The following is a 407,972-nucleotide window of genomic DNA, read 5'->3' on the forward strand; positions in this document are numbered from 1 at the left end:
AGTTGGTTCCATCAGAACTAATGTGGGGATGCCCGATCCATTGGTACCATCCCCGAGCTTCTCCGACCTCCGGAAGGGGTCAAACCACCAAATCTCAAAGAAAAAGTACAAGATATTTTTGAATAACTTTTTTTCTGAAAGTCCTAGAGACTCGGGCATTTCACACATCATAAAGGGGAGACCGCCACGCACCCACACCAAATTTCAGCACGTTTCGAGCAAGCAGCGCAGAGTTATTCACCCTAAGGTGAATAGGGTTAGGGCTGAAATTAGGGTTAGGGTTAGGGTTAGGGTTGCAATTAGGGTTAGGGTTGCAGCCAGGGTTAGGGTTAGGGTTGCAATTAGGGTTAGGGTGAAAACCCATTGGAGATTGAAGATTTTCTTGAATAACTTTTGTTCTGAAGGTCATAGAGACTTGGAAGTTGGTTCCATCAGAACTAATGTGGGGATGCCCGATCCATTGGTACCATCCCCGAGCTTCTCCGACCTCCGGAAGGGGTCAAACCACCAAATCTCAAAGAAAAAGTACAAGATATTTTTGAATAACTTTTTTTCTGAAAGTCCTAGAGACTCGGGCATTTCACACATCATAAAGGGGAGACCGCCACGCACCCACACCAAATTTCAGCACGTTTCGAGCAAGCAGCGCAGAGTTATTCACCCTAAGGTGAATAGGGTTAGGGCTGAAATTAGGGTTAGGGTTAGGGTTAGGGTTGCAATTAGGGTTAGGGTTGCAGCCAGGGTTAGGGTTAGGGTTGCAATTAGGGTTAGGGTGAAAACCCATTGGAGATTGAAGATTTTCTTGAATAACTTTTGTTCTGAAGGTCATAGAGACTTGGAAGTTGGTTCCATCAGAACTAATGTGGGGATGCCCGATCCATTGGTACCATCCCCGAGCTTCTCCGACCTCCGGAAGGGGTCAAACCACCAAATCTCAAAGAAAAAGTACAAGATATTTTTAAATAACTTTTTTTCTGAAAGTCCTAGAGACTCGGGCATTTCGCACATCATAAAGGGGAGACCGCCACGCACCCACACCAAATTTCAGCACGTTTCGAGCAAGCAGCGCAGAGTTATTCACCCTAAGGTGAATAGGGTTAGGGCTGAAATTAGGGTTAGGGTTAGGGTTAGGGTTGCAATTAGGGTTAGGGTTGCAGCCAGGGTTAGGATGAAAACCCATTGGAGATTGAAGATTTTCTTGAATAACTTTTGTTCTGAAGGTCATAGAGACTTGGAAGTTGGTTCCATCAGAACTAATGTGGGGATGCCCGATCCATTGGTACCATCCCCGAGCTTCTCCGACCTCCGGAAGGGGTCAAACCACCAAATCTCAAAGAAAAAGTACAAGATATTTTTAAATAACTTTTTTTCTGAAAGTCCTAGAGGCTCGGGCATTTCGCACATCATAAAGGGGAGACCGCCATGCACCCACACCAAATTTCAGCACGTTTCGAGCAAGCAGCGCAGAGTTATTCACCCTAAGGTGAATAGGGTTAGGGCTGAAATTAGGGTTAGGGTTAGGGTTAGGGTTGCAATTAGGGTTAGGGTTGCAGCCAGGGTTAGGATGAAAACCCATTGGAGATTGAAGATTTTCTTGAATAACTTTTGTTCTGAAGGTCATAGAGACTTGGAAGTTGGTTCCATCAGAACTAATGTGGGGATGCCCGATCCATTGGTACCATCCCCGAGCTTCTCTGACCTCCGGAAGGGGTCAAACCACCAAATCTCAAAGAAAAAGTACAAGATATTTTTAAATAACTTTTTTTCTGAAAGTCCTAGAGACTCGGGCATTTCGCACATCATAAAGGGGAGACCGCCACGCACCCACACCAAATTTCAGCACGTTTCGAGCAAGCAGCGCAGAGTTATTCACCCTAAGGTGAATAGGGTTAGGGCTGAAATTAGGGTTAGGGTTAGGGTTGCAATTAGGGTTAGGGTTGCAGCCAGGGTTAGGGTTAGGGTTGCAATTAGGGTTAGGGTGAAAACCCATTGGAGATTGAAGATTTTCTTGAATAACTTTAGTTCTGAAGGTCATAGAGACTTGGAAGTTGGTTCCATCAGAACTAATGTGGGGATGCCCGATCCATTGGTACCATCCCCGAGCTTCTCCGACCTCCGGAAGGGGTCAAACCACCAAATCTCAAAGAAAAAGTACAAGATATTTTTAAATAACTTTTTTTCTGAAAGTCCTAGAGACTCGGGCATTTCGCACATCATAAAGGGGAGACCGCCATGCACCCACACCAAATTTCAGCACGTTTCGAGCAAGCAGCGCAGAGTTATTCACCCTAAGGTGAATAGGGTTAGGGCTGAAATTAGGGTTAGGGTTAGGGTTAGGGTTGCAATTAGGGTTAGGGTTGCAGCCAGGGTTAGGATGAAAACCCATTGGAGATTGAAGATTTTCTTGAATAACTTTTGTTCTGAAGGTCATAGAGACTTGGAAGTTGGTTCCATCAGAACTAATGTGGGGATGCCCGATCCATTGGTACCATCCCCGAGCTTCTCTGACCTCCGGAAGGGGTCAAACCACCAAATCTCAAAGAAAAAGTACAAGATATTTTTAAATAACTTTTTTTCTGAAAGTCCTAGAGACTCGGGCATTTCGCACATCATAAAGGGGAGACCGCCATGCACCCACACCAAATTTCAGCACGTTTCGAGCAAGCAGCGCATAGTTATTCACCCTAAGGTGAATAGGGTTAGGGCTGAAATTAGGGTTAGGGTTAGGGTTAGGGTTGCAATTAGGGTTAGGGTTGCAGCCAGGGTTAGGGTTAGGGTTAGGGTTGCAATTAGGGTTAGGGTGAAAACCCATTGGAGATTGAAGATTTTCTTGAATAACTTTTGTTCTGAAGGTCATAGAGACTTGGAAGTTGGTTCCATCAGAACTAATGTGGGGATGCCCGATCCATTGGTACCATCCCCGAGCTTCTCCGACCTCCGGAAGGGGTCAAACCACCAAATCTCAAAGAAAAAGTACAAGATATTTTTAAATAACTTTTTTTCTGAAAGTCCTAGAGACTCGGGCATTTCGCACATCATAAAGGGGAGACCGCCACGCACCCACACCAAATTTCAGCAAGTTTCGAGTAAGCAGCGCAGAGTTATTCACCCTAAGGTGAATAGGGTTAGGGCTGAAATTAGGGTTAGGGTTAGGGTTAGGGTTGCAATTAGGGTTAGGGTTGCAGCCAGGGTTAGGATGAAAACCCATTGGAGATTGAAGATTTTCTTGAATAACTTTTGTTCTGAAGGTCATAGAGACTTGGAAGTTGGTTCCATCAGAACTAATGTGGGGATGCCCGATCCATTGGTACCATCCCCGAGCTTCTCTGACCTCCGGAAGGGGTCAAACCACCAAATCTCAAAGAAAAAGTACAAGATATTTTTGAATAACTTTTTTTCTGAAAGTCCTAGAGACTCGGGCATTTCACACATCATAAAGGGGAGACCGCCACGCACCCACACCAAATTTCAGCACGTTTCGAGCAAGCAGCGCAGAGTTATTCACCCTAAGGTGAATAGGGTTAGGGCTGAAATTAGGGTTAGGGTTAGGGTTGCAATTAGGGTTAGGGTTGCAGCCAGGGTTAGGGTTAGGGTTGCAATTAGGGTTAGGGTGAAAACCCATTGGAGATTGAAGATTTTCTTGAATAACTTTAGTTCTGAAGGTCATAGAGACTTGGAAGTTGGTTCCATCAGAACTAATGTGGGGATGCCCGATCCATTGGTACCATCCCCGAGCTTCTCCGACCTCCGGAAGGGGTCAAACCACCAAATCTCAAAGAAAAAGTACAAGATATTTTTAAATAACTTTTTTTCTGAAAGTCCTAGAGGCTCGGGCATTTCGCACATCATAAAGGGGAGACCGCCATGCACCCACACCAAATTTCAGCACGTTTCGAGCAAGCAGCGCAGAGTTATTCACCCTAAGGTGAATAGGGTTAGGGCTGAAATTAGGGTTAGGGTTAGGGTTAGGGTTGCAATTAGGGTTAGGGTTGCAGCCAGGGTTAGGATGAAAACCCATTGGAGATTGAAGATTTTCTTGAATAACTTTTGTTCTGAAGGTCATAGAGACTTGGAAGTTGGTTCCATCAGAACTAATGTGGGGATGCCCGATCCATTGGTACCATCCCCGAGCTTCTCTGACCTCCGGAAGGGGTCAAACCACCAAATCTCAAAGAAAAAGTACAAGATATTTTTAAATAACTTTTTTTCTGAAAGTCCTAGAGACTCGGGCATTTCGCACATCATAAAGGGGAGACCGCCATGCACCCACACCAAATTTCAGCACGTTTCGAGCAAGCAGCGCAGAGTTATTCACCCTAAGGTGAATAGGGTTAGGGCTGAAATTAGGGTTAGGGTTAGGGTTAGGGTTGCAATTAGGGTTCGGGTTGCAGCCAGGGTTAGGATGAAAACCCATTGGAGATTGAAGATTTTCTTGAATAACTTTTGTTCTGAAGGTCATAGAGACTTGGAAGTTGGTTCCATCAGAACTAATGTGGGGATGCCCGATCCATTGGTACCATCCCCGAGCTTCTCTGACCTCCGGAAGGGGTCAAACCACCAAATCTCAAAGAAAAAGTACAAGATATTTTTGAATAACTTTTTTTCTGAAAGTCCTAGAGACTCGGGCATTTCGCACATCATAAAGGGGAGACCGCCACGCACCCACACCAAATTTCAGCACGTTTCGAGCAAGCAGCGCAGAGTTATTCACCCTAAGGTGAATAGGGTTAGGGCTGAAATTAGGGTTAGGGTTAGGGTTAGGGTTGCAATTAGGGTTAGGGTTGCAGCCAGGGTTAGGATGAAAACCCATTGGAGATTGAAGATTTTCTTGAATAACTTTTGTTCTGAAGGTCATAGAGACTTGGAAGTTGGTTCCATCAGAACTAATGTGGGGATGCCCGATCCATTGGTACCATCCCCGAGCTTCTCCGACCTCCGGAAGGGGTCAAACCACCAAATCTCAAAGAAAAAGTACAAGATATTTTTAAATAACTTTTTTTCTGAAAGTCCTAGAGACTCGGGCATTTCGCACATCATAAAGGGGAGACCGCCACGCACCCACACCAAATTTCAGCAAGTTTCGAGTAAGCAGCGCAGAGTTATTCACCCTAAGGTGAATAGGGTTAGGGCTGAAATTAGGGTTAGGGTTAGGGTTAGGGTTGCAATTAGGGTTAGGGTTGCAGCCAGGGTTAGGATGAAAACCCATTGGAGATTGAAGATTTTCTTGAATAACTTTTGTTCTGAAGGTCATAGAGACTCGGGCATTTCACACATCATAAAGGGGAGACCGCCACGCACCCACACCAAATTTCAGCACGTTTCGAGCAAGCAGCGCAGAGTTATTCACCCTAAGGTGAATAGGGTTAGGGCTGAAATTAGGGTTAGGGTTAGGGTTGCAATTAGGGTTAGGGTTGCAGCCAGGGTTAGGGTTAGGGTTGCAATTAGGGTTAGGGTGAAAACCCATTGGAGATTGAAGATTTTCTTGAATAACTTTTGTTCTGAAGGTCATAGAGACTTGGAAGTTGGTTCCATCAGAACTAATGTGGGGATGCCCGATCCATTGGTACCATCCCCGAGCTTCTCCGACCTCCGGAAGGGGTCAAACCACCAAATCTCAAAGAAAAAGTACAAGATATTTTTAAATAACTTTTTTTCTGAAAGTCCTAGAGACTCGGGCATTTCGCACATCATAAAGGGGAGACCGCCACGCACCCACACCAAATTTCAGCAAGTTTCGAGTAAGCAGCGCAGAGTTATTCACCCTAAGGTGAATAGGGTTAGGGCTGAAATTAGGGTTAGGGTTAGGGTTGCAATTAGGGTTAGGGTTGCAGCCAGGGTTAGGATGAAAACCCATTGGAGATTGAAGATTTTCTTGAATAACTTTTGTTCTGAAGGTCATAGAGACTTGGAAGTTGGTTCCATCAGAACTAATGTGGGGATGCCCGATCCATTGGTACCATCCCCGAGCTTCTCTGACCTCCGGAAGGGGTCAAACCACCAAATCTCAAAGAAAAAGTACAAGATATTTTTGAATAACTTTTTTTCTGAAAGTCCTAGAGACTCGGGCATTTCACACATCATAAAGGGGAGACCGCCACGCACCCACACCAAATTTCAGCACGTTTCGAGCAAGCAGCGCAGAGTTATTCACCCTAAGGTGAATAGGGTTAGGGCTGAAATTAGGGTTAGGGTTAGGGTTGCAATTAGGGTTAGGGTTGCAGCCAGGGTTAGGGTTAGGGTTGCAATTAGGGTTAGGGTGAAAACCCATTGGAGATTGAAGATTTTCTTGAATAACTTTAGTTCTGAAGGTCATAGAGACTTGGAAGTTGGTTCCATCAGAACTAATGTGGGGATGCCCGATCCATTGGTACCATCCCCGAGCTTCTCCGACCTCCGGAAGGGGTCAAACCACCAAATCTCAAAGAAAAAGTACAAGATATTTTTAAATAACTTTTTTTCTGAAAGTCCTAGAGACTCGGGCATTTCGCACATCATAAAGGGGAGACCGCCATGCACCCACACCAAATTTCAGCACGTTTCGAGCAAGCAGCGCAGAGTTATTCACCCTAAGGTGAATAGGGTTAGGGCTGAAATTAGGGTTAGGGTTAGGGTTAGGGTTGCAATTAGGGTTAGGGTTGCAGCCAGGGTTAGGGTTAGGGTTAGGGTTGCAATTAGGGTTAGGGTGAAAACCCATTGGAGATTGAAGATTTTCTTGAATAACTTTTGTTCTGAAGGTCATAGAGACTTGGAAGTTGGTTCCATCAGAACTAATGTGGGGATGCCCGATCCATTGGTACCATCCCCGAGCTTCTCCGACCTCCGGAAGGGGTCAAACCACCAAATCTCAAAGAAAAAGTACAAGATATTTTTAAATAACTTTTTTTCTGAAAGTCCTAGAGACTCGGGCATTTCGCACATCATAAAGGGGAGACCGCCACGCACCCACACCAAATTTCAGCAAGTTTCGAGTAAGCAGCGCAGAGTTATTCACCCTAAGGTGAATAGGGTTAGGGCTGAAATTAGGGTTAGGGTTAGGGTTAGGGTTGCAATTAGGGTTAGGGTTGCAGCCAGGGTTAGGATGAAAACCCATTGGAGATTGAAGATTTTCTTGAATAACTTTTGTTCTGAAGGTCATAGAGACTTGGAAGTTGGTTCCATCAGAACTAATGTGGGGATGCCCGATCCATTGGTACCATCCCCGAGCTTCTCTGACCTCCGGAAGGGGTCAAACCACCAAATCTCAAAGAAAAAGTACAAGATATTTTTGAATAACTTTTTTTCTGAAAGTCCTAGAGACTCGGGCATTTCACACATCATAAAGGGGAGACCGCCACGCACCCACACCAAATTTCAGCACGTTTCGAGCAAGCAGCGCAGAGTTATTCACCCTAAGGTGAATAGGGTTAGGGCTGAAATTAGGGTTAGGGTTGCAATTAGGGTTAGGGTTGCAGCCAGGGTTAGGGTTAGGGTTGCAATTAGGGTTAGGGTGAAAACCCATTGGAGATTGAAGATTTTCTTGAATAACTTTAGTTCTGAAGGTCATAGAGACTTGGAAGTTGGTTCCATCAGAACTAATGTGGGGATGCCCGATCCATTGGTACCATCCCCGAGCTTCTCCGACCTCCGGAAGGGGTCAAACCACCAAATCTCAAAGAAAAAGTACAAGATATTTTTAAATAACTTTTTTTCTGAAAGTCCTAGAGACTCGGGCATTTCGCACATCATAAAGGGGAGACCGCCATGCACCCACACCAAATTTCAGCACGTTTCGAGCAAGCAGCGCAGAGTTATTCACCCTAAGGTGAATAGGGTTAGGGCTGAAATTAGGGTTAGGGTTAGGGTTGGGGTTGCAATTAGGGTTAGGGTTGCAGCCAGGGTTAGGATGAAAACCCATTGGAGATTGAAGATTTTCTTGAATAACTTTTGTTCTGAAGGTCATAGAGACTTGGAAGTTGGTTCCATCAGAACTAATGTGGGGATGCCCGATCCATTGGTACCATCCCCGAGCTTCTCTGACCTCCGGAAGGGGTCAAACCACCAAATCTCAAAGAAAAAGTACAAGATATTTTTGAATAACTTTTTTTCTGAAAGTCCTAGAGACTCGGGCATTTCACATATCATAAAGGGGAGACCGCCACGCACCCACACCAAATTTCAGCACGTTTCGAGCAAGCAGCGCAGAGTTATTCACCCTAAGGTGAATAGGGTTAGGGCTGAAATTAGGGTTAGGGTTAGGGTTAGGGTTGCAATTAGGGTTAGGGTTGCAGCCAGGGTTAGGATGAAAACCCATTGGAGATTGAAGATTTTCTTGAATAACTTTTGTTCTGAAGGTCATAGAGACTTGGAAGTTGGTTCCATCAGAACTAATGTGGGGATGCCCGATCCATTGGTACCATCCCCGAGCTTCTCCGACCTCCGGAAGGGGTCAAACCACCATATCTCAAAGAAAAAGTACAAGATATTTTTGAATAACTTTTTTTCTGAAAGTCCTAGAGACTCGGGCATTTCACATATCATAAAGGGGAGACCGCCACGCACCCACACCAAATTTCAGCACGTTTCGAGCAAGCAGCGCAGAGTTATTCACCCTAAGGTGAATAGGGTTAGGGCTGAAATTAGGGTTAGGGTTAGGGTTGCAATTAGGGTTAGGGTTGCAGCCAGGGTTAGGGTTAGGGTTGCAATTAGGGTTAGGGTGAAAACCCATTGGAGATTGAAGATTTTCTTGAATAACTTTAGTTCTGAAGGTCATAGAGACTTGGAAGTTGGTTCCATCAGAACTAATGTGGGGATGCCCGATCCATTGGTACCATCCCCGAGCTTCTCCGACCTCCGGAAGGGGTCAAACCACCAAATCTCAAAGAAAAAGTACAAGATATTTTTAAATAACTTTTTTTCTGAAAGTCCTAGAGACTCGGGCATTTCGCACATCATAAAGGGGAGACCGCCATGCACCCACACCAAATTTCAGCACGTTTCGAGCAAGCAGCGCAGAGTTATTCACCCTAAGGTGAATAGGGTTAGGGCTGAAATTAGGGTTAGGGTTAGGGTTAGGGTTGCAATTAGGGTTAGGGTTGCAGCCAGGGTTAGGGTTAGGGTTAGGGTTGCAATTAGGGTTAGGGTGAAAACCCATTGGAGATTGAAGATTTTCTTGAATAACTTTTGTTCTGAAGGTCATAGAGACTTGGAAGTTGGTTCCATCAGAACTAATGTGGGGATGCCCGATCCATTGGTACCATCCCCGAGCTTCTCCGACCTCCGGAAGGGGTCAAACCACCAAATCTCAAAGAAAAAGTACAAGATATTTTTAAATAACTTTTTTTCTGAAAGTCCTAGAGACTCGGGCATTTCGCACATCATAAAGGGGAGACCGCCACGCACCCACACCAAATTTCAGCAAGTTTCGAGTAAGCAGCGCAGAGTTATTCACCCTAAGGTGAATAGGGTTAGGGCTGAAATTAGGGTTAGGGTTAGGGTTAGGGTTGCAATTAGGGTTAGGGTTGCAGCCAGGGTTAGGATGAAAACCCATTGGAGATTGAAGATTTTCTTGAATAACTTTTGTTCTGAAGGTCATAGAGACTTGGAAGTTGGTTCCATCAGAACTAATGTGGGGATGCCCGATCCATTGGTACCATCCCCGAGCTTCTCTGACCTCCGGAAGGGGTCAAACCACCAAATCTCAAAGAAAAAGTACAAGATATTTTTGAATAACTTTTTTTCTGAAAGTCCTAGAGACTCGGGCATTTCACACATCATAAAGGGGAGACCGCCACGCACCCACACCAAATTTCAGCACGTTTCGAGCAAGCAGCGCAGAGTTATTCACCCTAAGGTGAATAGGGTTAGGGCTGAAATTAGGGTTAGGGTTGCAATTAGGGTTAGGGTTGCAGCCAGGGTTAGGGTTAGGGTTGCAATTAGGGTTAGGGTGAAAACCCATTGGAGATTGAAGATTTTCTTGAATAACTTTAGTTCTGAAGGTCATAGAGACTTGGAAGTTGGTTCCATCAGAACTAATGTGGGGATGCCCGATCCATTGGTACCATCCCCGAGCTTCTCCGACCTCCGGAAGGGGTCAAACCACCAAATCTCAAAGAAAAAGTACAAGATATTTTTAAATAACTTTTTTTCTGAAAGTCCTAGAGACTCGGGCATTTCGCACATCATAAAGGGGAGACCGCCATGCACCCACACCAAATTTCAGCACGTTTCGAGCAAGCAGCGCAGAGTTATTCACCCTAAGGTGAATAGGGTTAGGGCTGAAATTAGGGTTAGGGTTAGGGTTGGGGTTGCAATTAGGGTTAGGGTTGCAGCCAGGGTTAGGATGAAAACCCATTGGAGATTGAAGATTTTCTTGAATAACTTTTGTTCTGAAGGTCATAGAGACTTGGAAGTTGGTTCCATCAGAACTAATGTGGGGATGCCCGATCCATTGGTACCATCCCCGAGCTTCTCTGACCTCCGGAAGGGGTCAAACCACCAAATCTCAAAGAAAAAGTACAAGATATTTTTGAATAACTTTTTTTCTGAAAGTCCTAGAGACTCGGGCATTTCACATATCATAAAGGGGAGACCGCCACGCACCCACACCAAATTTCAGCACGTTTCGAGCAAGCAGCGCAGAGTTATTCACCCTAAGGTGAATAGGGTTAGGGCTGAAATTAGGGTTAGGGTTAGGGTTAGGGTTGCAATTAGGGTTAGGGTTGCAGCCAGGGTTAGGATGAAAACCCATTGGAGATTGAAGATTTTCTTGAATAACTTTTGTTCTGAAGGTCATAGAGACTTGGAAGTTGGTTCCATCAGAACTAATGTGGGGATGCCCGATCCATTGGTACCATCCCCGAGCTTCTCCGACCTCCGGAAGGGGTCAAACCACCAAATCTCAAAGAAAAAGTACAAGATATTTTTAAATAACTTTTTTTCTGAAAGTCCTAGAGACTCGGGCATTTCGCACATCATAAAGGGGAGACCGCCACGCACCCACACCAAATTTCAGCACGTTTCGAGTAAGCAGCGCAGAGTTATTCACCCTAAGGTGAATAGGGTTAGGGCTGAAATTAGGGTTAGGGTTGCAATTAGGGTTAGGGTTAGGGTTGCAATTAGGGTTAGGGTTGCAGCCAGGGTTAGAATGAAAACCCATTGGAGATCCCCGATTTTCTTGAATAACTTTTGTTCTGAAGGTCATAGAGACTTGGAAGTTGGTTCCATCAGAACTAATGTGGGGATGCCCGATCCATTGGTACCATCCCCGAGCTTCTCCGACCTCCGGAAGGGGTCAAACCACCAAATCTCAAAGAAAAAGTACAAGATATTTTTGAATAACTTTTTTTCTGAAAGTCCTAGAGACTCGGGCATTTCACACATCATAAAGGGGAGACCGCCACGCACCCACACCAAATTTCAGCACGTTTCGAGCAAGCAGCGCAGAGTTATTCACCCTAAGGTGAATAGGGTTAGGGCTGAAATTAGGGTTAGGGTTAGGGTTAGGGTTGCAATTAGGGTTAGGGTTGCAGCCAGGGTTAGGGTTAGGGTTGCAATTAGGGTTAGGGTGAAAACCCATTGGAGATTGAAGATTTTCTTGAATAACTTTTGTTCTGAAGGTCATAGAGACTTGGAAGTTGGTTCCATCAGAACTAATGTGGGGATGCCCGATCCATTGGTACCATCCCCGAGCTTCTCCGACCTCCGGAAGGGGTCAAACCACCAAATCTCAAAGAAAAAGTACAAGATATTTTTAAATAACTTTTTCTCTGAAAGTCCTAGAGACTCGGGCATTTCGCACATCATAAAGGGGAGACCGCCACGCACCCACACCAAATTTCAGCACGTTTCGAGCAAGCAGCGCAGAGTTATTCACCCTAAGGTGAATAGGGTTAGGGCTGAAATTAGGGTTAGGGTTAGGGTTAGGGTTGCAATTAGGGTTAGGGTTGCAGCCAGGGTTAGGATGAAAACCCATTGGAGATTGAAGATTTTCTTGAATAACTTTTGTTCTGAAGGTCATAGAGACTTGGAAGTTGGTTCCATCAGAACTAATGTGGGGATGCCCGATCCATTGGTACCATCCCCGAGCTTCTCTGACCTCCGGAAGGGGTCAAACCACCAAATCTCAAAGAAAAAGTACAAGATATTTTTGAATAACTTTTTTTCTGAAAGTCCTAGAGACTCGGGCATTTCACACATCATAAAGGGGAGACTGCCATGCACCCACACCAAATTTCAGCACGTTTCGAGCAAGCAGCGCAGAGTTATTCACCCTAAGGTGAATAGGGTTAGGGCTGAAATTAGGGTTAGGGTTAGGGTTAGGGTTGCAATTAGGGTTAGGGTTGCAGCCAGGGTTAGGGTTAGGGTTAGGGTTGCAATTAGGGTTAGGGTGAAAACCCATTGGAGATTGAAGATTTTCTTGAATAACTTTTGTTCTGAAGGTCATAGAGACTTGGAAGTTGGTTCCATCAGAACTAATGTGGGGATGCCCGATCCATTGGTACCATCCCCGAGCTTCTCCGACCTCCGGAAGGGGTCAAACCACCAAATCTCAAAGAAAAAGTACAAGATATTTTTAAATAACTTTTTTTCTGAAAGTCCTAGAGACTCGGGCATTTCGCACATCATAAAGGGGAGACCGCCACGCACCCACACCAAATTTCAGCAAGTTTCGAGTAAGCAGCGCAGAGTTATTCACCCTAAGGTGAATAGGGTTAGGGCTGAAATTAGGGTTAGGGTTAGGGTTAGGGTTGCAATTAGGGTTAGGGTGAAACCCATTGGAGATTGAAGATTTTCTTGAATAACTTTTGTTCTGAAGGTCATAGAGACTTGGAAGTTGGTTCCATCAGAACTAATGTGGGGATGCCCGATCCATTGGTACCATCCCCGAGCTTCTCCGACCTCCGGAAGGGGTCAAACCACCAAATCTCAAAGAAAAAGTACAAGATATTTTTGAATAACTTTTTTTCTGAAAGTCCTAGAGACTCGGGCATTTCACACATCATAAAGGGGAGACCGCCACGCACCCACACCAAATTTCAGCACGTTTCGAGCAAGCAGCGCAGAGTTATTCACCCTAAGGTGAATAGGGTTAGGGCTGAAATTAGGGTTAGGGTTAGGGTTAGGGTTGCAATTAGGGTTAGGGTTGCAGCCAGGGTTAGGATGAAAACCCATTGGAGATTGAAGATTTTCTTGAATAACTTTTGTTCTGAAGGTCATAGAGACTTGGAAGTTGGTTCCATCAGAACTAATGTGGGGATGCCCGATCCATTGGTACCATCCCCGAGCTTCTCTGACCTCCGGAAGGGGTCAAACCACCAAATCTCAAAGAAAAAGTACAAGATATTTTTGAATAACTTTTTTTCTGAAAGTCCTAGAGACTCGGGCATTTCACACATCATAAAGGGGAGACTGCCATGCACCCACACCAAATTTCAGCACGTTTCGAGCAAGCAGCGCAGAGTTATTCACCCTAAGGTGAATAGGGTTAGGGCTGAAATTAGGGTTAGGGTTAGGGTTAGGGTTGCAATTAGGGTTAGGGTTGCAGCCAGGGTTAGGGTTAGGGTTAGGGTTGCAATTAGGGTTAGGGTGAAAACCCATTGGAGATTGAAGATTTTCTTGAATAACTTTTGTTCTGAAGGTCATAGAGACTTGGAAGTTGGTTCCATCAGAACTAATGTGGGGATGCCCGATCCATTGGTACCATCCCCGAGCTTCTCCGACCTCCGGAAGGGGTCAAACCACCAAATCTCAAAGAAAAAGTACAAGATATTTTTAAATAACTTTTTTTCTGAAAGTCCTAGAGACTCGGGCATTTCGCACATCATAAAGGGGAGACCGCCACGCACCCACACCAAATTTCAGCAAGTTTCGAGTAAGCAGCGCAGAGTTATTCACCCTAAGGTGAATAGGGTTAGGGCTGAAATTAGGGTTAGGGTTAGGGTTAGGGTTGCAATTAGGGTTAGGGTTGCAGCCAGGGTTAGGATGAAAACCCATTGGAGATCCCCGATTTTCTTGAATAACTTTTGTTCTGAAGGTCATAGAGACTTGGAAGTTGGTTCCATCAGAACTAATGTGGGGATGCCCGATCCATTGGTACCATCCCCGAGCTTCTCCGACCTCCGGAAGGGGTCAAACCACCAAATCTCAAAGAAAAAGTACAAGATATTTTTAAATAACTTTTTTTCTGAAAGTCCTAGAGACTCGGGCATTTCGCACATCATAAAGGGGAGACCGCCACGCACCCACACCAAATTTCAGCAAGTTTCGAGTAAGCAGCGCAGAGTTATTCACCCTAAGGTGAATAGGGTTAGGGCTGAAATTAGGGTTAGGGTTAGGGTTAGGGTTGCAATTAGGGTTAGGGTGAAACCCATTGGAGATTGAAGATTTTCTTGAATAACTTTTGTTCTGAAGGTCATAGAGACTTGGAAGTTGGTTCCATCAGAACTAATGTGGGGATGCCCGATCCATTGGTACCATCCCCGAGCTTCTCCGACCTCCGGAAGGGGTCAAACCACCAAATCTCAAAGAAAAAGTACAAGATATTTTTGAATAACTTTTTTTCTGAAAGTCCTAGAGACTCGGGCATTTCACACATCATAAAGGGGAGACCGCCACGCACCCACACCAAATTTCAGCACGTTTCGAGCAAGCAGCGCAGAGTTATTCACCCTAAGGTGAATAGGGTTAGGGCTGAAATTAGGGTTAGGGTTAGGGTTAGGGTTGCAATTAGGGTTAGGGTTGCAGCCAGGGTTAGGGTTAGGGTTGCAATTAGGGTTAGGGTGAAAACCCATTGGAGATTGAAGATTTTCTTGAATAACTTTTGTTCTGAAGGTCATAGAGACTTGGAAGTTGGTTCCATCAGAACTAATGTGGGGATGCCCGATCCATTGGTACCATCCCCGAGCTTCTCCGACCTCCGGAAGGGGTCAAACCACCAAATCTCAAAGAAAAAGTACAAGATATTTTTAAATAACTTTTTTTCTGAAAGTCCTAGAGACTCGGGCATTTCGCACATCATAAAGGGGAGACCGCCACGCACCCACACCAAATTTCAGCACGTTTCGAGCAAGCAGCGCAGAGTTATTCACCCTAAGGTGAATAGGGTTAGGGCTGAAATTAGGGTTAGGGTTAGGGTTAGGGTTGCAATTAGGGTTAGGGTGAAACCCATTGGAGATTGAAGATTTTCTTGAATAACTTTTGTTCTGAAGGTCATAGAGACTTGGAAGTTGGTTCCATCAGAACTAATGTGGGGATGCCCGATCCATTGGTACCATCCCCGAGCTTCTCCGACCTCCGGAAGGGGTCAAACCACCAAATCTCAAAGAAAAAGTACAAGATATTTTTGAATAACTTTTTTTCTGAAAGTCCTAGAGACTCAGGCATTTCACACATCATAAAGGGGAGACCGCCACGCACCCACACCAAATTTCAGCACGTTTCGAGCAAGCAGCGCAGAGTTATTCACCCTAAGGTGAATAGGGTTAGGGCTGAAATTAGGGTTAGGGTTAGGGTTAGGGTTGCAATTAGGGTTAGGGTTGCAGCCAGGGTTAGGGTTAGGGTTGCAATTAGGGTTAGGGTGAAAACCCATTGGAGATTGAAGATTTTCTTGAATAACTTTTGTTCTGAAGGTCATAGAGACTTGGAAGTTGGTTCCATCAGAACTAATGTGGGGATGCCCGATCCATTGGTACCATCCCCGAGCTTCTCCGACCTCCGGAAGGGGTCAAACCACCAAATCTCAAAGAAAAAGTACAAGATATTTTTAAATAACTTTTTTTCTGAAAGTCCTAGAGACTCGGGCATTTCGCACATCATAAAGGGGAGACCGCCACGCACCCACACCAAATTTCAGCACGTTTCGAGCAAGCAGCGCAGAGTTATTCACCCTAAGGTGAATAGGGTTAGGGCTGAAATTAGGGTTAGGGTTAGGGTTAGGGTTGCAATTAGGGTTAGGGTTGCAGCCAGGGTTAGGATGAAAACCCATTGGAGATTGAAGATTTTCTTGAATAACTTTTGTTCTGAAGGTCATAGAGACTTGGAAGTTGGTTCCATCAGAACTAATGTGGGGATGCCCGATCCATTGGTACCATCCCCGAGCTTCTCTGACCTCCGGAAGGGGTCAAACCACCAAATCTCAAAGAAAAAGTACAAGATATTTTTGAATAACTTTTTTTCTGAAAGTCCTAGAGACTCGGGCATTTCACACATCATAAAGGGGAGACTGCCATGCACCCACACCAAATTTCAGCACGTTTCGAGCAAGCAGCGCAGAGTTATTCACCCTAAGGTGAATAGGGTTAGGGCTGAAATTAGGGTTAGGGTTAGGGTTAGGGTTGCAATTAGGGTTAGGGTTGCAGCCAGGGTTAGGGTTAGGGTTGCAATTAGGGTTAGGGTGAAAACCCATTGGAGATTGAAGATTTTCTTGAATAACTTTTGTTCTGAAGGTCATAGAGACTTGGAAGTTGGTTCCATCAGAACTAATGTGGGGATGCCCGATCCATTGGTACCATCCCCGAGCTTCTCCGACCTCCGGAAGGGGTCAAACCACCAAATCTCAAAGAAAAAGTACAAGATATTTTTAAATAACTTTTTTTCTGAAAGTCCTAGAGACTCGGGCATTTCGCACATCATAAAGGGGAGACCGCCACGCACCCACACCAAATTTCAGCACGTTTCGAGCAAGCAGCGCAGAGTTATTCACCCTAAGGTGAATAGGGTTAGGGCTGAAATTAGGGTTAGGGTTAGGGTTAGGGTTGCAATTAGGGTTAGGGTGAAACCCATTGGAGATTGAAGATTTTCTTGAATAACTTTTGTTCTGAAGGTCATAGAGACTTGGAAGTTGGTTCCATCAGAACTAATGTGGGGATGCCCGATCCATTGGTACCATCCCCGAGCTTCTCCGACCTCCGGAAGGGGTCAAACCACCAAATCTCAAAGAAAAAGTACAAGATATTTTTGAATAACTTTTTTTCTGAAAGTCCTAGAGACTCAGGCATTTCACACATCATAAAGGGGAGACCGCCACGCACCCACACCAAATTTCAGCACGTTTCGAGCAAGCAGCGCAGAGTTATTCACCCTAAGGTGAATAGGGTTAGGGCTGAAATTAGGGTTAGGGTTAGGGTTAGGGTTGCAATTAGGGTTAGGGTTGCAGCCAGGGTTAGGGTTAGGGTTGCAATTAGGGTTAGGGTGAAAACCCATTGGAGATTGAAGATTTTCTTGAATAACTTTTGTTCTGAAGGTCATAGAGACTTGGAAGTTGGTTCCATCAGAACTAATGTGGGGATGCCCGATCCATTGGTACCATCCCCGAGCTTCTCCGACCTCCGGAAGGGGTCAAACCACCAAATCTCAAAGAAAAAGTACAAGATATTTTTAAATAACTTTTTTTCTGAAAGTCCTAGAGACTCGGGCATTTCGCACATCATAAAGGGGAGACCGCCACGCACCCACACCAAATTTCAGCACGTTTCGAGCAAGCAGCGCAGAGTTATTCACCCTAAGGTGAATAGGGTTAGGGCTGAAATTAGGGTTAGGGTTAGGGTTAGGGTTGCAATTAGGGTTAGGGTTGCAGCCAGGGTTAGGATGAAAACCCATTGGAGATTGAAGATTTTCTTGAATAACTTTTGTTCTGAAGGTCATAGAGACTTGGAAGTTGGTTCCATCAGAACTAATGTGGGGATGCCCGATCCATTGGTACCATCCCCGAGCTTCTCTGACCTCCGGAAGGGGTCAAACCACCAAATCTCAAAGAAAAAGTACAAGATATTTTTGAATAACTTTTTTTCTGAAAGTCCTAGAGACTCGGGCATTTCACACATCATAAAGGGGAGACTGCCATGCACCCACACCAAATTTCAGCACGTTTCGAGCAAGCAGCGCAGAGTTATTCACCCTAAAGTGAATAGGGTTAGGGCTGAAATTAGGGTTAGGGTTGCAGCCAGGGTTAGGGTTAGGGTTGCAGCCAGGGTTAGGATGAAAACCCATTGGAGATCCCCGATTTTCTTGAATAACTTTAGTTCTGAAGATCATAGAGACTTGGAAGTTGGTTCCATCAGAACTAATGTGGGGATGCCCGATCCATTGGTACCATCCCCGAGCTTCTCCGACCTCCGGAAGGGGTCAAACCACCAAATCTCAAAGAAAAAGTACAAGATATTTTTAAATAACTTTTTTTCTGAAAGTCCTAGAGACTCGGGCATTTCGCACATCATAAAGGGGAGACCGCCACGCACCCACACCAAATTTCAGCAAGTTTCGAGTAAGCAGCGCAGAGTTATTCACCCTAAGGTGAATAGGGTTAGGGCTGAAATTAGGGTTAGGGTTAGGGTTAGGGTTGCAATTAGGGTTAGGGTTGCAGCCAGGGTTAGGATGAAAACCCATTGGAGATTGAAGATTTTCTTGAATAACTTTTGTTCTGAAGGTCATAGAGACTTGGAAGTTGGTTCCATCAGAACTAATGTGGGGATGCCCGATCCATTGGTACCATCCCCGAGCTTCTCTGACCTCCGGAAGGGGTCAAACCACCAAATCTCAAAGAAAAAGTACAAGATATTTTTGAATAACTTTTTTTCTGAAAGTCCTAGAGACTCGGGCATTTCGCACATCATAAAGGGGAGACCGCCATGCACCCACACCAAATTTCAGCACGTTTCGAGCAAGCAGCGCAGAGTTATTCACCCTAAGGTGAATAGGGTTAGGGCTGAAATTAGGGTTAGGGTTAGGGTTGCAATTAGGGTTAGGGTGAAAACCCATTGGAGATTGAAGATTTTCTTGAATAACTTTAGTTCTGAAGGTCATAGAGACTTGGAAGTTGGTTCCATCAGAACTAATGTGGGGATGCCCGATCCATTGGTACCATCCCCGAGCTTCTCCGACCTCCGGAAGGGGTCAAACCACCAAATCTCAAAGAAAAAGTACAAGATATTTTTAAATAACTTTTTTTCTGAAAGTCCTAGAGACTCGGGCATTTCGCACATCATAAAGGGGAGACCGCCACGCACCCACACCAAATTTCAGCACGTTTCGAGTAAGCAGCGCAGAGTTATTCACCCTAAAGTGAATAGGGTTAGGGCTGAAATTAGGGTTAGGGTTGCAATTAGGGTTAGGGTTAGGGTTGCAATTAGGGTTAGGGTTGCAGCCAGGGTTAGGATGAAAACCCATTGGAGATCCCCGATTTTCTTGAATAACTTTTGTTCTGAAGGTCATAGAGACTTGGAAGTTGGTTCCATCAGAACTAATGTGGGGATGCCCGATCCATTGGTACCATCCCCGAGCTTCTCCGACCTCCGGAAGGGGTCAAACCACCAAATCTCAAAGAAAAAGTACAAGATATTTTTGAATAACTTTTTTTCTGAAAGTCCTAGAGACTCAGGCATTTCACACATCATAAAGGGGAGACCGCCACGCACCCACACCAAATTTCAGCACGTTTCGAGCAAGCAGCGCAGAGTTATTCACCCTAAGGTGAATAGGGTTAGGGCTGAAATTAGGGTTAGGGTTAGGGTTAGGGTTGCAATTAGGGTTAGGGTTGCAGCCAGGGTTAGGGTTAGGGTTGCAATTAGGGTTAGGGTGAAAACCCATTGGAGATTGAAGATTTTCTTGAATAACTTTTGTTCTGAAGGTCATAGAGACTTGGAAGTTGGTTCCATCAGAACTAATGTGGGGATGCCCGATCCATTGGTACCATCCCCGAGCTTCTCCGACCTCCGGAAGGGGTCAAACCACCAAATCTCAAAGAAAAAGTACAAGATATTTTTAAATAACTTTTTTTCTGAAAGTCCTAGAGACTCGGGCATTTCACACATCATAAAGGGGAGACTGCCATGCACCCACACCAAATTTCAGCACGTTTCGAGCAAGCAGCGCAGAGTTATTCACCCTAAGGTGAATAGGGTTAGGGCTGAAATTAGGGTTAGGGTTAGGGTTAGGGTTGCAATTAGGGTTAGGGTTGCAGCCAGGGTTAGGGTTAGGGTTAGGGTTGCAATTAGGGTTAGGGTGAAAACCCATTGGAGATTGAAGATTTTCTTGAATAACTTTTGTTCTGAAGGTCATAGAGACTTGGAAGTTGGTTCCATCAGAACTAATGTGGGGATGCCCGATCCATTGGTACCATCCCCGAGCTTCTCCGACCTCCGGAAGGGGTCAAACCACCAAATCTCAAAGAAAAAGTACAAGATATTTTTAAATAACTTTTTTTCTGAAAGTCCTAGAGACTCGGGCATTTCGCACATCATAAAGGGGAGACCGCCACGCACCCACACCAAATTTCAGCAAGTTTCGAGTAAGCAGCGCAGAGTTATTCACCCTAAGGTGAATAGGGTTAGGGCTGAAATTAGGGTTAGGGTTAGGGTTAGGGTTGCAATTAGGGTTAGGGTTGCAGCCAGGGTTAGGATGAAAACCCATTGGAGATCCCCGATTTTCTTGAATAACTTTTGTTCTGAAGGTCATAGAGACTTGGAAGTTGGTTCCATCAGAACTAATGTGGGGATGCCCGATCCATTGGTACCATCCCCGAGCTTCTCCGACCTCCGGAAGGGGTCAAACCACCAAATCTCAAAGAAAAAGTACAAGATATTTTTAAATAACTTTTTTTCTGAAAGTCCTAGAGACTCGGGCATTTCGCACATCATAAAGGGGAGACCGCCACGCACCCACACCAAATTTCAGCAAGTTTCGAGTAAGCAGCGCAGAGTTATTCACCCTAAGGTGAATAGGGTTAGGGCTGAAATTAGGGTTAGGGTTAGGGTTAGGGTTGCAATTAGGGTTAGGGTGAAACCCATTGGAGATTGAAGATTTTCTTGAATAACTTTTGTTCTGAAGGTCATAGAGACTTGGAAGTTGGTTCCATCAGAACTAATGTGGGGATGCCCGATCCATTGGTACCATCCCCGAGCTTCTCCGACCTCCGGAAGGGGTCAAACCACCAAATCTCAAAGAAAAAGTACAAGATATTTTTGAATAACTTTTTTTCTGAAAGTCCTAGAGACTCGGGCATTTCACACATCATAAAGGGGAGACCGCCACGCACCCACACCAAATTTCAGCACGTTTCGAGCAAGCAGCGCAGAGTTATTCACCCTAAGGTGAATAGGGTTAGGGCTGAAATTAGGGTTAGGGTTAGGGTTAGGGTTGCAATTAGGGTTAGGGTTGCAGCCAGGGTTAGGGTTAGGGTTGCAATTAGGGTTAGGGTGAAACCCCATTGGAGATTGAAGATTTTCTTGAATAACTTTTGTTCTGAAGGTCATAGAGACTTGGAAGTTGGTTCCATCAGAACTAATGTGGGGATGCCCGATCCATTGGTACCATCCCCGAGCTTCTCCGACCTCCGGAAGGGGTCAAACCACCAAATCTCAAAGAAAAAGTACAAGATATTTTTGAATAACTTTTTTTCTGAAAGTCCTAGAGACTCGGGCATTTCACACATCATAAAGGGGAGACCGCCACGCACCCACACCAAATTTCAGCACGTTTCGAGCAAGCAGCGCAGAGTTATTCACCCTAAGGTGAATAGGGTTAGGGCTGAAATTAGGGTTAGGGTTAGGGTTAGGGTTGCAATTAGGGTTAGGGTTGCAGCCAGGGTTAGGGTTAGGGTTGCAATTAGGGTTAGGGTGAAAACCCATTGGAGATTGAAGATTTTCTTGAATAACTTTTGTTCTGAAGGTCATAGAGACTTGGAAGTTGGTTCCATCAGAACTAATGTGGGGATGCCCGATCCATTGGTACCATCCCCGAGCTTCTCCGACCTCCGGAAGGGGTCAAACCACCAAATCTCAAAGAAAAAGTACAAGATATTTTTAAATAACTTTTTTTCTGAAAGTCCTAGAGACTCGGGCATTTCGCACATCATAAAGGGGAGACCGCCACGCACCCACACCAAATTTCAGCACGTTTCGAGCAAGCAGCGCAGAGTTATTCACCCTAAGGTGAATAGGGTTAGGGCTGAAATTAGGGTTAGGGTTAGGGTTAGGGTTGCAATTAGGGTTAGGGTGAAACCCATTGGAGATTGAAGATTTTCTTGAATAACTTTTGTTCTGAAGGTCATAGAGACTTGGAAGTTGGTTCCATCAGAACTAATGTGGGGATGCCCGATCCATTGGTACCATCCCCGAGCTTCTCCGACCTCCGGAAGGGGTCAAACCACCAAATCTCAAAGAAAAAGTACAAGATATTTTTGAATAACTTTTTTTCTGAAAGTCCTAGAGACTCAGGCATTTCACACATCATAAAGGGGAGACCGCCACGCACCCACACCAAATTTCAGCACGTTTCGAGCAAGCAGCGCAGAGTTATTCACCCTAAGGTGAATAGGGTTAGGGCTGAAATTAGGGTTAGGGTTAGGGTTAGGGTTGCAATTAGGGTTAGGGTTGCAGCCAGGGTTAGGGTTAGGGTTGCAATTAGGGTTAGGGTGAAAACCCATTGGAGATTGAAGATTTTCTTGAATAACTTTTGTTCTGAAGGTCATAGAGACTTGGAAGTTGGTTCCATCAGAACTAATGTGGGGATGCCCGATCCATTGGTACCATCCCCGAGCTTCTCCGACCTCCGGAAGGGGTCAAACCACCAAATCTCAAAGAAAAAGTACAAGATATTTTTAAATAACTTTTTTTCTGAAAGTCCTAGAGACTCGGGCATTTCGCACATCATAAAGGGGAGACCGCCACGCACCCACACCAAATTTCAGCACGTTTCGAGCAAGCAGCGCAGAGTTATTCACCCTAAGGTGAATAGGGTTAGGGCTGAAATTAGGGTTAGGGTTAGGGTTAGGGTTGCAATTAGGGTTAGGGTTGCAGCCAGGGTTAGGATGAAAACCCATTGGAGATTGAAGATTTTCTTGAATAACTTTTGTTCTGAAGGTCATAGAGACTTGGAAGTTGGTTCCATCAGAACTAATGTGGGGATGCCCGATCCATTGGTACCATCCCCGAGCTTCTCTGACCTCCGGAAGGGGTCAAACCACCAAATCTCAAAGAAAAAGTACAAGATATTTTTGAATAACTTTTTTTCTGAAAGTCCTAGAGACTCGGGCATTTCACACATCATAAAGGGGAGACTGCCATGCACCCACACCAAATTTCAGCACGTTTCGAGCAAGCAGCGCAGAGTTATTCACCCTAAAGTGAATAGGGTTAGGGCTGAAATTAGGGTTAGGGTTGCAGCCAGGGTTAGGGTTAGGGTTGCAGCCAGGGTTAGGATGAAAACCCATTGGAGATCCCCGATTTTCTTGAATAACTTTTGTTCTGAAGGTCATAGAGACTTGGAAGTTGGTTCCATCAGAACTAATGTGGGGATGCCCGATCCATTGGTACCATCCCCGAGCTTCTCCGACCTCCGGAAGGGGTCAAACCACCAAATCTCAAAGAAAAAGTACAAGATATTTTTGAATAACTTTTTTTCTGAAAGTCCTAGAGACTCAGGCATTTCACACATCATAAAGGGGAGACCGCCACGCACCCACACCAAATTTCAGCACGTTTCGAGCAAGCAGCGCAGAGTTATTCACCCTAAGGTGAATAGGGTTAGGGCTGAAATTAGGGTTAGGGTTAGGGTTAGGGTTGCAATTAGGGTTAGGGTTGCAGCCAGGGTTAGGGTTAGGGTTGCAATTAGGGTTAGGGTGAAAACCCATTGGAGATTGAAGATTTTCTTGAATAACTTTTGTTCTGAAGGTCATAGAGACTTGGAAGTTGGTTCCATCAGAACTAATGTGGGGATGCCCGATCCATTGGTACCATCCCCGAGCTTCTCCGACCTCCGGAAGGGGTCAAACCACCAAATCTCAAAGAAAAAGTACAAGATATTTTTAAATAACTTTTTTTCTGAAAGTCCTAGAGACTCGGGCATTTCGCACATCATAAAGGGGAGACCGCCACGCACCCACACCAAATTTCAGCACGTTTCGAGCAAGCAGCGCAGAGTTATTCACCCTAAGGTGAATAGGGTTAGGGCTGAAATTAGGGTTAGGGTTAGGGTTAGGGTTGCAATTAGGGTTAGGGTTGCAGCCAGGGTTAGGATGAAAACCCATTGGAGATTGAAGATTTTCTTGAATAACTTTTGTTCTGAAGGTCATAGAGACTTGGAAGTTGGTTCCATCAGAACTAATGTGGGGATGCCCGATCCATTGGTACCATCCCCGAGCTTCTCTGACCTCCGGAAGGGGTCAAACCACCAAATCTCAAAGAAAAAGTACAAGATATTTTTGAATAACTTTTTTTCTGAAAGTCCTAGAGACTCGGGCATTTCACACATCATAAAGGGGAGACTGCCATGCACCCACACCAAATTTCAGCACGTTTCGAGCAAGCAGCGCAGAGTTATTCACCCTAAAGTGAATAGGGTTAGGGCTGAAATTAGGGTTAGGGTTGCAGCCAGGGTTAGGGTTAGGGTTAGGGTTGCAATTAGGGTTAGGGTTGCAGCCAGGGTTAGGATGAAAACCCACTGGAGATTGAAGATTTTCTTGAATAACTTTTGTTCTGAAGGTCATAGAGACTTGGAAGTTGGTTCCATCAGAACTAATGTGGGGATGCCCGATCCATTGGTACCATCCCCGAGCTTCTCCGACCTCCGGAAGGGGTCAAACAACCAAATCTCAAAGAAAAAGTACAAGATATTTTTAAATAACTTTTTTTCTGAAAGTCCTAGAGACTCTGGCATTTCACACATCATAAAGGGGAGACCGCCACGCACCCACACCAAATTTCAGCACGTTTCAAGCAAGCAGCGCAGAGTTATTCACCCTAAGGTGAATAGGGTTAGGGTTGCAGCCAGGGTTAGGGTTGCAATTAGGGTTAGGGTTGCAGCCAGGGTTAGGGTTGCAATTAGGGTTAGGGTTGCAGCCAGGGTTAGGATGAAAACCCATTGGAGATTGAAGATTTTCTTGAATAACTTTTGTTCTGAAGGTCATAGAGACTTGGAAGTTGGTTCCATTAGAACTAATGTGGGGATGCCCGGTCCATTGGTACCATCCCCGAGCTTCTCCGACCTCCGGAAGGGGTCTAACCACCAAATCTCAAAGAAAAAGTACAAGATATTTTAAATAACTTTTTTTCTGAAAGTCCTAGAGACTCGGGCATTTCACACATCATAAAGGGGAGACCGTCACGCACCCACACCAAATTTCAGCACGTTTCGAGCAAGCAGCGCAGAGTTATTCACCCTAAGGTGAATAGGGTTAGGGTTGAAATTAGGGTTAGGGTTAGGGTTAGGGTTGCAATTAGGGTTAGGGTTGCAGCCAGGGTTAGGGTTAGGGTTAGGGTTGCAATTAGGGTTAGGGTTGCAGCCAGGGTTAGGATGAAAACCCATTGGAGATCCCCGATTTTCTTGAATAACTTTTGTTCTGAAGGTCATAGAGACTTGGAAGTTGGTTCCATCAGAACTAATGTGGGGATGCCCGATCCATTGGTACCATCCCCGAGCTTCTCCGACCTCCGGAAGGGGTCAAACCACCAAATCTCAAAGAAAAAGTACAAGATATTTTTGAATAACTTTTTTTCTGAAAGTCCTAGAGACTCGGGCATTTCACACATCATAAAGGGGAGACCGCCACGCACCCACACCAAATTTCAGCACGTTTCGAGCAAGCAGCGCAGAGTTATTCACCCTAAGGTGAATAGGGTTAGGGCTGAAATTAGGGTTAGGGTTAGGGTTAGGGTTGCAATTAGGGTTAGGGTTGCAGCCAGGGTTAGGGTTAGGGTTGTAGCCAGGGTTAGGGTGAAAACCCATTGGAGATTGAAGATTTTCTTGAATAACTTTTGTTCTGAAGGTCATAGAGACTTGGAAGTTGGTTCCATCAGAACTAATGTGGGGATGCCCGATCCATTGGTACCATCCCCGAGCTTCTCCGACCTCCGGAAGGGGTCAAACCACCAAATCTCAAAGAAAAAGTACAAGATATTTTTGAATAACTTTTTTTCTGAAAGTCCTAGAGACTCGGGCATTTCACACATCATAAAGGGGAGACCGCCACGCACCCACACCAAATTTCAGCACGTTTCGAGCAAGCAGCGCAGAGTTATTCACCCTAAGGTGAATAGGGTTAGGGCTGAAATTAGGGTTAGGGTTAGGGTTAGGGTTGCAATTAGGGTTAGGGTTGCAGCCAGGGTTAGGGTTAGGGTTGCAATTAGGGTTAGGGTTGCAGCCAGGGTTAGGATGAAAACCCATTGGAGATTGAAGATTTTCTTGAATAACTTTTGTTCTGAAGGTCATAGAGACTTGGAAGTTGGTTCCATCAGAACTAATGTGGGGATGCCCGATCCATTGGTACCATCCCCGAGCTTCTCTGACCTCCAGAAGGGGTCAAACCACCAAATCTCAAAGAAAAAGTACAAGATATTTTTGAATAACTTTTTTTCTGAAAGTCCTAGAGACTCGGGCATTTCACACATCATAAAGGGGAGACCGCCTTGCACCCACACCAAATTTCAGCACGTTTCGAGCAAGCAGCGCAGAGTTATTCACCCTAAGGTGAATAGGGTTAGGGCTGAAATTAGGGTTAGGGTTAGGGTTAGGGTTGCAATTAGGGTTAGGGTTGCAGCCAGGGTTAGGGTTAGGGTTAGGGTTTTAATTAGGGTTAGGGTTGCAGCCAGGGTTAGGGTTAGGGTTAGGGTTGCAATTAGGGTTAGGGTTGCAGCCAGGGTTAGGATGAAAACCCATTGGAGATCCCCGATTTTCTTGAATAACTTTTGTTCTGAAGGTCATAGAGACTTGGAAGTTGGTTCCATCAGAACTAATGTGGGGATGCCCGATCCATTGGTACCATCCCCGAGCTTCTCCGACCTCCGGAAGGGGTCAAACCACCAAATCTCAAAGAAAAAGTACAAGATATTTTTGAATAACTTTTTTTCTGAAAGTCCTAGAGACTCGGGCATTTCACACATCATAAAGGGGAGACCGCCACGCACCCACACCAAATTTCAGCACGTTTCGAGCAAGCAGCGCATAGTTATTCACCCTAAGGTGAATAGGGTTAGGGCTGAAATTAGGGTTAGGGTTAGGGTTAGGGTTGCAATTAGGGTTAGGGTTGCAGCCAGGGTTAGGGTTAGGGTTGCAATTAGGGTTAGGGTGAAAACCCATTGGAGATCCCCGATTTTCTTGAATAACTTTTGTTCTGAAGGTCATAGAGACTTGGAAGTTGGTTCCATCAGAACTAATGTGGGGATGCCCGATCCATTGGTACCATCCCCGAGCTTCTCCGACCTCCGGAAGGGGTCAAACCACCAAATCTCAAAGAAAAAGTACAAGATATTTTTGAATAACTTTTTTTCTGAAAGTCCTAGAGACTCGGGCATTTCACACATCATAAAGGGGAGACCGCCACGCACCCACACCAAATTTCAGCACGTTTCGAGCAAGCAGCGCATAGTTATTCACCCTAAGGTGAATAGGGTTAGGGCTGAAATTAGGGTTAGGGTTAGGGTTAGGGTTGCAATTAGGGTTAGGGTTGCAGCCAGGGTTAGGGTTAGGGTTGCAATTAGGGTTAGGGTGAAAACCCATTGGAGATTGAAGATTTTCTTGAATAACTTTTGTTCTGAAGGTCATAGAGACTTGGAAGTTGGTTCCATCAGAACTAATGTGGGGATGCCCGATCCATTGGTACCATCCCCGAGCTTCTCCGACCTCCGGAAGGGGTCAAACCACCAAATCTCAAAGAAAAAGTACAAGATATTTTTGAATAACTTTTTTTCTGAAAGTCCTAGAGACTCGGGCATTTCACACATCATAAAGGGGAGACCGCCACGTACCCACACCAAATTTCAGCACGTTTCGAGCAAGCAGCGCAGAGTTATTCACCCTAAGGTGAATAGGGTTAGGGCTGAAATTAGGGTTAGGGTTAGGGTTGCAATTAGGGTTAGGGTTGCAGCCAGGGTTAGGGTTAGGGTTAGGGTTGCAATTAGGGTTAGGGTTGCAGCCAGGGTTAGGATGAAAACCCATTGGAGATTGAAGATTTTCTTGAATAACTTTTGTTCTGAAGGTCATAGAGACTTGGAAGTTGGTTCCATCAGAACTAATGTGGGGATGCCCGATCCATTGGTACCATCCCCGAGCTTCTCCGACCTCCGGAAGGGGTCAAACCACCAAATCTCAAAGAAAAAGTACAAGATATTTTTAAATAACTTTTTTTCTGAAAGTCCTAGAGACTCGGGCATTTCGCACATCATAAAGGGGAGACCGCCACGCACCCACACCAAATTTCAGCATGTTTCGAGTAAGCAGCGCAGAGTTATTCACCCTAAGGTGAATAGGGTTAGGGCTGAAATTAGGGATAGGGTTAGGGTTAGGGTTGCAATTAGGGTTAGGGTTGCAGCCAGGGTTAGGGTTAGGGTTAGGGTTGCAATTAGGGTTAGGGTGAAAACCCATTGGAGATTGAAGATTTTCTTGAATAACTTTTGTTCTGAAGGTCATAGAGACTTGGAAGTTGGTTCCATCAGAACTAATGTGGGGATGCCCGATCCATTGGTACCATCCCCGAGCTTCTCCGACCTCCGGAGGGGGTCAAACCACCAAATCTCAAAGAAAAAGTACAAGATATTTTTGAATAACTTTTTTTCCAACTAGTCATAGCAACACGACGAAGATTGATTCGTACACAAGTTAATGATTCTGTTGATACTCTTGGTTGAAGCATCTGAAACGATACAAAGACAGCTACAGCAGTGTGTGTGTGCGTGTATTTTATGTGGAAGAGGGTGAGCTGGACTGACAGGTTGTAAAAATATTGTGTTCTTCCTCATTTTCCTCTTCTTGTGAGCATCTTGCACATGAAACAGAAAACTTCTGCACAGATTTCAAAACACCAGAGGTGGTTTTGGATAATACCCAACTGTTGTGGATTACAGTTCAGATTAAAGGAGTTTCTGTGTCACCAACAGTCATGAATGTGGTTTCTCAATGTGGATTACAGGACTTTATTTGAAGTCATGCTTCTGCTACACCCTGCGATAGGGGAAAGATTCTACGGGGATACAATCAACCCCTGGCTATTCATAACTATACATCAATGACATAAGTTTTATGGTTTATTTCAAAATAGTAAAGTTGTCGTCTACAAACTGATGGTTCTTTAAAGTTACTGTAATCAGTGGATTCTAAGGTCAAAACCTGAACACTAATCAATCTTCTTGAGAATTTACCAAGAGCTCAGCTCTATAGGAGGGGAGCTGCCATTAACAGGAATGGCTGAGAGATGCATCTGACTCAAAGGAGGTGACTCAGTAAAGTGCTTTATCAGCAGGCGTGGGACAGCTGCCCGGAGAGAATCAGAAGTTAAGCGTGTCTCCTCGTCACCATCTTAATCAGCCTATCAGCCTGAGAAACTTTAATAGGAGAGTGTTCTATAAGGCTTAACACTGAGCCTTTACTTGAAGTTCTAATACCCCTGTTACCCTGGAATCAAACACGACAGCCGTTCACTTCAGGAAAGTCTGATCAGCACCGTGATGATTGAATGATTCAAGTGTCTTTTTCAATGAGGTCTTATCCACACTGACCAATATGGAATAACCAGAGCTGTTCATCGTAGGCAATGCTGCAAAAGTAAAACACAAAAACAATCTCATTTTCATAATTTTAATTACAGAATACTAAAAATAACATTACATAAAATGTCTTTTTAAAAGAAACCATTGAATATTACAAAGGTTGTAAATTTTGTAAAGTTAGGATATAAAATCTTTGAACAGTGGTGCATAATTGAAAAGAAAAATAATTTTCATAAAATGTATATATTAACTGTTCTACTACATAAAAATGAGATGGACACAAATTGCAGACAGATGAGATGAGTAGACACCGCCATTACTGCAGTGATCTCTCCTTTTGAAGGAAGAAAGACTTGAGATGCACAGCACACACCACAATCAGCTTAAGTTCTCAAGTTATGCCTATGTTCAAAAAAAAAAAGGGGAGAGGTTGGTGTCATCATTTACAACAGAGGAAAACAAACAGGCTCAAGAGACTTAAAAAAAAGTGACTTGTTGACTGCTCCCAATATTCACACATCTCGATGGGGTAAAAACCCGACTACACTGGCCTTGGTTCCATAAACACATACCGTTTTCCACAGGTTTAAGCTGTACAAAGAGTAGCAGAATGAGAAACCTCATACTTTAAATCATTCCACCGAGACGGGGAAATCATAATCAGTTGTCTTTCAGTCTGCTAACGCAGCCGTTCCTATATTCCTACTGTACAACTGCTCAGTCAGATCCACTGAAAGCTAACATGGTCACATAATTCATATCAGGAGGTCAACCTTAAAGAATTGGAATAGACTATACACAAAAAAGGTCGGGGGTGAGGGAGGGTGGGCATGCATGCATAATCCATCAGTGTGCTTGCTTTCTTTCTCTTCTCTGAATTTGACGTCACCCTGTGGCACATCATCGTGAGCCCTTGTTAAGATGTTTTAGTCAACGCCACAGATTCACTCAAAAAGAATCACCAGTCGAGGACATTCAGCGTCTGTCCGTCCACAGAAGTCTCTCTACATGTATGACACACTGGCCAGTCGTGTCCAAACAGAGGTATTTCATGCGTCTCCTGCCGTTTGAGACGTGTCATGTCACATTTTTGGTAAACAGACACCGATTTTTAATTTTTGGGAGATGGAGGGTGTACAGTTCATTAAGATGGTGTTTTTAAAATGTCTAAGATATAGTTTTAATCAAGAGTTACGCTGAGTGGCAGAATCACTGTTCCTTCTATGCAGTAGTAGTGGTTTCAGTGGCCCGTGAAGACCAGGTGGAGAAACGCAGAGGAGGAAAAAAAAAAAGAACAAGAGATGGTAGGAGGGAAACAGACTATAACCCCGAGGACATCTCACAAGATGAACAACGTCTCAGACAAGAGGCATTTTGGAGGAAATGAGGCGAGAGACACCAGCAGAGCTACGTGGTTTGGCTGGTCTGTTGCTCAGACAGCTGTAGTTTCTTTCACCAGGGATCCAGGAGCTGCTGCTTATCATGTAAGCTAATAATGCTGTTTAGGTTCAGATAAGTCCCCCTGAGTTAGTGCACACATCAGAGTCAGGCAGGCCTTGCCCGCTTGTTCATTAAGAAATCCACAAGAAGAAGCAATAAGGAATAATAAAATCAATTCAGCTATTTCATGATTAAGCTTACAGTTAGCTTTGGAGAGAAAGAGCCCGTTTGTAGTTTTACAAATCTGTGACAGGGGAAGGACTGAGTCAGTGTTGTTAGTGTGGAGGGTGAGAAAAAGTTCAGATGAAAATACGGCAGCTCCTGCAAAGCGATGCAGCCGATCTGTGAGTCCTGCTCATTTCCTGAAAACACTGAGAAGTTTGCTGTTTGCGTTATCAACATAATGTGTGCTATGTAGTGCCCAACCAGAGACTGGGGTTGTGTTTGTTTGAGCGTGCTCACACTTAAATCTGACATCTGACATGATTCTCAAGTGGTCGTTGGCGCAGGTCTGCCCAGCAGGCGAGTGGTCGGGGGTCTGGTCGGGTGCTGGTGTTGCAGGTCGCGCTGACTGTGCGTCAGTCAGACAGGTAGGTAGACAGGCAGGTGGGGTGTAACGGGATTCGGGCGCTGAGGCTAAATCAAAGGGGCCGTGTCCATCAAGCCTTTGTTGGGGTCCAGGCTGGCGAAGAAGCGCACGTCCCGGTCTTTGTCAGACTGCAGCGCCATCACAGTCTCTTCAAGCTCATCAGAGTAGGCACAGCCCGGCTCCTTAAAATAAGCTGTAGACCAAGAACAGGACAAGAGTTCCTTAGTTTGATGTATGTGTGAAAGAAAAGGAACAGAATAATATGAGGAATATGTTTGCTTATATGCATATAAAGCCCTTTTACCACTAGTAAAAAAAAAAACAACCTACAAACACCCACTAACTTCTGGCTTTTGTCTCGAATGAAAATGGATCCAATCTGACATCACTTCTGTTCGAATGACTCTGCAGTAAACAGGTTTTTATCAGCTCCGATCAGCAGAGATGAAAATGTGATACCCCGGCCATTGAAACATAAATAGCCATGACATTTCATCCTTTTTTCTTTTTTTTTTTTTTACATTCACGTGCAACAGAGATTGTTTTCTTCATATTATTGAAGGGGCAGCACTGGGAACACAGTGAGGTGACAGAGCTGCTCAGTTTCTGGCACATTCATGACGTTGAACATGAATCACCGGGGGGGAGGGGGGAAGGCAAGCTACTATAAAGGCAATGGCAAAGGAGTCTTTTTTAGCAAGCAATTAAAAGTAGCTGAACCTAGGATGTAATGTAAAACTGACAAGTTCGGAGTTTTACAGGGAATTATCGTCTGTAATGTTATCAGTGCATTTTCCAAATTGTAACTACTCCTTACAGTTACAGGATTAACTTGCACTAACCTTTCTCCATGACACTCTGTCGTAGAGCCTTGGCTACAAGTACACGGACGTTAGCCACTGGGTCTGATGAGAGGCTGAGGAGGCTGGGCAGGAGGTGCTGGCTGAACTGCTCCATGGGCATGCAGTCCTCCTCCACTATGGCCTAAAACAGGAAACATGTAAGATGTTATTCAAACAGGCTGATGCAACAGAGCTTATCTCACACAGGCTAGAAAATACAACAGAGAAAAAAATATGTCATCAGAGAGAAATGTTGACAAACAGGCTAGTGAACAAAGAGTTTTTCCACGATGTCATCCAGACAAAGCTGAAAGCATAAAGATTATAACAGATAAGAATGTGACTAACATCACTACATAACTAGAGAGCTGGTGTTTTGTTTGTATAAAGTATCGGTCAAAAAAAGTGTGTTTTAATGGGAAATCCAAAGGAAATAGCATCAAAATATTTTTAAAAAAACATAAATGATATGAAAACAATTTCTTTTTACTTTCTCATTTAATTTCTATTCGCCAACAATTAAAGACGCACACAAAAAGCTAAATACAGATTTCAAAAACAGGTAGGGACATGACATGGAAGCTGCTAATCCACCATGTGGTGCAAAGATGTGAGAGTAACACAACAGACCTGACAGATGAAGGCAAAAGCCTGCCTCCCGACCCACTTGGGACAGTGGCAGAACCTGACGGTGAGTTCGTTGATGAAGTTCATGCCCAGATCATCGGCACCACATGCATACAGCTTCTGGAGGATCTCTACAACCTGAAGACACAGGAGGAACAGTTCAAAATCTACTACTAATCTACTATTAATCTACAGGAAAAAAACTTATTTTTAATGAAAGTTGTTTGTGAAAAATGTGCAAGTCAGGCAATTGACTTGTTGATTAACCCCGTCGAAATATGAGATGGAACTATGCCGTTGGTAGATGCTAAACTGAAAGCTGCAAAGATTGAAAGCTTCACAATATCGAATGTGTTTCAAAGAATAGTTTTAAGATTTTAAGAAATATACTTCTCATCATCATGGGAGAATATTTAGTTGAAATTATTTGTATTCTATTTGAAGATCTATGCAACAAATATGAAACGTATATGAAACTATGAAGCCAAGCTACGATGATCAAATAAAACCATATGTCAGGACTTTTTTTTTTCTCACAACATCATCCAGCTGTGTGACTCATTTCCCTTTTGTATTAGATTTTCCATTGTTTATGCTAACCCAACCATGTATAACAACAGCCATGTTTTTTTTCCAAAGCAGATGTTCCCTACGCCAGCAGAGGAAAAAAGAAAAAGAGAAGAAAACTTACCAGTTTGTATGAGATCCACCTGACCTCCGAGACTTTGTCAGAGCAGAGTGTGAGTGCTATCTGTCTGAGGTAGTCATACACATCGTAGTGGCTGTACAACTCTATGATCATGATCAGCTGCCTGGACGGAGACAGCGAGACACAAGGGTTATAAAAACCTACAGGTGAGTAAAGTAACCAAAATAAGATAAACCTAAAAATAGGCTGCTGTGGATAGAACCTAGTAAATAAACAGCTTAATAGATAATGACAGTTAACTGCAGAATTAAATCTACCTAGTACACATTGTATTGCAGGAGAATGTCCTGCCATTCTGTCAATAAGCAGGACACTGATTAGACAACAGTCTGCTAAAAATGTAAATAATTATTTCCAAAATCCTTCCTGAGGAAGAGGAAAAGGAGACGTACTCTGCCAACTCGTATCTGAATCTCCAGTTGCGACTGTTGTCTGTCACCATGAACTCCTGCAGCTGGTACAGATATTCTCTCCTCTTATCTGCGTGGAGCAGCTGAAACAAGGAGATGCACATTAGTTATATTTCATAACAGGTTCAAAGTCACTTTTGTAATCATGTTGCAAAATGTTCTTGCTCTGTGCTTTCTGATCTTGAGACAGTTTGTAAAAGCTGACAGAACTTACTACTGTTGTCACACCAGCAGTAGATGAATCTATAAATCTTACCTTGAGGAAGTCATACAGATGTTTGAGCACGCCAATGCGGACCTCGTCCAGGTCTTTGAGGAAACCATTGAAGATGGGAACCAGATCAGCCGCCGTCAGCTGGTCTCCCAGGATAACGGCCAGCTCGTGAATGGAGAACGCCAGCGTACGCCGCACCTTCCACTGAGAGCGGGAGAGAAACACCAAAGGATTACAGCCAATTATTTTTTCAATAGAAAAACCACAATTGTTTTTATAATAATTGATATGGTAGTAAATTAAGTAAGAGAAATTACTGAGAGAAAGGTCATGGAGCCATAGTACTCCACTGAAATCTTGTCAAGATAACATTGACATTCATTAACCCTAATGACAAAAAGCCCAGAGCTCCAAAGTCAAAGAATACTTATCGTTGAGCTGAAATATTTTAAAACAAGGTTTATTTGCAACAATATTTCTGACAATTAAAGTTTGAATCCAGTTGAAACAGCAAACGTAAACCCACTCCTGGTTTCCCATTGCTCTGCTTACCTGCACATCAGTAGCGAGGGTTTCATATGTGTCCTTGAGGCAATGCCAGTTCTGTCGTCCCAGAGTGAGAGCGACCCCTGGCAGGCTGAAGGCACAGTGTTTGGCTATTTCTGTATCCACCGTCTGGGCCCGGGCCGGGTCCGTCATAGAGAGGTACTGATCCAACAGCTGCTGCGGGATAACATTCTGGAGACAGAGCAGAAGAATAAAGATCAACAAAGAGGAACAGGGATGCACAGGGAGAATGTATTCAATAATCCGTGCCTCAGCAAATCAATAGCAACAGTAAGGAGCAGATCAATATTTACAGGATGAGTGAGAGTGGTGCTGACTGACCTGAACCTTAGGCTTGTCCTCCAACACTGGGCTGTGAGCCAGGTCTTCCTTTCCTTCCTCCTCCACACTCTCTATCAGTTCAGACTCCTGAGAAAAACAAATATTCACAAACAGACCATTAGGGAAAAAACAAGCGAGGTACCAATGAAAGATGTTAACTTACTGTCTGTAAATACACAAGACCTGCACTAATGCTGCATTTATAATTGTGTATAAAGGCTGTTGAAGCTCTTTGAAAAGAAAAACAACATAATGTTATTTCTGGAAGTCTATCCCACTTGTAGAAACAATCTTTGGATTTGCTATGAGACAATGAAGGTCAGTTAACCATCCTGAGTCAGGACAGTCCCGTAAACTGTGGTGGATGCAAACAAACACTGTAATGATTCACTCTGCAGTTTATGGGACTGTTACTCAAAGGCGCTCACACAGCAGGTATCATCTATGCTACATTTGTGGATGTTGTAACTGACTTAACACAAAGTAGATGTTTTTTACACTTCACGCTGAACCAGTTACAACAAGTAACCACAACATACACTTGGGCAAATGTACATGTTGACTGACAAAGTAAAGTTGACTGTACACGATGCAATAATCTGAATAGCGCCATACTAGAATAGGTGAGTTAGGCCGAGAGTCGTCCTGGTCCTCCTCCTGAGGCTCAGTCTGCGTCTCCTCATCTCCTTGCTCCTGGACGGGGCTCGACTCTGAAGCTGGAAGAGTTTCCACCATTGGCTCCTCTTCTGTTGGGCTCTCCTCGCTGTCTGACTGAACCTCCGCAGATATGCTGTCCTCAGATGGGCTCTCCATGACGCTCTCAGGCTGCACTTCTGACTGTGGTTCAGTTGGGCTGTCGTCTGTCGGGCTGTCGTCTGCCGGGCTGTCGTCTGCTGGACTATCGTCTGCTGGACTGTCGTCTGCTGGACTGTCGTCTGCTGGACTGTCGTCTGCTGGACTGTCGAGCTGGGCGGCCTTCAGAGCTGCCGACAAAACCTGGACTTGAGCTAGAAGTAAATTACAAATGCAAAATTTATTCCATTTGCCAACAGATGATCAAGATGTAGTTCACAAATCCTCGGGCTCTGTGTGCTCACCTTGTACATCAGGATCGTCCATGTGTGGTTGCAAACAGTCTAAAACCTTCTGGATCTGGTCACTAGTGGCGTTGCCATGATTGGACTTGGATTCAGGACAGTTATCCTCAGGTTCATCCTCCTCCCTCTCTTTATTTTCCTCCTTCTTTGTCACAACCTCTGACTTTTGACAACTTAGCATCTCCAGTTCCCCACTGATGTCTGGTAAAGGAGACCTCCAGTAGTTGAAAGAATTAAAGTTCTCATCTGTCTTGTCCGTCTCTTTTGTGTTCTTAGCATTGTTTGTTTTCATAGGGCTGTCATTGCGGTTTGAGACGGTGTTGGTGTAACTGCCTGGCCTCTCTCCGGTAACTGAAGCGTGGTTGTCATCAAAGTTGTGCATATACTCATTGTCGGCTGACGACACATGTTCTGGGGACGGTGTTGCACGCCCGTCCTGGTTGGGAAGTGTGTGAGCGACGGTTCTTTCTGTGTGGCAGCCACTGATGTCAGAGCAGTTCAGGGAGTTGAGGGAGCAGTCGCTGAAATGAGTAACAAAATGTATTGAATGACTAATACTTTTATTTTTATGTAGCTTATCTGGTCATTAGCCATTAGTTGTAAATGTTGTGCACAAGCTACACTACCCAAAGGCAAGAGTAAAATGTTTCTAGTTCTGAGTTCAAAAAACTCGCCTGTCCTGATTAATTAGTGTTGACACAAACTTGTCTAGTACCAAAGCATATTTTATTAGCTTCTGAACAAATACTCAATAAAATTACAACACAGTCTTTGGCCATTGAACATGTACAGCATTATTGTTTCACTGAAAGAAACAACAGGCTGTTGTTGCAGCAGTGATTGTGGGTTGGGCCGTCTTACCCTTCCATTGTACATCTGGGGAGCTCTAGTAGGGAACCGTCCTCTCTGAAGTAAAGGCCTGTGCTGGATGGGTTGGCAAAGGTGGAGATGAAACGTCCCAATGACTGAAAGGCAGCTTGGCGCACCTGGAAGTGGAGCAGGGAGGAATCTCTCAGTTTCACAGTCACTACAAAGATGTACAGTAAGACTAAACTTAATTTAGACAAAACTTTATCTTCATAGCATCTTTCATACAGGTTAGTGCCTCACAGATGACTGAGTAGTAAATAAAACTGAAAAAATGTAGATTGCAAGTAGTTAGGTATTAATGATTAATGAATTTCTGCTCTTGTCTATTGATTTACTCAAATATTATACAGATGTTGACACATGCAGTTATCTTTGTATTTCGGGCTATTTTGGTATAAAAAAATGCAGCTTTAGTCTGTACAGACTTTAAAAAACCCAAAATAGTGATAAACACTCCAGTTTTAGAGATTTAAATAAGTAAAATAAGTTTTAGATTTCACTTAACAGAAGTAAAACAAAAACAAAAAGTGTAGATAAAATCAATGTACACAGTTCAAACAACAACTAAAGGACAGCACTGAGGTAATGAAACTTACTCAACTCCAAAGCTAAACCACACCAGCACTTTTCATCATAGTGCAGAGGAAGTTACACATTAATGTGCATGTAATTTTATGCAACTGCATGAATAAGGATTTTTTTGTTTTGTTTTATTGTGTGTGAGATTGTGTGTGTGTGTGTGTGTGTGTGTGTGTGTGTGTGTGTGCGCGTGTGTGTCCTACCCAGCGGGACTGGTCACTGATGAGACTGATGAACAGGGGGGACAGTTTTGCACGTCGCACCTCTGGAGAGGTGGAATTTGAGACCATCATGAAGCACTCAGCACAGGCTTTCCTGATCCCCCACAGACTGTCTGAGCACAGATCGAAGAACTTGGGCATCTACGTATAAAGAAAAAACAAGTGAGTACAACTTTAAATTAACAACCAACTGTAAAAGGCATGACAGCAATCAGACTAACTTTGACGCACTAAATGCAATGTTCCATGCTAAGTATTGACTCAGGAAAAGCTTGACGAAGACTAATGTTTAACTTGCATGTTGCATAATGACATAAATGTAAATATGTGATGAACATGGAGTCTCTCACCAATAGTTTCTCTGTGGCTTCCTGGCCCACAATAGAACAAAACTCGCCAAAATTTGCTGCACAGACCTGTAAGTAAACAATAATAATACAAACATAATAAATACAATGATGTAAAATTAAACGGCTAGATAAACATTATGTGAGTCTCAAGAGCATGATACATCCAGCAACAATAATAGGAAAAATATATGTTTTTTAAAAACAAAATCGATCAGCGGGTTGTTAAATTCCTTCCAACTCAAATCTGAGTAGGATTGTTCTATCTGCTGTATGATATGGTCAGGTGGCCATTGCAAAACAACATGAGCTGTGTAAATTTGTTTTCTGCAATGTCCCGGTTGTGTGTATTTTTCTGCATGCGTTATTTATGTTGCTGTGTTAAGAGAAACATCTAACATTCTGGCATTTGGAAACTTTTTTTTAACTTTTTAACACAGCAAACTCTATTTACAAAACTTTACGTCTAATCCTTAAAATACTATTTTCTGCATTTTCTCTGCAAATCATCTGCTTTGGATTCATCTATGTAAAGTTGTATACAGTGCTGTTTGAAAACTTTCACTGAATGAAACAAACAAAAGTGGTGGAAAAGAAATGCCACTTTTTTATAGAGCTGAACAGAGTTTGACCACCTTTCCAGATCTTAAAAAACTCTTCTCCAACTGGCACCAGTTAGACCACAGAATTAACATTCCTTAGGAAACAACAGTGTAGTGTGGGCTAACTTGATGAACAAAACAGAATTAAGCTAAACTCTTGGAGTTATTGAATTTATCCTCATGGAACACCCAAAACATGGTTTAACTCTAGCTCGAACAAGTTGAGCCATGTTACTGCAGGTTAAAAAACTGAATATGTCATTGTAGTAGAGTATAATTTAGTCATGTCAGACTGTTAAAGCCATCTCGATCTATAAGTTGGAAGTTATAAATATGGTTTGGAGGTTGTCACCTTGCGGACTTGGAAGAGTCTGGCATCACTGCAAAGGTCACAGAAACGTGGCAGTAGCAGATGCTCCACTGTGTCTTTGCTCAACATGGTGACAACTTTACACATGATCTGTAAGAGGAGACATATGGGGAGCATTTAGTGCCATCACAACTCATACAGCGCTTCAATTACCTGACTATTCTGGTGACTAAAAATTAGCAGAAGATTTGTGAAAGTAAAAAAAACCATCACAAAAATCTAAAAAATGTGCCACAGAGGGAGAATCCATCAGGGTGTATTAGGAGTGGAGAGGAAGTGTGTGTGTGTGTGTGTGTGTGTGTGAATTGTATAGGATGTGGAGGACTGTGCTTCAGGAGGCTAAATCTGATTTAAACTGAGTAGAGTGAATTAGTGAATAGCGAATACTGTAAAGTAAATAAGAGAGGAAATATACAACCAATTTAAATTGTGAATTAAAAGGTTTGACAGTTTAATAACATGACAGATTTAAACTTATATAATTCAAAACAATCTCTGCAGGCATCAGTCATGCTCCATTTACTGACTTAGATACAGGCACTGACAGATCACCATGAAGCTATAAAAGAAACCCACTGTGCCTCCCGGGCTGCATCGGACATGCACCTACAGTATACTAAAGCTGTCTTCTTAGTCTAAAAGACTTCTTCTTTGTTTGTCTTGTACCATGTGCATCAGTTATATTTCACTCAATCTTTATCCCATGATAATGAATTAAAGACACTTTAAAATACATGAACTGTGGATATTCTTACTGCAACAGCCTCTATTTTGTAGTCATCATCACTGCTAGGTTCTGTAAGGTCCAGCAGAACTGGACATACTTTGGTCTCCATGTCAGCTTTAGAGATGAGGCCCTGCTCCAACAGAACGAGCAGGGCTGCCTGGCTCGTCTTCCGCACCTTATAGATATAAGCAAGGTAAAAACAGTTTTTTTTAACAATAATAATAACAGATCTGTTTGTTTAAAAAAACATTTAATATGTTTAAACTTAATTGTTTATGATGTGATTGTTAATTTTTTTAATTTTCTATGTCAGCTTGACAACTGGTAAATTACAAACCTACCTGGTTATTTGGATCAGTGAGATACCGGACTACAATCGGTACCAAGTATCTTGAGAAAGCGGCTGGGAAGTTGGGCCGACTCTCATGTAAAAACATGGCGATGTTTGGGACCTGCTCCATCAGCTCAGCTCGCACTGTGGGCTCTGAGTAAACACATTACATTATACAATTAATGAACAAAGATCAAATACATGTTACATTCAATCACAAAAGATTTTAATTATGCTTATCAAATTAAATGGAAAAATTTAATTGAGACTAATATAAGGTTGTTCTGGATTTATTAGATGAGCAGGAAAATCCATCTACCTCCATCTTCTGACATTCTGGAAACTGTCTCCATGACACTGATAAAGTCATTTTCATTGTCACTGAACTCCCGAAGCACATCAAGCAGGCCGCGAGCCACGATCTGCCTAGAAAGCAACAGGAGCTTCAAGTTAGTAGACCGCCTGCCAATACCTACAAGTGGTGAGTGCAAACAGCGTAACACACAACACTGACAGAGCTGTCAAGTGCACTACACACAGACACGTGTACTTGAAATTGACCAGAGGGCTTGAACTCTGGGAAGCCGAGCATGAAAAGCATGACGACAGGAGTTGAACACTTTTGTGTGGAGACAACAGGGCAGTATTTAACATTTGCAGAGGAGCTGTGATTGTACAAAACCACATACTGAGGACCTTTTACCAAGTAGAGAATCATATTAAAATCGATACATTAACCATTTTAAAATGTACACAGCAAAAATATTACATAAACAAGGGGAAGTATTGTTTCCCACACAGTTAGTTACTCTGGTAGTCAGCCCCAATATAAATACAAAAACTGATTCTTAATTTTTTTTCCCCTAAGTAAATAATTTTATGGAAAAACAGCCACATTGAGACAAACACAATTCATTCAGGGCTCTACTTTTAGTCACGTGGCATTCCTGTACTATAGAGTCAGCACAGGTATGTGATTAATAAGTACACAGAACAGTGGTTCAGATGAAAAAAATATATATATATACAGAAATTACTTGACACATGTCAATATCACATCTCAATTTCTGATGTGAGTTTTATGATACAATATAGAAACGGATCCCCCCCAGTGGAGTAGTAGAATCAACTGTAACATTAATCTTGCTCTACAGTACAGGCCCCTGACAGTCTGATAGTAAGCGTTTTATCTGGTTTTGCCTGAGCACAGGGTTTCACTTACCTATTGAAAACATTCTCACTGAAGGCATACTTCTCTAGCCTCCCGAGAGGGGTTAGGTTGTCTTGTCCAGCATCGAGGAAGGCTGTGATGCGGATTCCGTCACACTCTGAAGCATAGTCATCAAATCCGACTGGGAGGGAGGAATTGTGAAGTAATTTAATAAACACATAAGGTGGAACAATGTCAGAAATACATTTGTAATGCCTACAGAAACAAAACACTAATAATGACACTGACAGATGCACCACATTAATTACAATGCCATGCTTGAGCTACTGAATCAGGCTGAATGTCATGGCTTAATAACCTCCAACGGGTATATAAAGTAGAAAGGCTCAAGTGTAACTGATTATTCCATTAAATCGTCCAACCATAAATACACACTGACTTTGCATTTGGTTCTAAACACTGTTTCATCACCCTGGCTAATGCAACAACAGGGATTGCTGGTCTGTATAACAGCTAATAATAGCATGGTTTAAAACCTTGAAATGCTGTTGACAGCTTTAAATTTCACAAGGGTGGATGGGGTTGCCTAGAAAGATGACACTTCCATATATATACCTCCCCACTGAAGGGAAGAAAAACAAAGCTCAACATACAATATATACAAGAAATTAATTCATAAATCCAGGTGTTTTTCATGTGTTTTGAAGCTTATTAAAATAAACAGAGTACTCACAGTCATCCAAATCATCATGGCCATCTTCAAAGTATAAAGATAGACCTGCAAGGATAAGGCAATTAGAGGGATGGAAGGTCCATGGTGGCAAACTTGTCATCAACATACCATAGCAGTGTCTCTACACACCACTCTGCCAGACAAAATAAGGAGTTCTGGGTCGGAAGGTCTACAAGCTGCCAATTACGAAGAATGGACAAAGTCTCCTTCAAAACCACTGACAATTCATAGCACTGGTCACACTTATTAATCACTGTAAAACAGAAACTCTGTGCTTTCACGTGACATCAGAATCTTGATGTGAGAAGAATTCAAAACAAGTCACTTAATATCTGAGTATGTTTTTCCTGGACCCTAAAAAGAAAGGAAACATTTCCAACAACAAATTAAGTGCCGGAGCAGTTTTTTTTCTTTTCTTTTGGGAGTCAGTAAATTTGAACAGTCAAGAACACATCCATAATCCCCTCAGTGAGATATATGCTCTATGTCACAAAATTAATGTGATTGTCATCACTGGACATTCTGTTATACATAATGTTCATTATTGATACCTGTCTATAACTTATACAATCCAATTCAACATTCCTGCAAAAATTGTCTCCTGCTTGAGGATTAAGGAGGTCAAACAGTACATAAACTCGATTCACATTTTCATGAATCCAATAGGTTTTAAAACAACAAATACTTATTTTCTGTTTAAAGTACTTCATTAACTCTAAAACACCTCCAAGCTCAGAATTGTACTTCCCCCCTTTAAAAACACTTCATGTGAACACTTGTTTTCGTTTTGTGACAAGAAGAAATCTTACTATTATTTTAAGCTAACTAGGGCTGTAACTCGTGAATATTTCCATTACTCTTGTTTTTCCTTACTCTTGTTGAGGGTTAAAAACAGAGGATGTCGCACCTTGTTCAGCCATATGAGACAAATTGTGATTTGTTAATGTGGGCTAAACAAATAAAAGTTGATTGATTAATCTACTGATTTTTATGATTAATTGACCAAATGTTTAAGAGAATAGTGAAAATGTAAACTTCTCGCTTCTTTTCTTTATCTTCAACTTCAAAACTGTGAAACAACAGATGTTCAGAAAACTGTCACATAAAGAAAAGCATCTCAAAAGTTAGGTGTTGTGACAAGAATTAAATGTGTTGCTTGAAAATTACTTTCAATTATTAATGGGTTGTGAAATTGCTATTAATTCTGTGGAGCGACCAATTGATTAATCGACTTATAATGTCAGATCTAATGTCAATAAAGAAAAGGGGGACACAAAAAATATAATGCAGCTACTAACCCAGAAAAAATGCTGTCTTTGAACACAATGTTTTTTTGGTGTATACCGAGACTACACGAATACTCTCTATCGCGTTTTGTTTTCAGTAGCATCCAGCTCGATATACAGAACAATAGCAAAGTGTGGTAGTCAAAAGAAAAATCAAGAAATAAAGCCCAGAGGGAGAAACGTGGTGTGTCGGCTAATGTCTGTGTTTACAGCTGGGCAAGCAAGGGAATGTGATCCAAATATAAAACAACTCGCATCTCAATCGGAAACAATAAACGTGGTGTTTCGTGAGTGAAGCGTATAAAGATGCGATTGGTTTAACAACCTGCATGAAAAAGCAGGTTGACAAAGCACGACATCTCCTCTTTGTTGTGCTATAAAGGAGGATTTGACCAGCTTATGGCTGAAAATGACTTTAGCAACTTGGCTAACGTTAGCTAGGTCACCTCGCTAGCTTGGCTACAACAACAGTTCGATAATAAACACGACTCGGTGCGCGCGGTAGTGTTTTACTCCTGGAGGTTTGGGTGATTCAGACACCACATCACACCTGCTCAGAAGTTAGCCGCTTAAATCACGCATCTGAGTCACTAATTTCGACACCGCTGAGTAGCTTTGGTTAGCTAGCTGGCTAGGCGGTGCTAAGTTTGCTAACACAGCTTGTGTCCAGCCCTTTCGCTTGACTTGAGGCGAACACTTCGCCAGGGAACAGCACAAAGGTGGTGGAGCGTGGGGGCCGCTGCTTTAACCGCTTCCACCCCTGGAGAACGCAACGTGGCTCCCTCGTAGCCCACGAAGCGTGAAAAGATAATTTAAAAAGTACCATTACCTGCCATCTTGAGTCTTGGCTCGACTCTGTGGGGCCGCCGTCCCGGTGTGGGCTGTCACCGCCGCACAGCTGTCACTCAAACGCGGCTGCAAACTACTTCCTGAGAGCACTTCCTGGTGCTGGCGTCCCCCACAGCGCGGCGCGTCCGACCACTCCACCGACAAAGTGCCTCTGAGCCGGGGCGCAAACTCCACATAGACCCGGTACGAACACGAGCCCGTGGGCTTTGTGTGCGTCTCACTCTCTGTACACGCACAAACACACGCACTTACGTACGCACGCAAACACACACGCATAATAGAGCCCAGCAGTCACGTGACCGCGCAGTTCAAGATGGAGACGGGGCCACTGGGAAGCTCCACTGTTAGCTAGTTAGCTCGTCGACTGCAAACCGCAAAATGGCAAACGTCAGCTAACCCGACGCGCTCATGTGGCAGCTGTCGACTAGGATGAGGTAAAACGGCTCGTTCACACGGGACACCGGAGGAATTTTCAAGATACGAGGAGGAGAAAACTGTCAATGGTCGTGAACACCAAAACAAATCAGTTTTGACAGAGAGGAGATCGATATGGCGCTGAGGGAGCTCAAAGTGTGTCTCCTGGGGGTAAGTTAGCATCGATCTGCGTGTAAACACGTGTGTCTCTGGTTCATTGGTGTACCTGTAGCATCAGATGAGCGTCACTGCTCCACAACGAGGCTGGTTTGTTTACATGGCTTCAGTTTGCTCATAACAGTGATCAAGAGGGTGACAACACATGCACTTTATTCTCAATTAACTTACTGTACTTTAAAACACAAATGTCTGTCTCATTAACCACGTCCAGACTTCATACAACAACACCAGTAAGACACACACAGCAGAGATACATCCCCGAAACATTGTGTCATCCTCACATCATTTCCTCCTGCCCATCACCAACCTGCAAGATTTAAAATGCACTTTACATAAAGATAATCGATTGATTGTGAAGTTACTCATGAAGCAAAAATGACCAAACATTTTCTCCTTCCAGCTTTTCAAATGTTAGGAATTGCTGAAAAACACATTTTAAGTTGTCACCTTGGTCTCTGGGAACCATGTGCATTTTCACATGTTGTAGATGTTGTAGACCAAAGGATTTGTTTAAAAGCATGGTAGATTAATGGAAGAAATGTGACTCACAATCCATTTTAACAATCTTAAAAACCATTACTGCTCTTACTTCTGCTATTTACACGTCTCACATGACAGCATTCAGACATGTCTAATTTGCCTATAACAAGAACATAAGCCATCATTTTCACAGTCATTCATTTGTATTCCTGAAGTAACGTCATCACCCGCATCCTTCACCACCTTATACGTTTTTAAATAAATAAAATACTGTAAATACATTTTACTGCATGTATCCTAATCATTCTCGACAGGAGCAGGAAGAAGCAGCAGCAGCCACAAATGTCAACAATGACTGTGTATAGCCAGATAATGTGCTTTTATAAACTTTTATAGTTTGAGTAACTGTTTCTGACCATGTTTAGTAACCATCAGCTTTATTTTGTCTCTGCAGGATACTGGCGTTGGAAAGTCGAGTATTGTGTGGAGATTTGTGGAGGACAGCTTTGACCCAAACATTAACCCAACAATTGGGTAAGTTCCTGTTGCTAGAGGTTATGTTTATTCTCTGTCTCTCTCATTCGTTGTGGTTTATGGGTGTTGGAGTGCATACATTTGCCTAAAGCACACCAGATGTAAATGATCATGTGGTCTGTCAATCAGTCATCAGTAGTTGATCTCAAGTATAGCTGAAAGAATTAGGTGATCAAATGTTTGGCAACAGCTTGCATAGTGTACCACTCTCAAGACCAAACTATCAAATTTTATCGATTTCCAGAGAACAAAATGTAGAAACGTGCCCCATCTTGCAAAGACACGATGGATTGATAACTGATAATTATGCACTGGCAGGTTTTTATTGAATTGCTATAATTAAATTAAATTTAAAAATTGTACTAAAACCACATTTTGATATCACCTACCTCAGAAATTTAGTTTGAAGCAGGCTATAATAAAACATTTCTATCCTGTTTTACATTTGACATGGTTTTTATAATAAAGCTGGCACACAGTCCAAGATATCTTCAATCTGCTGGGGATCAAAGTGAAGATGCATGTTTTTCCCAGTGTTTCCTGCTCTGTAAAATGAGTTGAAATAAACCTGTAAGATCGCGCTGTATTTTTTGTAAATCACTGAAATTAAATTAGTAATTTTACAATATAACTCTTGTTATTCGTGTCTCATGAAGCCATTTCTCTTCACCAGGGCGTCCTTCATGACCAAGACGGTGCAATACCAAAATGAACTACACAAGTTCCTGATCTGGGACACAGCGGGGCAGGAGCGGGTTAGTACTCTCCTTGCTTTTTTTAATGGGCCATTTAACAAAGCGCTGGAGGATTTACATGTGTTTTACGTCAACAACACACAGTTTTCATATGATAATAAAACACTTAAATTTAGCCTATTCAAAACTGTTTCTAGGGAAGTGAAAAAGCTGACGACACATACATGAGCCACTCCCTGAACCAGCCTGGAGGAATGTGAACAGTGTAGTTATTCAGTACTTCTGATAGGGGGCAACATTTACCTGTCTATAGGTATAGTTCTGCCCTGAATTAATACTTCTTGTTTCAGTTAGTTAAAATGGTGTGATTTGGATTTTCCTCCTTTTATTCAGTGTATTTTTTTAGTGTGTTAGTATGGTAGAAAAAATGCATCTGTAATCATTTGTCTCTTTTGTCAACTCTAAATCTTTGTCCTGCCTCTGATTTCAATCTCATTTCTTATCTCTCATTGCAGTCATATTTAGAACATGCCGTTGCTTTCCTTTTGTTTGATTATAAGTTGCACACGCCACTGAAATAGGTTGTTTTTTGGCAACTATCTTGTCCAGGTGCTCCCTCTTACAAAAGCTCTTGTGTGTCGCAGATGACTAAAACCATACAAACAGATCACACGTGATACTGAAAACAAGATACATCTTGGTGTCTGAGTGCAGTTGTGGTGTTAAAGCCTGTGAAATCGACTCCAGGCCTCAGACAGGAACTACTTTCTCTTTTGCCTCAAACCCTGCATCCCACATTTGTCTGCATTAGCTCTCCACATCACTTCCCCACACATCACTTCCCCTTCTTTGTGCATGTCCTCCCCTCTTTCTCATGCACAATCCCTTTCTCTGCTGCTGTCTTCTCCAGATAGGTGAGGTAGGACGCTGCTTGATTTTTATCTCCCACCCTGAAAGCTTTGCCCTCTTCACGGGTTGAGGGGACATCAGTGCAGCCGTGTTTAAGATAAGAAGAGAGGGGAGAAACACAAGCTGTCTCAGTCCGCTGGTGTGTGCTGCCACTGTGTCTTATCTGAGAGTCACTGCCTGAATGTCTGTCTTTTTCCTCTTTGTGTTTTCCTGGAAACAATCTATTTTCCTCCAATTCTTTTGTGTTCATTTCCATTTTTAGCACCTTTTATTATTCCCACAAATCCACTTTGTTCACTGAGTGTTTTGCATCTGTGCCTGAAAAAGTTGCAACATTCTGTTAGCTTCTGGTAGGTTTTGCACATATCTCTCTCTGTGTGTGTGTGTGTGTGTGTGTGTGTGTGTGTGTGTGTGTGTGTGTGTGTGTGTGTGTGTGTGTGTGTGTGTGTGTGTGTGTGTGTGTGTTTTCCTACAAAGCTGCTGTGGTATTTCAAAGCCTTTCATGGCTTGTTTTCTTACCTCTGTGGAGCTTTGGCCTATCAAAATCTGTTGAGTTGAGTAAGGGGAGTACAGAGCCAGCCAATTCACATGTAAGGAGAGACCCAGGCGGTAAGGAAAAGCTCTGCGATTTCTACACTCCACAATCCATATCTCAATACCACATGAGACCTTAGGAGTACATCTGAGCCCAGCTGTCAACAGCCATTCCAGGCCTCCCCCTCCACGGCGCTCCATCTCACTGAAAACAAGCAAAGGGAACCTTGCATCCGACTGAAACAGGAGGGTTCCTTTCATTATTCACCCAGCGTGTGGTTTCAGCAATTAATAAGCACTCACAGGGTATCAGTGGGGCTGTTTGCTTGGCTGCTGTGTGGCCAGACGGCTGGCCTCGGTGTGATTGCTCTGGGTTAAGGCACAGATAGACCACACAGGACTGGCGGTGCTGCAGCCCAACACTGGCCAATGAAAGAGACAGCACTCTCTTCAGAGCCGCTGCCAAATATCCCAAGTTGGATATCCATTGGTGGACTTACGGCCAGTAACAACTATAATTATGTGGAATGTGTGCTTTTCCTGGGGTAACAGTGTCACTCTAAGATGAATAGTTTGTTCCATTGTATTGTACTGGAAAATAGAATTGGCGGGAAAGAGGGTCATTCCAAGTCTAGTCTGAGACATGGGGGCTTCTTTTAAAATAAATATAATTTGTAAATACACATTACATGGTGTCATAAGTCTGTTAGAAGCCCATATCCAACCTATATTACCAGAGGCAGGGAGTCAATATTCTCACAGGTGAGGGGTTAGAGATGGAAAGTAATTATCTGGTAACCTTCAGATCTCAGTTGCCAGTTTATTAGATAAACTAATACAGTCTGATATAAAAGTCTTATAGAAATAAACCCTTCATGATCATAATATTCAGGTTGATTCAACTTGATGGTCATTTTGGTGGGTTGTAGTTTGTGGTACTGTTGAATGACGGTAGGCAAACTAACAAGAACACCTCTCTGTGTAATAGTTGGATACAATTATATACAGAACAATGCCTCCTTTACAATATTTTATTCATAAACAGATCCAAATCAGTAAGGTAACAAGTAACTTTATTCAAGTGATTTTTCTCAAGTGTAGTGAAGTAAGTATAGTAGCAGTGTTTTTAAATGTCATATTAGAGTAAATTTACTCAGTTACCTTCCATCCCTGGAGCTAAATAATGCTAAAGGAATTAGTAATATGTCTTTTTCTGCCTTATGTTTTGTTAATTTTCTTAAAGGTTGCTGAAACACTATTCTGGATATTTGTGAAGCTCAGTTTCTTTCCCTTCAACATGAGGTAAAAAATCCAGTATGTTCCAAAATGTTATGACAGCAGGCTAATTTTTAAAGCCAGCTTTCACGGTGCCCTGGAAAGTCTTTTGCCAGAAAAATACCAAAAGCTGGCACAGGAAAAATAACCCCCTGCCTCCCAGGCAGCCAGGGGTGTAGACGTTCTGCACATGTTGGTTTGATTATGCATGGCTTTGTGATGTGTGGGGCTGAGATCAAATGTATAGTCTTCCATAAATATCAGAATGCTAACAGCTTTTGACACATTCTGCTCATCTTTCTCTTGATGGCTCCCACATGTGTGAGGTCTTGGTGGAAACACAAGCTGAGCAGTTTTAAATTAAACTGCTGGCCTTATGGGCTCGTAGCACAAGGCCTCTGGTTTTATGAAACTGTGTCTTTTTTGCTTATTTATATTATTTGAGGTTTTTTTTAAGTCTGTTTTATTGAGTCTAATGGAACTCACAGTGAGAGTTATCACCACGTTCTGGTCTTATGTAACGCATAAGGCATAGTCTATTAAAAGCCCTAGAGACTAATTCTGTCAAAATATGTAATAGGGCAATTATAGAGAAATTATATTTTTTGTTCTCATCCAAGAATGAAAAACTGGAAGTTAATCAAGTGTCTCCAGAGATGAGCTGTGATTAATTGTCTTTGAATGATCTTTTAAATTGTTATTTTCTCTGATCATCTTCTGTTTCACATGGTTTCAAAGCTGCATCCATATTTAATGATGTCAGTAGATCATACAGTCTAGTTTAGGCAGAGATGAATCTCATTGAGAGGCTTTAGACACGTATTCTCCATCCCTGTCCAACAGTGGACCTTCTTTTTTCTTTTAGAAGAATTGTTACAGTGTTTCATCACTGTTTCCTTTCTTTGCCTTCCCACAGTTTCGTGCTCTGGCACCGATGTACTACAGAGGTTCTGCAGCAGCCATCATTGTTTATGACATCACAAAAGAGGTATTGTTTGCTTTTTTTTTCTCCTTAACCACTAATCCACCAATTACTTATTGAAAACGTTCGTTGATTTAGTCTGTGTCTCTTCCTGAAGTTTGACATTTGGGGAAATGAGAATTAGATGAGAAGATTAAAACAACACTAATTTCTGATGTGCTAAACAATTTCATGGATTGGCCAAGAAATATCCCATGCCATATTCCCCTGGTTTTTTGGCTTTTCTGTAAAATAAATATAGTATATCATATGGTTGTCCTCCCTTTGGACAGAACCATGGAAGCTATTTGTCCTTGTCTTTATGCCTAATAAGCTAACTGCCTGCTGGCTTCAGCTGTAAACATAACATAGAGACATGAGTGGTACTGATCCTCCCATCTTACTCTCATCATGAGAGCAAATAAGTGTGTTTCCCAGAATGTCTAACGAACCTTTTGACCTTTCTCCAGAGATATGATATGATGTGGTGTCTGTTTATTGGTCCTCTCATTCAAACATGCTGTTAATTCGTATCACCAGGAGTCCTTCCAAACACTGAAGAACTGGGTGAAGGAGCTGCGTCAGCACGGGCCTCCTAACATCGTGGTTGCCATCGCTGGAAACAAATGTGACCTATTAGATGCCAGGTGAACCTGAGTTAGAGATAAAACTGACTCCTACTCATAAGTTTTCTGTCTGCAGTTGAAATATGGACAGGTGCTTACGTCTTGATCCTTTCCAGTAGGAAAGTTGTATTTGTTTATAGTGGACCAAATAAATATTCATATTTTAGTGTTTAAGGAGTAGTTAAATAATTTATTGTTGTTCCTTGATGTCTTTGAAAAAGTTAAAGAACTCCCAAACTAAGATGCAGATACACGTTTGGTTCTTCACAAATACATATGCTCCATCAATGGAATTGATGATTCGTCCGTATAGCTGTATAGAAAAATTACCAGATTACTAGATCATCCAGGAAATCAGAACATCTGTGAACATATTACAACATAATGATTTTCACATACTTCTTGTATTTACAGGGAAGTGCCAGAGAAAGATGCCAAGGATTATGCTGATTCCATTCATGCCATCTTTGTAGAAACCAGCGCCAAGAACGCCATTAACATCAATGAGGTGTTTATAGAGATAAGTGAGTGTGTTTCTCCAACATTGGCTGTCATTGACCTACACATCCTTAAATCCCATGAGTCGTGTAATTCTTTAATTTTCACAGCATTAACACAGTTTACTTCTTCACTGCGTCTCAAAGACTGGCTGACAGTGTTTTGAGCAGTGTTGCAGAATAGAGGTACCTCTTCAAAATGTGTCCAGAGTGTTATGAGTGTTTGTGTGAAGCAGAGCTCTGACACAGATGAGCTGCTTCAGGATAAGATACAGATAATCATGAAGTAAATTTCTCAAATGGCAGATATATACATATTAGCAGTGTCCGATTACCATATTACACAATACATGCCTATAGTATGTGCTTTATGTAAATCTTTTTTTTCCAAAGTTACAAGAAGTCAACATACTTAAACATTTTATGCTTACATGCAATTATAATAACTACAGTACTGTAGAGACTTCAAAGTGGGAAGAAAACTTAGAGATTTAAAGTTTTAATCACATTTAATTACTTTTTATGCTGCAAGATCTTCTGTAACTGTCTCACCACATTTACAAATTGACTTGAGCTGCTCAAAACATTATGTGAGAATTTCGTAATATATTTAATATATTGATAAATCTACTTGTTTCTTAACTCATCCATTATGAACACACTAGATCTACATTTTAAGTGTGTTTAAAATGTGTAACCACAGCAGGAGGTTTCCTTGGGGAACAGGAACCTTTTGAAGAACTCAGTTCAACCACTTGCAATTCCAGCAGGAGAACCTGGGTTTGAATTAAGTTCCATGGTGATAGTTTTACTTCCCCAAAAAGTCTGTTTGGGGAATAGTACTTCCTAAAGGTTCTGGAACACTCAGGTGTTGAATATCACTTTTTGGTAAAGTATGCCAGTCTTTTGTTGTGGTGTCACTTTACATGTCACCACATACAAATAATGCAAATAATTTCCAGTGATCTAAAGCACCTGTAAACAGCTACTGTCTTAATGTCAATTACTGATATTCAGTGCTACTATGACAAATTGTGTAGTTTAATTAAATTGGTGAGTAAAACAATATAGCGTAAATGGTACAAAAGTTTGTGCATGTAGAACTTGAAGGAGAAAAGAGAAGCTGAATGTTGGGAACTTATGTAAATATGTGTTTGTCTCACAGGTAAGCGGATCCCCGTTGTAGACGCAGCAGGAGGAACTTCAGGAAAAGGTTTCAAACTGGGACGTCAGGCCTCAGAGTCTCGCAGGACGTGCTGCTGATGATGCCGGTGACTGTTCCCACATGACCTATGACCTGACCTTATTCTCTGCGTCCCTGACCTGCCTCAGTTTACGGCTCTACGCGCCCTCAGACATCCTGCCGGGTGCAGCAGTGTCACTCTGATGATGATAGTAAATGCATTTTTAAAGCACTTAAAGCAACACTATGTAACTTTTACCGGGGAACAGCGCCCTCTGCAGCCACGTGTGATGATAAATTCAGATTTAGCTGGAGCTTTAACTGCTCACAATACACAGCAACTGAACGGGGAATATTACAAATGACCCCTGGCTTCCTGAACTAGAGGAGCTGCCGCTGTAACAAATCCACCAAACTCTGCGTAGAATTCCTCATATTTTAAAAGTTTCTTGGCTAAATATTGAACATAAACTGTAGTTTTTAATGACTTGGAGTCTTTTTAAATTATCTGCAGTTCAGCGTGATTCTGACAATTTAAGCTGCGACTATCAGTCACATAAACACAGGAGATTGTCACATAGAGCAAGAAGAGAAGTGCAGGGTGAGGAGTGGAAATTCTCCCTATTCCAAGTTAATGAACCATCAAACTAATGTTGAATCTGCTATTTCAAGGTAAGAAATATGCATAGTGTTGCTTAACAACAGCAAATCATCATGTGTCATCTGCAAGTTGCTTTCAGGTGAAATACTTTCAGAGCACAGACAAACATGGTTGCACAAATATATTCATTTGACAGGGAAAGACTCATACACATATATTCTGGCTTCTATAATGGACTTCAGTCTCTGTGTGGTATGTTGTAGTCTCATGTTGACCAGAGACTCATCATATTCATTCAGAAGTCACTTGTACCTGTAAATTTGTACAAATATATTATCTTTCAACAAAAAGGGAATTGACAATGTTTAAATCTCAACAAATTATTTTGATAATATTTAAGTTATTGCCTTTAATTTCCTGGGAGACCCTCTCCCCAAAACTTATCAACGTTATGAAGGATCCATCTTTATAATTAATGTGTATAATCAGTAATTAATCGGACATTTCTTATCAAAGAGATTATCAACGTTAGTACCAATCTCTCATCTTAATGTTTACTTGAAGGATCAAAGTGAAGAAAGATTGTGCATGCTTGATTTAAATTTATAATTTTCATCAAAGCAAAATATCAAAAAGGCATTTTGATCTAAACCACAATCACACAGTCAGGTAGGCAGAAAAAAGGTGCGTATGCATCTGCTTCCTTTTAATAATACAATTAATAATGAAAATAAAAAATTAATAATGTTGGAATTGTTCAACATTTTTTGGAAGCACTCTTGAGATAAGAATATTGATTCCTCTCTTGCGTCTGCATGAGCCTGGAGCCAGGAGCTGTTTTGCATAGCTCAACATGAAGACTAGCTGTTTCCACCTCTTTCTGGTCTTCATGCTAAGCTACGCTAACCAAATGTTTGTTATTGCCAGTTAATGATCAGATGTGAGAGTGGTTTTGATCTTCTCATCTGACTTTCCACAAAGTTAATAAGCATATTATCCAAACTATTCCATTAAATCTATAATTAGTTGTTCCTCTCTCTTTGCGGGCAGGATATTTTGATCATCGATTGCCCCTGGACAATAACAATAACTTAGAATTGTCGTAAAATGTCAAGCCAACAGTCCTCGTGTTCCAATGACAGAGCTTTAATCAGGGCTGAAATCTCTGACTCTGCTGGTTGTCTTGAAGCTGATTATAAGAGAGCAGTTCCAGCTGCTCACATGTGTTCCACATTTCCACTTGTAATTGCTGAAGATCCATGAACAGGCTCTTGTGTATGATGTACCCCACAGTGCACAGAAAATCCTGCTGGTTGTTTCCAAATATTACTCAAGCTTAATTTTCCTCAAATCTCATTGTAACTTTCACATTCAACGGTGTGGCCGTCTGTCTGCAGCCTTTCGCTGCTACTTACTAGAAATTTTACAGGAGAGGCTAGTATTTCTGAGGTATTGCCAAATTCTTTAATTGTGTGATAAATATTTTTCCTCCCCCCCCCCCCGCTCAAACATCTAAAGTTGTTTTACTGCCTGCCCTGTGATGGAAACAATACGAGATCTGGAAACTAGACTTAGTTCAGAGGAAGCTCCGATTTTCGAGCTTAAATCTCCCCGCAGCAGAAGTTTATAGGTGGAGAATCAGATGTTACACTGTGTTGACATGCTGACCCCTTAATGAACCTTCTTTCCATTCCAGTCTGTATGCACCTTGTTCCAGCGTCTGACTTTCCTCTCTCTCTTTTCTGTGTTGTTCCTCTAAATGACAAACATATTGTAGAGCCAGATTTCAATCATTTTACAGTTACAGCTTTCACATCAACACCTTTTAATCCAGAAAAAAACACCTTCTTTCTCTGCCATCCTTATGTTATGTTACAGCAATCTCATTTGCCTCTGATATTGCTTGAACTTCAGCAGCAGTTGATCCATGAGCCCACACTGACTCATGATTCATTCTGTGTATTTCATGTTTCCCTGGATCTCATGAGCTCCTTCGGCCCCAAAACCTATTTTCAAACTTGCCAAAAGAAATGCAGATATATTCTTAATAACACTGCATCTGTGCATTTATAAACATTAATTGTGTGCTTTTCTAGAAAGACACATAATTTTGCCTTAAGCATCTTAATGTAACTGTTATTGATGAGCACTGTGCTGAGGAGCGCTGCCTAATCTTTCAGGATTTTTCCTGTGGAGTGCAATAGTTGTTATAATGACAAAGGTAAAATGTGACCTAATCGGAGACATTAGTTACAGAGTGATCTGTTCACACAGGAAAGAAAATACTTGTGCAAAAGCTCTCCAACAGAATAATGACAGGTTTATATGAACCTCATTTTATGTGTATTTGGTGACGGGTTTGCTCATACATCATATGACAGAGAGTCAAAACCTAAACATTCAACTCCCTCCTCTGTCTTTGATAATTCACATAGGATGACATCATAATACCAACACTAGCTACTAAAACCTCAGCAATTACATTAAAAGGGAATCACTGCAGCTGCACTTTTGACTCACTGAGTGTTTGTATTAATTGGCTCCTAATACGAACTAACACTGTCTGCAGCCTGTTAATATGCCTGTGAATCACTTTATGATACATTCTTGCACGGGTGTCAGACTTTCTTTAATATCCCATGGTGTTATTTTAGGTTTGGACCGTTTGCGCAGCTCGTATTGCGATGAAGATGGTGGTGCCAAATAATGTCAAAATTATTTTACTACATCATGCATAATTAACCATTTTTTATTGTTGTTGTAATATAATGATTTAAAGTACTAATCGCATAAAATACTTACAAAAATATTTGAGTTCTGATAATGACGTGTTTTCCCCTCATTTGGAAACAGGAGGCATGAATAATGTTTGCCAATTTTCATTGAAAAATACCATTAGTCTTGGGCTGGCCCTGGGAATGTGATTAATCTATATTGTGTATATTTTTCAGTGTAGATAAATACCATCAAATGCACACATATCAATGACTCTATTCTAGTCTAAGCCAGTTTTGTGACCACAGTGGAAATGTTCACCATTTGCTGTGTCACCATCTGAACTATAGTTACCATATTTAGCTTTTTATTAAATTTCATATTGATTGTAACAAAATACCTGAGAACTCTTGTTTGCGGTGTATTTCCAAAATGTGTAAAAAGGGAATTGTCAATTGTTTACTAATAAAAGATTGACAAAAAATACCCTCTGTCCTTCTCTTCCAGTGTCTGTCTTTGTCTAGTTATTTTACTCCACTGATAGAGACTCAAGAGACGTGTGCATTAACTTGTTCCTTGGGGATACAGTGACAATGTTGTTAGTGATTGGTTGTGTTGTTTATTTGGCAGCCAGAAGTCTGGCTATATATATGAATTAGACACTTGAGATGTGTGTTTGATGGGCAGAGGGATTTTCACTGCAATTTAAGTAACACTCAGAGGTCACAACACTTCTTTGACAACCTCCCAGAATCATTTTCTAAATCCCAGTAAGGTTGTATATACTGCACACGGTACTGTGCAAAAGTTTGAGGCACTAAAAGTAAAGTGAGGATTCAGAAATAAGGTCATTAATATTTTTTCATTCATCAGTTAATTTCTTAGTAAAGATTCAGTAATTGGATAAAAAGGGTCTACCTGGACTTTCACTGCAAACTGGGAACTTGTAGATATTTTTGATCAATTAAATCAGAGATAGATGTATTATTACTATCATTATCAGGGTGAACCCCACCTCTTGCTCATTGTCTCGGCTCCAGCTCCCCTTTGGACCCTAAGGAGAATAAGTGGTAGATAATGAATAAATGGATGTGTTATTATTATTATTAGTTGTTAGTCATAGTAGGAATAGTATAATTACTATTACTTGCACAATGATCATAGACTGAGTTTTCCTGAAAGGTGGCTGCACCCTTGCATCACCCATCCTCAAACACCACTTGTGCCACTGTCTCTCTTCCTCTCTCTCTCTCTGCCCCCCCCCCCTCAAATTCACAACAAAAATGTGCATTGAATAATTCTGACTGTGCTGTTAGAAATATATACATCAGTAAAACTTTCAAATAGAAAAATGTGGATTTGCAGTTAAAAGCCTCTCTCTCCCCCACTCCCCCCAATCTCTCTTTCTCCTTCCCCCTCCCTCTATCTCTCCCCTTTATTCTCCCCCAACCTCCCTCCCTCTCTCTCCTTTACTCTCCCCCTCCCACCTTCCCTCCCTCCTTCCTCGCTGCAGAGGCAGTGACGTCACGGCGCTGTCTCTCACTCCCTTCCTGCTGCATCACAACAGCCGCTAGCAGCTCGAGTAGCACCAGTGACCGGGGGGGGGCCACAGGATTTATCCGCCGTCAGCTCATTGACAGAAAAAAGAACCCGACCACCCCGCGGACCTGCAGCGCCCAACGACGCCCTGACTCGGGGGTGACGGACAGGAACTCGGTTGCAGCAGCGCGATAACCCCGCTCCAGCTGTTGGGACATGGCCAGGCCGGAACAGGTTCTGCTCCTGGAGCCTCCGCACGAACTGAAATTCAGAGGTAGGAGAGGAGAGGAGGGGAGGGCCCGGCTCTGGAGCAGGGAAAGGAGGGAGGGGGGGACGCCTCTGTCAGCGGGGCGAGACGCAGGGGCGGAGGGGGGGCAGGCCCATGTTTTGGGAATCAAACCTGTGGTGAAGCTGCGGTGCTCGTTTTTATATTATCAGCCCCCCCCAATGAAACCAGGGAGGCTGCTCTGAGAGGACGGCAGGTCAACTGGCTAGCTAGCTGGATTAGCTTCTCATGGCTAAGCTAGCCGGGCCCTGCCATGCCTTCTGACTGCAGCCTCTAAAGTCCTCAAGCGTGAAGACACTAAACTTCATGTCCACTGGGGAAATGCCAACCAAGATACACAGGCCGCAGCATCATTCCCCTTCAATTTCACCGCCTTTCATTGCACACGAGCTGCTACATCCTTAGCAGGTGGAGCTAGCTGTCATTAGCCAGTGGTAATCTAATAACATGGCAGCTGAAAACTCTGCAACCTCTGCTGCTTCATGTAGCTGCAGGTCATCAACATACCAACGTCCCCACAGTCACCGAGACACATTCACTCTGTGTTTCAGTGTGAAGTACGTTACATTAACTCATGGTTTTATTGCGTTAGTTTGATCCTCATACAGTTCAGTGCAAAGATCTCACTTTAGATATGTGTGTACAGACAGTTTCACTCCTGATAAACCATGTCAATACGAGATTCAATCATTGTTATTGATCAACTGCACAGCATCGTCAAACGAAACCATGTACTCTGGTTTAAACATCATAATGTGACACATTTCCACCCAAATCCTTCAGTCTGCTCCTCTGTCAGCTTTCAGTTTCCAAGTTGAAAATGAGAACGCATGTAAAACACAGAGCCTCATTACACAGCCTTAAACACACAGTGACAGTACCTGTCTGACCTGAAAGCTGGTGTTTGTTCCTGCTGTTTTAATGTAAAATAACCCATTGTGTTAATAACATTCAGATCACTGGAACTAACAGTTAATTCTGCACCCAGGTTTCCTGAATATGTTCAACGCAATCCTGTTTCACAGCTTTTCATTTTGATGTTGGCTTTTTTTCTACCACGTGTCTAAACATCTCACTGAGGATGTTTGTTTAGAGACCATCCAGATGGGTTTTGGAAACAAGACATTATTGACAATTCTCTGATATTTTATAGACTAAATGACTCAGAGTAATCAAGAACATATTTGTCAGATTCATGAATAAGAAAGTTATTTATTTGCAGCCTGATTACACTGTAATAGTACTTTATGACAACATTTCACACATTAATGTGTGGCTATACTGAAGCTACCTGTGTATTGACCGTAGTAATGACGTGTCTTATGTTGTGCAGACACAGGGTCACAGTGTTAGAGTTCACTACCAGGTTGCACATTGAATAAGCAATAATATACAACAAGGTGTCCTGTGTGGGAATAAGGAACAAAGCAGACCTGACCCATGCTATAATACTTATTCCTCAGCAGAGTCTTTATTTATTATTATTTATATGTTAATTTTTAAGCACTTTCAGAAAAACCTCTGAGCACATTTCATTACAGTTCTATTGATTATTTATCAGTTATTATCTATTCTATGTTTCACCAAATTCCATAAAAAGTGGCACTCAACCTCAAACTAAACTCAGACACAACTAATGGAAACTCCAGTAGATATTGATATCTGTTTATAAACAGTTTTTCTATTACCCACCATGTAATAATGAGTGGCTCCCTTATTGGAAACAGATAAATAACTATATAACTGAAAGCAGATTTGTAGGAATTTATGGGGAAAGTTTCCAGCTGGACAATATAGGACCATTTACCATACAGCGTAACCTGTATGTTTCCTACACATCCATAAAGTGTCGAATCAGATGTGTAGTGTGTTGCAGACGGATTGACCAATGTGTCTTGCTCAATTTTCTTGACAACAGCACAAATCACATGCCTATGCATCAGGTCCCAAGTAATGTGTTGGCACGCAGTGTGAAACATCAGGAACTAGGAGTGAGCCGGTCAGTAGAAACTTGTAGCTCAGACCATCTGTGGACCAAATACCTGCAGATGTTAAGCTATGGACTTTTTAATTTTAATCTTCGTCTGGGGTAACATTAACAGATCTTTACAAAAGTCTTCCAGACCCCCCACTTTTTATATACTTTTTATTAAATCCAAACTTTGAAAACGACAGATTCACATATCAACTCTTCGTAATAGTTTTTTACGGCCATTTGCGGTTTTCTTGAGTTGGGCCGTGTCCCAAGGAACTTTCAGGAAGTAGTGGATCAGGTGTACAGTAGTCAGTGGCGTGAGTCTCTTTCATTAAAAGCCTTCAGATGTCAAGCCAGGATTGTGAGGCTCTGAATTTCCTCTCTGTTTTTGCTCACCGGGTACGGGAAGTGTCAGTTGGTCTGGATGTTTGTTGAGCTGAAACCTTATCTTCAATATGGTGTATGTACTAATTCTGAAATAGCTCCATGTTTTCATGCAGTGTGAGTCCCTCAACTGCAAACTGTTCCCTCGCCACAGTGGCTACTGTAGTCGCCTAATTTGTTGTTTCATTAGGAAACTACTTGATTAAAAAACTAATGGTGAGGTTTGTAAGGTCACTTAAGACCATAAATTCAAAATTATATTTGGATAAACGGAAGGTGGTCAAGTTCAACAAATGCATGTTTCACAGTTGATACTTGTTGAAGAAGTCATGAGTTCTGCTTTTTCTAAGAATCTTTTACTGCATCAGCTGCTTGAAAAACATCACCAGATCAACATGTTAATATGCTGCAACAAAGCAACAAAAAAAGCAAGACATTGTCTTCATTCTGAATAATATTTGTTCTATGTGGTTTTTAACATGTGGAAAGTCTGAAAATGACTCTTGGCTCACATTAGATGTGAGGTACTGGTATTTGTCATTGCCCCTAGAGGGGGATTTGTTGGAATCAAACTATGCATATCTGACCAGTGAGGGTACACACCCTACATTATGTGTAATATGCCAATAATGTAAAAGAAGACTCATTAGAGTCCAGCCTTTCTCAAAGGTCAATGCATTAGAAAGATTCAGTTTTGGTACTTTTCTTACTGTTGTCAAACTAGAGCTGTCACATCCAATGTATTATACCAGTAAAGTGAAGGGAAAAAACTATCTTACATCAAAGTGTAAAGTCTCTTCATTCATCATTTTAGGATCAATCAGAGTGTGATATCTGAATCGCTGCCCTCATCTTATATTTTCATGTTTCTTGGCAATCTATCACTGTGGTTGAGGTTTATACATCTGCACAGTTGCAGCTATTCATTGCAACTGTTACTTCCTCATGACTGAAATTGTGATGTTAACAGGAGAGATGCATCAGTAGGTGGGTTTCCACCCACTCCTTTTTCTGCAGACTTTCAATTTGTGAAACACTTGAATTTTTGTGTGGAAAAGTTATATGTTTTACCGATCCTTCTGCTCCACAAAAGGAACAAATGTAGGTGATGATGACTGTTATTGTTCTTAAACATGAAACAAACATAAATTCAACATTTACATCTCTGCCTTAATTAATTGAAGTTAAAGTGATCATGGCAGTGTAGACAGTTTCTAACGTCTTTATCAAGAGGACACATTATACATCCCTCTTCAACATCAATCGAGGGAATGTTGAAGAAAAAAGAAACAGAAAGCTTTAATTGTATCTGTGATATTCAAGTTACAATATTATTACCAATAGTCCAGTTCACACCAGGGTGTGTTACTAAGACATATTGTTTGGGGTTTTAATGTGAGAATCAGACTGGAAATATTTTTCTTAAAGTCCGACATATTAAAAACCTGCAGTAGTTGAATTGGCAGTAAAACCCTGTTTACCCACGTGTCAGGTCAAATAAAGATAACATGTGGCTGTAGATTGAATTTGTCGTAATTAAATCCACATCCAGAAAGGCTTTGGTAGACCACATTTAAATGTGTGTGCACACATGTCATATATTTTTTAAAGTGTTTGCCCACTGGTATTTTACTATGTTAATCTATCTGAACATTGCTATTGTTCAAACATTTCTCTGTGAGAGTGAGCAGTGTTTGCTCGGAGGAGGCCCTCTCTGCTTTGTATACAGTGTGTTTCCACTTTTTTGTGCTGTGCAGTTTCAGATTTTTCTGCCTTTTTGTGTTCTTTGCTTCAAGTATTTGATTATCCACATTAGTTTTTACATCTGTTGAATATCACACACTCCAGAGGACATTTCAGAATAGGTATTCGTCAAATAGTACACCCAGAACTGCCTTTACAAGAGCAAACTTTCCAAGTGTCTACCTTGTCTTCTTTCTTCACAGGTCCATTCTCAGATGTGGTCACCACAAATCTCAAGCTCGCCAACCCAACAGACAGGAATGTGTGTTTCAAGGTGAAGACGACAGCACCACGCCGGTACTGTGTGCGGCCAAACAGCGGAATTATCGATGCAGGCACCTCAATCAATGTCTCAGGTAATAAAGAAGAAACTTAGCCATGAAAGTACTGTAAAATCAAGTAACATTATTTATTTATTTATTTACCAACAGAAAATTTTCATGTGCAGCAGCAACAGTTTCTGAAATCATCAGTAAATCTCTAGAAAATGTGTTTGACAGGTTCAATGTTTTTTATCACATTAAATATAAAAACATTTGCTTGTTGCAGCTTCTCTGAGGGTCTTGCTTCTTTTTCTGTACATATCTGGTTATCTGACTACAGGTCAGACCAATTATGCAAGTTGAAAGTGTTATTTCTTGTTAATTTGGACTGCTGTTTCTACACTACAAGACTGATGAACAAAATAATCATTAATTACAGCCCCAGTCGGTACAGTAGAGACTTGCAAGACTGATTATCTGCATATCCATGATTGTGGTTTGATGTTAATCTTGATTAGATAAAAACAAACATGTGGCTCATTGTGAGGAAGAAACTAAAACTATTATTTATCTTGTATCTTAAATGGGTTCAGTCTTTTACATAAACACTGTACTCCTCTTTCATTACAAAGTATTTCCCATGTATTCTAGCCCTCGTCCCTCATGGCAGGCCTCATTCCCAGTCAGACACTTGGAGGGAGACAGGTACAGTCTAGTGTTTCCGCACTGGGCCTCCTTTGCCATTTTCAGACACAGACTCATTTTACAACCTCTCCTATCTGGTGTCAACAACTGCAAATGGTGTCACTGGGGCCTGCTGTCAGCAGTGGGTGACATATCAGCACAGTCCGCTCTGTCAGTTTGCTTCATTTTTCACCCTTATTAGGCTGAGAAAGGTCACAGGTTCGAGTCCCAAAAGAAGACCGCTTTTCTGAGAATGCAGTCTGCAAACGTGTAGTTGTCATGACTGGGGTCCAGAAATCACTGAACTGCGACAACAGGCATAGTCTGTAACCTCTCTCTTTCCAATCTGTCTTCAGGGAGAATTCAAGCCTACATAGTTCATTGACTTAACAAGATGGCAAGGTCTTGTGGGTTCTTATTTTACAGGCACTTTGTGCTTTTAAAATCAATATTATAAAATTTTATGGAAAAAGCAGAGATTAATTTAAAGACCCTACATGGTTATCTCGCACCTTTTTTTTTCTATTTTGGTTGCTTCTTCTAAGGAGTGTGGGTGGTGAACTTTCTGACATTTCTCTGACGCTCCTGTTAGTTTTGATGCAACTTATTAATGGTGCTGCTTCAAAACCTATCCCAGTTGCACCTTTTTATCCCCACTCTTTTCAATCCAGCATGCAATGGCAAATGCCACACAAAGCAGAATGTGTACCATCAGCATTGTAAGCAGTAAAGTCTAATAAAGACATATTTCAGGGTCAGACGCATTCACAACAACAGGAACATTTCCAGATCATTCAGGCAAGGGATGGCGCCTCGGTAGAGCACTTAAGAGGCAGGACATGACGTATAAATTCTACTGTGGAAAGCACAGTGTTTTTGTTTCCAGCACATCAAACATGGTGGGAGAAGAAGCTATTGACTCCTCTGCAATATTTATTTTTGCATTGGCAACAATACTACAAGCATTTAGGTGTATAGGCAAAATTAACAAAAGAGTCAAAAGAATTTGTATTCTAGTCACACGTTGGAAATGTCATCAATACGCCCACATTATTTCTGTGAATTCTCTTGTTTTTTGATAGTGGGCTGGCGTAAAAAGTTCAAACTGGCTCAGACAATTGTTTTCTCACATACAGCCCCCCTGGAAAATTCAGGAAAATGTAAAATCTTCAGTGCATGTCAGAAAGCAGAAGTCTCACCAACACTAAAAATATTCTGAAAGGACAAATAATCCCCAAATCATCCTTATTGAGGTATTCAGGCAAAAGTACAGGATTTATAACTTGCTGCAGTTCAGTTGTCTCGTATTTCAGATTTTTTTTTATAACAAAGCAACACAAAAGCTCCACAGACATGCACTCTCACTGAGGCGAGAGAGAACTGTCTGCCACAGGATACCTACAAACCTCAGATGTGTCATTTGCTGGCTTAGCTGAGGATAGACACAGTGCTTTTGAAGCTCAACCCAGCTGTAACTGTATATGTTGAATGTAGCCATGACCGCAGGAATGTTGCAGGGATTGATTGGTGTTATGTAGCAGCATCCAGTGGAAAAATATGTGGCGTGAGTGTTTCAAAAATCCTTGTGTCCACAAATATTGAGCTTCTTCTGGGAATTTGTCAGAAGTTTGTCTGTCATACTGGGGATCTATTATTATTCAGAGGGAGCCAGGAAGCAAAGAAAAGCAATTCCTGTGTTGCAGGTATCAGAATGAGCTTCTTTTAGCTCGTCTTTGCACTCATTGCTGATTTGTGTTTAATGACAGGACAAGAAAATGCTTCTCCTGTGTGAACCAACATCAGAGTCCATATTCATGTTCATCAAGCTGCATAAGTGGTCTGTCACCATATTTACAGTTATGTGCCACTGTCACATTTTCATGCTGCAAGTGTTGTGGTCAGAAACATCACTGTAAATTGTGTTGTCACGATAATCATTTAACATCTATTTGTGTTAAATATATAAAAATTCCATGTGGTATTTAGATTTAATCAAACCTAGCAGAAAAACTATATATTGCAGCCTTGTTGGACTTGACAAATGAACTAACATTAAATACACCTCAAACATTATAATCAAAGGCAGGTTCATTGTTTATTTAAAGTTAAAGACGTTTGATCGATGAGCAGCTCGATTGCTGAGGACTCAGGGAAGTGCACAGTCGACTGAAGTTTTTTGATGAATGGTTGTTCAGAAAATCGAAAGTACAGACATAAAATATTCTACATATACCAGGGGTGGGGAACCTTTTTCCTATTACAGCCATTTCAATCTTTATAACATCCTTTACCCGCCATACTAAATTATTGAACACATATATCACACTAACCTCTCTAAAGCGATGGCTGGAACTGTTTCTCTTTGGCAAGGTGTCTGATGGTAGTGATGATGATGGTGCTACATGCAAATGGTTTTCCAGGTTCTGGTGAGTCAGTGTTAATCAGAATCATATTTGCAGGCAACAGTGTTGAAAAGAACCGCTCACAACAGTAGATGGTCCCAAACAGAGATGCAAACTTCAGTCCATTTCCCCTCAGAGTGAAAAAATCCTCAGCACGCAATTCATTTTACAGAAGTCAAGCAGATTGAGGTTGTTGTACCGAGCTTTGAGCTTGTTGCTTTGCGATGGTTCTTTGAGACAAACAGACACTTTGGAACACTTTTACTTTGTGCAGGTCTAGCAGCTCTGCAGCAGCAACGTCCTCATAAGCTAGGTTGAATTAGCATGACCTGGACTGAGGTTTAAGTTTTTTAGTTTATGACTCCCTGACTGCTCTTTGGACGGAGCAAGACCTCTGAAGACATCATGTTGGACTCAAAGAAACTGGGATTGACATTTTTCACTTTTGTTTAATGTTATATGTTCTGTGAGTTGAAAATAATTGTAAATTGCAGCCCTAAATGGCACCATGACGTTTGAGCTGAGTCATTAATGAATTAATAAACTGTAATATAAAGAATCGTCTGCGGGCCTGATCTCTAATCACTTCAAAGTAAATATTTTGTTGTGATTCTGTTGTGAGCATCTTGTCTTGCGCAACAAAATTAATTAATGACAGGAAAGCAAAATGTCATTACCGCCCTTCCTCACCCCTCTACTTTTTCCATTCATCATCAACAAGCAGGCAGGCCATTACCATCCAGCTTGACCGTGTTGACTACAATTAGCCTCTGTGAGTTTTATGAATGTTTACCCAGCATGAAGCAAGAATACTAAATCATACCATTAGCAGAAGTTGTTTTTTCTAAAGGTGTGTTCAAAGGCTGTAAATCAAAGATGATTTAAATCTATGGGTTTTTTTCATCTCAGACTTTGGCTCAGGACCTTTTTGTGTTGCTCAAAGAACTTAAACGCTTTCCTGCCTCCCCTCTCTGTTATTGTCCCCTTGGACCCAAAGGTAGATGGCAGCACAAATTGAATCTGACTGAAACAGGACGTTCTCAATCTGTTCAAGCCGTCTGTTTCTGGTTTGCGATATTGAACTGCCTTGATTGCTGTAATAGTGCACTACGTCTCTGAGGTTTTCCACTCTAGGGAGAATTGGCATGTGCCATATATGAAAACCATCCTAATAGCTACACCAGCTTTGAAATTAGGAGGTCATTTGTTTCTAGTGAAAGCCGAAGAGTCACGCAGACATTGCAGACATAGTTGGTACTGATGTCAAAATATGCCTTTGAATTACACCCTCATTTAAAAGATCAGCCATCAATAGATATTTTAGTCTTTCCTAGTCTTCTACCCACTTAAACTTGCACACTGGCATAAGAAAGTGATTTTTAATCATTGTTGCAGCCTTAAAATTCTCAACTTGTCATTCATTGGAGTGACATCAAATAACACACCGCAGACTGAGGGGACTGATGTGGTGATGGGTTAAAGTAGTATTCCAACTCCACACCTGCTTTCTGTTAGAGTGATATGTAATGTTAAGGAAGAAAAAGGCAGAGTTGGAAGCTGTTAGCAAGATTACCCCCATGGGAATTTGTAGATCTGTCAGGGTTTTGCCGTCATGGTAACAGGAACATAGAAATAAATCATCTCGACCACTTTTTCCAAGCGGCAGGGGCAGCCCCTAGATTTTTGAAGACGTGGAGGCCCTAGTTTACTGTTTGGCAAATACATGGGTATTTGATACTCACTAATTCCTCTCAAATCCAAGGAGTGAACACGAGAGTTGAGAAGGGGAAAGAGATGGAAAGTTGCTGACTAATACTAATAGCTGGCGTTCCATAGGTACTTGTATTTAAGAGAGATGCTTCACTCAGAAACCATGTGGTTTACCTGCCTGTCTGCTGCAGTTTGGATGATAAAAAAGACATTTTTCCTATGGCTCCTGAGCATGAGGTTTAATACAGGGGGAAATCAAACCAGGAGAGTTGTTACAAAACAAAATTAACTTATTAATTCTATGTCAGGACTTCCTGGTATTATGATTTATCATCTGTGCCCTTGGTGGGCTCACGATCCCAGACCCACTGACATAACGTATCACTTCAATATTGCTACAGAGACTCTGATCCTTTATTCACAAAATCTTAGAATCTTTGTCTTTAGGTTTGCAGGATATGCCGACACTGATTATCGTTTTCTATTTCAGTTATGCTGCAGCCTTTTGACTACGACCCCAATGAGAAGAGCAAACACAAGTTCATGGTCCAGTCCCTGCTAGCACCTCCTGACATGACTGACATGGAGGGAGTGGTGAGTGTATCTCAACATCATCAAGTTATTTTTCACCATTATTCATATTATGTGTTCTTTCTGTGTCCTAAAACTTTTTTGTAAGTGGTTGCAGCTGTTGTGCAATAGTTGGATACAGCAGTACTTTTTTGTTTGATATTGTGACACACAAATGCCCATGCATATGAAAATACTAACACACATACAAAGACAACCTGAGCAATGGTAACAAAAGCGACACGGCGCTGAGGAAGAGCCTGGACTCCAGTGGTTTATTGTTCAAGCCTGTGACTGTAACAAAGTTTAGACTTAAAAGCAGATTTGTTGTGTTTTAAGAGAAGCCCACCAGTGAGAGCCTGCAGATTCTTTTGTTGTTTCACACAAAGGTTGGAGCTTGGGAACAATGGACAGAGTTGATCCTCCCTGAAAACAGTTCAGCTATTGATAATAATATAAAAAAAATACACACTGACTCAGAGTATAGTCACATTTACAGCTGAAGCTTGAATGAATAGTAATTCCAAGTATTATTACAGCAGTTGTGTTGTTTGTTAAGTGTTTAATTCCAATGGAGATTAGCTTCCATTGGAAATGTCCATTTGGTGTATGGTTCAGCCTTGGGATTACAATCCTGAAGGGATTTGTTTTAAAATAAAAATCAGGCTTCTACCTCCTACTTTGAATAAGGAAGGTTGAATATGAAACACTGCTTATTTATTGTGTTATTTTAAATTATCTCCACACCTAAAAAAAAAACCTAATTTATTTACTGACCAGCTGAAGGGCCAGGTCATGTTGATTGATCAAATATGTTACTGGCAGATATAGTTATATACATCGGGAAGTACCTAGAAAAATATGATGTAAATGTCAATATATATATTAAAAAATACATTAAATTGTTTCCCAAATGTTATTTAAAAGTTGAGCCCGACCGTTTAAACATGTAAAGCTGAAAGATGTTTTTGCTTCTCTTGTCTGGTTATGGATTTTTACCAGCCATAGCAATCTTTTCTTTTGTCTTTATTGAATAATTCTAGTGGAAGGAGGCGAAGCCAGATGATCTGATGGATTCTAAGCTGAGGTGTGTTTTTGAGATGCCACTGGAGAATGAAAAATCGGTAAGAACGTGCTCTTGCTTCCTCTCTTTGTCTCACCATGCTGGTTTTTTGTTATCACAACAGATTTTATGTCAAAGTGACTTCAGTGAATTACGCATTTCATTGCTCCGTTCCGAGATTTTAAAAAATCACACAAATTGGCTATAGCACACAATGTGTTGTATTTTTAATTGATGGTGTCATTCTTTATTTATGCTGCAGGTTTTCACCATGATGTTTTTTATTGCTTCTGTCTGATCAGTACATTTGTACGGAGGGGCTACATTATGAGGCGACAGTGTTTATTGTTGTTCTGCATCACCCCCACCTCTTTACTGCTCTGCTGTATGTCTTCTCTTTCTTTGTCTCTGTCCTCTGTCTTTATTTTATTTGAATTCATCGGAAAGTTTAGCATTAAACTCTCCCTCAAAAGCCCTTCAGAGGACCACTTTGTGCAGTCTCACATGCAGTTTATTATATTTGCGACTTTCTCTCTCAGACCCCACACAGCTGTAGAGACATTAGCTCACCAGCTTCATGAACACCGGGAGGGAGTGGGACCAGTGGTAGTTGTTTTCAATTCGTTATTAGCTGTGTGTGATACATGCACATGGCTCCCAGTCAGCACTGTGCTCCACGGAGTCCATTAGACAGATAATGCTGATAGAAAGCAGCTCGATCCACTTATGAAAGGCACCCCTGGGTGAACTCTTCTACAAACACAGAGGTAGGAGGCACTGAACAAGCATAAAAAGAGGCTCAAGCACGTTGGATGATTATGCAGTGCAGACTTTATACCATAAGCTTAAGTTTTGGCAAAAAAATGCATTCTTTAGAGCTTAAAGACTAAAGCAAATCACATCATATTCAAACCTTCCGGAGCACCGGGCCGTGCCGGCCAGATGTAAAAAAGGACAATTACAGAATATAATATACACAATGTAAGAAGCTCAACTCACCTTTATCTAAAACAAATTGCATATATAGGGAAAAGTATAATCTGTATGAGAGATTTCACAGACAACTCCGAAACAATAAAAAATAACATAATGGATGGCTATTAACCCAATGTGGATACAGAAGAAAAATACAAAGTAGAACTGATGAATCCTCTGTCTGAGTACCATTTGACAGAATAAATTCAGGAATACTATCACAGTGACATTGTGAAGATTGTTATAAATACACTTGTACAACCACATGTAAATTGGAAGAGGAATAATAGTAAGGACAAGTAAGGACAATCCATAAACCTGATTGTTGTACATAAAATTACACAATTAATAGATTTATGATAGAAACAAAAGTTCCAATCATGAAGGAGCAATATGCATATATCCGTATGATATAAGTATTATATAACTCAAACCAGTTTTATTGCATAAATACATAAACTTTGCAAATCTATTACACACATCATATAACAAAATAAAACAACACTAAACAAGACACTTGTGTTGTGCCAGATGTAACAATGATGAATATGAAAATGTATGCATGTGATACTAATAGACTTTTGGAAATGGTTCTTAGGAATGAGGCAAAAGAGAAATTATCATCTAGTGTGTATTTGTGTGTGTATATGTAATTGGCTTTTCTCTAAGAGAGAGACTAAGACTGAGTTACGACTAACTATGTTATTTCCTCTTGGAAGAAAGATGTTGACATGTACTTTATTCTCTATTGCAATTTATCAATCTCTCATTAAATCTTTTTTTATGAATGCAAGAGTAAAAGAAGACATTGCTTTTGAAATACTTCAAGGCAGTTCGTTTTTGTGTTTGTTTGCTGCCAACAGTTTTTAAAGGAGACGTTTTAATGTCTCCTTCAAGACGTCTTGTGCAGTCCAACAAGCAGTTTTCAGTGTGTTGGCAACGTTGTTTGTAAAGACAGGAGGTTTCAAATGCAACTTTGTTCCTGCAGGCCTGTGTCATTCATACATACTGTACATAAATGTCGCATAATGTAAAGTGTAGCCATGTGCCAGCCAAGCCATTGCTCAGAATTACCATAGAAACACAACAGTCCACATATTGTAACTCGTTACCCTGTCATCCACTTACAGCACGACATGGAGTCCAACAAGATGATGTCGTCCAGCTTGCTGAAGTCAGAGTCCTCTTCGCTGCCCTTCAAGTCACTGAGCTCCACCCTGGATGACGGAGAGGTGAAGAAGATCATGGAGGAGTGCAAGAGGCTGCAGATGGAGGCCCAGAGGCTAAGGGAAGAAAACAAACAGATTAGGGTGAGTGAGATCACTGGAAGACCACAGTCGCTTCATTTTTCTATTCATTTTGTTTTATTTTCCATTTCACTGGTTCATTGTAGACTCAGGCATCCCTTTGATCTCCCTGTCAGAAATGATAAAGAGGGGATTTGTTTACTGGAGGTAGTAAACCAGTGATGAATATTTAAACCAACTCCAAAGAATGCAGACCCTCGGATAAATACACGTCTCCAACAGATGATTATCAAGCCAGATTTTTTAGTTTTTACTAGAAAACAAACCTACGATGTCATCGATCAGACAATCTCTAACTCATCTTTTATCAATGTTAAATGACAATCGTCTCACTCATAAATCTGTGGCCTTTGATGCAGCATCACAGCTCTTTTCCTTGAAGCTTAATAAGTCACAAGATTATCTTTCATGAAAATGTAATTATTAAAGTGGTGACTGAATAGATAGAGCAGGTTGTACTCAAATCAAAGGTTTGGTGGTTCAGTCCCTAGCTCAAGTGTCTATGGGCAAAATGCTGAACTCTAGACTGCTCCCAGTTTTTATTATATTGCAGATGCATATTAGAATCCCATAAAAACCCGACATCTAACGTTATAAAATTCACTATCCTACACATTGGACCTTTTGACCATGGTCGTTCTACATTAAGTGTTTTGGTCCATTCCTGACTCACAAACCTGATTCTTAACCCAACCTTGACATATCACAAATTGTATGAAAGCTCTTAGTCTCTGGACTAGAGGATTCACATATCAGTACAACAACTGTTGACACTAAGGTGGTTGAGACTTGTGGGTCTAAAGTACTTTCCACACAGGAGATTCTCCTGCAGGACATACACTCCCTTTAATGCAAATGAGAAGGCAATGCAAATAAAATTCTACCATGTTTGCATCTGTTCCTGTATTGTTTATACTGAGTTTTTGGTTGTGAAACTGAAAAGTTTCCTTTCAAAGACGATCAGACAATGACTTGAAGTCAAAAGAGTTGAAGAACACTAACTTTTTTTATTTTGTGTATGTTTGTTAAGATATTCAGTTCACTATTCAAGAAGTTAAAGAAGACAATCAAACCAATGTAGGTTTGTCTTAGTGTGAAAAAAATCAATCAATCAAAGGTATTGATTTTAGTTTTACTGTAGCTTTATAATAAAACTAAATAAAACTAAAACAATGAATTTAAAATACAAATATTTGCCAATTCATTTTCCTTTGTCATTGATCGATAAATTGTTTCACCTCATATCTAGCTGCAGATTCAATCTTGTAACATATGGTTCTGTTCAGTCGATGGATCTTCAGCTTCAATCACAGACAGAAGAAGTGTTTCTTCACTGAACAAAGAGGAAAACATCCCTTCTTCATCTCAACCATCACTGAACATCCACATTTTTGTTATTGATCGATGTTCACTATCATAATAAGCAAATTAAGTGGAAATTTGAGTCACACCAACTTTTTCTTCCACATGGCTGCATATGAAGTGTCCTCCGCCCTTTGCTGTGCTTCTTTGAACAGAGAAAGAATCTCAAGATTGAGGTTCGCTTTAAGTGGAACTGCTCATATCTATAATCAGCAGCAGACCTCAGGGTTCGACGCAAGTAAAGAAACTGTGCAAATCAATGTGTGTGACATAAATCACAACCATCAATGAAGTCAGGTTTAAAATTGGGCTTTGTCAAGGTTTGGTTGGAAATGAGTCACATGCACACACGCCACAGGGAGGCCAGGAAAGAGTGTCCTCCCCTTAGACACCACCACCACCTCCTCCGCTTTAGGTTCTTGCCAGAGGCAGAACGACTGTTGGCTGCCCCTGTGGCTTAGATTAAACCAACAGAGAGCCCCCCCACCCGCTGCTGGGAAATGAAGTGCGTTAAAGCCTGGCGCCTTGTGCCATCCTCAGGGGATTTGGTTAGATGAAGATTTTAGTAGATCCTATTTCTTCATACTAATAAATAAACATGGTCCTATCTTGTAGACTGATTGACAAACAGACCATCTCTTCTTTATTCTCCATAACATCCACCCTGTTTTTATTTCTCTCCGACCACCACCTCTCTCGCACTTCCCTTCTTTCATCATGTCATAATTATTTCCTCTCCTCTTCTCTCCGCTTCAGGAGGACGATGGTCTGCGGATGAGGAAGAGCAACATGATGTCGTCTCAGCACCCCTCGGTGGGCATGAAGAAAGAGGAAGGGTTGAGCGCCCGCACCGTGGCCCTCATTGTGCTTTTCTTTGTGGTGGGCGTCATCGTGGGCAAGTTGGTGTTGTAGAGCGCGGCGCAGTTCGGGCGGCCGCAGCATGCTTTCGGGGGATGAAAACAAAACAAGGGATCTGGGATTTTGGATCAGAAAATGCCACATTCGCGAGGTGGGGGGGCGGTAAAAGTTTTGATTCAGTCTAATTTATGTAAAAAAAGAAAATTTCAAAGATGATGTATATGAGGAAAAAATGGAAAAAAATCATCTTATGAACAAACCTACTGTTACAGGTCTTGCCTCTACGTAATCATCACATAATCATTCTGGCCCTCTTCCCAAAGTCTCATGTATACAGATGAATGGTTCTGTGGGTGGGGAGTAATGGAAACATGATTTAAAGCTTGTGGTTCAAACGAATGGATTTTCTAACACCGGCGAGGTAGTGTTGGTGCGACTGCGTCAGTTTGCAATTGTGCGAATGTCATTTTACTGTATTGTTTTTCTTTTTCTAAATGACAGAGGCCAGGCCTTACGTATATATGTATACGTAACACCCCCATACACGCATACACACTGTACAGTATATCCAGGTGTTCCTTCCAGCTAAACCCCCTTTAAGGGAGGGATGTACCAGAGAGATGATCCACGCAGTCGGGGTTTCACAGAGGGCTATCAAACGGACTCCTGCAATCAGAGGCTTTGTAAAATCCGCTCGTCTTTTGGTTGTAGAACCTCGATCAGTGTAGGAAACACTACACCGCAGGTATTTTCTTTCTTCATGTTTTGTTTTAAGTCTACCTTACTCCCGTCACCTGGTGTTCACCTCATCCCCGCTTGTCAGAGGGGGATTTTTGATTGCATGCATTCACACACGAGTGTTGCATTTGGACTTTTGAATCTAATTTAATTGCTTTTATAATTGTTATATAATATTGATAATGTCATTTGGTTGTAGGTTTGCACAATGACATTTTCTGATTTTGTTTTTCTCTTCTTTTCTGTTGCATTTTTATGATTTTAAGTCAAATTTTATTTTGTTGTTGCTGTTGTTAGGGTTAAAGCATTTAAGAAATATCGCAGCTACCAGAAATGAGATTTGTATGGATTTGATTATTATATAAATGTTCTACAGATGAAAGACTTGCCTTGTGACCTGTTTGGGAAAGTTATTCTCAGGCCAAGAATAAACAAAACAAAACAACTCAAATTGTTTCATCTCCAAATTTTGAGGAATAAAAGCAGTGGAGTCACAGGAAAAAGAGAAATTGGTCATTTTTTTTCATAGTGAATCCACATAAGATGAGTGAACAGGTGTAAATTCCCCTTTGCTAAACCAAAATTAAAAGATTTTACTACCCCAGCATCCTTTCATATTTAGCAGAGTGGAAGATGATAGATTTGACTGGTGGGTAAGAGATGAAAGAGTTTCTGCTGTATCTCTGTAAGGTTGTTGGGTTGAGGATGACTTGCGGCTTAAAGGGAGGGCAGAGCAGACCTGAGCTACAGTCCCTTCTTGGGTCATCAGGCCTGGGCCACACTGTACTTGCACACAGTTCTTGTTGTTTACTGAATTCTGGTTGGAGTATTTGAACATTTAATGCAAGGAAAGTACTTCCAAGTACTGGAATAAAGTATTGTTGGTACTCCAAGTAGAATTTAAAAATCAAAAATAACTGTTCGTAAATGCTAACGGATCCAGGCCCAATTGTAAAACTATACTGACTTATCCTGGAGTCTCTGACCATCACCCTGAACATTGTAAGCAGTCGGGAAACTGTTTTGTATGTATATAAATAAATAAATAACTCTATCTGAGAAGAAGATTAATATACCTAGTCAAGTAGTCTCTCTGGTGTACAAAAACAACCCAACCTGGTTGGACTATGTAGCATCTTAATAAATTAAATGAATAAAACCCCATATACCCAACTGTGTGAAGTCATTTCCTGTCACGCACACAGGGTACAACGTGCTTTTCCTTTAACACCCCCTGCATTTAAATGTCTGGTGGTTGGGCTGTGGTTATGTGATGGGTTTGTCTTTACTTCAGGTTCACTTCATGTGGACTCAGGATCAACAAACTACCATGAAGAAGAATATGTTTCATCTGTTAGATGCTGTTGTGTCTAAATGTGTGGGGAAAATATTGATGGAAAATTAAAGATAAAGATGTGCGATGACGTCCATCCGCCTGAAATGTTGCATGTAAGAAGATGAATTGAACTCGAGCAAAAACCTCCAGCAAGGCCCAACAATCCTTCACACAAGTTTTTATAGAGAGAAAGAAAATTGTTTGACTGACAAGTTTCAGGACCAATGGTAATGACTGAGCTCTTAGTTGAAGGCTGGATCGCTTTCTGGAGGTCACAGCCCAATATAGCACAGCCGGAGCTCCTGCCATTCATGTATTCACATTACATCCAGGTCACAGTGACATGAATCTGTTTCTTTCATCAAGTATCAGTGACTTCAGAAAAGGTCATGTAATAACCTTTAACCACCTGGATGAGAAGCAACCAGACTTGTCCCAAATAATATTTTCAACTCATTTCCCCCAGATGCAGTTGTGTTTGCTTTTCCTTGTATTTGTAACGAGAGGAAAACTTTGGAAACACAGTAAAAACCTCTCAGTGTCGAACAGACAGACTATTCTTCATCTGCATTGTTAGAAGAGTTTAAAAAGCATTCTGGGAATACCTTCAGAGCATCACTATAAGTTCTAAAACATGCCTCAAGGATTTTAGTTTTTAATACCAAAGCATGAGTCGTTTAGAGAAACAGATGTTGACCAATGCAACTTGCATGTAAAGCCAATGATCAAACCCAAGAGGCACACTGTTATTGATGTTGTCACCCTGCGGTATATTTGTTTTAAAGTCTAGTATTCATGTACAAGTACACCTAAAATAGATTTTCTATTTTGTCACATTAGCTCCTCAGGGTGTAAATCAGACTAATTACGAGGTGATAAGTTTCTAAGGACGTCACATGCCCCATAACAAAAAGAATAATAATGACTGTGAAGTGACAGAAAACCAACTTGCTGTATAATTATGACTCTCCTGGAAGCCAGACCTGCTGCCACTGACATCTCAAGGCCAAAGCTGGCTTCTTAGTTGTTACCACTTTGCTTGACTTGGCAGCTCCACAATTTGCAGTGGGATAAGAGTGTTAAAAAATATAGCTTCGAGGAAATTAATGACCCCCTCGGATTTCTACAGGATCTGCAGCCGTGGTGTCGAATAAAATAAAATCCCGGTGATTCATCCAGTGTTATTGTATCGGTAACAACCAGACAGTGTTTCTGTCTGCACCTTGCGGTTGGAGGCAGAAGAGTGGAATTTGTGTCAAGAACCCCCCAGTGTGCACCTGGACCCGGTAGCTCCTCAGCTGTTTGGCTTGGCCACAGAAACACACAGCTGCAAAAGTCAGCGGTGGAAACCAACCGATGTGATTCTACCTTTTTACAGTCAGCTGGGAAATGATCCATTTCCAAAGTAAACCTCAGAAGAATGTTTCCAAACACCAAGAAGAGGAAAACAACAAGATGTCCTGAGGTGCTCACCTGAATGTAGAGGGTACGAAAACTTCTGCTGTGACCGTGATGCTCAGTTAGTTTTTGTTTTGTTTTGACAGAGCTGGATGTTTCCGCCTCTTTCCAGTCTTCATTTTAACATGTAGCATCTGACCTCATATCATTTCATTTTCACATTTTGGCTGTGTAATTATAATAACACATTATAATTTATCATCCTTTAAATAATCTTTTGCTTTTATTCCGCTTTCAATGAGGGAAAGTGTTTCCAGGTCACATCACGCACATCTTTCCATTGAATGTGCATCAGATGAGAGTTTAGCTGAGACATAATGACGACTTCATTAACTTTTCTTTGACTTGATCCTTCTCTGCTGTGACCTGGTGCTTCTCATTATCCATTCTGACCTGAAGGAACCCACATCAGACGCTGATCTCTGACCTCAGACTCCACGTCTTCTGGAGGACGCAGCTTGTTTTTGGAGGCTGTGATTGATCTTCAACCGTCCAGCCTCACTCTCATCCTGTTTCAGTGAATCTGGTCTTCATTGAGGTTCATACAATAATGATGTCTGGCTGCCCTCAGTGCTGGAGGATGCATAAAACTGTGCATCGGCCTGACACGCTATTGTTTTTCACTTACACGGATTGAACATTCAATCTCTTGCTTTATCGACAGGTTTTAACACGTTTAAATATGCCCTTCATTTCTTATTCTCCTCAAAGTTACACAAGTGTAACTGAATACGCGTCATGGCACAATCGTCTGGCACATGGATGAGCCGGATTTCATGCAAATCTACTTACAAGAGGTCCCTGTACGAGTTCAGCGGCCATAACACTTTGAGAAGGACGTGCAGTTTGCCAGTAAGGTTGGAGGCAAGACAACTGGCAGTGAGTGATGGAGTCTGGAAGAGTGGGCCTGCGGCAGATCTCTCCAGCAATAACCCATTCAATCATTTGTGTGATCTTAACCTTACAGCAGAAACATGACCCGGTTTAACAAGCCACCAGAACTGACAGATCGCACTCAGGGGAACGCGTCTGTCAGAACGAATCCCCCAAAGGCAACAAGTGTATTAAAAAGGTTGTCTTGAAGGAAATGTTGCATGTTACTGTTCATCTGTTGTGTGTGAAGAGTAGATAAGATGTTTTTTTTGTATTTGTGTTTTTCTGGGATCTGTTGTGTCCTGTGAGAAATGATAATGTTCATTTGACTATAACTGTTCTCAGTTCTCAGGTATTCTAACAGTTCAGTTCAGATTAAAAACTTTCATACTAATACATGTAATAAACCTTACATATACACAAAGATACTTCTTGTATCATCACTTGTTTCTGTCACTTCAGAATGAGCCCTTTAGGTTCAAAGGTTCAAAGGTTTTATTTGTCATCTGCACAACAGATACAGCGTACATGTTGGCAATGAAAATCTTAAATCCCAGGCACCTCAAGCAACTCAACATGTAATAGTGTCAGAAAAATAAGAGTAACTAAAAATACAAATACCAATACACTAGTGCAAATAAACAATAAAGTACAAATCTCATTAACTAGTGCAAACAATAAAATAAAACATTATAAGGTGCCAAAGTGAAATATATACATGTGCAGTCAGGATTTAGCAGCAGTTATGGGGAGGTATTAACAGATATGAATTATTGTACTCATTATATTTTTATATGAGGTTAGAAATATGATGAATAGAAGGATGTGACAGAATATTATTATAAACTAAACAAATAAAATGTATATATGTACTCCATGAGTCTGTCAAGTTGCAACACCATGTTTCTAGCGTAGCCCAGATTGGACAAACCAAGCATTCTCGAAAAGGCCACCATACATTCTGCAATCTGCAACATCACCACTAGATGCCACTAAATCCCACATACTGTAACAAAGTAGAAAAAAGCAAATCCCTGGCTGTTTCGTGGTGTTGGATCTGTTCGGTGGTTGGTTAAGTATTCAAGCATGAGGTCATGACAGAAAGGAGCCCCCTTTTTGTTTGGCGTGAGATGAAGCAGGCAGTCGCTGCCCTGCGCTGCAGCTCTGTGGGTAGAAACACTTTGTGCATTTGTCCTGAAGCCAAAAAGACACATTTCTCAATAGAAACTCATTTGTTTCAACTGAGGCCGTCAACTTATGGCAGATGCTATCTTTTATGAGGCAGCTGCAGCTCATATTCTTATAGAAATAATGGGATTTTCTTAACAGAGCCTGAAATTTGAATGAGTGAGAGCGGTTGGACGTTACCCGTACTACTGCACTGATGTCATCTCAGCGATGTGTGTGTGTGTGTGTGTGTGTGTTAACTGGATATGCAAGATTTTTATGGGCAGGCTGGAGATGGGAGGGGAAGAAAAATCCCTATGCTGTGTTTTCTATTGAGTCTCCATCCAAAAGCATCGCTGACTCTTTCTTACCAGAACATTTATCAGACTAAACCACCAAACTGTATGTGGTTTGGAAAATTGGTTTAGCTGAAAGGAAAGTCCTTAGGGCTTGTTTTGTTTTCTTTTCTTTTTACAGTCCATAGGAACATTCTTCCAAAAGTCATATTACAACGTTTTGGGTCCTTTGCAATCCAACCTCTACAGAAAGTCTAAAGTCAAACAACAAACCTAAGAGATTTATTTTCATAAATGTCAGCTAAAACCTCACATGTGTTGCAGAGATCCATGTGAACAACGTGAACTGCACACAGGACAGATTTTCATGGTTTTTCTCCTGTGGCCCTTTAGAGTTTCCTCATCACATTTGTTGCTGGATTGACATCATTTTGGACGTGATTTCTAGTCTGGAGGATTTCAACTGCTTGTTCAGTGAAGGAATTTTGGCCAGTTCACTTGTGTATGACCACGTGTCACCTTAATTCTTGTGTTACTTGGTTTGATACCAAAATATTAAGTAATTCAAAGTTTCACACAATGAAACATTTTTATTTTTTCTCAACGGAGGAGTTTTGGGAAATGTTCTCATTCTCCGTCTTTCCAGCACTTGAGAAGATCAAACTACTCTCATGTTAGTCTGTTAAATATTATATAGTAGACTTCAACAAACAGATGGTTATTTTTCAATGAGGATGTATAATGTGTAACTTACTGAGCTTCAGAGGTGGTGGAAAGTGTTAACCCATCAATCAAAGCTTTACTTATATAACATCTTTCATGCAGGTTAGTGCCGTGCTTCACATACGATTGACAATATTATAAGACAGACCAGAAAGAAAGAATAAGACCAAATGAAATAATTAAAACAATCATAAACAATTAAACCCAATTAAACCTCATGACAGAGCCATATGAGCTCTTTTCTACTTTTTCTATTTTAATGCTATGTGGAAAGTAGCTAAAATACTAATACTTCACTTGACTACTTTGATTTGTTTTTATACTTTTAGTAACTGATGTAATGCAATATAATGTGAGATAGAAATACAGTAACCTGTTGAAACATAACTTTAGGTAATGTAATGAAACACAACATAAAATAACGTGACGTAATGTGACGTAGCATTAAATAACTTAAAGTACACATTTTATATGCATTGATTCACATTAAATTAAATCACAGAGTAGAAAATAGATTTAGCTCCACTGGACTTAGCAACAACATTAAAATACTGCTTTCACATGAATACTTTCATATTCATGTAACTTTAGCTGATGCTATTTTCACTTAATCAACATTTGGAAGGCAGGACTTTTATTTCAAATGAAGTATTTTGCACTCCAGTTTGTGACCACACAGTTTTTCTTGTGACCCTTTGGCAGGCGCCCATTTCCGAGGCTGGAAACCACTGGACGGAACTATAATGGTGAAGTAATACAAATTAACCTCATCTTAATACCATTAGTTCACATAATGACTCAAATTAACCTTGTGCAAACACACACACAAATGCATCCAGAACGCAATCATGCTTTTTACTTTACTTACTGCTTTGGGTCTGTGTTTTATCTGCTTGTGTTCTGTGGATGCGTTTAATAATCGTCCACCGGGCCTGATTACTAACAGGTTGGCCCTGCGCTCCTCTCCGCCCTCACAGTCTACTTTATGGCGCACAACAGAAACCACGAACAGACGATGAAAAACTGTGCTGCCCCCCCAGCCCTGCTCTCAGTTATCATCACCATCCAGCCATCTCTATGCAGTTACCACTGGATTCACTGGTTTCAACAAAGATTTATCCAGGTTCGGAGTCGGCCCAACTTCATATTGCTCACATTATTGTGCGGAGAAATGCCATTCATCCACCCTCAGTTTTTCTTTCAATCAGTGTCTGTTCCTTTTTTGTGTGTTGGCTTGTGGGGGTTACAGACCTATATACTCCATCCAAGCCTGGAGGATGACCTCATGGGGCGAGCAGCTGCCATCACCATTCTCGCAGGAGTTAATAGGAACAGTATGTAGCCTCTGGAACAGACTACCTCCTGCTTTCTTTTTTCTTTCTTTCTTTGTCCCCTCCAGTTCAACACCAAAGGGCCAACTAACATCATTTTACCTTCCTTCATAGTGTATTTAGATTGTTTTTGAAAACCACCTCCCTCCGTTCTCATTCATTCTGCCTCATTTTAAAGATGTATGACAGATAAAACCCACCAAGGCAGAATAGTGTAATGTAATCCTGATGTAGCTCTAATCAATCATTTTGTCTTAATGACTACTTGTAAGTGAATGACGTGACAGCCCCATGTATCATTCCACTCTGCAGCAACTGAGCTTTTCAGTGTCTTTTAGCTTTTGTTTTGCTCTCATGGCAGAAAGCCCTCACTGCTGTCTGTGCTCCATTTTGGGCTGCGGCACTCATGCATCTGTTTTCAGAGATAAAGCTACAAGACTGAACTGTTTGCAAAGTCCAGAGGTCTTTAGGTTTTCACCTGATGATTGCACCATTTCAAGTCATTTCAGGGTAAAATGAAGCTAAGATGTTACTTTCATGTTATGCTTCATACACATGCTTCAGAAATGAATGAATTGTGGCTTTAAGATGAATCAGGTTGATTCTAAAGGCAAAGCAGGGTCACCATCTCCATCTCCTCTTGTTGCCTTGACTGCTTTTCATTCTGAAAAAAGCCTTCAAGTCTTGCCTCAGTGAATTAGCTTGTTAGCAGCTACGTCAGCTGATGAGCATAGTGGAGACCTTTTAAGTTGATAGAAGATAATCTTATCAACAGAGCTAAAAGAAGCATGGATTTTGGACTTGATCATGTTTATTTAAACTTGTTTTTCCAGTTAAGCTCACTGCAGGGGGGTTAGGGTACAGACATTCTAATGAATGAATCCTTGCATTTCTGATTTTATACTTTTACTTCACTCGTGGGGAATATTGCGAAACATAATATAATATAACTGACGCAACGCAACATAGTGTGACATAAAAATAATGCAACATAACATAAGGAAATTCAACGTAACATATTTATATTTAATGTAGCCTCTATTAAGGAGTCTTAATTAGTGTGTTTTCTGCTTCTTCCAATTAACCTGTCAGTTTATAATCATTTTACCAGAATTCTTCTCCATGCATCAAAGCTGGAAACTGAGTTGAACTGAAATGCCTGCAGTCATTTTGTAGAAGCAGGTGTAAGGATTTTACAAATGGAAGATATCTCGGTGGAGCATGACGCTTCGCTTGATTCAGTCATAACACAGACAATCTGGATTTATACATATATATATATATATATATATATATATTCCTCTGTTGCCTCCTAACTGCTGCTTCTCTCGGCTCATTAACTGTCAGAGCAACTGCAAAATCTATTTTGTGGGCCGGCGGCTGTGCACTCTCATGATACTGTGTGCATCCAATCTGATATCCTTCTGTGTGGTTCCAGCAGTTGGAATATCGTGTGTAATGTGTGAGCCTTGTGACAGTTATTTGGCAGATAAAATGGCCGCGCACTCACCTTCTATCTGGGCTTTGAATCATATGAACACCAGAGAGACGACAAAATCCTGCTGATCCGAAAGCCCCAATCTTCTGTTTGCTTTTTGAAAAAGTAAAACTGCAGCTTTGGGACACACCACAAATAAACTCTCATGTCTGCTTGTCTCGGTTGTTCCCTCCACCACTTTGTCCAGACTGAGAAATCTCAACAATGACTCAGTGACCATGAAATGTTGTACACACATTCATGGTTATCCTGATGATGAATCCCACTGACAAGTGTGAGCCTCTGATTTTTCTTTTAGCATGACCGTAAGGTTAATATTTGTGGTTTGGCATATTTGAACAACTGTTGGATGGATCACCGTGAAATTTGCTACAGACTCACATGTCCCCCTCAGGAGGAATAGGCCTTTTTCATAGCTGAGATTTTAGCATGTCATAGTACAAAAAGACATTACTAAGTCAGAATAATTGTAAGTTTTTCTGTCTCATAGACTGGGATAAAAGTGTCTCCATTTCATTGCACAAAAATGAAGTTAAAACATCCAGAATCTATACCTCCCATTCACTTCTAATCTGTGCGAGCGGGGAAGCGAATAAAACATTTGCTTCCTGTGATGAAGCAAATCACAGCACGGCTCTGCGTGGAGTTTGTCTTTGGTGAACTTTGACCTGTGATATTGGGACCATGCCCTAATGGTGCCACCATCTTGCACTTGTCACGTTACAATTTGGAGCCTGCGTCTGAGCCGTAGTGATCGCGGTGTGGAGTGGTGGTATTGCGGTTCTGCAGAAACAACTGCTCGACCAATCAGCTGACAATTAGTTTGGTTCATGTCCCATCTGCTAACATGGGGAGCATGGATTATTACTCATACTGCAGCTGATTATTTGGCTTCACTCGTGGGAAGATTTAATATATATGTATATATAAATGTAAACATTGTCACTGTGTTAGCATGCTGATTGTAACACAAAGGTCAAGCCCCTACAGAAAAGCTATCAAGGCTAAACTTGCCACACTAGCTGCTCTCAGACGAGACTTGTTTAAAAGACTAGTTCAACAACAAGTTATTATGAAAAGTATTTTTTAATACACATAGAAAAGAATCACTTCTTAAATGGTGAAACTAACTAAAATATTAGACCCACATCTTTTATCAAAAAGTACATTATAGATGGTTAAAATAAATATTTTCTGATTTATCTTGGCTGTTGATAGAGGAGCAGACTAATGTGCTCTTAGGGAAAAAGTTAAGGCAACATTTCACACCACAGTGGGATCAGACCGATGAAGATGTTAGAGTGCAGACATTTTCTACGTCTACCTCTTTTATTTCCAGTATGTTTATATAAAAAAAAGATATGTACAAAGTGCATTAGTCAAACTGCATCATGGTAAAAATGTCCACTGGAATGTCCAGCCTTCATCCCAAGTGGAAAAAACTGATCCCTGTTTCATCGTTGTTATGTTATTACAGGAAAACAGGATTAACGTAAAAAACTAATGAATTGATCTGTGACGTGAGAACAGCTTTTTGATCATTATACTCAAGGAACATGGTTTAAAAGTATATAAATGTATTTTTACATGTTGAAATTATGCCAGCTGTATATATGTTGAAAGTTTATATACAAATTAGTTTTAGGTAGAAATGCAGCTGAAGTAAAGAGTCATTAAAGTGAACCTACAGGCAGCATCTGAAAGCCACATATTAAAAATGACAGAGCTCTCTTGAATGTCTCCATTTTTCTTCACCATCACACATGTGGTCTTCATCATGAGGAGGAGGGAGAGAGAGCTTCCAGAAAATGTCTGTTAATGACTTTAGCTGCGAAACAGGTTGAATTAGTCTCTAGAACAAGCTGCACAGCAAAGATGCAAACAGCAGTAACATCAGCTGTGCCAGTCTCTCCGTCCCGTTGGCTGTTAACTGGACTTGCTTGCTGTTAAATCCTGATCCAAAGCGATGAGAGCGCTGTGTTTCCCCTCCACTGCAAGGCACCATGGGAGCTTGAAAGGAAGTGGGTCTCCGCTGAGGTCGGTCGGGATTGGATCCATCAGTGGGCCTCTCTCCGATGAACAGCAGGGGATGTTTCCTGTGGTCCACCTCAGACTTGAAGAGCTCGTACTCCTTGTGCGGCAGCTTTATGCCCAGTACCGTGCACCCGTCAGTGGGGGTCAAGTCCTGCTCCACTCCGACCTCCCAGCGTCCGGCACGACCACACTTTCCTGGCCTGGTCCCGTTCAGCAGCTTGGCTGAAGGCTCCTCCATGGCCGTGACTCTCACCTGGGTGACCTTGAAGACCAACTCTGTGGCTCCTGAGATCTTGGTCGAGGGGTTTCCCTGAGCGTAGTGGCCAGAAGCTCTCAGGGTGAACGTGGGCTGTGAGCAGGCCGGGTCTGAGTAGTGATGGTAGAGGCCCTCCCATGCGTGCTGGTCAGGGTCAAAGGTGAAGTCACGAGTGAGGAAGAGGACGGTGGGACGGGTCTCACAGTGCTGGCTGACCCAACGGCCAGCCAGAGAGAGAGGGGCTGCAGGGCTGCGGGGCAACACTGGGGGGCGCTGCTCTGAGGAGCGGTACACCAGAGCACACGTGGGGCAGGGGTGGATGTGATGCTGTGAAAAGGGAGGGAGAGATGAGACGGAGTGTTTTCATTATCATTGTATATTTTATATCAATATTAGTATTAATAATCATTTCATCATCACATTTCAAATGCATCAGGATAATATGATACATTAAACCTCAAGGGAACGTTTCTAAATGACATATTAGTTTTATGCAAAACACCCCAAAATATCCTTATTTATCAATTTAACCTGAAATCAAACAATTCATCAATTAATAATGATAGAAAATGTATCAGCAAGAATGTATATAAGGTGGAAAGGGCCCAGAGGATTAGTTCTGTCTCTGAAAATGTTTTTGGTTTATTCGTAGGCTTATGTCCTTTCTTGCCCTTGTATTCAGAACATCTTACATTAGTAGATAATAAACAGAAAACAAAAATACATTGTAATGTCTCACCATGGCGTTCTGCAGCGGCTGCTGGTACCCTGTGGGTCTATATTGAGTTCTCTGAGTCCAGTCAGTGTGGATGTCTCCTAAAAACAGCTCCTGGATCTTCCCTCCGTGGCTGTGATGCTGCGTCTCCACCCGAATCAGACCCATCTCCATCATGGAGAAACCCAGCGCTGCCAGACACCCCCTCCCTGCCCGGGTGTTGTACAGTTCATACAGCTTCCCTGGTACCACTCGACTCAGGGTCAGACCAACACAGGCCGCAGGCAGCCTGGAGGCCAGCCTCTGCCTGGCTGCCTGGCTGTGGACCACGATAGCCACCTTGCTCAGGTGGTGTTCAGCTTCGGTGCCTCCGCGGGTGATCCAGGAGGCCTGGCGCACACGAAGCTTCCCCCAGATCATCAGGGAGTAGGCTGGGTCCTCGCAGCTGCTGTCGGTGTAGTAGTGCTGCAGGGCTTGGAAGTGACGGCTGGGGTGAAAGGTGTAGGAGCGGGTGAGGAACTCTGGACCGGGCCGAACCTCACATCTGGACACAGGGGGAGAGGATGATCACTAGAAGTCCTCGAGGTGCTAAAGGTTAATAAATAATATTTTCCTTTCTTGAGCTACGAACAAAACTGCTGATAACAACTTTTATCAAAGACTAGAAAGAACTCCTCGGTAAAGAGAAGCTAATACAGTTGTGAGGAGTCTGGACTGAAGAGCACAGATATTCCTTTAATCCATGTGTGTTTGTTGATTTGCTTGTTGGTTCATTTGTGATTACACAATTTCGACCTGACTGATTTCCACCAAATCTGGTGGAAGGATGTGGCCTTGGCCTGGAAAGACCAGCATCCCAGATCCTTTGTAGCTGAACCAACACAATGATTAGTCAATGAGTCAAAAATCTGAAAATTAACTGGAAACTACTTTGAGTAACAAAATCCAGCTTCTTAAATGTGAAATTTCGAGTTTGAAACTATTGGGCATCTGCCAACATAATATTTAACCATTAGTAATTATAGTGGAATGGATTAAACAGTTGTTCCATCATGATCACCTTGAATAATGAAAATCATTGCAGCCCATCTAAACAAAACTCTCTGAAACAAGATAAAACTTTGTCCAACATGTTTGGAGACACATGCTGCCTGTGCCATCCAAACATTTATCAAAGCACCTTCATATCAAACCAGCATCACCCAGCACATGTCAGCCTGGGACCGGGCTTTACTTGGCCACAGAGACATATTTTAGCGATCTGACGTAAACCACCTGTGGCAGCTGCTCAGTTTTAATCAAAATCTTTAAAATAGTGTTTGTAACTGAAACTGAATCCGTTCAATAGCAGCTCAAAACTACATGAAAACACATGACTCCAATCTCAAGTCAAGTCTAACCCTCAAGGAAGTCAACAGTCATGTCCTTGTTTCTGTTACTTACATTAAACCTGACTCAAGTCCAAGTCAAAAGCTCTCGTTGAATCTGCCTCCATTTAAATCCTGGTGAATTATGACTTTTATGCAAAAAAATACTCAAGTTTTAAAAGTTACAAGAGACACTGAATTTGAAAATATGAGGTTAAACAAATGTTGAGCTTCAGGGCTCCTCTGGCCTTGACTCTCTGGATCTCTGGAACTGTAGGAATGAACGTTACTTTTCCAAAAAATATTTTCCCCATAACTCACGTCTCACACATTCATCCAAAATCTCCCGTTTGGTCTGACATCTGGAAAGTGTGAAGGTCATAGCATCCGATTCCATTTTCAATTTCCAGTTTTTATAGAACAAGCAACCCCTCATAGTTTATACAGAAGCATTCTTCACTCATCTAATCAGCTTCTGACTTTAATGGTTGTGTATCTGATAGAAAAGATATTAAATTGTTGACTTGCTCTTATAATGTAGAAGTAAATCATTGTTATGGCTTTACCTTGTTGACACCCATGTGCCATCCAGTCTTGGGGGGACGTCTGCTGTGATTCTCACTCTCTCCTGTGGGTGGCGGTACTGACAGTGGGGCAGCCACTGCAGGCCTTCACTGAGGTTGGAGGAGGAGGAGGTGAAGGAGGCTGAAGGCACCTCCCATAGTTTACTCCCGGTCCCCGCCACAAAAACAACTACAGAGGAAGGAGAAGTCAAAAAACAGCCGAGTAAATAATCACTGAGGCTTCATTTAGATTTCCAGGCTGATTCGGTCATGTGGATGTGGGGAAACAGGGAAACCAAAACTATTTACATCCGAAATGGTTATCAGCCTCCTTCATCAGAGGAGGAGGGGAGCGAGTGACAGCCGGAGGGGGGGACGTTCACATCTTCTTTCTGTTACATCTAAACATGATTCTGGTCGAGTGCAGGCTGTAATTTTGGTGCATTTTCCATGTAATGAGTCTGCACTATAGGAACCATACATAGCTGTGAATCAGGACGCTGGCCACAGTGCAGACAGGTTTGGCTTGTCACTTAAATCTGCCTGCAGCTGCAACACACAGCCCTTGTTATTGTGTTTGCTTGGAGGCAGGAGGTGTGCGTGTGCGTGTGTAGTTGATTGTGCATGAGCGTATTGTCTTTGTACAGGAAATATGCATTTCTATCATCGAGAGGAATCAAACGATGCGTCACTGACAGCAGCATCCAGCCAAGCAAAACACATCTGTCGATATTATGACTCACGAAACACTTAAGGTGATGAATGTTCTCGCCTGAGTTTTCCCAAACAATGACAGTAAAGTTAATCCGAATGAAAGCCTGATTCACTCCATAACACTTATTGATCTGACGCACACATCTGGAGAGTGTCTGCGTGACTGCACTTCGTGCTCTGTGCACTTGTTGCTAAACGGAGAGGTGTGCGCTGTCGACATCAGCGAGGCCGAGCACTCTGATCTGGTTTCAGGGGAAAAGACTTGAAGATTGTCTGATTGAGTTTATTGCTGCAACGTGAGGTAACATGCTGGGGTCTGTGTGAGCCACGCATGTGTGTTAAAAGTTACTGCTTCAGTTTCATTCTCCCAAAGCGAACGTCAAAAAGCAAAAGGGACGAGTTCTCAGAGACGCCGACGTCTCCTGTTTTCTCTTTGACTTTTTCACCGGTTTTTTTCTTCTCTCCTCTTCATGGTGAATTATCACTTTCCACTTCATATTTTGAATTTATTGAACACCACAGTGAGCTTAGCTTAAACAAAGCCATGCAGGCGAACCTTAGCTTTTTCCAGCCTTTACGCTAAGTTAAGCTAACCAAACCATCTTATGACCTAGACTTATACTTATCTGTATATTTAACAGACAAATATGAAGTCTATCATTTTTCATTCAACTCTTCGAGATAAGTTTTCCTAAAATTTCACCTTATGACGTATTATTTGTATGTGGAGAATTGATCAATTATTTAAATTTTCAAGCAAAAATCGATCTCTGGTTTGTCACTTTGGACACTGAGACATTGTAAAGGCTTTTTTTTTTTTTTATCACATTTTCCAAAACAAAACTAGAACAGCTCTCAGGAGAGTAAATAACTATGCGAGGGTCCAACAGTCCCCTAATGCAACCACATTTAAATCTGCTAGGTCTGGATTTTTATTTGGATCCACACCAAGATATTTATTCTTTGGGAAATCGATGAAAATGTCCCCAGAAAGGCCTTATCTTGCACTGATGAAAAAGAGTCCTGCATCTGCCCCTTTGTCTCGATCTCCACCCAAATGTAATGGTTTATTTCGTGGCCCATGTCTCATCCTTCCACCAAGTTTTGTGGAGATCTGTTCAGTAGGTTTTTGCATAATCCTGCAACAAACCTATGGACAATGGTGAAACAATAACCTCCCTGACCGAGGTAACTATCGATTAATAAAGACAAATTCAGCAGATTATTCTGTAATGAAAATAATTGTAATTGTTTTCCTTTTCCCCCTTTTGCTCCCTTGTGTCCCCAAAGCTCTCACATTCTTCAAATCACTTTCTCAGCTCTCCCGGGACAGAGAGACAGCTGTATGGAGGTAATACAGCCCCCCCCTTCACTTAAGATGCACACAGGGAGCAGATCACCTGTCGAGCCTCCAGTTGAGCTGGGACTGAGCTGTGGAGGAGCCAGCTCAGCAGATTGGTGTCTTCCCCTTTTTACTAAGCAGATGGAGCCGAAGGAAAAAGTGCTTTGAATAGAAAGTGTTTGACGCTGCCATTTTTCTGCTAAGGGCTGAACAGGCGTTTATTAACCCTGTTAGTGACAGAGGCAGGATGTGTTTTATTCCCCCTCAGTCTTGGAATGCTTCCCACTCGCTGACCACAACCACAGACGTGTGTGCAGAGTGCAGTCATTTCCAAGCATCCTTCCACCTGACACACACACACACACACACACACACACACACACACACACACACACACACACACACACAAACAACCTTGCACTTATATATTAGTGAGGTCACTCATCGATATAATGCATTCTCTTCCCACTTACCCAACTCCCACACTCACTCGCTAAGGCCTATGATTAGGACAGTCCTAATAAAGATGCACACACACACAGTTACAAATTTAAGATGGAAGCCCGTTTCTCCTCTGTCTGTCTGTTTGATGGTATGATTAATGCTTCTCTTTCCTGTCGGGAACACTGAAGTGCATGTTTGCAATTTCCCCCACGCATGTGACGTGTTTGTTTACGCTCCATGTCACTGCAGCTGGCGAGGGAACCCGGTCAGTTGGACCCAGCTGCGCTCCCACAGGAGACCTCGGAGCAGAAATACTAATCAGGATTAGTTCATTCCCAAGGCTCCTTACAAGTCACTCTATTGGTCTGTTTTGTGTTACCCCGTCTTTGTTGCTGCTGCATGCAACATGTTGCCTATAGTGGTTACAGTGACTGAACAGAGGGGCAAGAGTCACAGCATGTGATGTGGAGTCACTTGGGCTGCTCAATTTGAGTTTCTGTTTTTGCCAAAGTATTTCTATAGAGTGATTCTTAAGGTCACTTGTCATTCAGCCCCTCTCGCTCCCTTGGATCTCATTCCAGTTGGGCATATGGTTGCATTTACTAAAAGAGTTCTCATAAAAGCAGAGCTTAGTAAAACAAAATTGCTCATTGTGGGGTTTAAAGTATTCTTCTATGAAAGGGCCTGGTCCAACCGCAAGTGAGGTGACGTTGTAATACATATGATAATAACCAACCCCCGTCGCAATTTGGTGGAGTTGGGGGACTATTTCAGTTGATTCACTTCCTATAGGAAGTCAAATATCATTAGTTTTACCCTAAAACGTCCCCACTGATTTATTTTTTTTTCGCTTCAGACCGTCAAACTTCCCACTGATGCAGCCCACACCTTCCTGTGACAGCATAATACCATTTTTATGAGAACTGTGACCTTATACTTTATGACATATTATATGAAAGTGTAGAATGAAGGTTCACAGAGAAAATATTATGATGAAATGCTTTTTGCTGTAATTCCAAGGTGTTGAGTGTGAAAGCTCATTCAAGAGCAGTAGGCTATGGGCCAACTACAGCATTCACACAAGTTCACAATTAATAGATAAAGACAGAGACAGTAAACACACCCCGGGTGAAACAATAATTAATCATTTCTCCCTCAAGGTGAATTTAACTCATGAATTGATTCATCACGTGAAAGAACATCAGGACATGACATTTCAGCAGAAAGTCTCCTGCCTTGTAACTCAGCAATTATTTGATTCCTCAATCATCTGAAAATCAATCACCAATTTAATATCATAGTAGAATAATTGTTTTTCTTCAGACTAAATTGCTGAATACTGTCACAGCTTCTGAAATATCAGGCTTCCAGTTTTTTACTCATCTTACGTGACTGATCATCTTTGGGTTTGGGACAGTTAGTCAAACAAAACATTAATGTTAAAAATCCTGGTAGTTGAGAAACAGTCGAATAAAGAAATAATTTATATATATTGTTTATTTTTTGCACTTTTCTGAGGTTGATGTTCATTGTATGTTCATTTACGATGTAAGTACATTGAGAGTAATGCTGAGCTTGAGTCAAATTCCACTTACTTGGCCAAAAGAGCTGATTCAGATTTTTTTGCACATGTCGATTGGATATAACAACACACATAGAGAGACTACATTTTCCTCATGAAGACCAGGTCTATCGGAGCAGGCAAACTAATCTGAAACAGCTGAACAACACCAGTACATGAACTACAGACAACACAACATTCACCCCGCAGCGTCACAGTTCCCCCACAAGAGGTCAGTGCAGCTGCCTGTGGCCTGCGTGTGGTCTGGACGGTCAGTCTGTCATCACCACTGACTCTGCAGCAGCCGGCCACCATCGCCTCATCCCACTGATGACCGGCCAAAGTAATCTACCTGCCGATGAGCTTCCATGTGAACGTTGTGTTTACCACACACAGAACAAATGCATGCTCGCACGCTCACAAAAAACACACACTGATGTACAGTAGGGCTGCAGAAGGGATACCATTTATAAAGGACCTCCAGGCTGCACTCTGTTTGTTTGTTTGCATTTGTGATTAGGGTTTGGCAGCCGCAGGTCTCCTCTCTCTCGCGTCTCATCCACGGAGCCAAAGTCAGAAACCAGTTTAATGCACTTCTTTATTCTGAGCCATCCTGTAAAAACAAGAACCAGACGCAGGCACTTTTGATTCAGGCCTAGCTTTGCAGATGGAAAGCAAGTGCTTGACATTTAAGTCAACCCAGTGCCTCATTCATTAGAGAGAGACGCCTTTGTCTGATTCATAGTTCTCATACTTGTTTCTTTTGAGACTTTTAACAGGAGAATCACTAAACCTGCCAAAGTGGAGGCAGCGAAGGTGAAAGAAAATCGATTCCCTCCCAGAGAAAATGTTGTTGGTGAACTGAAATGATGGCAAAGTCCTTCATGTTCCAGTATTTTAACTGATTCCTCGTGTGTTTCCTTCGTTCCTAGCCCATTTCTATCAGTGTGACTGCTGTGTCCCCCCCCCCCGTGAACTGTACAGCCACTCTCATCTCTCTTTGCCTCAGTGCTACAGGACAAAACCCAGCCAACTGTCCCTGAAGGGCCCGTGCCCTCTTGGCACACATCCCCCTCCCCTGATGAAAAAGCTGTGACGTTTACGGCTCATTTCTCCTGGATGGATCTCAGATTTCTTTTTTTTTTCTATCTTTGTTTTCTTTCCTCTGTGTGTGTGTGTGTGTGTGTTGGTGGTGGATGAGGTGAATGAAGTTTGTCAGGACGATGGGAGTGGGAGGGAGGGCGAGCCATCTTCATGTGCTGCAGGGACAAGATTAGTGAGGTGCACGAGTGTGTGTGTGTGTGTGAGCAGAAATATCAAATGCTACAGTAGCTCAGAGATTCCACATATTCAGGTGACTGCTGGACATTATTCACAGTTCACAGCTGCTCTGGGTCGCTGAGCGCTCCTCCACATACTGGATAAGTGTGATCAGAGAGATACTTCTAGGGTTGTAACCCCACAGAGTGAAGGAGTGTCTCCTTTATTTATGGTCAGTGAATAACAAAGAATTATTATCTTTACATTCATCTTGTGAACACATTTACTTTTGAATAACTGTCACTGACCAAAAGAAGAAAAACTGTTCTACATGTTGCAAGAAGAGCAAAGTCTAGAAAAAAGTCCAAATGAAAAGATCATGTTTTTGTTTTATCCACCATCCCACAGGAGACATGTCATGTGTAGCATAGTCCTGCATGTTAAGCATGCACACAGTTATTAATACATGGCTATTGATCACAGCAAGGCACAACGCTTTTTGGTTTTAATTCATAAGCAGTTGTACAAATCATTTCTATGCACCACACTGAGAGACTAACTGAAAATGTAAATCTTTTATTTAAAAAAAGGTTTCAACAGCAAAGGCAGTTACTTTTCTTGTTGCTCCATCAAAAGTGCTTTTAGCCAACTCTTCACATCTTGTGTCTCCCACACAGAACACAAGCAGTCAGTTTAAAGTGAAACAGTGTTAATTTAATAACTACATGCAGCCTAACCTCGTCTGAAGACTTACCAACCAAATGTACGCAGAGCTTTCGGTAGGAACAAACCTCCTCATCACATATCTCACTGCTGCTGAAATTAATATCAACCCTCAAACAAACTTTCAGTAAAAGTCCGTCTACACTCTGAGATTTTCAAATGACCAACACCAAAGTTTACAAGTGTGGTACAGTCTCTGAAGTCAGTCCCAAACAGGAGCTACTGTGAGAAACGTTGACCGACGGCCTATTTTGAGCTTTGGTGAAAACATGACTGCCTGGTTGTGTGAGGAATATTGGACCAAAATCACTGCGGATGTAGGATCCACATCTACAAATCAAACAGGATGCAGCATTAGATGATGAACAATGAAGAGGCTTGTCATCAACAGCTTGTCAGCACAATTTCCAAAAACGACACATGGACACACACACAAACCAAAATGATGGAGGCAAAATGAAAAAGACGGTTGTGGGCCTGGCATTGGTGCATAGAGGATGTTAATATTTCTTTCTGTTCATCACAGCTCTTTGATTCACCACATATCCAACACACGATCTGAAATCCCTCAAAATCTTTCATCTAATAGAATCTTGAGGCAACAAATGAACACAATTGCTGATGATGCCTTGTGACAACACAGGTGGACTTATCAATGTAAGCAAGTTACTCAAATTTGCAATTTGTAATGTGATTACTTTAAAGAATTACTTTACGTTTAAAGAGCCAAAATGATCAGCTAGTTGATTATAATATTAATAATAATATATAATATAACAACTATAACAATCATAGTTAAAAGTCATTTTTCAAGCAAAAATAGTGAAACAATGTCAAACATTTTCTGATTGGTTTCTGATTCCTGTTTTTCTTTGTATTATCACTGTAAACTACATGTTTTTGTGGTTTTTTTACTTTTGGTTGAACAAAACAAGTGTTAAATAGACGTAAAGTTCAGACCTGTGACTTTGTTCTCCTTTGATACTTCATAAACCAAGCAATTCATTGATAAAATAAGCATCAGATGAAACACTGAAGAAATGTTTGTTGGTTATTGGCCTTGCTGCTGCAGCGCCCTGCTTCTGTTTCCCTCACTTCCCTCCACGCTTGTCGCCAAAGTCAGGCAAAGGTCAGGTTGATTTAGAGATTTAGAGAACATGAGGTCTGTTGTGTTATTCTAACCCTCAGTCCGCCTTCCCTTTTTGGACTTTAACCCCAATGTGTCTCCCAGACCACGAGTATCCCTCTGTCCCTGGGGCAGCACATGGACGTCTACTGTTGTCTTTTCATCACAGTGTAAGCTGGTTAATCCAGCTGCCTCGTTTATTTAGAGAAGGGATCTACCGGGGTTTGCCCAGTGGACGCCGCTGCCAGGTCCACTGTGGTTATAGTGGAACTCTGGCTCCTGTTCAGGAGGCAGCATCATGCAGATCGACCAGTCACTTTTCACACCCTCACCACGGAGAAAACAGCTGCCACATCAAACCACCGCCGCCACCTACTCACAGCAGTTTCTCATCTTTTCACCCTCTCTGCTTTACTAGCTCAAACAAAACAATTTTCTCTGTCACTAAATATTCATCAAGCACTGATGGATGTTTGGTTTTGGAGAGGAGATCCCTCATTATGAGCACCTGACATGCAATGCGGTGTCTCTCTGTGGTGGACAGCCGTGGCGTTCGAGAAGTTGATAGCAGACAAGAGAAGTTGATGGTCCGCTGATGTTTTGGAGCTGCGATTACATCGGTTTCACCTTAATCCAAAAGATCAGGTCTGGAGGTGTATCTTTGGGAGATCCAGTCGGTGTGTGTTTTACATACTTGGAGAGTGTCATGTTTAAAGTGGACTGCTATGGGCCGAAACAGGAAGCATCCAAAGTTTAATTTAAATCAATATGATCAAGGGTTGGATCAAGAAATATTCACATCCAGTTCAGTTCAGATCTTTATTGACCCGCAAGAGGAAATTCTTCTGTCCACCAGACCTTATCCAAACATTTACTGTAAAGTCTCTTCTGTAACAGCAAATCTGAGACTTTTATCTAGAACAATGGAAACAGTGGTTTAAGAGCAGCTGTTTGTAGCTTTAGAGTTTGGGTTCAAAGGGTGATCATTATGGAGTCAATATGTCACAGTGTGATTTAAAGGAGGGGTAAGCGATACACTTTTTGTCAAGCTTTTTGACAACTACTGGAAATGCTCACAATATCTCACGGGCTGTTAATCCCACAATCATAGCACCATAGATGACAGTTAACCCAAAGAAGGAAACCAAATAACGTTTCAACATTGAAGCGACGAGCAGGAGTTGAAAGAGATGAAAGAGGAATGGCAGGAGGGTAACATTCATTTTCTTTAGCTCACATTTGGTCACTGCTAATGTCTGTGGTGGCTGAATCCATGTTTTTGAGATCAGTGGTTCACCTCGGAATTGTGCGTGCACGGATGTGAGGGGTGTAGCTTCTGTAGGAGCAGTGACGGGAGGAGTGTATTAGTTTTTGTCTTGAGTTCATACAACAGTCATTCCCCACTGTTGCTTACCCCATGTTTAAGACAGACTGGAAGCTTTTCTCATGCAGAGAAACGAAATTACACTTGTCGAACTTCATCTAAATACAAATGCTTTGGTACAAAATATTTCAATTTGATATCAATGGGCCTCTGGAAAACATTTCACAGATATCATACCAGCTTCATAAGTGATAGTTGGAGTGCGGGAGGCTGGTTTTGAGCTGCTGTCTCCTGCCGCCCATCACCCTAACCAGCCCTGATGGCCAAAAAGCTGAGCATCTGTGATCGAGGCCATGGTTGCAGGACAGTCGGCTCTGCACAGCAGCCTGAGGTGGGGTCAGTAATGGCGGTCTCCTGTTATTCTAACCATTATCATAATGGCAACATTAGTTCCAGGGCCACGCTTCCCTGCTCCTAGGGAACCATTGTTTAAAGGCAGAGCTCCTTTTCAAGACTCCACTGACCACTGATGCTTTGAAGACCCTCGCAGCAGCGGAGGGGGAACACAGACCGGGCATTCATAAGTCTAACGTCAGCACAGGTTGTGTTTTTATTTATTCACAGTGATGATCCACATGTTGAACTTTTGCAAAATTGTTTGAATTGTGACAAATTACATAACAACTTCCTCATAATTATGAGTCTGTCTGTTATAATCTCTTCCTTTTTGTCTCCGTGTCCTCCCCCCCGTGCGCTCCTGAAGCTAAAAGCCCCCTGAAAGTGTTCAGCTGATTTCTCACATGAGAGAACATTTATCTCAGTGTTTTCATTCTGGAGCGGCTTTGGAGGACAGAGGCAAATCTGCTATAATCTTTAAAGATCAGATTCTAATGGAAAGATTCACTCTGCAAATTTACTTACACTGAAAAAACTACTTTAATGCATCAGATGAGTTGGTGGAGTTTGAACATTTCTGAAAAGGTGAAAAGACTGTGAGCAATGTAATACTGAAATATGGAGTGTGACCTTGAAACGGTTTTTCATCATTTTTGCTTTCAGGATTTTTTTGGTGTATTTAATTTTATTCTATTTATGTCATTAAACATAATTTCATAATCTATTTCCTTTTTGTTTTCAAATTTGTTGGGGCGGTTGATAATATAGTAATTTTTCGGACATGTGACGAACTCAGAACACCAGTAGTCTTCACATTTTTTAAACTTAAGACGATAACATTTAAAAAAATCTAAAATACAACTTCAATCAAACTAAATCTGCACCACTTCACCAAATATTTCATTCAAGTAGTTGAATTAAAACTGCCTTCCTGCAGACAGTGGCTGCACTCACCTTGCCACAGCAGCCAGGCTCCCCTCAACAGGTGACTGAAACGTCCACTTGACATGTTTCCTGCTTCCGCACACTTCATTCACACACACACACTCACACACACTCACACTGCTCTGAAAACAAACTTTGATCCCCGGGAAATCCAAGAAACAGAAAGGCTCCTGTCAGCGAGAGACGATCAGGCAGGATATCACCATGACAGGAGCTCATATATAAAATGTCCAGTAATCCCTCAGATGAAACTCTGCTCTCTTCTTCAGCCAGACTTCTTTCTTTCCTCTTCTTCCTTTTCTTCTCTTATTCTACCTCTTCTTCTACCTCCACTTATTGGCTTCCATGGTCAATCTGTGAAGAAAGTCCTCAGATGGAACCTCTCGCCTCATGGAACTTCTCCACTCTGGTGCTTCCCTGCAGTTGGTGAGAGGGAGAGTACATGCTCTCTCTCTCTCTCTCTTTCTTCACCCCCCCACACCTCTCTCTCTCTCTCTCTCTCTCTCTATCACACACTGCTGGTTCACCACTGTGCAGCCCTGTGGATCTGTTCCACTTGATGCATGTGCAGCCAATGTGTGTGTGTGCTTGTAAGCGGGAGGGAGTGTTTTGTGTGTGTGTGTGAAGTGCGTCCTGTCTGGCTCTTAAAGTTTTGAGCTGAGGGAGGAGAAAGAGAGAGAGAGAGAGAGAGATGGAGGGAGGGAGGGAGGGAGGGCAGAGATGGAGAGTAAGTGAGTGTGTGTGTGTGTGTGTGTGTGTGTGTGTGTGTGTGTGTGTGTGTGTGTGTGTGTGTGTGTGTGTGTGTGTGTGTGTGTGTGTGTGTGGAGGAGGGAAGCTTCAACTTCCTAAAGTAAAAGCTCTGGGGAGCTTTTAGAGTAAGGTGTAAAAGGCCAGCGGTGAATAGGAATTAACACTTCAGCCAATAAACTAAACACGTTTTTCACTCGGATTCAGTTGTATCCAGCCATGTTGTTTGTTTTTCACTATCCTGGTTGGGATTTCTGAAAGTTACAAAGTGAAGCCACAAATCTGGACACATACATAGTTAATTCAATAAGCAAAACCAATAAAATAAGAAAAAGAGCATGTGGAAATAAAATACGACATAATTACATCATAAATGGAGCAAAATTTTATTGTTTAATGCTTCTTTCTCCACATACAAGGAAAGCATCTATTAGTAATTATTGGTCCTTGTGATTAAAGATTCAAAAGAGACAATATTTGTAATTTATTTCATTCAAAAAACACAAAACAGGCCTTGAGTGACTCAAACGTTTTTTAATCTTCTCGCCTCTTGTTCTTCTGTTTTGGTAACAAACTTCATGTTTTTTTCACATGTTCATTTTTCCTCCCCAGTGAACAGACTTTGATCTGCTAAATTGGTGACTCTCCCCTTTAATTATCCCTCCTCTCTGAACTGACAGTGAGAATATTCCAATAGGAGTGATGGGGGATGAAATCCACAATCCCCCGGGATAGAGTGGGTTGTCCACTAACCAGACGGTCGGTGTTTCAAACCCTGGCTCCTCCAGTCTGCATGCCAAAGTTTGGGAAAGCTAATAAATGCTAAAGTACCCCAGTGTGTGAATGATGTGTGATAGAGAAAGCGCTGTGTATAGAAGCGTTGTGTTTGTGTAAATGGGTGAATGTGACCTGCACTGTAAAGCTCTTTGATTGGTTGATGAGACTGTACACATTCAATCTATTCGATGTTTTGCACAAAAAAAGAAAGAGACGGCTTTTAGGCTTTAGAAACTGGACATGGAGAATGTCCACAGAATTGGATCCAGACTTTAAACCATGAACAACACAGCAGGAGATTCTCCTGCTTCTCTGCTCACACACGTCCACGACAACACAGAAATCTCTGCAGCATTCAGGATGTAATTCTGATTCAGAGATCGCATGTTTTCTTTTTCAACACATTGACACCCAATCAACTGACATCTTCAATGTCTTCTACGTGTATGGCTCCGCCTTTTCATCCTGAGATAGTTGTATTGTTTTTGTTCCTTCCATTGTGGTGTCTGCTGCGTGTTAGAAACATGCACATCTGTATGGGTTATCCTTTGAGGGTCACATGGGGTATGGATGGGGATCGTTCATTGGAGGAGAGGCAGGGAACAGTGAACTCCACACAGACAGCACCGGGGACTCTCTTGCTGTGAAGCACCGTGCCGCCCCCAACGTGAACAGTCAAATGGAAATATTTTCTGTAATGGTCATCACTTCATACACTTTTCTCCAAAATTCAAAATGATGTCTTTGGTCCTTGGAAAATATGGGATTTCCTATCGCATAGAAAAATAAAGTTCTCTTGGTGTGAATGATGCTTGGACGCACAGCATGAGTGAGATTGAGGAAGTAAAAAAGATTCAGTGGCAACATGTCTGAATGGCCCAGTTTCCCTGAATAATCCACAAACCTTGCTGTGAACAGTTTTCTTTGGAATTACTCTCTACCGAAAAAATATTCCCAATGAAAACTGCTCACAGTTGGATCTGTGGCTTATTGAGAGTAATGGGAACACCGTTTCTGGGAAGAGATGTTACTGTTGACATTTTGAACGACATTTTTCGTAACGCTGCGAGCACCACAAATGAAATTCCATTGCTTTTTCATTTTACTGCTGCAGGATAAAATCTCATAGATGGGTATCTGTTGCATGTAAAACAAAAACTATCTGCATAGTATGATAGGTGAGCGGGAAGGAGTGTCTCAAGTAATTTATGTGATCCGACCTTTTCAACTGAAAGAAATTCGGCATCAAAAAACGTCTAAATTCAAACCTGCAGCAGCTGCACACACACACACACACACACACACAGTTTGCACAAACCCATATCACACCCCATTAGAAAGACACATGAACACACAAACGCTCCAGTCACACTGATTCATCGGCTCCGTGCACACATGTGGTCCGATGGAGCTGTTGACACTGTTGACCGCTGCAGAGGTAAAGAAGGGTTTCAAAGTGCCTGCCAAGTGAGAGTTGGCAGCACATCTACGACGGGTGGGCTGACCAGAGCCCTGGCACACGGTCAAGGGTGCATACACGCCCGACACCACTGCACACACACACACACACACACACACACACACACACACACACACACACACACACACATACAGCCAGTAGCCAATGCAATTGGGCTGAGTAATTTTATCACTGGTGCAGTGTTTTCTATGGCAGGTTTGTAATGCATCATCTTGCTTATATTAAAGTTTCTTTGCCAATTGTCTGTCTGCCTAAACCTGTTCCTCCTGAGTCGAACATTTACCAACTCAGAGTTTCTCACAGTCTTTACGCCATGTTGTCAAGGTCATGAAACACCACATGCATGAGTATTAAAGGATGATTCTGTCATTTTTTTCCTTCCTAGACTCTGGATCCTATTTTTGTATTTTCTACCATTGTTGCTGTCTGTAGTAATAACGCTGCACTCCCCGAGCTAAGTCCCGACATTTGGGAACACTCAACCTTCTCTAAAAATAAGTCTGACAGGTCACGAAACACGAGCAGTCAGACAATGTGAGAATTTTTAAAGGTCCTCTACTGGCATTGATTATGCCCATGAAGAAAAATACCTTCATGGATGTAATTCTACACGTTTGCCTCATTTAGTTTTTCTGCTACACACAAACCGCAGCCTTTCTTCTGTTTTGTCTTTACTGTACTCTGAACAGAAGCAAGTGGTGATATAGGAGTGATCCATGTTCGAACAGGAAACCAACATTGAAGACAGAGGATTGAATTGTGCAGGGTCATCGACAAGTCAATAATACAACAGCTTAACAGTAGAGAAGTACAAAAAAGACAAGTATCAACTGCCTGATGATGCATTGCTAACATTCGTTTTCAAAATCCTGTGAAAAAGTGATGTTACGATGAAACAAGAGGTATGAACAGTTTGTGAACCCTGACTGTCTAAGTCAGTTTTACTAATTTCTAAAGTGCAGTTCCACGTTGAAAATATTTAATCATGGTGTTGACTGCGTATGTCACTCAGGATATATCGTTTATCATGTAAACACGTGTTAACAAAGTAGAAAATGTGATTTCAATTGGAGGAGGTACTTAATAGGATGGATCACAGTTACAGCAAGACACAGAACCACACAAAGATTTTTATATCACACAGACACTGTAGGTGGAGGGTCGGGGTTGATGAAGTAGAAAGTTCCAGACTATGACTTCAAAATCTCGAGTTCTCATCCTGACTCGTAGGTTTGATTAAATTTCAGTATTATAAACATTTATGTCTCATGTTTCAAGTGACAATGAACCATTTTACACCAAGAATCAAAAACTTTACATAACCAAGAGCTCTGAGTGAAATCATTTATACACTCAGAATCAACATTTTGTGACTTACCAGATATATTTATTAACAATGTTTGCTTAACCTAACTTGGGGGGGGGGGGGGGTAATATGTTTGCTTTAAAGTTTGTTTGTAGAGTTGAAAAGTATGAATGTATTTATGTAATTCACTTGGAGACAGTGTTCCATTAAAACTTGCCAATATTTACTTTCAACCCTTGAGTCCTGGTCCGAGCAAGACTTTGGTTTAAAGTTTTAAAGTTTGGGATTTTCCAGTTTAGATCATTTGTCTTCGCTGCTGGTTAGTTAAAAGCAGTCACATCGTCTGACTCCTCGTCTCTAAGGATGGTGCCATCCTCACTGTCCATAGACGTCACAGCTATTATTTGAGGGGAGCCTGATCTGATTGTTGATCAGTGCCTCTGGCTAAGTCCTGACTTGCTGTGACAGACCCCACAGAGAGTGAAGAGGAGGGAGGACAGACGCCGCTGATCTCTGATCCCAGATCTGACAGCTGGCTCCCTCAGGAGGACACTGCCTGGGGTGTCAGCAGCTTTGATCCATTCAGGGTCCTCTTAGGAATGCACACACACTCAAGGACACACACCCACACATACACAAACGCAATGCACTCTGATGTCGATGTAAATGGATGCACATTTTTTTTAATCTCACACCCGGTTCTCCCTTTCCTGTCTCTGATACTCAGCCTCACACACACACTCACACACACTGGGGCCGGCCTGCTGGCACACACATACAGGAGCTGGCATCAGTTGCCTCAGAACACACAGCGCTATTTTATAATCAAATAATTTCTCAATCCTGTAACTAATACCTCTCCACCAAGCACGAGCTATCAACTGTGGTGGACTCTGTGTGTGGTGTGTGTTTGGCTGGGCACATATCCTACATGTCAACACACACACACACACACACACACTTGAATAAGCACTTACACTTACACATGGGCCACATATTCACACAGAACTTTAGACTGGGTTCATTCATGCTGGTCATTTTGTGTTCTGGTGGTTTGGACCGAGGCCCATTACCATGTCCCTTTACAAGCTCCTAGCGCCCCCTGTAGGACTCAATGAGTATCAAAGCATCTGCATATGAGCATAAGACAACATGGAAGGCAATAAAACAAAAAAGAGCAGACAACAGCTACAAATAACCAGTGTTTTTGGCCAGCTTGCTGTAATTTAAATCCCATCCAGAGCCAAGATGTTTCACTTTAAATTGGATATCTGACGGGTTTTTTATTTAGGGTAATGTACTTTTTTTAAATCAGCTCAGTGTGAAATTTGAGCACTGTGTGAAAATGGAAGTCAAAAGTGTTTCTCCTAATCTGATGGATGGAAAAAAGAAAAATGAATGCCACCAGGAAAGCGAAAACTTTAAGAAGACCTCAGATGTTTTGTAGTGAAGCTGCAGGTAGCTACTGATTCTCTTTGACACCATTGTCGAATTAAATTTCTCTTAAAGAGCACTGTGAATATTTCTTTCAGTACCTCCCCATGTAACTTTAATTTCAACTGACTATCGTTCAAAGTTTAGAAAGAATAATAGTCAGACTTCAGACGTCTTAATCCATCCATTGGGCAAAGATATCTGGTTCTCAACCGTCCTCTTAATAATTACTTTCATTGTGATATGTGTTTGTAACACGGTGTTACCAGATTATACCAGACACAAAAAACCACGAACACTATATATATATATATATATATATATATATATATATATATATATGTGATGGATCTTATATTGATTCAATTCAATTTTATTGTATTTGTATAGCGCCAAATCACAACACAAATAAAATCAAAGTACTTTATGTAGAAAGGTGAAGACCTGTTGTGGTACACACCACTCTGTCAGCACTTGATGTCCTAAAAAATATTAAAGGTACAGTGTGTAGAATTTTGTGATATCTAGTGTTGAAGTTTCATGTTGCAGCTGAACACCCCTCACCTCACCCTCTCCTTCCAAACATGAAAAAGAAACTGTGGTAGACTTTAATTGCCATAAAAACTCAAAAGGTTTTTATAAACGAACTAGAGAAAACATCATGAGGATTATTTTACATTAAATTTCTGCCAAAAGTTCCCTTCCACCTAAATCTTACACACTGGACCTTTAGTTCTTCTACTTTATTATATATTTTAAAAAGTTTGATATTATAATTCTGACAAAGTTTCTCCCTTGCCCTGCTGCCATCTTGTGCTGCTGTGTCGTTTGTGAATTTTCTTGACAGAGAATCAATAATAGTACATCTTGTATCGCCTTATCTTATCTTGTCATTCCTCAGAAGTTTGCCCACACAGTGAGTTCGCCTGAAAAACCTGTTGCAGACCTCCTCATGCCTCCTTGATTTTAGGGCTGATAGAATAAGCTCAGTTGAATTCTTTCTATTAAAAAAAACTGTTCTCAACATCACTGCCGATCGGAGCCAGACCAGATAAAAACCTATGTCAACAGCAGAGATGTTTGACCAGTGGAAAGAGGGTTGTAGAGAATTTAAGAATATTATGAGAAACGTATCAGATAAAATGGAAATCAAATGAGGCTGAAGTGAGAACCACACTCGTCTCTGGAGCAAAGTTTGAGCAGGAAAACTTTCCTCCGGGAAGGATCAATGTAATTATGTGTAAAAGCCTATTTAACATAACCAAGGCCTTACTTCTCTGAAACTGTCTCATTCGCATTAGACTAAACTAAAACTGGTCCCACACTTCAAACCATGGAGTGTAGTGTGTGTTAGAGTTAACAAACTCGCCCTCCAGACACACAACCACACATGATGCTGCAGATAGCACACAGCTCTTTAATCATCATACATTCACATCCCCGCCTCTTGGACGCTCCAAACATGCAGCAGGGAAACACCCACATTATTCTTCGTCTTTTGTCCATGACATTTCACCGTGAAGAAACTAAACCCGACTGCATCGGTGCCGGGGTTTGCTCCAGCTGTCACCCTGAGCCAAACAGTGCAGATCGCATTCAAGTTCAGGGGTTTGTTGACAGAAGTGGGTGGTGTGACCAGGTGAGGTCTGAGAAACTGTGATGTTTCCTAAATATGCCGATTAGAAGATAGGCTGCACGTTTGAATCTGAGGCTGTAATCCCCTGCAGATGTCGAAACACGTTACGGAGAAGGCAAGAGGAGGAATGTCATTCTGTCTGCGATCGTCATGGGAGCCCACAAGAACTCCGGGCAACTTCTTCTTCCTGTCAGCATGTATCTGCTACACTGTGATAGCACTGGAAGCTTTAAATGGAGTCACTGGTGGGTGCAGACACCTGTGACATGCTAGAACTTTAAAAGGTAATTTCTTCTTATTATAATCAGCGTGTGTCTGCAAACACGGATTCAAAGAGGAGCCCTGGCAGCTGAGGGTGGTGAAGTGTCTCCTGACAGTGACAGTGGGAGCCAGATGGAGTGTCTCTGGCAGATCCACTCAGGGAAAAGTTGAGCAAATATTCAGAAGCACTGATCGTGAACAGATGATTACCAGCCACAGCCTTTTTTTATTTCTTATTCCCAGGCTGCAGGTTGCCACAGCTGCTCCACTGTCACTCCCACTCTGCAAAGTTTCCATCTCCATTAGTCAAATGAAACATATCAGGGTAGGTTTACACTGTTGGCAGGTTGGCAAAGCGTTTCTTTTTAACATTTGAGCCACCATGAGGTCAAAACAGCATCATTTGTTATTTCATAACATTGCAACTGTGACAATGCACAACGGGCCTGTAAAGTTTTCGACTTCTCTACAGGCCAATATTGTGTTAATGGAGCTGTAGTGAAGGAGATAGTGGGTGGTGTCATAAGTTCTCGTAAGAAATAGTTTTATCAAGCTGTGTCCTAATTCAAAGGCTGGATTTTAAGACAGATTGTGCCACAGCAGCTCGACAAGCTTGTCTCTTTTCATAGGCTACTTCAAACTCTATCATTCCTGAGCGATAAAGGATCCACTGTCACAGTGGAGGCCTAAAGGAAGATGGAGTCTTGGCCCAGATATCTGCAGCCTACACCAGAAGCCCCAAAATATTGGCTGTTGGCCCCAGAGGCTAATTTGTATATCGATCATAGCCGACAGGAACCGACCTTTCAGGAGAGAGGGAGAGACCGACCATTTTGAAACTACCCATCTCATAAGGGTGAGGAAAATTCTTCAATGAAGTGGGAGGGGCCATGTAATCAGGAAGAGCCTCAAAAATCCTGCAGCCTGAGGCCGTCACAGAAACTAAGGGGAGCAGAGATAAGTAAATGATTCTTCATTAACACTGTGTGAATGTAAGAAAAACATGATGTAATTTTCACCATGACACTGGAAACTTCAGCTGCTTTTTAATCTACTGTTTCCACAGTAGGGGAGTTAGTTAGGGTTACACAGCCAGTATAGACTGGAGGTGGAAACTTTCCACTCTGTCCTCCCTCTATAACTATCTTCACTTCTAAGAGTTGGATAATCTCGTGGCATGTGACATATCTCTGGTCTTCTCAGTTGGAGGAGATATCGTATAGCGAAGTGCAAGATTGTGCTACCTTAAAAATGTGACCCACCCCCTCTGTAGAGCCTCCCAGGTTGTTGTTCTCATCATATCTCCATTTCCATTTATACTTATCACGTGTGCAGCGTTCTGAGCCTCAATACAAGTGTTTCTCATTAGTTCAATGTTTAAATCCTGTGCCTGGATTGAACATGTGTTTCAATTTACTCCATGTGAGGATTTCTTGATTTATTTGCTTCTTTGCAAAAAATTATCTCTTCGTCATTGTCCTCCAAAAGTCAAGTCAGCACGTTCATGAAATACGTCCAAACGGTAATTTAGATGAAGTATTTCAGCAAAAGTAATTTAATTACCGCAAAGTACTTTATGGTTCAGCAATTTCAGGATCGCAACTGTGATGGTGAAAAAGTGTGTGTAAGGGATGAGTGGGAGTGTTTAACATGCAATAACTAAATATTCAGTATCTGGTATCATTTGAAAAACAACTCCACTGAATGAGTGAATTAGAATTTGAACCCTGGTGAGGTTATGGCTGTGACAGATGTGGGCAGGAGTCACATCTGGTTGGTAAAGCGTAGAGAATGGAGCTAATGGGGTGAGTGGGTGAGGATCTGAGGCTGGCAGATGTCAGCAGAGGCCGCTCCTGTTATTGACATAGCTGCCATCTTAGGTCTTCTTTTCATCCGTCAGCCGGAATTGACCGAGCATCCCCACTGCTTTGTAATATGACCCAGATGATGGATCTCCTGCTACAGGGAATGTGCACGCACACGTATAAAGGAAACACTTGAACAAACACACACATGCACGAACACACTTGCACACATTAGCACTCCGTTCTGTTGTCGCTGTCATCTGCCATTTGGATCCGTATCACTTGCCCTTGCAAATCTGCCCATGTATTATTTTACTCGACTTCAGCTGGCAAAAGAAATTTGGTCCCCAGCTGCAAACGGGATCCTGACATGCAAAAGTCATGTCGGATTAAATCCACAGGCCGAACAAAACATTTAAAGACCAACTTGAGAGGTTGACACCACCAACCCACTGCTGATGATGATTTATGAGCGATGTAACACACAATCATCACATTCTTTTAGCATCAACCCAAAATGTGTAAAGTTATGTAAAGTGTGGAGCACATTTGAATATTGAAAATCGGCCTGTTACTGGATTGAACATGTGTTTTGATTTATCATACGTGACATTTACTTGATTTATCCTGTGGAGCGCACCAGCACCCACTTGCCAAGTTTTACAGCAGTGCCATTGTACCCTGTGTGGTAAATCAAGCACACCTCCAGTATTTCAAGTGACCCTGGTTAGCTGCTATTGTGTCTCATATCCTTTGGTTTTATTGCCGTGTTCAAAAGTTGGTGCATGAAAGAGCGAGAGAAACGGAGAGGGAGGCGTGCAGCGGTGGCAGTCTCATGACTTGTCACATTCCACTGGAGGTCTCAGCAAAATCTGGTCCCAGTATGCGAGATTATAGGGAGACATGAGGAGGCCGGGCGAGGTGAGAGCTGATCCTGACCACAGATAGTGGCTCTGGAAGCACTAACAGCACTTCCACCACCTATGATGGTGGTCTGCAGGGGGGGGCTTCAGACAGATTTCATTTCACGTGATTACACATGTGCAAAAGAAACATGTTGGTATAAATAAGGTGAAAAATGTGCATGAAAGAGACACAGCTTGCTCAATTAAAATAATAAAACATTTACAAAGGACGGGAGGAGTGAGAGAAAAAGAAAATGATTAATATGATAAATGTGATGCAAGAAACAAACCATTTCTTTTCTACATTGAACCAAAACAGAGCTAAAAGGAGAATGAAGTCTGTATGAAGTACAGGGTATAACAAACACAGGAGCAATTATTCCAAAAATGATTCCACAAATTATGGGCCGAGAACAAATAACTACCACAGCAGTGACAAGGACGAACTGACGATGACTGGGAGCACGACCAGGGCAGATATACTGCAGGTGATTAATGGATGAGCTGCAGGTGAGGCTGTGAGCTCTCCCTGGCCGCTCCGCAGAGTCATCAGAGGGAGATGGCCCTCACCTGTGGAGAGGAGAAAAACAAGGGAAGAGGGGGAAACACTGGGGGGCACAGAGGAGCTGTGACAATAAATAAAATGAAATGTGGAGGCTGACCTTGTACTGAGGGGGAATTAAACAAAGTAAAATCATGGCTCATGTTTGTCTGGACAGTGGAACATTTGATAAGGTTTGATTTTTAGGTCAGAGGGCTGTCACTGCAGAATAAGAGGTTAAAGACAGGTATTAGTTGTGTTCCTTTTGTTCTCATGTTTCCTAAAGTGTTAATACATTATCATGAGGATAAATATGTTGTAATCTAAAATCTAAAAACACTGAGAATGTTTTTCTCTCTTTGCAGTTGAAAGGTGCATTTTCTTCCCTCTGTCTCAGTTCACTTACTTTGCGTGATATGAATGTGACACATATTGTACATTTTTCATTAAGAACCTTTTTGTGAGAGGAGAAGTTTAAGTGTCTGGAGCATTTTGTGACTCCTGCATGATCTGTTTTTCCTCACTTGCAGGGAGGCTGTGTGTGTTGCTATTACTCTGTGATAAAGTGAAGAAAAACAGTCCAGGCAAGTGTGGTACTTAACCACAACACAACTCAGAGTTAGAAACTACACTAACGCGGTCACCATGACAACTTTATAGGTGATAATTTGTCAGTGTTACTCTGCTCCTCCCGAGTGGCCAAACCCCACAGTTATGTCTAGTGCTCTCTGTCCCAACCCGCAGTGTTAAATTACTTTATGGGTGAACATTTTCACATAACTTTGCTGGACGTCTCCGATTTATAGATTCCAACAATATGTCACTGAAAAATCAACATGTTTACAGCAGAGCATCTAAAGAACAGCAGGGATTTGTCCTGATCTTGATAAAGTTGACAACTCGCATGTTTCTCTCACCTCAAAAATCTGCCTTATCACAAGTGATTAATTCCTATTTGTGGATGTTGCTGTAAACACGAGCAGGAAATTAACTTGATAACGTTAACTTGACATCAATACTTGTTTAACACAGTTTTGGCTCCAGTGTGGATCCCACTGACAAAACTTTGCTTGCAACTTTCTTTCCTGCTCTTTACTCCCTCGAACTTTAGAAGGTTTGTGATTCTGCAGATCATCCTCTGTATGTTCCTCACACACCCAGCAGCTGATAAGAAGTTTGTTGAACATAGAGAGAACGCCAAGTGAGAAAAACACGAGAGTTGGAGACACATCAAGCTTCGGATTTAGCTTTTTAAAAGGAAAAGGGAAGTGTTTGGTTTGAAACGCCCCTGGGTTTCAGATCCTCGTGTCTGATTGTAATCATCGTTGCCTCCATTTTGTGCCACTCCAAGTCTGTAAGTGACTTTGAGATATTGATGCTGACAGATGTAGCGAGCGCAGATAAGGATGGAGAGATAATCAGAGGCACGGATGAGAACAGGCAGGTGAGACCACAGAGCAGATTGTGTGCCTCTCCCTCTCTCTAATTTCATACCTGCAGACAGGTGCTTGGCAGGGCCCAACATGCGTGTGAGCGTGAAGGAGGTGGGCGGAGGGAGGGTGGGAATGAGGAAGACCTTCAGACGGGATCAAAGAAGGTCACGCTATTGCTTCTGATTCCCCCCCGAGCTCTCCCTCCTCCGCTGATCTGGAAACGATAGATTTCATCCCTGCATTCGGCCCTGAAGAGGGGAAGTGGTGTTGGATTACCAGGGCGGAGCCCCGGAGAGGTGATGTGGAACTAAGACCTAGAATGCAGGGACTTGTTTGGATCGCTGCAATGCTCCGAATCAAAATGAGCAAAATCACGTCTACAAGCCAGGAGGTGAATTCTCTTAGAACGAAGACAGCGTCTCTCGTCAATCGATAGAATTCAAGAATGAAATCAGGGATGTATAGTTTCATGATCTACTACAGTGGTGTCCATTAAAAGATCTGGAAAAATATAAGAAAGGAACCTGGATGCAACCTGGATTATTTTAGTCCTGGTTGTTAAAGGACAGTGTTGGTTGCCGTGACATTTTGTTTAGACATTCATGGTCCCCAGAGGATGACTCCCGGTGAAACGATTCCTCTTGTGGTTATTATTGAATCTCAACAATGATTTGATGAATTTAATCAAATTCGCCGCACAAATTGATTGATTGACACTTAGTCTATTGCCAACATCAGGGCAACATTTTCATTTGTCCAAATATCATAAAAAACTTTGTTCATTTAAAAAGCTTGATACTGGAACTGACCCATTATCCACAACTATCTCTAAATCCAATATTCAGTCATCTACACAGTCATTTCAACTCACTAAGATTATTGTTATCTACCATCTGAAATCTCTGTCTGTACGTGGCTCGCATATTTCAAATACTCCTCAGCTTAATGGCCTCACACTTGGCAACTGTTTAATTTAGTGCGACACGGACATGACATATGTGTGAGAACATAGAGCGGACCAGTTCAGGGTTCTGTGTGCTGAGTGGAGCTTCAACTTTGAACAGGATATTTCTCTCTCTCTCTCTCTCTCTGTCTGCTCTCTCTCTCCAGAGTCCATTCGGGTGCCTCCCTTTTCCCTGTAGCTGCAGTGTGAGTGTGCAAAGCTGGACACGATCACTAATCAAGGCCACGGTGCTTAAGAGGCAGAGAGAAGCAGACACCCAGCCCCAGTGGGCCAAGTGACAGCATCTGAGCCGTGTGTGTGTGTGTGTGTTTGTGTTAAAGTTGGCGATCTCTTGTGTGTGCTGTTGTTGATTTAGTTTCTGTTAGGTTGTGGTGTTGAGTTTAATTGTTACTGCTGTTTGTCAGTGTCACTTTCCTTTTTAGAAAGTTGTTTTCAGTTCGTTATTAATAAATGAATCTTTTTGTTCATTCAGTTGGCCATGATTCTCTTTCCCTGGGTTATCTATATTGTTACTCCTCTCATCCCTTGGACTTAAAGGTCCAGTGTGTAAGATTTAGATGAAAGGGAACTATTGGCAGAAATTTAATGTAGAATAATTCTCATGATGTTTTCACTAGTTCATTTCATCTAAATTGTATGAATTGTAGTTTTCTTTACCCCAGAAAAGACCCTTTATATTTAAATACTTTATATTTACATGGAGGGGACCCTCTCTACGGAGGCCAACATCTTTTTTACAGTAGTCCAGGCTGAACAAACTAAACACCTTTTGAGTTTTTATGACAACTGAAGCTTCCACAGTTTCTTTTTCATGTTTAGAAGGAGAGGGTGAGGTGAGGGGTGTTCAGCTGCAACATGCAATTTCAACACTAGAAATCACAAAATTCTACACACTGGACCTTTAAGTCCAAGAACAAAACATCTGATACAATTACGCTGGTTTAACAGAACGGCACTTTTTTATTATTACAGCACTGAAAACTCATTTTCATATCAGCCCTGCACCTCCCTGATTCCTGCAAATTCATTAACATGTTTGTTCCAGCTGTAACGTTGCTCAAGACTTATTGTATAATTCTGCAGTTCACTATAATAGGCATCCTATTTCAAGGCTTTATGATGTTTAATTTATGCAGACGCCTCTTTCACAGCCATGATTCCCATCTGTGGAGTCTTTATAGAGCTGTTGGACGATGTATATTTATGGCTGCAGTCCCTTTATGATTTCTGTACTGTAAAGGAATAACAGCCAGGCCAGTAGAGGTGCAGCCCCCCCCAGGCCATTATTTACTGTGGTGTTGTACCTCGGAGACACGCAGCCGTGATACGGGACAGGAGGCATGCGGGAATTAAATTACCCCTGAAATTTAGTGATCCTTCAAAAGAATAGGCTCCCTTGTTGGATAGGTTTACCTACGTTTCAGCAATGGAGCGCCCCCCGCCCCACCACCACTCTTTGGAAATGTCTGCAGGAGTAAATGGCAAAAACAGGTCAGAGGGAGCAAGTGAAAAATTCCAAATGAAGTGTGGAGCTGTGGTTGCAGTGTGCGGTTGACATGTTGGCTCCTGTGTTTCAGGCTCCAAAAGGCCCTGCTGTAGGTTTGGTTAAAGAGGGAACGGCCGATGTCTAATTACCTGTTGAGATGTGGTTTGGATTGAAGCAGCTCCTGTGACAGTACGTCTTTCTTCTTGATGAGGAAATTATAGTCTGCAGCCAGGCTCATATTCTCTTGATTTGCATGTTGAGGTCTTCACCTGCTCCCATGCTTCTCTGTAGTTTGAATTATGCGGTGGAAAAAAAAAAATTCCCCTCATCAGAAGTGAAGTCGGTTTATTTTCTCTGCCTGGAGGAGCTGGAGGTTTTTCGAACCTCAAATTCACACATGAGAAATATTTTGATTGCGTTTGATAATTACACCCTGCGATGCAGAATGGATCACACAGGCAGACTCTCCACCTCGTGACTGCTAACATAATCACATTTTATCATCTGCAGTGTGTCGGACGAGCTCGGTTATTGTGATATAACGTGCAGGAGTAAACCAGTGAAGTGTGTGTGTGTGTGGAGGCAAAGAGGGCAGATACAGGGCAGGGAGGATTATTGGGCTGCCCTTGATAACACACAGGTGGCTGATCTTGGGGCTTAGGGGCTGACGCTGTCCCTCAATCCACCACCTACACACACACACGCACACAGAGACACACAGACACACACGCAAACACAATTCCTGTTTCCGGTGAGTTGCAGTATCATGGCAGAGCTCAGGTTACTGTCTGGGTGTGCAGCTTTAGGGCTGTGGAGAGTCAGGAATTGTATGAAACAGATAGTCAATGTTAAATTCTGCCAGTTCGCGTGGAGGTAAAGGGTTATTGATGGAAGCTTTATTGTTCGAGGGATCTGTCCGACCGCCTCAGGATTCCGGTTTGATTTACAGTTTAACGGCCTGTTGCCTGAGACATGAATAACACTGTTACAGAAGAAAAAGTGGAGAGGGAAAAAAAAAGGAATTTTATTGCACAAACAAAATAAGCAATTACTCTCTACGTCTCTGCAGCACATTCTTAAGTGACAACAATTCATCTTCAATTTCACACCAGAGTTTTTCACGTGTAGAACCCCCATAAAGTGAAACTCTGTGTTTGCTGCTGGTGTTGGTGGTGGGGGCTGCAGAGAGAAAGGCTTGACATTTATGGATGAGGTTTTCCACCATCTCCACTATCCGGTTTTAAGAGTTGTTACTAGCAGCGAGCCCCTCTGTGTGCAGCGTTAAGGGCCGAGCGCGGGGGGGACTCAGCTGACAGGACGCGGGGTGGCTGCACTGTATTCACGGAGGCTCTGTAAACTGCGGCTGTGATGTGCACATCCATCACGGCCTGGCGGCATGCTGGGTTTCAGGATGGAGGTGCATTTGTTATACTGACACGGCCAGGGCGGGGGGGCGCGACGGGAGGAGGTGGGTGGTGGGGAAGGAGGTCAGGATTAGGGGAGTGGGGCAGAGAGGGCCGGGGTCAAGATTAGGGTGTCGGGGTAGAGTGGACTGCGTGGACGAGGTTATTCAAGATTAGGAGATTCTTGGGGGGGTTAGGGGGATAAGGCTCCATGGTAGCAGGTCCTGTCGCTGAAGAAATCTCACTTGTTCTTTTACAAGTCTGTGCATTATGAGGAGGGGATTTGGGAACAAGGCTTTGAGAGGATGTTGCAGGAGGCCACGTTTTAGGAATTTCATTAACAAAGCAACGCACAGGAGGAAACTAAATGTGGCAAAAGCTTCAGAACTTCACCAAACATTTCTTCAAAGCTGGCTCAGATGAAATTGACCTTTCAGCTGCATCAGTTCACAATGGATATATTATATTTTTATTGTACATATCCCTTTGTTCATTCACTCTCTGTCGTTTGTCATGTGTCTGTGCTTGGTTTATGTTGTTCTGAGTTTTGAGGCGGCTGCTCAATAATAACAGGTCTTCTTCTCAGGATTGATGCTCCTGGATGAAGTGCACAGATGATTCAGCTGTTAGATTTTCCTGTGAATTATTTTATTTATGCCTGGTTTCCACAATGAGATAGAAAAATACCTTTAAAGACAATATTAGTGAAAGTAAAAGTTAGAAATGAAGGCTCGGGCTCAGACCTTTTTATTTAAAGGCTAGTAATGCCTCTGAATAAAAGCAAATATTGAGACACACACAAACTTTTCTGTTCCCCTTGTGTCTGAATCTCAACCTGTTTTGACCTTTTCACCCTAAACCAGTGACTCTCTGTTCACAGCTGTACACCACCAGCTCAAATCATGAACTTTATTTAACACCATCCTGAGAACTATTTACCATCTGAGAGAAATGTGAAGAATGTTCACAGTGTGCTCGCTGGATTATGAAGAGTAGATACAACATTGTTACTGGAGAGAGATGCATTTTTACATGAAACATTATTGATCAATGATTTAATTAGTTTTATTTTTTAGTTAATCAGCTTAGTTTATTTAAAATAACCATATTTTGATGCTCTTCAAATGTTTCATGTGCAGAATCTTAATTTGTAAAGTAGTAACTTTTCAAATAAATACAAGAGAAGTAAGTAAAGTAATTTACTTTGAAATCATAATTTAGCATCAGTGAAGCTCAAGTTAAGTAAAAATTCCAAAATCCTACTTGTTGAAGTGTATTTAATTACTGCACCCCCGGAAATCTCAGGGATTAAAACCTTTTAAAAGAGGTTTTTCTGTTTTGTTTTTGAACTGGGTGACCCAGTCCTTTAAACACAGAAATGAAAGAAACAACTAACAGACTCCTTGAGACAACAATGTAAAAATGATTGTTTTGTGTGACCGCTCCCCTCCACCACCGCCCTGTAATCTGGACTAACCCGGGTGTCTGGCGATGGCAGCGCTGGGGTCGGAGGATGGGGAGGAGTGATGCTGACAAGGTACATCAAAGGAAAGAGAGGGAGGAGGGGGTGAGGAGACGAGGAGAGAGGGGAGACGGAGATTAGGTTGATGGAGGAGCGAGAGAGAGAGGGAGATTATAGGTCAGGAGCAGGGCTGCATGGAAAGAATGACAAGAAAACAACAGGTCTGAGCTAATTATCTTTTTTTTTTCTTATCAGACTCTGGCTCGTAGACGTTACTTTGTGCACGATGGGAATCTTCAGCAGGAAACTCAAAGCATCACCACATTTGGGATCGATACAGATAAACCGCAGCCAAACACAATAATTAAACCTAACAGTGACCCGGGCTGATAGGGAGCGTCTTTATAATCCTCGGGGCCGACTGCTTTATCAAATTCCATCTCAGAGTCGCTGGTTGGTCCAGTTCGTCACTCACACAGACAGTCAGGCTCTTTTTCCTGCAGCCAAACCCTCCAATCACACATAATGATTTCCATTTGTTATAGCTGCAGGCAGAGGGTGAATTTTTGTCCATCCCAACACAAATCATTTCCAACGACTGAACCAAAAATAACTTCATCCCTCGGTTCAATGATAACTGCTCTCAAACCTCCTTCATTTAGCTCTGAACTGATAAACAAGATGTTTCTAACCATGTGTCATCCCTGAAATAAAATAATGTGCAGTTGATTTAGCAATTTGATACCACAAATAAGATAAGGAAAGTTTCTAATCTCTGCAACCACTAATGAAAGATCAGAGAGGGGAAAAAGACAAGGAGGAGGGGAGAGGAAGAGGAAGAAAAGAAAAGAGAGAAGACAGGGATAAAGAGAAGAGGAGTGGAGGAAGAAGAGTAGTTCGGTGGAGAGGAGGAAGAGGAGTTGATGGGAAAGGAGGAGAAGGAATAGCAGATGAGAATAGAGAAGAGGAGTGAGAGATGTAAATCACTGTGAGATCTTTCTGTTTCACACCCCGCTGCAGCTGAAACCCAAATGTCCACAGCAGAACATCTGTTGTGTTTGGCCTCCTCTCCTCTCTCCTCTCCTCCTCAGCCAACCTCTCTGACAAACCCTTCGACTCGCCCTCCCCAAAAACAACTTTATCCATCTCTTGCATATAATAGATCTTTGACCTGGGAGAGGGATGAAGAGGAGGCACCAGGGGGGTGGACTGAACGTGGAGAGGAGGAGGAGGAGGAGGAGGAGGAGGAGGAGGAGGAGGAGGAGGAGGAGGAGGTTACAAATATATGAGCGTCTCTGTGAGAAGGCTGCCCTGCAGGAAACAAGAGCCTCTGATCGTCACATATTTCTCCAAACACAACAGCGTCTGGCTGTAATGTGTGGTTATTATGGATCGCAGCTTTGCTGATTCAGAGATGATCTCATGCTCCTCTGGCAGTAGATTATCTTCCAGTCGTCCTAAATAGCATCTCAGATTCTTGTTTTTCTGGACACATGAAGCTCAGAAGACTTAGCAGCCTATCCAGGGAAAACATTTCTAAAAGTCACTGAATCAGGCTTTTATACAAAAAAATACTTTTCTTTGAGGAATTCTTAATAATTGGGGTCAGATTAAAGATACCTGAGCTGCCATCGGACGTCAAAAATGTCTGTAATATGGCAAATTTAAAAGATCCATATCGAATGCTTGTGAAACTTTTCAATTGTCTGTAAAGAAATCAAACAGAATGGCACTAATGAGAAAGAGGATGTTATAGCTTTACAGATTGTTTAGCTCTATGAGGCAGATTGAGATCTGCAAAAAATACTCATTCATTTGATTGACTGATTTCTAGATGCGCCCGCCAAGCTCCAACAGTCTCTCAATCAAGCTGCACCAATGCACTCATAGATATCGATCACTTAAATATGCCTGTTTTTTTCATCAAGAGCCATGAATTATTCCATATGATAAACTGTGAAAATGTTGAAAATCAACATTTAATGTTTTTTTCCTGACCCCGACCACATCCTCCCACTAGGTTTTGTAAAAATCTGCACAAATGGACATGGGTGAAAACATAACCTCCCTGGTAGAGGTAATAAAGAAAAGTAAATCAACTAAACACCACTGAAAACAAATAAAAAACTATGTTTAAGGAATATAACAAATATAAATGCACTTCCTTTCACTTCTTAAGCATTTTCAGTTACCACATGGAAAAGATCTGAGTGGAAACGCTGACAAAAACCTTCTGATATCACATTAAAGAGTTTGCTCGGCTGAGGGAGAAAACCTTCAAGTGATGAAAACATCACTGACGTGCGGTGAATTGAGGCGACTGTGATCATCCTCAAATTCATGCATAAAACAAACATGAAGGTCACTTTTTCCATCAGGTTTTTTATGTGGTTTTCCACATCCTCTTCATCAAGGATGTGTTATTATGTGTTTGACCATGTGTCCAACACAAGAGCAGAAATCAGGAGGACAATAACTGACTGACTACTTTCCCCATGAAACTACAGCAGAGGCCAAAGAATTTTAACTAATAATCAAATGCTAATTAAGGTAAATCTACCTATTGCTTCTTTTTTCTTTTGCTTAATTTAACTTGACATTTTAGGAAAAACAAATAATAAACTAGAACGACACTCAGTCGAGCACATACAGTCCCCTTAAGAAACCACATTTCATTTCACTAGTTTTATTGTATGCATCTGTCTTTCTTTATTTTAGATCAAACCACTTTAACTGGCTGTTCTATTTCTAAGCTTCTGTTTGTGTCGTCTATCTTCTGCTGTTTTCCTGGAACTTTTCCCCTGTGTGATATTGACTGTCTCTCGTCCCTGTCAGGGTTTTTTCCCGTACACTCTTGTCTGTCTCCAGCACCTTGCTAATCAGCCCCACAGTTGCTCTTTGTCTCCTGCCCCTGAAGTCCTGTCAGGCATGTTGTCCAATAATAACCCGGCCAGGTAGCTCAGCCATGTGGAATTTGACATTATGTCCTGGGGCATGTCGGGCCCCCGGTGGGAGAGTGTGAGTGGACGGGATACAGCCAGTGTCAGGCTTTTCCTCAGAGGGCTGCACAGTGTGGGATGAGTTTCATCAAGAGGAGCAGCAGATAATTAAACTGATATAAGGCTGATATTGTTATATTATCATCACAATATCATCATTAATTATTATCCACAAACCTCATAGAAACATCAAAACATCAACTACATGAGCCATGCTCATTGTTCTGAAATGTTAAATCAACCAAATACACCATGACTCATGTTTTTAATAAAAAAAACAAAAACATAAGTAATCTAATATTTCGATGTTTTGAAAGTAAACGCTTCCTTGAAGGATTGAATATGCATGTTTTTCATTTTACTCTTCTCCAGAGAATGGTTGAAAAATAATATGATATAATGAGAAATATTGATCCTGGTGGCCCCGGCAACCACTCAAGTGAAACAAATTGAATGCATGAACAGCAAGTCAATAAAATAAAAGTAAAACAACATAAAAATAATCCTGAAACTGTGATGGTTATTACATTTTCTGAATTTTTGTGAGACCTCCCAATGATTTAATATATTGTGCAAATAATTTGTGTTCTTCGATGTGAGTAAATAATTTTAATTTACAAACAACTTCACCAAAGCATCTTATTCAAGGTTTGTCAGACCAGTATGTTTTGAGGTTTTATTTATTTCAACATTTGTTTAATATATTTCCGCATTGGTTTAAGGATGTATCATTTAAAGGGTCAGATTTTATTCATGTGTTTCATACTCTCTAATGAGTGTGTGTGTTTTTTCTAAAGCGGAATAAGATAATTTTTACAAGTTCAAATTACAATGTAAGTTATATGTTAAAGGATGTAACCATGCACATCATTCTGTTATTATCCCTTCAGGCAGCATCACAGCTAGCTGGAGTTTATGTGTTTAACAGTAAACATGCTCTAAGAGCCTCAAACATACTGCAGGTATGATAACTGTGCACATTTAGTTTTTAAATATAAGTGTTAACATAATATATAACCCCGAAGCAGTGAAAACTACGCAGACAGGAAGACAGGACTAAAGTTTGATGGTTACACTGCGCATACTTCACCCTCCTACACTTCTCCTCATTCGCCCTCCCATCTCCCTTCTCCTCTCTCTGAGGACCCGGGGCCGGTGGCTGCAGAGGCGCGGTCACAGTGATTCATGAGTGCAGTGAAAGGAATGTGTATGAGCACCACATGTCTTTTCAGTTACATGCTTTACACACGCACACATATATGTACACATACATGCACACACATACACACACTCACACACGCATAGCGACAGGTGCTGCAGCAGGGTATGTGGTGCTGAAGGAGGCCCTTGTTAATGCTGGCACCGGGCTCTCAGCTGTGCCCTGTCGCACCACTGGAGGCTGTGTGGTCACAGGCTGATATATGGGCTGCTGTATAGGAACAGACGTGCCATCACAGTCATTCATTATGAAGTAACAGTGCAGGAGTGAGCACAGACAAACTCTGTATTCTGTCTAACTGTCGAAAGCCAGTATTGACTCTGATACGTCACCATGCTTTTAATATTCTGCCCATTAATTATCCAAAGACAGTGAGTTTTAATGTTTGTTTTGAATTGCAGATTTTGTTTCACAGGTCCAGGACTGAGACCATCCTGGAGATTAACGAGGGACAGTTTCTGCGAAGAGAAGTTGCTGCTCAATTAAATTTTTATGGCCTCAAACACCACAAAACACACAGTCAATAATTTTCAGAGGGACCATTTCTTTGGTATAAAGCGGGTCCAAAGAAAACTGTTCTAAAATAAGTCTGAGGTCTATTCAAAATAACCAGGAGAGTATTTGTGGTGAATTTTTAAATGTGATTTATCGTCATGTTACGAGCCACAAATTCAATTACTTTCACCTTTGTTGCTTAGAGACTGAAATCTCCACACTTCATATACTTAACTATCTGGATGCAGGATGTGAATAGTGAGGCTTTAGACACACTTACACTTTATGGGTGATTCACTAACATATCTCAACAATCACAGGACGGTTTGTCATGAAACTTTGCACAGTTCTTGGTCTCCAAAGGATAAACCCAGAGGCTGCAGGTCAACCTTCTCACTTATAGTGTGAAATACCTCAACAGCTTCCTGATGGAGTGGCACATATTTGTCAGTCATGGTTTCCAGAGGATGAATCCTAATCCCCTTGGATATTTTGCTGTGGCACCAATATCAGGTCAACTTTTTCTAACTTCTTTATGACTATCACATGACCAATGACAGTCGAATTAGCTTTAGCTCTGCTTTGATGCTAATTAGCAAGAGTTAGCATACTAACATCGAAAATAAGATGGCAGATGTGGTGAACATCATACCTGCATTGTAGCAGCATGCGCCATCATCAGGTCAATATTTCAGATTGTTCCAAATTTGGTTTATGACCAAATGCCTGTAAACTAATAAAGTTTCAGTTGTACTTTGTTTTTAGTGGCAGATGTTGCTAACATGCTACACTAAGATAATGGACAGGGTAGGTTTAGCTTGTTGCTGCACACTGCTGGCCTCACGTACCATCAGCATGGCAGCATTGGACTCCGTCTCGTTGATTGTGATTTTAAATATTGTCATCATTAAAAGTGAAATTTAATTCACTACCTATAAACTACTGTCTTGAGACAGCAGCAGAAATAGAAGAATATATATGATATATGATATCCAAAAATAAATAAAACTGAAATTACTGTAGCTGCATAGATACAACTGGAATTAATTTGGGTGAACCGACCCTTTAAGCTTGAATATCACAGAGTTGAACCTGTGTAAATATTAATATTTCATTCTGGGAGTTGACAGCTGTGGCCCCATTTGTTAATCACAGAAACGTATCACTGTCAATGGGTTCAGAAAAGTCCAAAAATGTCCAAAATGGATAAAAAGCACCTTGTTTTTAACATCTAATTGGCTGTGAAAATGTTTTTTAAAACCAGGGGTTAAAAAAAATTGGCAACCTCCATTGAGGACCACTGAGGTCACGAGTGGGTTATGAATTCAGCAGATTGTGATGACATCAAACCACTTTCCAGAATAAGACGTTTCTGCTGACAACTATCTGTACATTCAGTGTGTGTGTGTCCGTGAGTGTGTGTTTATTTCTCTGTCCGTCTTTCGTTCACATTCTCTGGGGCCAGAAGGTTTTCGATGGTGAGAATGAGACAAGGACGGCAACCGGCAAATGAGCCAGTTCATCAGCGACGGAGACAGCTGAGTCCTCTGAGAGCGGAGGCGTTAATAGACGCATAAAAATGTTCACACTTAAATTAATATCACCTGGAGATAGCGTGGTAGTTTACATACCGTGTCTCTGTGCGCAGCATGTGAAACTGGGGTCAGGTTGGAGCTTGTTAGGATCTCTGTCTGCCTCCTCTGATAGTTTCAGTTGTTGTCACGTACGTGTGTGCATGTGTGTATGTAGAGGTGTGTATTTTACCCTCAGAGAGACCCTGAACCTCTGTGTCTGTGTTCACATGTGTGTGTTTCTGTGTTTGGTTTGCACGTGCAAACATTTATGTGTAACCAGAGGAATGCAGCAGTGCCTCATCCAGAGGTCTGTCTTTCTGTGTGCGTGTGCGTGTGTGTGTGTGTGTGTGTGTGTGTGTGACCTTTTATGATTTTCAGTGAGGATGGATCTTAATTGAACTTCATCCAGAGATCGTCCCTGCTGTACAAACATAATGGACGAGGTGGAGGAGAGTTCATGACTTCCTGTATCAGGACACTGTTAAACAGTTAGCTACGATCATTAGTTTGTCATAAACTAGAGTTAGATTTATTTTACTAGCGACAGTTAACACTTAATTTGATCTGGACCAAAATAAACAAAGTTGTCTTTTTCGCTGACCCCCTTACAGCTCATTCGTGTCGAAGCCTCTATCAGAATATTATTTCTAAATATTGAGCACTTTATAATAGTCTCCATCAAAGTGGTCTGGCCTCTGGGAAAATTTCCCTGGATACTCACTGCACAGTTTCAAGTGCCGTGCAACATTAGGGACCGAACTCTGAGGTTACGCATTCCTGGCCCTAGCTGGTTGCTGTCTTCAGCTGCTGGACGCTTGATGAATGAACCAATAGCGTCCTGGCTAAGTGATGAATGGACCAATAGAGGATGATGGATAACAGTGGGGCGGGGAGCGGACGAGGGGGAGAGGAAGGTCTCAGCGAGGTCCGAAACATGAATGTAGCAGCAAGATGTTAGAATCAAGGGAAAGGGATGGGAGAAGAGGGAAGGAGATAAAGAAAGACAGAAGAGACAGGTAGAGTGTGGGTGCGGTGATAAGTGAGGGGGGATGGAAGTAAGAGGGGGAAATGTGACAAAGTGTTTGTAAGAGGAGGAGAGCTGACAAGGGGAGGGAGGATTGACGAGCAGGGAGAAAAGTCCGAGGAGAGTGAGAAGAAACAAAGACAGAAATTCCAAAAGAAGTAAAGAAAGACAGACTCTACAGCAATGCTAGCTAACATGCTGATCTTCAGGGAAAACATCTAACACATCTATTATCTTAGGCTACACCCAAATTACTACATTTTAAAAGGGTCATGTGACAGGAGCCTGATGAAAGGAAGGCTACATCGTGAATTAAAAAGACCCACTTGGCAAGAGGTTGTATCTTTGTCCCCGTTTTCAAAGATCTCAGATTCTGTCTATCCAGACTAACACGTACACCCACCTACACCTGCAACCTGCACCCATTGGACAGAAGTAGTTGTCAATCACACGGTATCCATGCCCCGATGTACAATGTGCTTTATCGTCTATTTGACACTAAATGGCACCATGATTTACAAAATGAACATCATGCTGTATTAAAGAAGAAAGTGAATCTATTAATTGAGAAAATAAACTTCTTAGGAAAATGTTCACTGATGTTTCAAATCAATTGAGAATTACTTGTGTTATTCATTCAAGTGTGTACACATGAATGAATAGCATGTGTCCACGCTGCAGAGAGACTAAATCCTCTTCTTGTTCTGACTTCAAAACAGTGGAAAACATGGGGCATATTTTCAGGTCTCTTGATGATGTATGCACAGGTTTTCATGCGTATCAAAACTGTCCCAGCACTGCTCTCACCTGCAAGTCAGGACTGAGCCGCTGACGTAATTCCTCCTGCCAGGGCGGCTGAAATCAGTAATAGCTACAAGGGCAAACTTGTGCCACGGAGAGCTCCATAACCTGTGGCAACTTGGCAGCGAAACTGTCTGACAATCATGGCTCCAAACATCTCTGTCAACACTGCGCTGCATTTCGCAACAAAGGAAGACTGATTAAAGTCTGCACACCTGTTCATCCTCTGATATCAAAAAAAGAATCTTGTGTTTCTCTTCACAAGCCGTGCACCGTATATCCTCCAGAGTCTGTGAGAGTCATTAGCTGCAGCAGAGCACAGAGGAAACTGAAAGGATTGTAGGTACACGTAGCTGAGTGATCCTCTGTGTTTGAAGTTGGTTGATGATGGAGAACATGTGGGTCGTTTTGCAGACTCTTGCCTTCAAGCAGAGGAGAAGAAAGAGAGTGCAGACAGAGACAGAGAAGGAACAGAAAGAAGAATTGTCTGGTTAGAGGCAAGGATGAGAAATTGGTCTGAAGAAGTGAAAAAGGACGGTATCAGAGTTAACTAGACTCAGTGGAGCGCCGACCTCCACCAAGGCTCAGAAGTCTCTTTAAATTCAATCCAGCCATGCAGCTACTCCAATAAAACGATGGAAATCATAAAATCCTAATCTTCATTGCAGAACATGAAACTACATTTAAATCTGACAAATGAAGAATTTAATTTAGATCAGAGCCAAGTTGCACAAACATTCTTTTTTATCAAGATCCATGAATTATTCCCTGAACTCAGTGAAAATGTAAAATATTCCTGGATCCAGGACCTGATCTGGATCTGCACTCAACATCCAGGGGTTCCACTGAACAAACTACAACGGCAGTAGGCTCAACAGATCCAACCAAGCTGCACCAAAACAACAGAATTGCTACTTTTGGAGATGAATTTTATTGTCATTGATGCATCAAGACAAAAACAATCAGATTTCTTAAGGGTCTGTGTTTATAGTATAAAAACATTTGTGAAAAATATATTAAACAAAAAGAAAATAGCACAATGAGATCCAGTATAAAGTGTGTAAAATTGTAAAAGTGTTAAGAGTTTAAAGCGGAGGAAAATGGAAATACTCTAGTACAAGTGCAGGGCCTCTGTATTTACATAAGTGCGATACTTTCTGTTTCCAGACCAGTAATATTTGTTCGTGTAATATTACAACTTCATCATGTTTTTATTATTCCAGAAGGATTCTTAAAATTTAAATCTGGTGCTATTGAAACCATAACCCTGCTGTACTTCTGTCTGTTTCTTCTGGATCCATCTGACGACTCGTGAGCCAGAACACTGGTGAAGTCGACAGTTGCTGATGAAGATCTCAAATCACTATTAATAGCAAAATAAATATATTGTTGGCTCACAGAAAAACGCTGGGGTATTTTATCTCACTTCTGTTTTCTGTTAAGGTTTATTCACCGACTCATTGGCCAGAAAATGTGTGTTTCAATATCTGATATCTCTTTGTTAAGTTGTGAACTTATCAGTAGTTATTGTTCGTTTGCATCTGATCTCACACGTGTATGTTTTAAATATTCTTTTGATGTTTCTTCTGTGCTTTTATTTTGCACATTGACATTGGTGCAACCTCCATTGTATTCCCTTCATTCCCATCATTTCACCAGAGGGTGTTGAATTTAATCTTTAACTTTCTTTTTGTTTTGATTTCTGTTGCCTTTTCACCATCAGCCACCAGTCTATCAAAATTGACGAAACAGGAAGACCAGTCTGCTGCTGAGAAAACTGTTTACTAATGATTTTCCTGTGAATGTCGATGATTGACAGTCACGACGCTGGAAATAAGAAACAGAAACTTGGCCAAAACCATCATTTCACAGTTCTGGGTCATTTAGCAGCAAATGGCTCTGATATCTTCTTCTGCTCTGACTGTGTGCCAGGGATCGTTTGAAAGAGAAGGGCAACCTGCACCATTAGTGGAGGGAAAAAAAGAAAAACAAAACACCACTATTATCCAACTTCTCTCCGGGGTTGCCATGCTCCTGTCACTGTAATGAGATGAAAACAAACAGTAACTGTAGCTCTCGGCATGTGTCTGTGTGTGTGTGTGTGTGTGTGTACATGCAGACACACTATATTCTTGTGTGTATCTACATTACTTTCTTGTCTAGTATCAATGGCAGTCACTTAGTGAGTGTGAGTCAGTGTGTTTACTGTTTTCACAGATGGAGCTCTGACACTGTCTGGATAACTGAGATAAATGACTCGTGCTGCAGCTCAGCAGATGGGAAAAACAACACACACACACACACACACACACACACACACACACACACACACACACACACATTTCCATGGACATGAACACCCAGGCTCTGCATGAACACGGTAATTAATTGATCTTTTTGGGCACCAATTAATTGCAATTTGGCACAGGTACTAGATCAACACGCTGCTCATTAACACAGACTTTGTCTTGTTGGAAATCAAACACTTTATCAACTGATATATTTTTGCTCCTGATCACAGCAAAGCACAAAGCGCAGGAAAGAGCAGCTCCTCATTAGTTGGGGAAACGTCAGCTGCCGATTGGCTCAGCGCAGCGTCTGATTCAAGCCAATAGCAGGCAGAACTCATCTGTAATCAATTAACAGCAGCAGTTATTTTTACATGAAGCAGCAGAGAGAGAGGGAACAATGTGCCAGTGAGGTCATCCGTATTTAATGAACTTTAAACTACAGCCTGGTGTCATGAGAGAGAGTTTGTGAAAAATGTGTCACTGGTCATCATCCATCACACTTTCAGTAAATCACCAGCAAAGGTCAGGGTTGTTTAGTGGAGGCTGCCGCAGCAGGTGGGCTCAAATCTGTTGCCGCTGCTGCTGCTGGTCTGAGGCTGAACTTGGCCTCTCCCTCTTCCTCCACAGTGTCCTCAGTACTCCTGACAAATACTGCCCCCATGTGGGCAACAACACCTCAGCCACTGCAAGTGAGGCCGAGGCCTGACCGTCACACCCTTCATCAAAATGTGGCTGATGTATTGTCCAGTCAACTGATCCAGGCCCCCGATGTTGTGAAGCCTCGTGCAACTGTTGTATTTAAACATAAATAAGAAATCAGAGTACGTCATGGATATAATGACACAGTCCTGGTCTTTGATAACTTTCGCTGGTGTTTACACTGTGAGCTAACCTTCATTCAGTATCTGAAATTAGAAGATAAAACTAGAAGTTAGTAAATTATCATATTTATTGTCCTAATCTGATATAAAGAAGAAATTGATTTCATTCGTGAACTTTTCCCTTAATATCCCAGTAACCCAGGCAACTAAACAATGATGATCCATCACATGTTGAAAGAAAACTCACATTTCAACTTCTCTGATTGTTTTCACTTTGACTGACACTTCAAACCGTTTCAGGTTTCAGTTCTTCACTTTGACACAACAACAAAAAATTGTGCTCAGCTCTCATGACTTCCACTTGACGCTGAGATCATTTTGTTTCAGTCTCCACAAATTTTTTAGTTTTCATATTTTCAACTTTTTTCCTTCAACTACAATCTTAACTTCTCTGAGTATTTCAACTTTTCAGCAACAGTTTTCTTCAGAATATTTAGCATATATTTCATTAGATTTAATTTGACTTCTTGAAATTCTGCCTTTGAGAGTCTTAATAATTCTAGTAAAGTGGAGCGGCGATGCTCTCGTCACTTTTCTAAACACATGGTGCAACGTGCTGGTTGAGACGTGACTCATACCTGTGGACGTGTGATGTTGTTGAAGGACAGCACACACACCAGCACACACTCTTATCAAAACACATTTGAAATATAATTTATTGCACAACATAAGATCAACATAAAGTGGCACGATACCCATTTCAATCCCGTTACATCAGAAAAAAAAGACAAAAGTTCTTACAAAATGCTCACCTTCTGTTTACTATCATTGTTTTTGACTTAAGAACAAAATGGCCATAAAATTGCAAGATCAGACCAAACTGCATAGATTTATAAAAAAACAACCAAAAAGAAAAGGCCGAGACATTTAAATATGGCACAATCAAACCTTGGCTACTCATATTTGTCATGAGTCCGTCCACTTCCACATTGTCCCAGTGACTTACAGGCGGTTCAGTGCATTGGAATAAAGAGGGGGGTTCCCAATTCAAAAGAGGAAAGCACTTATCATTAGATTATTAGAAACATGTGAGTCAAGCCCAATTTTAAATTGTCTTTTTGCAGATATAGAGATTTTAAACAGAATATGATTTTCTATTAAGTCCAATATTTGAAAAAAAATTCAAACATTCCATAAGCCTCATTTAAAATCGCGTCTTCTTATGAAAACATTTTGGGAGCAGGCGTGCGTCGCTGTAAAAAAACGTCAGCGTGGAGGTGCAATTAAAGAAAAACTGTACAAAAACAAATAACATGATCGTCACAGTCATTTAAGATACTATTTACATCTTTGACTTCATTTTTCATTTTGTAAAACAGCCCAAACTCACTTTTTCATTGTGGTTTCAGAGTCAAACACGTTACTGATTAATGTCCGTCATCTTTCATCGCTTCAGGGTTTTTTGGACGTGGGCCATCCTCTCTCTTATTGCTGCATGACTCATGTGTTTTAATAGTATTTGTTGGTAATACTCTATAATCAAATCTACTGTTACTGTATCAACTACGTCATAAAACCAAACCACCATGAAATGTGTGACACTCAACGTAAATGTCTGCCATTTGAAAGTGGCTTACATGAAAAATCAACCTTAAAGAGCTACAGTATGTACAGTATGAGTGAGAACTGGCAGCAGTGGATATCAATAAAAATTAAATTGGAAGTTGATGGCAAAAATGTTCCTAAGTCTGTTTATATGATCCGCTCACCTCACCTGAACCTTGAGATAAAGGAAACATACACATGTTGATGTACATTACAGCATAAATACAAACCCAGCCAGTGGTCAAGAGAAAAAACAGCACAAAAGCATGCTAACTGGTTTCAAAATCAACTCTCATAGCAAGTCATAAACACAGTTTTTATTAGGGTTACCTGATTAAAGTTTTACAGTTTCATTGGGGGCCGCCTGGTTGCATATTTCCTTGGATGTAACACTGGGAAGTGAACTAAAAACCTTACAGTGAACAGTAACAGGTTGATCCGTCCTGTTCGCTCACTAACACAACGTTTCCTGGGGAAATCGAGCAAAGGTTAAAAACCCAAAGCCTGTTGATTGTAAACCAGTATATACACAGACAGCAGTAAAGAAATGATTCGTTTGGCACAGAACACAGCAGGCTTTTACTCTCAGGGTTTTCCCGTCTTGAGCCAAGTCTAATAATAGGATCGGTTTGGTGGCGATGTCAGCATCTTAGTGGGTCACATGAATGTTTGACGCCTGATTTACGCCTCCGAGGAAATGAGCTGGTATCAGTTAAAAACCGCTCTGCACCGCCAACACAACAGTGCCGATTATTTCTGAAGAAAGGTTCCAGTTAAATCAAAATCAACGAACGACATGCATTCAAACGCTACCTGCATCAAAAGTCGATTTTAATCACCGTGGTTTGGATCCAGCAGGCAACAACACCTGTTCAGCACGCGTCAAGAAAAACATGGAGTGAACGAGAGATAAAGACCCAAAGTTTTATTGAAATTTAAACCAATTTTCAGCGTAACAGAACCTGCCTGTAGAGTACATGTATCCTGGAACTACCGTGATAGTGGCTCTAACAAACTCCTCTATTCATAATCAGAGGAAAATAAAGAGAAAACAGGAACTTTAATCTGCTACTGACCAACACGTGAAACCAGGACGTTAATTATCCAAGTAAACATAAATAAAGATGCAAAGAAGAGTTCCAGAGCTGAGTTATTTGGAGACACTTTGAAGAAGCAGCACTTGAGAAAACTGGAGAGAGATACTGAAAGTCAGACAGAAATAGAAAGAGGCAGAAAGGAGATAAGAGAGACTGACTTTCCTTTGGCACCTGAGCCTCAGTGGCAGTGCTCTTCTGTGGGGGGAGACGGGACCAGACGAGGGTAAGAAGACAGAAGAGCAAAAGAGGGAGGTGTAGTTGACCAGCTCATGCTCGGCAGAAATATCCTCCCATGGCCTTCTCTCTTCAGCAGGGGGCTTCTTCCTTTCCCCCTCTAGCTCTGTCCTGATTCGGTTCCTCCCACATCAGTGGCACCATCAAAAAAAAAAAAAAAAACACGTAACCGCAAGTGTAGTCCCTCAATCGAATCAGAGCCGCAGCTTTGTCCAGCAGGAGTGCTCCTCTTACAGCTACAGGAGAACCTAAAGTAAACAGTGAGTGCTTTCAGGAAGGAGGTTCTCTAGGTTCTTCTGCAGCAGCACGGGGGGGATGTTCTGTCAGTGCTTCTCTTGGTTTTGCTTCCACAGAAGAATCTCAAGTTCCTCCCAGATGAGTTTCACAGGCTCGGATCCTCTCACAGGCTTTTCTCTGAGGTCGGTTAGTGCAGATCGTTCGGTGTGGAGATTTCCCCCCCCCCTAGGATTCGGTTCAGTGTGTGGTTCTATAGGTTCTCCCCAGGCTGATACTGGGGTTCTGTGGAGGTGAAGTAGTCCTCTAGGAAGCCCTGCAGGTACTCGAACGTAGGCCTCTCCTCCGGGTCCTTCCTCCAGCAGGAGAGCATGAGCTCGTGTAAGGAGCTGGGACACTCTGCCGGGCAGGGCATCCTGTAGCCGCGCTCCACCTGGTCCAGCACCTCGCGGTTCACCATTCCTACCGAAAGGAACAGGAAGTGAGATTTAGAGGAAGACAGAACCTATTCTTTAAAAATAAAATCAGTGATTTAAATGAGAACATTTGATGGATGAAATGAGCAAAATCAAAAGATTGATTTTGTGGCAAAAAACGCTTTATAATTTATAAATATAAATATTAAATGATCCATTCTGTGGTTTGTCATTTTTAGAGCTGCAGTTAACAGTCTTCATAAATGATACATTTATTGATCTTTTCCCATCTATAATCAGAAAACAGTGAAAAAGCCCAAGATGATGTCTTCAAACTGTAAAACAAAACTCAGAAATATTCTACAATCACATAAGACAAAAAAATGTTGCTTCGTGGACACGTTACCTGGATAGGGGACTCTGCCTTTAGTTGCCAGCTCTGTGAGCAGCACACCAAAGGACCAGACGTCTGACTTGATGGTGAAGCGACCGTACAGAGCTGCCTCTGGTGCCGTCCATTTGATTGGGAACTTGGCACCTGACGAGTCAAAATTAAAAAAACAATAAAAAAGTGAGTAAAGTTTAAATGCAACATGCTGCAGAATAAAGATGTTTAGATTTCCAATTCCTTATCATTCTTCATCTATCACCAAACGTTCTGTGTGTGTTTAGTATCAACGATCATTGTCAGTTTAGATTTTCTCCCATGTGCCTTTTCAGTTTCGTATTCACAGAAACTTAAACTGATCCTCTGTGGAAAGAGGCAGCGTGGACTCACCCTGTCTTGCGGTGTACTCATTGTCCTCGATGAGTCTTGCCAGACCGAAGTCGGCCACTTTACACACCAGGTTGTCTCCCACCAGGATGTTGGCGGCGCGCAAATCTCTATGGACATAGTTCATCCTCTCCACGTACGCCATGCCCGCAGCAATCTGTACGGGCCGAGCAAGGAGAGAGATTTTATATTAATAATAATAATAATGAGTATCTTCGTGTGTGAATTCTGGGTGGTTTTAAGGGGCAGAGCACAATAAAGTATAACGTGACAGAAGCTTGTGTAGTTTACCTGAGCGGACATGTCTACCAGCTGAGGCAGACGGAGCATCTTCCCTGCTTCCCCTTTAAGGAAGTCCAATAAGCTCCCTGTGGATGCACGACCACAATCACAGTATTAAGAACATGTTATGCTACAAAACCAGATATGTTAGCACCACTGAATTCTGTATTACCTTGGCTCATGTACTCTGTCACAATGTAGATGGGCTCCTCAGACACCACAGCGTACAGTTGGACCAACTTCTCGTGCCGCAGCTTCTTCATGACCTGTGCTTCCTGAAGAAAGGCCTCCGGAGACATGGTGCCGGGCTTCAGGGTCTTGATGGCTACTCGCGTCGTACCGTTCCACGTACCTGTGAGGAAACAGTGTTTTTAAGTTCATGTCATAATATAGAATTAAAGGGAGAGTTTGATACCATCCTCAAATTTGCCCTTTCATACAATAAACCTCTGGTCGGTTTAGCACAGCATAAAGACTGGTAACAGGAGGAAACAGCTAGCCTGGCTGTGTCCAGTGGTATTAATATGTTATCTTATCTTATTTAATCTGTTCAAAAGCAATAAACAGTTCAAAGGTTAATACAAATGCTTTTATTAGTGATCATTAGAGGAGCTAGTACTATGCAGTTCTCATTATAGCTTCATATTTAATAAAACAATCTTTTAGGAAATTATCCTAAATATCAAACCATTTATTTAATTTAAGGTATTTTCGCCTTTACAAAGATTTACCTCAATAATACACTTTAAGAATAGTCTGTCTGTCCACGGGGAGGGATCCCTCACATGTGGTTTCTACAGTTTTTTATTTAATTTTTTTATTCCCCTGTTAATAGGGTTTCTTTGGAAGTTTTTCCTTACTCTTGTTGAGGGTTAAGAACAGATGTCACTATGAGACAAATTGTGATTTGTGAATGTGGGTTATACAAATAAAAGTTGATTGATTGATAATTAATTGGAAAGTGAAATCCATCTTTTTGTTTTGTACATTCAATGTATTCGATGGGTTTATTTAATTCCCTTAGGAAGAGGAAAGTGTTTTAGCACGAACCCATCCAGACTTCTCCAAAGCAGCCCTGTCCCAGTTTAAGGTCGAGGCGGAGCGACTCGCGGGGGATCTCCCAGGCGTCCCTGGCCAGTCCCTGGGTCTGAGGTTTGGCCACTGGACACACGTCTGAGAGAGCGTGGCACAGCCCATCAGAGTGCTCTGAAAAAGGGAGGAGAATGAAAGAGAAAGGGCGGGTTTAGAGCGGCAGTGTCGTAAAAAGGTTAAACATCACAGCTATTGACATTTGTGAGCGGCTGTAAAGCACACGTGTCTCATTACTCACTGCGGTAGTGGAAGACTAGCTGCTGTAGGCTGGTGAACTGGGTGCGGGACGTGATGTAGAAACCGCCGCTATCCAGCTTCCTGATCTTGTAATGTTTAACATTCAGGCCTTTGGTGTTATCATAATCCAGCACTGACAGGCAATATGCCCCTGAGGACAAGAGGACAGACGGAGACAGGTTAGAACAATAAAAGCAGTCGTTTCTCGGCCTGTGCGACAGCTGCTCTCTGGAGTTTCCTAGCAGCTGTGCCGGGCGGTCAGGCCTTCTGGGACCTGGAAGTTCAGCTTAGACTTCATGTCCTTGTGCATGGCCCTAAGTGCTATGTCTGATTTCACTAAGTTCGATCACTTTGTTTTGTACAGAAAACTATTTAAAAAAACAAGAAATTAAAAACAAAAAATATTCCATCAGAAAGTAATGATTGAAAATAAAACCTTACAGTTGATTAAAACAACCTAACTTGTAGAGATGTGGCTTTTAAAAATGTGATCCCAGACTGAAGGAAAATGAAGTAGTTTTACTGCCTCATGGTCGTAATCCTCCACCAACGACAAACGGTCATTATCTCATCTTGTGTTGTTGTTGAATAAAGGAAAGAAAAGTTTATATGATGTCACAATGAAGATTACCTTCGACCCTTTAGATAAAAATAACCATCTAATTCATTAAATCATAATTTAATGATTTAATCTTTGCACTTTGGAGTCATAACTAGGTTAAGTGACCCTGACATTTGACCAGCAAATTCGTATTAATCCATTTTTAAGTCCAAGTGAATGTTTGCCCACATTGAAGAAATGATTGTGATACATGTAGATGTTCAGACAGCCCGAAAACAAACTCAGATTTCACAGATTGTGTCCACTGAACTGACACTATATGAACCAGAGGTGCATGATATCAACATTATCACCACAAAACTGTCCCAGCAGCTTAAACATCAATTACACCTGGTTTTTCTGAATTGTGACATTTTCTGTTTATATTATGCAACTTTTTGATGTGAACTTTTTCCATTCACTGTTTTCACCTCCACTGATCAGAGAGCAGCAGTGGGGAGTGTTCTTGTATCCTGACCTAATATGATATTAACACTTTAAGCAACATATGGCCTGCAGGCCTCTGCTCATCTATCACACTGTCAGCCTCTCATCTAATACATTGACATCTAATACAGGACACACTCGCCATCACTCCTACTGCCAGAGCACCTCCTACTATTCCCCCATGATCCTCCCACTTTCCTACAAGTCTCCCCCTTTACCCACTCTGTATGCCTCTCCTCCCCTCTTGTGTGTGTGTATGTGGTGAGAGAAGAGAGACTCAAAGCCGGGGGGAAATCCAGCACCCTCTTCGGCTGACCTAGTTCTGGCAGAGTGATTCACCCCTCTCCATTCACAAGCCCCCACCCCACTCTCCCTTTTTCTCCACACTTCCTCCGAAAACAACCCCCTACTGAGTCCACCTATGTCACAGGGACCAGCTCTCACTCTCAAAGAAAGACCTAACTCTCTGCCACAAGCACAGAGAGCAAATACTACAGTGTGGGAAAGTTAACAAATGGCTTAATTATGAGAATACTGCCTGTTAAATTAAGTCCCTGAAGAACTCATTTCAAAGTAGGATCACATCCGCTGCGCAGAGAAAGCTCCTGAGACACAGAGGAAGTGACAAGACTTCCTGTGAGTGCAAAATAAAATGTTCCAGTTTTTATAAAGTATGTTGTGTAATGAAAATGCATGTATTTCCTAACACCATGATATTTTTACACAATCATTATTTTACAGCTAGTGCTGCAACAAAAAACTGTTCTACGGGATTTTTTTTATGTGTTACAAAAATAGCTAAAAATACTTTTACCATTTCTCAGAGCCCGTAGGTGACAACTAGCAGTCACAGACAATAAGATATTTAATTAACTGGCATATTTGCATTAAAAAAGACTGAAACAGCAAATTATCAAAAGAGTCTTTCAGTTGACCCATTTATTGCAGCTGTAAATTTGATTCCCACTGAAAATATACACAACCTCCATCTTTCCATTATCTGTATCCTCAGGGTCAGCCGGGAGCCAGGAGCCGATCCCTGCTGATATTGGATGAGAGGTAGACTACACCCCGGACAGGTCGCGAGTGTATCACAGGTCCAACATAGAGAGATAAACAAACGCTCACATTCACCTACAGTCAATTAAGAGTCTCCAGTTAATCTAACCCCAATAAGCACGTCTTTGGACGTCGGGAGGAAGCTGGAGAAAACCCACAAAGACACGGAAAGAACATGCAAAGCAGAAACCTTCTTGTTGACAGGCGACAGTGATTCTGGCAGATCTACAAGACGCATCTTAAACATTTATGGTAAAGGTTAAACCTGTGTCCATTATATAGACGAAGCCAATCAACTGATCTAAAGTTCGTTATTTCTCATGAATTGGCTGGGCCTGATTTTGGCAGTTTAGCCGCTGACTAGCGACTCATTCAGTTCTGCACCGACCGTGAGAGATCGTAGCTGCTCAGCTTTGAAGCTGTTTGAAGGTAAAATAACTTCAATGTAAAATTAAATATGAACAGACAGTGAGAAAGGCAGAGGAGCTAATATAACCATCTTGTTAACAACAGTGGACTCTGCGGGATGTGAACCTCTCACCTTTCGTGGTCTCGCTCTCCCGCACCAGGAAGGTTCCTCTTCTGTTCTGCAGGTTCAGAAGGAGTCGCTCGGAATCACGACGAGTGATCTTCCCAAAATACCACCTGCGAAAGTGGGCCACGGAGAATAGGATCAGTGAGAAGCTACTACTGCGCGTCTGGAGCAGTCGGGCAGAGACACACTTAGACGACTCTATAGGACGGAGCATATGTGATAACAGTGTCTCTATAGTATTTGTGTTCGCTTCTGGACCGAGCCTTGTTATCCGTCTGTCATCATACTGCAAGTCAGAAAAACTGCTTTTAGGTTTGACACTGAAAATGACTTGAAATCTCTGTAGGGAAGAAAAACTGCAAAACAAAGTGCGAGAGTGAAACAAGGAGGAGGATAATGTACTCTTCTGCTTGGATGGAGTCGGATGGAGCCACGTAGTTGCTGGGGATATAACCGCTCTCGCCTGTCGTTAGGGAGCGAGCGAGCCACCAGTCCCCTTCTCTGAAAGAAAGAGAGACAGAGCAAAGACAGTCAATAATAAATAGAAAACTGACAGGAGATACTGTTAATATTTCTTGGTTTAATCATCTGCCAAGTTAAGATAAATAATGCAAAAAAATTTGACATGTGACACGTCTCAGTGAGAAAGTCTATATCTGAGCAAAGTTTGTACTTGACTGGAGACAAACATTTGTCTTTACAAAAAAGGAGACATTTGAAAATGGGTGTTTTACAAAATACAGATTTCTTTCCACACCTTAAAGCACAGTGATGTGAAGAAAAACAGATTGTTAAGAGAGGAAATGGACACATGCAACCTTTTACTCCACATGTGGTCCCCCGGTCCACATTTTAGGCTTTGAACTGTATATCCAGATTTATTAATGCACCGAATCACTCAATAATTCATCAAAACACTACGAGCCTGACCAGACAAAACCGTGCAGCAGCAACGGGACTGTGAACAAAAGGTTGCAAAAGATTTTTTATGCATTAAGTATTACTGACCTGAAGCTGTACTTTTTCCTAGGAGAAACCATGAAGCATGAGAGAGAAAGAGAGGGGGGAGAGATAACAGACACAGCAGACACATCAAAACACAGCAAGGAAACGCGGCAAGGCAAAGCAGCAGAGAGTGGAGGAGCTGGATGTGGGACGACACAGTGGGGCACAAATTGCAGGGTTTTCTAACTTTTCAGTTTTATTACAGTATATTATATAATATAATATTTCTTAAAATCTCACAAGAGAAGTGTCTTTACTTTGCATGAATGATCAATTCCTCACATCATGAGGGATTTCTTCTAGACTTATTTATGTTTTCATGCCTTGTAATATAGTTTATTGTGTAATATTAATTAAAGATGAATTCATTATGTTCTCCCAGCCCTGCTGTGTAGTGCCACACTGTATGTATATAAGAAACAGCAGACCAGACTTATGGCAGGTTACAGAGAGAGTGCAGAGGAAAAGACAAAACAAAACCATTGTTCTGATTTAAAGAACATGTGTGATATAAGTGGGGGTCATTTTCACTTGGAAACAAATGCACACATCATTTTAATTTCCTATTAGTGAAATCTATGTTCTGTTTCTTCAGGGACATGAGTGGGAATATTGCTAAAACAAATGTTATATTAAGTGTCTGAGGCTACATCCATACAACTATTATTTTCCTTTGGTTTCAAACCAAAACGTTTTCTGTCCACACAAGCAATTTTGGCTCCATATCAGTTTTAATCCACATCCATACTAGCACGCCTGAAGATGTACATGCGTATATATATATGCTGGTGGACACAGGAAGCATTTGGTTGTTAGTTGCAGAAATGTCGCAGGTTGCTGGAATAACAGCTTGTCTCCTACGCCTGTCACTTTTAAATACAGAATCTAACAGCTGTTAGCGAAGACACAACAGGTTCAGCAACGCTTGTATCTGAGTCAAGAGCATTGCTGGTTGTTTTCTTCTGAAAGGGGGCCATGTGATAGCAGCCTGATAAATCAGTGAAGGCTACGTCATGACTGAAAAGACCAGCTGTAAATGTCTCCGTTTCTGACTGTCCTGAGTGTTGTATATGATCTATTCCAGAGTTTTCAATCTAAAACAGGTTTCTCAACTTCTCTGTTTTTAGTGTGGTCATCAGGCGAATCTGTAGCAGAGTCGATGCATTTTCAAATGAAATCCTAGCGTGGAATGTAGCCTCAGAGATTATGATGATGGCAGTGAATGTGCCTGCTTTGCTTTTGTCAACAGACGGGGGAGAATCAGACTCTGGCGTCTGCATTGCTCCACAGCTACTGACTGACTCCCGCTGTTTTCATTCACGATTCTTAAAACTCGCATGTACGTCGACAAATCTACTCATTTTGATTTTTGTGAAGCATCAGAGAGAAAGAGAGAAAGAGAGAGAGAGAGAGAGAGAGAACGAGACAGACGACGTGATTCTTACGTGTTGTTGACAATCTGCAGCCTGTCGCCTTTCCTAAAAGTCAGATCAGACGCTGTCCGTGACTCATAGTCATACAACGCCACAAATGTAGTGACACCTCCTGCAAGAAACAACACACACGTACACACAAACGTGGGAGGAATATATATATATATGTTTAGGGAACAAAGTAATTTTAGTCAATGGAACTTCCCTTTTTGTGGTCCTATTCACATTCAACTTCCATAATCCAGCTTTTACAATTCAAGTCTGGCCCTTGATAATAATATGCTCTGTCCAGTGTAACGCTATAAATCTATTTCGCCGCCGCTCCATATCTGTATAAACTATTTGCCAAAGCCTAATGAGAAATATCGACGTTCGGACTTGCTTGTGACCGATCGTCCGTGAAGGACAGAGCCATCATATCAATGGTTTTCCATTTTCTGCGTAGCTTTCTCGCCCTTCCCTTTAATGAACCTGTGATCTAAACCTGGGAACACTCCAGCTAATCATCGATCGGGTCATTAGATGCACGGCAGGAAGAGACGGCCAGCAGAGCCGCTGCCGATGCACCAGCAGCCTCTCCGCTCTCCAGATAGGGGCAACATTAACCTCAACCATCTGGCCGGTCTAGACATATTAGAGCTAACGGACTTCAAAGTCCAAAAGGAGGTTTAAAGTCTGTTTGACGGCTGATGGTCGGAAAAAAGAAACAACTTTCAGATATTGTTCTGTGATAATGTAACTCACTGTGAATCCTTGTTTTGGATTTATTTTCTAACTGAAAGCAAGTCGATGGTCTGACTCAGAGATATGTCATGATTGCTTTGGTTATAATTTGTTACTTAAGAAGCAGCTCAACAGTTTTCTTGCCAAGAGTTAAATGAGAAGATTGATACCACATCTGTTAGATACCACATCTGTTAGATGAAGCAGGAGCGAGTTACCAGCTCAGCACAAAGTGACTGGGAATTTAAAGGACTCGCCTGCCTCTGTCTAAAGGTAAAAAAACAATTCACTGGTTGCTATGGCTTCTTATTTACCACACAGACATGACAGTGGTTTCTTCTCATCTGACTCTCAACAAAAAAAGCACACACAAATATACCTCCCAAAATGTGAAACTATTCTTTTAAAGAGCATTGTCACTGTTTAAAGTCCCACTGTTTGTTCCTCAATATGACATATTGAAACAGTTTGTCACCAAAAAAATTCCCCTCATGGCCTAAAATTGTTCAAATGTTCTGAACCTTCCTTACTCATTTCTTACTGGGAACTGTGAATATATGAATCACTTTGTAATGGCTGTTTTAAAAGGTGCTGTATAAATAAAGTTATAATTATCACTATGTGCTGTGCCCTGACTCCCCCATCTGTCTACCCTCACAGCTGTTGAGGAGTCTTTCCTGCCACTGAGCTCTGACCAAAAGTTAACAGGATTGGTTTCATAGGTTTGTGACATCACAAACACTTGTTGTTTGAATCAACAAAATATGTTTTTTTTTATTTTTTATATAAAAGACATTTTAAACATGTCTAAAAACTTGATTTTCATTGGAGGGGTTACCTAAAAAAGTGAAATTCAAAACTAGAACAGCTATTTTCTTCAGTATATCCACACTTAACCAATCTCACAACATGCCCCTTACCTGACAGAGGTCCCCTCTGAGGCGAGGTGATGGTACCTGTGTGGTCCACCCCTCCGAAAAGAGCCAGCTCAGGAGTGTTTGTTGGTGCGTGTTGGTGCTGCCCTTGATGCCCCCTCCTGCCCGTTCCGACCGCAGGGCTCCTGTTGGGGGTTTGTGTCTGCTGGGAGGGGCCCAGGTGGTGGAAACGTCCGCTGTCTGAGCCTGTGCCGATGGTGCCATCCAGGCTCATGGAGCGCTGGCCTGGCTCCTTGGGCTTGCTCTTGCCCGCCCCCATGTGCAGACCTGGGACAAGAGCCAGAGATGAATATGACTGAAATACTTTAATTCCCAGAAGATGGAAACAAGGCGTGTTTTGCATCGTTAATGTCTTTGTGTGATTGCCAAAGAGGACTGAAATGATTAGTCGACACTGACAGGAAAACAAATGCTAAATATTTTATTTGATTAATTAAATGATCACATCCATTTGTTTTTTCCAAAGTGAAAAGATCGTTTTAACTTCTCCAATTTGCTGCATTTTTATGTCAGTGTAATTCATCCAGACATGAGATTAAAACAGGAACTGACAGTTTTTCAGTTTCTATTCATTGACCTTTCTAAATGAAAACGTCCTCTGAGCAGCGTGTGCTCTGGGCCTCCGGTCATTTCTGAAGCCTCGTCCAGTCATTGGAGCTGTTCCAGCTTTGGTTAGGGTTAGGGTTACCAGTCGACACACATACATTCAAGGTCATTCTTAACTGTTGATTCAAACTGCTCTGAATCAATAAGCATTTGTAAAGAAAAACAAAGCTTCACACAAAAGAGCTCTGGTGCCTCTGAACTGACGCGACAGAAGCTGTTGGTCTCCTGCAGATAATTGCTGTATACAGCTGCCGAATACGTCTATTGTGAGCTGATAAATGCAACAAGTCAAGAGCGCACTGTCATCAAGAGCGCAGACAAAGACAAACATGCTCAGACAGTCAAGTGCAGCCACAGAAAGCTGGAGTGTCCACACACCAAGTCCAATCCTCCCCTCAAGGCCCTGGAGAGTGACTCACTGTGAGACTGGCAACTTCAGGCCAGCTAAAATGCAGACGGTCACACACAGACATGAAACAGCCTTGTTCCTGTAGGAAGACAGGCAGTCTCACTTCCGGACAGAGGATTCACCATATATGTCGATGAGTGTTTGTGTGTGTGTGTGTGTGTGTGTGTGTGTGTGTGTGTGTGTGTGTGTGTGTGTGTGTGTGTGTGTGAGCAGCTGTTGCGCAGCGCACTAACACTTGACCATAGTTGCGTCTCACATCCTTTTTCCAACACATGCATGTATCCATGTAAGAGTTTCAAACACACTTGATTGAAAAAGGACGGGGAGAGCTATAAGAACACATGAGGAGAAAGGAACTGGCAGTGGCTAGAAAAAGAACGTGTAGGTGGTTGTTGTTGTATACTGCACAGACAGCTGAGGCTTAGTGGGTGTTTTAAGTGTAATGTGCAACCAGAACATAATTACACAGGTACGGGGATTCTCAGAGATACAGAAGGATCCCACTGCAGAGAAGTGTGGGTGTGTAAGCTGCCGAGTGTGTGCGTGAGCGCGCACGAGCATGAGAGATGTCAAACACACACATGCAGTCATGCAAGCTTTGATTCAACCCTTGCCAGTATGAAATCTGGCTCATTGGGGGGTTAACGTATCCCATGGTGCAACACTGAGTCACACAGAGAATGGCCTGCAGGAAAAGACGGACGGGACTGAGTGAACCGGGTGACCGGTGAACTGCTTCTACCTCTCACATCTACCAGCTCGATGAGCCAGGAGAGCCCAGACGAGTACAAGATGAAACATGATGAAAAACATTGGGATTACAGCCTTAGCAGATTTAAAGCAGTAATGGAGGCACTTATGCAACAGATATATTTAGCAGCCCACGTAGTCAATATATGCAAACAAACACATACTCGAGGTGCTTGAATCCTGAAGAAAAAAACGATGATCGTCTGCAAACAGCCAATGCTGCTTAAAAACTAACTGCTGATGTGCATTTTTTTAAGGGAATTTAAAGTCTATACATGCAGTTCAACCACCGGCTAAATTTAGAAGAGACATACAATTCAGCTGATATCCAACTGAGTGTCCAGTTACTTCAATTTACAAGCTCTTCACAGGCTTTGATTCAGGACTTCCTCCTGACTCCTGCCATTACTGACCCAAAGCTGCATCACAGTTCTGCTTAGTGGACAAAAGTAGGTCCAGAGCGCAGAGCTTTAAGAGAAGAGCAAAAGGTGAAAAAGTTGGAACTATTGCCGTTTTCACACCGGCTGGTCATGGTCCAAACCAATTTTCATGTCTTTTGAAGACATACGTACGTCCTGTCATCACCTATATGATCTATACCTATCAATAAATCAATGAAATTTCAATTTCATATAGCCCAAATTCAGAAATCACAATTTGTCTCACAGGGTTTAACAAAGTGCTACATCCTCTGTCCTTCACCCTCAACAAGAGTGAGGATAAACTAAAAAACTAGACACTGATTTGTTTTGTGATTCTGATGTTGGAGTGTTGTCAGTTCAGGTATTTTATTTGCTTTTTTTTTTTTTTTTTTTTTTTTAAATAAAAAAGTATTTTTTCCGTTGGAATGGAGAAAATTAATGAACCTGTTCACATTGTTAATGTCATTGCCACTGTAACATCATTATGGTTTTACCACCAGCAAAATGAACATCCTCATTGTTTAAATATTACAAGGTCAGAGGCAAAGACCACAAGCAATCCTGTGATCCGCTTCCACATCTCTTTCTTCTTCTATTGTTTGACGCCGTCTCAACTTCATGCAATTGGTCTGAACGTCCGAACCATGGTTCAGTTTGATCCAGACTGAGACCAACTCTTTTGGTCGGACTAAATTGTGGTCCATTGGTCCAGACCAGATCCGAGTCGCCTTTCAGACCTGTTATTTTAGTTTTGACCAAACTTAAAAGTCCAAAAGGTTCCGACCAAACAAAGTAGGCAACAGTACATTTTCATCAACATTAACCCTGGTTGTGTATGATCTTAAGCATCTAGAAAACTATGTCTATAAAACATCAGAAAACAGTGAGAATGCTCATCACAATTCCTAAAGCCCAATGTGATGTCTTTAAATGTCTTGTTTTGTCCAACCAACGATCCAGATGCCCAACATATATATTATACTATAAAGCAGCAAATTCAACACTTTGTCAACTCAATGATTAATTGATTGATCTTTTCAGCTCTCAGGGCTAATATCTTCCTCACGGACAGTTCAATAGTGTTGTGTGTAGGTCCAACATGATTAGATAAGAGACCAATCATCAAGTTTAAACACACGAGGAGAGCTAATGATCCTCGAATGGCTCTGCAAACATATTGTGATAGAGTGATAGCAGCACTTGTGTCCTTTGACAGTCGCAGTGCACACAGTGTCCAACACTTCCCACTGGCTCTCTTCAGGACGTTGCACTCACAGCAGAATACCCTTAAAGCCTCAGAGCCTGCATATGTAAACAACAGAGCCGAGCTCCACGCCTTTCCCTAATATGGTGTCAAAGTGCCCTTACATCAAGAAGTACTAACATGTGAGTCTGTCCAACACAATGAATGGGGGAAAACAAACATGACAAATAAACACTCTCTAAATCGAAGAATAAGATATTGTAAAAAAAATGAGGAAAATATTAGAAAAAACAAATGAGGAATGTGAGTAATGGGAGATGAGGAGAAATTTCAATGGCTTATGAGTTCCATCCAAAAGGAGCACGAAGGAATGTGGGAGAACCAGATTGCACCACAGCGCTACGGCTGCCAGAGACTGCAACAAGAACAGGCACCTGAGCAGTGGGAGGCCAGGATGAGGAGAAGGAAGCGAGGACGACAATAGAGCGGGGGGGATGTATTCTGCATGTGAATATGTAGAATCTGAAGGGGAGGGACAAGATTTTGGGGACGGAAGCCTCCTGGTTTATAGTTCATGTTTAAGTAGGTTTGGGTTGCCTGCAGGTAAAGTATAGAGAATCATGCAGATGGCATGGTATGGGCATAGAATACTAAATTTCTAGTATCATGACAATACTGATGTTATCTGACAGTTTTGTGTCTCCTCTCAAACTAAACCCAGAATATGAATTAGTGAGTGAATCCAGCTTCTGAAAGAATCACTGCTCTGCAGGTGGCTGCAGTGTTGTCAGGTTAACAGGAACAGCTGTACTGGATTAGATTAGAGAGAGTGGCTCTGTTTGCAGACAAGTTTTGAAAAGTGAACTGGATTTATTGAGATGAGTCAGTCTCTGCTACTGCAGAGCAGAGTGACACCTGTAACCGTGGTAACAACAAGGAGACGGGGACAGATGTAGCATTGAAGACAAATATTATAAAGCTATGAATTAGTACGTATTTTGAAAAACCTTGATATGTGACAAATAAATAACAAATATCAATTGGCTTAAATTTGACCAGAATGCTATTTCATCAAAAGATATGAGGTCAACACTACAATGACGGTGATAAATAGAGGCTGAGCTCAAAAGAACCTGGAGAGCACTTCAATATCCGCTCTACAGTTATCACTAACTTGTGTCATTCTCACAGAGTGATGATAGAGTGCTACAAGATCCATAAATCTGTCTCACCACATGAAGTGAATACACATGAAAACACTGTGGAGGGGGGGGGGGGGGTAGTCTAAAGCCCACAAGCCTAGATGCCTGACAGGAATGTAAGTTAATAAATCAGCCAAATCCCGAACCCCTTTCAGATGAACCACACCGCACATCAGGACGATATTTTCATTATGTGTCATTTGTACACGTGCTCCAAGCTGCCCCTTGGAAAATGACATAAACCCACAATCTCAATTCAAATCTGATTCTTTACTTATTAGGACCAGTTTGAAGTGTTAACATGTTACATAAACAACACTTGCATGTCCACATGTACACCAAAAGTGTTTTTAGTCAAGGCAGTTCATCCTGTGCATATAAACTCTAAAGAGATCCCGTATATTACCTGGATTTCCACAAAACTTGGTGGAAGGATGGAACATGGGCCAAGAAAGAACACATTCAGTCACAACGTGAGGGAGGTTTTGTTTTTTGACATTTTCACACATTTCCCAGGGAATGACTCATGAATCTTGATGAAAAGAATCAAAGCATATTCAGGGCACTGTTGGGCCTCGGTGGGGGTATGTGCTCTACTGAGAGTCATCCTAGACGTGTTTCCAATGCAAGTGATCTCATAATCCACAGTTCTGGCTCAGTGTAGAAATATGGTTTTATGTTCAGCCAAATAATAATATCTTTGACAGTCTGATTTTGCCAGTTTTCTACCACAGTCACAATCTTTTAAGAAATGCTGGAAGCAAAGATATGGATGTGGCAAGATCTGTCCAGACAGCAATTACTGTATTGACAATAATGATATTTTGAACAGACATTAGTAATGATCTGAATAATTACACTAAACTGTTTGTGTTCAGCTCCAGCCCCTCAGCAAGCCTCAGAAGGATAAGCTATATAGGATGGATGGATAACATGGTAAACATTACACCTGCTGGACATTAGCATGAGAGCAGCTGTAGACTCACAAACAAAGAGGAACTGCAACTTTGGAAAACAGCTTCAGACTAACTCAGACTGCTGATGATACATTTCAGCTTGGACTAAAATCAGCTCATTTTCCCACAGAATGAAGATTGTGGTCTCTTCATAGCAAACACGGACAGACATGACCAAAGGATAAAATTAGGATTAACATGTGAGTGATGTTGTAAAACAGACTTGACGTCTTTACCTCAGGCCTCCGAATCATCTGCCGACTTATCTATGAGGAAATTATCTTGTTGTCTAATAGAAACTGAACGAACAATTGGCCTTGATGCTAAAGATCCATCCATCATCTATACCGCTTTACCTTTTGAGGGTCCCAGAGGGAGTCGGAGCCAATCCCACCTAATATTGGGCGAGAGGCGGGGTAAACACTAGTCAAGTTGCCGGTATATTGCAGAGACAAAATATAGAGACAAACAATCATTCACACTCACATTCACACCTTCAGTTGGGAATTTGTCATAAATCTGCATGTCTTTGAACTGAGGGAAGAAACCACAGTACCCAGAAAAAACCCAAGCAAACATGTAGAGAACACGCAATCTCCACACGCAGCGACATGGGAATCGAACCTGAAGGCAACAGTGCTAACCAGCATGCCAGATGCTAAAGATCCACACTGTAATTGTTGCGGCAATTAGTTGCCAAAATGACTCCTTCAAACTGCTGTGTTTAAATGCAACTTAAATGGAGGGATGATGTAATAATGAAATGTTCCAAACCATGAGTGTATTTCCTCACATCTCCTGATCAACGTTTGTAATCCTCCATCTGGGGCCGAGCACACTATAGCTGCACGTATCTGCTGAGGCACAAGAGAACATTTGGCCATGACAAACCTCACTGAGTCACAACAGACGGTAACAGTTGCCACTGTGCTGCGGAGAGGGAAGGAGTTCCAGCCAATGTTTCAGTCAAATGGGAAAATTACAGTTTGCCCAGGGGAGGGGAGGCGAGGGAGGAGGAGGAGCGACGACAGAACGATGGCTCCCTCAAGATCAAAATGAAAGGAAATGTGCACATTAGCATCACTGTCTCATCCTGCTATCTGCTGATGATAACATGTAGCAGCACGGTCCACATACATGTTTCATACACAAATCCTCTATAAATAGCCAGAGTCGGAGGGACAGAAAGGGCAGTGGAATCAAGAAAAGGGCCGAAGTGAAAACAATGCAGTCACTTTTAACTATCGAGTCTCGTCCCATCTGAGTCTCGTCAGTCTGTCTCCCAAATCTTTCCGTTAACCCCTCGCACCTTGGAGCTCGTTTCAAGCTGTTCCACCTCACGTTTGCTCGTCCTCAGCGACAAACACACAGATGACACGTGAGAGGAAGAAGAAGAAGAGGAGGAGGAGGAGGAGAAGATGAGGGGGGATCGTGGCATTCAGCTGATAAAAACACTTCTGTTTTCTGTCTATCTTTCACTGGGGGCTCTGGCTGCAAATGATTCAGGCTCTGAGAAATGGCTGCTACAGTATGATTAATGCTATGGAGGAGGGCAGAGGTGGCACATGTTAATATATATTCATAGGAATTGCATTAATAACAGCACATAATCTATATTTAATTCACATGCAGCATTTCTTTTTATGGGATATTAGAATAAATTTAAGGTGATATGCATTCTTCTGGCAGACTGTTTTGCAATTGAAGCCAAATAAAGCTGCAACAATTAATTTATCAAACGGTGACACTTTTTGAAAAGGAACTAATTGCTTCCTGCTTTCTGTTTTTTCTTTCATGGTAATAAGCATATATTATTTTGCGGCTTCTAAGTGAACGAAAAACAAGTCATATGAAGATGTAACCTTGAGGACCTGCAATGAGCGAGTTTCCATATCTGTGACCTTTGTATGGATTAAACAATTAATCAGAACAACACTTGGTGGATAGATCAATAAAGAAAATGGTCTTTAGATCTTTTACTGACCTGTGAAAGGGACAGTGTATATTTACAATCTACATGTTATAATGTAAAAAAACATCATTTGAGAGGAAGTGATTTTAAAAACCACCGGAATCCAAATGAATCAGTCCAGTTGTAGAGATCCTGTGTTGATCTTCCCCATGTTTGTGTGACTTAATCCAACCTCAATCCACAGCCATATGGAAATGAGCCAGAAAATGCCTCTAACCCAAACCAACAGTGAATAGATTAGCCACATAATTAAAATGCTATTTCCACGAGATTAAAACACCAGTTGTTGTCAGCAAAGCAGCTTTTAAAAAGAGACAAGGGGTGGGGTGTGATGTGCCTTCACAGAGAAGCAGCTGTCAGGATGATGAAGGAAGAGAATCAATCATCATCATCATAATAATAATAATAATAATAATGATGATGATGATGATAATAATACAAAGGAAAAACATCCACAGTTTCTCAAACAGATCCACGTAAGGTGCGTAAAGGGGGATTTGTGAATGGGAGCGAGGACTGAAAGGCGACAATGCTGCTGCATGTGCGGCCTGATGAATCAAAACAGGTGCTGGTACAGCTCCATTTTGAATTTCGATGGATTGTTGGCTTTCATTTCTGTGCGCAGAAGATTTAAAGCGAGCGGCTTCGAGGATTGTTTGGTTTTAAAGATGTGACGCTGGAGGATGGTTTGTATTGTGTGTGTCGGAGGGTCTGTGGTAAACCCTCAGCGACACTGGCACAAATGTGAGTGGTGGCCTGTGCAACAATGAAACACAAGTCAGCGTGAGGAGGGGGCATCAGACGGGGAGATACGCAGCAAACAAACCGGTAGAAAACCCACCTGGTGGTAAATGGTGAAGAAATGTCGCGTTGAGCTTCTGGTCACTCACCTTTGACGCGTCCTGAGATTCAGCCCAAACACCGGAGACGCGCAGCGAGGAACCGGGTTAGATCGGTGTGGCTGCGCGCATGAGACGGAGCGGAATGGAAGCGGGGGGCCAGTTGCTGTGGAAACCTCGGACCGGCCACAAATCCCATTTAGCGAATTTCGGCTGAATCGCAGGAGGAGGTGGAAGAGGAAGTCATGGCAGGAGCCGTGTTCAGGAGCAAAGGGCTCAGCTGCCGGGCGGCTGCGGCTCGGGGCTGCGGTGGAAGGGCCGGACAAACACCGGACCGACGGCGGAGCGAGAGAGCGAGCGAGCTGCCCCGTTCAGATGGGAAGAGTCGATGGAGCCGTGGGTTCATGCGTCAAAGCAGGAGGGATGGTGGAGGGAAGAAGGAGAAGAAGAAGACATGGCTCGTAGGGAGAAAACCACGGGATCGTGCATCACTGGGAGCAAATATGACGAGTCTGGGCTTTTTTTTTTTTTTTACGCTGTTTACGCAGCAGCGGTGGGAGTCAGGGGGATTCACGTCGCCATGCGTAACTCGACGCCACCACGGAGTAGTAGTCGAATAAAAACCTGAACACTTTTAATAAAAATCATCATCAGATCATCTCCGCTCATATTGTTGTATCGTAATTAAACTAATCACAACACGCCTCCTTTCACCAGATCACTTAGTGGAAAGATCAATCAGTTGCTAGGCGACAAGCACATCGCTTTGAAGAGTTACGTTGGCTTTGACGTCATCATTCTGATTCTGGGGCTATCAGCCAATCACCGATGATGGTTGGGACTACTCACTTGAGACAGCTTGAATTAACGTGAACTATTTTCAAGCTGTTAGGAGAAATCAGTTTGTGAAATAATTATAAAGCTGCTTGATATTTTTCTAATAAAATGTTAATTGTTGACAACACTGGAGCAGCGTGAATTAGGATTGCAACAAATTGTTGCTATCATTAACGATGAATCTGTGGAGTATTTTTGCGATCAACAGCTATTGATTGTGTCACTTGATGTATACAGTTAATACTCTAGTCTTTTTTGAGGCCTATGTTTTTGAGGCATTTACTGGCAAATATAAATGTGATATTAACAAAATTAGGCCAACAACATAAACATAAGACCCACATAGTTGGATTACCTTTTTGCATCATCTTCTCATCTTGGATTATGTACCAATAGAGTTTATGAATTGTCTTAACATTATGTAAATTTAAACTATCATCTGATTATTGCAGTAAAGCATGCTTTTCTGGTGTAAAAAAACTAACTTTAAAACGGAGTCGAGTTAATATATAATCTGCCATTCAAAAAGATTATTTTATAACAGGACACAATCCTATTGCACATCATTTAACCAAACTGTTTAGCAATGAATAAACACAACTGAGGCACATGACTGCATAGTGCATTTAATATAAATGTAGTTCAATCAATGATATTCAAACATAAGAAACTATTGCAAAACATTTAGCCAATAAAAATACGTCACAGACCACAAGCATCACAATGGCAGTTTTCTCCTGGTAATACTGTGTTGGTTGTGAACAGGACACCATTCATTCTGAAGTGTCTCAAATTAAGAACAATGTTTTAGTGTTGTAGAAAAACAGTTTTTCATACATGTTTAGTGACACACACAAACAAACACAAAAACACACACACAGCTGTCTAGCGCTTCTTCTTGCTCTCTTTCTTTGGTTTCTGTCGAATCTGAGATGCTGCTCCTTTAGGTTTCTTTATCGGTTCAGCAGCCTTACTGTCTGTGGACTCAGGCTCCTCCTGTGGAGCAAACATATGACACATGAAACACACGGCAGTTTCAAAAGAAATCTTCTGAGTCATTCAAATGTGGTATGAAAATACTTGACATGATTGCTAAGCATAAAAATGTGATTTGAAGACATATTTAGATGATGCTTTTGCTGACTGACTCTCACATATACAAGTAAATTGAGTAAAATTGGCAGAGGAGGGTTTGTAACTTGTGATAATAGATCTTGGTAATACAGTTTTCCTGTTAGAATGGTCTCAAACTAATCTGCATTCAATAGATGGTTCAATAAAAGTTTTTGGTCACAGAGCAAACAAAGAAATTCAGGCGTGTTCCAGCACTTTCCCTTAGTCAGCACTGTTTCTGCGATTACAATCTTTCCTATTTTTCTAGCACAGAGGAATGATAGCAGAATGAAATTGCCACATACTGTGGAAAGTAATCAGTACATCTGATGACGACGGCTGAAAATAGAATAATTAGACATTGGATTTAATTGCTCCGGTCTATAAATAATCTCCCCTGATAGTTCTTAATATATAGATTATGAAAGTAACCCTTGATGGCTCAATCTTAATGGACATTAAAAAATAACATATTCTGTAACACTTACGTCCAATTTTGCAAGTTTCTGTTTTTTTAAAATAGTAAAACCTGTGAATCTGACAAACTACTGTGCAGACCATTAATGTGTATATATATATATATATATATATACACACACACACACATTAAATCCCTATTAAAGCTACATTTTTCAAAGCAACAGGCACAGACACTCATGTTCAAAGTCTGTTTTCCCATTCCTCCTTACTTTAACCTGAACCAAAACGTATTAGTAAACCAGGCTGCAGAGGGGAAACACACTTCATCACATGACCCCTCTTCCTCTTATCCTCTCACCTGTTCATGCCCCTTGGATATGGGAAGGAAAATAGCCAGGATGCAGATAAGCTGGAAGATGGCGCCCAGAAACAGGCCGTACCGCAGCACGCTCTCTAGAAAGGTGGGCTCAGGGACCTCTGGAGGGGACAGGTCCAGGTCTGCAGACATGATGCCGCTGGATGTTTGCTGTGGTGGGTGTCCCTCAGTGACGTCTCTGTGTGAACAACAGCAGCAGAGAGGAGGATCAATGCAAGTGATTCTAAATAGAGGCTTATGGAGGGCCTGTCATACATATACATATCTATCTATCTCATATATCTACATATATATACATCTATACATTGACTTATCATGGCTTGATATCATGGATGGATCAAACGTGTTCTTCTCTCAGTACCGTGGTGACAGTAGGTTATCAACATAAATACATTCAGACGTTATAATGAAGCCAAACACTGATTAAACCACATTCTTTAATACGTGGAACTGAGCCACGACGCAATGTTTCCATGTTTGATTTCAGAGAGGAAGACCTCAGTACCTGTGGCGGGAATACTTCACTCTTCCTCTTGGTTACAGGCCTGTCAACATCAGGTAGAAATACTTCCAGCTCCAGATTCCTAAACACAAAGACGCTGCTTCATTTTACAAAGGTAGAAAAAAACTTCCGCTTTACGGAAGTGATGTCACCAATCTGTGTCCCGTTTCCGACCTGGTAAATGATTGTTTTGAAAATGTCGCCCCCTACTGTTCTTGTTAAACATTGAGGCTTGAGGCACAGAAACAATTCAACTGTGATGTCTCCTTAAGAAATATAATTTAAAAAACGAATTTCTATAATCCACAAATGTCTTTAGGCAATAAAGTCAGAACAATAAGAATGTATTAGTTTAGAATGTTTTTAATAGTTTTCAGTCGGCTCTCAGTACAAACCAGAATCAGATTTATTTGTCAAGGAATTTGCTACAGTGTGTTTGTGCAAGCTTAGATATGTACATATAAAAATAGGAAAACATTTAATATATATATATATATATGTATATATGTATATATATATATATATATATATATATATATATATATATATATATATATGTATATATGTATATATATATATATATATATATATAATAGAAGGGGATTGAGCAATAGATTGTAGAGAAAAGGATTGTGTAATTTGGACGATAAGATATTTACAATTTTGTACAATTAGTCCGTTATTGGCCGCAGGATGTTGAAGTCTCAAAACACACCGATTCATTTAAACAGATTTATTATAAAATATTTACACATGTTTACAAAGAGCCGTTGCACAAGTATATGAACAGAGAGAAGACACAATACAGACAAGCAGTATAAGTATGATACGTGTCTTTAGCTAAATATGTATGACAGTATTAAAGTAACAGTGATTAGATCCATTCTTTGATGTACATGTTGCAGCTGGTGTATTTACAGTGAACCACTTCCCTCCCTTGTTTTACAGATCTCGTTACACATCTTGAAATAATGTCAACTTAACCCTCTCATGAAACAGTTCCAGTTTCTTTTTTGCCTCATGTGTTTCTTTAATCCAGCCGATTCAACAATTGCAATTCTTGCAGTTACAACCTTCGTCTGTTATAGTAAGGATTTTGATGTTTACTGCTTGGACTTTGAATGTGGTGCACACCAAAGCTGCTGCAGGTCTCCAGGTTCACTCTCCATTGTGGCCTTTCAGGTCCCTGCTGATGATGTCATTCACTGGAAAGCATAAAACAAATGAATGAGCAAATGTAACATTAACTAAAATGCAAAAGTAAAGCAAGACCAGTTACTTCAAAGGTTGATATCAGAAGTCTTTGTGGAGTGTGGAGTTTTTAATTTTCTTACTGCGTACATTATGGTTGTGGACAAAAAGAGGTGATTCCACTGATCTCACTAATTTATTTATTTATTTTTTCCTTGTCGTTAGGTTCACAGTTGAGAGATGACAGGAAATCAGGGGTGGTGTGAGTCTGGATTGTTACTATGACATGAACCAGGGAGGTTCATGTCATAGTAATAGTCATAGGTTTGTGGATGGTGCCTTAAATGTGAAGCATTACATTAATGTCCAAAATATGTTTCAATTTTCATGAGCAGAGATTTAACGTCAGTGGTTTCTGGACTGATCAAGGATCTATTCTCTTAAACAACTGCAGTTCTTACACATTCATCTGTTGACAGAAACAATACAATTTTCCTTAATGTTCGATATGATCTTAAGAATGGTAAAAAGAAATAATAAGACAAACACGATATTTTGGCAAATTTTCCACTGATTTAAAACAGATTGTCGGTACTTTCCTCAGCTTTCACTTTTACTCCAGCCTGCAGGACATTTCTGATCTCTCTCTTCTTTTCCATCTTAACCACATGTATTTGCCTGTAAAATACACTTCCTGTTGCTGTCTCATCACAGAGGTATAAATAGACCCCCCCCCCCGTGTGTGTGTGTGTGAGAAAGAGAAAAAGAGTGTGAAACAGGTAGGAAAGTGAGTAGAAAGGCCCGACAGAAAACCATCAGGCAGGATTTGCAGGTGCACAGTAGCAGTGTGCTTGAATGCATTTACTGACTGGACCACAAATCCCCATCCGCCAAACAGTTTAGAAATCAGCTTCTCAAGAACTTTTCAAAAACTCAGACAAAGATTAACCTGGGATCGAAATTAGAAGCCAAACAGCCAAGACTCAGTCCCTGGATGACTGCCTGATAGAAAGATTATGCAAATGTAGTATTGCTAGTGACTCTTCAAACACGTTTATTTACAAAAGGTTGCACGCTGTAGCTACAAGCTGAAGTGATTGACAGACTGTTGGTTTTGTCGGACACTGCTCTCCTGGTTCTCATGTCAGAGAGGAGCATGTCTTTCCCAGCACACTTGCCCATTCAGTATAAAACAGTAACACTCACCATCCTCCAGGTAGGCATAGCTGAGGTTCTCTTGTTTGACTGTGACCTTCTCTGGAGCCCACTTCTCATGGTTACCTCCACCTGGCTCCACCCTGCACCCAGCCTTCCCATGAGCTTGACCTTGGATAAATCTTGAAGGCGGCGACTTCCCGAGTGGCAGCATCGTCTGCTGTCTTTCCATCACACAGGAATCAATAACCTGAGGACCTTCCAACAGGTTGGCCACAGGGGATCTGGCACCGACGCACTGGCTGCGGGCGGAGGCAGAGTAGGATGCCATTGGGGAATCAGTAAGAAGGGTGGAACCACAGCTGCTATAGTGTTGGTTGACAGTGTGGTACAGCATGGGACTGTTGATCAAAGCTCTGGACTGGTAATAGGCTGATTGGTCATCCAGTGGATCAGGTGTTAACACGCAGGCTCTGGGGTCCACAGTGGTCAGATGGTACAGTGTTGGAGAAACATTCAAGGCTTGAAAGTGGCTGTCCTGCTCCAGGTGATGGTAGAGTGACTTCATCGACAGGCCAGGCACTGAGTAGCCACATGAATTCAATTGATAGTCATCTGGTGGCTCTGCTTTAACGGCTGGAAAATAAAAATCCAACACAGAAAAATGAGATGGAGTCAATCAGCTGTTCGACTGAGTAATACATTAAAAAATATATTCCAGGACTTATCCAGGATTCCCAACCCTAGCTTTGACCTTTCAGAGCCCTTCCTAACATTCTGCATACCCCTTCATCATCTAGTTAAAACAGTTAAATACCTATGACAGGAGTGTAGATGAAGTGCTGAGGCTGACTGCCATTCTTCTTCCCATTGATGACGTAGAAGTTGACTTTGGCCGGGTGGCAAATGGTTCGGTCTCGATACGGCGGGACCTCAACAAACAGCATGTTCTACACAGGAAAAAAAAACGTCTTGTTTCAGACAAACTGTCCCGTATCGACAGAGGCAAATGCTGCCCCTGCTGCAACGAAAATAAAATCTTTTGAATGTGAATGCAGATTTTGTGTGTATTTTCTGTTTTGAGTGAATTTAGTGAGACAGTGTTCATTTAATGCCTGAATACATCTAAATCTACCGTTGAAAAGTGGATGTGAACTCACAGCTTGTGTTTTGTCTTTGTCCACCGTGGCCTCCACCTCCCAGATTTGCTGCCCTTCTGAAAAAAATGGAACATAGGCTGCAGGTATTGAAATCAGAATATAAATAAAACAATAGTTTGAAATTTTTGGAAAATCCACATATTTGCCTCCTTGCTAAGAGTTAGATAAGGAGATTGATAAAGATTTCACAACTGAACCCAAAATAAGTTTGGGTGAAAGGATGAATTTGTAAGAAATCAATCCTCTCATTAAGTCACAGTCCAGCATGTGAACACATACTGTATATTCAGAGCCAGTGGAAATCTACCTCATGTTTTATGATTAGGTTATTGTTTCATCCACATCTTCGTTTTTTACCTGCTTTGCCTGTTTTCTACCCACGCTTAAAAAAAAACAAAAAAATAAAGCCTCTGCTCTGGGTCTGAATCAGTCTGTCGAACCACATCCTGTAGCATAAAACCCCACGCCAAGCAGCAGGGAGGCTTCACATGCAGTCTACTGTTTGCATCCTGCTCTCAAACCAAACAACCAAACTAATTTGTGTGGGCAGAAGGAGCGCTAACAGAGTGTGACTTTTCCACGTAGAAAAACTTTTTGAAAAGGTTTGCACCAGTTAAAAGTCAAGTCTGAAGGAAGACGTTACGTTCAAAACAGGAGGTTGAGAAGGTCGAATCTGGGTGGTGTACAAAACATTAGACTATTTTGATTGTAGAAACCAGTTTTAAATCCAGGTACATTATATCATAGTAACTAGACATAAACCTTTATATATTAAACATTTAGGGAACATACAATAATTGTATTTCTTGCTGAAATTTAGATGCAGAGACTAATGCCACAGTTAAAACCAGTTTGGTTTGGGGGAAACAGCTAACCAGGTTCAGTTTGAAAGTAACATAATCAATCTACCATCACCGCTAAAGCTGATCAACACAATTTATCAGCTTAATCAACACTGTGTGATTTTAACCAGGGAGCTTTGACATGCTTGCATTGTTTTTGGTCACAAATTTTGACTTCCTGCAGTTTTGTCGGTTGCTAAATGCAGCTGATGAGCATTAACCCTCTGGAGTCCACAGTCACGCTGTAGTGATCAAACCACTTGATGTTTCTTGAGAATTTTTGGGTCCAATATGTTGATATACTATGTCAAAATGAAAAATGGACTGTTTAGTCATGGAGACAATGGCACAGTGAGACTTTTATATGTAATATAAGAAGGCAAGATAAAAGCATTTAAAAACATTAAAATAAGGGCCTTTTTTCCAGTCTTTGTGCATAGCTAACACAACTGTATGAAAACTCTAACTCTAATTCTCTGCAAGAAAATGATTAAGTTTGTCAGAAGTAACAGTTCTAACATCCAGTGGACAGCAAAACATCTTCTCCTCACCTTGTGTCTTCTCAGAGAATATCACCTTGGAGTCAGATGTGAAATTTTGTCCTGTGAGGACCATTTGTTGACCCCCGAGCACAGAGCATCGGTCCAGGTCCTGCCTCTCGACTGCAGGGAGCTCCTGAGCTCGCTGGGCTGAGGAGACACAGGAAAACCAAGCTCGACATTTTGAGTATTTGAAGATTAAAATCCAGAATTGCAGTGTTGACTGGTATAGCCAGCAGGGCATTCACATTAAATGTCACAAGGCCACAAATATAATGATAATGGCATGATAATGTAGAATGTTTAGATATTAGAACAGTTGCAAAAAAAGAATCATAGTTAGCAAATGTGTCAGCAACACAACACATGCTGCAATGGACCATATATAACTAGAAAACTGTAATATTTACCTCTGAATGTAAGGTGTTAATCGAAGGTGTAGTTTCATTTCATGTTAACACATATATAACATATAAACACTGGTATTAATAAAATGCAATCTACAATACTGGATCTTGTTAACAAGCAGTCATCATGAATGAATCCTTACAGCATTCAATAGGCTCAGAGGCAACTTGAAGAGACACGAGCCGGCCTCCAGACTGGGGGACGTGGACCTGAAACACCAAACGCACACGTGTGTTCTTTCGCCCGATGTCCGTCTCGCCGTTCTTCAGTTCGATGTCTGCATTTCTCAGCTTCAGGATCCCGACACAGTCAATCCTGTAAAATGGAAGAAAACATTAGTGAGATGAACAGGGTTCTGAAAGTACACTGCAAAACTCTTTGTTCAAACACAGTCACAGTCAAACTTTGGTTGAATCAAATGATGAGTCAGTTGTACTCCAGTTTCCGGACAGATAAGCGATGTGTGACATTTTTATTCAGAATAAATTCACTGTTTTGCAGTTTGTTTTTCAGACATCAAGTTCATCAAAACATTTTCATTTACTGTAAAAACCCAGCGGCTGGTAGGTCCTTCCTGGAAAAACCCTCTGGCACACAGGAAGTGATGCATTTCAAGTTTCTGTCAGCACCAACAGCAACTTGTTCAAATGACAATATAAATGATAAGATTTTTGGCTTACATTAATAGAGACAACCACTGTGGGTGGTAGAAAGAAAGAGCATAAAATACACACAGAATCAAAACAGAAAACAAAAATCACTGCATTGACTTCAGATTGGTTAATAAGTCTGAGGTCACAGGAAACCATCCCAAAAACACGATTTTCTTGCCTTATTCAGTGCATTTGTCATTTATTTGTCTCGTTAAACTCGTATCTTATGTCTTCTCTGTTTTACTTACACCACTCTCATATGGTTCTTTGGCTCCAGAGGGATCTCCAACACTTTGGTCCCGTTGATCATCCTCTCCATACTGGGCGTGGTGACGGTTTTGCCCGTGACGCGGTGCACCTGGTAGAAGGCGTGGGGTTTCAGGAGCCTCTCGTCTGCTGTGCCTATGAAGACCTGCAGCCCCAGTGGAGCCGAGCCTTGATACCCACAGAGCTGGTGAGGGCGACAAAATGTAATCAATCCCAACGATTTACACTGAATTAAATTAACAATGATGTGCATGACTGCAGAGAAAATCTATTTTTCCTGTGGGGACGATTTCCCAGGTCTAACTGGCAGAGCAAGGACACTGCTTTGCATAATCTGTTTTTACAACAGTGCCAGCAAAACCAAAAGTGATGGCTTATTAATGTAATAGACCCATGTACAAATATGTAAACTTTTTTTAGCAGAGTGAAACAGTACATACATTAATAACTTGTCCTTGTTGGAGTTGAAAGTGACACTAGTCTCTTCCTTCCATTTGCATGAACAGCTTTACACAAACACATTATCCAGGAAATGCCACCTACATTTACAACCTCGTTCTCCCTCTCTGTAACAAAGATGAAAAGTGAGAGTGATCTCTTTTCTCTGTTTCCTTTCTTGCATTCACACAAACAATCCCCCACAACCTCCTAACTAGAAATGCACTCAGAGATGCTGCACCCACGCTGCATACAGTCTTAATATGTGCAATCTCTTTAACACTTCTTAAGTTATCAATAGCTTTAACCTTTAAGCACCATGAAATGATGATGATGACATTTTCAGAATTTAACAATAACAAGAGGATTGCAGGACAGCAAAAATAATAATGCATGATCACTGGGTTTTATGGTAGTCAAATCTGAAAATATATACCAAGATTTATTAAGACTGGACAAATTCAAAAAGGGTTATAACCAAGATTTGCTAAGCCACAACCTTCATACTTTGGTTGATGTCAACCATGTTTTCTTATTTATATTGCTCATTTATCATAGAAATGTGTATCTCAGTCCCCAAAGGCTATACTGTATACCAAGTTTGGTGTTAATGTAAAATATATTTACTGTTTGTGTAGTTTAAAACTTTGACCCCATTTTGACCTTTGACAAAATTAAAATAATGCTACTTCAACCAACCTGCCTTGGATAATCCAAGTGGGATTAAGACTGCCTGAGTTATTGGTCTGAGAGACATACGGACTAATGATACTGATCACGGACTAATGATACTGATCACCACCAAGGTTGCGACCACGTAGCAGAGGTGTGAATACTACCTGAATTTCTGGGTGCCCTCCTTTGGGCGTTTTTACCGCGCCACGGCTTCCTTCAGTCTCGTAGTGAGCTCTGTGGTGAGATTTGGGCTGTTGCCGGATCAGCAGTTCATACTGACCAGACAGACTGGGAAATTGCCGGTCTAGTGGGGGAAGTGGGGCCACAGAGAGACCACTGAGAGAGAGAGAGAGAGAGAGAGACCCAAGAGTAAAATAAGAGAAAACATACAAACAAGTTGCAAAATGTCAACAGATTGCACCATATTTCATATTCAATTGTATAACTGTCAATTAAAAGGTAGACTTTGTATTCTTTGGTTTTTACTTGGACGTTTGAGCTCATTAGAAAAACATTAATTGTCTGTACTTCATAAAACAGGAACAACGACACACCTGAATGTTCCGTGTTGGACTGGTTGAGAGGAAGGCCACACAGCTGGGACCATGTAGACCATGTCAGGCTTCACCCCAGGTCCAGACCTTCCAATCCTCTCCTGCTCAATGGCCCAGTTATAAACCTCTCCATACACACAGTCCTGCCTCTGGGCCTGCCCATGTGCACTTTGCACCACTACAGAGGGCACAGCTCTGGACACACTGGAGCTCCATTCCTCCCCTAGACCCTGAACCTGGGTCTGAAACTCAGCCTGGGTCTGCTGAAGATAGTGGGACCCCTGTTGCTCTAGGGGCGAGGGGATGGGGCTTGGGCTCCGGGAGCGCTGTTTGACAGGGGTGCCACCCTGACAGGAGTGGGCCTGGTCATAGGCTCGCTTTCCATGTGGCGAGGCACAATGGGAGCGCTGGTTAAGAAGTGGTGCAGCTGTACGTTGGTGTTGTGGCAGGAGAAAGGTCTCATCTGTGACACTGTTGCGAGGTGAGGCTCCTGGAGAGGACTGGGCAGAAGAGGTGTGGATCCCCTGGAGGCCCGGGCAGAGGTCTAAGGCAGAAAACCCCATGCCACAGCCACCTCTATTGGAAGGAGAGACACATGGGGACGCCACAGGAGAGTAGGACTCTGCTGGCCATCCTGTGGAGGAGTTGCTGCTGGCAGGGCTCACACACTCCCTGTAGGCTCCCAGGACTTTGGAGCCAGGACTGGGCTGCAGGGTCTGCGAGCTTAGGGAGTCACCGGATGGAGTGATCTCAATCCTGGGGCTTGGAGCTGGTATGTTCCCTGGTCTCGATGCCAGGCCCAAAGAGTCAAACACAGCCCCTGACAGGTTCTCTTTGGTGGGGCTGTGAGCGGAGGAGTTCTGGCTTGGGGCTGGCTGGTTGGAGCTGGAGACGTACACAGGCTGCTGGTCATTCTGAAAGAGGACAACTGGATCATCTGTCAATAACAAAATAGAAGCAGAGAATTTGTGCAAACCCGACACACTTGAGACAGAAATGTTGTGAATGTTGTCAATAATTACATCCATGTCTTTAATTGAACAACCAGAACATGTGAAAATGCAGATGTGATAAAACACAAAAGGTCTCAAAAGTCTCTTTTTTTCTTCTTGTGACTCTTTAGGTTGCGTTTTGAATCAGGACTGGCTTTCAAGACAGTTTTGATGTCAGTAAATCCTACAGGTATATGCATGCGGATTAAACTCAGATTTAAGGTACACAATGCTGTAAATTAAATGTGCCTGGGTTTGAAAAAACTCATATCCTTTATGGTAAAAGCTTTACTTGGCAACTTATCACAATACTTATCTAATCGCCTGTTATTGTCCCAACAGCTACAACACTTGATCGTCACAGAAAAGTGTCCTCAAGGTTCCAACTTCCCAAACTAAGGAGGAGTGGCAAAACATCCCAAAACTTGGAATCATTACCCTCTCCTGCCATGTTTAAAAATCTTTGAAAATCATTTGCGAACAATTTCATTGCTTTTAAAATTTGCTCTTTATTTTGTATTTTCATTTTTGCCATTGATTCCACATCTGCTCTATACTTTAGTTCAACGTGTGTTAGTATTTTTTTGTGTTATCCTTCCCCTGCTTGTATTAAATACACATTTATGAAATCTTTTTCCTATTTTAGATGCGGCCCATCTCTATCTGGATTCCTTGGCATAAGATATAATCTATGTGAATGGGGCTTTCCCGATAAATTGCTTTTTTTAAATATGAGCTCATACTTACATTTATGTTATCCCCTGTTAACAGAGATGGTATCACACTCTGTTTCTTTAACTGTGTTTCTAAAAATGTTCCTAAACTGTAAGAAGGGTCTAGATTTCTTCCACCTGTTGTAAGTGTAACATCAGTACCTGACAGCTAAGTACTCTCTGAGACATTTTATTACAGCTACACATTCAACACACAGTCACTGCTGATAAATCACCAAGAACATCCTGCAATGTGAGATATTTTATTAATTCTCGAAATAATTACAGTACATATAAATATATACATATATCTTACCTTTGTCACAGCCAACAGGGAAATCCTCTCCAGGTGGATTATACATAAACAGGTCATTGAAGTCCAGCTCCTCCTGACTAATGTCTCGACCCAGACTCTCAGTGGGAATCAAACTCATATCCAGCTCTGAATGTGTAGATTCTTCGTCCTCAACAACTTGTTATAGGTCAAAAACTAATTTTATCTCTTTTATAAAAAGCTAATTAAACTCAATTAAAGCTTTTTCGTAGAGAAGTTTAAAACATTAGCAGCTACTCAAAAAAAACCATCCTGCTCCGAGGCACAAAGAACGAGAGCTGATGCTTCCTGTCACGGCAAATGGTGACAAGCAGACAGGAGGTGTGTGAGTGTGTGTGTGTGTGTGGTGTAGGTATAACCCAAGTTGTGGGGGTTTTACAGTCACGTTGTGGGGACTTGTCTTCCCCATGGGGACAAAAAAGGTTACAATATATCACACAGGAAACTAATCTAGGCTAAGTCAGGGTAGTATATATGTGTGTGTGTGTGTGTGTGTGTGTGTGTGTGTGTGTGTGTGCGTGCGTGTGTGTGTGTGCATGCGTGTGCGTGTGTGTTCTTTACACTGGAACCTGTTGGGCTGCTCTGTCATATATACACAATAATTAAGTAGCAGACAATTCACTGGTATTCACTGGTTGATTTAAAGTTAAATCTAAAAAAACTGTTATGAGAAATTAGAATATATTACATGTGCACAAATAAATAAATAAATAAATAAAAAAAATTTAAAGCAAAAATGAAATAGAAAAGTAAGTGCAGGCAGCTTTTGGCCACTGAGTGCCAGTATTGTACAACCTTATCCACACCCAAGTTCGGTTTCTACAAGTTCACTTCATCCAAATTTAAAAAGACTGTTTACTGTAAGCCTGTATACTTTTCCCATTAGTTGTTGTAGTAGTGTAGATATATGATATTTGTCAATGAGATTTCTGCCTCCATCCCGTCTCAAATGTGAACAGATTGAATGTGTGTAATTTCTGGTACAATAGAAACAATACACATGTTAACCATAGATCTCTTTAATTGATAGAAAGTATTTCCTCTGAAAAAAACTAAAACTCATCCCGTGCTCTTTTTTTACATTGTAGATGTCAGTGGTGATCTAACCCACTTCATTACTGAAGTTATTTTCAGGTACATTTCACATTTCGGTAAATATCTGTACTTTCTACTCCCTGACATTTAAAAAAAGCATTATGTTAAAAATTGTCTTTTTTTTAAAGCAACAACAAAGATGGATGAATTAATCCACTGATCCAATCACAGCAGATAGGGAACATTAAGCCCCGCCCCCTGCAGCATCACTGGTGATGATACACTTTGATTACACAAATTCATTCTGAGGAGGCAGAGACCATAATGATGTAGATGTTGAGGAATGGGCACAACTCTGCAAGTACTTTTATCTTTAATAGTCTTTAGAAGCAAGCACTCACTTTGTCTCAAGTAACACAGTTAAATTGCTACTTTTACTTCTCCATCTGTACTTATACTTGATGTTAGTAAAATGTTTGAGTACCACACAAGCTTTTAATAAGTCACTGATAAGTGATAAGTTTGATAAGATAGCATGACTTATTTTGGTTTACTTGTTAGTGTCGATGATGAGTCTCATCCTCTTGAATTTTCCTGATTTATTCAACATGGATGATCATGTGTTCATCAACTCTTCTGACCGGTGAGGCCTCATGGACCAGGCGTTTTGACGACTGTACATGTTGATGTCACCTGATGTCACATGTGGGTCTTTAGGCCACATGTGAGTCATGTGAGTTGTCAGAGTAACATGAATCAAGGTGTGCATTGATGTGTAACTTTCAATCAGAGGCCAAGGTTTGGAAGTTTCAGAAACACTAGCTTTTTTAAACAGATTATTATACTATGATATATTATATTATATTATATTTTCACAATTGTGAAATCTATCATACTGTTGTTCTGGAGCAGAGAGAAAGTACTCTCACTGTTTTTCTCTCCTACTTCCGTCTTTATCCATCTCAGTTGAACTTTTCATTCCAAATACACAAGCTGCAGACTTCATAACTCACCTTCTTAACATCAGTAACAGCAGAAAATTAAATAATATTATATAATTGAATTTTAATTGTATGATAAGGTTGGTATAATCAGACACATATTAACACGTACTGATTACAAAGCCAGGCTGAGAGATTAGGTTGAAAATACATTGTGACCACAACTGATATAACAGATTTCTACTTGATTCAACAAACAGTCTTTCTTTTCTGCATTAATCAGATGTGAAATTCATGTGTGTCAGGAGCTTGAGCTTTTCCCAGGCCTCAGCTTCAGTTGTAGTACAGACGCTCAATTATTTATAAGTCACAGATTTGTTCCCATTAGCAGTCGTGTCTAAAAATAAACTTCACTTATACAATTGAGTCACTTGTTGGTGTTGCTACTTGCTCTTGATAGAAAAAGAAACACGTCTTTAAGCACATTGTTAACAGTATGTAATGATGCCTCTGCTTTCCTGGGCTGTTTCTTTAACCATGTTATCAGTGTCTCTACCTGAAGAGAAATATGTTGAATGTAGCTGATGTAATTCAGTTTCAGTCAAAACAAGTAATTGACGTCGAAACAAGTCATTTGTTAAGAAGTTTGTACAATAACACCATGGGATGAAAACCCTCAGATCCCTGACACTGAGCTCAGTCAAATACTATACACAAAATACAAATAATATTGCCTGTTATTATTTAAATCAAGTGATTGAACCACAATCTAAAGGACGGAGTTTGTCTACATGCCAAACTAAGCCTATAATATTTCTTTAAGCCCATTTCTGAAATTATAAAGCTTCAATAAAACGCTCTAATCGCCCAAAGACTTGGTAAAGCAGCAGTCTGAAAAACAAACAGAGGCTTTGTGTCTTTAATACATTTATTCATGTATCCATTGAAGTGAATAAAATAAGTATCTACATAAAACAATGTACATTATTACAATATTATAATTGCACTTTATTTACACATAGAACTGTGACACAAAAAAGCATAACATTACATATAGTTTATATAATCTACATACACACATGTCTGAGATCAGGACATTAACATTAAGATTTGAGGACAGCTGCCTTCGTACAACATTCACTTTGTACATAACAACTGGTATTTTGGTCAGTCATTAACGGTCTTAAGTAATAGTTTTAAACATGTTTGAGGTATTTATGGCACGATTACATGTATAGTAATTTTGTAGTCTTTTTGTTCTATTTACAGAGCAGCAATACAGGGAGTCACTGGACCATCTCGGGCCATGGCAACAGAGGTATCGTCTTCCTGTCACTATGTCCAGAAGAGTTGGATTTGGAGCCTGAGAGGGCGAGAGCAAATATTTCTTTAGTTACAGTGAATGATTCAAATTAACAAAGAAATATCACAAGAGAACAGATCAACATTTTGGGCGATACACTTTGTCGCTCTGTCTCAGAGGGTTAGATGAAAAGATTGATATCTGTCTCAGGTCTGTACAGTAAATATGAAGCTATACAAGTTTAGCACTAAACCCATATCCCAACTTTTCCTCTCACCTCATCTCTTGATGAAGGCCACCGGCAGTTCTCTCTTGGGAACCAGGAGTCCTGAATGGATCACATCGAGCGGCTCATTGTCTGTGGCCACAATCTCATAGTCTCTGACCAACTGTAAGAGGGACAAACATGTCAATTTTAAGATGAGACAAAAAAGATTTAATGGATGATTTTACATTTATTGAGTCTATAAACTGAGCTGAACTTGGTTTATCTTACCCAGCACATTGCCAGCTGCAGCTGCAGCTCCGCCAGCCGCCGGCCGATGCACATCCTCTTCCCGATGCCGAAGGGAACGTGGGCGAAGGGGTTGATGGTGCTGGTCTCTCGCAGCCATCGCTCAGGTTTGAACTGCTTCCCATCATCGAAGTACTCCTCATTGGAGCCCAGTGCGTGGCTGTTTATCATTAAAATAGTCTGTACAAGGAGGAAATATACTTTTAAATAAAAAAATGTTTATATGAAAGTACAGTAGCAGAATTTGTTCTAATTAAAGAGATAGTGTAGTAGATTACAGGCTAAAATCCAATAAAGACCTTGTTACTGTAAATCTTGATCCCTCCAAACAGCTGAATTGCACATGCTCTTTTAGAATTGCTCCATTTAGACTTTGTACAGTACTTGAGCAGGTTTCATCCAGACATCAGTAAAATGTCAATTAATACAAGAATGTAATCTGCTCATGTCAGGTGTATGGCAACTAAGAGCTAAGCCACTTACCCCTTTGGGAATTGCATAATCTCCCAACACAGTGTCTTTGTCCAGGGTTCTGCTGGTGAATGGAACTGATGGCGATAACCTGGAAGAATTTGAAAAAAGCGCATGGGAATATGGACTCCGTGAAGCTATATTATAGCATGACACACATCCCTAAGCTGTTTAACAGCAGCTAAACACACAGAGCAAGATAAGGTGAGATATAATCTCCAGTCGGAGGTCATAAACATTCCCCGGATAATGTGGTAACGGAATTAGCTTTAAATAACATGTTTGACAACTTCTTCTCGTGACTGCACGAGAAGAAAGAAGACTCTGGACTGTACAGGGGTTGGGAGGTGATTGGAACGTGACCACATGGTATATTTTAAGCTGGGACCACTGGTTGTATTTAGTCATGCCATCATATCTCATGAAGCTTGGTCTTGAGCTAGTCATGTGTAAATTCTCCCTCTTAATCTCCGTGGTACTAGGTGAAACCATGATGCAGCCAATGAGTTTTAATTTAAACTCCCTCAAAATATCACAGTTTCTATTATTAATTTTGTTATTATTAATATTATTATTATTTATGGTGCATTAAGGTAAAAGTAGTATTTTAGCTTTGCCGATGGTTCAGGTGCAGCTCTTGTGCTCTAGTGCCTCTAATGATTATTTAGATTATGGATTAAATTTATTTTCTTCAGTGATCGATTAATTGTTTGGTTTGTTAAAAACTCTGATTTCATCATTACTGTAGCTGTGTGACAGCTCAGCTGAATATCCACAGTAATTCCAGCGGCTAATTTTCTTTTCTTTCTTGGAGTCTTGATGCTCTGCCATTTTAAGTTCGATTGCATCTTTTGCGTTCTTTTTTTTTCAATAGTGGTAATAAGCAGAATCTGCAGGTTTCTCCTCCAGGGAGAATAAAGTCAAAGTATTCCCTGCAAGGTGAAATCCAGCTTTCCTGCTGTTTTCTGAATTTATTGATGTAGGTGCACTGCAATAAATGAAAAAAGCTCAAACGATAATGTAATGATGACAACGTATCATCAGAAACACGATGCCCTCGTTCATCATGTAACTTTATATGTAGGCTATGTATTGGCACCCGGGAGTGTTCTGGATGACAGAGTTGTATCGTACCTCATAGACTCCTTGAGGCATGCCTTGAGGTAGGGCATGCTCTTGATGTGCTCTCCGCACGGGTCCTGGTCAGAAGGCACCGCCTCTTTAATCTCCTCCAGCAGCCTCCTCTGGGCGCCAGGGTTACGTGACAGGTTGAAAATAGCCCACAGCATACTGTTGGCAGTCTGAGAAACATAAACACAGAGAAAGAAGGAGAGGGAGAGAGAGAGAGAGAGGAAATGTCACTTAGTGAGGCAACTACTTTAAGTGCATTCCTCTGTGGGGTCCTGAAAGGAGCTGAGGAATGTTCGGGGTTCCTCAAAGGCTCCTCAGTAACGTTCACACCACGTTTATTTTCTGCACCACCTGTCAGTTTTACAGGCTGAACAGATTTTTTTTTCTTTCCCCACTTGGAGCAAAATAGGCGAAAGGTAAAACATTTTGAACTTTTGTTCATAACTGCAGGGTGGTGGGCTTCAAATACATTCTCATCAATATATCTTAATAAAAAATACACAAATCAAAAGCTGGAATAGACAGAAGTAGCTTTATGGAAGAGTTTGACATTTTGGGGGAAACATGTTTATTTGCTTTTTTGGGGGAATAATCCTGTGAATGAAATATTTCTGTGTAGCACCAAACATCACTCACCGTCTCTACTCCTCCGATCTGCAGCTCCGTGATGGCAGCGTAAAGCTCCTTCTTTGACAGGCAGCTGTGGTGCAAGATGTCACCGATTAAATCATCAGGAGCTCTCACGGCATTCGTCTTCAGCTTCTTGTCAATGTAGACTTTGGCTGAGGAAACACAAATGAACAAATATTGTAAACAGAATGATTTCCTATAAATTACTTCACATATTTTATAGTAACTAGCAAAGACAATGACCATGACCTTTGACCTTGCATCACCCAAGTGGACATTTGTACCAGATGTGTTTGAACTTCTCTCCAGTCATTCCTGAGATGTCAGGGTGGACATGAGGTCATATTGACCTTGACCCTTCACCTTTGACCACTAAGATTATTTCATACTCCATGGACTGTAAAGTAGTATATAAAAATAGATGACATGAGCTCTGGAAAGATGAAGCCAAAGCACCTCTATTGCCATCTGGTGGCTGACTGCAGTAAAGGTCATAAACCCTGCCCCCTCCGTGTTAATGGATGTGACGCAGACGAAACTGAAAAGTTAAAATAATTATCAAATTATCTTTTTCTCAAAGATGGTTTCAGTCATTTTCGGTAGTTTTCATCACACTGACGTTCATATCCAGGATATTTTGACTTCATTTGTGGATAGTGGGAGGAAGTGGAGACACATCGTCCATCTTTATATACAGTCTATGCTTGATTCCAAGTTAATGTTTTGCCCAATTTAAAGAAATTCCCTCAAGGTATTCCTGAGACATTGCGTTCACGAGACTGGACGGACAACCTAAAAAATAAAATGTCTCCAGCCAAGACTTAAAAGCTTCCCTCATGTCTGATGTTACATTTATTACATTTAAATGTGTAGGTCGGCTGTTTTGTATTTACAGTGCGTGTTATCTATAGGCACTAAATCATATGAGACTCCAAGGCACCAGCTATTTTGGTTCTGCCATTCCAGTTCAACTTGTTTGATCCCTGACTGTTCATCAGCCATACGCTTATTAGGGCAGAGCATCATTTAAATCACATGACATTAAAACGGACTAAATGACTGACAGTCTGCTGCGACTTACATTCCCTAAAGACATTTTTAAACAGCCTCACTCATGCTCGCTGCAAGTATAGTGCGTGTATGTTTGTGAGAGGTTGTAAGTAGCAACAGTCGCGTAAACAGCACCGTCCTTTATCTCTCCCCATGTTTCACCCCCTCCACCTCCTGCTATTACAAATATTTAACAGATTTCTCGCTCTTAGGTCATGCAGTTTACTACAACTCTGGCTGACATTTACCGAGGTTGCCAAGTACACAAACCCTGAAGCACCCAGTTCAAATCTCACTCTTGCCCCTGTGCTTCCCTGTCTGTGGTCTGACTGAAGTGAGCTCAGACTATAGCCTGGTATCACCAGCTGGACCATGGGTAGCATGACACCGGTTCCTGAAGTTGGTCTGCATGTGATCACAGCACATTGTTGCTTTTCGTGCGTAATTTCATGCCCCGTCGCTACTCTTACTGAAATGGCATTGAATGACATGAGAAAAGCTGTAAATGCACGGTCATGAAATGTCCTTGAACGTGACATGCTATTTATTCACTGTCCCTTGACACCGTGTAGGAGGGAACAAACTGTCCCAGAACTTTTAGAAATGATAAATCTGTGGAGGCGCAGGGGTTGTTCTGTTGTTGTGTAGTAAACTTGTGTGTGTTTGTACCTATGCTGAAAATGCAGTCCCATGCTGCGGTGTGGTGCTGCCACGTTTTGGTGTTAAGGGTTTGGTGGATCTTCACCGGTGTGACCATCATCATGCCAAATGTGCTCATCATCTACAAAGAAGCACACAGCAACAGAGAGGACAGAGAGAAAATGGGATTACATGTTAAACCTAATCATCGTCACTGAAAATCTTTGATTGAATCTTTTTCAAGGCTTTTCTTCGTGCACCCGCTGCCCTGTGAGGCCCTCGTGAGCCTCCACTTATCATCTGTTGACTTTAGACCATATTGTTTTGCCCCAGTAAATCCCAGCAAATACAGCAAGAGTGTCGATCAGACGCTGAACCGCAGCATCACCGGCTGCAGTTCAGCTGACCTCGGCTCTAAGTGAACCTGATGAACTGCACTGCCTCAGTCAGCCTCGCAGTCGCACAGGACGTGCTGCTACTATGACAGGGTTGATGACAGGTGGCGTATACTCACGGTTTTCACAGCTGTGATGAAGTTCATGGCCTCCTCGTTGACTTCCTCTTGCAGCAGACCGAATCTCTTGTCGTAGAGGATTAGAGAAATGGCTGAAGCACAGAAAAGAGCAAAGAGTGAGATTCAAAACCCAAGTTACATTTATATGTTAGGTTCAGAACAGAGTAGAATAAATTGAGTTTAATATTTCTCTTGACATACTTTTAGATATGAATACTATAAAAACAGATATAAATAATGAAATGATTAGTCTTTAAATGACATTTATTTGACAATTCGATAATTAATTGATGAAAATAAATATTGTTTAAGTCAACTTTAAAGTTAAATATCAGATTACATCTGACGTGATTTCAAATTACTTTCAAATTAATTAGTTTTTTTTGTTAATTTGCCCTTTCATTATTTTTCGACATGCTTTTGATAAACAATCAGAATAAAATCGTTATTAGTTGCAGCTTTAATGAATAATCGAACAAAAAAAGTTGGACCTACTCTCAAACGACCATTTATTCAGTTCGAAGTACAAATCTTTAATCTTCCCATCGACGTTTATTTGTCCAATTCTGCTGACGAAATCCTCCAGCACCTGTTTTAAAAAAGCAGAAATAGTAAAAAACAAAGAAACCTAACTTTAAATAACACAAGCAAACCAATTATCTGCTTCGTGCATCAGAATCTCACCTGATTGATTTTGCCATCAAGCTTCACCACCTCGGTGGGCTTCATGAGTTTCTGCTGGAAAGCGCTCCTCACTCTCTGCCAGTCTTCTCCCTCCCTGCAAAGCAACAGTTTGGATCCGCTCTTTATTGGACTGCAGCAATAAAACTGCGTCTTCTGCCTCTAACTCCACCTCAAACTACGTCCTGGAGAGTTGTGGTTTTACTTTAGAATTGATGCGTAAAAGGATGGAAAGTGTACTCACAGGATGAGGAGTCCGTACGCCTCGTCTCTCATGTCCCTGTATGCTTTCCAGGGTTTGATCTCCAGCCTCTGAGGGTAAGTTTCCTCCTTCCTGTAGAGAGCCTCCAGCAAGCAAGGTGCGCCAATGTGCACGGACCTAAAGGAGCCCAGCTTCATCCGGAAAATCTTTCCGAATTTCTTATGATAATCAACCTAAAAAAAAAACATCTTCTTTACATATAATTTACGCACAAACTGTTTTATCTTCTCTGTCTTACTGACTGAAACACCAGCTCCACTATACTATAAAACATCAATATTACTGTACCAGTGCCTCGTGTTGTCTCCTCAGACCTCCTTTAAGCAGCAGCTCCACCATGCTGCCGACCAGGGGCCAGTTCATGGGTCCCGGAATCGCGTCCAGGCTCTGCGTTCTGGAGGCGAGGTGAGGGCACGACGCAGCGCCCACCACATCCTTCTCCTCCAGGACGCACACTGAGGATGTGGGCTTGAAGTGCTGCAGCCCCACGGACTTCTTCCTCAGCAGCTCCAATATCTGAGGAACTTTTTGGATCTGCTTCCTCATCCTCAAACTCTCTGCAGAAAAGAATGTAAAAAAACTAGTGTTGAACAGAAGCTCTTCTTTCTTATCTCGGGCTTGGGGGTTCCCTGTCTCTTATTTCTTGGAAGTGGCACACCTTGCTGCATTATATATATATATACCCTGACAGTGTTTATTGTCGCCGCGCATCGAACCAATCAGGGGCCGGTGCTGCATGGTGTGGCCGTCGAGCCCACCATTCATTTATGGATCCACGTTGAGAGGATCTGACCCCGGATAGACCGGGGAAATGCCCCCCCTCCGCCCTCCTTCCCTCCTCCTCCTCCTCCTCCTCCTCCCCCCTCGTATATAAATAAACACGCAGGCCGCAGCGGAGGTGACGCGGTTCGCTTGAACCGTGTTTCAGAGCGACCCGCCGCTGCAAGAACCGAAACTTTGGCAAAGCAAATACTAGTGCCACACTTCTGCACCGTGGGCAAATATTTGACAGATTGCAGGTCGTGTGTGTGTGTTTGCTTTGCTCGTGTTTTGGAGTGTGTGTTCTTTGTTGAGGGGGTGAAGGGGGGTTACCTGGGCCTTTTCAAACAATTCCCATTTTTTGAAAGTTTTTGGGATAATTGCACATCAGAAATCATCTGAAACATGGGTTGTCTTGGATTTCTAAGTGTCCTTGAATTCTTACATTGTTAGATCAGTTGAATTAAATGTGGATTTCAAAAACAGTCCCAGGTTTTAAAGGATAAAACTTTGGTAACACAACCGACAAAAAGCTGTACGATATAGCACCTGAGCATTTTATTTTGGAAAATGTTTACCTGCAGGTAAACCTCCCTCTTCACACACACAGGATTTTGCAGCTATCCTTATTAGGACTTTGCATCAACTTCCATTCATCGCAATCCTTATCACTAACTTTAACCTTGACAAGTTCATGCCTTCACGTAACCACAACTCAAATCGTACCTCTAACCTTAACCAGGAGCCGAGAAATGTTGATTCATAAGAACTGGGCTTTTGTCCCCATGAGGAGCAAAGGTGGCAGAATTTCTCACATTCTTTCTTCAAGTAGAAGTATAAAACTTTACTCAAGTGTAAAGGCCGTTTCTACTGACTGTATCTGTGAAAAGCATGACTCATGTCAAAAATAATTCAATTGCTGTTTAAATTAACCACATAAAGTTTGAAACTGATTAGATACTGCAAACTGGGGTTGAGGCAAGAAAATATTTGTGACATAAAAAAATGCCCAGAATGAAATGTGTAGGCTGCAATGAACTAAAGTATTCTTATTCTAGATAAGATACAGAAAAGATGAACAGCAAGAAATAGTATTTTCTGTATTATTGTCCATTTACGTTCAAACCTCTCTTGATATTGGTAAAGGCAGCACTCGACCATTCAAAAAAAAGAAGTAATTCCTCTCGTATGAAAACAAAAGTAACAAGCCCATTTTGAAAAAATAAGGAGTAGAAAGTAAAGATATTTGTGTTCAAATTGTAGGTGTAATAGTAAATACAATATAATTACTCTGGTACAGAGAGTAACAAAGTATTTGTAGTTTATAATGTCCCACCTCTGATGAGGGCTATACTGGTCATGCGTTTATTCTCGAAAAGGTCCGAAAGAACAAGCACACACACACACACACACACACACACTCTCTCACACACACACACACACACACACACACACACACACACACACACACACACACACACACACACACACACACACACACACACACAGCCCCCTTAGAGCTGGCATGGCTTAAATAACATGTGCAGGGGCCCCGTGTTATTACCCTGTAAAAGTGCTCATTCACTCACTCAGGTGGCATCGCAGCAGCCTTGATCTCTGACTGGTGTTGGCTGCGTGTTGGGGAGTGAGCGAGAGCCTCCCCAGGTGTGACACACATCAATCACCCCCAAGCCTCCAAAATAAAAGACAGAAAGAGAAAAAACAACACGTACAAGCTCACAAGTGTTCATTTGGCTCTTTGGGATTCAGAGCACACCTGACATGACGTAGGATCACATGATATAAAGCAGCTTTACCAGTATGTATTTTTTCGTTTGTAAATCTTTTGTCCATTTATTATTAATATCATCCACGGCCTGTTGGAAAAGTAGGTGCAGTGTCACTCGTCTGTTTTCTTGCTTGACGTTAGAAGAAAAGATCAACACCAGTTTAAAACAGCCAGTCTGGAAACATCGACGTTTAACGCTCCCACATTTAACACGTTTGTTGTTTTTTTAATTTTTTTGATCTGCACAAAAAACTGTAGAGTTAAAAACACAAGTTGTTGTTTTACAGGTTGTAAGTTCGGAACAGACTAAGTATATTTTGGCAGGACACGGTGACTTCCTTTGTTTTCTGTACAGATTAAGCAAATAATGAGCAGAATCAATGTTTCCCCCTGTTTCAAGTCTGTATGCGAAATTAAGTCAACGGGAATCTTCACATTCATCATATAGACACCAGAGTTCATCTTTCATCTTTAACTGACTAATATACAACTGGAAATACACTTTGGACCAAATAACTGAAATAATATCATATTTTCTATGAGTGTAATGATGATATTATATGGAAAAATCCCCAACATGTCAATACTGAATATAGAGGATTAGTTCAACGTTTATAGACGCCTTTTTTTTTTCTGCCCAAATATCTGATATTGCATCCACTTTTAGTAAAGGCAGCAATATTGAACTTTTCCTGGTTATGTTCAGGCACTCACAGCAGTTTAGGGAAACATAGTGGTCTGGGTTTATAAGGGAAAAGTTCACATAGATTTTATGCACAATATGTGCAAATTTCCCCATTGTAGGACATATAAAGGATTATCTTATCTTATGTTTATTAACATTCAATGTAAACCACACTCTTATCTTCCCTCACTAAAGTGTTTTTGTTTGGCTACATAAACGTCCAAAGAGTCGTCCAACCAACCATGAGGTGTTTTTCTTCCTACATTTGGATGATATTACATCGCCAACTTCCTCCTTTGATCCCTTTATAATTACTACAGCCACTAGAGGTCAGTTTACAATACACGGATAATGTCATAATGTTGTACGTGTAATTGGTAAAACAGTTAGCTAGTATTTAATTGTAACTGCTTAGAAACAGGTTGGTCTAAGTTAAAGAAGAAACTAAACAAACTTGTAAAATATGATATGATAAAGTGGATTTCATATTGTTCTCATAGTGTAATAGTAATTTCTATAAATATATCACAATCAACAAGAAAAAAATACAAAACTGTGTATACATTATACTACATATATATTGTCTGTCAATTTTATCTGAAGTCGACTGTTGGCCTGTTTTGCATAAATGTTTCAGCAACATCTCACTTTGGAAAAAAATCTCTTCAGTCACCACACAGATCAAATTTATTTCTAAACAGACAAGTAATATGGTCCCATCAGTAAGAAAATATGTTGCATGATGCCGCTCAAAACATTTTATTAGACCCTTACAGCCAGGTGAATGTCCACGACTTTCAAACTTCAGAAATCAATCAAACTTTATTCAAAATCATGTTTGATACAGATTCATGCAGTTCTCCATGCCAATAACAAAACGACCTACATGTAAAAACAATTTTCTGATTAATGCATGGGAACATTTTGGGGGAAAATCTAAAAGAAAACTTAAAGGTCCAGTGTGTAAGATTTAGGTGAAAGAAATTGTTGGCAGATACTGAATATATAAAATAATCCTAGTGATGTTTTCACTGGTGTGTTTCATCTAAATTGTATGAATTTCTGTTTTCTTTACCATAGACTGGGCTCTTTATATCTAACAACTTTATATTTGCATGGAGGGGGGGCTCTCTGTGGAGGTTGCCATGTTTTTTACTGTCTTCCAAAGTGGACAAACTAAAACCTTTTGACTTTTCATGACTGAAGTTCACCACAGGTTCTCTTTTATGTTTGGAAGGGGAGGGTGAAATGAGGAGTATCCAGCTGCAACATGAAACCTCACCTATAGGTGTCACTAAATTCTACACACTGAACCTTTAAATTGAACAGATAAAATATAATGACAATTGAAATATACGAGTTAATGTATTTGCAGCCTTTATTTTACTAAATTGCCCAGCAGAAATCATTACATGCCAGTGAAATACACGACTAACAAAACTTAGGTATTTCTACAACTTGAAGAGAAAATGTCCTCTCTCTCTCTCTCTCTCTCTCTCTCTCTCTCTCTCTCTCTCTCTCTCTCTCTCTCTCTCTCTCTCTCTCTCTCTCTCTCTCTCTCTCTCTCTCTCTCTCTCTCTCTTTCTCTCTCTCTCTCTTTCTCTCTTGATGTTATTCCTGTTATTACCGGACAGCATGAAGTGCGTGCAGCAGGTTGTTGAGCAAGGCTTCATCCCAGGACTTCAACCTCGCAGTGTCCCGGTCTGGTCTGGCATATTGAACACGAGGTAACACTGGCAGAGTCACTGACAGCTGGCAGTGCGCACGGTGCAAGTCGTAGAGAAAACATGTTTTCTCATGAGGTTGTCTGTCGGCAAACAGTGCTACGCAATACCCTCCTCTATGGCCTTGTGTATAAGTGACTGAGGGCGGAGGTGTAATAACTGTGGACAAGTGTTTGTCTGATTTCTTCATCAGGGTACTCAGTGATTATTTGTCACTGAACATTTTGTCATTCCATATTCAATATTAGCTGAAGCATTTGCACAAGTTGCTACAATAAACTGCGATCATTTATTTTAACAGTTTCTTCTCTTTTTTGTAACGATCCTTTATTTAAATGTTTGTTAAGTTTGGAGGAAAATAACATGTAATTTACTCATTTATGGAACATGGACAACACAAGGAAATACAGTTTCTGTAAAGCAGAAAAAAATATCTGAAAAATGAAACATATGAAAGAAATGAACATCTCTGGTTTTTATTGCATTTAACATTGAAAAAAATCAATTCACAGAAAATACAAGATGTAATGAAATAGCATGAATCAATTTAAAAGCATTATCAAGCCATCATTAGCTTCTTTTGATGAAAAAAGAACGAGGCCTAACTTTCACAATTGATTTTTCTCTTTTGGATTCATATCTCTTTTGTCATCTTTGGTGTCGACTAGATGATTTGTTTAAAATAAAGCTGAAGGATCCTGAATCGACTGAACTCCTCCTGATCCTTGACCCACTGATCACTCATCTCACATCTCATCCTCTCCTCATGTAGACGTCACCTTGATCACACCCAGACTCAACTTTCTTTGTGTCTTATGTTCAAATCAACGAGGGCTTTGTAGTCGGGATATCGGCCGGCATAGAGATAAGTGATGAGATAGTGGGCAGTTGACCTTCTCAGGCAGCAGCAGTGGAGTCATCAGCACACAGGGCAGGCAAACCTGATGACTCAAACTCACTCACATCCCAATTGACTGACAGGTCAGCGGGTTCGGTGATTGGGATTGAAACCTGCGCCGTATATTCGCACATGTGAAGGAGAAACACGGCCATGCATGCATACAAAGATGCACATTCATCTATGAGAGCACAGGCACACATTCATCTGAGACCACCGTGCTCCTGGAGGCCACAGAGGAGGAGATTAGTCGGGGATCCTTAGTTGAGATGGAAATGCTCCGTACAGTCACATCAGCCTGAGTGGTCGCATAACGACGCTGACCTAGAATGTGAGGTGCCCCCTTCCACGAAGCTCACTCTTACTAAGAATGAAAATATTTACAACAGAGCCGGAGTGAAGTAATGCATCCTCCACCCTCTGCCCTACATCACAACGGCTCAGGCTCCCACAGAGTTGACAGAAATATTCCTAACTAGTGTTGACAGTGCCTGCAAAAGAGTTCCCTGCTCATTTTTAACTACTTCATCTGTCATGCAGCCTTTCACCCTCACCGTTACTCAGTGCGTCCCGATTCGTTGCACTTTCTGTGTGGCCATGATTGTGCATTAAAATTCTTGATATCAAGCCAATGTTAATATCACGAAACATAAAAGATTTGTAACGCTGACAAACAAGGGTTTTATTTATTTCATGGGTAACACAACAGCCTATAGATTCTTTATTCTGGCCAGAAAGTAGGTCATTCCTTTTGATAGAGAAGATGGGGAAAAGCTGGAGCTGCTAAGGAAGGAGATTTCCGTGAACTTGCTGACCTCCTCCTATACACTGAGGCTGCTGGCTGCATTCAGCGCTGTGGAGGGAAAGGCCGGCTCAGTATCTGGGTCAGGATTCCCTGGATGGAGGAGGACCCACCTCTCTCCTCTCTGACAGCAACAAGCTGAGGAAACAGAGAGCGCTGGGAAAGAAGTGAGGCTACAGGCCTGTTCTTCTAATGTCAGTATATGTGAGGTAAAATGAACTGTTAAAGTAAAATGCTCCTTCACAAAAAGCATTCAGAGATGATTTAGCAGCATTGGGAGTTACAGAGCCAAACTGCTAGAGAGCAAATGACATGAGTAAATATCCTGGAAACCCCATGATAACACTCCATAGGAAATTAAGGGCCCATACTGACATTATTATCTTTACAAAATAAATACAGGAATATGTTGATGATGCCAGATGGGCTTGGGTTTGTCCCCCTGCAACCCTTTCAGGATAAGCGGTATAGATAATGGATGGATGGATGGATGGATGGATGGATGTTGATATCAGCATCCATGCAAAGTGAAATGTGACTGATCTTCTAGATGTCCTGAGTTACTACTTCCTGTTTCACTTTGCAGGTTCTGATCTTTTTTGTCTTTTGATTACTTTACTTCCTGTAAAGTGTGTCACTGTGACATCAGGCTATTTAAAACTTACTTTTTTAAGGAGGTGGTAAACAAGTCTGCTCCACATGCAATAATACTTACTGATCAAAAATAAATGTTAAACACCATGATTACTATGCAGTGGTTATGTCACCCTAGCAGCCACAGCCCCAATCAACTCGTTGATTACATCGTTGGCACACTCCTGTGCACTTTGACCCCTCCATTGACCTGCACCTCAGAGGTAAATTTGTCAAAGTTTTGACCCACAGATACAGTACACCCCTGTGGCCCCATCAACTCATCGCCCTGCCTCTGTTATCTATGATAAACAAAGGCTCCGGGTGGATGTCATCATGCACCGATGTCCTGTCAGCCTGCCTGATGGGGGGGCATTCAAAGGAGGCCGTGCATGGCAGAACAGAGAGAGGTTTGGACGTGGACACATACACCTCACGTTGCCTCATCTGAGCTTCATGGTGGTTAGAGAATGAAAAACATTCTTGAGCTGGTCCTGAAAAATACTCAGCAGGAAAATGAACCTTTAAAATCGCTATGTTCTAGAGATAACTGTAACTCAGAAATGAAGGATCCTCCTCTTATGAGCTATTTGTATCTTGATAAAAATCATTCTTATAGATACAAATTCTGAATGTGATCAAACTGAGCTGTTAAGAGTGAAAACCAAAGAGCAAAACCCAGGCTGGTACCTTACAGACTGGTACCTTCATTTTTAAACAATTAATTTCCTTTTTTATTTATTTACTTGAAAAAATGGCATCAACATGTAAAAGCTAAAATTGAATAGAACAAATTCTGGTTCGGAATCAGCACGGAACTGTTTGCTTATACTTACATTAACACTTTTCTCGTAATGTCACTGTCGGTATGGTTGCTCCTTCCACCCTATTTACTGTTACATTGCCATTCGGTTTGTTTACTCACGTCACAGCGCTATGATCTGTGGGTAGTTCACTTTGGCGAAGTCTTCAGAAAAGCCAACTTATGCAAAGTGAACAGAGAGTCTGTGAGAGAGCCCTGAGTCCACTCTGATTTACAGAGAACGTGAGTCATGAGGATGGACACTGGGACTGGGCCTAATCGACTGAAGCTCAGCACAAACCTGGGACTACATTCGATGTTTTTTTTATTGTATATTGGCATCTGGCTTGAGTGTTACCTGGCACACAGCCCAGCTATATCATTATTGCCTGTAATGCTGGCTTCAAGGGAAACTAAAGATGAATAGTAGAGATCAGGCTTAGGTTACAGGGAACAAAAATCGATAGAGAAACAGACTTTCTCAAACCCAGCATGGTAACTAATGTGTTTCCTATACTGAATAACTCTGTGAATACAAATAAATTTGTTCCACATGAGCTGGCCGACTGGACTGATGGTGATTCCCCTCCACTGACTGCTCACCCTCACGGAGCAGAGTATCCACTTCATTCAGAGCATGTGTGAAAAAATGGCTAAGAGCATAACAACCCTCTTTTGTGGGGCAGTGGTGTTTACTACAGGATGATGGACTGCTGCACTCATTCCCACTCATTCCTCTGTTACGAGGATTACCCAGGGCCATGGCTTACAGAGAAAGAGCCCCCTCGCAAACTTCCAGGAAAAGTTGTGCCTTCATTTTTCGCATGACATGTTACTTCCCATTCATAAAGACAGAGCAGGCAAATAAAGGAGCCTCACACGGGGGCTTTTTGGGGACAGGCGAGGGGATGTGAACACACCCTGCCACTCACCGGGTGAAAAACATTCCTGAGCGTACAGTAACAATCTCGGGTTTCACTGGGAAAGGAACTGCATTGCTCAATGACGTAGTAAACACAAGGAGAGCGACTCAAAAGAATCGAGATGAAGGCCATGAAAACAAGCATGTTGAGGCAATGTAGTAACTCAAACTTAACCCCCACCCATACATCCAGAGGCTCTCAGTGGAAATGTGTTTTCATGTGTGCAACAACAAGTTAATACATCAACTTTTACTTCTCCAGACGTGAGTTGTGCAAGGACGTGTTTTGATCGCTCTTTGGGAAGATTTACTGTACTTGGGGGGGATGAGGGGATGAGGGAGAGAGAGAGTGAAAAAACACCTGTAACCAATGCAGAGGAACACGCACTCGCCCTGTTCTTAGTAGATGATGTATACTTGTCATTAAACCGGTTCAGACCACCTAGCGAGCAGTAGAGCTCTCAAAAATCACAAACACGCTGTTGTTTTTCCACTTCCTCTTAGATGGACCTGTTACAGAGTGTTGGTGTTGGTTTATGGTCTACGATCAAAACCAGTTCTCAGGACGTCAGAAATCAAGAGTTTACATCTGATGCCAACAGCAACACTGGAGGGTGGAGTGCATGGAGGGCCATCATGGAGAGACAAGAGGCATCATATTGTTTAAAACTGGGGGAAACGCTGCACATTCACAGACAGTCTAACCAGGAAGATATTTATTGTTTTGCATTCAACTGTTTACATGAATGGTACCTGACCTGTGCACAACGACATGAAGTGGGTGTGAACAGTGTCTGGTCAGTTTGGATTTGTTGGATACAGAAACGGTGAGATGGTTTTAAAGACGTCTTTTTCAGGAACCTGAACAGACAATCAGTCGCTGCTGTCTGAACTTCCTGCAATTACTCCGAAAGTCTGAATTATTAAAATCGTTTTCACACTTTCTGTGCACAAACCAGCTTTTGGTTAGATTACATTTTGGTCCATTGGTCTGGACTGGTTTTTTAGTCATGACCATGGCACTAGAGATGGTGTTGTTTGGTTGGTGCAGACATTCATGCTCCCCAGAGGATGAATTCTAATGGCTCAACAATTCATAATCTTTCATTTAGCATCATAAACAGGTTCAGATTTACATTTATTCATTGGAAATATTTTAGTATCTACTGGACTAATGTCATACAAACATGCATGTTCCTCCTGAACTGTGAGCTACAGCTAACTCTTAACTTTTCACAATGAAGACAAAATTTTAATTATTTAAAAATTAAATACCTGCTAGGATGACGATATAATACCATCAGCAGCAGCTGAAGCAAATGTTATACTAAGAACGTGGATTAATGTGGATTCAGTAGAGCATCAACAGTTCATATGTATCTTCAGTAGTTTTAGAATTATTCATTGTTGTTGACAGCTTTTGAAGGTTTATGTTTTTATGCATGAATGAATGTGCATATTTTGGAAACACAATTAATAAACCACATTTTCCACTAGCTAAATGTTTTTTTTCCACAAGCTCTTGCAGGGAGATGATTGGAAGAAGCATCATAAGAAGCACACATGCATGTCTTAACATGTGCACGACTCCACACTACGTGATTATTCATCTTTTCTGTCTTCTTGTTTTCTTGCTATGTTCCTGTTATTCCATCATCTTCACACATGTTTACAAAGTTTTATGTGGTTTCAAGCTTCTCATCATTTTTGCTGGTTGTTTGTCTGGCGTCCGTGTTGATGTCGCGGAGCAACGCAGCCCCGAGGTCATCCAGTCTGATCTAAAGAGGGTTTTAAAATGGTGTTTAGTGCGTTGGGGCAGGGCTGGTCTGGTTGTTTTGGAAAGCAGGGCTGCGTATGAAGCAGAGTTTTTGTGTATGTGTGTGAGCATGTGTATGTACAAGGTAAGGAGGGCACGGAGACTCTGTTATGAGCTGTGCAATTGAGGTGAGATATTCGTTGCAAATGGAGCCAGCCTGTTGAGTTCAGAGGGGTCCTTGTGTACCCTGCTCTGAACTCTTGCAACCCCAGTGGGTGTGTGTGGTGTGTGTGTGTGTGTGTGTGTGTGTGTGTGTGTGTGTGTGGGGTGAAAGGGGTGGTAGTGGTAGGTAAATGAGTGGATGGGCTAAAAAACATGCACCGGTCGACCTTGCCTGTGCCAACAAGGTGGAAAGTGATGCCCCCCCCCCCCCCCCCCCCCCAACCCCGGTAACACACACACACTTTTCCCACTGTGGCCTCAACACTTAGATGTGACGATGATAACATGCAGTACCTGCTGAAACCATATATGATGTTTCTTAGAGATGTTCAGAAGTGGTTGATAGATTTGTATTATTTTTTATGCCAAAGGTGTTCTCTTAATGTGACAATTAGGTCACATTAAGAGAACACGTAAACCAACACTTCTTGGACAATCCCCAAAACTCAATTTCACCACTGTTCACACAATGCTGAGTTTGAAACATCTAGTTTTTGACAGTCCAAATGTATTAGGCCCCCAAATAAACCTAAAGTTTGTTCAGAGGGTAATACATTGGGGAAGAAAAAAACCAACATATTTTTGTGTATATTTTCCCGAAAAAGAATTATCATTAGTGTTTTGCACAATTTCATTAGCTTTTCATATTTTTCTTTTTAATGTTTAAAGCTCTTCTTCCTTTAAAAATCCTTCAAATAAAAACCTCTCAGATTGAACTGAGTTTAGAACAAAGGCTGTGATCAATATGAATCTTTATTCGCTCACTGAAATCAGGCTATAAAGAGGGATTTGCTTTATAGCTTTGTCTGACAGTAAATCACACAAAACATTGTGTTTAAATTGAGCTCGATATACATAAACAATTCAGGTGGTGAAACTTTATTTAGACTCTTTAAGACCCTTTTTGTGACGAATGTATCATAAATGAAAGGATCCTGATTTAAATGATATGGAGTAAAATTAGATTTTTGGGGTCTTGTGGGTCTGGGGTCCATGGGCATTTGGTAGCGCTGCCTGGTTAGCTTTGCATTGGTCCCTCTATATTATTGTGCTGGTTGGAAGGTTCCACACACTGCAAAAGTATTTTCGATAGCAACATTTAGTCCCTTAGTGGAAAAAAACAGTTTTACTCATTGACTGTTGTGTTTAGTTTCATAAGTTTAAGTTACTATTGGCTCTTTGAACATGACAAATATGGAGCAGTACATCTTGTTTGTCTGAACTGTTGGTACATTTAATACAGTGTTCAATGACCTGATGCAGCAGGAGTGCAGAGGGAGGGGACAGTCGATTGCAAACCAACAATAAAAAGTTTAACTCACTTCTTGAACAGGCAGGAAGCCAGGATCCTAAAATGGTTCGTGAATTTGCTCTCGTTGACTTGTTTTTGTCAAATGTTGATGTATGAACTACATGTGTACAGTGTGTGCGTGTACAGGCTCACTGTGCATCCACGTCGGATGATTGTCGGGGGCCAGCGGGGCCACAGAGTGACTGACCTCTGCACAGATGTTATTACACCAATGAGGCCGCCCATCTGATCGTTAACCCCTCACTGCGTAATCACACCAACATGTGTGTGTTTGTACTCTCCTCTGCGTCTCTCTCCATCTCTCTTGTTCTTTCCTAACTCTGTTTTTACTACTGTACTTCATTTGACAGTATGGATTTTTCCATGAACCACCTCCTCAAGGCCTCAGACTGCAGGACTCTGCACTGAACTTGTTGTGATCTTTTCTGACCACGGACAAAAAGTGGACAAACAGTCTGTTAGCAGGAGAGAGGCGTCTTGTGTCTCTGTGGGTTTTCTTTCTATAATCAGAAGAATGGAGCACTTTAACTGTTGGTAAAAGTTCCTTATAAAAGTTGTGAGGTGTAGTTACTCTTAATAATGCATTCGTTTATTGGGTGGTAAATATTATTTCACTGTAGCGGAAGTAGTTTTCTCTAAAAGAGCACTGTAAAACTTTATTTGGCTCTGTTCAGCATTAAGTTAAGCCTCTATGAGGCCTGATTTAATTGCTGTCATTTGTGTTGAGTTACAGTGTGTAGTTGGCGGTTCAGAACAAAGTGTGCGACAGAGTGAAAAGTTCATTTTTTGTGGCCGTGTAGAATTAGGATAAATGAAAACCAGCAGTTCAGGAAGAGAGATTACAGAGAATTGTTTTATTTGAAAACACAATCTATCTTTCCACGTTCTTTTGATTGTGTCACGTGGTCTTCATCAGTAAGTGATCAGACCTGTTTTGACCCCCATCCAAGAGTCAAACAAAGGTATTAAACATCCAAAACGAACCATGCACATCTCAACAACTATCTTTATTCTATACAAATGTATTCAGATAATTTAACTGTATTTCTAAATACTGCTGTAACTGACTTGCATCCTGTTTATTATTACAATATTCAAGATATCAGAATTACTTATTACTTATCTTTAATAGATTTGCAAACAAATGTCAAAGATATGTGTTGCAGCTTTATCATTGTCATTATGGGTTGTTGTCGATAGAATGAATCACTCAAGCCTTTTTAAAGAAGACAGGCTCTGAGCAATAATCAATCAATCATCAATATTCAAATAAAAATGAAATAAACTGGTATTTAAATGTTTTTTTAATCGCCTTTTCTGGCTCTTTCATCACCCTTTTCATTTAAAATGACACATCAACTGATTACCATTAAAAGTTGGACCTTTGTGAATTCCTCTGTGTATGAATATCTCTCCTTTTTAATTTTAATTTTATCTTTCATTTATTATCATTTATTTTCTCATTATCGCCTGTTCTTGCTTGTTGAACTGCGCCTTTTTAAATTGATATCGTCCAATGCCTTATCGAGCTTTTGGCTCAGAGGGTCACAAGTTCAGAAAAACATTTAGTTCATGTCACCCATTTACGGTAACACAACACAAACGGTAAACTTGGAGCCAGGGAGATTTTCTGTGCGTGTCCAGTGGCCTGTTTATTTGTTTGACCCATGCTGTGTTCTGTATTAACGGCCCGCAGAGGAAGTCAGGGTCCTGCGGTCTGCTGCCTCCTGGGGAGCACAGAGGAGCTGTCCGTCTGTTTGTCGTTACAGGGTCGATCTGTCAACATGACCTGATCAAATAACTATTACACATTTTGGCAGTTTGTGCTCATGCATGTTTCAGTGTGTGTGTGTGTGTGTGTGTGTGTGTGTGTGTGTGTGTGTACTTGGGCATTTGTCCTCCCTTTTTTGTGCAACTGGAGGATGTTTGCCAGGGTGACTAGTAGCTTGTTGTGAAAGCATGCTCCGTGTTCCATTTGTTGGACACGTGCACACATGTGTGTGTGAATGTGTATTTGTGTGTAGTTATTTGTTCTGTAGGATAAGACGACAGTTTAATTACATTGATCAAAACAGCAGGTTGATACTTACAAGGCTGCATCTATTGAAAAACTCAGTTTTGTGTTGTCGTCCTAATTTCATCTGAATGAAGCAGGCTGGAAGCTACAGTTGTTTTCGTGTGTTTGGGTCTCTGCCTCACTTTACCTCGGATGATGAAGCACCAATCCTGTGTCAGGTCTGCTTACTGTTGCCATGACAATGAGACGATGAGCTTACCTCTCACAGCCTGTAGATGTTTCGATTATTCTCCATCATGCAATATTGTCAGGGAAAGTGTTGCTTGTACACCTCTGATACCTTAATTGTGCATGACTTATATTACGCCTGACCTGAATTATGTTTCACATATGATTGACCTGAGAGATCTGAGGGCCTTTGTAAGAATGCTTTGGTTAATGTTTTGTGTTAGGAGTGGTCAGCCTGTCTCTGCTGAACCTTGAGTCTGTATCTCATGAGAAAACATCTTGTCATGAGTATGGTGACGCATGCAGACTGCTATCTGTTCCCTTCCATTTGGTTTAATACTCAAATGCCATTCCATTGGACTTGATGCTTTTTGGTTTGTCTGTCAGCATGTACGATGAGGCTGCTGCACATTAAAGGACAATCAGGCTGATTTTGGACCCAATTTGACCCGTCTGGCTATCACGGGGTCGTCTCTCTGTGCCCATTATCTGCCCAAATAATCCGGAAGTGTGAGGAGTTTACAATATAATCTTAATTCTACAGATTGTGACGGAGTCTTTCAGATCTTTAATCATAGATATCAAACATGTTATCGAACATTATATGATTTAAAAAAAAAAGTCCTATTATTTATTTTTTTACAGTTATACTTGAGCAAATAAACCACAGCAACTTTCACTTATGTGTAAACCTGCATAGCAATAAAACCTGATTTTGATTCTGAATTTTGATTGGTGGTGAACAGACTGGTGTCCATGGGAACGGACACGTTGGAGAGCGGGTTAGGCAAGTGAGGAAATCACTGTGGACCTCATGCTTTGGGCCTGTTTAACTTATGGTCATCTACCTGCATGCTATCTGCATCTAATATCTTTCCTTCCTTCCTTCCTTTCTTCCAATTCTTTTACAAACACTCCTTTTCATCTTTTTTAATCTTGCAGTTTTAGCCCCAGGCAACATCTCACAAACTTTCACCGAACTAAAAGATACATGTTTAGTTAGACCTTCCTCAGAATTATGTAATAAACAAACTCAAACTACTTATTTTCATTTATTTTATTGAGAGGTAATAATGATTTGAACATCTTATTTTTTTCAGTCTAACCGGAGTCGAGTAATGGTGGCAACAGGTTAAATGAGTACATTGATCTGCCCAGTGACGTGCGCGAGGTGTTTCAAGGCCAGATGAGCTATATAATCTCTCCATATAAACCTTCCAGAGGAAGTGCCTGGGTGGCATCCAGATCAGATTCCTGAACCACCTCAGCTGTCTCACAACTTTACTCTGAGCTCCCTCCACATGTCTGGGCTGCTTATACTATCTTATCCTATCTTTAGGGACAAGCCCAGGACCCTTGTGGAGAAAGCTCATTCAACATTACCGAGCGTGCCGGCATAGCCAGGAGCAGAGGATTGTTTTCATCTCTGTCTGTTTGTGTGTGTGTATAAAATAACTCAAAGAAGAATTGACGTATTTTCACCAAACCTGGTGGGATGTTCCGTGGAAGGATAATCTCCAGATGAATAACTTTCACAGCTGATCAGTCAGGGGGAGGACACACACACTTACAGTACACTCAACCATTTTCATACATGACCTTTGGGTCTGGAGTTTACCCAGAGTCTGCCTTTCACACATGCACAACGCAGCGGGAGGTGCTCTGCTCAGACCGCTTTCTCCTCTGTGGAAAGTATTTAGGATCTGTGGAGTTCAGGGCATGTCTGAAAGCAGCTTTACAGAGAAGGCCTGGTGTTAATCTGACGTTTCTACATACTGAGAACTGTATGTTTGTCTCATGAACACACAGGAAAGACTTTCTGGTGAATCCTGCCTGCAGTGGACAGTAAAATCTTTATGAATGTTTAAACAAGCTAATGACGCAGGCAGGATTTCTCTCAATACTGTCAACGATCAATCTGAGCCACAGCCGGGTCGATGTGTTCGTGAAAGAGACAGAAAGCAATGATGAGGCAGAGTGAACTGCACACAGCTCTGCAATTAAGTAACTTCTTCATTTAAGGCAGCAACTGTGACCTCAGACCTGCAGCTGCTGATTGTCACCCCAGCCTCCTCACATTCAAAACAACCAGCAGTATCCTCTTAATTTAACAGTTTTCACTAATGAAGACATAAGCTTTCTTTTTTTTATTTATTATTCATTATATTGTCTACTTTGTTTTATCCTGTAGATCTGTGTCACAAGTTACCTGTTGACAATAGTTTATCATTTGTTTTACTTTTATTGTTATTATCATTATGTGTATGCTGCTCACTATCCTCTTTCTTTCTTTTGCCCTGTCCCAGTTTCCTCTTCATTATTTAAAGATTCCTACCTTGACTGTAATTTTTATACTATAACCCTTTCTCTTAAAAAGTAACATACTCTGTTCTCAGCCATGATCATTCACCGTGCATGTCTGTAAAAGTACAGCATGAAAACAGTTACAGTAAATCACATAGATGCTGTTTGTCAACTCTCAGGGCCTTGAACAACACAAACCCCTCAGCCTCTTCAACAACTGACACAGATTGGTCATTGATCAGTATTGTCATCTTGTTTGGCTTTTTCACAAGTGTTGAACTCAAAGCCTTTGACGGACAGATAGAGCACACACAAACACTGCCAAGTGTTATAACACAGGCAGGAGTAACTTTACCTCTGGTTTCTCAATCTCTTTGCTTTGGAGCGCTGCCAAGTGTCATTCACCTGAAATGTGTGTAGAGATGAACTCAAAACAAGTGTCATGTGTTGGTTTTGTAGGTACAGGGATGTGAAGATCAGAGAGATGTAGATGAGAGAGACGGAGATGATTAAAGAATAAAGATTCAGCAAACTTTATCAAGGGAAACATTTCTCTATTTGTGGGAACATGTGGACAAAAGAGTCAAACATTTGATTTTTGTGTTCTCCACTTAAACAAATAAAGTTAGTTGAGAATTTTAAATCGATGTATCATATTTATAATGACCTTTTTTATTATGAACATGCATAAATATTTATTCTCTAGCCTCTCCATTTATATTAAACACTGTCTTTTCACATGGGAGATACGAGCTATACGAATAAAACTTTATTTGATTTGAATTTGAACTCAAGCAACTGCCACAGATCACATGACTTTCCCCACACTAACTTTTCATCTTGGCGTCCTCTGATCAAGGTCACAAAGATCTCTGTATTTGTGTACATAAGAAAAGTGGTAAAATCATAATATTTGATGCTGCACAACCTCACAACTTCCTTTTCACCTGATCACCAGCATCATTGCTTGTGTGTGGGTGTGCACAGTGAATCATTTGTTTGTTACCACAAGATCTTTATTTAACATGATGGTTCTTTGATTACGTCAAATACAGCCACTTGATCATTGTGTGACCCCTCTCACATTCTTATTTGATACATTGATGTTTTAAAAATCTGTTCTATAAGTAATAAAATATTTGATACGCAACAATTGAAGTTACAAAATATCTTTGACAAACTCTGCAGCTATATGTGATCAGAAATGTTTCTACATGCTGATGGTGTGCAGATGTACGTGACATCATTACCGCCCACTTCAGCCCTGTGAAAAGAGAAACTCCTGTTGCTTAACTGTCAAACTTAAGCTGCAAATCAAATGTATGTGTGATCACATAACTGACAGTAAAAGGATGATTCCGAAAAATACGTTTACGGGGCCTTTAAAGTGAAAACAACAACATTAAATTCTCATTTGGAACAACAGATAAAACATTTATGACAAGCCTGACTGGATCCATTCAGAGGTTTTTCCACATGGTTGTAAATAAGGTAATATACTGCAGCATTATGTTGTTTCAATGGAGCCAGCAGCCCTCTGTCCTGCTGTGTGAGCAGTTGACTGGTCCTATGCTGTGTGTGTGGGTGTGTGTTTCCCAGTTATGGCCCATGGGGCACTTGGGGATGTGGGTCGCTTGTTTTCTCACAAACAAAATTAACTACTCTGGAAGTGTTAGAAGTGGAAGTAAAGAAAAGTACTGGATCGTTCCAGAGCATTAAGTTGTAGCTAAAAGCTGCAATGCCACAGTAGAGAAATAAACTCTTACAGTTCAAGTAAAAGTCCTGTATTCAAACCAGCAAAATATAGCATCAAAAGTAAAAAGCACTCACTGGTCCCTAAAAAAACTTTATCTGAAAAGCAGCTTATTGAAACCACTGCATTTTTTAGCTGGATTATACATTATTTATATGACTATGTGTATTAAATACATGGTTTAAGTATACACTCAAATCTTTTAAATGTTGACATATAGAATTTGCAAGAGACACTTTAATTTTAAAAGCGTAAAATCACTCAATTGACCAAACCCTCTTTAATGCTGTATATGTAATTGTTTCCAGTAAAACTACTTAAGTGCCTCCAGCACTTTTCTGTTGTTTTTTGTCAAATGGGTCCAGCTGCATCTGTGACCAGTGATACCACAATGGAAACTGTACATAAAGTAGGAGAGTTTCCAAATGTGTATTGGTCTGACGATGCCGGGCTAATGATGGCCACCAGCAACAAGCAAAATGTTGTTCTTTTGTTTTTATGCTAGGTGAACAATACTGCAGGAAACACTGTTGTCTTTGACCAATCAGGAACATTGTGTTCTGCATTCTCCGACCCAGGTGCAACTTCTCATAGAGGAACTGAGTTCTTCAAAAGGTTTCTGTTCCCTAAGGAAAAGTTCCTGTGGTGGAAATACAGTACAGAGGCCAATTCCTTTCTCCACATGAGCCCATTCAGGCGCCCACTCACCTGAACTGTACAGTATGTTCTGTAGGATGAAACACACGGAGCTCGAGCAGGAACATGAGAACTCACCACAGTCTCAGGTTCTCTGTCAATGTTCATATAAATACTCATTTCAGTGCTTGTTTTTTTAAATCATTTAAAGGGGAAATTACACAGAAAAATGTGGTTGCTCGGAATAAAATGTCTGATCAAGTGTTTACAGCCATAGTGTGGATTTGAAAACATTGGCACCCCTCAGTGGTAAAAAAATTTTCATTGTGGCAAATTGAGTGAGATGAAACTGGTAGACTTTGAGGAATGTAACTATGTTTACTGTAGGTACTCCACTTAACAACAAGGACTTTTAATTTAGAGGAGTATTTTCACTCTGTAGATACTTTTATTTCTTTGTCTATTACTTGTTAGGATCTCCACCATTGTCATGTAAACTCAGGCTCCTGATCACTTCCTGTCATGTGCACAGTTGTGTCTTCAGCTTAATTTAACTACTTCTCTGTCAGGAAATAAAAAGTACGAGGATCTTAGATTCAAGATTTTTAAGATTTTTCTTAATTGTCATTTTCTCATGCACAAGCATACAATCAAAAAAACAAATACCTCCTCCTCTACCAACAGTTTTACATATAAGAAGAGAATAAAAGAGGATCTATATAACGATGCAATGTTAAGACAAAAAAAATGTACAATGAAAAAAACAATGATGAAAACAAATAACAGACTCAAACATACATACACACAAACTTATTCAATGAGCTCCACAAACCTGACACCAGAATAAAGACAAAAGCAAAACAGACAACAACAGTTACAACAGAAAAGTCCAAAACTTTTAACAGTATGATTCTTAAAAATTACAACAAAATCACACGTGTGTCTATAAAGAACTGCACAACCCCCATACTTATTGCAGTTTCTTTTTCTAATAAACCTAACATACTAGCACCTGAGTACAGTACTCTATTTGTCTTCATAATTAGGTATATTCAAGTGCATGTTACAGATATTTGACCTCATAATCCCATGAACATGTGTGATCATCTGAAAATCTGTGAATGCAGAACTGCAGATATTGTACTGAAGATATTGATTTACAGAGAAACTTCTCACTGGTATTTAGATAAATAGCGCCCTCTGTTGTTAATCATTCACAATCAACAGCGTTGTCTGTAAACTCAAGAGTCTGTATTTACCTTTTTGCTAAAATTTACGTTTTGCATTTAGGTAACAGATGAAAGCAAACCTGAAACCCCCTTTATTGTTAGTCACAAATTTAAGAATAAAATTACAATATAAAGGACATCTCTCTGACACCACTATTTTGTAACTTTGTTTAGATAAGTGCTCTACAAATAGAGTTATTATTATTAGTTTTCATGCACCTTTTTGGGTGGAAGAAGTTACACCATCATTCTATTGGTTTTTAAAACACTTGTGTGGCTGCACAGGGGCTTTAAAATGCTGTAATTAGTGCATGTCAATGTAGGATGGAGGGGATCATACACACAAACTGGAAAAAACCTTTCGGAGTGGGTCTATTTCTGGCATTGTTTGGGAGTGATTCCAGGTCTATTTAAGAAATAAAATCACAGTATTCGAGAAACAAGATTTTGAAAAATAAGCACATAATCAACAATGGTTCATCTTGATTCATTAAACTTAAACGAGCATCATCTATGAAACCAATTAATAGGTTTTCATCCACACAGTACAAGTGGTATAAAAATTCTGAAAAGGCTTTGTTACTCATTCCAAATTTTCCCGGGGTAGGTTTTGTGGTAGGGAACTCTACAGTTGCTTTTCCATTCTTAAAACTGTGACATTAGCCAGCATTACAATCCACGGGTGAGCCTCTGGTTTTATGTGCGACAGGACATGGCAGAACCCCAGTTTCTTGTACAGGGCCACAGCAGATGTCTGGATGGAGCTGGTCTCCAGAGACACTTTGGAGAAGCCTCGTTCCTTACAGAAGTCAACCACAGTCTGAGCCATCCTGCAGCCCAGGCCGACCCGTCTGCACACAGGGGAGATGATCATTCTGAGAAGTTCTCCGTACCTTTCTTTCCCACTTTGTTTGGCTAGCACAGCCACCGTACCCACAATCTGCACCCTCCCATCAATCTCAGCCTCAGCCACCCAGAAACAGTCATCTGGTCTGCTCTGGAAGTTCCCAGGGATGTCCCGCATGTCTGTCTGGAGCCTCATCCTGACGTAACCAGAATATATCTCATAACAGCAATAGTAGACAAGGCCCATCCAGAGTCCTGGTAACAACACAGCCCCAAACACAGAGCCGAGGTGGTAGCCAGCAGCGCACAGAGCCAGGGTGATGGTGAGGTAGTGAGGGCTGGTCATGCTGTTTTGAAAACACGGGTGGATGTGCTCCTGGATGCCGACGCTGAACAGATCGAGCACCGCGTCCCTGTCTGAGGGACGGTACTGGCGGATCACCAGCTGCATGACCAGAGGGGACTAGACAGGGGGGGGGAAATCATGTTAAATTGCTTTAGGTTAATCCCTAAGTACAAGCTTTCTGAACCTTTTTTCTTTAATCATCAGTTTATCCTGTTGATTATTTTCTCAATCAGTCATTTGTCTATGAAACATAAAAAAAATTTAACCATTAATTCCTGGTTTCTGATAACTCTAGACGATGTCTTCAAATGTATTTTCAATTAATTCAGTCCTAGACACAAATATATTCTGTTTATATCTTCTCGTGGCAGATTACAAAAAACAGTTCGAAAGTTTCGTAATTCTCTAAGACTAGGGCTGGACAATAGAACAGTATCAGTCATTGTTGCAAGGTATTTTTCTAGCAATAGCAATATATCAATAATAAATGTTATCTACCTCAGTGTTGCAGAAGTTATGATCAAAAATCAGTCTTTAGACTGAAACATATCGAGAATAATGTGACATTATTTATTATTTTAATTTTCTACAGGGCAAACAATGTTAGCTAGCAGCTAATTTGGATCTGTTCAACCTGGACAGGAAAAAAACTGGATAATAATGATAATAATAGCCCTACTAATAATAATAATACTACTACTTCTACTAACAATAATGATGATGACAAAATAATAACAATAACACTACTACTAATGTGAATATTACTACTACTGCTAATAATAATAAGCATAATAATAATATAAAGCATGCAGAATACTTTGAAGCCATCAATGTGAACATTACATTACATGAGGCATTATCAATTGTGATAATTATCTCTTGATATATTTTTTGTTCTGCATCAGAAACTAGAAACTGGAAACGTCCAGGCCTGAGATTGAACGCGTCATGTGAGACATAAATCATTTGCATTGTACAACTTCAACTCACAGCAAAACATGCATCAAAAAACAGCATCAATGACTTTGTGTTTTATCATACGATAAAAAAAACCTGCTCATTCTTACGTCAGTCAGGGAACTTGGAGAAACTGGTCCAGGAACAGTCCAACTGAACTCTGCAGAACAACTACAAAACCTGCAACAAGGTTAAAAGACTCAGTCTCCACCTGTAAGACTTACTGCTTGATTGTTTTGTTGTGTGCAAGGTCCAAGTGAGAAATCAGTAACGAGATGATAAAAGACTCGCCTGAAGAACTGAAGAGAACATTCAAACCGCTACTCCTCACAGTGATTGAGCAACGCTTCTTCTTCTGCTTCTTGAGATAATCAGAATGGTGCTGTATCACCATCTACTGTGCTGTTGGAGTCATTACATTCTTCTAACTCATCCAGCTTCTTGCAGGCATGTGAAGGTTTCAATGGTTTTTTTTAAGATCCATGTGTTTTAACCTATTTGTTCCATCAAAGTCCTCTGTAAGTTTGTGTCACTAACACATTTTGGTAAAAAACCCATTCTGTTTGACTGCAGATGTCGCAGTCTATGTGGATCTATCTATGAAATGTCTACAGTTCATATGTGTTTGTAAGAAATAAAATGTTGGATAAACTATTACAAGAATGAAAAGCAATGATGAGTTTAGTTTGATGTGGCCTTACTTAATACTGCTAATGAAACTGTGTTCTCTCCTTGTCCTTTGCATTCAGCCTTCTTGTTGCGTCTGATTTAGTTGTCTTCCATTCAGATTTTCTTGCCAAATTATTTTTTTTAATTTCTACATGAGTTGGAAAACAGTTTGACAAATATTCCAGTCACTAATTCCTTAATTCGTTAGGTAGATATCTAGTTAGTGCTGATATTATACCTCAGCAACGCAAACTTCTAACTAATGTATGATAATTAGAAAAATGCGGACCCAAATGATATGGAATAGACGTAATCCCTAGGTAGTGAAAAAGGTATGTTTAAATCTTTTAACAAAGGGAAACACAGCATGGGAATAACCTTTTTTTCTAGGTTTCATAGAGCCAACAGTAACCAAAGAATGACAAAAATATGAAGCCTTACTGAATCAGGAATTGTGCATGGACGTTGTACATATAATTGGCCCCTGTGGAAAAATTGCGGACACTTGAAGATAGAGATAAGACAAGATAAGATAAGACTTTAATAATCCCAGAGAAAATTATTTTGCCAGCTTGCTCCAATATTACAGTACAGTTATAAATAGAATAAAATAAGATTAAAAAAACAAGTCTAAAATACAAGTGAAGATTGAAATAAGTAAAATATAAGTGTCTTGAGAAAAACTAATACTTAGGTAGAAATGAAATGATAAAAGAGTAACCAATATGGGATACTGCTGATGATATTGAAACTGAAATATTGCACATTATATTGAAATATATTGACATAAAATATTACACATGATAATGACAAAAATCCTATTTGCCACTGTTTTATATTAAGACATCCTGAAAACTTAATAAACTGATGAAGTTAAGAAAAAAAAACGAATAAAGCTAGGTAGATAAATAAATAAATAAACTAATAAAGTTAAATATATAATTAGATGAATACAGTTAAATAAATAAACGAACAATTTTAGGTAGATAAATAAATAAAATTATAAAGTCAAATAGATAAATAAATAAAATCATTAAGTTAGGCAGATAAATAAATAAAATTATTAAGTTAGGTAGATAAATAACAAACTAATAAAGTTAAATAGATAAATAAAGAAACTAATAAAGTTAATTAGAGAAATAAAGAAACTAATAAAGTTAAATAGATAAATAAAGAACTAATATAAATAGATAAATAAAGAAACTAATAAAGTTAAATAGAGAAATAAAGAAACTAATAAAGTTAAATAGATAAATAAAGAAACTAATAAAGTTAAATAGATAAATAAAGAAACTAATAAAGTTGTACCTGATTGAAGGACTGACAGCAGCTTTGGCTTATCCTGTGGTTGCCTAGCAACGCCAACTCAGACACGAAGAGGGCTCTTAGCTTTGAACGCTTCATGTAAAATGTTTCTACTGAATAAAACTAGATTCAAACTGTTTAAATAAATATGAATAATATTAAAATACAGAGTTTACCGTGTCGTGCAGCTTCTTAACAAACTGCTGTCGACGTTGTCTTTAACGTTGTTTTTAAAACGGCGCTGCGGTCGGAGTTCCTCGGCTTTAGGACCCAGGTGCAGCGGCGGCAGCAGACACCGGTTGATGAGCGGCTCCACTCCGCATCGCACATCCGAGAACACGGCAAAGAAGCGCCGCTTCTCCCAGGACCAGGACACCGGAGCCGGAGGTGAACTCACCCAGGCGGGGGAGGAGGGGGTACAACCAGAGAAGCCAGAGACCTCCTTGTTTTTCCTCTCTTCTTCGCCGCTGTCCGTCCACGTTAGCCCGCACCGTGGCAAGAGGACCCGCCGCTTGTCTCACCGGCGACAACCATGAGCCAGAGGTTCACCGTCTCCAAGAGCGACGGCGAGCGGCGCCCCTCCGACATCCAGGGGGAGGTGAACCAGCTGTTCGAGGGGGACGAGCCCCCGTCCGGCGGCGGAGCGGAGGCGGAGGACGCCGCCGGTGCCGAGGTGGTGGTGGTGCTGAAAGGTAGGAGACGGAGACACTTCATTCATCCTGTTTGTTAGCTACGAGCTACATGCTAGCAGTCCTGGCGCCTGGCTGCTGCTCAGCGTCCGTGGACAGATGTGTGTGACTTGAATTTGTAATCACCTCTCAGGGCTCCGCTAACAGAGCCGGTGCACAGCGTTCAAACAGCAACACCGCACATTTCCACATTAGTTTATTTCCAGTGTGGTGACAGGTGTATTGTGCAAAATGTTGGAAGTTGCGTGTTTTTTTCTTCAGCAGGAAAGATTGGTTCTGTTTTGCTTTGTTTTCATAGGATCTGTTATTGCTCCTATTGCATCCATTCAAACGCATTTTCATTGTCAGTCATCTGCCGTGGCTCTGAAGGGCATCATTTGATTTCCTTTTAACCCCTGTGCTCCTCATCTCCAAAACCCGACATTTTTATGACCTTATTCATAGGATTTATAATTTATTATATTTAATCAATTCATACGTAATCCTCAGCATGGGAGCAGAGAAACTACTTGTATCCCTGTTGTTAAAAAAGGAGATGTCAATGTCAAGTGTGCCTCAGTCTTGTTGCCTGCATGGTTAACAGCAGCGTGCAAAGTGTGTTTTCAGGCCTTGTTGTAATTGAGGTTAGTGCACATGTAGTTTGTAAAAGAGCAAAAAGACGGGATTTGATACAAAGTTATTTCCATTCAGGAGTCCCAGTCCTGTCGCCAAGGATCCAGTGTGGTTCAATGTGTGGATAATAGAAACACCAGGGAATTTCAAATCAGTAGCATGTGAACGTTTTTTCTAAAGCAAAGATAACAAGATATGAACTGAGACTCAAAAATCGGGGCCTGAAGTGGACTGTGTATTTGAAGAATCCCTGTACCCCTAGTGAGAGCTTTAGAGACGCTGCAATCATTCAGGGCCAGTGAAGTGCAAATAAAGATTTCTCTGGAAATGAATCAATACATTTCATCCTGTGCTCAGGCTGTTATGTTAACGACATTTTAGCTTTACTGGCCTCCCTAGATTTCCATAAACGCCTTTATAGCAGCTCTAGATTGGCTGCTTCTCTGTGCTTTTCTTACACTTTATGTTATATACTTACCCTTCTCACAGGATATAGGACTATCACTGGATATAGGAATAATGTGCATCATTCCTTTGTCTTAACAACATTCCTGCTGCAGCTTAGTTATGCTGACAGATTTCGGCTATAAAGCCAGCTAGCCACTTAAGGAAGGAATGAAAGCTTTTTAATTATCAATCCAGCCCTCCCCATCATTGCTACATGTAGCTAGAGGAAGCCTTGGCATTTCAAACCATGCCACCATCTCCTCCTGTGCAGATTAATCATCATATTAATGCCTCCTCAGCGTCTCTGTACTTGAATGCCCCTGGCATGTATCAATCATTCCTCCGGACAGAGAGATGGCTGGTGTGGCGGTACGAACAAATCTAACAATCTCCTTGTGTTCCCCTTAAAAGATGGGGAGTGCTTTATCGAAGGAATTCCTCTCATATGCTATGCTCTTGCTGAGCTTCAGGCTTATGGAGACCGGCGTCTCTGCATCCACTTTCCTGGTTGCCATGGTGATGCAGTACATTTTTACGAGAACTGTCTAGCGAATGGTCTGGCAGTGAGATGAAAACACTTCGGATCAAGCAAGTACCATTATGGAATCAATCCCGTGCACGGATGGTGTTATATTTTCTCTTTCCATGATATTTGTTCTTTGTGTCTTGAAAATGTTTTTCAAAATATATTTAGTGTGTTTCATATTCCATTTCTGATTCAAGCCGTATAAATCTAATCAGCATTTATTTCGGTTGTAAATTTCATAGAGGTAGATATCAGGGGACTACTGGTTATTTTCATTCTGGATTTATCTGTTGACATAGATGCTTGCTTGTTTGAATTGGTTCAGTTGAAACAGAGTTAGTGTAATTATAATTAATACTCAAAAGGGTTTGTAGAGGTTGTGTCTGCGCACAGGTCTGAATCTGTCAATGCAATTACTCCATCATAAACGTTTTCCTGCTGTGTAATAATTCCTGTGTCTGAAGCACTGTGCAGAATGGTTCCTACTTTAGCTGGTGAACAGGAGCAATATCTTGGCCTGCAACCGTGATCCTGTTTCTATTGATCCACAGGGAGGTGTTAGCTCAGTCGGTTGAGCCATCCAGTGTGGTTGATAACCGGCTGCAGAAGATCCTCTTCTAGCTGCCAAGTGGTCTCTCTGCCCTTGACCTTGCAGGGGTGTGAAGAGATATATCTTTGTTAGATCCGTTTGCCCTCAGTGGAATGGGTTCCAGGAGTGGTTCGGGATTGGCTTGGTGTAATGGCCAGTTGGCAGAGTAAGGGAGGTTTCAAAGCTTGCAAGTCATTCAGAAGAAAAATATAGTAATTCCACAAAATGGTGTGGCCTTGGGCAAACTGCAGTGCCCTGCCCCTGTGAGAATTTGCATTTAAGCTCAAACTCGACAAAAACACTTTATTGCTTTTGTAAACATTATTATTATTTAAACTAACTTTCACAGCAACTGTTGTGAATGCAACATTGCCATATCTTTTATTTGATGAGTATATTGGACAAGGTAAATGCTCCTTGATCAAAAGAGACCTATGAATGTTATACTATCAATTTATAAAGTTATTATGGTGACCGTAAATGGAAAGCCACCAGTTGTGCTATTCACACAGACAATAGTGGAGATTTGGAGTCGAGTATTTGTCTGATTAATAAAATACCAATATTAAAGCCCTTTTTAGCTCTGTTTGGTCTCCACTACCTCCTGAGGGAAATGTCTGTCGGCTGCTAAATGCTCCACTGAGTTTGTACTCTCTTTGTGATGTTCTGTGTTGGTTTAGGTAGGTTTATCCAAGGTTTCTATATAAGAATACTTGTCTCTGTTACGGCCGGAAATTAAGTTCATGAAAACCACTCAAAGACAGTAGTTTCATGCTGTAAATTCAAAACAGCAAGCTGAGTGGAACTACAGATTCAAGTGATGATCATCTGTGGTTTTGTCATTGTAAGTGACAGCTTTCGAATCCATTGTGGATATGTTAAAATTGACTCGAGCAGCTTTAAGATGATTTCGTTTCTGAAATCATTTACATGGCTCACCAACTGCCTAAATTATTTGCAGTTTTGGCATGAGTGATCAGGCCTCTATGTGTCAGAACTACTTTGGATGAATTTGCTTTTCCTTTTAGTGACAGGCCGACCGATTAATCAGCCCCATGTCTTGCATTTTGATATAATTTGGTTACGAGACAGATAAACACAGCAAAAAATGTTCAGCAATTTGGCTCATTATTTGTTTAGTTGTTTTTAAATGTATGTTTTCAGCATAAGATATCACCCAACAATAGCCCTGCTCTCTAAACATCACCATTAAAAAAAAAACAAAAACATATTGGTCGAACACTAGTCTCATTTAAAATACAATCTATTATTAATGCCCTCCTTGTCCTTGACTCTTGCGGTTTCCTGTCAGGCTGTGATTTCCCAAACAAGTTGTAAATCTGTGTGTCTCTGTACCTGTGGTTTGTTTGTATTTTATGTATCGACAAAAACTCTTGTAGCCGAAGAGCTTAGAACAAAAAACACATAATAGACAATAATAACTGTAACCCATTTTCTCTTCGGCAATGTTTTGGTTCACGAATGAAGAGGCCGACTTGGCCGAGGTTTAATCTGTGTCAGGGTGTCCTCTCTCGTTTTGCAGTCGAGGAGAGAATGACACAGCACAGTGACAACAACCATAATGACAACAAGAACAACACAACCTCAGGAAAGCAGCAAAAAACTGATTTCAGATTTATGTGTGCATTAAAGAACAAATGGAATTGTTGCTTAAACTTTGTGCAATCTCTCTTTACATACATTTCCTTTCACTCTAATTCAAATGGTGTTTTTCATAAAGATAAACGTACATTTTAGTTTTTAATCGCTTGGCTGGTAATGATTTTTAGTCTTTTTCATTCAAACCGGAATAAATAGTGAATATGTTGCAGACTATTTTCAGCAGCAGGACAAAGTATGTGGGTCTAAAGCAAAGTAAACTGCAGTGACCATGTTCGTTCTGCAGTAATGAAGAAACAGGCCTCCCAGTGCAACTCTCTGTCCTGTTAATGTTTTTAAACATGTTTTTACCAACTGTATCAGGTTGTGCCTGCACAGCTAATAGCAGCAATCTCTAAGTCTACATGTTGTTTTTATTATTCACTCATCTGACTTCAACTGACGCTTGAATCCAGCAGTGATTGTGTCTCCATGATAATGAGCTGTGGACTGAACAGATGGAGGATTGTTTCTGTGTTTATTCAGGCATTTCCGTCGCTGTGCAGTCATAAAAACCATGTAAATAATAGACAACCTCCTGCTGATGTCCAGTGGTGAAAAGACATTGAATCACAAAGGCTTATTGTGGATGACTCATGTTTTAAAATTAATATAGTGGTGTTGTTTGGAAGAGCGTTGCGTAGTCACAACCTGTCGTGTCATTTCATTTGGTTCCCACATAAATAGATCAGGATAGAGATGTGTATGTTTTGTTTGGATAAAAGATACATCCTCTTTTCATTGACATTTATCGGCAAATTTGATAATAATTTTATTTAACTTTGAGCTGTTCTTTTATCAGGCAAATATGACTAATAGGTGGGGTGACATTCACAGTGTAATATGAGCCACCTTTGGAACACAGTTGATTGTGATTGTTACTACATGTTCACGTTGATGATATCTGTCTGCCCGCCCTGTTATTTTGTGCATAGAAAAAATAGGAAGACTGCTTTACCTTAAGCAAACATGAATAATAAAAGGTGCTCTTTTTGCTGAGGGTAGCGCTTGTCTTGAATCTCTCTATAACCACAGTGTCAAAGCTGGGCTGGGGATTTGAACATTGCAGCCTGTCACATCCAGGCCTGAGTTTGTAACCTTTAACGCTCGACTGGCTCTACCTTCTCTGCACATCAGGAACAACAAAACGGCAACGCAGAGCTGTGAGGACCCAATGAATACATGTTGTTTGTTTTGAGTGTGTGTGTGTGTGTGTGTGTGTGTGTGTGTGTGTGTGTGTGTGTGTGTGTGTGTGTGTGTGTGTGTGTGTGTGTGTGTGTGTGTGTGTGTGTGTGTCAGTGGGGGAATGGGGAATATGGAAGCTATTGGTTTGGTTTCATAGCACCTGGTCCCTCTTTGTTTTTATCCCAGTTGTATTAATGTTGTTGACTAACATCTGTGTCCCAGTTCCACACTGTGTATTGATTTATTTAATCGTGTTTGCATATTTGAAATGTATACTCACTGTGCGTTCTTAATTAGCTTAATGTTGATTGACACTATAATGTAATACACAATGAAATTCAAGGGGCTGCTCAGCTGGAGGAAAATTGAATACAGAGCTCAAAAGTGAAATAATGATATCATTATATCATTAAAAACATTTTAATTTATCTATGTTTATCCTACACAAATGGCACGTTTTCATCAATGTCCATTATTAGAAAACTTTCATTTTCAGTTGGTGCAGAACACTAGATTACTTTGCTTTCTTTTCCAGTAGCTGCCAGAACAATATCTAGAGTCTATAATGTTTGCGTTGGTGTGGACCTGGAAGAGACATCTTTAACCTTCCACTTATCTTTCTTTGTCTTCTTGCCCATGTGTCCCTCAGTAATTTCATTAAATGGCTGAAATTTTCTCCCTCAGAAGAGCCATTGATTTGTAATCTAGCTAGCCATTAAATGCCATAGCCTCTCTGCCATCACTCACCCTATGATTCCTATTTTCTGTCAAAGGGCGAACCATCAATACAGTGCAGGTCGATACAACTCAAGCTCCATTATCTATGTATGTCCAGTCCATATCTAATTTTCCAAAGGGCTGTTTAAATGAAGTCAAATGGTCAGATGCTTCTTCAGAGGGAGGGTAAGTGTGGTAGAGAGGTGCGGTGACATTGACTAGACAGCAGATGGCAGCCAATTTAATGTTTTAACGATAGACACACAACATTGATGCTTGTAAGAGTGGCTGCTATCGTTGTGAAAACCTAAACCTCTTGACAAAAAATGAAATAATATGATATGTAAATGTACAGCAGACTAGTATGGGTTTAACTGTTGCTTTTTGCATATGAAAAATCAATATGAATTCAATGGGTGAATGTGAGACAGTAATTGCTCTGCAGTGGCACAGATGCTTGCATTTCTCTGCGGAGACAAGAGGGGGCAGTTGTGTCCTTTCTCTTAATCAAGGCTACCATCGTCTACATATTTTCCTTTGAGTCAGAATCATGTGGTAGAAAAACCTGATATGAGAAGAGGGATCAGGAACCCAGTGAAACAACAACAGTCTGCGTGATGTGTGTGAGCGAAGGTGTGTGTTAAGTGTGTGTGTGTGTGTGTGTGTGTGTGTGTGTGTGTGTGTGTGTGTGTGTGTGTGTGTGTGTGTGTGTGTGTGTGTGTGTGTGTGTGTGTGTGTGTGTGTGTGTGTGAGAGAGCATGTTAGAGAGAGGGAGAAGAGAAAAAGGTAGAGGCACAAGTGGGGGCGAGTGAATCTGCCTTAGCCTAGAAATCCTTGTGCCGTTATGTAACCCTGTCTGCAAACAGGGGGAGGTGTGTGTGTAGTGGGAGGGATTGGGACCAATTGATAGAAAGTGACAAAATCCTCCTCACATGCAGGCAAGCTGCAGGGCAGACCTCAGTGACACTAACATGGGATGAACGGGGTAGAGAGGAGGAGAGAAAACATCAGCAAGTAGAGGTAGAACATTTTCCTCTGCCATGCAACTGCGACTATGACACATCCATCACTGGTCTACATGATCAAGCAACTCGGACAGCCGAGGCTCATTCTGCGGCACAGCTGCTGGTCTGCAACCTTTTGCGCTTGAGATTTCAATCATGTCTGTGTTCTCACATAGTCACCAACGTTAGTATCCCACACAATATTCAGCTCTTCTTCCTGTAAGAAGTGGCTCCAGATGTCCTTTATAAAGGTCTTATTTTCCGTGCATGTCAAAACAGATGTGGCTTTTTTGGGGGAAGAATGTATTTCACATATTTGATATTTGTCATAATGTTTACTAGAGATGAAAAAGAAAAGGATTTCTCAAGCAGACAGAAAGTTGAACTTTGGGCAACAAAAAAAACATGATATAGAATATTTGCTCTTTTTTAATTTTTAATTTACCCTCAATGATATTGCCCTCAATTGCTTGTATATTAAACTAATTATGTTTTAATTTAAGACTCTTGGAAAAAACAAGTATTTTAATTGATCCAAAGATTAATTGAGAAATAATCCGCTGATTAAAGAATTCAAATCCAAGTGACTTAATTGTGTGTCAGATTCTTGCATTGGACGTGTCCCTGTTGGCAGATCCTGGTGTTGCAGTTAGTTTCATCAGTCTGAATTGATTTATTAGTCTTGTGGGTTCCGCCCTCTATTGTCTCAACACTGTCAGGATCAGCCAAGTTTCTCCAGAATCGTCATTCACAATTAAGAGCAGAACCTGGGAGTAAACACAGTAAACACTGTTGTGCAGCAAAGTCTTTCATAATATTCCCAGACAAACAATATGCTTATATCAAAATTGCTGAAGATAACCAAATGGAGCAATGACTTGAGCATGATTGTTTTTAATAGGTCAGCATGATTTATTGCCAGAATATATCACTGTCATCGGATTTTGTGTGTGTGCTGTTTTGGTCTGATTTGGAGAGCACTACATGCCCCAACTACTAAGGCGATGGAGGCAGGGAGCAGCAGGCCAGAGATGCAGGTCATGGATCCCCATGGGGCTGAGCTGGTATTCAGGAATTCTACCAGGGTTTCCTGTCCCTGAGGACCGGCGCTCTGTTCTTTCTTCCTCTCTGTCTCTCTCTCTGTGGCAGGGAGATAATTTCCAGCTGGGACTGCATGTGAGGCGATGTAGTTGTGATTTCTGAAAAAGTGAACTGTAAAGGTGGATGCAGTATGTGATGGAGGAGTAATGCCACTAGCTAAACGACTTTTAATTTTGTGCCCTGAATTTGAATTTCGTGTTCTGAATATGAATAATGTTTTTTGGCTGGCTGGCTACAGGGCGAGGTGCCATAGTGCTGCAGGATGGAGAGCATGGCCTCACTGGAGTTGTTCCACAGCCCACTTCTTTCCACAGTCCAAGGGTTCTGTCAGCTCGTTGCGCTTGGGTGGGGGTACACTCTCTCCATCTCTCTCCATCACTATATTATACATGCCACTGTGCAATGTCAAGAGGGTCACTGTGGAGCAGGCCTGGGTCAGATAGGATTTCCAAATACGTCTCATTGTCTCCAAGCGCGTAGAAAGATTGTGTTCGCCACAAATCTATTAAAAGGGCCATTGGCCATTAATGTTTACAGAATCAGTTGTTTGCTTTTCCAACAGCTCACCACGCACTCACACTTTGAGTTCTCCAAACAGACGAGAGAATTACAGGTTGTTGTAAATAGTATTTGGAACAGTTCTTGCCATTAGGAATATGTCAGTACAGACACCTGCTCTGTTCAGTATCATCCAGCAGTACAGATGCAGCTGAGGCAGTTTAAGATGCATGTGTCCCACTTTAAGGTCAGGCAAGTCATTTCACCAGTAAAGTCTCAGACCGGCAGATGTTTCATTGATCATTACCAGAATTAAGAAGGATTTTTGTTGTCTGCATTTGTTTGTCTGTCTTTATTAAGCAGGAAAAATTGTATGGATAACCATGAAACTTTGTGGAAGGATGTAAAACAGGTCACGTACAAGCCCATTCAATCATTTATCATTGAGAGATATTTCTGACGGAACAGATATCTGACAGTGTGTGCAATTTGAAGGAATTTAAAGGGACTGTCTTGGCAGTGGCATGTTCTCTACAGAGTGCCATTCTAGTTTTAGTATGTCTCAATACAATTTGTTATAAAAGTCAGGCAAAGAACATCTTCCATGTACAGTTGGTGCGGGCTACAATTCGTTGTTTTGTCATTTTCAATCAATTTATGGTGTTGAACTTGTTAGAAAGCACAATACAACATTGTAGATTTAGATTATTAGTTTCATGATTTCATAAGAGGAACCTGCTTTAGTCCTTTGTCTCTTTGTCTCATTTTGACTTTCGACATTTTCAACCTCTCTTATTTTTTCCAGGCAGATAGTGTGCAACAAGCTGGATCTGTGCTAAGGGAGGCTCAGGTTATACTGTAATTGCTGTCGTGTCAAACTGTGGCATATTGATGTGGGTTTGGCTGCACTGCAAGTAACGATGATGATACTAAAAACACTGGTAATTGAAATGTTTACTACCTCAGTACAGTAAATGAAATATTTAGCAGTAACATTATGAAAACTGTGTCCCACTCTACTCAAAAGACTTTAACAATGTTTACTGTGGCACACAGGCTTTAATATAAAATATGTAGGTGAAGGTTTACTGCACAATATGGTGGCATATCAGTAATGAGATTATAGTCTGGTGCTTCTCCAATTACTTTAATCACTAAAAGTTCTGAGTTTGATTGTTTGTTATTAACTCAAGACTATCAGACTGAATTTGTTGTAGTTTGTCATACTAGGCTTTTATTAATTCATGTGTACATTTTATTCAAATGATCCCTCAGGAAATAGCGACGCATTTCACAAAATAACAAAGGAAGCTGCAACAAAACAGTCACTTTGTAGGCATGCACACAGATGTATGTATTATGCACTCCCTAATGTAGTAAATGATTGTTGAGCACTTTGGGTTTGAACACCATTATGTTGGCAGGTGTTGAGTCTGGTGTGGTCCCATCAGGATTGTCTTTAGTTTTCTGTCAAAGGAAGTTTTTGGCACGATTCAAATATATTTTTAACTTCAAAAAGATACACACCCTCATCAGTGAGGGGAATCATGAATAGATCTTTATCTGCAGGTCATAGTTAAGACAGTTGATTTTAAATACCCAAGTTAAAGAGTTAATGTGACTTGACATGAATTGTGCTTTTGGATAAAAATACTACTTTTCTTTTAGACATGAGCAGAACCAAACCATTGGATTTTGTTGAAACAGAATAAACAGAGCAGGCCATGGCATTGTCGGAGGTTTATGAACTACACTTAGCTAAAACTAATGTAGTCTAATGCAGCAGTCCTGTGATAAATCCTATGATGAAGGTTATAATGTTTGCATTTAAACTGTTAGAGGAAAGTCTTGATTCAACTTTATGATCAGTTTGGAGGCTGTGGTTTGTGGTGCTGTTGAATTGGTGTTCATTAACCTGCCAGCAGAGTACATTTAGAGTGAGCAAATTATCAGGAAGATAACCAATAAACCTTTGACATCTTCATTTGAGAAGATTCCGATGGCCAACATTTTTTAAAGTGGTCAAAGATTAATTTTCATTTTCGTAATTGGCCAATAATTAAAATGAATATTCCCATCATGTTGATTTTTCATACCTTTTTTGAAGGGAAACTTTCAATAAGATCTTTCTTTTTGCCCTGCCTTCTGACCCTCCATCCATTCCTGTCCTTTTCTACAAGTGCACTTAGTTTGTTTAGACACATCCATCCACTGTCCATTTTGTGAACGGGCCCTACAGTTGCTCTAAGAGTGGATTGAGTCATGACAACCCATTAATCCTCACGCTTTCTTTGCCTCTCTGACACCTTCTCTCTTCCTTACCTTCCCTCTTTATGTCTCCGTGACCTTCCCTTTATCTGCCTGCCAAAAGCCGACTGCTTCTGGAGTCGCTGTAACTGCGAGTGTTTGAGGAACGGCTTATGATGAAAGAGGCGTTATGATCCTCTCTCTCCGCAGTCATTTGTTTTCCCACCGCGTGCTCGTCATCGGCCAGGTAAACTGTAGACGTTGCAGCGTGATCTATCTGTACCACATGTCCCCCTGATGTGTGGTTAACGCCCACACTCGACCACTTTTAAGTATGATATTCACATGTAGCACTTTTTCACCCGCCAGTCAAAATCTCTCGCTGTTGCTCCCTCTCTTTCTCTCTCTCTCTCTCTCTCCTCCTCTTTTGTTGTGCTCACTCAGCTTAGGGCCACTTTCCCTGCCTTTCTTTCTGGCCCACTGAATGGATGGAAAAAAAACTCTGGTACGTGAATAGGTGTTTGGTTGGCTTGCTTTGTTAATGGTGTGTGTAGCAGAGGATAGGTACCCTGTGCTGCCATGCATTGTGTGTGCAGTTTAAAGATGCGCAGATGTTTGTTGCTTGAAGCAGCAGGGATCTGGATTGTCTCTGTGAATAACAAGGTGAAAGGAAAAGTGAAATCCTGACATCTTGGATTTTACCCATTACACCCCCCCCCTTCTGATTCCCATCTCCCACCCAAAGTGTCAGCAGTATGAGCTAAAGCGAGATGGATGACAAAAAGGTTTATTGTTCCCCTCTCTCTCACACACACACACTCCGTCATACTCCCTCCATTCATCTCTACACGATCCCTCTTGCTCTCTTTCTACCTCTTCATACCGTCTTTTTTTGTGACTGTCGTTACCCCCCTCTCTGTTTTTTCTGATTCCCTCTCTTTCCTCTCCTCTCCTCTCTCTATCTTTCTTTCTCTCTCTCTTTCTCTCTACCCACCCCCTCACTCTTACACCCTCTCTCCCCTTGGTTTTGGTGCAATGCAGTGGCTCCACCACCACATTGGAGACACAACAGCATTGGCAAACGAGGTCTCTTTCTCTCTCTCTCTCTCTCTTTCTCTATCACTTTCCTTCTCTCATTCACACAAGCATGCACACACACGTACACACTCACACACGGAAAGACATACGCTTTCTACTTCCTATTCTCTTCTTTTAGCCCCAATTTCCCATCTCTTTGACTTTCTTCCTTTTCTCCAGGCTTATATAGAGAGCAAGAGACAATGCCTCGAGAATGAGCCGAAAACTAACCTCAACCGTTTCCTTATCAAGAAGCTGCGCAAGTTTAGAAATGAAAGGCACAAACACAATCCTTTGCCCTCATTTGTGTGAGGAAGACTTGCAGATTTCCATAAGCACAATCCACTGCCTTCAGAAGCTCTGTATTTCACAAATCGTTGCAAGGCAACCACCTCTTCAATTTTCATAATGGATCGCTCTCTGATTTCTGGGGATTTAAGACATTTCATAGATCTTGGGGAAGAGGAAGTTGGCTCAGGAAGATTTGTTGTTTGGGACATCCGTCACACCTGAATACCAGACGGGGCACTGTAAGAGAGGACTGGCATTGTGTCATTCTGCATCTGCCAGCACTGATTAAAACATATTTGATAAGGGATTCATCTCCAGTGTCTTGTTTTCTCAGCTATACCAACAAACTAACAGGGATTTCAGTTTCTCTCTTGTAATATGATGAATATATAATCAATTATAGACCAATTAATGAATGGTAGCTATGTGCTTCTTGTATGTTTTTGTGTATCTCACCTGTTCTTCTTGAAACAATTCCTAAATATCACCTTGCTACTTCCCTTGTGGATTAATACATACTCTGTGCCCTAGTTAGTATTTAAAACAGAAGCTCTGCCTTAAATTAAATTACACTGGCTGTGTTTGATCAAGTAAAATGAAAGAAGAGGCCATGCAATGTTTTGAATAGTTTTTGGACAACAGCAGAGGTTTTATGTTACAGAGCAATAAGCAGCTTTACCGATTTGTTGAATGAAATTCATTGCACATATAACGTTTTTTCTCAAGATCTAGTCTGTAACCAATTTGTTTCTCACTTTCTGTAGACACTTAGCTGCACGTTAGCCTACTACTGCCACAGAAACATGCAGAATTAGATGAGGCAAACCCAGTGTGAAGCATCCTTGTCATAATCTGCGCTATATAAGGCTAACACTCCCACTTGTGAAAACCCAAAGCTGAGCCTGTGATTTAGAATTCCATGTATGTGTTACATAATGCTTTTGTCTTTCATGCTTGAACTCCTCTCCAGGCACAGGCATAGTTTATTAATGAAAGGGATTGCATGATTGCGTGTGTGCGTGCACGTGTGCGTGTGTGTGTGTGTGTGTGCACCAGTGAACAATAGTTTATATTTATGTGTGCATTCTTATGCCTGCGTGTGCAGTGAGTGTACTACATTTCTGCCTGTATGTGGTCATGCGTGTGTTCGTGTTCGTGTGTGTGTGTGTGTGTGTGTGTGTGTGTGTGTGTGTGTGTGTGAGTGTGTGAGTGTGTGAGTGTGTGAGTGAGTGAGTGAGTGAGTGAGTGAGTGAGTGAGTGAGAGTGAGTGTGAGTGAGAGTGAGTATGGGAGGGCATTGTGGGGATTCCTGCTCACTTGACGTGAGGAGCCTGACAACATGGGCACCCACAACCATGAAAGGTCAAGGACTGTCTTCCCTGGAGACCTATAATATCCTGTCACACTTTGCACGTATTACCCACTTATGCCACATGACACATGTGACATGTTATGTGCACTGAGTGAAAGGCCCACAAATTGTAGCTAAGTAATAACCGGGAGTTGTTCTTGACTACTGTGGATGACAAAGTAGAATCAGTACACTAAGTGTTGTTGTGCTGTGTCCTCCTGTGAATTATTCAAACATCCTGTCTTGTTGAAGTTGAAAATTCAGTCTGGTAAAATCTAAAAGTAAAAAATTACATCACTTGTCTCTCTGGTTGAACAGTTATCTGAGGTCTCAGTGTCTAGTTGGATTTGCCTTTTAGTCCCTTTACAAGTTTTTCTTTTGTAGAGTTAAATTATGTACATCCCCTGTTTATTTAAGTCTGAGTCATGCAAAAGATACTTTGAGTCTTTCCCTCTCAGCTAATTTCATATCTAGTTTATATGATCCAAAACAAAAACAATACAATTAATTTTTGCCAATGCAGCCATAAAAGCAAAGGTGACAAAAAAACAACAACCAGTTAGCAAGCAAAGTTCTACAAATTCAATTTCCAGATCTGTATTTGTTTGTTGCAGCACAGTAAGTTATCAAGAAAAAAAATCATTGGTACTTTTGTTAAGTATTAAGTATTTTGGATCCATACAAGAGTGGAAAAAGAGGAAAAAGGGAAGGCATGAACAAATGGTTGATAAAGCTGCCTGCTGTGTCATATTAAAGTCCATCTCAGGCCGAGCACATGTTAAACATCCATGCATCACATGTGCTTCTGTAGACTAAAGTGGGTACAACTGTACACTACTGCAGAGTGAGATCAAATTTCAACTAAAAACCTGCTTAATGCTAATGCTATTCTCTCTCTTCCTCTTCTTGTTACTGAATTTATGTGCATTTCTTGTCTTGAGTCGAAACAATGAAAAATTAGGTGATTTAAAAGGAAATTAATTCAACTACTCAAAAGGTCACCCATGAGGAAATGGATTGAATAATCCCTCATCAATGGATCATTGGAGCTCTAACCACATCAAGGTCTATGTGAGCATCTACTCCTAACTTATGGGTCAAATAACTACATGCCCTGTGTGCTTGTCAGCAGCTAATGTTGATGCTGTCATTAGCTATCTCCGCCTGCTCTCAGCCCAGAAGTGGGGACCTGTCTTGGCCAGCGTTGGTTTTAATTGAAATTGATTTTTGTCTCTAGCAAAGGAAGCTGCTGTCACAGATAAACAATGATGTGTAGCTGCGTTCAAATCTCAGACTGTGTCTCATTGGTTTCTGAAGACTCATAAGTCTTGAGTTGTGAAAAACTATGCCGTTCTTGTTAACCTATCCTTTTGACTAAAGGATTGGCTGAAAAAATACTGAGATGTTTGTCAGCGCACCAAATTCATTCTACATTAAGTTACGACTATTGCATATTATTCTCATTCACCTAATATATAGCATTTGTTTCTGTGCTTGCTGTGTAATCATCTAATGAAGCCATTATTTCAGATGTAACCATTCCTTCCATCTTCACACAAATATATTACTTGTCTCCTCTATCTCTCCATACTTATAGTGTGACTATTCACCATCTGTGTGGGTGTATATCAGTGAAAATATTGCCTGTTTTTTTTCTCCTTTAATTAGGAAAGTGGTGACGAGGCGTTGCGGTGCACACAGGCTTGTCCTTCAGCATTAGACTTAGATTGACCAAGTGCAATTGGCCGAGCTGTTTGTGTACACCTCTAATTGAATTGAACAAGACCAATTGAACCCCAAACTGCTCTCTATCGAGTCAGATGTGGAGGTGAGTGTATTTATCACTTTTCTAACCGCGCTGAGCAGATAACCACTCGCTCTTCCTCATACCTAGTGTTATGCCCCTGAGGCAGGTCAACACTGCAAATATCAATGCTGTGGTTGCCACCACTGGAGCTGAGTCTACATCGATGGCTTCCTCTGTGATGCCTTGGCGAGCTTAACACAAAACCACTCTCTCTTCATGGTTAAAGGTCTTGTCAGCCCGAAGTCTCCCACACAGCCCTGCTCTATGGATTGGACTGTTGAATCCCACTAGTCCTTTATAGTGGTCAAACATTTTGTTTTTTCACTTTTCTTGAGAGGCTTTTGACAGGGGGAAAAATCCCTGTGAGATTCTCATTTTCTTCCTCTCGATTTTTCTCTCCTGTTATTCAGAGAAGGAATCCAGCATCAACGTCACAATGTGCTATTAATGGATGTGCCTAGGATACCGTGTAGTCAAGGAAACCATTTAAAATAGATGCAGTTTATTTTTTATTTATTTATTTCACACAGGAAGGTTTCTGCTAGTGAGACTAAGTTGTGCAGGTCATGTAAAAGAGGAATCCCTAAAACATGATGTTATACATTTTGATATTTAAAACACTCAAAGAAAATGTGACTTCTTGGGACCTCCTGAAGATTTCATTAACGCTTGATGATTTAACAGATGATGAGTTCAGTGGAATTTCTTTTCCTTCTGACTTGTGCTGGTCTGATTTGACTTCTCCTTGGCAGCAAATGAGATGTGGGAGAATTACAGAGTGATTCATTTCACTACTGTGGTATCTGGCTCAGTCATAGAGCACCAGTACAAAAACTAGCCTACTCTCATCATGTGTGTAGGATCCTAGCTCCCAAACGTCACACTCTGAGAGCTGCACCTTCAGAACGCATGAGAAATATTTAATTCTGTCTATGTAAATCCAACAGAGTAATGGCTGTGGAAATGAAAATGGAATGGAATTCCAATTCCTGTGTTTTTTTGGATGTTACTGGATGTTTGCAACTTTGATATAGATGTTCTATTTATTCTTATTCCCATTCATTTATACTTGTTGTTAGTCCCTACTTTCAGAATCTTATCCTCCTGTATCTGCTGCCTACCTGCGTTTCCACATCTGTACAGTAAATTTCATGCCTCAAACCTTGAACCAGTTCCTCCTTAGGCTGCGTTTATCACCCCTGAACAAACCCAAGTTAATTAAAGAAAGAATAATTAGCATCACTAATTAGCGTGCAGTTAAAATCTCTCAATGTGCGTTCGTCCGACTCGGACGCCAGTCCACACACCTCAAAATAATTTAGTATGTGCTTTTCCCTTGTGGATCCATAAGAGGCTTATGCATTTGCCAAACATTGATTTGATATTCTCTGCTGACACGTGCACGCTGTGATGGTCATGCTTGTAATCCTGTTGGCTAAATATGCTTAGCTGTGAAAGCAGATTAAGACATGGCTGTGTTTTCTTGGCCAGATATTCCCAGTGGCCTGGGTGATCTAAGCAAGAGCTTTGAAACATCTGTCCAGCGTTGTTATGTTTAAGCATGACCTAAGGGTGGTGTTCAATCAACTCAACGAGCAGGTTCACACAGCGTGAGAAATATAAGCATTATATATAACTCAAAGTGAATTTCCATATTGTTTTATGCATGATGAATTTCCTGGTGGATAGAATCATGAATGAACATCACTAGGAATGTAAGCGAAAATGAATACACACAAAATACATACAAACCTAGAAATTATGTTCACGTATAACTTATTTGCATTAGCATATGTTTTGTGGGAAATGCCATGATTACATTACAAAGTTGCATACTATCATGTCATATTAACTGGCATTTACTGTGTAGGATGGCAGATGATATTTTGAATGTTAAAGTTTTTTCTATTTTAGTATTCAGATTTTGCTAACTTCAGATAAACACTTTAGTGGTTTACTTTTACTTTTGTACCATGAGTGATTTGTTGTTCAGAGCAGCTATGTCTCATGATTGAACAATGAAAAGGAACATGATGTACAGCGATAGAAGTCCCATAATAATTTCAATCTTGAATGTAAGAAGGTGGTGTTCCTTTTTAAAGGTGAATCAACCTATCTGGGTTCACTGTGCACATCTTAACCTGTCGTACTTTGCAGCTAACTGCAAATCCTTTGTAGTCTAACTGTATGATCAGGCTAAATTATGATAGGCACGGAAATAAAGTAGCTTTAAGTCAACACCTTTTCTGAAACCTACATGCGTGTCTCTCTCTCTCTCTGTCTCTCTCACACACACACAACATATTGACATCTCTGTCATGGTCAGACTGACTATTGTCGACACTGAAAAAAATCCAGCCCACATCGATGGCCTGTTAAAATGTCCATAAAGTTTTATACTATCCAGGAACCCCAAACACATTCTGATGCCATCTGGAAATGGAGAATCTAAAGCATCTTACCTATAGCACGCTATACTTAAGAACTTGCAACCGGCATATGCTCACAGCTGATTCTATCATATACATTTTGTTCTATTTCCTGTAACCAGGTTTATCATTGTACGCCACTAGAGGCCTGACTCGTCAGGCAGGCAATGTGAGAGGAGGGTGCTTGCTGTAGGCTGCATAAGGCGGAGGGGGGGCACTGGACTGGAAGAGGGCAAAGCTCTGGCAGTGGGCACCACAGCCTGGCACATGAGCAGCTGAGCAGCCAAGTGGAAAAGGACAGTCTGGTGAATCTTGGACTGAGATATGTAGGATTGATTAAAATAGGAACGAGAACAAATAGGCTATAGGCCATTTGGTTAATAACAGAAAGGGGAACGTTATTAAGTGATGGAACAAAAGCAATAGTGTTGTGAATGCATTAAGGATTGAGCTGTGTTACATCATCTATGCAAATACATAGGATTCACTAACATCCCATTTCATTCTGTGTGTAAATGCAGGTGAAGCTCATTTGGCTAATGGTCCAAATACATTTTCATGAATTATTTATCAGTAACCACTTTACACAGAAAGTCAAGGTGCAGTTGAACCCTCAAACTTTGCGTAAGGACGGTCAATAGAGATCGGATTACGTGCAAATTGGGATTGATGTTCATAATGTGTCATCTCGTCGGATCACATCAAACATGATCCGAGCCAGCAGGACTGAGTGGCATCTGGAAAAAAAATCCCTCAACTTCTTCTTACAGTGCATTAAAGGCACCTGCCGTGAGTATTGGCTGTCAGCGTGGGGCCAGTCATACCACAGAAAAGCAAATATTGCAGCAAATCCATGCTGTGGTATTTAACACATGCGACACAAAGATGAAACAGTGACGAAGAAGAGAGCAAGAGAAGAAAAGAGAGACACAGTAAGACTGGCAGACCCACCGCTCGGAATATTGGACAGGAGTGCTGTTGCCATGGCAACCAGCAGCCCTTGCTTGGTTTTTGGAGCAGCGAGTGGAATTACTGCAGAGGATTTGATGTTCAGTACACATCTGGGGTCAGCTAATATGGTGCTTCAATCAGCTACTCCTTTGCCTGCTTTGATCCCTTGTTTGGGACACGGCGGCTGGCGCCCAAGCCACCGGCGTTTGAAATCTCTCATTGAGAGCCAGATTAACCGACAGCTCTCTTCATCCTGACAGATGTTTGCGCAGCCACGTACAATGTCGGATTGGCCGACAGAAACAGAGCATGTGTTGGGCTAGTTTACAGAGCACCCATTATTGGCTTTGGGAAGATTTATGTGTTTTTGTTTTGTCCAGCCTTTTTTTTTTTTTTTTTAAAGCTGTCTGTTTTCAAGGTCAGTGTAAACAGACTGATACATATTTATCAAAGAAATGTTCACTTTGGGATTCTAAATGAAACAAGGATACATATTTTTATATTCACAGTGTTGCCTTGTACTTTATTCTTATTTGATGTTCAGGCTGATAAATACAACATTCTTAGATAAGATGAGGTACAGTGGAGCACTCCCACTGATTTTTCTGCAGCTTTTTTACAATGTTTTTCACTCCCACAATACATTTTATGATTTGTTTGTTTCTGTATACTGTGCAGCATGTTTGCACAAGTGTGTACCTGCTTTTGTGTGGAGGATAATTGTTATTTTCTTAGACATTTTACAGATGGACAAGTGTGCTATGAAGTGTTTTTTTTTTTAAAAAAGGTCTTTGTAATGAAGTGTGTTTTTCACTTTTTCCTCACCAACAATTTTAGCCCCATCAAATGAGGGAATACTGTTCCATGATATTTTACATCTTGTAAATGTGAAGTCCTGATCAAATCCTAAAGATCAGACAGTATTGTAATGAATCAGTGGTAGCCTGCCTCGGTCTGCTTGTGATGCAGCACTGCTATGTATGATGACAGTCAGACTCAACACTGCAAGCATTTAATTTCACTTCACTTCATTTCAAACCAGTGGCTTTTTTAAAATTACACCCTAATTAGAAATGGGAGCAACTCACACAACAGTATTGAGAGATGAACAGCACAATGCTCATTTAATGAGATAACAAAAAATTGTCAGCCTCTGTCTTTAATATCCTTCAAAATGGATGTAATATCTTGCTTTTGTCTTATTTTACTAAACCTTTGTACCTTCAGACATCTGTTAAGGTCTCCCTTCCCTGCATGACGCTCTAAGTGATCACACAGCAACATGAAAGATCAGAGTAAGAACAGCTATTTTCACATCGAGGGTGCAGGATGTCAGCGTAGTTAAGTCACAAATAAACCCAAATATGCCTTTATTGAAAAACAAAAGTACTTTGAAACCAAACACTTCCCACTGTGCACTCTGCCCACAAAAGCAGCCAGCATCGTCATGTAGGCTATTGCGATTTGATAAACAAGCCTCATACATTTGTGTAAAGATGAGTTTTTTTTTCCTGTGCAGGGCACGCTCGACTCGACCGAACTTCAAATAAATAGCTTTTTATATTACAAAGGATGACACTCTTCTATCTCTCTCTACTCTCCTTTATTCGCTGTTTTCAACTTTTCACTTTGGCTTCATTCATTCTTTCTACTTGAGTTGGTAAATCTGCTAAAAGGGTTCAATGTCACACCAGCATTGTCATTTAAATATTTGAATGACTGTTTCCCATCCACCAGGAAAAGAGGACGGCAAGCACTTTGGGTCCATTTTTAGCCTCTGGTTGTAGATCCGCACATCCTTCAACACACACCTTCCCATTGCTTTTACCCACACTCTCACATGCGTGTACTGTACGCACACACACACTGAGGAGATTTTGCTTGAGTCTTTGAAGTCGACATAAGCAGCAGAATGTTCCAGAGAATAATTAAGAATAAGGAATATGAAGAATATGATGATTTAGCAGTGACCCAGCGCGGATTAACACAGTCAGCCTCGCCATAAATGGATTCTGTCCATCTTCAAGTGCTTCATAATCTCAGTCAAGTCACACTGCACACAAAGAGCCTTTCACTCAAGAGCGCCATAAGAGACCCACATACATTCATCCTTTGTTTGACAGACAACGGTTTTATTTAAGATGTTATAATTTACTGTGCATCACCTTTATAGATTGTGTACATACACGTCATGGCTGCTCTTACAGCCATGACGTGTATCGCACAGCTGATCTGGTAATTAGCGAGGCGTAATGGTCAATATTTGTTAGTCAAACAGCGGACAGCCTGATCACTGTATGTCGACCTTTTCAGCGAGACAAATTCATCGTTGTTTTGTTGTGCTGTTGAGAGACAGAGGGTGATTCATTTAAAAGCGAGTAGCTGCAACACCCCCCCACTGTCATTTTTGTAAACTGAACAGGGTAAACAAACTCATTCAGCGACATAATGCTCATGGCAATCAATTTTCCACAAGTAAGGCTCTAACAATGCGCCGTTGCTGCTAGCATTCAATAAGGAACTGTGGCTGAAACACACTGTCATTGTTGAATTTGACATGGATTAGGTTTCGTATTTTGCCTGAGTGATGTATTCTACTACACAACAACACGAGTGAAGACACATTCATTAATCATGAAAGGTTACAAGTTTACCCCTGAGTTTGATTGAGGAAGTGCTGAGAAAAAAAAACAAGGGCTCCTCATCAAATCCTCATCAAATGTATCCTTCTTTTTCTTTTGCCCCTATTTTTTTCTTTGTCCAGGGTTGTGTCTATACTAAGTGTCCACACAGCACAGACACTTTCTTAATTTATATTTCCTTGTCTGGAACATCCTTGTCTGGGCTATAATCATCCGGTAATATTAGGTAATGCACAAAGAGATACTAAGAGCTTTTCACTGACAAATGAAATTTATAAGGATGCCGTCTGTTGTATTTAGACAGAACAAAATGCACCTGTATTGATGCACAGTACAAAGGGTCTTAGACGGATCCACAGGGATCTGTGTTATTCAGTGCATTTCACCCCTGTGTGAATATTTGATAGAGAGAAAGAGCTTACTGCATATCCCTGTGTCTCTGTGGATGTAGTGGGGATAAAAGCTCCACCTTTCTCCTCTCACTTCTCTTAAGACCCAAATGGTTTTGTAACGTTCTCTGTCCTCTATGGTCTCACATGAATTCTGACTTTCGCCACAACCTTCAAATATTACCATTATTCAATATAAACAAGTGTAAGAAAACCAGACTCATCTGTCATTGTCATTATATAAGAAGTTTATGGTTAATGAGATAGCAGAATTCCTGTAATTAATTAAATTATTATCAAAGCCAACCAGTGGCCCCTCCTCTCCTCCCTCCACTCTCCCTCCCTCCTTCTGTGTGTATTATTCATCATAGAGGACTCCTGCCCTGCTTCCCCAGGCTATTTTTACCCAGCATGCCCGTCACATTAACTGAGAGCCCCAATCCCCTGCTGCTCCCAACAGCAAGCCACCCTCCATCTGGATCATGGATTACATCCCTGTCTTTTTACCCTTTCTCCCACTCTCTTTACCTCTGAGGGCCCCCCCCACAACCACCACCACTTTTATCCCCTCCGTTTCATCGCCACTCCACTAACCCTCCTGCTCTCCATTCCCATTCTCGTTCCTGTGTCTTTCAATCATTCATATTAGTGTTCCCAGTCCCTCAGGAATACTCACTACACACTTCTTCAGAGCACACAGCCATCGCCTGCTGAGCGGGTGGAACGGTGTGGCTGACATACCATCAGTCACCATCTCAGCCACAGTTTCACTGTTTACAGTAAAATCCTTCGATATTGACATCAAGTTTAAAATCACCTCCAGCCAAAGCATATTGTCTTTTATTTTTTATAAATCAGTGAACAAACCTGACAGAGATCCTGAGGCAGATGCTGAGTGCAGGCAGACAAACAACAACTAGCTGGGTATCCCATTAAACTGCAGACACAGATTATAACTGTGAAGGTGAATATATTCAGTGCAGGTCTATCAGTATTATATCTTCAGTAAATAGTTCTTGCTTCACAAAAATGACAAAAATACATTTCTTTTAATTTAGAGTTTAATTTTCAACCGAAAAAAAACAGATGAATCCTGCTGAGTAAATATAATCTTGTCACAAATCTATGCTTCTTCAAATTTCAAATAAATCAGAAATGTTTTTATCAGATATCAGTCTCATGCTGTTTCAAGTCTGTGTTGATAGAAAGGTAATACATGATGCTGTCTGTACTGTTTAAAATGTCCAACTTTGGAAACTCCTATTTTAAGATAGTGTAATATTCATTTATATTTATGAATAACCCAATCCTAATTCGGTTCTTTGCTGTGCTTCCATATTTTATTAGTTTTAATTCATTTTTTGAATGTCACCCCTGCATAATAACTTGTGCTTTCAAAGACAGCTACACAATTTTTAGTTTTGGTGTCATTCTGGGATTAGACCTGTGCTGTATGATGATATTGTGATGATAGAAAAACATCTATTGTTTCATATTGTGCGTGCTACATCATTCACAAATCATTCTTTACAATTAATTTTACAGAAAATGTGCTGTATCACAACATGAATTATTAAGTCGACATGTTGGAAGATGAGTTTTGGTTGTGCTGTACTTATATGTTGTCCGCACTGCAATAAACACACACATGAATGACAGAGAAGGCAGATAAAATGGGAGATTTCGAATGCATCATTTAACAAAAGAACAGACACGGCGGTTTTCCATTTCATAATGGCTATAGAACCTTTTTCATATCCTGTGTGTGAAAAATTGTGCTCCCAGGCAGAACTTAAGCATTATGCATAAAATTGACAAACTACACAACAACTAAAACACACTGTCCTTGTCCTTTCATGTATCTGTACTTTACATAAGTAGTTTTATTTTCAGTATTTTTAACATTAACTCCACGACATATATAAGTCAATATCTGTACTTTCTACGACTACATTTTTACAATGCATTGCTTTGAACCTGAAATTGATTTGGAAGAGGCCATTGCTGAGCCATTAATTAATATATGACAATGCTAGTGTTGTCAGTAGCATCATCTGCAGCATTCTTAATTAATATGATATATATATAAATATACTTAGCACTGTTAATGACGTAGTAGTCCACAGGGAATAGGCTACACTTAGAAAGTACTTTTAATACTTTCTTAAGAATAAACCAAGTACTCACTTACTTTTACTTTTACTCTTATAGATCAGTTTCATTGATCCAGGATGTATTTAGACTAACTCAGCTTTAGAGAGATGGGAAATGGCCTCAAAAACTTTGGCTGTCTTAACCCAAGGCAAGATAGTGTACTTCATTCAGTCTTCAGTTTCTATATCATGAATAAACATGAGTCAGTTAATATATTCAACCACTGTTTTTTAAGGTGGTTCCTTCAAACGAAGACATGTATGTCTGGACTTGTCTTCATTCATCATGTTTTCTCAGGAGCTAATGAGCACACTTAGAGTTCAGAGAGACACTTGTTTATGGAGGCTGAAAGCATCAGTGCACGACCAAATATGACCACAAACCTGGATGTACATATTGACTATTTACATTCATACAAATATGGATGCAGAACTAAAGATTTATGGGAAAAAACTGTGATGCACATATGTAAATGTACACACACAAATCTGCCCACGTTTTGTACTGTAATATTTAAAAAGAATAAATACTTCACCGTGAATTGCAAAGCTTTTTATAGTTTCCCCTCTCCAGTTATTTCAGTAGATATATTTTTTTTCACCTAAACCACAGAGCACAATTCCATGAAACACTGAATGCATGAAGCCCCCGGCGAGAGTCCTTCAGGACATTTTTGCATAAAAGCAATCCTAGGGCACAATGTCATTTAATTACTAATGAGTTCTCTATCCTTCATCAAATAAACAGGGTCTCCTCTGAGAGCAAGGGCCTGCTCATTACCGGTGGTTATGTTTCAGTCTCAGAAAACACTTAAAGAGACAATGAGGTCTCCTTCTGCCATGTCCCCAGCTCCGGCAACACTTTTGTTTATTTCACATTCGAACCCATTTCCCCTCGAGCTAAAGCAAAGTTAATATTTTATAAGACCCATGAGGGGACATCATCTCCTGGTCTGTAAGGGCCCGAAAACAATCTTTTTTTTATTTTTCTGAGCTGATGTGATTACTAAACAGAAATTACACCAAAATAAATCCAAAGGCTTGTTGGTAGAACATGTTCAAATGTTGTCTTAAACTTTATTGATCTTGAAATACAATATTTTTTCTCATGGGAGCAAGTGAACTGCACCTTAACAAGACCCTGACATGACCCTTAATCTATTGTTACTCCAACCAAATAACTTTGACAAAAAGTCAATAGATGTAAACCCTGCCACCTCTACCTCCTCCTTTACCACCACCTACTTTGTACAGCTTGCATTAATGTCCCTGATGTATAGTGAAACATATCCACGCTGTATCACTACAGTTTCAGAAAAGAATAATTACATCTGGGAGAGAGGAGTGTCTCGCAAAGCAGTGATTCGTCCCAGGGTGTCTAACAAAGCACCATAAACTCAAATTGAATGCTTAAAGGTTTAATCTATTATTTAACAATGAATGATGGATGACAGTTTCCTTTTTTTTGTCCAGCAAATGAAAAAGTGTTTGTTATTCCTGTTGGGTCGACAAAAGGATGCAGATTTTTTAATCATTGCTGACTTTTCTTCTGTGACTAAGAGAGAATAAACATAATGGGTGAGACAAGATAATAATTGCAGTTTATTATGGTGTACTGTTCATATAAGACAAATTGGCATCCACTACAATAACTTGTCAGAAATGGTTTTAAGATCTATTATTATCATTATTATCATTATCATTATTATTACGTGTTTTCATACCTGTCTGTTTGATTAATTGTGATTGTGTGATGGATTGCCACGAAGCTTGTTAGAGGGATGGGATATGGAACAAGAAAGAACTTAAGTTTTGGTGCAGTTCTGGATAAAGGGGCAGATCCAAGATTTTTTTTTTTACATTGAAAGATACAGCAGGAAATAATTCATGGATCTTGATGAAAAAAATCTGGTATATAGAGGACGAAATGAGTGAGTTCATTCTGGTGCAGCTTGAATTTAAGGGGACTGTTGGGCAGGAAGATTTTACACAAAATTGGCACACTGAGTGGGGAGGACCGTTCAAACATTTGAAGCTAGAGACCAAAAATGTCTGAGCTCAGTTTGGACTAAGAAATCAAAAATAAAGGATCAAAGGTATAAACCCAGTTTTTAATTATATCACAGCCTTTGTATGTGTCAGACGCTAACACAACAAGGTAAGAGCTCTTGGGGGCTGATGTGTTTTTCCTCTTAACAGTTACATCATTAACCCTTTACCCCTCCAACTTATAGACATTCACTTCTCTTTAACACCTTTCATGACTTCACCTCACCCCCTCCCCTCTCTCTCTCGTCTCACTACCTCTCTGATGTCCTTCGAGCGCCCTAACACACTTCACATTAGCTTACCCTCTCCTCATTTAGCTCTGTCACTTGTTCTGTCACCTAAGTCCCTCATAGCCTACTCCCCGTCCCCGCTGACTCAGCAGCTGGTTTCTGAGGATGTACTGGTCTGTGTGTCAGGTGAGAACAGGTGAAGCCGCAGGGTGCACGCTGACCTCACTGTGTCACTTCCACTCCAGCTCACATCAAGTTTGTTTAAGATGCCGCCACTTTCCTCGAGGCTCATTTCAAGCTTGTGCGAGCAACATGGAAAAGGAAAGAGGTAGCTGGAGGCAGGAAGTACTCTGGTTTGTAATATTATATGGCAGATTTTTACATTACGGTGTTTGATTAATATTTTTTGACAAACTTTGAGGATAGCAGCAGACAGTGTAGTGCACATGATTTGTTCAGAACCCTTCAGCTTAGAACATTTGACACATAAAGTGATAAAAGCTGTAGAAATGTCTTTAAGCTTTGTTCTTGTTGTCTCTTGTCTTGACTTCTCCCCCCTGAGATGTAGCGGCTGATGGTGCTTGTTCATTGCTGTTTTGACACGTAACACAAATAGACCTGTGCAGATAAAGCAGTGGGACAGAGTAAGTACTAACTATCAGAGCGAGGCAGGGAGTGTGCAGCGTTTCCCCAGAGTATCAGAGTCAAATGTAAAACAGAGTGCCAGAGCATTCACATTAGAGTTACATTATATTCATCTCCCCTTCATGAAACATTCAACCTCTCTAAATATTGCATATGTCGTGAAATTTTGTTGATACATCAACCTCCTGTGAATAATTAATCCCTCCAGTTATCCTCAGTAATAATTCCTTTCTGACTAACATTTGAAAATCGCAACATTTTAACGAATTGGGGGAACATGCTAATTTCCTCCAATATTCAAATGCTCAACGCTCTTTTGATGTCAGGTGGTTTGAGACCATTAAATGAACTTGAGCGTGAGGCACGATAGCTTTGTGGCAGTTATACAGTAACACAGGCAGTTAAGTTAACCAGCCAGCCAGAAAAACAGCCTTTTAGAGGGATGACAGTTCACCAAGATATATGACTGTTTTTCTCTAAAAAGAATCTTCACTGTGAATTACAAAGTCAGAGAGGTAGAACCAGAGAGATTATTTCTCCTCAGTCCTGGATGTCCAATAACTCAGGTGAGTGGGTAAGTCATGTTGGGAGGTGTGTGTGTGTGTGTGTGTGTGTGTGTGTGTGTGTGTGTGTGTGTGTGTGTGTGTGTGTGTGTGTGTGTGTGTGTGTGTGTGTGTGTGTGTGTGTGTGTGTGTGTGTGTGTGTGTGTGTGTGTTCCAAAAAATGCCAGAGCCAATCACCACAAAGGAATTTAGTGTGTCTGTGCTTCCTGCTCCAGTGGGCAGATAAGATTATACCATTTAGATTCAGAAGCAGACATTCTCTCACTTCAAGCTGAGTAGATCACCGCGCCTGTGAAAACCTCAGCAGCGGCACTACATCAACAACATGCTGCTGCCTTTGGCTCTAATTTTTGGATGCACTAAATCAGACCCGCTGCACAACACATTTTTTCAGTGTCTGCGGCTACATTTAAGATTGTTGCGTGTAATACTTTCTACTGCTTAGGTTGGCCACCTCACTGCACATGTGCAACCTAAAATACAAAGTTACCAGTTTTTTTCAGTTTGCTTTAACTGAGGATAAACCTTTTTAGTAGGTTTTAACTCTTCCTGCACATCTTCTCTGACTAAGACGCTGTCAAACTCTCTTGAGTGCTTTTGCACGGGAAGAACAGCACTCTCTTCCCTGCTTGTCTCACATGCCAGCAGATTTTCAGCAAAACACTGTGCCATGTAATGAAGGACATTTTACAGTATAGTTTTGTGTGGACATCTTTTCAGCTTTAAATATAAAGATGCATGATCTGTCTCTACTTCCTCCCACTGCGCGATAATGACAAAAACCAAACAAATCAGAAACATGAACACTTAATCAAACATCAGTGTGAAAAGTAATGAAATGACAGAAACCATTGTGCGGAAAAATGCATGTGACGCGTCCTTTGAATTTTTTGTTTGGTCCATGTCTCATCTGGTAAAATGGAGGTGGGATTTATAACCTCAACTGCAGCCAGCCACCAGGGGGCAATCCAGATGTTTTGGCTTCACTGATAGAGAGCTGTCACTTCATCCATCTTTATATACAGTCTATGCTTTAAGTACAGTGTGCCTAACTGTAAAATAATGGCATTGAACAGCTATAAGTGATTATTAAACCTACATCTAATATTTAAAGCTCCTCTGTCACTGCACAGTTATATCAACATATGCAGTGTATGAAGTAGAAATGAATGCTGTATGACAAGTGTCCTTATTTATTTATGTGAGAGTAATCCCAGAAACATTCTGGCAGGGGTGATTGATTGGAATTCTAGTGACAAACACCATCATACAATAAACAGATAAATAAAACCCCCTAAAACATGTTGAACCTCCAGACACAATGTCACTGTCATGTCCTGCACTGCAGAGGTGAGGTGACACTCCGTCAGTGCACGACTCTTCCTACAATTGAATTTAGTGGCGGGCTATAACCTGAAATGATCTTCCTCCTTGATATAGTCGTAATTCCATCAGCCACGGGCCCGAACTCTAATCTTATTATCTGTTGTTAACAGAGTTGGGGTTGGGTGGGGGCTCGGCAGTGATGGGGATCTCCACAGGGCAGATTACCTCTGCATTATCCACTCAGAATAGGACATTATCACCTATCACGAGCCAGAGGTGTCGATTGATCCAATCACGTTGTCCCTCTAGTGATGCGGGCCACTCCCATCCTCAGTTAATTATAGGGAAGATGAGACACTTTACTTCCGTGGATAGATCTGGATCAGCCTGCTGGTGTGTAACTGTACTGCATGTTGCTCACATGTGGAGCAATGTGATTCACATGTGAACACAGGTTTTTAGAGAGGCTTGTCACTCAGCTCAGTCTGCTCACAGAGAAAAAAATATTTGGAGAAATGGTTATGTACATATTTTACACACCAACCATATAAGGACAGTATTTACCAAGGTTTCAGCCTCTTTTTCTCAAACTAGATGTCCTGCTGTCGTGTACAAACAATGCAGCTCCAGTAAAACTATGAACATAATGGAAAGCAGCATAAGTCTCTTCGTGCTTTCTAAATATGCCAATGCTTTTCTCATATAACAGAAGTTGGGTTCACCCATTTGTCAAAACTGAGACTTAAATTGAATTTCAAAAATACCAGTATTTCCTTAAAGGGACTGATTTGATGGAAAATTCCCCACAGGACAAATGATAATAAAAGGAGCCTAAGAATGTTGTCAGCCTCAAGTACTGTGCAGGATCCACTTTCTTATTGATCAGCCACGTCTCGCCTCTTGTCTTCTCATCCAGTTGACCACAAAAAGCAGGTACAATCCATTCTTGATTCTCATTTTGCTAACTGATAGAATAAATTACAAAATATATCCATGTGCAAAAAGGTCCATTCTTTCTAAAAAGAAGTGTTTAGATGTATTATATTGTAGAAGTGGGATACATAGAAACAGAAACAAAGCAGCCATGTTCAGATATTCTCCCTGTCTTCTTGTGTAACTGAATGTAGTAGCTGAAAACCAAAACAGCAAGAAAATAGAGAAAGCAACAAACAAATAAGTAATGTGCACATTCACCCCTTATCTGTTTTCTCTGATATATATAATATTTAGTTTTACTTGCTATAAAAAAGGCAGTGAAATCAGATATAAACATTACATAAAAGATAATGGATACGTGTTGAGCCCGATACGTTCCCCCTGCCTAGTGGCCATCTTGCATACTTGTCAATCGTCTCTTTCTTTTGTACAACTTGAATCTGAATCTAAAGGGATGATGCTTAAAGTAAAAGTTACTCATCAAAAGGCGTATTTCATATTCAGTGTCCAGGTTCAATGGATCTATTCTGGGACAATGTTGCATTAACACAAACACAGATATAAGAGAGTGTTGGTCTTATTTGCGTCAAGACCATTTTTGTCTGCCACTTCTCATCCCGAGCTAAAGGACTGTTGACTGGTTCAGTATTTCCTCTGTCATCACTGCAGCCGACAATTTACTGCAAGCAATCTGACCAATTGCTGTCACACAATCAAAATCATGTAGCATTGGGTCGTACTGGTGGTAAAGGCCTGCAGAATAGTGAGAAAAACAGCTTGTGTGACTTTTAAAAGCAGAACATTATGTACTCTACTAACTAGCCATTCAATACCTAGGTGTTGTTTTTTTTCCATTAAACTGAGAGCAGCTGAGTGTTTTCGTTGGAAATGTCATGTTAGTTCAGACTTGCTTATAGGCTCACTGTTGCGGAACGGACAGAAATAGCAACAAAGGTCGATGTGGCATAAAATTGACATCAGATTGCTTAATGTAGGAACAGTAATGAGGTGACCTTTCATGAGGAATGTATAACTTGGAAGCTTTGGTTTTAAGCACATAAACCACACGAATGAAGGATTATGAAGTAAAAGTTTCTCAGACGTGTTATATAAAAACAAGACATTTTAAAACAGGGCCGTGACACAACTTAATCTTTTAAGTGTTATTTAGAAAGCGTAAGACATTTTTAGATTCATTTGAAATAAAAAAGGGTTGGATTTTATTTTAATTTGTGGCAGGTTATATTTGTCACATTATCTTAATTCTGGTTCAAGACCCTGACCTGTTTGTGCATGGGCCATAAGTTTGTACAGCTGCACAGGAGCGGAGCAGATAAATGATGGGGTTTTTGAAGCTCACTAGATCCGGACATCATATCCTGTTCCCTTTTATGAGTAATAGTGCGTTACAAAGCAGACACAGATCACACCTGGCTGCTAAATATGTACGGTTGGTTACACTTATATGTTTTCTGTTTTTAGAACAATCTGTTAATATGTTCAAAGACCTGTTCACCAACGTAGTGCCAATGTTCTCACACAAAAAACAGCAAAGTGTTTATGTAGCATCCACCTGTGATTTTGGACTGAGATTCCATTTTAAAATTGAGGAAAAAAATTATTATCAAATGATACACATTGTATAATTCCTTTCAGATTTTCTTTTCTTGAGAGGGCAGTGTGTGGATTGATTATTACTGTTCTCTCACAGCAAGACGATTACCGGTTTTAATCCCGGTCTTTCTGCGTGGATGCGTGTTCTCTGGCTTCCTCCTCAAACCCCAAAGATTGAGGTTAGGCCAATTGAAGAGTCTAAATTAACTGTAGGTGTGAATGGGAGTGTGGGTGGTTGCTGTTTGTCTCTGTATGTTGGTCCTTTGATGGTGAGTCCATAGAGGTGTCCAGCATCAGGACCAAAGGTTTAAGCGTACAATATGTAACTTGTACATGTTGTTGTCTTCACCAACATTTCTTGTCTGTTTGCACTTCTTTAGTTGAGCAAAAGAACATGGCAAAGCAGATATGACGCAATTAAAAGAAGATCAAAGCCAACATCCCGTTACCCAGGGGATTTCTCTGGGTTTGAACATTGTTGGAAAAAATTTGGATAATGTAAGAACACAAGTCAACAAAATATATGACAAAGATCGAGTCATTTTTAAACATTTTAATGATTCATTTTTACATATATTAATAACTTAAATCTAAGTGTTAATTAGTGTTTAATTCTGTGCTGACAGCCAAGCACCAAAAAAGTGTTTATGATTAGAGGGGTCGGTATAATATTCTGTATCTGCTGGTTTGTGTGTGTATGTACAAAATTAGTAGCAGCCACAGTGGAAGTCTATAAAAATCTCAGCCCACACACTTTTAAGCCTACGGTAACCCCTGTAAACCTTTCTACTTTAGAACTACAGGGAATACATTGTTTATTGTTACACAACAGCGTAAAATTTCATATATTATTAACACGTAAAACCCTCAGACTGTTTCTCCTTTCAAATTTGTGTTATAGGGATGTACAGTAAGATGACCCTTTCTTATTTAAAACACATCCGCTGAATTTATTGCCACAAATTTGCCGGATGTGGCAGCAGTTTCTTGCTAAAGATAATCCCTCTGATCATGTTTCTATGGAGCCTGAACCAAGCATTGATTTGTGTAACACTGGATAAATCTTTCTATCTCAGTCAAGTGTCTCCTCTCTGACGTAAACAGATGTTCTCTGCTCTAAAGCAGCTTACACAAGCAGTCTGTGAAACCCTTTAGGGGGCTGCTGCTAGGAGTGAACTGCCTCCAGCGCCTTGGTGTTGTTGATTTGATGTACCATCTTATTGATGCACTGTTTGAATGGTGCTAATTATAAAACTACCATTAGGCTACCATAAGACATAGGCATGTTTGTCTGTTCGTTCAAGGTAAACTTTACTTTACGAGTCTTATATGTAAACAACCCCCCTCGATATTCTGGTCTGACCAAACTGGGGTAGCGATCATTGCGGGTAGGCCAGAAGATGTAGAGCCATGCATGAAAATGTGCCCTCATTAGTTTCTGTTCTCATTCTCCCCGCTCCTCTTCTCCTTCTTCTTCTCTCTGTTCATTTTTCTCTTTCTGTTGCTTCGTCTCTTTTCTTTGGTGGAAACTGGGTCATATCCTCCCTCCTGCACCACGGCCTCAGTGTTTTAAATTGAATAAAGTGGAAAAAAGGAGGTGAATTAACTCAGTGCTGGTGGATATGCAGGGAGATGGAGATAGTTATTGTCAGTAACGCACACAATCACAAACCTGGTGAGCTTGCATAGACTCATAAATGGCTATGAGGTGTCGATTTAGGAAACGATTCAGTCATTAAACGCTGCGCCTTTAATGCCTACATGCTATGGCTTAAGTATGTAAATGCATACTTTTGCGAGCTGTAGCAAACACTACATTATGGGGTTTTTTCAGAGCATGGTCTTTCAGCTTTCGAGAAGGACTTACTGATTTAACGTTGTAATGTTTGCACTCAAATAGTCCCTGCTTGTGCTCTCGTTGTGATATGCTGTGCTTGTGCTCAAACTGTGCACTTGCACGCAGACATTTTGTTGCTTGGACAGATTTCTTGCCACCAGTTTCAGCTTTTCTTCTCGTGTTCACGGAAAAGTTCTACTCTCAGATTTCTCCACTGCTTTTCATTTTCTGCTCTTGGATTTTTTTGTGCAACAAGTTGGTGAAAATTCCCCAACCAGTAGAATTCCAGGTGCAGTGTTGACAGATGAAGTGTCACTGACCAACAACACCTTATGAGCATAATGAGGCTCATTTATACTCATCATTCATGTGGAATGAGCTGAGAAATTACAAAAATGTTTTGTAAACCTCTTCCAGGTCAAACTGACGGTTTAGAGTGTTGATGGCGCATATGTGTGCATATGAGATTACATGTAAATGTAGGTGTGGTATATGTTGCACTAAATCAGCTCTTGTATTAAACATCAAGTTGCATGCGAGGCATTTTTGACATTTGTTCATCTACTGCTTTGACACTAACATACAATGCAGCTTGTGTAACACTCAGTCCAGAAGCACTTGAATCATATCTCTCCTCTCCCAGTGCATCTTATCCACTATTGTGTGTCTTTTTCTCTCCTGTACAAGGTGCATCTCACCACTGCTTTTCTTCCTGCTACATCTTTATCTGATGTTTCAGCATGGACTGCCTGCCACCACAGCTCAATAGTTCTGTCAGGTTTACCCTCTTAATGTGGGAAGAAGCCAGAGACTCCCTACACACACACACACACACACACACACACACACACACATAGATAAGGTACACACATATCCTAACTCCAGAACCCAAACTCTTTAAATGAATACTACCATGAGACACATGATAACAATGATGATATAATCCATTATATAGTTTAACAAAAATCTAATTAAAATATATCAACTGATAAAAAAAACATGTAAATGATGGATGTTTCATTTTATAATATGCACACTGGGCCACTTTGCAGGTGAATGCAACGTTAGCGTACTTATTAATTTAAACTGCAGTATTTCTAAATTACCACAAACATTTTTTAAACATTTCTGTAGCACATCTTCAGGAAGTAAATAGCTGCTAATGTAGCCGGTGATTTATTTGCTACACAATAGTGAAACAATTCATGCAATTTTGTGACATGCATTATATTTCAAGATCATTGTAATAATCTATGATGATCTGTGCGTATCTTTAACCAATTGGAGGAAACTAGCCAGATTAACTCACAGATTAACTCACAGCTGTATATGAATGGTCAATTTATGTGAATATACTGTATTATATTATATCATTTATTTTGCAACCTATACTTCATAATTAATGAAGAAAGATAAAGTGATAAAAATCTAAATACAACAAAGATTATTACATTTTCTAGTTTAAAATGTTTGGTTCAATTTAAGTATTCACACACAATTTACTGTATAAGTTCAGATAACTTTAGTTGGAGTTTGCAACACCTACACTACACTACCTTTAACACACTTAGCATGTAAAAAGAGTTGATGACCTCAGTGGTTCAGTGTTAGTTTTCTTTTTCTGTCTCAGAGCCAGTGGCTGCTGGGGAAAGATTAGGTGATTAAAAAGACATTGCTCTGAGATTGGCTGGCAAACCTCATCGGATGAAACATGTTTAGAGCAAACAAAAGCTCAGCTCTGCTGTGTCAAAACATCACCGGACCACTTTGATCTGCTCGCTGCTCCTGTCCAGGCTACAAGAATCCCCCTCACATCTTCATGTTCATCTTGCAATCAAAGCCGTGTCAGATGTGGGGGCTTGATTCTCGAGACTGCCCCGGCTATTCTCACATTAATTACTTGACTACCCCTCTGAACAGGAGGTTCTGCCAGCAACAAATCTCTGACATCACATACATGTAGTAGGCTCTCTGCTTTGCCCAACACTATATTGTTATGATTTATAGTCATGCAACTATATTCCCTGTCATTTGTTTGTGTGCTGGATGTTGTGTGCTGAGCTTTTTATAAACAGTCTATGGTGCAGAGTGAAGTTAAAAAACTTTGTGTAAATCCTACCTGGTTTATCTGCAGTAAAGTCGTTGTACATTCACAATCAAAAACAGATATTATTGTCAATAATTTTCAGCAAATAAAGCAGAATTTAATTTTGTGAATGATTTACTCAGTAATTTTTTCATACTTTAAAATAAAAGCTCTATAATCCAGCTATATATAAATCATTACAGCAACAAAACAGACTTGTGCTTTTACTTTGTAGACACAATGCTAAAGAGGAAGTGATTTTATGAATGTTGCTGTGTCAGTCAAGGCAAGGTTAGGGTTAGTAACTCCCTGAAATCAAAATAATCAAATTCACAATTCTGGTGGGGACGAAGAAGAAGAGAAGTTCAACTTGGTCTACAGACTGAAGGCACGCTGCCCTGCCCTCACTGACTACATGGCAATATTTTTCCACATTCTTATTGTAGCCGCAAAATTTTATAGCAAACATGTACTGCGTGTCCACATGAAACCAAATTCCACATTGCACTTCCTCAGTCCATTAACATACCAAGTGTGAAGCCGACAAGATGAACACTCCGGGAGGTATGAATTCCACAAACATACCAACAGACATTTAAGGAATTATTTAGTAGATAGTACTGAAGAAAATGTTTCCCTCTCACATTTGATGATGAGGGTCTGGGTAGCGTCCATGTTGCAAAATCAGCATTTTGCTAAGCTATGATTACATTTGCTTGTGGAGGAGAAATTTAAAAAAAAGGGATGATTGAATAAAGAAAATCCACACAGTGAGTTGAATGTATGATTTAATTTAGCTAAACTGATGGACAGCAGTAGATGGACACCCCCCCCCCCCCCCCCGGAGAGCAGGTGCTCAATTCAAACAGCAATTTTCTTGAGTCTCTTCTGACACAGGTAAACTGATAACTCAATCATGTAGATCCTGTAGAGTTTGTGCAAGCGTTTGTCCTCAGGCTTGCAATAGGAGGAAATTAGGCAGCGCTTAGAGCTGAGCCTGATCAGATTTACAGTGAGATAGAGAGAGAATAAGAAACATGGGAAATCTAATGGAACTGAAACACAAGTGCTCCAATATCATGCAAACAAACTGCATTCTCAAATAGTTTCAGTGTTCCGCAACAACACATTGGCCGCATATCATGTTTATGGAAGTCATTTCAGCATTTGCATATTTCATTTCCAAAATGGCTCAAAGTGGAGACTAAAATACATAATTTATCTCAATGCAACTTCAGTTAGATTTACCGCAGCCATCATCAAGCACAGACATTACATGAGGCCGACGTTGTGGCTGATTCTCCATCAAATCCGATCACATATGTTAAATTGTTTAAATTGACTCAAAGCACCTTTTTATGAGGCAAACACAGACCTGCAGTGAATGTCATGGTGCTTGGGATTAGAGCGGTGGCTTCAATGAATCTAACACGAATGCAGACTGAGCCTTTTCTGCCTGAGATTTTTTTTGACAGATCAAGAAAGCCAGTGTATTGCATTATTTAAGCACAAATGCCTTCTTGCACTCACGAATTTTTTCTAATTTCTGACTCTGAGGGAATTCAGAGAGAGTATTACAGATGCTGTTTGATTCCAAAAGTTTTGATGCCTCTTTTAGCCGTACACTCTCAGAGAAGCAAAGAACTGACTTAAGCTTCCTCACAATTCTTGTTACTTGTCTATTTTTGTCTTTGTGTCTTTTGTTTTCTCTCCAGTTGAAGTTTAACTCTGTGTCCAGAGCTGTAGTCTTTTTGGCTGCTGGTGTAAAAGGGCTGCGTGCCCTTGTCAACGTTCGGAGGTGCTCAGACAGACCATAATGATCTGGCAGGAGTCCAAGACAGCACAGCATGAGGAGACAAGGTTCTGTGACGGATACTGTAGGTTAGGAGTGTGTCCTCTTACTTCTATCTCTTACAAGAACATCCTGAGCAACTCACCACTGTGCAGTGAGTAAACGTGTTGCAGTTTAACCTCTGACAGGGTTTCTGCAGTTTTCAAGTTAAAGTTAAATTTAACTTGTAGAGACTTAAAATCTTGAAAAGTATAACTGTAGGTTTTGCAGTTAGGTCTATTTATTTACCTCTGGACAGAGCCAGACTAACTTTACCCCATGTTTGCAGTCGTTATGCTAAGCTAAGCTAACTTTCTGCTGACAATAGCTTCATTTTTACTGAACAGACAGGATGGCAGCACCAGTCTTCTCATTGCGGGTTTCCCCCAAAATGAAAAACTATTCCTCTAAATCTTTGTATGTTCTTTTGTTTCATTTTGGATGGTTCTATCGTGTTCAGATATGCCTTTGTCTTATGCACCATACTGCACAAAATCCTTCTCATTGCTTGACTATGTTGATGTCTCCTTGTGTCTCTTAAAGGCCACCCATCCTCCTCTCCTCTCCTCTCCTCTCCTCTCCCTCTGCTGTTTCTTCTGATGACACAAGGTCAGAAGACGTCAGCACGCCCTGCTCAGAGACATAATTCAATTTCTTTTGACCATGGCCTGTCATCATTTAAGGTATTTAGAGTATTGGAGTTTGTCTTCTTCATTAGCCTGCTCTTGAGGAAAGCGTACCAGGTCAATATGACCAAGACTCTATGTAGTAAAACATTACTTGACAAAAGATTGTCCTTTACCAGCTCTAAGTTCATGACATTTAAATGAGGCTGTAATGGAACCCTTGAAAATGAAAGTTTAGCCTTTTTGTTTCACAGCACCTTTTGAAAATGACTCTCTGAAAAGTGATTCATTGGAAGGAGTATTCCTAAGGAAAATGTGACATAACTGAACTGCACATGCACTCATGTTCATATTCACATGAATGCCAGCTCACACACATCTAATCACGCACAACTTCAGGAAAATCTGTGACTCATGCGTCTGGCATTTAGACATAAATGCCTCATATTAGTTAATGCCCCCATTGACTTCTCTCCTTCTTGCCGTCTTTCACTTATGCTCTCTGTATAGTTACCAAACAAAAACAACAATCTTCAAAATGTTATAACAAACAATAAATAAAAAGATACCTTTTCACTACAAAGCCCCAAGGCACATGTGTACTTACATTCTCTCACATACATCAGCACTTTCTAGTATCCACTTCTAGTGTCATGCATCTCCTATCTCTGTAGTTTTCACTTCCTCTGTGTGCCACACTGTGGCCCAGGAATTGCTTTTGGCAGTATATCTGATTGTTGTAAGGGTTTGGGCTAATCCAATAACAGGCCCCTGTTTGTAGACAAGACACTGTTAAGTTGTCAGCAAGCCATGCTGTCTAACAAAGAAGAAAGCCTTGAAGTTTCCGGACTGAGTCAGCAGTACATGCACAGAATGGTGCCCACAGAAAATGAAATTGCTTTAATTAGACTTTCTGGAAGCTTGAATTGAACTAAATGGCAGAATTTGAAATGATCTTAATCAGAAACATTTGATATCCAAGCTCTGAGTGAAATAAAACGCTGTCGCTGCAACAGGAGGAGAGCACCACCCTTTTACCAACACTACATCTGATCAATGAATTTCCTTTTTTGATAATGCAATTGAATTATTATTTTAATTTTAAACAGTCTTATAGTCAGTCACATGCACATCAGATCTGTTGAATATGTAACGGAACCTTCTGTGTTTAGCCAAATCTTAACCTGGTAAGAATATAGAGGTTCAATGACTCTCACACATTCAGTGGGGTGGTGTAATTGTGGTGATCACTGCCAAATTGATTATATGGACCACATCAACAGGTATCCAGGCATTTCTTTTCATCATCTGTCTGATAATTATGAATTACATACCTTCATCTGTCGCTTGCTTTCTCACCCCACCCTGCCTCTTCTCTTTGAACCTCATCTTTCCACAGTCTCTTTTTATACATTTTGTTCAAAGTAGCCTATACACAGCTGAGAAAGTTTCAGTCCTATTTCACCTACAGAACAGTGGTTATATGCTTTCTGCTTTAGCATTATAAGTCAACAATTCATACCTGTTTTACTTCATGGTTCCATATATGAATCAGTAGCAAAGGTATGGAGTTACTTGAGTGCCATGCAGCAGCTTTTCGAGTATCCTTAATTGATTGTGAGTGCCTTTTGACTTTTTAGTTTTGTAGAGGAAAATCGATGATCTATGTTATGACCAAGTCAGGTTTGTAAAACAAGACGTTAGATTGCTCAACAATGCAAAACAACAAATTAGATCAAGCTTACATTTGGCTCTTTGCCTACCTTATATCTGTCTTAATCAAAAAATATTGCAGAGATTTGGCAGTCTGTTAGCTAACGTCAGCTGGTTTGGTTGTGTTTTAATTTCTGCTGGCCTTCTCATGTGGATCTGTCGGCCTTCTCAATGTGAGGTCAGAGTTTGGTGCCCAGGCTGTTGACATTTAACTGTGCACAGAGGGAGATTGGATGATTACGGCACACCACCTCTCTTTAGGAAACATTTGAGTCCACAGGTGGATGTGGACTGATTAAATGCTGCATGTAAGCAGCTGCAGTGACAATGAAGCATTGTAGTGTAGCAGAAACACCTCAGGCAGATCAGTGGAGTGAGCCAAGCATTGTCGGCTTAAATAGATCACTCGGGTTAAAAGGGTGCATTCGATATGTGCTGATTGTCAAGTATGTCACATGTGAGTGTTGCAGAAGCACTTGTGCTGTCTGTTTGAACAGGCTGGTAGATTTTGCTCAGTTTCGGCCAAATCAACTGCTTTGCTCATCAAGCTCAACACGGATTAGTGGTACCGTGTAATTCATTGTTTTCTGAAATATGAGGGATGTGAACTGGCTGCCTAAAATTGCACAGCCCCCTTTTTAAACTAAAATGATGATGTCTTGTAAGTTCATTCATTTCAATAGCAATACACTGATTAAACTGGTTCAAGGACCTAAATATGTTTTATTTGTCACACTAGCCCACCATGTTCCGAAGCAAATACCCAGTGCCACCAGTGGAAATCAAGTTTTTGCTAACACTAGAACTTTGTATTGACTAAATCAATTCATTAAATTATTCTATAATGAAACTGTTAGCTACAGTTGGTGTATATAGCATGGAGCAATGCCACATACTGTACCCCAGCATATAGTTAGTTTTGTTAGGACTGTCCATAAATAATACCTGTATCCCAAAAAGTATAAAACCAGAAAAGATACCTAACGGATCAAATAAGTGAGATGACATTGACTGCTTTGATGTTTTTGATGTAGTTTAACAGAAGCTTTGTATTCACATCACAAAATGAAGTAACTCATTTACAAAACTTCCCTCCATGCAAATAACAGAATTAATGTTGAGTCATTATGTTGTAAATGACTGGCTAACAGTGACCATTTACGTTATTTGATCAGAATGTGTCTGTGCTACATCCACACTTGTGGTCTGTCTGGCCAAACTGAGAAGTGACTGAAAACCCAAAGTTCCCTCGAACAGAGCGTCATAGGTCCGCTGCTGAGATTGGAGAACCTGCTTCAAGGACTACCATCTTAACAGCAGTCTATCAATCCAGCCTTTGTGGTAAAGTAGTTAAAAGGAAGCCACTTTGAGTAAAAGGCCCATTATAGCCCGCTTCCAGTTTGCCAAACAGCATTTAAAGGCCTCTGAGAGCATGAGGTTATGTCTAGTCCGATGAGACAAAAACTGAGCCCTTTGGGCAGAACTTCAAATACTATGTTTGTTGGAGAGCAGGCTCTGCTCATCACTTGGCTAATATATCACTTTAGTGAAGCATGGTGGTGGCAGCACTGTGATTTGAGAAGAAGGCAATTCAGCAGCAGAGAAAGGGAGACTGGACAGAACTGAGGAAAGGATGAATGCAGCCAAAAATATCTGTCCTTGAAGAAAACCAGCTCCAGAGTGCACGTGACCTAAGACTGGGGCAACTGTTCAACTTACAGTACGACGATGGCCCAAAGCGTATAGCCATGACAACACTGGAATGGTTTTGGGACAAGTCTGGCTGTCCTTGAGTGGTTCAGCCAAAACTCAAGACTTAAACATCAAAGAACATCTGTGTAGAAACCTGAAGATGGCATTTCACAGATACTTCCTATCCAATCTGTCTCTCATAGGTTCTTTCCTGACCCATACTCCACCAAGTGTATCCATCCAGTAGCTGTTGCATAATCCTGATAATTAACAGACAGACTGACAAAAACCTGGTGTAAAAAAAGAAAATGGGTCTAAAACTTTCTGAAACGACTGCGGCACAAATGTCTGTGTTGAAGTGCTCCACCAGGATTGTTAGTGGAGTGCAGTGGGCCTACATCAGTAAAGCGCCCATTATTACAGTAACGGATGCCCTTGTTGTTAATACATGCAGTTTAATAATGTGTTTTCTTTAATGTTTACCTCAATGTCATTCAAAAGATAAGTCTCTGCCTTTCCGGTCGATGCAAGAATCACCGTAGCAACCAATGAAAATAATCAGATTTCATGTCAGACTGATTGCTTGAAACTACACCTACTATAATCTGCATTAAAAAATGATGAGCTGGTAATACAGGACATAATTGAACCAGCTGATTGCTGCCGCTCTGTAAATACAAAAGCTCTCCTACCGCTTATATTATAATTTAATTTGCGCATGTCTTTTTTTGCTACAAATAAACTGGCTGTGGGGTGAGTACTAATGAACAAACAGAGAGAAATGTATCTGTGCACACAGCACATTGGAGAAATTACTGTAAGCTTCAAGGTACTGGTTCTTTGTCAAGATAATTGTACCTTGGCAAAACTGTTTTTGTTTAAGACATCAGTAATACATTTATTCACTGGAGCCGGGTGTGTCATTTTTCCTCCTTCTCTTTTTGTTCGAAATCTATTCTATGCATCAACACTACCATGACTAAAACCTAGATTAATTGCTTTCATATCTCACAATCGCTGGCACATAGAAACACACGCGGACGCACACACACACGAGCAGAGTGTCTTCTTACTACACACATTTTTGCACTCAGTACACGGTGTACCAGATCAAAATGAATCTGCATGGATCAAAATGAGACCAGTCTAATTGACAGTGAGTATTCAGCGTTGTGCCGCCCGCCGCCATTCAACGTGCACGCCCTTCGTTGGAACCAAACATCTCTACAAGGCAGGAAAAAGAAATATAAAAGATAAAGAAACCCCTCTTCTGTTTTGTCGCTGTATATGGAGCAGAGAAGCATGTGTGTGTATGTGGCGGTACATCAAGAACAAACACTTGCTCATGCACCCGAATGCTGAGACAGTGCGTCTTTCTATGTGCATGTACATCTGTGCACGGCTCTCCATGTTTACCATAACTGCATACAGATGATGTTGATAGGAGCTTGTTCTTCCCTTGAAGAAAACAGAGGCTCCATTTGCATCTGACATTAAAGAAGGGAGCGAGCACGGCGGCTTATTACAAAGCCGACAGGAGAAAAACCGATGCATAATGCACCTCACAGTTTCCAAAAAAAGCAGAGCAGTGAGGCTACCGCCTGCTCGCTCTTCTAACAGCATCAATTCTGCTTCACCAATCATCTCTCTGTCTGACAGTTGCAATGAGTGGAGAGAGGCAGGGTGAGGGAGGGGAGGGGATGACTAGATACAGGAGAAATCACACCGCTGTTTGAATATGCAATCAGTTTGGCAGCTACAATGACTGAGCAACATAATCTCAGCAGTGGAGAGTGAGTGTCTCCTTTTTCTGGAAACTGCGAGTGGGTGATATCAATATCAGGAGCAAGGAAGACAAAAAAGAAACATAGAAGGAAAGAGAGGGAAGGAGAGAGAAAACAAGTGTGCAGCTCTGAGGCGTTCCATCATCCACCAAACTCCTGCAGCTTCCCACTTCCCTCCTCCTCCTCCTGGAGAAAGAGAGAGAGAGCAACAGAGAGAGGAAGAGCTGCAAGGAGAGAGAGAGAGAGAGAGACTGGGGCAGCAACAGAGAGAGAGAGTGAGAGAGTCACGCTTACAAGCCAGTGGAGAAGAGGAGGATCTACAAAGAGAGAAAAAAATCCTTCTCTCCCTCCTGCTGCCTCTCTTCGTGCATCCTACGGGCAGCGCGGAGCGAAGAGGAGCGCGGAGGATCCAGCTAGCATATTTTCTACGCTGCTTGCCCACGATTTCTGTGGCTGCATCACAGTGTGTGGAGCGCAGGGGAGAGCCCCCGAGAGCCTCATCGGTGACATCGCTCCGCAGCCGAAGAAGAGCACCGTAGAGGAGCCAGGATGCTTAACAACCTGACCGACACAGAGGAGGGGGACGGGGGAGCGCAAAGCCAGGGTGAGTGATGGGATGTGTCATGCAGTCACACACACCAACACACACACATGCACAGTAAACAGGGATGTTGACATGGCAATGCAAGACACACACATACTGTACATCTGCCTATGCAAATACATAGAGGGGTCGCAGAGAAATACATCACAAAACACATGCATGATTTAGGTTTACATAAACAACCTGATGGAAGTGAGTGGTCACTGGGGGAGTTGGTGTGTGTGTGTGTGTGTGTGTGTGTGTGTGTGTGTGTGTGTGTGTGTGTGTGTGTGTGTGTGTGTGTGTGTGTGTGTGTTACAGCATGGTACGGTGGAGGGGCCTGCCTGCCTCCACTGCTGTTGCTCTTACTGCAAGGCTGTTGTGACAGGAATAGTAATGGGCTCACTCCATACGATGGATGGAGAGTGTAAGGGCATTACAGCACACACACACACATTCACACGCGCACACACACACAGAAATACAGTCATGCGCACGCAGTATGGAACATTTTCTGGTGCAGCTGCACTATGCTTCATCCATTCTTCATGGCAACGTAAATATTCCCACCACATATGGCACTCTGTGGACAGGCGGCTCACACTCACACACATGCACGCACAAAAAAAAAAAAAAAACTCAGTTACAGATACCAACCCAGCATTGCTGCTAATCCCATCGCCCCCAGCTGTCAAAATCAGCCCTCCATCCAATCCCCATTGCTCAGCCCGGTCCTCAGTCTCTGCAGGCTTTCCGGAGAGAACCTGTAGGTCGCTGGTTTGTGCAAAGCTGTGATGTGAGTGCTCTTTTACCGGCTGTTCAGCTGAGAGTATGTGCTTTCTTAGGCCCCAGTGGAAATTGAACCTGTGCAAGGGACAAGCTCTGCACCTTTTGGAACAGTATTAAGTCATGAATGCAGAATAAGTGTGATAACTTAAGTTTGGCTGTCACCCTTATACCCAGTGGTTGATTAGAGCTGAGGGTAATTCTTCACTTGCTTTGGAAAAGCTGCAAACCAGCTTCATCTCTGCTGTATGTTAAAGATTGCAGCTCTGCACACATCTCTCTCTCTATCTCTGTTAAGGACCACCTCTCTTCCTCACTGCCCTCCTTTTCCCTTATGCACGCTACGTTTGTCTCAGTATTTTATTTTCCTTTTATGTCTCCCATCCTGTGTTGTGCACAAATTTCCCTGTTGTTGCCAGTCCTGGGCTCTCAGGAATGCTCTGGAGAGACAGGTTGCGGATGAGAGAACAGTCACTATGCCGCTGCTTCTACCTGTGAGGGCTTAATGATAAAAATAGACTAGTGCTGGGAACATGAATATTTAACTTAATGCGGGCATCTCTTTTTTTGTTTGGGGGGGATTACAATTGTGCGCTTAGAGTATTGACAGCATTTGTGAGGGTGGCAGGGGTTTTGAGGCATGACCCCATTTATAAGTGCGACAAATTTGAACCATCAAGGGCAGCTTAACAAGCGTGACGCAAAGCCACAAAACAATCCATGGTTTGAAGTTGCGTACATGCATGTGTGCAGACTGGCGTTTAAAAGTTGGAAGACATGTTCATATTGAGCACATGTCCCATTTACTCCCAATCCTCCTTTCCTTTCATTGAGCAGGGTCCTCTATCAGGATCGTACCTGACTTACACCTCTTTAACTCCAAAATTAGCAGGTATTTTTGAAGTATTTAAAACACATTTAAAATATACACAAGGCAATTAATTCCTTGCCTGTATTTTTCTCCCCAATGCCAAAAAAGAAAGTAATTAGTGCGTTCATCCCACTTTCATTTTTCTTAACTCCTTTGATCTGGGAGTAAATGCTGATGGTCTCCATTGTAGCTGGGTGTTGTTTTTTTTGACCAGTGGAAAAGGGGCTTTACACACACATACCATCCTTTCATCTGAATCACAGCTCTGCTAAGCTAGCAGTGCAACAACCCGAATAACTCTGTTTAGTCATCACTCCGACGCAGGGCAGCTCTCTTCTCTTCACAGAAGGAATGTCAGAGACTGTCGCTGTCCACTCTCCGCGGTGCTGAAAGCTGCCCCCCCATCCTCCTTGACTCCAGCAGCTCACGGCTGCAGAGCGCTGTCCAAGGTGCTGATTTATAGCCTTCATTACACGGCAGGGTTATAGCCCGGGAGAGGACAGCACAGGGATTTGCATAAAGCATCAGCATGAAGGGTTGTGTGGATGTTTGTTTGCAGCAGTGTATTTTTGCACTGCACACCCTATAAAAATATGCAAAGATGAAAGAAATAATTCTCAGGGAAATAAAAAAAACAAGTCAACTAAAAGAGGTGTGTGCATGTTCAATCACGGCCAGATTTACATATTCATAAGTTGTCATGTTGCTCTCACACCAAATTGTTAATTATCCGCACACAGTTTTTTTCTCTTCTGAGCACTTGAGAGGTTGAGTGCCAGCAGTGTAAGGAGGCAAGATGCAATCAAGAGTTGAAGGGAAGGTGAAGTTACAGGGATCCATTTGCAGCACAGAGCGGGTGTAATGGCAGAGCATGTCTCAATTTTTGAAGCACAAGAGGGAAGCTGTTACTGTCTGAAAGATGGAGTGATGTGGAGAGACGGATGGCAAAAAGGGGGAGAGGGTTCAAGAGTTGTTCATATCCTTCCTAGCAGGTGCAGACTAATTTTGTGGTATATGCTGTGTCTTAGAGTTGGTTTTCTAGCTCACACAGGTCATGGTTTATGTCTCGCTTTCTGGTTTTCAAATATGTGAAGTACCATTTTAAATAAGCTGTTATTGCTGCTTATGGAATTCAGAGATACATTTTTTAGTTTTTATTTAGTTCATTTAAGTTTTGTGTAGGCTGATGTTGTGCTATATGCTGTGTTTTTTTTTAGTTGGTTTTCAGGTCATGGTGTATTTCTCGCTTTGGGCTGAGTACCATTTCAGATATTTTCGGTATTGTAAATAAATATGCTGCACCTAAAGCATTAATTCTGTCATCTTTACAGTGATAAGTCACAGTTTATATGCTGGGACAGTCAGAGCACTCATGATTAATGGTACTCCATAACGAGGAAATTTGAGTTTGTTCAAAATGCCTGGGCCCTTGTTATTAAGCAAAAGTGATTTCATGCTACTTCTCCAAATGTTTGTTACTGTCTGCAGTTTTTCATTTATGTTTTCTGTCGCTCATTATTGTGTCGGATCGGTTTATTTGTTCTGGTATAATGAGTGGGTAGTTTTTATTATGTAACCGTAATTGAATATTGCTCATAAGTTCTGCCCTGGACAAACTATGAAGAGCGGCTCAGCTGGTCGTCTGACAGCTGCTAGTTGGATCACTGCAGATAGATCATGCTCTTTTCTCTGGAAGCTCATTTAGAAAATATGACAAAGATTTCTTCTTTTAGATAAGATTCATTTTATTGATCCCATGCATGGAACTTACTTGTATTATTGCCTTAATAAAGAAATCTTTTACAAACAATTTCAGCTGATTTAACACTACATATGACTGGAGTAGGAAATACTGGGTTATCAATAAATTCATAATGCCGATATGACCGTCAAAAAATGGTTAATTAACATCTGACATGCATTGATTCAGTGAATCCATTATGCGTGTGAAAGTTATTTCAATGTCCACTACTAACAATAAAGTCTATGGTTAGAACAGAATGAAAATATATTGAACAGCATATCATACAAAGCATAAAAATCAGGGTTTTATTTAATTAAAATTAGAGATGTTCCGATACTGATTCTTGGTATTTGCGTACCGATCGGATACCAGCGGAAGTGATGATTACTGTCATTTTTGTTATGGCCTATTGCTAGTGTTGTAATTGGCAACACCAGGCCACTTCAGCTGCCATCACATTCAGATGTAATAAGTCTTCATGCAGCCATGGTGGTCAATGACCTCAGTGTGACTGCTCTTCTATAGGTACATGCAAAGAATGGGCAACATCATGTAATGGATTAAAATGGATTTCTTTCCAGATATGTATTTTCTGGTTCTCAATTGTTTTATTTATTATGTTTTCACAACAAGCACTGGACATACTAAAGTGTTTTTCATTGTTTTCTTAAATTGTATTGAGAAAACATTTGTGCTGTAGATTACAGTTTTCGATCTATCCATTCAAACATCCATACATCCATCCACCGCCACTCCAGCCAGTCCGCTCTCTTGGTCAGAGCTGTGAATGGGGTTGTAATGTAGTTACAGTATGGCTGACTGCATAATACTGCAAAATGATCCCCAGGGCCCTCTCCTAGGGAGGCAGTTGTTGTGCATGCTCAACGTCATTATTCTCTGTCTACCCACTTTGCAAGTTATCTACTGTGAATGGAGAGAGAAAGAGAAAAAGAGAGAGATCGCTTGCTTGCTAATACAGAACCACAGGCACTTGTTACATGGAAAGGTACAGTAGCTCTTAAGCTGCACACAAAAAAGATTTCAGCATTTTCAGTAGCTTAGTGCGTAAGTGTATCATCTCCACATGAGTAGAGAGACACACAGGCCTATTGTAGCATGCATTATGGAATCGTATAGGGTAAATTCAATACTTTATTGCCATGTCAACCAAGTAGGATGGTGCTGTAGATAACAGTATTATTCATAATAGACTCGGGAAAAACTCTGTTTTTCAAAACCCAACCAAATTTATTGACCACTTTAGTATTGCATAATGTTACAGCCACTGTTTCGGGTCCTACCAGCCTTTTCCACTTCTTTACATTTTAACTCTATTTCTCACACAATACCATGCTTATGAAATCAACTGCTTAAGAGTCTGTGCTTTTTTCAGCCAACCAACCACCGTGCAAAAGTCCAAATATAGATTGTAATTATATATCTCTTAATTTAATTTATTAAAGGTAGGTATTAATGAAACCGTGGTACAATGGCTTACGTAAGGGGAGGGCAGATGAATGGGTTTTCTTGCTAATTAGAGTATGAGTAGTGGGTGTCCAGATATAATGGATGGGTATTCATTCATTGGTTTGTCAATTAACAGGCAGGAGAGTGTATTCAGCAGTGAAGGGTTCTGCATAGTTTTCTCATAAAAGGCCCAGACAAAATAGGTGGCTCATGCACAAATGAAAACACACACACACACACACACACACACACACACACACACTCTGATGCTAAGATACAACCATTAGTCATACATACTACTTTACTACCTGCTGTCCCTTCCTTGTCTATTTATTTAGCATTTCTCTGCCATCAACTTCAGTAGTTTCACATTTCATATGCATTTGATTTTAAATTCTATAACCCATAGATATCATAATGCATTGATTTGCACAATTTGCATTCACTAAATTAATGCAATTATAGTGTTACAGCAGCACAAAGCCCTGTCCAGCTACAAAAACGGGTAGGAAATTACAGGCACCAAGGTTTTCTGAGGTGAAAGATTTCCAATGGATGAATGGTCTTCGGGAAAGATGGCTGGTTTTATGGAGGGGAAGACGAGGTCAGTGGAAGTGATGGTAAGAGATGAATCATGCGAAAGGAAACTAAAGCAACCTGAAAGCAGGAGCCTTTGTCTTCTCTCTTTGTTATTTTCCTTATCGTTACTGGTGCAATATTACCACTGTTAGGAAATCAAGGTCAAAATATTTCCCTTGATTCCTGCACGTAATGATAACATGAGATGATTGATGACTTACCAAATGATGATCAATTTACTTGCTGGTTGTCCCATTTTATTCCACCTTGATTATAGGACAGGGACATCCAGGAAAGATAGGCTCTGATATTTATTGTAGATCTTTACATAAATTACCCTCATTATGAGGGTAAAACTTTCCTATATCCATTCTCACTATCCAAGGTTACAGTCGTTTTATTACAAAATCCCTTTTTGATACTAGGTCCAGACTGTCCAGATGTATAATTTTAAACAACATCTGCAGCCGGTCATAGAAAGTAGTTTCTATAATCATGGTTATCATGCAGTTTTCAGACCTTTTTTGTTCATTGGAGGCATTTCCTGACCTCCTGTTATTGGATAACTGTCCAACAGCATGTTAGTAATTCTATTCTGGCAACAGTGGCTCATAATTATAAAAGCGTTTAACAGGAGGGAGTTTGCTGTCATGGTTAGTCACAGGCCATTTCTTCAAAGTTACCAGTTTGATTTTTAAAAATGACAATGAAAGTGGAAGCAGAATTCATGCTTGAGTTACGGGAATTAATTTATTTGGGTTGACAATTGTTATGTTGAGATTGCCAAAGGGCATGCTGGGAAAAGAAGGAATTCATAAAAAAGAGATGAAACAGCTTGAGGTGAAGTATATGCAGCGGAAAAGTAGATTACAATATGAAATCACAATTCTTTTGAATTCATTCCATACATTACATGCTTAGAAACTGGAGACAACACTTTATCTGAGAGCTTTCCTTTAACGGTCTTATATGTGTGAGTGTTTTCAGTTTTCCCATCAAAAGGAATCCATTTGGTTCAGGTGCACCATTCTGTGTGAATCTGCAGAGAGCAGATAAAGTAAATCAAAAGTTGACAGCACACGCTCCACATCAGTGGGGGAGTGACACATCCTCGCTTTCCTCTGCTTCCTTATTGAAGAGACCGAAGTCCTTGATGAGTCTCTCAATTTCCTCCATCTGACATTACTGCAAGCTGATCTGTTCCAGGAGATGGAACCATGATGAAAATCCACGTATTGATTTGCTCTCACTCGTGCACCTATTTGCCGTGATTTGGCTGGTGTATGGTTGAGACGATCGTCAGATACTCGGCCCAGCAGCATCAGTCAGTCACTGTATTGAAACTTCTGTGTGTGTGTGTGTGTGTGTGTGTGTCTGGCTTAACCCCATTTTATCAAGCTGTTTTCATTTGGCTCAAAAGAGAAGAATAACCATGTTGGTAATGTGGATTGCCATGGTTACAGTCTGGGCTGTTGGAAATCTTCCATATATTTACTAAGCATGAAACCTTTACACTGAGGTTAAACATGATAAGCAAAATACAGCCCAACGGCCTCTCCAGCCATTAATCAGTTTCTACTAACCGCTGCTGTGGTACGTTTTCGTACAGAAAATACAGTATTTCATCAGGGGAATTTCCCTGGTGGATAAATCATTAGCATTTCATAAAGCGCAGAGAGATGTCACGTTTCTCTCTTTCCCAGCTCACACGTTACCTCTGCGTCACGGCACAATCTCAGTCTCTGAGGAAGGCAAATAATTCTTTCAGCTCCATCATTAATTGCCTATGTAACCACCAGCCAACTGGATTTCCTTTTCTTTCATCTTAAAGTGCACTCATCATACAGTATGGGCTCACCATCACGTGTCTGCTCAGCCCTGAGCATGTGTTTGTAGATTGAGTGCGTTTCTGTGTGATGGCTTTTAATGTATGTGCATGCTAATATTCAAACTTGGTGTGGATTCATCACTAAAACTGTGTTTTATAAATCTGAGTCCTTCCAGAACTGGGTCCACGTACTCAAGACTCACTTCCACTCCCACAGGTCACTTTGACAGTTTCATGTAAAAAACGCTGCAAGCTACATCACCAGGGGCCAAATAAACAGCCCATTCCAAACACGTAGGTTAACAATGGGCACTGCACTAATTCAGAGAAGTTGAGGAAAAACTCGCTGATAGAGAAATTATTGCTCCCATGTGAATAAATCTTTAATTTAAGTTTTGCAGGTTTGCTTTGTACATTTCAACAATTAAATAATCATGATCCAAAACAACTAAAGAAATACTGTTTTACCCTCTAATTTCATCTTCATCATTTCACTCTCAGCTGATTCTAGAACACTTTGTATGTATGAGGTGCTCACATACTTACCACACATTTGTCTTTTATTAAAACAAGTGTAAGCGTGGGAAATCATTTATGCATTGCTTTGCATGCATAAGTCTGGCACCTGGTGACTGAGTCAGCCAGCAGCAGCGGAGAAACCCATCATTGTACATGTTAGGAGAAGGCGTGAGGGGTGGTGCTATGTGGACATACAGTTTCAGCTGTGGAAACCCCTGCCTGTGTGTGAGCGTGGGAGGATCCTGTGTTGTTCAGCATGGGAGTGTGGGGTGGCTGTATCTTTAAACTAGAAAGCAGCTTAATTGGCTGGTATGAGTAGGCAGAGGGATTGCAAGGCGACTGTGAGGCCAGTGGTGGCGTCTGTAGACCCAAGAAACGGCACCTGGCCACCTTGGATGAAAATCAAACGCACAGCCACGTAATTGGACAGGGGAGGCTGGTGGGGAGGGGCGCAAAAGGGGATCAATCCCTCACAGTCTGCTTCATCACTGGGACTCTCATTCTAGCCAGCAGAACACCAGTGGACTCTCTCCCCACACACACACACACACACACACACACACACACACACACACACACACACAAACACGAGGATACAACATTTGGGATGCACTGGAATTGCTAATGAGAAATATGGGTACAGCGCTGACACAACTTCAGTGCACAGATTGAGGTTCAGATCATGCAAATGATACAACTTCGATGATGAAATAAGGTTTCACAGATTAATTACTGACAGCGCTGTGAGCAAGTCAAAGTAAAAATAATGAGGCAGCTCTGAGAGGTAGTGGGAACTCACGGAGAGGGAGGTATACAAAATTAAAAGCAGATTCAAAATGTTTTCTTCTACATATTTTCATCTGTGAAAATAGATGAAAATATCTGTGCACAACATCCATTTAACATCTGTCAGCTCCACCTCATATAAACATTGGTCATTAAAATGACAAGAGATGTATTGGATTTTATTGCTACCAAGGTGAAACAGACTGAGAAGAGATTGATTATACACACCGTCACCTTTCTGAAATTCATTAATGATGCATTCACTCAAATGTTCCGTCAACTCAAAGCTGTTAGAATTATATTAAAAAACACAGGAAAGAAAATGTGTTGTATATTGCTATGGCTTGACTCTGAGTCCATAGCAAATAACAAAAATGTTTTAATTAACAATAAGTTATTTTCAAGCTAAAAGGAAATTTCAAGAAATGTGGCAGAGTCAGAGTACCACAAAGAAGAGGGAACTCTCCTTTGAATGCCAAGAAGGCTGTCACAAAATTTTGATTGCTAAAATGACTATCTAGTAATCATTTCAATAATTGTTTAGGCTCAATATATCGCCAGCAACAATATTCAGTATGTTTGTTTTTTCCATAGCACTAATGCCTTGGTACCTACACCTTCAGCATGAATTGTCAAGGGTCTTTATAGCTATATCTACTTTAAATCTGATGCTAATATGTGTTTACAGTTTCTCTACTGGTTTTATATAATGATATAATGCATATCTATATCGGTACATAAAATTACATACACAATGAAATATCATTTCATCAATACCGAGCATTCATAGTAATAAATCAGCTGTGACTGGGCAATATAAACTGTATGGACTGTGAAACAGGAACAGCATTCACTTGTATGAGCAAAATCAATAGAAATTATTAAATAAGAATTTGTAGAATTGGCAGGTAAAAATATATTGATCAAATGTAGCCAATCATGACTGCACATGTGTTTGTACCTTTTATAAACATGGTATATAAACCATGATATGTATCAGTTTTAGCATACTGCCTGTTAAGCACTGTTATCTAAATTAATATGGATGTTTCCACCAATGGAAAATTCCTATCGGTACCTCATTTCCTCAACCTTCTATCCAGATGCTGTTGTCCTATAAAGACTGACAGCGATTATAAATCTCCCCCATTTGTGTGATTGACCACACTAAAGCCAAATGATCCCTTTGTAATTTTTGCTCAGACTGTGAAATGGCCACAACTAGTGATGAAGTGTGAGTGTGAGCTGTCTTTCCAGCTTCCCTTTCAGTTAGTTCCTGGCCATTAGGGTGCCTTGAACGTCATTAGAGGATATTACGTTTTTTTTTTGTGTTTTTTGTTAGCGGAGGTGGTTTGGCAGGGGTTTAGGGTGGATGTGGGTGGAAGGAATAATGAAATGCGTTTTTTCCAAGGCTTATAATGCAGAGAACAGTGGGGAGCCTCAGCAGCACTTTTATCATCAGCGTTGCTTGTGTAGCTTTTCACTTGGTGTTTTAAACATAGTGATTTTTCAAAAGAAACAAATATCTTCTTTATTCCAAGCAGCCCAAAGAATGGAATTCACTCACACACAATATCATCCTAATATTAATTCCTATTTACTGTTTCATCAAATAAAAGGTGGTATTATTTAATAACGCACCCTCTCATCCTGATGTCTTCTCTGCACACATTGCCTGTGTGAAGTGACAGATAAATGTATAGGGACATTACTGGATCGGGGCCATTATGTCTGGGACACAAAGAGCAACGCTATAATTTGATCATTTTCAATGATGGGGCATTCAGTGGAGCTGTTTGTGAAAATAGTCATTCATTGTAGAAAGAGAATCCTCTTTACCGTATTTGGTCAGAACAAACTGTCGACGACTAATTCTATGAAACATACATAACGTTAATGGCCGATTTTTTTGTTGTATTGCTGTGTGGTGTATATGCCCATACAGTTGTGTGAGGTCTTCATATTCTATTTGTATAAAGGTGTCTTTTGTTCGGAAGTAGATTGTGATTGATGCGTTTGTTATTGGATGATAGCTTCTGTGAGGTATGCTTGAACTTAAAACAAACACACACACACACACACACACACATACACACACACACACACACACACACAGCTCTACTGGAATAGTAAAATGAATGCACCAACAGTACCACGTGGTGCATTTGATTTAACATTATTAATTGAATTGAATACTTATAACCACATTCATATTTCAGGTGCATCTCTAAATCATTTCATTTCATTTCCCACTCTCGCAGTCGGCAATCAAACTCACTCGCTCACTTATACATCGCTCACACACACACACACCTCCCGCAGCAACCACTCCATACCATCTTACTCGATCATTGGCTTTCAGCCCATCACTTAAACACAGCCCAGCTAAGTGAACGTATAGATGTAGAGTATAATCTCACGATCAAATATTTATGTATCAGGGTATGAATTTCATGCACCGCTCCCCAGAGTGTTGTGTCGCCCCTTCGCTAGGCCGGCCACTTAGCTCGGTACTACAACACCTCTTTGCGATGCTCATCCCGTCTCTCTCTATCTGTCTATCTGTCTCTTTGACAACAGCTTCCTTGACATGTTTCCCATTTTGCCTTGGCCCAAAGAGCCTATAAGCATTCTTAGCAATTAGAAATACAGAAGAGCGTCTGTCCACAGGCGGCTTTGAGACGTGCCACTTGTCTTGGTGCTCAATAGCAGCCCATTTAGCCATTGTCCTTCTGGAAATGCAGCAACTCAACTGGAGATTGAGATTGGTGTTGTGTGTGCCACAGCGTAAATACAGGGGATTTTTCAAGGCTTTGATGTTTAATGTGGAGCAAGCAGGATTAGAGGATATTCCATCTCCATGGATTTACTATTTACATCAATTTTATTAATTTTTGGTTACCTGACAAGGTGATATTTCTCTCTTTGGGCCTGAGATTTCAACCTGTCAGTTTAAGACTTTATATTTTTAAGTAACGTGTCTTTAAAGCTACCAAATGCTTTTATGTTAAGAATGGATGAATGACTGCATTGTGAAGGAGGTCTGTTGTAACAGCAGCTCATTTTGCTTCTTTCAGCTAATTGTTTGTGTTTTAAAGCACAAGTTACCTTATAGGATTGGGATTGTTTCTAAGTGGTTCATCAAGTGGTTGGGTTCAATTTCAAGTGAAACAGGCCGATAGATAGATAGATAGATATAGATAGATAGATAGATATTTCCTTGCTGGAGAAACAGAGGTACAAATAGGAAGTTAATATTGGACTTGCATTCACCAGGTGCAAAGAAACATGAATCAAAATGAGTGTAAATCTTGCTCCATATCCAAAACCGCTAAAGATTAGTGATGGCTGCATTTTAACAGAAATATATAACTACGAATCCAACCAGAGCACATCCCTGAATGAATTTACTGGGATGAGATGTCACCAGCAGCAGGAATCACAGACGCTATCAAAAATATGAAGATGTTTATTGGATCATTGTTCTGACTCAACCGTGCCTGCCGGTGAGATATTTGATGAAACCTGGAGCTAAATTGATTCTGTGAGCATAACAATGTAACACAGATTGTCTGTGTCTCTCGATGCTCAACATCCCTCTTGATGGCCACAAAGAAATTGTTAAATGTTAGCACCTCACATTCCATCACACTGATGGTTGTTTGCCGCTTATTTTAATGCCAGTGAAATATAACAATATATCAGCTGACAGCGTTTCAGTCTTATCTTTTCCACAAGACTGCTCTCGATAGATGCTGTCTTTTCTTGTCCATGTTCCTGCTGCACTATTCATCGGTATAACTCCCTGAATGAATGCATTTATTCTGGTCATATGGCCTTTATGGTCTTTATTATTCAATAATGCATCTAAAGACTTCTGCTAAGAGACATAAAAGCCCCCCACCAGCTCCTTGAAATAGAAGCCTGCATGTTCTCCCATTTTGTCTCATAATTCATAATCCATCAGATGAAAGTTTTCACGTAGCCCCATATATTCTGAGTGCCTAAAATGAAAAGCTGTCACCAGTGGTGCTTCACATTTTATAAGTTTTTCATTTTTCAAGGGCTGTCAAGTCAGGTCTTTGCCCTCACAGCTGTCTCCATGCTCCATGTCTGACTCCAAGAAAGAGATTTCTACATGTATGCTTGAATCTTTGAGTGTGAGAGAGCTTTCCGTGACCTCCATTCTGTAATCCCTGGACCTCTACTCACACACTGCTGATCCCTCATTTGCTATCTATCGTCTTCTTACTTTTCCACCCTGTCATCTTCATCCATGATGTCTAGATTATTAAATCCAACACGTCCTAATCCCCTCATCCTCCTATTCCGCAGCTGCCTCCCAGATTGGTCATCAGACCGCTAGTTTTTTAGCTTAGCGTAGCCCAAGACCTTGGCTCAGCAGCTCTGTATCGCAGCTGAGCCTAGCCTCCAGACCTGTGTGCTGCCCAGTCAGCTTAGAATAATTGTCGTTTTAGTTATTTTCAGTTGCTAATTATTGTGCTGTGTTAACCAACAATAAAACAAGTTCATCCATGGGAGATTGGTTTGTGCTCCATTTACACCAAAGCAATGAACAAACTCTTTGATTTTAAAATAATTATTTTACTTCTTCTAACCATCTTCTCTCATTTTCCACCCTCTCTTCTCCATGTCCCAGACATGGTTCTTAGTCCTCTTGGACACGATCGCTGCCGCTCGTCACACATTCACGTAATTTCATTATCGTCGATGGTGCCTAGGGAGAGAGAGCGAAGGAGCCTTTGATATTTGGGAGGCACAATGTGCAGAGAGGAAGAAACAGAGGGGCTCATGGGATGGGGGGGCTGCCATCACTGCTCAGGCACATCAAAGGATTCCTCAGCAGATGTGTCTAAACAAGATGGCTGCCAGGGCAGCTTAGTCAATTACCTCGGTAATAAGAACAGGTTGATGTTTATGCGTCCTGCTCGGGTCATTGCACTGCTTTGTTGTTTTGTTTTTTATTATTCAGTGGGCACTTCTTTTTTCCTGATCTATGAACTTGCCTTGAGCTTTTTAAATCAGAGTGAAGTCTCTTTTGATCACTCAGAGAAAAGTGAGGATACGTTGTGAGAGGTCTCTGCCCCATGCTTTCACTCCTCAGACAAATGGAGAAAAAGTTTAAAAAAGAAAGACATGCCTATGGCTTTGTTATTTCCATCTATGGCAGCTGTCACCCTCTGTTTCTGAAGAAGAAGCAACAGGGAATAATAATCTGTGTTTGATATGTTTTGGGCCTCAAGGCCTGACAGGCATAATGGTACATGGATGACCAAACCATGTCTGACTGAATGAGGCCATCAGATTTTGGATTTCAGTGCAGAGGGCTGTACATTAAGTGTGTTAATTAAGGAGCCCACAGCTTCATTCTAACATATAGCACCAAATCATAACGTTACATCAGGCTTTCTGCTTTTGTGGCTGCTTCTTTTTCAACTGATAAATATGGATGCAGATGGCATCAAACAAAATGTTACGCAAACCTCTCTGCAGCCTCCAGGGTTACTAAATCTAAATGTTTGACTTCTTTTAGGCCCTATAATCACCCAAGGCTCACTTACAGACAACAGCGTCTCAAAGCCAGGTGCATCCAGACTCTGTTTTATCCCAACAATAAACTATTATAAGTATTAGTATTAGCGTATTATCCATCCTACAATTGCACCTTGCCGCAGTGAGAATATTTTTCCGTGTCTCACTGCTGCTGTAGCAACCGGCAGTCTTCCTGGCTCCATTATTCAATAACGCAGGCAGCTGCCTCTAGAAATGATATCGGCAGCAACATTGTCTCATGCATACAAATGGGAAGGTTAGCATGTGATCTATCCTGGAATGGGTTGTACTCTCCAGCTCCGGCAACGGGAAAAATATCGTAGCAGGATTAAACTGCTCCCCCTCCCCTCGTGGGTAACTGTGAGATGTCAACTCTGTCAGATGGACAGTGTATTTGACGTGTTATCGGTTCACCGTGAGCATAAGGAAGCTGCTCAGATGGCCAAGCAGCGGCTCGGCTCATATTTTCTTGGACGAGAGAGGGAGGGAGAGATAGAGAAAGGGACTGCATACAACTCCAGCCTTTATCCTCGGCTGCATGACTAGTTGCTATAGCAACATGACTTTGCATTCCTTTTCACCTGCCGTTTTTGATCAATCCTCAGTTTTTGCTCTCCCTCGTCAACCTTGCCTTATCCTGAAATGCCTCGCCTCTGCGGCTGACTCACTTGAGAAGACTACCATCATGTGTGCTCTTCTAATATCTCTAATGGCAGATAATACACTCTGACTGTCTTAACATTGTACTCATCCTCACAGATAATAGTGCCCGTTGTTAAGGTGCAGAGCAGCATAGGGATCCCTATGGTGAAATAAGACCCACAATGTGCTACACCATCATTATCTCTCCACTGATGCTGACTAAAACACTCCCTTTAATTTAGGGAACACTTTGTGTGCGGCAACACATCTCGTACAGAGCCTCTTACCCCAAGTGAACGATTCATCAGGAGCCAAGGGACTGTATGTGGACGTCTTCAGCTGTGGCACGGTACGGCCCATCATGACCGTACACACAAATTACATATGTGTTTTATAGAACCTGACCAGACTTTCATTAGATTCTAAGGACATCCTTTCTTCTGAGGAGGAAGAATAGGGAAATTGCGCAGCCAGAGTGTGACCAATTATGTGCCACACACATATGCTCTTTATAATGTATTTGAACTATGTGAATGTGTCAAAGCTTCCATCAAGTGAGCATGGTTTTGCTGGAACAGTATTGAGCCAATTAGCCTGTTTTAATCAGGCAAGTGAAAAGAAGAGCTGTGTGCGGAGTCCTGCGTAATGGGTGTATAGATGGATAGTGACAGTCAGTCCTGCGTGAGGAAACCAGGCGTGCAGGGAGTAAAGCCTGAGCTGGAGGCACTGAGGCATGATAACTCAGCTCTCATTTAAAAAGTGCATTTCTACGTATATCTGCATATAGTGCTGTTCAAATATACAGTATATAGTCAATATCTATGCACAGTGACTATGATTCATGAACAATCACAGGCCCCTATAGGCATAGGGGCACAACAGCATGCCAGCATTGATTTATTAGTATGCTGCAGATTTGTCATTGGACAAAAATATACGGAAAACTTACTATATACTCTTTTTCTCATTCACTGGCACATAAACGCATGTATATTTATAAAATGGAATGTTCCTTTCCATCTCCCTACACCCTCATCTTACATGCAGTGCAATCATGCAAGTGATTTGAATGCACATATGAATTTCTGCAAAACTGATGATTATAATTAAGTATTATGTAGGAACGATCTGTAATTCTTTTTTAAATAAAATATCTGATGGATAATTGGATACACTTACACAGAGGACTGTGCAGAGAACTTTGGGGGCAGTAACAGCACAGATAGGGAATGCAAACATCTGGAAATTAAAAAAATTTCCTTAGATTTTAAGACGGTAAAAAACTGTGTATCAAGTACACAAGGTATGGGTACAGGGAGGAAAAACAAATACAGAGGAGCTTTGTTACTCTTAATTAATGCACATGGTATGACAAGGTGGCACTAATGTCTCAGCTCATTAGCACAACATCTGGAGTAGGTCACACAATCCCGCCAGAAAGCAAACAGAGGATGTGACAGGAAAATGCACTCCAGCCCATCACAGGGGAGCTGTATTTGTCACCATATACATATGCATGCATGCACAGTCTTATACAATCACATACACACATATGCATGAGCAGAAACACACCCTTGGAAACACCACTGTAGAAATTCAGTGTGTGCACTTTCTTCTGGGTTTCCTTTAAAACAAAGGGAGCAGTGGCACAACTCCTGGATTTCCCCACAATGATTTGGCTGAGGATGAATTGTGCCGCGGGTTTGTGTTTATTTTGGAGGGGGTTTCGTTGCTTGAGCTTGGTTTTTTTTAGCCGGAGTTTTCTTTCAGTGTCGACCTGTACGTCTGGATATATAGAGGAGATAAATAATACGGGGAAAAATTTAAATGAGGAAAGTGTTACTTGTTTTTCTCTTCCTTATGAACCTTCACTCCCTCACACTCCTGGTGCCGTCCCACTGTGGGTTGTGAGGACTGAGAGAAACAAACAGACGTGGGTCAAAAAGTGGCCAAGTAGTTTTTGTGTTAAGCAATTTGGAGCCTCAAGGGACAAAACAGTGAGTGCAAGAAAGTTGCTGGAGAGTTTTTGAAATTCGTGTCTAAATACTGGGCCATTGTGATGAACAACTTGCTCAACTCTGATTGAACTGTCCTCATTGATGTTTTTCTTCAACTAGGCCATAGCAAATACTCCAAAAGCCAATTTCCAATAAAGAAGTTAACGATTATCTTGCCCACAAGCTCGATTTGTTCAACAATTTAGATTGAACGGCTGATTTGACTCCTAATGGATTTTTCTACCAATTTGAGAAACAGCTTAACCAATCACAGCTTGTGAGAGTGTGGAGGACTTCTACTTATTTCTTCCTCCTGAACGTATGGTGTCTGATGAATGAAAATAAGCTACTGTGTCACTGAGTAAAAACATTTTCAACAAAATTGTTCTTTCTCCATGCAAACTAATATGCTAAACATGTTCACATAGTTCAAGGCTTGCTACTGTAATAATTCACTTATATCAAGGAATTGAGTATTTTTTCATCTGATCATCTGTGTGCAGGAAAAGTTCTAAAGTGTTGTTTGTCACTGGGAGACCAAGTTGAGTACCTGCAAAGATGTTGTGTAATAGGTAAAAATAAATATACATTTAACAGGTTCTGGAATGGGAAAAATTAATTTAACGTGAGCGGGCAGTCGGTGAGAACTAAAAAATATCTTTTTGGAGGGAGGTATCAGAAATTTAAAGGATTGTGCAGTATTTTTAACATCTAAATCAGCTTATATGATGCCTAGTCACCTGCAAGGATTTATTTTATTAAAGCCGCAAGCTAGGCACATCATCGCAGAGGAAACACATTGACAGGAACACAGGTTCTCCGACAATTGACAGACACTTATTTTAGAACACAACTTAACCACCAAAACAGGAGAACAAGGAAATTTGATGCGAGGGACTGTGTACGTAGCATGTGTGTTTAATAACGACTGACAGGTCAGGCTGCAGGTCATAAGTTAACAGGTCCAGGTGGGATTTGACTTGGAGATAATTGTGGGTGGGTCCGGTACGGAGCTTTGCAGATCCTGGTTTGCCAAATAGATTTATGCATGACTCTGGCCTTTGGTAAAAGAGGCAAAGGTTTGTCCACACCATCGGATGGTTTGGAATAAATAATGAACATGTGGTTTGCATTAGCAGTGATTGCTTGAGATTGCTGTCTACAGATGGACGTACAAATGGTTCTAGCAGATTGCCAATTTCGGTCTAAAGCATCTAACAATATGCAAACCTAAATGAAACGATCTAATTTCAGTAAATGACCTGCATCATTAAGAAACAGGGAGATGTGTAATGAGTCTTGAATTACACAGGGAAACTTCTCTAAAATGGACCGGTGACGAACTATAAGAGGTATTTCAGACCATCAGACCGAGTATTTGTTTTTTACATGCAATCATTTGTTTCTCATTAACATTCAAAATGGCCGATATTTCATCTTTGGAATCAATGTCGTCTTCTGCTGCTGGAGATTTTTTCACGAGGTCATGAGACACACTGGACCAGCATTTTGATGCTTTTTCTGTCTCTTGGTGCTTTGTGAGTTTCTGTTGGCAGTGCCCATCATGGAAACCTCTGCGTTGCCTACATCACTACGCCAACTCTCGACCATGCCAGTCAGCAGCAGCAGCAGTACGGCACAGCTAAGTAGGTCACACTGCAGACACACAAGCTACCGAGCTAGAGCAGAAGGAAAAGAATCGACAGGGAGAGAAAGATGTGAGATACAAAAGAGGCAGGCAAAATAAAGATTAAGAGAGAGGACGATACAGAAGATAAAGGAATGAGATGAGCAGAGAAAGATGAGTGAGGAGCCAGGAGATCGGGAACGAGCACTGATAGCACTGACTGAGAGGAGATGGCAGCTAACTGGAAACAAGGCAGTTGAGTCATGAAAGGAGAGGAGCTGACTTATACATGCAGATATGTGGGAAAAACAACATTAATTTAAAATTGCAGCACCGAATGGCAGAGAACAGTGCTGACTAATGAATCATATTTTTATCATCATTGCAATATGAACATTTTGTTTGCATGCATCATGTCTTCACAAAGGATTCTCAACACTTTGGGGCAGTGCCTGAGCCACGCAAACCATAAAAGTTATGCTGAATGTTTTCACCGAGTTTTTAGGGCACTATCACATATACTTTGTCTGGTCCAGACATTTGGACTTTTCAGTTTAGTCCGATCTGAAATCAGAGGTGTGAAAGTTCCCACCAGATCATTTGAACCTTAAATCCATGGTCTGGAGTTTTAGTTGTGAAAACATCAGGCTGCATCTTCTGATCTACCCTTACAAACACAAACAAAGAGCAGAGATGCTGATGAAGACCAGTGAAAAGACAAGGTTTTACTTGAGTAGGCAACAGTGGCATCATAAGTGTAATCCAAACTTCACAAGTAAAAAGCCAATAACATCACACCATCCGTTCAACCATCTTGTTTTAAACAACCACAGTGAGCTTGTTAAGCTTACAGTGACTTATTATGAGGTGAGACCTGATCAGAGAGCCATCACTGCCCCACTTCATGTTACCTCAACAAAACATTTGACTTATTAGAGCCCTTGATGCATGCGACATGAATTCACAACATTTGGCCAATCAGATAACGGATTTTATTTCTGGTTTATTTTCATCTGGGAGGGGTTAAAGGATTACAGCAATTTCCAATGCCAACTCAGAATGCGTCACAAGCACAGAGCACTAGGCTCAGTCGTCTGTGCTAATACTGTGGCTTCACCGATGCACACAATAAGTCTCCACAACCTGTGCTCACATTTCCAGGCACTGATTTACAAAATTAGAATCTTTAAATGTTTTTACCTTGAAACTGCACTGTAAGAGTCTGAAAACTTCAAAAAATCAATCAAGCTTTCATAGGCTTTTTTTGCATTTCAATATGACTGTGACTAAAAGAGATTAAACATAGTGTGACTTTAATTCAAGAATACAAGAGTTGTTGAAATTGTAATAAATCAGAGAGCTATAGACGTGTCAGCTGAGATAACAAATGATGTGCTTTTTTGACTGGATAAGCTTCGCCTTGTCAAGGGCGCAGAGGAGGAGAAAATGGTATAAAGATTGATGGTCGGACTGTTGGCCCTTGGACATCGCAGACACACATCGGTAACAGTGACCTTACTGTAGCTCCGTTAACACAGCTCTGATAAACAGACATTCCTCTTCTGTGGTGGATACCCTCTACCTCTGATCTATTAAGATAATGCAGACTACTTCTCTCTTTATTTGTCTCTATCGCACCATGTCTGGTCAGAGCAGCTTCCCTGTGGTAACAAGTGAGAAGTGCTGCACTGGACAGACCTTTTGAGAACACATAGACTTGCGCACATTGCGATAACAAACACACTGTGACAGTTTAACACCCTCATTATGTAATTAATACCTGTGGCTGTGTCAATAGCCTGTAATGCCAGTGTCAACGCCCTCTAACGGAATCACTTACATCAGTGCTGCGTCTCCCCTCCTCCTTCTCCTTTAACTGTTTACCATGCAGAGGTGTGCAGCTCTGCAGCCCTCCTGCTCTGCTAACAGCAGGGGCAGGATCAGGAGAGAGTGACAAGGGCAGGAGGAGAGGAAAGACTGAGGTCTGCCACATTTTATGGACTGGTCTCCACCAATGATGAGCTTCTGTCATTAAAGGTGTGCAGCTACCTGAACTGGTCTTTTTTTAAAGTTACAGACAGGTGGGTTATACAGTGTTGGGACACAGAACTCCCGTAATATGTGATCAATGGATTGAAAATGTCATGGCAACAGCTGCTTCGTCCTCCTCGTTTCCCTCCTCTGTCTTTAGTTGATTTGATTTAATCTCTGGCCTTGAGCCTTTTGAATCGCAGCCAACAATGGTGACGAATGAAGGACTGTTGACTGGGCAGTGGAGCACCTTCTCTCAGGATGCTTATTACCACTGCCTCCGTGATACCATTGTCATTCTGCATTTTTCCTCATTGACAACAAATGCCATGAAAAGAGCAAAACCAACAATGTGTCAGTCAAGTCCGTTGAACCAGGTTTGTTTTTTTTTTGTATTTTCTGCTTTTAATACAGAACTGAGGAATAAGACGAGCGACAACAAAGGCCCTTAGTACATTGGATCTTTCAAAAGACGCAAGTCTGAAAAAAACTAGTCACAGAAAGTATTTTCATTTTTTCAAAATTCACCCTGTGTGCTGGCGACCTGTTCAGGGTCTAGCACACCTCTTGCCTAGTCAGTGTGTCAGTGTAGGCCTTTTCATAGGATTAAAAGTGTCAAACTAGAACAGGGCCATCAGTGTTTACATACAGTTTCACGCACTGGAAAATGTGTGCAACAGTGATGTGTTCTAGAGCCAAAGATGCAGATCCAATTGGATCCCCCAAAACAGGCTATATACTCGTTTATTTTCCTTCTTCCCTGTTATATACACTATATTTTTATTACATTAACTTTGAAGTAGTGCAGTGGAGAGCTGTTTTGTGTAGCCCCACCTCATCTCCGTCTCGTCTACATGTTTCTTCCGACAGAGTCTGAAGGACAGACAGGAGTAATTTGCTCGACTTGAACTGGCTCGCCTGTGGCGTGGTCAGAGGCAGCAGAGTGTGAAGGGGCTCGGAGGCTCAGATGAGTGGAACACTGTGAAAATAAATAACACCGCTCAAAGTTCCTTAACATTGCAGGTCTGCTACCGTTGCCAAGCCCCTGCAGTCTGTTCAGAGTCACCTTTCCAGTTTGAAGACGTAAGTGCAGACGACAAGTTGATGCATTTCTTTTTCATTAGAGAGCAGACGTTGACACAGGTAGCTAAAAAATGTAAAATGATTAAAGATTTATTCAGACCTCTGCCGAGGACACAGTCACTCTGCAGGATGGGACGAAGCTCGTAGATGAAACTTAAAATGATGTCTCATCATCGGATCACTTATTGCTTCAGTCACTACACCAAAGCAGGACGAGACTCAAGACCAAAAATAGCCCTGTCACATCTTACCACTGTTTTTAAAAGTTTAACTTTTTCTACTTTTTCGTCACAGACATGTCATTTCTGCTGACAACATGCTGCATGTGCATCTTTGATCATACTTGAGTGTTCTTATTTTCTTTTTACTTGAATCACGTACGTGCCACTGCAGAAACAAGATATGACATTATGTGAAAAAATACTAAATTCTCTACTTTAATCATAACATGTTCTTTCTCTGCGATCGTGTGCGTGTGTGTGCGTATGTGCGTTTGTGTGTGTGTGTGTGTGTGTGTGTGTGTGTGTGTATGTATGTGTATATGGTCCTCTTAGTGTGACTTTCCTAAACGCTAACAGGCAGTGAACTGTCTGTTGAGGCAAACTGGTGCAATTATTCTCTGGCACTGATTGATGACACGGCAAGCTCCGTCTAATGTCGAGAGTCCCCCACACTACATGCCCTTATGCTATGCAGTCAACACACATACACACACACAAACACATTTTGCCAAGCGCAATGAAACAGCGTCCAGCAGTAACTTGTTGGAACTGAGCATTCAAGGGTGATACATCATCAAATCCGCCTCAAATGCAAACACTTGCAAAGCCGACACGTTTCATAAATCACCTGAGGAGGCAGAGTATGTGTGTGTGTGTGTGTGTGCGTGTGTGTGTCTTGCTTGCATGTCCGCGAATCCTCCCCCTGCCCTGTTATCCTCCTGCAGGAATTGACCTCTATTTACCTGTCATACACCGTTACCTCCCCCAACGCATGCAAGTGCTCACATACACATAGACATACACACACACGCACACACACAGCTGCTGCAGTGCAATGCAGCAAGTCACAAGTATTCATTCCAGTTGTGCACACAGCTGAGAAAATGTTTGAAATATCTTTGAAAATCCTTGATGAAAAGTAAGAAAGAAGACAAACGTCCAGCAGATTTTTTTTTAAGTGAAATGTATGAGGCATTGCTTTGAAGAGGACACCACATACAGACGGGCAGAGAGAGTGAAGCTTTTAAAATCTGCAGCATCATGGATACTAAATGCAAAGTCTCATTTTACAGTGCTTTCAAACGCATATGCATGCACATTGACCCCCCCCAGCACAAACACACACATGTACACACACTCTGTAGGGGGGGTTGTGTAACATGTAGTGAGAGCAGGTAGAGGGGCTGTCCCCGCTGTGACATTGGCCTTGGGTAGCTGAAGCGACTCAGAGTGGAACAGATCCAGCTCCGTGCTTTGAGGTTGGGCTGCACCCAGACCAGCCTTTGAACTTTGCACGCGTACAGCCTCGTGTCACAGGGTAATTAGCATTTCATCGGCATCCACCTTCAAAGGCAGTGGGGAGAGCAGGGAGCGTCACTCACACACACTCATATCAAAAGGGCCACTGTCCTCGGTAACGTCTAATGTCACAGTTTGAAAAGCCACTGCAGTTAAACATCGGATGTGCTCAGGTCATTGAACCTGACGCTCAGAACAAATCACAGCTCAAAGACCCAGCCTTTGTACATGCATTAAAATATAGATCATAATAAGAGATTAGTAAGTCAATTAGTCATAAATGCAAGAATATGATTTGATATATTTTGATCATTTAGTAACATGGCACTTTTAGTCTCCCTATTTAGCATTTATAAGCAATATACACGGTTTGTAGTTGAAAAGCAGCTTAAGCTATAATATTTGTGTGGGTGTAAATATAGAGTATTTGTCACCAATTAAAACATCTCCAATGAAGGCTTATTTTATTTTTACAGTCATGCAATTTCTATATATCTACAGCAGTCACCGTTTATAGCTACTCACAGGAGAGTTTAGTTTTAATTAAATATTGCTTACAACTGCATTACAGTGTGGTGTAAAGCCTTCATTGATCGTTAGAGGGATTTAAACCATTAAGTCTTTGTCATTTTTACCAATGCCAAAAATGCAATGGTTCCAACTTTCTTTGTGATAATAAACTTTATATTTGTGGTTCAAACAGTTGGTGGGGCCAAAAACTTTTTAATCTCACTTTTCTGACATTTCATAGACCAAACAGTGAATCTATTAAGAGATAAAATATTCAAGAATAATCAATTCTGACAGTCATCATTAGTTGCAGCCCTGTTCTGTTAGTATGATTTCTAAAATGGAGCCAAACACAGTTTTTAACACTTCCTCTCAGGAATAACAGTGTCAGTCATTTGCAAAGTTATGAGGACCTCGAGCAGAAGTGTTTATTGTGACTTTCGTCTGACAGAAGTTTGGCGATCTTGTTATAAAAGTTGTTAAAAAGTCTGCACAGGGAGGAAGACATTTGCCATTGACAGTCAGTGCTTATTTCTTTTAAGCATGAACACGAGAAACGAATGACCAAGAGCGAATAACCATTAACCCTTTATTCAACATGTTCAACAAGTTATTTTGCGCTCCTAAACTTAGCCAAACCTTGTTTCTGGACTATGTTGTTCATTTTTCTATATTTAAATCTTTGAAAGAAACAAAAGGTCCTGGGGTCGACATCCACAGACAGGGTAATGAAGAAAGCAAGGCCTAAGAGATGATTTAGGATTTCTCATGCTATTTAATGACTAAGATAAACATACAAAAACACCAAGACTTCCTAAATCAAACTAAGACAAATTAATGATAACCTCCCACCCTGCAATCTGATAAGTCATTAATTTCTGCGCATTGCCCTTTTGATTTAAAGGAAAAAGGCTTGATTTGCTTGATTAAAGATTTGGTTTAACATTGCGTCTTAATTTTGTTGCGAAGCCAGGCCGATATGGTGTCAGAGCCCCTGCAGTAATCAGATGGCTCGGTCAAACTACACTTCCAAGGCTTCTGTCAGATGTGTGCTTAAGCGTAGCTGAAGTGTACTTAGGAAGAGTGTACTTATCTGCGCCTTGGCAGATGCGATGTGCTGCTGGTGTTAAGGCCAGTGTCTCATCAGTGGGGATCCACCGACAGAGGGGCTAACACAAGACCACCAGCTGCTTATGAGAGGCAGGCAGGCAGGAGGAAAGGGGGGATGATGGGAAAGACATGAGAAAGCGTGAATAGGAAAAGAGGCCGGTGGTGAGGACGCGAGGAGGCGGCTTGAGAATTAAAGAAGAAGGGGATCAGGTCAGCGGCAACGAAGGGGATTAGACTCAGAAAACATATTGGTGAGATGATGTTGTTTCATGGATGTGACAAGGTCAAGCTGAGCACGGCTGCAGACACAGAACACTGTGTACCATACGTTATTCATAAATGACTCAGCTGTGCGTCATGTTTGCATCTCTACGACATGGAGGAGATGGTCTATGTCGATGAAAGGGTTTACATATTTGTTTGTTAGGCTGCACATGTACAGTATTTCTCTTCCCTGAGGTGATGTGGTTGCAGAAAGAATTGAATAAAAAGAGCTTTGATGTTGCATATAGAACATATTCGTCCAACACAGCACCTCATAAAAGTAACAGACTATGATAGTAAATTTGTAACATGCAAATACAACATTACAAAAATCAACTGAAACTGAGAATCATCGTGAAACAAGACTAAAGTCACACAATCTACAGTCACAAAGTGCAAATCTTTACACTTACTTATATCAACATACTCACATTTGCTAATTCGCATTAAACACATACATGTAGTGGCGATGGGATTTATGAGCAGGAATTTGATATGATAACTGCTCTTCATGAAAAGTTATTTGTAGGTTTCATCCCAAGGGGACAAGAATGTCTGGACCAAATGTCACAGCAACACATCTGATATTTGTTGAGATCTTTCAGTTTTGGCTAAGGGGTGAACTGAATAACCAGCAGGATGAAGTTGGATCAGATGGAGAATGAAAACTAATTTTCCTTAGTTTTTTCCTGTTTAGCACAAATTGTTATGTAAAATTATTAGAGCTGTCAAAACATGAGATTCTCACGAGATGATTATCGTGACTGAAATAATGATATTGTCACAATATCTACAGAAAGTAAAAATAATAATGATACTATCAGGATAAATGTATTCTTTTACATTGTTTAATTTGCGTTGCATCTCATTTTTATAGTATTCAAATTACTATTTGAAAAAAAACAACATATTGATTAGATATTGGATTGTTGCAGCAGCTTTAAAGACTGTGAAAACATTCTTCAAATTAAACTCACAAAGAAGCTGTTACTTACACACACATGAACATCTGTCATGTCACCCGGCACAGACAGTGTGTCTGAATTCATGTTTTATTCAGCCGGAGTGATTCTCCCTCCCGTCACTCAGACAGGCTAAGAACATAGCCGAGCACGGACATGCCATCAGTTACCACCTTTCTTAATCTGCATGCACAAGCACGCAGACTTAAACACACAAGACACACAGATGAAAAAGTCTCAACATACACACGCATACATTGAGTTAAATTGCACCACTTAATTAACCACACACACACACACACACACACACTTGGATGTTCAATTCTTAAGGCACACAGAAAAGGGCAGCAAAAAGACGTAGCAGTTACGGCGAACCACTGACAAGGTAATTCATCACACAGCCAAATGGGCAGATGACTGACATCCAAAAGACAGCTACCTCATCCAAGGTTACCTGATTAAACATCATGATAATCGAGAGCGGAGTCGACACATTTCAACCTTTCAGTCTCACTGAGGAGCAGGGGAGCATCAATCCCTCACCGACAGCTCCTTTTGTATTGTAAGACATTTCTACTGAGCATGCTGGGATACCTCACCATCTCTCACGGTGAGTGTAAAGGACCAAATATTGCCAATAAATTATTAAAAACACTGTGTTTTTGACTGCCATGGCTGAAAGCCTGCAAAACGAAGAATAACAGGCTGACTCCAACCGAAACGAAACAAACAACAGTCGGCTGGTTACAAAACGCAGCACACTACACTGTAGAGAAGATCTTGAAGTCTTCCTCCTCCTGTTTCGTATTGACTTCAGTCAAGCTGTGTCAACCCCCCCCCCCCCCCCTATCGATTGTTAGTAGAGCCACTGACCTGTAAGCTATTCTCAGGGATAACAAGAACTACCCAAAATGGTGGCCTGGTTAACCGCCACTTGATGGGAATCCATTAAATCTCGCTGAGGGAGACTCACAGGCGGTTCTGCCCGTCCTGTGGCTGGAGGCTGGCAGAGGTGGCTTGTCAAACGTTCAACAACACACAGTGAGAGAGAACAGGAATGGATTAGCAGCCCACTGGCTGGATTGAATGGAACGGAGGAACATCTCTCGAATTGGCAGCTGGCGAGAAACCACTTTGATCGTCATTTTGTCTGCGCTCATTTTGGCCTTACATTTCAATTTGAGACCAACAGCAAAAACAAGAGCAGAGCAGTGTCTCTGGCATTATTTAGTTGTCGGAGCATTTTTGTTGGTGGTGTGGATACTATTTGTTTATTATGAGGACAATAGGGTAGATTAGACGAGAGGGTTGGAACTGTTTTTCTTTTAATTTAGTCAAAGATACACAAGGAATCCATGAGTATATCTAGGTGAGAACATAAAGAAATTACCTAAGGTACCAGGCTAACAAATATTTCTTATGGGATCAGTATCATATGCTGGAGCTGAGTAGAGCTGATGTTTGATATTTACTGGTACATTGATATTATCAGTAGCCCTGGAGCAAGTCAAGCAAATTGGCATCTAACCTTAAAACAATCTTGAGGCCCACCAACAAGCTTTAGCTAAAGAAAACAAAATAAACCCAATCTGCTTATTAAGACTGTGAAATGAGTTTGAATCTTTTAAGAACTGGATCTTGATTAGTAGCATTTATAAGATTGAGAGTGGTGTCTGTGTGGGTTTTCACCCAGGTACTCCGGGTTTGTCTCTGTATATCAGCCCTGTGATAGACCACCTCTGGCCCAATGTCAGCTGGGATTGGCTCCAGCAGCCCTCAATGCAGGATAAGCTGTATAATGATGTTAAAACATGGATGCCCATGCCTCTAAAACAAATGAGACTCTGAGGTGATATGATCAAATCAGAATGTACCAGAAGGTTCATATTAATGCTATATAAAATGACACATACCATGTGAAGTATTGCTTTAACTATAATAGTTAACCAAAACCTTTATTCCAATGTGGTTTCAAACAAGCAGACTCATTTTACATGGGACAAAATTCTTTAGATACAGTATTTCTGCCTCTGTATTCTGGAAAGGTTCGAGTCAAGGACAAAAGGAACTTATGTAATATTCAACTCTCACAGGATTTCACTTGTTTTGTCCATATACTCAGCTCAAGTCCAATTTATGGTTTCTGCTGCTGTGCAAAGTTTCCAGGAGAGAGAGTTGGCTCTGCAGTGGGGCAGCTTTAAAAAAACAAGCACACAGCAGCAGCAACACACTGTTCACCGAGCTCACTGAATGTCTTCTGCCTCACTGCCGATGATCACCACATATGTGGCCCTGCTCGTGCTTCATTTATTTAAGTCTGCGTGTTTGTAAATACTGTGCAATAGCTTGTCTTTGTTACTGTTTTATTTTTTATTCAGATTAAATCCATCTTTTTTTTGCAGTATGAGCAAAAATACAGCAAAAAAAAAAAAATCTAGTTGCTAATCTTATCTTGTTCTCCCTCCTGTTGAGACTGGAAATCTTGAACCATGGGAGCTGGTGAGGGGGGTCACAGGTGTGGTGAGGACGTAACCTGTAACAGAGGCTCGACATTGTGCTTTCTGTCCCCTGCTGAGCAGCTGGGACACGTCACTGCTCTGAAGCGTACAGACTATATCTTTTACACAGTTTAAACGTGGTGTGTGCAAAAGAGACCGGTGGATTGTGTCTGAGATTGTTGGATCTCGATGGCACACAATGTCAGCATGAACGCCAGTGTCTGGACTGAATGGATTCAATCTCTTCCTTGATTTTCATCTCTGTTCTGCCTTTTTTCCCCCTGAGCTCATATCCCACTCGCTACCCCTCCCTATACTGCAGCCATTTTTCTTCCCCCCGCTGTAACAATACCTTAACAATACCCTTCCAACCTCTATTTTTCCTCTGTACCTCCAATATTCCTTTCCCTTTTTTGTATTCCCTCTCCTCAGTGTTCCTCTGAATACCATGCAGCAGGCAAAGAGGTATTATAGAAAAGGCAGAGAGAGTCAGATTGCAACAGAAGAAAAAAAGAGAGCGAGAGAAATGACAGCTGGCTGGATTCATCACCTGCTAGACTGTCGGCAAGAGGAATGACTGCTGCGTCTTAGCAGTTACAGTAAAAATCACTGTACAGTCATGTATATATATGCACAAGACAAGCTGTCTTGTTCTCAGCTATGAATAACGGTTGTCAAGGAATATTCTACATTTGAGTATATAATCCACTTGTGGAAAAAAAAAGAAGACATTTTAATGTAAACATGATTACAGTGCCTGGGCCACTGTGAGAACACTGACTGAAGGGAGTCAAACAAAACACCACTTTCATTGATTGAGCATATTAAATGGAGGTCCAGCTCAAAGCAGCACACATTTCAACAATAACCGTGTAGTTAATGACAGCAGAAAGATCACAGCCCATCTCAGCAGCAAAGGGAGAGATTTACTAGCCCTGTTTGGAAATACTTTTAGTTTGTAAACTAGTGTGGAACCTCGAGATGACATTTTATGAAAGCTAGTTGGGCCTCATGGAGACATAATGCACAAAAAAAGAATCACCATTATTACGATGATTGAATGTGAGAGTGGGCCGAACGTTGCCTCATGTCCTGTTGAGCAGTGGAGGAAACACTATGAGAAAAGATCCTGGTGGTCTTGGAAATAGTTGTAACTCGTGTGTATCTACCCCCTATTCATTAAACTTTGAACTTTTACTAAGGATTGAAATTCTTTCTCAAGTGCTTCAGGCATTTATTGCTTCACTATTTGTGGAATTTATCACGTGTACAATAAATGCAACACAATGAATGTCTTTCAGGAGGAACACTGTTTGAAAATGTGCACCCGTATCACCATATTTAATCTTTTATTGCATGTCCCATCCTTCAAGTGGATTTTTGTCTGTAACCACTCTGATCCTTCACCTTAGTCAGACAACAAGTATGAACTATTTCTTTTCTAGTATAACATGACCCATATGTGTTCAGAATTACCCTGTCACTTACAATGGTTAATGCCTAACTGATATTTCTGAGTCAATTTACTTTTACGCTCCTTTTACCTTTTTTATAGCTCAGATGTTTTGCAGTACAGTATGTTGTGTAGATAAATGAGATTTGTGACGGTTTACTGTAATATCGAGTAGTCAGAAGACTCTTCGCAATTCAGCATTTCAGCTAACAGAAATGAACAACTGCAAAGGGACCTATAAACAGAAGACTTAAACCACAGCACAGCACTCAAAAAGTTTTATGTTTGTATTTTATGCCTGTAAAGTTTTATGTCTGTATTATGGAACCATTTTTGTTTGCATAGTTCCATGATGGAAAAACTGTCCTGAGAATAGAAACATCACAGATATAATTATTGAGTAATTTGTACCATTGCCTCATGTCAAACTGAATTGAATCAATTAGTCAGTAGAATGTTGATCATTGATCATCAGGTATATTATTATTATTTTCTTTTTCTTATTATTCTTTCGAACCCACTTATACATGTTACATGCTCTATAACTAAGGGATTATTGCTGTTTTACTTTTACTTGACATCTTAGAATTCAAACAATTAAACTGTGAGTGCCTACAAAATAGTGTACCACAGATCCACACCGTGCCAAAAGGCTCTTGATTAATGTTGTATAGCTTTGATTATATTAAACATATTTTTGACTTTTCACTTTGTTCAGAAGTTCAGGTTCAGACAATTGTAACATTTAACACAGTTAAAGAAAACTGAGTCATGTCGGATATATATTGCGTGACTGCTGGATTGTAGACTTCAGTAGGTGTAGCTATAGGTGTCCCTAATAAACTGACTGTGTGTGTGTGTGTGTGTGTTTTAGAGAGAGAGAGAAGGAGAGAGAGGGAGTCATTGAGAGAGTGTGAGAAGGGCGAAGCAGTATCATTCACTGTCACTAAACACTGCAGTCTCTGGCACGGTTCCACACACACACACGGACATGGACACACACAAACAGAGGGACGCAGGATGCATAATTCATAGGATTAATCAAAGGCAGACGAAAGCCACAGTCTTTGGGTCCACCAGGACACAGTCTGACACACACACGCATGCACACACACACACATACATACACACACACACACACACACACACACACACAGTGGTTCGTACTAGCCTGGCAGAAGTCTACAGAGGGTAACAGAAAGAGAAAAAGAGGTGAAGAAAAGGAAAAGATGTGGAGACAGAGCAGATAATTTTTCAAAAGGCTCCTCCACTTCCCTCCTGCCTAGAGGCCGTCTCTTACAACTTCCACTTCCTTTTTTTAGTTAAAAAATAGTTCTGTCTAGACCAAAAGAGACAGAGGAGTGGAGATAAACTCCCTGAGCTCGCTGGCTCTGACTTCCTGTTTCATTTGCCCCTCTCTTTCCACGTTTTCTCCAGAGTACACCCACAGAGAAAAGGGCTTTTGTGGGAGCTTGTGCTCAGAATCCAAAGTTTTAAAAAATGTTTTTGGGCTGCGTACTGCATTAATGTTTTATGAAATGCAGATGACTAGTGCCCATAAGAATTTAATAAGCTATATTTAGCACTGAAATTAGACTCTGATATGATCCAAGGTAAGTCCTTTTAAGAGGGGGACTTACTTCTGGGGTGATGGGACATGGTTGTGTATGTTTGCTTGGTGCCACTTTCTCTCTCCCCCCCTCTAGGTCTCTCTCCCTGGGCACAGCTGTAAAAAGCTCAGCTCTTAAAGCTTTCATATCTGTCTAAATCCAAACCAGTGTTCCATGATTTATTTATCTGCCAGAGACTAGAAATCCACCAACATCTGCCCTTCTTCCACAAGATGAGCCTCGGCCTTGCGGTGGTTCTCTGGGCAGGGCGGTCACACACATACAGATACACACACACGTTCACAAATAAATGGGCACACAAGTGTTAGAAACTGAGATTCACACACACAGAGACACGGGCACATATACTGTGCACTATCAGTAAATGACTGGGGCTGCGCTCAGCCGTCCAGGTAATGCACCTGTACAGAGGAACCTGATAAATCCCTGAATGCCGTAGTCTTATCTGCCCGGGCCAGATTTAAGAACAAGGCTCAGGTCTTTTTGTGTGTGTGGCGCCGTCTGTCTTTCTGTTCGTCGGCTCTGTTTATGTCTGTCTCTCCGTCCGCTTGCTGCAGTGCTTGAGACTGCAGTCTGTCTTTCCCAACTCCATTACTTCTGCCGTTGGAGTTGATAGGCTATAAACTCTCCTCATTATGAATGATTTCTGGCTCTTTCCTGCTCCGTCACCTTCCCTCCCTTATTTTATTTTCTGCAAAATGTCTTTGGGTTGAAGCGAGGTAACTGTCCTCTCGTCGTAGTTGAACTTAAAGGTGCACCAATCAGTATTTACATTTTAACAACTTAATTGTAACGACAGTGTGTAACATGAAAGGCATTACAAAGTCTCTCTCTATAGTGTTTTTAGCTTCTTCCAGCTAATTATTTTGGTTTTACTGTGTCATCGCTCTCATTAGCAGAAGCATAAAAAGAACAAATATTCTTTGTCTGGTAAACAAAAACACAATTCTAAATGATTGCTCATGTTGCACTGTTTCAGTTGAGTGTGGATACTCCACCTGAGCTTGTTGGCCTGGTTCGGTTCAGGTTCAGTTGTGTTATCCACACATCAGGCTCGTCCAGGTTTGGACAGAAAGTTGCAGCCCATGTCGCACTCTCTCACACTAGCACATTATAACATTCTCAACTGTTATTTTTTATCAACGTTATTGCCTTCACAGCTTTTTCTGCTGCCCCCTGTGCTGTATGGAACATAATTTAACGATCAGTATACTATCACATCACGGTCCTGGAACCTGGAGGCATTCATAAAATTTATTACAGCAAGACGGTGTGAGAAGGGAGAAGTGAGGAAAGTAGGGTGCGAGGCAGAAAATCCTAACATACATCAAACACGTGAACAAGGCTGCTATTGAGTTCATGAGTTTAATGACCCTCTGCCTGTGCCCTTGTAAATCAACTGAATTTATGCTCTTAGTTCCCTGCAAATTAGTTTGATGTAGATTTATCCCCTCAGTCTTACGCCCCACCATGTCAGCCTGCCTTGACTCTCAGAGAAGATGGAGAAAAGCTCCACTGATGTTATTTTTGGCCATGTTACATAATAAGTCTCTCTTCCCATAAAGTAGTAAGAAACTGCACTGTTGGCAGGCCAGTCAGCACTGAAGCACTAATTGTGGTGCATCACAGGCATGTTTGAGGATGTTGTAGTTCAAACCTAGAAGCTGTCAGTCTGTCACGGAATATTAGAAAAGTTTTGCTATTGATGACGGCTACAGCATGGAAAAACTGCACCTGAATGCTGCACAGCCTCAATTCTTGAGCCGTTGGAAAGTCAGAGCTTTGCCAGTCCAGTGGAGGCAGACAAACCATCTGGGGCTGTGGCAGTTTTCCCGGTTGTAAAGTGGATCTGTGAACCTGAAGTCGGTCCAGTAAACAGATAAAAAGTCTCACGCTGTTTGGAGGATTTGCATTAGGGTGATTAACCAGCGTAGTGATTATAATCTGTGTAAACATAAAGACAGAGCAACCCTCAAGTTACTGAAATGTGATATTGATGGAGCAAGAAGAAGATAGAACTGGAAATGATGGTAGAAGTTGGACTGCAAAAATACAAGTCACCCTGGGCCCTATAGGTGACATTATTAAATTACTGCTTGTTTTATCTTTACAAATTCCACAAATATCCGTCTGTTTGTGTTTAACACATCTCGAGAACCATTCATCTTATCAGCTTCACACTTGCCATGATTTCATTGTGATTTGGACACGCGATTCAATATTAGCAAAATTTTAATAAACATGTGACCAGTGCTCTGTAGCAGTCAAGCTTCAACAAACTTTGAATTTTCTGATGAACAGCTCTTTGTGCAGCAGCGGTGGTGAAGCTTCAGGATTCTGTGGACTGAGTCCAGGCCTGGTGGCTCGTGATTTCAGAAAGAAAGCTGTTACCAGCAGCGCCACAGAAACAGTCCATTCCACATAGACAGTTCTAGAACAGGTACTGCACTACATTAAAACACAAAGAGCAACTAAAAGAAAACTGCTGTATAAATACAAAGTATTTATAAATACAGCGATTTAATTTATCGTCAAAGTATATGCCTGATATCATTTTTGGGGGTTAATTTATGAATGTTTTTTATTCAGTACAGTTATTTTTTTATTAAACTTGCGACTCTCACCAATCTGTTTCTCTAGTCTCCTGCAGGGCATCAGCGATGCAGGATCTAATCATATTAAAGTCAGTTAAGTACATTAATGGCTGCAGATGATCATAAATCATATGAATGATTATTCATCTGTCACCATCTTCTCTTTTCCTTTAATCTCTTCTTAGATCTCCCCACTCGACTTGTGGGTTTATTTTGCTCCATCTCATAGTTGAACGCTGATTCACCCCGATGTGTTATATTATTTTTCTGTGTCCACAGCCTTGTCTATTGACAAGTTATTACTCTGGAGGAGAAGAGTTGAGGATAGAAGACTTGAGGGGTGAGGAAAAAGGGCAATAGGGACAGAAGTGTGAAAGAGAAAGTGGAGGGAAGTGTGTGAGTGTGTGAGAAAGAGAAGAGAGCACAGGGATGTGGAATCACACCTAAGAGGAGAAGATGCCGAGAAAGAAATAAATGAGAAAAGATGCTGAGAGAGAGGAGAGAAGGACATGCCCTCTTCCCAGTAAAGTCCTCTGGGCTTCTGGCTAGATTGCTTTATCTCTGACTCTGGGTTGGGGATGGATGGAGAACATGGCCACATCCAGGGAAGGAGGAGGGGTCAGTCTGGAGAGAAACCACTCAGGTTTCACCTCACTACACACCTCTAGCGTTCCATCAGAGAGCCAGAAAGCTGCAGACCTGGCGAGATGATAGCCCTGTCACCTTCGATCAGACCTAGCAATCACATAAACCATCCCTACCATCGATAACACTCTCTCTCGTGTTCTGACTCTGCCAAGATACCTCTGTGGTCCTGTCACAGGCGGCTGGGCCTCTCTTATTGGAGCCCCTTGTCCCAAAATGTGCCAAATGTAATAAGAGCACGATAGAGCTTGGCTCCACGTCCAGGCCTGGCACCAGAGCACTGAGAAGGAAATTATGTTTCTGAGTTAAATTGGTTTCCTGGCATGTGATAAGTTGGGGAGAATTTTTAATCATGACCTCATGAAAATATGTCAGTCTCCACAGCTGCTATCGTTTCCCCCCATCCTGTCAACTCCCAAACCCCCCCCCCCCCCCACTTCCTGCTCCCATCTGATTCTTGCGTCTTTCCTCTGGCTCCACCGTTCTTAAAAAAGTAAAAAGATAGCGAGTGTAGGACACCTTTGCTCCTCTTCCAATTACCTCACCAGTGTGTAATCCTACCGCACCTCACCTCTCTTCCCACTCAGTCTTTTTCGCTCCCTGCTGCTCTCGCTCCCTCACCTCCACCCACGCATTTCTGTTTTTTTTCATCTCCTTCCTTCATCCCTCCAGCCCTGTTAGGCTCCATGGCTCACCAATTACAGCAGCAGTAGGCAGCGAGCTACAGTCACTCCCACAGGCAGTCTCCATGCATGCAGGACGCATGCAGCTGACTGACATGACACAGGGTTTCCTCCCATAGCCAGTCCACCACCTGAGGGAGTCTGAGCAGCAAGTTATGACTCTCACTTAAGACTTAAATTGTAGGGTTTTGGTGTAAAAGTTTGTGAGTGTGCGTGCCTGTGTCTTTTTAAACAAAAAAATTAATAGCAAAAATGTAAATGCTATTTTCTGTCACAAAACAAGATGTGTCATACCACAATGACTCTGATATCCAAAAATATCATTTGAGTCCCCCATCTTTAACAATGTTAAAATATAATATAAAAACATTTAGAAAATATTTAAGGTCATCTTTTAAAGCCCATAATTAATATATATATACCATATTTATAGCAAGACTACTCTATTTTACTCCATTATCTCTGAGGGATGGTCAGTTCTAATGTCTTTTCAGGAGAAGTAAATTAGAACAGATATTTTTTCACTCCCAAATTGCAGAGGCGATGGCAGGACATGTTTCAGCCCTGGGTAGAGCCTGCAGTCCACCTTTCCAATCTGCCTTCAGCTGCAAACAAGGCAGCATTTGGCAATCTGTATCCTGAGAGGCAAAACCCGGGGCCTTCTAAAATCCTTCACTGTCGTGTTAAAGCTTAATTGCTGCAAGTGCACGGTAATGAAGGCCACTCAGATCGAACATATACACATTTGAATCATCTCAGAGCTTCTCTAAAATGGGAGCAGGACACTAAAGGAACAATGTTGAGACAAAGATTTAGGGGCAACTTTTGACGTGATTTTTTTACAGTGCAGCAGCAACTGTCTACTTCCCTTCCAGCTTTATTCTAATCTGATCAAGAGAAATTCAAGACACTTAAGCAAGTGTACTAAAACGTTCATCATGTTTTCTCATGTCAGTTGGAGATTTGAGATTGAAGAATATCTGTGATAGTGTGAACAGAAGCAGAAATTGATGATGAAATGATACTAATTTATGAATAAGAATAATAAAGTCCATACAGTAAATCAAATTCTCAATCTGCCTTTTCCCTGCATCATTTCAACACATCTGTCAGTCGTCACCCCTCGGACCCCTGTTAAGATTTTCCTCCTGTCGGCCGCATTAACAACTAAAAGGCATAGTTTTATTTTTGTGTCAGTCTCCTCCTGTGTTCAACCACCTTCTGTGCCTGATGTCAGATAGACAGGGGGCTGCTGGGAAGGCGTTGCAGGGGTCTGCCATTAAACAAAAATTAATCCTGACGTGCACAGCTACAGGCAAGGCAGCGGCAGCGAGGGGAAATTGGACCAAACCCACCAATTCATCATCCTGCCTCAAACAGTGTCAGGTTTGGAAGCCCAGCCAACATGCTAAGAGCTGCTATATGCTCTCATGTGGCCCCGTGTGCACAGACATCCTCCCGTGTCCCTCTGCTCTCATCCAATCTGCTGCCGTTGGCTCAGGAACCAATCAGGAGCGAGGATCTCTGTCAGAGGGACTGTGTCAAAGTCATACCCTGTGAGGCAAGGCTGCATTAAAATTCATAGTGGGCTGAAGCAGCAGCCTGAATACAGATCAGCACACAGCTCCTGTCCTGCAGCACAATGAGGAAAAGGGGCGTTTGTACATACAGACATACCACGCCACCTAAATAGATGTAACGACAAACACACATCACGGGTGAGAGCAGCAGCAGCAGCAGGCTGAGAGAAGAAGCGTAAAGAGAGATGGAGGAGAGTGGGAGACAGAAAGAGAAAAATGGAGAGTGAGATTCTGTTATACAAGGCTGTTGTGTCTGTGATGTGCAGGAGCCATGATAGGAGGGAATATCTATTTATGACCGTTTGTGTGGGCAGATGTGGGTATAAGCCGTTGCTATTTTCTCCTATCGTGTGTAAAATTGTGTAAATCTCTTGTTCACATCTCTTGTTACATTCAGTATTGTTTAATACCATGGATATATTGTTCTGTAGACACCCTACAGCTGAGAAACAAATCAAGACTAACAAATCAAGTTTATTTGTTATATTTTACACATTAGAGTTTGTTCAATGCTGATAATAGTGGGAAACCATTAATGAAATTGAACAACTTCAGAGCCAATAATAAATCTGCAATATTATTATCCTCCAAATAATCATAGATTTATTGATTGATTACTTGGGAATTTTTAGTTGCTGGTTTCAGCTTCTTAAATGTTACTATTTGTACTTTATGTATTAATATTTTCAATTTATTTTTATAATTTATATTCTATCCCATCACTACCTGGGATTTAATCTAAAGCTGAACTATGTTTCCTGTAGCTGGGATCTGCATAACATAACATAACATATCATACTGCCTTGTAACCGAGAGATGCAGATGTCTGCTAGTTTATTTATTTATTTATTTTCAGAATTACACTTAGACATGCTTGGGTGCATTGTTAGTCCTGGCTGGACTGGAATTTAGATTAAAGTGACCTTAATCTTTCACCTGACTCCACCCAATACTCCTCTGCCATGTCACAGTGAGCTGATAGTGTGTATGTGAGAGAGAGAGAGACCTATGACATTGATTGCCAGACATGAATTATATGTTGTGACGTTGAGAGGAGACAACAGAATCTGCGACTGAACTCATGACCTGCTTAAATTTGGCAATGCACCAGGGAACAATGGAACGCAGCCAGAAAATCCAACTTTGTGTCATTAATTTTTTGTTTCCGTCTCACCAAATTCCATTTTAATTCCTCATTCTTCCAACACATGAAGCATTTCTCTCTGAATGCAAATTAAACGTCTCTGCAAGCACATGTGCTCACTGTTAACTCCAGTCGCAGTCTAACAGCCAAAAGGATAGTCTATATTTACCTTAATGCACGAAGGAGCTGGCAATTCATTCTGGACATATATAAAAATTGAAGGGTTTTTTTGCATTTTAAGAGGATAATGATCATTTTTTTATGTGGCCCTACTTTCTGCCCAGATTAAGACTGAGATAAATTAGCATGTCTGCACAGCATGTCTGAGCCAATCACACACAGTCATGTCTCCATGTCTACAGTCTTTCTCTAAACCTAACCACACTTTCCTAACCCTAAACCCTAACTTTAACCTGAAAACATGTCTTCCTCTTAATTTAAATAAACCTTTAATCATTAATATTTTGAGCTCTTGATTTTGTCCCCTTAATGTGAACAGTGTGTAAACAGATTTAGGGTAATGAGTAATGCCTGGACCACACTCACATATACACACGCAACAAGTGGTCCGTAAGACTCTGTTGAGTCAGCTCCTCAAGAATCAACATCTCGTGCTTAGGCTTTTCCCCTTGAATTCACTCCTCTGAGAGAACAAGCGGTATGGCAGCACGACACGGAGCAGGAGAGAGAGCGCCACTGGCTGTAAGAGCGAGGCGGAGAGAGGGACAGCAATAACTGTGACTGTTGCCACCTTGACACTGTACAAGAAGGATCAATAAAACAAAGTCAAATATTTAATCCTCTGTGGCTCCTCTGTTCAAAGATCTGTAGGAAAACTGTAAACTGTCCGAATGAGAGCAGTGGAGCAGGCCTCCACTCATTTGTAGTAAAAGTTGTCTTTTAATCTCAGACACTCAGTCAAAGATACAAGAAAATGGATGTGGACGTCAAATACAGACATGAGACAAATACATTAGGAGACAACATTAACATATTTCTATTCAGTTTATAACAGCAAACCAAAACTGAATGTTTTCTGCATAAAAACACTTTATAAAATATGATGGCAATCAGGTTTTTAAATATATTCTGTCTACTCTCCAATACCAATATTTCATATTGTGTTTGGTGGGCATAGGATTTAGTGCATGATATGACAATTGACAGAACTGCTAATTACAATACAACAAATAAAATATAGCCAATATAATAATTTTGAATATGTGTCATGTAAATTCACTCTGGTGACAGATGAGTTAAATTGCCTAACTATAAGTGAATTCAATACAATGTTCATAATATATAATATTTCTCCCTATTGAAATTAGTGCCATCATAATCTCTATTTTAGTATTAATGTAACAATTACATTTCTCATAATATATCAAATGTATGATCATATTTTCTGTCTTGTGTGATAGAAAACTACATGTCACTGGGCTAATTCTGTTGTTGTCAGAGAATCGTGACAGTCTGCAGAGTCAACCTCACGGAGAGCCCTAGCTCTGCACTTTGTTAATGTGCAATATTTCTACCATGCTACAAACGAGGCACCTTTACAAGTTTAAACACCAAACAATCATTTGCTGATCACAGGAATCCCTATAAATATGTCCAATAAAACACACCCATTCATCCTCCGTTTGCATCCAACATATTCACAGTAAACTGCTGCTTCAGTGAAATGTCAACGAGATGAAAATGAGAGGAGAGTGTTGATTCTGGTTTTGTGGGGAATTTATAAGACGATCACATGCTCAGTGAGCACTAAAGCTCTGGATTTTGACCATAGATAGCGACAGGCTTTGATAGTGAGAGCCATTGTCGGACGGATCCCACCAGATTGGAGGAGGATAAGCTGCTTGGGGGATGTGGGAGAAGCAAAACGCTTTTGGGCACTGTCATTTTTCTAGAGAGGGTTTATCCATCATTGCTTTGATGATGGAGTTTTAATTATTAGACGATGAGGAGAAATGGGCTGTGGAGAGATAAGTGATAGGATAGTCTGTGGGGCATTAACCCTCACAGTGTGTGTGTGTGTGTCTGTGTGTTAAAAATGAGGAAGCATCGTCATTTAATTCCATCACTGTCAGGTGTAATGTTACAAGTTAGTTCAGATCCAGAACTTGATGGTTAGTGTTACATGAGCATTGTGTTATGATAACCACGCTGTAAACCTGTTTGCTGCTGCAGCTTTCGTCTCCTCCTGCCTCCTCCTTACACGCTAAATGTATTGTATTGTTAAGGATTAGTTCTCCCCCATCGTTCTTGTTGCTGATTCTTTAAGCTCAGTTAAAGAGCAGAGCAGCTAATTATCAAACTAATATCTAACAACATCTAGCTACGTTATATGGAAAATATATGGACAGTGTCTGATGCTTGATGTAAAGGTTTCTCAAAAAGTATTGAAGCCTACTTGGTTAGTTAGTTGTATCCATTGCAGTAAAAACACAATAACAAGGTTTTAAACAGGGTATAAAGTACAAGTTTCAATATATTTGCAATAATGAAAGGTTAGTTAGTTTAGTTTTTTGGAATCACAAGAACAAATATATTACTTATACATTATGTTTATAAGAACAAAGAGAAGACATGCAAAAAAACAATTACACATATTGTTTTGATTAACTGATGATATTTTGATTTGTTGATGACATTTCAAGAAATAATGAAAAAGCATCGACAGGTCTTGAACATTTTTATTTTATTAACACAGCAATACTCTACCTGATCTGGTAGCAGCTTATTCTCACATTGGAGAAGAAAGACACTGACATTTTATTCCCAAATTTTACAGAGTAATTGCAGGAGGAAGGGAACACACAGAATGTGTCCATGTTTAAATTAGATACTGAGGTTTTTTTTAATCCTGTGTTCATAGCTGTTAATCTCATCACTGCTACAACCAGCCTGAATCCTGCACTGACGCACATCGAGTTTCATAAGGTTGAATAATCCTCACGTGGTTTCAAGAGGTTAAAAATATTTTAAAACAAACACCTAAATAATCCACGTGTTCTGAGAAGCCTGTCGGATGCTCTCACCCAGCTTTTAACTGCTGCTAACCTGCAGGTCTCACAGAGCTGAACCTTAAGTGCAGCAGAAGCTTTTACATTTTGCAGCCAGAGACTTAAGTGTGTCTCTCTCGTTCCTCTCCCTTCTGTCCCTCTGCGGGTGCCCATTTCAAGTCTGGCTGCCTCATCTTTGTCTGTCTGAGCTCATATCTCGCTCACTGTCACTTTCCGTTCTCACCCCATCTATCTGTGTCTCTCTCCGTCTTCTCATCAACACCCTCATTCTCTTACTTTCCTTCCCTTCTCTCTGCCTGCCTCAACTTTTACCTCCTGCGCTCTATTCCTGCTCTGAATCTTTATGCACGGCCCCTTTTTTTCCTCAGCGTCCCTGTCTGAGTGGCCCTATTGCTCTGTCTCTGTAGAACAGTGTGCTGGCTGTCAGTGCCCCAACGTCATGGCACATGGCTGCGGCATCCTGGCTATAAATAACTTGGTCTCGCAGTGCTCGGTCCAAGACAGGACTGAGAGCCAGAGGGAGAGCAATCTGCTATCTCCCTCAAGAGATGCTCGAAGGAGAAGGTGCAAATAAGATGCCAAACTCTGCGCCACCAAGACCTTCAATGTACTTGATGGAAAATAGCGATTCTGAATTTAATGATTCTTCTAGACGAGGGCAAACATCTGCTCAGGAAACAGTTCAAGTACTAAGGCTAATAGTCTCTAAATTATGATGTGTAAAATAACTATATTCTCCTTCATCCACATGATGCTTGAGAAGTTACAGCCTCGGTAATCAACTGTGTCAAATCAACAGTTCGTCCAATTTTCTTTTTTTAAGTTATTATTCTTATTCTGGACGATGAACTTGCTTGACTGATGTCAGTAAATCCATCTTTTTAAGTTGAGGTGTTTTTTACAGAGCGGTAATTGAGAGCTGTGAATTGGATTCAGGTCATTTTCACATCTGCACACCGCTTAGTGTCAAAGGGACCAAAAAAAGATGCATCATTGCTTTTTTAGTTCGTGTCTATTAGACACTGGGCATGTGGTCAATACCTTTCAGTCTCTCTGTGATGACTAAAAATACTTGGAATTAAACACAAGCACAACACGAGTTCTACTTCTTTTCATTTCATTGATTCACTTCTCCATTAATTCCATTTTTTCTGGTGGCTACTTCACAGCTCAATGATTTTACAAATCAACATGCAGCTGTCAATGGTGATATTGTGTCCTGTAGATAGATAGATAGATTTGGCCTGTGCCTTAGAATGTGAACTGAAAGACAGATGCTTCTTGGTGGAGTCATGGTGCCGACAACAATCTGTCAACGACATCACATCGCACCGTTTCTGTATTTTGATGTTTAATAAGCTGTTTTTACTTTATTTTTGTTTTATTTCTCATTAATTCTTTGTGGAGGCCCTCTCCAGTGATACCATTGTTTGTCACTGCAGCAACAAACTGATTGAGATGTTTGCCTTCTTGCGATGGCCATATGGAATATATAGCACTTCACATATTGTGAATGCACACTCCATTAAGTATGGTTCTGTTTCTCTGCATTTCTGACTGTGGGCGCTCTATGGAGACGACAAGCCTCCCCTCCTTTCCTGGCAGACGTCCTCTTGTTCGAGCCTTATGTCTGTGTGTCTTTCTTTGCTTAAGCAATTAATTAATAAATAAAGAAATCATTGCTTTCAAAAGTCTATCTATTTTTGAAAGTTTTTGTTGGTTGTTAGGCCACAAAAAGGGGGTTTCTTACACAGAGAAAGCGGCTTGTGCATTTTGCTTTCTGCTGTTTGTGGTCTGTTATATGTCAGCTCAGTCTAAAAGTGAAGTGTGTGTGTGTGTGTGTTTCCTGCAGGCGACAGTAACCCCAAGGAGAGCAGCCCCTTCATCAACAGCAGTGATGCTGCCGCCGAAAAGAGCCAGCAGTATGACGGCAAGAACATGGCCTTGTTTGAGGTACAGTCACACACACACAATGATTTGTTAACGCACATAATCAGGCACGATAAGAAGCAGGATCATTGATAATAAGTTGAATAAGTTACTGCGAGCAAATCTCACACTTCTACAGGAGAGACCTTGCCACAGCTCTGCACAAATGTATTTATATTGCGTTCTCTGTGGGATGAACAAGAACAAAGAAAACAAAATCAGCCAACGAACATTTTATTTTGTAAGCACTTTATTTTTCTGCTCTAACTGGGTAGGAATCCACAAGGGGGTGTGGAGAGTTACACGTTACGTGAAATTGTTATTGATTTTCAGTGATCTAATGAAACACTCCTGGAGTTATAGAGTTCACTTTGCTGGCTCAGAGGATTAAAGGCAATGATGAAAACCCTGACTCCAGACTGTCCTGTTTGTCTGTCTGTCTGTGTGTGTGTGTGGGTGTGTGTGTGTCTCTGTCTCTCTGTCTCTGTCTCTGCAGGAGGAGATGGACACCAGCCCCATGGTGTCGTCTCTCCTCAGCAGCCTGGCCAACTATTCCAACCTGCCCCAAGGTAGCAAGGAGCACGAGGAGGCCGAGAACAACGAGGCCGAGTCATCGCGCAAGAAACCCGTCAAGGTAATTGAGTACTTGTTAAACTATACGTACATGTAGCACACAGTACATACATCTGTGCATTCATTCTCACAAATATACTGCAATCATGCATGTCGTACAAAGATAACACAATTCAATTCACACGTATAAGTATATTTATAGTTTGGCCGTTGAGATGACAGAAGGAGGTGTTTATTTTACAGGCTGTTTTTTTCTCTCAGCATTTCATCAACCTACAGGCAGCTACATTATTAATCCTGTGGAAATTGCTGGTTTTAGCCGCACAGTGAGAAGTAATATTGCAAAGCTGCAAACACAGGTCGATGGTGATGATAATGTAAATAATGAAAGACGTTATGCCAATTTATTTTTAAAGACTAGTGGAAAAGTGATGGATTTACATAATAAGATATTTCACATTTTAAATCTCAGTGATTCACTTCTCCACTCCTTTCCGTTTCTCTTGTCCTGTTTCACTTTGACTCAGGTATCCTTTCTTCTGTCTCACCTTGAAGCAAATTCTTTTTTTGACGATGACCTTGAATGCCAGTGAATCTATCAGATATACTATCTCCTTTTCCCACAGGGAATCCATATGGATCTTTAAGATATACAGTGGATCCTCAGTGGGGAAAAAACATTTAAACCCGACAGTGGAGATAAGGTTTATAGGTACAATCGACCTCATCTTCATAGTGATTTCTGAATAGGATAAGTTGGTCTCCTGGCTTCTATACGTGTCTGCTAGTGACCACACAATGCTTAGCCAGATGCTAACACTGCATCATATTGAAAACCAGTGTAATTCTGAGAAACAAACATCAAAACACAAAGTCCATGATAACATCCACTCACAAGGTCAGGTGTAATCCTGTAACTTCATATTCAAACCAGTATTTGGTCTTGGTAATTGAGCAAGCTGTTGAAGTCCACCAGATGTGGATAAAAGCGCAATTACAGGAATTTATATTTTCAAGCTCAATAATAAACCGTGCACCTCAAGATTATATTCCACACCTCGTAGATTGAAAACATTAATTACTTAACCCATTTGAATGAGTTGACATCAGCCTGTATCAGCAGAACATTAAAGCACATTTCACGTTTCACTCTCTTTCTAGAGTCAGTTTCTCATTTTATCCAGATTATCCACAGACCTCAGTGTGTTTTCCGTGTTTTCGCTGGAACAACTATACACTGAATAAATACCACCCCTGGAAAGAGTTGACAGGATTAAGAGTAGCAGGGACACTATTTCTGAGAACAGATGTAATTTGCAGCCCTCAAACAGGTTTTAAAGCTACTATCTGTTTTGTCCTGATTGCACAAGCGATGCAGGTACAGAACCTTTAGACAGCAATAGTGTCCAGGTGGGAATTCGGCATTGGTTCAACACTTTGCCAGTGCTGCAGTCCGACCATTATCCCGGCTCACCCAGTTTTAAGGTGTATTTGTCTGTCTCTCCTCAGTATGGCTAACCCTGGAAGCAGGTCTAATCACCCCCCTGTCACCTCCACCCCCTTCAATTCTTTAATTAGTCTACACGCTACACCAAGCTGCTGCTTCTCCAATCAGCAGTCCATTCCACAGGCAATCTCTCCATCGCCACGAGAGGCTTTTCATTAACGCAGCCTGTGGTGTTTTATCGCTCGCACAGCGACCCCTCTCTCCCCCCCACTATCGCCTTCCCTCTCTATTTCTCCCTCCACTCCCTCTCCCTCTTCCTCTCCCTCCATCTCCTTCATCATCGGTCCCTCAAGTGAGGGAGTAAGTGAGTTGTGAGAGAGCAAGAGCGAGACAGCGGCCTTTCTTTGTTGCAGTGTGAAAGCCAAGATTAGAGATTTGGTTGGCGTGTGACACGAGGGAGCGGTCTGGAGGTCGCGCAGGTTAAGATGGAAACCAGTCTCAGCTAATCTGTCGGCAATTTTCTCTCCTCCGACTTTATTTCTTTAACACAGGAAGGCAAGAGGGTTTATATAGAAGCTTTAAACTCACAAAAGGGACACAAGAAGAGGACAATGGCTCCTCAAGATCTGAGGGAATGTTGTGTTTATATTCTTCATTATAAGAAATGTATTTGAGTCTAAGTGATTTGCAAAATGAGCAGAGCTTTAGAATCTTATTTTCTTTAACTAAATGGAATCGAAAAAACTACAGGGACACGTTCAGTGAAGTAGTTTGTGTGTGATCCTGCTGATAAACAAACAAACCTCTCAGGCCGAGGGTACATGTGGTCAGTTTGCATTGGTTTATTATACATTTCTTTAGTCCCATAAAATCTAAAGGAACACAGTAGTTTTAGCTCTATAAGATCTTATGAATGAACTAAACACAAACCATGAACCTATTTACTCTTATAAGGTGATTTTCAAGACAAGTGCTCTTACTCAGAGTTACAGGAACACCATACGCTCTCTGCCTTTGCTTTTTACAGGGCAATGTTCCCTCACATAAACGTTGTTTCCTCTCCGGGTGTTTTACGATCCCTGCTTTCCGCTCTGCCCTCGTCCTCGTCTCCCACCATGGCCCTCCCCCTCTCATTAGACTGGTGCATCGGATCAGTATTCCCATCAGCAGCCTCCTGAACGATGTGCTCTGATTAATGTCAATTCATGTTATATTTTACAGCAGCGTGAATGCATATTCATCGCAGAGCTAAACAGACATTTCACAGCCCGGCCATTTAGCAAAGACTCCAGGCTAAGAAGCTCAGTGGAGGTTTCTGTTTTGTAAGGGACTGACATCATTATTATTATTATTATTATTATTATAATTACATTAGGCTATTTCTGCTTTTCTTCTGAACCTTTAGTCTATGAAAGGTCAACCATCTTCTGACTGTTTTGACATTTCCCTTTGAAAAATATATGAACTACTAAACAACTAACAGAACAGTTGCAGATTCCTTTTCTGTCACTCATCCATCTGTCCATACTGCTTATCCTTTGAGGGTTGCAGCTGACATTAGGCTGACAAATCAGTTGTGAATCGCGTGGCCAACATGATGCCTTTGGACTGTGGGACGAAGCCAGAGAAAATCCATGCAGACATATGGAGAACATGCGAACTCCACACGGAAAGACCCAGAAATGGGATTTGAACTATAGAAAGCTTGTTGCTTCAAGTTGTCAGTGCTGCCTTGTCGGTCATCTAATCGATTGATCAACAAACTATTTCAGTTCTACTACACTGGGAAAAAGAAGAAATTCAAGACTAATGGGCATTTTTGCCTTTAATTGATAGGATGACTGCATAAGCATGACAGAGTGGGGAGGACATGCAGCAAAGGTTTATTTAAGTTAAGTTACGTTCACAGATACACATATACTTGTATAACAGGAAAAAAAATACATACAAAATACGCCCCCCAACCTGTTTTAAGTTTATGACTAATGATTGAGCTGGATAAGAAAATAAATAATCCATTTTGTATCTTAACTGTCATTTTCTTACTTTTCTCAAATCAAACTGCTGCTTATTTGTAGATGAAGTGTTCAATTTTCAACTCACATGTCTTCTCCTGCTGACCTGGATTTCATATTAAATATAGATCCTGTCCACTAGAACATGTCCATTAGTAGATAAGGAGACTTTCAGGCTTGAATTTGATAGTGTGGTTTCATAACAGGTGGTAACACATGAGGCTTTGTGGGGTCTTTAAACCTAGAATATTCTAGCAACACATGTAGCCGCTATTTCGAGGTGGTGAGGCCTCAGCACTACAGAGGGCTTTTGGCTGTTGTACAGATAACCAGTGAATTACACACACATGCAGACTCACTCACACACGGTGTTGACCGCTGAGTGACTGGTTCGTCCACAGCTGGTTGGGGAGGCTGATGTTCGCTGGCCTCTCCTCTCGCTGTCTGTTTAATATTTCAGCACACCTGAGCAGAAACACATTTGCCCGTTCAGCTCCTGTTTGGCCAGCAGAGCGTGGTAATGGTGTTACAACCTCCCAGTCTGCCTCCCTCGCTGTCACTACCTCCCACCACCACCCTCTCACCCACCTCACCCACCTCACCCACTCCCCCTCACACCTCTGCCTCTCCCTCCAATGTAATGAAACTCCCATTGTGTCTTTTCTTTTTTTTCTTACATAACACAAATTCAGCTGCGGAGGTAACTTGTTTTTGTTTACAACATCGGCGCGTATCACCAAAAACTCTAAAATCTCTTTGTCTTTCCAAGTTGACATTTTGTCGAACAATTGGCTTCTCTTTTTCATCCTGAGATGCATTCTCCTTTTGTTTCAGTTTTGCACCCGTCATGGGTTAGAAACGCCATCAACGCTCTCGCTTGCTAGCTGTGAACTTTCAGAACTTTTTCCTGCTGTATTCTCTCAAGTGCAACTGACTTGATTTACGTTCTCTCATACAGCCTCTCAGGACAATGTCAGGAACTGTCCAGAGTTTAGTGCAGGTCTGAAAGCCCCTTTAGTGAAGAATTAATCATCACTACAAACACTGACTGATCTGAAATTGAAAGGTAACAGGATGAGCTGGTGTTCCTCCTGCAGCACCCATAGGTGTGTCTTCCCTGCTCCCTCCCTATTTAATGCTACTATCTATAAAGGTGAAATGCCCAGAAAAAATTGGAAAAAAATAGGAAATTGAAACCAAGAAAACGTTCAATTCGATGATGTGAGCCCACATTGGTGTTTAGAGCTTTCCTATAAAGATATATGCAGCTCCAACAACTTAATAAAAATTTGACTACATATCAGCAGGGATTTCACTCGATGCTGGTTCTGCTAGTGAGCATAAAAAAATCCTTCAAGAAGTGATTTAAGGGATGACGCTGGTTTTGTCAGCCTGTGCAGTTTGGCAGGGAGTCCCAGAGCCTGAGGGCCTGGATGTTTCCCTTCCTCTCTCCTGCAACTTTTGTGTAGTCTCCCCCACGTTCCACCACCTACCCCTCTGCCCTCTCTCGCTTTCATTTTCTCTACCCCGCAGCTAGACAAAGAAATGGAGTTCCTTTCACCTTTCCCTCTTTAATTCCTCTCCACGAAAAAAAACCCTAATGTCTAATCGAGAGGAAGCGCTACCTTTGCTAGCCTCAGCAGTTCAGGAGATGTCCATGGGGGGTTGAGATAAAAGTGTGGGGGTGAGAGGAGATAGAAGAAGAGGAAACAAACAAACATTCATTGAAAACTGCAATTTCACATCGTGCATCAATTGTCATAAATCAGTTGTTCCACAATAACTGGTGCATGTTCTCTGACTTGCCACCTGATCAAAGTTAAGTTACTAAACCTACCACCTCTTGTTAGGAAGACATTTCAATCATGGTTAAAAGAAACCAGTGTTGACTGCTGCTTGGAATCAGAACATAAACTGGAATAAAGTACATTTGGGCAATTCGATTCAATTTTGAATGATTTCAGTCCATAGCTAAAGATCAGTGTGAATTCAGATACCCTTTTATGGAGCAGCATGAAGGTAGACATGCACATATAGAAGAATGGATGTTATATCAAGGAATTTACTAGAATGGTTTGGTTCTAGATTATTATTTGGATCTGCACCAAATGGCACACACTCATAAATACTATGCAATCTCCTTTAAACATGCCTGATTTTTTTAACCAAACCCATTAATATTCCCAGACAAATCAACAATCAATAATGTGGAAAATGACTTTGTAAAAGAAGGTCAATCAATCAATCACATTTTATTTGCATGGCCCATATTCATAAGGCTTAAAAGAAAAATATCTAAAAACATCCCCTCATTTGGATCCACACCAAAATGTAATTGGTTCTTCCATGACCACACCACAACCAGCAAACAATCCTGCTAACAGTCAAACAAACAAGCAGTGACAGGAACATATCCAAAATCTGTCTCTTATCTCAACCAAGATTCTGTATTTTATTTGCCATGTACACATTTCCTACTATAACTTTATCTGTACTGTAGTCAAGTTGAATGCACAGATAATGTCACTCACTGTTATTTGAATTTACAAAGCCATCTTATTTCTCATCTCCTATAGTTTTTATTTCATTAAGCTAATTAATTTATTGTATCCAAAACTTACTCAAATTTTAATTACTAAAACTTATACAAGCAATAATGTAACATGAATAAAACAAAAACAGGAATGTAATCCAGACTGGTGTCCAGTATTGAAGTTGTCTGGTGATATCGTTGAGTTTGCCATGTCACAGTCGCACGCTTCGTTGACTGAATCATCCACCCAAACCTTTTTGCTAAGAGGTTATGCGACATTACATTTGCTACACTTGCCATCAGAGGTTTCTTGTTATTGATTTCCTTGACTGAACATAAAATACAGCTAATGTTATTAACATGTCATAGTGAAGACGGTCTCTGAAGTAGGATGGAAGTAGAGGATTTTTGCTTTTTGCATCATGTTTATATATTGCTTGAGTGGGCTTCAGAGCTCAGTGCATGTGGTGGGTGATGCAGAGACGGAGAGAGGGGAAGCTCTGGCCTGGTGAAAGGCGAGTGGTAAGTGGTACAAGAGCAGGAGGCAGTGAATCTGAAGTAGGTGCCACAGCAGATGCACTGAAAGGTCCTGTTATGTGTCTAACGCACCTGAGCCATTCATTCAGCGTTGACTTCCCAGCGGGTCGGTGGGCAGCTGTTCTTTCTAAGTCCAGTGGTGCCACGCAGGCCTACCTGTGTCTCTGCAGCAGTCATGGTTCCCTCTGCTCACGGTGGCTCCATCTCCAGGGAAATCATCACACTGCTCGCTCCCGGCCCATTAAACAGACACTCATTCTCTGTGTGTGTCTGTGTCTGTGTTTGTGAGACCGCTATCAGGGAGGCCTGCAATCCCCATGCGCAAATGAACAAATGAGATGCCAATTGACTGAAAATAAAAGCAGCGTTTTCAATAAGCGTTCAACCTTTTTCCTCAACGGGGTCATTGATTCGGCACATACGCAAGTGTTCCATCAGTTTCAGACTTTTTCTCCATGTAAAGTCTTTAGAAGCCTCCATTAGTTCGCCTGAATTTTTAGTTTTGGAGGTTGTTTTCCAGAGACTGTTTTATCAGGTGTTCAGGTCCTCAGACTCGGTGTAATCGATTGCTATTATCTGTGTCTGCACATCTTATGTAACACACAGGATTTCCAGCAGACAAACGCTGTTTTTCCAAAGCAGCTTGTTGTTGAGTGTGGATTATAATTTATCACTCAGCCGTGAGATACCACAGACACTCGTACAGCAGCAAACACATACAGTCTGATTCTCCATTGTGTGGGGGAACAAGCACGGAATGAAAATGACATTTGGTAGTCTGGAGAGGGTTAGTGCCTGTTTTGTGTACTTTACTGTCGAGTGTTGTGCAGTACAGTGCAGATTAGTTTAATCTGCAATTTTTAGTGGCACTTTTAAAGTGGTCTTCCTCTAAGTCGACATGTGAATAAAAACGGAACAAAAATGTCACTGAGGACTTAAAGCTTCTCTGACAAATTATTCTGCCAAGATTTGTATCTCTTTAAGGTCCCACCGTCCAATCTTAATGTGCTTCTTTGAATTTACAAAGATTTTTTCTTATCTCTTTTTGATCAAATCAACAATCTTTAAAGGTTTGCCTGCAACTATATTTCCTCGGGCAACTCTTTTGTTCTGCTTTGATGTGTTTGATGTGGAAACTGCAAAAGATTTACTCAAATAACAGTGTCGAAAATAGAAATATGCAATTTCACCTTTTTGACTTCACATAACAAAGTGACTGAAGTTTCGTTTTTTTAATTAGAATCACCCACCTTGAAAGGACGTCCAGAGCATTCATCCACTTGAAGGTGTAATGTCTGTTATTGTTCACTAAAAGCTCACAGGTGTTCCCTTTAATAACTTACCTGTTATTACAAACTGACCTCAGCCCACTTTGTGCAGCCGCAGCAGTTTGGGGTCTAACAACAAAGTGCTGATCACAGGGAAACCTTTTCAGCTTTTGCAACACCTGACTGCTAATGTGTCTTACACACCAAGTCCCTGAAGGACCCGCCAATTGAAACTCAGTCTTTTTTAATTAAAGCAGTGCTACTGTGGGAGATTTGCAAAAAGGAAAGAATTTAGAGGTAAAATTGACCCTAACACCAACTCTGCTGACTTACTGACCTTGTGTACCTCCTGTATTGTGTTTATCGTGCAACACGCTGTGTACTAATGTTAGTTTTGCGACTATACATACAAACATCTACACCTTAACTGCTCAAACAAATATAGAAATTGAATATTGTCATGTTAGCAACTCAGGTTTCCTTGTATAGTGTCGAACATTCTCAATCAATCATCCATTTTTTTTTTGTAAAGCTTAACAATAGCAACATCCTCTGCCCTTAACCCTCAAGAGTGATGAAAAACTACCCCAAGCATTTTTTATAGACCATTCTCTGGTCTATGAAATGGGAGGTTTAATACAGTTTAATTGAAAAAGGATGAAAAATGACGGAAACTGTTGCAAAAGCCAAATTAGCCTGTGAACATAGGTCAAGTTAAAAAGAAAAAGAAATGTCCCTTTTTTTGTCTTCTCTGTTATTTGTGAGTAGTGATGACTTTTCCTGTCTCTGTCAGAAAGAAGGAAGTTCACCCCTGACCTTGCTGTCTCAATCAGAAATATTTTTAAGTTAACTTTAACTCTTAGAATTATTCACTGTAGATATGAAGAAGGTGGAAACTGCCTTAGTAAACTAACTTTAGAGCATCTGATGAGATACAACCTGACAGTGATACTGGAACATCAGTTTGACAGGGTAGTAAACTGCACAGAGAGGAAACATATTCTACTGAATTCTTACATAATACAAATGTAATTTAATGGGACAGATCCCATTCAGGGTTTCAGTATTCCTAAATAAAAAACTGTGTTTAGCACATGATAAAAAAACTCCTCTCTGCCACACACTGAAGGGCACAATGACTCACAGTCTGATTTGCATAGCTAAGACAACAGACAAACTGTGCACATCATTATCATATAGTGGGGGAGGTGACAGAGAAGGACGAGATTTGCTCTGCGCTGATCCCTCCAGCAGCCTGTGGAGGACGCGACGTTGATCTTTGATTAAAGCACAAACAAGGCTGAAGGTTGAGAGATTTCCCCTGTGAAGATTAAGTGGTAAAAGAGTCATGATTGCAGGTGACGTTTCAGCTACATGGAAAACAAACACACACACACACATACATAGAAAATGATGACAAAGTTGTTTAGTTCAGTTTGTTTCATTTTTTCGCAGCAAGTCAAACACCAGCACAATAAAATCAGAGAGTACAGACTCTACATTTATAATGTCAAACACAATACAAGGTTTTTGTGCTACAGGCAAAGACACACGGCAGACCGAAACGCATGACTATTAATTATACAAGCTGATGAATGAAAAATTAAACCTGTCATGTTTGATTTTTACAAAACTGTGTCTGACCTGAGAGGAGGATGTGAAACTCCATGACAAAAAGGATGGTCTGGATTTGCCATGATGGATTTAGCACTTTTGCTAATTAAAAGTCTGAGGGCAGCAGTACACCAACGACTTCAGTCGCCACCTTGGCAATGTTGCTCAGTCAGTCGCCATTTTAAACGTTCAGATTTCCCTACCAGCAAATTCCTGAGAGGGTTGAGATGATTTTCTGATGAATCTGTAATGTAACAGACATAGTATATAGACTCAGTATTCACATCCAAGCTCAGTATTGTGTAATTTTAAAGGTTTCCTCTGGAGTTTTTCACCACTGGTTGTGCTGTAGAGAAAGGTCGTGACAAAGGCAGTTGAGAAGAAGTTAGTGCAGCTTTCAAACTTTTAATAGAATCATCTTTACAGACTTTATGTGAGAAAGAAACTGCATTCAACATGTTTGTTAATACTGAATGTGAACTGAGTCTTATTTTGTTTTCATTAGACCTTATAATAGAAATGGTCTGAGAAGGTGGCGTGTGAAGTCAGTAACTATGTCTTACCAGTAGTTAGATGCACAGTGCAGATCGTATTAATTGAGTACATTCAGCATATCATCAAGCATTTGAGAAGAGACAATATAATATTTAATAATCGTTGTGAGACACGTGTGATTCTGTATATGTGCTAATAACAAATATGAATATAATATGATTTCATATCATATAAATCAACATGTTAAGATGTCGTTTGCTGCTGTTCAGATGTTTTCAGATGACTTCACTAATTACAGTTCCAAGTGTGAGTTTGCACTTTGTTTGTCTAAAGAAAATAAGAAGATAATTATATTTAGTGAGACTTGTTTGGACCTGTTGTGTCTTCTCCTCTCTGCAAACAGCATATTATTAGAGCTGGAAACGAAACTAATCACATAGTGTAGCATCAGACACAGTATTCTTCGTTTGATGTCAGCCACTTCTCAGGGTGATTTCATTATAAGTCTGGATTATGAATGTAGCGTCTGCTGTCACTTCCCAGTGCAGCACTTTTTTTGTGAAGTGCCCATCATGTTGCATCGAATTTAATAACCAACCACTAAAGAAATAAGAAAGTGTCCAAGCTTCTCTTCAAAGCCTCGTTATTACACAGTGTATAGAGTTGGCTACGAGGGTCCAGTGTCTTCTTTTATACATGAAGTATTCACACTGTATTTTTTCCTCTGATAGGTTTAATTTTTTAAACAATTACTCTTAAAATTACTTGGATTTAAATGAGTCTCCATCTCTCGCACCAAAAGATAGTTTAAGGTTTACTAGCGAATGAAATTTACACTTTACATTCTCAAACTGACCATTGAGAAAGTGAGGAAATATAACAGTGATACTGGTGGTACTGGGACGTCTGTGTGACAGGCAGTAAACTGCACACAGAGGAAAAATGTTGCACATAATCTAATTCCATGTGACGGAGCTCATTCAGGGTTTCAGTATTTACAAATAAAAAAGCTTTATTTAGATCATTGACAAGCAGATGATGAAAAATCGTCTCCACCACACACTGAAGGACAGAGTCACAGTGAGTTTATATTTATGAGAATTTTATGATCTCTCTTGTCCAGTCTGCAAACAGCTGGAAAACAAGCTTCTCCATAGAAATCACATATCAGACACAGTATTATTCGTTTGATGTCAGCCACTTGTCAGGATGATTTCATTAAAAGTCTGGATTATGAATGCAGCATCTGCTGTCACTCCCGAGTGCAGCATTGTTTATAAATTCTCCATCTTGTGTAGTGTCAATCATGTTGCAGCAAATTTAACCACAGAGGAAATAAAAAAGTGTTCTCTCCAACATTGTTATTCCATGATACATTTTTGAGCTGAAAACAAATAATAACGATATAGATCCCAACTGCTGGACTGATTTATGTTTTCATTTGTAGTGAAAAAAGTTCTATATATTTGGTTTTATTACAGTTTTCTTTTTTATTTAGAGTTATTCACAATGTAGTTTAGGGTCAAAATGTAAATTACCAATCAAGACAATCAGAGACATGAGTATTGTATCAATGTCCTCAACAAAAGTATGTTTGTTTCCCAAACTGTCTAAGTATAATATAATATAATAAGTTGACAGAACTATAAATAAGTCACAAACACTCTGATAAATAACCCTGATTGGGTGAGCTCTCAGGTTTGTGTAGCCTGGTGGAGCTTGAAACCTCCATTTTGCTCAAATTGCTCAAGTAAGCAGCTACATTTAGTTTTTGATTGTTGAACCTTTTTGGGAGAAATCCTCATGTAGCAACGTCACTGACTTTAGATAGTAAGCCAATCAGCCACTTTTCATCCTGTTTGTCTGAATTAAAGCACAGAGCTGCAGCAGAGGAGGCTTGTGCCTGCAGTGTTATCGGTGAGGTAATGATGTGACAGTTAAGGTCTGCCCTCTCCGGGTAAAATGGGTCATGTCTGGATATTGGCATAATTACCCTTCATTGGCCAAACTGTCCTTGGGCAGAAAATGAAATTTTCTTCATTGTGTACAGGGTCAGCTGACGTGTCCTTCAGATTTAATACACACCGTCACAAGGGTGCAGACCCCCACTGAACATGTTCATACACTGTACACAAACAAGTAGGTGCATACAAACACTCATAAACATAAAAACATCTCACAAAGCTTCAGGAAAGAAAATTCCCATTAATCAATCTGAAGATTGACAAAATATATCTTTTCAGTTATGTACGTCAGTTGCGTACTTGCTTTCAGTGTAACAGCCTTGAAAGTGATTCTGTATGAGGACGTTCAGTACAGCTCCCGCTCTGTCCACTTATCCACACCAGGGACAACAACACTGCAGCAAAAGCAACTAAAATAAATCCATCATGAAAAAAAAACCTGGGAAGGAATGAAATAATTCATCCATCCATTGAAAAGACAGGTCCCCTGGCTGCTTCATGATGTCAAAGTTTTCTTTGTTTCCTGGACTCAGAGTAATTATTGTTCTGGAAATGAACAGTGGATTTACAGAAAGCATTGTGCGAAACAATTAAATTAAAAAGGGTTTTAAAAGTTTTATGTGTGATGCAGTCGGAGGAACTGTAAGCCTTTTAATCAAGACGCTGAATTGCAAAACACAGTTTGTTCTTTTGCAGTTCTATGTAAATGCTGGACACCCTCACATTTATTATGAAGCTGCAACAGAGGAGGAAGGGAGGGAGGGAGGAAGGTGGAGCATCAACCCAAAGCACCATATTACAAATCCAAAAGTTAATGTTTATTTTGCCTTAATGTCAGTTTAAGTGTCTGTTGCGTGTTTACATTGTTTTATCTTGTTTTCTTCAAATGTGATATTTGGAGAAGCCACATAAACTATAGCCAATCTGCACACTGTATTTTCCAGCATGCACGGCTGGTTGTCTTCAAATGTAGTATATACTTTGCATCTGCTGTTCTAGTTGTTGTCTTATAACTTCAAAATTATACTAAAACCCAAACCTCATCCATGCACTCACAGGTTATTTCAATGAACAGAACAATCTGTAACAATGGTCAAAGTAAAGGGCATTAATTAACCGTAGTCGTTCATGAATCTTTGTATTCTTATTACAATAACATCTCCCCTCGTCTTCCACCAGGCCCCCCAGCTCGGCACTCTGATGGGCGTCTACCTGCCGTGCATCCAGAACATCTTCGGAGTGATCCTCTTCCTCAGGATGACCTGGTTGGTGGGAGTTGGAGGTGTCATTGGGACGTTCATCATTGTCTTCATGTGCTGTTCCACGGTGAGTGTGTTACCTACTTTTCCTTTAGCCCGTCTGTTGAAGCACACTGGGGGGGTTTGGCCTGGTTTAAAATTAGAAGTTACCATGTTTAAAAATGCACCAAAGAGTCACCTTAAGAGCAGCATCTTATAGCCTCACCACTGCTGCTGAAGATGAAAGAATCAGAAAATATTTTTTATTTTATTTTTAAATGATTAGAATTATTATTTATTATTAAATTATTATATATTTATGTTTATCAGGAGGTTTGGTTTAACATTTCTATCTCTTAATTAGACCATTGGTACTAGTGAACGTCATTATCGACAATGCCATAAATCATTGATCAGCATTTTTCATTATTATTATTATTGCATGAAGGTCTTTGATTTGACTGATATCCAGAGATTCAACTCACTGGATTAGTCAAAACAGCCAGATGGTTATTTTAATGGTTCCTAGCTTGATGGTGTAGAAATCAATTATTAAATGTATAGTGTGAAATATAATATACACTGCGATAGATGATCGTTATCATCCACTCCTCCTGGGAAGTCAATATCTTGGTCATAATTAATTGTCTTTTTGCCTACCTCCTCTGTGGAGTCTAAAAAACAGCCCAGCTCAGAGCTAGCCTTCCTAATTAGTTCGCTCAGGCCGATTCTGTCTGAAGCTGAGATTTTACTTCCTCACTAAATGCAGAGTCTAAAGGACATTACTTCCCTCAGACAGACACACAGGTCATTCATGTTGGTAGACCACTTGTCCAACGGATACATTTGATCATATTCTTATAATAAGACAAAAAACAGTGTCTTTAAACATCTCCCTCTGTCTGTTTGTGGCCCCAAACCCACTTCATTGAATCTTAAAAAAATGGTCACAATTATGTACTTTCTCTGTAGCTCTGTAATTTCCCCAAACTATTGGATACTTTATTCTTTACCAAATGCAACTTAAACAGGAGTAAATGGTGCTTTTGATGGGTAATTTCAGCTTCCATTGAAATTTCTCACAGCGGGATGGTGTCTGTGGGACATACTCAAAATAAAACTACGGACAAGGACAGTTAAAACTTTATGGATTTTCTGATGGTCCACCACCCCACTGATGTGTCCGGGTGCTCCGTCTGACTGTGATGGATGGGCCCTTTGTCAGGGACAAAGAAAGAGTCAGTGACCAAGGAGAAGCTGAGAAGAACAATGACACACAATGCAACATTAGACCAATCACTCACATCCCTATTAAAAATCTTAGCATAGTATCCCTGGCATCTCTTGCATTATTCCTCAAAATGTCAGACCCCTGCACCAGACACTGCGTCTCGGATTTGTTTATAATTCTCCTACTTACTTTCTGATTCATTTGGACCAACATTTTAACAGCACTGTCGTCTCTTGGAAGACGCAGTCACATAAAATATATTTTGACCTGTTCCAAAGCCTCCAAAGTCTTATTAAGGAAACATTTCAAGGAAGAAGGTTTAAATCTTATTTCACACAATTTGATCATAGTGATTGTTGAGTGTAACAATCCTGCACATATCTTGTTCCAAACTAGGTTGTCTTCCAGGTATGCAGAAAGTAGGAGCTATTTCATTGTTCTAGTTGGGTTTTATATGCCACGCATTCAAACTTTAAATAGAACAAAATGGAAGATGACAGACTGTGATGTTTCCCAGCTCCCATTAATGTCAGCGCCACAGAGCTGCAGTCATGTGTCAGTGTGACTTTGGTGTTGGACTGACACCCCGTCGTGGCCCTCAGACTCGAATTACAACAGACACCGTCCCACAGGATCGACGGCGGTGCTGTCAGTGATCTGAAGAGCTGTTGCAAATTGATTGTGTTTGACTTGTTTGATGCATTTGATTGTCAGGGAACATATATTGTGTCTCTTCCCTGAATGCTGTTATCTGTTCAGGAGACGGGAGGTGGAAGCTTTTTACCTGAAGTGCTTTTCTGCTGAAAAAATGAACAATGTCCCATTGCAACTGCAGAGCGTCGAGTCAGGCATCAGGAAACATTATATTTCAATGAGAATTTTGCTTTTTAATGTATATTAGCTGACGATTATCGCCAAGGATGCTTCAATTCAAACTGCGGGGTCCAGCAGCTGTGGCGGTTGTGTAGCTTTTCTCTAGTTTGCTCGGTGTGTTGTAGCAGGACTGTATGTTGGCATGTCTGTGTGTTTGTGCAGCCTAGATTCTCCTCTAGCACAGTGTGTATTTATAGAACAACCCCCTCAAATCCCAGCCATAGCTAAGTTGCCTGCACAGACACACAGGCAATATGCTTCCCAATCATGTTCCTGTCTAGAGATGGCTTTCAAACAGCACACTTTGGGAACGTCTTTTATTGAATTTGTATGGAAACTGATATCATATGATGAATATCCTATTTTTAATATTTATCATTCATTACCCCTAAAATGCATATTTATTCATTTTGTAAAATGGTCGGTTATTTTACAAAGGACACAGTGGACTAGTCTTGTGCAGGATGCATTTGTAATAAATAATATGTCATTATGAAATAGTTTTCTATTCCCATCTTTAAAAAGCAATAATTTAACCATATTCAATTTAAATATTACTACATTCATTACCTGAAAGAGAAACGAAGCCTCTGGAGAGAAAAAAATGCGCTCAGTGTTACGCTAAAAATAGTGTTGAAAAAATACGAAAAAAAGCTTTGAAGATCAAAGCTTGTTCAGACTCGGTTTGACAGGAAGCCACGCAAACACACACACAAACACAGATACTCACATCTGCTGCACAACATTTATTATGTGTGCATGCACTCACTCACTCACAGACATTAAAGCTCCCTTACATACACATTACATGACATTAATTCCAAAAAAAGAAAAAGTATATATCTTTTCCTTCCTCCCTAGCTCTCATTTTTTTTCTCAGATTTTGTCCCTGTCCAGACACACGCACACATACACACTCACACGCTTGTTATCAGTCACACGGAGCTCATTGCAGAGCCCTGGGGCGATAAGCCTGAACATGAACGGTGTGTGTGAGAAACCCCCACCTCTTTCCTCCTGAGCTCCTTACGTAACACATAACCACCTAGCCCTCCAGGGGTTGCCAGCAACACACCGCAGAGTGTGTGTGTGTGTGTACATACATGTACACAGAGATCCCCGCCTAAGTGAAATCCACAGGACTTGAAGAGCCAGGGGATCATGCGTGCCGTAAAAGCTTGATAATATACAGCGTGACTCCATGTTTTATTCACATGATGGGATATCACTGACAGAACACTTTTCATTAGCTGCTCAGCCACAGCAACACACATCTGTACCTGTCCAACACTCACTGTTATTTTCCCGTCACGCAACACTTTGACAGAACATTAACAAGCCGCGGAACCCTTGCATGTTTCTTGAATCATTACTATATGAGGACTGTGCCTCCATGTGGAACAGCTCTGACACATTATGCCATTAACCACAAGTACACACAACCAGCCATTTTAAAAGTCAGTATAAACAGCGTTCTCCGAGCCTGTGTATTCAAACGTGCCCATGTGTGGGTTTTTTTTATTCCAGATAATGAATGCAGCCTTGTCACAGAGATAAAATGAGGTTTAATATTCTTGATGGAAAGTCATCTGTTGTATGGCCTTCCTCATTAATTCCAGGTCTTGAATCTAAATGCTCTAAGGGGAAGGGTGGTCTGCCCTCTGTCGTGACTCATTTAAATGCTAAGGATGCTTTTCTCCCTCAGTCCTTTTCATTTTTTACTCTCATCTCTTTCGCTTTCTCCCTTTTTTCTCATTTTCTTTTCTCATTATTTCCTCTCACGCTCCTCTTTTCTTTTGTTTCCTCACGCCTCTATCTCCCTCTCTCTTTTTTCACCCACCATTTCCCACCTCTCTCCTCCTTTCTCACTCTGCTTCATCCCGTCATCCTCTTGTGCTCAGTAACAATCACCTCCATCTCCTTCACCTGACAGTTTTTGCCCTATACTGCGCACCGTCCGCCTTGATTCCGAGTGATAAACAGCACCGCGAACTAACTATTCTGCACTTATGTAATGAAGCAGCTAATGAAACACGCTCTCAGGGCAGCTCGAAAAACTCCATTCCTGTCAAAACCAATTTCTGCTCAACACTGAGGTCAGCTAAAGGCCAAGTCAGAGTTTGTCTGTAGCTCTGGGAAGAAACAGCCCCAGCGTCCTTTGCAGTCAGTGTCGGTGGGATATCATCTAGCAGACTTTTCTTTAAAAGAAAAATTTGCCTCTCCTCCAAATACATTCCTCAGGCTCAGCGATAACTGTGATGGATTAGTAATTATTTAAATTGTGCTAGCTTTCTAACTGCCTTAAAATAAAATCCTTACATCTCATTTATAAGCTGTCTGCTGCTTCAGCTCATATGGACGAGACAGATGGCAGATGGCATAATCTGAGGTTGTCTACAGGCATGCTTGGAGGCCAGACAGCATGTAGGGTACATGTGGGTCCTACAGACTGCAGAGAGAGGTGGCGTTAGACGGTATATACTTCATCACACATACTCTCAAACCATCACAGTTTTATGTTACCTGCATTGCCTGAAAATGGGACAATAGGGACCACAGGCTCTGGGTCAGTGGGAAAAAAAATACAGATTATTCTACCCATTGCAGCAACACTGAGGACGAAAGGTAAAGTGACTATCAACTACTTCAACAAGGATAAATAAAGGACAAAAAACCTAAAAAAAAAAATTCATTTTGTTCTTTTTCATCTGAGCTTGACATTGGTTTATTTACATTTGCAGCAAAAATTAGTGTGACCTTACAGCATCGGTGCACATTTTGCAGGGCGGTTAAGAGCAATCCACTGAGTTTGTGACAGCAGCTAATTGATGACGTTTACAACGTTCCCGACTGCAGTGACACCCAGAGGGTGGTTCTGAGTAAAAGTAGGACACTGCTAAAAGTAAAGGTAAAAGTGGTCGAAAGGGATTCTTAAAAAAAACGATGGAAATTCAGTCAAATAAAAATGACTCACCTGAGAGGACATGGAGCTCTGAGAGGTCACGGTCGTCATTGAAAACTGTCTGGAGGTCGTTAGACAGTTCAGATAAAGGTCTTGTAGAGATTAACACTAAAAAACATAGATTAATCTATGATGATAATAATAAATTTAAAAAACTGACGCTTCCCTCAGTTAATGTTGCTGCACCTGTCATATTCTTTGTTTTCACATGTGCAGTTTGATTTGACACAGAGGTTATTAATCTACTAATCTTATTATAATTAGCTCCATAATCATTAGTTTAAAGCTGTTGAGTTGATTTGTGTTAAAATGAGAAGCTTTCGGAAAGAATCAGAGGAAAAAAGTCAGCATCACCAGTCGATGCTCATTGTAGACTACAAAAATAAAGGAGCAGCTTTGTTTTTGTATTTTATGGTAGAGATAATTAGACCTAGTAATTTGCACTATTCATAACTTTAGTTATATAGCCATATTATTACGCTACAATAGCCTTACACGACTACAGGAAGACAATAGAGGGTGACCTACATGGTAGTTATCAAGTGAGCTGTACATAATAATGATTGCAGTTTATATTAGAGTGGATAATTAATTCCTTCCTTACATGTTTACTCTCATGTTCTTGCTTCAGCAAAGGCAAAAAAAAGAAAACAATCTCCACTCTCAATGCACAGTCACAATCACACAACCATCACTGTTTAGAGTTTATTACCTTTTTCTTGTCTGTTTGTTGATTTGTCAGCAGGGTTACATCACCTACCTAGAGGGATGGGACATCATGGTTAAGGGGGAAAAAAAACGAATTACCTTTTTCTGCCGATTTCATTAGAAGGATTGATAGATATTTTTTTTATTATTTTAATCTTTTTTTGTCTTAACATTGCAAGTAAGACATTTTTTAACTCTTTTTAAATCAGTTTCTCTGTAAATAACGTGCATATTGCGATGTTAAGTGCTGATATCAATTAAGCACAGATTTTCTTTTACTTGTTTTCTATTAGAGTCAGATGTGTAGGGTTGTTTAGTTGTGTGTTCTTGTACCTCATCTAGTTTGACATGTGTTTAAACCCTTTCAATTTACCATTCTTGAACTATAGATAATCCACAGTCATGTATAACCCTTAATGTATAGTATATTAAAATTATCTGTGTAAATCATATGAGTCCATTGGTGGCTGCTCTGTACAGTTGTGTGGTGATTCAGTGATTCAGCCTGCGACTGACTACCTCTGCGTGGCTGCTGCCCACATCAGATAAAACACTTAAACAATTACTGTCTTATCTGCTGTGGTGGGAGAAGAGCTTGTGGCCTCATTAGAACCAGATTAGAGAGAGGAACAGAGACCAGTCCCACTCGCTCTTGAGTCCACCAGGCCCTCAGGTGACACTAACCACATTACAGTCTTCACAGAGATAGACGTAGTGATAGTCAAATATACCCAGCATGCCGTCCTGTGGCTGGGAACCACCAGACTGTCCTCCATTATCGGTCTCACTCACTCTGTTCTTAGTCGTGCTGCTCTGAGATACTTAAATGGAAAAAAGGTTTGGATGTAGAAAATAAGAATAGTTTGATTTCATCATCAGCAAATGCAGTTCAGGAACGCCACAGCAATGACTAATATTTGATAACACTGCTAAACATACTTATTTTTTATATCAGTGTAGCACTTTACAAAAGCAAAGCACTTTGAATTTAGTAAAAGTAAAAATATAAAATTCAGTACCACCATATAACAACCATTTTTTCTCTTGTCTTACTCATTAGCTCATTAGTTATAAGCCAATTTGTTTTTTTTTCCCCACTGTTGCTGCTGTAAAATAGAATTTTACCCCATACTGAATACCAACACACACACACAATGTGCTAATACTGAGGACTACTGAGAACAAGTTATATTTCATATATAGAAACAATTACCAAAACAAAAGCTGTAATAGCAATTTGTCAGGATAAAAATGAAAAAACAATATCAACTACTATGAGGCAGAAAAGTAGAAAAGGGAAAAAGTCGGAGCAGAAAGAGGCATCAACTTTTACCAGCCTCCTTTCACATCTCTTTCTCATCCTTCTCTTTGTCTCCGTCGCTCTCTTTCATATGCAAACAATGTGAAAAGACACTCAGATATACAACAATTGCATTTGAAAGAATGATGAAATCTTAATGTCGCCTTTGTACTGTCACACACACTATCCCCCTCTCTCTTCCTCACTCAGCCTCAATGTTTCTCACTTTGTCAGTTTTTATTTTTCTGCTCTATTCTTCCGCTCGCTGTTTGCATCCCCCCCCCCCCTCTCTTTCTCAGGGCATTGAGGGCTGGCTGTTTGTGTTGCAGGCAACTAGTGATCTCCACTGTAGCATGCCCTTACATTTCTTCCGGTGTTTTTTTTTTTTCACCCACTCAATACCAGAGTTATGTGAGAGTTGTCATTGGTTGTCTGAATTCGCTCTGACAGCTGTTGACAGGCCCTGTGGCATTATTATTTATCTAATAAACAAGCAGGCCGCTTTAGTATTTAGCATCGTTGTAAATGGCTGCTGTTCCCATGTAAACTCTGATGCAGGGCGTTTTGATGTTATGCACCACAGGCCTGATGATGTTATGATGGACAACACTGGGAGATAGTTTATATGTGGGACTGCAGATAACTAAGTGTATGATTTGTTTGGCCATGCTTGCAGTCGGCCTGTTCAAAACCTAAAATTTATTTGATTTGAAGTATTTCATGACTTGCATTTAAATTTTGCGTAAAGAGAAATTCTGAAAAAAATTGGGTTCAGACATTTTTGTCTCTCACAACAACAGGAACATTTCCGGCACATTCAGGTGAGGGATGTCTGAGCATGAAGGAGGCAGGACATGGCATAAATTCCGTTATGAAAGGCTTTTGAATCATGTTGTCTTTCCAAGTTGACGAGTACGGCAGCTGTTTTTTCTGATATTTGTGCTTTTCCATTTTTGTGTCCGTAGCATTTGAGAAACTCTCACTTGCTTCTTGTGAACTCTCCGGACATATTCAGACATTTTTATGAGCATGCTAACCGAAATGACAAGTTGTGAGCATATTGACACAGCGGAAGCTCACCTGGTATCTCTTCTTTCTCCCCTCCTTTCCCTTTCACTCTCACTATCATTACAGGCAAGATTCATAAGACAAATCTATAAGAAAAGATTGTTACCATGATAAATAAAATACCCGCAAGTTCAAGAGTCATTGTGAACTGTTAATGATCTCAATATATGTGGAGTGTGGTAAATATGATCTAATTCTCGTTTTCTGCTCCCTCTGTGTTTAGACCATGCTGACTGCCATCTCGATGAGTGCCATCGCTACCAATGGAGTAGTGCCAGGTGGGTGAGCAGACGCTGGCACCACACAGCCATCACTGTTTGAGGCTGTCCGCTTCTAAATTTCTCTTTTCGCTGATTGCTTTTGGCATGTTGCACCAAACACAGCTTGATATCCCCAGAAACATTAAACGCCTTAGTCTGGGATCTTGTGCACTTTAACATGTTGTTGCACAGCATTATATACACAAAATAAAGCACTGGCCAAGTGCCTGAAATGTTGAAGTAAATGTATGTGTTTGAATCTGCCTGCAAACACAGTAATGTACACATTAAGCAGTAGTTATACTTCATAATGTGAGTTTACATGGCAACTTGAATGCCTCTTAGCAGTTGGTGTGGACAGTAGGAGTTGGTGCAAAAGAAACCAGCTTGTAGAGAAGTGTTAAACCATACACCACTTAGAATACTACATATGTCTCTGTAATAACTGGGACCAGCTTTAATGCTGCTGCAGTGTTCTGATTCAAGTCTTTATCTCTTTGTTCATTTGCACAGTGTTAGAAAGTAAAAGCAAAAAGAAAGAAATTGTGACAAAAATGGCAAAACAAAAGCTTCAATTACTGGAAAACAATGTGAGAAAACCACTATTTGGTGCAAATAATAAATTAGATTATTAATCGATCTATGAAAACCTGAGAAATCCTAAAAATCCACTGGTTGTGTCTTTGTTTTAAGTTGAATGCTTTTAGCTGCAGCTTTACAGATTCACCTGTTTTCAAATGTTATCTCGTGCTCTGGTAACATGATGGACATTTTTAATCCATTTTCCATTAATCCATTTTTCAGTAATTGCTATGTTAACTGACTTTTGTTAATGATTTTTGCAGCTTCAAAATAGTGGCATACCCCTGTCATTAAAATGTTACTTGAAAAAGAAAATGGAATTACAATCTCTCTTGGACACATAATCAAACCATATTGAGTGATGCATAGATTGATTAACGATTACAAAATAATCATTTGTAGCATGTAAATCATATACATTTTTACAGATTAACTTTCACACGTTTCAGATTTTTTTGTATTAATGTCTGTGCTTGTGTGTGTGCGCGTGCAGCTGGAGGCTCCTACTACATGATATCCCGTTCACTGGGCCCTGAGTTTGGGGGAGCAGTGGGGATCTGTTTCTATCTGGGGACCACCTACGCTGGAGCCATGTACATCCTGGGGGCCATCGAGCTCCTCCTGGTGAGAAACATCCTCTGTACTCCTCTCTCAACGCTCTGTCTCTCCATTAGGGTGTCTGCTCAGTTTTATAAACATTGAATCCATGTACCATTGTTTGGAGGAGAGGGATTAAGATGAGTCAAGGATCAAACAGCGAGTCGTGAAACATTAAGGACGTGATTAAGCCCAATATGCAAATTTCCATATGACTGCAGCACACAAACAATCCTGTAGATTACTTGATGCATTGATTTTATTTGAATTTAACAATAAGTAAAATCATACAGATTGTTTAAACCACACTGGTATCTGTCCCCTCTATTCAGTTCCTATAGTTCTGCACTTTCCACCAACAACAACTCAAACACAAACTACAGATAATAAAACTCAACCGTCATCTCCTATCTTAACAGAGAATAACGTAATCTTGTCAAGTACCAGCATATTCTCAAAATGTGTTTAAATTAAACATAATTTTAGATTAAGATGAATATAATATAGACCTGATGAATGGGTTTAGTGATTACAGTGACATCAAGCTAATGTCATAAATCATTTACATTTACACATTAACATCTGAAATCATTGGTCAAGTCCAAAAGACTTGAAAATATCTCAAAAAAATATTTTATTCATGCCTGGATTGATAACAAATATTCAATGAAGCTGTTTTATATATAAAGAGAAAGCATCTGTGGCGTCGCCTGACCACAGTGAGCTGGAGGGGAAATGACGGGACACTGTCGCCAGGTTAGAGGAGGGTGACCACTCAAATCACAGCTTTTCCTTCACATCAATGAACTTTTGAACATCATGCTTTACGACTTTGTCAGAGCAATAACATGGTCACAAAAGCTGCTTTCAAAAGGAAGTTTTTTCACAACGTGGAGCTGGAGGACCCAAATGCAGGAGCCACAGGTTCCGGTGAAAAGACAAAGAGTCCTTTATTGTAGGCAAGCATGAGGAAAAGGAAGTTAGCGCAAAAACAGGATCCAAAAAACAAAGATCAAAACTTAACATGTAGGGAAACACATGGGAAACCGGGAACGGCCGCAAAGCACAAAGCATACGAGCAAGATGAACAAGACGAAGTTAAAAAGACAAAGGGAGTCACAGAGACTTTATACACACGGGAGGCAGGGACAACTGAACACAGATGAAACACATTTGGAACTGGTGCAAACAATCACAAAGGCAGAGAAACAGGACAAAGGCAAGAATTTAAAGGTTCAGTGTGTAGTATTTAGTGACATCTAGTGGTGAAGTGTCATGTTGCAGCTGAACACCCCTTACCTCACTCTCTCCTTCCAGACATGAGAGAGAACCTGTGGTCGCTTCAATTGTTATAAAAAATCAAAAGGTGTTTAGAAATGTAAACCACAATGTTTGGTCATCATGCAGGACAGAGGGGATTTCTCGTCCAAGAAGCTATTCTTAGAGCAGTTAACCTAAATCAGATGGATTTGCAGAGCATGAGATGAAAAGATTGGTACCATTCTCATATCTGTATGTTCAGTATGCAGAAGTTGTAGATTAGTTTATCCTAGCTTAGCATTAACTCTGGAAACAACTAACCCAGTTATGGGCATAGACATCTTACCCAATCTTCTTATCCAACTCTTAGTAACAGTAAAAGTGTCTTCTCAAAAATGTCAAACGTTTTTCAATTTCATCGGACAAATGTATTGATAATGTAATTATTTCTGTGATCATATAAACTTTATCGCTGCATCAATCTCATCTTTACTTGTCAATATCTTTGTTGTGTAGCCACAGGGTTGTGCTACTTTTTCATGGTCAGTGGATTTTAATCTAAATCCAGTTTGTCAGAATATAATCTGAGAACACTCTGATATTCCTGTAATCCTTGATAGCACAATTATGTGCTGCTTAATAACTGACACTTCAGTGCGGTAAAATTAATGGTGAATTACTAAATGCGGCAAAGCCCCTGTGCTCCAATTAAAAAAGAGAAACTGAGCACTGCACCATTATGTGCTGCATCTCAGTGAAAATTCTTCTCCTTCAGTTTATTTTCCACCTCAGTTTACTTTGAAGCTATTTTTTCTCGAGCGCCATGTTCTGCAACGTGGAATCTGTTAAGTTGATGAAATGCAAAGATCTTTCATCTCGATTTTCATTTCTCTCCACCTCCTCTGCTTTTTTTTATGAGACGCTTCTTCCACTGCAGCCCATGCTGCATGGAGCACTGGGTAATTATGCAAATTCTACATTAGCGGGAGATCAAGACACTGGCGAAGTAACAAGACCACTTTTTGAAACAGCTTTCGTCACTTTGGTCTCCTGTTATCAACATCCCAGAGTATGTTTTTTTTTTTTCTCCTTCTGGATGCCTCTAATGGATATGCAGAGTTTGATCATGCCTAGAGGTTAATTCTGTCTTCTGGGTCAAAGCTGGCTTAGTTTCCATTGTAAAATAACAATCCCTGCAGAATTGTAAGGAGCGGATCTGGAGAAGGCTGATTTGAATGTGTTTCATCCTTCCACCCGAGCTAAGAACACAAACTGATGCTGCTATTTTAGGAAGCATGAACAGTTCACACTGGAGCAGGAGATTTGTTTGCCTAGTGATACGCTGTTCTTAGCATCAGTTTCTCCAGCCAAGTGACCGAACTGAGGCACGATTCCCCGCTTGTCCCTTTTCATATTCTCTACTCTTTGTGGTCATTAATCAGTTTGGGTGGAAACCAAGTGATTATTTTAAAAAAGAGAAATTCCCATGCTTATGTAACAGCCTGGCCATGAATCATCTAAAGCTGATGACAGATACTGATGGGATAATTAGGGGTTTACCGTTTATATATGATGGAACTATTCTTAGATTGACTAGTAGTAGTAGCAGCGTAATAGTGGCACTTAATTTTGAATATTAATACCATGCTTGAGTTCTTTAATTAAACTGAATTAAAATAGCAATATTATGTGTACTGCTTCCAGCTCCAGCAGAGGACTGTTAATGTGAACATCACATGCTTTCACACTTCACAGAGTTGTCCTCCTCAATCACCTCATCCCTCGGTGCCTTTCTCACCTCTCTTTTATTACATTTCTTCTTTCTTTTTTTTACACGGTGTGAAATTTATTAAATTCAGCAGTAAACAATGAGCGAGAGGAGCAGGCTTGTGACCTGAAATCTTCCAGTTAAAATCCCCAGACAGGCCAGGGGGGAAGTGAGGAGGGAAAGTGGATGAGTTGCATTCCCTAAACAACTAGCACTATGATGCCCTTGAGCATCGTAGGAGATCGTATAGAACCTTTATGAGAAAAATGCAGGTGCAATTTCCCTGGATACATAATGGTTAAAAACTAGTAATTTAATCTCTGTACTTCAGATCTACATATATCCCAAAGCGGCCATCTTTCCCCTGGAAGGCCTGGAAGGTGCCGAAGCGGAGGCTGCCCTGCTCAACAACATGCGTGTGTACGGGACCATCCTCCTGACCTCCATGGCCACGGTGGTGTTTGTCGGCGTCAAGTACGTCAACAAGTTGGCCCTGGTGTTTCTGGCCTGCGTCATCCTCTCCATCCTGGCCGTCTACGCCGGGGTCATCAAGACTGCTGTCGATCCTCCCGACTTCCCGTAAGCAGTGACATCTCCCAACAGAATATAAGATTAGCAAGGATATATAACCATAACACTGATAAAGATCGAGAACACCTGGGCAACAATACACCAGATGTTTGAGCTCAAACACTAGGTTTGATTGATCTGATGCTAGACAGCCATCTGCTGTGGATGAAATTGTTTTGTATTTGTTTTTTTTCTCCCATGTTCCAGTGATTCTACCGTGCATTTAAGTAATACATCAATTTGAGCCTTATTTTGGAATTGATTCTTTAATTTGCAGGGTTTTCCCTAGTAGGAAAACAATAGAATTAAAAATAAATGTATAATGTATTTAATGTCAGGGATTTTATTTGAGCTTGTAACTACTTCCTGCTTGACACTGAAATTGTCATTATGTGGATGTGCTGTGACCTGCAAAAAACATGAATCAATGCTTCCTGTGGAGCGATTGTTGTTCGAGGCTGAAGTTTGAAATTTAAAACAAACCCTCAGGTTTAGTTACTACTTTAAGTTTAGTTTACTTCTATTTACATCTGTTGTTCCAAATTGAATCTAATCTTATCAAATCACAGGTAGAATGTGATATTTAGTGATTTCTGTTTCTTGAGTCTTAAATTAAAAAAAAAAAAAGGTTTTACATCTACACACCAGCCACTACAACAATGCCCGTTCAGACATTTTGTGCCTTTCTGCTCTCCAGTGTGTGCATCTTAGGGAACCGCACTTTGGTGTGGAAGACCTTTGATGTGTGTGCCAAGACCATTGAGACTGCCAATGGGACAGTCACCACCCAGCTGTGGAGCATGTTCTGCGATTCACCTTTCCTCAACGCGACCTGCGACAAGTACTTTGTTGCCAACAACCTGTCTCAGGTCCAGGGCATCCCGGGGGTCACCAGTGGCATCCTGGCAGGTTGGTTCATCAGTCTGGAAGATTTTCATGTTGACACTAATCAAAGTGAAAATAGCTGTCCATCATAAAACACAAAATGCAAGTTTTTTTTTTAAAAGCAATTCTATGCAACTGTTATACCTTAAAATAGCAGCTGCAAAATGATTTGGATGGTTTACTGACTTCTGTGGCTGCAGAGGGCGCTGTTGCTCTGTAAAAGTTAGATAGTGTTGCTTTAAGATGTGACGATGTCTTTTATTCTTTTATTGACCTTCAGGGGGGTGAATACTTTCTATGGGCGTCATATGTTCAGAAGATATCACATCTTGATTTTAACATCAAGTTTACATGAAACACTCACCTGTGCTTTTATTTCTGCCTTCATCCCTCTCATCTACTAAGAGAACCTGTTTGGGAACTACTATGAGAAGGGCGACTTGATTGCCAGGAGGAACATGTACTCAGCAGAGGAGCAGGACGAAACTCTGACCAACTCTAACCGCTACGTGTTGTCTGACATCACCAGCTTTTTCACGCTGCTGGTCGGCATCTACTTCCCCTCTGTGACAGGTGAAACTTCATGTGTTTTCCTGACTTTTCTCAAATAATGTTCATGTTTTTGGTGTAAGAGATTTGTACCAAGACGTTTATCGTAGGACTATGAACTAAAAGCCAAGGTTTTCGTCAAAACTCAGTAAAAATGTTAACTCACTCTGCATCAGAATCTGTGTTATGCATGTGAAGGAATAAATTGACATTCTGCTGCTTCTAACACACACATGTTGTTTTCCTGTGAGTGAATCTCTGACCGTGACGATATTTCCTCCTTGACAATCTGTTCAGGGATCATGGCTGGCTCCAACCGCTCTGGTGACCTGCGTGATGCCCAGAAGTCCATCCCCATTGGAACCATTGCAGCCATCACCACCACCTCCATCGTCTGTATCCTCTCACTACTGCCCCCTGCAGGATAATAAGAAGCAGTGTACATTTTTTGAGGGCAAATATCATATGAATTGACTGATTCTCATAAAATTATGTGATCTACAACTTACTTATCAACCCAGGTAGGAGACTATACTAATGTCTGCAAGTTTAGGATTATTTTGACCCTGTCAGTATTAGAGCTCCATAATTAAGGGGCATTGTTTGTCAAGTATGACAAACTATAAGCACTACACTACCAGTCTGATTTTGATGAAGAGTGAGGTATTATAAGGTGTTTCTGCCTGTATCATGGAAGCTGACCATCTTTTCCTAAGCCCTGATGGTTCTGCTAATTTTCAAGATCTTTTTTGTTTAAACTTTTGAATGCACTTTCCACCATTCCTCAGAAAATATTTTGTCTTGTATATTTGTATTTTTCTGTCGTCTCTTGGCGGCTACACATGTACTGTGATTACAGGCCTCTGTATCCTCTGAGGCAGCCACGTTGAATGTCTCTGATGTATCTTGCGGTAATCTGCTCAGGATCTAACCCAATGTGATTAGGAACTTCTAATCGCATCATCAAGCTGCCTATGCAATCGCAAGTTAATAAAGCTGAAGGATATTAGTTACAATGTCACTGATCTCTGAGATATTATCCCAAACTAAATCGATTGATGTCCTTTCCCGGCAAATAAAGGTAATTGATTTATCAGATCATCAAGTGCATCTTCAAAGTAAAGGCTTATCATTTTTTTATAATCAAGTTCTGTCAGTCACTACCTGGTTTTCCTCTTAGAAAATTAAGCTAGGTAATCAAATATCAGATATTCCCCATCTGAAGAACATACCACCTGTCTGTTTGATACATTTCCTGATCCATAACTATTTAGACATGTCCAGTGTGTTTCTATTTGGTGCCTGCATCGAGGGCGTGGTCCTCAGTGACAAGTAAGTATTTGTGTTATATTATCTTTGCAACAGAAAGTACGATAACAAGCTGAGATGTCATGAGTTTGAAATGGCAACCTTTTTCTCATCTCCCTTAGGTTCGGAGAGGGGGTGCATGGGAACCTGGTGATTGGCACGTTAGCCTGGCCGTCACCGTGGGTGATTGTGATTGGCTCCTTTTTCTCAACGTGTGGGGCAGGGCTGCAGAGTCTGACAGGAGCTCCTCGGCTCATGCAGGCCATCGCCAAGGACGGCATTGTGCCCGCCCTTCGGGTCAGTCTGTCATCTGCTCATTTACATATCACATGCATAATGTTTCTCTCCTTTCAAATGATGAGTGCGCCAAACAGGAAAACTAATTTCAAGCAGGCATATTTTTAAACAGTGGTGTTTTCTGTCGTCCCTTCAGATCTTCGGCCATGGGAAGGCCAATGGAGAACCCACATGGTCCCTCCTGCTGACAGCTTGTATCTGTGAGAGCGGCATCCTCATCGCATCCCTGGATGCAGTGGCTCCCATCCTCTCCATGTGAGAACTGAAGCGATCTGTCTTAATTTGCTGCCATTTTTAAGAAAAAACTATGGGAGATTTGAGAGAAGCCAGTCCTCGGCTATTCCATAAATAATACCAATGGGCTCAGGATTGACCTCATCACACAAAAGGGGCTGATCACTTTTCTGCTTAGGTAGTACATACAAATGCCAGTAAATGTGACGGATACTGAGCCAACACACTCCTTGGACTGCTTTAGTGAAATCTGTCTATTCTATCACAGACATGAGCAGAATTTTAGAAGCTTTAGAGTAAGTTTCTGTGTTTGTGTGTCCTGCAGGTTTTTCCTCATGTGCTACATGTTTGTGAACCTGGCCTGTGCCCTGCAGACGCTGCTGAGGACTCCTAACTGGAGACCTCGCTTCAAGTTTTACCACTGGTCAGTTCAGCAGATAGAGGACTTTGTTTTTGTGTTTGAATCAATTTAAAATGTTTGTCTCTCTTGCTCTTTTCTCTTATTGCATCTGTCTCTCTCTACATATCCAGGGCTCTGTCCTTCCTCGGGATGAGCTTGTGTCTCACGCTCATGTTCCTCTGCTCCTGGTACTATGCCATTGTCGCCATGGTAATCGCCGGCTCCATCTACAAGTATATTGAGTTTGCTGGGTGAGTGGAGTCCAACCCCAAGAGAGATTGGATACGCTGGCTGCCTTTGCTTGGCCTGGCATGCATGTGCATACTATATTTTAAAAATGTGCGATTTTCAAGCCCAGACCCACAATTGTTTTTGTCTGTGGAGTTTAAAAGAGATTGATTATTTCACTTACAGGTCCACTGTTTGCTTTGAGCTTTAGTCATTTATGTAAACATGCACAGAACATCCTCCTTCATCCATAAGGTCAATATCTTATTGTATACATTTTTCCTGTATTTGTCTGTTTTTTGTGAGATTTCGTAATCGTTTTGTGAGATAAGATTCCATTTATAGATTTTACATCCCTCTTAAGTGTTGCATCTCTTTCATTGAAAATGTTGAGGTTCGGCCGAACTCTCAGGTTTTGCTGCAGGTTCAGAAACTGCCTCTGAACTTAAATATTTTGTTCACACTTGATATAAAGAGACATTTTCAGACTCTCGGTTTTTCCTCACAGGCCTCCTGACCCCTCAGGCCCATTCAGTAATCCATCCATGCTTGTAATGGAGTAGCACAGAGCCATGCACACTGATTATTTAAGTGCTGTGATTCCCTTTGCTGAGTGACATTATGTTAACTTGACATTCACCGGTGACGCTCAATCCCTATTTACACTCGCTTCTAAAAGTAGACTTGTAACAGTGTTTCAGCTAATTAATGAAACTATTGTTCATGTTTTGAGTGACAAATAACTTTCTGTGTCTCAGTGCGGAGAAAGAGTGGGGTGACGGGATACGAGGTCTGTCTCTGAGTGCTGCGCGTTACGCTCTGATGAGGCTGGACGAGGATCCCCCGCACACCAAGAACTGGAGGTATGAGACACACTGTTCATGTCCTGCCATCCTCTCACTTATCCACGATTCTCCTCATCTCAGATGTCAAACAACAAAAAGTGTTTGTGAATTCATTTTAACACATCGACCTCTCATGCTGTTTTTCTCCGTCTCTCTTTCTCAACTAGGACTTTTACTTGGCCAACTCAGCCATTTCTTTCTTCATGCCTTTATTTGACTCTTCTTACCCTTTTCTACCTTGTTTGTCTCCCTCCTTTTTTCTGCCCTGTATTTTCACTTCCTCTCCCTTCTCTACAGGCCTCAGTTGCTAGTGCTGGTCAGTACAGACGCCGAGCAGAATGTGGAGCAACCTCGTCTGCTCTCTCTGACCAACCAGCTGAAGGCAGGAAAAGGTCTGACCATTGTTGGCACCGCTCTAGAAGGCACCTACCTGGAGAACTACAGCCAGACCCAGCGTGCAGAGCAGGTAGGAGACAATCTTAAATCATCCAAATTCTCAAAACTTAACAAATCTTTACATCATTCTTTACAATTACGGGGATGACTATATGGACTTTTAGAAATGTACCTTGGTTTGATACTTAAGGTTTTCACGCTTCACCTTGGTAACTATTATTCTCTCCTTCACATGTTTATAGGCACTGCATAAACTGATGGAAACTGAGAAGGTGAAGGGTTTCTGTCAAGTGACCGTGTCCTCGAATCTGCGTGACGCTACATCCCACTTGCTCCAGGCCAGCGGGCTGGGAGGCCTGAAACATAATGCTGTGCTGGTCTCATGGCCACGCAACTGGAAACAGGGAGACGAGCATCAGACCTGGAGGAACTTCATTGGTGGGTCACAGGGAAAGAAAAGGAAGAAAATGATTCTCTACAGAAACGACGGATGATTTGTGTTGCTGAAGATTTGTGGCTGAAGTCAATTGGTGTTTAAAGACACTTTTATGACCGAAAAAACTGCAGGATTTTACTTCTTTGCTGCAGAAGCATATTCAATTCAATTCAATTCAATTTTATTTATATAGCGCCAATTCATAATTTACATTATCTCAAGGCACTTTACATTTAAAGGTCAAGACCTTAAAACAATATTAACATAGAGAAACCCAACAGTTCCCACAAAGAGCAAGCACAGGCGACTGTGGAGAGGAAAAACTCCCTCATTAACAGGGAGAAACCTCCGGCAGAACCAGGCTCAATGTGGGCGGTCATCTGCCTCGACCGGTTGGGATGAGGAAAGAAAAGTAAGGGGGGAGGAAAGGAGAGATGGGTGGAAAGCGGGGGAGAGAAGAGAGAGATGAGGTGGAGAGAGAGAGACCGGGAACAATTGGGCACCAATCACTATCAGGGCTGACTATAACAATAACAATGTAGTGATCTACAACAGGATTATATATATTAATGAATTACTGAGTTATTTTAAATAATGCTAACAATGTTGATGGTAGTCGTTGTTGTCCTGTAGTCCCGGTGCCGGAGTTATCTGAAACGAGATAGAGAGAAGAACCAGAGGGACTATGGGAGGACAAAGTGACACTTTGACATGATGACATGTTAAAACTAATAAATAAATAAATAAACAGGTGTGGGGGGGCAGAGAGACAGAGGGAAGTGAAGAAGTGCTCAGTGCATGATGGGAGTTCCCCCAGCAGTCTAAACCTATAGCAGCACAACTAAGGGATGGTTCAGGACTCACCTGATCCAGCCCTAACTATAGGCTTTGTCAAAGAGGAAGGTTTTTAGTTTTACTTTAAATGCTGGGACAGTGTCTGCCTCCTGAACCCAGAGTGGGAGCTGGTTCCATAGGAGAGGAGCCTGATAGCTAAATGTTCTACCTCCTGCTCTACTCTTACAGACTCTTGGAACCACTAGAGAGCATATCAGCTTGACAAGATCCCTCAAGCTCCCTAGCTGCAGCTTTTGAGTAGCTCAACCTGCTATTTAACCTCTGCTGAGGAGAAATGTCAAAAGAATCATTGTAATCATGTGGTGTTATGTTTTCAAGAAGGAGGGATATAGTCAGACATAAGATGATGTGATGATGCAGAATTATTCATCGCAAACAAATTACTGCCTATTTATAAGTGTCAAAAACTCCCATTGAGGTTAACCACAGCCAAACAGCTACATCTAGTAAATCCCGAAAATTTGCAGACGTAGTACAGCTCACGCTTGCTGCATTTGTTCCACAGAGTTGGTCAGAGAAACCACAGCTGCTCACCTGGCTCTGCTCGTGCCGAAGAACATCTCGGCCTTCCCTTCCAATGGAGAGCGCTTCACTGAGGGTCACATCGACGTGTGGTGGATCGTCCATGATGGAGGCATGCTGATGCTGCTGCCCTTCCTTCTCCGCCAGCACAAGGTACTGAGTCACTGTCAGTGTGAGAGAAAAAGACAAAAGAGGTTTAGATCATCAGCACAAACTTAATGGTAAACAGGTTAAATACTGCCAGATTCAAGCTTCTTACAGATTAGATAAATACTTTTAAGAAGTTGAATTTGATGTTTAAGTACTCTGAGGTGCTCAGTTTTTGCATTTCTAAACAGATAAGTAGAAAACAGCTTCAGTAGTGTGACATGAAATAAGGTTGACAAATAAAAATACAGAATGATTCAGAATTTATATTTTTGTTCCTCAGGTTTGGAGGAAGTGCAAGATGCGCATCTTCACCGTGGCCCAGATGGACGACAACAGCATCCAGATGAAGAAGGACCTGACCACATTCCTCTATCACCTCCGTATTGATGCTATGGTGGAAGTTGTAGAAATGGTTGGTTTTCTCGAAAGGAGAAAGTATCTGTGTTATACCAGTAAACATGTATACAGAGATACATCTATGAGCACTTTAGTCTCAGTGGTTACGTAAAAAGAGGAGCCAACATGCCTCTGGCTCGTCTCATTGCTCCAGTAAACACGATAAGCATTGTTCACAGGCAAGGAGCCAATGTGGATGCATGACTGCCTCTGACAGCAGCATTACTGAAGCCTGCTGATTGGTGTAATAACACCATGAAGCACAGAGGCCTCAGAATATTTTAAACAAAGTACTTGTCAGATTGATCTAAAAACGACATTTTACCGAGGTTGGAATTAAAGGAAACAATAAGAGAATAATAAAACAATATGTACTTTTTTTTCTTTTGTTTTTTTCATTTTCACTGCAGCACGACAGCGACATCTCAGCCTACACTTACGAGAAGACCCTGGTGATGGAACAACGGTCACAGATGCTAAAAAAGATCAACTTGACCAAGAACGAGCGGGAGAGAGAGGTAAAGTTTAGTTGTTTACAAAAGCACATAAACTTCACATGACTTGACGAGACGACTTGGACATGATTCGACTTGACTTGACCCGACGTGACACATCAGCCCCTCTGGACAAAAGCACATCCACAGTTAAATCTGAGCAGGACCCTCCATCGCTGTTGACTGCAGACACTGGTTTGCTTTTGTGGATGGCAGCAAGATGGTGTTTTGATCGATGTAGAAAATGGAAAATATTGATCTCGCTGTTACATCTTTCAAATTCTTTGTTGTACTGTTAAAATGCTTGGTCCTCTCTGTCAATAAAATTAATAAAGTGCAATAAAACCATCCTCGCTTTTACTTCACATGAATCACAGAGTCCTTGCAGTGATATCAAGTGAATAAAAAAACTGACTTGTTTTCATCAGCACTTAAAAATGTCTTTATATCATAAAACAACATCTCAGCCCAAATCACCTCTTTCCTCTCTCTCCTTCATTCGTATCATTACAGATCCAGAGCATCACTGATTCATCCCGTGGGTCGATCCGCCGCAAGAACCCGGCCGCTGTGACCACTCAGCTGAGTGTGACCGAGGAGCCGCCTGCAGCCACCAAGGAGGAGAAGCCTGAGGAAGAGGTAGGATCAGGTGTTCCAGCAGCTGACCTCATGTGTATGCTCACATTTAGATTTAACACATGACGAGGAAGATTGGATTTTTTGTGCTAAGCTACACAGCTGCTGGCAACAGCTTGATATTCACCACAAAGACATGAGGGTCATAATGGCTTCAATTGTTTTATCTCACTCTCTGCAAGAAAAGGAATCAGCATATTTTCCAAATTGTTTTCCTTCAACATACGAATTTCAGCCCAAGGCAAAATAACTTGATTCCCGAAATTAAATCCATCTCTGGTCACTTCAAAAAGACTTATTAGATTCATTATCTCCAGCGAGCGTTGTAATTATTGTTTTGAGTTCTTGCTCTGTTTTTTATTTTCTTTTGATTACTCTGTAAAGTGACCTTTTTTTAACATGGCTATATAAATACAAGTTATTATTATTATAGTTGAATATCAGGCTCTTTATTGTGAAATGATATCACTGCTTATTCTTAAAAAGAGAAACAGATATGTGCAGGAGAACACAACATAATTCTTCTCAATCCCACTTCTCTTTCCTCTCTTTCCTCCTCTCTCTCTGAAACACTGTTGCTCTCTGTGGCTTTACCTGCATTTCCACCTCAACCGGGACTCTCTGAACCTTCCATGTAATGTACATGTAAATCCACATCCGTCCTCTTTTTCCTCTCGTCTCATAGTCAAAGTCGGCCTCTTCCCCTGTGTCCTCCCCTGTTCAGGTCCAGCTTATCCACGACAACACCACCCCGACCAGCCCTGCGACCCCGGCCACCCCAGTGACCCCCGCAGAGGGGGCTCAGAGCCCCGGGGAGCAGGTCCAGATGACTTGGACTGAGAAGTGCGACGGAGAGCCCGCCAAGCCGCCCGGCGCAGCCACACCCGACAACATCAAAGACATCTTCAACATGAAGCCGTGAGTGATGCTCAGTGAACTTTGACCTGTTGTGATTTACCTTCTGACAAAAAGAACCTCCAGTTTTTTCTTCTGCACATTATACAAGCGAAGACACCAGAACGCTGTTAAAGGTGTTTAGAGTTGTTTGTAGAATTTGGAATTTATAGTTTATTCATGTGTTTCTCTTCTTGCCACGCTGCAGTGAGTGGGAGAACCTGTAAGTACTGAAATTCCTATAAACCCCATTCAGTCCATTCACATCTCATACTGACCGAGTTGGCCACATGAGCATATGAGGGTGAAATATTTGTGTGTGAATGAGCATCTGTCACCTCGACCAGCTTGGTATCACGAAATGCTGCGTTACGTGCTTTAAAATATAAAGAATAGTGTATATTCAGGCCTTCATCAGTGGGAATGAGCTCCACCTCCTTTTCTCTTTGCTCTGTCTTCTGTCAGGAATCAGTTCAATGTGCGACGTATGCACACAGCACTCCGGCTGAATGAGGTCATCATCAAGAAGTCCTCAGAGGCCAAGCTTGTCCTCCTCAACATGCCCGGGCCGCCCAAGAACCGGACAGGTGACGAGAACTGTATCCTTCATCCCGAGAGTAGGTGGTTTACTGACATGGTGCAAACAGACCTGCATCATTTTCAAACACAAGAAACGATGCTGTTGAGTCACCAGTTCTCTGGTCCTGACTACAATATGTGGACTAGTGCTCATACTACAAACCTTAGAGTGTAATTTAATGCTAATCTACACAACCGCAAATATATAAACATACTACTACTGCAGAGTAAAACTGAAGACACAGAAAACACAGGTAGAAAAACAAGGATCAATATACTGTATATTAGTTGGATAGAGTCTGCATCTGCAACAATCTCTTGCTTGTCCACTTGGGGGCAGCAGAATTTAGCTGTTAACATAACACAGCACTGATAAATTAAAGTTAATAAGATGAAATAATGTACAAACAGTGTTTATTTATATACACCTTTATGTTTTGGTTATATGTGAGTATGGCCTTGTTTTGATTTATGTATGTTCACCAGCTAATCAGGGTTTAATTTTTGGGCTGAAAATGAAAACAACACTTTGACAAAACTGCAAAAACAGAATCAATAAGATAAAGTTGCAAAAGTAAAACCAAAACAATGAGAGACCCTTTAAAACTATTATTATTATTATTATTATTATTAATAGTTAATATTCTAAAAGTGCTCTAGATTATTATTTTGAAATAGTACTGCTCTGGACCTGCTTTATATGAAAAGTAGTGACATAAGTTTTTGGATGATGTCACAGCAGAGTGGAGCAGAGGACTGGCTGTGATCTCCTGTCGAACCTTTGATTGGCTGCTTGTTTTGTTTTGCTTCCTCCAGTTTCTTTAACCCCTCTCTCTCAGACATGGAGTTCCTGGAGGTCCTCACCGACGGCCTCAACCGGGTCCTCCTGGTCCGCGGAGGCGGCCGCGAGGTCATCACCATCTACTCCTGAAAGAGCAGCCCCCTCCTCCCCTACCATCCCCCCCTCGACCCTCCCCTCAGCCCCCTTCCTGTGTCACCTGTGCTCCCTCATCGACGCTGCCTCATCATCACCATCACGACCGTTTCTTTCTCGATAGCTCCGCTCAGCTTCAGCACCTCTCTGCTCCATCCCCAGCAGACCGACGAGCAGCCTCACACGCTCCGCTACCAGACCTTTCATTTTACTCTCATAAGCTACTCTATCTGTTGTAGGCTCTGGACTAATTTAGATGCTTTCTAGATTTGTTCTTAGAGAGACTTTTTCTTTTCTTTGGTGATCTGTCTGAGTCGGAGTCACTCAGTGAAGAGGAGGAGGCGTGTGTGAGGTGTGAGCTGAGGTGTGAGCGCACATGCATGTATGTGTTTGTTTCAATCTGAAGATTCTTCTTATTTGTGTTGATTTTATACAAGTGAGACACAGAAGCAGCTCCTGCTCTGAAAGAACGAGAGCTGCGATGAGCTCTGTGCAGGTTTTTAGTTCCAGTGTGGTGATCGGACACTTTCAAGGCAAAAAGACGCTGCTGCCTACAGTCAGGACCAGCGGCTGGAAGAAGAGGACGGAGAAGACAGTTGAGTATGAACTGTGAATTCACATCCATGTTCGGAGGAGAAGACTGAACCGGCACGTGGATCAAACCTGCAGATTTATCTCTAACTTGCTCAATTCCTTTGGCATGAAATCCTCACAACCGTGTGTGTGTTTCTACTCCACACGTTTTGTTCCCACCATCACTTGTCTTTCCAGCCATCCTCCTTTTCAACTCATCTCTTAGTGGCTGTTTTATCCCTGTCGCCACTGTTAGTGCCAAAAAAAAAAGATACAACAAGGCTAGCTTAGTCTGTAGAGATTGACACGTGATTAAACTGTGAATTGTGCGTTTCCTCGCAGGAGGCTGGTGCGATAGTGGAGTGAGGGGGAGGAGAGTACAACCCCCTCAACGCCACTAATCCACCCACCCTGAGGAGATCATCATCGCCAGCACCCCCTCGACCCTCGTGTGGATCACTGTAAATAATGTAAAAGCTCTGGCGCGTTGTTCAGTATGAGTGTAGTATTTTTGTGACATACTAAAAAAGCTTCTAGTGGAGAGGAAACATTCCGTCACTCAGAGGGACGGCTCGGAAACTTTACTTCTTTATTTATTGGATTTATTTATTTATTGGATGGCTTAGGCTCCCGTCATAATCGTCACCGTAACCACGACGAGCACCTGCACCTGCACCGTGCGAAAAAAACGAGTGAACTTGTGACGAGATCACCGCTTAAAAAAGATCACCGATAAATGTTATTTTTTCATCTTATAGAGCAAATATATGTATTTATGTTTATAGATAGAAGTTACACATATATATCGACGAGTTGAGGTCGTTGTATATCATTTCTGATTGTCACTCAAAGATCTATCGCTCTTCTGCCAAATTTTAGACAAACGTGCCATATCAAAGTATTTTTCAAAGAGACATAGTGATTCTATTGGATAAATCAGAGGGAACAAGGTGTGCAAAATAAAAAAAAAGAGGAAGAGAAAACAGAGGTGTTTTAATGAAACTAGTGTGGTGACGACACTGTAGTTAGAAAGTCGCCCTATAGATGAGAGAGGAAGTTCAGACGTCTGTAAACAACACGATGACTCACATCAGCTCGTACAGAGGTGAACATCTGTCCACTGGTTGTTTGTAGGGTGTGGTCTAAACGAATAGAGGCTTCTGTAGCTGGGAAACTCGCTCTGTCCACGAGACTGAACTCTATGCAGTAGACTCTCCAGTGATTTTATATCCTCTAGATTGGCTGAGATTAGAGCCACACACACACACACACACACACACGTCCCTGACTGAATGACTGGTGAGAAAAATCATATTTAGGTTTAATAAAAAAATAAAGTGCATCTTGAAGGAATGTGCAATAGTCGAATAAATCCGGACTCATGTGATCATGTTATTTATTTTTTTACACATATATTTTGTATATGTAGATTTGGTGTTCAATCCAGAACCATCTCACTCTGACCAAGGACAGCTGTCACTTTACTTTCAATATCTTTTTGTTTCTTTTCTTAAAGAAACTGTTTTTGGTCATTTGCACTTGTAGTAGAAATATAAATATAAACAAATACATAAATATATATATATCTATACATATATATATATAGTATATACGATATAGGAAAGCAAAACAAATTAGTTTGTAGAACTATTTAAAAAACAGTATTAAATGTTTTTAGTGTTGCTTGAATGTCGGACCGTATGTTGTGAATGCTGCTAGTATTAATAGATTTATTTGTACTGTAAATAACTAAAGCGACTATAAAGAGAAAAGGGTATAGACATACATATCAGCGGTGGTGGTCGTCTACAGGACAAGGACCTGGAAACATTCGGCTCGTGATCTCTGGACAGGGTTCTCTTTTTGTTTTATTAGAAATCTACACAGAAAACCTTGATGCAATATTATAGTAATATTACAGCTGAGGGCAAACTCTTCACCCTTTTATCCTCTTTTTCAAAAAGAAATGCTCTCGGGATGATTCTCACCTTTAATCCCATCACTGAAGTGAATTTTAAGGAAACAGATTTTTCATTTACTCAAAGAAAATGCCAAAATATGTTTGAATATGAATATTCCTGGTTTATCTGCTCAACGTTAGTGTTTGGAAATGTTTTTAACCTTTGACCCCTGTGACAGTGAACAAGCAGCCACCCCCAGTTTTCTAAGATTCCAGGCTGCTGAGTCATGAAGATTTTATTTATCGAGCTCGTCGGCTTAACTCTCGACAAAAAAAAGGGTTGTTCAACGCTCACGTGACGTTTTTTGAAGAACATGGCTGTTTTGGGATCGTCTCCACAACATTGCCTGCATCAACTGAGCCTTTTAAATTTATTCAAAAAGAAAATATATCTGATGTTTATGGGAGACGTTTATGGGAAATGAGTTTATTTATTGAATTCTAAATGTTTTATAATTGCTGTTTGCATGGTACTATGTGGCAGTATTTGTTTTAGTGGTTTCTATAGTGATGACTTTGCTGTTCAAGGTGCGGAGCGGAGAAGGAGGTCAGACGTTCTCACGGAGTCACGCATTTTGAGAACTCGGAAATAGTTTGGCTTGACCTTGAAAAACAAGTCTTTTGCAAAAAATAAGAAAAAGTATGAGTTCACTATATTGTTCCTTGTTATATTTCAATCTTGCTCAAGTAGTCTTATGTAACGTAATAAGAGATTATGAGTTTGCGAATGAATGGGCCTGGAGGACGGTAATTTCACCCGTGTAAATATATATCACTTAAGTCAGAGACACTGTAACCGACTAGTGTTGTCTTTTGTTGTACACTGTTCTATCACTGTGGACAAAGTCTTAGAGTTTTGTAAGATGATTATGTGCAATATTGTTCTCTCATCACAAGCTTTTCATTCAGCTTTTGGTTTTTACAAACAACTGGAGGTGTCAGCAGTGGCTTCTCTCATCAGAATGTTTGTCACCGGGTCTCACGGACCTTAAAGATCTCAAGTGTTCATCCCAAACGTGGCTGAGACAGCGAAGCACTTTAACACTGGGGGGGGGGGGGGCACTCTTTGACAGGATGGGTCTGCAGAAACGTGGAGGGGGGGGGGGGGGGGGGGGGGGGGGGTTTGAACAAACTCTGCCCCACAGCACACGAGTGTATTACAGCCAGCTCAGCCATAAAATCTTATATCCCATGATCCACTGCAGTTCTGAACCGCAGCAACCCAGAGACCTACCTGCTGATTTCGTTCACATCTTATCATTTGAGCATTTTACTTTACATCCCAGCATGCATCACTCTGTCCTTTCTCTTGCCAAACTTCTTTAAAAAGAATAATCGTTAAAAAGTTTTAGTGCTTGTCACTCAATCTATGAGGTGAGCCTTCCCCACGATCCCTCCCCCCCACACCCCCACACCCCCATCTGCAGCCAAAATCCACCCTTGGCCTCCCCCACCCCAGCCACTAGATCCACCCCCCTCCCCTCCACCCCCCCCAGCTCTGTATTTTAAATGTGATTGCAGTATAATTCTGAAAAATGATCAAAGAATATAAAACTTGCGCTTCCAATTCTGGCACCGGCTCTGCTTGGACGTCACCACATAGCCCCCCCACCCCCCACTCAGAAACCAGCACGTCCCCACACCCCTCCCCTCCCCCCCCTCCCAGACTGATCCACAGACACAGATCAGATCCTTCGCCTGCACAAACTGTAGCATGAGACAAAGCTGCCGGTGATCATTACTCAGTCTCCATCCTTAAATGGATATTAAGGGCTCTGAAACACATCTATTACCGGGTTGAGGAGGATTTCCTTAAAGACGCCAACAGAGGAAGAAAAAAATAAAGACAAATCCCAGATTACTGCAGAGAGGTCACACAGTCTGAGGCTGAGATAAGATCGTTCCCTCCAGCGTCGGACAGATGTGCCTGATGCTGGGGGGGGTAATACACAACAGCTGCATTTACATTTCACACAGTCGAGCTCTCTGGGAGTCAGAAAAGATTGAAAAAAAAAAAAACTCAGGTGGCTATCACTGGAGTGCAAGCAGAGCCCCGGTCCAGTTATGTTGTGTATCTCAGTGCATGCATGCAATTACCCTGAACAAGGTGTATTGAAAATATATTGGGTGTTTGTGGTATAAAAGTATTTTGTTTATATTAGTTACAAACATTTCTTTCTAGTATTTTTTTTTTCTCTTTCCTTAGGACTGGCCAATCATTGTATCCAAGATGAATATTATTATTATCATTATTATTATAGTACCAGATTCTATTTTTATGGTAGATTTGTTGAGGTGTCAAACGTTATATTCAGATGAACTGATTACCAAAGTATATTTCAGTTTAGTGTGACAATAATGTGCTCCAGTGAATTAGACATGAGATCAGTAAATACTGTTCACCTCCTCAAGTTTGTAGCAATTACCACTTACTACATGGAAATATTTTATTCTAAAGGATAAAACTATCGGGTAGTGCCAAAGTATTTGAAGATATGCCTGCTAATGTTCAATTTGTTCTAATATTTAACCTTTTTAATCACCAGCTGTGGTTCTATAACTGTATTAAATATAAAACAATCACCAAAATAGGTTTTTAATTTAAGGATCAGGCAGCTTTTAAAGGAAAAGTTCAACATTGGGGTGAAAAATTGCTGATTGGCTTTTTTGCCAATGGTTGGTACACAAACTGAAACAGTTCAGCTCAGCACTATCGCAAAATCCACCAATCAGCATCTCTAAAAAATCACTTTATTACATCTAGTTTGTTCAATTTGGAAATGACACAAAGCTGTTTAGTGGACAATTATCTTACCTGGTAACGGTTGCCAGGCAACCAGTGGAGGCCAGGAATAGTCAGTTACATAAAATCTCACCAAACAGCAATTTGTCCTTTTTACATTCAGGTTTTTGTGACGCTTTAATTATTAAAAACATTTAGAGGTAACAAGCTTCATATTTGACAAAATGTCTTTTCCTTTAAAAGTGTCTAACCTTTTGAAAATCCTGTATTTCATTTAAAAACCAGTTCTTCCCCCCAGAGGAACCTCGTCACTGTCCAGATATGTATTTAATTCACTGGAGTCGTGGGAAACATTTTGTATGGATGCTTTAAAAATGCAGTGGCTGTAGATATAGATGATATACACAGAAAGAAAACACCTGTATCAAACTTCACTAATATGAATTTTCTTTTTCCTCCATTTTGAACAATTCATTAATTCTTACTTGATACTGTACCTAGTCTTATGGTAACGCTGTAGTGTGTTCTTTTCAGTTCTGTGGGAGTGTGTATGTGTGTACATGTGCACTTGTAACTGCTGGGGGCAGGGGTGGTTGTGGGTGAGGGAGGGACGGGGCTACTTGTAAATAAATCAAGTACAGTTAGTGTGGAGGTGTTTATTTTTTGTGTCAGTGTAAGTTAAATATTCTAAAATAAAAAAAACTAATGTATTATTCTCTATTGTGTTTCATGGTACATTGAAAAGAGGAAAAAGTAGTTTTATCTTACATTTCAAATGCTTATATCTCTATGGCTTCTGGCGATACCCGTTCCATTTTATAGATTTGTCAGCACAAAATGCAATAAACCAATACCATTTTATTACAGCGACTGTGTCTCGAGTTTTTAATCACGTCTTTATTGACAATGAAAACTTGTTACAAATTAAAAGACTCTGCAAAACTATAAAACACACAACAGGTCATGGCTGGAAAACACAAAAGTGTCCATCAGGGGCCAAAATGTACTTTACACATGCAACATATCTTCATTATTTAAACCACACGTAACAAGAATCAATTGTCTTCTGGTTAATAATTATAGTTGAAAACAAAAATTGAAGTGAGAACACTGCCTAGAATAAAGATTCAATAATAATTAAGAAAAACAAAATTAAAAAGCAGTTTACAAAAACATTCCAACAGTCTACCTATACACAGCTGGTAAATTCACTTCAGAGAATCGATGTGGTGTCTACGCGTACAAGAGGAAAAGTGGGCGTCACGTTAGGAGATGGAATTCATTTGCTGCAGCCTGTCAGTAGTGTCGGGGATACATGGACATAGACGGATGGGACGGGGCCTGGCCCATGCTCTGTGCCGGTCTGACCGGTGGCTGCTGAGAGACCCCGCCGCCCACCAGGTGGTTAAGAGACGGCCCGCTCTGGATGAGCGTGTCCAGAGCTTTCTGGACACTCGGGTTGTCAAAATTGATACCTGAAGTAGAGCCAGGGGGTCTTTGACCGATTGGTGCGACTGGCATCCGGCCCTGCGGGGCGCCGTAACCCTGGGATACAGCTGCAGGAGGAGCGGACATGGCTGGGCGGGGTAGGCTCTGGGAAGGGGGCAGGCCCAGGGAGCCATAGGCCTGTGACTGGGAGGCAGAGGGAAGGCCCCCAGCACTGACCGCTGAGCCAGTGCCGCTGGTGAACAGGCTGAGGATCTTGGCCTGCAGCTCTTGCTGATGGCTGGAGTTAGCCGGGGCGCTCGGAGCAGCAGATAAACCGAGGTGACTCGTCTGTTGGGGTGCGAGAGCAGAATGGGAGGAAGAAGGCAGTCCTGCAGCCGAGGGCGGGACATCTGCTGGAGCTGCAACGTGGACTGGAGCTGCAGGGAGAAAGATTCAGTTTGAATTAGCTGCTCTGCAAACAACAGTTCTGCATCAACAAACAAAACCAATTGTTTTTCAGTGGACAGGCCACATGCAATTCACATTCATTCCATCAAACAAAAACATAAATAATTTCACAAACAGTGAAAAGGACTCTTTTTGGCAGATTATCGGTAAATTAGACTTAAATCAAACTAAGTGGATCTCTTTTAAATTTCCTCTTTGTCACTATTGTTTTTATTCAGCTCAGTAGAGAAACTGTTTCTGTGGAAATGTTGGGAATTTTGAATAAGAAAGACTCAATTTAGAAAATTCTCACTTTAAACACAAATTAAGAATATGTGTCAGAAAGTAATTGCATTTCTTTACGTCCACTGTCAATTTACACTTCAGGAATCTCTTCATGGCCAAACCATCCGAAGAGTGTTTTAAGACCAAAACGTTTTAATAAGTCACTTCCTCAATTAAGAAGTTCTTACCTGAAAGAGGGTCTGTAGAACTTCGCACCAGACGGACTCGTTTATCCTTCAGGTACGCGATGAGACTGTCCAGTTCCTCGGGGGTTACAAATCTACCCAGAAACCACAGAGAAAAACGTTTATTACTGCAAGAATATATATTTAGGGTTTTTAAATTATCTGAGAAGCTGCAGGAATGAATAAAAAGATATCACAAAAATGTACATGTTTAATTCCCCATAGCTCCAGTTTCTTTAAATGTTTCATTATGAAAAACACAAAAGGATGAAGCTGATACCTGTTTTCAGACAGCAATGTGATGGCAGTGAGCACAGAGACGGGGTGGCTCTCTCTGTCGGGCTCCCTGAGTAATACATCGTCGGCCATCTTGGCGGCCTTCCTGGCAATCTCCTCGCGCTCTTTTTCACGGTTTTCAACTTTGTAAGAATCGTAGTTGTGGGCAACGAGCATCATGGCGTCCTGCATTGGCATGTTTCGATGTTCTGCGGTGACAAAGAGAGAAAAATGTGTTAAACAACAGAAGCTGGTGCAGATTTTAAACCAACCAACAGGTTCATATTGTGGTTTTGTCTTGTTACCCTGCGGCGTGCCGAACAAGATATTGACGGTGCAGGACCGGTGCACTTGGTGCTGCTGGGTGATGATGATGGCAAAGGGAGTGCGGGCTCGGCCAACGTCCTCCAGAGCCTGGGTCAGAGAGACCTCTGTGTTGAGGAAGATTAGGTCCACCACCATTCCCAAATCGCGGACCTTCCGCCCGACCGTTTCAGCATACTCCCTACAGTTATTTTCAAAGCAGAGGTACACACAAGCAGACGCACACACAAACACAAACAAACACACACACAGGAGCCATATGAAATGAAAACATGCCATGTCCTGATAGAATATGTACAGAGACCTTTCTGGTCCAGTATCACCAGGCTCTCAATCAAGTCCAGAGAGTGAACATACTTCTGTGCCTTGTTGACGACAATCACCGAGCAGTCCACGGGACGGTCCGTGTCATAGCGCCGCTGGAGTTCTTCATAATACTGTCGATACAACTCATTACGCCGACGCTCCTCCGGTCGAGCACGATCCTCTGCTGTAGAAGAGGCAGAGGGGAATGGAAAGTTCAATGTCTGCATAGTTTCATGTACAGCAACATTGAAAACAATCAAAACACACATTTCAATCATAGATTACTTCATATCAGAACTGCTCAGATCTGTGAAACGTTTCAAATCATCACTAAAGACCAACTTCTCACCGGCTTTCAGCTCCGGTTGAGTCCTTAATGTCATTCCCCATAATATTTATGATAACTAACGTTTTATTGCTTTTATCATTTTGTATTTATTCAGATTTTATATATATCTATTAAAAACGGTTTATTTGTATATTATATTATATTACTTGACGTATTAAACTTTCACTTCCAATGATTAGCCATTGTTACACAAGCTCAAACACAAAAAGCATTTGGTTGTCATAGACCTTCACTTCTAAAAATGTAGGTCTAGTCACCACTGAGCTAATAATCAAAGCAGTTGAAAATAAACCCATTTGGTTTTGTGCCATGTCTTCGCTGTGTATTTGTTATCATTTAATTACAACTGTAAACTTACCCTCTGGCTCACGACGTCCATTCCAGGGGTCTCTGTAAGGGTCCCTGTAGGTCTCATCCTTCCTGCGGTAATACTCTTCTGCACCGCTGCCACTGCGGTAGAATCTGTCCAAGTCTTCTCTGCTGTGTGGACACATTTCAAGTTAAGACTAAAAATGTAAACGCTTAACTATGGATTTTCAACTGATGGGCAGAATGAGTCACCTGAATGCAGGATCCCTCGGGTCGGCTCTTGGGTCCCCTCTCAGATCAGCTCTGGGGTCCCCTCTTGGGTCGGCTCTGGGGTCCCCTCTGGGGTCTCCTCTCGGGTCGGCTCTGGGATCTCCTCTCGGGTCGGCTCTGGGGTCTCCTCTCGGATCAGCTCTGGGGTCTCCTCTCGGGTCGGCTCTGGGGTCGCCCCTTGGGTCAGCTCTCAGGTCACCTCTCGGGTCCTTGTCTCTGCCCTCTGAGCTACGGTAGCGGTAGTCATGGTCACGAGAGTGGCCAGCCGGCCTCGCCTCTCGAGCCGAATCCCTCCCATCCCGGCTATCACGGTGCTCACGTCCATCACGTCCGTCGCGCCCATAAACAGGTGACCGGGACCGAGGCCGAGGCTCTTTGCTGTCCCCGTAACTGCTGTATGGGGCCCTGAGAGAAATGTTATCAATTAGAGCAAGAACACTTGGAGATTAGGCAGCCTATAAAATACTGAAGGGTTATAAGAGTGTCTATCCTCAGCTGGTGAGGACAGGAATACAGCGGGTACTGTCAATTTCTCCAATATGAACATATTTATTCACACAACAGAAGCAGCTCAAGAGAAAGCCACTATCGTTTTCGCACAGGGAATTAGCGCAAATTCAATCCAGGAGGCGACTCTGGCGGGTGTCCTTTCAAAGTTTTTTTTTAATTTCCAGTGATCCTTGAACACAACAATATCGACTTGACGACCATTTGTGCTTCACCGACCATAAACCCAGCTCTTGAAAATACAGAAGTGTCGTGGTTGTTAAGCCTTTATAAAAAAGGCTGTTTGTGCCATTTAGACGTGTTTTCTTATGATGATTCGGTTTGTTTGAGCAAGAGACGTTTCCATTCCAAAGACCGTTCACCCATTTCCAAGAACGTCTGCTTCACGTCTTCACCCAAGAAATTACTGCAACTACAACAAATATAAACTAGTAACTTCCGTGTCTAGTCTTCATGAAAACATGAATTGACCAGGGTATCCATGTAGAAGTGAACTCAAGAACTTGCTGTATTTTTCAAATCCTCATTAACGCTTCGCTTTCTATCTGGGACCCTGAAAACGTTTCTCACTGCTGTTAAAGCAGCTTGTGAGACAAAGGTTTTATTTTTAGGCCAATGCACATTTCCTTTAACATAAAGAAACGATTGTGGATCACTATGCATGGCTGAAAATTATAAAATGCAAATGATCATACTTAAATAACCATCATACATGTTTGCACTGGTACGTGCTCGTTCCCAACCATACCCGCGAACTTGCCCTGGGCGAGTGTTTAAGCGGCACCACACACACAGAAGTATCAAAGTTCAAAACGGGTATCGCCGATTTTTGACCCTTAGTTGCGCAATGGAGAAATGTCCTTTAAATATGGGTCCCCGTTCTGTAGGTACGTTGGTGCAGGCGATGTTCCTGTTGGTGGTTTTATCTTATTCCATTCATCAACAGTCGCTTGTGATAGCATGTCAAGAAACGTAGCAGGTGGCTGCTGCTAACTAGCCGACAGCAGGGTCGATTTACAGTGGCGATTTGAGACCGATAGTGTTGTGTAGCTCTGCTCTTCCACTGTTGGAGGAAGGAAAATGATTCAACCGTGATTATTAGACGTCGAGCAAAACACAATGTATTTTGATGAGAAACTGCAAATGTGAACAAAAAGCTCCACAAATGTTTTTTGTAGCCCGTGTTTTCAACGCACGAAGTCCCGCACACGAGAATTAAAAAGCCATGTGGAAAAAAATCTTTGAAACAAAGTCACTTTAAATTACATTCACGTCTCTTTACTTTATTTCAACACATCCGTAAGTTTTAATTTATAGTGAAATATTGTTTGTCCCATGAACCATCACAAACTTATCTAATTGTTCGTTAAGTTCCACCAAGCGGACTCCACAACTGGTGGAATTGACAGTTGAGGAAAATTCTTAATACGCTTTTGTTTTTTACCGAAACCTCAGAGGCAATGGTAGTTCTTCACACCCATTTCGCGTTACTTTACCTTCGAGGAGGGCTCTGCTGGATTTGAGGTTTAGCTTGCCGTCGCTCCACTGCCATATTTACATCTGAAAATAAATCAATCCAAACGTTGAACATAACAGTGACATTTAATCAGCAGCTCATGTGTTCACGCAAAATGGAGAAGTCGCCACAATAATTCCACGATCCAAATGAAATGGGTCCAACATCCAAGTTTGAAAATCCAAACAGGACAAGATGTCAAAATGCAGCAAATCGATTTGCCAAATTGATTTGAATTGAGTAAAAGGTGAAGAAAGCAAGGAATTCTCTGCTCCTCTTCAAAACTGACAAGAAACGATAGCAAGGTTTGAACATGTTAATTAGATTTTGAACTTGAAATTCATCCTTCAGAAACTCCCACAACCACAAGAGTCCCACTTTAAGTGACACATTTAGAGCTATGGTGGACGAAATTCCGAGACTGTGTTGCAAACAAGAGATTTTAGAGATTCAGGCTTTGCCAGAATTTAATGGTGCACTTATTTATTTGCTTTTTCAGCCCAGAATGTAACATATCTACAAAAAGACAGATTTACAGTGAAAGAATAATGATTAAATCAAATCTTCAGAGTATTTAAGACTAAATGCATGTGGACAGCTATCATACACAACATTAATTTACTGAAAACTACTAGTAAACCATTTATCCTTAAAACATCAAATTTGCTGTTTTTACTGGCATTGTTAAAATCAAATCCACAAAAATATTATCAACAGGATCAGCACTTTATCTGTTACGGCCAAGGTGTATCACAAAGAAAATCTGATCTTTAATAAGCATGGTTTTGTTGCTCAAGGTACACCATTAAAAGCTTAACCCATTCAGCAAGACAATCACCCCGTACAGTTGAGGCTTACCTATTTTATAACCTTTATATATTCGACCCTTTTGGGCCGCCTTTGCAGCTTCCGCTTCCTCAACGCGTTCAAATTGTACAAATCCAAACCCACGAAACATGGACACGCCTGGAAGAGGAACATTTTAAAATGGTACAGACTTAGGATCGGTTTGGAGAACAGTTTGGATACCTAACCTAAGTTATCCATAGGAATCATAACTTTTACATGCTTATATTTCATGAAAACTTAAGTTATTGCTGATACTCATCTAAAATATTTTAGTAATTGTGACATTCAGGGGACAGCCTGTCCTAATCAAATTTGCGTATATTGTGTTCATTACTGACCGACAACTTTCCCGTATGTGCTGAACATTTCTTCTAAATCCTTCTTTTCCATGTCGGAGGTCGGCAAATTCCCCACGAAAATCCTTCTCTCCAAATCTCGAGGATCATTACTGCTGCAGGAGCGTGAAAAGTGTCCTGGCGATGCGCTGCGGCTTCTTCGGCGAGACATGACTTGATCCAGACGTTCAACTGGTTTCTTTCTTTGTTTGTCTCAAATGCTTGAAAAAGTTTGGTTCGGTCGCTAATAAGCTTCTTAAAATTGTCGTCCAAGATCCTGAAACATGTCAGTGAGTTAAAATAAGAGATCAAGTTCCTTGGAGGGGGAAGTTTTAGTGGAGCAAAGGTTGCAGATGAAAATCACACCAAAATGAGACAGGAAATGCAAATGCGGTTGCAAATTCTTTTTCACAGGTAGCAAATACTCGAAATTGCAGTAGTGCTTTTCAAATCTCCAGAAAAATGTTTAAATTTATACTATAAAATGTTTTATATTATTTAATGTGTCCTGCATTTCTCCCACGCTCATTTGAATGGCACGTTATTTGCTCCATTTAACTCTGCATATCGATCTTGCCTTAAAGTATGGCATAATTCAAGGCATATCATTATTAATGGTGAGTAAATAAACAAAAGCAAATTCACAGTGCAAATTTGGCATTGCAATCCAACATTTGTGCGAGCAGGGACAGAAACACTTCACATCACCCACCTAAATTTTCACCGCTTGTGGTTTGGCAGGGATCTGTTGCTCGACGTGCAGCGTCTGCGGTACTGCGTGAGGTGGTTAATCTGCACTTGCATTGACCTTTGCTGTCTTTTTTCCTCAGAGTGGGCACTTTGAAAATGAAAGATTTCTCATCTCGAAAAAATCCATTTGACGCTGAGCTCAGACGTTTCTGCAGGTGGGTGTCAATATAAATGTGTCCCATTGATGATTGATTTGAATCCATTTGAGCTCAAGAAATTTTCAGTGGAAATCTCGTCAAAATTTTTAAAAGTGGTTGAATTTCGCAATTTCGCAAAATAAAAACGCAAAGTTCTAGTGCCTTTGTTGGAGCAAATGGCGCATATGCCCATAAAAACATTGTCAATTGTGCAGCATGATATGACGTTAGGTAATGATATTACCGATACAACTTGGCAATAAGTAGTTAAAATCCTAAAGTCAAAAATAAAAAATTGTAGCACTTATTTATTTATTTTGTTGCCCCTACAAGACTACACGCAGAAACTCTGGAGACGAGTTTCGAACGGTGTTTTCTACAAATAGAAATGCAGTGTTTGTTCAAATCATCCTCTTCACTTAAATGGTAGAAATGTCTTCAGGGAAATCGCAGAGATGAAATGAACTCAGCTTTATGTTGCTTTGAAATTGCCAAAATAACTCGTTCGGAAAAACTATTTCTAAAAAATCTTAGGATAACTTGATTTTTAACATGGCCTGGGTGGCCCAAAGTTAAATGATTTCAGGAAGATATTATGTCTGGGTGATTTTAGTAACAACACACAAACATTAGAAGTTGAAATTGGGAGGTGGAGGTGTTGCATTACAGTTATGGAAGTAATTTACAGAAAGCTTTTGAGGGAGCGACCCTTTACATACCTCAACTTGACGCTGGATATCCTGGATTCTGTGTCCACATAATTTGACAACCCCAAGTGCCTAAACAGAAGGGAAAACACATTAACACAAGTTGAGAAATAAATTAAGATGTAGTAGCTTTAAACTACAGATAATGATGATAATGAGAAACTACAAGAACAAGCAATGTTCTGCATGTGAGACAAGTACATCACAACACAAATGTGTGATTTTGAGGTTACAACAGACAAATCTGAGATGTTTAAAGTCTGGATGTTTCATAGATTTGAGATTAGTAGTAATAAATACCAGGTCTGATTAATGTGAGTGTTGAAGTTATCTGCGACAATGTGGTCAAGAGGGAGAATCAGCTTTATCGGTCTACTAGAAGGAATTTAACTCATATTCTACATTTCTCTGTGTAGACATGGACATGTAGCTGGAGAGGACAACGGCAAACTGAACGATACAAATATTACAATATGTAGTAATAGTATATGTACACAAGTCATCTGGTTCTGTGAGTTGTAAGCAGTGCAAATTAAAGTAGTGCAATGAATTAGCTGAACACTGTAGAAACATGAAGCCGGGCGTGTTTGTACATTTAACACTAATTATTTCAGTGTTGAAAACGTCTCCTCTCGGTAGTGTCACGTGTTTAAGAGTTACTGTTTTCATTTAAACATTTCACATCATACAACAATATAAATGAGGGAGCGACATTTCCTGTAGCTGCTGAGTCGGAAGCAAAACCCAAACGCGCAGGTCTCGCTGCACATGACGGGTCATACATTACATCTCCGGTTTGTATGAGTTTATAAAACCACGTGAATTTAATGAATCCAGAAAAACCCGCACACAGTCACTGAAGATTAACGAGGAGAACACTCGTTAGTGTGCACGCAGCTGTGTTAGCTAGCTAGGCTGACGGTTAGCTGCTTCACGTTAGCTGCTGGTTACCATCGAGCTAAAGCCTCAGGCTACACGGTTAGCTAACTGGAAGTGAGCGTATTCACTCCGCGTGTGTGTCGCGGAACAGACAGAAGAACAGACTCACTCACTTTCTACGTGGATTTTCTCTCCGCTTCCAGAAGCTAATGGCCGCGAACACACGGCGGCTTGTGTCGCGGTTTCTCACAAAGCTGCTGCTGCTGCTGCTTCTTCTTCTTCTGGTTGATTCAGTGCAACAGAAAATCACTTCCGCTGCCTCTGCTGTGGCCACAAACGCCGTCATTTCCCCACATCTCCCCCGAGTGGCCACATGTAAAATAGCTGGATATTCTGGTAGATTCCAGGTTAAAATGTTGAAGCTGTTTTCAGTCTGAGCTCCTGAGGGTGAGCAGTGTTGTATATTACACAGGTATTCACATTGGATACCCACATATTTTTCTATCATCATCGTGCACACCCACTTTTATTAAAGGTCCAGTGTGTAAGATTTAGGTGACAGGGATCTATTGGCAGAAATTTAATGTAGAATAATTCTCATGATGTTTTCACTAGTTCATTTCATCTAAATTGTATGAATTGTAGTTTTCTTTACCCCAGAAAAAGCCCTTTATATTCAAATACTTTATATTTACATGGAGGGGACCCTCTCTACAGAAGCCACCATGTTTTTTACATTAGTCCAGACTGGACAAACTAAACACCTTTTGGGTTTTATGACAATTAAAGGCTACCACAGGTTCGTTTTTATGTTTGGAAGGAGAGGGTGAGGTGAGGGGTGTTCAGCTGCAACATGCATTTTCTACACTAGATATCACAAATTCTACACACTGTACCTTTAAAAATGATTTGCTTTGTTAATTAATGTCTTGTAAAAGGGGCAAGATCATAAAAGATTATTCTTCTTTCTGCTCCGTTTCATTCAAGATTTGAGTTTTGTGTTTTCTTTTAAATCGCTGTGTTTGGTCGATGAATAGAATCCAAAACATTCCTTCATACTGCTTAGGTCGTGTCATCTAAGTGCCTGTAAACCCCGACATCCGACTCGACATGACGTCATTTACACCATGTTTTTGGCTGAAATGTCCCCTACCAGAAGTATCGATGCTAGCGCACACTGCCCTTCCGCAGTGCTGCTCATTGTGGGAACTGTTGGGTCTCTCTCATAGACTGTCTATAAAGAGGGCTCTCTATACATTTTAAAGTTCTGATCTTACTGTCTTATGATTTAGCCCTTTAAAATGTAACTGAATTAAACACCTTTTATCATAATTCATTCTTCTTTCTTTTTTTTAGATAAGTGCTATACAAATACAGTTATTATTATTACATCTACTGGTAGTTGGTAACCTAAATTGTGCAGAAGACCTTCAAGTGTGCAAGGGATTATCACCAATCTTCTCCTATATTCTAAATACATGGAACGCGACATTAGGTGCCCATTTCTTCCGCTCGAGCCCCCAGGCCCCTGGAATGTGTGTTGACGGCCCTGCTGAGCGGGGCCTGCCCACCCTCTCTCCCCGGGACTCGGAGCCTCTGGTGCGGGAGGAGTCAGTCACTCGAGCACCAGCTGCAGTCGCTTTGTTACCACTGAGCCAAGATGGCAGACTTCGAGGAGCCCAGCGACGAAGAGAAGGTATCATGTGTTCCCTCTGTGGTTGTTCTCCTGCTGTGATGTTGTGGACATGGCCGCTGTGTGTGAGCCCCGCTCAGCTCAGCCTGTGTTGTGTTCGAGCTCTTCACATCGCCTGACATTGTTCCTGAGCTCACAAATACCTGGTGCCAGGGACACAACCTGTGTGAAACCGGTGCTTGTTGCTCGATAGTCTCACACGTTGCTGCTTTATCGCGGGTTAGACTTTATTCTAACTTGAGAGAATGGTGAGCTAATGCTAACCCGAAGCCAGTCGAGCTACTTCCTGCATTTACAGCGAAGGATCGTGACAGAGCATCGTCAGCAGGTCCACACCCACTGTCCACAAACTCTGTATATACATTATATATAGATATGTATATATGTAACACATTATAAATACAAGGTGTATATGTAGCTGTTACCTGTTGGTTAAATAGATAGAGAGCTGTGTGTTAGCTGTAAGGTATCAGTAAACAGTAAGATGTAAAAATATCAAAATCTATTCGAGATATAAGATCAAAATATAAACAATGTAAAATGTACACAATAACCCAGACAGACAGACAGATCTGCTTAATTGATTCCAAACTGAGACATTCCAGTGAAACAGCAGCAAGATATAAGTCACTTAACACAAACTAGATGCAAAATATGAGAAAAATTCCAGATCAAATTATAAACAATATAAATGTATGTAAAGGGAGCAACAGAGACTCCAATGTACATAGAGTGAGTGCAATATTCATATAGTAGTGTGTGTTCAATGTAAATATACTTGGTGCAACATTGTAGCAGGACGTGTGGACGGTGCAGGTATCTGGGTAAAGAGAAACAGAAGTGAAGTGTTGTCTAATGGTTAGTGGCAGGAAAGATTTGCTGTAACAGTCCTTGTTGAGTCTCATGGAGAAGGTGCTCTGCTTTCTGCCCAGTATCAGGCCCGGGGCCTCTTTATTTTGCACATTCATAGTGCAGATATACAGTCAGTCTTCCTGCAGTGTTGCTGTCTGCATCGTGCTGCTACATGTTGTAAAGTAACACTTTGCATTCCTAAAGCTGGTGGACTGGCCATGGGGCTTCCACCTTCCAGCCTCACTGCAGTGAAGCTGCAAACAAGTCAGTGCAATGGAAATGACTGAAATCAGGGCTGTGTCGTACGGCAAAAAAAAATTATCAAGATTAAAATGTATATAAGTTTATAAATCTGATCAATCATTTGTTATACTGCTATTGATGAAAATTATATTGCAACAATCACTGAAATTGTTTTATTACCCAGTCTACTTTAATTCGATATCTATTTTAATAGTGTCATACTGTTGAATTGCACGGTGGAGAATCAGAGCCTGAGCCTGGAAGTGCTTTCTGAGCTCTGAATGGACAATTCAGGATCATAGTTAATCTAGGTTAGTCATTGTAAAGCCCCCTCTGCCCCCTCAGCTGGACGGCCCTGTTTGTAGGTCAGTGGCAGCTGCAGCCCGGAGGCTCGATATCCCTGTCTGCCTGACAGACGGCATCCCTGTGATGATGGCACATCATAGTGTGGAGGTGGCAGCATTGTGGGTTACTGTGAATGTCACATAAAAAGAAGCACTAATTATCTCGCCTGATCTAAACTTTGCTTCCACTTAACGGGAAAGTACACGGAAAAATGAAAATTCACTCATTATCTACTCATCACTGTGCCGATGGAGGGGTAAAGTGTTTGAGATCCAATACAACTGAAGTAAATGGCGACTAAGTATTCAAATGTAAAAAAGCAAACATAAAATGCCTCCATACTGCTCCTTTGGGGTCATCCAAGTGTCCACAAAGCCCGTAATTCAAATTCGACTAGAAAAGGTGTAATTTACACCGTGTTGCGTTCACATCAGTTCAATGCATTTTATGTAGTTTTTTTACATTTGAAGACATGATCACCAGTAACTTCAGTTGTTTTGGATTTGGCTGCAGCACTGTTTACCCCTTAAACTCCAAAAGTGTTTTGTGGACTCAAACACTTTTCACCCACCCCTCCATTGGTATAGTGGTGAGTAGATAGTGAATTATCCCTTTGACTAAGCCGGGCCTTATTGTGATGCCTTTGTCCTGCCAGTCCTCACTGAGTATCACCACAGCACCTTCCACAGCCTCCTCTCTGTGGCTTTGACATCACATGCTTACACTTGCATACTGGCTGCTAAGAAAAGCCCTTTGGCAACATTCCCTGCCTGCCATGTAAGGAGTGGCCAAAAGATTCAATAAGCCCTCAGCTAATAAAGTTAGAAGCCTGCTCTCTGCCTCACTCTAGCGGTTATCTGCAGGTTGTTTTACACTGTATCTCTCACTATGTTTGTAAGATAATAAATAGACACGAATAACAGGCAGCAGAGTGAAGCAGAATGATGTGATGTAATGATACCTCATACTACATCATATTTAGAGTTTTAAAGAAAATGATTTTGTTTCTAGGTCCGTATTGCAGCTAATTTTGTGATGCACGCTCCTCCAGGAGAATTCAATGAAGTCTTCAATGGTGAGCCTTATTTGTGATCGGCATATTTAGAAACTGTAAAAGAAAATGTAAATGCTTAACTCATGTTAATTCTTATTTTCAGATGTTCGAGTTCTGCTTGACAATGATAATCTTCTCAGAGAGGGCGCGGCTCAGTGAGTTTTAGCAGTATTTTGTGTTTTTACTGTATTTCGTAAAGCTACAATTATATTATTCATATAAAAGTAAATTTACTTTTAATCCTTTTTTCCTATACTCAAGTGTCTGTTTGTTTTAATGTTTTATTTATATTTGACATATTCTTATTCAGTTTCTTTCTATATATAGAATATATATAGAATACAATATACAATCTATATTGTTGGATAATGCACATATTTTAGTGTAATTCTTGTTTCTTTTACATACTTACATACTGTTTATATTTATAACTATTCTCTCTCTCTCTCTCTCTCTCTATATATATATATATATATATATCTGTATATATTTCCATTCTTGTTTGGACCACCTAGAGATCAATAAAATATAAATATTGACTGATTTATTTGCTTCTAACTTGCTTATATCCTCATCTGATTTAGTGCCTTTGCCCAGTTCAACATGGATCAGTTCACTCGTGCCAAAATTGAGGGATATGACGAACAGGCAAGTTGTTCTCTAAAAGCATTTAGATCAATTGTTGTCCTTATTGAACCCACTGAAGTTACTTAAACAATTCTTGATTAAATAACCATAGTAACAACAGGTTTCTCTGTCTGTATTTCCCGTAGGTCCTGATAACAGAGCATGGAGACCTGGGTAACGGGCGTTTTTTCGACCCTCACAATAAGATCTCCTTCAAGTTTCACCACCTGAGCAAAGAAGCCACCGACCCCCGGCCCCATGAGGGGGAGGTAGCCCTGAGGTCATGGAGAGACCCCTGTGATGCTGCCTTGAGGGCCTATGTCAAGGAGCACTACTCCAGTGGAGTTTGCACTGTAAGCTCGCTCAGCCACTCTGCACCGTACCTGCTGATACACACCATCACCCACTCATCGTGTTTTATCTGCTGCAGGTTTATGGGAAAACAATCGACGGCCAGCAAACCATTATCGCTTGTATCGAGGGTCATCAGTTTGAGCCTAAAAACTTCTGGTAAAGTTGATAGAGAATAATGATCACACCGCAAACTTCTGAATCAAATTTATTCAGACGGAGATGTCATTGATGTGTTATGTGTGTTGTCAAATGTGCTCATCTACGTTTTCTGCCATCAGGAATGGTCGCTGCCGGTCTGAGTGGAAGTTCAGTATCTCACAATCTACAGCGCAGGTGGTCGGAGTTTTGAAAGTACAGGTATGTTGAATGATTGTCGAGATTTGTACGAGCTTTGCTGCGAGGTTAGCTTTGTGTCACTGCTACATCTCCAGTGTGTATTTCTTCTGTTTATTCCAGGTACATTATTATGAGGACGGAAATGTGCAGCTGGTCAGCCATAAAGATGTACAAGAATCACTGACTGTGTCTGTGAGTATTTTTATCTTGTACATCATTTTTTAAGTTTTTATTGAATTATTATACATGCATATTTAAAGTTAGTTTGTGATTATAATGCAGAAGCAAGTAGACAATAATTGTATGTGGACTCAATGTGGGCATTTCATGTTGTTCAAGAGTGTTTAAATCATTAAATTAACCCATGAGTGATTGTTTTGGCAGAATGAGAAACAGACCGCCAAGGAGTTGGTGAAAATTATTGAGGATGCAGAGAATGAATATCAGGTATGTGAGCATTAAAAATGTTCAGTTTATTGAGAGGAATTAGCAAACCTGAAAACATGAAAACTAAACAACTGTTGCAGTTGTTATCTTTACACCAGAATACTTGATCACAGTTTGTTCAAAATAAAATTGAACTAGCTTTCCATTCTCCTGCAGCTCACACACTGTGTTTTTCCTTGTTTATTTCTATCCTAATAATAATAATAAACTTTATTTATACAGCACCTGTCAAAACACTGTTACAAGTTAAGAATGAACATTTGAAGGAAAACATCAGGAAACCATTAAAAGCTATTTGAAGATCACACAGCATTAGAGCACAAATGCAAAAATAGTGTGGGAGCCCTGACAGAAAAGGCCAATTCATCACTGGCTTATATGACTTATCTGGAACTGACAGATGATATCAGGATACGATATTGCTTGTTGACATGTTTGTCTTCTTTGTTTTGCAGACAGCCATCAGTGAGAACTATCAGACCATGTCAGACACCACCTTCAAAGCCTTACGCAGACAGCTGCCTATCACCCGCACCAAGCTCGACTGGAACAAGATCCTCACCTACAAGATCGGCAAAGAGATGCAGAACGCTTAGAGGACGGAGGCCGCGCCGGCCTTGGTTACGAGAGGCTGATGCTTGAGCAATGAGTGTGATGCGTTCCACTAAAATAGACAGTGCAGCTTCTGTCAAGCACCCAGAGGGAACGCCTTTCATTTAAAATGACACTGAGTTATGTAACTGTGGCTCATTTGTAAACATATTGTACATTATTGTTTTTCAACAAATAATGCCTTTAGTGTCACTGTGAAAGTGTTGGTCGATTCCTGCCCTTCAAACTCTCACATACACACACAGTTCATCATCCCTCTGTGATTCCAATGGACGCACATCCTCCCAAAGCCATCTTCAGTTTCATGTAGCAACTAGTTTACTTTCTATAAAAAAACAACAGATATTCTTTAAGAGCTTCCAATACCTCTATAGTTCTTGTTTTATTAACAGAGGGCAAATGCTGTATGTAATTTTGATATGTTACCTGACTGGAGAGAGACTTTAAAGCATTTATGATTTCCTCTAGGTCCATGTCTAAAGCGTAAATGTCTTTTCTTTCTCTCCTTCTCTAGACTAAGAAAGTATTGGTGCCCTCTTGCCTTTTGTTTACCTTTTAGCTTTTACTATATTTTTTATACAAACTGTAAGTGCATTTATTATTCTTGAAATAAAAATATTGCACCAAATATGATTTCAAGAAACAATAATTTGTGTTGTAATTTATTGTTTTGAGAGAGCAAGGTTACGATATTTTGTTTTCAGTTTTGAACATATTTGGTATTTGCCACTACAATAGTCGCCTGGCACTTGACCACAATGGAAACATTCTGCAGAATATATATATGAAATATTTATTGAAAAAGTCATATGTGAATTTGAAGGTTTAGTGTGTAGGTGAAAGGGATCTATTTGCAGAAATTTAATATAAAAAAATCCTAGTGATGTTTTCACTTGTGTTTAATCTGAATTGTATGAATTGTTGTTTTCTCTACCCCAGAATGGGCCCTTTATATTTAAATATTTTATATTTACATCAGGAGCGTGTCCTCTCCACGGAGGCTCCCATAGGTTCTCTGTCATGTTTCGAAGGGGAGCGTGAGGTGAGGGGTGTTCAGCTGCAACATGACCCTTCACCACTAGATGTCACTAATCTCTGTCATGGAATAACTGATCAGAATTCAAAATTTATGGTGAAACAGAAATTTAGATTTAGGGTTGGGTAAGGGTTAGTGAAGTTCATAACTTAAGTCATTTATCAAGTAAAAAATCAAGACTTTCTCTTTTCAAACTTTTGGATATCTTCATCGATTCACGCTCATGACTTCAACTTAAAATACTAATTCTGCTTTGGTCTAATGGAATTATTATTGACAATTTAAAGATCTATTTGAGCTAATCGTGCATTTTTCACTAAGTTTTGTCGAGTAACCAGCAGGAGAACCTTGATGTGTGACGTGGTTTTGATAAGACCACACAGTATTAGAGTGAAGTTACTGAAAATCTTTGTAACATCTTCTTTCCGGTGTTGCACTTTGCAGACGGTCCCTGCGCTGTCGCCACAGCTGTATGTAGATACCTGTCCGCTCGTCTGGATGAAAACAGCCTGTGGCCGCTTGTCTTTGGAACCACGGTGGGAAAGAGGCGTCGTCTGTGTTTCATCAACCTTTTCCCTTGTGCCGTATTGATCCGGGAAGTTCGAATCTGTGCATACATTTCCAACTGTACCGAACTTGTGAACTTCCTCATCTTCAGTTCCTGCTTCAGCGAGCTGCAGTCAGTCCAACATGTCCTCCTCCCTCCACGACTCCGCAGAGAGATTCATCGAATATGTGAGAACTTCTGAGAGAATCAGCGTGAAGGAGCTTCGAGTCATCTACCATGAGTTTCAAGAAAGGTAGGCAGCAGAGAGCAGTGTGTGTGTGTGTGAGATGGCTGTGATAGACTATGTTGTGTGTCACACCCTCTGTTGTGTTCACAGAGAAGCATCCTGTCACCACAACTTCAACAAAGTCCTCTCTGCTCTGAGGAGTTCCAACAAAGTCTGCATTAGAAACGACATCATCTCCATAATAGATGGAGCTCAGGTAGGATTCGAGTTAACTCTGGATGTGTTTCTCTGCAATGAGGGCAGCAAACGAAAAGAAGAAGCAATGTGTTCTTCTGTTTCTTTTCCTGTAGCCCAGAGATTACTGTGACCAGTGGCGGAGGCCCCGGGCCCCTTGGCTGGAGAGCCCCAGCTGTGGCCCTGAGGAACAAGCTGCACCCTCCCCTGGCCCCTCCACCCCTTTGGCCCCCACGCTGATCTCCAAGAAACAGCTGGCCTCAAGGGTCCTGAAGGAGTTAAAAGATAACAGGTGAATACACTTGACTCTGAGCCACACATTCATTATTCCTTTATTAGTTCTATTCATTAATAGAAATTTATTTAAAATGTAAAAAATTAGTTGCTTCCTGTTTCTCACATGAGAAGTTTTGATGTTTTCCTTTGGATACTAAACTGAATATCTAGAAGCTTTGGTAGACTGTTACAACCGTTCAACATTTTCAGTGACATCTGATAAACGAAATCATTAATTGAATCAGGGCATCAGACTGCGAGCATTTATTTTTGGAGACAGTGCAACTAAATTTTATAACTAGAAACTTGCAAACGTCCTCCCCCGTTCGTTAAAATCATCATCATATAGGCTCTCATGAGCAATACCAGGAGCGAGAGAATCATTGTGTGTGTGTGTGCACTGGGAGCGAGGGGGAGTCCACTCACTCTCACACACACACACACACACACACACACACACACACAGATACACACAGTCAGATACGAGGAGCAGGAGCAGCTCGTGCACCTGAAGAACAGTGAAACAGTGAAAAGACAGAACACTCCGCTCCACAGCTCCTCAATGATCAGAAGGTCGGTTTACACCGAGCAGAAGTTTCCTGTTTCCTCCCCCCACTCCCCTGCTGACCTGCTCTCACTTTAACTAATAAACACCACAAAATCACCACAGGTTATTAGGACCCGTCAACCAGTCAACATTTTGTTCAACACAAGACGTGATGCTCACAGTCAGGACTCAGTGTTAAAGTGACCAGAGCGATTTGTGTTCCGACACCATCGATTAATAACTAAATACACGATTGTGCATTTGTCATCATCCCAATAACAAACAGAACAAATGAATGTGAACTAGTTCATTTTTGGAACTGTGATGGAAATTTGACAAAGCTTCAGAAATCTGAGATCTGAGAATAATAGTTGTTGAGGAAGTTTTGACCATCCTCACACATTACTGTATAAACCACTGTATATTATATATAGTGTATATTATATCTGTACAGGAGAATAGTGTCTATCTAATTCCACAGATACTCCCTTCTCTCTCTTAGCAGTACCCATGGTCAGGTTATAGATAAAGGACCAACCAGTTGTGCATTGTGTCTATGCTCAGGGACTTTCACATCTAACTCAGCTGCCCCAGACAGAGAGGCACCAACTTCAACTCTTTTGTGTATTACACCAGTGGAAAGACGTATGGACCCAATGTGGTTTAGAAATGCATATATAGACTTATCTATCCAATAGGATGCTAACACCTACATGCTATGTAGAGAGTGAGAGCCATTCATGGATGTGCTGTTAGAATGGGTGATGCAAGTAGAGGAAGATATTTGGGGAAGCTGGGGGAGACATCTTCAGACTTGGGGGTGACAATCGCTCATGTTACTCTGTTAGTGTTTGTTACATTGTTCCACCTTCTGGTCTCCTTGAATCAAGTCTACACGAAACTCTTCTGCATAAGACATCAGCTGCTGCCTGAGTTTTCCTTTCACCAGCTTCCAGAAAACTTTCATAACAATAGTCTTTCTGTGTACTTTATTCTTTGTAGATAAGGTCAAACAGTCATACAGTATGCAAGCATTCTGCAGTGATCCTAGCGTGTGAAGACAGTGAAATGTGAAATCCCAGGAGATAGGAAACAGGCTGAAGGGCTCTCAAGGTCAAGGCGGAGGAGTAAAAGTACAAGATCTTCATTGTTAATATTGTACATCCAAGAGGGCCAACTCAGAACCTCTCAGAACCTCTTCCAATGTCAACCACCAGGATGCACTGAGTTTATTTTTATAACAGTACACGCTTCTCTCTTGCAGGAAAAACCTGATGGCTGACAAAAAGGGCATCGAGATCACCTCAAACCCTGAGTCACGCGACGGCAAGGTTCAGTACATCATGGAAACTCTCAGAGACTATGTCCTCAGGTTCCACATTGAAAACAAGGGCCCAGACGCCGTCAACTTCACCTTCTACACTCCCCTGCACAGGATCCGCTGCTTCACTCTGGAGGACGAGAGGAAAATGACCAGAGCCTGTCCCGTCTTCCTCAGTCCTGGTGAGACAACATCTGTGTTTTGATTGAAAAATATAATATATACTGAAGTAATTAATACTTATAGCACCCTCTTGTGGCTTTATTTTTCCAGGAGAAAGTTATGAAGTTGTGGCTCGGTACAAGCTGCATTATCATGGATATTTCTCTTCCATGATTTACTTCGAGTTCTTGCCAGTTGATACCGAATCTGAGTCTGAGCCCTTCTCCATCGTGAGGGAGATGGTCGCTGATGCCAGGACCCCTCTGGCTGCGGAGCTGGGGCCTGTGGCTCCTTACAAACCACGTCGGGGGAAGTTCGCACACAAGCCGGTTGCAACCAAGGTAGTGGAGGGAGAGCTTCCTGAGAGGCAAGTTATTAAAATCTGAAAGTCGAATGGCACTCAGCAGAGCATTTACATCCACCAAGGTCCACCAGTCTCCTTAAATTCAATCAAGCTAATTGCAAATTGCACACACTCATTGACACCATTCATCTAAATAGTCCTGATTCGTTTAATGAAGATCAATGAATTATTCCCTGGGAACCTGGTTAAAATGGCAAATGCAGTGTTAGAGACACTAACAAAGAATCCTGGACTAGTCGTTTTCCCTGGTCCATGCCAGACATTATACTATACTAATCCTCTGTTAACCATTTCATATCATATATTTGATTTGGAGTTGGCTGAAGCAATTTTCTTCACGTAATTGAAATTGATCAACAAGGTAACTGTAATTGTTTTCTATTGATGCTGATTACAATCATGTTGCAATGATAAATGTTTTGTTCTTCTCTTCAGACTCTTTTTGCAGAATCTAAAGAATCTAAAAACAGTTAAATTAGGAGACTTCAAGTACCCTCATTACCTAAAGATACTGGCTAAACATAACCTGGAGGACTCCGAGAACCTCTCTGCAGCTGCCAGATCGAAACTGAAAACAGTGAAGTGAGAGAACCAACTGATTAAACGTAACTATGTCTGTTTCGGGTTAATTGTCTTTCTTTTAAAAAAACAATGCTTGTGTTTGTTCTGTGCCTCCAGGACCCACCTCAAGGGTCCCCTGGAGATGAAAAACTACCGTCAACGGTTTAACCTCCTGCTGCACCTGGAAGAGATGCAGATGGAGGTGGAAATCAGGAAGTACGACCTCCACAATCAAACCCTAACTCAGGACCAAAGCAACGGAAAGCTGCTTGCACTCGAAGTAAGACAAGCTCAGTTCAAACATGTTGCCCTACTGTTGTTTTAAGAAATTGAGTCTAGTACAGATGACTCAAACATATTTTCTTATTCTCTCACAATTGAAGTGGAAAATAACTGCGGTGGAAAACTATTTTGTAGTTGAACTGTTTGGGACCTGCCTTTCTGTTATATACATATATATATATATATATATACATATATATATAGCATAACATATATATATATATATATATATGTGTTATGCTCTATCTTCAAAGGAAACGTATGCAAATTAGTTTCCTGTGTTAATTCCCGTCTCAAATGGCGCCTTAACCAGTCTGAACTGGCTCAGACAACATCCTTAGTTCTGTGATATTTGTATTTTTCCGTTTTCGTGGCGTGGCATTGTCACAGGACATTTACGAGGACATTTACGAGGGGGCTGGCAGAAATAGTCCCAGAAAATGTTTCAATCAACTGGCCTTTTGGTTTTTACATTTAGACCCTCTGAAAAATTTCAGGAAATTGTCCAGGCCTCAGTTCATGTCTGAAATCAGTAATCTCTTAAAACGTGCACAAGACTTGTTTTTGAATGAGACCCATTCTCTTGTTTCATTGGTGCCTTTGAATGTATTTTTTTTTATTCTGCTGATATACAATATATTCTATCTGTTGTCATTTGCCTCTGAAAGCTCCCTGATCTATGAGCTCAACATTTTATACATATATATATTCCAACAGGTTCCTGGTGTTGCTGAGAATCGTCCATCTGTACTTCGTGGAGACTGCCTGAGGCTGTCCAAATCTGGGGACACATCAAAGCCACTCACTGTTTACACTGGATACGTTCACAAAGTCGAGCTGGATAGTGTGAAACTGGCCTTCTCTAAGCAGTAGGCGTTAGATTTAAGATACTCGTCTACTTGAATTCCCAGGAAAAAAGGACCTGACTCACATGTTCTGCTCACTCTGCTTCTTTCAGGCTGTTGGAGTTATTTAACAGCAACATGAAGTTTGATGTGGAGTTTACTGTCAATCGTTACCTTTTGAAGCTGCAGCATCGGGCGGTGGACTTGGCAGCTGAATATAATCTGGAAGACATGCTGTTCCCATCTGGTGCAGCGACTAATCCCTCCCTGCCTATACTCAGGTCTGATGTCAATACACAAGAAAGAACACACAAATACAAAACAAAATATCACTAATTGTTGTAGTGTTGTCTACAAATACACAAAACAGGCCAGATGAGATATGTAGTTCTTAGTGAGGTTTCCTGATTAGTTGCCACCTGACTTTCAAAACTCAATTCAGCCACTTGTATTCTTGTTTCATTATTTTAGTTGCTATAGAGCTTGTGACCATAGGTAAGGGTCAGAACATAGATCTACTTGTAAATCGAAAGCTTTGCTATGTGCTTCACCACCACGATCCGGTACAACACCCAGAATACTGCTGATGCCACACAGACCCACCCGTCCTTCATCTTCACCTCATTTGTAAACAAGACCTCAAGTTCTTAATCTTTCTTCAGTAACAGGGAGTTTGTTACTCATTTTCATTTAAACATTCACAGTGTTGGACATTGCTCAGCAGATCTGCTTCACCACTGTCTTTTGTATTTGAAATATCTCACCAGTGTGGATGGTGTAAAAAAATCTTCTGTCACTGTCTGTTACTCTACAGGATGTTCAACTGTGATCTGGAAGAAAACCCGGAGCAACGTGCTGCAGTCCAGCACATTGTAGCCGGATCGTCTAAACCAGCTCCTTATCTTGTGTTCGGGCCTCCTGGAACTGGAAAGACAAGCACTCTGGTTGAAGCTATGTACCAGGTATCAAGTATCAGTAGGTTTTATAAAGAACTGAAACCACCTGCAAAAAAGGGCTTATTAAGAAGTCTTACATTTCATTTCCAGGTGTCTTAAAATGTAAAGAAAAGCTTTAACATGATGAGTTGCTTTTTTTTTGTCTGAATTAAATATTTTTATTGTTTCTCAGACAAAATAATGACTTCACCTGGACCTTTTTTAACTTCACCAAATGATTAATTATAAAATATTCAGCAGAATAATCAAAAGTTGAGTCAGAGGGCTGGAGTGATATTATTTGCTGGATTAGACAGATACCTGTTATCTCACATGGGAGATTTCTGTGTTTTGTCTGAGCGTTTCTTGATGTATTGAATTGGGTGATCCTCATCTAGAAAAAAAGTGATGTCATATATTTTCACCTGACAATCACATTTTATCAATATCGTAGTCGGAAATCTGTCGACAGTTGTTGCGCTGTTTGTGGTTAATGCCACTTGACACGGAGACACTGTCAGTCATATCTGATTAAACCACACCCACGAGAGGCAGATTAGCCTTCAGAGCTAAACATGTTTTAAAAAGCCAAACTTATCATATGTCAACAACTAGGAGTTATGAATTTGACTTTGCTTGCATTGTCAGGTTATCATTGCAGATCCATCAGCCCACATCCTGGCTTGTGCACCTTCAAACAGTGCATGTGACTTCCTGTGGGAGAGACTGATGGTGCCCATGGGTCATCAAAAGGTTTACCGCATGTACGCCAACAGCCGAGACCCTAGGAGTGTCCCCAAGCACCTGCTGGTGAGCATTATCGGATCTTATGAACAAAGTCTTAATCTGTAAATGTTATAGAGTGTATTTAAGGATGGAGGATATGATAATTAATTTACAGTCTCCGGTGTATGTGTGTATGTTCATTTTAACCTGTGATGTTAAAAATAAAAAATACATTTAAAAGAAAAGAAATGTACATGTCAGTAACTCAAGCAAGTACACCCACATGTTAACCAGTCTTCACCACATGTTAATTCCAGAAGTTGTTTATCAGGTCGATCGGAGTAATCGTATTTGTTTGTTGAGTGGTTGGTTTCTTGAAGAACTGAAATCTGATTATGAAGTTAATGAGTTAATTTTTCTTTCTTCTTCCAGGAATATTGTAACTGGGATGAGAAACAGCAAGAATTTGTGTTTCCAGGGACTGAAATTCTGATGAATTTTAAAATCTTAGTCACAACTATGTACACAGCTGGCAAGTAAGAGTTGTAGTCATATAATTATTATCAATATTATCTTCTTCGATTCTTTACATCATGATTCATGTTGCACTTTTATCTTTACTCTTGTAAACATTTCTGTTGTGGGTTTTTGGTTTTTAGACTCGTGTCTAGAGGAATCCCAATGACTCATTTCACTCATGTGTTTGTGGATGAAGGAGGCCAGGCGGTGGAGCCAGAATGTGTCATTGCTGTTGCAGGTAAGCTCAGAATATTAGAATTATCAGTATGCTACATTCAGGTGGTCATTAATCATCACAATTTTGAGTCGCACTGGTAAATATCTTAATGACATTTTTCATTTGATTTGATGTAGAAACCCATAGAGCTTAAATTGTATCTTTTAGGAGTTAAAATAGTTAAAGGAGATATGAGCTCACGAAATATGAACTTTTTTGGGGACAGTGACTTTGACTGCTCATAGAAGTCACAGAGAAATTAGAAATAGGGTCATTATCTACCAGAAAATGCCAAATATGCTTGTGAAAAATGCTTGATTCACATTGTTCAACATGTTCACTTTGTGTCACAGGTCTGCTCGACTCAAAGGAGGGTCAGTTGGTGCTGGCAGGAGACCCCATGCAGCTGGGACCCATCATTCGGTCTCCTCTTGCATTGCATCATGGACTCGGTGAGACGTTACTTTTTCTAGAGGCATTTCATCGCACTGTGTTGTGCTGAACTCCAGAGCTTCTCCTGAAAGAAGACGACCACACTCGAGAGCTTTTAACAAAGGGTTGTTGAGCAGGAAACAAAAACGTGTGATTTTCGCAGCATACATCATTTTCTGTCTCCTTCTTGTTCCATCCAGACGCCACTAGTCACAAGAACACTGCGGACATTTTCCTGTTGTTGTGAACGTGTTTGACTCGGACAAAATCCTGCTACGATCTTCATATGTGAAAGCCAAAGTTCATGTTTGTGTCTGAAAACAACCACCACAGCGGGTTTGATTTTCTTTTCTTTGTCTCTGGTTTTATAATTCAATGATCTGCAGGACTTTCTCTGCTGGAGAGGCTAATGAAATATAACGATCTATACAAGACAAGTAAAAACCCCCGCTTCGTCACCAAACTGCTGAGAAATTACAGGTACATCTCTCAGTTTTCTCTTGTCACAGTTGTTTGGAATGAAGGACTTTTGATGGTTAAAACTCTTCTGCTTTTCTTGTCTCAGGTCTCACGCTGCCATTCTGAAAATCCCCAATGAGCTCTTCTATGACAACGAAGTGCAAGAGTTTGCTGACAAGCGGGACCGTGAGATGTACTGCAACTGGGAATACCTCCCGAAAAAGGTGTGGCCCTATGTCAATTAAGTTTGTTTTTTTTCATAAAAAAATCAGAAGTTATCCCAATAACTATATCAGGAATTCTGAAAATGTCTGTAAATATTTATGATGAAGTAGTGAGCATAGTAATGAGCATAGTAATGAGCATAGTAGTGAGCATAGTAGTGAGCATAGTAGTGAGCATAGTGAGCATTCTCAGTGAGCTTATTCTCATGTCAACTTGCATATAGCCGTCATTGTTGTTTCTGGTACATGCTCATGGATACAAAAGTTTCAAAGAGTTAAAAAAAAAAATCTGTTTAATGACTTAAAATGTTGTTTGCATGTGGACGAGACCAAAGGCAGAGGAAATTTTTAGTTTTGCAAATATTGCATAATTTTGTACAGGGCATTAATCTCATGAGAGTCTCTTTTATCATGTCATTATCAACACTCATTATCTAACTTAATTGAAGACAGGTCCTACCTTCAGACTGGCTCAGGGAACAAGACAAAACTCACCAAAAATACAATTATAAAAAAAATATTATTAGGATGAAGGGAAAAGCCCTGAGAGGTCTGTTTAAAGAGAAGTACATCTTTTAGGACCACTCTGTCTGTATATCTACAGGGTTTCCCAGTGATCTTCCACGGGGTGATTGGGAAAGACGAGAGAGAGGCCAACAGTCCATCTTTCTTCAACGTGTCTGAGATTGAAGTTCTGGTCGACTACCTCACCAAGCTGATGGAAACGCAAGAAAGGAACGGTCTCCCCAAACTCACTGCGAAACACATCGGCATCATCGTCCCCTACAGGAAACAAGTGAGACTGCGCGGCATATGTGTACAGTAGAGATGTGGAGAGAAAGTTTGAGTTTTAAAGGATATTATGCTTCTTTTTTTTTTTTTTTTTTTTTTGTGTATATGAAAGGTCTGCAAAGTTAAAAAGCCCAAAGTCTGAAGTAAAGGGAGCTTCTCTCTCTTTACATACACCCTGCTGTGTTGAACACCCTGTTGTGATACTCAAGCACTGCAGCCCTGGCAGCTGAGAAGGTCATTCTTGGCGTTGTTGTGGCAGAAATCTCGTAGCTGGATGATTTGGGTTTAAATACGTATTTAGTACTTGAAGTGTTTCAGACAGAGGCTGAAAAGAGGAGCTGCAGCAGTGGACAGTGAGGCTGTGATGTGTTTTCTGAACATTAGACTTTGTAAATCTTTTGAAGTTATAGCACAAATTAAAATGATCAACCTGAATATGAGCATGATGTGGTTCATTTAACTAGTCGTTATTTTTCAAATAGGTTGAGAAAATCCAAAAAGCCCTGAAGTCTGCCCCAGCACTGCGTCAGTGGAGTGAAGTCAAAGAGATCAAGGTACGTAAAGCTGCCTTAAATACAATACACTCATCTGTTCATCTGATACAAAGAGATTATTTAAGATTGTGTTGATTCACCTATTTTTACACATTTTGCGATATTTTTCCTAAACAAATTGAAGAGAATTTCTCTTTGCCATGATGCCAGGTGGGGTGTGTGGAGGAGTTTCAGGGAGAAGAGAGGAAGATCATCATGGTGTCGACTGTCCGCAGCAGCATCGACTATGTCAAGATGGACAAAGATTTCAACATCGGATTCTTGTCAAATGAAAAGGTCTGCCTCCGTACCATACTATACTGGTGCTGAAGAATTTTAAAATGTTTATTATCAATGTCATTGGTACCTGGAGCATGAGGGGAAAGAATCTGAGCTTTCCAGAATAAAGCCTGTTCAAATTACAACTTTGCTCTGATAATATGGACTTTTTTCTCATCAAATTACAACTTTATTCTCATATTATGACTTTTTTCTTATTAACTTACTTTATTCTCATAATATTACAACTTTTCTTAAGTTCCACTTTTATTCTCATAATATTATTACCTTTTCCCTAATTTTCATAATGTAATATATAATAATATATAAATAATAATTCTTGAAATCTCAGAATTTTTCTTTCTTCAAAATGGCCCCAGTACTCCATCGTAGATTAGAAATAAATCCTTTAATGATTGTATTTATTTTGCAGAGGTTCAATGTGGCTGTGACGAGAGCCAGTTCTCTGCTGATTGTTGTGGGAAACCCTGTGATCCTCAACAAGGACCCCACCTGGGAGAAGTAAGTCAGAGCTGGCCACAGCTGAAATCAGAACCAGACAGAAACCAGACAGAACTATTTCCCCTTTAGGGTCTTTTTAAGTTGCTGTTCTACAGCGTTTTATTATAACACACAATTTTCTTAAGGTTTTTGAGCTTTCCGAGTTTCAGGTTTCCTTTTTATGAGCACCTTAAGGACATATCCATCATTATTACTAAATTTGGATTGTTTTTATTTGCAGGTTCATCAGCTACTGTGTGAAGGAGAAGGGTTACACTGGATTTGACTTGAAGGATGTAGAGAGCGAGGATGATGTTGTGTTTACACTTGCAAGTCTGAAGATCTGTGTGGATTCTAAACTTTAGTTTATCTGTAATCTTTTGAAAAAAGGCTTATACAACTTGCACAAAGCGGAGAAATGAAACATGTGCCCTTTCTGCCTGTGTGTCAGGTCCTTTCACAGAGGAGAGCCCCCTCCAGCAGGACCCACAGTGGATAAAGCATTAAAATGAATCCACAAAACCATCTGCAGTGACATCCCACACTCCTAATACACATTCATATACATTAATGCCAATAAACAGTATTACAGATTTAACCACACTTGCATCAATTATTTAGGAATATATATACATATACTTTACTGACCTTTCTATCAACAGTTTTGCATATTTTGATGACACCATTCTGTTTTACATTTTAATGCCAAAGTGAATCAATGAATCTGGTGTTTGACTTTTCTGTCTTTGTCTCACGTGACTTATATAAAGACCCTGGGTATTCAAATAAAAGTGAGTTCGATTACCTTTAACAAACAATTGTTACACAAATCCAAATGTGACGTCTCTGTCTTCTACAAAGAACTGACCAAGCATGGCGAGTCGCTCTTGTCTCAAAAATAGTTTATTAACAATGTTCATGTTCACTTCAGATCAAACAATCACTACAACACTTTCCTGTTTACAAAGCATTTTCACACTGAGCTAAAAATCTGGATCCTTTATCGTTTCAAATACTTCCAGAGAAAGAAAGAAAAGTTACAACACTGAGCAGAAGCTGTTCCCAAAGACGATGCTGCTTTAGTATGAGTGTGTGTGTGTGTGTACTTTAAAGACCCATCTTTTTCTCATGCATGCAACAACATTGTAAGACCAACTTTTGAAATAGTGGCGTAACATAATCTGCACACAGATACACACAGCAGTATAGTACATGCTCTTTGTGATATGTTCGACACCATGTTCAACCTTCTGCTCCTCTAAGGGAATGCTCTCATCACGTATTAATCTTGTTGACATCCGAGAACATCATGCCACAACTAGAACACACATAACTCGAAGCTTCATTGATAAAACTCTTTAATCGAAATCGTCTGAATCTGTTGAATCTTGTCTCAGTGTGCTGTTTGTTGTCGCAATGAGTTAAAATAAAGCCCCCACCCTTTAAAGGTTTGAGGTAACAACATCATATGGTGCTTGTGTGCGACTGTAACCAATGCCCCCTCTCTTCTTCATCTAAAAAATAAAAAATAACAATACACCTCGGCTGGGCCATGGAAAAATCAGTTATACCTTATGTGCTTGTGGCCAGTAGAGGGTATGAAGTTGTATTTTACATCATAACAGATACAGACTTTGCCAGCTGGTGTGTTTGGTGCCCGTCCTGGCGTGATAAGGACGTTTCATGCAACATCAAAGATTGTTTTGGCCCCACACACACATTTCTCCACTTTCTCACGACAGCGACATGCAACCAAGGGACACGTAAAGAATGAATGAGCAACAGAGGCGGAGTACAGAGCCTTCACGTCAAATAATAGTTGAGTAATACACAGTTGATTTGTGAAAACAAACTTGTTGGCAACAATAACCATCTCCGAAGCATCAAAAATGTCAGCGGATGCAGACAGAAGGTTTCTGGGGATGTTGGTGAAACGATCTTATAGATAAGACTGCATTTATAGGTAAAATCTTAATATTTATGCCATAAGAGCTTAGATTTCAGCAAGCTGACGACACCCTCTGCTTTTACCCGAGTCGTTCAAAGGTCTTAGAGCTTCGTGAAACAGGTCACAGAGGTCACTCTTGACCTTGCAGCTGGTCTACCTGGTCTGGGAGAGGACAACCAAAAGGCACACCAGAGCAGAGAAGGCACCATGAGGGGAAAAAAGAAACCTCTCAAAACGAAACCAAACTCCTCCGAGACATGGAAAGAATGTCGCCTGACTGGGAACATCCACACGCATAACACTTCCATGACTGGGCTAACCCGTTCAACACAAACACACAAACACACACACAGCGGGTGTGACAGGCTTGTGTACATTGTAGTGCAGTCACTCTCAATGAACAAAGAAGGGAGGTTTCATTAGACCGTGGCCTTCATGTGATTCCTGTTTCGGCTGTGTCATCTCCCCTGTTGCTCCGAAACAGCTGTTGTGCATAGTTGAGTCATATTGGCTCGTGTCTCCATTAGCCTGTTCTCATCCCTCCATCTCAGAACGCACGTGAACAATCTTTTGTGAACCATTATCACGTTACTGAGACAGCTGCTGTCTTATCTTTGAAGTGAGCTGACTGGAAACACCTTGAGGAGACAAAACAAAACGGATTCAAGCAACCATGTTATTGTGCTTGACGATTCGTCAACGGAGCTGAAGACTTAGTTGTGGCTTTGAAAATGAGCTACTGTACAATGGAGGGGCCTTTAGCTGAAATGTTAGCTAGCGGACAAACACGAGAAGTCGATGGTGGTGTACGAACTTAAAAAAAAAAGGCACTAGCTCTTGTGGGCAAAAGATATCAACGTTCATTCTCTATCCTGGCTGCTACCATGAGAAACTGAGCTGCTACGAACAGGACAAGACGTTATTCATGAAGACGTGTTTCACAAGCTGAAAAGGTTCGTGAAGAACAATATTGCATACAAATATGTGCATCTATCACTGTCGCGTTACATTACAAATGCAAAGAAAAGAAACAAGTAGGAAAACATTCTATGTGTATTAAGAGATTTCTGAGAAAAAAAAATTCAGCAAAGAACATTAAACATCAATTTTCTAACGATGGTTGTAATATAGACAAAGTCTGTTTCCTGTATAAGGGGTGTTTTCAATCGATTCATCTGCCTGCATCTTATCGTTAATTGCGAAATACAGTACAAAGATGCCATTTGGTAAAAGGTCAGTTCTTTTCATATGTTTTGCTCTTCTTCTATTGGTTGGTTGTTTCTCAATACGTCTGAACTGCTCACAGCAGCGCGCAGCCACTCCTCTTCTTGCGCTTGCGGACTTGCAGCGCCGCCCTAGTGGCCATCTCGAACACTTCCCGCACACCGTCCTTGGTCTTGGCGGAGCACTCCAGGTAACCAAAAGCACTGATCCTGCCGGCCATCTCTCTGCCTTCCTCCGTCTTCACCGGCTCCTGCAGGGTCAGATCACACACACTGTTAGGGACTGTGGGAAATTGTTAGATGTGAGAGGAATTAAAGTTTAAAGATTGTGTGTTTTTTTTCTTTTTGGAAGATTTTGTCTCAATTTCTTCAAAAAATAGAAAAGAGTTTTAGATTTGTAAGTTTAAGTTTTGTTCATAAGCACAATATTGACATTCTTGCATTCAACCTGAGTATTACCATTTTACACTGTTTTATACTTATAAAGTAAATCTCTTCTTAAAACATTTTTTTTGTGTAACCTAGTTTTATTCCCCTCTGTTTTATGAACTGATTCTCTCATTAGCTACTAGATTTCAGAAAGAAATATTGCACAATGCATTAAATCATTAATTAATAAAACATTAACTTTAACATGATCTAGTATCAGTTATTGTTTTCAAGGCATAGAAATGTTAAAGGTTCTGTGGATTGCGGCTTTTTTCTTTGTCATATTTCAGCTGATATTTCTTTTTAAAATGTATTATTTTAAATTAAACTATTTACAGAAAAAATAATTATAATCAATATTATATTAAGATCAATATTAAAAATAATATTCACATGTTCAGTCCCCCGTGTTTTTTGTTTAGTCCCTTATAAAACCAAATATGCTAAAATTGTACCAGTGTTTTTAAGGTGATTTAAACGATTTGAAATGAAAACCTCATCAAACAGATGAAAACTTGAAATCAGAGTCTCAAGTAGGTGAATTCATGAACCCGACCAGCAACATCACAGCTTGGACATGCAGAGCGAACAGTGTCCGTGTGAGCATGTAAATCTGAAACACTTGAACTGATGACTTCATGCTGCTCTTTGTCTCCTGATTTCAGAAAGAAAAAGCTGACAGTGTCGTCTGAAAGAGCTGGAGACAGACAGAGAATGTGCCTCAGTGGCATGACGTGTCATTCTGTGACACAGACAACCGACATGTTATCGTCATCGTGGTTTGACCTAAAGGCCAGAATCAGCCTTTATAGAGTCAGAGAGACGACAGACATCAAAACAGCTGAGATATGTAAAACTGATACATAGCATTTCACCAATTTGAAAAAATTGTTGTAGACTTTACTTTGCTAGTATTGACTTTTAGTTTTCTACATTGTAATTTTAATATTTGTTATTTTTGTGTTCTCCATGTCCTGGAAGAGATAGTCCTCCTCCAGTTAATCTTTCCTCAAGTTTTCCTATTTTGTCCCTATCAAAGGATGTTTGTGTTATTTTTCTTTCCACGTTGAAAGTGTAAAAATGTATGTTAGGTAGATTTATAATTTTGAACTAAATAAATAAAACTGGCTTTACTAATTCACAACAAATGAGCTGTTTCACAGTATGAAGTATTTGTCTTTAAAATATTTCCAAATGTTTCTAATATTTCTGTTTTTGCTTGAGCTTCATGAGGGAATAAATCTAAATATTTCATCATAAAGCAACAACATAAAGAGTAAAAAACTTTCTGAATACGTCATCACATTCTGGACAGATTATGCTGTAATATTAATGGGACAATTCTACTATTCTGGGAGACATATTTCATAATTAAACATTGAGTAGTTTAAATAAACCTTCCAAAATTACATATCTATTATTTCCAGGGCAAAATATGAGAATATAACAGAATATTATTTTCCCCTTTCTATTAATTATCTACAATATTTTACTTATCAAAACAAATTCACGAATCACAAAAAGCCAGACATGTCTCACTTTTTAATTCAAATTAGCAATTTTTGAAACATGACACTGTCACTATTCACAATCTCCATGGAAGCTGTATTCGTAAAGGACATTAATGGATGAACTATCCCTTTGCTCATGTGGTCAGTAATAGTTGACCAATATAAACCTGCCACTGTAGAAACAGTGGTTACCCTTTGAAATGATTTAACCGTGTGGGTGTGGACCGCTGCTTTAACAAATAGCCCTTCACCGCTGCTGAACACCTCGCAGACTAATATTTAAAGGTCGTGAATATGAGCATTAATAATTCAGACTCACAAACTGAGTAGTGGTGACATGTGTCTACGCAGCACATTTTGAACAGGTGTTCCCGATTACCTCCATCTACAGTTCATTGACCTTCAGGGAGACGTCTGTACCTGCTTCATCTTTGCCAGCTCTCTCCTCGTGTGCTCATCGTTCCTCAAGTCCTTCTTGTTCCCCACCAGGATAATGGGGACGTTGGGACAGAAGTGCTTCACCTCAGGCGTCCACTTCTCAGGGATATTTTCTGTCCCCAGAGAGAGAGAGAGAAGTGAGCTGAGATGCTCAGGAGAGAAACTATAAAAAGGGCACCTTTTCACCGAGCAGAACACTTCTCATGATGGATTGCTCTGCACACTGCTCCAGGCAAAGATGTTTTAGCTGCACTAATCCCACCCCCCATCAAGGCCATTAAGGCTTTTAACAAACAGCTTGCTTAGCTGAGATGAATCGCCTTGTTTCTGTGTAGAATACAACAGTGATTTACAATTTAAAACCAAGAAGCTAATAAGTTAAATTTAAAATAAAACCATGCAAATAATCATCAGCTTTCTGATTTCTTAGTCTCCATGTAACTCCTGAGGTGATCATGGCAGCATCATTTACAGCACCACAGGAATAGTTCAATAAATATGGTTCTGCATAAGGACATTTCTCTGGCAGTCATTTTGAGGGCTGTTAAGTTTGGGATGATGCCCTGGTTTAAGTAAAGGTTATACAAATAAAATATATCCAAACAGGGTTCTGTATGTAAGCAGTTGATTACCCAAACTGTCAGGGCTGTCGATGGAGAAGCACATGAGGATGACATCTGTGTCGGGGTATGAGAGAGGCCTCAACCTGTCGTAGTCCTCTTGGCCTGCAGTGTCCCACAGCGCCAACTCCACCTGGGACAAAACAAAAGAGACAAGAAGTGAAATGCAGCAAAAACATACATCTGTGTACACAGCAAATTGAGAAGAGTTGAATTCTTGGTGTTAAAATAGACATACACTAGTAGAGTTAATTATACTCTGGATATAGTTAATTCATTATAATTAACTCTCAGTTGATATGGACAAACCTTTTTTTTTTTAAATTTTCCTTTTACTGCTTTTTATCTCCATGTTTCGTTCATCTGTGTCATTTTTTAGACAGCTTCGTAATAGGATCCTGTCTTAAGGGCTAAAATTAAAAATGAGCTGTCAACCCAGACTTGATGTAATGTTGCTCACCGTTGCGGATGAATGCACAAACATTTAACCAGTCAAAACATCATTAGTGATTAAGTTCTTTCTTTCTCATCCACCAAGAGCCGGAACTATTTGGAACACGACATACGAGTCTCAGCGCAGCAAATTTCCTAAAAGGCCAAAGTGAACCATGGGACATTTTTCTGCACCGGCCACACAAACATACCAGGGATTTTGATCATAGCTTTAGATTTGTGCATTTCACTGAGGCTGCTGTTGTGTATGAGAACGTCAGTGTGCAGATATTTACTTCTTGTCACCGGTAACTCTGACCTTATCGGAGCTTCACACATCTGTTATGTTGTCAGTGCTGTGGAAATGAACTTGGGGAACGGGCCTCATCCCATTACACCGCTGATTAATTCAATTAGGGAAAGTGGGAGATTAGTGAGCATCAAACCGGATACCTTCTGTCCCTGAGCAGACATTAGTTGCCTGTCTTCTCTCCACTCTCCTGCTCCTGAGCTGACTCACTGTTTTCAGGAGGAGGAAACTTCTGCAAAGTTTCGAAGCGCCGGAGCGGCTGCATGACAATGGATTCTGCTTTGCCCACAGAGAGCACATGCATCAGTCAACGGGCCCAAAATAGACGTTTGCAGAGGCAGTAGGGTGGGAGGTGGCACACTGGTGAGACGAGATGAGCAACCGGAGCAGTTAGGTTCCCAATGGACTTGTTGTACACGTAGCAGAATTTGTGGGAAAAAAAGAAAGAAGGGGAAATAACAAGCTATTTTTAGAAAATGCCCAATCCACTGAGAGCGAGAGAACGTTTATACCCTTAGGGGGGTAAAAACTTAAATTTAGGGGCTGGGATCACAAATCTTTTCCAGCGGGTTGAATAATGGTCTAATTCCTATGACAGCCGTCCTCTAGGGACATGGGGAGGGGGGCGACTAAAGAAGCCGACGGTTATATCTTTTTCAAAATGATCCCCTTCTCGACAGATGTCCATCTTGAAACTCTAAGTTTATATTTCCTGTCCAGAACACAACAGTTAACCCCTCCCTGCCTCCCCTTGTCTAACTGTGACCAGGACAGGAAATGAGAAACATTTATCAGACAGGAGGAGGAGGGTTTTGAGGGAAGGAGGGCAATTGCCAGGAGACATCCCTGTTCTCTGTCTGAACAGGAAGCTGGGAAGTCGGGTCATTTCCTGTTTTTGCCAAGTGGTGATCCTGCAGCGGTGGTCGGCTCAGGAGAACAAAACCCCCGACGTAAGAGGCCGCCTGCGACTCAGACTCGACCTTCGCTGAAAAATCACTGTGACTCAAATTCAAGATGCCACACACCCTCAGGAGTGGGTCTTTAAGGCCAGGTCTGAAATCACTCCCCATTTAGTATATAACAAACTATATTTATTACCTGAGAGTGTGAAATATATGCACTATATTGAAATCATGCATCGCAGCAAAATGAAAGTTTTTAGACTTCGTTGTTTTATAAGTTAACTTCTTGTTTGCACCTGAAGTTGGAGTGTGCCACATTGTGTCTGCAGCTTGTGATCCCTTAGCGTTGAAGTTTTCTGCGTGTGGCCATTCAAATAATATAATAATAATAAAGTATTAATCGTAGTATGAGGATTCACATTTGCATTTTATATTTTGTAAATGTCATTGGTCATTATCTTAATTCAAGTTCTATATATTTGGTTGTGTTTGTGTTTTATATAAAGTTAATGCTTAAACTGTAAAACATCAAGTCTCAATTAAATTTCTTTGTCCTAAAAGTTTGATAACTTCTCAGGAATCATTATAAATGTTTTATAATTGGCAGCTATATCACGTATCAAAGATTTTTGTTTACTTCTTTTACATACGGCCCTTACGCAGTTTTGATAAATACTTTGTGCAGGGTACCATGTTGTATTATAACACAAACAAAGGGACTTAGAAATGGACTTCTAGTCTTTCTAGACTTTCTTTAGTGTCAGATTTACAAACCTGCTTTCCATCGACCTCGATATCAGCGATGTAGTTCTCAAACACTGTGGGGACGTAGACTTCAGGAAACTGATCTTTACTGAAAACAATCAGGAGACATGTCTTTCCACAAGCTCCGTCCCCGACGATCACCAGCTTCTTCCGAATGGCTGCCATCTCTGTCGGGAAACAAGAAGAGCGCCTTAGAAGTTCTCACAAATTCAAACAATTCACATTCAAAGTGTCAAAAATTATCAGATAAGAAATACAGAAGGAAAAGAAACTTCTTTTTTTTTTGCCGTCGAGGGAGATTTTATCTGTCAAGCGGAAAAAATAATGTAGGCCAATCAACAGTCACACTTTGTCAACCGTGTGTGTTTCCTCTCTACAGATATTTAAATTATTTGGAGACTTTGGAGACAAATCACAGCACACTAAAATGTTTCTCCGCTCGTGCTGCGTGGGGCCCAAAACAGAACACTCTGACATCTCTGTGTGACAGTCCTGCATCATGTTAAACCTGTGGGAGATTGCTTTGATCTGCACATAGTCACAGACAATCAAAGTCACAGACCCAGAGACTACAGATCTGCAGGAAGGGCAGAGGAGGAGGAAGATAGAGGAGTGAGGGAGAGGAAGAAGAGAGGAGGGGTGTTGAGACAAGCTGGGACACAAAGGAATGTGCTTCTATCAGCTGGTGGAGGAGCTGCTGGTGTCCTGAGGCAGACAGAATGATACTTTTCTGCTGTGTATTCTTTCTCCTCAGGAAAACTTTGGTAGTAGCACAAGGTTGTAATTATCTCTAAATTATTTTTGCATTACAGGAACAAGAGCTCAACCTGCCGGCCCATATGTTGTTCCAGGCGAAATTATGAGGTTTACACAGTTGTGAGCATGTTGTAGTGCAAATAAAAAATCCAATGAAAGCATTTCCCAACTAAATAACATCATGTCATCATGTACTTTAGATGCATCTCTGTCATCAATGTTTGAATTTCAAAACTGCACTTCAGGTAGTTTCCTCAACAACCCCAAGCAGCTCTCAGGCATGCACTCAAGTCCAGACATTTTCAGAGGGGCCTGTATGTGAGAGCGCAAATGTCTGAGTTGCCCCACACATTTTTCGGAATTTCCTGCAATGCCCCCACCCCCGAAGTAAAATATCCACAAAATGTCCAAATGAGCCAGTGTGAGAATACAGAAGGAAAATATATAAAAAAATTTCCCAGTGAGCGAGTGGGTGTTTGGATCATGTTTCTAACACATGACGTACACAAGACTGAAAAGACGCAGACAAAGACATCAACTTGGAATGGTAACAAGATATTTTGGCGATGAGAGCCAACGCCAGTGTCAAATATTTAAGGTGTTGTTGCAAACGAACACAGTCCCCTGCTGCGTTCTTCATATGTGAAAGACAAACTCCAGTAAATTTTCCAGATATTTTTTTCCCAAGTAAATGTCTGAAAATGCCCACTTCAGCCGGGGGAGGCTGGGTGAGGATGAGTTAGTGGTGCTGCTGATGGATGAAGCTGGAGCTCTGCTGCCTGGGAGCAGCTGTGCCTTTAGTCATCTGGCTCCTCATCTCATCCACTTTCTAACAGACAGTCTTGACAACAATCCTCCTCACGAGGGAACTCACTTCTCAGAGGGAAATCCTGTTTTAGAGCTGTGGGCAAAACACAGAGCCGAGTCTGCCCCTTCAACCAATTTAACCTTTGACAGGATGTGTAGCAACACCTGTCTTTTCAGTAAGTAGCGTCAAAACACAAAATTCATCATAAAAAATGTCTTGAGTTATTGGTAAAACTATAAGTGATTTGGTGCCATAACAGATGAGTAGATTCCTCTAGATGGCCTTTTGGGGATTTTAGGGATTTTATTGAATAATAGTTTTTGGGAAATATACTTGTTGCCTTTCTTTTCTATAGTTGGATGAGAAGATTTATTCCTCCAATCAGCTTAGAGACTTAAAGACTGGAAAGTGACAAAGTCTTGCTAAACTGAAGGAAAAATGTCCATTCTGGTTTCCAAGAGCCCAAAGTTTGTCCTCAAGGATTTTGTTTTGGGCGAGCAACAGTCCAAAACTCAAAAATATTCAGTCTTAAACAGGAAACCAGCAAATACTTTAACTTCTGAAGCTGGAACCTGGAAGATCTGTGGTCCTATTTCTTCAGACAAATACTCCATTTTTAGAATCTTCCATCAATTAATGAATAGATTGATAAAGTAATTGTGAGCTCAAAGCCACATTTTAAGGTTAAAAGTATCCAATAAAAGTGAAATGCAGAATTTATATATACTGTACATATATAAATATATATGTAAATGGGTGTACTTGCAAAGTGAGCAAAGGAAGCCAGGAAAGAGCCACCAGAGTCAAAAGCAAAAGAAGCCAGGGAGGAAATTATTACCCAGCTGTATTTCCATGTGTATTGAGTCTTGGCACAACAAGTAGCCGTACTGGAAACTTTGGGTGTGTTGGTGTGTTTGACAGTTTTATTAACATCTTGGTTACTCTCCTGTTCTTAAAGAGAAAGTGATCATAGTTTTAATTATATTTCCTGCCTTTTACCCAAAGGCCAATGTTGTGTGTTCCAGCCGCAGAAGTGGAGGCAAGAGGTGCCACAGACCTGAGTTTGAATGTAGGACACTGCAGCAAATTACTGAAGGAGTGCTCGCTCCTCTTATTTCTACATAGTCGTGCTGCGTCCATTTATAATGTGCTTATCTCACTGATATTTCCATATTTTATTCAACATCACATTTTCACATCACTGCGCAATATGTAGATATTAATAATAATGATAAATCCTATTGTCCATCTATGAATCCTATAATCATAATATTCTACATCACAAAAAGATTTGACATCTGCACTCACTTGTAAGAGCATTTCAATTTAACTGATGTATAGTACAATACAACAGGTTTTCAATAAATTCTGCCTTCATTTACACAATGTGTAGTGCCACAGATCAGACGCTGGCAAATGGCTTGGTTGACCAGAACGGCATCCTTACGTCCGCCCTAAGATGGACATCACCTGGAAAACAACACGGTGAAGAGCTATGACGGCTAAGCTGAAAGAGATGGGTCCGAAATGGAGGCCCAGGACAGACCCAGATGGAGGCGGATCATCGATTCCTAATTTCCCTCAATAAACGAAGTAGACTGACTGATTGACTAACTAGCTCATCAAGGATTATAATGTTCTTATTTTGTCCATCTCTTTTATCTGAGTTAAGGGTCACAATATATTAGGAACACCTCTACGTATAACTCAGAACAGTTGATTGCAGGATTGCTGCATTAAATGGGATTGATAGTAACTGTATTCATCTTGTGCTTCACAGAGAAGTGGACCAGATATTGGCCTGAACTAGATGATGGGCTCAACGCCAAACAAGTGGGAGACAGCAGCGCCACGGCCTCAGAGGCTCACCCTGTGAAACAAAACAATCCACTTCCTGTTCTGAGAAGCTTGGGAGGAGCTTTTTTGGCTGCAGTTCTGTTTGGACAGGCCTCAGCAGAGCCGGGACACAGAGAGAGGACTGCCAGAGGCAATGCAACACATGCTAACACGCACATGCACACGGTCCCTGTCTCTGCACGACTCAGGCATAGCGTTTCCTCGGTGGCGGTGACTGGGAGAAAACATCTTGACAAAAAGGAAATTATGCATCACAAACAAGCCGAGAAGCCGAATACTCCAGCTCCCCATGACTGATGCCTAATCCTGGCACTGATGACAGCACCAGCTGAGAAGGAAGTTTCAGCAGCTGCCAGCATCAAATGATTTTCACTGGTGTCGTCGTCCTGATCAAACCTGTTCATCATGATTTCAGCTGCCACTCGTCCGCTCCACATTCATATCAAAGCCTGACCTCCCTCTGATTCGACCATTCGGCATCAACTGGCCGACCTTTGACCCGCACACTATTGAGTGAAAGCAAAAAGGTTTTCACTAGGAGATAAATTAATTCATGGAAACCAATGAATTCCAACACCATTCTGTCGCCTCTGCACAAACATCACTCAGTTCAGGGCGGAGGCTTTACCCATTTACCCATCGCTCTGACTCTAAACAACACCGCTGAGATCCAGCCGCTGCTGCAGAGAGATTTGTTCCAACATATTCACGAAGCCTTCAAAACAAGCCGAGGTTGAGCAAAGACCAACGATAACTGTGAGGCAGGGGAACACATCAAAAAGAGGAATACTGGAAGAAAAACAAACAAGTTACCACTGAGTAATATGAACTGACTTAACTGCTCTTTCAGTCAAGATTCTCAAGATAAAAGTCCACATTTTATATTAAAGTTCCAACAGAACTCAAAGAACAAATATGACGCCTGTTTTTAATGGTTATCTATTTCCTCCTAGTGGGCGTTTCAACCCTTTTATCAGAAATGTTTCCAATACTGCTGAAGTTGCCAGGTCAGGCCTTGGAGAGTACGCAATCTCACACCACATGACGTCCTTAAAGTAACTTTCACCCAGATAAAACTGTGAGTTATCATGTCGTCACCTGAAACAACTCCAGGGTGTAAACCACCACCCACTGTTGTGGGTCTTCTTCTTCTCCTCTCGGTTTACACTCAGTCCCAACTAAAACATCTTTGATTCTATTGATATGAACTTGTTGTCATTCAGTCCCACATTAAAGCTGTGATCCAAGAAACTGCAGCAGCCACTTTTTACTATTTTCATGACTAAACTAGAATGGCACTCAGAGAGCGCAAACCTCCAACAAGGCCCAACAGTCCCCTTGTGAAACCACATTTCAATTCACTAGATTCAGGGTTAATAACGAGTTCTTCCCAGACTCATTCCTTTCACCAAGTTTCGTGGTAATCCGTTCAGTAGTTTTTGTGTAATGCTGCTAACTATCAAACCCAGATGAAGCTTAAGTTAATCAGTGAGTAATGGAGATAAAGTCATACTGAAAATAAGAGTCAGAATTAAAGGTTGACAGATGGAGAAGCTGAGGAAGCCTCAGCAGTAAATGTGAGTTTGTAAAGAGAACTCGCTCTGACACTGGAAAACACACATTAAAACTTGATCCAAACACAATACAAGGGACCATTAAAATACACAATAAAGCAAAGCACCATTACATCCTACAACTATTTGAGCAATGCCCCGGGTTCATGAACATGCCACCTCTCTTTCTTTTTTTCGGAGGTTTCCTGAGGCTTAGGGGCCAACAGGAGTTATGCAACGAGCTGAGCGGAGTTAGCGGCGGGCGGAGCGTGACCCGAACCAGTGAGGTGCAGCTCCCTTTCAATCTTCGCACGAATTTAATATCGACAACATCGCTGGACGAGCATCAAACGTCCAGCCAACAGAAGGCATGTGGTGTCTGACATGATAATGATAATGTATTTCTTGTTCTGGTACTAAGCTTGATGGGAATCAAGCTTAAGCAGGATTGTTTTGCTCGTCTAACAGGCTTCACAGGGCTGCGCCTCTTTCCCTGACATTCTGCACTGGAGTACACTAAAACACACAACTATACACAGGAGCTTTAAACAACCTTTTCAGTTAAACTCTGGCTGCAGGTTAGACTTTTAGAGCAAAAAAAACAAGGCTGGATTTTCACTTTTTCAGTTTGTGCAGAGAAATATTTGCAGAGCAATTACCAGTCTAGCATGCATCTCGATGGAACCACACTAAGTTTTACAGCAGGATAAAAATTACTTTAATATTCTGCAGAGACATGATTTTTACTGGATGCAAAATGCCCTATGGCTTCGTGGGCACCTCAACCACAACTCATTTCTAATAAGGTTGATGTTTTCCCCCCAATTCTTTTCTCTGGATAAACACAAGGTAACAGGCTCTGTTGTTGTTGTTGTTGTTTTCTGTCTGAGAAATGATCCAAAGTTCATGCTGCCAACATCACCTTAACCCAAGTGTGAGAAAACAGATCACATGCAGATATAAACACGACCACTTCCCAGAACACAAGTTTAAAAGCTTGGTTTTTTTTTAGGACAAAACCCAGAGATTTTCACTTTACTGTCACAGCAGGGATAAAAAACAGCCAATGTTTATGATTTTGAAGCTGGAACCAGAAGATATTTAGTATTTTTGCCCGATGTATTACTCATGCATTGTGTAAGTGAGGATCCACATCAGATTTATAAAGTGTTTTCAATTTTGTTGTTCTCTGCCCATAAAGAAGAGCTTAAAAGCACAACCTTTACTCAGAAGCAAAAAAATCAAAGAGATAATGTGACGTTTAATAATAATAATGATAATAATAATTAAAAAAAACTTTAAAATAATCAAATATAATAATACTATAAAATAAATACTGTAATAATTATATCAGCTGATGTAAAAATCTTCATTGTGATATAATATTTGTCGATAATCTAAACTGTGATGATTACTGATAATAATCTAGGGAACATTTAGTGGGTCCAGTTTCTTAATATACCAGCCTGAGATCTTCTGATAAGGTGCGATAAGATAAGTTGCTGTCAGGGCTGTGGAATAGTTCCCTTAAGGAACTTGAAACATCACTGTCTGTTTTCAAATATCTCTCAAAACTTAGTTTTACCAAATTAATTTTACATGGTTGGTTTTTGCTATTATGTTTATTTTATGATTTTCAGATTGTGATCTAGTATAATATAATTTGCTCTTTAAATGACAATGTATTCATTTGTTTCTCGTCTTTGGGAAGCACTTTGTTAAGGCTGTTATGAATTGTGCCATATAAATTAAGTTGTTGCTATTGTTACTGTCATTATAATTATCTGTGTGACTCTGAGAAATGGGCCAAGGTTCATAAACTGGCAGAGGCCATGTGTGTGAGTGTGAGTGTGTGTGTGCGTGCGCATGTGTGTGATTGAGACAGAGCAGACAGCCTGTGACACTGGCTGCTCCACCACCTTAATCCCAATGTAAAAACATCTTATCGGACTAAATGCGACAGGAGCAAGGTGCAACGTCACACAGTTGGCCACCGCTCCAAAAAAACTAATCTTATAAGAGCACGTCGAGCATTAATGACTGGCATGTGGAGGCTCCTGGGTACAAGTAAGACGCTGTGGACTCGAGAGCATTAAATTGAAACACTAGTGCTGAGCTCTCTTACACAACAGCAGTGAAACACACAGCAGATCAGGTCAGCTTCTCACATTCTTAGGGCGGTTGTTACAAACACAGCAGCTCCTCAGACTCACTGAGTCATGGCTTTACTGGTACACCCAAAAAAAAAAAAAAAAGATCCAATGTCCCAACAACGAACCAGCCCATGCAATCAAAGCAGGTATGATGTTTGTAATAAGTACATCACATTTTCACAGAATATGAAAATAACATTAGAGATTGTTATATAAAAGGTATTTCGATGTTGGGTGAGAAGATTGATACCATTCTCAATTCTATGGATTGATGCGTTTAGAAGTTTCCAGTTTACCTCGCAATCATGACAAGACTCCAGGAAGTCACTGCTCCCAGGAGTCGTCTGACACACAACTTTACATGAAACCACTACTTTTCATTTTGACACTGCTGGAGGAAATAAACAAGCTTCCTGCTTACTTTATGCTTATAAACCAACTGTCTCCGTGAGTAAGCCGGTAGCAGTTGGAGCGTGATGACTGCATTCAAACTTAAAGACAGGGGATGCTTTGTGACAGAATGGCTTTGTGACACCTTCTGAGTCTTTTGTCATTGGTCTGTAATGTCAGAAAACAGTGATAATCACCATTAGTTACTGGATGTTTTTGTCTCAGCAGCAGGAGAAAACCTAAAGACAGCAATCTCACCTCTGGGAGACTGTGAGGAGAATTTCACCCATGTTTTGGACTTTTTAATTTCAAGATGAATTAAAAGATTAACTGTTAACTATTACATCCTGATCAGATGTATTTTAATCATGTTTTAAGTAACTAAAATTAATTCTGTTTTGTACATTTGGATGATTATTTAACTCTTTAAAGTGTCCGAAAGTAACTGATAATGTCCGGCACAATTTCCCACAGTCAATTTTGACATCAACTTAACCTATGAATAAAACTGTCAATCATTTTGTGCACTTCTTCCTACTACTCTTGCTGTATCAAAAATATGTTTTGAATTGTTGCCAAATCTATTTTGATTTTCCAATCGATCTGAACAACAACACAACATATAATCATTTCCTGTTAATCTTAAGAATGACACCTTCCTGTTTAAATCACACTAAAAGCCCAGAATTAGTATTTCAGGCCACATATGTCTTGACCCAACTTCCTCCTAGATAACTCAAACTCTAACTGTTTTACTGTTTGCATTAGCACAGAGAGGCAGGAGCGTTACTAGCGAGGAAATGAAGAGTTCCCAGGAATAGAAGTGGCTCATTAAGAGATTTGCCATGAGGAGTTGCTTATTGAGGTCGCAGCAGTTGCACAGACTGTTCACACCAACAGGATCTGATCTGCTGCTCTGAAGAAATCAACTGTTGAACACAAACACGTCCTGACAACTGCAAACACACTGGTCTGCACTTCATCACAATCAGAGGTGAAACTATCAGAGGAAAACAAACGAGGAGAAGCCACCACCTTATTCTCTGAGAGCCAAGTAAGTGATCTGCAATTAGTCTCAGATCAGAGCCCAACTGCAGCACTGTGTGTGTGTGTGTGTGTGTGTGTGTGTGTGTGTGTGTGTGTGTGATATTTACCTGTCAGCAGCCAGATGAGGTGTTTTTATATTAATATCAGCCCCAGCTCGCTCTTTCTTCTTGGTTGTGCCACACACACATGCACAGTGCACACACTCACTCACTCACTCCTTGCTGCAGTATTCGCTAATTTCACAGAGAGGCTGGTGGAAACCGGGGCAGAGCAGCAGGATCCTCCCACTGACACCAGAGAGGATCAAGATCTCACTCACACACTGCTGCTTCTGTTCGATACCTTCAGAATAAAAGAGGAGAAACTGTGAGTTAATGTGATAGGAGAGTTGAAATAACCCCCACGATTTCAATATTTGCGTAATAATGGAGAGCGAAGAAATATGATAGAGTGAAACAGGCAAATAGGTCATTTTAAACAGATGCACGTTTATATTAAAAACGTACGTGTTGGCTGAAAGTTGTGCTGCAGTAGGTTTTTATGTGAGGAGGTTTGCAAGTGACAAAAGAACTTTAGAAGCTGCTATTTGAGAATTATGTTAATTACTTTTTACACAATGAAATGAGCAACTTATGTACCAACGTTTGTGCTGACTTTCTGTCTTGTTCTGACGTGAGTTGGCCTTTACATGAATTTGCCTAGTTGGGAGCTAATTTTAATGATTCTCTTCAAGAATGTCGAAATTATCATCAATGTTGGACAATGTCTCCCACCCCATGCAGGACACCATCATTGCACTGAGCAGCTCCTTCAGTGACCGACTCCTTCACCCCAGGTGTGTGAAGGAGAGATATCGTAGGTCCTTCCTTCCCGCTGCTGTCAGACTATTTAACAACCAGGTCTGACCCCCCCCCCAGTAGACCACACACACACACGCAATGTGCAATTAACCACTGCAATAACCACAGTACAGTGTGTTTCTGTTTGCTTGTTTGTTTGTTTGTTTGTTTGTCTGTCCTCTCTTTGGAGTTAAATCTTGTGCTACTGCTGTAACATGTGAATTTCCCCACTGAGGGACAATAAAGGAAATCTAATCTAAAAATCTAATCTAATCTAAATGCACAAGGAGGGGATTTTCTCACTCCTGGCCTTGTGTTGGCTGGTTGGTTGGCTGACTGGCTGACTGGTTGGTTGGTTCTTTGGTTGGTTAAGGGGATTACTCCAAAACTACCCAACTGATTTCGTGGAAACTTGGTGGAATGGTGAGACATAGGAAGAGAAACAATCTAGAGAAAGTAGCAAACCATACATTTCTTTTTATATTTTCACTTATTGCCTTGACAGCGAAACTCTATATTGTTGCTTCATTTCAACAAAACTCATGAAAAGAAGGATTTGTTTTAGTGACACAACATTGATTTGCTTTTTGAGGAGGCCTGATATGTTTTCACAAAAATTATGATGATTCCACTTATATCCAGACATTCATCGTTTGTGTCTCTAAGTTACTATTATTTTGAAGGCCAGGGCCTGTGTTTCCGGTGTTGTTATGGCAACCTGTTTGTAACTTGACGGAGCTGCTGCAGGCTCCCGGGTCCCTCCTCCCCTCCCCGGTCAAGGATGACATCATCTGTAGTACAAGAAGACTCGTGCAACAGGAGCAAAGGGTGTGGATCTCTCCAGTGAGTCTGGAAAACAAACTCACAACACAGAAAACCTGCACCAGTCCTCTGACATGAGGACACCCACTTCCTGCAGGATCCACACCTGAGTCATGGTGGCTCTTATCAATAGCTACACAACTGAACATGCAGTAACACAAAATAATGATGCAATGAAGAATACACATGACCTTACCTCAGCTCAGAGATTAAAAAAAACATTAATATTAGTAGTTATGTGTAATTTTTACTGATGGACATAATGATCCACGTTGGAAAAGGGCTAATTATCTTTATAGTGACATTACTTTTTATTTCATAGGGATATGTTGTTGTTTCCCTCCTGTGACTCCTCAGCATTTATTTTTTGTGACAACTTTACTAAGTAGAAAGTCTTAAAATGTCTTATCCTTTCACCAAATTTATTACATTTACATTTAGTAATTTTTCTTTTGCGTAATTATGCTAACAAATAAACAAATACACCGGGGCAAAAAAGCATACTAAAACATCCTTGGCAGGGGAATTAATTTTGTTATTGTGGGTGATTATTTATCCCTCTTTAAAAAGTATCACTTGTTTTTATATGAATGTTAATTTGTCAAAGATGATCTTCTTTGTCATCTCAAATTGTAACTGTCAATGAAACAGTGTAGGGTGATAAATTGTTGTAATTTGTGTACAATAATGAGTTAAGTTGTGTTAATCAAATAAAAGCTAACAGGAGAGCGAGGGAGATGTCAGCTGACTCCCCCACAGCCCAGGTTTATTCAGGCCGAAGTGGAGGAGCTTGTGTGGGTGGACAGCAGATGCTTTAAACAGAATATAGAGCAATTAAAATTAGCTCCTGCTCAGCAGCTACAGTATGTTAAATTACTGCCTGTATGTTAAAGCCTCCATAATAATAATAATTAACTGCTGTAATACATAATAGGATAATTAAAGCCTCCATTTTATATCAAGTTTGTTTACTTGTACTAAATTACTTTTACAATTTTGAAAGAAAGACTTGCAGTATCTTTACATAATGATAGTATCTCAGTATATTTCTTCCATTTGTGTCATCACAATGGAAGATGATGATGAATGTAAACACTTATAAACACTTTAAATTTGGTGTAATAATATCTGTGTTTCAACTAAAAGTTAAATGTTTAGTCCCAGGAACTTTTTTCATGGAACTGAATGGTTCCTGCAGATCACTGTTCCCTGTGTTTCCAGAAGTTATAAGCAAAAATCACAGCCCAGCTTGAAGCAAACTACCAGAATACAAGTTCAATACCTCAATACACATTTAATATGGTCAGAGAAGAAAAACTATTTCGTATTGAGAGAGTTAAACCATACACCAATCAAAATTAAGACTTTGTGCCACATAAAGAAGACTATGTATCATTGATGCTTATATGTATATACTTATAATTATATTTAAATACTGTTCTCTCCAGAAACGGAACTATTCCGGCTCATAGATTTGTTTCCTTTTGATTTACATTGGTCTGAGAGTCAATGACATGTGAGTGTAAATAAAAACATTCAAGGCATTTGGGAAAAATCTGATTTATTTCTAAACTGGTCCATATTCTCCTTCTACCTCACATTTTGGTAGCTCCATTCTAGGATGTGCCACCTTTCTAAACAACAAACAAGTATGGATAGAAACGTAAAAAATAAAAATGCTGATACTGCTTCCAACCAAAGTTGACTTTTAAAAATATATGGATAATCTAAATAACAGCATGATGCAACAAAAATGGTACAAAAGAGGTATCCAGTACATGAAAGGGCATTTAACATTCTTAGCTACGTATATATAAGATCAAATTAGTGCAGAAAAAAAGTCCCTCTCTTTTCTTAATAAGGCTTTAGTGTGAAGTTTATCATATCTTACTACATCAACACATTTATCCTCAGAGTTAAACCAGAGCAGATTTAAGGACAGCATGACAACTTTCTGTTCATGCCGTTGTACCAATATTGGCTGCAATTCCACTAGAGGGCAACAGCGAGGTAGTTCTCAATGAATGGAGCTAAACCAAATATAGTCTTGTCGCTTTGTTTTGCTAACAGTGAGAGCGATTTTGCCGATATCGAGCTTGAATTCTGCTAACGCATGCTAATTGGTCAGTGATGGATTTACGACTGATGTCTAAAGGACGCCATTTCCTCTCTACATTTGGGGAGGACCAGGGGGAACAGGCAAATCTAAATTAGGCTAATGTAGCAGATGCTAACTGGTCATGATTAATAACTATATACAACAGGATCTGGTAAAACTTATTGAACAATATCTACCGTTTTTGCTCCTAATGTCAAAAACAGAGAAATGGAAATGCTTCGTTTTGGGATCAGAGCTCCATTAGCTCCCATTCATTCTGGACTACCTGGTGTAGTACACAACCCGGATACATGTTCTCCCTCAATTTAAATTCTTAAATCATGCACTTTACATAAAGATGGACATGACAGATCCCCAAGAGTAAAACGCCAAGAGTAAAACCAAATCATTTTGATCGCCTCCTGTTGGCTGGCTGCAGTATAGGTGATAAACTTAATACACTCTTCCCAAAATCATTTCTGTCATTTTATGTAGTTCTTATCACACTGAGCTACATTCAAGAAAATGTATGTTTATTTGATGCTATAACGTCACTGTGAGCATGTGTATCAGTATAAGATCTCTCCACGATCACAACTGCGCAGAACCGGGCTCCAAATTACATCAAGATCTCAAGATGGCTGCATGTGTATACAGAATATTTTAGCTTCAACAGGAGAAGCATCGTCCATCTTTAAATACAGTTTATGGGTTAAACAAAGAAAAACATAGTAAAATGAAAGAAAATATCCAAATGTTTTATATTTTTAAATCTATATTAAAGTGACACCCTCTGTTCAAAAATAAAACGAATCATCTATGAGCACATTCAGTAGAAAGAAATCACAAATCAACAGGCTACCACAGAACATGTACAACAATTCTTCAAGTGCCTCAGGTGTTATCATTCATTGATCAATACTGACGCAGAGGAGAGCGACAGATTGATTCTGTTCTTGTGCTGTGCTGTAAAGGTCCATTCCTCTGTTTTTTAACGACCTCCATGCTTCTTTATGTACAGACATAATAAATCTATTTTTTTTTTGTTTTGTTGTTTATCCTTTTTCTTTGTAATTGTACAGATTTCCATCCTCATGCCATAGCGGCATCTCTTTGGTTTCCTCACATTCCATCCCGCATTCCAAGTATGATTGAAAATTAGATTTTTTTTAGATAAAAGTCATATTTAGGCCATGAGCTGAAAATGAAGAATCTGTTCAAAGGTTTGAAAAGCAGTCCGGCCTTGAACATAAGCAGGAAACAAAAATACTACAAGGGGTTTTTAATTCTCACTGGCAACTGTTACAAACAGCAGGTCAAGGAGGCGGATTGTGACTTCTCTTTATAACGTCGCTGAAAATCTTGTGTTACATGACGGTGATCGAAGGAGAGGGGATCCTGGGTTTGAGTTGACATAAAGGACGGGACGGGGTCTGATCTAGAGGTCGATGCTGCTCAGACCAGATTCTTCGCTACAATAAGGGTTCAGTTTTGTTTTATGAGTCATATGTGGGTTGACACAGGGTCAGCGGTTCAATGAAACATGTCATATGACGAAATGGGTCAGCACAGCGAAGGTGTTTTTATCTCCCGCCGCCCTATCGGTCCGGGGGTTAAGGGAACATGGAGGGACGGTTTGTACGACCCTGACGAATCAGTGCTGTCTTAGCGTCCGCTGCGACATCACGTCATGTCTCTGACTCACTCCCTGCCAGCGGGATGACAAACACGGTTATGTCATCACCTGAGCCCAGTCTTTCATTGGGGAGCCTCCAGCCGCGCTCTTTCAGCACTCCTCGAGACCTCATCAGCAGGTCCTGGGCCGCCAGTGTGTACCTGTGGAACACACCAACACACTCATTACACCAGTGAGGCACACTGTGATTTAAGACAAGCAACAAACACACATACAAAACACAGATTCATATTTAATCAAGGGACTATATTAAAGACAACACATCTGACATATGTTCATAATAAAAAATATTCCGTTGGTAGAATAATAACATAAACATCAAGAGGCCACAATTAGTTGCTGCTTTTTTAAAATTGTATAAGTTGATTACATGTTTCCTCATGTATAATCTATGTGAACAGTATAATATGTACATTAAGGCGGACGACACTCCACTATCCAGATGGAGGGATCTATAGAATTCTCCCATAGATCTATGTTTTCCACCATCTAGTGGACAAACTGAGTACAAAAGTACACCACTGACACTACAGTACATTTAAGAAACTGCAGTTTTCATGTCATTTCCCTGTTCACCCTGCACATGACATGTAGCAAGAAGCAAAGCCTATAATGTAAAGGATTATTTGGCAGACTGCATACCTCATGGGATCAGAGGGGTCACAGCCTGATAAGTAGGATGAAACAGCATCTGCCGCTTCCCTGTCCGTGGTTACGTCCCACAATCCATCTGTGCCCATGACCAAGACGTCGTCCGGGCCGTGTTTGTTTTCGTCCATGTTATAAACTTTCACCTAAGACAGAAAAAACATATTTTCTTCATCACGCCGCTATGATTTTTTAAAAAGGACTTCGCATTTAGAGAAGGCATTTTCTAATTGTGTGTGTAATTAGTGCTGAAAGATTGCTGGCATGCAGGAGACCTAACCTCTGTTTGCAATAGTAAAGCTGCTCATGTTTACTCACATAAGCTGGGCCACTTATTTCAAGCGACTTACAACTGGTTTCATATGGTTCAGGAAGAGTTCACGAAATAAAAGCCTGATAATGTCCCTGTAATGCTGAGCTTGACAGGGATATGCAAAACAAAACAAGAGGTAGACAGTGTTTTCAACTCAAAGAACTGTGTCAGGATACTGTGCACTCCTGACCTTTTTCTCAAAAGGGTTCAGATGACAACATCTTCAACAACAATGCTGTGCTTTGTCCTGAAACCAGTGGCAGATCTAGTATTTTTCTGAATCAGGGGCCTTAAAGGGGCCACAGTTTACACAGAGGGGCCAATTCTATGACCAACATCCATGCACATTTCCTGATTAAGTAGAATAATATAATAAGAATATTTAAGTAATTCCTTGTTGAGCAAAGCCACACATCATTGAATGTATTTATTTATTTTAAAATTGTTACTAGTTCAAGTGAAAAAAGCGTAGAAAAAAAACCCACTTGTCATGTGTATTGTTAGTACTGTTAGTAAGTGAATGAATCAAAAAAGAAAGACTATTGACAGGAAAGGGGCACTTTAGGGGCCAATCAGATTTCAGCTGGGGCCAGTGCCCCCCTGGTCCCACTCCTGGGTCTGCCCCTGCCAAAAGTCCTTACTCTTTATCTCTAAACTAAATACACAGATGACATTTCTTAACATGTCAGAGAATAAAGGGAATCACAGCTACAGTATCTGAGCACACACTTGGCCGTATCACTAAAGTGTGATGTGTTTACAAATCAGAGTTTAACTGCTTTTATTTAAAGCCCAAGACGAATGCCAAAGAATGTGCTGCCAATATTCATCAGGCTTCTTCTCATGTTTTTTTTGGCAAAGTTGAATCTTGTTTTATTCTTGGCCGCCATCCACAGCCTTCCAGCAGTGACCTTTGCACCGATCAGTCACTGAAACACCAGTTTCCACAGATAATCCTCGTGTCAGAACCTTGTGTTTACCAATCTGCCTTTTTAACGTCAGGCTGTGGAAGAAGTAAATTGTGCGTCGACCACTGTTTCAGAACTTTTCTCACATATTGATATCTTACTTGATTAAGCAACACTTTACATTACAGAGAGGAGAGAGAGGAGAGAGAGAGAGAAGTGCTGTTCACAAGTAAATTGAATTTAGAATTTTGCCTTGTTGAAATGACTTTGGTCGCAGTGATCACAGGCAAACTGACTTTTTCCACAGGTGTACTCACGCGTTTCTTTGAATTTGAAATTACACTGGAGTGGATGAATTCTTTTCTTTGCATCATATCTAAGTCTGTGAGACAGAGCTTTGAGCAGTGCACAGAGTTTCATTTTGAGCAACAGGAAACAAAGTGAGGCCTGGAGCACGGCAGCTATTTGAACATATCCTACAGACTCTGAGGAGGCTGAAGAAACAAATCTCCTGTGACTCCTCACACAGCGCTGCCACCCAGATCTGCTTCTCCTCACACTCACCTCAGGAACACATGAGAGGAAGGGCTTGATGTAGATGTTGGAGTTGTACACCTTCAGTTCATGGTCTCCCAGCCCGCGAGTCACGCCGATTGTCGCCATGACACGAGCCTGCGGAGAAGTAAGTAAGTAAAGTTTACTTCATGCAGCCTCTTTCACAGAGCAAAGTCCCAAAGGGCCTCAGAAATGTACAGTTAAAAAAATCAAACAATACAAGAAACAGATAACACACACATGCATGCACACACACACACACACATAAACACAACAGGTTATTGTTCTGGGATCTTTTTACTTCCAGGAAAATCCACTTGTGGGGGATTATTAAGAGAAAACCTTGTTCCCTCTGAAAATAATGAAAATAGAAGAGTCCTCAGGTCTCATTTTCTACCCACAGAGAAAAACCAGAAAAGGAAGAATTTACGACGGAAACAGAGCACCAGTATGTTCTTTTCAAACCGTCAAGGGTTTCAACAATGGAAGCAAATGACCAATTATATTTGCAGATATCATGTTTCTTTTGCTGATAATCAAATTGTTTAATTTATATGAAAGTATTAACTTCAATTTAGGAAATGATTCATACATGCACAGTATTTTTACCTTTCTGAATTAAAACTTGATGTTAAAACCTTCTTTTAATGATTATTACCTTTTTTCCCTCCCCATATATCAGGGGGAATTTCAGATCATCTTCAACGATTGACTTGTAAGCCCTAGGACAAAACAACAAACAGATCTCAGATGAAAGTTACTGAAACACGACTGTTTGGAATAAAGCAAACACAATGAATCCATTAATAAATTAGACAAATAACAGGAAATCATTCAGGAAGTCATTTTCTAAAAAGCATATATAGAATATCTGCTCATTGCTCATCTGCTCTTTTTTAAAAATATACAATAAAACTGATTACTTGGGGATTTGAACACTAAACATTAATACATTTAAAATCTAGTAAAAGGCATAATTGTTTTTATATTCTTATACAATGTTTTCCAAACTATATATTTGTACTTGTACCCATCAGCCGACAGCCAAACTGCTCTGAACATTTACTGTACAGAACAAATTGTTCATGAAAACTGTGAAAACTTTTATTGTGAATGATGTCTGTGTTTACCAGCCGGTCATGGTGTGGTCTCTGTAGAGCATTTTCTTTCCCAGCTCACTGTGCTGGATCCTGCGAGGGAACTCAATGTGAGTGAACTCATTACCCAGAAGCTCCGGCCTCAGGAAGCCCTGCAGGGACACACACATAAATGAGGCAGGATGCATCAAACTACAGAACAAAAAGCTTCGCTCAGGCCTTCACACCTGTCACGTCTCAGCAGTTTTTCAAATGTGAAACTCTCTGAGGTTGCATGTGTTGCAGACGGACTGCAGAGCTGTGAGCTGGAGACTGAAGCCACATATCATCTCCCTGTTGTAGCAGCAAACACCATCCACCCACTCTGTGACTCAACTGCAGAACAATAGCTGCTAAAGGACGTCAGGTTCACTGGGATAGGTTTCTTACTCATCATCCTCAACTTTACTGTTATTGTTACTGTTTATAGTCATCCTCTCCTTTTACAGCCTGATGTGCACTCACTCCTTCAACAGATTAAAATTATGGCAGCACGAATCTGGAAAGAAAGAGAATCAAGGTTTTCTTGCTTTCGTATTGAGATCACGATTCTCTACTGTTAGTTTTTTGTTTGTCCGTTATTTAGCAGGATTACATGAAAACTACTGGGTAGGATCGGGAAGGATGCTGTACGATCAGTGAAGAACTTGTTAAATGTTATTTCTGATCCAGGAATTACTTTAACATTGCGAGATCAGACGCTTTGTGAGATTTTCACAGATTTCTCAGAGAATAATTCATGGATCTTAAAGTAAAATGAATCAGGTATGTTTAGGGAATTCATATTTCTGAGTGTGTGGTATGAGGGGCAGATCCAAATTAACTTCTGGATTGAGTGACTTTGAATGTGGTTTCATAAGGGGACAGTTGGGCCTTGGTGGAGTTATACACCCTCTAAATGACATTCTACTTTTTTAAATGTATTTGTCCTTAACACAAACTTCTCTGCTGGTTTTCTGTGGGGTCAGTGGTTGAGGGAGAAAGCAAAGACAATGCAGCATTATGGGACGCTTTAAATTCATTGGGAGAAAGTAGAGCGCTTGTTTCGATGCAGCTGATGTCCCTGATTAACAAGCATCAGAATCGTCATCAATCAAAAATAGAGAGCACGTTTAGGTTTGAAACGAGATCATGATTTTAATACAATTAATTAAATAAATTGATATTTGTAACGTAAAAGTTAGAGAATACCAGATACTGCAGCCGCTGCCTCTCTGACTCAGGTGTGAACTCGTTGGTCATGGGAATAACTTCATTGTTTCGTATGATTATGGCCCTGCAGAGAGAAAGAGGGAGTTGACACAGTTCTAAATGCAAACAACACTTCACATGAGCAGGCTGGTGTTGGCTGAAGAGGATAGAATGATGCTGCAGTGTGCAAAGCGAACCCCCAGGGGGCATAAGAGAAGCTTATTGGAGAGGATTTCAAGTTTCATGTGGTAGAGAGCTGTGAGACTGAATTACATACATCTTAATATATCTATTTTACAGTTTTACTCACCTGCTGTCTCCTGCGTTAGCCACATAGAGTTTCCCCATTAAATGAAGGGCAGCTAAGGCACAACACCCACCAGAGATGGCATACGATGCTTTTTCCTTCTCGATCAGGTCATCCTGAAATTAAAGCAAGAAAAAGTGAGAGACCACAAAATCACTTACAGATGTTTGAAGATACAAAAGAGCAAAACTCCTAACGTGCTTTGTTGGTAATCATCTACTCACCATCTGTTTGAAGGCCGTCTCTATGACTCCCATCACCAGACTCTCCAAACTAACGACCTTCTCCATGTGGAATCGCACCGCCGAGTCGCTGATGGCATCAGGGTCCTCTGGTTCCTGCGCAGCGCCTTTCTTCGTGTCCGCCTGGTACGGGCTTCCGTTCTTGGCCAGGCAGATGGGAGGTGCGCTGGTGGGATTCTCCAGCAGGTGGCAGATTTCTCCCAGGCGATCTCGGATGAGGCGGTGAAGAAGTTTGGAGGCCATGATGGCGGCCCCGGAACCCGCATGTCCATCAAACACACCCCAGAAGTGGAGAGGAATTCCTGTGCCATCCTACAAAGTTATACGGACATGAAATAAAGGTTTGTAATAATATATAATAGTTGAATAATAATAATCCTTCAGTGAAGGGTGTGGTTTAAAAAGCTCCCATGAGATTATATCTGTGAGCAGAAGGCACAGATTTGTGAGGGTTTACAGCTGGTGGCTTTTTAAATGCTATTCAATATGTTTCCTCACTGGAAATCTAGATTATAATATTATGAGAATTGTGGCCAGATATTAAAAATATTTTCTTTTAAAGAAATTACCAAACACCTTAGAACAGCAGTGTTTGAGTAACAACACACAACTTATCTGTCCCCACCAACAAATCTGCACATGTGATGAAAAGACAGAAAAATGTCTACGCTGCAGGGGGACACGGAGACGCAGCACCTCTGTGTTTGCAGACATGTTTACAGGCTGAGTGGGAGCAACTGATGAACATGCACAAGACATCTGCTTACCCCTCCCATGCCAGGAATGGGGGATGGGTGCAATAAGGGATGATGCAATTCATTTACACAAAGTGGAGGCTGGGATGTGTGAGCGTGTGTGCAGGGGCGGTCGCTCTAAAACAGATATTTATCGACCGGATCAACAAATATGTTTAAGAAGAAAACTACAGTTTTGGCCTGTGCATGATGGACCCAGTCATAAGGTTCAGGGAAAAGAGGGGAAACAGGTCGACCAGGTCAGGGGCCTCATTTATAAAACAGTGAAACTGAAAGTGTACGTGTGCACAAAGGCCAAAACTGGTGTACACACAAAACGGGGCCTGAAAGATGCGTACGCAACATTTACAAATGAGGCAAATCTGCAGTATTGACCATTTAGGGAGTTAAGATGTTGCAGAGCAGGTAGAGCTCAGTGGGTTTCCAGATGCTGAGTTTATGCTGCTAACAGTAAAAGTTGTGGTCCTTAAAAAACCAAAACAATAATTTAAAAAACGCTCTGTTAAGAGGAAGAGGAAATTTATAGTGAAGTGACGATTCTCTGTGGCTTTTGTTGCCACGAGCAACCCCTTTTATACAAGCGGTCACCTGCGCCACTGTTGACCTTACTTATTGCAGCCACCCAGAAATGCACTTATTGTACGAAACCCGATTATAAAAGTAACACTGAGCCTAATGTGACAATTTAAAGTGTACACAGAAAACAAGTAGTTAAATTAAAGTCATATGTCTATTCTTTGGAAAGAAGAGGTCACCTTTACTTCAAAACTGTGGGTGAAGACACAGTTTTCAGATATTTGTTTCTGATGTTTGTGGAAATATACCAGAGATGTTTGGATGATAGTATTAACAGTGTAAAATGATATGTCCCACAGGGATTGGAGGGAATTACAAGTTGAATCCATTAAAACCAGATGGGATATGAAAACCCCACTGTTTGATATCAGATAACAATGCACCTAAAAATAGTGTGAGGAGGTTGAAATACACCGCTGCTAAGTCCGCACTGCACAATCTAAAATACACTGTTCTCCTCAGGCACCCTAAGGCCTTAGTGAACACTGTTAGCTTCAAAAATATCATCACTGAATATTTATCCGAGCCGTCAGCCTCCGACCAGACATTTCATTCCTCATTCCCTCGATGTCGGTGTTGGTGTTTGAAGGTGGGCCCCTCGCTCACCCCGTTATCCTCCAGCAGAGTGGAGTTCTTGTTTTTGCCGCTCGGCTTCCTCACGAACAGCTTCTCGCACGACGCCTGGTCCTCGTTCAGCATGCTCTTCCCCGCGTTGATCACTCTGATGGAGACAAGAGGCGAGGAGGAGAGGTGAGCCGGGAGTCAGATTACTGATAGTGTTTGTTCGCAGTCCTCCAACCACAAGAAAACATGATTTACAGCAGACAGGAAAATAAGAGAGGAGAACAGAGAAGCAAAAGAATGGAGGCAGGATGCAGTCGTGTCCCAGAGGGAACTTGGAGGCTGAATTAAGTGTTTTTTATTATGAGCTGATGCCTGTGGAGGATGATGCTTTCAGAGTAATGCAGTTTCATACTGCAGTGCTGCGGTGGACTCCACTGGAAGAGCAGAGGTGCAAGGAGTGATGAGGATATGAGAGAATGTGCTTCAGAGGTTTGTAAATGTATAATAATAAAACTGTAAATAAAAAGAATGTCACTCAGAGCACATGCCTCCGCTAAGGCCCAAGAACTTCCTTAAATCCAATCAAGCTGCACCAAGTTTAAAACACTCATAGGTATCAATCTCCTAAATACACCTGAGTCTTCTCATCTAGATCAACATATTATCACTTTTGAAGAAGAGAAATCTGTATTTAAATGGATTCTTTCTTGGTCCATCTTCTATCCTTCCTCCAAGTTTCATGAAAATCTGTTGTGTAGTTTTATGTATAATCCTGTTGACAATCAAAGAACTCAGTACACACCAGTTCACACAAAAACTACTGGACAGATTTCCTTGAAACTTTGTGGACGGATGTTTCAGGGAAGAAGCCATTAGATTTTGTTGTGCAGGATCAGGGGGCAGAGCCAGGGTTTGTTTTAATCACTTTCTTTAACATTGTGAAATGGGGCATATTTTGGGGATATTTCACAAACTTCCCAGATTACATATTGATATTGAATGAAAATCAGGTATATTTGGAGGACTGATACCTGAAGTGTGTGTAACTGTGTGGCTAGATTGAATTTAAGGCGACTGTTCTCGATGGGTTTGTCACTAAAATCAACCCGATTTTATAATTCCCCATTTTAATCATTATGTTCCTTTGTCTTCTTTATTTTTATTTTCGTCTTATTTCTCTTTATTCCATTTTATTTAATTTCTTTCATGTTTCTACAAATGTAAAATCCTCTAATTTAAAGCATTTTCATATGTTTTGTCATTTGTCGTGCGTATTTGCATTCTAACTTGCACTTTAAGCAGTTTAAAGCTTGTCGTATAAAATGTGCTAACCCATCTCACTTTGACTTTCATAGAAGACGGAGTCATTTTTATTGACAGATAATATAAAAAATACCAATGAGAGCAGCTTTAACTGCATTGTGATCCACAGCAGTAACACACTGTGTTTGAACACGCAATTCAAGCAAGTTTCAAGAACCTGCTGATTGATTTTTGTGCTGTTCTGAAGTTAATGGAAAGTAATGTCTGCCTGGACCAGTCGGAAGAAAAACAGCATAGTTTGCACTTTTTTTTTTTTTTCAGTGTCAGAGAGAATTAACATTTTGTGAACATACAAACATCCAGTGGTCGAGTCCTGTAAGCTCGGGGACACATGAGACAGACTTAAACCGGCTGCAGATTGGACCTCATGCTGATGCATTACATAACATCTTCAGTTCAATTATAAGTAAATGCCCCATTAGCTGAAAAGTACAGCATAATATCTACTTCACATTCTGAGTAATTCAAGCGCTGCCATTAAGATTCTTTTCAAAACTTCTGCAGGGAAGAGATTAGTAATTTATCATCTGGGAACATCGTGAAGGGAAAAGGAAAGAGAATGAGAAGGAGATTGTCAGTGCACGGAGCACAGGACAAACTGTACAGTCAAACAAAACAAATGAGAGAAAAACAACGTAGAAATCTCATCAAAACAAGACCTTTGACCTCTCCCCCTCCAAATAGTTCACCTGATTACAATCATTACAGAAAATTGAAGCTGGCGGCTTTGATATCACAAATATGAGCCGTAAAATGCGATCGCTGCCAAACTCTGGATTATAAAAAGCCCTTTCAGTTTCTAATCAGCTGAAAGCAGTGGACAGGCACCACAGTGTCCTGCACTGCGCTCTCTGCATTACGACTAATGACAGAGAGGAATTCAGAATTCTAGCTAAGAAAAATACCTTCAGTTAAAAATAAATAAAGATAATAAAGAAATCCTAAAGAAATAATACATATAATAACATTATAACAATAACATTGCATATTTTACTATTATAATAAATGAATTAATTGTGCTTCCAGGTGAAAACTCTTAAACTAAAACTATTCCAAAGAACATATTTAACTGAGATTCACTTCATTACAAATCCCTAAACTTTTAACATCCAGTGCATCGCTGTCGTGTTTTTTATTTTCAAACGGTGCACATACAGATGTATATATTATTATTTTTTATAGTATGAACTTTTCTTATTTGTTTTCTTCTGTTTTTGTTCTTCGTCGTCAGTTTAATTTTCTGATCTAATACTTTCCCTCTGGTTGTGGAGATGTTGATGAGATTCCTTCTGACATATCTGCAGTGTAAGTTTCACCTCTGCCACAGTGAATAATCAGCAGCCAGTCTGTAATCACATGTGCTCAATGAGCTATAATTAAACACGATGCGATTCTGAAGCACCCACTCGAGTTTTCCTACAACGTGACTTTACTCTCTCACATTTCTGCGTTTCGGTCATAAGTTTCTGTCACTTGTGACCGAAAACCATGTTTGTCATTTTTGGTGCAAAAGTGTTTCTCTATTTCAAACCCTGTCACTGTAAGTTATATACGAAGGAAGTTCAAAAGCAGAAGTTGAGGGTTCCAGTGTATTCTGTTATTGCAGAAGCTCGAGCTGCAACGTCATGAAATCTGATGAAAAACTCTGTCGCTGCAAGTTTGATCCGGGAAAAACGACCAATTCTCTAAAAAATAATTGTCGCTGTAGTTTATGTACAGATTCATGCAATGCACTTCACGTCTCACATATCCTCCTGTTACAGTGAGTTCAGTCAAGAACAGATCTACGGTGATAAAATGAAACAGCTCTGAAATAACGCTTCTAGATTTGGATTTTTTAAATAATTTTGTATTATTCATTTGAATTTTTTGAAATATGAATGTAACCGTTCTGTGTTTGTGATACCTTTGGCAGAATTAAATGGTAAATAGACTTTATTTATATAGTGTTTTACTGTGACTATAGACGTACAGAATAACTTATACAGTGTTTCTCTAGATCACTCAAAGCGCTTTATAGACCAAGTCACATTCACCAATTCACACACTGCTTTTATATGCAGCATTTTTTCTGACACATAAGTCAGGAATTTGGTGTTACAAACAAAAAGTGTGTACCTATTTCATTAGCCTGGTCAGTTATGTGTGTGTACTCATCCCTCGGCTCACGATACACACACATTTCACAGTGTAACGCTCGACTGTTCGAGAGGTGTGCGACAAAGTAAATGTGAAAAAGATAAAACCTCCGGTTGCTGCTGAATGTAACCGCCTTAGTTTGGAAGCTGGCAGAGGGACAAACACTGCAGGGCTGCTACACAAAGTCTTCATCTGCTGCGGTGCGAGGAATTTGTTTTGTCATATTCCAGATTCCTTTTCAGGGAGAGGAAGTAGCTTGTCATGGTGCAAGGTATGTGCTTTAATGCTGAAATGGAAACGGATTGGTGAGACCTGACAGAAACTTTAACTGTTGTTTAGAACACGAGTCAGGTATTGTAATCAAACCCTGCTGCAACTTGTAAACTGTGCCTCGGCATTCGTTCGGGATCTGGACACAGATCAGTGTCAATGAGAGCATGTGAATTATGAGTTTGAAGAAAGTAAAATCCAGTTAGTTCATTATGTTTACTTCCTGACAAACACTGACTGAACAACCTATAAGGGGGACTTTCAAGATATAACATTGCATCCACTGTTTGTCTACATCTCTTAAAAATGCTTGTTTCTTAACTTATATCACGTTCATCCTATCCAGTAACAAGATCCCACCTGTACTGTAACATGAAAGAAATGGTTCCAAATCTCTAATTTGATTTAAAGCAACACCAGGTGGTTTTTATAACTGAAAAAACAGCAACTTTTATATAATTTTTGTTGGTACACAAACTTTTTGACTTTTGATTTGTTTACTTTGTTTTGTGCTGTTCTGCTTGACATTGTGTTTGTGTCACTGAAGATGTCGAGTTAACAATCAGAGGCCGGGTCTGGTTCTTTGGCCTCTTCTCCGCCAGATTGTCAGCAGTAGCACATGTGTCCATGTGGAGCCTCAGACCACATCTTATATTTTGAGATGTCCCACCTGTAGCGGGAGCCTGAGTATAGCCGAGAGCAAGTCGTTCTTTTTCTAGATGTAATGTAAACATAAAATGTACCTATATTTTTCCAGCATTGAATAATTTTCCTAAAAAGTGATTCATGTTTTGAACGCCTCTCCATCCTGTATTATAAAAAACCGCACATTATCGTTATCACACCAATTATTATGTATGAAGTTGTAGATTGTATATATATATATATATATATATACACAGCAATAATAGTTATACATATTTATTAAAATACTTATTTTGGCTAAAAACTGGTGAAAAAAATCCATGAATAAAAAGAGGAATCTTTTAACCTTTGCTTCCTCCGTCTCTATTTTCATAATTAGTGCACACTGGGCGGAGCCTGCCTCCATATCAAATGGTATTAAATGATCATTGGACAGAAGTTGCCTGACTGTAAGGGCACTCACATGCTGACACATTGTTGTACAACAGGATCAACTACACCCATTATCAGGAACATCATACTCGTGGGTGGTGCTAAAGCTGCTGACTGGTCCACAATTCAAAATACTTTGGAAATTAGACGTCATACAAGTCGACATGTACTCTGTGGGTAGAGTCGAATAAAAAGTGTTCCATCACTGTGAGGTCAGACCAAGACAACCAAGCAGTTATGACCGTGAATGTTTTTAACAAGAATAAAAAACACACTAATCAACATCAAACTGAAGAAGTGTGGATGGAGGCCTTCAGGGCGGCCGTTCTCCTCCACTGTGGCCGTCGTCACACCAGAGACTGAGATGCAGCTGATAGATTAACTCTGCTCTGTGGGGATTATTGTATCAGGCAGATTTTTAGGTTATGTCATGTTTTGAACCGTTTCAACCCATCACAGTTAATTTTCATCTTTGAATGGCTCTACTTTCACGATCAGCTGTGTGAGTGGATAATTCTTATATTAATCCCTAACAAACACTGCATATATATGTTATTTGAACATTTTCCGTAATAAACTTGCCATGACTAGCTAATGTGGCACATTTAAACCCCAGGTTTGAGCCCAACTTGATCTTGGAAAAATGCTAAAAACTGGACCTGGGGCCTAAGGAGGCGAGGGCGGCGGGGCTGGATGTCAGTGTCACTGTCAGTGATTCATCAGGCCACAAAAAAACCAAACAAGACACAGAAGACAAGGCACCGGGCTCTTTAGACGTGGAGGACTTCTCCCCTCCAGAGTCCCCTGACCCGGGCATTAGCGCGGTGGTACCATGGTGGTTGGAGCTGTTGGCTGCAGCCAGAGAGGTTGGAGTCTCTGAATAGTAATTTGATGTTATTTGCTTAATGATAGCAAACAAGTTTGAGAAGTAAAAGCAAAGTCATTACCAGGAATATCTTTGTTGTTCTTACACAAAAGTGTCCAACAAAACAAATTGAAAGCAAAGACACTGCCCAAATACCTGCATGGGTTGGTTAACAGCTTTAAAAAAGAGTGGCTAACTGCTGCGTTCACTTTTCATTTTGGACTTTCGTGTTCTCCGGGCAGAGGGTGTGTGGTGTGTATCTGGATTTGCTCTCTTCACTAAATGAGCGCCGACAGCTGATGCATGAACAGATCAGCCGATTACACTGTGTTGTAAACAGCACCGCTAATGCTGTTCTAATTGTTTCGGTGACTTGCATCAAATTGAATCGCAGCAGAATCCACAGGATAAGGCTGCACATTCCCACACAGTAACCTCCTGCTTTTTTTTTTTTTTTCCATCCTCATCTGACCTCTCTCATTCATTCATCTGGGACCATTGTCGTCACAGATCTCACCCTTGCCCCCCCCCCCCCTTTGAGACTCCCTGTAATGAGTCAGCCTGTTTTTCTGCCTACATACAGGGTGTTGGAAGGCAGCCAGAGGTGGTGTATTACTGTAAAGGACTGAAGCTGTTCACTGCTTCATAACTCCTGCAGGAGGGAGGAAAGTGTTTTCCCCTCAGAGGGGAAGCGCCTGAACAGCACAGCCTGGTACAAGAGTGTGAATGAAAGGGCGCTGCATTGTTTCTACCTGTCGGAGCACTGCAGGTGTATTGGACTACGAAGGCACCTGCAGTGAAAACCAAGTGTAGGAGGAGTGGAGTTGAGTGCTGCAGAAATGTGAATGGCCGGTGTTAGATCCTTTTAATGAAAGACAAAAGATACGATTATGCAAAGTGTGAGGCACGAACACAGACACCTGAAGCTGTGAGGCAGCTCAGAGGCTTGTTATGCAGAGGACAGGTAGACATTTCCTGTTTTCACTTTTGCATCTCCAGTTTTACTCTGGAGGACACTGAGGTGGAGCCTGTGTTCACAGATCTTTGAGCACAGATGTATCAGTGTAATAACAGGGAGTGTTTGCAGTAATTACAGCTCAGACACTGATTTAAATGCACCTCAGCAGCTCAGGGGAGGAACAGTGTGGTGGAGGCTACAATAGAGAAAAAGGCCATGACGGCTGGTGCAGCAGCTGCTGAGGCTGCAGCAGACCTGACATCAGCAGCAGCTTGGTAACAACATGTGAACGGTGGTGTTATGGATGATCTGGTGTGTCGGTGAATGCATTGGCCCACTCACTCTGCGTATCCCGTCCCCCAGGGAAGCCTGCTGCCCCTCTTCAGCGTCAGCACCGGCCGTGACGCGTGCTCGGTGGAGTACTGCAGGAGCTCCGGGGTGAGCTCCAGGAAATCCGGCCGGCCGTAGGGGAAGCGCGGCGGCAGGCTGTCCGCCCCGCAGCTCTGGCCGCCGCCGCCCGGGTGATGGTTGTGGTGCTGGTGCTGGTGGTGTCCGTGCGGCATCATCCCTCCCACCAGACTGGACATGGCGTTTTTAACTTTGCTGATCATCATCGGCAGCGACGCTCGGTAAAATGAAAATGAAAGAAGATCAACCGCGATGCGAGGTCGTGACAGAAGAATAAAAAGAAAAATGAGAAACAGTCCAGTCAGGGACGAGGATCATTTCAGGAAGCGAGTTTCTTTTCCTCCTCGGCCCCATGTGACAGACTCAGGCTCGATGCTTTTCCTCATGCGAACAATCAGCGGCTGCGCTCAGACTGAGATCCAGCAGGAGGCTGCATCTGCCCAGAAGGCTGGGCTTCACTCAGAGGCTGACAAATACCATGGACTTAACAAGTATATCATGTACAGTCAATAAATAGATCATGTACATTCAAACATAGATCATGTACAGTCAATAAATATCATGTACATTAACAAATATATCATGTACTTTAAAAAATATATCATGTACTTTAAAACATATGTCATGTACAGTCAATAAATAGATCATGTACATTAACAAATATATCATGTACTTTAAAACATATATCATGTACTTTAACAAATATATGATGTACAGTCAATAAATATATCATAAACATTAAACAATATATCATATACAGTCAAAAAATATCATGTACAGTCAAAAATACCATCATATACAGTCAAAGACATATATATAGTCAAAAATGTCATCATACAAAGTCACAAAAGTATATACAGTTTAAAATATATCATATGCAGTCAAAAACATATATACATTATTTACAGTTAGAAACATATTATTTACAATCCAACGATATCATATACACTCAAAAATAACATATAGTCCAAAACACATCATGTACAATCAAAACAATATATATAATCAAAAACATCATATACATTCCAAAAAATATCACAAAAATATACACCTTCAAAAAAACAAAAAACAAAAACATTTTGTCAAATTAATGAAGACAATATCTGACATTAAAAAAAAAGTCAATTAAGTCTTCAAAATTATAATCATTCATAATTTTTCCACAAGGTCAGAGGTCAAAAGGATCCCTGGAGGGGTGTTCCCAATGAACGAAAGATACACATGTATACATATATATATCTACGTATACGTACACATGTCACTTTCACATAATATGTCAAACTGATCTATAACTCACTGCTGAACCATGTATGAAGAACTGATAACTGCTTGGAACACACAGACTGTAGTTTTGAGTCAGGAGAACTTGATGCAGTGATTGAAGACGAGCAGCCTGTGACTGTGTTACATGATCAGATTGAATTTGAGCTCAGAGTCTTTCAGCTCACTGTGCTTGAATTGAATTATTGGAACAAATCACTGTCACCAGGTGAACAAAACATCCACTGTCCTGTTCTCACTTCCTGCTTGTCCCATCAGTCCTAACGAAACATGTCAACTGTCCCTTTTAATCTTTGTTACTGTGGATCTTACTGACCTTTGGAAAAAGGCAGCATATAAAGTTTCTTCTTCATCATCTTCATTCTCCCACAGTAGCAGAACAGCTGCAAACTTGTTTAGCTGGGGAATTAGAAGCAGAATCACATTAAATCACTAGATTCATTTACCCACGTACCTTCACTTAAGTACTTTGGTCGGCTATTTAATTCTACTCCAGTTACATTACATATTTATATTTTACACACACCATTTAGTTTTAATTACCCAACAGAATATAAAACAGTTAACCAGCTACAAGAGTAAAATGATTCTAAGATGAATGTATCCCCTCATCTCACTACAATTCATATAGTAGCCCCACCACTACTTTTATTCAAAGCTTGTATTAGTATTTGCATCAACATTTAAGTAAAATATAAAGTAAGATGTAAAAACGTATCTTTTCTATCTCCAACTAAAAGTCAAAATTAAAATAATTGGGGTGAGGCCATACGCCAGTGTGTCGGTGGTGTCCGTGGTGCACTACAGCAATGACAAATGATAAAGTACATAGTGCTTAAATACAACAGTTATCTCTTCCTGTCAAATGTCACCAAGAGTTCACTGAAACAATTTATGTGCTGTTGCGGTGCTATGAAAATAAAATGCAATTAAATGGAGGAGGTGCTTGGAGTGTGCTAACAACAACAACAACAACAACAACAACAACAACAAGCAGCACCAATAAGAGAAAGTTACCATGATAATAATGTATAATAAATGGGAGCCGAGTAGCAGATCTGGATTGTGTAGCTCTGGAGTCACATTCCTGCAGAATGAGAACAGGGAGACAAGGTGTCATATTTTTCATCGAGTAAAAAGATATTGAATCATTACATCAACCATTTCATCAGCCTGATGAATGAAGTAATGAATGTTTTTGAAAGCCACCGACAGCATCTTACAATATAATTTAAAAAATGACATAGAATATCAAACATATGAAAAGCCAAAATATTGCAAATCAAACGAGTTCAGTGAAATCTCAACAACACTTGTGGAACATTAATTACTCATAATTTCATTTGTTCACCTTTAATTAACATCTCTCCTGATATCAAGTGGTTGTACTGAATTTAATTCGATGTGTTTGTAAACAAAACAACTCAAATTATTCCCATTCAAAAATAAAATTCAAATTAAGGATTTAAAACTCACCTTAAAGTCGAACATGTGAGCGAAGTCAGCGAAAGAACTTGAAAATTCTGATCAAACTCCTTTTTCCAAAGGAACTGGGATCTTCTTTTTTTGCAGGTGAGGCCTTGAGGTGAGGCCTTCACAGTTTCCCTCCAAAAGTGACTTCCTGATTTACTTCTTCATTTCATAAAAATGTATCTTTATTGTCTAAATCCAGAGAAGTTGAATGCATCACAGTGAAATAACGCTTTATGTAAAATCCCCTTCTTCAACAATAGTTGTTCAATCCTCACTGAGTTTAAAATCCTCAGTAGTGACAGCAGGCTGTCGGCCCAGTCACACAATATTTACTACATGTTACTCCAATGTAAAAACTCGACCCTTATTAATTCAGCTACTCTTTTTCAACACGTAAAGACGCTGTAGAAAAGTTTCTTTAACGTTGAATCAACTTCAACCACAAAGAAACTTTTCGTGTTGAATTAACAAACATTTCTGTCTGTAAACACACAGAACAACATCATCAAATAATGAGAAAAGAAAAGGTCTGAATGATGCAATCAAGAGTCCAGAGATCAACAAACAAGACAAGAACACGTTCAGGGAGAAACAACAAACAATGTGATCAGTTCAAATCATTCTGTTTCTCAGACTTTAACAGAGTGAACCCTCCTTCAGATACACAACAATACAAACACAGACAACAAACACAGACAACAAACACAGACAACAAACACGAGCTTCTCCTGCACCAGTGAAACCTCTTCTCTAACAAATGTCAGAAGAACAAGAAGTAAAGTGACGGTTGGACTCACCGGATGTTCGGAGGACAGAAAAGTCTGAGATCAGCCGCTTGTTGTTTGTTGTAGCTGTCGGCTACTGGACCAGATGCCGTGCGGCCATCTCTCCACAGGGAGGCGCCATCATGCCATCTACTCCTTCTCGTGGAATCAATGATTCACACGTCAATAAAAAAAAAGTGTTGAAAGGAAAGATGGGAGACTTTCTGTCTTTGATGTTTATTATCCATTTAATACTCACTCATATCTGTGGAATTCAATAGCTAATGTGCAATGTTTTCCACTGTATATATTCAGTTTCACTGTGTATATACTGTAATTTCAATTGTATACTTCCTTGCATGTTGCATGTTTACTTATTTATTACTTTTACCAATGTCTATTTTGTGACTATCCCTATTATCAGTGCACCACAGCAAATCTCCCCTCTATCTTTCTATATTTCTACCTACCTATCTATCTATCTGTCTATCTATCCATCCACCTATATCTATCTATCTATCCATCCATCCATCCATCTATCTACCTATCTATCTATTTATCTATCCATCCATCCATCCACCTATCTATCTTTCTATCCATTCATCCATCTATCCATCTATTTATCTATCTATCCATCCATCTCTCTCTGTTTATCTATCTATCCATCCATCTATCTGTCTTTCTCTATCTATCTCTTTCTCTCTACCTCTCTCTTACTGTCTTGCTCACTCACTATCTGTATATATTTACATTGTTAACATTATATATCATTTTATACATCTAACACTCGTCTGGTCAGAGAAAAGAAGGGGATGCAAATCTCAGCAATTATTTAAACACACAACCTAATATATCACATCACAGGGATGTGAGGTCAATGTGCCCTTGACCTTTGACCTCCAGGCACCAAATTCTAATCAGTTTATCTTTGAGTCCAAATGAAAGTTTGTACCAAATTTGAAGACATTCCCTCGAGCTGATCTTAGATATCATGTTCAAGTGCCAGATGTGGAAGTTTTCCTTGATGGTGTTCCAGAGTCACACCTTCATGGGAATGGGACGGACGTAAAGAAAACTCATCATGCTTCCAGACACTAGCTGTCGTTGGTGCAGAGGCTCAATAAATTCTGATCAAATATTTTCCTCTAACACCAGGGAGGCAAGAAATAAATCAAACTCAATGTGGAAGTGCGTCCATCCTGGACTTTTATTTAGAAATGGTTCCATCTCAAATTTCAATGGGTTCAAGGGAATGACAAGGCTGTGAATCACCATGGCAACTGTGTGAATTCCCAATTACCCTCCATCATACCCAGAGAGCTTTTCATTAAGTCAGGAACAGTCAGTGTTTTCTGGAATAAGGCCTCCAACGTTTCCCTCCATCTCCAAAGAGCAGGAAGTATTTGTTTTTTTTTCAACTTTCCTTCGACCAATAGTAAAGTCTCTTGTTTTCCATGATGCATTAAATTTTATTTATACAGAAACACCAAAATAACAGGCTTAGTTACAAACCGAACATGTCAAAATACTCTGTTCATAAATCATTGTCCGACTGAAGCCTCAGGGCGCTTTATTCTTTCCTCTCGTCCAATCTGAAATGACTTCAGAACGATGAGTCCTCCGACCTTCTGTGCATTCTCTCACGTCTTCATCTGCAAGGTCCTCTATCCCGTCACGTGTGTGGAGAAACTGAGGACTTATGGGTAAGTGCATGCGTCTCTTCCCACCCCATCCTCTCCCTCTGCCAGGACCGACAACCCCCAATTTTCTTTTTTGTAAATTCATCATGAGAGCATAAACGATGGGGCAATAGAAGAGAGTGTCAGGGCGTGGTAGATGGAAGATTGTGTCTTGGAGTGGCAGACGGGACGGGGGGAGGGGCTAGAGGCCTATCGACTGCAGGGTTTGTCGCTCGGTGTTGTTGAGGTGGCCTGAGAACATGCTGTAACACGGCTGCTGGGCGAACTGCGTCAAGAAGTCAGTCAGGTAAGCCTGTGCACAGACGAGACGGACACCGGTCAGGAGTTTCATACTCCTTTACTTCAAGATCAAGTAACAGTTGTTCATCAGCAGCAGGAAGGGCAATGCTACAATCTTCAATAGATCATGTACACAATCTTCACTAGCACCAAGACAAATGCTTCATCAGCCATACTTCCCTCTTCCCTTCATGTTCTGAGGAAGACGTTGCTTCTCCTGATTTAATAATCCACCTTGTTGACCCACGGATGATCACATTTGAGAAAAGATGCATGAAATGAAAAGTTTAGAGACAGTACCTGTAAATCAATCTGATAAATGGGGTCTTTCAACGCGTCTGGATCATCCTCATCATCATCCTCATAATAATCATCATCTGTAATAAGAAAACAAAGGGATGTTGGGAAAGCTTTGACCTGAAGTCAAACTATAACATACATCGTTGAAAGTTGAAATGTAGACATTGCAGGAGTGGAGAGACTCGTACCATATTTGTTGGAGGCAATGAGATCAGAAAGCAGCTGCCCTGCTAGTCCGTCGTCATCCTCCTCCTCGTCATCCTCGCCCTCTTCCTCCCCCTCCCACATACCGCTGGAGTCTGAAACAAACAAACAAACAAACAAACAACAGCTGGTGAGTGAAATGTCAGCATATTCTTTAAGGTTTCAGGTATGATACCGTGCATCCAGAGCCATCTGTGAGAACTTGGAGTCCCTTAGTGATACATACAAAAGAATTAATTTAAAATTGGCACCATTTGAGACATTTGAGTCAAAAAATGTTGCAGTAACAAATAAATCAATGAAATCAACCAAAGTGTGCCACACTGAGCAGTTCACATTTAGCCAACTGTGTGAAAACGGTTACAGAGACACTGTGTCACTGCAGAAAGTCACATGTTTGAGTTCGTAGTATCTGTCCTCACCTTGGCTCCAGTCTCCTGCGTTCGCCCGGCTGGTGTTTGCCTCCACTACTGTCGACAGCTCGTTGATGATCAATTTAAAGATCTTCACCAGCAAAGGAATGTTGGTCCACCGCTCTGGGGCTGAGGAGGAGAAACATGGTAAACATCACTATCACATTTATCATCCAACTATCGCACCACTCAGAAGCTTTGTTTTTTTCATTATAGATCATTTGAGTGAAACAACAAGTTTTTTTGGTCCTTTACTTTTGGCAGACTTGGATCGTGTTCGGATGCCGTCCTCAAGACCGTAGATCTCCTCTCCCTTCACCACGATGTCTTGGAGACGTTTGTCGTCCGTGTTGAGGCCGTGCTGCAGCAGTTTACACAGCGCCACCGTGCTGCAAGAAGAAATAAAACACCACATTGACGGCAGGGGTTCCGGAAATGAGACAAAGGAAGAGAAAAGAAAGAATTTCTCATGATTATATTTAGTTACTTGTATTTCTTTTAAACAAAGTCATCACACCTACAAAGCAGGACTAGTATCACAGAATACAGCTTTTGTAACACAGGTCATTTGACTAACTATAGGTTAAATCCATGTTATTGCATGGGTTTTAAAAATGATTATGATATGATGTTGTCTGACCTGACTTTACCCTCGTACTGTCCATAGAACAAGTGTTGTCTGCTCATCCACTCCGTCATCACAAACTCCAGAGCGGGTTTCCCCGTCGGTCCAGGCAGACTGCACAGGAACTCCAACAGAGGCTCGAGCTGAGAGTGAACCAGGTGAGCAAACACCATGATCAGAGACTACAAACAGAGAGAGAGGATAAGAGGGGACGAGAAAGAGTGAGGTGGTGGAGATAACTGTATCTGATGAAGCTGTAACCGAAAAACGTTAGCAACAATAAATAAAAGCCAAGGTTATAAACGATTATTCATTTCTGTTTTAACCACGTGTTCACTCGTTTATCTTTTTTTCTGTTTAAAATTTGCATAAATTAGAGCAACTCCTGAACAAGCGCATCAAGATCAAGTTCAGAGATAAACATAAAATGAAGGTAAACCAATTCCTCAACTACACATAAACCCAAACTATATTGTTGACCATGAAATAATGGACATATTGTAAACTATCTTGAAGATGTTTATTTTAGGTGGACATGGTAATAATTTATTTCAGAGTAAATACCCTCAATGGGCGTCATTGACCAACTGTTCTTAAGAAAAAGAAAATCTTTTTAAAGATGTTATTTTTGAATGAGACCCAATGTTTCCATTTCATCTCGTTTTCTGGAACTTCAACAGAACAATATAAGAGGTCCAGCTGCTAATAATCACAATAATATATATAATACTAATAATATCTCATCCTCCTACCTGCATGACACTCAGAGTCTCGGCTTGCTGCATCTTGCTGAGAATCGCTCGGAGGATCTGGTCCAGCTGTTCCCCAAGCTCGGTTCCCGCCCGAGAGATGAGAGTGGAGACCAACCTGCCCACGAAGGCGGCAGTGAACTCAGAGGTCCGGGGGTCCAGCAGTTGGTTGACCACCTGCATGACGTACCAGAGGCCACTGTTCCCCTGCTCGTCCCTCCACTGGGCGATCTGCTCCAAGCCGACAGAGACGTACGCCCGCAGACACTCACCGCCGTTCTGGAGAGGGGAGGGCAGTGATGAAAGCGTGAGAGGAGAGTGGTATTGAAAGGCAGAGGTTTAAACAGATCCTACATGTTCCGATGTTCACCTGCATTATTGTGTTGTCATCAGTACGCAAGGTGCACTGTGCCACCACAGGGAAGGCCTGGCACACCAGCATCTCTGACAGGGGAGGTTTGGTGTTGCGGACGACTGTGGTCAGGATGTCTATGGATGTCTGACACAGACACACAGAGTGTTAATGTGCAGAGTCAGTAATGAACAAAATGAGAAGACGAGGAGGAGTGGAAATGAGTCAGTTCCTGTTTTTGTGTGGCTGAACACTCATCTGGTTGATTCCTAACAATAAACATATAAATGTGTAAAAGAAGCATGAATGATAAAATAACGTAGCACTGAGCTGATGGACAGTTGAATATAGCTTTCATTACTAAAGTTTTAAACACAATTACATTTATCTGATATGCATTTGACGACTGAGACAAGACATTGAGGATTCATTTCTGGACCAAACTGGAGAGGTCAGAAAGAAATAACTGATTTTAGGGATTAGTTCCTGTAGCCAGTGTAGACACACGATCTTTTAAAAACCTTTGTGTCTCTGAACCACTTACAGCGCAGAGTCCAGTTGGGATCTTGTCGGGGGGAGCCTGCATGATGCTGACCAGTGTGGGAATGAGACGCATCTGCATGGGGCCCTGGCAGCCTTCGATCTGTGCCAGCTCCTTAAAGATGTCCTGAGCCAGAGACGCCACCACAGGGTCTGAGGAGAAGAGAGGGAGACAGGGCCTGAGAAAAGATAAGATAACAAATCAAATCTATTTGTTTACTTAACATGTTCGTGTCCTCTCTGGGAAGAAATGTGGGATTTTTGCTAAAATATGGGAAATCTCTATTGCCTAATTTTCCATTTAAAGTTTAATTATACAGTAGGAAAGAGCGAAAATACAGAAAAGTTGAAGCGCACAATGTGAGTGCACAGTAACAATCAGAGGATGTGGTTAGACGAGCTACTGTATGTCAATACCATTGTTATATTTAAGGAAAATAGCAATGGTGAGGGGGCAGATCTTGTTCTCAGCGCTGGTGGTAAAGGCCGGGTCGACGGTGCAGACGATGCACAGCGTCTCCATGACGAGGGTCAGCACCTCTGAGCTGAACTGGGCGGCCAGTTGGACCAGTCCCTCGAGGATGCTGGGGAGGAAGGGCTGTAGGACGTGGGTGCTCTCTGACAACTTCAACTGATCACAGTACCTGCAGAAATTAAATGACACAGACAGTGGGCATCCACGAACATCCGGTATCTTAAACTTTATCTTAAGCTCTACTGTCAAGGGCAAGGCTGAGCAAACAGGCAATTTGTTGGTTAATGGCAGAACTGTTATGATTCTAGTTTTTGGGTGTTTTAAAGTTTTGAGCATGAACATGGAGCAGATCCAGGTTTATTGCTTCTGTCACTAGTTTTTGTGTTAGATCACACAAATAACAACACAGCACAGTGCAGTTAAACTACCCCCCCAAAAAACTGAAGAGCTTGCTCACCCCCAGATGGCCCTGACCGCAGAGATGCGGACGGAGGGCGGCTGGCTGTCGTGAAGCCCGCTGACGGTGGCCTGGAGGAACTGCTGGATGAGCTCAGGAGACATGGCTGCCGTGAAGCGACTGGCTGCCCACAGAGCCCGACCGAGCAGGAACGGAGACGCCGCTGAACAAAAGAAAAGACAAACAACAGCAGTGAAGACCAAGATAAGCGAAGGCACACAAGATAGAAAAAATAAGTTATGACCTATAGGACATATAATACCATGGGAGAACATTATATACGTACTCATAAACATGATAAGGTTTTTCTTAAGGTGTTTCAAAGAGTCACCTGTCAGGTTGAGATCAGCGAGGATAACGCTGGCCAGGAAACCATGCATGTCAAACTGGATACGACCGTTCTTCACATTCTCTGTGATGATCGTTTTGACGGAACCGAGAGCCAACATACAGGCCTCATGGATCTTCCACCTAGTTTCAAAAAATACCATTACGGACTTACAAGCACAGTGTTTTAATATTATAGTAGAAATAAATAATAACCAAATGGCCTGTGTATCCATTACATGGATAAAACAGATGTAGACTATTTAATCTCACACACTTTATTTCTATGAGCTTCCTGATCGAAAGCATAAATAACCTTAAATCACTGACATGGAGACGGAACATTCAGTTTGGAGAATGACCCACTAATGTTGATGCATCAGAAAGAAAAAAATTCACTGTTGGATTTTTACTGAAACATTTTCCACAAAATGACAAATTTTGGAACTCACAGACAAAAGCCCCAGATCAGATCAGAGTCAAATCAGTGTTTGATTGAATTCAAGAAGTTTGCTGACACGTCGCCTCCTCTGATTTTTAACAGGCTAAATATCTGGACGGGTCCACAACAGCTGTGTGTGTAGTCGGAGACACACTTTACCACGTGACCCTCTGACAGCGGTCAGTCGATACAAACTCACAACGACTACAAGATGTAAAGTCGTGCAATTTGAACTGCACAGTGATCTGATGACTTTGAAAGTTGTGCAGTGTGAACTTGTTATTAAGACACACTGAGTTCAATTTTTTTTTGCAAGTACAGACATCAGAGTGCAGAGAACAAACAAGCCGTCAAGTGCTGAGTTTAATTTAAAGCTGCTGTCAAGTTTCTCAGCGTTAAATGAATTAATGTTGGCTGCTGTGACGCACTAACTGCAGGGTTTGTTATTTTACCCGGGTCAGTACATGTCTACGTGTCATACCTGGCAGCTCCACAGTTTTTCCACTTTACTGTCATTAATTACATCAGGAATGTGGACGTAAGGATGTAATCAGTAAGTAAGAGAGAAGTGTTAGTGCAGAGTCTCTTTCTCACCAGTGCTCGTTGCCACTGTTTTTAGCCTGCTCCGCCTCCTGCAGGTGTTTGGTTGCTGCTGCTGCCAACGCTGCTGCGCTCTCATTCTGAAACTCTGCAGCCACAGCCTGCAAGCAAAGGTCAAAGGTTACCACCATTACATACACACACACACACAGGACCAGAGTTCTCAAAGTGAGAGGGGGAGGGGAGAGTTGCGTTAACATCACTGCAAATGTCTGACCCCAGTTTTACATTATCTCACCAGCAGCAGGTCCTGAGCAGAGATCCTGACGGAGTAGGAGAAAGTGTCATCGTCCTCATCCTCTACAAACTGCTGCGGGTTCGCCGTCCACACTTTGATCTAAAGAAACAACCGAGCAAACAATCAGGCCTGACACCAATTATTAAACATAAACATGCATCTTGTTTTAATAACCCCTCACCTGGTCCTCAGTGATCTGCATGTACAGGATGATGTAGTAGATGAGTTCAGGCAGCGCTTTCTTCACCGTGCTCTTGAACTTGTTGTTTTCCAGCAACGTGTGGACGAACTCGAAGATGCTGAACACGAGATTTTCAAAACCCAGAACTTCACCTGGAAAACAAACAGAAAAACATTAAACACCAGAGACGAGAAAAGTGTTTCCACAATAACATGCAGCAGTGAGAGTGCACTCACCATCTGAGTCGACTGGGTCATCCACTTCCTCGGTGTAGTTCACTTCAGTTCTTACATAAGTGAACATCTGGTTAAGGAATACTCGAAAAGTACTGAACTCAAGGTACAGGAACAAGTTATTAAACCAATAAGGTCGTTAATTCACATACATTTTCATAAAAAATATTTGATATTATTTATAGAGAGAGCAGAGAGGTGCTTCTAAGTTTAACCACATCTGTGAAATTGTCTGTGTGCAACTTGCAGAGTGTGAGTGTGTTTTGCATCACCTATGTTGGCACTTAATATTAACAATGCATCTGGCCGTACTGCATTCACAAACCAACATGTGCACGGGAGCTCAGATGGGTCCAAGTGAAATTTCGATGCAACTGTCGGTCTGAGAGTAGCTCATTACAATACTTGTTTCCCTTTTGATTTTACTGAGTAAGCAGGTGACTTCCATGTAACAGAATGAACTGCTGCAGTGTGGTGGGACGGTGGTTTGAAGAGTTTGCTCTGTCAGCACAATAACATCAGTGTCCATCAGAAGTTTGGGAAGTGCTGAAAATAAATTGAACCTCGATATAAACTGTGTTCTTTCACCCAAAAACAGATGGTGGTTTTATGACATGTGAAGAGAAATCATTATCCCAGTATGGAAGTAATTCACAGTTGGCTTTGTGAAGGATATAAAGCTGCACTTTCAGTCAGTGTGTTCCACACGATGGGTAATATCTGCTGCATTGAGGACACCATGGGTTTGGGGAAGTTCTTAACCAACGCTGTCACAGCCTGAGAGACAAAGAAAATGATTTAAAGTCTTATTACAACATGTTTTACTTGAACACAAAATACATTTTTCTTCCCAGAGCCTTATTTCTTGAGAATATCTCGACTAACACCACCTGTACACTGTAACAGACAACTACCTCACACTATTAGTTCACTAGACAAAATAGATATAGAACTACTACCTCAGGAAAGTTGGATTTTTCATACTCGTTTACAGTTGAATTTACAAGTTTCTACTGATTGTGAATCTCAACACTGAATAATCTGAGGTTCATACTAACGTCATACTCACCTTGAGCACTTCCATCTTTAGACCGCTGTCAGACGAGGGTCCATCAGGCATCTGCAGAGCCTGCACAAACGCTTCTGTGAACTGCTGCACCACAGGGAAGATCAACGCCTTGGCTGCACCCTGAACACACACAGGAGGAAACGTTACAATTATAACCCAGAATTAACAAGTTGCTCAAACATGTTGTTTCATTTCTGGCTTTTTACAGCAAATGATCAGCTCTTAACAAGATGAGCTAGTTCAAAAGTAAAACATTTCCATTATAATTAATTCAGATCAATCATATAGTGTTATTATTCATAATGCATCTAAAAACAAAATAATGAACTCACCTTTTCTAGCTCTTCAATAGCACAGATGAGGTTGGCACAGGTGGTAAATATCTCCACTGCTCTGGAACGGGTACGAATACTGTAAACCTGTCGCATTAGAAAACATAAAAAATGATCCAAACTTTACTACAACTACAAAAATGGTAGAATTAATTACTGCCAGGTTGCAGCAAAGATGTACATTTATGTTCACACTTTACATGTAAACCTATTTTCTTAATTCAAGTTCTTTCTCGTTTTCTTTTTGTTATAATTATAAATAACATTTTTGTTGAAACTGTAAAATATGAAATACTTGATTACATTTCTTTATCATAGGGGTTTGATAACAAAATCTTAGGAACCGTTGCCCCTTTAATATATATATATATATATATATATATATTCAGAAAATCATGCCTCGACATATCGTTACACCTTCATTGACTAGAAAAGGTTAAAAGCTGGAGCAGCACCTCGGCCATGGTGAAGATCTTGTACATTTCCGGCAGGATGACTGGAGCCACCAGCGGCATCTGTGTGTCTGTCACCTCCCGAGTGAACTCTGGAAATGTGAGACAAAAAATTACATACTTATAAAAAGAGAAATATGGTGGAGGGGCAAGTTTCAAAAGGAGGATTTTTACATAATATCTTTGAAGAGGCAAAAAGTGAAATGAGAGGAAAAGGACATATTTGCACATCTGACATAAAACTCTAAACATCTCGTTTTCTCCAGAGGATCCAGCTGACCTCAGTGTTTACTGGCTATTGGTCTAATAACATTGACTCCTTTGTACTTTTCCATTTCAAATTCCTGTGAAACCGATTGGCATACTTTGAAGCATAACATTGTATAAACCACCGTGTTTCCCACCGAATTTGATTGATCTAGTGGTACAGGTCAAAGGCAGACTGATTGACCGTGAACATGGGGGCAGCTGCGTGCTGACAAGTTTTTGCTTGCCACAGCAACTCACACAATGAAAGCTATATCATATCTGTTATGCTGAATTCTGCCCGCTTGGAGAGGATGGTAAAAGCTTTCTGGATTTCTGCGTTCTTACATGCAAATAAAAGTATGTTTGAGCTTTGAATACTGAAGTTGTTTAATGTTTGTAAGGTTAGAAATGCGACAATAAAATGTTTCTTCTAACAATGAAATCTCATCTTTTGACATCGACAGTGAGGCTGGAAAAGAGGAATAATGTTTAATATTAACAGTCTCTAAACTCAGGAGGAAAAAAACTGATATTGTCACGAAGGTTCTAGTTTCACCAGAACATTCTAAAAACAACATATTCTGAAAAACCTCCAGGCCAAGAGTACCTGAGTGTTTGTTTACATGAATCTTATCACACACCTGTGAGGACCCTCATGGCCCCGTGCACTGCACTGACGTCTCCGCTGACCAGCATCTCCATCAGCAGGGTGAAGAGCTGCGGCCAAGCCTCAGGCCAGTCCCAGTGGGCGATGGCCGACACGGCGTACGCGACACTGGAGCGAACTTTGCTGATGGACTCTCGCAGACCGCCTGGCAGCAGCTCCCTGATGGCAGCTTTAGCCTGGAGGAGGAAAACAAGAGTTGGGCTCTAAACAGTCCACAGAGGGCAAATAAAAAAATTTTTACAGGAGGAAATTTGAATTATAGAAGTTGAGGAAAGGTTTACCTGATCTGTGGTCTCAGGAGGCCGGAATTTCTCTGACTGGGAGCACCAGTGAGTCTCCACATACTGCTTCAGGATGACTGATGCTAACTGCAAACACCCACAGTGAGAAAACACAAAGCTGATACAGGTTGTAACACTCACACATAGATATGTAACGAACGCATGCTGTGATTGCAGCTGTAAAACCAGTTTGTGGCTACAAAGTTATTTTCTGCTCACCTGACGGATGGCGAGAGCTCCCTGAGGATCCACTGTGAGTTCAGCCAGGTGGACGCCAAACTCTATGACATGAACAAATCAGTCAGGATGAGAAAAATAGCTTTGTATGTTATATTATACCTTAAAAGAAACCTTCACTGGGCTTCTTTATAGTCTGGCTATAAAGATGATTTTTATTCAATGGCTAAAGTTAGTTTTTGTTGTTGTTTACACTTCAACGTTATAAAATCTTTGTTCCATTGGAATATGAAAGTATGGGTGTGTGGGTTTACTTCATGGAAACTGCCAGTACGATAATAATAAGTCACTATGTGATGCCAAGTGAAAAGCAACACAAAGAGGTCCCACCAAATTCCCTCAAAGATGTGGGTCAAAAAAACAAAGACTAGTAATAAAAAACATCAGTCTGTGCCAAAATGATTATACGAATTAGGTTATTCTGGTGGTGCAAAAATTCATTAACCAAATTCATCACCACTGCCAAAAATGTGATTATATAAAATGCTCGTCAGTCAAAATCGCTATCACAATAAATATCATGTTATTTGTTTCGAGTGTAAACACAGATTTCGCCTCCTGAGGGAAGGTTGTGGTTTTAAAATCTTCTTTACAAGCAGAGAACAAAACTTGAAAAACACAAAACAAACCTGAGCTTGAACAATGATGTGTTCCTCCTCCTCACTGTGTTATGCACAATGCGTAAGGAGTGTATTTATATATATTGGGCTTTTGTTACACATCTATTAATAAATATTGACATTGCTTTATTGCCCAGTCCGACATGCTAACAACATCCTGTTTGAACCTGGCCTGGCAGGCATGCAGAGAGTGAGAGACAAACACAGAGCTCAGGATCAGCATCAACCTCAGCTCTGTCCTCTCACTGGGTTTTACCAAGAGTGACATCAGGCGCCAGAAGACAATGTTAGTGCTGACAATCCTGCATCAAACGTCAGCCTTAGAGAGAGGGGCCAGCGGAAAGGGTCAACCTCGCAGCGACACTGCAGAGCGGCCGACAGACATCGTGCACAATTAGCCTTTCACCACAGGCACGAGGATCGCTGCACAGACAATGGGAAGTCTGGACTATAAGCTACGGCCGCATGTTACTGTATCCGTCAGTCCTGTTTAAGTCCTTTATCACAATAAAAGGGTTTCCTCCAATACACCAGTTGTTCACGTGCGGTAAACTCGCAGAAAATTCTAAAATCCAGGTGAATCAGGTATTTTAAGAACTTTCATTAATATCTGAATGCAGATTGCAAAAGAAATTAGACAGATTGTGTGAAATAACAGCCTAACTGAGAGTAGAGTGCTTAACTGGTTTAATTTATCATCAGACGTCTGTGCCGATGAAGACGCCCTCGTGACACTTTAACTGTTTAAATAACTGTAAACCTGAGACGAAAGGTGCCACTATTCTAGTAGATTTCACATATTTTCATTTCAAATGACGGACATGGGCTCCAACATGAATTATAATTCAATCAGCACAACTTGGAGGAGTAGAGAAAAAAGAAAGAAGTCTTTAAGGGCAGTGATTAATGGTAATAATGTGAGAACGATTCCGTACTGTATGAGCTATATGAATGGATTTAAAAGTCCACCATCGTGCCATCTCAGAGCCCATCGACCATCGTCTGAGGATGAATAAGCCTCTGGCGGCAACAGCAAATATTTTGGGGCTTGTGGTGTAGACAGCAGATATCTGGGCCAAGACTCCCTCCTCTGTTTGCAGTCCAACTTTAGTTTCAAGTTTCTTCTTTTCAAGTTTAGAGACTTTTTAAAGGCGTTTCAGGTCCAGATGACATTTTGGGGGATCTCTAGTAACGGACAGTATCTCTGTATGAATGCAGATAGAATTAAAAAGCTGATAGCCGGTGCATATCTTTGTGTTCTCCACATGCGCTGTTTACCTGCGGAGTCTGTTCAAACATGACTGGAAACCACAAGGCTGCCGGACCCAGAACCGTGTCCCTCGTTAAGAGATTCAACATCATGTGTCAGAGTCTCTCAGGGTAGTTTTGCAAAGGCTCTTTGGATATAAATACAGAATCATATCCATCTATCTATCTCATTATCTATCCATCCATCCAACTGGGACTTTGTCTTTCCTCCTCTCGTGTGGATCCTGACGATGGCTCAGAGCTTCAATCACAGATTATTGAAAAGCACCAAAGCTAAACCAGATATAGTTAACAGATAGTTAACTATTGATTATTTAAACTGTTGCCAATTCATTTCTCTACCCATCAGCTGCTTCAGTACATTCATCTGCTAATGTCTATCGCAGCTCCCCTGGTGATGGAGGAGGCTGGGGTCGGTTGGGCGGCGGGATCCGCGGGACGCATCTTCGCGGGGAATTCTGTCACGGGGGGGGGCATTCCGTGGTTGCCATAGAGACGGCGGGATAAAATCCTAAGAATGAGTTTGGCTGAAAAGTAAAAGTTAACTTCTAAATGACGTAATAACACGTGGTGGCAGTGCGCTGATGTCGTTGTTGCCATAGTTTCAGAAGTTTTAACGTACATTCCCCAACACATGACCCCTCGGTTAATGGACGTGTTCACTGAGGGATGGACCGGGGTCCAGCGGTGGAGCTCAGGCCGGTCAGGGCTCCTCTCAGCCCCCCCATGTGCTTCAGAGTTAACCCGGACTGATGGGACCTGTTAGCAGTTAGCTGTCCGAGCTCATCCGATCGAGCGATGACACCGGACCCGGGGCCCGAGAGAGATCAGCTCGTTTCCGTGAGTTTCCCAGATTAATTTAGTCAACACCAACTTCTCCGGCCTAGCGTTAGCGACCGGGAGAGGAGACACTTCCCCCGGCTAACGTTGTAGGCATGGCGGCTAGCCGTGCTTCAGACTAGCCGGTAGAGTTAGAAGCTAGCACCGGAGGCCCCGTGCCGTTAATGCGGGAGGACACCGGGGGATCTCACCACCGTTCACCCCCGAAGAGGCGACCACTCACCCTCTGTCACTTCCAGCACTTTGACCTGCTCCTCCGCGGCGGCGCGCACCTCCTGCACCGGGGACAGGATGGCGGTCAGCGTCTCGATCAGCGCCTCCTTCAGCCCCTGCTGGACCGGACCGGCCGCCGGACCAGACCGAGCACTACCCGCCGCACTCATGTTTTCACCCGCAGCTCCACAACCGTGTCAGTCCGCCGCCACCACCACCACCAGGAGCCGGGGAGGAGAAGCAGCCGAGAGCGGAGGGGAATCGCGCCAATGCATGGGAACGTGGAGGCGGGGTTTTGCTGGAGGAAGCACATTTTGTCGTCCGGTTCGGCCCACGTGTTGTTTTTTTCTGTTTGTCTTTGTTTTTAAAGTCTTGCTCCCTCTTGTGGAGCGGGGGGGACATGCATCTTTAGTCTGAAGGACTTCCTTCTCACTTGAGTTTTATGTACTTTTTAAAAATGACAGAACTTTAAAATGACTATATGAATATATGTGTGTGTGTGTTTTCTATAGCTCTGCATCATGTGTTGACACTTTAACTTTCCGTGGTGAATAACAGATGAACTGAACATTGCATGATCCCTCCCCTGGTGCTTATAGTA

General features: G+C 41.0%; 16 protein-coding genes across 31 annotated transcripts; 5 read left to right on the forward strand and 11 right to left on the reverse strand.

Annotated features, from left to right (window-relative positions):
- Window positions 1–29,524: 29,524 nt before the first annotated feature.
- Window positions 29,525–44,472, reverse strand: ppp4r1l (protein phosphatase 4, regulatory subunit 1-like). Its single transcript, XM_020096662.2, has 20 exons — window positions 44,333–44,472; window positions 42,218–42,262; window positions 41,536–41,665; window positions 40,633–40,739; window positions 40,324–40,466; window positions 40,011–40,157; window positions 39,238–39,345; window positions 38,287–38,352; window positions 37,919–38,077; window positions 37,128–37,252; window positions 36,267–36,787; window positions 35,785–36,176; window positions 35,170–35,256; window positions 34,834–35,019; window positions 34,324–34,485; window positions 34,050–34,150; window positions 33,640–33,760; window positions 32,952–33,086; window positions 32,322–32,463; window positions 29,525–31,672 (listed from the first exon to the last, which is right to left on the reverse strand). The coding sequence occupies exons 1-20, from the start codon at window positions 44,337–44,339 to the stop codon at window positions 31,527–31,529; spliced, it is 3,030 nt and encodes a 1,009-aa protein (XP_019952221.2). The 5' UTR covers window positions 44,340–44,472; the 3' UTR covers window positions 29,525–31,526.
- A 121-nt stretch (window positions 44,473–44,593) lies between these two features.
- rab22a (RAB22A, member RAS oncogene family) lies at window positions 44,594–56,442 on the forward strand. Its single transcript, XM_020096663.2, has 7 exons — window positions 44,594–44,937; window positions 45,881–45,960; window positions 46,634–46,715; window positions 50,290–50,361; window positions 50,875–50,981; window positions 51,375–51,484; window positions 52,623–56,442. The coding sequence occupies exons 1-7, from the start codon at window positions 44,902–44,904 to the stop codon at window positions 52,718–52,720; spliced, it is 585 nt and encodes a 194-aa protein (XP_019952222.1). The 5' UTR covers window positions 44,594–44,901; the 3' UTR covers window positions 52,721–56,442.
- Window positions 56,443–57,446: 1,004 nt separating this feature from the next.
- Window positions 57,447–74,979, forward strand: LOC109635584 (vesicle-associated membrane protein-associated protein B-like). The gene is made up of 6 exons (XM_020096870.2): window positions 57,447–57,769; window positions 62,087–62,239; window positions 67,433–67,536; window positions 68,556–68,636; window positions 70,681–70,860; window positions 72,976–74,979. Exons 1-6 carry the CDS (start codon window positions 57,712–57,714, stop codon window positions 73,129–73,131), a joined length of 732 nt encoding a protein of 243 aa, XP_019952429.1. The 5' UTR covers window positions 57,447–57,711; the 3' UTR covers window positions 73,132–74,979.
- Window positions 74,980–83,564: 8,585 nt separating this feature from the next.
- On the reverse strand, window positions 83,565–97,754 carry apcdd1l (adenomatosis polyposis coli down-regulated 1-like). Its single transcript, XM_020096502.2, has 4 exons — window positions 97,277–97,754; window positions 87,436–87,622; window positions 85,527–86,046; window positions 83,565–85,114 (listed from the first exon to the last, which is right to left on the reverse strand). The coding sequence occupies exons 1-4, from the start codon at window positions 97,353–97,355 to the stop codon at window positions 84,350–84,352; spliced, it is 1,551 nt and encodes a 516-aa protein (XP_019952061.2). The 5' UTR covers window positions 97,356–97,754; the 3' UTR covers window positions 83,565–84,349.
- A 29,075-nt stretch (window positions 97,755–126,829) lies between these two features.
- On the reverse strand, window positions 126,830–147,715 carry LOC109635513 (proto-oncogene tyrosine-protein kinase Src). Of its 2 annotated transcripts, XM_020096724.2 has the most exons (13): window positions 147,253–147,715; window positions 138,827–139,108; window positions 137,196–137,295; window positions 135,754–135,771; window positions 135,148–135,246; window positions 134,752–134,855; window positions 132,105–132,254; window positions 131,825–131,980; window positions 130,947–131,126; window positions 130,784–130,860; window positions 130,496–130,649; window positions 130,124–130,255; window positions 126,830–129,763 (listed from the first exon to the last, which is right to left on the reverse strand). In XM_020096724.2, the coding sequence occupies exons 2-13, from the start codon at window positions 139,098–139,100 to the stop codon at window positions 129,555–129,557; spliced, it is 1,653 nt and encodes a 550-aa protein (XP_019952283.1). In that variant the 5' UTR covers window positions 139,101–139,108; window positions 147,253–147,715; the 3' UTR covers window positions 126,830–129,554. The 2 variants fall into 2 exon arrangements, with proteins under 2 accessions (XP_019952283.1, XP_069390315.1); XM_069534214.1 differs by lacking the exon at window positions 135,754–135,771.
- A 933-nt stretch (window positions 147,716–148,648) lies between these two features.
- manbal (mannosidase beta like) lies at window positions 148,649–150,610 on the reverse strand. Its single transcript, XM_020096725.1, has 3 exons — window positions 150,453–150,610; window positions 149,930–150,125; window positions 148,649–149,034 (listed from the first exon to the last, which is right to left on the reverse strand). The coding sequence occupies exons 2-3, from the start codon at window positions 150,077–150,079 to the stop codon at window positions 148,924–148,926; spliced, it is 261 nt and encodes an 86-aa protein (XP_019952284.1). The 5' UTR covers window positions 150,080–150,125; window positions 150,453–150,610; the 3' UTR covers window positions 148,649–148,923.
- A 557-nt stretch (window positions 150,611–151,167) lies between these two features.
- On the reverse strand, window positions 151,168–160,931 carry LOC109635435 (nuclear factor of activated T-cells, cytoplasmic 2). Its single transcript, XM_020096592.2, has 10 exons — window positions 160,353–160,931; window positions 158,332–159,268; window positions 157,942–158,113; window positions 156,646–156,848; window positions 155,887–156,059; window positions 155,349–155,486; window positions 153,956–154,011; window positions 153,613–153,745; window positions 152,847–153,431; window positions 151,168–151,654 (listed from the first exon to the last, which is right to left on the reverse strand). The coding sequence occupies exons 1-10, from the start codon at window positions 160,468–160,470 to the stop codon at window positions 151,608–151,610; spliced, it is 2,562 nt and encodes an 853-aa protein (XP_019952151.1). The 5' UTR covers window positions 160,471–160,931; the 3' UTR covers window positions 151,168–151,607.
- A 2,320-nt stretch (window positions 160,932–163,251) lies between these two features.
- cyp24a1 (cytochrome P450, family 24, subfamily A, polypeptide 1) lies at window positions 163,252–170,279 on the reverse strand. Its single transcript, XM_020096518.2, has 12 exons — window positions 169,830–170,279; window positions 169,524–169,714; window positions 169,283–169,376; window positions 169,094–169,187; window positions 168,599–168,690; window positions 168,115–168,226; window positions 166,402–166,547; window positions 165,769–165,935; window positions 164,647–164,725; window positions 164,146–164,343; window positions 163,927–164,038; window positions 163,252–163,709 (listed from the first exon to the last, which is right to left on the reverse strand). Exons 1-11 carry the CDS (start codon window positions 170,085–170,087, stop codon window positions 163,928–163,930), a joined length of 1,542 nt encoding a protein of 513 aa, XP_019952077.1. The 5' UTR covers window positions 170,088–170,279; the 3' UTR covers window positions 163,252–163,709; window position 163,927.
- Window positions 170,280–189,054: 18,775 nt separating this feature from the next.
- nat8l2 (N-acetyltransferase 8-like 2) lies at window positions 189,055–194,443 on the reverse strand. 3 transcript variants are annotated; one of them, XM_020096849.2, is made up of 3 exons: window positions 194,312–194,443; window positions 192,272–192,341; window positions 189,056–191,321 (listed from the first exon to the last, which is right to left on the reverse strand). In XM_020096849.2, the coding sequence occupies exon 3, from the start codon at window positions 191,307–191,309 to the stop codon at window positions 190,638–190,640; it is 672 nt and encodes a 223-aa protein (XP_019952408.1). In that variant the 5' UTR covers window positions 191,310–191,321; window positions 192,272–192,341; window positions 194,312–194,443; the 3' UTR covers window positions 189,056–190,637. The 3 variants fall into 3 exon arrangements, with proteins under 3 accessions (XP_019952409.1, XP_019952408.1, XP_019952411.1); XM_020096852.2 differs by lacking the exon at window positions 194,312–194,443 and adding an exon at window positions 192,453–193,723; XM_020096850.2 differs by lacking the exons at window positions 192,272–192,341; window positions 194,312–194,443 and adding an exon at window positions 192,386–193,728 and having other exon boundaries at window positions 189,055–191,321.
- Window positions 194,444–194,480: 37 nt separating this feature from the next.
- slc12a5a (solute carrier family 12 member 5a) lies at window positions 194,481–325,142 on the forward strand. 4 transcript variants are annotated; one of them, XM_069534247.1, is made up of 26 exons: window positions 194,481–194,827; window positions 281,023–281,123; window positions 281,596–281,733; window positions 294,725–294,871; window positions 303,149–303,203; window positions 304,261–304,391; window positions 307,724–307,971; window positions 308,660–308,871; window positions 309,253–309,420; window positions 309,694–309,792; window positions 310,671–310,728; window positions 310,827–311,001; window positions 311,138–311,256; window positions 311,561–311,659; window positions 311,767–311,886; window positions 312,622–312,726; window positions 313,006–313,174; window positions 313,347–313,542; window positions 314,901–315,070; window positions 315,348–315,479; window positions 315,874–315,981; window positions 316,471–316,596; window positions 317,279–317,511; window positions 317,696–317,710; window positions 317,953–318,086; window positions 318,906–325,142. In XM_069534247.1, the coding sequence occupies exons 1-26, from the start codon at window positions 194,668–194,670 to the stop codon at window positions 318,995–318,997; spliced, it is 3,510 nt and encodes a 1,169-aa protein (XP_069390348.1). In that variant the 5' UTR covers window positions 194,481–194,667; the 3' UTR covers window positions 318,998–325,142. The 4 variants fall into 4 exon arrangements, with proteins under 4 accessions (XP_069390348.1, XP_019952405.1, XP_069390354.1 ...); XM_020096846.2 differs by having other exon boundaries at window positions 317,318–317,511; XM_069534272.1 differs by lacking the exon at window positions 194,481–194,827 and adding an exon at window positions 237,421–238,034.
- Window positions 325,143–325,153: 11 nt separating this feature from the next.
- ncoa5 (nuclear receptor coactivator 5) lies at window positions 325,154–335,527 on the reverse strand. Of its 9 annotated transcripts, none has more exons than XM_069534338.1 (12): window positions 334,309–335,527; window positions 333,269–333,328; window positions 331,666–331,939; window positions 331,337–331,444; window positions 330,459–330,522; window positions 328,438–328,860; window positions 328,235–328,356; window positions 327,579–327,708; window positions 327,203–327,402; window positions 326,902–327,106; window positions 326,625–326,716; window positions 325,154–326,141 (listed from the first exon to the last, which is right to left on the reverse strand). In XM_069534338.1, exons 3-12 carry the CDS (start codon window positions 331,832–331,834, stop codon window positions 325,573–325,575), a joined length of 2,082 nt encoding a protein of 693 aa, XP_069390439.1. In that variant the 5' UTR covers window positions 331,835–331,939; window positions 333,269–333,328; window positions 334,309–335,527; the 3' UTR covers window positions 325,154–325,572. The 9 variants fall into 9 exon arrangements, with proteins under 9 accessions (XP_069390439.1, XP_069390436.1, XP_069390416.1 ...); XM_069534335.1 differs by having other exon boundaries at window positions 327,203–327,405; XM_069534315.1 differs by having other exon boundaries at window positions 327,579–327,711.
- Window positions 335,528–335,690: 163 nt separating this feature from the next.
- On the forward strand, window positions 335,691–341,326 carry LOC109635338 (F-actin-capping protein subunit alpha-2-like). The gene is made up of 10 exons (XM_020096470.2): window positions 335,691–335,831; window positions 338,280–338,343; window positions 338,426–338,477; window positions 338,907–338,970; window positions 339,096–339,302; window positions 339,380–339,459; window positions 339,582–339,660; window positions 339,760–339,831; window positions 340,024–340,086; window positions 340,542–341,326. Exons 1-10 carry the CDS (start codon window positions 335,796–335,798, stop codon window positions 340,680–340,682), a joined length of 858 nt encoding a protein of 285 aa, XP_019952029.1. The 5' UTR covers window positions 335,691–335,795; the 3' UTR covers window positions 340,683–341,326.
- Window positions 341,327–342,177: 851 nt separating this feature from the next.
- Window positions 342,178–353,507, forward strand: mov10a (Mov10 RNA helicase a). Of its 2 annotated transcripts, none has more exons than XM_020096672.2 (22): window positions 342,178–342,281; window positions 342,393–342,534; window positions 342,619–342,724; window positions 342,819–342,994; window positions 344,790–345,028; window positions 345,120–345,375; window positions 345,808–345,954; window positions 346,051–346,213; window positions 346,933–347,084; window positions 347,174–347,341; window positions 347,875–348,022; window positions 348,644–348,805; window positions 349,154–349,257; window positions 349,381–349,478; window positions 349,811–349,909; window positions 350,276–350,369; window positions 350,455–350,572; window positions 351,177–351,368; window positions 351,847–351,918; window positions 352,069–352,194; window positions 352,610–352,698; window positions 352,919–353,507. In XM_020096672.2, exons 1-22 carry the CDS (start codon window positions 342,233–342,235, stop codon window positions 353,040–353,042), a joined length of 3,024 nt encoding a protein of 1,007 aa, XP_019952231.2. In that variant the 5' UTR covers window positions 342,178–342,232; the 3' UTR covers window positions 353,043–353,507. The 2 variants fall into 2 exon arrangements, with proteins under 2 accessions (XP_019952231.2, XP_019952232.2); XM_020096673.2 differs by having other exon boundaries at window positions 342,252–342,270.
- A 55-nt stretch (window positions 353,508–353,562) lies between these two features.
- Window positions 353,563–370,102, reverse strand: LOC109635489 (rho-related GTP-binding protein RhoA-D-like). The gene is made up of 5 exons (XM_020096674.2): window positions 369,927–370,102; window positions 361,265–361,422; window positions 358,859–358,979; window positions 358,209–358,339; window positions 353,563–356,099 (listed from the first exon to the last, which is right to left on the reverse strand). Exons 2-5 carry the CDS (start codon window positions 361,418–361,420, stop codon window positions 355,926–355,928), a joined length of 582 nt encoding a protein of 193 aa, XP_019952233.1. The 5' UTR covers window positions 361,421–361,422; window positions 369,927–370,102; the 3' UTR covers window positions 353,563–355,925.
- A 2,922-nt stretch (window positions 370,103–373,024) lies between these two features.
- ppm1j (protein phosphatase, Mg2+/Mn2+ dependent, 1J) lies at window positions 373,025–391,071 on the reverse strand. Its single transcript, XM_069534368.1, has 10 exons — window positions 389,444–391,071; window positions 382,512–382,626; window positions 380,557–380,886; window positions 380,336–380,448; window positions 380,026–380,110; window positions 378,829–378,947; window positions 378,357–378,420; window positions 377,708–377,815; window positions 375,917–376,068; window positions 373,025–375,414 (listed from the first exon to the last, which is right to left on the reverse strand). Exons 1-10 carry the CDS (start codon window positions 389,713–389,715, stop codon window positions 375,267–375,269), a joined length of 1,506 nt encoding a protein of 501 aa, XP_069390469.1. The 5' UTR covers window positions 389,716–391,071; the 3' UTR covers window positions 373,025–375,266.
- Window positions 391,072–394,210: 3,139 nt separating this feature from the next.
- ipo9 (importin 9) lies at window positions 394,211–407,707 on the reverse strand. The gene is made up of 24 exons (XM_020096820.2): window positions 407,382–407,707; window positions 404,412–404,473; window positions 404,193–404,279; window positions 403,886–404,087; window positions 402,999–403,087; window positions 402,544–402,630; window positions 402,212–402,331; window positions 401,819–401,919; window positions 401,146–401,204; window positions 400,910–401,061; window positions 400,729–400,827; window positions 400,485–400,591; window positions 399,453–399,592; window positions 399,122–399,284; window positions 398,607–398,833; window positions 398,194–398,342; window positions 397,668–397,796; window positions 397,301–397,576; window positions 396,564–396,730; window positions 396,179–396,312; window positions 395,933–396,052; window positions 395,495–395,605; window positions 395,307–395,383; window positions 394,211–395,019 (listed from the first exon to the last, which is right to left on the reverse strand). Exons 1-24 carry the CDS (start codon window positions 407,539–407,541, stop codon window positions 394,909–394,911), a joined length of 3,129 nt encoding a protein of 1,042 aa, XP_019952379.1. The 5' UTR covers window positions 407,542–407,707; the 3' UTR covers window positions 394,211–394,908.
- Between the last annotated feature and the right edge of the window lie 265 nt (window positions 407,708–407,972).

The sequence above is a fragment of the Paralichthys olivaceus genome, chromosome 2 (genome assembly GCF_024713975.1).
Source record: "Paralichthys olivaceus isolate ysfri-2021 chromosome 2, ASM2471397v2, whole genome shotgun sequence".
NCBI lineage: Eukaryota > Metazoa > Chordata > Actinopteri > Pleuronectiformes > Paralichthyidae > Paralichthys > Paralichthys olivaceus.

What these genes read in the sequence shown, in the direction of transcription:
- ppp4r1l (XM_020096662.2), bottom strand. An exon ending in AAGCCACAGAGAAACTATTG is followed by an intron (nt 38,078 to 38,286) that starts GTGAGAGACTCC and finishes CTTTATACGTAG; the next exon opens with ATGCCCAAGTTCTTCGATCT. An exon ending in CTTTTGCCTTCATCTGTCAG is followed by an intron (nt 32,464 to 32,951) that starts GTCTGTTGTGTT and finishes TTCCTGTTTTAG; the next exon opens with GCCATAGTGGAGGAGGACTG.
- rab22a (XM_020096663.2), top strand. Translation starts at nt 44,902, where the DNA reads ATGGCGCTGAGGGAGCTCAAAGTGTGTCTCCTGGGG. An exon ending in ACACAGCGGGGCAGGAGCGG is followed by an intron (nt 46,716 to 50,289) that starts GTTAGTACTCTC and finishes GCCTTCCCACAG; the next exon opens with TTTCGTGCTCTGGCACCGAT. An exon ending in TTTATGACATCACAAAAGAG is followed by an intron (nt 50,362 to 50,874) that starts GTATTGTTTGCT and finishes TCGTATCACCAG; the next exon opens with GAGTCCTTCCAAACACTGAA.
- LOC109635584 (XM_020096870.2), top strand. Translation starts at nt 57,712, where the DNA reads ATGGCCAGGCCGGAACAGGTTCTGCTCCTGGAGCCTCCGCACGAACTG. An exon ending in GCACGAACTGAAATTCAGAG is followed by an intron (nt 57,770 to 62,086) that starts GTAGGAGAGGAG and finishes CTTTCTTCACAG; the next exon opens with GTCCATTCTCAGATGTGGTC. An exon ending in AAGAAAACAAACAGATTAGG is followed by an intron (nt 70,861 to 72,975) that starts GTGAGTGAGATC and finishes TCTCCGCTTCAG; the next exon opens with GAGGACGATGGTCTGCGGAT.
- apcdd1l (XM_020096502.2), bottom strand. Translation starts at nt 97,355, where the DNA reads ATGAAGTGTGCGGAAGCAGGAAACATGTCAAGTGGACGTTTCAGTCAC. An exon ending in GGCACATGGGTGTCAACAAG is followed by an intron (nt 86,047 to 87,435) that starts GTAAAGCCATAA and finishes CCCTGTGTCCAG; the next exon opens with ATGTGAGGTTCGGCCCGGTC. An exon ending in AGCCGCTGCAGAACGCCATG is followed by an intron (nt 85,115 to 85,526) that starts GTGAGACATTAC and finishes CCCTTTTCACAG; the next exon opens with CATCACATCCACCCCTGCCC.
- LOC109635513 (XM_020096724.2), bottom strand. Translation starts at nt 139,100, where the DNA reads ATGGGGGCGGGCAAGAGCAAGCCCAAGGAGCCAGGCCAGCGCTCCATG. An exon ending in GCTAGTCTTCCACTACCGCA is followed by an intron (nt 131,981 to 132,104) that starts GTGAGTAATGAG and finishes TCCCTTTTTCAG; the next exon opens with AGCACTCTGATGGGCTGTGC. An exon ending in TGAGTACACCGCAAGACAGG is followed by an intron (nt 130,256 to 130,495) that starts GTGAGTCCACGC and finishes TTGACTCGTCAG; the next exon opens with GTGCCAAGTTCCCAATCAAA.
- manbal (XM_020096725.1), bottom strand. Translation starts at nt 150,079, where the DNA reads ATGTCTGCAGACCTGGACCTGTCCCCTCCAGAGGTCCCTGAGCCCACC. An exon ending in TATCCAAGGGGCATGAACAG is followed by an intron (nt 149,035 to 149,929) that starts GTGAGAGGATAA and finishes TTTGCTCCACAG; the next exon opens with GAGGAGCCTGAGTCCACAGA.
- LOC109635435 (XM_020096592.2), bottom strand. Translation starts at nt 160,470, where the DNA reads ATGAGTTTGATTCCCACTGAGAGTCTGGGTCGAGACATTAGTCAGGAG. An exon ending in GAGGGCACCCAGAAATTCAG is followed by an intron (nt 156,849 to 157,941) that starts GTAGTATTCACA and finishes CGCCCTCACCAG; the next exon opens with CTCTGTGGGTATCAAGGCTC. An exon ending in CTATGCCTACCTGGAGGATG is followed by an intron (nt 151,655 to 152,846) that starts GTGAGTGTTACT and finishes TATGCTTTCCAG; the next exon opens with TGAATGACATCATCAGCAGG.
- cyp24a1 (XM_020096518.2), bottom strand. Translation starts at nt 170,087, where the DNA reads ATGAGGAAGCAGATCCAAAAAGTTCCTCAGATATTGGAGCTGCTGAGG. An exon ending in GGAGACAACACGAGGCACTG is followed by an intron (nt 169,715 to 169,829) that starts GTACAGTAATAT and finishes TTTTTTTTTTAG; the next exon opens with GTTGATTATCATAAGAAATT. An exon ending in TCATCACAGCTGTGAAAACC is followed by an intron (nt 168,227 to 168,598) that starts GTGAGTATACGC and finishes GCTTCTTTGTAG; the next exon opens with ATGATGAGCACATTTGGCAT.
- nat8l2 (XM_020096850.2), bottom strand. Translation starts at nt 191,309, where the DNA reads ATGCAGCTGGTGATCCGCCAGTACCGTCCCTCAGACAGGGACGCGGTG.
- slc12a5a (XM_069534247.1), top strand. Translation starts at nt 194,668, where the DNA reads ATGAGCCAGAGGTTCACCGTCTCCAAGAGCGACGGCGAGCGGCGCCCC. An exon ending in CCGCACACCAAGAACTGGAG is followed by an intron (nt 312,727 to 313,005) that starts GTATGAGACACA and finishes CCTTCTCTACAG; the next exon opens with GCCTCAGTTGCTAGTGCTGG. An exon ending in CCGGACAGGTGACGAGAACT is followed by an intron (nt 318,087 to 318,905) that starts GTATCCTTCATC and finishes CCTCTCTCTCAG; the next exon opens with ACATGGAGTTCCTGGAGGTC.
- ncoa5 (XM_020096792.2), bottom strand. Translation starts at nt 331,834, where the DNA reads ATGTCTCGCCGAAGAAGCCGCAGCGCATCGCCAGGACACTTTTCACGC. An exon ending in ATATAAAGGTTATAAAATAG is followed by an intron (nt 330,523 to 331,336) that starts GTAAGCCTCAAC and finishes ATTTATTTTCAG; the next exon opens with ATGTAAATATGGCAGTGGAG. An exon ending in TTCTACAGACCCTCTTTCAG is followed by an intron (nt 326,142 to 326,624) that starts GTAAGAACTTCT and finishes TTCTCCCTGCAG; the next exon opens with CTCCAGTCCACGTTGCAGCT.
- LOC109635338 (XM_020096470.2), top strand. Translation starts at nt 335,796, where the DNA reads ATGGCAGACTTCGAGGAGCCCAGCGACGAAGAGAAG. An exon ending in TTGAGGGATATGACGAACAG is followed by an intron (nt 338,971 to 339,095) that starts GCAAGTTGTTCT and finishes TATTTCCCGTAG; the next exon opens with GTCCTGATAACAGAGCATGG. An exon ending in TTTGAGCCTAAAAACTTCTG is followed by an intron (nt 339,460 to 339,581) that starts GTAAAGTTGATA and finishes TTCTGCCATCAG; the next exon opens with GAATGGTCGCTGCCGGTCTG.
- mov10a (XM_020096672.2), top strand. Translation starts at nt 342,233, where the DNA reads ATGAAAACAGCCTGTGGCCGCTTGTCTTTGGAACCACGGTGGGAAAGA. An exon ending in AAGGAGTTAAAAGATAACAG is followed by an intron (nt 342,995 to 344,789) that starts GTGAATACACTT and finishes TCTCTCTTGCAG; the next exon opens with GAAAAACCTGATGGCTGACA. An exon ending in TGCATTGCATCATGGACTCG is followed by an intron (nt 349,910 to 350,275) that starts GTGAGACGTTAC and finishes AATGATCTGCAG; the next exon opens with GACTTTCTCTGCTGGAGAGG.
- LOC109635489 (XM_020096674.2), bottom strand. Translation starts at nt 361,420, where the DNA reads ATGGCAGCCATTCGGAAGAAGCTGGTGATCGTCGGGGACGGAGCTTGT. An exon ending in CGACAGCCCTGACAGTTTGG is followed by an intron (nt 358,340 to 358,858) that starts GTAATCAACTGC and finishes CTCTGGGGACAG; the next exon opens with AAAATATCCCTGAGAAGTGG. An exon ending in AGCTGGCAAAGATGAAGCAG is followed by an intron (nt 356,100 to 358,208) that starts GTACAGACGTCT and finishes CTGACCCTGCAG; the next exon opens with GAGCCGGTGAAGACGGAGGA.
- ppm1j (XM_069534368.1), bottom strand. Translation starts at nt 389,715, where the DNA reads ATGATGATCAGCAAAGTTAAAAACGCCATGTCCAGTCTGGTGGGAGGG. An exon ending in CTCTGCTGGAGGATAACGGG is followed by an intron (nt 380,887 to 382,511) that starts GTGAGCGAGGGG and finishes ATAACTTTGTAG; the next exon opens with GATGGCACAGGAATTCCTCT. An exon ending in GACCACACCATGACCGGCTG is followed by an intron (nt 378,421 to 378,828) that starts GTAAACACAGAC and finishes GTTTTGTCCTAG; the next exon opens with GGCTTACAAGTCAATCGTTG.
- ipo9 (XM_020096820.2), bottom strand. Translation starts at nt 407,541, where the DNA reads ATGAGTGCGGCGGGTAGTGCTCGGTCTGGTCCGGCGGCCGGTCCGGTC. An exon ending in AGTGCTGGAAGTGACAGAGG is followed by an intron (nt 404,474 to 407,381) that starts GTGAGTGGTCGC and finishes TTCATGTCATAG; the next exon opens with AGTTTGGCGTCCACCTGGCT. An exon ending in GGCCATGAGGGTCCTCACAG is followed by an intron (nt 403,088 to 403,885) that starts GTGTGTGATAAG and finishes TCACATTTCCAG; the next exon opens with AGTTCACTCGGGAGGTGACA.